The 576,716-nt window shown below is 43.2% G+C and overlaps 9 protein-coding genes and 1 pseudogene across 17 annotated transcripts in view; 4 read left to right on the top strand and 6 right to left on the bottom strand.

The window, feature by feature from the left end:
* LOC124031583 (ras-related protein Rap-1A-like) overlaps window positions 1–825 on the bottom strand; it is an 18,914-nt gene extending 18,089 nt beyond the window's left edge. The window contains exon 1 of the mRNA XM_046343002.1: window positions 753–825. The gene's annotated coding sequence lies outside the window, so the exon portion shown is untranslated. The remainder of the gene's footprint in view (window positions 1–752) is intronic.
* A 3,939-nt stretch (window positions 826–4,764) lies between these two features.
* LOC124031582 (mitochondrial import inner membrane translocase subunit Tim17-A) lies at window positions 4,765–18,320 on the bottom strand. Its single transcript, XM_046343001.1, has 6 exons — window positions 18,169–18,320; window positions 12,541–12,640; window positions 10,346–10,409; window positions 10,108–10,236; window positions 9,655–9,765; window positions 4,765–5,580 (listed from the first exon to the last, which is right to left on the bottom strand). The coding sequence occupies exons 1-6, from the start codon at window positions 18,192–18,194 to the stop codon at window positions 5,507–5,509; spliced, it is 504 nt and encodes a 167-aa protein (XP_046198957.1). The 5' UTR covers window positions 18,195–18,320; the 3' UTR covers window positions 4,765–5,506.
* A 1,919-nt stretch (window positions 18,321–20,239) lies between these two features.
* LOC124031580 (leiomodin-1-like) lies at window positions 20,240–27,501 on the bottom strand. The gene is made up of 3 exons (XM_046342998.1): window positions 26,976–27,501; window positions 23,601–25,529; window positions 20,240–21,885 (listed from the first exon to the last, which is right to left on the bottom strand). Exons 1-3 carry the CDS (start codon window positions 27,234–27,236, stop codon window positions 21,859–21,861), a joined length of 2,217 nt encoding a protein of 738 aa, XP_046198954.1. The 5' UTR covers window positions 27,237–27,501; the 3' UTR covers window positions 20,240–21,858.
* Window positions 27,502–28,219: 718 nt separating this feature from the next.
* LOC124031581 (protein shisa-4-like) lies at window positions 28,220–41,325 on the bottom strand. Its single transcript, XM_046342999.1, has 5 exons — window positions 41,084–41,325; window positions 38,891–39,068; window positions 31,405–31,541; window positions 30,924–31,127; window positions 28,220–30,777 (listed from the first exon to the last, which is right to left on the bottom strand). The coding sequence occupies exons 1-5, from the start codon at window positions 41,157–41,159 to the stop codon at window positions 30,728–30,730; spliced, it is 645 nt and encodes a 214-aa protein (XP_046198955.1). The 5' UTR covers window positions 41,160–41,325; the 3' UTR covers window positions 28,220–30,727.
* Window positions 41,326–42,112: 787 nt separating this feature from the next.
* Window positions 42,113–58,802, bottom strand: LOC124031579 (importin-9-like). Of its 2 annotated transcripts, none has more exons than XM_046342997.1 (22): window positions 58,373–58,802; window positions 56,942–57,003; window positions 56,746–56,832; window positions 56,390–56,591; window positions 55,995–56,290; window positions 55,758–55,858; window positions 54,197–54,255; window positions 53,877–54,028; window positions 53,659–53,757; window positions 53,330–53,436; window positions 52,871–53,010; window positions 50,786–50,948; window positions 50,029–50,255; window positions 49,713–49,861; window positions 46,909–47,037; window positions 46,514–46,783; window positions 46,003–46,169; window positions 45,699–45,775; window positions 45,247–45,366; window positions 43,342–43,449; window positions 43,154–43,218; window positions 42,113–42,945 (listed from the first exon to the last, which is right to left on the bottom strand). In XM_046342997.1, exons 1-22 carry the CDS (start codon window positions 58,533–58,535, stop codon window positions 42,835–42,837), a joined length of 3,054 nt encoding a protein of 1,017 aa, XP_046198953.1. In that variant the 5' UTR covers window positions 58,536–58,802; the 3' UTR covers window positions 42,113–42,834. The 2 variants fall into 2 exon arrangements, with proteins under 2 accessions (XP_046198953.1, XP_046198952.1); XM_046342996.1 differs by having other exon boundaries at window positions 45,642–45,775; window positions 58,373–58,801.
* Window positions 58,803–65,388: 6,586 nt separating this feature from the next.
* Window positions 65,389–110,979, bottom strand: LOC124031578 (annotated as a pseudogene).
* A 23,507-nt stretch (window positions 110,980–134,486) lies between these two features.
* On the top strand, window positions 134,487–145,523 carry LOC124031577 (RNA-binding protein 5-B-like). Of its 5 annotated transcripts, none has more exons than XM_046342992.1 (25): window positions 134,487–134,643; window positions 134,897–134,930; window positions 137,481–137,652; window positions 137,776–137,931; window positions 138,102–138,171; window positions 138,598–138,671; window positions 139,523–139,606; window positions 139,925–139,985; window positions 140,477–140,539; window positions 140,646–140,806; window positions 141,026–141,123; window positions 141,326–141,413; window positions 141,503–141,574; window positions 141,673–141,736; window positions 141,835–141,917; window positions 142,034–142,154; window positions 142,309–142,400; window positions 142,526–142,705; window positions 142,897–143,037; window positions 143,343–143,420; window positions 143,543–143,737; window positions 143,890–143,964; window positions 144,082–144,185; window positions 144,398–144,527; window positions 144,872–145,523. In XM_046342992.1, the coding sequence occupies exons 1-25, from the start codon at window positions 134,562–134,564 to the stop codon at window positions 144,995–144,997; spliced, it is 2,604 nt and encodes an 867-aa protein (XP_046198948.1). In that variant the 5' UTR covers window positions 134,487–134,561; the 3' UTR covers window positions 144,998–145,523. The 5 variants fall into 5 exon arrangements, with proteins under 5 accessions (XP_046198948.1, XP_046198950.1, XP_046198947.1 ...); XM_046342994.1 differs by having other exon boundaries at window positions 137,773–137,931; window positions 141,509–141,574; XM_046342991.1 differs by having other exon boundaries at window positions 137,773–137,931; window positions 143,346–143,420.
* A 50,404-nt stretch (window positions 145,524–195,927) lies between these two features.
* Window positions 195,928–266,845, top strand: LOC124031575 (sodium-coupled neutral amino acid transporter 3-like). 4 transcript variants are annotated; one of them, XM_046342987.1, is made up of 18 exons: window positions 196,194–196,494; window positions 196,830–196,838; window positions 230,192–230,402; window positions 231,186–231,206; window positions 231,419–231,500; window positions 233,887–234,002; window positions 244,392–244,465; window positions 244,943–245,035; window positions 246,437–246,518; window positions 256,633–256,715; window positions 258,748–258,806; window positions 261,340–261,522; window positions 261,803–261,882; window positions 262,274–262,374; window positions 263,032–263,156; window positions 263,502–263,646; window positions 263,736–263,839; window positions 264,041–266,845. In XM_046342987.1, the coding sequence occupies exons 3-18, from the start codon at window positions 230,287–230,289 to the stop codon at window positions 264,143–264,145; spliced, it is 1,569 nt and encodes a 522-aa protein (XP_046198943.1). In that variant the 5' UTR covers window positions 196,194–196,494; window positions 196,830–196,838; window positions 230,192–230,286; the 3' UTR covers window positions 264,146–266,845. The 4 variants fall into 4 exon arrangements, with proteins under 4 accessions (XP_046198944.1, XP_046198943.1, XP_046198942.1 ...); XM_046342988.1 differs by lacking the exons at window positions 196,194–196,494; window positions 196,830–196,838 and adding an exon at window positions 195,928–196,049; XM_046342986.1 differs by lacking the exon at window positions 196,830–196,838.
* Window positions 266,846–268,220: 1,375 nt separating this feature from the next.
* On the top strand, window positions 268,221–448,851 carry LOC124031574 (guanine nucleotide-binding protein G(i) subunit alpha-2). Its single transcript, XM_046342985.1, has 9 exons — window positions 268,221–269,116; window positions 398,366–398,408; window positions 412,314–412,455; window positions 425,566–425,726; window positions 438,484–438,612; window positions 443,228–443,357; window positions 445,397–445,550; window positions 445,957–446,187; window positions 447,840–448,851. The coding sequence occupies exons 1-8, from the start codon at window positions 268,999–269,001 to the stop codon at window positions 446,145–446,147; spliced, it is 1,068 nt and encodes a 355-aa protein (XP_046198941.1). The 5' UTR covers window positions 268,221–268,998; the 3' UTR covers window positions 446,148–446,187; window positions 447,840–448,851.
* Window positions 448,852–450,035: 1,184 nt separating this feature from the next.
* LOC124020962 (PAK4-inhibitor inka2-like) lies at window positions 450,036–455,785 on the top strand. Its single transcript, XM_046336280.1, has 3 exons — window positions 450,036–450,190; window positions 450,290–450,340; window positions 454,715–455,785. Exons 2-3 carry the CDS (start codon window positions 450,338–450,340, stop codon window positions 455,660–455,662), a joined length of 951 nt encoding a protein of 316 aa, XP_046192236.1. The 5' UTR covers window positions 450,036–450,190; window positions 450,290–450,337; the 3' UTR covers window positions 455,663–455,785.
* The last annotated feature ends 120,931 nt before the right edge of the window (window positions 455,786–576,716 follow it).

Below are 576,716 nucleotides of genomic sequence, written 5' to 3'. Positions count from 1 at the left end.
GCTAAAGAGACTGGTATCCAGTCCCAGACTAATGATTTGGCGCACTACTGTTAACTAGCTAACGTTACCTCTTGCACCCTGTACAGCTAGCTAACAAACGCCGAGCATACAAACACCGCTAGCTAAATCATCACCGCTAACAACCGACAGCTAGCTCAATTCTCTTGCTAACTATCAGTTGACCCAGGTCAACTAGCTAACAACCGAGCTGGATTAGCTCAACTGAATAGCGTTACAGCTGAATAGAGTGACGACTACACTTGTGTAGTAGCACTTTCAAGTAGATGTAAAAACTAATAAAAAATGCCAATACCAGTTCACTAGCTAGCTTGTTAGGTACCACGCTAATAGTTAGCAAACTAGCACGCGACTGATTTGGTCGACTTCACGAACTAACGTAGCTAGCTAACTGCATGCATTCCTGAGCCTCCGCACACAATACAAAACATAAACCAGCATGCACATATTTGGATAGTTATGTTAAAATACATTCTAAGTTTGTTATCTACCCTATCCAACAAAATGTAAACTGTTTTTAGCTAGCTAACGTTACCTGCCCTTCCGCCTGGCCTTGACTTAAAAATGGGAGTGCAGTTTTTAGTGAGTGCAAATTCCTAATCTCAGTTGCTAAATGCAACATATTCACCGTGCCACGCATTCCTCTCTAATTTATCTCAAATTGTTTGGCCAAACATGTGGTGGCTTTTTGACAGCACTGTTAGCAAAAATAAAGTTAGCCTTTTTACACTCACCGTTTCTCGCTCGCTCCACTCCGCCACGGTCTGTGTCCCCGGCCTCAGTGCGCAGTAGACGTCATTCCAAACTATTTCTCGGTTTTCTTAAAAGGACAATGTCAAATTTTGCACTGGTTCCTTTTGTGGTGGTATAGGACAATACAACAACAAAAATACATTGGGTAATTCACAGCTCATAATTGCAATGCTTTATAATAATCACTTATTTATGGATATATGTTCCATGCAGGATTTATTTTTAATCAACATCATGGCCCTATGACCCCTGACAAACCCAATCAGTTAACTCAGCCAAAGCATTTATGCAAATATGTCAATCTTATTATCAAAATCAGGTAGCCTTGCCTAGCGGTTAGAGTGTTGGGTTGCTTTAGTTCGAATCCCGAGCAGACGAGGTGAAAAATCTGTCCTCGAGCAACCCTTATTGCTCCAGGGTCGCCGTTGGTAATGGCAGACCCTGGCTGTGGTCCCACTCTCCGGTATTATCTCAGGGAAAGTTGGGATATGCTAAATATATATTTCCAATTCACATGCATATTAATACACACTTGTGCATGTGTTGAAATGGGACTACTATAAGCACCCAGCAAATGAATATAAATGAGGATGTGGCATACAGGAGGTAAAGCATAGGTTTGCAGTGTTGTGTTTTGGCCTTTGTACTCAAGCACTTTGGATTTGACATTATACAATGGCTATGAGGTTAAAGTGCAGACTGTCAGCTTTAAATAGAGGTTATTTTCATCCATATCGGGTGTACATAGTCCGTGAGAAAGTTACAGACGCACAAATATCCCCAAGACATGCTAACCTCTCACCATTACAATAACAGGGGTGGTTAGCATTTTTGGCGGGATATGATACTTATGCCTCTGTAACTTTCTCACTCATTATTACTTAAATTAATTCAGCCTTATCCGTAGTCATAGTAGTATAGTAACAAGTCTTCCATTCCCAGACAACTTAGTTACTGCAGAAAGAGTTAGAGGCACAACAGTATATTGATGGATGGATGTTCAGATTGCCTGAAGAGAATGAAGATGGTGTGTGACAGCAGTGACAGGCAACTTTTTATCATGCTCCTCTACAAACAGATGTTTTTTTTTATCCAACTGCATTTCAAATTGCCTGTAGCTGAGGACAGGTGTGCTTTACAGGTAAATAAATAAAGAAAAATTCTCACAAGTTATAGGGCAACTCCAACCTCATATGCATTATCTTCAGCACCAAACCAGTGTCTACATATGTGAAAACGGTGCATTTCTACAGAAATATAGTGTTAAAAGGTTCTACCCGACACTGTGATGTCACAGAGAAGCATTTTTTAGGATCTTATATTTTTAATGACAAATCACAGATATGCGCCATTTTCACAGTTTGGTGCTGGAGATAAGAATTATGAGGATGAAAAGTGGTGGTAGCCCATTAACCGCGAACAACTCCTGGTAGTCCATTTCACTGAAAATAAGCTATAAAATATCTCAAATTCACCATGCAGACTGATAAGAGAAAAATAAACTATGGATCATCAAAGAGAATGGTGCATTATACATACAGACTTATACACAAAGCCCACAGACCGCAATACCCTGCTACGTGCGGATAGTATGTATCCCCTTCCCCCCAAGAATGGCTGACCATATAGCCAGTTATGCAGGGTTAAACAAATATGCAGCCACCAATCATATTTTGACAGCATTGCTAAGAAAATGACAGATAAATGAAAATGAGAGGCAAAAAAGGACAAAACTCTTGATGCTGCAATTCTGAAAATATCTCAAAAACCAAGAGAAGAATTGCTCAAAACTAAACCAAAGGATAAAAACATCCCGTACTTAAGTAAAAATACTTGAAAGTACTACTTAAATATTTTGGGGGGTATCTGAACTTTACTTTTTATATTTTTGGCAACTTTTACTTCACTACATTCCGAAAGAAAATAATGTATTTTTTACTCCATGCTTTTTCCCTGACACCCAAAAGTACTCGTTACATTTTGACAGGAAAATTGTCCAATTCACACACTTATCAAGAGAACATCCCTGGTCATCCCTATTGCATCTGATCTGGCAGACTCACTAAACACAAATGCTTCATTTGTAAATTATGTCTGAGTGTGCCATCTGGTTTGCTTAATATAAGGAATTTGAAATGATTTATACTTTGACTTTGACATTTGATACTTAAGTACATTTGAGCAATTCCATTTACTTTTGATATTTAAGTACTTTAAAAAAACAAATACTTTGACTTTTACTCTAGTAATATTTTGCTGGGTGACTTTTACTTTTGTCATTTTATATTAAGGTATTTTTACTTTTACTCAAGTATACAATTTAGTACTTTAACCAACACTGAAAACAACGCAACAATCTTCTGCACTAATTACACCAAGTGTTCGGAGAAAATGAAAGCAATCCTGAAAAAGCACTGGCGTACTCTGCAATCTGACAAAAAAAACTGCACACCTCTTCAAGAAACCCTCACTGGTGGTCTATAAGCGTGGTCGCAATATTGGGGATAGCTTGGTGAGGTCCTCAATATGGCTCATGCACACAGTGCAATTGCACTACAAAAACATCCTTCTTCAGACATCCACGTACAGGTCGAAAAATCCCTGTTAGTGGTATCATCTCATGCAAGACAAAGGGAGTAATCTATCTCATCACCTGTTCATGTAGGAAAGCCCACATAGGACAAATTAAAATAAAATTAAAACGCATAGCTGAACACCGCAGTTCAATCAGGTGTAAGGACACTGACTATCCAGTAGCAGCTTACTTTGTTGAAGCTAACCATCCTATCCCCTCCCTCAAATATACAGGCATTGAGCATATTACTCTACCAAAGAGAGCAGGTTAACATCGAGATCCTACTACTAGAGGGAGTCCTACTGGATATCCTGTCTAAAAACATTGACCCCTAGCGGTCTGAATATTGACTTTGATCTCAGGTCCTTCTTATGAACAATTCTTCTTTATTCTCTTTTTTTTAACGAAGTCTTATAAATTAATATATTATTTCTACAGCTTATCAGCATATACCCAATATGTTCCCCCTGTTGATAATGCTTACTATGTATTATGGTTGAACCAAAAGATTACATGTAACACATATTAAATTGGAAATAATTAAATGTATGTCAAATGAAATTAAACAATAATGTATGTTGATGCTAATATTATGTATAATGTCTAATTATGTTCCATATGAAAACAATAGTCTAATATATTCTATATGCTGTAAACGATTCTTTCAACAGTTTCACTCAATTCATTCTAATCAACCTAATAATTATGACACACCCTTCACTATTGTCATTGGTTGCACTAAATTGCACTGTTTGTCGACATAACCTGGTTCAAGCATTCATGACTGAAAAGAAAACTGATATGGACAAATATTTCAGGATATCTTGTGTATACTGCCCTCTATTGGTGACAACTTTGGGTTTTCTGGTTTTAGTCCTCGCGACAGAGCTCTCCAGGCCAAGATGCCAGTAGCTTCTGAATAACGTCAGCCACTCAACACCAAAGCAAATGGTGTGAAAAGATGTGAGGTTATATTAATCAAGTGGCATGATTTATGGCAGGGGTGGCTATCCCTCTTTTTTTAACCTTTATTTAACTAGGCAAGTCAGTTAAGAACAAATTATTATTTACAATGACGGCCTAGGAACAGTGGAACAGTTCTGCCTATTCAGGGGCAGAACGACAGATTTGTACCTTGTCAGCTCGGGGGTTTGACCTTGCAACCTTCCGGTTACTAGTCCAACACTCTAACCATTAGGCTACTCTACCGCCCCCAGTACATCTCATCCAGGAGATGTACTGGGTGTGCAGGCTTTGCTCCATCCCTGCTGAAACACAATCCTAAAATATGTTTAAGAGCACACTCAATAACCATACACCAACAAAGACCATTTCAAATATTTTCAGTGTGAAAAAAGTTTAAGGGGAAATAAAGTAGCACTTTGTGATAATTTGAAAGTTAAACAAAAGCTACAAAATTACATTTTATTTGACAACTTTTATTCTTCTGCCATTCAGACAAGTTGTATCAACCCCTTTCATGAGGACCACTGAGCAATTGGTGAGGTTTGAGGTCATCCTTTGCCAGCAGTAATTTGCTTCTCTCTTGGTGTTAAACTATAAAGCATTTAATTATCAACTACCAAAAAAATAAATAAGTCATTATAAAACCTAAGATTTCAGGGACAGCATAATGAACATTTGCCTTTTAATACCGTTCAATGAAATACCAGCCTAGTTATTTCATTTACAAAACGGCACGCACAAGCACAGGATACGATGAACAATAAGGCAAATAAGCAATACATGCCAAATACATGCAGAAAGCCTTTATATACACATGAAAGACATGATACAAGTTTGATAGAATCAATCTTTGAATGGACATTGACAGCCATGGCACTGAGCTTGACTCAACACCAGCTCTAGTTTATCTGTCACACTTGCAGGGTATACATGCATGTATGATTGCACAAACCCACAAGCTTTTCCCTCGTTCAGATATTTTAACCGATTTAGGGGTGAACTAAACACAACTGACAAGGCTGAGGATGGTATAAAAGGCAAATCTGTACATCGGCTCTGGAAAAAAAAAGTGTGAATTTGCCCTTCAGTTCTCTGACCCAGTCCATAATGTTAGGTGCAATTGTAATTGCGTAAAAATTTCCTCAATTTCCTAATTGTAACTTTAAAAAAGGCCTAGAGGGTGAGAGGAACCTCTCACTGGTACTGTCTGTAGTCTCCTCCATAGGAGGGGGCAGGCATGGGGGCTGGCTCCTCAGCAAACTGGGGACCTATAGAAAGGGAAGAGTTGAGAGATGACATCAGAGATAATACATTAATAAGACGCCTTGGCAGTAAGCAGTCATTCGTCCATGTTCAATATAAATAACACTATCCAATTCAAGATGGCGGCAGGGCAGTTTTGCTGGAAGTGTTGTGTCACACTGTTTTTTTCAAGTGTGACAAGTTTTTATTACTTAGCAAAACTGTTATAGGCTGCGAGACTTGTCATTAAACAACAGACAAAATATAAAATCCTACAGGATCAAAGCCTTAAATTGACATCTGCTGTTTTTTTCAGGAGATCAAGCAGGTGTGGTGCCCTTCCTGAAAGTCGAGAGAGGATACATCTGTGCTGTGACTGACGGTCCAGACACATAGATGCTCTTCGATGGTCAGGTTTTTTTATTTTATTTTTGAAATCTGTGTTTCGCCATTCTACCGGAATCTTCTGACTCCACTCCTACCTTGCTGTGCGGTGGAAACTGGAGGTCGGTATCTGCGCTGTGACATAACGTCAAGATGCGCTGGGCTTCCTAGCCCAGGATACCCCTGCTGGGTGGACTAGCCACTGTGCCCGCTCTGCCTCACTGTGCTGTAGCCTACTGCAAGGCGACTGGGTGCACTGACCAGACCCACACATTGGGCGAAATACATGTCAGTACATTCCTGCAGCGGCTGTTGAACGCGCTGACCGTTTTAAAGGAAAGAACGCTCGGGCACACACTTGCTTTCTAACTCTACTAGACCTGTAGGAAACAGCTTAACATTTTTAGGGAATTTAAGGTTTCAAAAGATTGACTCAGAATATTTTTATTTATGTTTTTGTGAATTGTTGGATTCAGTGGTAAAAAAAAGTTTATTTTTGTTCAAATGGTTTTAATTGCTGCTTTACATGGGTTATGGCTCATTGCAAAGTCTAAATGATCAACAACCAATCTCCCTAACCCAGAGATACCGCTACACCCTATGTTAACTGATGGTATAGCAGCTGTAGTCTTTCAGAGAGATCACATTGTGTTACCATTTGACTCTTACTGTGACATGCTCAAAAAACTCTCATCTACAGGGTTTGGTCTGGCTAAAAACTTTGCTGTATCAGACGACTGTAGATTGGATTGCAAGCTCAAGGTCCTCAACGAGATCATAACCGCCATCGATAAAAGACAATACTGTGCAGCCGTATTCATCGACCTGGCCAAGGCTTTCGACTGTCAATCACCTCATTCTTATCGGCAAACTCAACAGCCTTGGTTTCTCAAATGACTGCTTCGCCTGGTTCACCAACTACTTCTCTGATAGAGTTCAGTGTGTCAAATTGGCGGGCCTGTTGTCCGGACCTCTGGCAGTCTCTATGAGGGCGACATAGGGTTCAATTCTCAGGCTGACTCTTTCCTCTGTATACATCACTGATGTCGCTCTTGCTGCTGGTGATTCTCTGATCCACCTCTACGCAGATGACACCATTCTGTATACCTCTGGCCCCTCTTTGGACACTGTGTTAACAAACCTCCAGAAGAGCTTCAATGCCATACAACTCTCCTTCTGTGGCCTCCAACTGCTCTTAAATGCAAGTAAAACTTAATGCATGCTCTTCAACCGATCGCTGCCCACACCTGCCCGCCCGTCTAGCATCATTACTCTGGACGTGCCCTCTCGGTTCATAGTCAAATTAAATTTTAGGCAGTTCGGTGAGCAGGCATTCCTGCATGAACTTTATGTATGCAACTGGGATACGATTGCACTTATTCCAGATATCGAAGAGGTATTCTCCTATTTTCATTCTATAAACACACCCCTCTCAAAAAGTACCAGGTAAGAGGTAGAGACAATCTTGTTTACAGGTTAATTATCTGATTTGATCCAAAAAACAAAATACACCATGGGCCAAAGCCAGAAAGGGTAATTCCCAGACTGAATGGCAGTTATTCAGGGCACTGAGAAATAAGTGCACCGTGCTAATACGGAAATACAAATCTAGCTTCTACTACGAATCTACCAAGGCAAACCTCAATAATCCGACGAAATTATGGAAAACCATTAAATCCATGAACGCTAACACAAACTCCTCTGGTCTTGCGCTGAAATTGACCTCAAATTCATTGGATGTGACTGCGAAGAATAAACTTGACATGTTTAATGAGCATTATGCTAAAGCTGGGCATTTATTTGATAATGAACTCCTTCCTAACATCTCAAATGAGGCGGTGAATGAAACAGCCACTTGTCGGCCTATGGTTAATCTATTTCATTTTACTGAGACTGAGCTTTCAGAAGTTGTAAAGGAACTCAAATCTATTAATATTAAGAAAGCAGCTGGCCCGTGTGAATTAAACACGTATTTTGTCAAAATTGGTGCAGAGATCATTGCTGCCCCTCTCACTCATATTTTAAATATTTTATTGGCGAGTAACACCATTCCAAAAGTCTGGAAAGCAGCCTATGTCACGTCACGCCTTTACATGAAGTTGGAGATCCAGTTGGATAACTATCGTCCCATATCTAAATTGTCTGCTTTGGCAAAAGTTTTAGAAAACCTTGTGAACTCACAGTTGAAAGACATTCTTCATAATTACTCAGTTTTATCTCAATTTCCTTCGCCTCCAACCCGTTTCCATGTGTGGAACGGATGTGGGTGGGGCTAGGTCTACATAAGGGTGCTAATTTTTTTTTAAATCACAAAAGCTCTGACAAAGGCCGTGAGGCCGATACGTAAGCTTATTAAAGATCAGTGATACTATCAAGAACAGTGTGCGGTTTCCTTTTTCATTCATCTTGTTCAACTGTTGCCATGCACCTGCAAAAGGTTTGCTCAGATGTGCGAGTGCCTTTTGAATTTTGAGAGCCAAGTACAGTACAATTACTGCTGTTAGTAAGGTTGTAGGTGATATTCTAGATGCTCAGGACATCACTTTCTATTAACTTATCGAAGGCCTTCGACACTGTTGCCATGCCCAGCTGTTGAAGACTAAAAAAGGTTGGTTTAAGTGTTGATGCATTGGATTGGTTCCAAAACTACCTTTCTGACAGAACACAGTGTGTAGCTCAGGAGGGTATGAAATCTGAGTTTCAAAGGCAGCTTTTCCAATTGAAACTTGGGCTCAATGAAAGGAAAACAAAGTTTATGGTTTTCTCTTTCCTTAAAGGAAACAGATGGACTCACTTGCAAATTCGAACTATAACAGGCCAGCAAATTGATAGGTTTCCTCCTATAAGTATCTTGGGATGTGGTTAGATGAAAAGTTGAATTTTAAACAGCACATTGATAACTTGACTACGAAACTGAAGTTGAAAATGAGTTTCTATTTCATGAACAAATCTTGCTTTTCAATGTAAGTCAGAAAATAACTTGTTCAAAGCACTTTTTTTTTTAAATTCAGTGCTGGATTATGGTGATATTGTCTATATGAAGGCCTCAGCAAGTACCTTAAACTCTGGACACAGTTAATCATGGTGCTTTAAGATATATTACAAATGCAAGTTCAATTACCCATCACTGTGATTTGTATGCTATGGTGCAATGAACCTCTCTCTCCACCAGGAGGCTAAAGCACTCCTACACTTTTGTCAACAAATCATTGATGGGACAACTCCCATTGTATCTCTGTTCCTTACTGACCAGATCAGTCACTCAATATAGTCTTCGTTCACAGTTGCCACTATCCTTGTATGTTCCTAAGGCTAGAACTGAGATGGGACCATCTTTTCCCCATAATGCCCTGTCATCCTGGAACATGCTTCAGAAGGTTGTAAAGTAAGGGGAGTTAGTGTCCTTGCCTGTTTTTAAGACTTTGATCGACAACACCGTTTGTGATAACTGCAGTTGTTTCTAATCTTCAATTGTATCTTTAACTTGTGACACTTTGTGTTTTGTGTATACTCTGTATTCTGTCATGTTTTATGGACACGCTGCTATTTCCCGGTTTTGCTTTCTTGCCAGGCCGTCCTCGCAAAAGAGGTTTTTAACCTCAAATGGGTTTTACCTGGTTCAATAAATAAAACATTTGCACTCCCTATAACCCTTCATTGTAGCCCTGTAAATCAACTACAGAACAAGACAGCATTCCTCAGAGAGGCACACTGACCAGTTGGGAACTGTGACGAAGCAAATCTAGTGAGCAGGATTCCAGCTCCCTCTATCAATGCCAGTAGTATACCTCCCATTGCAGCAGAGCCTACCATGGCCACTGGTCCATCTGAGGACAAACAATAAAGGAATCAGTACAACATAGACTAGCAATTAGTCTTTACAGTAAATCAACAAAAAAAACTACATTTACATTGAACAAACACTGGGTCTACGTGAATGCCCTGAATTTACAAGCCCATGTTGTATGTTAAGCATGCGGAAATACATTAAGTGTGTTCAACAAGGAACCAATGGTGAACTTTGTGTAAAAGTTATTGTAAGATAGCTGTATAAAGGCAATTTTGTATGTATGAGTATGTGTGTGAAAGTGTGACAGAAAAACAGCACGAGGGCCCCTTCTTCACAGCAATGCCTGTCTTAAAATGTGAATTATTAAACTATCACTCACTTCTTGCTGCAAGGATGGCTCCAGTCATGGCCCCGCTTGTGATGGAGTTCCAGGGGTCCTCTTTCCCCCGTACCTTTACCAACCCACAGTCAATCATGGAGAAGAGGCCTCCCCATACTGCAAAGCTACCTACAATACAACATAACATAATTCACGTGGTTTCAGACAGAGCAAGGAACAATGACTTGCAGTCTGAGAACAAAAGAGCCAAATAAGCTTGAACTTGACGTGTACTTACCCCCCAACTGTGGGGCTCTGGTCTTGATGGCTGTCATGCTACCTTTCAATCTGTGGCTCATCCCCTGAGAACAAAAAGAAGATGGCATCAAAACTCCTCATTCTTCACACCTCACTATGCCCAACCCATTCAGCACAGTACAAATTCAGTCAAACAGTTCTCCAATTGACTTAACTTTTCCTTCATATCCCATAGGCTAGCTAAATATAAAACACAACATGCAAAATTTTAATTTAAAAAAAAAAACAGAGTTACAGTTCATATAAGGAAATCAGTCAATTTAAATAAATTAATTAGGTCCTAATATATGGAGTTCACATGACTGGGAATACAGATATGCATCTGTTGGTCACAGATATCTTAAAAAGGTAGGGGCGTGGTCAGAAAACTAGTCAGTATCTGGTGTGACCACCATTTGCCTCATGCATGGGCGACATCTCCTTCGCATAGGCCTGTAGAATGTTGTCCCACTCCGCTTCAATGGCTGTGCGATGTTGTTGGATATTGGCAGGAACTGGAACACACTGTCGTACACGTCGATCCAGAGCATGTTCATGTTCAAACATGCTCAATTTGTGACATTTCTGGTGAGTATACATGCTGTCATGTAAACATCTTCCTAGCGTGAATTAGTTTCCAACCGTTCTGATTGTGACGGTATGCTATGATATTTCTCCCAGTATGAAAAAGATGCCAGTTCAATAAATGCATGCCATCTCTTTATGTGGATGGCTGAGCACATGCAGATGTTTCTCTCACACCCTCCCTCAAATGCGAAAATCTTGTGTGTGAAGCAAATCCGCGTGCCCACATCTGCCAATCAATGGATGCCAGGAGTATTGACTTTGACCAATCACAAGCTTGTTGAGGTGTGAGGTCAGCATGTAAATACACAGAATCGCATGTCAAAGTGCTGAGGGTTATGTGAGGAGATTTTTTGCCATTGCACGTTTTCGATTGACAGTGCATACATTTCTTAGTTAGCTAGCTATGCAAACAAGTTAAGACTGCACACCTCTAAGAACAAGCCAAACAGCTAATTCTGCTTGTTACCTAGCCAAATCCAGGGTGAGGGGGTGTGAGAGAAACAGCTCCACAAGCTCAGTAATCCACACAGACGCGTTCAATTATTGACTGGAAACATTTTCACGCCATCTATATTTTTACATGACACAGGCCATGGGGTGGTGGCGGATGAGTGGCACGACAACTGGCCTCAGGATCTCATCACGGTACCTCTGTGCATTCAAATTGCCAACGATATAAAGCAATTGTGTTCGATGTCCGTAGCTTATGCCTGCCCAACCCATAACCCCACCATGGGGCACTCTATTACCAACGTTGACATCAGCAAACCGCTCGCCCACAAAACGCCATCCAAGCTGTCTGCCACCTGTCCTGTACAGTTGAAACCCGGGATTCATCTGTTAAGAGCACACTTCTACAGCGTCCCAGTGGCAACCGAAGGTGAGCATTTACCCACTGAAGTCAGTTACGACACTGAACTGCAATCAGGTCAAGATACTAGTGTGGATGACGAGCACACAGATGAGCTTCCCCGAGATAGAATTCTTGAACCAACTGTCAGAAACTTTGATTGTGCAAACCCACAGCAGTTTCATCAGCCGTCCGTGTGGCTGGGACGACAACAAGGTGAAGAAGCCGGATGTAGAGGTCCTGGGCTGTCATGGTTACACGTGGTTGTGAGGCCAGTTGTACGTACTGCCAAATTCTCCAAAACGAAGTTGGGAGGCAGCTTGTAGTGGAGAAATGAACATTCAATCATCTGGCAACAGCTCTGGTGTACATTCCTGCAGTCAACATGCCAATTGCACGCTCCCTTAAAACTTGAGACATCTGTGGCATTGTGTTGTGTGACAAAGCTGCACCTTTTAGAGTGGCCTTTCATTGTCCCCAGCACAAGGTGCACATGTGTAATGAACATGCTGTTTAATCAGTTTGTTGAAATGCCACACCTGTCAGGAGAATGGATTATCTTGGGAAATGCTCACTAACAAGGATGTTAACAAACTTGTGCACAAAATGTGAGAGTAAAGCTTTTTGTGCGTACGGAACATTTCTGGGGACTTTTGTTTCAGCTCACGAAACATGGGACCAACACTTTATATTGCATTTATACTTTTGTTCAGTGTAATTTTGCACATGGGGGAATTTATTGGCATGGCTGAACTTACTGCAGGTGAATTTCTAAAGCCCTTGACAGCCTGGAAGATCCCTCCTCCAATGGCCCCCATGGTGAAAGCACCCCCACAGTCGTCCACGATTCTCCACGGACTGAAAAAACACAGTATGGTCAATGAACACACACAGGCAGATAAACACACAGGTCTTTACCAGTTTGCTTCAGGATCATAGGTGCATTTAAATGCATGATACATAGCTAGCTAGTGTAAAGTAGCCTGAAGGCTTGTGTCAACTGGCTATTAAAAGTGTGGGATTGCCACCTAGTAATGTTAGATAACGGTAGGCTAGTGTTGCAATGTACACCGGTACCACGGTAATATCACGGTACCAAAACGTCATGATACATATAACAACATTTTAGAATTCCATAGTACCGTTTTATATGACACTACCACACTTTTAGGCTCTACCGATCCAAAGATCCAGCTGTCGCCTGTGATAAAAATTTGTTAAGCAACTAGTCTCTTGTATGCATCCAAAAATGCCCACATTACTTTCAGGCGCAGCTCACGTGTGGCAGCTGTGATCAGCCAGACTCATCCCCTACCAGTCTTTACTCAAAGGTTCTCTCTGTCCATTCTTCCTGCGCATCTACAGTGCATTCGGAAATTCAGACCCCTTGACTTTTCCCACATCATTGTTGTTATTCAAAAATTGATAAAATTGTCTCTGATCCTCATCAATCTACACACAAAACCCCATAATGACAGCAAAAAATAGTGTTTTATTTTTTTATTTTAGCAAACTGTAATATCCTATTTACATAAGAATTCCAACCCTTTAATTCAGAACTTTGTTTATAATTTTTTTTTTTAATAGTACCACTCCCCCCAATTTCATGGTATCCAGTTGGTAATTACAGTCTTGTCTCATCGCTGCAACTCCCGTACGGACTCGGGAGAGGCGAAGGTCGAGAGCCATGCAACCTCTGAAACACAGCCCAGCCAAGCCGCACTGCTTCTTCACACAATGCACACTTAATCCGGAAGCCAGCCACACCAATGTGTCAGAGGAAACACTGTACACCTGGCGACCGTGTCAGTGTGCATTGCGCCCAGCTCGCCACAGTCATTGCTAGAGCGCGACAAGAACATCCCTGCCAGCCAAACCCTCCCCTAACCCGAACAACGCGGGGACAATTGTGCTCCGCCCCATGGGACTTCCGGTCGCAGCCGGCATCATTGCACTGCTATTTTCAGGTCTCTCCAGAGATGTTAGATCGGGTTCAAGTCCAGGCTCTGGCTGGGCCACTCAAGGACATTCAGAGACTTGTCCCGAAGCCACTCCTCAGTTGTCTTGGCTGTGTGCGTAGGGTCGTTGTCCTGTTGGAAGGTGAACCTTCACCACAATCTGAGGTCCTGAGCGCTCTGGAGCAGATTTCCATCAAGGATCTCCCTGTACTTTGCTCAGTTCATCTTTCCCTCGATCCTGACTAGTCTCCCAGTCCCTGAAGCTGAAGGTTTGGTGCCAGGTTTCCTCCTGACGTGACGATTGGCATTCAGGCCAAAGAGTTCAATCTTGGTTTCATCAGACCAGAGAATCTTGTTTCTCATGGTCAGAGTCCTTTAGGTGCCTTTTGGCAAACTCAAAGCGGGCTGTCATGTGCATTTTACTGAGGAGTGGCTTCCATCTGGCCACTAACACAAAGGCCTGATTGATGGAGTGCTGCAGAGATGGTTGTCCTTCTGGAAGGTTCTCCCATCTCCTCAGAAGAACTCCAGAGCTCTGTCAGAGAGACCATCAGGTTCTTAGTCACCTCCCTGACCAATGCCATTCTCCCCCGATTGCTCAGTTTGGCTGGGCGGACAGCTCTAGGAAGAGTGTTGGTGGTTCAAAACTTCTTCCATTTAAGAATGATGGAGGCCACAGTGTTCTTGGGGACCTTCAGTGCTGCAGAAATGTTTTGGTACCCCAGATCTGTACCTCGACACAATCTTCTCGGAGCTCTACGGACAATTCCTTCGACCCCATGGTTTGGTTTTTGCTCTAGCATGCACTGTCAACTGTGGGACCTTAAACAGACTAGAGGTCGACCTATTAATCGGAATGGCTGATTAATTAGGGCCAATTTCAAGTTTTCATAACAAATGGAAATCGGTATTTAAGAACACATTCTTATTTTCAATGACGGCCAACAAATGGTGGGTTAACTGCCTTGTTCAGGGGCAGAACGACAGATTTTTACCTTGTCAGCTTGGGGATTCAATCTTGCAACCTTACAGTTAACTAGTCAAACACTCTACCCACCTGCCTCTCATTGCACCCCACGAGGAGCATGCCTGTTACGTGAATGCAGTAAGCCACGGTAAGTTGCTAGCTCGCATTAAACTTATCTTATAAAAAACAATCAATCATAATCACTAGTTAACTACACATGGTTGATGATTTTACAAGTTTATCTAGCGTGTCCTGCGTTGCATATAATCGATGCGGTGCGTATTGTCCTTGCTCCAATGCGTACTGTCCTTGCTCCAATGTGTACCTAACCATAAACATCAATGCCTTTCTTAAAATCAATACACAGAAGTATATATTTTTAAACCTGCAAATTTAGCTAAAAGAAATCCAGGTTAGCAGGCAATATTAACCAGGTGAAATTGTGTCACTTCTCTTGCGTTCATTGCACACAGAGTCAGGATATATGCAACAGTTTGGGCCGCCTAATTTGCCAGAATTTTACATAATTATGACATAACATTGAAGGTTGTGCAATGTAACAGGAATATTTAGACTTATGGATGCCACCCATTAGATAAAATACGGAACGGTTCCGTATTTCACTGAAAGAATAAACGTCTTGTTTTCAAGATGATAGTTTCCGGATTTGACCATATTAATTACCTAAGGCTTGTATTTCTGTGTGTTATTATGTTATAATTAAGTCTATGATTTGATAGAGCAGTCTGACTGAGCGATGGTAGGCACCAGCAGGCCCGTAAGCATTCATTCAAACAGCACTTTTGTGCGTTTTGCCAGCAGCTCTTTGCTGTGCTTCAAGCATTGCGCTGTTTATGACTTCAAGCCCATCAACTCCCGAGATCAGGCTGGTGTAACCGATGTGAAATGGCTAGCTAGTTAGCGGGGTGCGCACTAATAGCGTTTCAAACGTCACTCGCTCTGAGACTTGGAGTAGTTATTCCCCTTGCTCTGCATGGGTAACGCTGCTTCGAGGGTGGCTGTTGTCGATGTGTTCCTGGTTCATGCCCAGGTAGGGGCGAGGAGAGAGACGGAAGCTATACTGTTACACTGGCAATACTAAAGTGCCTATAAGAACATCCAAAAGTCAAAGGTATATGAAATCAAATGGTATAGAGAGAAATAGTCCTATAATTCCTTTAATAACTACAACCTAAAACTTCTTATCTGGGAATATTGAAGGCTCATGTTAAAAGGAACCACCAGCTTTCATATGTTCTCATGTTCTGAGCAAAGAACTTAAGCGTTAGATTTCTTACATGGCACATATTGCACTTTTACTTTCTTCTCCAACACTTTGTTTTTGCATTATTTAAACCAAATTGAACATGTTTCATTATTTATTTGAGGCTAAATTGATTTAGTATTATATTATGTTCAAATAAGTGTTCATTCAGTATAGTTGTAATTGTCATTATTACAAATAATAATTATTCTTTTTTTTTTAAATCGGCCGATTAATCGGCAGCGGCTTTTTGGGCCTCCAATAATCGGTATTGAAAAAAATCATAATCGGTCGACCTCTAATACAGACGGGTGTCTGCCTTTCCAAATCATGTCCAATCAATTGAATTTACCACATGTGGACTCCAATCAAGTTGTAGAAACATCCCAAGGATGAACAATGGAAAAAGGATGCACCTGAGCTCAATTCCAAGTCTCATAGCAAAGAGTACTTATGTAAAGGTATTTCCGGGGGATTTTTTGCAAACATTTCTAAAAACATGTTCTTGCTTTATCATTATGGGGTATCGTTTGTTGATTGATTTTTAAGTTGGGAGTACTGTGTGTATGTTTGTGGGTGAGAGAGTGGTGTGTGTGCTTGAGAAAGGGAGACAGAGTGGCTAAATCCCAAATCCCCCTCTGCCCTCGCCTCTTTCATTTGCAGAAGTGTCCCAAAGCAGAGGGAATGAAAATTATCGAGGGTGTAGGGGCTAATTAGCCCCTCCGGTAGGCACTTTGACTGAGCCTGCAACGCTGCCGGCTTCATAGCGAAGTGGAATCCCATAAGACACGGCGTCATTTTTTGGTTTGCACAATTTCACACAAAATAATGGAGTGGCGTGCCTATTTATACGACACGTGTATTTGTTTATGTATGATGTCGAGACTTGACACGTTTAACAAATCAAATGTTTAACGGTTACTGAGGTTTATATTTCGTAAAACGACGTTCATTTGAATTTCTTGCTCTTTTTATTACTGAAATGGAGAATATGAATTGCATCCCTCAAGTCCCGAGTGTGTTCCGAAGTTGATCGGTTTATTGATCTCCTCACCACTCTCTGGAAGTCCCCCACGATTTCGTCAGCAACACGTGACCTCCGACCGTGTTGGTAGGGCGAAAGCGGTGGTACCACCAAGTGTGTGAGGGAAAGTGTGTGTGTATGTTAACTGAAGAGTAAAGAAGGATTCATACTGTGTTTTCCTCTTACTGCCACAAGGACATGCATAATTCATTGTATGTATATTCCTTCCCCAATACATGTCAGACATGCTTTTAAGTTATCTACCCAGTAGGTCCCTCAGTTCCTCTGGCATTAGCGTTTTAACTATCCCAATGCCCAAGAGGCACGGAGGCAGCCTTTAGTTATTATGTCCCCAGCCTCTGGAATAGCCTACCGCAGAACCTGAGGGGGGCTAAAACTGTGGACATATTTAAACGATATCTTAAAACATATTTTTAGTTTTGCTTTTCCTTAGGGTGCTTTTAGTTATTTCTTGTAGTAAATATTTCTGCTTTTATTTTACTTGTTTTTTTGCTTCCTGTAAAGCACATTGCTTGCGTTCCATGTCTGAAATATGCCCCCTTCCCAATTGTATCGCGATATTTGGCATGATATCGTGACAACAATAGTAGCAAAGTTGTGCTAGTAGGTTAGTCACCTTGCTACTGTAGAATCTTGAAAGGTAGCTAGTAACACAGCACATTATCTGAGCAACTTTAGCCCTTGAAATTGCTGGACTAACGGTTATCATTAACTTACTATCGGTGTCTGATAATTACTTCATATATATGCTTTCGTATGAGGGAGCTTGCAGACGTGTCGTTACATCATACATTGTAAATTGATTGAGCTAGCAACAGGACTAACTACATGGGCATTAGCTAGTTATTAAGCAAATGTGGGAATTATTCATATTAATTTGTGGTGAATGATGTGTATCACACAATGTACACGTGAAATTACAGCTAAACGTTTGACATATCAAACTGCAGCGTCTGAACGCTCAGCAAGGTCACTGAAGTGGGCTAGCAACTCAGCTGGCTAGCATCTTCGGAGTCGGACGGTTTAGGGGTTTAAAATATTCGTTTGGATTAAATATATATTTCATGTATATTTTAACAGATTATATGGCTGTGCTGTTACGACACCAGCAACACTGTGTTGCAATTTAGTTCACAAGATGCTTTCACTCACCATGGCTCCCGTGCGTATTCCTCCATTTTGTTCTTTCACTGTTCCCTTCTGACGTAATTGCCGCGTTCAAAACAACTGGGAACTCGATAATGTCTGACTTCAGTGCATTCATTGCCGCATTCAAAACAACTTGGAACTGGGAAATCTCCGACTTCAGTGCGTTCAGGACTGGGAATTTCAAGTCAAAAGCTCGGGCCTCATTCGAGAGCTCTGACTTTCCAACCTGAGATCACTGACGTCATTATTTGACCTCGTTTTTTTAGAGTTCCCAGTTATCTTGAAAGCACCAAACAACCGAAGGAAGATGACGTTTTATTTTTTTAAATGTTTAAATTGAACCTTTATTTAACTAGGCAAGTGGGTTAACTGCCTTGTTCAGAGGCAGAATGACACAGTTTTACCTTGTCAGCTTGGGGATTTGATCTAGCAACTTTTCGGTTGCTGGCCCAACGCTCTAACCACTTGGCTACCTGCCACCCAAACATCACAAAATAAATAAAAACGTATTTTCTTTGTGCATTATTTTATCTTTATTGGGGCTTTACAGAAAAGACTTGGTTAGTTGAATCCTTTGTAATTCCACTTCACAATGGCTTATCAACTTGGAACTTTTTCAGGTAATCAAATACATTACCATGAACCATATTTTGTTGGAAAGAATAAGGAAACTATTAACAATTCACTTTTTTGACTATGTAACGCTAATGCTTAAAATAACCATAAAAAATCTTCTCATGGACTAAAAGTCCAAATTTGGTCTTTCTGATTCAAAGATGGCCACACTACACCAGTAGATGCATATTAGCACATATACTAATATGCTAAAAATATATATATATTCTCATAAACTATAGGATCAAATTACACTAAACTTTGTTTGAGAAAAGCTAAGGGATTGGTCAAAAGATGGCTGAGTTATTTACAAATGTCCATTTAAACCACTGTAAATCCACTCCACTTGAAACTTGTCATCGCTATCATGGACGTCCCTAAGGCAAACCACACTGAATTTGGTATATATATATATAAAAAGGAACTATTAACTAATTCTTTGCATATATGACGATAATGCACAAAATCATCTGCATTCCTCTTCTCCTCATGAACCATACGTCAGCTTCACTCCAGATTTTGTATTTATACTGGATTGCACATAAAGGAAGATATTTCTTACATTATAGAGTGCTTGCTTTGTTATTCAGTTGATATTGTGTCCTTTCTGTCATCCTGTGAACCCCATTCATTGCTGCTCACAGCTATATTTTTTATTTCTATTGTTTTATCTTCAAGGATAACTTGTCACTAAAATAGAAATAAGCCAAAAAAAAAAACTCAGGGCCCTATGGCCAGAAAACATCTTGTGTCCCTTTTAGATTTGAATTGATATTCTAGTTTTCCAGCTAGTTCTCCAAGTACTTTTTGGTTAAATGCTCTCCAAAAACCAAACTCTTTCTTTATTCTCTCATTTAAATGATTCAGGCCAGAGCTTTTCCTGACCACGTGATCTTACCAGAAACAATTATCAGACTACAGGTCTGATTTTCCACCTCTCTGGTCATATGGTTAGGAAAAGCTCTTATGAAGTGTAATTACAAAAGGCAATCATTTCTTAGAAGATTCAGGAATAGCTCACTTTTTGCATTTACCCCCCCCCCCCTCTCCCCATCAGACCAGTGTTCATGGGGAGAGCCAGACAGACCGCTGGCCCACCTCCCATTATTAAGAACAAGAAAGGAATGAATCCTGTGCAAGTCTTCATTGAGAAATGACCAAATATAGGCATTTTGTGGATGCCGAGGCAGTCAAGACGTAAACTCGCCTGTCGCTATCCCTCTCAACCCCCAGTGTCAGATGTCAAAACATGATAACAGATATTCACTACTAGAAGTAGACAGTTAAGTTCCCTCTCTTTTGTCAGTTGTGTGAAGGACATGATCTTGTAGGTGTGAATCTGTTGGAAACAGTGTATACTCTCTCTCACTAAAGGTCACATTCCATTTAGTGTTGTCAGCCAGACGTGTACAGAAATGGAAATCAGATTGAAATACACACACAACAGTGCATTAGATCATTAGCTTTGCTAAGGTACACTTCATTGCTCTGTGTGTGTGCACAGAAACCTTTCATTATAATCTATTTGACATCTTATACTTGGCGTGGCACACAGAATTATCCATTTGGTCACAAAATGTCCTCTCACATCAGTTTCAATATCTTTGCAGGTTACAGGGCTCAACTGAGACAACATATCTTATATAGATATTGGAAATCATTTCTGATTCCGTCAACCAATCAATAGACAGACTGACATAGACGACTTAATATTTCTCAAGCAGTATAAATTGTATTATTAAGATATATTACATTGAAAACCAGGGAAATGTCCACCTGAAAGGAAAATATTGTATGTACAGGTTAAACATTCCAAAAAAATACAGTAAATGTATCAGTTGCCTGCTGTACTGTATTAGACTACCATCAAATAATGGACAGATTTTGAAGATGTACTTGATTGTGTAGTTATTATAATAAAGTGTATTACATTACACTTTTAATTGCAAACATACCAGTACATTTTTTATAGGCTCTGTAACATATTAATGAAGTACAAAATGAAACAGAAACCACATTATGCATACAATAGTCAATAGTCACTTTTAGAGTGGCAAACCGCTCTGTACAATATCATCACACTGAAAGAGACATTAATTTTGCTCTGCCATGGTAATAAAATGAACTGTTTTAAAATCTTTAGTCGTAAGACTTGACTTGTAGTAAGACATCTAGCCTGGAATATGTTTGCATTGTTGTCGCTGTAAATAGTATTCTGTGAATTGTTTTCTTTGCTTTTGACATTCTCATTTTTTTGTATGTTAGAATCATTATTTTGAGCAAAATGTATGAAAATATATTTATAAATAACATTGTTATTACTAAACGTTGTTGTATAACTTTGTTAGTACTTAAAGATTGACCATACTTAAATCCCCCCAAAACTTTACTTCCTTCCTGAGTCTTTCTAAGAAGACTGGGATTCTAGGTTGCTTTTTATGTGTAAAACTTTGCCTGAGATGTCAGTCTTGAGATTTGGCAATGACACACATTACAAACCACCTTTTCTCCCCCTGTGAATTGCTGAAATCGAACCCCATTTGAATTCCCTGATAATATGCCATGGAGAATCAGCAGTTTGGGCAAAATTCCAAGTGATTCCCTCCACAAACAAATAAAATGTCAAATTACCATCCAATATTTCAATGAATGTTAAAGTAGTTTTGTATATATATTTTTTTATAGAATTTTACACGCCCCCACATCTTACATATCACATGCTTATGTCACCGTATGAACGGCTTCATAATCTAGTGCAAATGACAGGCAGAGCATCAACACAGACAAAGGCAGACAACTAGGACCCCAGGGCACGTCCTGCTGCAAAACTCTGCCCTCTTCTCCCTCCATGGGTCCCTGCGGTCCAGTGTTAAGTTTGAGGAAGGAACTCGTGGCACAGTGAAGGCTGTACATCCAATAGAAATCTCTATTTTCACTCTCTGCTTGCCTGCCTTAACCATCCCGCAGCACAGTGGTAAGACTGGGTGTCAGTCTGTGCGTGGGATGTGTTGGAGTTTCCATCCCCCGTGAGATCTGTGTCCTTCCTCTTCCTTGGCTTTCACTCTCCATTCCAGGGGATTACTGCAACAGTTTTGGTACCGCAACCTGTAGGAAGAGAGGAGAGAGTGTATGGATACTGTATGCACATACAGTGCCTTCAGTAAGTATTCGTACCCCTTGACTTATTCCACATTTTGTTTTGTTACAGCCAGAATTCAAAATGGATTAAACAGATTTCTTTCTCACCCATCTACACACAATATCCCATACTGACAAAGGGAAAACATGTTTTCAGATATTTTAGCAAATTTATTGAAAATGGAACTAATATACATAAGTATTTACACCCCTGAGTCAATAGTTTGTAGAAGCACCTTTGAGTCTTTTTTCGGTAAGTCTAAGAGCTTTGCACACCTGGATTGTACAATATTTGACATTTATTATTTAAAACATTCTTCAAGCTCTGTCAAATGGATTGTTGATCATTAATAGACAGCCATTGTCATGTCTTGCCATAGATTTTCAAAGCAAATTTAAGTCAAAACTGTAACTAGACCACTCAAGAACATTCAATGTCGTCTTGGTAAGCAACACCAGTGTAGCTTTGGCCTTGTGTTTTAGGTTATTGTTCTGCTGAAGTATGAATTATTCTCCCAGTGTCTGTTGGAAAGCAGACTGAACCAGGATTTTCTCTAAGTTTTTGCATGTGCTTATAACTGTATTCTGTTTATTTTTCCCCCACAACTCCCAAGTCCTTGCCGATGGCAAGCATACCCATAACATGATGCAGCCACCACCATGCCTGACAATATTAAGAGTCGTACTCAGTGATGTGTTGTGTTGGATTCGCCCCAAACATAACACTTTGTAATCAGGACAAATATGTAACTTCTTTGCCATATTTTTTGTCGAATTACTTAAGTGCTTTGTTGCAAACGGGATGCATGTTTTGGAATATTTTTATCCTGTACAGGCTTCCTTCTTTTCACTCTGTCATTTAGGTTAGTATTGTGGGGTAACTACGTTGTTGTTGATCCATCCTCAGTTTTCTCATTACACAACCATTCAACTCTGTAACTGTTTTAAAATCACCATTGGCCTCATGGTGAAATCCTTGAGCAGTTATCTTCCTAAACGGCAACTGAGTTAGGAAGGATGCCTGTATATTTGTAGTGACTGAATGTATTGATGCACCATCTAAATCCTAATTAATAACTTTGCTCAAAGAGATATTCAGCATCTGCTTTAGAATTATTTACACATCTACCAATCAGCGCCCTTGTTCGTGAGGCATTGAAAAAAACTCCCTAGTCTTTGTGGTTGAATCTGTGCTTGAACATCACTACTCGATTGAGGGATCTTACAGATAATTGTATATGTGGGATACAGAGATGGGGTAGTTATTAAAAAATCATGTTAAACACTATTATTGAACACGGAATGAGTCCATGCAACTTATTATGCAATTTGTTAAGCACATCTTTACTCCTAAACGTATTTAGGCATGGCATAACAGAGGGGTTGAACACTTATTGACTCAAGACATTTCAGCTTTACATTTTTTATTCATTTCTAAAACATTTCTACAAACAAAATTCCACTTTGACATTATGGGGTATTGTGTGTAGATCAGTGACACAAAATCTAAATGTAATCCATTTTAAATTCAGGCTGTAACACAACAAAATGTGGAAAAAGTCAAGGGTTGTGTGACTACTTTCTGAAGTTACGTATAAATGTGTTACAATCTGTGACTGAGCATCCCTGCCAACCCTAACTCTTTCAATGTCTATCAGCAATGGATCTTTGCCCCATCTTACCTTCTTCAGTTTCTTCATATTGGTATTCCTAATGGAGTCCAGGAGTTGGTCCCTAGAGTTCGTACCACCGGCTTTGTTGGCCTTATCATCCATCTTCCTCTGTGATGCGGGCGTCAGGGAGTTTCGCAGGGAGTCTATGTCCAGCATGGGGGGTGGAGGTGGGGGTGGGCCCCCAGGAGGAGGGGGTGGAGGAGGGCCCCCTCCTGGTCCTCTTTTTTGAGTCAACTTTGGGGAGGGCATTGGTGAGGGGTGTGAGGAGGGTTTAGGGGAAGCCTTGGGGGAAACCCTGAGGAATCCCCCAGCAGTCTTGGGCACCTCCAGCATCCCTTTCTTCTCACCGTTGGCCTGGGCCAGCTTCTGCTCCTGTAGGCGCCGCTGTCGCTGCTTGTCCATGTTGCGGCTCAGGATGTTGGTCATGGTCATGCGTGGGCCGGCCAGCTCAAAGCCGTAGCCCAGCTTCAGGAGGGTGGTGTTGTCTTTCAGTATCTTGGTCATCTCCATCTCTGTCTTGCCTCCGCAGATGTGTCTCTGGTTGTGGAAGCGCAGCTCGGTGAGTGTAGTGTTTTTCTGCAAGGCCTGGATCAGGGCCATTATACCCTTGGGGGTGAGAAGGTTGGAATCCAGGTTGATGCTTGTGATAGACGTATTGGTGCGTAAGGTGCCCGCAATGGCGTAGGCCACGTGGTCATCAGCACGGCAGTTGGCCAGGGCAAAAGTCTTAATGTGGGTGTTTTTATTCAAGGCCTCTGCAAACTGGATGAGTGTTTTAGCCTTGATGACCTCCGAGTTGTTCACGTTGAGCTCTGTCATGGTGGGGTCGTTGCTGCAAACTTGCTCTATGAGGTCACTGAACATGCTGGAGTCCTCATCTTCTTCCTCCTCTACTTTGGCCTTGCTCGGTGTGCTCTTGTTCGTCACACAGTTCCCACGCTGTTCCTCACCCTTGCTGGATTTTAGTCCTTCGTTTGCATCTTTTCCCCTTTTCTCCTCGGTTTCCCTTTTCTCTTCTCTTTCCCTGTCTCTAGTACTCCTCCTGTCTTTCTCTTTTATACTTTCCGTACGCTTTAACCCCACATCTTTCTTATTCTCCTTACCGTCTTCTTTCGCTTTCTCCTTAGGATCTTCCGTCTCCTCTTGCTTCTCACTTCCGCTCTCCTTCTCGGCTGGCGACTGTTGTCTCTCAAGTTTCGAGTCAGACTTGTCCTTCCCTGGCTTGTCCTTCTCTTCCACTCTGTGTTTTTTAGCGTCTGTTTGACTCGCTTCAACCCGACTTTGCTTCTCCACAAACTTTGACACAAGTCCCCTTGTCTTGTTCTCATCTCTTTTTTTCATATCCTCTTTTCTCTCTTTCCCCTTGATCGCCTCGTTTTCTTTCTTCTCTTGTAACTTGGAGATCATTTCCTTTGTCTTATTACTGGTGCTCAACCTCTTGTCTCTTTTATCCATAAGCTTGTTGTCCTCGTTCCTCTCCCTTTCCTTGGCATCCCCTTTCTCTAAACTGTCTCGACTCTCCTGTCTCCCGAATCTGTCTCTAGACGTTTCTTTAACATCACCGTCCCTCTTCTCCCCTCTCCTGTATTTTTCTCGAGTTGTATCCTTTACATCGCTGTCGTTACTTTCCTCTCTCCTGGATCTGTCTCCAGTTGTGTCGTTCACTTCAGCGTCCTTCCTCTCTTCTCTCCTGAATCTTTCTCTAGAGGTCTCTTTCACTTCTTTGTCTTTGCTCTCCTCTGTCCTATATCTATTGGACAGGCTGACCCTGTCCTCTTTAGTGCGGTCTGGTCTTTTGTCATTTCTCTCCTCCATCTTGTTCACTCGTTCTGTTGTGATACTTGGTTGCCTTCTGATCCCCCTTCCTTCTTTCCCCTCCTGACTCAGGCCCATCTTCCTCAGGTACTCTTGTTTCCGGCTCTCCTTCTTGGGTTCCCCCTGCAGGAGAAGAAACATGACATAGGGACGTTTCCACATGAAGTGAATCGGAAAAGCATACACTTTCAATAATCTACACAAGAATCTAATTGTTTTCTACTGTCAAATCCAATTAGAGTGATGTGTTCTCAGTCGTAATGTGCCTTGCCTGTTATGGTCATCACTGCATGACCACCAACAGCCCTATCAACATGACTAATCATACGCCTGTCCACCAGCTACAAATCAGTTTGTGTCCATGATGACCTAACCTTGCCTTTGCTGTTTCTAACAATTTACACAAAAACATACATTAGTTCATTCATGTTCTCGAGAAATATCAGGTATTCAAACGAGTCTTTGTTTGTGCTCAACTTGTCTATGTGTGAAGCGTAACTTGTTGGCATGGAGAGCACAGTACAACATAAGCCATGACATAAGACCGCAGCGTGTAATGTAAACTTGACGTTAGACACCGTGTGTTTACAGTGTGCACGGGGGGGGAGTCTGTTAGTAGTGCAGAAATGCATTTGCGGAGCAGCTACAGTGAGTGTTTGAGTTGTGAGCCTTGCTCCATCTGTTTGGTTTGCTCGAGGCTGCAGCCCTGGCAGATGTTTCCTTAAAAGGCATTGAGCAGCACAGGAGCAATCAACCAAGGAATTCCATCATGCCGGGATTAAGGAGCTCCACGGGGCCCCGGATCCATCATTTGAAGTGCTCTTCTCTATACACGTCCAACAGTTATCCCCTGGCTCTGTTTTTTCCCTACCCGGCGGGGCCCTGCGTCAAAAAAGCTGTCCACTAAAAACAAACTCAAACTCATCGTTGACCTATAAACTACAAAGCGACGATAGCAAAATCAGGCGACACTGTGCACAAGATTGCTTTGATGGCTGCATCTTTAAGCATTCTCTCTGTTTACCAAAGGGGACTTGTGCGAAGAATGTGAAAGGTATACATGAGTGTTTTCTTTCCTGCCATAGGAACGAACAGCAGCGGAGCACCGTTTATGAACTGCTGGAACATCCAGTTGGCAGGGGAATATTTCAGAAGTATCATTCAAATACCCGTTTAAGGAACAGGAACGTAAATGAACTATCTTTCAGACATTTTTGTATTGTAGTATGTTTATCTGGTTTCCAACAGCCAGTCCTATTGACCAGAATGAGGCTAGTTACCGTATAAGAGTAAATAAGTGAAACGGGTAGAGCGGATGTCTGTCAGAGATGATGTGATTAACTTCCACCACTATCAGTTTTGTCAGTATCCCTGAGATTAAACATACCCTAGCAAAAGAGGCAGGTAAGGGATCGACCGGGTAGAAAAACATAGGATAAACAATTAAGGTGACAGATTGTGTCAGTAAAACATCTCACAAGGTGGACTTCAGGCCAACTCTGTCTCACACATAATAAACATGAACTGTGGGAGAGATCCACTGTATGACTCGACGTTTAGTAATCATACCTCAATAGACTGTTCCTTTTGGCTGAGCTTCCCTGGACACTCCCGGCTGTCCAGCTTAGCATCCCGGTCCCGGACAGTGTTAGTGGCAGGCTGCTCTATGGCTCTTTCCTCATTGGGATCCAGGTTGGGGGCCACCAATACCTCCTTCTCCAGCTCCTCAATCTGCTCAGGGGACAGGTTGGACAAAAGGACATCCAGGTCAGGGTCCTCGCTCACCTGCCGCCCTGTCCGCGTCAATCCCCTCACCTTCCTCCTGGACATGATCGCCTCTGGCTGGAGAAGAAAACACCCTCACAGCAGAACAGATGAAAAGACTTCGTAGCCTACAAGCTGTATGGTGTCTCCTTTAGAAAAGTGTGCTTTCCTAGTGTAGGAGCCTGCAGAATCTCCCCATGGGCCGAAGGTGGTGTCCGTCTCACTGAGAAGCCACCAGAGGCCTCAATCCTGGTGCTAAGAGGGAGGACTTGAGACTGGGCTTGCAGTCAGGGTACCAGTATGGAGTGTGTTAGTCTATCATGAAAGTTGGTCTGAAAGGCTGGGACATTCTTTGAAATCCTTTGAAACTGCATGTCCATATTTAGTGCAGGGTACATAGTCCTTTAAAGGCAATGGGAAGGGCTGAGTTTATGAGAAATGCCAAAGCATGGTATAACACAGTGCTACTTCCTCTTTCATGATTACAGCATTAGTTCCAAGAGGGTTTGGTGTTCAATGAACACAGACAATTATAAATATTTTTTAAACAATGAAAGTTGAATTTGTAGGCTTTGAAGAGGTGTCTATTCTATTGAGGTGTTTTATGACATAGTTGAATGAGCTAATAACTAATAACAAGCTAATGACTACAAAATATGTGAGAAAATTGTTACAACAAAGTGCAACATCGTGTTCTTAGGACACAGTTCACAAATATATTTTTTAATGTAAAACAGATTTTTCACTTGGCTGCAAAGTATCAATTTTAAGGACATCTAGTGGTCAAAATGCCATAGTAAAATTGCATTACTGTCATAGCCTCCGCAATTTGATTCATTCAGTTATAAATTGACTGGGTTTGAAAGCCAATACTTACTTTTCTGCCTTCCAACTAGATTCAGAATCCACCTCTAAGAGGGTGTCATCACCCAAACTTCTCCTAATAAACTAAAGTTCCACACACTCACAGTAATGATATCATTGATGTCAAGGCGACACATCAAAAGGGTTGTTTGTTTGTTAACTATTTGAAAGCGCACCATGCAATACACGACAGTAGTCTGCTGGATTTTACATTTCAAAGTTATAATTTATGTTATTCCAAAGAAAAAAAACATAGCACTTATTGTATTACAATGTCTTACCATCCATTAAACAACAGACAACCAACAAGTAAGAGCTGGGAACTGTTCTACTAGTAACAGATGTGATTTACGCTCTGGTAAAATGTACAACAAAAAAAAGAATTACATTTTTTTCAATTATGTGCTTGTGAACTTGTGATTTTTTTGTATTTCTGCTTACATTTTTTACCTAAAATGTCATAATAGATGTGAACATGTTTAATCAAATAATACAAAAACAATTGTACTTTTACATTTCTTTACTGAGACAATTGATTCAATTTCTTTGTTAGGAAAAGTATGTGAACTTCTAGATTAATCATCTGCATTAAGTGTATGAAAGTAGTCAAAAGTATAGTATTTGGTCCCCCTATTCCTAGCATGTAATGACTACATCAAGCTTGTGACTTTATAAACTCCTGGGATGCAATTTGCAGTTTGTTTTTGTCAGGTTTTGGATGATGTTCTTCCCAATAGTAACCGAATGGGGAATGATGACTGGAGTAATTGTATTTTTAATTGAGTAGATAAGATGTTTGTAACCTTCTCACTTAACATCATTCATGATCTATTCATGCTTATCCATCATGGCGGTAGCATCCACATGAACGTGGAAACGTTCAAAAACATGCTCTATTCTTACCTAAAATAAAAGTGACTCCAAAAAGACAAGCTGTCTCGTCTCTGTTGGGCAAAACATAAACCAAAACACTTTCAAAACAAACGGCAAATGCATCCCAGGAGTTTATAAAGTCACAAACCTGATGAAGTCACTGCATGCTAGGAATATGGGACCGAATACTACACTTTTGACTATTTTAATACACTTAATTCAGATGATTAATCTAAGAGGTTCACATACTTTTTCCAACGAAGAAATGTAATGTTGGATCAATTTTCTCAATAATGAAATTAAAGGGTACAATTGTTTTTGTGTTATTTGTTTAAAATCAGGGTCAACTTGATCTATTAGTAAGACTGAGGTGAAGACCTGATTACATTATAGGTCAAATGTATGCAGAAACTCTAAACAGTTCAAACGTTCTCAACCCACAACATGTACACTTTACATGTTGACAATAAATATTACAGTAATCCAATTCAAATAACAAAAAATCATTAGGGTTTATGAATGAGAGTATGTCACTGTTTTACATTGACACGTTTTAACACGGGCTGGCCAAGAAGAATCTGTATATCTATTGCACGATTGCTTCATCATTCCTCTTTGAACAAATATGCTAAAACTCTCAAAATGATTCCATAGAAAAATCTGTGAAGAATCTCAGGGTGGGTAAAATAGAATGTCACCTGATCCGACACATTTGACCTGGGACGAGCCCTTCAGTGGTTACTAATAGTAAACTGTTCAACATGCTCAACACGCCAGGCTCTACTGTACAGTTCAAACATCCTACAAGGGGCACAACAATGGCTCATGAGAAAAAGATCATAGCCAAAAATAAGACAGTGTGAGGAAATGCTCGAAACATTTCTAAAAAAAAGTTGTGTCTGTTACAACAATAATAAGACATGTTCAAATATTGTCAACAAAATATGTCTTGAAACAGTTCCTTGAATTCACATTGACACGAGGCTCAGATGTGTTATTTAAGTTAAATATTGGCTGGATATATTACTGAAAATTAACATTCACACAGATTCCACTAATAAATAAACATATTTCTGACAACTTGAATACCATGACAAATTGGTATGAAGCAGAACATGTACTGTCTAACTGACGTTCTAATATACATAAAGTAAATGTTAATCTATTACAGAAGACAAGCTGAGCATGAGTTAACAAAGAAATCCCCACAGAGAGCTGACTAAAAGGGGCCCGACAGAGCGAGAGGAGCCGTCAACTCTTCTGAGCATTCTGACATTAATGCAACAGATATAAGAGTCAACCAGCTCTCATGCACACCCTGTTATCTGCAGGTATGACCCTCGCTCTGTCCACTACCGGATTAAAGCCAAGCAAACATGTGAGAAACAGGCGTTCACCATTCCTCAAGTCAAATGTCTTAAGCAGAGAATTCATGTCAAACAAAGCATGTGACCTTGAGAAAAACGCCATCTTGGGTTACGCTAATTGCGAGGGATAGATGTCAGAGTAAGTGCACGGATGAAGGATGCAGGTGGGTTAACCTCACTTTGGAATGGTGTGACATTTTCCACATTAGACTGTCAGTAGGAATCAAGTAAGTTCAGTGCCAGAACAGACAGGAGAACCCCCAACTCAGCATATGCTCCTGTCCCTTTAAAGGACGTAGAAAATAAAGGACAATAAAGTGCCTCTGGTTATCTTTCACGAGGCAACCGCTAGGAGAGCCGGAGCCATGGTTGCCTTCTTGTGGTCGCCTTCTCTTCTTGACGCAGTGCTTAGTTTGTTTCTCCTCTCCATGTACAGTACTTGCTTTCATCCCATCAGTGACCGGGGTGGGGAGTGTACTGTGGCGGGGAGTAAGGAGGGGGTGCTGCAACACACAACAGTAAAAGCTTCAACTGTGACATAGAATACAATTGTCTGTCTTTAAAAAAAAATGTGCTTCAGGATTGTGTTTACTCTTCAGACACTGATATGGCATTCTGATCACAAAGGTGTTTCAGGTTGTCCTCTTACCTCCCTGAGGGTAGCCAGGGTCTGCCATGGGGTACGGGGGGAACGGCCCGGGTTGCATCATGGGGTATGGCTGGGGCATGCCAGAATACTGAGGTGCCATTGGGTAACCAGGGTGCTGATAATCAGGATGTCCCATCACCAGCGGCTTGCCGTAAGCATCATACATGGGCTCCACAGGGTAGCTGGCCATTGGGATGTGCTGGGCTGAGGTTGAAGCATATCATTGAGTCAATATAGGAATACGGTATACTGTGATGATCGCACTAGTTCAATGAACCCCCCCCACCCCAATTTTCGCCTTGTATAAGTCCCAAATTATTTTGACATAACTCCGTCTGACATAATAACATTCAAAAGCAGGCAGACTTCAAACACTTTCCAACTGTAATTCCAAATGACAATTTTGCGAAAAACACCACATTGTATACACACATCATCTGTCATATTAACACATTCTGTTAGCAATTATCCATCATGCTACCGTCATAGGGAGTCCTGCCACGCTGCTGTCGTTGCTGGTAAAGGTAACAGCAGGAACACATGAAGCAGCACACCATGGTAGCAATGATAGCCACGAAGAGCAGGATGGACGAAGCAATACCAGCGATGGTGGTAGGGCTAGGAGAGGAAGGGAGGGGAAAACCACCTCAGACTCTTTCTAAAAGCTTCCACAGAGTAATATCAACACATTATCTACTTCATTCTAACATTAAGTGCAAAAGTATCAATACAGCAATTACCAACTGTTTCATCCACAGAGTTACCCTGTGACCCCATAGTTCCAAGGTTCATAAACTGCTATCCAGTCCCATCTCTGCCTCAGCTCAGCTATTCACAAAGCGTCTCAGAGTATAGGGGTGCTGTCCTAGGATCAGTTTGACCTTTTAGATCATCATGAATACAACGACATGGTCAGAGGTGACTGATCCTATATCAGCACTCTTAAACTGAGAAGCGTTATGAATTGTATTTGTCACATGATTCGTAAACAACAGGTGTAGGCTAACAGTGAAATGCTTACATAAGGTCACGTTCCAACAATGGAGAAAGAAAATAGAGAAATAATAGAAAAGTAATAACAGGTAATAATACAATTAATAAATACACAATCTGTAACGATAACTTGGTACGGGGTACCAGTACCGAGATGATGTGCAGGGGTATGAGGTAATAGAGGTAGATACAGTGCCTTGCGAAAGTATTCGGCCCCCTTGAACTTTGCGACCTTTTGCCACATTTCAGGCTTCAAACATAAAGATATAAAACTGTATTTTTTTGTGAAGAATCAACAACAAGTGGGACACAATCATGAAGTGGAACGACATTTATTGGATATTTCAAACTTTTTTAACAAATCAAAAACTGAAAAATTGGGTGTGCAAAATTATTCAGCCCCTTTACTTTCAGTGCAGCAAACTCTCTCCAGAAGTTCATTGAGGATCTCTGAATGATCCAATGTTGACCAAAATGACTAATGATGATAAATACAATCCACCTGTGTGTAATCAAGTCTCCGTAAAAAATGCACCTGCACTGTGATAGTCTCAGAGGTCCGTTAAAAGCGCAGAGAGCATCATGAAGAACAAGGAACACACCAGGCAGGTCCGAGATACTGTTGTGAAGAAGTTTAAAGCCGGATTTGAATACAAAAAGATTTCTCAAGCTTTAAACATCCCAAGGAGCACTGTGCAAGCGATAATATTGAAATGAAAGCAGTATCAGACCACTGCAAATCTACCAAGACCTGGCCGTCCCTCTAAACTTTCAGCTCATACAAGGAGAAGACTGATCAGAGATGCAGCCAAGAGGCCCACGATCACTCTGGATGAACTGCAGAGATCTACAGCTGAGGTGGGAGACTCTGTCCATAGGACAACAATCAGTCGTATATTGCACAAATCTGGCCTTTATGGAAGAGTGGCAAGAAGAAAGCCATTTCTTAAAGATATCCATAAAAAGTGTCGTTTAAAGTTTGCCACAAGCCACCTGGGAGACACACCAAACATGTGGAAGAAGGTGCTCTGGTCAGATGAAACCAAAATTGAACTTTTTGGCAACAATGCAAAACGTTATGTTTGATGTAAAAGCAACACAGCTCATCACCCTGAACACACCATCCCCACTGTCAAACATGGTGGTGGCAGCATCATGGTTTGGGCCTGCTTTTCTTCAGAAGGGACAGGGAAGATGGTTAAAATTGATGGGAAGATGGATGGAGCCAAACACAGGACCATTCTGGAAGAAAACCTGATGGAGTCTGCAAAAGACCTGAGACTGGGACGGAGATTTGTCTTCCAACAAGACAATGATCCAAAACATAAAGCAAAATCTACAATGGAATGGTTCAAAAATAAACATATCCAGGTGTTAGAATGGCCAAGTCAAAGTCCAGACCTGAATCCAATCGAAAATCTGTGGAAAGAACTGAAAACTGCTGTTCACAAATGCTCTCCATCCAACCTCACTGAGCTCGAGCTGTTTTGCAAGGAGGAATGGGAAAACATTTCTGTCTCTCAATGTGCAAAACTGATAGAGACATACCCCAAGCGACTTACAGCTGTAATCGCAGCAAAAGGTGGCGCTACAAAGTATTAACTTAAGGGGGCTGAATAATTTTGCACGCCCAATTTTTCCGTTTTTGATTTGTTAAAAAGGTTTGAAATATCCAATAAATGTCGTTCCACTTCATGATTGTGTCCCACTTGTTGTTGATTCTTCACAAAAAAATACAGTTTTATATCTTTATGTTTGAAGCCTGAAATGTGGCAAAAGGTCGCAAAGTTCAAGGGGGCCGAATACTTTCGCAAGGCACTGTATGTACAGTTGAAGTCGGGAGTTTACATACACCTTAGCCAAATACATTTCAACTCAGTTTTTCACAATTCCTGACATTTAATCCTAGTAAAAATTCCCTGTCTTAGGTCAGTCAGGATCACCACTTTATTTTAAGAATGTGAAATGTCAGAATAATAGAAGAGAGAATGACTTATTTGAGCTTTTATTTATTTCATCACATTCCCAGTGGGTCAGAAGTTTACATATACTCAATTAGTATTTGGTACCATTGCCTTTAAATTGTTTAGCTTGGGTCAAACATTTCGGGTAGCCTTCCACAAGCTTCCCACAATAAGTTAGGTGAATTTTGGCCCATTCCTTCTGACAGAGCTGGTGTAACTGAGTCAGGTTTGTAGGCCTCCTTGCTCACACACACTTTTTCACTTCTGCCCACACATGTTCTATAGGATTGAGGTCAGGGCTTTGTGATGGCCACGCCAATACCTTGATTTTGTTGTCCTTAAGCCATTTTGCCACAACTTTGGAAGTATGCTTGGGATCATTGTCCATTTGGAAGGCCCATTTGCGACCAAGCCTCAACTTCCTGACTGATGTCTTGATATGTTGCTTCACTATATCCACCTAATCTTCCTTCTTCATGATGCCATCTATTTTGTGAAGTGCACCAGTCCCTCCTGCAGCAAAGCACCCCAACAACATGATTCTGCCACCCCCGTGATTCACGGTTGGGATGGTGTTTGCAGCTTGCAAGCTTCCCCCTTTTTCCTCCAAACATAACGATGATCATTATGGCCAAACAGTTCTATTTTTGTTTCATCAGACCATTTCTCCAAAAAGTATGATCTTTGTCCCCATGTGCAGTTGCAAACCGTAGTCTGGCTTTTTTATGGCGGTTTGGAGCAGTGGCTTCTTCCTTGCTGAGCAGACTTTCAGGTTATGTCGATATAGGACTCGTTTTACTGTGGATAAAGATACTTTTGTAGCCGTTTCCTCCAGCATCTTCACAAGGTCCTTTGCTGTTGTTCTGGGATTAATTTGCACTTTTCACACCAAAGTACGTTCATCTCTAGGAGACAGAACGTGTCTCCTTCCTGAGCGATATGGCGGCTGCGTGGTCCCATGGTGTTTATACTTGCGTACTATTGTTTGTACAGATGAACGTGGTACCTTCAGGTGTTTGGAAACTGCTCCCTTGTGGAGGTCTTTTCTGAGGTCTTGGGCTGATTTCTTTAGATTTTCCCATGATGTCAAGCAAAGAGGCACTGAGTTTGAAGGTAGTCCTTGAAATACATCCACAGGTACACCTCCAATTGACCCAAATGATGTCAATTAGCCTATCAAAAGCTTCTAAATCCATGACATAATTTTCTGGAATTTTCAAACTGTTTTAAGGCACAGTCAACTTAGTGTATGTAAACTTCTGACCCACTGGGATTGTGATACAGTGAATTATAAATTAAATAATCTGTCTGTAAACAATTGTTGGAAAAATGACTTGTGTCATGCACAAAGTAGATGTCCTCACCGACATGCCAAAATTATAGTTTGTTAACAAGAAATTTGTGGAGTGGTTGAAAAACGAGTTTTAATGACTCCAACCTAAGTGTTGGACTTCCGACTTCAACTGTACATATAACTAGGAATAGAGTGACTAGAGTGACTTTCCACTGGGATTCTCTGCCTCTAACCCTGTTACGGGGGCTGAGTCACTGGCTTGCTGGGGCTCTCTCATGCCGTCCCAGGGGGAGTGGGGGTGCGTCACCTGGGTGGGTTGATTCACTGTTGTGGGCAGTCTGTCTGGGTTGCCCCCCCCCCCCCTTGGGTTGTGCCGTGGCGGAGATCTTTGTGGGCTATACTCGGCCTTGTCTCAGGTTGGTAAGTTGGTGGTTGAAGATATCCCTCTAGTGGTGTGGGGGCTGTGCTTTGGCAAAGTGGGTGGGGTTATATCCTTCCTGTTTGGCCTTGTACGCGGGTGTCCATGGATGGGGCCACAGTGTCTCCTGACCCCTCCTGTCTCAGCCTCCAGTATTTATGCTGCAGTAGTTTATGTGTCGGGGGGCTAGGGTCAGTTTGTTATATCTGGAGTACTTCTCCTGTCCTATTCGGTGTCCTGTGTGAATCTAAGTGTGCGTTCTCTAATTCTCTCCTTCTCTCTTTCTTTCTCTCTCTCGGAGGACCTGAGCCCTAGGACCATGCCCCAGGACTACCTGACATGATGACTCCTTGCTGTCCCCAGTCCACCTGGCCATGCTGCTGCTCCAGTTTCAACTGGCCTGGGCCCTAGGACCATGTCCCAGGACTACCTGACATGATGACTCCTTGCTGTCCCCAGTCCACCTGGCCATGCTGCTGCTCCAGTTTCAACTGTTCTGCCTTACTATATTATTCAACCATGCTGGTCATTTATGAGCATTTGAACATCTTGGCCACGTTCTGTTATAATCTCCACCCGGCACAGCCAGAAGAGGACTGGCCACCCCACATATGCTCTCTCTAATTCTCTCTTTCTTTCTCTCTCTCGGAGGACCTGAGCCCTAGCACCGTGCCCCAGGACTACCTGACATGATGGCTCCTTGCTGTCCCCAGTCCACCTGACTGTGCTGCTGCTCCAGTTTCAACTGTTCTGCCTTATTATTATTCGACCATGCTAGTCATTTATGAACATTTGAACATCTTGGTCATGTTCTGTTATAATCTCTACCCGGCACAGCCAGAAGAGGACTGGCCACCCCACATAGCCTGGTTCCTCTCTAGGTTTCTTCCTAGGTTTTGGCCTTTCTAGGGAGTTTTTCCTAGCCACCGTGCTTTTACACCTGCATTGTTTGCTGTTTGGGGTTTTAGGCTGGGTTTCTGTACAGCACTTTGTGATATCAGCTGATGTACGAAGGGCTATATAAATACATTTGATTTGATTTGATTTGACTAGGTAACAGGGTAGATAATAAACCGTAGCAGCAGCATATGTGATGAGTCAAAAAAGTTAGTGCAACAAGGGTAAATGCAAATAGTAAAATAGTTAACCAATGGATGCTGGATGTCAATTTCTCTACCATAAGCCGACATTGTTTTACTAAATTTGGCAGTATGTCCAACCGGTCTCACAACAGCACACCGCATGTATGGCATCATGTGGGCGAGCGGTTTGCTGATGTCATCGTTGTGAACAGAGTGCCCCATTGTGGCGGTGGGGTTATGGTATGGGCAGGCATAAGCTACGGACAATGAACACAATTGCATTTTATCAATGGCAATTTGAATACCTTGACAAGATCCTGATGCCCATTGTGTGCCATTCATCCACCACCTCATGCTTCAGCATGATAATGCACGGCCCCATGTCACAAGGATCTGTACATAATTCCTGGAAGCTAGTTATTCCATGGCCTGCATACTCACTAGACATGTCACCCATTGAGCATGTTTGGGATGCTCTGGATAGACATGTACGACAGCGTGTTCCAGTTCCCGAGAATAGCAAACAACTTCGCACAGCCATTGAAGAGTGGGACAACATTCCACAGGCCACAAACAACAGCCAGATCAACTCTATGCGAAGGAGATGTGTCGCGCCGCATGAGGCAAATGGTGGTCACACCAGATACTGACTGGTTTTCTGATCCATACCTTGTCTATCTGTATCTGTGACCAACAGATGCATACCCTTATTCCCAGTCATACGAAAACCATTGAATAGGGCCTCATGAATATTTTTCAATTGACTGAATTCCTTATATGAACTGTAACTTAGCAAAATCGTAGAAATTGTTGCATGTTGCGTTTATATTTATGTTCAGTATAGTAGTAGGTGCAGAGGACTCTTCTGCTTCACCTTAACGGTGTTTTCAAACTGGGACATGCCCATTAGGACGAACAGAAAGCAAAAACAATGAGTCAAAGACAAGTTAAAGAACTCCCGAGTGGCAAAGTGGTCTAAGGCACTGCATCACAATTGCTAGCTGTGCCACTAGAGATCCTGGTTCGAGTCCGGGAAACCACCCTGATTTCCAGTTGGGTGTTACTGCTCCTGTGCTCAGTGGTGTTAAGTGATGATGAAAGCTTTTTATGGTGTGAAAAAAATCTGTATTGTTGTGTCCTCTCAGATGCAAGGTCACTTACCTCAACATTACACCAATCTCCGAGAGGGAATACAGAGTGACCACTAAACTGTATTGATACATGCCCAGCTAGCACACTGGGTCGAGCTTCAGACTCAGCCGACGTCATGTGGCCCGAGAATGGGCCACCTTCGGCAGTATTACTTATGGCTAGGATGCGGGGATTGAGCTCGGGCCGATTCCGGTGTGAGTTATCTGGCCCAAATGTATTACTTGAGGCTCGGGGCGACTCTCTGTCGGATAATTACATGGGTTACTTTATCTAATTAACATTTCATAATTTCACAATCCTCATTGTTTCTGTGATCAGAAAATACAATTAACATTTTAAAGACATTCTTTAAGAGTCCTGTGTAGTATTGTAGTATTTTGATACTTTGTGCAAGGCAATTGATAAGCATTAAAAACTTTGTGGATGGAGCCTCCCGAGTGGCGCAGCGGTCTAAGACACTGCATCGCAGTACAAAACTCACTATTGGCCCAGCGTTGTCCGAGTTAGTTGAGGGTTTGGACAGCCGGGATGTTGTTGTCTAATCACGCTGTAGAGACTCATGTGGCGAGCTAGGCACATGCACGCTGACATGGTCACCAGGTGTATGGTGTTTCCTCCGGCACAAAATGTTTTTTTTTTTTTTGTGAATGGGTTTATTTTTATGTATAAAATGTATAGTAGTAATATTTAAAATTACTAAAATCAGGTAATTTTATATACATTTATTTAAATTAGCATCTGGACACTTCTGGGAGGATTCTGGTAAGATGCTGGCAAAGTCAGCTGAATTCTGTTAGACGGAAACGATGTACTTGGGCCGATTCTGGGCAGTCGTTCATTTAGACTCCGGGCCAAGTCCGACACACGATTCAGGGCCGATTCAATCAGTTCCGGCCCCCCGGAAGAGGGCCGCTTCTGGGCGGTTTCTCAGAGAGAAATATAGTGCTGAGGGTAGCAATGTAATCAATTAGCAAAATATGACCCATGTGTACTCTGACATTTAGTGAGCCAGTCACGCAAACACACACACACACACACACACACACACACACACACACACACACCTGAACTGGAAGAGCACGCAACGCTTCTGCTCCCTCTCCGTGATCCTCTTGAGGCCGTCCAGGCAACAGTAGCGCTTGTGGCAATTCCCACAACAGAAGGTCATCGGGGGACAGGGGATACCGTTGTGCCACGTACCATTCTTATCCACGTACCACAAGCAGTCATCAGTGGCACCCACTGCAGATACCGACAAGGAGAAACAGACAGAGCCAGACAAGACAGATTCAGAAGGGTGGACTGACGGAGGCAAAAGAAAGCTGATTACACTTGAGACTACTCAGTGGACTTAATATATTTAGTAAGACACCAAACAGCCCATCGGCTCCATCTCAACACATAATTACTCTGTAATTACACTTGGAGGTTGAAGAATGACACAGTAAAAATGTTTAGTGGTTATGTGCGTTAGGCTGTCCTGTAGGCCCCGATGCTATACATAGGTCAGGTGCATTCAACTCTGACCCTACAAGATACGGAGCCTGCTGGGTTTCTATTCTACCTGATAATTAATTGCACACACCTGGTGTACCAGGTCTAAATCAGTCCCTGATTGGAGGGGAACAAATTTTAAAAAATGCAGTGGAACTGGTTTCAAGGTCCAGAGTTGAGTTTGAGGGTAGAACAGAAACCAAGCAGGCTCCGGATCTTGTAGGGTCAGAGTTGAATGCACCTGACGGACATATAGCGTCAGGCCCTACAGGACAGCCTAATGCATGTAACCACTGAACATTTTTACTGTGTCATTCTTCAACCTCCAAGTGTAATTACACAGTAATTATGTGTTGAGATGTAGCCAATGGGCTATTTGGTGTCTCACTAAATATATTAAGTCCACTGAGTAGTCAAGTGTAATCAGCCAGGTCACAGTTGTAAATGAGAACTTGTTCTCAACTGGCCTACCTGGTTAAATAAAGGTGAAAAGAAAGAAGAGGGTTATAGGTAATTATGCCACTTGCATAGGTGCCCCACTACCTCCCAACCCATACTAGGGAGTTCGTGCTTCATTAATGTAATTTCCTTCTGGTCTAAGGTACTACGGATGAATCAACTAGGGAAGTGTTGGTTCGCGAACTAACAGCTCTTTTTTGAACGTCGGGAACCGAATAGCATCGGTGAAAGAGCCGTACGTTTGGCTCCCTCATTTTACATAGTTACTACTGCTTTGAGCTCAAAACAACGATTACCTGTAGATAAATTACAATGATCTAAAGAGGGTGAATGAATCCTCACTACAGAAACTGTAAATTAGTGGGGAGAGCGAATCATTCTGTTACACGCTCATTTTTGCAGATCTTTAAAAATTACAAATAAATTATCCAGGTGATCTAATCATTTCTCAGGACAAAAATAATACGTGAACGTGCATTTCACGATCTGACATAATAGTAGCCTACTTTTGGGGCTTTACTTTAGAGAGCTGCAATTGTCTTTGGTCCTAGATCGATTTTGAACGAAAAGCCCTTCGGGAGCCAAATGAGACGGCTCTTTTACATGAAAGGAGCCAAATAGGCCGGCTCACCGAAAATACTCGGAATGCCCATTACTAGAACCAACTACTAAGGAATCTGAGCCCATGTCATATGAAAGTATGTTCATTTAAATTAGGACAGTCCCAATTTAGTGCAATATACTGTAAATATAATTAAATGAATAATGTAACAGTCGATGGATTGATCAATTGATTTCGTGTATCAAATTCAAATTTGATGTTCCCCTGATCACTTCTGACAATTATTCATTGCTTTGACATCACTGGGTTCGAATACGGGTTAGACTATTTCGTGATTAATTAAACATTATGTATACATAATGAACGGCACATCTATTCGATATAAAATGACCAAATATAGGCCAGAATAACAGTTGTCTATGTAGGCGTGAGACTATTTGGCTATCGTGCGTTTCGCATATCATTCGAGATAAGCACTGGAAATTATTGAATAAATAAAAACACAAAACATACATTAAGGTCTATAATAAGTATAGGTGACACATCCGAAAAAATGCATCATGTCTGGACACCCCTTAGTACGTCGAGGCATTATCTGGATACATTAGCCCCATGTCTCTAGTGGATTCGTCTACCGCTACAATTTATGGATACATTCTTGCAACACGTGTAAACTGTATCCAGAAATGTAGCGTAGTGCCGCGGCCTGTTCGAAAAACCAACCACCATCGTCAAGACTTACCCTGCCAGGAGGAGAGGAGGACGGTCATCACTGGCAGAGCCATAGCGATAAGGGACATTTTGCCTACTGTGAACATACTGTCCAAAATGATGAAAAAGTCGATTTGAGCAAAACCACCGGCAGCTTTAACAACTATTTTGCTCCATACGCCGCTGCAAATGATAATCTCTCTATAATCATGCTCTAGTTGTGGAATTGCATGACAGACGGGAGGGAATGAGGTTAGTGATCAACAAGATCTGGGTAGAATGACACATCGCCCGTGACGCTGTTCACCCAGGGGTCAGATGAGACCAATGAGATTCCTTAGCGCCTCCCCGGCCTCCTGGTGGAAATAATGCACTGCACATTATTCCAACTGGCATTTTTAGAAGACAGCATTCTGTTCACAGCACACAGGATGATAACCCTCTTGTTGGCTTCAGTGACAGCTAAGCTGACTATTACTCATTTGAATACAGCATACCACCTAAAAGAGTTATCCTAGGCCAGTAGTTTACAGAACAAAAATCAGTATTTCCAGTACAATGGTTGTTTTATATCCAATCCTCAAAATTGTGTTCTTCCAATTCTTTCAGGTGTTGCATAATAATATGTCTATTATTGATGCAAATTATTAATAAATGCAATCACAAAAACACCAAAAAAATAGTCATAACTGTCCTGCATTTTCCATTCTCTTTCACAAAAGCCCCCATTTACAAGCAGGGTCAACTAAGAACTAACAATTATATTTATAATTGTGTATGGCAACTTTCCATTCATTGTAAATCACATTTCAGAAGAGGCATTCACTGAGTGACTGCCAACACTTATGAAAGCACAATTCTGTGGAAGAAACACACCAAATGCTTCTGGTAAGAGATTACAATGAATTGTCTAAAACTTCAAGACCCTAAGTGAAAGGTCAAACAAACTAGCAACTTGAAATGACAACTTTGACAAACATTTGGATTTTGTAACATACAGACTATGTACTCACATTTTCACCACCTGGGAAAGTGACCAAATAACAATGGAAACTTAAAATGCTGTCCTGTTGGTAATTTATTTAGACTTTCATTCCAACTCCAGTGGGTACAATGAAATTACATGGCTTTGAGTCACCATGGGAACAGTGCGAATCCCTCATACCCACCCAGACCCTAGTTGGGACCGGAAGACCTCAAGGTTTTCATCCCAATCAGAAGTCAATAAGGCCGCCAATGTTCATTCTGTCTTTCCGTCATCATTAAGTCTCTTTTGCCTCTTGGAAGGTTACATAATATATTTTTTTACAGACACACAAAAATAAGTGGGTTGAGTTACAAATGGGACACAGTAAAGACAGTTCATATATCATAGTTGCCCTGCCTGCTTCTCCCGTTGTAAAACATCAACCCCTCTCACATCCCAACAAGTCCAATAGGGCAGAGGAGCGAGGAGACACTAAGGAGATCACTCCACAACTGTCTCCCAGTCCTCTCTCGGAACAAACCTGGGTGTCCCTCACTTCCCTAAATCTAACCTCAACCTTCACAAATCTGCAGTATTTTCCTGGCCATCCTTTCAGTCAGAAGACTCATGGGTAAGTGCAAGTCTGTCTCTTCTCCCCCGTCCGTTCATGTTCCTCTGTTGGAGATGGAGGTAAAGCATCAACAACCACCTGGCCAATCAGAGCCTTTCCCCCACTCAGGGGTTGGTAATTGGCTGGTGAGCGAGAGGGATTGGACAAGAGAGTTATGGTAGGGAAGGGGGTGATGGGGGCAGGTTTAGATCCTGATAGACTGCAGGACTCTCCTCTCGGCATCGTTGAGGTGGCCAGAGAACATGCTGTAGCACGGAGAGTGGGCAAACTGGGTCAGGAAATCTGTCAGGTAGGCCTAAAAAAAACACAAAGCACAAGAACATTTATTTAAAAAGTGAAGTTAAGACATTAAAATACAACCCCAAAACGTCACAGACCATTGAAATCTGTTCAATCTAACTTGATCAATCTCCTCAAGGACAAATAAAAAAAAGCACAACCACATTTGCCCTAACTAGTCAGGTTTGTGAGATCTAAATTTAAAATGAGCAGATTAGCATTACCTGGAGGTCTATCTGATATATGGGGTCCTTCAAGGCATCTAGATCCTCCTCATAGTAGTTTTCATCTGGGGGGGGGGGGACAAAAAACTATGATACCTGTGAAACATGGCAGATAGAGCTACAAAACATCTGCCTGCCTAGTGCACTGATTGATTAGACATCTGGAAGAGTCTGAGGGGGAAGTTCACCATATTTGTTGGAAGCGATGAGGTCAGAGAGAAGCTGCCCGGCCAGCCCTTCATCCTCCTCCTCCTCCTCCTCTTCTTCCTCCTCCTCTTCCCACATTCCTACTGAATCTGCAGTAACAAAAAAAACACTTTGGGATCAGATACAAATGGGGCCCAATTGATTTCATAATACTAAAAAACACATACAGTTATCAGAGACCACATTTTCAACAGACAACACCAAGGTCATACGATTAAGAGACAGGAGGGTATTTCCCGGCCAAATAAAGACATGAGTCTGACACTGCTTTCAAAACTGCTTTCAACTCTAGGTAAGGGAATAAATACACTGAACAAAAATATATTTTAAAAAACACAACATGCAACAATTTCAAACATTTTACTGAGTTACAGTTCATAAGGAAATCAGTCAAATTAAATAAATGCATTAGGCCCTAATCTATGGAATTCCCATGACTGGGAATACAGATATTAATGATGGTCATAGATAGGTAGGGGCGTGGATCAGAAAACCAGTCAGTATCTGCTGTGACCACCATTTGCCTCATGCAGTGCAACACATCTCCTTCACATAGAGTTGATCAGGCTGTTGGTTGTGGCCTGTGGAATGTTGTCCCACACCTCTTCAATAGCTGTGCGAAGTTCCTGGATATTGGCGGGAACTGGAACACGCTGTTGTACACGTCGATCCAGAGTATGCTCAACATGTCTGGTGAGTATGCAGGCCGTGGAATAAGTGGGACATTTTTTTCCTTTCAGGAATTGTGTACAGATCCTTGCGCCATGGGGCCGTGCATTATCATGCTGAAACATGAGGTGATGGCGGAGGATGAATGGCATGACAATGGGCCTCAGGATCTCATCACGGTATCTCTGCATTCAAATTGCAATCGATAAAATGCAATCGTTGTTCGTAGCTTATGCCTGCCCATACAATAACCTCACTGCCACCATGAGGCACTCTGTTCCCAACGTTGACATCAGCAAACAGCTCGTCCACACGACGCCAAACGCTGTCTGTCATCTGCCCGGTACATTTGAAAACGGGATTAATCAGTGAAGTGCGCACTTCTGCAGCGTGCCAGTGGCCATCAAAGGTGAGCATTTCACCACTTAAGTCAGTTACGATCCTGGGCTGGCGTGGTTTAAACGTGGTCTGTGGTTGTGAGGCTAGTTGGACGTACTGGGGCGGCAGGGTAGCCTAGTGGTTAGAGCGCTGGGCTAGTAACCGGAAGGTTGCAAGTTCAAATCCCCGAGCTGACAAGGTACAAATCTGTCATTCTGCCCCTGAACAGGCAGTTAACCCACTGTTCCTAGGCAGTCATTGAAAATAAGAATTTGTTCTTAACTGACTTGCCTGGTTAAATAAAGGTAAAATAAATCAAATAAAAAAAACTGGCAAATTCTCCAAAACAACATTGGAGGAGTCTTAAGGTATAGAAATTAACATTCAAATCTCTGGCAGACATTCCTGCCGTCAGCATGCCAATTGCACGCTCCCTCAAAACCTGAGATCTGTGGCGTTGTGATAAAACGGCACATTTTAGAGTGACCCTTTTATTTCCCCCAGCACGAGGTGCACCTGCGTAATGATGGTGCCGTTCAATCAGCTTCTTGATGTGCCACAACAGTCAGGTGGATGGAATATCTTGGCAAATGAGAAATGCTCCCTAACAGGGATGTAAATACATTTGTGCACAACATTTGTGAGAAATACGCTTTTTGCACATATGGAACATTTCTGGGGATCTTTAATTTCAGCTCATGAAACAAGGTACCAACACTTTATATGTTGCGTTTATATTTTTGTTCAGTGTATATCATTTTAAATTTGTCTGAACTATCCCCTCAAGGCCAAAGAGAGAAATTGACATGCGCGGCTGTTACATAGCTGCAACGTGTCACCTGGACTCCAGTCTGCTGCGGCAGCTCTGATTGCGTTGGCCTCCACCACTGATGACAGCTCATTGACAATCAACTTAAAGACCTTCACTAGCAACGGAATGTTGGTCCACTTCTCTGGATCTGGAGAAAGTGAGACCGAGACCTTATAGCAACACAAAGATGTGCATACCATCAACGTGTAGACCACCAACAAAAACATTAACAATGAAGCAAATACATTCCTTATCATACACTAGGCCAGAGAATGGGGTGCTTATATGGAGCATTCATTCATATAGGCAATGTCATTTTCTTGGGCAAATGTATAGAATGTTTGTTGTCGTTGATTCTCTTATATTTGACTAAATGCTTAGATAAACAGCTGATGACAAAGAGGATATCTGTATTGGTCTTACTCCTGGAAGATTTGGAGCGTGTGCGGATGCCCTCGTCGGGGCCCAAGAGCTCCTCACCCTTTACGACGATGTCCTGGAGACGCTTGTCGTTTGTGTTGAGGCCGTGCTGCAGAAGCTTACACAGGGCTACCGTACTAAAACAGGGACAACACAGGAGAAGGGGAAACAAACGTCATAATCAAACAAAATAATGAATAGATTCTTAGCGTTTAATAGTTCAAATCCCTAGTAATAAAAAAGGTGGAAAGGAGAGTACAGAGAGGAACACACATTTGCTTCAACGGCTGGACAACAGTCATATTCTACTTTTTCATCCATCTTGGGGAGAGTGGATGCTCCAGGGCCAACCCTAAGCCCTCACCTGACTTTGCCCTCATACTGTCCATAGAAGAGGTGCTGTCGGCTCATCCACTCGGCCATGACAAACTCCAGGGCCGGTTTCCCCGTGGGGCCCGGCAGACTGCACAGGAACTCCAACAAAGGCTCCAGCTGAGAGTGGACCAGGTGGGCAAACACCATGATCAGAGACTGGGGAGAGGAGAGAGATGATCAGAGACTGGGGAGAGATGATCAGAGACTGGGGAGAGATGATCAGAGACTGGGGAGAGAAGAGAGATGATCAGAGACTGGGGAGAGGAGAGAGATGATCAGAGACTGGGGAGAGGAGTCCAATGTTAGCAGAGTCTATATGGGTGGCAAAAGAGCAATCACTGAATAACCATGATTCAAGGCGCTATACAACAGATAAAAATCAATTGAATGCTGGAAGCTTGACATTTTGACACCTCAACATCCCAGAACCCACTGAATTCCACCGATGGATTTAGAGGGGTCAGTTCCAGAGAATGACAGACGGAGAGGTTTCGTTCTACCTGCATGACACTGAGTGTCTCGGCCTGCTGCATCTTGCTGAGGATGGCTCTGAGGATCTGGTCCAGCTGCTCTCCCAGCTCGGTGCTGGCGATTAGCGTAGACACCAGGCGGCCCACGAAGGCGGCAGTGAACTCTGATGTCCTAGGGTCAAGTAGCTGGCTGACCACCTGCATCACGTACCACAGACCACTGTGGCCCTCCATGTCCCTCCATTGGCCCACCTGCTCCAGGGCCACCGACACGTACGCCCGCAGACACTCGCCACCGTTCTGAAAAGGATGGGGTTGGAGTTAATTTCCATGAATTGATATATACAGGAGAGAAATAAAATATTTTAAAAAATGTATACAAAATAGAGTTGGGATTAACATATTTGGGCCCTTAGTCTGTGTACCTGCATGGTGGTGTTGTCATCTGTGCGGAGGGTACACTGGGCCACCACAGGGAAGGCCTGGCAGACCAGCATCTCAGAGAGTGGGGGTTTGGTGTATCTGACCACTGTGGTCAAGATGTCTATGGCTGTCTGTCAGGGAGGTTGGGGTGGGGGGCGTGGGCACAGGAGACAACTGTCAAAATATGACTGACTGGGACCCTAAAAGTTGACTGTCAATAATAGGGATGTAACCATTGACGATAAATCAGACCCCAATTCAAAAGGTTTAAAGATACAAGTGTATTGGTCCATTGCCAGGCTACCCAGACTCCTTGCTCCGGCCAAACGCTACGCCATGCCACAGACATTAGTATGCTCTCTGCAATGAGTATGAATCGGAGTACCACCCCGATCAGTCACTCAATGCAAACACATTCCGGCCGGGCCGTCTGATTGGTCCAGAAACCGATGGGTTGGGCCAGAGAACGACATGCTAAATTGTGTGAGTCGTCAGGCTAAGTTGGTCCGGGGACAACAAACTGATCCAAATGTAGCATACTTCGGTCAGAAAATCATTTTTTTTAAAGTAACAAAAATCGCCGGAACACCACTATTTTTTTTAACATTCTTTCTACCTTCTGAAAATACCTTCAGTTTCGAACTACATGTAACTGTGTTGATAGTCATTGATCTACAAGTCATTTTGGATGCCAAACAACCCCAGGTAATATCAGCAGCCTAGTCACACTGCGCAATCTGTCCAGCTTCGTGCACTGATCAACGCAAGGTAGGCGGCCTGTTCCTGGTCTTACACATCTGCGCGGCACCTTCAGCAATCAAATCCTAAAATGGCTTGCACGATACCAGGAATTATTTTTTGAGTGACAACCGGTGTCATTTTCTAGGTTCTTGTAATCTATGTTGAAAATTGTGTTTTACCGGAATAAAAGTAAGCTACCTGAGACAACGCATCTGGCTATACCTGCTGAACAGGACTTACACTATATTTGACTTTAAATTGTTCAGGAGTTTTGCTTTAAAACAATCAATGTATATGGTCCTTCACTCTGCGGTCCAACTCATCCAAACCATCTCATTTGGATGACTGTGGCGGCCAGGTCATCTGATGAAGCACTCCATCACTCTCCTTCTTAGTCAAATAGCCTTTACACAGCCTGGAGGTGTGTTGGGTCATTGTCCTGTTGAAAAACAAATGAGTCCCACGAAGCGCAAACCAGATGGGATGGTGTATCGCTGCAGAATGCTGGTTAAGTGGGCCTTGAATTTGAAATAAATCACTGACAGTGTCACCAGCAAAGCACCATCACATCTATTCCTCCATTGCTTCAAGGTGGGAACCACACATGCGGAGATCATCCATTCACATACTCTGCGTCTCACAAAGACACGGCGGTTGGAAACAAAAATCTACAATTTGGACTCAGACCAAAAGGACAGATTTCCACCGGTCTAATGTCCATTGCTTGTGTTTGTTGGCCCAAGCAAGTCCCTTTCTCTTATTGGTGTCCTTTAGTAGTGGTTTCTTTGCAGCAATTTGACCATGAAGGCCTGATTCACTCAGTCTCCTCTGAACAGTTGATGTTGAGATGTGTCTGTTACTTGAACTCTGTGAAGCATTTATTTGGGCTGCAATTTCTGGAGGCTCCTAACTCTAATGAATTTATCATCTGCAGCAGAGGTAACTCCGGGTCTTCCTTTCCTTATGGCATTTCTTGCCATAATATGGACTTGGTATTTTACCAAATAGGGCTATCGTCTGTATACCACCCCTATCTTGTCAAAACACAACTGACTGGCACAAATGCATTAAGAAGGAAATAAATTCCACAAATTAACTTAACCAGTCACAATTACATTTACATTTACATTTAAGTCATTTAGCAGACGCTCTTATCCAGAGCGACTTACAAATTGGTGCATTCACCTTAATTGAAATGCATTCCAGGTAGCTAACTTATGAAGCTGGTTGAGAGAATGCCAAGAGTGTGCAAAGCTGTCGTCAAGGCAAAGGGTTGCTACTTTGAAGAATCTAAAATACATGTTGATTTATTTAACACTTATTTGGGTTACTACATTATTCCATGTCTGTTATTTCATAGTTTTGATGTCTTAGCCATTGTTCTACACTGTAGAAATAAGTTAGAACCCTTGAATGAGTAGGTGTCCAAACTTTTGACTAGTACGTACACATACACGCACCTCGTCCTAATATTTATATATTTCTTAATTCCATTCCTTCACTCAGATGTGTGTGTATTGTTTGATATTACTGCACGGTTGGAGCTAGGAACAAGCATTCCACTTCACACGCAGTAACATCCGCTAAATTGGTGTATGCCACCAATCAAATTTGATTTTGGATTGAATACAAGTTTCAAATGGAAGGCAAACAAATCATCATCGGTAGCACCATAGACTCCACTGATCAGCCAGAACAAGCTCAATAACTCAATACGTGGACACACTCCTACTGAATATGCATTCACCTGGATAGTGAGTAGGCTTATGAAATCTTAAAATTAACCCAGTTCATCAAATACAACTATTACCTTTATGTTTTGCAGTTAGATTTTCTTTTGATTTTTTAAATATTTTTTTTTACCAAAGTCAAATATATTGTTTGATTTAAAAATGGCCAAGCAGAGATGCAGCGGGCCCCATTTTATCAGTCTTTGGTATGACTTAGCCAGGGATCGAACTCCCCACCTTCCAATTTCTGAGCGGACACTCACCACAAGGTTACTGAGTTGGTCTTGACGCATAATGCTGATGTAAAAGTAAGGACTTCCACACAGTGGACTTACTGCACACAGGCCAAAGGGGATCTTGTCAGGGGGGGCCTGCATAATGCTGACCAGGGTGGGGATGAGGCGCATCTGCATGGGTCCCTGGCAAGCCTCGATTTGGGCCAGCTCCTTAAAGATATCCTGGGCCAGAGACCCCACCACTGAGTCTGGGGAGAGGACAGGAGAGTTAGATATGGTGGCACAAGTTTTCATTTGAAAGGTTGGGATAGATGTAAGCCATACGGTAATACCTCAAAAAAATAAAATAATAAATCGGTCTATCAGATTCAATTAGGAACTAAATGAGTGCCAACTGCCAAGGTTAGTTACCTACCGTTACTATACTGGAGGAAGATGGCGATGGTGAGGGGGCAGATCTTGTTCTCTGCGCTGGTGGTGAAGGCTGGGTCCACGGTGGAGACGATACACAGGGTCTCCATGACCAGGGTGAGAACCTCAGAGCTGAACTGGGCTGCCAGCTGCACCAGCCCATCCAGAACAGCAGGCAGGAACGGCTGCAGCACGTGGGTACTCTGTGACAGCTTCAGCTGGTCACAGTACCTGAGAAGAGCACACGTACGCACACATTTACCACCTGCATACACACACACTTACTGTGATGGTGTTGTTTTTGTTGTAAGGCTAGTTGGGTGACAAACTCGAGAGGCATGTATCCATCCATCTATGCCATCACTGCTTTTACTTGATCTAGCTTATTGTTATTATGACTGGAGGGAAAGATGCTCTAGCTGCTCTGTACAGCATGTGTGAACTACAGAAGTTCTTAAATTCCACTCAAAAACAAAACTGTTGGTATCCCCCCCAATTAGTCCACTGTTGATACAGTCACTGGCCACATCATCATGTCGCAAGTGACACTACTTCTCGAATGTCCAATATCTTGAAAACAATTATCTATTGTGGAATGATTTTTAAAAAAAATATTTAAATAAATAATATATATATATAATTAGCATTTTTGATCATCATATCAAATTTATTTATATAGCCCTTCGTACATCAGCTGATATCTTAAAGTGCTGTACAGAAATAATGATGGATTTTCCCTTTAAGGTGTTGATCTCACTCACCCCCAGATGGCGCGTACAGCTGAGATGCGGACCGAGGGGGGTTGGCTGTCGTGCAGGCCGCTGACGGTGGCTTGGAGGAACTGCTGGATGAGCTCAGGGGTCATGGCTGCTGTGAAGCGGCTGGCTGCCCAAAGGGCACGGCCCAGCAGGAACGGAGAGGCCGCTGAGGGGGGAACGAGTTAAGGGACAGGGGGTTATTATGTAGGTAGCTACATTTCAATTTGAGTCATTTAGCTCTTATCCAGAGCGACTTACAGTTAAGCTAGGTAGGCACATACTGTACCATGAGCCACGTTCAAAACTCAAGAGTCCACGGCTGCAATGTATGCAGGTTATAGTTTCTCCACTTCATTGATATCTTTTTTAAAATGTTTACCCCGTTTTCTTCCCAATTTCGTGGTATCCAATTGTTTAGTAGCTACTATCTTGTCTCATCGCTACCACTCCCATACGGGCTCGGGAGAGACGAAGGTCGAAAGTCATGCGTCCTCCGATACACAACCCAACCAAGCCGCACTGCTTAACACAGCGCGCATCCAACCTGGAAGCCAGCCGCACCAATATGTCGGAGGAAACACTGTGCACCTGGCAACCTTGGTTAGCGCACACTGCACCCGGCCCGCCACAGGAGTCGCTGGTGCGCGATGAGACAAGGACATACCTACCGGCCAAGCCCTCCCTAACCAGATGACGCCCCACGGACCGCCCCACGGACCTCCCGGTCGCGGCTGGTTACTACAGAGCCTGGGCGCGAACCCAGAGTCTGGTGGCACAGCTGGCGCTGCAGTACAGCCCTCCACTTCATTGATATCTTGACCACTGTCAGACAAGAACATACAGTGCCTTCCCAAAAGTACTCAGACCCCTTGACTTTTCCCACAATGTTACATTACAGCCTTGTACTAAATATTTTAAATTTTGTTTTAAATCCTCAGCCATCTACACACAGTACCCCATAATGACAAAGCAAAAACAATTTATAAAAAAAAAAATACCTTATTTAAAATTCACCTCAGGTGCATCCTCAGGTGCATCCTGTTTCCTTTGACTATCCCTGAGATATTTCTATAACTTGGAGTCCACCTGTGGTAAATTCAATTGATTGGACATGATTTGGAAAGGCACACACCTGTCTGTATAAGGTCCAACAGTTGACAGTGCATGTCAGAGCAAAAACCAAGCCATCAAGTCAAAGGAATTGTCTGTAGAGACAGGATTGTGTTGAGGCAAAGATCTGGGGAAGGGTACCAAAATATTTCTGCAGCATTTAAGGTCCACAAGAACACAGTGGCCTCAAGCATTCTTAAATGGAAGAAGTTTGGAACCACCTAAACTGAGCAAACAGGGGAGAAGGGCCTTGGTCCGGGAGTTGACCAAGAACCCGATGCTCACTCTGACAGAGCTTTAGAGTTCCTTTGTGGAGATGGGAGAACCTTCCAGAAGATCGAGGTAAAGATGAACGAAGCAAAGTATAGAACGATCCTTGGTGATAACCTGCTCCAGAGCGCTCAGGGCCTCAGACAGAGCCAAAGGTTAACCTTCCAACAGGACAACGACCCTAAACACACAATCAAGACAATGCAGGAGTGGCTTCGGGACAAGTATCTGAATGTCCTTGAGTGGCCCAGACAGAGCCTGGACTTGAACCCGATCGAACATCTCTGGAGAGACCTGAAAATAGCTGTGCAGCAACGCTCCCCATCCAACCTGACAGAGCTTGAGAAGAATTGGAGAAACTCTCCAAATACAAGTGTGCCAATCTTGTAGCGTCATACCAAAGACTCGATGATGTAATCGCTGCCAAATGTGCTTCAAAGTACTGAGTAAAGGGTCTGATTACCTATGTAAAATGTGATATTTAAGTTATTTATTTTTAAATAAATGAGCAAAAATTGATAACCTGTTTTTGCTTTGTCATTATGTGGTATTGTATGTAGATTAATGAGGGAAAAAAACATCAATTTTAGAATCAGGCTGTAACCTAACAAAATGTTGAAAAAGTAAAAGGGCCTGAATACTTTCTGAAGGCACTGTAACCAAACACTGCTGCCCAGGAGCTGAGCAAGAGATCCCAGATGGACTAACCTGCGAGGTTGAGGTCAGCCAGGATGACGTTAGCCAGGAAGCCGTGCATATCAAATTGAATCCGGCCGTTCTTCACGTTCTCTGTGATGATGTTCTTCACTGAGCCCAGAGCTAACAAACACACCTCATGGACCTTCCACCTGCAGGACGGGATAACACAGGGGTGAGGAGAGAGCAGACCTCGAGTCTGACTGCATGGTGATTGTTTAGCTATGGGGTGCATCTCAATAGTCAAGTGGTCTCCTTGTCTCCTTTCCTCAGTCTGCACAGACATTTAAAAAAAAAATACCTGGACAGATGAAAGCAAATTCCTGAAAGGCATCCATTCTGATTTCACCTAGCCTGTGTTCTCAGGTCAGTGCATAGGACAAACAGGAGACAAGAAGAGGAAGCCACTAATGACTTCTGAGAGACAACCGCTGTCTATTGTCATGCAGCCGGTGTGTGTGTGGTCCTCGCCAGTGTTCGTTGCCACTGTTCTTGGCCTGCTCCGCTTCCTGCAGGTGTCTTGTCGCTGCCGCCACGAGCGCTGCCGCACTCTCGTTCTGGAACTCTGTCGCCACAGCCTGTTGGATGAGGTGGACAGTTGAATTGAGAATTGTGACGTCTCCAAAAAGGTCACATCGACCAGAACCTACACATGGAATGGTAGCAGTCTGCGTGTGGGGGTATTATTTTATGAGGGGTTAATAAAACTTAAGAGCCACAGAAAGGAGTGCATCATATGGGGAAATGAGGTATCATTTCAGATTTGCCCAAACTATTAGTGTCCCACGTGAAGTTCTCACCAGCAGCAGGTCCTGGGCTGAGATCCTGACAGAGTAGGAGAAGGTATCGTCATCCTCGTCCTCTACAAACTGCTGGGGGTTGGCCGTCCACACATTGATCTACAGAGAAATTACTACGGATGAAGAACACATACACGACACCAAATGATGTCTTTTTGTTTTTGGACAAAAACTGATTCTCTTAAAAATGTCACACACATGGGTGAGGTTGTTTGTACCTGATCCTCAGTGATCTGCATGTAGACAATGATGTAGTAGATCAGTTCAGGCAGAGCCCTCTTCACTGTGCTCTTGAACTTGCTGTTCTCCAGCAGCGTGTGGATGAACTCAAAGACACTAAACACCAGGTTCTCAAAGCCCAGAACCTCACCTGGGAGAAAAACGCACACAAATAAATACCTCAAAATCTCAACCAAGACGACTCATATCGAGATCAGCCCGTGTCACGTAGGTTGATTTCATTTATTCGACAATTGGAGAGAAAACAAAAGTACATATACAGCCAGTAAAGATGTGAATGGGATAAGGACGTACTCACCGTCAGAGTCAATGAGGTCGTCTACCTCCTCTGTGTAGTTGACTTCTGTTCTGACATAAGTGCACACCCGGTTAAGGAAACCCCCATTCTCAGGACATCGACCATTCTCTACAGCTAGGTGGGCTCGCTAGCTCCCATTTAAACATTTTTTTTTAAAGGTAGAGTGGAGATAATATCTCATTAATGTGAACCAAAAGGGAATGAAGACAACGAGCTACAATAAGATGAAAGTAGAGGTCGACCAATTCATCGGAATGGCCGACATCAAGTTTTCATAACAATCGGAAATTTGTATTTTTGGACACAGATTTTTTATTTTTTTTACACCGTTATTTAATCTTTATTTAACTAGGCAAGTCAGTTATGAACACATTCTTATTTTCAATGACTGCCTAGGAACGGTGAGTTAACTGCCTCATTCAGGGGCAGAACGATAGATTTTCACCTTGTCAGCCCAGGGGATCCAATCTTACAGTTAACTAGTCCAAGGCAATAACAACCTGCCTCTCTCTCTCGTTGCACACCACAAGGAGACTGCCTGTTAGGCGAATGCAGTAAGCCAAGGTAAGTTGCTGGTAAAACTGTGCTAACGTATCTTATAAAAAAACAATCAATCAATCATAATCACTAGTTAACTACACATGGTTGATGATATTACTAGATATTATCTAGTGTGTCCTGCATTGCGTATAATCTGACTGAGAATACAAGTATCTAAGTATCTGACTGAGCAGTGGTAGGCAGATGCAGGTGCGAAAACATTCATTCAAACAGCACTTTCGTGCGTTTTGCCAGCAGCTCTTCGTTGTGTGTCAAGCATTGCGCTGTTTATGACTTCAAGCCTATAAACTCCCGAGATGAGGCTGGTGTAACCGATGTGAAATGGCTGGCTAGTTAGCGTGCGCTAATAGTGTTTCAAACATCACTCGCTCTGAGCCTGTGGTTGTTTCCCTTGCTCTGCATAGGTAACGCTGCTTCGAGGGTGGTCGTTGTGTTGCTGGTTCGAGCCCAGGGAGGAGCGAGGAGAGGGACGGAAGCTATACTGTTACACTGGCAATACTAAAGTGCCTATAAGAACATCCAATAGTCAAAAGTTAATGAAATACAAATGGTATAGAGGGAATTAGTCATATAATTCCTATAATAACTACAACCTAAAACTTCTTACGTGGGAATATTGAAGACTCATGTTAAAAGGAACCACCAGCTTTCATAGGTTCTCATGTTCTGAGCAAGGAACTTAAACGTTAGCACATATTGCACTTTTACTTTCTTCTCCAACACTTTGTTTTTGCATTATTTAAACCAAATTGAACATGTTTCATTATTTATTTGAGGCTAAATTGAATTTATTGATGTATTATATGAAATTAAAATAAGTGTTCATTCAGTATTGTTGTAATTGTCATTATTACAAATTAAAAATACAATTTCAAAAATCGTCCGATTAATCGTTATCGGCTTTTTTGGTCCTCCAATAATCGTTATCGGCGTTGAAAAATCATAATCGGTCGACTTCTAGATGAAAGAGCAGAGGACATAGTTGCATTGTGAAGGATATACAGCAGCGCTCTCTGTCAGGGTGTTCCAGACGATGGGCAGGATCTGCTGCATGGACAGAACCATGGGTTTGGGGAAGTTCTTCACTAGAGCAGTCACAGCCTGGGGACGAGGTAAAAAGGTGGAGAGGAGGATGGATCAGGACAACTGATAAGATTTGGCCTGCGGATCCCAAAACTACAACATCTGGCTGTATAGGTCCATGGGAGTATAAATCCTTCTGTAGTCATCTTCTCACCTTGAGGACCTCCATCTTGAGGCCGCTGTCTGAGGAGGGTCCATCAGGCATCTGCAGGGCCTGAATGAATGCCTCAGTGAACTGCTGCACTACGGGGAAGATCAGGGCCTTGGCCGCACCCTTCTCCAGCTCCTCTATTGCACAGATAAGGTAGGCACAGGTGGTGAAGATCTCCACGGCTCTGGAGCGGGTACGGATGCTGTAGATCTCCATCGTGGTGAAGATCTTGTACATCTCAGGCAGAATTACTGGGGCCACCAGAGGCATCTGAGTATCTGTCACCTCACGGGTAAACTCTGAGAAAAGGCCAGAGGGATGAAGTGAATACACGGAGCAAATAGAAACGGAGCACAAAAAGAGAGACAATTTGGAATTGGGGATGCACGTGTCCTTACCTGTGAGGACCCTCATGGCCCCGTGCACTGCGCTGACGTCGCCGCTGACCAACAAGTCCATGAGAAGGGTGAAGAGCTGAGGCCAGGCTTCGGGCCAGTCCCAGTGGGCGATGGCCGACACAGCATAGGCCACGCTGGACCGCACCTTACTGATGGCCTCCCTGAGACCCCCAGGCAAAAGCTCCCTGATGGCTGCCTTGGCCTGGAGAGAGAGAGAGGGGGAGAGTGAGAGAGGGGGTAATTTAGGCATCATTAGCTGTTTATGAAATCCTCCTCACTGTTTTGAAATAGCTAGCCATTGAAAATGATCCATTTTAACTAGGCTAGTTGAAAGAATGACATGTCACTTTGCTTACCCGGTCTGTGGTCTCTGGGGGCCTGAACTTCTCAGACAGGGAACACCAGTGGGTCTCCACATACTGCTTCAGGATGACTGAGGCCAACTGAACACATACAGTATAATGAATTAATTGAATGATAGATATAGCAGTGTGAAAGAGATGCTGAGCAGTAGTCATACACCATATAACTAAAAATGTTCTGCTAACTAACCTGACGAATGGCCAGAGCTCCCTGAGTATCCACAGTTAGCTCTGAAAGGTGGACTCCAAACTCTACAACACAAAATGAGCAACATCAACACAGTGGACAGATCATCAGGCATACAGACACTCTTGGAAGCACACCAGCCATGTCATGGGGGGGGGGGGGCATGCATGCATGGAACAAAATGTCCATAGGATTTGACTCATGACCGACTCATCGGCAATTTACATTTACATTTACATTTAAGTCATTTAGCAGACGCTCTTATCCAGAGCGACTTACAAATTCTAAGCACCTTTGAACATTTGCAACAAGCACTGGAGAACTCTTCCAAAGGGTTTTATGCTCGTTAGTCGGATTCATCCCCTCTTCCCTGCAACGACCCACCACTCTGTCCCCAGCTTTAACTGAGTGACATCAAGGACCAGGAGACAATGTTCCATACATAGAGCAGCTCCCACAGAAAGAGGCCTGCTGGGCCCATTCTTGCTGCTGTGACACTGCAGTGGATCCTGACAGACAGCCTGCACAGTCATCCTTTTTAGCCGTGTCAGAGAGGAACGCCACAGACAAAGGCACTGTACACACTGTCCCTATATTCACCCCCACCCTATGTTGGATTAATTGGCAAACTGGTTTAGAGTAGCTACTGTACTTTATTATATAGCTAAATAAGAATATGGTAGCTAGTCATTCAACACGCATAGGATAGTAGGGTAAGGGCTTGTGGAGTATTGAGATGAAACAATGTTTTTCCGGGGGGGGGGGGGATTTCAAAGCCTTGATAATAGATTCTTCCTATCACCGGTCACCCTTCTAGAATTCCAAGTGGCAAGCAGGGCTCTGAGCTCGAAATAAGATCTCACGAATGAAAATTACTAGCTAGCTATCAAGTCTTACCAGCTGCTTATAGTCAGTTCCACCTAGCTAACTATTAGTTGCACGTATTAGTTAACTTGCCATTTTAATTGGAGGCCGTTCAAATAAATTATCCCTGGTTGAATTGATCCGCCATCATGTGTGTGGATGCTAGTTACAACAACACATAGTGGAATCAAATTGCTGCTAAATTAGCTAGCAATCAAGAATGCTGGAGGCAGACACTCACTCACTCTCTCTCTCTCTCTCTCTCTCTCACACACACACACCACACACACACAGAGAGAGAGCTAACTAACTTGTTAGCCGCTAACTTAGCTAGTTGGGAATAGGCTAACTACACTAATTTGCGCCACTTGCTAGCCATTTGGAGAGAATCGAACATCTTATATTGTTTTATCAGAACAAGCCACCATGACAGTAATGTTTTGTCTGCTGTACAGTTGCTTGCATTTATCTTTCAATACAGACCCATCATATGCATGGAATTGATCGATCATGTCATTTCACTCTCTTGACATCAGCTGGTCTAGCAATACTAGAGCATGCTTAACTTACCCTCTGTCACTTCCAACACTTTTATTTGCTCCTCAGCGGCTGCTCGCACTTCTTGAACCGGGGACAGGATAGCCGTTAACGTATCAATCAGGGCTTCTTTAAGTCCTTGTTGAACCAGTCCGGCAGAGGCCGACCGAGGACCCGCCGCACTCATGCCTGCCATGTTTTCACCCGCAAAGCCTGGGCAGCCCACGACAGCCGTCGTCACTAGTTAGCACAGCCACCAAGGCAAAACCCCCGCATATTTCTACAATTTCTTACAATCAGATTTTTTTTAAACATAACCACACTGCCTTATAACTACATTAACACCCCCAAAGCCGTTTTTTTTAACGATATAGGTAATTTTGACTTTGTGATTGTGGCTGTGTCTATTAGAAACACGCTTGTCTTAATTTAAATGTAGGGTTAGGCATGATGTTAGCAATGCGGTGAGAGTGAAGGCTAGGTTTAAAATCAGGTTTTAATTAGATACATTTTAGAAAGGGGCGGTGTTTAGTCATAATTATGACATAGTGGCTGTATTAACTAGTGACGACAGGTCGAGGGACCAGTGGGCGGGACTTCGAAATAACTATTTTTTCTTCCAAGATGATGCTTGGGCTTGTGATTAGCTCCATCTTTTGGCTAGGATGTGAGACAACCAGTAAAAAGTCAATCGGGTGTCCTCTGCCTTCAAAATAATTGTTGTTCCGAGGAACTTTGGTCTTAACTTGAGAAAGTCAACGTTAGGCAAAATAGCCAGACTGAGTATAATGAAGATTGTTGTATAATGATGACCCTATAGTGACTATTGTGATTGTGCCACATGTTTAGCTTTCACTCAATTAAACCGGCTACTTTACACATCACATGGGATGAATGTAAATAGTTTTAAATCCTTCATCTACTTAATCTTAACAGAGGTGAATGTATTGTGTTGGATACCTGCCTAGTGCCTATTGGGCATTTGCTATGAGCGCTCTAATGTTTTGAAATCAGTACAGATGAAGAAAGGGTGATCAGGGAATGAAAGTCACTTTAGTTGCACTCTTGTCCTCTTGCACTCTTGTCCTCTTGTCCTCATAATACAATAAAATATCTGTTTTGTTCTTTGTTCAAGTAATTGCCAGGAGAGCAACAAGACTAGTTTCATCCTCCACACTTACGTTTTAAAGTTATAATCGTTCAGGCTACTGAAGAAGAGACCCGTTCCTAAATGTTGCATCTTTGTGCCTGTGGCAACATGCAACATAGACTGTTATCTACCATGAAGGCCATTTTGAAGGTTTGCTGATCTTGTTTGTCAAGCTGACAGTTGTCTGGACAAACAGATTATAACTGCCTCACAGCATTGATGATCATCTATACACCATCAATTCAGGACACCATAGAGCTATAGAGAGCCTTTGTCTCTGAGACTCTGTCCAAAAACAACCCCTCACCCCTCTAGTCTTGCAGTTATGAACTGAGTGGATAGACGTAAGCGACATAACCCGGAAGCTCCCCTAGACCAATCGGAAGACTAGTTGAGAATCACAGTATAATAACCTAGTTTTACACCTATCCAGTCCCTTCAGATCTGCAAACCCCAAAGAGGTTAAGGACCTGGGGTTGTTTTTGGAAGAAGCCATTCTATAGCCGACCACTGGTTATAGTCAACATCTTTATATTGTTCTTTCATTTTTCATTCACCTAACACCAGCACATATGGTAAGTGAATTTACAGCTTCGATGGGGTGAACTCATTATCTACCCCGCAAACCCTCCCATCCCATTTACTCAGACAGTGTAACACTGCTTTTACAGCTGTAATTGAAGTCTTTGTACAAAATGTACAGGAAGTACTAGACACATGGAAAAGCAACATACATTGAAAACACTCCATGTAAAAATAGAAAAAGCCAGGTGGTTTTTGGTGCTAAAATTACACTCACTTGCTGCTGCAGTGAGTTAGGCTAGGAAAACAGAGGAGACATCAAGGTAAACATACTAAATGAACGTAATAGCTGAAACCTGGTTTCCCACCACTGTCACAGTGCCACTATTTGAAAAGGGCAAGGCTATGCCTCAAGAGTGGGGCTTGGTGTATTCTCATGTCCAAATCTGGCAAAAGTTGACAAATAAATACATAAATACTGCTATGCGCTAGTAACAGACAGAGCCATGACAGAGTATAGTCATATGGCTGAAGGTGTCCCGGCCGTTGGGGTACTGTAACTTTCCTTAATACAGAGAGGGTCCTCGTGGTTGTGATCTGGTAGTAGGGCAAGGCTGCGGCCATAAAGGAGGCTCAGTTTGAAGAATGTGGAGATGACGGAAAATAGCAGCTTTCAAAAAGAAATGGGACTGAGCCTCTGCACAAAATATTTTTCTTCGTTGTTTTAAGCAAAGAGTTTGGTTTATGTAGAAACAAGCAATGTTTTGCATTTGGATATTTGCCGCTCAATAAAAAAAAAAAGAAGAGTTAAAGCTTTAAAAAATAAATACAAAGATTCCCCCTCTGACAATGTAGGCTGATGTCGGTGACAAAAAGCAAAGACAGCCTGGGGAGAGCTCACAACGGAGATACTATAGACAACATATACACGGAGTGTACAAAACATTAGGAACACCTGCTCTTTCCATGACAGACTGACCAGTTGAATCCAGGTGAAAGCTTATGATCCTTTATTGATGTGACTTGTTAAATCCACATCAATCATTGTAGATGAAGGGGAGGAGACAGGTGAAAGAGAGATTTTTAAGAACTGCAATGCCGCTGGGTTTTTCACACACAGTTTCCCATGTGTACAACCATGGGCCACCACCCAAAGGACATCCAGCCAATTTGACATAACTGTGGGAAGCATTGGAGTCAACATGGGCCAGCATCCCTGTGGAATGCCTTCAACACCTTGTAGAGTCTATGCCCCTACACATTGAGGTTGTTTTGAATGTTTGAATGTGTTCTTAATGTTTTGTACACTCAGTGTAAATAAAATATACAATCTGAAATATATTTGATATATATTAAATTGTGGTAGAGTTCAATATTTTACAACATTAGGGTGGCATGTCTGCTTATTGTTCTTCTTTAAATCCTATTTTATATAAACCAGAGGAAAGTAAAGAAAAACGAATTAATAAACGAACAAACAAACGTGGGAAAATGGAAACTAAGCAACAGACGGCAGCCTCGTCCCCCGACCCCACCCCTACCCAGGGTGCACCATCACAGGGGGCGGCTGAGGCCTGCCTAGCTGTACAGCGCAGTGAAACATACCTTACATCTTAGCTCATTTTACACGTAGTCGTGATCAAGGCACAGGGATCTTCTACAAGTTATTTTTTTCAATAAAGTTGTACAAAATAATACATTTTTCAGTCTGTACAAGAATAATAGTCCAGCAGTAAAATAAAGACAGACATACTGAAAGCTCGGAGGCTGGGAGAGAGAAGAGGTGGCGGGGGAAAAGACAGGGATGTGAAGGCGTACAGTAAGTGATGAGGGCCGGACTCTGTGTGTGTCATGTCTATCTTTTGCTTCCTCGACTTTTTCTTTCTGTTTTTCCTTTGCTGTTATTTTATCCTTATTAAATAAAACCGCTCCTATAATCCCCACATGTTGAAAATAGTTCATGTTCAAGGTGCTGCTGGACTTGGGTAGCAGCAGGAAGGTTGGGAGAAGGGAAGGGGTGATTTGGGAGGTAGGAAACAGGAGAATCAGGGTTAAATGGTGCACAAAGGCAGATCGCACACATAGTGTACACCAACACACAATATGGGGGACCAATTAACTTAAAAGTTGACTTGTGTTTTTACAGGAATATATATATACACACACACACGTATGTATGTGTATACATATGTGTGTGTGTATATACATGTGTGTATGTATACTTATACACACACACACACACATATATATATATATAAATATATATATATATATACACAGTGGGGCAAAAAAGTATTTAGTCAGCCACCAATTGTGCAAGTTCTCCCACTTAAAAAGATGAGGCCTGTAATTTTCATCATAGGTACACTTCAACTATGACAGACAAAAAGAAAAAATATCCAGAAAATCACATTGTAGGATTTTGAATGAATTTATTTGCAGATTATGGTGGAAAATAAGTATTTGGTCACCTACAAACAAGCAAGATGTCTGGCTCTCACAGACCTGTAACTTCTTCTTTAAGAGGCCCCTCTGTCCTCCACTCGTTACCTGTATTAATGGCACCTGTTTGAACTTGTTATCAGTATAAAAGACACCTGTCCACAACCTCAAACAGTCACACTCCAAACTCCACTATGGCCAAGACCAAAGAGCTGTCAAAGGACACCAGAAACAAAATTGTAGACCTGCACATGGCTGGGAAGACTGAATCTGCAATAGGTAAGCAGCTTGGTTTGAAGAAATCAACTGTGGGAGCAATTATTAGGAAATGGAAGACATACAAGACCACTGATAATCTCCCTCGATTTGGGGCTCCACGTAAGATCTCACCCCATGGGGTCAAGATGATCACAAGAACAGTGAGCAAAAATCCCAGAACCACACGGGGGGACCTAGTGAATGACCTGCAGAGAGCTGGGACCAAAGTAACAAAGCCTACCATCAGTAACACACTATGCCGCCAGGGACTCAAATCCTGCAGTGCCAGACGTGTCCCTCTGCTTAAGCCAGTACATGTCCAGGCCCGTCTGAAGTTTGCTAGAGAGCATTTGGATGATCCAGAAGAAGATTGGGAGAATGTCATATGGTCAGATGAAACCAAAATATAACTTTTTGGTAAAAACTCAACTCATCGTGTTTGGAGGACATAGAATGCTGAGTCGCATCCAAAGAACACCATACCTACTGTGAAGCATGGGGGTGGAAACATCATGCTTTGGGGCTGTTTTTCTGCAAATGGACCAGGACGACTGATCCGTGTAAAGGAAAGAATGAATGGGGCCATGTATCGTCAGATTTTGAGTGAAAACCTCCTTCCATCAGCAAGGGCATTGAAGATGAAACGTGGCTGGGTCTTTCAGCATGACAATGATCCCAAACACACCGCCCGGGCAACGAAGGAGTGGCTTCGTAAGAAGCATTTCAAGGTCCTGGAGTGGCCTAGCCAGTCTCCAGATCTCAACCCCATAGAAAATCTTTGGAGGGAGTTGAAAACATCACTGCTCTAGAGGAGATCTGCATGGAGGAATGGGCCAAAATACCAGCAACAGTGTGTGAAAACCTTGTGAAGACTTACAGAAAACGTTTGACCTCTGCCATTGCCAACAAAGGGTATATAACAAAGTATTGAGATAAACTTTTGATATTGACCAAATACTTATTTTCCACCATAATTTGCAAATTAATAAAACATCCTACAATATGATTTTCTGGATTTTTTTTCTCTCATTTTGTCTGTCATAGTTGAAGTGTACTACCTATGATGAAAATTACAGGCCTCTCATCTTTTTAAGTGGGAGAACTTGCACAATTGGTGGCTGACTAAATACTTTTTTTGCCCCACTGTGTGTGTGTATATATATATATATATATACACATACATACATACATAGTACCAGTCAAAAGTTTGGACACAACTACTCATTCAAGGGTTTTGCTTTATTTTTACTATTTGGACTATAGAATCATGTAGCAACCAAAAAACTGTTAATCAAATCAAAATATTTTATATATGAGATTCTTCAAAGTAGCCACCCTTTGCGTTGATGACCGCTCTGCACACTTTTGGCATTCTCTCAACCAGCTTCATGAGGTAGTCACCTGGAAAGCATTTAAATTAACAGGTGTGCCATGTTAAGTTAAAAGTTCATTTGTGGAATTTCTTTCCTTCCTAATGCGTTTGAGCAAATCAGTTGTGTTGTAACAAGGTCGGGGAGGTATACAGAATATAGCCATGTTTGGTAAAAGACCAAGTCCATATTATGGCAAGAACAGCTCAAATAAGCGAAGAGAAATGACAGTCCATAATTTCTTTAAGAGATGATTATCAGTCAATACAGAACATTTCAAGAACTTTGAAAGTTTCTTCAAGTGCAGTCGCAAAACCATCAAGCTCTATGATGAAACTGGCTCTCATGAGGACCGCCACAGGAAAGGAAACCCCAGAGTTACCTCTGCTGCAGAGGATAAGTTAATGTGATTTAACTGCACGTCAGATTGCAGCCCAAATAAATGCTTCAGAGAGTTCAAGTAAAGACACATCACAACATCAACTGTTCTGAGGAGCCTGTGTGAATCAGGCGTTCATAGTGGAATTGCTGCAAAGAAACCACTACTAAAGGACACCAATAAGAAGAGACTTGCTTGGGCTAAGACACATGAGCAATGGACATTAGACCAGTGGAAATCTGTCCTTTGGTCTGATGAGTCCAAATGAGAGATTTTTGGTTCCTAACATTGCATCTTTGTGAGACACAGAATAGGTGAATGGATGATCTCTGCATGTGTGGTTACCACCGTGAAGCATGGAGGAGGTGCGATGGTGCTTTGCTGGTGACACTGATTTATTTAGAATTCAAGGCACACTTAACCAGCATGGCTACCACAGCATTCTGCAGCGATACGCCATCCCATCTGGTTTGCGCTTAGTGAAACTATCATTTGTTTTTCAACAGGACAATGACCCAAAAACGCATCTTCAGACTGTGTATGGGCTATTTGACCAAGAAGGAGAGTGATGGAGTGCTGCATCAGATGACCTGGCCTCCACAGTCACCTGACCTCAACCCAATTGAGATGGTTTGAGATGCGTTGGACCACAGAGTGAAGGAAAAGAAGTCAACAAGGGCTCAGCATATGTGAGAACTCCTTCAAGACTGTTGGAAAAGCATTCCAGGTGAAGCTGGTTGAGAGAATGCTAAGAGTGTGCAAAGCTGTCATCAAGGCAAAGGGTGGCTACTTTGAAGAATCTCAAATATAAAATATATTTAGATTTGTTGAACACTTTTTTTTAGTTACTACATGATTCCAGATGTGTTATTTCATAGTTTTGATGTCTTCACTATTATTCTACCCTTAAACCCTTGAATGAGCAGGTGTGTCCAAATGTTTGACTTGTACACACATATACATATATATATATATACATATATATAGAAATATCTAGCTATATATATATAGAAATATCAATCTATATATATATATATATTAGCTTGGATTTTTTTGCACTGCATCAAGTTCACTGTTTGCATGAATTAATGCATTGTATGTTTTTGCCTTTGCTCCTCATTGATACCAGAAGTAAAAGTCACGTGACAGTCTTGTGTCCAAGTCACACTCATGCATCCATCCATCCCCAGGCAGAGTATGCTCACAACCCGCCTCTTCATTCGTTACTTTCCTCCATCCTTTCAATTTGTCCATAGTTTCCTTCCCAGGGTCCTGCTTCGGCACGTATGCATATACTGGATCTCTCGAGAACTGTGACGTCGCCAGAGTAACTCAGGCACGGCACTTTAGCTTTTCAAGGCTGAAAACAGTGGGACAAGGTGAAAGCGTGTGTCTGTGTGTGTTCTTGTCTCAGTGTGTGCCGGGGATATTTCCAAGTAGAAGAACGAATGGGAGACACTGAAAATTAGAGAGGGTTTCCGCACGTGTGAGTGTGAGCGCACGTGGTGTGTATGTTTGAGAGAGATCGAGAACGGGCCACGGATTGCAGTCCTGAGCACAGGTTCAAAGTGCAGTGAAGAGTTCCGCAGTTCTGGCTTGTTACTGGTACGACACTGTGTTTAGGAGTCTGTTGTCACTTTCTTTATTTGAAACACAGTGTCCCAAGGAGAAGGTGTTTGTTTGTCAGAATGGAAGGAGAGGGTTGGTTGAGTGACGAGGGGACTAACTGGACAAGGATAGGCAGAACACCGGCAGTACACCGGGAGTCTCTCCTCCCACTCCCATCACAAGAGCTCGTATTGTCGTAAGTGCATCCTCTGAATGATGTCTCGGCAGTCGTTGAAGACGCGCCGGATGTTTTCAGTGTCCACTGCGCAGGTGAAATGGGGATAACAATAGTGCCTTCCGTCTCCACTGGCTGTGCTGATCCTCTGAAAAGGCCACAAAGAAGAGAAGGGATTCATAACCACATAGGGCTGTGTGCATATTGGTACACACAGTCTCAGACAACAAAAAGGTGAATGGACATTAAAGGCATGTACCAGAAACTCATCACGTATGAAGTACTTTGCCCTTGTGACACGAGGATCCTCCCCTGGCTCTGGTGTTGCTGGTTGAGAAGGACAAATAGACCAAATCATTGATATAATCGTCATGTCTGATCACTGTATACTAGACATTTTCATTTCGATCAGTAACATAATTCATGCCAACAAGATTCATTCTTCACCAGAGAAGTGTTGTGCCCATCACGCCGCAAAAAAAGTTCCAAAGGTTTTCAAGCAATATTATTACAATTGTTACGTTTACAGACTAACAAAAACATAAAATAAACTTGATCTCGACAGCCTTGAATAGTTCCAGTAGAGAGTTGATCAAGAACATAACTGTATTTGCCTTACCATCATCTGGCGTAGTGTAGCGTGCAAACTCTGGGAAATACTCTTCAATTTTAGATTTCCCTGCCAACACCTTCTCTGCTAGCAGGTCCTGTTTGTTCAGGAAGAGGATGACAGAAATGGTCCGTAGCCACCTGAGAGAAACAACAACAAAATTAGTTCAGGTAGACGTATTCAAGTCAATGACTCATCCATTTACACAAGCCCACCATGGTTCTACAAATCATAGACCTCGGCCAGAAATGACATTTAATTGTAGCGCATTGCATGTTAGATGAGCACAAAAGGGGAGGGGGAAAAAAGTATATATCGGCAACTGCTGTGACTGGGATTAACACAACGATACAGTATGTCAAGAGCAGGAATGGGTTTGTGATGGGGAAGAGAGGGGGAGAGGCCTAAAAGGGGGAGAGGCCTGAAAGGGGGAGAGAGCCTGTCTTGCCTGTTGTTCCAGATGTTCTTGAAGAGGTTGAGGGCCTCCTGCAATCGGTTGGTCTGATTGTCTTCCCGGATCACCATGTTGTAGCTGCTGCTGGCCACCACGAATATAATGGCCGTCACATCTGGAGGGACAGACAAGGAGAGAGAATCACCACAGGGTTAGACATGATACAGGAGATGTTCATGGATGTGAAGGTGGCTGCAACCCCATGCCATTTGCTACACACTTATTGGTGGGAAGAAATACAACAGTATTGGGTAGTACGGAGGCCTTACCATTAAAACACTGAATCCACTTTCGGCGTTCGTCCCTCTGACCTCCAACATCAAACATACTGGGAGAGGAGAAAAGACAGAGTTACTTACTGCCCAATAGATCACCTGATAACAAGTAACACAAAGGGATCAACAGTTTACTGACGTTAATCTTGCATTCAAAATAAAAATGGCCGACACATCAAACTCACTGAAAATTGACTTTGTCCACTTGGAATCTTGTCTCGAAGATCCCTGAAGTCAGTACTCTGCATCTCAACAAGTCCTGATCAGTGGGAGTGTAGTCACTCTGCTTCACAATTTCAATCTTGTCTAAAAAGCTGTAAATGGCGGAAGCAGAATAGATTACACACTTGACAGCTAAGGACAGAGTATAATGTGCAGAAAAATGAGCAGAAATGACTCATTTGCACGACATAACAATATAGCTCTTTCCTGAGCTACAGACGACCAAACTCCACACAGTACCCCAAATGACCAAGCATCAAAAATTGTCAAACCAAAACTGTTGTATAATACAAAAACGCGTGTTATGGCTGTATTTGAGACATTACATTCCTGTTATCTGTCTGTGAACTCAGGGCTGAGTTCAGCCAGCTGCAAGGGAGACATGGAGGGGCAACAACAACCACACAATGTTTCACCATACATTTTTTTCTTTCCACCTTTTATTGAACCAGGTCGGCCAGTTGAGAACAAGTTCTCATTTACAACTGCGACCTGGCCAAGATTTTTTTTTAAGCAGTGCGACAAAAACAACAACAACAGAGTTGCACGTGGGATAAACAAACATACAGTCAATAACACAATAGAAAAATCTATGTACAGTGTGTGCAAACGTAGAAGAGTAAGGAGTTAAGGCAATAAAAAGGCCTGTCAAACTGACCAGACCATACACATTCTCAAGATGACATTGGTGGGCATTCCACCTCTGGTAAATTCCATACCAGACAGACTAAGACTAGGTGAGGGAGGTCACAGTCCCCAACCAGTAAAGCAAAAAGATGGAGAACACTTCCACAAACGACCAGCAGAGGGAGTGTCAATTTTTCCTCCACATCAAGATCACAGAGGCTTGCAGTGTGAGTCACCAGCCGTTTGCTCTGTCAGACACTGTAGTCAATGGAGCTGCTGTAGTAGTAAGTGAGGGGGAGGGGAAGACCTCAAATGTTAGATGCACACAGTTCAACCATGAAACATGTTTATGCTGAATTTAGAGAGCTAATGGTCTATATACGACTGACTGATGTGACTTGTCGTCAGCTAGCAAAGGCCAATCGGATCCCACCCCTCCATCCTAAGAGGAAGAGGCCCTCCCTTTTTTCTACATGTGGACCCTTGGTGTGGACTGTCGTCATTGGTCCAGTCAATTGGGCAGAGGGTCTTGCTATACATATGCTATACATCAGAGCGGCCTTGTGTGTTGTATCGTCCCAATCAAACGCAATGAATGCTGTGTGAAATAAATGGAAAACGGCTCATTTCCACAGTGAAGTGCAGTGATTCAGGGCATTATTGAAGATCTCCAGGGAGACTTTCTTTTTGGAATAGGGAGGCCTGGTAACCCGCCTCACGTCCAGTACCCCACCATGGAGAATCAGTGTTCTGCCTGCCTGCCTCTCAGGCCAGAGGTACGTAAACCTCCCCCCCCTCCCCTGAGATATCCAGGAATGTGACACACTAGGGTGAAATATGACAAGAGGGTTGCAGGTCACACACAGAGAGAGAGAGAGGAAGGAGGAGGTTGTGCAGACAGACAGACAGGCACACACACACGCTCACACAGACACACACATCCCCACACGCATGCAGAACCAGCAAGCTACCACCTCCCTCTTGGGACTGAGTGGTGAGGCTGGTCTCATACCACAACTGCTCTGATGTGTCCACAGATCCAGTCCAAATACACATCTCAATTATAGAATTTCTCCGTATTAATAGAGCTAGTCCAATAATAACCCTCCCCAGTAGTCAGACTGAATAATAGCATTGCCCCAGTAACAGTTCAGCCCACACTGCTACATGTAGATACACTAACCTGGTGTAGTTATATTGGTGGCAGACGGACGTTTGTCTTGCATATTATTTGTATATTTTCTATAACTAGTTTGGTGATCTCAAAAGTATTTCAAAGATATCGTCTTTATACAGTGCATTCGGAAAGTATTCAGACCCCTCAACTTTTTCCACAGTTTGTTAGGTTACAGCCTTATTCTAAAAATGATGAAATAGTTATTATTTTACTCAATCAAGCTACACACAACACCCCATAATGAGAAAGCAAACTCAACTATTTTTCCCCAAATGTATTTTTAAAAACTTATATCACATCTACATAAGTATTTGTACCATTTTCTCAGTACTTTGTTGAAGCACTTTTGGCAGCGATTACAGCATTGCGTCTTCTTGGGTATGACGCTACAAGCTTGGCACACCTGTATTTGGGGAGTTTCTCCCATTCTTCTCTGCAGATCATCTCAAGCTCTGTCAGGTTGGATGGGGAACATCCCTGCACAGCTATTTTCAGGTCTCTCCAGAGATGTTCGATCGGGTTCAAGTCCGGGCTCTGGCTGGGCCACTCAAGAACATTCAGAGACTTGTCCCAAAGCCACTCCTGCATTATCTTGGCTGTGTGCTTTGTTGTCCTGTTGGAAGGTGACCCTTTGCCCGAGTCTGAGGTCCTGAGTGCTCTGCAGCAGGTTTTCATCAAGGATCTTTCTGTACTTTGCTCCATTCATCTTTGTCGTCTCGATCCTGACTAGTCTCCCAGTCCCTGCCGCTGAAAAACATCCCCACAGCATGATGCTGCCACCACCATGCTTCACCGTAGGGATGGTGCCAGGTTTCCTCCAGATGTGACGCTTGGCATTCAGGACAAAGATTTCAATCACCAGACCAGAGAATCGTGTTTCTCATGGTCTGAGAGTCTTTAGGTGCCTCCTGGCCACTCTACAATAACAGGCCTGATTGGTAGAGTACTGCAGAGATGGTTGCCCTTCTGGAAGGCTCTCCCATCTCCACAGAGGAAGTCTGGGGCTCTGTCAAAGTGACCATCAGGTTCTTGGTCACCTCCCTGACCAAGGCCCTTCTCCCCCCGATTGCTCAGTTCCGGCTGGGCGGCCAGCTCTAGGAAGTCTTGGTGGTCCCAAACTTCTTCCATTTAAGAATGATGTAGGCCACTGTGTTCTTGGGGACCTTCAAATCTGCAGACATTTTTTGGTACCTTCCCCAGATTTGTGCATTTGACACAATCCTGTCTCGGAGCTCTACGGGCAATTCCTTCGACATCATGGCTTGGTTTTTGCTCTGATATGCACTGTCAACTGTGTGTGCCTTTCCAAATCATGTTCAATCAATTGAATTTACCACAGGTGGACTCCAATCAAGTTGAAGAAACATCAAGGATGATCAATGGAAACAGGATGCACCTTAGTTCAATTTTGAATCTCATAGCAAATTTTAAAAAACTTATGTCAACCTCTTTTTTCACTTTGTCATTATGGGGTATTGTGTGTATATTGCAATTTAAAAAAAAATATTTAATCAATTTTAGAATAAGGCTGTAACCGAAGAACATTTGGGAATAGTCAATGGGTCTGAAGGCACGATAGATAGATAGATAGATAGATAGATAGATAGATAGATAGATAGATAGATAGATAGATAGATAGATAGATAGATAGATAGATAGATAGATAGATAGATAGATAGAATGCACCAATTTGTAAGTCGCTCTGGATAAGAGCATCTGCTAAATGACTTAAATGTAAATGTAAATGTAAATGTAAATAGATAGATAGATAGATAAAGATACCAGCACAGCACTCACCTGCTCTGTCTACCCTACCATCACTCACCTGCTCTGTCTACCCTACCAGCACTCACCTGCTCTGTCTACCCTACCATCACTCACCTGCTCTGTCTACCCTACCAGCACTCACCTGCTCTGTCTACCCTACCAGCACTCACCTCCTCTGTCTACCCTACCAGCACTCACCTCCTCTGTCTACCCTACCAGCACTCACCTCCTCTGTCTACCCTACCAGCACTCACCTCCTCTGTCTACCCTACCAGCACTCACCTGCCCTGTCTACCCTACCAGCACTCACCTGCTCTGTCTACCCTACCAGCACTCACCTGCTCTGTCTACCCTACCAGCACTCACCTGCTCTGTCTACCCTACCAGCACTCACCTGCTCTGTCTACCCTACCCACTACCAGTCACTCAGCACTCTGCTCTGTCTACCCTACCAGCACTCACCTGCTCTGTCTACCCTACCACCACTCACCTGCTCTGTCTACCCTACCAGCACTCACCTGCTCTGTCTACCCTACCAGCACTCACCTGCTCTGTCTACCCTACCAGCACTCACCTTCTCTGTCTACCCTACCAGCACTCACCTGTTCTGTCTACCCTACCAGCACTCACCTGCTCTGTCTACCCTACCAGCACTCACCTGTTCTGTCTACCCTACCAGCACTCACCTGCTCTGTCTACCCTACCAGCACTCACCTGCTCGGTCTACCCTACCAGCACTCACCTGCTCTGTCTACCCTACCAGCACTCACCTGCTCGGTCTACCCTACCAGCACTCACCTGCGCTGTCTAGACTATCTCATTAATCACAGATTTTGTCATGTTCTCTTGCATAAGTGTGTCAATAGCAGGATACAAAATTCAACACATTTGGCTCTAAATTACACATATCTAAACATACTGTACATTGTTTGCGAGATCAGACATAATACCACTATAATTCAAGTGTTCTTTTTCGTAAGTTTCTTTAATTTCAATGCATCTCATTTGTAAACATTTCAACTGTATTAAATTATTACTTTTTCAATTCACCCCCCAAAAACAAAACATCAAAATAAAGTTATTTTTCTTCTCTTTTTTGTGAAGCAAGTGTCAAGACGGTGTGTTAAAACCCTTACTAAGCTTTAGCGTTCTTATAGATTCAACAGAAATCCAATGTCTCCCATTTAGCCCATTTCAGCCATTACCGGGGTGTGTTTGACAGGTCATTACAAACATGTTTGCAGTCTTAACGCTAACGGGAAAAAACAACAGGCACAAGCAAGAGTGTGAAAGAGTCGCAGGAGTAAAAAGAAAGCAATCAATCCAGTGATATTGAAGTGACAGGTGGATTTTTCACGACTCAAACACAAGAAATAGATGGATGGAAAAGACAGATCCTCAGGTGGGCGGGGCATGCGTGTTGCTAGGGTACATAGAGGTAGGCATCTAGATGGTAGACTTGTTCTCACTGAAGTACATACCCCTCATTAACCAGTAGGAGTCACTTTTCGGGCAGGAATTGTTGGACTGCGGCTTCACTATATATTTCAACGTACCTCGACGTTGAAACAAAGACGTGGATTCAAAACAACCATTTTACGATCAACACTGAAACAATGTCAAATCAAATATGAAATTCTACTGAACTTCAACCTCCCAATAGATGAATATAGGATGAAAACTATTTTGCTAGGTTTCTACGTGGAATTTCATGTTGAAATTATATTGGATGTAACAACCTATTAGTCAGGTTAAGTTGAAGTTTTTCCCTACAGATGTTAGATATTAACTACACCTAAGCTGTAGCCTATCAAAACTAATTGCACATAATAGGCCTATAATATCAGATGTCAAAACAAGACGAAATTGAGAGTAGTGAGGTTGCTTACGGAATGGAACGCAATGGCATGTGAAAGCCCATGATTTTTAGATCTACAGTATATATTATTTTAAAAAAGAGGACATCTGATGGTTTCTGGCAAACCTAAGGTTACAAATTAACTGTCAATTGAGTTCAATTATGGACTGTGGTGGTCTAATGGTTAGGGCCATTGCCTTCAGCGCGCACATATAGGCCTTCAGTATCGGCCTGGGTTCGATTCCATCCCATTCCCTTCTGGGACAAATAAGGCAATCCCCCAACCCAATTACTTGATTTCATCACACATTACAAATATGGACAATCCAGGGATATTTTACCCCCCAATCTTTATAAGGAATGATCATACCAGACACTATTTGTACTTCTACCCCTTTTTTTCTCCCCAATTTTGTAATATCCAACTGGTCTTGTCCCATCGCTGCAACTCCCCTACGGACTAGGGAGAGGCGAAGGTCGAGAACCATGCGTCCTCTGAAACACAACCCTGCCAAGCCGCACTGCTTCTTGACACACTGCTCGCTTAACCAGGAAGCCAGTCGCACCAAAGTGTCGGAGGAAATACCGTCCGGCTGGCGACAGAAGTCAGCTTGCAGGCGCCCGGCCCACCACGAGGAGTCACTAGAGTGCAGTGGGACAAGGAAATCCCGTCCGGGCAAACCCTCCTCTAACCCAGACGACGCTGGGCCAATTGTGCGCCGCCTTACGGGTCTCCCAGTCACGACCAGCTGTGACAGTCTGGGATCGAACCCGGGTCTGTAGTGATGATGCAGTGCCTTTGACCGCTGTGCCACTCGGGAGGCCCAGACACTTGTCTTTTAAAGACAGTTGTAATTAATGGATAACAAATAGGAAACAAATCAAATAATAACAACCTTTAGGCTACACCAACATTAGTTTCCATTCATACAAAGTGTTGAGTAAATTACCACAGTAGATTTTTTTTTAAACGGCCTAAGTCTGTTCAAAAAGGACTAAATTGTTCCGGTGAGAATATCAACAAGAGGGCAAACATATCTTGAAAGACTTTGGTTGAAAGCAGGACTAAGGTAACACCGACATCATCTTTTAGGGAGTGGCAATAAGGTGACCAATAATGGTTGCAATTGAGATAAGCTGTGCGGGTGAATTTAGCGCGTATTGATGGTTTAACAAGACATCAGCTGGTGATAATCTAGCGCCATAGATGGAGGCCCCTTGTTATTGGATTACATTCCAATAGGCTACATTCTGTAGGCTACCCGTTAGCCTACACTTGTCACATACTAAAAGATGCGAAAACCAATAATAGGCTACTGTTTGTGTTTCCCTGGCTGAGTTGATGAGCTCAGCTGATTTCAGCCATCAGTTAATTGACAGCTGATTTCACCATCCCCTCTCCTGCAATTTGCGCCAACCCTGTCTCTTTAATCATGCGACAATGATTTAGTCATTATCATTCAAGAATCTGGCACTTTTCTGTACCCATGTGTTAAAAATCCTCCCACTGCTAAATGGCATATTATTAAGCATAGATAATTATACTGTATTATCATTATATTATACAAGTCCATTATTATTTCTTAAAGGTACTTTAAGGAGTGAGGCAGTCCCAATTTTGGAGCTTTTATTTAAGAGATCAAACAGTGGGGTAAGGGGAGGTCAAAGGGCAGTGGGCCGGATTTGATCCCATGTCGACTCTGTCATATTTGTGCCGGGTCAGCAGCTATAACCGCACAGGCACTGACACCACCAATAATGTATTCTGCCTATTGCTTGTTTTGAACATATGACAAAACAATTGATAAATATATCTACCCCCTACAGATGTGTCACTTTATTATAATCCACATAAGAATTCACACGAGTGGACTCCCGAGTGGGCAGTGGTCTAAGGCACTGCATCGCAGTGCTAGCTGTGCCACTAGAGATTTTGGGTTCGAGTCCAGCTGGCCATGACCAGGAGGCCCAATGGGCGGCGCAAAATTGTCCCAGCGTGGTCCGGGTTAGGAGAGGGTTTGGCCGGCAGGGATGTCCTTGTCTCATCGCACGCTGACACGGTTACCAGGTGTGCGGTGTTTCCTCCGACACATTGGTGTGGCTAGCTTCCGGGTTAAGTGGGCATTGTGTCAAGAAGCAGTGCGGCTTGGTTGGGTTGCGTTTCAGAGGACGCACGGCTCTCAACCTTCGCCTCTCCCGAGTCTGTACGGGAGTTGCAGCGAAGAGACAAGACTAACTACCAATTGGATACATAGAAAAAGGGGGTAAAAAAATGAATTCCCACGAGACGTGATGTCACGATGCACGTAGTCTACATGAACTGACACAAGGTAAATTTGGTCAACTCAGAGTTCAACTCGGGATAACCGGTACCACGAAAGTGTCTCACCTTTTAGTCAGGTTCATTTCTATGGCAAAGAATCCTTCAGAACTAACCTGCTCCCGGGAAGGCTAATTCGCGCCTACATCCACTCACCCTGAACGAAATGACTGAGCTTCAAGTTGAGGATCAATGAAATGAGATTTACTCCCTCTTGAAAAGATTGCCTTATTTGAGGAAGACGGCTGATTAAATATACGATTAATCACATTTTCTTGTGTTAAAAATAGGTCACAATATATCACTTTACACATTTATTAATGAGTGAATGCATTTTAAACTTCACATACAGTAACACTTCAGTATGACTTCTGTATGAATTATTTTATTGATAGGAGTGGGGGAAAAAAGGTGCTTGTGGTTGTGCTTAAGCACACCAAAGACAATATTAACGGTAAGTAACAAAATAAAGAGGGCACTTCCAAAAGCCTATTTCACACCATAGCCTGTTGAACTTGCAAGATAACTTTTCTTTCATTTTGACTGTCTCAGTGATGGACGAGCAATATCCACCATCCTATTACATACGAAGCCTGAGCTGGAATGTGACGCAAACTGAAGCTGGTTAGATCTAGCTTGCGTCGTAGGATAATACACCCCCCCCCACAGTCCAAAAATAGCCCGTAAACACAACGATACCGTTGGAACAGATCAGAGCGTTTAGCTTTTTAAAAATGTTGATCAACTACTATTTCTTCACATTATAAGCGCAGCAATGCGCACATGGTAATACACGCAAATATTCCAAAATGGTAGTAGAGGGAAAACACTGGTCTAATGCGCACAACACATGCCAGCAGTTTCATATGACAGATGGAAATACACATCTGTTAAAAATTCAGATGTAATATTTGCGTTTTGTGTGTGTGTAGAGACGGTGAAAAAGACAGAGCTAAACATTCCTGAAAGTAAAATATATATATATATGTTTTATTGTCACACATTGGATAGGTGCAGTGAAGTGTGTTGTTTTACTCTGTCAGCCTTTATAGTTCTGAGTAGCTGATAGCGGGACATGTCTCGCATCTGCTATGAGCACTGCTCACACTTGGCGATAATGTCCGGGAGCGAGCAACCGTAAATATCGAGTATGTGTTTGCGCTTTACGGGCTGCGGCGTTACGTTTTGCTCCAGGTTGGCTCAGATGTCCTACGAATGCACCGGAAGCCTTTAGATCGGGCTAAAAACACGTAGTGTTAATCAGGCTTCAAATTTTGGCTGTGATTGGTTACATTGCCTACTATGCCAATTTCTCTGTATATAATGGGTCTTCACGTTTAAACTAGTGGAGATCCCACTCTGGAACTTTGATATGCTCTCTGCGCATGACACGTTTCAATCTGGCTTTTGGAATTATTTGGGTTGTCAATTCATTTTGGCCTGCATACAAACCGCCCACGACGTGCTGCACTACAAGTCACAGCAAGCACTTCCAACATGCTGCATGCCACTAAACGCCGAATTGAATATGTTATCAAATCCTTTGAAAATATTTGTTTGGTTTGTTAGACCTACAGAAGTCCTACAAATTCTAAATCAAATAGCTAAAAGATCCATGACCATCTTAAAAACATTGCCACATGTTAGCTTACTAGATATCGCAATCCAAGGGCTTTAGAGACTTGGTTTATAGTTTAGACTGGGTTTGTGATCGTCTGTTACAAATCAGTCTGATAGTACTTCAGGTACTTGTGGTTTGAAGTGACTGAAATGCATCAGAAAGGTATTGAGAGGTCTAGAAGATCATCAGACAATCACGTTGGATGATATGTGCAGACAAAAACCATCATCATTGATGGTGTTCAATTTCAATTTGTAGGAATAAAACAAACACCGTTCTGTTTATTACAACCAGATCTAGCGGCAACCAGAGCAACACCTAGTTTGGGAAACGCTGGTATAGATTTACAGGGGTTTGAGGCTGGTAAAATTGTTATTGTGATTTAATGCTTAGTTCATTGAGAACGTACCGTTAACCCCCCCCCCCCTCTCAAAAAAAATGTATTTTCGATGTCCGGAAAATACGTATTTTTAGTAATATAATAATAATAATAATAAATGCCATTTAGCAGACGCTTTTATCCAAAGCGACTTACAGTCATGTGTGCATACATTCTACGTATGGGTGGTCCCGGGGATCGAACCCACTACCCTGGCGTTAGCTTTCATTCAGCACCTAAAATGCACCTGACGTCAACGTCTGGAAAAGTCTTTTAAACATAATTTAGCTTACTGGGTACGCTACAGTACACATCCAGAAGTCGCTCTAACACAGAATGGAGAGGGGGAGAAAAGAGAGAGAAGGCTGTGTCTGACATTACAGAGCTGCTCCAAAAATAGCTCCCTGGCGCCCTGGCCTCCAGCTTGGTTGTCATGGTGATAGAACCACCAGCGCTATAAATAGACTATCAGCTCCAAATCTTCTGTGACTGGAGTGGGGCCAGAGAGAGGGAGAGACAGACATAGAAAGAAAAGAGGAGGAGGAGGAGGAAGAAAGAGAGAGAGAGAGAGAGAGAGAGAGAGAGAGAGAGAGAGAGAGAGAGAGAGAGAGAGAGAGAGAGAGAGAGAGAGAGAGAGAGAGAGAGAGAGAGAGAGAAAGAAATGCAGGGAGTGAAGAGGGGGAGGGAAAGGTGGAGAGAGGCCAGCAAAGGGAGGGGGCGAGCCCTCCCCAAAAAGGGCTGTGAAGAACAGAATGCTGGAAGGAAAGGGGCAACACAGGCTCTAAACAGGAGAGCATTCCAGAAATCACAACAGACTGAGATCTCAACAATTTAGTTACCTACGCAGACTATGAAAGTTGTGAGACGCACTACAGTGTTACAGCCATACAGCTGGAACCAACAACTGTTTACCTATTCTCACACTGGAAACGCAGTCAGCTTGATAAATAACTTAAGGATGATTTGATATATGCTTTGTGCAGTGTGTGAACGAACCCACATGAACCCACAAAATCAGGGCTTTCAGTTTGAAAAGCGTTCCTACACTTTCCTCAAACCCTGTTTCCAGTGAAACCTCTCTCTCTCTCTGCAAAGACACTACTACAAACTGGAGACGGAGAGAATGGGATAGAAGAGTTTACCAAGAGAAGTGTTTAGAGGAGTAAAGATAGTGTGGCTTTGAGGGAAAGCTACACCACATTATAGTAGCGTCAAAAGTGGAGAGCATTGACAGACCAGACTTGAATGGTCTATAGCTCAGCTGATACATACGACAGCGGCTAGGCTGCTCCACACAGCTCCATTTCCACAGAAAGCTCTCCACAGCAGCCTGAGGGGAACAGCTCAACAACCTCTCTCTGTGGCATTGCAACTTCACCTCCCAGTCTCGTTCACCCAATTATCTAGCGAGTTTAGGTGCAAACCGTATCAGGAAAGCTGAGCTACAAGATGAGGCCTAGTTTATCAAGTTTGGTATGGAATACAGAATTAGGCCAAAGCGAACAATTGAATATGCATTTTGAGAGATGAATTATCAGACAAGACTGAAAAACTCCTAATGGATAGAGACATTTTTTTTTATATTGACATTTATTTCAAACACCCTTTTTTGTGACATTCATGTAGGACTGAGATTTATGCAGGTTTACCATGCTCTCAGTAGGTCTAAACCACAGAGCATAAATGCTTGACATTTTACTTTGTTCCTCTGTTTGGTTTCCTATCTGTATTACCATATCGTCTTCATGTTCATGTTGGAACTTTTCAAGGCACGCCCCAAATTGACCCCCAATTCATAACGGGATCCGGTAAAAGTTCCCCTCTCAAGAATCTGCGACGTAGCATGTTTTATCACTATTGTTGATGGAATTCAAATGTGGTGCTCAGCTACAGGAATACACCATGACCCCATTTTGACAACACAAATAAGGAACACTTGTAACAGCCATTTCAATACTTCTAGACATGTGACTGACATAAGAGGAGGGTGATCATATATGTGGTATAAAATGAAATGATGCAGATACATGTGGCACGCGATGCAATCCCATGGGTGTTGTGAAATAAATACTGAGCGGAGTATATTTCAGAATATTTCTGTGTTTTTGGACAATCAAAATGTTGCACTGTAAACTAAGAACAATTCACTTTCTGGCATTGCTAAAATGATTAAGATACAAAACATCTGGAATTAAAAACAACACAGACAACCACATATATGACAGAAAGAGCCAAGAAGACATCAAAACCTAGCAATCTGACGATAACAGAAAATAAGGTATTCCAAGTGCCTGCCTCCATCTGACTGAGGCCGCATTGCCATTTCAACATCCTCAGCCGAGTTCTTATCACACCCACAGAGAGCGGGGAACACTACAGAGGGAGGGCCTTGACATTCCTTCACCAACTCGGACAGAGATTTTCATTTCATGCCAACACCTTCATCAATGATGCTAAAGTTGTCTCTCTTTCCCCAACACACGCACACACGCTCATTCTTTCTCCTTCTGCAGCTAGCTTGAGTTAAAAATAGCTCTCCCTCTCTCGGCTGCTCCGTTTACATAAGCATACAGCGGGGGGAGGGGAGCACTTCCGGTCTGGCCACCCAGCCCAGCATCTGATCCACAACACAGGCCAGGCTGCTAAGCTTCTGGGTGTGGGAGACTGGAGGAGAGGGCTGACATACCTACCCCGCAATTCAGGAAAGACCTCTCTCTGTACGTCTCCATTTAGCCTGCACGAAACTGTCTGTCTGCCTGCCTGTCTTTGACGGTCCAAGAGCGGGTCCCATCCCGGTGCACAGAATAACAAACCATAATTAGGGCTGGGCATTATGACCTAAAAATCATATCTCGATTTTTTCAAACTTACAGGCAATTCACGATATACGGTGCCTTTGGAAAGTATTCAGACCCTTGACGTTTTCTACATTTTGTTACGTTACAGCCTTATTCTAAAATTGATTAAATAAAACAATTTCCTCATCAATCTACACACAATACCCCATAATGACAAATCGAAAATAGGTTAAGAAAAATGTCTTAAATTAAAAACAGAAATACCTTATTTACATAACTATTCAGACCCTTTGCTATGAGACTTGAAATTTTGCTCAGGCACACACCTGTCTATATAAGGTCCCACAGTTGACAGTGTATGTCAGAGCAAAAACCAAGCCATGAGGTCAAAGGAATTGTCTGTAGAGCTCCGAGACAGGATTGTGTCGAGGCACAGATCTGGCGAAGGGTACCAAAAATGTTCTGCAACATTGAAGGTCCCCAAGAACACAGTGGCCTCCATCATTCTTAAATGGAAGACGTGTGGAATCACCAAGACTCTTCCTAGAGCTGGCCGCCTGGCCAAACTGAGCAATAGGGGAGAAGGACCTTGGTCAGGTAGGTGACCAAAAACCTAATGGTCACAGAGCTCTAGAGTTCCTCTGTGGAGAAGGGAGAACCTTCCAGAAGGACAACCATCTCTGCAGCCCTCCACAATTTAGGCCTTTATGGTAGAGTGGCCAAACGGAAGCCCTCCTCTGTAAAAAGCACATAACAGCCCGCTTGGAGTTTGCCAAAAGGCACCTAAAGACTCTCAGACCATGAGAAACAAGAATATGTGGTCTGATGAAACCAAGATTGAACTCTCTGGCCTGAATGCCAAGCATCACGTCGGGAGGAAACCTGGCATCATCCATACGGTGAAGCATGGTGGTGGCAGTATCATGCTGTGGGGATGTTTTTCAGCGACAGGGACTGGGAGACTAGTCAGGATCAAGGCAAAGATGAGTGGAGCAAAGTACCGATAGATCCTCTATGAAAACCTGATCCAGAGTGCTCAGAACCTCAGACAGGGACGAAGGTTCGCCTTCCAACAGGACAACGACCCTACGCACACAGCCAAAACAACGCAACAATTTCTACTAACCTATTTTTGCTTCATCATTATGGGGTATTGTGTGTAGATTGATGATTGAAAAAAAAACTATTTCATAACATTTTAGAATACGGCTGTAACCTAACAAAATGTAGAAAAAGTCAAGGGGTCTGAATACTTCCCGAAGGCACTGTATATCCCTAATTACATTATTTTATTAAAAAAATTGTTTAACCTGCTTTTTTTTTGCAATAATCAATGATCTGGCTTTCAAGACCGTCTAAGAAAATAAAAAATGGTGTTACAAATTGTAACCAGAACTGTGCCACAACGCACATCCACTAATAATGACTAACTTCTGGTAGCAGACATTATAGAACATTAACACAGATCTAATAAACAATCTCTCAAGCACGAGCCCAAGGCTAGTGTGTAGCCAGGCTAATCTTTTCTATTAAAAGTCTAGCCAACTTGGAGCTAGTTGCTGGTTGACGAGGTAGAACAGTCGAACCGTTAATTAAGAATGCCCCCTCTCGACTGATGGAACAACACGGCCTGTTCACTTTGTTTCGATGTTGAAATCAAGTGGCCTACCTGGACAAGATGATGCTTATTTCTCAGAATGAGAACGAGTTGCCAACTCCTGATATAAATAACTATTTTCATGCTATTTGCGCATTTATAAAACACAGACGACTCGACAGGTAGCACATAACAGTATTTGGCTACAACGCTGCTAGCAGTACCTGGTACTGCAATGCTGCGTGCGGCAGAAACTGAGCATTCATTTTCTACAACAATGTTCATGGATACTCCCGTCAGACTAGGGTCTGCGCTGTTTCACATTTTGGGAGTTGATACATAAAACGGGTATCGTTACAAAAGGTTAAGTTCTCCTCCATGAATGAAATAATGTCTCAATGTGTTTCGTGTCGATATGACCGATTTAAGTTGGACCAAACCTCAAATGCAAGTCGCGAGTTGAAACGGCTTGCTGTCAGAAAGGAAGAAATGATATTCTGTCTCTTTGTTGTTGTGAGTGGCAGGGTGGAGGGGCATGGGGTCTGTGTGCGAGTGGGAAGTTGCACAAGTGCACATAGCACAGAAGAAGCGAAGGAGACGAGACCAAAAAAAGACAAAACACAAATAAAATTTGGGGAAAAGTAAAACCTTGATCCTTGCGATACAAGCATTTGGAACATTGTGCTGAAACATACATTAGAAAGACTCAAATGAATTCGATATATTACCCGGCCCGAACCAGCATCACATCTTGCTGAAAAGCACCAAGAGCATCTGCCTTCCAAGAACTCTGGGTTCATGTGACCAGTGCATGACTTACAGAGGCAGGCCCGACGGAGATCAAAGGACGGATAAGAAAGAATTCCAGAAATGACAAGCTAGGAGCCGAGGAGGAAGGAAAGGGGAAACTCTACTGTAAAAAGCTCTCCCAACAAAGCAGCAATGAACCTGTACTGTAAGTGCGCAAATCAACAGCTACACCTATAAATTCCATACTGTAAGACACAATCTCAACAACAGCCATACTGTGCATTGGGGTTGCCATTGTCAGCTGTACAAATACAATAAGTTTGCAAATGGGAAAAAAAACATGAAAAAAAACGTGCATACTAAAACTGTACTCAAGTTTGAGTCTTGAATTAATGATATGAATTCCGAGTAAACGTCGAAGAATGTGTTACACAGCACGTTACGCAGAGGGACAACGACTGGGTACTTACTACTGTGCACAGTCGATCAGCTGGTACTCATTGGATCTCTCGAAGCAGGCCTTCACCCCCTCGTCTTGCCATAGGTTCTTTGCATGCTCATAGAACTCCTGCAGACAACACAACACAGAGAACTGGATCAGGACAGTCCATGGCTAGAGAAGAGAACCGGTTGCTCAGATTAGAGGTCCTTTTTAGCTTTTTAGCTCCCATATTCATTGCATTCAGGCATTCAATAGCCAAAATATACACCTAGGCCCTGCCCCCAAGGCACTCATCGAGATCTAAAATTGTTATTGTTGAGCAATACGGTGAACATTTCACCTAGCCTATCAGAAGAAAAGATTTGTCAATGATTTCTTAAATCTAACCTATCCAGGCTTTTGCTCTAGTCCTATTATAGCACGCCTCGCCAGCTAATCCTGAGGACGAGATCATTAGTGTGAACATATGTGTTTAACTTAGACTGAAACAAAATCATACAGGAGCTACCCAGGAGGGTTGGCCATCCCTGGGCTAGCATGGAGGCTAGGAGTCGATTTGGAATTCAACTTTATTTCAACCAATCAGAACGCTTTTTTTTAGTCTGCAAAATAACATATTTGGGCCAGGCATTGCATGTGTATTCCTTTTAGTGGTGTCATTGAACCTACAGCTGTACCCATCCCTTCGGGAAGATGCTGCCATGTTGACATTGGTGAGTGGAGGACAGAGTGGGCGCAGGACACGAGACCAAACATTCTTCAAATCAAGAAGCCTACACAGGAACAATGAGGGACAGCAACACGATAACAAAACATAACTTTCCCTTCACAACTGATAAGGATTCTCATCTAGGCTTCCTCATAAGGTTCTACAGCTGCACCATCAAGAGCATCCTGACAGGTTGTATCACTGCCTGGTATGGCAACTGCTCGGCCTCCGACTGCAAGACACTACAGAGGGTAGTGCAAACACCCAGTAAATCACTGGTCCAAGCTTCCTGCCTTCTAGGACCTCTATACCAGGCGGTGTCAGAGGAAGGCACTAAAAATTGTCAAGGACTCCAGCCACCCTAGTCATAGACTGTTTTCTCTGCTACCGCACGGCAAGCACTGCCGGAGCACCAAGTCTTCTAAACAGCTTCTACCCCCAAGCCATAAGACTCCTGAACACCTAATCAAATGGCTACTCAGACTACATTTACATTTACATTTAAGTCATTTAGCAGACGCTCTTATCCAGAGCGACTTATTTGCATTTGCCCCCCCTCCCCTTTTACACCACTTCTACTCTCTGTTGTTATCACCTATGCATAGTCACTTTAATAACTCTACCTACATGTACATATTACCTCAACTAACCGGTGCCCTGCACATTGACTCTGTACCGGTACCCCCCTGTATATAGTCTCCACATATTGACTCTGTACCGGTACCCCCATGTATATAGTCTCTCTATTGTTATTTTACTGCTGCTATTTATTTCATATCCATATTTTTTTTAACTGCATTGTTGGTTAAGGGCTCGTAAGTAAGCATGTCACTGTAAGCTCTACACCTGTTGTATTCGGCACATGTGACTAATACAATTTGATTTGACAATAGTAAGACAAAGGCCTACATGACAATTGATATAACTACCAACATGCAAACCAAACAGAAATGTTACTGTCAGTCTCACTCTGAACACACTGCAATCCTGACATTCAGTTTTGTGGTAAATCAACGAGCATTTGAATGCTAGTGATTCAGTAGCAGGGCCAGGTGTTTCACCTAACCACGTTGCCTAACCTGGTAGGCTAAAACTCCTGTCCCTATTCACAAGGTATCCCATCAGCTACACAGCGGAGGACAGACAGACAGCGAGGAGAGGAGACATCTGAGGAAAATTAACATAGAGGTTCAGCAAATTCACTGGGACACGGACAGAATTTTACTGAGACGCAAGGCCGTTACATAGAATAAGCCAAACTCTTTAAGGGTTGGGGGCTGTATAATGGTAAGGAAAACACCAGATAAAGTATATTCAGGACATCAGCGAAGCTCAGCAGCCCTCTCCTTCTCTACAGGGTTTCCTCCCCCCGTCAGTCTCCCTGTTCCCTGTCAGAAGCCCAAGCAGAGCGGAGCGGCAGGCAGAGCGAACCAGTCAGACTGGTTCCTGGTAGGCCCTAGCCTAGGGCCAGGAGATGGGAGGGAGGGGGAGGCAGAGGCCTATCAGATAGTCCTTCTCTGCCCAAAACACACACAAACCCACATTAATGTAATGCATTAGACGCTTCAGAGTAGTCAATAGCCACAGACATTCCAATCCCCCATATTGACATAGATTCCCTTGGCACAGCAACAGACCATATAAAATATCTCCAAATCTATAGAAAGTATCAGGGCAAACTCTAACCTAATGTTGTAACTAGGGCTGTGATGGTCATGGAATTCTGGATGATGGTAATTGGCCAACCAAATGACCGCGGTCTCTGTCATAACCCTTCTCCTTTCCTCCACTCCTGACTATGTGCTGCCGAAGAAATCAATGATGGCATTCAAGTCGATGATGGCCTAATGGGGTGGATTGGCGGCCATTGCGAATGTAGGCTAACCGTAGGAGCAAAGCAGGAAGTAAAAGCAGGAAGTAAAATCAGGAATGGCACGCACCAATATCTGCTGCGATTTGTCGATTCAACTCAGCGGACATTACAAAAACTACATTCCGTGGCATGAGCCACATCAGTCGACATCCTTTGAATGAACATTCTATATTACCGTGGGAAATGATTGCATCACCGTACCAGGCAGCCATTGCGAGTGTACCCATAGATGCGTTAAAAGGAGTCAATGGAACGCAGACGTTCCATTGACCAGATTGGCGCACCTTCAACAAATCTGATCCAACAAAGTGGATATTCGTCAAATCCTTCAAGATTTTGTTTTATTGTAACAGGCCAACAATGTCCTTACTTAAGTCCGATTTGGATATATTTGGCAGTTTTCGCTGCATAACATGTAGTAGTCGTCCCTTTTCAGGTTTAGAAGAAGTGACTGCTAAACGCTAACTCTCGTTCGTATACGCTGGCTGGCATAGGTAGAGTACAGAAATTGGTGATGACAGTCAGTCTTTTTTATTTTTACTGTAAAGCAGTTGATTGGTAACGATGACACGAACATCTGCTTGTGTTGGGGTTGACATCCGTACAAGCATTATACACATATAAACAACAGCCTAAATGTAGACTTATTTTTGCTGGGGGGGGCAATGAGGAGACTCATTATCTTTCCCCCACGGCCGTACCCCACGTGTTTCCATTGCAATTTCATTGTTTTGGTCGAGTTCGATTGACCTCATTACCGCTTCTATGAGTTTACCATTAAAAAAAAAAGTTTATCATTCAAATTGCCAGGGTTAGAGGTTCTAAGCCCATTCTATTCATTGTTTGCTTTAACACCTTGCTTATTTCAGCAAGAGGCAACAAAGTTTCATCATGTTGTTAAGAGTCCATGTTATCGCGGAAACTGCCTCAAACGCATGAATGCCCGGCCATCCCATCTTCAGTCAGCTGTTGTCTCCCCCAAAAATAATATATATATCATCGGGGCATGGACTCTCCTGCGTTCCACGGCGATATTGGCCCATGTTGACTCAAATGCCTCCCATAGTTGTGTCAAGTTGGCTGGATGTCCTTTGGGTGGTGAACCATTCTTGATACACACGGGACAAAGTTGAGCGTTAACAACCCAGAAGCGTTGCAGTTCTTGACACACTCAAACCGCTGTGTCTGGCACCTATTAACATACCACATTCAAAGGCACTTAAATATTTTATCTTGCCCATTCACCCACTGAATGGCACACATACACATTCCATTTCTCAATTGTCTCAAAGCTTAAAAATCCTTCTTTAACCTGTTTCCTCCCCTTCATCTACACTGATTGAAGTGGATTTAACAAGTGACATCCATCAGGAATCATAGCTTTCACTTGGTCAGTCTATGTCATGGAAAGAGCAGCTGTTCCTAATGTTTTGTACACTGAGTATATATATATTTTTAAACAGTTATGACAGTTATTTTACTTCATCCATAACCATTTGTGCCTGCCCTAGTTATATCTTCTGATTCATAATCAGAAAACATTATTACATAATGGTTATACATCACTTTAGAAATTACATTTCATCTGGATTGGAATTTCTGGCTTACTTGCATTAAACATCTTTACATGCCTTGTTTGCTTACCTGGCTGCCTGCCTGCCTACCCTGCCTGTCTGCCTGCCTACCCTGCCGGTCTGCACGCATGTCTACCCTGGGAACATACAGTTTGGAGTGAATCCCTGAGGGTCCTGGTGTTTCAGAGAGGAACTCCCATCAGACCCATTTAGTGTTGTTAAACACAATCAGTGTTAACAGGCACCGGCCATGCTTCTCTCAGGTGAGAGAGCCTCATTCAATTGTGAGCATCCCAAGGGGAGTACACCTGCTAATTACTGAACCACAAAACAGACAGAGAGACAGACACCATACTGTCGTAGCTACCATGACTGATGTGATGTTCCACTTGGAAGTTATTGGCCCAAGTTTCAAGTTTTATAAATAACATGTACGGAATACACACTGCATACATCGTCCAACGAAATGCTTACTTGCAGGTTCCTTCTCAACAATGCAACAACAATAAGAAATAACAAAATATAAGAATAGGAACGTGAAGCAAATGGCTCAGTAGAATATAATAAACATTTTAGCGTAAGTATAACACAGGAAGGCACAATTTATAATCCAGTATTTTCACATATTTACCAATTCCTCCATTCACTGACTGGGCCTAATCCATCCTGCCTCATTTGAAGAGTTCTTCCTTTTGAAATTCAAAAACGTAGACCTATATCAAGTTAGCAGCCAGTTTGACTAATATTCATAGTTTCAACAGTTTGAAAACTTTCAGATGGAGATGATCATTTGGGACATGAACTCTGATTAAGACAACAGTATCCAATTAGTTTAAACCAGACTGTTTTAGCCCGCTGAGCTAAAGACACAAATCTACAGGTTCCAGTCAAAGCTACTCATCAAGTGAATGTGGTCCATTGGTCCACCTCTTTTACTGCAGTCTCCAGAAGGTGGCTACCTGACGTGCACCGTCAGAGAAAAACCCTGAAACATGCCAACATGACAGGGATAGTGTGCACTTTTCTTTTATTCGAAAAGTACTTACCAATGTAAACTCAAAATCCTTCTGATTTACTAGGTTCAGGATGTATTCGATTCGGAACTGGTGTGCTGGGTTGGCTAACCGGACTGGGGGTGTGAGTGTATTCATGGCTGTCACTATAGTCTGAAATGAAGGAAAAATAGAAAGACAAAAGACAAAAAAATTTAACAATACTGAGAAAAACTTAAATATTCTTTTCAAAATCGATACATCAAAACATTTGAAAAAATGTCCTCTATTGGGCTAATAGTACTGACTACTCATATAAGAGGGAGGAAAACAGCAGAAAACAGTACCAATTACTTACCTCAATAGCTTCCTTTATATTATTTTTTATGTCTTGAATTTTCTGTTTTTTCTCCCTGAGAAGCATGAAAATTAGGAAGTCAGTGACCAAATATAATCAAAATCAACATAAAGGTGTAGTAACACCCTGAAAAGTAGAATGGCAGATTGGCAATCTTTACTCATGGCTGTAGTCTGCAACCCCCCCCAAAAAAAAGGCCCAACCACACAGATTTCATATCCATCAAAAATTGAGCCAATGGTTTTGCCATGGGGCTCATGTGTTGATGGATGACGGAGAGACAACATAATTTGGATAGACGGACAGATACATAGCGCATTCTTCATGCATTTCATCAGCCTCTGTGTAGCCGGGTTGAAGGAATTTAGGAGTTGCCATGAGCAAGTAAGAGCAGTGTACTGTATGACTGAGAGGAGACTCCACCACATTCCTCATACGAAGACCCCGAAAACAACCGTTAAAAAATCTATAATAACTGCCATACCAATCTCTTCTCACCTCTGCCATATCACTCTTCTCCTCTATCGGCTCCTCCATTCTTATCCCCTCTCCCTGTTATTCTGTCACTCCCCACCTCCATCTCCTTCCGTCCTCCTCATCCTGCTCTCCAGGACCTAGCACTGACTGGCACTACCCGTCCCCCTTTCAGTAGGTAGGAAAAACATTCTGGTCTGAGGGCAAAGCAGAGGCAACAGCCCTGAACCGAAGCAAGTATTTATCAATCGGCTACACCGGGGTGTAGGGCTGTGGAACACTAAACACACAACATCTGCCCTGAATTGACCATCAAGACAATCTGTATAAAGGTCCCTGCTATAGACTGACTGATCTGTGTGTGCACAAGTGATTGTCTGCAAGTGTGTCGGTGTGTAATGTTTACCTACTAAGGTATATGTTTTGAAATTGCACTTTGTGTTAGGTGATCTGTATTATATGACATGCATTTAATGTGTGAGCAGTGGTGTGTGTACGTACATACACGAGACAAATGTCTCCTTTGGACAATGAAGTTGATCTGATCTTATTTAGCCAAATGTGGAAGCCAATAGGGCTGTGAATTCCCAGGGACCTCACTATACGATGTTAATCACTATTCTTAGGTGCCGATGCGATGTATTGCGGTTCTATATGTGTTGTGATTAGACACCGTGATTGTATTGTGATTCGATCTTCCAAACATATTGCTTACCATATGCCTGCTGCAGCGGGACAAGAGAGAGCCATGAGAACAAGTTTTGATCTGTCATGGAAATAAAAGTGCTGGGGGAAAAATATGGCTACCTATTTAAAAAGAAGATGAGAACAAGCTATGAAGGACAAATACTGGAGTTTTGGTGCAGGTACAGGTAACTTGCAAAAATAATACTGCGATAGTCAAAACAATACGATACGGCATATTGTCAAAAATATTAATACTTTTTTCCATCATCAGTTAAGAGCCAAGGCCTTTTGACTTATGTGTTTCCTCTGGAGAAAGAAAATTGTAGCAGTAGGGGAAGAAATAGAAAATGTCGTAGAAAGGACTGAGAAACTCACTTCTGGTGACTTTAAAAAAGGACATTCAACTCCAAAATTAATTCAAATAAAATGATGCTGATACCATCTAAAATATAATTTCCACCTCCAGAAATGAGCCCAATAACATACAGGTAAAATTACTTGTTTAAATTATTCTAACCTATTGGACCATGCATATTGACTATGTATGGTCCATATTATCAGGTATGCTATTAGCAATAAGCATTATCAACTAGGGTTGGGCAATATTACGATAGTATTGGATATCGAAGATGATTGACAGCCATCGTCGATGGTGACGACATTGTGATGTGACAGACGATGTACAGCCTACAGTGCCTTCAGAAAGTATTCATATACCTTGACTTATTCCACATTTTGCTGTATTACAGCCTGAATTCAAAATGGATTAAATCGATACACCAATACCCCATAAGGACAAAGTGAAAACATGTTTCTAGAAAATGACATACAGAAATATTATTTACATAAGTATTCACACCCCTGTGTCAATACATGTTAGAATCACCTTTGGAAATGATTACGGCACTGAGTCTTTCTGGGTAGGTCTCTAAGAGCTTTGTACACCTGGATTGAACAATATTTGCACATTATTATTATTTTAATTCTTCAAGCTCTGTCAAGTTGGTTGTTGACCATTGCGACACAACCATTTTCAAGTCTTGCCATAGATTTTCAAGCACATTTAAGTCAAAATTATAACTAGGCCACTTAGGAACATTCAATGTCGTCTTGGTAAGCACATATTTGGTTATTTTCCTGCTGAAAGGTGAACTTGTCTCCCAGTGTCTGTTGCACACTGATTTTCCTCTAAGATTATGCTTAGCTCTATTCTGTTTATTTTTATTCTAAAACAATCCCTAGTCCTTGCCAATGACAACATACCCATAACATGATGCAGCCACCACCATGCTTGAAAATATGAAGACTGGTACACAGTGATGTATTATGTTGGATTTTCCCAAAACATACAGTTCATTTCTTTTGCAGTATTACTAAAGTGCCTTGTTGCAATAAGGATGCATGTTTTGGAATATCTGTATTCTGTACAGGCTTCCTTCTTTTCAGTGTAATTTAGGTTATTATTGTGGAGTAATTACAATGTTGATCCATCCTCAGTTTTCTCCTATCACAGCCATTAAACTCTGTAACTGTTTTAAATTCACCATTGGCCTTATGGTGAAATCCCTGAGTGGTTTCCTTCCTCTCTGGCAACTGAGTTAGGAAGGCCCCCTGTATCTTTGTAGTGACTGGGTGTATTGATACACCATCCAAAGTGTAATTAATAACTTTACCATGCTGAAAGGGATATTCAGTGTCTGTTTTTTTAACTTTTCTTTTAACTACCAATAGGTGCCCTTCTTTGCAAGGCATTAGAAAACCTCCCTGGTCTTTGTGGTTGAATCTGTGTCTGAAATTCACTGCTCGACTGAGGGACCTTACAGATACCGTAATTGTATGGGTGTTGTACAGAGATGAGGTAGTCATTCAAAATCCATGCAACTGATTATGTGACTTGATAAGCACATTTTTACTCCTGCACCTATTAGTAAGGTTTGGATAACAACGCTGTTGAATAGTTATTGACTCAAGATTTTTCAAGTGTACATTTTTTATTAAATTTGCAAAAATGTCTAAAACATCATTCCATTTAGACATGATTGGGTATTGTATGTAGGCCAGTGACATTAAAATCGCAATTTAATCCATTTTCAATTCAGGTTGTAACACAACAAAATAGTGGAAAAAGTCAAGTGGTGTTAATACTTTCTGAAGTCACTGTTTTTCAACTTGACTGGCACCACGCATTAAACCGCTGACCAGGCAGCCCACAGCAGGGCCTATTCCTTTGCTATTGCCTGCATAACCTAGTTCAATAAATATGTTATAAACAATAAACAGAATTGCAAGAGAACAATGTGGACAGAGCTAAGATATTCACCAAAGTGGCGCAAAAATGTCCTGTCAGATAATATTGGTTTTCCCTCTCTCTCAATGCCGGACGATCTGGGCCATATAGCCAAAGCCTATTTCTTTTCTTTTTTTTTTACAGCGGTCACTCCGGTGTGTAATTATTTTAAAATACTAATTTTGTATTTTCTCTCCATTTGATAAGAATATGACTTAAGTTTTGAAACATGCTGGCTTTCTCCTGCCGTCTCTCGCTGTGCTACTTCATGATCAAACAATGGATTCATCTAACGGAGTTCTCCGAAAGTTAAGTTGTTTTTGAATAACCTAAAAACATGATAGGCCAAAGGTAATAAATGAGAGAAATAGAACAAAGAATAGCAAGATAGAAAAATCAAATGAGTCGTTTGAACAAGCCTTACAGTTGAGCAAAGCTTAAGTCTATTATAAAAGGAAAGATGCATGTGTCCCTCCTCCTTGCTGTTGAGAACCAAACGAACAAAAGCCAAATCCTACTCATTAAAATAGCCTATCAAAAGCATTAAGACAAGTTAAAGTTATGAATAGTATTTTCCAAATAGGCTACTCTAATAAAAAGTGTGTAATTGGAACAATTTTGAAAGTCAGAATCTATAGTCAAGTCTCTATCACAGCAAAGCTTATGAGAAAAACGATGTGTAGAGTAGCCCTATTTCCATAGCCTATTATTAGCAATGTATAGAAGACTAGGCTTAATAAGAATCATTGAATAATTATCCAGTTCTGGGGACAGCAGAGTAGCCTGCTCTGCAGCCGGGTCCTGAATGATTTACAACCCATCACACGAGGCACAGCCCAACGAGGCCTTCTTTCGCGTAGGCACACACAGAGATACATCTCCAATCGGCTACAAAAAAAAGGAAAGCGAAAGGGGGATACCTACTCAGTTGTACAACTGAATGCATTCAACTGAAATGTGTCTTTTGCATTTAACCCAACCCCTCTGAATCAGAGAAGTGCTGAGGGCTGCCTTAATCGACATCAGGAATAGACTACTAAAAAAGATTTGGCTCCAAAATAGAATGATTCCTCTTGTCCTTCCCATAAGCATGTGAGCTCATGCTAGTGGTCCTTTTTAGCTGTCTTTATTTTAATTGTATTTTTTTTGGGGGGGGGCAATAGGGTGCGATACCATTGTATATCACAATGTTTTATAGGTACTTAATCACGATAGGACAAAGGTTGACATCGCCCAACCCTAAGCCCAACTGATAGCAGTATAGTGGCTATAAATAAATAGTCTGGAACATTGGGTTGCTTATCTGCATTTACCTTATTGAGCTAATCATTAGCTAGATACCAAATGTGATCTTTTAACTAGTTAGCATTATATTGATGAATTTTATGTCCTTAAAAAAACGTACAGTGAATATAATATTAGGGTAACTTGGGGAAAAAACACCACCCGGGGTTACACTACATGTCTCCTGCCTGTATTTCTCACCAAAACCACCTTATGTCACCATTTTCTTCCTTTTTTCACGGTCCATATTTTTGGGAGTGGCGGCAATGATTTTGCCGTGGCCCAGCGCCACAGATAAATGACTGCAGCGGAAACACTGTTGATTATTGTAGTACTGGAATGATCAGAATAATTTTGTACATGAGCAGTGAGAATCCACAAAAAATGAAGCCTGCATGAACTCATATTGTTGGGGGAAACAAAAGCCTGAGGCAAATGACAGTTTTTCTTAGTTTTTCAGTGCCTAAAGTTCAGTTTTTCATAAGGTTCTACAGTATTGATGTTGGCGTACTATAGCACATGCTATAGTGACTATGAAAAGAAATGAGAGAAACCAAAAACTTCAGAATTTGCTATAAAAGACAAAATAGCACGAACAGAGGAGGAGTAAGCTGTGCATGTGATTTCAAACTACTCAAAAACAACTTCAAGGACCTGTTGTACTTTTGGAGCTTACCAACCACTTGTTGTTTAAAAAAGGTTTATAAAATAGGCCATTCTTAGACCAATAAATGTTGTAAATATGATCAATTAACTCGAGCAGAGTTTCACCTACAGGCATAACTAACACCTAGTCTCTCTTGCGACAAACATTCATATAGTTCCTGGGATGGGACACAATTGTGGGTTTGGTTTATCTTTGTATGTATTTCTTTGATTGCTTTTGTACCTGTAAACCCCAAAATAAAAAGTTAGTCAAAAAACAAAATACATTTGTAGCCCGGAGCAAATAATCAACCTGAGAATCCTAGGACATTGGTTACCAGTTTAGAGTTCAAACCTGTGTAATATAAATGGAGTATGACCCCTATGGCTTTCAAGTGGCTTCGACTAAATAACATGTGCTTGACACGGTTCTGCAAAGATTTATGAAATTGGGAAAAACAATACTTACTCTGCATTGAAGCCATTCACATGCAATATTCGCATCTGTTTGACTATCGTGCTCTTCCCAGATTCACCAGCACCTGCAAACAGAGAAAAGAGGAAGATGTAGGTTTAAAAAACACCTCACTTGACAGTGGTCTCTTTAGAGCAATATCAATTCTATTGAGGTCAATTCTAGGCATGTAAATCACACATCACTTCAGTCTCCAACCATGTTACAACCTACAACTAAGGGCCCAGAGTTGTTCCTGGCCAGACCACATGGTCAGGAGAAACTCCTGGCCCTAGTGATGACTGTCCACTAACCACGGGGCATGGAATGTTGGGAATATTCGAAACAGTCATACAGTCGCCACCCATAATGGAACAGAGAGAACAAACGCTGCTCCTTTGTGCTAACAACATGGTACTTGCTAAATGAAAGGAAAACAGACCACATCCTATCTTGGGCCTGAGCCCCTTTTTACAGATTTTTTATGTCTTATTATTTTGGTCCCTATTACTGTGCAGCAAAGAAAAGTGTATTTGAATAAGTATGCAGCTTTGAAATTGTATTTTTGTTTCATACGGTGAACATTGGTTTGTTGAGTTCATGTATCCAAAAGTTAATTATTGCAGTGCATGAATAATGTTGTTTTTGATTGTTTAAAAAAGAAAGTTGTTCCTAGTCATTGTCACTTCAGACAGGAATCAAGGTTTACATTGTTATTAGGCCTAATAAGGTCGTAGAACATGATTCCATTTTTTCTGTATGCCAATGATGACGAGGGCTCTGCCAAATCAACACAATTAAAGAAAAACTGTTAGTTTGGAGGTAATATTTTTGTATTACATGATCGATCAAGTTTTCTAGAGTTATAAGTCAAGAAAACACTCATCATCTGTCTATGCGAAAGAACACAGCATTGTAGCTGTCACTTCCAGACATTATAACCCACACAATACAGTTATACTGAACTTGTGTAATAAGAACAAACTCCATTACTATACAATTATAAAGTAATTACTATGTACTGTAACATGATAATACAATGTGTTACTTGAGTTATTACAGTGTTTTTACATGGGTAGGAGCAACTTGATGCAATGCGTCACCCTAGGCCTTGTCAACTAAGTCAGTGCTGGTATTCGCAACAATTACGATTAAAAGCAATTCAAAGGAGAACGTGGTGTATGATGATGAAAACGGCACACTCCTGAGGCCTATGATTTGTAGGTTAATCTCTTCAGAAATCAGTCCTAGAGACACACATTGCTAGGCCTACACCACAAGCAATAATTCCCCTAGTCGGGTAGAATCATATGCAACAATTTTTGCTCTGGAAAAATAACACTGTTGCAAATACGGGTGCAATAGTGTTGTTGTCTTTTTGTGTCTAGCTGTGCAGAGTGCTTAAAATGACAGGACACAAGTGTTGACAGTGGTAGGCCTGTTACAAGAACAAACTCCTATCAAAAATGTCAGCACAACCAAAGGTAAAACCCACTCCAATAAAACACATGTAATGGTCTTTGTGCAATGGCCTACCTAGGAGGAATATAGACCTACATAAAAGCAAATATAAATGGTCATTTACAATGTTAGACGTTTGCCACCCTCAAATGCCACAATAACAAAGGATGGAAACAATTTATCAATAACTTGAACATGTCAGAAACATACCTAATAGTAGTAGCCGGTGAGTTGCTCGGTATATCTGTTTGTCTTTTTGAAGCTGTTTCTCTATCTTTTTGTTTGCTTCCCTCTGTGCTTTCTCCTCATTATGTTGGTCTTCGGTCTTACTATTGCCCAAACAACCCATCTTCCCAAAAACCCAGCAAAAAGGTTCGGGGAAGGGGGTGAGGGGATTAATATAATAGAAAAATTCTAGATTCCTAAATTGGCCCAGGAGAAGAGCACCTTGATGAAAATGGGTGACATTTATATTGCCAGTTGCAGAATAAAACCACTGTAACCTGTAGACGATCAAGGCCTCCACAGACGTAGCCTATATCACATATTATTGTTAATTATCTATCGGCTACAATAGATCATTCAGGGAGAACGGAGTAGTGGTGCTAATGAAGATACCCGGACCGCCCTCTCAGACGGTTGATTCCTATAAGGTTTTCACTGTCAATCCACAATGAAGACATCAATATTAATTTCAATGTGAATATGATTCTTCAGCACTACAATGTACATAAATGGTCTCTCGAGTCGGGATTCCCACGACGTCTTGCAGTGGAGCTGAAATCCACACTGAATCCTAGCAAATGTCTCCTCTTGAACCCATCATCGGTTTCACTGGTAGAATTCTGACTACTGACATTCAACACATTTGCTGTTCCATCAACGCGTATTTCCCTTTTTATTTTGCAATCCGTCCTCAACCCCAGCGAGACGGGCCGAGCAGATAGGGGGATAAAAAAAAGACTAAATTAAAATTTCCACTAAAATGACGGCATGTGGATCACTACGCCGACCATTCCTTCTTCATCCAAATGTCTTTTAAATCCAGGACAAAACGTAACCGTGTCAACTATATCCTGTTTTAGTCAATGATATTATTTTTTCCCTCCTCGTCACAGATGTTGGTTGCTTTTGGGGTTTGTCCAGATCAAAAGGGCCTTTCTCTCGGTCTTTTTCTTTGCCGCTGTAAATTGTATTTCTCCTCACATCGGTAAGCTTTTCTGGGCAAACAATGACTCCAATAGGGCTTCTTTTATGCAATAAATACAATTTTCCAGAGTCAGGTATATTTATGAAAATCCTCCGTTATGTTCCCGTTTCTCGCGGGTAGAGCATGCTGTCAGTCTAAGCTTTATATCCCTTTTGAATTCGTATGGTAGATGGGCTGGCTGGCCATATGTGTATAATATGAACATACTGCAATATATCGCCTAATCATTTATAGAACGGTGACAGTTCTTTATTTTTTTTGAATGTAAAGTCCAGATCTGCTCTTGAATAAATGTGAATAGATTAGTTTCTTTTAAGTATTTTGTCGTATTTTTTATTTTTTAAACATTTTCTCTGAGAATTGTACATTGAGATATATCGCGTTGAAGAGATGGGGTGGGGCAAGCAGCTCTCACTGAACCCTGGGAACGACCAGAGTGTAATCACATGATTGCCCAAAACGTCATGAAGTTGCGATTCCCGAAGAGAAAAAGGCGCCCTCTGAAGAAATGATCATCCATACCCTGGTTCCAATGTCTATGGACCATACGGAGTAAACTAGAATACTGTAGCACAACAGATACATTGTAATCGTTATAAAAATTGATACAATGTATAAATACTTCATGGATCTTTCTATTCACTCTAGACGTATTTATTCCCTCTCTAAAAATCGGAATATTTTGGTGGCTATGGAATTATGATAGATCTATCATAAAAATAATTAGAAAATACCAAACGGATTTGTAAAGGGTTAGTTTAACTATTCACTTAAAGAGTGGTTTAAACATCTGTAATAAACAGTTAGAAAACTGGTTGAAACGTCTCACTACTCTGCAAGCACAAATACATGCACAATCTCAACCAATGTGTTACAAATGTTTATTCAATTATTATAAACCATCTTTAAATTAATAATAACCTACTTATAAACCCCTTTATAAATAATGAATGTATATCTTGATATAAATTAATTTATGGATTAATATGTAGATGAGTGATAAACACAAATTAAACACATTGCATTTCTAGAGAGATTTAGGCTTACTAATTTATTGCTTCACTGGGTTTTGCAATTTTCCCAATATGTGAAATATTATCAGCCCGGCCATTATACATACCAGTCTTCCATAATGTGCTTGCAAAAATGTGGATTTCCTATTGCATTTAACAAAAGATGTATCTACACTTGACCACAGCACAGACTGTATGAGTAGGCCTATGTGGTGTAAAGATGGGGTCTGTTTCTGAATCACAATATAAACTCTATGCAAGTCCTCTAACATGAAGGCCTAACCTAACAATTACTTGGTCTTTGGTGAATTGATTTATGCCCAATTATCATTTGTGTAACGTATTGTCATGTGTGTTGTCAACAATGATGACAGACTAATATTAGAGCTCAAATTATTCCGGAAGTGTTTTTGACATACTTATTTTTTTTAACTGGGCACTCCTTCTGCTAATATGGTCAGATGACTATCCCACAGTTTTGAGAGTAAATTAAAACATATAGGCCAATATATTTCCTTTAAAACATCAAGGATCCAACCCTTTTTTAAATTTGCGCCAAAAATTACATCCTCAAATCTAACTGCCCATAGCTCAGAACCTGAAAGGAAACACTTTGAAGTTGGTGGACATGTGAAATTAATGTCGGAGAATATAACACATTAGATCTGGTTAAAATAATACCATCATCTTTGAAATGCAAGAGAAAGGCCATAATTTATTTTTCCAGCCCAAGCACAATTTAGATTTTGGCCACTAGATGGGAGCAGTGTATGTGCAAAGTTTTAGACTGATCCATTGCATATATATATATATATATCTGTTCAAAATATATATAGTATCTTGATTGCCTAAATGTGCCGAATTGGTGTGTTAATACATTTTTAAGTTCATAATTGTGCACTCTCCTCAAACAATAGCATGGTATTCTTTCACTGTAATAGATACTGTAAATTGGACAGTGCAGTTAGATTGACAACAATCTAAGCTTTCTGCCCATATCAAATATGTGGGGCAACAATCCCATAGAGGTTAGCCGTGTCATCATATAGACTGGTATATTTCCTTCAACCATCCCATCCTCATCTCTATTTCACAGGGCTGGCTGGTTTGAGGCCCCCCCACCTTGCGGGTAAAACATTTTAGTGGTCGCTCTCTTGACAGTGGAAAAATAAAAAATGCAGTTTCAAAGTTAATTTACTGGAATTTGATGCATGAAGATGTGTTGGTTTTAAAGCACATTTTCTACAATTCTACACATTTTGCGGCCGGGGGCCGCTTATGCCCTGCTATTTCACAAAAGGTGAAATTTGGGAAATATTGTTACACAAGCTAGGTTTCCATTCAATTAGCGACAAATTTTCATGCAAATATTCTCAAATCCACATAAAGAAAATATGCAAATGACTGCACCCAAAATTTCATCTACTGAATAAAAAATTGAGAGTTCAAACTGTTTCCATCACATTTTCAACTCTACCAATAGTTTTGTCACAAAAACTGTTTTGTTAAATAGCAAATGTGCCTACTCTGGTCTTGGAACATGCACTCTAGCCAACAGCTCACAGATACAGTGCAGGTAGGCTAGTCTACATGATGAGATTATTATAGATAGGAGCGAGAATATTTGTATTTGTCAAACGGCAGTCAAGCATCGATCATCATGTCACCAGAATAAGAACCTTAATATTTATTGGAAAGGAGAATCAAGCACATCACTGTGCACTTTCATCACCCTGTGAAGTTCATCGTAACTTATTTCATCTTTACACTAACAAATTGCTGTAAATTCACAGCAATACTTGTACAGTAAGCTATTGTGACACTATGCATCATGGGGTCTCAATGGCAAGTTACAGCATTTGTACAGCTGTATATTTACAGCAGCATACTGTGAATTATGGTGCATTGTGGGGAAATGTGGGCAGAGAAAGAATCTCTGTCTCATTAACATATTTAGAGGTATGCCTATTAAGAGGCAATATATTCGTTGCACCCATCAGTGAGAATTCCCGTGCTGTTTGTAATTCCTGTGTTCCTTCCTTGTTCCCCCTGTTCTTCTAATGTAATTTCCCATATAATAAGGAGCAATTTGTGTATTGTGTACAAATGATTTGTGTTCAGGGTGATTGTTTGGTGCCAGATACCTGCCAAAAGGGCGTTTTAGAGGGGTTTTCTATATTTTTACTATTTTCTACATGTTAGTGGTGGCTATTTAACAGTCTGATGGCCTTAAGATAGAAGCTGTTTTTCAGTCTCACTGACCTCCCCTTCTGGATGATAGCGGGGTGAACAGGCCGTGGCTCAGGTGGTTGATGTCCTTGATGATCTTTTTGGCTGTCCTGTGACATCAGGTGCTGTAGATGCCCTGGAGGGCGGGCAGGGTGCCCCCGGTAATGCGTTGGGCAGACCGTATACCACCCTCTGGAGAGCCCTGCGGTTGCGGGTGGTGCAGTTGCCGTACCAGCCTGTGATAACGCCCATTAGAATGCTCTCAATTGTGCATCTGTAAAAGTTTCTGAGGGTATTTGGGGCCAAGCCAAATTTCTTCAGCCTCCTGAGGTGGAAGAGGCGTTGTTGCTCCTTCTTCACCACACTGTCTGTGTGGGTGGACCAATTCAGATTGTCAGTGATGTGTACACCGAGGAACTTGAAGCTTTCCACCTCCTCCACTGTGGTCCTGTCAATGTGGATAGGGGCGTGCTCCCTCTGCTGTTTCCTGAAGTTCACAATCATCTCCTTTGTTTTGTAGACGTTGAGAGAGAGGTTATTTTCCTGGCACCACTCCACCAGGGCCCTCACCTCCTCCCTGTAGGCTGTCTCGTCATTGTTGGTAATCAGGCCTACTACAGGTGCTTCTACACCTGCATTGCTTGCTGTTTGGGGGTTTTAGGCTGGGTTTCTGTACAGCACTTTGAGATATCAGCTGATGCACGAAGGGCTATATAAATTAATTTGATTTGATACTACTGTTGTGTCATCTGCAAACATAATGATTGAGTTGGAGGAGGGCGTGGCCACGCAGTCATGGATAAACAGTGAGTACAGGAGGGGGCTGAGCATGCACCCTTGTGGGCCCCCTGTGTTGAGGATCAGTTAAGTGGAGGTGTTGTTTCCTACCTTCACCACCTGGGGGCTAGCCCGTCAGGAAGTCCAGGACCCAGTTGCATGGGCAAGGTTCAGAACCAGGGCCCCAAGCTTAATAATGAGCTTGGAGGCTACTATGGTGTTGAAGGCTGAGCTATAGTCAATGAACGGCAATCTGACGAAGGTATTCCACGAGGTGAGTTGATCCTTAACTAGCCTCAAAGCACTTCATGATGACAGAAGTGAGTGCTACGGGGCGATAGTCATTTAGTTCAGTTACCTTTGTTTCTTGGTTACAGGAACAATGGTGGACATCTTGAAGCAAGTGGGGACTGCAGAATGGGATAGGGAGAGATTTAGATGTCCGTCAACACTCCAGCCAGCTGGGCTGCGAATGTTCGGAGGACGCGGCTAGGGATGCCGTCTGGGCCGGCAGCTTTGTGTCAGCCACGGAGAACGAGAGCCCACAGTCCTTGAGAGTGGGCCACATTGGTGGCACTGTGTTATCCTCAAAGCGGGCAAAGAAGGTGTTTAGCTTGTCTGGGAGCAAGACATCGGTGTCTGCGATGTGGCTGGTTTTCCCTTTGTAATCTGATTGTCTGTAGACCCTGCCACATACATCTCACATCTGAGCTGTTGAATTGTGACTCCACTTTGTCTCTGTACTGACGTTTTGCCTATTTGTATGGTTAAATGTGGTGGTTCACACATTCAGTTTTACACAAATGCTGCCATCTATCCACGGTTCATGGTTTGGGTAGGTTTTAAAAGTCACTGTGGGAACATCATCCCCAAAACACTTCCTGATGAACTAAGTCACTGTTTTTCTGTGTAAGCGTCAATGTTATTCTCAGAGGCTACCTGGATCATATCCCAGTTTGCGTGATGAAAAACAATCTTCAAGCATGGATCCCGATTGGTCAGAGCAGCGTTGAATAGAGCTTAGCACGGGTACCTCCTGTTGGAGTCTTCTGCTTATAGGAAGGGAGGCGAAAAATGGAGCCATGATCTGATTTCCCGAAGGGATGGCGGGGGAGGGCTTTGTAGGCATTTCGAAAAGGTGAAAAGCAATGATCTAGTGTTTTCCCTAATCTTGTGTTTTCCCTAAATTACAGTCAATGTGTTGATATAACGTCGGTAGCCTATTCCTCAAATTTGCTTTGTTAAAATCCCCAGCTACAATAAATGCGGCTTCAGGATGTGGTTTCCAGTTTGCATTTACATTTAAGTCATTTAGCAGACGCTCTTATCCAGAGCGACTTACAAATTGGTGCATTCACCTTATGACATCCAGTGGAACAGTCACTTTACAATAGTAGCAGCAGTAGTAGTATAAGCCATAGTAGTAGCAGCAGTAGTAGTATAAGCCATAGTAGTAGTAGTATAAGCCATAGTAGTAGCAGCAGGAGTAGTATTACCCATAGTAGTAGCAGCAGGAGTAGTATTAGCCATAGTAGTAGCAGCAGTAGTAGCAGCAGTAGTATTAGCCATAGTAGTAGCAGCAGCAATAGTAGTAGCAGCAGCAGTAGTATTAGCTATAGTAGTAGCAGCAGCAGTAGTATTAGCTATAGTAGTAGCAGCAGTAGTATTAGACATAGTAGTAGCAGTAGTATTAGCTATAGTAGTAGCAGTAGTATTAGCTATAGTAGTAGCAGCAGTAGTATTAGCTATAGTAGTAGCAGCAGTAGTATTAGCCATAGTAGTAGCAGCAGCAATAGTAGTAGCAGCAGCAGTAGTATTAGCTATAGTAGTAGTAGTAGTAGCAGCAGTAGTAGTATTAGCTATAGTAGTAGTAGTAGTAGTAGTATTAGCCATAGTAGTAGTAGCAGCAGTAGTATTAGCCATAGTAGCAGCAGCAGTAGTATTAGCCATAGTAGTATTAGCATGAAGTCCAGTGTAATTCCTTGAGGGCTGTCATTGGCTTGAGTGGGTATATACACGGCTGTGACTATGACCGAAGATAATTTTCTTGGGAGCGAATACCGTCGGCATTTGATAATGAGGTATTCTTGGTTGGGTGAACAAAAGGAGTTGAGTTTCTGTATGTTATTACAATCACATCATGAGTAGTTAATCATGAAGCATCTTGAAGGAGTTCCCACATATGCTGAGCACTTGTTGGCTGCTTTATCACTCTGCAGTCCAACTGATTCCAAACCATTTCAATTGGGTTGAAGTCGGGTGCTTGTGGAGGCTATGTCATCTGAAGCAGCACTCCATCACTATCCTTCTTGCTAAATACCCCTTACACAGCCTGGAGGTGTGTTGGGTCATTTTCCTGTTGAAAAACAAATGATAGTCCCACTTAGCGCAAACCAGATGGGATGGTGTATCGCTGCAGAATGCTGTGGTAGCCATGCTGGTTAAGTGTGTCTTGAATTCTAAATAAATCACTGACAGTGTCACCAGCAAAGCACCCCCACACCTCCTCCATGCCTGACGGTGGGAACCTCACATGCAGAGATCATCTGTTCACCTACTCTGCATCTCACAAAGACAGCGGTTGGAACCAAAAATCTCAAATTTGGACTCATCAGACCAAAGGACAGATTTCCACCGGTCTAATGTCAATTGCTCGTGTTTCTTGGCCCAAGCAAGTCTCTTCTTATTATTTATTGGTGTCCTTTAGTAGTGGTTTCTTTGCAGCAATTCAACCACGAAGGCCTGATTCACGCAGTCTCATCTGAACAGTTAATGTTGATGTGTCTGTTACTTGAACTCTGTGAAGCATTTATTTGTGCTGCAATTTCTGAGGTGCAGTTATTCTAATGAACTTATCCTCTGCAGCAGAGAGAACTCTGGGTCTTTCTTTCCTGTGACAGTCCTCATGAGAGCCATGATGCTTGATGGTTTTTGCGACTGCACTTGAAGAAACATACAAAGTTCTTAACATTTTCCAGATTGACTGGCCTTCATATCTTAAAGTAACGATGGACTGTCGTTTCTCTTTGCTTATTAGAGCTGTTCTTGCCATAATATGGACTTGGTATTTCGCCAAATAGGGATATCTTCTGCATACCAACCATACCTTGTCACAACACAACTGATTGGCTCAAACACATTAAGGAAAGAAATTCCACAAATGAACTTTTAACAAAGCAAACCTGTTAATTGAAATGCATTCCAGGTGACTATCTCATGAAGCTGGTTGAGAGAATGCCAAGATTGTGCAAAGCTGTCATCAATATTTTGATTTGTTTAACACTTTTTTGGTTACTAAATGATTCCATATGTGTTATTTCATAGTTTTGATGTCTTTACTATTATTCTACAATGTAGAAAATTGTAAAAAGATATATATAATAAAATAAAAAGTAAAAACCTGGAATGAGTAGGTGTGTCCAAACTTTTGACTGGTACTGTACATATCATTAGGATTGTAAGAAAATCCATGCTTAAATTATTAGGATCGTAAGAAAAGCCATGAGTGAAACATGAAACGTAAACGTTAAATAGATCTGTAAACTATGTTAGTAGGACTATGAATTAATATTTACACGTTAAATTCTTACTTACCGTCTCCCTTTACTCAGTTACAGATCTGTTTTATGCATCCATGCATTTGTCAGTAATGTGGCATCTGCAAAGGACATGAACAAAACGTAGCTAGTCGAAGTTAGCTAGTCAATCAAGAAACTCTAGCCCAGACATTAGAATTGCTTTGCAGCTTCCGGTTTAATTTCCAAAGTAAAAGTCTAGAGCTTGTTTTAGAAGTGCATTCAATAATGACGTTATACCAGTAGATGACAGTGTAGGCTTGGGCTTTCAGCAAATGATGTGTGAGAATGATAAAGACACACAATAGCCTTGTTTAGAATAACCACCTGAGCTGCAAAATAGACAGTAAATAGGATTTAGGCTAGGCCTATTCCGCTATCTAAATACACCATGCTGTTGAGTGTTATTTCATGGCTATATAATTGCAGAATTTCTTTTTTAGCTGCGTGGGGCTATTGTGGTGATCATGTAACCTAATGAATCACACTTTTGTCCAGTATTTGGGAGCACGGGACTGTAGGCCTTATATTAGGCATTTTGACTGTTGTATTAGTGAATTCCACTCTGTACGTGGGCTTGTTATAGCCATTTGCATTGCATAACCCCATCACGCAGAGGCTATAACCATATCAATAAATGAGACAAAACTAAATATTGATTTAAGTCTTGGCTATAACCTGTCCAGAGGGAAATTGCCAACGGGTCCCAAATGGTCAAGACTATCTATAGCCTATTCTTATTGCCAGATCTGTTTTCCCTATCAGCCACTGCACGTGCTTAAACTATTTTGTTTAAAATATATATTTAGAGGGATGTGAGCTAGGGTCTCTTTTTAAGGGGAGCCCTATAATGAAAACAAATAGAGTTCTAAAATGATTGCACAAGACACGAGTACCCAAAATGATAGGCTACAAGTTGAAGGACTATTTTTTTGTTTGTTGGATAGGCCAAAATTAAAAAATTGAATTATTAAAAAGTGATAGTCCAAAGACCTTTGGAGAATTTAGATCATTTTGAATACACACATGAATTTCAATGAACAAATGGATATGACTGTTCTATTCTCTTTGATTTAGTTCCTATTGCAACTCAGACAAATGACTGAATGGATGACATACTGACTGACTGAACTGAATGAAGGATGAATTAAATGTTCAAATATGTTGGAATGACGAGTTGCATGCATCACGCATGCTCTGCACTTTATTTGGCTGGTAGGCAAATAGTCCTACATTAGGGTATCATGACTTTATGACTACATGACTCCAGAAGGACATCTTCTGAGACTGAGGGGTGCTTTTCTGAAGGTGCATGGTGCTGTGGTGCTGCATGGAGATCACAAGCTCTCCAACTGGGCAGCATTTGGGAGTAGCCTATACGGAGACTACCTAAAAACCCAATGACACAGAGTTATTGTAAAGTGTAGGCATAATCTTATGCCAGACTTAGCCTACGTTTAACCTCTCCCTTGTTCCTTTCAGATTGAATGATGAAATAAATATAAACATATTCTATAAAAAATATTTTGAGTGGCAAAGATTCCAGTGGACATACATAATTCATAGATTCACCAAACATCTAGTATTATTCTGTTTCATTATTCTTGCTGGATACTGCTGGCTATGATTCATTATTCCTGGTTGATACTACTGGTTATGATTGCAGGCAGAGCTCAGATAATGGGATGGTTCAATATTGAATGAGTCATATTTTGATAAGGTGCATGCATAAGGATGTCCACGTCACCCAGAGATATGCCCATGTTGTCCAGATACACCTAGCGGACTGAAACGTCACTGTTGTAGGCATTATACAGCTAGTGCTATCTAGACTTGCTCTGGCAAACAAATCCATGACATTAGCTACCTAAATGTGAAGTGAACTCAAACTGAGGAGTAATAGAAAATGGAGACTTTTAACTTGAAATCGTGCAGGATACCTCTTTCCAGTTTCCCTGACTTCCATTTTTATTTTATATTGTGTTATGCATCCTAACAATACGTACGTTCAATCTTTTGGCAGGTATCTGTCTCCATATGATAGTCACAACAATAAGAAAATGACTAATCCCTTGAACATGTACACAATTATTTTGCAGCAGAACTTATAGAATAGTCGAATAGGATGAACTGAGTGTGAAAGTGGTACAACAATATTTTTTAAATGGATGACATTTTTTCAGTATCCTAGATTCAAATGCAACGCCCATCTCCTGCCAATACAGGGCAGAATTTAGATACAATCACCCTGGATTTGAGCCCCCCCCAAAAAAAGAGTCTGTCTAAAAATAAAGATGGAAATGTGGAACTGATAACATGAAAAGTGTTCTGTTACTAAATTGGTCACTGGACCTATAAAATGGACGATACTTATTATATGTGCAGTGCCTTCAGAAAGTATTCACACCCCTTTACTTTTTCCACATTTTGTTGTGTTACAGCCTGAATTTAAAATTTACACAATTTCGATTTTGTGTCACTGATCTAAACACAATACCCCATAATGTCAAAGTGGAATTTTGTTTGTAGACATTTAAAAATAACTCATATAACATGAGTAAAAATGTGCTTAACAAATCGCATAATAAGTTGCATGGACTCATGTGTATAATATTCGTGGTTACCATGATTTTTCAATGACTACCCCATTTCTGTAACCCACACATACAATTATCTGTAAGGTCCACTCAATCGAGTAGTAAAATTTCAAACACAGATTCAACCACAAAGACCAGGGAGGTTTTCAAATGCCTCGCAAAGAAGGGCACCGATTGGTAGTTGTGTAAAAATAAAACAAGCAGACACTGAATAACCCTTTCAGCATGGTGAAGTTATTAATTATGGTGTATCATTACACTACAAAGGTGCAGGCATCCTTCCTAACTCAGTTGCCGGAGAGGAAGGAAACTGTTCAGGGATTTGACCATGAGGCCAATGGTGATTTTAAAACAGTTACAGATTTAATGGTTGTAATATGAGAAAACTGAGGATGGATCAATAACATTGCAGTTACTCCACAATAATAACCTAAATTACAGAGTGAAAAGAACGATGCCTGTACAGAATTTAAAAAATCCAAAACATGCATCCCAAGACACTTAAGTAATACTGCAACAACAAAAAAGGCAAAGAAATTAACTTTTAGTCCTGAATACAACGTGTTATGTTTGGGGCAAATCCAACACAACATATCACTGAGGACCATTCTTCATATTTTCAAGCATGGTCGTGGCTGCATGATGTTATGGGTATGCTTGTCATCAGCAAGGATTAGGGAGTTTCTTAGGATAAAAATAAACAGAATACAGCTATAAGCACAGGCCTTAATCCTAGAGGAAAACCTGGTTCAGTCTGCTTTCCAACAGACACTGGGAGACAAATTCACCTTTCAGCAGGACAATAACCTAAAACACAAGGCCAAATCTACACTGAAGTTGCTTACCAAGATGACATTGAATGTTCCTGAGTGGCCTAGTTACAGTTTTGACTGAAGACGGCTTGAAATCTATGGCAAGACTTGGCTGACAAGCAATGAGCAACAATCAACTTGACAGAGCTTGAAGAATTTAAAAAAATATAAATGGGCAAATATTGTACGATCCAGGTGTGCAAAGCTTTGAGAAAGTTACCAAGAAAGACTCACAGCTGTAATACTCGCCAAATGTGCTTCTACAAAGTATTGACTGTGTGAATAGTTATGTAAGTTAGTTATTTCTGTATTATATTTTTCAGTAAATTGGCAAAATTTTCTAAATACATGTTTTCACTGTCATTATGGGGTATTATTGTGTGTAGATCTATTAATGTAAAAATCTATGAATCAATTTTGAATTCAGGCTGTAACGCAACAAAATGTGGATTAAGTCAAGGGGTATGAATACTTTTTGAAGGTACTGTAATTATGATTTTTTTACATGAGGACTGATTTAAACCCAACACAGAATTGTAATTTAGCTCTAACAACTCTTATACAACGTGAAAGCTCCAGAACAGTCCTGATAATCATCATACTCCTATTTTGTTTTCTACAAATTAGCATTTTTCCACACAATCATACCTGTTCTTTGTTTTTAACACATTTCGAACTCCAAAAGAGGTTCCCTAAGGACACATAAGAGCGGCTTAGCTAACAGGATGGAGAATATCACGAGTACCATGAGGAGAATGCAATGAATAACCTATAACCAACTCACACCTGGCTGGATTACTAGAGCATCGTTCACAAGCATACTTATCATCTCGTTCTGCTCGTGTCCAGTCTGTTTTTAAACCTACAGCCCACATGACTAGTGTATTTTGGTCACAGAGCCCACACAGTTCTTCCATTTGTTTCTGCAAACTGCCCTCCTTTCCTTGTGTAACTTAGAAAAAAGGGGCAGCTTCTATAAAGGCAACAGAGCTAAGGACCTCCTTGTGATACAGTTTATAACTAGGCTATATCAAGGGCTTACTTTGCAAACACTCTTTCAATTTAAGGGTTTAAAATAAATTAAAACCTGTTCTCCTTCACTTGATCAAAGCAAATAACCCCTTCCACAGGAAAAAACTGAAGTGGAGATGAAAAAAAGTGGTCTTCTCCTGAGGGGAAAAACACAATACTTACATAAGCAGTTATAAGAAGACATAAGCAGTGATTACTTGTTCTTCTGGATTCTTATGGATATAGCCAAATACAGTGTGGAGGACTGCACAGTGAATTAGGTTAACTTACCCAATAGCAGAACCCTTGCCTCCATGTCATGGAAAATGTTTTGTTAGTTAGTTAGTTTGTGTGTGTGTGTGTGTGTGTGTGTGTGTGTGTGTGTGTGTGTGTGTGTGTGTGTGTGTGTGTGTGTGTGTGTGTGTGTGTGTGTGTGTGTGTGTGTGTGTGTGTGTGTGTGTGTGTGTGTGTGTGTGTGTGTGTGTGTGTGTGTGTGTGTCAAAATTGATGTGGTTTTGTTCTCGTTGCTGAAATAGCAAGCATTTGAGAATCAGCCTGTTCTCATTTACCCTCAAGGCAGCATGTCTTTTTTTTCATCCACCAAATAAACTATAGGCTACAATAAGTAATGTGTTTGTAATAACAAGCAATGAATAGGGCTGTAGATGTCACTTTCTAATACACACTGTCCCTCAAAATAATGTGTTGTTTGGACATCAATAACATCACCCACACTGGTGTGTAGAATAGGCAACTTGTTAAATAAAGGTTAAATCAAAATGTATCAATGTAGACAGTCAGTTTGATATCCAAGGGAATTTAAAAAGTCTGTCTTGGGGCGGCAGGGTAGCCTAATGGTTAGAGTATGGTTAGAGTGTTGGAGTAGGAACCGAAAGGTTGCAAGTTCAAATCCCCAAGCTGACAAGGTACAAATCTGTTGTTCTGCCCCTGACCAGGCAGTTAACCCACTGTTCCTAGGCTGTCATTGAAAATAAGAATTTGTTCTTAACTAGTTAAATAAAAATAAATAGGTCAAATAACATATAGGCTAGGGTACCTTAATATTACATTACAGAGGGGACCCTCCCTCCCACTGAAACAGAACTAGCTTTATGCAGTCATAGTTGATAGGTTCCTTGTCCTGTTGGCAAATGATCACCAAGCTGAGACCCTTATGGATATATGGCCAAATATAGCCTAGAGGACAAGGATGTAAATTAGGTTAACTTACCCAATAGCAGAAGCCTATGGGTCTGCTTGTATTCTCTCTTCTCTGCTTTCAGACTCTTGTCTATGTTCCGACTTCTCTTTATCTCCGCTTTGATGCGTGCTTTCTCCTCCACTCTGCGTTGATCCCGAAGCCCCAGGTCGGAACAATTGTCCTGCTGCCCAGGCTCGCCATCTAGCCCAGCATTAGCACCCGTTCGCCCGCTGTAGGTTATCGACGAGTGGGGTCCTATAATCCTAGATCTAAAACTATGACACATCCCCATAACGAGCTGCCACGTTTATAATTCAACTAGCTAACACTTGACCGTGCGTGGAAACCCCATAATTATGATAACAGTCTCGCTGTCTATTGTCACATCCCGTTAGCGGACACCGGGTCCATGCAATGACCAAGGTGTCCACTTCTCGCAATTCAATGTATTTTTTTCTTCTGAAAACGTAAAAGCCACTCACAGTAGGCCCAGCCGACGAATATGAATCTGACCAGCACACAGTTCCCGGTGCTCCTTATTGTGATGTATAGCTTATAGAGATGGCTTGTTGGTTTTGCCCTATTTTGCTCTCGAAGTCCTTCCTCATCCTTCCTCTTTCCTGTTACAATTTGCAGGAGCAACAGGGGGGAGGCAGAAGAGAAGCCACGCGTCTGAGTCACGTGATCTGCAACGTTCATCCTCCACCTCAGCACACCTGTTTCGTTCTCAAATCAACCGTTCTCACAAGATGTGTATTAGCCCAGATGTCTTTTCAGTGGCAGACTACTTTAAGCATCAAAAAGAAGAATAGGCCTTTAGATAGACACAGAATTGCAGTCAATTAGCTATCTGAACATTGTAATATCTTACTCTGAGGGGACAAACAGTGTCTCTGTTTATATGAAGATGGATTATATTCACACTAACTGTTAACGGTTAACTGTCTATGTTTGTATCGTGTGTGTGTATATGTTATATATTTTTACAGATTGGGGCATAGAAATTTGATTAGGGTTCTTTGTGACTGGATAGAATTCATCCAGCGCCAGGGGAAAATAAACCTCTCTGACATTGCCACTAGATGACGGCAAATCTAACTCACGTAGACTAGTTCGGTGTGAGACAGCTTCATAACATGCTGACCAGACCGCCAGCGTTGCGGCGCACTCAAGCTTTGCAAAAATAAATGTACACAGTGTATTAGGGGGTAACTAGCTCCCCTAAGAACAATGTCTAATTGCTGACACACAAAAAATCTGTGTTTGGAAAATAATTGGTGTGTGGATGAAGGACTTGATTAGTATAAATCATGTCCTTCGTGAATGGAAATAAATGGCTACAGTTGAAACTTTTTTTAGTTATTTTATGAAATTATGTTTTTAGAAAAGGGGCGTTTTTTTAAGTTCCGGGGTAACTGGCCCCCAGGGGGTAGAAGATTATGGCATAGGTGTGTTAAAATCCATTTAATCAGTTTTATTTAGAAAGTCTTTAGTAAATAATACTTCACTTTTAAGTCTAGTTGTCTTAGTTTAATTATTTAAATCAAATATGGGGGGGGGGGGGGGTGGAATGGTGTTACATATGTCACTATTAATATCTGCACTATGTGGAGATTTGATGTCCCTCTTTTTAACTCACTTGCACATACATTTTCTTTAATATTTCGATGTTGTTCCTTTTCCTTACAATCCATTATGTACAATTGCACTAAATATTATAGGAATAATGCAATCATCTCTGCAGTCTTTAAAATGACATTCAGGGGCAAAAGGTTTTCAATAGTTGTTTTTAATTCATTCAAAAAAATATATTCATTTGAATACAATATTGGAATGGAATATAACTAATAACATTGTAATAACTCACAAGCCCACCTCCTGCACTACACACACCTAATCCAGTCCCACCTGTGGCTGAAAACAGCTCCTCACAGAAAATATACTCTGCATCCCCTTTGGTGACTGATGTGGCTTATTGTGTTGCAACAACCTTATTTGAGGCAACCTTTCTTTGAAGAACTTGATTCGTTTTCCTACTCTCTCTCTCTTTCTTTCTTCTTTTTGAGGCCTTTTCCTCCAGCAACCTTTTGTAAGGTGAGGCTATCAGCATAGCCGCAGACTCTGCCTTCCTCTTCCTCGGCCTCGCCTCCAGGAGCCTTGGCACAAATCCAATAGAACTGTCGCAGCTGTTGGTTGTTGGTTTAAGCAAAAACAAACAATCAAACAAACAAAAACACATGAGTATTGGTACAATAAACACTTCTAATCACTATATGCAAATATATGTTCCTTAAAATGACTGCTGATTATTTTATTACTAACATTTGGACCAAGGGTAGGCTGCAGGGTGGAGGTTGTGGCGGAGGTAGATGTGGTGGAGGTAGAGGTTTTGGAGTTAGAGCTGGTGGCGGTGGAGGTAGAGCTAGAGATGGCGACGGTAGAGCTGGTGGCCGCATCGGTAGAGGTGGCAATAGAGCACTGTGGCTGAATGGATTCTTTGCATTGAAAATAAAACGACAAAAGCAGTACACTCGCATTAACATCTGCTAACCATGTGTATGTGACAAATACAATTTGATTTGATTTGGTTTGGCCCTCACAAGCCTAGTTGAGGGTTGTGCTTCATGAAGCCACTGAACCAATCCACCTCTGCATACCCCTTTCCTTTGTTGAGCCTGTGCTTAATTTCCATCCTCTCTGCCAGATCAAAGGCAAGTCTTCTCACGTCCCATGATGTTAGTCCAAATAGGGCTCTTTCCATTTGTTGAATGTGATTGACAAGGTCACTTTCAGACGTGGAAGAGAAGACTGCCCTCAGAGCCATAGCTTCCACGGCCTGTTTTCTTCGTATCTTCTCATTGCCCTCAGAGCCATAGCTTCCACGGTCTGTTTTCTTCGTATCTTCTCATTGCTCTCAGAGCCATAGCTTCCACGGTCTGTTTTCTTCATATCTTCTCATCTGAAAATAAAAACCTGAAATTATAATAGGAACAGATGGCCCCCTAACCATTACCCAAAACCCTCCCTAACCCTAACCCCTAATCTAACAGATGACCTCTTACCCTAACTACCCAAGACAGGACTGTGAACCTTAAGACAAGCCAGTTTCTTTCAAACCACCTGACTCAAAGTATTATTATTAACCTGCAGGGGGGAGAGGTGCCAATTTAAAAGCTCTCTCTTAAAAACGTAGCTAGATACCCGACATGTCATTCAATAATTTCATCCAAACTGCCTGCACCCGTCAACGAGCTTCTGTGTAGCCAGGCGCTAAAATAGAACTTGGTTCCGCCTCTCCCAAGTCCCACCTTTCCCATTTAATCATTGGTTTTTAGGAGTATATACCCACGTGGGTGATTGAAAGACGAATGAGGTCTACACTCCAGTCCAGTTGGCTGCACTAATGCACATTAAAGTTGGTAACACATGATTTTGTGTGACTCAAAATCAATATAAATTCTACAAAGATCCAGCAAAAAAAGGGCCGTATGCGTTTCAGGTAAAATAACCCAATGTTTCTCTCCCAGGACAAATGACCTAGCAACGGCAAGCTAGCTAAATGTCCATGAATGTTTAATGTGTTTCGACCTCTCTCCAAATGAATATAGTTGGTCCACAGTTGATTTTGGCATTTTAACCTGTGTGTCATGAATGCATCTGGTGGTGATAGACAAAATCAACATGTGCATGAAGGCGCACACAGGAACCCGTTTGGTCATCATGTAATGTAATGTATTCCATTCGCAGTATTCCGAACAGGGGCTCTTGTTTCTGGGGGTGCCCAGGAACCGGTTTGGCCATCAGGTAGGCATTTACTTCATTTTTCTTTAAAAGTGCTTGAACAGTCAGTCATTCTAATTCCCATGTAAAATAGCCTTTTGAGTGACTGAAATATCACCCATAATAATAATAATAATTAATAATAATTATAATAATTATAATATTTTTTTTGAGGATAGAAATTATTTTTCTGTCATGGCTAACTACCAGGAAGTAGGAAAAGACAGGCTGAGTGGGCAGGGAGCTTATATTCATAAACTCACCTTGACTGACAGCTCTTTGAAACACCTACAGTATGTCAAGAAACTTGGATGAAGTGTTGCAGTAAAATCATCTCAAGCTAATTTTGTGATACACAAAGCAATTCAAGTAACATTGAAATTGCATCATTGATGTCAATCTTTTTAATACATCACCTGTTTGGCAACTGCGGTTCACAGCAGCACTGACGGATGAAGACGTGACAACTGCATCAGTTTTGAACGAACCCCCTTTTTGTTCCATGCTAGCTGAAGACCTAGCTAGCCAGTAACTAGCTAACACCAGACACAGATGAAAGGGGAAACATAAGTATCTTTGCAATAGATGAAGAGTATAAACTTGTAATTCTATTTGCTGACACCCTACAGTGACATTTTGGCACCAGCAGAGAAGCTATTTCGTTATGTAAACCCCGCCCCTCCGCAAACACACCATCTCCGATGTTGATTACGAGGAGATACTTATTCAAATTAGATAAGAGATTATCATGTTACCATTGGTATATTAAAATTAGAGTTAGGGTAATGTCACCCTATCCCCTTAATAATCCCGCCTCCTCAATCCAAGGATTTGATATGGGGGAGGCAACCAGTAACTTTATGATCAAACTTTATCAATGTAGAGGGAAAAATCATTTTTCATACTTTGGTGATCATACTTTTATCTGGTTTCATACATATGTCACTCAATTTCATGAAAACATGATTTTGTCTGTTCATGACCTTTAAGCAATTAGATTTAAACATTGCAGACCATTCTTTCTTTCCATATTTGAAATGTAGTGGTCAAGTCGTGGTCACCTATCAGAGAGAGTTCAAAGGTAATTTGGCCAAATTGTTGCAACATTTGTTCCATGGTGATAAACACCGTTGTTAAACTCTATCTGTGTGATACTTTTGGGACTCATTTAACACAAAATATTGTTTTTCTGGTCTTGCTATCATTCTTCAATTAAGATAATTGCTTAAACTGATTGATTATTTAATGATTTTGATTGACATGGTCCTTCTGTAGCTCAGTTGGTAGAGCATGGCGCTTGTAACGCCAGGGTAGTGGGTTCGATCCCCGGGACCACCCATATGTTGAATGTATGCACACATGACTGTAAGTCGCTTTGGATAAAAGCGTCTGCTAAATGGCATATATTATTATTATTATATTATTATTATTATTATTATTATTTTTGATTACGTCTAAATAGGATAACTGTAAGAATGATGAGATCCTTACGTTCCTGAAGTATATAGACCCAGGAAATGGCTTTGAGACAAAATTCCCACTGATGTGAATGGGGAGGATGCCCGTGCCTTGTTTGTGTAGCTCTAGGAGAAGTTGACATTACCCAGCGGTGACTCCATGGCCTTCATGGGCGACTAAAAATTCATAATGTGGAGCCTTGTCTGCAGGAATGACATCTCCTGGAACTTTGAGAAGTTCCTGGTCGGTCCTGATGGGGAACCTTACAAGTGATATTGAGGATATATTAAGGAGCTCCTCAAGGTGAAATAAATTCAGGCAGAGCTCTTACAGTGTTGGTGTTGATAAGGATGGAGAGAGCCTGACCACAGGGATAACACACAGTGTCTTCACTCCCCAGTCACACATCTGCAGTCACACATTTTCTTCATATTTTATTACAATATCCCCTCTCCGGTACTAACTGCTTTTGCTATAAGCCTCTGCCTCCTTAGGAATATGCCTGCTGCATTTGTTTCAATTGGCTTTGCTCTCCTTCGCAGGACACTGCTGTTGTTTAGACTCTACTGAATGAAGACATTCCTAAAGCCTTTTTTGTAAAGGGTTTTTAATAAAGTTGTAAAGGTCTGAATCTAACAGTAGTGTATTACTCATGTATAGCAAAGACCACACTGTTTTTAAAAATCCTGTCATTTTTTACAGTAAATTCCTAGTAGCATAGTAGATTACTGTAAATTTACAGTAAATTACTGGCAGCACAGAAGCTAGTAAATTACTGCAGATTTACAGAACCTTCACTGCAACACAAATGTACAGCGTATTACTGGAATACCTGACTACAGCAACATTCTGTATTTCCATCACGGTTGACAACTCCACGGTGTGCCCCTCTTAGAATACAAAGAACCTTGGTTTGACCCTTCCACACCTACAGGAGGGCAGCTCCCGCTCAGCCCAGTCCAAGCTCTTCTCTGTCCTGGCACCCCAATGGTGGAACCAGCTTCCCCCTGAAGCTAGGATAGCAGAGTCCCTGCCCATCTTCCGAAAACATTTGAAACTACCTTTTCAAAGAGAATCTTAAATACCCCCCCCCGTACCACATCTCAAGCTTTTGTGAACTAACACTGATACTTTACTCCCACCCCCTTACTAGCTCTGACCTTGCTGATAGCTACTTATTGAGGAAAAATGTACTTACTATGACTGTGATATATGGTTGTCCCAGCTAGCTGTCTTAAGATGAATTCACTAACTGTAAGTCACTCTGGATAAGAGTGTCTGCTAAATCAGGGGTTCCCAAACGTTTTCACCCGGGGCCCCCTATCAGCATTGGGGAACATCCTGTACTGCCCCTGCAGGCACACACACGCACCATGTCTATTCCTATGGGCACAAGCACTGTTCATGACACAAACTTTTCACACCCCTTTTGTTGGTGGATAGAATTGAGCAGTTTTTAAGCTTATTTCCCGCAATTCTACACACTTGTCATGGGGTGGAAACAACATTTTGTAGTTTTAAAGCAAATCTTCTTGCAATTCTATATATTTTGCCATGTCTAATGTGTATTCATGTGATATGTGATATTTGGGTCACAAAAAAATGACAACTATCTATGGGCTAAAAAAAAATACCTAAAAATGATTAACTGACATGGTCTAGTTGATCTGGACATTTCCGACAAGTAATAAATAGCTTTCTAAGGTACGCAATGACTAACATGATAGGAGGAACTGATCTAATTTCGAAATTGTACATTCACTGTGCCAAATGACTAAAATGTACATGTAGAATTTACTGTGCATTACTGGAAGCACAGTGGTAAACGATTGCAGATTTACAGTGCCAATGACAGGCAGTATTTCTGTTACATGTATTTGATATGTACTTCTATACGTTCAATACCTATTTTGTCATTTGTATTTCACTGGCCTGAACTACAATTAACTTAGCCTATTTTGTAACAGAATTAGAATACATGTATTTTGTATTTTCCATTACAATTATATACTTCTGTTCCCAAGATGGCATAGCAGTTCAGACGTCTTTTGTCCTCGTCTTGTCGTGTCCCGTATATATATATATATATTTACAACTTTTTTCACGTACATTTTATTTTTTATTTTCCATCAACTCATCTTCAAAACACTCTCCTGCAACCCGCCTCACCAATTTATATTTATAAAAATGTATTATTTACCTCAAATCTGTAATCCTCCAAGAAGCTAGCCAGAAACTCCAAGAAGCTAGCCAGAAACTAGCCAGAAGCTAGCCAGGAGCTAGCCAGAAGCTAGCCAGAAGCTAATCAGAAGCTAGTTCAGAAGCTAGTTAGCTTCTTTACTGGCAAATCGTTAGTATTCAGCTAACCACGGTTTGTGGTCATCAGCTATCCTTTAGCTCGAAAATCTATCGCCAATTTTGTACGGCGCAGCATGGCTCGGAACGGAACATACCGGACCAATTTTTCTCTCCATGTCCCTGGATTTCAACTGCTCTCTGGACATTCATACCTGGATCTCACAGCTAGCTAGCTGCTATCCGTGTGACTATCGGCTTTCGTCGATTCCGGAGCAAACATCAATTATTCCGGAGCTAGCCAGCTCCTGAGTTCCATCAATCACTCCTGGGCTGCAGTCAACTATCCGGACCCGTTTTACTGCCTACGCGGAGCCCCACCGGGCCTTCACAACTGGACTGCCGACGTTATCTAACAGAAGGAGTTATCCGGCTGGCTCCCCGTCGCGACGTTACCTGAACGCCCATCTGCGGCCTGCTAACCGTTACCTGTCTTACCGGTTGCTCTCTGAATAGACAATCGGACAATTTATTTATTTTTATTAGTATTATGTTTTCTTCTTGGGCCTCTATAACTATATCTATTGTTTTTATTTTTGTTGTTGTTGTGTGATTTGGATTAATCCCCTCTACCACACAGAACCCCACTAATCTATTGACGGAACGTAAGATGTGGCTAGTAACAGACCTCCATCCTATGCTAGCTTGCTACCGATGGCCTGGCTAGCTGTCTAAATCGTTGTGACCTCCAAACAACCTCTCCACTCACTGTACCCTTTTGATCACTCGACTAAGCATGCCTCTCCTTAATGTCAATATGTCTTGTCCATTGCTGTTCTGGTTGGTGTTTATTGGCTTATTTCACTGTAGAGCCTCTAGTCCTGCTCACTATACCGTATCCAACCTATTAGTTCCACCACCCACACATGCAATGACATCTCCTGGTTTCAATGATGTTTCTAGAGACAACATCTCTCTCTTCATCACTCAATACCTAGGTTTACCTCCACTGTATTCACATCCTACCATACCTTTGTCTGTACATTATACCTTGATGCTATTTTATCGCCCCCAGAAACCCCATTTTTACTCTCTGTTCCAGACGTTCTAGACGACCAATTCTTATTGCTTTTAGCCGCACCCTTATTCTACTCCTCCTATGTTCCTCTGTCGATGTAGAGGTGAATCCAGGCCCTGCAGTGCCTAGCTCCACTCCTATTCCCCAGGCGCTCTCTTTTGATGACTTCTGTAACCGTAATAGCCTTGGTTTCATGCATGTTAACATTAGAAGCCTCCTCCCTAAGTTTGTTCTATTCACTGCTTTAGCACACTCTGCCAACCCGGATGTTCTAGCTGTGTCTGAATCCTGGCTTAGGAAGACCACCAAAAATTCTGAAATTTTAATTCCAAAAGACAACATTTTCAGACAAGATAGAACTGCCAAAGGGGGCGGTGTTGCAATCTACTGCAAAGATAGCCTGCAGAGTTCTGTCCTACTATCCAGGTCTGTACCCAAACAATTTGAACTTCTACTTTTAAAAATCCACCTCTCTAAAAACAAGTCTCTCACCGTTGCCGCCTGCTATAGACCACCCTCTGCCCCCAGCTGTGCTCTGGACACCATATGTGAACTGATTGCCCCCCAGCTATCTTCAGAGCTCGTGCTGCTAAGCGACCTAAACTGGAACATGCTTAACACCCCAGCCATCCTACAATCTAAACTTTATGCCCTCAATCTCACACAAATCATCAATGAACCTACCAGGTACCTCCCCAAAGCCTTAAACACGGGCACCCTCATAGATATCATCCTAACCAACTTCCCCTCTAAATACACCTCTGCTGTCTTCAACCAAGATCTCAGCGATCACTGCCACATTGCCTGCATCCGTAATGAGTCAGCGGTTAAACGACTTCCACTCATCACTATAAAATGCTCCCTGAAACACTTCAGCGAGCAGGCCTTTCTAATCGACCTGGCCGGGATGCCTGGATATATTTTTTAAATGCCTTCCTAACCATCTTAAATAAACATGCCCCATTCAAGAAATTTAGAACCAGGAACAGATATAGCCCTTGGTTCTCCCCAGACCTGACTGCCCTTAACCAACACAAAAACATGCTATGGCGTTCTGCATTAACATCGAACAGCCCCCGTGATATGCAGCTGTTCAGGGAAGCTAGAAACCATTATACACAGGCAGTTTGAAAAGCCAAGGCTAGCTTTTTCAAGCAGAAATTTGCTTCCTGCAACACTAACTCAGAAGTTCTGGGACACTGTAAAGTCCATGGAGAATAAGAACACCTCCTCCCAGCTGCCCACTGCACTGAAGATAGGAAACACTGTCACCACTGATAAATCCACCATAATTGAGAATTTCAATAAGCCTTTTTCTACGGCTGGCCATGCTTTCCACTTGGCTACTCCTACCCCGGTCAACAGCACTGCACCCCCAACAGAAACTTGCCCAAGCCTTCCCCATTTCTCCTTCTCCCAAATCCGTTCAGCTGATGTTCGGAAAGAGCTGCAAAATCTGGACCCCTACAAATCAGCCGGGCTAGACAATCTGACCCTTTCTTTCTAAAATTATCTGCCGAAATTGTTACCACCCCTATTACTAGCCTGTTCAACCTCTCTTTCGTGTCGTCTGAGATTCCCAAAGATTGGAAAGCAGCTGCGGTTATCCCCCTCATCAAAGGGGGGGACACTCTTGACCCAAACTGCTACAGACCTATATCTATCCTACCATGCCTTTCTAAGGTCTTCGAAAGCCAAGTCAACAAACAGATTACCGACCATTTCGAATCTCACCATACCTTCTCTGCTATGCAATCTGGTTTCAGAGCTGGTCATGGGTGCACCTCAGCCACGCTCAAGGTCCTAAACGATATCTTAACCGCCATCGATAAGAAACATTACTGTGCAGCCGTATTCATTGATCTGGCCAAGGCTTTCGACTCTGTCAATCACCACATCCTCATCAGCAGACTCGACAGCCTTGGTTTCTCAAATGATTGCCTCGCCTGGTTCACCAACTACTTCTCTGATAGAGTTCAGTGTGTCAAATCGGAGGGTCTGCTGTCCGGACCTCTGGCAGTCTCTATGGGGGTGCCACAGGGTTCAATTCTTGGACCGACTCTCTTCTCTGTATACATCAATGAGGTCGCTCTTGCTGCTGGTGAGTCTCTGATCCACCTCTATGCAGACAACACCATTCTGTATACTTCTGGCCCTTCTTTGGACACTGTGTTAACAACCCTCCAGGCAAGCTTCAATGCCATACAACTCTCCTTCCGTGGCCTCCAATTGCTCTTAAATACAAGTAAAACTAAATGCATGCTCTTCAACCGATCACTACCTGCACCTACCCGCCTGTCCAACATCACTACTCTGGACGGCTCTGTCTTAGAATACGTGGACAACTACAAATACTTAGGTGTCTGGTTAGACTGTAAACTCTCCTTCCAGACCCATATCAAATATCTCTAATCCAAAGTTAAATCTAGAATTGGCTTCCTATTTCGCAACAAAACATCCTTCACTCATGCTGCCAAACATACCCTTGTAAAACTGACCATCCTACCAATCCTCGACTTTGGCGATGTCATTTACAAAATAGCCTCCAATACCCTACTCAACAACAAATTGGATGCAGTCTATCACATTGCAATCCATTTTGTCACCAAAGCCCCATATACTACCCACCATTGCGACCTGTACGCTCTCGTTGGCTGGCCCTCGCTTCATACTCGTCGCCAAACCCACTGGCTCCATGTCATCTACATGACCCTGCTAGGTAAAGTCCCCCCTTATCTCAGCTCGCTGGTCACCATAGCATCTCCCACCTGTAGCACACGCTCCAGCAGGTATATCTCTCTAGTCACCCCCAAAACCAATTATTTCTTTGGCCGCCTCTCCTTCCAGTTCTCTGCTGCCAATGATTGGAACGAACTACAAAAATCTCTGAAACTGGAAACACTTATCTCCCTCACTAGCTATGAGCACCGACTGTCAGAGCAGCTCACAGATTACTGCACCTGTACATAGCCCACCTATAATTTAGCCCAAACAACTACCTCTTTCCCAACTGTATTTAATTAATTTATTTATTTTGCTCCTTTGCACCCCATTATTTTTATTTCTACTTTGCACATTCCTCCATTGCAAAACTACCATTCCAGTGTTTCACTTGCTATATTGTATTTACTTTGCCACCATGGCCTTTTTTGCCTTTACCTCCCTTCTCACCTCATTTGCTCACATTGTATATAGACTTGTTTATACTGTATTATTGACTGTATGTTTGTTTTACTCCATGTGTAACTCTGTGTCGTTGTATCTGTCGAACTGCTTTGCTTTATCTTGGCCAAGTCGCAATTGTAAATGAGAACTTGTTCTCAACTTGCTTACCTGGTTAAATAAAGGTGAAATAAAAAAATAAAATAAAAACTTAAGTAGCCCACTTAACTAAAGCATTCCCAGTAATGGTAAAAATATTTTTTACTTGCTATGACTGGTATATTCTTGTTTACCTTAGTTTAATACACTGACTGTAAGTCGCTCTGGATAAGAGTTCCTACTAAATGACCAAAATGTAAAAATGATTACTTGCACACTCTTGGGTATTATTCTAAACCAGGCCAATTTTGATCAAAATACAAATAGTTTGAGGGATTATAGCCAGCAGTGTGCTATGCAAATTGTATTTATTTCTTATTTACATTTTGGTCATTTAGCACAGGGGTTCCCAAACTTTTTACACTCAGGCCCCCCTTCCAGCATTGTAGAAATTCCAACATTTACTTCCTGCAATTCTACACATTTTGTCATATGGTGCAGGGAACATTGTGCGGTTTTAAAAATAATTTTATTGCAATTCTATACATTTTTGCCATGTCTAATATGTATTCATGTAATATTTGAGTGACTCAAACATTACAACAAATTATTCTAATATGTGTTCATGTAATATTTGAGTGACTCAAACATTACAACAAATTCTATGGGCCAAAAAAACCTAGACAAAAAAACATTAGCTGACATGGGTTAGTTGATCTGGACATTTCTGACAAGTTAAACAGTGCATTCAGAAAGTATTCAGACCCCCTTGACTTTTTCCACATTTTGTTACAGCCTTATTCCAAAATGGATTTTAAAGAATGTTCCTTCATCAATCTACACACAATATGCCATAATGACTGATATATCACATTTATATAGGTATCCAGACCTTTTACTCAGTATTTTGTTGAAGCACCTTTGGCAGCGATCATAGGTTAGAGTCTTCTTGGGTATGACGCAACAAGCTTGGCACACCTGTATTTGGAGAGTTTCTCCCATTCCTCTCTGCTGATCCTCTCAAACTCTCAGGTTGAATGGGGAGCGTCGCTGCACAGCTATTTTCAGGTCTCTCCAGAGATGTTTGATCTGGTTCAAGTCTGGACTCTGACTGTGCCACTAAAGGACATTCAGAGACTTGTCCCCAAGCCAGGCCTGCGTTGTCTTGGATGTGTGCTTAGGATCATAGTCCTGTTGGAAGGTAAACCTTCGCCCCAGTCTGAGGTCATGAGCACTCTGGAGCAGGTTTTCATCAAGAATCTCTGTACTTTGCTCCGTTCATTTTTCCCTCAATCCTGACTGGTCTCCCAGTCCCTGCCGCTGAAAAACATCCCCAGAGCATGATGCTGCCACCACCATGCTTCACCGCAGCGATGGTGTAAAGTTTCCTCCAGACATGACGCTTGGCATTGTCACGACTTCCACCGAAGCCGGCTCCTCTCCTTGTTCGGGTGGCGTTCGGCGGTTGACGTCACCGGCTGTCTAGCCATCGCCTAACCATTGTTCATGTATCCATTTGTTTTGTCTTGTTTCCCTGCACACCTGGTTTTCATTCCCCAATCAATCTATATGTATTTATTCCTCTATTCCCCATCATGTCTTTGTGTAAGATTGTTTGTTTTACATGTGTATTGTTGACGCGCAAGACTGGCTTGTTTTTTCCGTGTTATTTTTCACTTGGTGGAGTACTGCAGAGATGGTTGTTCTTCTGGAAGGTTCTCCCGTCTCCACATAAGAACTCTGGAGCTCTGTCAGAGAGACCATAAGGTTCTTGGTCACCTCCCTGAACAAGGCTCTTCTCCCCCGATTGCTTAGTTCCGGCCGGGCGGCCAGCTCTAGGAAGAGTCTTGGTGGTTCCAAACTTCTTCCGTTTAAGAATGATGGAGGCCACTGTGCACTTGGGGACCTTCAATGCTGCAAACATTTTTCGGTACTCTTTGCCAGATCTGTGCCTTCGACACAATCCTGTCTCGGAGCTCTAGGGACAATTCCTTCAACCTCATGGCTTGATTTTTCCTCTGACATGTCAACTGTGGGACCTTATATAGACAGGTGTGTGCGCCTTTCCAAATCCTGTCCAATCAATCGGATTTACCACAGGTGGACACCAATCAAGTTGTAGAAACATCTCAAGGATGATCAATGGAAACAGGATGCACCTGAGCTCAATTTCTAGGTCTGGATACTTGTGTAAATAAGGTATAGTTTAAAAAAAACTAAAATGTGTAAAAATGCCTAAAAACCTGATTTAGCTTTTTTCATTATGGCGTATTGTGTGTAAATTTATGAAGGGAAAAATGAATGTAATCCACTGTAGAGTAAGGCTGTAACGTACCAAAATGTGGAAGAAGTCAAGAGGTCTGAATACTTTTCGAAGGCACTGTAGCTCTCTAAGATGAAAACTGATGATGCACTACCCAATTTAGAAATGACACCTTGTGCATCCTGTTATTACAACTTTCAAGAGTAAGTTGAAAGCCAGTCTCTTTAATCCTGAAAAAAAGAAAAACTGTCTAGTTTTTGTATTACATTAATGTAATTACCACCAGCATCCTGTAAGTCACTGGAAAATACAGAGCAACGACCTTACAATACTGTAAAATTAGCCTGCTATACTGTAAGAAAGTCAATGCTACTGTAATCATGTTGGTATTTTACTGTAATTATATGAGATCTGTGCAAGCAGGTTGGCTGCTCGGTATTTGTATAATTACAGCATATTTATAAATATTTGGTGTTTTATATCACTTGCAATTTTAGAGGCCTAAACAAAAGCTTCCAAACTGGGTGTGATTACAAGGAAAAAACATATCAAAGGGGCATGGCTTAATATTCAACCATTCAAGGTCAATTTGGTTATTCCAAAATTCATTACATGTCTAATCTGATTTAATTAAAAACTTCAAAATAATAACCATTTCAAACAATAAATAATCAATCCAACTTAAGTTATTAAAATCAGCCCAAATCAGTTCCATTTCTCTGCTGCTTGTGACTGGAACGAATTGCAAAAATTGCTGAAGTTGGAGACTTTTATCTCCCTCACCAACTTCAAACATCTGCTATCTGAGCAGCTAACCGATCGCTGCAGTTGTACATAGTCTATCGGTAAATAGCCCACCCATTTTTATCTACCTCATCCCCATACTGTTTTTATTTATTTACTTTTCTGCTCTTTTGCACACCAATATCTCTACCTGTACATGACCATCTGATAATTTATCACTCCAGTGCTAAACTGCAAAATTGTAATTATTTGCCTACCTCCTCATGCCTTTTGCACACAATGTATATAGACTCTCTTTTTTTCTACTGTGTTATTGACTTGTTAATTGTTTATTCCATGTGTAACTCTGTGTTGTCTGTTCACACTGCTATGCTTTATATTGGCCAGGTTGCAGTTGCAAATGAGAACTTGTTCTCAACTAGCCTACCTGGTTAAATAAAGGTGAAATAAAAAAATAAAATATAAAAATAGTAGGTCAGTCATGGGCCTGATTGACAGTGTGTTAAAAGGTTTAAGACCAATTTACACTCTGATCTGTCCCCTATATACATTATCTTGTTATGGCACAACTACCACATATCAGTTACATTGGTACAGCATTCTCAGTAATGGGTGCAACAAATATAGCCACTTACAAAGGCACACATAGAGATATGTTAATGAGCCAGCGATTCTTTCCCCTCAAAGTAAATTTTTCCTGAATTTACAGAATGTCAGGGGTAAATATACAGCCAAACAGTACTTTAACATTAAATTGTATTTTAATTTAAAAAAATATATATATGTATTATTGTGAATATGTGTCACGTTCGTCGTATGAATCGGACCAAGGCGCAGCGTGTTATAAGTACATTCTTTATTATTAAAAGAATGAACACGGAACAAACTAACCAAAATAACACACCGACACATGACACTATACAAATGAGTGCTGACAGGCAACTACACATAGACAAGAACCCACAAACACCAAAGGGAAATGGCTTCCTAAATATGATCCCCAATCAGAGACAACGATAAACAGCTGCCTCTGATTGGGAACCATATCAGGCCACCATAAACATACAAATACCTAGACCTACAAAACCCTAGACATACAAAAGCCCTAGACAATGCACAACCCCTAGACAATACAAAAACAAGCGTATCCACCCTAGTCACACCCTGACCTAACCAAAATATAAAGAAAACAGAGATATCTCAGGTCAGGGCGTGACAATATGTCATTATAATTTACAGCATACCAATTAATATTTGGCGTTTTATATCACTAGCACTTGTAGAGGCCTCAACAAAGTTTTCTAAACTGGCAGAGACTGCAGGGAGAAATGGATCAAACGGACATTGCTAAACACTGAACCATTAAAGGTTTGAGACTTGCTGCCACTGATCTGTCCTCTGTATGCATTTAGTTGTTAGGGAACTACTACCACATATCACTTAAATTGGTACTGCACTCTCACTAATGGGTGCAACAAGTATAGCCTCTTACAAGGCATTCCTCAATTTGTTAATAAGCCACAACAATACCATGCACCCAGAAAAGATTGTTGGCGCTCCAAAATTACAGTATGGTACTGTATTCTGTGGGGTGGTATTGCATTACAGTAAATGACTGGCAGCATAGCAGACAGAACATTACTGCAGATTTACAGGAAAATGTTTTTAGATTCCAAAAATACAGTATGGTACTGTATTCTGGTACTGAACTACAGTAAATTACAGGCAGCACAATATACAGTAAATTATTGTAGATTTATTATGTGGGGTACAGCATTCTCACTAATGGGCGAAACAAATAGAGCCTCTTACAAAGCACACCTTGAAATATGCTAATGCTGTCCTGTAATATAGAGTTACAGTAGCTAACTAAACGTTTTGCTGTAAATGTACAGCAATGTGTTGCAACGAGCAGAAAAATAAATATTATATTATGGAATTGTTTATGGGTTTGCTTTTATTTTATTTTTAATGCAACTCTACATAAATGAGTTCATTTGGGAGTAATTAAGATTGCCAGTTGACAGGTTGAATATTGATGTACAATCAAAGATCCGTTTTTGCAACAGAGCAAAATTTTATAGTACAATCAAAAGAGTTTTAATATTAGTTATAAATTATATATAGGCCCACTGAATTTGTGGTGCATACATGTTCCTTGACAAAGAAACATGACATTTTATATTGCCTTGTTTTCAGTCACCAAACAATTCATTACAAGTGGCTTGTTTTACGTTCTGAGCACAGTTTGAGTCTTTCCTGAGGAGTTATTCAGCTGTGACTGAATAAGGGACCTCTCATTGACGAAAGAAGTCTTTGCAATGAACAGAAATATCATACTCCCGCTACATTTCTAACACAATTTCTAACATGTAGTTATCCTCTTATGAACTGGACTCAAGTATTATAGGTGCATGTATTATAGGTGCATGTATTATAGGTGCATGTATTATAGGGGCATGCCGCCATCTACTGTATTGACTGTGTATCAGTCTACTATTCTGTAGTATGAATTCATTACACTTTGTGAAAAATTGCCTTACCAACTAACACTGCACACATTAAAACCTCACCACTATTCTGGCCTTATCTGATCCTACTCCAGGCCAGCAGCCTGGGAGGACAAGACATTATCGTTCTAAACATCTTGTAACTCTTCTGCAGTAAAATCTTGTACACCCAAGTACTTTCTTCGCAGCTGCCACCACATCTATCCTCTGTGATTGGCCATGACCGCCAAAAGAACAACCTTACTGAAGTTCATGTTATTCCTATCACTCTCTATTGGCCTCGGCCTACTAACAGGGATACTCTTAAAGAACCCTCACCGTGGACCCATCTTCCTCTACTATTCTCTTCACTGCCTCAGCATACGACACCTTCTGCATTACTCTGATCCTGGCAACCTGCATTTCTCTCACCGGAACCCAGCACCATGGGTACCCCTACAGTTTACAAAAACTACTTTTTCCACCGATACTACACATTCCTTTGTTTCATGTCCTCCTACCCACTTATCACATCCCAGAATCTCCCTCCTACACACTGCTGCCACATGACTATAAGGTTGACACCTAAAACACCGTAATGGATTTGGGACAAAAGCTATCATGGGATAACTGACACATCCTAACTTTACTTTATCTGGTAAAGACTCTGCATCAAAACTCAATAGTAGAGACAGTGTCTTCTCTGTTTCTCCACGCTCTCCACCAGGTCTACGTCGCAACAAACGGCAGCCGGCACAGACACCGGGAATCTTAAACTGCAGTTAATGCTCCTCAACATTTAACACCACTCCGAACTTAGACTGGAATTCAGTGAAGTGTGCAGAGGAGCATGGTGACATGGACAAACTTTGAATTAGGACCTTGCGTCTCTTCCTGTGTGAGGTAGGGCCGTACTCTACGGATGTTGTAGAGCATGAACCTGCAGGAGCGAGTCACTGCTTTGATGTTTGCAGAGAATGATAGGGTGTTGTCCAGCAAGGTTCTTTGCACTCTGGAAGGAGAGCAGGCAGACCTTCCCTGGGAGGATGAGCAGGGCCATCTTCACTATCACAATTTCAATGGGTCAGAAGTGTCACGAACGTCGTCACGGAAATGACCGGACCAAGGTGCAGTGTGGTGAGTGTACATTTATTTTTATTATGAATGTCGCCAACAAAAACAAGAAACAACAAAATGAAAGTGAAGCTTCCTAGGGCTATACAGGTCACTAACAAAGTCAACTACCCACAACTAAGGTGGCAAAACAGGCTGCCTAAGTATGATTCCCAATCAGAGACAACGATAGACAGCTGTCCCTGATTGAGACCCATTCCCAGGCCAAAACATTGAAACAGAAAACATAGAAATAAAGAAACTAGAATGCCGACCCTAGTCACACCCTGACCTAACCAAAATAGAGAATATTATCCTCTATATGGCCAGGGCGTCAAAGTACCCCCCCAAATGTGTGGACTCCGGCCGCAAACCTGACTCTATAGGGGAGGGTCCGGGTGGGCATCTACTTCGGTGGCGGCTCCGGTGCGGGCCATAGACCCCGCTCCACCTCTGGCTCACCCCACTTTGGTGGCACCTCTGGTGCAGGGACCCTCACCACAGCCCCCGGAATGGGGACCCTCGCCGCAGGCCGCTGACTGGGGACCCTCGCTGCAGGCCCCAGGCTGGGGACCCTCGCTGCAGGCCCCGGACTGGGGTCCGTCGCTGGAGGCCCCGGACTGGAGATCGTCGCTGCAAGCTTTGGACTGGAGGCCATCGCTGGAGGCTCCGGACTGGAGAGCGTCGCTGGAGGCTCCGGACTGGAGACAGTCGTTGGAGGCTCCGGACCGCGGATCAATGCTGGAGGCTTCATGCCATGGATCCTCACTGCAGGCACCGGGCCATGGATCATCACTGGAGGCTTCATGCCATGAATCATCACTGGAGGCTTCGTGCCATGGATCATCACTGGGGGCTTCGTGCCATGGATCATCACTGGAGGCTTCGTGCCATGGATCATCACTGGAGGCTTCTTTGCTTGACATCATGGGAAAATCAAAAGAAATCAGCCAAGACCTCAGAAAAAATTGTGGACCTCCACCAGTCTGGTTCATCCTTGGGAGCAATTTCCAAATGCCTGAAGGTACCAAGTTCATCTGTACAAACAATAGTACGCAAGTATAAACACCATGTGACCCCGCAGCCGTCATACCGCTCAGGAAGGAGACACGTTCTGTCTCCTAGATATGAACGTACTTTGGTGTGAAAAGCGCAAATCAATCCCAGAACAACAGCAAAGGACCTTGTGAAGATGCTGGAGGAAACAGGTACAAAAGTATCTATATGTATGTAAACATTATTAAAGTGACTATGTACTACGTAGCAGGGACTCCAGACAAACATGGATTATGAAGGTCAAGCCAGCGATGTCGACTAGAGCTCAGCCTTCAACACCATAATGCCCTACAAGGTCATCACTAAGCTCAGGGGCCTGGGTCTGAATCAGTGAGTGATGGTCAGTGATGTGCACGCCGAGGAACTTTAAGCTAATGACCCTCTCCACTGCGGTTCTGTCAATCACTCTGCCAGTGCACTCACCTCCTCCCTGTCGTCTGTCTCATCGATGTTGAGACAGCCTACCCCTTGTGTCGACAGCAAACTTGATGATCGAGTTGGAGACATGCGGTCACGCAGTCATGGATGAACAAGGAGTACATGAGGGGGCAGGAGCAGAGATGAGATGAGATGGAGATGTTGTTTCCTACCTTCACCACTTGGGACCGGCCAGTCAGTAAGTCCAGGACCAAGTTGCACCAGGGGGGTTCAGACACAAAATCTTACTGGCAGCAATATCCTTGCCTGTGAAGCCCTTTTTGTGCAAAGCAATGATGATGACACGTGTTTCCTTGCCGGTAACCATGGTTGACAGAGGAAGAACAATGATTCCAAGCACCACCCTCCTTTTGAAGCTTACAGTCTGTTATTCGAACCCAATCAGCATGACAGAGTGATCTCCAGCCTTGTCTTTGTCAACACTCACACTAGTGTTAACGAGAGAATCACTGACATGATGTCAGCTGGTCCTTTTGTGGCAGGGCTGAAATGCAGTGAAAGTGTTTTTTGGGATTCAGTTTTGGGGACTTTCTCTTCATAACATTCTGGAGTATATGCAAATTGCCATCATACAAACTGAGGCAGCAGACTTTGTGAAAAATAATATTTGTGTCATTCTCAAACCTTTTGGCCATGACTGTACATAATTACTATTCTGAGGGGCCCAGAACGTTTTCCAGTCTGTGTGATCAAAACAATCTTGAAGCATAGATTCTGATTGGTCAGACCAACACTCGTACGTACCACGAGAGCTTCCTGTTTAAGTTTCTGCCTATATTTGGGTAGGAGCAGAATGGAGTTATGGTCTGATTTGCCGAAGGGAGGGCGGGGGAAGGTCTAGAAGGCCAGCACCCGGAGTCATCTCTTCACCTTTGGCGTTGAGACTGGTGTTTTTTTCGGATATTATTATTATTATTATTATTATTATTATTATTTTTATTTTTTATTTTTTAAATCTTACCCCTTTTTCTCCCCAATCTCGTGGTATCCAATTGTTTTAGTAACTACTATCTTGTCTCATCGCTACTACTCCCGTACGGGCTCGGGAGAGACGAAGGTTGAAAGTCATGCGTCCTCCGATACACAACCCAACCAAGCCGCACAGCTTCTTAACACAGTGCGCATCCAACCCGGAAGCAGCAGGCCGCCACAGGAGTAGCTGGTGCGCGATGAGACAAGGACATCCCTACCGGCCAAGCCCTCCCTAACCCAGACGACGCTAGGCCAATTGTGCGTCGCCCCACGGACCTCCCGGGCGCGGCCGGTTACGACAGAGCCTGGGCGCAAACCCAGAGTCTCTGATGGCACAGCTGACCCTGCAGTACAGCGCCCTTAACCACTGCGCCACCCGGGAGGCCTTTGCAGATACTATTTAATGAAGCTGCCAGTTGAGGAGACTTGTGAGGTGTCTGTTTCTCAAACTAGACACTCTGATGTACTCGTCCTCTTGCTCAGTTGTGCACTGGGGTCTTCCAATCCTCTTTCTATTCTGGTTATAGACTGTTTGCGCTGTTCTGTGAAGGGAGTAGTACACAGCGTTGTATGAAATATTCAGTTTCTTGCATGGAATAGCCTTCATTTCTCAGAGCAAGAATTGACTGACGAGTTTCAGAAGAAAGGTCTTTGTTTCTGGCCATTTTGAGCCTGTAATTGAACCCACAAATGCTGATGCTCCAGGTACTCAACTCGTCTAAAGAAGGCCAGTTTTATTGCTTCTTTAATCAGCACAGTTTTCAGCTGTGCTAACATAATTGCAAAAGGGTTTTCTAATGATCAATTATCCTTTTAAAATTATAAACTTGGATTAGCTAACACAACGTGCCATTGGAACACAGGATTGATGGTTGCTGATAATGGGCCTCATGTATATATTTATATATATATACATATACGACAAAACACACATCACGACAAGACAACACTACACTAAGAGAGACTTAGGACAGCAAGGCAGTAACACATGACAACACAGCATGGTAGCAACACAACATGACAACAACATGGTAGCAACATATGGCAGCATCACAACATGGTACAAACATTATTGGGCACAGACAACAGCACAAAGGGCAGGAAGGTAGAGACAACAATAAATCACGCAAATTAGCCACATCTGTCAGTAAGAGTGTCCATGATTGAGTCTTTGAGTGTTTATTGAGCTCGTTCCAGTCGCTATCTGCAGTGAACTGAAAAGACGAGCAACCCAGGGATGTGTGTGCTTTGGGGACCTTTAACAGAATGTGACTGGCAGAACAAGTGTTGTTTTTGAGGATGAAGGCTGCGGTAGATACCTCAGTCCTAAGGCCTAAGAGTGGTTTATAAATAAGCATCAACCAGTGGGTCTTTTGACGGGTATGCAGAGATGACCAGTTTACAGAGGAGTATGGAGTGCAGTGATGTGTCCTATAAGGAGCATTGGTGGCAAATCTTGGACAAATGGTAAAGAACATCTAGCCACTAGAGAGCACCCTTACCTGCTGTCCCCAGTCCACCTGGCCATGCTGCTGCTCCAGTTTCAACTGGCCTGGGCCCTAGGACCATGTCCCAGGACTACCTGACATGAGGACTCCTTGCTGTCCCCAGTCCACCTGGCCATGCTCCTGCTCCAGTTTCAACTGTTCTGCCTTACTATTATTCAACCATGCTGGTCATTTATGAACATTTGAACATCTTGGCCACGTTCTGTTATAATCTCCACCCGGCACAGCCAGAAGAGGACTGGCCACCCCACATATGCTCTCTCTAATTCTCTCTTTCTTTCTCTCTCTCGGAGGACCTGAGCCCTAGGACCGTGCCCCAGGACTACCTGACATGATGGCTCCTTGCTGTCCCCAGTCCACCTGACTGTGCTGCTGCTCCAGTTTCAACTGTTCTGCCTTATTATTATTTGACCATGCTGGTCATTTATGAACATTTGAACATCTTGGTCATGTTCTGTTATAATCTCTACCCGGCACAGCCAGAAGAGGACTGGCCACCCCACATAGCCCGGTTCCTCTCTAGGTTTCTTCCTAGGTTTTGGCCTTTCTAGGGAGTTTTTCCTAGCCACCGTGCTTTTACACCTGCATTGTTTGCTGTTTGGGGTTTTAGGCTGGGTTTCTGTACAGCACTTTAAGATATCAGCTGATGTACGAAGGGCTATATAAATAAATTTGATTTGATTTTGATTTGATTTGATCTATAAAGTACATCTGCGTAATCTAGCATGGGTAGGATGGTCATCTGAATCAGGGTTAGTTTTGACAGCTGGGGTGAAAGAGGAGCGATTATGATAGAGGAAACCAGGTCTATATTTATGGATGGCAGCCTGTTCAGAATGTCGCTCAACAGTTGAGGGATACTGATACATTGATTGTAAATGACGTGGAATTTGTGGTGTTTATTACACTGCTCAAACAAACAAGAAGTTGTAGAGGGGACATAATTGTAGGTGCGGCTGAAAGGTTGTTGGGTCTGCAGGAATTAACAGCTGAAGCATTGCAGAGAAAACTGAATGAAGATGTTTCCACCACATAAAAAAAACATCCACCTGTCAGTGTATATTTTTATTTATTTGTTCAACTTTGTTTGATATTATTTACTACCCATACAGTAGGTGGCTTATTGCACGTAAAATGTGTGTCACCGTCATTAAACTATATAATAAGAGAACATTGTCAAAGTGTTTTATTTATTTTTTATAACCCAAGATAAACCACAACCTGCCATTTACAATGGGCGCAAATGAATCATACTGGGCAAAACAATCAAGGAGGCGGGCAGAGCCATGCATGACCTAGCGACATCTTATTGGCGCGATCTAGCATATATTTGCATTTGCCATTAGGGAACGCCTATTTTGAAGTGAACCAACTTGCCCTTGCACTCTAAACGACGACATTTTGAAAAACAATTTTGGCAAAGAGTAAAGTCTACAAAACTTTGTCCACTGTTCATAACATATTTTAGTTTTGGAAAGAGAAACTCTTATTGAGCTCAAAAGTGTCATCGATGAGAAAATGTGCAGAATGTTGGCCAAAATCCATCTCGATCTATCTTCTCCCACTGGGCTTCCTCATCCCCATTTGTGGTTGTGAGTGGAAATACCAACCGGATGCTTCAGATTTATACATCCTGTGAAACATCTGGCTCATTGTTCTGTGATTTTGTTTACCACGTACCCGCCCGCTAAGCATCTTGGGAAGAAGAAGGTGCTGAAGACCAACAACCATTTTTCATGTGAAATGTGCAAGTACTTGAATTGTTTGCAAAACCTATTTAGCAAAAAGATTATCATCGGGAATCTCCTACATCTTTTTTTAAATTGTGAGTTAATATGCTTCTGTACAGTTGTGTTACTGTTTGTTCTTGAGCTAACTAGATGGTTCGTTTTAAATCGTAACGTTAGGTCATTAGCTAGCTAGCTAACGTTAGCCATAACGTAACTTTAGCAATTATAGAGTACTGTCTTATGAGTCACCATATAGCTTCTGCTTCTAGCAGACATGCCAAATAGCTAGTTAAGTTCGCTGACGTGAAAGTAATAAAAATGTTCTCTTCCCCCCCCAATCTTTGATAGTCGTGACAACCATTGAAATGGGAGCTGATAAGCGGTGAGTAGCAAATTGACATAACAATATAAGTTCGGAACACAATCGTTACATTATAGGAAAAATTCACCCAAAACCACGCATTCCTATTTACAGTGTTACATAACACTGAATATATATATATATATTTTAAATGTTTCGTTTTTTTAAATGTATTATAAGGTTGGTAACAACATGTGGTTGAGAGCTTTGGGCCATTAATTGAAAGGTCGCTGGTTCGAATCCCTGGGCTAACTAGGTGAAACGTCTGTAGTACCCTTGAGCAAGCACTTAAAAGCGACTTACGCTTTTGAACCGACACCATCTTTAACCCCCTCCTCCACATTTACTGGATTGGTTGAGCAGTGCAGAGGAGAATCTACCCTGACATTTTTTTTTCCCTGGTCAAGACCAATATGTAGGGGGATCTAGGTTCAGGTTTTCCTTTGACGCCTACTTTGTTTGGTTAGTGTAAAAAAGCGTTTTGGTAGGGTCTGTGTCTTCTGGCAAGTAGCTCGCTAACTAGCTATAACATTTATAACACTATGTATTGCTTACATTACCATTCCACCTTTACTAGCACTACAGAGTAAACAACTCTCCCTCCTTAAAAATGCAATGAAAGACATCTGGTAGGGATGTGCATCTTTCCCTTTCAACATGAATTGATACATATCTAGATAGCCACATGGGCTCCGATACACTATATGTTTTTGTTTAAAAGGATTCAGTGCGATTGTTTGATTAGAGAAATGAATCAATGCAATTTGGTGCGGTATGATTTGTTGCCCCAACATTTGTTGCATAAACACATTCATTTTCCATTCTAAATTAAATCTGATGCTGATGGAGTTCATGAGTTGGGCCTCTGAGCTGACTTCTGTGCATGTGTGTAAATGATATATGTCTTATCAGTGGTGTAAAATAATTCAGTATAAATACTACATTCCTAAAGAAAATAATTAACTTTTTACTCCATACACTTCCCTGACACCCAAAAGTACTTGTTACACTTTGAATGCTTAGCAGGACAGGAAAATGCTCCTATTCACGCAACTTGTCGAGAACATCCTTGGTATCTCTAATGCCTTTATACTGCCGGACTCACTAAACACACATGCTTCATTTGTAAATTAGTGTTGGAGTGTGCCCCAGGCTATCCGTAAAAATGGTGGCATCTGGTTTGCTTAATATAAGGAATTTTCAATTATTTATACTTTTACTTTTGATACTTAATTCTTAATACTTAATCTTTAAAACGAAATACTTTTAGACATTCAAGTAGTATTTTACTGGGTGACTTTCACTTGAGTATTTCTTTTTAAATTATTAAGCTATCTTTTACCCAAGTATGACAACTGGGTTGTTTTTCCACCACTGACATCTATGGTGTATGTAGGCACCTGAGCTGAGCGATAAGATAAACTGGGCATCTACCCCACCCTCCCCACACACACACACTTTTCATCTGAAATCACCATCACCCTTTTTTCAGATTAAAAGTGTTAGTAATGTATCAATATTTATCTTTAAAAAATAGCTATGACATCACCAATGAATATGTAGCACAACTTTGGATTTCACTCCGGTCTCATAATTGAATTGTTTCGACCGTTTGGAAGTTTTGCGTGTAGCAAAAGTGATTTCAGTCCTCTTTATGAAATGATCAACTTTACCCTATCTAAAAAAGGACCATATATACTGATTGTTTAAAGCAAAAGTATTGCTCATGGTGGTCCTCCAATAATCGGTATCGGTGTTGAAAAATCATAATTGGTCGATATCTAATCCTAACATTGTGCAAGCAGCCATTTGACAAACATTTGAATGCAAGAATAGGCCTACCTCCCCTTGGCTAGTGCGCACAGCGCGCAGTTTGACTAGGCTACTGATATAGCCTGGGTTTGTTCGGCATCCAAAATGACTTGTAAGATCAACGATTGTCAACATAATGACATGCTCAGTTCAACACTGAAGATGAGGTGTTTTCGGAAGGTAGAAAGTAAGTCATTTTTGGAGAATGAAAAAAATGCTAGTGAACTGGCGATTTGTAACATTTTAATTGATTTTCTCACCGATGCCTGCTACATTTGGATCTGTTTTGGGTCCTGCGGACTGATGCACTCATTTCTTAATCATTTGAACCGGGGACCAATGCATATCGGTGACTCTTTACATCCCTAGCATCTGGCAGAAGTAAATTCATCCATAAATACGAATGAATTTGATGTAATGGTCAAGCCCATTCAAAACACCAGGGATATGATGTAGGAATGTGTGACTTGCACAGGACATAAACTTGTTAGGGCGTTAGGCAGAGTTTCAGTGGCATTCACAGTATAAGGAAGCAGAGTGGCTTGCAAGATAACACAGACTAAATCCCACACACCATTGCAATAGTAGATTTGTTTCTGCTTGAAAAAAACATAATTGTAAGGGTTATGTTAAATTGTAAATCATAGTACTTGGAGGTTATCTTGAGCCATGTAAATCCATTGGAAACCATTTCGTTATTCCTTGAGTGTGTCAAAATTAGATCTGCGTTTGACTGTGTCTATGCCTGTGTGCGCACAGGGTGAGTCGCACAGAGCGTAGTGGCAGATACGGCGGCAACAATCAGGGCCGGGGTGAGAGGCGAGAGCGAGGAGACCAGGAACGAGAGCACGTCACGCGACGCTGGGGTGAAGAGAGACGCATCGAACGCTACGATGGAGGGGAACACCGGGGGAACAGAGCCAGTCCAGAGGTATGTGCTCCGAGTCACTGGGCGTCTGACATGAGTGCAGCCAGCAAGGGAGTGCAGCCAAAACCAATCTTGTTGACAACTAGGAGAATACACTGATCCACGCTGTTTTATCCGCGCCAGCAGAGAGACAGGAAGCGGCGGAACAACGATGGAGCTGAAGAAGGCTACCACTCTGATGGAGACTACCCGGAGCAGGACTACAGGGGGGAGCCAGGGGAGGAGAAGGAGAGTAAAACCATCATGCTCCGGGGCCTGTCTCTTCACGTCACAGAGGGAGACGTAAGTTTCTCTCTCTGCTTTAGACCCACCACCGGGTCAGTAATGTGGTTTGTGCAAAGAAGAGTAGACTATACAGTGAAACTAAAGGAGACGTTAGCAACTGTATAATGTCAACTGAAGCGTGTTGCGGAACTGAGGGCGACGGATTTAAATGTTCTTGTGCCTTCCAGATCCGAGCTGCCCTGGACCAGCTGGAGGGACCCCAGCCAATAGATGTCCGGTTGATGAAGAAGAGGACAGGTGAGACCCAGGCGTTCCACGGAGTCCCTCCTTTCCCCCGCCATCTTTGACCACAGGGCCAATCTGCTTCAATTGGCTTCAGTTTTGCCATAGCAACATAAACAAAAACTGAAATCGTTATGAATTCATGTCAAAAGCGAAGAAACAATCTTTTACGTTCTGTTTAGATGTGGAGCGAAACGGTAAGTAAGAGCATCAGCCAGTCAAGTGCTGTTTCAAATGAAATAATAAAATCATGCATATAGGCACACTGAGGGTGCACGTTCCAGTGTCATCCTGCAGGATTTCTTGCTATGGCAAAACCCAAAATGAAGGGCCCGCTGTTTGCCATATTGGGTCCTGAAGCAGTTTGTGACAGAGTTTGAATGTTGTGCCCATGGACTCTGACTAACACTCCTCCCGTCTATATTTGAATGCTGTCTCTAGGTATAAGCAGAGGTTTCGCCTTCGTGGAGTTTTATCACTTGCAAGATGCTACCCGATGGATGGAGACCAATCAGGTTGCTTCACAATCGCCAAGTCTAGTTTTTACCTTGGAGATCTGGGAGAGAAAAAAAAAAAAGAGAACCAAATGGCAACCAAAGTGAACTGAATAAGAACAAAAAATGATTTGAAGGAAATGTGGATTTAAGTTGGAATTTAGTTGGAGAATACTATATTGTAATCTTAATATGGTATCCATAAAGACTGCATGGTTTTAGGGGTTTATTTAACCTTTCACTGATCAATCTTTAATCTCACCGCCCCTCCCCTCATATTTTCAGGGTGTAAGACTAAGGTTTTAAGACGTTCGACGTCAATAGAATTGAGCCATGTAGCCTAATTTAACGGAAACTTACCTTAAAACACTTTGAGATTATAGTATCTTGCAATCTGACTGGTAAGATAACTCAGGAAGACATTTTTCTGATAAAAGATAGTCATAGGCCATCGGGGAAAATAAGGAATTCTGGGTCCTAGCCTACTGTCCTCCAAATTTGAGCACTTACTTGTCAGTTGATGTTTTTTTTTTCTTTTTAGTGATTGATTCATGCTGTACTTAGCTAATTTAATTTGTCTGTTGGAAGCACATCCCTGGTTCTAGGGAAGCCGATCAAAGTATCTCTATCATGTTAGCATACACTCTGCTCCGGCTCAGTCTGGACACTCGGGTCCCAAACACCTTAAGAACCCTCTGTACACAAGCTCACATACACATCCTTCCGTCTGTCTTTGACACAAGCGCCAACCGGGGGTCCCTTTCCCCCTTCCCTCCTTGCCAACACTGCTTGTATTTTGGGTGCAGCTAGAGTGAGACCTGCACCAGCCAAGAAACCTTGAAATGACCCACATTTTGTCCCCCCTCTTACAGAAACTCCTCGTCATCCAAGGCAAGAGTGTGGCCATGCACTACAGCAACCCCCGGCACAAGTTTGAAGACTGGCTCTGCAACACTGTAAGTTTCTGCTGTGGCTTGACTCCATATCCCACCCTGCCTACACTGTTTCCCCCTTCCACTCCTATCTGAAATGCTGTAGTGACAATGTTAGGCAATCAATTGTTATCTTATAGTCCAGAATGAGCTCCTGCCAAATGACTTTGAGCACATTGTTAGGTGTAGGAATGCCTGATTGCATTAGTTGCCAGTGTGAGCGTTTGGCTCAGGGAAGCACCCATTGCTGCACTGCTTTTAGTTTGCTATTCAACTGAGGCAGTGGTGTCCTAGACCTAAGTAGCTGTATTTTCAATAAAAAATGTGACCGGTTGCTTGCAGTGCGGCCTGTACAATTTCCGGAGGAGGCTGAAGTGCTTCAGGTGCGGAGCATCCAAAGCTGGTAAGTAGTTCCTGAATCAGGAAGCCACTGCTTGCACCCATCTGGATGGCCTGAGACAATGCCATGGGACTACGCACAGGTGCAGGCGCAATAGAGAATACAGATACAGGGCTCTACAGTGCGACCATCCTACTCTCATATGTGCCAAAATATTTTGATGTGTGACCTGGAATAAAAAAATATATATTTGTCATTGTGCTACTAAATTTCTTTGGGTGCGCCTACATTTTTAAAACTTAGAGCACATGTGTTCCTTGTTAAAAAAAATTAAACATGTCCACGTAGAGCCCTGACTAATCATATTTCTTAGTATTGTGAACAAACCAGATTTAGCTGAAAATGTATGTGAGAATTGACAGGTGGAATAGCGAGGATGTCAAATCCCTGTGGAGCAGGAACATTTTCTAACTCATGTCCTGACTTTTGTCATGGGTAATGAGGGCGAGGCGACGCTAATGCCCTCCTCTCATTCTTCCTGCTTTTCCCAACAGAGTGTGAAACCAACACCACTGGAGTCCGAGAGACCCAGCAGAGCGGAGACTACTACGGCGACAGTGAGTACCCCTCCGCCGTCATGAAAATAAGTCCTGTCAGATGACCTGAGGGGGGTCTGAGAGCCAATGGGATAATTTATACTGAATGTGTGTGTGTCCTCTCCAGCGATCATCCTTAGGAACATCGCCCCCCTTACCACTGTGGAGGCCATAATGACTGCCCTGGCCCCCTACGCCAACCTGTCAACCAGCAACATCCGTCTCATCAAGGACAAACAGACGGGCCAGAACAGAGGCTTCACCTTCGTACAGCTTTCCTCCCCTCTGGTATGCCAGCCTCTCGGCAGAGCTCTCAACATTTAAAAAAAAAAATGTTTGAGTTTCTTTACAAAGCGACCTCTGTCTCTTCAGTGACGTTCCCCTTTTTTGATAATGGTCAACTGGTGCTTCTCATCCTTGACTTGATTTAGTGGAGTCTGTATGAACTTCTCTGTAAGTGAAATGAGTGTGTTTAGGCTTAAGTGCTTTGTTGTTTCTGCATCACAGGAGGCTTCTCAGCTCCTAACTATCTTACAAGGACTGCAGCCCCCTCTCAAGCTGGATGGGAAGACCATCGGTGTGGACTATGCCAAGAGTGCCAGGAAGTGAGTGTCCCGTCACAGCGGTGTCCGTGGTTAGGTTTAAGAGGTGTCCGTGGTTAGGTTTAAGAGGTGTCCGTGGTTAGGTTTAAGAGGTGTCCGTGGTTAGGGTTATAGTGTTCTCAGCATAATTCCAGTGGAGGATGTCCTCAAGAGGGCATAGGGATGGAGATGTCTCCCTAATCTCTACTCTCCTTGGTCTCTTCAGGGATCTCTTGCTCCCAGACTGTAACCGGATCAGTGCCTTCTCTGTGGCCAGCACAGCCATCGCTGCTGCCCAGTGGTCCTCCAGCCAGGTAAACGCACACAAACCCACATCTCACAGTCACCGGTGACGTTTTGTTTTCCCGATGCACCTTCTAACCGTCAGTGTGTTCCTTCCAAGCCACAGCAGGGTGCTGAAGGACAGCTGTCGGAGTACAGCTACCTAGAGGAGGGCTACGTTCCCTACACACAGGTACGGTGATGGGTACCCCAGTCTGTAAATACCTGGGATGCATTGCAGACGCTGCCGCTTCAATGTGTGTGACTGACTGTGCCCTGCTGTGTCGATAGGACTACCAGGCCTACTACCAGCAGGCAGCAGGAGACCTCTCCCAGGGGAACGGAATACTGGGAGGTGAGAGGCAACGTTTGCATTCAGTGTCCATGCCTTTTTTTAACAGCCTTCTGGTTTGAGGAGAACACGTGTAATTAAGCCTGGGTGTCTTTTCACAGCGGCCCCAGCTACTACAGGAGTGGTGATCTCACAGGTTGCACAGGTCTACCAACCCCGCCTAATCAGTCACACTGCCACACAGGTGAGTCTTTGTCTTTTAACCTATGGGACTGGCAATACACACACTGTCGCCTTTACTGCACCACAGATGGTATGCTTGCCCTAAAGATTCCCCACAATGGCCAATTGTCTCTGCAGGCACTGCAATTGGCCCAGCAACTGGAAGCAAAACAGACCGGAGTTCACTCTGCAGCTGCAACCATTACAGCGCCGGTTTCCACAGCAACAGCGACACTCTCTGGACTGGCCACAGACACTGGTAGGAGCCTCCCTCTCCTGACTAACTGGCACTGCAAGTTCCAGTGCAGAATGAAACATAAAAACTTAGTGGAATGCTTTCAGATGTAAAATGATCTACTCAAGCCAGGTTTTTGATTGTTTGTAATCTTCCATGCTCTTGTCTTCATCCCCAGCTGTTCCCGACACCTCCACCTACCAGTATGACGAGTCCTCGGGCTACTACTTCGACCCTGAAACTGGCCTCTACTACGACCCAAATACCCATGTAAGTACCCACACACCGGTCAATGTTTTCTGTTGCCATTTTGAATGGTTACACCATGCCTCATGAGTTGACTGAAAGGGGTATGTGGGGGTATGTGTTTTTGACAGTTACCTTCTCTCCTCCAGTACTACTATAATTCCCAAACACAGCAGTACCTGTACTGGGACAGCGAGAAGCAGACGTACGTCCCTGCCTCAGCCGCCGACCAAACTGAGCAGACGGCAAACGCAGCAGCAGCTAGCAAAGAGGCTAAGGAATCCAAGGAGAGGAAACAAGAGAAGCCCAAGAGCAAGACGGCTCAACAGGTACACAGAGGAGACCGGGTTTGCTTCAGATGTCAAGGCGGTACAGCTGTATATGTGAAGGGGGGGGGGGGGGGGAGTTGCAGTCTCTACATTCTGTTGGTATCAGGACAATGTCATGAAACTCTTGTTGCTGTCAAGGGGTGTTGTATTAAAGTGTGTGTAGTTTGACTGATATGTCATGCTCTTTCCAGATTGCTAAGGACATGGAGCGCTGGGCGAAGAGTCTGAACAAGCAGAAGGAGAACTTCAAAAGCAGCTTCCAGCCCGTCAGCCAGGAGGAGAGGAAAGAGGCCGCGGCCGCCGACGCAGGCTTCACACTCTTCGAGAAGAAGGTAGCCATTTTAGGTCTATCCATGATGGCTAGAATCCTATAGAGCAGGGTTTCCCAAACTCTGTCCTCGGGACCCCAAGGGGTGCACGTTTTTGCCCTAGCATTGCACAGCTGTTTCACATAATCAAGTAATCATCAGGCTGTGTAGTGATAGGGCAAAAACCAAAAACGTGCACCCCTTGGGGTCCCACGGACTGAGTTCAGGGAAACGCTGATTTAGAGGACTCATCCAGTGCCACTTTTGACTTGATGGCGTCAGATTGACGCGGTGACTTGATGGCAGTGACTAGTGTTGTGACTTTGCAGCAGGCTGGAAGCTTGGAAATGCTCATGTCAGAAGCAGTGCAGCGCCCAGAGGAGCAGGCCCCAACCAACTCAGCCAAGGTAAGCTATTGATACTCGACTCAAATGTAAGCTCTGAAACAACATCATACATTTTTATCTTCCAGTCTTGTATGGTACCTACTTGGTTGGATGGTAAACTTTCTGGTTGTGTCCTTCCCCAGGTTGGTCTGGTGGCAGCCTACAGTGGGGACAGTGACCCAGAGGAGGGGGGTGCAGCAGAGCCGGAGCGCGATGGTGGTGAGCAGGGCCAGGATCAGCTGACAGACTGGAAGAAGATGGCCTGCCTGCTATGTAGGAGACAGTTCCCCAATAAGGACGGCCTGGTGCGCCACCAGCAGCTCTCTGACCTTCACAAGGTGGTGATCCCTGACGCCCAGGAAGAACCCCACTTTAGTCTACTCACTAAACTGTTATGAAAATGAACATCTATTATGTGAACCTTGGAGCTTGTTTTATGTATGAATTCAGTGTGACAGGGTCTTAATCTTTACTTGTCGTCTTTCCGCAGCAAAACCTGGAGGTCCACCGCAGATCTAAGCTGAGTGAGGCTGAGCTGGAAGAGCTGGAGAGGAAAGAGACCGAGGTGAGACTCGGACATAAAGACTTTTGGTCTAATGTTACTGATTGACTTTTGGTTAATAGAAACTCTGTTGTCAGGTTTGTTTCTACATTAATGTCCTATTTCCTTCCCTGTGAACAGATGAAGTACAGAGACCGGGCTGCGGAGAGGAGAGAGAAATACGGCATCCCTGAACCCCCAGCACCCAAAAAGAAGAAATTCACAGCACAGCCAGCACCAGTCGTGTAAGCTGCTACTGTGCTATAATCATGCTTATTCTTATTATCATTGTTACCCAATCATTTGTAAGAATTTTAAGATGGGCACATTCTTTCCCCACCCCCCTTTTTTGCTGTGGCAATAGTATTTTGTCGGCATGTTATAAATGTACACTGATGATCTGTGACGTGAGATTGTAACAATGATTGTGTTATCATTTCCCACTTCTCCTCTGCAGTAACTATGAGCAACCCACCAAAGACGGTCTGAACAGTGACAACATTGGGAACAAGATGCTGCAGGCCATGGGATGGCAGGAAGGCAGAGGTCTGGGCCGCAACCAGCAGGGCATCACTGCACCTATTGAGGTGAATCTCATCCAGTTAAAATAATTGAATAGTGCTGCTTCAACCCAAAAGCAAAACCTGTGAAGATATCTTTCATATACAACGAAGTCTTGTTACATTTTCTCGTTTAAGTGCAGAACCACGTTGTAGTGGTAACACTCTAATATGGTAACACTTCACATATGCACCGGAGACCAGGGTTAAATTTTTGGGTACACTCTTTCTCCCTCTTGACTGTCTCCCCACCTATTTATTTATATATTTGATTTCTTTCTATTTATTTATGATATATCTATTTTATTATTTTAAATATGCCAGTGTTGAACGGCTTTACTTATCTCAGACCTGCTGTCACCTCCCCACAGGCCCAGCTGAGGGCGAAGGGAGCTGGTCTGGGAACCAAAGGCAGCAGCTACGGCCTGTCTGCCTCAGACACTTACAAAGACGCTGTCCGCAAAGCCATGTTTGCCCGCTTCACTGAAATGGAGTGATTTGCCAAATATACCTGCCTCTCAAGAACAACCATATCTTACTGACCTGGTGCTATGTTCCCTGGGTTTCTGTGGGGGAAATCACCGTCCCCGGGCATCTTAACATCTCTCCCTACATTCATCCATAAACGGACGCCTTGAGATAAAGGGATTGTAATGGCAGCATGAGGAAGTTGCAGAGATTACATGCTTTATTAAGGGGGATTGGAGGAAGGGCCTTCCTTTGCTAAAAGATTTGCGTTTCTTTGGATGAATTTCTGAGTGCAGTCACGTTGTCATCCGTCTGCTAGAGAATAGGAAAACGGAGAAAGGACTTGTCTATTGGAGAAATGTGAAACTATGAATTATGTAGGTTATGATTTGTATATATTTTATTGTGTAAGAATTTGAAGATGGGCACATTCTTTCCCCACCCCTCCCTTTTTGCTGTGGCAATAGTATTTTGTCGGCATGTTATAAATGTACAGTTTGTATGGTATGCGTTCTCGTTTTGTACAGAAAATATTAAATGAGATTGATCAACCAATTCATGTGGACTTCATTGTGAATGCTGAGCATAATTCCATGACTTTTACAATCTCTAGGTTAAAAAGCTGTTCAATTGCAGATTTTCTTTGGGTGTCGGTCAGTAAAAAAAAAACTAAAAAAAAGAGAAACCCAGGCATTTGTTTATAGTTTTTTGTGGGCTCTTCAGTCTACCACCATATTGGGTCGAACTTCTGAAGCAAGGCCCCTTCATTTGATTTCAACCTAAAGTGAATGTTTTGCAGATGCAGTCGACCCCTCTCCCTGAGTTTCCTCCCTCAGGCATGGCCATTCTACCAGAATTAAGATGTAGAGTATTGCAGACTACCGGCTACCCCTTTGCTATTAGGACCTCCCTGGTGTCTCACTGTACGAGGTAAGCAACCCAGTGGAGCTAATTTACTATGTTTAGCATTGTTGAAAGGATGTGTTTCATTACAGCTCCCTTTTATTCTTCTGGATCTGACTAGATGTTTTTGCTTATATCACTTGCTGTCCAATGGACTGGCTAGTGTTGCGCTGTAGTTTGAGTCTGGTTCCAAAGACTCAAGAGGTCCCATTCTTCACACAGCTGGAACAAGAGCACTGACAAGTGATAGTCGTTTCGATCGAAGGCAACATTGAATTAATTACAAACTGCTCTATTGTAATCCTTTTTTTGACCGTTGGAATCATCTTCTAAATAAGAGAACCATGTCTCCTTGTATGCAAAATAATATAACCATTTTGGGAAAGTTGTCTGACAACTGTCTTACAGTAGTGATCTATATTGGTAGCGTTCCATAACGGTCTCACGTTTTCTAATAGTTTGCAGATTTGCTTAAGGAAGTTGTCCATTAGTTGAAGCACATAGAACTGGTTCAGTTACTGATAAACTAAAGCCAAGTCACAATGCACTATTAGAAACATGCAAGGAGCTGCTGGGGATGCTATTTAATATTAAAAATGTTTTAAAAATGTTAAAACATTTTTGCAAGGAGCTGTAATACCATTGACAGCTGTTACAAATAACCATCCCACAATAAGGAAGTGGGTGCTTAAGGTTCAGGGTCCCCCACACGACCTCTTCAGCCCACTACTTTGGTGTGCAGGACCCACAAAAGCAAACAAACAAATTTACCCCCAAAATTACAAAAAGACAAGCAGGAATTACATTAAAATGCATGCATACATACTAAAAACAACTAGATTTGTCTCATGACTGGTGATCAGGAGCACCTTTCCTTGTATATGAAAATCTGGCCCATACCTCTTATCACAAGTTACTTGGTCCCACTTATCAGTAAAATCTTGAGACCTCTTACTTTCTTTTGCAATCAATCCTAGTGTATAATAGTGTTTGACAGTTATTTTGAAAGAATCCAGTACTAACACATTTGTTTTCTGAGTAAAAAAATTAAATCTAACCTTCCCCAGCAGAATCAAGAGATTGTATATCGTGTTGCATCTGTCCCTTAGTCACCCAATACAACCTTATGTAGAGATAATAAAATTGTGTAAAACAGGGAGTAAACACGTACAATACCAGAATGTGTAATATCCTCCACTTCCACATGACGACAAGCACGAAGGGGATTCTTCGATAATTCATATTTGCAACATCTTGTTAGTAGCCAGAAATGTGGACAATATCTTCAACTGAAACGTTTGGATAGTGGCGTCTGTTTTATAAATCAAACCAAACTAAATCCCTTTGCAAGGGATGGGAGTATCAAACTGCTATAAGAGTGGAATCTGGGATGGCAGACAATTTATTTTCCAAAATGAAAATTGTACATGTCTATTGATTTTTCTCTAGTTAACCATCTGTGAGATTTAATGAGGTCTAAAAAAAAGTTTATTTTATTTCCCATAACTTTTTCTTCCCTTCTGTTAGAATTTCTGCAAGTAACTGATTAATTATGATTTGTACATAGTGTATAAAACATTAGGAACACCTGCTCTTTCCATGACAGACTAACCAGATGAAAGCTATGATCCCTTATTGATGTCACTTTTAAAAACCTCTCAAATCAGTGTAGATGAAGGGGAAGAGACTGGTTAAAGGAAGGATTTTTAGTTGAGACATGGATTGTGTGTGCCATTCAGAGGGGTAATGGGCAAGACAAAAGATTGAAGTGCCTTTGAATGGGGTGTGGTCGTCGGTGCCATGTGCACCGGTTTTGAGTGTCAACTGCAACGCTGCTGGGTTTTTCACACTCAACAGTTTCCTGTGTGTATCAAGAATGTCCATCACCCAAAGGACATCCAGCCAACTTGACACAATTGTAGCGAAGCATTGGAGTTAACATGGGCCAGAATCCCTGTGGAATGCTTTTGACATCTTGTAATGTCCACGCCCTGACGAATTGAGTTTGTTCTGAGAGCAAAAGAGGTGCAACTCAATATTAGGAATGTGTTCCTAATGTTTTGTACACTATGTGTAGTATCCCCATACATTGTGCATTGTGTGTTTTAAATCAAATAAAATTCCCATTACTATCAGTGATTTAAAAAAACAAAAAAATAAGATTCCCTTTTCCAGAAACACTTATCAGTATATTTGAATTCAACCACATGATTAGGCTCTGAATTTCTGTAATTCTTTCTGGGGGATGGCTGTGGTTTTCGACAGGTCGTTCCAGGTGTGTTATTAGGCAGAGAGATGGGGTGGGGGTCAAGATGGACAAAGCTTGAAAGAGAAGCTTACAGGTCAGATGCTGCACCTATCCCTCAGCAGACTGAGACTTTCTCTTATATCAAAGTAACCCAGTAAATAATCTGATCTGTTTCAAATCATTGGCTCTCAATAACGTAGGTGGGGATTTCAACTTTGTTGGAGTGCACAAATGGTAATTTGTGATTTATTGAAAAGGACGAGACTGCACATCTGACTTTTCTGGACCTTTCTTCTCGACAGCTAAATGTCCCAAAGCTTCTGTGCATGTGTGGGATTCTCTACTTTACTCAGGCTCTGCTCTACTTGTAGAGAACCTCCCGTGTGCATTTCCCACTGTCAATTGTGAATGCTACTTTTTTTGTTGTGAGTTTTACCGGTGAAATGTCCATCTGCATACCAACTATTTGATCTCAATCAGTTTCATTGGGATAGATCTCCTTGAGTTATAGGCTACAGAAATTTGAATTCTAAAATCGAATAAAAACCAGAGAAGATTAAGAACCACGATCTCCTCTGGCCTTGACCACATGCAGCTCCCAGACAGTTACTGCATGAGGCTCACAGCCTGGGTAGGTCCAGAATCCTGGTGACTGAAGTTAAGTTGCTGCCCCTTGTCATTATCTCTTAATGTTTTCTTAAGTGTCTTAATATCTGGATGTCTCTTAGTTATTTCATTTGTGACAGTTTTGCATGTATTAGCAAGAAGCCATGGCTTACTCACCAATTCAATTGTTTAATAATTCTAAATAACCTGTGTATTGCATTATTCATTGTTGATCACTAACTACCAATAGATGTTTCTTAGGGCATATGACTGCCATGACTCTTTTTGTGTGAAGATTACCCAATTTGTACAACAGGGAAGCAATGGTATTCCTTAACACTTTTTCAGGATCGGTGTCCCTTCCACGGTACTGTTGAGCTAACGTAGGCTAATGCGATTAGCATGAGGTTGTAAGTAAACAAGAACATTTCCCAGGACATAGACATATCTGATATTGGCAGAAAGCTTAAATTCTGCCTCCCGGGTGGCGCAGTTCTCTAAAGGACTGCATCTCAGTGCTTGCTGTGCCACTAAATACTCTGGGTTTGAGCCCAGGTTCTGTCGCAGCCGGCCGTGACGGAGGTCCATGGGGCGACGCACACTTGACCTAGCGTCGTCCGGGTCAGGGAGGGTTTGGCCGGTAGGGATATCCTTGTCTCATTGCGCGAGGTGTACTGTGTTTCCTCCGACACATTGGTGCGGCTGGCATCCGGGTTGGATGCGCGCTGTGTTGGGTTGTGTTTCGGAGGAACGCATGACTCTCGCCCTTCGTCTCTCCCGAGTACGTACGGAAGTTGTAGTGATGAGACAAGACAGTAATTACTAACAATTGGATACCACGAAAAAGGGGGTAAAAAGAGCTTAAATTCCTGTTAATCTAACTGCACTGTCCAATTTACAGTAGCTATTAGTGAAAGAATCCATGCTACTGTTTGATTGCGTAGTTTTTCACAAATGATCAAATTTAGCATATTTGGGCAGTCTTGATACAACATTTTGAACAGAAATGTGATGGTTCATTCGATCAGTCTAAAACTTTACACATACACTGCTTGCCATCTAGTGGCCAAAATCTAAATCACACCGGGGCTGGAACAATACATTATGGCCTTTCTCTTGCATTTCAATGATGGTACCAAAAAAATACAAATACAAAAAATTTATTTATTTTACCAGATCTGTTATATTCTCCTACATTCCTTACACATTTCCACAAACCTCAGTGTTTCCTTTCAAATGGTAACAAGAATATGCATATCCTTGCTTAAGGGCCTGAGTTACAGGCAGTTAGATTTGGGTATGTCATTTTACACGAAAATTGAAAAAAGGGGCGAATCACACTCTAATTTGTATAGTAATTGCCCATTTCAAGGATGAGTGCAGTGCCAGACAATCCTTGTGATTTTGGTGTGTCACCGTGACCGTCACGGTTGGTCTTTTCACAGGTCATCCGGAGTGTGTGTATGTCGTGAAGACAAACAGTGAGCGAGAGAATTCAATAAGCTACTGACCGTTCTCTATATCAGTCAATGATTGCGTAGAGAAAGACGCTCAGACAAACACACAAGTAACTTAGCCTTTTTCTTTCTCTATAATACCTCAATTGTTTTCTTTCTCCATCCCTATTCCAATAGTTACATCAGCAGTTCAGTGAAGGGGATCAAGGCTGCTTGTTTGATCTCACTGCTTGTTTGAGTCACTGTTGTTTTTGGCATCACTCTGTGAATTTTAGAGCTTTCAGTCAATACGTGATAGGGCATTTTGATAAGGCATTTACTATTCACATAGGGCCCGATTCAGACTTAGAAAATGTACGCCTTTCCTACGCAATTTCTCAGAAGTTGGTATTCAGACGTAGCTTATCCAGGTGTGTAACATGCTTTTCAGACTTGGTTCCCTTGTGTACTGAAAACCCTCCCACTTGCTGGCCAACTGATTTTATCAGACTCACTAGAATACATAGAGAACTGTTTCAGAATATATGATCAATGAAAGCAAGACATGCATATTGCTCTTTGTTTCAGCACCAAAGGGGTAGATTTAAAAAATAATGTATTATTATTTAGGCCCATTTTGGGGTTAGGAAATATGTTTGAATCATTACCGAAACAGGTTTGGTGAGCTTTTACGCACAAAATATATTGATGAATCCAAAATGTATGTTTGATTCATCCTGAAAGTTGTCATAGTCAAATTCAATCCATGAAATATTGGGGGTGGAAAAAAGGTAGAGTATAACCCAGGTATTTCCTCAGTGCATTGTACACTATAATTCCAAATGGTAGCACATAGTGACTCTTTCCCACTTAATCCTATTGAAGCACACTGGCTGATGGAGAATGATGTGGCTTTTACATGATTTGGATTTACCTTCCAAAATAAATTGTCAAATTTATATATTTATATAAAAATATAGAAATGTACAGTTTTCCTTATTTATCAAACTATATATGAACTACATAATTTTGTTTCAGTAGTTACTAGTTTTGAGCAGTTTGATTAAGTGAATTGTTAAAAAAAAAGAAGATACCTAGATGAAATATGTATCTAAATTGAAAGAGTGATTTGGTGCACTGAACAAGTAGCCTAAACAACATCAATCAATTCCGTGAACTCAGACTTTGAGGTTATCGACAGGGGCGGCTCTAGTCTTTTGGGGGCCCTAAGCGAGATTTGGTTGGGGGACCCCCCCCCCCCCCCCCCCCTCTCCCCATCTACATTTACATTTGAGTAATTTAGCAGACACTCAAATCTAGAGTAACATACAGGAGAAATTGGGGTTTTGTGCCTTGCTCGGGACACATTGACCGATTATTCATTGGAGGTCAGGGCTCTTTGGTTCATGCTGTGTGTTCCCAGTTGTTTTTCTATCATGATAGCTGGCTCGATCAATTCCACCCCTTGACATGGCATGACTGTTAGTGAAAGACATTACTATTATTTTTATTTTTTAAAATGTTTTTTATTAACCCTTCCCTTCGGATGACACAACTTTTTAATTTTTTTACATCTTTTCTGCTACATATACATAAAGATGAGAACCTTTCCTATGAGTATTATTGATTGACTATGGCATTGCCCAACACTATTTGTAAGGTTAATTTGAAGTGTGTTGTGAATCCTTTTTACAATTCCTGATCTTGTGACCAGAAACAAGCTACATGGGGGCAATACCAGAATAAATGATCTATTGATTCTGTCTCTTCGCAGCAAAATCTATAGAGCTGAGATTGTTGTATGTTGTATACATATAGCGTTCTGTTGGTGGCAAGAATTTTATAAAATTTAAATTTTAAAAATTCTAAGTGCTGAATCAAGTGTAGTTTCTTTGTACCAGTTCATTAACCATGTGACATGGAATTGGTATATCAAATCTCTTCCCATTTATTTTACAGCCTGTATGACGCAGCAGTCAACATTTTTGTCCTCAAATGAAACTGGAATATTCTATTTATGCCAGTTTCTTTCAGCCAATTTGTCTTCATATGACAAGCAAACAAGTTCCCTCCCTTTTCCACGTGCCTCCTTTTTTTGTGTGCTAATGCTGCAATCAGTTGTTTGTACATTTGGATTGAGCAGATATTCCCATATACTGTATTTTCAATAGCTGCATATGTGACAACTCCTGTTTCTATTCATAATATCATTAATAAATACAATTTAAAAAAAAAATCTATTTTTTATTTTTTATTAATCAGTATATTTGAGTTTAAACCACATTTTCTGTAATATTTGTTAAGTTTTTCTGGAGGATAAAACTGAAATTGTAACCAGTTTTGTATGGCTTGTTTAAGAAAGGACGATACTTTTAACAATTTCATTTTGATAAACTGTATGAAGAAAAAAATGCCGTTTTTTTTTAAACAGATGAGCCTTTCTTAATAATCGACTGGAGAACCATTTTGGGTTTAAGTTCACTTATGTATGAGTGAAGCTTTTAGTGAGAGGTTTAAAGCTTTAATATTTAATCATTTTAGCCCCCCAAACTCATATTCATTATATAAATGGGCACGTTTTAATTTTGTCTGGTTTAGCATTCCAGATAAAATTAACGTTTTTCTCCAATGATTTAAAAAAACGAGTAGGCAGCACCATTAGTAAGTAAACAGTGATAGGACCAAAGAGTTAATCAATGTGATTGTTTTTTCCCCTCCAAAAATAGACAGGTATTTACCTTTCCATGGTTGCAGAATCTTATCAGTTTTGCTAACTTTCTATTGAAATTGATTGTGTTAAATGAATTTATATTTTTTGAGATGAGAATACCAAGTATGTCTACTTCACCATCCGCTCATTTTATTGGTAAACTACAAGGTAGTGTAAACCCTTTTTTATATTTAACAATCCAATATGTAATATGGTACACTGTGGTACATCATAATTAGGTTTTAATCCAGAGGCTAGAAAAGTGATCAAGATCTCAATAAGACTGTAGGGATCCAGATTGCGGACTTAAGAAAAAACGAGTCATAGACATACGTTGACACTGTTTATCCCCTGGATTTGTAAGTCCTTGATGTTCTTGTTGGATCTCATTTTAAGAATCTATTCGTACTATTAAGAATAAGTTTAGACCCCACTGAGTGTCGTCACCCCCCCCCTCTCCCACACACACTTATGCCTGGAATTGGCCCTGGTTATCAACATTGGTACCATCAGACAATAGCCACTTTTAACATGTCACCCCCATTTCTCCTCATTTACACCTACCACCCAGACTCCAGGTTACAGCTATAAGTCTAGACACACAACCCCTGTTTTACAAGGGGTCTCGAGACCCTTACAATTGTTGTCTACTAATATTTTACATGTGTTCATTGCCTAGTTAAATAAATGTAAAAAAAAATACATAAAAAGCCAGTTCCTCTGTTTTCATTGTTCCTCTAATCAGGGACTGATTCAGACTTGGGACAACAGGTGGGTGTATATAAGGATCAGGTAGAACAAAAAAACAGCAGGCTCTGGACCTCACAGGGTAAGAGCTGAATACCCTTGCTCGAGATGGAACACCTGCTTCTGATGATTCACATGGTATTAAAGGATGTTGTGTGCATCCAGATCATCTGGGATCCACAGAGACAACATTGTCGGCTTTGAGAAACAGTTATTAAATACATGAAGGGTGGTCTGAGACAATACCTAGTCTGTTGGCATTCTAAATTCTCTTGACTTTCTTTTGTGTATGCAATTTTGAAATGGACAGTAAAAGTTAGTTGCCTTTTTATACAAGTTGCAGAAGATGTTGTGTACAGTACAATACAATTTGCCAGGAAGCAGGACAGTGTGCACTTATGAAGTAAGAGAGTGATGGGGATTTGTTAACTTTTTCATTTTTGAATTTAAATGTAACTTGTTTTTAAACCCACTGAGCTGCGCATGTGCCTTTTCATTCTTCCTATTGCATGAGATGTAAACATTTTAATTGCACATGCTTTATCTTTTAGTGATCTGATTATCTTGAGGCCTTTATTGTCTGAAGCCAACATTATTCTACAGTGCCATACGTGAATATGTTAAAGCAGGGCTCTCCAACCCGGTTCCTGGAGAGCTACTGTCCTGTAGGTTTTCACTCCAACCCTAATCTAGAACACCGGATTCTAATAACAAACCGGCTGTGTGCGTGCGCTATCGTGCATACATGTATTTTGTCCCCCAAACGTGATCATGACACGCAGGTTAAAATATCAAAACAAACACTGAACCAATGACATTAATTTGGGGACAGGTCGAAAAGTATTAAACATGTATGGCAATTTAGCTAGTTAGCTTGCGCTTGCTAGCTAATTTGTCCTATTTAGCTAGTTTGCTGTTGCTAGCTAATTCGTCCTGGGATATAAACATTGAGTTGTTATTTTACTTGAAATGCACAAGGTATTCTACTCCGACAATTAATCCACACTTAAAACGGCCAACCGAATCGTTTCTAATCAGCTCTCCTCCTTCCAGGCTTTTTGATCTTCAACTTATATGGTGATCGGCATCTAAACTTTCATAGTATTACCACGACGACCGGCAAAACAGTTTGTCTTTCAATCACCCATGTGGGTATAACCAATGAGATGGCACGTGGGTACCTGCTTCTATAGACCAATGAGGAGATTGGAGAGGCAGGACTTTCAGGGCGATCTGCATCAAATAGAAATTAGTTCTATTTTAGAGCTTGGCGTCGCAGACGCTCGTTGGCGCAATAATTGAATAACATGGATTTCTACATTTATTTTACAATGCTCGTGCACAGGACATGTCCGGTCTGGTCAGCATGTTAGCTGAATCAGGTTAGTGACAACTGGGGTTGGAGTGTAAAGCTACAGGAGGATAGCTCTCCAGGAACCGAGTGGGAGAGCCTTGGTTTAAAGGAATTGACCAAGGGGATTTAGAGACTTAACTTCATAACGAGACATTATCGTATCTTCCTCTCTCTTTACTCCAGTTCACGTTCCCATTATATTTTAATAGGCTCTCCTGCGTGTCTTCATTCTTCCCAGAGGTCTCAGCGCGCTGTCACTGCTGTGGTACAAGCCGGTTTACTCTGAAGCCTGGATGTGGTGAGGCAAGGTCATGAGGGTTCTGTGAAAACTCTCTCTTATACTCAGTCTTGGGAAACATAATAAACATATTGACTATGGAATGCACCATCCTGGATTTCATAAAAGGGTTCAGAGGTGTAGCACGTGAGTTAGCAAGTTGATTGAGAGCATATTCACATTTATAGTGCTTTATATTCTATTGACCAACACAAATTAGCCACGTTACAATTCCCACCAACTGGGTTATCCCTATTGGCACATTATCCTAGAGTGTTTGCCCTTCATGCCAATGAAGGGCAAACAATGACCAGGGTATGCATCCCTGTTTCACCATTCACTGCATTCGTTTCAGAAGTGAGATGGCGGCAGTGAGGCCATCTGAACGCACAGCCGGATATGTGAGGAGGCTGAAGTGGTCATAGCACATGCCTTTCAGTTCGCAGGGGGCAGTGTAGCGATCCTCACTAATGAGCCATGTTATAATTCCCACCAAATGGGTTAACCCTATTCACGCCAGCTACCTGGGTGTGTATCCCTAAGGCAATCTGCTGCATTTCCCAGCATTCAATAACCAGGCCTCAAATGCACAGTAAGAGCCATGTAGAAACCTGTCCCCTGTTTCACTGGAAGAGGAATAATAAGGTTTAAATATTCTCCCAGTATAGTCCGCACCTAGACCATACAATTGTTAACCAATCAATAATCAACCCCTTCAATAAAGACATGAATAGAAAGAGTTAATATTAGCGAAGAACCAAACAATTTGTTTGCGCACTAATATACATCCCAAGATGGCATAGCAGTCAGATGTCCTCATCTTGTCCCATTATATATATATTATTTTCCAAAAACTCTACTTCAAAACACTCTCCTGCAACCCGCCTCACCAATTTAAAAAAATAGAGTATTATTTACCTCATCTGAAATCCACAATAGAAGCTAGCCAGAAGCTAGCCAGTTTACTGGCTAAAGTTAGTATTCAGCTAACCACGGTTTGTGGTCATCCGCTATCCTTTAGCTTGAAAATCTATCGCCAGTTTTGTACAACGAGACTCAGACCAGAACACACCGGACCTATTTTTCTCTCCATATCCCAGGATTTCAACCGCAAGCTCTGGACATTTATACCTGGATCTCGCAGCTAGCTAGCTAGCTAGCTTATTATTCCGGGGCTAGCCAGCTGAAGAGTTCCATCAGCCACTCCTGGGCTACAATCACCTATCCGGACCCGTTTTACTGCCAATGCGGAGCCCTACCGGGCCTTCACGACTGGACTACCGATGTAATCTGCCCGAGGGAGTTATCCAACTGGCCCCTCTGTCACGACGTTACCTGAACGCCCATCTGTGGCCCGCTAATCGTTAGCTGTCTTATCGGCTGCTATCTGAATAGGTCTATCGGACAATTTTTCTTGGGTCACTATAATTATATCTATTTTGGCAATTGGATTGATCCCCTCTACCACACGGAACCCCACTAATCTACAGACAAACGCACGAGGTGGCTAAAAACAGACCTCCATCCTATGCTAGCTTGCTACCGATGGCCCGGCTAGCTGTCTGAATCGCCGTGACCCCAACCAACTTCACGGCTCACTGGACCCTTATGATCACTCGACTTAGCATGCCTCTCCTTAATGTCAATATGCCTTGTCCATTGCTGTTCTGGTTAGTGTTTATTGGCTTATTTCACTGTAGATCCTCTAGCCCTGCTCACTATACCTTATCCAACCTTTCAGTTCCACGATCCACACATGCGATGACAGCACCTGGTTTCAATGATGTTTCTAGAGACAATATCTCTCTCTTCATCACTCAATACCTAGGTTTACCTCCACTGTATTCACATCCTACCATACCTTTGTCTGTACATTATACCTTGAAGCTATTTTATCGCCCCCAGAAACCTCCTATTACTCTCTGTTCCAGACGTTCCAGACAACCAATTCTCATAGCTTTTAGCCGTACCCTTATCCTAGTCCTCCTCTGTTCCTCTGTCGATGTAGAGGTGAATCCAGGACCTGCAGTGCCTAGCTCCACTCCTATTCCCCAGGTGCTCTTTTGATGACTTCTGTTACCTTAATAGCCTTGGTTTCATGCATGTTATCATTAGAAGCCTCCTCCCTTAGTTTGTTTTATTCACTGCTTTAGCATACTCTGCCAACACTGATGTTCTAGCCGTGTCTGAATCCTGGCTCAGGAAGACCTCGAAAAATTCTGAAATTTTCATCCCTAACTACAACATTTTCAGACAAGACAGAACGGCCAAAGGGGGCGGTATTGCAATCGACTGCAAAGATAGCCTGCAGAGTTCTGTTCTACTATCCATGTCTGTACCCAAACTATTTGAACGTCTACTTTTAAAAATCCACCTCTCTAAAAACAAGTCTCTCACCGTTGCCGCCTGCTATAGACCACCCTCTGCCCCCAGCTGTGCTCTGGACACCATATGTGAACTGATTGTCCCCCATCTATCTTCAGAGCTCGTGCTGCTAGACGGCCTTAACCTCTTGGAACACTAGGGGCAGTATTTCATTTTTGGATGAAAAAACGTTCCCGTTTTTAAACAAGATATTGTGTCACGAAAAGATGCTCAACTATGCATATAATTGACAGCTTTGGAAAGAACTCTTATGTTTCCAAAACTGCAAAGATATTATCTGTGAGTGCCACAGAACTGATGCTACAGGTGAAACCAACTTCAAACAGGAAATGAGCAAAATTTGAGGTGGTGTTTTCCATTGCCTCCTTATATGGCTGTGAATGCACCCTGAACGAGCCTACACGTTCTGCCGTTTCCCCAAGGTGTCTGCAGCATTGTGACGTGTTTGTAGGCATATCATTGGAAGATTGGCCATAAGAGACTACATTTACCAGGTGTCTGCCCAGTGTCCTTTGTCGAAATTGGTGCGTAATCACCAGCTGCACGCATTCATCCATTTGATTCAGAGGAGAGAGGAGACTTCCACGAACGATATATCATCGAAGAGATATGTGAAAACACCTTGAGGATTGATTCTAAACAACGTTTACCATGTTTCAGTCGATATTATGGAGTTCATTTGTAAAAAAAAGTTTAGCGTTTTGATGACCGAATTTTCAGTTTTTTTTTTTGTAGCTAAACGTGATTAACAAAACGGAGAGATTTCTCCTACACAAAGAATCTGTCAGGAAAAACTGAACATTTGCTATCTAACTGAGAGTCTCCTCATTGAAAACATCTGAAGTTCTTCAAAGGTAAAATGATTTTATTTGAATGCTTTTCTTGTTTTTGTGAAAATGTTACATGCTGAATGCTACGCTAAATGCTATGCTAGCTATCAATAATCTTACACAAATGCTTGTTTTGCTATGGTTGAAAAGCATATTTTGAAAATCTGAGATGACAGTGTTGTTAACAAAAGGCTAAGCTTGAGAGCTAGCATATTTATTTAATTTCATTTGCGATTTTCATGAATAGTTAACGTTGCGTTATGGTAATGAGCTTAACGCTGTATTCACGATCCCGGATCCGGGATGGCTAGAATCAAGAAGAATCAAGAGATGGCTAGAATCAAGAGGTTAAAAAAAAGCCAAGGCTAGCCTTTTCAAGCAGAAATTTGCTTCTTGCAACACAAACTCAAAAACGTTCTGGGACACTGTAAAGTCCATGGAGAATAAGAACACCTCCCCCCAGCTGCCCACTGCACTGAAGATAGGAAACACTGTCACCACCGATAAATCCACTACAATTGAGAATTTCAATAAGCATTTTTCTATGGCTGGCCATGCATTCCACCTACCCCGGTCAACAGCACTGCACCCCCCACAGCAACTCGCCCAAGCTTTCCCCATTTCTCCTTCTCCCAAATCCAGTCAGCTGATGTTCTGAAAGAGCTGCAATATCTGGACCCCTACAAATCAGCCGGGCTAGACAATCTGGACCCTTTCTTTCTAAAAAGTGATCTGCCGAAATTGTTGCCACCCCTATTACTAGCCTGTTCAACCTCTTTCGTGTCGTCTGAGATTCCCAAAGATTGGAAAGCAGCTGCGGTCATCCCCCTCTTCAAAGGGGGGGGGCACTCTTGACCCAAATTGCTACAGACATATCTATCCTACCCTGCCTTTCTAAGGTCTTCGAAAGCCAAGTCAACAAACAGATTACCGACTATTTCGAATGCCACCATATCTTCTCCGCTATGCAGTCTGGTTTCAGAGCTGGTCCTGGGTGCACCTCAGCCACGCTCAAGGTCCTAAATTATATCTTAACCGCCATCGATAAGAAACAATACTGTGCAGCCGTATTCATTGACCTGGCCAAGGCTTTCGACTCTGTCAATCACCACATCCTCATCGGCAGACTCGACAGCTTTGGTTTCTCAAATGATTGCCTCACCTGGTTCAACTACTTCTCTGATAGAGTTCAGTGTGTCAAATCGGAGGGTCTGTTGTCCGGGCCTCTGGCAGTCTCTATGGGGGTGCCACAGGGTTCAACGACTCTCTTTTCTGTATACATCAATGATGTCGCTCTTGCTGCTGGTGAGTCTCTGATCCACCTCTACGCAGACGGCACCATTCTGTATACTTCTGGCCCTTCTTTGGACACTGTGTTTAACAACCCTCCAGGCAAGCTTCAATGCCATACAACTCTCCTTCTGTGGCCTCCAATTGCTCTTAAATACAAGTAAACCTAAATTCATGCTCATCAACCGATCACTGCCTGCACCTGCACGCCTGTCCAACATCACTACTCTGGACGGCTCTGGCTTAGAATATGTGGACAACTAGAAATGCCTAGGTGAGCATGTTAGACTGCAAACTCTCCTTTCAGACTCACATCAAACATCTCCAATCCAAAGTTAAATCTAGAATTGGCTTCCTATTTTGCAACAAAACATCCTTCACTCATGCTGCCAAACATACCCTTGTAAAACTGACCATCCTACCAATCCTCGACTTCGGCAATGTCATTTACAAAATTGCATCCAATTTATTGAGTAGGAAGCTGTCTATCACAGTGCCATCCGTTTTGTCACAAGTCCCATTTACTACCCACCACTGCGACCTGTACGCTCTCATTGGCTGGCCCTCGCTTCATACTTGTCGCCAAAACCACTGGCTCCAGGTCATCTACAAGACCCTGCTAGGTAAAGTCCCCCCTTAGCTCGCTGGTCACCATAGCAGCACCCACCTGTAGCACACGCTTCAGCAGGTATATCTCTCTGGTCACAGCCAAAACCAATTCTTCCTTTGGCTGCCTCTCCTTCCAGTTCTCTGCTGCCAATGACGAACTACAAAATCTCTGAAACTGGAAACACTTATCTCCCTCACTTGCTTTAAGCACCAACTGTCAGAGCAGCTCACAGATTACTGCACCTGTACATAGCCCATCTATAATTTAGCTCCAAAAAACTACCCTTTTCCCTTCTGCATTTATTTATTTATTTTGCTCCTTTGCATCCCATTATTTCTGTCTCTACTTTGCACATTCTTCCACTGCAAATCAACCATTCCAGTGTTTTACTTGCTATATTGTAGTTACTTCGTCACCATGGCCTTTTTTGCCTTTACCTCCCTTCTCAACTCACTTGCTCACATTGTATATAGACTTATTTTTCTACTGTATTATTGACTGTATGTTTGTTTTACTCCATGTTTAACCCTGTTGTTGTATGTGTCGAACTGCTTTGCTTTATCTTGGCCAGTTTGCAATTGTAAATGAGAACTTGTTCTCAACTTGCCTACCTTGTTAAATAAAATAAATAAATAAAACCAATTGAATTGATGTCATCCTACCAAACTAGACATAAGCAGCTCTGTGACATTTAACATTTAACATTTAAGTCTTTTAGCAGACGCTCTTATCCAGAGCGACTTACAAATTGGTGCATTCACCTTATGTCATCCAGTGGAACAGCCACTTTACAATAGTGCATCTAAATATTTTAAGGGGGGTGAGAAGGATTACTTTATCCTATCCTAAGTATTCCTTAAAGAGATGGGGTTTCAGGTGTCTCCGGAAGGTGGTGATTGACTCCGCAGTCCTGGCGTCGTGAGGGAGTTTGTTCCACCATTGGGGGGCCAGAGCAGCGAACAGTTTTGACTGGGCTGAGCGGGAGCTGTACTTCCTCAGTGGTAGGGAGGCGAGCAGGCCAGAGGTGGATGAACGCAGTGCCCTTGTTTGGGTGTAGGGCCTGATCAGAGCCTGGAGGTACTGAGGTGCCGTTCCCCTCACAGCTCCGTAGGCAAGCACCATAGTCTTGTAGCGGATGCGAGCTTCAACTGGAAGCCAGTGGAGAGAGCGGAGGAGTGGGGTGACGTGAGAGAACTTGGGAAGGTTGAAAACTAGACAGGCTGCGGCGTTCTGGATGAGTTGTAGGGGTTTAATGGCACAGGCAGGGAGCCCAGCCAACAGCGAGTTGCAGTAATCCAGACGGGAGATGACAAGTGCCTGGATTAGGACCTGCGCCGCTTCCTGTGTGAGGCAGGGTCGTACTCTGCGGATGTTGTAGAGCATGAACCTACAGGAACGGGCCACCGCCTTGATGTTGGTTGAGAACGACAGGGTGTTGTCCAGGATCACGCCAAGGTTCTTAGCGCTCTGGGAGGAGGACACAATGGAGTTGTCAATCGTGATGGCGAGATCATGGAACGGGCAGTCCTTCCCCGGGAGGAAGAGCAGCTCCGTCTTGCCGAGGTTCAGCTTGAGGTGGTGATCCGTCATCCACACTGATATGTCTGCCAGACATGCAGAGATGCGATTCGCCACCTGGTCATCAGAAGGGGGAAAGGAGAAGATAAGTTGTGTGTCGTCTGCATAGCAATGATAGGAGAGACCATGTGAGGTTAGGAGAGACCATGTGAGGTTATGACAGAGCCAAGTGACTTGGTGTATAGAGAGAATAGGAGAGGGCCTAGAACAGAGCCCTGGGGGACACCAGTGGTGAGAGCGCGTGGTGAGGAAACAGATTCTCGCCACCCCTATTTACAAAATAGGGCTATCTTCTGTATACCACCCCTACCTTGTCACAACACAACGATTGGCTCAAACGCATTAAGAAGGAAAGAAATGCCACAAATGAACTTTTAACAAAGCACACCTGTTAACTGAAATGCATTCCAGGTGACTATCTTATGAGGCTGGTTGAGAGAATGCCAAGAGTGTGCAAAGCTGTCATCAAAGCAAAGGGTGGCTACTTTGAAGAATCTCAAATATAAACTATATTTTGATTTGTTTAACACTTTTGCGGTTACTCCATGATTACATATGTTATTTCATAGTTTTGATGTCTTCACTATTATTCTACAATGTAGAAAATAGTACAAATAACGAAAAATGCTTGAATGAGTAGGTGCGTCCAAACTTTTGGCTGGTACTGTGTGTGTGTGTGTGTAAATATGTGTAAATATATATATATATATATATATATATATATTTTTTTTTAAACAGTTAACTTTTAAAGTTTTGTAATCACTTTTATTTGGTCAAACCCTGGAACACATGACTCATGTGACAAGTCACGGTCCATGTTTGGGGAGCCCCTTGTTTGTAAGTTGATTTGGAAGTCGGGAGAGAACTACTGTTGACTTTACTCTTCTATCATTGCTTTCTGCGTTTCTGAGATCAAGGTCTGTGTTTGTGCGTCTGTTTGTGTGTTAGAGATGGGGAGAAAAAGGAAAAACAGACAGATGGACAGAAAAGGAGGCAGGACAAGATTCTCGACATGGGCTCTCGCAATTCTTGAGTTGTCTTGAGTTTGCCAATGACAGTTCTTGGAAGTCCCGATGGGCTGCAGACATTGTCCTGATATTACACCTTCTCAGGCACAATGTGCTGACTTGCTTCTCAGCCCACCCTGGGATTTGCCACATCTCTTTATAATCAGTGGTCTGTTATTCTTTCTCCCTCCTTCTCTCCCTCCACATTCCCAATTCCAGGAAATATTACAAGAGGACAGTGAGCCATAGAACCTTTTCCCCATCGGCCTATTCAAAATGTTTGAAGATACTCTACACTGCCTTATTTCTCCAAACAAACAGAGTGAGATTGAATGGCATGGACTCTGGTCCAACTCTGGTCCAGGTTTGAAGCAGCAGGACCTGGCCAGGGTGTATGGGACACATGGCCCATGTGAGGGAACAGCGGGTAGGCGCATCCCGGAGAGACCTGGACAAAGAGCTTCTCTGTTCACCATGTTGGTTTGCACAGGGGACGAGGAGCCACGCCGGGAAGGACTAGGGGTGTGTCTGTTTTCCTAAGGATCTAGATAGAAGAATCGAGAATGGTTGGGTTCCCACGATGCATCTCCCATAGCTTTCAAAGTTATCTCGTTTAATCTGTTTCGATGTAGTATGATAGAGATAAACCCAAAGCAGTCAGTGAACTCAACACCACAGTGCATGGCCACATGATGATTACTCAATAGGTTTTCCAATTGAGCAAATGTCCGATACAGTCCTCACCATACAGTATGTAAAAATGTTTCTACTTCATGTTCATCATCTCCAGCACCACCCCCAACATCAACATATGTGTAAATGGTGCGTTTCTATGTTTTGTAGTAAAGAAGATTGAGGAAAATAAGTGTTTCCAATGACATCATCGGTCTGCAGTGTGTGATTTTGACCAATTGTGAGTAGGCATTTCCTACTAATTGTCTACTAATTGGTTGATGATGTCATTGGAAAGGCTTATCTTTTTTCCTACAAAGCATAGAAACGCTCCATTTTCATATATGTTGATGTTGGGGTTGTGCTGGAGATGATGAATATGAAGTTGAAATATTTTGGCACGTCCCTTCAAGCTAGGTGAGACAACATATCAAATATACAGGATGTAAACATTCCATTGCACTGAACAATGGAGTATACCAAACTTCAGGAACACATTAAAAATAGTAATATCAGAGATAGCCTCAGAGATAGCCTATCCAAAGACAAACCAACTTTGCCATGATTCCACACCAGCCAGCTGAAGCTAATTGGCGAAAGAAGTTTGGCTCGTTTGTGTGGTAAGGCGAAAGAAACCGACTATAGATGAAAGTTGAGGAGTGAAGTTGGTGGAGGTGCATCTACCACAGCTGAAAGTCGGACATTGATGTGGTTTTTCAACCTCAAGACTGTTTATAAAAGTAGTTCTTTATAATGTTGAAATAAACATGTCTCCAACCCCATATCACACACAAACTGAAAATAGGTGTGTACATTCAATTGGTGAGGTAGCCTAGCGGTTAGACCGTTGAACCAGTAACCAAAATGTTGCTGGTTTGAATCCCCAAGCTGACGAGGTAAAAAAAATCTGCTGATGTGCACTTGAGCAAGGTACTTAACCCTAATTGCTCTGGATAAGAGTTGCTGCTAAATTACTCAAATGTGAGAGAGAGACTCACATACATTTGTACATATCCACTGTATACATGAATTGTGGGTTAACATGGGTTAATTTAAACATCAGTCGGGTTTTTAATTCACTTTCATGCTGGGTTGACCCAGCCGCTGGGCCTTTTTTAATGTAATAAGGGGTGTGGCTTTCGTATAGCTCTTTTTTGACCACCCCATGAAATTACATGTCATTACTGGTCATCATGTTAATGACATCAACAACCCAACCTGGTGTTTATTTAAAGAAAACAGCCCAACTAAAGTGACCCATACAACTGGGTCAAAATAACAATGTGTATTCTGTCCAATATTTACCATAATTGGGTTGTTTTCAACCAATCATTTTTTAAAGTGCAGGCTTGTCTCCATCACTTAGAGGCTGAGGAAATTGTTTCTTTGTCTGGATAGACCAGAAAATGTGACACATCATTCCCATCAGCTCCACTGACAGAGTGACAGCAGAGAGCATACATATGGGGCTTTCTGGCGCTATAAGGCACTGGACCCTACGACTTTCATAGAGCGCTCTTTACACCAAAATTTCAGTCGGAACCGGTCCAGAAATGCTCAAAATGGTATGTTCTGGAGCTTTATAACCAGGCAAGGCATGCTTTTTCAAGACTCCACTGATTGACTCCATCCAGAGTGGCATGGCTGGTGCTTGGCATCCCATGGAAGATCATTCCCCTCTTTGTGTGATGGTTCCTTCCCCTGCTAGCACCACAAGGCTTTGTGTAAGCCCCTGTGAGATTGGTCCAACACTAAGACAGGGGGGAAATCAGGGACGTCATCGGGTACACAGAGTGAGGATGAAATTAAGTCCCTTCGTACAATCATATTACTACAATTAAATTTTCCATGATGATTTGTCAACTCTCAATTAAGACATCAACATGGTGATGCCGCATGGTTACACATCTAGGACTTACGTTGGAGTCTGAGATTCATTTAATCTGGCAGCAGGTCAAGAAGTCAACTGTCAAATTCAATCAACACTTTACATCAAGGTTTATTTAAAAAACATTCATAAAGAGGTTTATAAAGTAGTTTATAAGCGGTTAATTATTCGTTTATAGATAGTTCATGAATAAGCAATAAACTGTTAAATACATTGACTGAAATTGTTACCTCAATCAGGCTATTTGCATTGCTGACAAACTAAAACATCAAAGATACAAAGTACAGTGAAATACTACACAAGTCAATTACTCTACTTGATAGGAAGTTAATTACTGTCTTCGCAAATAGGGACGGACTGGCCATAGGGAAATTCTGGCAAATCCCAAATTGGCTGTTCCCTATTTAGCCCAGTGTGCCTGCCTGTCAATTGGGCGTTTGGCCCAAAATTATCATTATTTGGCAAATTAGGGTTTTGATAGGAAACAATGTGGCCAATTTGGTGCCTCACATCTCTGAGCTCTGCATTGTGTGCCATTGCGTGCCATTATGAGACAAATTTTCCACATTCCTTCAGCAGTCACTTTCAACACTTTCACCTTGTTTACAGTAGTCGGGATTGGTCAAATCCTGGTGCCTAGCTGACCCAGTTAGTTAGTAATGCATGTATGTACATGCATGTATGTAGTTCAGCTTCCCAGATACAGAACATACATGACGTAGTGAGCAAATAAAATCAGTCATTATGAGATAAAAGAACGATTTCACACGATACATCTCTGCACTTTAAAAAAATGCTGCATTAAAAACAACCCGATTTGGGTTATTTGGTAACCCAGCGCTGCATACATATTGGACTGAACACATGCTGGGTTATTTTGACCCAGCCAGTTGGGCTCTGTGAATAACCCAAAATGTTGGGTTGTTGGGATTACCCAAGCATATGAATTTAACCATCATTTGGGTATTTTTTACTTTCATGCTGCGTTTGCCTAGCATCTAAATATTTTTTAACGTAATACTTAGCATGTTTTCAGGCGATTTGGATTTTAGATAAATCTTATTGGCGCCCCGTGAGAGTAAATGTAATTCCTGTTCATCATTCTAAGTTTACTACATACGACAAACTTAGGTGTTCCTTCATTTGTTCAGCATTTTATACATTCTTCTAGAATGTTATGATTATTGATTATAATAAGGTTTATCACCATATTGCATCCCAACAATTGACTTTCCATAGGCTTTTTTAAGTCACACAGTCCTCTAAGCCTTATTGAAGCTACATAATTGTCAATGTTTGAACATAACAGATGAACAGGAATGACATTTGCTCTCACCGGTGGCTAAACATAACTATCTGAAACCAACACCCCTTACTAAACTACGCTTTCAGTCGTCCTATCTGACCCCATGGGTCATAGCTCATTCACCTAGCATCAACAACCAAACATTGCTCTTTTTAAAGAAAACAACTCAACTAAGTGACCCAACGCCGGCAACCCAGCAGTTGGGTCAACCAAACAACCCAGCATTATTTCGAGTGTACGTACATTGGCTGAAGAAATTGAACGACTCTTCACAAGAACCAATTTGGGGGTTGAATCGATTTCAATATGTCAGCTCTGTGTAAGGTCCCATTATGGATTGATTTAATACAAAACAACACAGAAGTGAGATTATCCTCACCAATAGTCGAATGGAAATGAAATTAAACAAGAGTTTGTAGATTTTTGTATTCATTTAAATTCAAATGCTTTAAAAAAAAGTGCTCTTGAATGAAATATTTTACTGTTTTGAATCTGCAGTCACTGTTGAATCAGTTTCAGGCATTGACGTCCAGTCAGTAGGCAATGCCTGTCTTGTGATAATCTAATAAACAAAGCCAAATATGAAAAGCCCCCTCCCCCAAAAGGGTAAAAGGTACACATTTCTTTGGTAAAAACATTCGACATTTGTTTGGTAAAAACAGTAGGATAAATGCACATATCTGATGTTTTTTTCTCAATGGTTCTTGTTTTTTTATGCTCAATATCAACGCGTTGTAAACCCTACTGCCTCTGATCTGGCGGACTCACTAAACACAAATACTGTGTTTGTAAACGACATCTGAGTGTTGGAGTGTGCTTCTGTCTGTCCATAAAAAAAATCTAAATCATGCAGTCTGGTTTTCTTAATATAAGGAATTTAATGCGTAGAATTTACTTTTATTCAAGTATGACAATTGAGTACTTTTCCCAAGATTGTTGGGAATTATTTCTAATATCTGTATTTTCACATGTACATTTAGTGATTGATTAATTAATCTAATGCAACACAAATATAAAACACATGTAACGGTTTTCTTTAGGTGAAGTAGAGGCGGACCAAAATGCAGCGTGGTTGTTATTCATTGTACTTTAATTAAGAAACTGTACACGAATAAACTAACAAAACAACAAACATGCGAAAACCTAAAACAGTCCTATCTGGTGCAAAACACAGAGACAAGAACAATCACCCACAAACACACAGTGAAACCCAGGCTACCTAAATATGGTTCCCAGTCAGAGACAATGACTAACACCTGCCTCTGATTGAGAACCATATCAGGCCAGACATAGAGATAGACAAACAAGACATCCAACATAGAATGCCCACTCAGATCACACCCTGACCAACCAAAACATAGAAACATACAAAGCAAACTATGGTCAGGGTGTGACAAAACATGCATTTTTCTAAACTAATCCAATCATTTAGTTAGATTCCTTGCACCTGTTACTGAAATAGGTAGTCTCCTCACACGATTCCTAAGCCTAGCAGTCATTATGAACTCATTATGAAAGTTTTGCAACCCTATTTGCAGGCCTGGTGTGGCCTGTAAACCATGAGTTTCAGACCACTGTGTTAGGGTAAAGCTAGGCCATAAAATAAGGCCTTATGAGATATGTAATAATGCATTGTCATAAACAGTTTAATTATAATCATAACATTAACCTAGGACTTCACTTGATGACGTCCACAGGACTGAAAATGAACAAATTCAACAACCATGTCTTTGTCACTAACAAATATAGTCATGTGGTAACTCCACAATTCACTCGCAAAGGCAAAGCACACAGGGAAATTATATTTGAGGTGTGGCTTAGTGGAGAGCATTACTCAAGATTTTCAAGTTTATACAACTCACATCTGGACCCCCTACAGAATCACAGTGACTCTATTGGTTTGAGTAACGACTACAAAATCACTTTAAGTAACTGTTCTTTAAAAAATTGGGGTAATGACAACATATATGTGGTTTACAGTGTACAGTACAGTCAGCGTAATGGTGTCATCCATCATAGGTAATCCATTACAGTTGTTGGATGGTTCCATGAGGAGAGGAAAAAAATGTCTGATCTATCCAATTGTCCCTTGGTGAGCGATTGATTAATGGGCTAAAATTTACAGAATCACTTTGCTGTTTACTTTCCTTATCCTATAATAGGCTCTGATCAGATTAAATTAAGATATTTCAATATAAAGTATTCTCACACCTTTCCTGAAGTGCAGTTGGCTAGACTGCTGGGAAAACAATATTGGACATTAAAATGCATTGTTTAATATAATTTCTCCCAGAAAAGTCATAAGCATAACTCTTACTCTGCTGTGAGCTGGTTGGGTGGTGGACCATTCTTGATACACATGGGAAACTGTTGTAGCGTGAAATACCCAGCAGCATTGCAGTTCTTGACACACTCAAACCTACTACCATACCCTGGTGTCGTGACTTTACTTTCATTCATCTGATGACTGTTATTTACTGAATCAACTAACTATACTTAATTGTTACCCGATTAAATTAATCACATAACAATTAACTCATTAGGAATTTGGGTTGCCACGAGAGTGGTTGTTTACCTATCACATCCATTAAACAGTATTAATCATAACTTCATATCATATCATCATTCTGAACTGTCGTAACCTCCTGCATCTACAAAAACCCTAGCCTTACTTATGATTCAGTACTACACAAATTGGTTTAATTATTTATTTACTAGCTAACTAAATGATAATACAGAATAAACATACACAATTAATACATTAAAACAAGTCCCTAGTGGACTGACACATATGGCGGCTTTTTACAAAGGAGATGGGAGGGAGAGAGAAAGATACACATATTGTTGATACAGTTTAGGAACTGTTCTCACAGTATTTATAGACGTTGCACACAAACCACCGCACATTTGGAGTAAGAAATCATTCAAATATATACATGTTTAAATGCCTTCGTTCACCGTGGATCTCTATCGGAACCAGCCCGCCTTAGGAATGGTGTTGCGCCTTTCAATGGCACGCTTATAAGGCTCTGATTGTCCTCAGGCCTCCCCATGTTCTACTGTTGTTCACTCTGGAAGATGCTCCTTGGAAGATAGGCCAGCCAGCCAGCCGTTTTGACGGTTCCCATTGCTGATGAGAATAGTAGAATAGGGTGATTTGAGAAGAGTAGTAGAATAGGATGGTTTGAATAGTATAATGGTCCCACTTAAATTCACTTTTGAAGAGATTTCACTTAGGACAGCTAATCACCCGTACCAGTGATTTTCCGGGAGGTGAGCTTCTCGCCTCTTCCTCGTGTTGATATTCAGAGTTCAAACCATTTTAGACATGGGCTGCAGCTTCCTGTCTTTCCTGGTCTAAATGTTAATTTCTTTACCGATCCTTTTATGCACTCTGGTTGAAAGGGAAGGTTCCGTCAGGCTGACGCTCTCTAACCCGCCTCCGTGCGTGGCTACTTACTGTGCAAAGACTATAGGAGACAATGATCTCTTATGGCTCCTAAATCGCATTCCTATCTTAACAAAAATACTTTCAGAATTGTTAATATTTCATGCACAACGTAAAGGATCGAGACTTCGTACTGTCACGAACCGGCTCAAAGCCCGTAACAAAAGGGAGACAACATGGAGATAAGGAGTAACAAAATATATATTTATTAAATAAGTAACTAAGTATAATATACAATGGTGTGTGTAATCAGTAGTGTAAGTGAGTGTTTTGCATGCATGAATGTGATAATGCAGGGTGTTGAAAGATGCTAAAGCAAACAACCATAACAACCACCAAGAAACACAACAAAGTCTATAAAGGTGTATGCATGGAGAGAGTCTACTCCATGAATGGGGAAGTGGTGTATTTATCCTGGGAGACACCGGGCCCAGGTGTTTCCCATGTAGCTGACGACCCTCCCAACTCCGCCTACCAGCATCCTAATAAGGAAACAACAAAGAGAGAATACGGCAGACAGAGTGGGAGGGTCGTCACATTCCCGCCCATAAAACCGGGGACCAACAAGGACCCCGGAACAAAATACCAAGTTCCAAATTGACACAGCTTCTGCGCCACAAATTGATGAGGGGTTACGTGTTCACACTTACAATTTGCCCAGCCAACCTCCTCCCCAGACCTCAGCAACCGTCGCACAGGAAGCAACATTTAAGAGGAAAGAAGAAAACAAGACCAGGAGGGAGCAGACAGGACAGAGAGAACATGACAATACGAAACAATGATCAGTCACGTAAACATTTAGGAACAGGGCGCACGAGAGAGCGCATCAGCAATCACGTTTTCAGTCCCCCGGATGTGCCGCACATTGAGATGGAATGATTGTAAAAATAAACACCATCGCATTATTCTCTGGTTTGGACACATCATGGACCTCAAAAAAGTGAGGGGGTTATGGTTGGTGTAGACCACAATATGTACTACCCCCCGACCCGACATACACTTCGAAGTGTTGTAGCGCCCAAATGAGTGCTAGCGCTTCCTTTTCAATAACCGAATAGTTCAACTGATAATCGTTAAACTTTTTGGAAAAGAAACTAACAGGCCTTTCAACCCCATACACATCTGCTTGCAGCAAAACTGCACCTGCCCCCACATGACTAGCATCCACCTGCAAGGTAAATGACAAATCCACGCGAGGAGCAGCCATCACCGGAGTTGAGGAAAGCAACATCTTTGCATCTTCAAAAGCGTGTTGACAACGAGTAGACCAAATGTAAACGGCCTTAGCTTTCAGCATATCTGTCAAGGGAGCGACCACAGTAGAGAAGTTATTACAAAAACTACGGTAATAACCAATCATGCCCAAGAAACGGATCAGTTCCTTTTTAGTAGTTGGTGGTGGAAAAGCATCAATAGCCACCACTTTAGCCCGAACAGGACGCACTTCACCCTGCCCAACAACTTTTCCAAGGTATGTAACGGTCGCCTGAGCAAACTCACATTTAGCCAGATTGATTGTGAGGTGACCCGTAGCCAGACGTTCTAACAAGGCTTGAATACGGGACAGATGTTCTTCCCAAGTATCTGCATAGATCACTACATCGTCCAAATAAACAGCGCTCCCGGTCAGACCGGGGGACAACCCTGTTCATAAGTGGCTGAAAAGAGGCAGGTGCATTGCGCAGACCGAAACTCATAACCGAATACGAGTACAGACCAAAGGGTGAAATAAAGACAGAGATTTCACGTGCCCCAGTCATCAGTGGCACCTGCCAACAGCCTTTTAATAGGTCAAATTTGCTCACAAACTTAGCTGCACCGACTTGATCAACACAGTCCTCCATCTGAGGAAGAGGAAATGAATCTGGCTTTGTGACATTGTTTACCTTACGGTAGTCCGTACAAAATCGGTTTGTTCCATCCGGTTTACTGACCAAGATACAGGGAGAAGCCCAACTGGAGAAAGAAGGCTCTGCTATCTTACTCTCCAGCATGTACTTGACCTCAGCATCCAGACAATGTAGTTTCTCTGAAGAAACTCTATAGAACCGCTGACGAATGGGGTCAGAATCTCCAATGTCAATATCATGTTCTATTAAGTTTGTACGTGTAGGTGTGTCAAAAAACAAATCTCGAAATCTCTGAATCAGACCAACCATCTCTTTCCGCCCATCAACAGGTAGGTGAGTGAGAAGACTGTCTAAAATATCCAGTGTTTCTGAATTTTTCAATCTACCCTGCAATATACAATTGTCAGGACCAGGAACATCTTCCTCCTCATGCAGAGATCTAGCACGACAAGAACCCAAGGAAACAACGGTATCAGCCAAAAGAACAGGATTTATACCGTCCTCTGTAGAATACCGTCCTTCTGTCTCAGTGGAACATGCATAATAGGGTTTTAACAGATTTACATGGCACAGCTGGTGTGCTTTCCTCCGTTCTGGAGTGGCAACTAGATCATTTTGCTCAGTGTACTGGCGCACCACTGTATATGGACCTTGAAACTTGTCTTGAAAAGGAGAACCAACAATTGGCAGCAGAGCAAGAACCTGGTCACCCGGACTAAAGTGACGAGGCTCAGTTCGGCGATCAAATATGCCCTTCATCCTCTCCTGTGAAGATGATAACTTCTCATTAGCCATTTCACCAGCGGCATACAGCCGTCGCCGGAAATCACACACATACGATAACAGGGACTGAGGAGGCTCGGGAGACTTCCAGTCATCCTGGAGAATAGATAAAAGTCCACGCACCCTATGTCCAAACACAAGGTCATTTGGACTGAAACCCGTGCTCTCCTGTGAAACCTCCCTAGCGGCTAACCGTAACCAAGGCAACCCCTCCTCCCAATCCTTATCCATCTCAGTACAATAAGCTCTCAACAAAGACTTAAGTGTTTGATGGAAACGTTCCAGTGCTCCTAGACTTTGCACGTGATAGGCGCTAGACAAATTGTGTTTAATATGGAGCTGTTGAAGAACCTGACTAAACAGATTAGAGGTGAAATTAGATCCTTGATCACTCTGAATGACCTTAGGGATTCCAAACAATGAGAGAAACTGAGTCAAAGCTTTTAACACAGATTTAGTTGTGATAGATCGGAGAGGATAGGCAGCAGGAAACCTAGTGGTCTGACACATCACAGTGAACAGGTAACTGCTACCCTTTTTAGAACGAGGCAGAGGACCCACAGTCAATAATCAGATACTCAAAAGGTTGGCTGAGTACAGGAATAGGAAACAATGGTACCGGTTTAATAGCTTGATTAGACTCACCAGTTAATTGACAGGTGTGACAAGTTTTGATAAAATCAGAAACATCCCTCTTTAATCTAGGCCAAAATAAATTTCTTAATATGCGATTGTAGGTTTTCCTCACCCCCATATGTCCAGCAACATCGCTGTGAGAAGTTTCCAACACCAACTCACGAAGCTTAACTGGTACCACAACCTGACTAATTTCCTCCCCCAGAAAGCAACTAGACACCTGAAACCCCACCTCTTTAAGGAATACCTAGGATAGGATAAAGTAATCCTTCTCACCCCCCCCCCTTAAAAGATTTAGATGCACTATTGTAAAGTGGCTGCTCCACTGGGTGTCATAAGGTGAACGCACCAATTTGTAAGTTGCTCTGGATAAGAGCGTCTGCTAAATTACTTAAATGTAAACATGTAAACTATCATGAGACACCCACTTTTTCATCAGGACATCCTCTTGGAGAAAATAGCCATGTTCTACAGGCACAATTTGGTCACGCAACTCTTCCAACGTGGGGTCATCCCGTTGCGCATTAATTAGATCTGAGCGGTTTACAGATAACGGGATAACGGGATAACAGAGAAAACAGTGACATACTTCTTTGTATTATTATTATTAGTCGGCGCAGTGACCAGTCCACGGCTCATACGTGTCTCTGCACACGCAGAGAACACCTCTGGGAAACTCTGTACACTCTCATCAGGAATCCCAACAAATGACGGCTTAGTGGAAACCACCAGAGATGGAAATACGACAGGCCATACACGCTCACCAGCCAAGTTATTCCCAAGGATAAGGTCGATACCCTCAATAGGCAACGAAGGACGCACCCCCACAACAACTTCACCCTTCACAATCCAACATCAGTTCATGTAATGGAACTGACAGAGTGTTCAAACCTATTCCCCTAATTAGAACACTATTCCCTGAATCAGTCTCAGCAGAAAAGGGTAACACAGACTCCAACACAAATGATTCAGAGGCACCTGTGTCTCTCAGGATCTTCACTGGCACTAGGTCTTTACTTCCTAACATAGACACAAAACCTTCCGTAATGAAAGGTAAATAGTCTGGATCAATATGGACTTTCCCATTCTCTTGGGCCTGAGGAAATGAGTCATGAGTGAACTGATGTGGAACAGGTGCAGCTAACGCAGTAGGCTTAGATTTAGCATAAGCACCCTTTGACCTGAGAAGTGGACATTCGTTTTTCCAATGACCTGAACCTTGACAGTAGTGACACTCCTGCCCAAAGTCAGCTTTACCATGGGAGTCAGGCTCAACCCTAGTTGAATACAACTCTGCATGTGAACCAAAGTATCTCGGTGAGCGAAGCCCAAATCTATCCGAACGCCCCCACTCTTCCTGAATACGGGGCTCTGCAAAGACACTTGTGAGTCAACACATACTCGTCCGCCAAAACCGCAGCTTCAGCGACATTCTTTACTTTCTGTTCGTTAATATACGTGACAATACGATCAGGAATTGTGTCCTTAAATTGCTCTAACATAATCAGATCACACAGCCCTTGGAAAGTCACAACTGCAGAGGCGGAACACCAGCGATTAAACTGTAAAGATAATTGTCGCGCAAACTCAACATGAGTCTGCTTATCATCCCTTTTTAAAGTTCTAAATCGTTGGCGGTAAGCCTCAGGGACCAATTCATAAATCTGTAATACAGCTGTTTTAACTTTATCATAACTGGCACTGTCGACTACACTAAGAGCTGAATATGCATCCTGCGCTTTACCAGTCAGCACACACTGCAACATTAAAGTGCGGTCAGAATCAGGCCAACTCCTAGCGTCAGCAACCCGCTCAAACAACAAAAACAATGTCTCGGGGTCCCTTTCATTAAACTGAGGCAATAACCGTAAGTGCCCAACAATATCAAATGTCTCTGGGGCACGACCAAAAGAGGAACTACCCCTAGGTAAATCTGGGTCACCTTCCCAAAACAAACTCTCCCCTGAGATCTTTCCTTCCCTAACCAACTCTATACGTTCTTGTTGCAACTTGATTTTAGCACGCTCCATATCTTGTTTAAATGCCAATTCCTTTTCATACTTTACACGATCATGCTCTAGCTTCTCACGATCATGCTGCCGATCATGCTCTCTCTTCTCACGATCATGCTCCAGCTGTAACAGAAGCAGTTCTTTCTGCTGTTCAAAAAGAAGGCTACTAGGACTAACCGATGGAATGGCCATTGTAAAGTTATGAGGAGACGACAAATCCTCAGCAGAGGTTTGCCCAGTGGTAACTTCAAGAATACCACTCTCCATCAGATTGACCTTCAATATCAACCTATGATATGAGCCCCCACCTATGATGAGCCCCCACTTGTCACGAACCGGCTCAAAAGCCGTAACAAAAGGGAGAGAACGTGGAGATAAGGAGTAACAAAATATATATTTATTAAATAAGTAACTAAGTATAATATACAATGGTGTGTGTAATCAGTAATCAGTAGTGTAAGTGAGTGTTTTGCATGCATGAATGTGATAATGCAGGGTGTTGAAAGATGCTAAAGCAAACAACCAAAACAACCACCAAGAAACACAACAGAGTCTATAAAGGTGTCTGCATGGAGAGAGTCTACTCCATGAATGGGGAAGTGGTGTATTTATCCTGGGAGACACCGGGCCCAGGTGTTTCCCATGAAGCTGACGACCCTCCCAACTCCGCCCACCAGCATCCTAATAAGGAAACAACAAAGAGAGAATACGGCAGACAGAGTGGGAGGGTCGTCACAGTACATGTAGTGTATATACTTTCAAGTTATAGTATTTCCATTATACCTTTATTATGACAAAATAACAACCCATATGACATTATTCTTTAGATCACCTCTGACCATTCCCCACATTCTTATGTTATAAATAATGTTCCAGTATTCGCTGTTGAACGTGGGAAAGTTTCTTGAGACAAAGCACATTCCTTTGTGGATTTTGGAGAGGGAGACCCAAGATCTCCTCTCCTTTAATTTACGATAGGGTGTGAGCTGTCAACCCCCCACCAGCTCCCTCCTCCCCCCCTCTGTGGGTGAGAGAGTGTCTGGTTACTGTCAACCGTTGCCAAGCTGATCTGACCCATTTGGATCCTCACAAGACAGTCAAGACACTGGTCAAAAACACTTAAATATTTTGTCTTGCCCATTTACCAATCCATGTCTCAATAGTCTCAAGGCTTAAAAATCCTTCTTTAACCTGTCTCCTCCCCTTCATCTACACTAATTGAAGTGGATTTAACAGGTGACATCAATAAGGGATCATAGCGTTCACCTGGATTCACCTGGTCAGTCTATGTAAAATATACTTGATTGATGAATTAATGTCACTAATTAGTAAGGAACTCCCCTCACCTAGCTGTCTAGGTCTTGATTGAAAGGAAAAAACAAAAACCTGCAGACACTCAGCCCTCCGTGGAATGAGTTTGACAACTCAGGGCTATGCCATGGAAAGAGCGGGTGTTCCTAATGTTTTGTACACTCAGTGTATATCAAAGTACTGTAAAAGAAGAACAAAACATCTTCATTCCATGTTCTCATAGAATATAAATACATTTCTCTATTTGTTGCACCCGAAATTAACATCTGGATTTAAATGTTCATTGCTGACCATATTGGTGTGGTGTATCCAGAAGAAGGGCCTCTCATGGGGCATACAAGGGCCCTTGCTGTTCAGACATGTTGACTTTGGTGCTTTTATGTGGTCTTTGGCAGGACAAACAGTCTCTAAAAGTACAAGATGAAGCACTACTCCTGTGCCAATGAACAATATCCAAGTGGAAGTGGTTCAAATAGACGTTCAGGATCATTGACCTCCACAGCTCCTTACCACACCTTCCCATTTTGATTTATATTTCAGTCAAGGGTTTGGGGTTTGTTAGCCCATAACCTATAACAAATACCAAATCTTCCATTCCTGTTATCATTGACACTTGTGTGTCATTTGATCTGTCTTTCAGACATGCCAGTTAATATAGGTAAGACATCTTCCGTCTGACTGCTTGTCAATGCCCAAACCAGTCGCACCACTGAAAAGTATCTGATTCAATGGATAGCTGTAGTTGATTTAGTCCTGTACCATCTCAATCCGTTACACGAGCACCAATGGCAATGATCGATAAGCTGGGAATGGAAAAATGGATCCGACTGAAGGATGGAGACAGAGGCCCAACTCAGTGGGGAGGGAAGACAATGTTTTGGGGAAAACCCATTGTTTTTTATGTATCAAACACTCATACTGGATGATTATTTACTCCTTTCAAGCAGATAAAGTATTCATGGAATAAAGTGACAATAATGTAACTTTTTTCCATTTCCTCATCACATCAAGTATAATACTTTTCCCTCTGTAAAATTGAGCTCAACACGACAAACCATTCCAATCAAGACTTCTGAAACAAATACTCAGTGGTCATTATTTCATCTAATTAGAAAATCACACATTAAAACCACATCAACAGCACAGCAATGTCTAAGCTCTTTGTCTGGAGAGCTTTTGGCTCTGGGGTCTAAGTAGCCCCCCTACCAGATATTCTCAGCACCCAACACACGCACACGCACACGCACGCACACGCACACGCACGCACACACACACACACACACACACACACACACACACACACACACACACACACACACACACACACACACACACACACACACACACACACACACACACACACACACACACACACACACACACACACAGACTAGTATGTTTTAGGGTTGTTAACCAAAATAACCTACAAGTGCAAGTGTGGCAGCATAATCCAACCAAGCCTGCTGTGGAACCAATCAATTAAATCCAATTCATTAGTGAAGTGTCACACAGCCAGACTATTCATCTGTCAGCCCAAATGGTGACCTCTCCACCTCTGGCTCTCTAGCCTTTATTGTTCTCTCTCACATCTCACCATGGGGCATCTGCTCCACTTCCTGTTCCAGAGACACAGCATCCTCACATCAGAGACCTTGGTGTCAAATCTCTCTACGGTACTGTATGGTAACCAATTAGGCTTGCTGATGCGACTGGCAAATATGGGAGTAGTCGGCGTGCCTTCCAGATCCAAGTCCAAGTGCCTTGCATGAAGAGTAAGAATAAAGTTTTGGGTAGATATTGCTTTCTACCCTATGGAACTCTTTCCCGCCACCCCAACATTTTTCAAATGTTGATACTATCTCAAAATGTCTACATAATATCTAAACATTTTGACATTCTAAGTCAAATGTTTTGGGGGGGGGATTTCGTTTTACTAACTCTTGAGATTGTAGACTTTTGAGATAGTAGACCACACTTATAAAATATGTTAATTCATTTTTTACCCCTTTTTCGTGATATCCAATTGGTAGTGACAGTCTTGTCCCATCGCTGCAACTCCCCTACGGACTCGGGAGAAGCAAAGGTCGAGAGCCATGCGTCCTCCAAAACACAACCCTGCCAAGCTGCACTGCTCGCTTAACCTGGAAGCCAGACACACCAAAGCATCAGAGGAAACACTGTACAACTGGCAACCAAAGTCAGTGTGCATGCGCGATGGGACAAGGACATCCCGGCCAGCCAAACCCTTCCCTAGCCCGGATGACGCTGGGCCAATTGTGCGCCGTCTCATGGGTCTCCCAGTCAGCTGCAACACAGTTTGGGATCAAACCCGGGTCTATAGTGATGCCTCTAGCACAGTGCCTTAGACCACTGTGTCGCTCGGGAGGCCATGTTTATAAATTTGTAATATTGTGTGATGATTCCAGTGGTGGCACCACAGGAGTGTTTTCCTGGGGTCTAGAGTTTTTCTGGCTAACCTAACCAGGTAAAACTCCGGACCCTACACTCAAAGAAATGCTGGGTTTAAAACGAAGTGACCCAGCAATTGGGTCACTTAGTTGGGTGATTGAGCTATGATCCACCGGGTCAGATCAGAATACTGGAGGTGTGGATAAGAAGGAGTGTGGCTTTCAGATAATTCTTTTTTTCTCCATCACATGTTAATGTTGAGCACTGACATCTTGTAGCTTTTGTAAGCCTTATACAAAGAGTATGAGTTTCTCAAGTGCCTATGCATATCCAAATGTTAGGATAGTTACCACTTTGTTGTAATTCTTTTATCATTTTATTAAAATATGTAACGTGCAATATTATTGAAGGACAATTTCAATTTGCAGTATACAAACTTAACTTGATGAACAGGAATTACGTTTATTCTCACATGTGGCCGAAAAATAACAAATTAAAATAACCAGATTATCCAAACATGGCTTAATTTAACCATCATTTGGGGTTTTATTCACTTTCATGCTGGGTATCTTTTTAATTGGGCGTTCAGATAGTTATTTTTGGCCATCATAAGAGTAAATGTCATTCCTGTTCAATATGTTAAGTTTCTACACTGCAAACTTAAATATTTTTGCACATGACATATTTTAATGTACATTTAAAACATTATTGTTTAAATATTGTAACAAAGTGGTAACTATTCCAACATTGAGCTATGCATAGGCAGCTGAGGAATTCATACTCTTGTGTAAGCCTCATTAAAGCTACTAAAGTGGCAGTGTTCAACCTTAACATGTGATGACTATAACAACACGTGAACTGGAATGACATTCACTGTCACGAGTGGCCAAAACAACCCAACTAAGTTACCCAACTGGCTGGGTCAAAAATAACCCAAAGTATTTTCTGTCCAATATTTACCCAACATTTAACCCAGCATTTGTTTTGTGTTGCTTTATGCAGGGTTGCATTGTGTAGGCCTTTGGATCTGTAATTAAAAAGCTACTCACACAGTATGTCATCACTATTGTGTTGCTTGATTAATTGGACCATACAACACACTGCTGGCTCACTCATACTCCCTTCTATTATCCTACTCTCTGCTCAATAAAATCACATAAAATAATATTTGAAAGGAAGAAATCATGGCTAAGATAACAGATATGTTAGTACTGTATATGTAAAATGATTAAGGGGATACCAGATACATGCACAAATACTCACTTTTCGCCTAAAATGACATACCCAAATCTAACTGCCTGTAGATCTGGACCTGAAGCAAGGATATGCATATACAGTGTATTTATTCAGCCACCAATTGTGCAAGTTCTCCCACTTAAAAAGATGAGAGAGGCCTGTAATTTTCATCATAGGTACACTTAAACTATGACAGACAAAATTAGAAAAAAATCCAGAAAATCACATTGTAGGATTTTTATTGAATTTATTTGCAAATTATGGTGGAAAATAAATATTTGGTCACCGACAAACAAGCAAGATTTCTGGCTCTCACAGACCTGTAACTTCTTCTTTCAGAGGCTCCTCTGTCCTCCACTCATTACCTGTATTAATGGCACCTGTTTGAACTTACTATCAGTATAAAAGACACCTGTCCACAACCTCAAACAGTCACACTCCAAAGTCCACTATGACCAAGACCAAAGAGCTGTCAAAGGACACCAGAAACAAAATTGTAGACTTGCACCAGGCTGGGAAGACTGAATCTGCAATAGGTAAGTAGCTTGGTTTGAAGAAATCAACTGTGGGAGCAATTATTAGGAAATGGAAGACATACAAGACCACTGATAATCTCCCTCGATCTGGGGCTCCACGCAAGTTCTCACCCCGTGGGGTCAAAATGATCACAAGAACGGTGAGCAAAAATCCCAGAACCACACGGGGGGACCTAGTGAATGACCTGCAGAGAGCTGGGACCAAAGGAGCAAAGCCTACCATCAGTAACACACTACGCCACCAGGGACTCAAATCCTGCAGTGCCAGACGTGTCCCCCTGCTTAAGCCAGTACATGTCCAGGCCCGTCTGAACTTTGCTAGAGAGCATTTAGATGATCCAGAAGAAGATTGGGAGAATGTCATATGGTCAGATGAAACCAAAATATAACTTTTTGGTAAAAACTCAACTCTTCGTGGTTGGAAGACAAAAAATGCTGAGTTGCATCCAAAGAACACCATACCTACTGTGAAGCATGTGGGTGGAAACATCATGCTTTGGGGCTGTTTTTCTGCAAAGGGACCAGGACGACTGATCCGTGTAAAGGAAAGAATGAATGGGGCCATGTATCGTGAGATTTTGAGTGAAAACCTCCTTCCATCAGCAAGGGCATTGAAGTTGAAACATGGCTGGGTCTTTCAGCATGACAATGATCCCAAACACACTGCCCGGGCCATGAATGAGTGGCTTCGTAAAAAGCATTTCAAGGTCCTGGAGTGGCCTAGCCAGTCTCCAGATCTCAACCCCATAGAAAATCTTTGGAGGGAGTTGAAAGTCCGTGTTGCAACAGCCTCAAAACATCACTGCTCTACAGGAGATCTGCATGGAGGAATGGGCCAAAATACCAGCAACAGTGTATGAAAACCTTGTGAAGACTTACAGAAAACGTTTGACCTCTGTCATTGCCAACAAAGGGTATATAACAAAGTATTGAGATAAACTTTTGTTATTGACCAAATACTTATTTTCCACCATCATTTGCAAATAAATTCATGAAAAATCCTACAATGTGATTTTCTGGAATTTCTTTTCCTCATTTTGTCTGTCATAGATGAAGTGTACCTATAATGGAAATTACAGGCCTCTCTCATCTTTTTAAGTAGGCGAACTTGCACAATTGGTGGCTGACTAAATACTTTTTTAGGCCCCACTGTACTTGATACCATTTGAAAAGAAACACTTTGAAGTTTGTGGAAATGTGAAATTAATTGTAGAATAATATAACACATTGGATCTTGTAAAAAAATATTTTGTTCAATCATCTTTGAAATGCAAGAGAAAAAAGCCATTATCTGACTTAGGACTCTAGGCGCTTTTAGATCTTGACCGCTAGATGGCAGTAGTGTATGTGCAAAGTTTTAGACGGATCGAATGAACCATTGCATTTCTGTTCAAAAAGTTGTATCAAGTCTGCCCAAATGTGCCTAATTGGACAATATATACATTTTCAAGTACATAATTGCGCACTCTCCTCAAACAATATCATGGTATGTTTTCACTGTAATAGCTACTGTAAATTGGACAGTGCAGTTAGATTAACAAGAATGTAAGCTTTCTGCCCATATAAGATACTGTTGAAGTCGGAAGTTTACATACACCTTAGCCAAATACATTTAAACTCAGTTTTTCACAATTCCTGACATTTAATCCTAGTAAAAATTCCCTGTCTCAGGTCAGTTAGGATTCCCACTTTATTTTAAGAATGTGAAATGATTTATTTCAGCTTTTATATCTTTCATCTTCATTCCCAGTGGGGCAGAAGTTTACATACACTCAATTAGTATTTGGTAGCATTACCTTAAAACTGTTTAACATGGGTCAAACGTTTCGGGTATCGTTCCACAAGCTTCCCACAATAAGTTGGGTGAATTGTGGCCCATTCCTCCTGACTGAGCTGGTGTAACTGAGTCAGGTTGGTAGGCCTCCTTGCTCGCACACACTTTTTCAGTTCTGCCCACAAATGTTCCATAGGATGGAGGTAAGGGCTTTGTGATGGCCACTCCCAATACCTTGACTTTGTTGTCCTTAAGCCATTTTGCCACAACTTTGGAAGTATGCATGGGGTCATTGTCCATTTGGAAGACCCATTTGCGACCGAGCTGTAACTTCCTGACTGATATCTCGATATGTTGCTTCAATATATTCACATAAATTTGCTTCCTCATGATGCCATCTATTTTGTGAAGTGCAGCAGTCCCTCCTGCAGTAAAGCTACCCCACAACATGATGCTGCCAACCCCGTGCTTCACAGTTGGGGTGGTGTTCTTCGGCTTGCAAGTCTCCCTCTTTTTCCTCCAAACATAACGATGATCATTTTGGCCACAAAAGTTTTGTTTCATCAGATTAGAGGATATTTCTCCAAAAAGTGTGCAGTTGCAGACCGTTGTCTGGCTTTTTTATGGCGGTTTTGGAGCAGTGGGCTGAGCGGCCTTTCAGGTTACGTCGATATAGGACTTGTTTTACTGTAAATATAGATACTTTTTTACCTGGATGGATAGCTGGGAAAAAATTGCCACATAACGCTACAAATTAAGAAACATATCCTATATGCAGAGGTTAAAACAAAAAGTCAAGTCGTGACCATCATGCTTTTAGGGAAAGAGGATCATTTTGTACATGTATTAGTTTGACCAATTCCAGTCCTCTTGCTTGGGGTTGTCTGGATCCTCCCCCGGGATAAGTTTTATGTAGAAGGACTGAGAAGCTCAGTTCTGGTTACTTTTTAAAAGGACATTATACTCCAAAATGAATTAAAATGAAATTATGCTGACACCATCTAAAATATTATTTCCACCTCCAGAAATGAATCAAATGACATACTGGTAAAAATGATGATTTTAACATATTGGACCATGCTTATGCATGGTCTATATGATCAGATGTTCTATTAGCAATAAGCATTATCACCCGATGAACTAATGTAGCATAGTGGCTATAACATGTAAGCACTCTTTTCATAAAAAAAAAATACAAGTTGGACATAAACTAGCATTTCACTGCCTCTCAAACCTGATTCTGGGGTCCACTCTTCCTTGCTCTCATTGTCCTAAAGAGGGTAGGATCCTAACTGCTCGATTAGGCTCCTTTGGCCTATAGAATGTCCCTGTGTCCATTGCCTGTGAATGTCAGTGGATGTTTTGGTAAAAACATTGACCAAGGCCATCATTTTACATAATTGTACACGTCTTTCATTGAGCATGAAATTGCCCTGAAAAGTAGCCTAACTGCACAACGTTGCCCTGAGGCAACAAAAATGGGTATTCCAACTTCAGCTTGCCCTTGGTAGAACTCAGCTAGTGGAAGCAAACATCTGTGCCTGCGTACTACCTTAAAAGACATTCACTTGAAATAGCCAGTATACACTACCCCAAAATAGTCTGAATTAATCTAAGTTTTTGATGAGGAGGTCTTAGTCGTGCATTTTTATGGAATTCTCACACTGTACATAGGATTCAGTCTTTTGCGATTATTATGCCACACTGTGCGATGTTGCCAAGTTAACATCTAGATGACAACTGAATAACTGAAAGTATGCATTTTAGTAATCGTTTTCACGTAACAAAATGTATGTCCGAACTCAGAATCAAGTAGACTTCTCCTTCACTGCAGCCGAGGTGAGTAAGACATTTAAACGTGTTAACCCTCGCAAGGCTGCAGGCCCAGACGGCATCCCCAGCCGCGCCCTCAGAGCATGCGCAGACCAGCTGGCCGGTGTGTTTACGGACATATTCAATCAATCCCTATACCAGTCTGCTGTTCCCACATGCTTCAAGAGGGCCACCATTGTTCCTGTTCCCAAGAAAGCTAAGGTAACTGAGCTAAACGACTACCGCCCCGTAGCACTCACTTCCGTCATCATGAAGTGCTTTGAGAGACTAGTCAAGGACCATATCACCTCCACCCTACCTGACACCCTAGACCCACTCCAATTTGCTTACCGCCCAAATAGGTCCACAGACGATGCAATCTCAACCACACTGCACACTGCCCTAACCCACCTGGACAGGAGGAATACCTATGTGAGAATGCTGTTCATCGACTACAGCTCGGCATTCAACACCATAGTACCCTCCAAGCTCGTCATCAAGCTCGAGACCCTGGGTCTCGATCCCGCCCTGTGCAACTGGGTACTGGACTTCCTGACGGGCCGCCCCCAGGTGGTGAGGGTAGGCAACAACATCTCCTCCCCGCTGATCCTCAACACGGGGGCCCCACAAGGGTGCGTTCTGAGCCCTCTCCTGTACTCCCTGTTCACCCACGACTGCGTGGCCACACACGCCTCCAACTCAATCATCAAGTTTGCGGACGACACAACAGTGGTAGGCTTGATTACCAACAACGACGAGACGGCCTACAGCGAGGAGGTGAGGGCCCTCGGAGTGTGGTGTCATGAAAATAACCTCACACTCAACGTCAACAAAACTAAGGAGATGATTGTGGACTTCAGGAAACAGCAGAGGGAACACCCCCCTATCCACATCGATGGAACAGTAGTGGAGAGGGTAGCAAGTTTTAAGTTCCTCGGCATACACATCACAGACAAACTGAATTGGTCCACTCACACTGACAGCGTCGTGAAGAAGGCGCAGCAGGGCCTCTTCAACCTCAGGAGGCTGAAGAAATTTGGCTTGTCACCAAAAGCACTCACAAACTTCTACAGATGCACAATCGAGAGCATCCTGGCGGGCTGTATCACCGCCTGGTACGGCAACTGCTCCGCCCTCAACCGTAAGGCTCTCCAGAGGGTAGTGAGGTCTGCACAACGCATCACCGGGGGCAAACTACCTGCCCTCCAGGACACCTACACCACCCGATGTTACAGGAAGGCCATAAAGATCATCAAGGACATCAACCACCCGAACCACTGCCTTTTCACCCCGCTATCATCCAGAAGGCGAGGTCAGTACAGGTGCATCAAAGCTGGGACCGAGAGACTGAAAAACAGCTTCTATCTCAAGGCCATCAGACTGTTAAACAGCCACCACTAACATTGAGTGGCTGCTGCCAACACACTGTCATTGACACTGACCCAACTCCAGCCACTTTAATAATGGGAATTGATGGGAAATGATGTAAATATATCACTAGCCACTTTAAACAATGCTACCTTATATAATGTTACTTACCCTACATTATTCATCTCATATGCATACGTATATACTGTACTCTACATCATCGACTGCATCCTTATGTAATACATGTATCACTAGCCACTTTAACTATGCCACTTTGTTTACTTTGTCTACATACTCATCTCATATGTATATACTGTACTCGATACCATCTACTGTATGCTGCTCTGTACCATCACTCATTCATATATCCTTATGTACATATTCTTTATCCCCTTACACTGTGTACAAGACAGTAGTTTTGGAATTGTTAGTTAGATTACTTGTTGGTTATCACTGCATTGTCGGAACTAGAAGCACAAGCATTTCGCTACACTCGCATTAACATCTGCTAACCATGTGTATGTGACAAATAATATATCCTGCCTGGTTGGCCCTGTCCGAGGGTATCATCGAACAGGGCCAGAGTGTCCCCTGACCCTCCCTTCTCAGCCTCAAGTATCTATGCTGCAATAGTCTAGGCGCCTGGGGTTAGGGTCAGTCTGTACTATCTGGTGAAATTCTCCTGTCTTATCTGGTGTCCTGTGTGAATTTAAGAATGCTCCCTTTAACTATCTCATCTCTCTCGCTCTCCCCTCCTAGAAGACCTGAGCTCTAGGACCTTGCCTCAGGACTACCTGGGTGATGACTTTTGGCTGTCCCTGTCCCCAGTCCACCTGGTTGTGCTGCTGCTTCAGTTTCAACTGTTCTCCCTGTGGCTATGGAACCCTCCACTAGACATCCTACCTTGTCCCAGACCTGCTATTTCGACTGTCCCTTCCTCTCTCTCTCTCTCTCTCTCTCTCTCTCTCTCTCTCTCTCTCTCTCTCTCTCTCTCTCTCTCTCTCTCTTCTCCTCTCTCTCTCTCTCTCTCTCTCTCTCTCTCTCTCTCTCATTCTCACTCTCTCTACCACACCCCGTCTTGACCTCTGAATGCTCGACTATGAAAAGCCAACTGACATTTACTCGTTAGGTGCTGAACTGTTGCACCCTCTACAACCACTGTGATTAATATTGTTTGAACATCTTGAAGAACGATCTGGCCTTAATGGCCATGTACTCTTATAGTCTCCACCAGGCACAGCCAGAAGAGGACTGGCCACCCCTCAGAGCCTGGATCCTCTCTAGGGTTTTTCCTAGCCACTGTGCTTCTTCATCTGCATTGCTTGCTGTTTGGGGTTTTAGGCTGGGTTTATGTATAAGTACTTTGTGACATCTGCTGATGTAAAAAGGGCTTTATAAATTAATTCAATTTGATTGGTCAGGTTTCCACTAAATTCACCAACTTATTGTTTCGCTTCTTCTCTGTTGCATCCGATTCATTAACAACTGTGACAAAGGTTGGGTTCCCTTGTGGATGCGTGTCTGAGAGTTCACAGCCAATGCTCAATTGTCATGTCCATTGATTATCATGTCTTGTCCCTGTGCTTCCCTTCTATTCGTTTCCCTCTGCTGGTCTTATTAGGTTCTTTCCCTCTTTCTATCCCTCTCTCTCCCCCTCCCTCTCTCCCTCTCTCGCTCTCTCTCTCTATCGTTCCGTTCCTGCTCCCAGCTGTTCCTCATTCTCCTAACTACCTCATTTACTCTTTCACACCTGTCCCCTATTTTGCCCTCTGATTAGAGTCCCTATTTCTCCCTCTGTTTTCCGCTTCTGTCCTTGTCGGATCCTTGTTTGATGTTTGCTGTTCTGTGTCCTTGTTCCGCCCTGTCGTGTTTTTGCCTTCTTCAGATGCTGCGTGTGAGCAGGTGTCTATGTCAGCTACGGCCTGTGCCTTCCCGAAGCGACCTGCAGTCTGTGGTCGCGTCTCCAGTCGTTCCTCTCTACTGACGAGAGGATTTCAGTTTTCCTGTTTTGTATTTACCTAAGATAATATCCAGGATTATCGTTTTTGTTTAAGACTGGAATAAAGACTCTGTTTCTGTTAAGTCGCTTTTGGGTCCTCATTCACCAGCATAACATCAATAGGCTCCAATTACTTAACCATGAATGTGCACTGTTCAAAATATATCTCCAGTCAACGTTGTTGCTAGCACTTGCCCCCAAAAAAATAGCGTACAGTCTGGGTTAACATGGTTGACTTTGTGAAAACAAATTTAATATGAATGTTGTCGCAAATGAGGAATAAGACACTATTTCAAAGCATAGTACATGTAATGTTTTCTTAAGTACAATGTAATTACTAATTGTTACACAGGCCAGTTAGCTAGTTAAACTGCAGTGTATCTTGAGTGGTACTTGTAATGAATGCGTAATTTGTTCTTAACTGACTTACCTAGTTAAATAAAGGTTATATATTAAAAAAGTATTAATATTTATGCAGTACATTACCCATCCTAACAACCTAGCTCTCATTTTTTAAGTCTCTGGAAATGCCATCCAGGTGGAAGAATACACACACAAGTACACAGTAGAGTACATGTAATATTTGCATACGCATAATGTAATTATGTAAAGCCACTTTCTACCACTCTAAATTCCAAGCATCTGCCTCTAACCCTAGGAAGCTCTTTGCCACATTCTCCTCCCTCCTGAATCCTCCTCCCCCTCCCCCCCCTCCTCCCTCTCTGCAGATGACTTCGTCAACCATTTTGAAAAGAAGATCGACGACATCCGATCCTCGTTTGCTAAGTCAAACAACACCGCTGGTTCTGCTCACACTGCCCTACCCTGTGCTCTGACCTCTTTCTCCCCTCTCTCTCCAGATGAAATCTCGCGTCTTGTGACGGCCGGCCGCCCAACAACCTGCCCGCTCGACCCTATCCCCTCCTCTCTTCTCCAGACCATTTCCGGAGACCTTCTCCCTTACCTCACCTCGCTCATCAACTTATCCCTGACCGCTGGCTACGTCCCTTCCGTCTTCAAGAGAGCGAGAGTTGCACCCCTTCTGAAAAAACCTACACTCGATCCCTCCGATGTCAACAACTACAGACCAGTATCCCTTCTTTCTTTTCTCTCCAAAACTCTTGAACGTGCCGTCCTTGGTCAGCTCTCCCGCTATCTCTCTCAGAATGACCTTCTTGATCCAAATCAGTCAGGTTTCAAGACTAGTCATTCAACTGAGACTGCTCTTCTCTGTATCACGGAGGCGCTCCGCACCGCTAAAGCTAACTCTCTCTCCTCTGCTCTCATCCTTCTAGACCTATCGGCTGCCTTCGATACTGTGAACCATCAGATCCTCCTCTCCACCCTCTCCGAGTTGGGCATCTCTAAGGCGCGGCCCATGCTTGGATTGCGTCCTACCTGACAGGTCGCTCCTACCAGGTGGCGTGGCGAGAATCTGTCTCCTCACCACGCGCTCTCACCACTGGTGTCCCCAGGGCTCTGTTCTAGGCCCTCTCCTATTCTCGCTATACACCAAGTCACTTGGCTCTGTCATAACCTCACATGGTCTCTCCTATCATTGCTATGCAGACGACACACAATTAATCTTCTCCTTTCCCCTTCTGATGACCAGGTGGCGAATCGCATCTCTGCATGTCTGGCAGACCCTTCAGTGTGGATGACGGATCACCACCTCAAGCTGAACTTCGGCAAGACGGAGCTGCTCTTCCTCCCGGGGAAGGACTGCCCGTTCCATGATCTCGCCATCACGGTTGACAACTCCATTGTGTCCTCCTCCCAGAGCGCTAAGAACCTTGGCGTGATCCTGGACAACAAACTGTCGTTCTCAACTAACATCAAGGCGGTGGCCCGTTCCTGTAGGTTCATGCTCTACAACATCCGCAATGTACGACCCTGCCTCACACAGGAAGCGGCGCAGGTCCTAATCCAGGCACTTGTCATCTCCCGTCTGGATTACTGCAACTCGCTGTTGGCTGGGCTCCCTGCCTGTGCCATTAAACCCCTACAACTCATCCAGAACGCCGCAGCCCTGTCTAGTGTTCAACCTTCCCAAGTTCTCTCACGTCACCCCGCTCCTCCGCTCTCTCCACTGGCTTCCAGTTGAAGCTTCGCATCCGCTACAAGACCATGGTGCTTGCCTACGGAGCTGTGAGGGGAACGGCACCTCAGTACCTCCAGGCTCTGATCAGGCCCTACACCCAAATAAGGGCACTTTTTGTTCATCCACCTCTGGCCTGCTCGCCTCCCTACCACTGAGGAAGTACAGTTCCCGCTCAGCTCAGTCAAAACTGTTCGCTGCTCTGGCTCCCCAATGGTGGAACAAACTCCCTCATGAATGCCAGGACAGCGGAGTCAATCACCACCTTCCGGAGACACCTGAAACCCCACCTCTTTAAGGAATACCTAGGATAGGATAAAGTAATCCTTCTCACCCCCCTCCCCCCTTAAAATATTTAGATGCACTATTGTAAAGTGGTTGTTCCACTGGATGTCATAATCCTGAATGCACCAATTTGTAAGTCGCTCTGGATAAGAGCAAGTCTGCAGTAAATGACTTAAATGTAATGTAAATGTAATTACTATGTGTTACACAGGATTTAGCTAGTTAAAATAAAGTATATATTGAGCGGTACATACTCGTAATTCTAGTGTACATACAAAGTATGTACACTAATTGTCAGCCTCTGAAAGTGAAATCAATGTGATAAATAAACACAGAGTACATGCAATATCTGCATAAATACAATGTAGTTACTACATTTACATTTAAGTCATTTAGCAGACGCTCTTATCCAGAGCGACTTACAAATTGGTGCATTCACCTTATGGTGTTAAACAGTAGTGACCAATTTCTATATAATTAGTTACTGTAGGACTAGAACACATTACAAAGTGAAAATGCCAACAAACAATAGATGAGCTTCTACTTTAGTCAACTTTATTGCAACATGTAAAAACACCTTACATTTCTTACAAAATATATTGTTAGATTAATAATGTGATTAATTAGATCAATAACATAAAAAGAACTAATCTTGTGGTGACTCAAATCTGTTGCCTATAGAATGGTGAGTAGCCTAGAAATTAGCTAGTGTTTAGCTACATTGAATAGGAACACGTAGATCTAACGTTAACATGCTAGGTGTGCTCCGTCTGAGTCACTTTCAATGGGGGACTTGGCTAGGTATCTGGCAAATGCTAGCTAGATAGCTAACGTTTTATGCAAAATTGCCCAGCAGAAATCATGGTTCCCCCCAAAAAACTAAATAAATTGCATGGAAAACTTACTTTCTCTCTCCTGTCTTGACATTTGTCTCGTCTATAACACTTTTTTTCTTTCGCTCAAGGGGACACGTTTATGGTAATTATTTTTTTAGAGCGTGTTGAGCAGATGGGCAGACATTAAGCATTAATTCCTTGAAATGCATTACTTCTTGGGATAAATAAATAATAGCACCAATGCATGACATCCAAAAGTAAGAATGCTCTTCAACAGTACAAGGTTACATAATGGAACAAGAGTTTGTTTTCTGACCATTTTAAGTGCATTTATAAACCATTATTCAACCAAGCTTACATTTTGGCAAACACAAATGACTATATCACAATTTTAACCTTAACTGTTTACTAATGTGTCTAAAAATGTTTAACTGATTTTTAAGCAATTGACCCATTATCAAATGTAATAATTTTAACTATTTTTTGATGTGAACCATTTGTGACCCCGTTTTTGCCACTGTGCTCATAAGATTCCATGAATTTGAAACAAAAGCTTGACCTGGGCCTGGAAATCAGACTCCAGAACCTTTATAAACTCTAAGCAGTCACACTATTTCCGGAGCAGCCAGAAGTCATCGCTCAGTTCTTGAAAATGGTTCTCTCAGTGCCTTCAGGAGTTGCCAAAGTTGATCGTAAACTATGTCCACAAAATTGCTTGGGCCACTATATCAGTCCTGAAAAGCAAATAGGAGGGCTTTAAATTCAATGTATCATCTATTTAACAGATTACAAAGGTATGCATACTTAACATTATTAACCAACTAGCTAGCGAGCTAGGCTAGCTCAGTACTTGCTAGCAGCGACAGCATTGGCCAGCTAGTAAACAAAAGCCATCTAGCTAAATTAGTCAACAAAACTAACAAAGTTAAATTACAACCTGGAGGCTGGAGACTAGCATGAGGAAAAGAAGGTAGCCGTGGTGAAGGCACAGGCCGCAGTGTCCCAGGCAGGGGCTAGCAGTCACGGAATCATATCTCTGTGTGAGAGCGGGAGAGAGAGAGAGAGAGAGAGAGTGATCTAAGCAGAGGAGATCGGTTCTCAGTTGGCTAACACATATCACAGGGTTTGTGCAGTTTGAAATATGGTGTGTTGGAATGCTATCGGCAGTGGTGTAAACAAAAGTACCGAAACTTAAAGATGCACTCCAGGAACTTAAGCACAACACATTTGTGACATATAGAACAGATGGGATTCGTAACTTATCTTACGAATTGCACACACAATTTGTTTGCAGGATGTAACATATCATACAAAATGGATGACGTAGTACTTAATTTGACGATGTAGTAAGCAAAAAATGGGGAACACTCATGAGCACCATTTCAAAACTACTGGCTGAAAAAAATAACAAATTGAGATGATCATCAAGTAAAAAAACATAAGTTGTTTTTTTGAGTATCTGTACTTTACTACTTTTACATTTCCTCCACTACAGTTCTAAAGAAAATAGTTTACTTTTTTACTCTCAATGCATTTTCCCTGACACCCAAAAGTAGTCATTACATTTTGAATGCTTAGCAGGACAGGAAAATGTTCAAATTCACTCACTTATCAAGAGAACATCCCTAGTCATCCCTACTGCCCCTGACCTGGTGGACTCAGTATATATTATAGTAGTATATAATATATTATATTTCTTTATTGTTTTATTGTTCTGTCTGGTTTGCTTAATATAAGGAATGTGAAATTATTTATAGTTTTACTTTTTATATTTAAGTTTATTTCAAACAAAATACTTTTAGAGTTCTTTACTGGGTGACTTTCACTTTTACTTCAGGCATCTTCTATTAAGATATCTTTATTTTTACTCAAGTATGACAATTAGGTACTTTTCCCACTACTGGCTATCAGTACACTATAATTACAAGTAAGTAAAATGAGCTAAAACCTTTGTAACAACTAGTAATTACATTGTACATTGTACATGTAATCTATGGTGTACTAGTGTGCCCCCCCACCTCACCCCCTTGGATCGTACTTCCAGAAGCTTTAAAATGAGGGCCAGGTTATCAGGATGGGTAATGTACTGCATAAGTATTCATATTTTTTTTACATTTAATCTTTATTTAACTAGGTAAGTCAGTTCAGAACAAATTCTTATTTTACCTTTGATGCCCTACCCCGGCCAAACCCTACCCTAATCCGGACGACACTGTGCCAATTGTGCGCCGTCGTATGTGACTATCGATCATGGCAAGTTGTGATACCGCCCTGGATCAAACCAGGGTCTGCAGTGATGCCTCCAGCACTGAGATACAGTGCCTTATGTAACAGTATAATTTTAAACCGTCCCCTCGCCCATACCCGGGCACGAACCAGGGACCTTCTGCACACAACGACAACAGTCACCCTCGAAGCGTCGTTACCCATCGCTCCACAAAAGCCACGGCCCTTGCAGAGCAAGGGGAAACACTACTTCAAGGTCTCAGAGCAAGTGACATAACTGATTGAAACGCTATTTAGCGCACACCGCTAACTAAGCTAGCCGTTTCACATCCGTTACACTTAGACCACTGCACCACTCGGGAGCCTAAGTGCACATTAGTTACAAGTAAGTACCCCTCAAGATACACGTTATTAACAAGCTAAATCCTGTGTAACAACTACTAATTACATTGTACTTAGGCAAACATTACATGTGCTTTGAAATGGTGTTTTCTTCTTCATCTGGGATTACATTCGTAATAAATCTGTTTTCGTAAACTCAACAAAATGTTATACAATGGGTGGGTCTAACCCTGAATGCTGCTTGGTTAAAACCGCATTCCAGCCGGTGTCTATTCCACAAGTTTCCACCAGCTAAATCTATGATGTTAAAATGCCATTTACTCTGTTCAATCTGACTGCACAATCCCCTGTCTCAGCCCAGCCAGGCAATTTATAAACTTGAACTCCACTATAAAAAGCATCTAGACATTATCTCACATTTATTTTAAACAAACATTTCTGAGATTTGTATAAACATTGCTGTCTGTCTCTCTGCCATTTGCAACATTGTTTCAATATTCAAATTAGATCTCCTGCTGTCAAAATAGTAACGAACGTGTCGGGTGTCGGGACGAGATAGATAGGCAGGCAGCATTTCTCAGCCAGTCGAAATCATGAATCAGATGGAATTATTTTTATGGGTATATACAAATAAATGTAAATTGAAAATCAATCAAATGTATTTATGAAGCCCTTCTTACATCAGCTGATGTCACAAAGTGCTGTACAGAAACCCAGCCTAAAACACCAAACAGCAAGCAATGCAGGTGTAGAAGCCCTGTGGCTAGGAAAACCTCCCTAGAAAGGCCTGACCCTAGGAAGAAACCTAGAGAGGACCAGGACAGTGGAGTCAATCACCACCTTCCGGAGACACCTGAAACCCCACCTCTTTAAGGAATACCTAGGATAGGATAAAGTAATCCTTCTCACCCCCCCCCCCCCTTAAAATATTTAGATGCACTATTGTAAAGTGGTTGTTCCACTGGATGTCATAAGGTGAATGCACCAATTTGTAAGTCGCTCTGGATAAGAGCGTCTGCTAAATGACTTAAATGTAAATGTAAATGTTAAATGAGAGGAACCAGGCTATGAGGGGTGGCCAGTCTTCTTCTGGCTGTGCCGGGTGTAGATTATAACAGAACATGGCCAAGATGTTCAAATGTTCATAGATGACCAGCAGGGTCAAATAATAATAATCACAGTGGTTAACGAGGGTGCAACCTCAGGAGTAAATGTCAGTTGGATTTTCATAGCCGATCATTCAGAGTATCTCTACCGCTCCTGCTGTTTCTAGAGAGTTGAAAACAGCAGGTCTGGGACAGGTAGCACTTCCGGTGAACAGGTCAGGGTTCCATAGCAGCAGGCAGAACAGTTGAAACTGGAGCAGCAGCACGGCCAGGTGGACTGGGAACAGCAAGAAGTCATCAGGCCAGGTAGTCCTGAGGCATGGTCCTAGGGCTCTGGTCCTCCAAGATAGAGAAATAAAGAAAGAAAGAGAGAAAGAAAGAAAGAAAGAGAGAGAGCATACTTAAATTCACACAGGACACCGGATAAGATAGGAGAAATACTCCAGATATAACAGACTGACCCTAGCCCCCCGACACATAAACTACTGCATCATAAATGCTGGTGGTTGAGACAGGAGGGGTTGGGGAGCAGCTTAATGGGTCGAAAACAGTTTAAACAAATGCAAATGCAGCTACTTTGCTGTTATTTTGGCCTTTTGGCGTGACTGTAAGTTAGCCGTAGCTGGTTAGCTAGCAAGCAAAGGATAAGAACGTTGCCAGTCATAGATACAGAACAAAAAGACTGAACGACTGGGTTGCGTCTCTAGCAACCCTAGATTTGTGTTGGAACTATATCTTGTGGAAGGATGAAATAGTATGAATCAATTAAACAAAATAACGTTTTTTATTAAAATATGTCAATCATTATTTGAATATGTTGGTAACCCATTGTTATCCTCCAAACACCGGCTTCCCTGGCATTATCACTTAAGTATCTATGAGTTGTTACTGTTAACTATAATACTTGCTACCGTGTAATTACACATGTAGTTACACTGTAATAAGGATCCCTTAAAAGGAAGTGTTACCAAGAATGGTAACACAAGAGGAATCAATTCAAATACACAAGTATGGAGCTAGTCTACAGGGTGTACCAGTACCAGATCAATGTGCAGGGGTACGAGGCAATTGAGATATGTGGCCTACATGAAAGCAGGGTAAAGTGACTAGGCATGGGGATAGGTAATAACAAGAGTACAATAAAGAACAGAGTAGCAGAAGCATATGGTGAGTGTACAATTGTGTGTATGTTTTGTGTGCACGTGTGTGTGTGTATGTGTGTTCGTGTTACAGGCAGAACATGAAAGCAAAGTGATGAGCGAAATGAGAGCCAATTTTCCGTAGTCCACCGTCGGTATCATTTTCTCACCGGGCGCAGATAGTGGGATGCATGAACGAACAGTATCTAGGGAAGGAGGCGGAACTTAAACGAGCCCCACAGCTCAGCCATAAAGTAGAACATGTACAAATGCAGTTAATATCTCAACCGACAATTTTCTGTTAGGCTAATACGATATATAATTGAGTGCGCAAGTTTACCGAAGAGCGTAAACAGAAAAGAGACCTAGGAGTCAAGAAACAGAAGAGGAAAGTATCGAGATAAAGTACACGTGTAAAATGTCTCATTAATCGCGGAATTCATTCGAAACCAGCGTGGCACTCGACTCAACTGGTAAGATTTAAGCATATGCCAGTGTTTCATATTCCTGTGACTTGTGAAATGTTCGAAAGTTTTGATCGATTGTTCCACAATTTACTAGCCAACATAATTAATACAAACGTTTTATAGCACGATAATTGCATTCATGAAATAAACCTAAGTGAGCGTCAACACATTGTTAAAGACAATAAAAAATGTTTTAATAGCCATTCCTTATTCACATGAATGAACAATTTCTTGATATCATATGTACGATTTAATTTGTCTATTTATTCTTATTGTATTTATTTTGATCATCTTAATTTTCCGCGACGCGTAAATTTCACCACCATCTGCCTTCTTCGAAGGAGTCAATTGTAAGTTAATTTCATTGTTTGTCATTTGAAGACTACATAACACTCACATTTTCATTTGATATAGCCACCTTTCACAATATATTTTGTGCACTCCATGTGCGATGACTCAAGTTTAATTGTCGGACAGCAAATGCTATGGTCCCTGATATTAACAAAATAATAGTACACTGTGAAAATAGAAAGACACAAAACACTATGATTGTGTAATGAAACCACGAACAGTAGTGCACCTAACCTGGTATTTGGTGTTTGGAGGGGTGTTTGAATCTAAACCCAATGTATGTGTTATGATACAGAGAAAGTTTTTATTAATTTTTTAAAAACAGAATGAAACATCCAAAGTAGTTCTTCAATCTGAATACTGTTGTTTTTAAGTCTTGTGAAAGTGAGTGTAAAAGGCACCATCAAAACACAATATATGTTTAAAAAAATGTCAGACTCTGTAGCTGCTACAATCGAATGATTAAGAATTGCAAATGGTTTTTCGTCTAAATATTGATTGATGATATGGAGAATGGAGATCTCTATGAATTCTCCATTCTCTATGGAGAATATTTTTGGGTGGCATTCCACCCTTTTTTATGCTTTATAGATTACAGTGGTGTAAAGTACTTAAGTAAAAGTCCTTTCAAGTACTAATTAAGACGTTTTTTTGTACTTTACAATTTTTTTTTGACAACTTTTACTTCACTACATTCCTAAAGAAAATAATGTACTTTATACTCCATACATTTTCCCTGACACCTAAAAGTACTTGTCACATTTTGAATGCTTAGCAGGACAAGAAAATGGTCCAATTCACACACTTAAAATCATAAAATAAAATCATCCATACTTCCTCTGATCTGGCGGTCATCCCTACTGCGTCTGATCTGGCGGACTCACTAAACACAAATGCTTTGTTTGTAAATTATGCCTGAGTGTTGGAGTGTGCCCCTGGCTATTCGTAAATAAATAAAAAACTAGAAAATGGTGCAGTCCGGATTGCTTAATGTAAGGAATTTGAAATGATTTATACTTTTACTTTTGATACTTAGGTACATTTTTATCAATTACATTTACTTTTGATACTTAAGTATATTTAAAACCAAATATTTTTTAGACTTTTACTCAAGTAGTATTTTACTGAGTAACTTTCACTTTTACTTGAGTCATTATCTATTAACGTAACATTACTTTTACTCAAGTATAACAATTGGGTACTTTTCCCACCACTGATAGATGAGGAACAGGAGGAGATGGAGAAGGAGCAGTGGTGTGTATTCATGGATGCCAAAAACATAAAATAATTTACAGTGCCTTCGGAAAGTATTCAGACCCCTTGATTTTTTCCACATTTTGTTATGTTACAACCTTATTCTAAAATGTATGATTTTTTTTCTCCACATCAATCAAGAAATATTAGCAAAAAAACCCGGAAATATCACATTTACATAAGTATTCAGACCCTTTACTCAGTACTTTGTTGAAGTACCTTTGGCAGCGATTACAACCTTGAGTCTTCTTGGGTATGACGCTACAAGCTTGGCACACTTGTATTTGAGGAGTTTCTCCCATTCTTCTCTGCAGATCCTCTCAAGGTCTGTCAGGTTGGATGGGGAGCGTTGCTGCACAGCTATTTTCAGGTCTCTCCAGAGATGTTCGATCGGGATCAAGTCCAAGGCTCTGGCTGGGCCACTCAAGGACATTCAGAGACTTGTCCCGAAGCCACTCATGTGTTGTCTTGGCTATGTGCTTAGCACATGTTGTCCTGTTGGAAGGTGAACCTTCGCCTGGGTCTGAGGTCTTGAGAGCGCTGGAGCAGATTTTCATCAAGGAACTCTCTGTACTTTGCTCTGTTCATATTTCCCTCGAACTTGACTAGTCTCCCAGTCCCTGCCATTGAAAAACATCCCCACAGCATGATGTTGCCACCACCATGCTTCACCGTAGGGATGATGCCAGGTTTTCTCCAGACGTGACGCTTGGCATTCAGGCCAAAGAGTTCAATCTTTGTTTCATCACAACAGAGAATCTTGTTTCTCATGGTCTGAGAGTCTTTAGGTGCCTTTTGGCAAACTCTGAATGTATCTCACTGGAGAAAGCATCCAAGCCAGGGAAACAGCGCCCCTTTTTCAACGCCGATACCGATTATTGGAGGACCAAAAAAGCCGATACCGATTAATCAGCCAATTTTTTTATATTTATTTGTAATAATGACAATTACAACAATACTGAATCAGCACTTATTTTAACTTAATATAATACATCAATAAAATAAATTTAGCCTCAAGTAAACAATGAAACATGTTCAATTTGGTTTAAATAATGCAAAAACAAAGTGTTGGAGAAGAAAGTAAAAGTGCAATATGTGCTATGTAAGAAAGCTAACGTTTCAGTTCCTTGCTCAGAACATGAGAACATATGAAAGCTGGTGGTTCCTTTTAACATGAGTCTTCAATATTCCCAGGTAAGAAGTTTTAGGTTGTAGTTATTATAGGAATTATATGACTATTTCCCTCTATACCATTTGTATTTCATTAACCTTTGACTATTAGATGTTCTTATAAGCACTTTACTATTGCCAGTGTAACAGTATAGCTTCCGTCCCTCTCCTCGCTCCTCCCTGGGCTCGAACCAGAAACACAACGACAACAGCCACCATCGAAGCAGCGTTACCCATGCAGAGCAAGGGGAACAACTACTAGAAGGCTCAGAGCGAGTGACGTTTGAAACGCTATTAGCGCGCGCTAACTAGCTAGCCATTTCACTTCGGTTACACCAGCCTCATCTCGGGAGTAGATCGACTTGAAGTCATAAACAGTGCAATGCTTGACGCACAACGAAGAGCTGCTGGCAAAAAGCACAAAAGTGATGTTTGAATGAATGTTTACGCGCCTGCTTCTGCCTATCACCGCTCAGTCAGATACTTAGATACTTGTATGCTTGTATGCTCAGTCAGATAATATAGATAATATCTAGTTATATCATCAACCATCTGCCTAATTCTGTCTGGTCAAAAACGGTATGACATTGTTGCTGCCGGTAGCATTTAGCCTCACTTGATAACCCCCCCTCCCCCAACATTAATAACCACTCAGCGTTGAGCTAAACTGAGTGCACTCAACTGTAAATGGGCCTGGCGTACCAAAAAAAGTGTCACCATTCCCAGCACATCAAGCCAAACGTCTTTGACAGATTTTTTTTTGAATTGTTGCATCTCGTTGTGTTGTTGTCCTCTGGTGGCTAGCTAGCTAAAATGGACCCTTTCCTAAATTAGCCATGGATGGAGATAGGGATTTGGACTTGTGGTTTTAATTAATTAAAATTCCTACATTGTGCCTCTGGCCTGAGAGGATGGAAGTAGCTAGATGTAGACTAATGTCAACCAGCTGGCCAATCGTTGCACATGAAAGGAAGTTAGGGTAGCGAGCAAGCATTTTAGCCAGGTAGACTTGGACAACAAAAACTAAAAGTGTGTACTGTATGACAGTCATAGACTTTTTTGGCAACATGAAAGAGAGGGGAGGGCATTGGCGTTTCTCTATAAGTCAGGTGAGTCAACATGTTTTCTACTTGTTTTCACACACACACACACACACACACACACACACACACACACACACACACACACACACACACACACACACACACACACACACACACACACACACACACACACACACACACACACACACACACACACACACACACACACACACACACACACACACACACACACACACACACACACACAAAGAAATCAGTACCATGGGAAGCCACATCTACCTTACATTGATTGGACTAAATTGTTTTTGGAATCTTTTAGTTGTCACTGTATTAGACTAACTAAGCATAAGCTCCTGATTTGGTTGCGAGTTGCAGTAATTCTCCGGTGTTCTAAATCAATAGTTGTTTAGCAGTCCGAATATGTCGGAAACATTAACTTGATTGACCATGCTGTAGGTCATGTAACTGTTTGTTAAATGCAATATGCTTTGTGGACTCTCCGGTTTTGTGATAAAACAAAGGTGTGATTGAATTTATTCTGCCACTGTGACTTCTTATTGTCTCGGCCTAGGCCTGTATATCACGGTGGAAAGGCATATGAACTCACAGGTTATAGAGCAAAAAACGCATTTATCACAACACGTAGGTTGTAATATGGCCTTTTTCTCCTGGTTTGGCTTCCCCAGGGATTTTACCCACGCACCGCTACTGAGAAGGAGTCAAAATGGGACAGGGGGAAGCGGGAATTGAACCCCGATCGTAGGTTACATTTCATGTTGCATTTCACAGCAAAAAAATCAATAATTCTGGGGTGAATTGAAATTGACAAAAAAATAAAAATCTACTGAATGCAAGTCATTTCAATGATTTGTTCATTTCATTTGACCAAAAACATTTAAGAATAAATCCAACTTAATATGTTGCTCGAAATGTAAGTCTATTTTATGAGGATAACCAAAGGATATCAAAACAACGATGAGGTCGACCCATTCCCGCTTTTCCAACTTTTAATGGTGTCAGCAAATACAGTATCCTGCAAACCTCTAGCTACTGCTGGTGTATTGAGAACGTTGCGCAACAATATCTGCCAAAATGGGTTAAACTGGCAAATGATCAGACACATAAATCCATGTTATACATGAAAACACTCTAGAAGAAGTGTTCTCATTCTGCAGTAGACAGGTTTTGAAACACCATTATAGATTTTAGAAGCTACAGTGAGAGGAAACAACACCAAAAAAGAAAGTATCTAATTCTGTGCTGAACAGAACTCGAAACACCAAAATAGGGTTTTCGACCATTTCCGTCAGTGGTCCCAGTCCCTGGCAAAGTGTTGCACAACAGTTGATTAAGTGGTGTTACAGCACACCATGTAAGGTTTCAAAATAGCTCAGGATGTGTTTCAATACAACAAATTTAAGGTTTTGTCTCCTTCACTTTGGTGGCAGCTCAGTTGCCATTAGTTTGGTGTTACAAAGCAATTTTAACAGTGTATAACCCACCATAGCCTACTGAATATGTGAGTTTGGAAGTAAAATCCTTCACTGAATAAGACAAAAAACAACGGGGGAAAAACGAGACGGGTTTGAGTGAGAGGTCTAATTGATGTTTCCAAGTTGCCACACAATGCTCCAAAGTTTGCATAGTTCCTAATTTCAATGTACTTTTATGACTCGGAGATTAATCTTTAACTATAACGTGCAATTTGATCTCTCCTAGCTGTGCCGTTGAGGAACTAAAGCAAAGACACTTCTAGTAGTTTTCTTTAGAACACACCCATGCATCCCTGCCTTTTATTTAATTTATTTATTTCACCTTTATTTAACCAGGTAGGCAAGTTGAGAACAAGTTCTCATTTACAATTGCGACCTGGCCAAGATAAAGCAAAGCAGTTCGACAGATACAACGACACAGAGTTACACATGGAGTAAAACAAACATACAGTCAATAATACAGTATAAACAAGTCTATATACAATGTGAGCAAATGAGGTGAGAAGGGAGGTAAAGGCAAAAAAAGGCCATGGTGGCAAAGTAAATACAATATAGCAAGTAAAACACTGGAATGGTAGTTTTGCAATGGAAGAATGTGCAAAGTAGACATAAAAATAATGGGGTGTAAAGGAGCAAAATAAATAAATAAATTAAATACAGTTGGGAAAGAGGTAGTTGTTTGGGCTAAATTATAGGTGGGCTATGTACAGGTGCAGTAATCTGTAAGATGCTCTGACAGTTGGTGCTTAAAGCTAGTGAGGGAGATAAGTGTTTCCAGTTTCAGAGATTTTTGCAGTTCGTTCCAGTCACTGGCAGCAGAGAACTGGAAGGAGAGGCGACCAAAGAAATAATTGGTTTTGGGGGTGACCAGAGAGATATACCTGCTGGAGCGTGTGCTACAGGTGGGAGATGCTATGGTGACCAGCGAGCTAAGGGGGACTTTACCTAGCAGGGTCTTGTAGATGACATGGAGCCAGTGGGTTTGGCGACGAGTATGAAGCGAGGGCCAGCCAACGAGAGCGTACAGGTCGCAATGGTGGGTAGTATATGGGGCTTTGGTGACAAAACGAATTGCACTGTGATAGACTGCATCCAATTTGTTGAGTAGGGTATTGGAGGCTATCTTGTAAATGACATCGCCAAAGTCGAGGATTGGTAGGATGGTCAGTTTTACAAGGGTATGTTTGGCAGCATGAGTGAAGGATGCTTTGTTGCGAAATAGGAAGCCAATTCTAGATTTAACTTTGGATTGGAAATGTTTGATATGGGTCTGGAAGGAGAGTTTACAGTCTAACCAGACACCTAAGTATTTGTAGTTGTCCACGTATTCTAAGTCAGAGCCGTCCAGAGTAGTGATGTTGGACAGGCGGGTAGGTGCAGGTAGCGATCGGTTGAAGAGCATGGATTTAGTTTTACTTGTATTTAAGAGCAATTGGAGGCCACGGAAGGAGAGTTGTATGGCATTGAAGCTTGCCTGGAGGGTTGTTAACACAGTCCAAAGAAGGGCCGGAAGTATACAGAATGGTGTCGTCTGCGTAGAGGTGGATCAGGGACTCACCAGCAGCAAGAGCGACCTCATTGATGTATACAGAGAAGAGAGTCGGTCCAAGAATTGAACCCTGTGGCACCCCCATAGAGACTGCCAGAGGTCCGGACAGCAGACCCTCCGATTTGACACACTGAACTCTATCAGAGAAGTAGTTGGTGAACCAGGCGAGGCAATCATTTGAGAAACCAAGGCTGTCGAGTCTGCCGATGAGGATGTGGTGGTTGACAGAATTGAAAGCCTTGGCCAGATCAATGAATACGGCTGCACAGTAATGTTTCTTATCGATGGCGGTTAAGATATCGTTTAGGACCTTGAGCGTGGCTGAGGTGCACCCATGACCAGCTCTGAAACCAGATTGCATAGCAGAGAAGGTATGGTTAGATTCGAAATGGTCGGTAATCTGTTTGTTGACTTGGCTTTCGAAGACCTTAGAAAGGCATGGTAGGATAGATATAGGTCTGTAGCAGTTTGGGTCAAGAGTGTCCCCCCCTTTGAAGAGGGGGATGACCGCAGCTGCTTTCCAATCTTTGGGAATCTCAGACGACACGAAAGAGAGGTTGAACAGGCTAGTAATAGGGGTGGCAACAATTTCGGCAGATAATTTTAGAAAGAAAGGGTCTAGATTGTCTAGTCCGGCTGATTTGTAGGGGTCCAGATTTTTCAGCTCTTTCAGAACATCAGCTGAATGGATTTGGGAGAAGGAGAAATGGGGAAGGCTTGGGCGAGTTGCTGTTGGGGGTGCAGTGCTGTTGACCGGGGTAGGAGTAGCCAGGTGGAAAGCATGGCCAGCCGTAGAAAAATGCTTATTGAAATTCTCAATTATGGTGGATTTATCAGTGGTGACAGTGTTTCCTATCTTCAGTGCAGTGGGCAGCTGGGAGGAGGTGTTCTTATTCTCCATGGACTTTACAGTGTCCCAGAACTTTTTTGAGTTAGTGTTGCAGGAAGCAAATTTCTGCTTGAAAAAGCTAGCCTTGGCTTTTCTAACTGCCTGTGTATAACGGTTTCTAGCTTCCCTGAATAGCTGCGTATCACGGGGGCTGTTCGATGCTAATGCAGAACGCCATAGGATGTTTTTGTGTTGGTTAAGGGCAGTCAGGTCTGGGGAGAACCAAGGGCTATATCTGTTCCTGGTTCTAAATTTCTTGCATGTTTATTTAAGATGGTTAGGAAGTCATTTAAAAAAATATCCAGGCATCCTCTACCGACGGGATGAGATCAATATCCTTCCAGGATACCCCGGCCAGGTCGATTTACACAATTACTGTTGTTGTTCACGCAATCCAAAAGCAGTCCATTTATACATCTCAATCTGGGTCACGTGGTCATAATTTGAAAACTTGTTCTGTTCAACATGGCTAGCTAAATTACGAAGTAGGATCGAAACGGTGTTAGGCTTTCACTAACACCGCAAGAGAAGATGATCGTAATTTTAGTGACGCATGTGAAGAAGTCACGAGTGCATTCAGATGCGTGGTCCGCGGCAAGTCTTCTTCACAACACAACAAACATACCCTGGATTGTTCTGAACATAATGAGGCTATGTCATCTTGTAGCTTAACATCAAGTGTAGTGATCATAAACACAGTTCGATACACTCGCATTAACATCTGCTAACCATGTGTATGTGACAAATAGATTTGATTCGATTTGATTTGAGATGGAACTCTGTTACATTCATTATTTGATCGGGAGAAAGCCATGCGTAATACAATGAAGCGTAGCCTTCATATTGATGTACCCTATCGAATGAAGAGAGAACACAAGATAACAAGATAGTTAAGGAGAGTCCGTTATATATAGGGTGTAACGGCGTTCGTCTGTTGGAGAAAGAGAGTCGGACCGAAATGCAGCGTGTAGGTTACTCATGACTTTAATGAAAGATATGAAGGTACATGAAATAACTGAAATACGAAAACAACAAACGAAACGTGAAACTAATTACAGCCTATCTGGTGACTACAACACAGAGACAGGTACAAACACCGACAAAATACAAAGCGAACTCAGGCTACCTAAATACGGTTCCCAATCAGATACAACGACAAGCACCTGACTCTGATTGAGAATCGCTTCAGGCAGCCAAGCCTAACAACACCCCTAATCAGCCGCGATCCCAAATAATACAAACCCCAATACGAATCACAACATATAAACCCATGTCACACCCTGGCCTACCCAAACATATAACAAAAACACAAAATACAATGACCAAGGCGTGACAGAACCCCCCCTAAGGTGCGGACTCCCGGACGCACCTCAAGAGCATAGGGAGGGTCCGGGTGGGCGTCTGTCCATGGTGGCGGTTCTGGCTCGGGACGTGGACCCCACTCCATTAATGTCCTATTTCCTCCCCTTCGCGTCCTGGGATAATCCACCTTCTCCGCCGACCATGGCCTAATAGTCCTCACCCAGATCCCCACATAACTGAGGAGCAGCTCGTGACAGAGGGGCAGCTCGGGACAGAGGGGCAGCTCGGGACAGAGGGGCATCTCAGGACAGAGGGGCATCTCGGGACAGAGGGGCAGCTCGGGACAGAGGGGCAGCTCGGGACAGAAGCAGCCCGGGACTGAGGGGAAGCCCAGGACTGAGGGGAAGCCCAGTACTGAGGGGAAGCCCAGTACTGAGAGGAAGCCCAGTACTGAGATGAAGCCCAGTACTGAGATGAAGCTCAGGCAGGTAGTAGGCTCCGGTAAATCCTGGCTGGCTGGCAGATCTGGAAGAGACTGGTTGTCGGGCAGATCTGGAAGAGACTGGTTGTCGGGCAGATCTGGAAGAGACTGATTGTCTGGCAGATCTGGAAGAGACTGGTTGTCTGGCAGATCTGGAAGAGACTGGTTGTCTGGCAGATCTGGAAGAGACTGGTTGTCTGGCGGCGCTGGGCTGACTGGCGGCACTGGCGGCGCTGGGCAGACTGGGAGCACTGGCGGCCCTGGGCAGACTGGGAGCACTGGCGGCCCTGGGCAGACTGGGAGCACTGGCGGCGCTGGGCAGACTGGGAGCACTGGCGGCGCTGGGCAGACTGGGAGCACTGGCGGCGCTGGGCAGACTGGGGACTCCGGCAGCGCAGGAGAGGAGAAAGGCTCTGGCTGCGCTAAACAGGCGGGAGACTCCGACAGCGCAGGAGAGGAGAAAAGCGCTGGCTGCGCTGAACAGGCGAGGCGCACTGGAGGCCTGGTGCGTGGTGCTGGAACTGGTGGTACTGGATCGAGGACACGCACAGGAAGCCTGGTGCGGGGAGCTGCTACCGGAGGACTGGTGTGTAGAGGTGGCTCTGGATAGACCGGACCGTGCAGGCGCACTGGAGCTCTTGAGCACCGAGCCTGCCCAAGCTTACCTGGCTCGATGCCCACTCTAGCCCGGCCAATAGGAAGGGCTGGTATGTGCCGCACCTGGCTCTGCACCCGCACTGGAAACACCGTGCGCTCCATAGCATAACACGGTGCCTGCCCGGTCTCTCTAGCCCAACGGTGAGCACAGGGAGTTTTCGCAGGTCTCCTACCTGGCATAACTATTCTCCCTTCTAGCCGCCCCCCAATAATTTTTTTGGGCTACTTTTCCGGCTTCCAACCTCGTCGCCGTGCTGCCTCCTCATACCAACGCCTCTCCGCTTTAGCCGCATCTATTTCTTCCTTGGGACGGCGATATTCTCCAGGCTGATCCCAGGGTCCTTTTCCGTCTAATATCATCTCCCAAGACCAGAAGTCCTTATATTGCTGCTCCTCACACTTAACAGGGAGAGTAGGCTCAGGTCTGACTCCTGACTCAGCCACTCTCTCTCTGCGCTCTCCCCCAATAAATATTTGGGGGTTACTTTCGGTTTTCGCTCTGCGCTGCCGTGCTTTCCTTTTCAAATCCATTAGTCTATAGCCCTCTTCGCATTGCTGCAGGGAATCCCAGGCGGGCGCCTGCACTCTCTCTGGGTCGGCCGCCCACCTGTCGATTTCTTCCCACGTGGTATAATCCATGCCTTTACCTTCCACAACGTCCTCCTTTAGCTCCTGCCAGTTATCTACGTCGTTGCCAGTTACACGCTGCTCGGTCCGTGAGAGGTGGGTGTTTCTGTAACGGCGTTCGTCTGTTGGAGAAAGAGAGTCGGACCGAAATGCAGCGTGTAGGTTACTCATGACTTTAATGAAAGATATGACGGTACATGAAATAACTGAAATACGAAAACAACAAACGAAATGTGAAACTAATTACAGCCTATCTGGTGACTACAACACAGAGACAGGTACAAACACCCACAAAATACAAAGCGAACTCAGGCTACCTAAATACGGTTCCCAATCAGAGACAACGACAAGCACCTGACTCTGATTGTGAATCGCCTCAGGCAGCCAAGCCTAACACCACCCCTAATCAGCCGCGATCCCAAATAATACAAACCCCAATACGAATCACAACATATAAACCCATGTCACACCCTGGCCTACCCAAACATATAACAAAAACACAAAATACAATGACCAAGGCGTGACATAGGGGGCCAAATAATTGGTTATAGCTTAAAGGCTTCGGTTTGGCTGGCGCCTAGTGGCTAAAAAAACTTGAAAATAGCAGCAATTAGTACTCTTTGTCTGTCTTGAAATGCCTCAAAATAGTCTGAATGAATCTAAAATCACTCAAGAAATCTGTCATAAATCCCGAAATGAATGTGGTAATTGACACTAATGTTAGTTACACTAATGCTCACTCCACTTAGGTTAGTTTGAGCACAGTCTGCCATGTGTCAAGTCTTCTTATTTACTGCCCTTGAGATGACCATTGAAAGGTATTTTTTTTTACATAATCGGTTGATATGACATTTCAGTACATTTCAGTGTGGACCAGTAGATTTCAGTTGAAACTAATAAGTGTTTCTGGCTAGCTGGGGCACATATTTCTTTTGGTGGAGTTTGACTCTAGACCTGCATGAGTGTCCTCCATGATTTCCCGGGACAGGAGCTGGGGTGTGATGCTTTCGACTTTGGCCTTTATCTAAACACTACTAAACAACACGAGGAGCAGGGTCAGGGTTCATGAGGCTGGAGAACAGGGCAGATAAGCAGGGCCACGGTCAATGATCCCCGAGCTAGGGCATGACGGATTGGATTAGATCAGTGGTCACCAACCTTTTCTGAGTCAAGATCCAAAAGCAGGCCCAAGATCTACCGCTCAGATTACATTATTTGAACAGATATAATTTAAAGAACAGAAACCTCTGCCTCTGGTGCAAAATGTTGCATGTGTTTGAATCCAGCAATATAAAGTTGTTTTTGAGATTTTTGTTTTAGCCTATCCCAAACCTTAACCCTTGCCTTAACCATTTAGAGTTCATGTCTAACCTTAAGATTTCGGAGTTAATGCCTAAACTCACCTTAAACACTTCAAAATGTGACATTTGAAACAATTTTGAAATGTGACGTTTAAGAAACATGGATAAGCATCTAATTCTGACCTGAGACTGTGAGAGTTTGTTGGTAGGCTTTAGGCTCAATTCATTATCACAGCATTTTGGCTATGCTTGAATTGCCCTGCCAATGTTGTTCTTCTCAGACAATGTAGAAATGATTTCAAAATTGTAGGTATATGATCACACTGGTAGTAGATAATTTGTTGTATTACATGTGAGGCACAGCTGAGTGAGTGTAATAATTAGTTTACATTTTTTTTACTGGACTGATGGCCTGCATCTGATGGTCAGTTTGAAGGGAGAGAGGAAGGGAGAGCAGCAATGAGTCTGCATCGGTGAGGCTGACTAACCGTCCTTCCGCTGTCCCTCCCTCCGCTGTGGAAAGGGGACACACTCTTCCAGCTGATGGCAAAACTCAAGTCGCACTGCATTATTTCTGCCTCATGCACCAATTCATGTTGTTATTCATATGACCGGAGAAAGTGAAATATTCCTTGATATTAATAACCACGCAAGCTTATCGGAACACTTTGCTGTACTCATTCAATTCTTGTTGTAGCGTGAGTGGAAGTAGGGAGAACAAGCATTTTATGGCTTAAAAATTGTTGAACAAAGTGTTGACAGTGCTGAATAACAACTTAAACAGGAACTTACTTATAAAAACAGCAGCTCTTTGTTGTTCATTGCATCTCGGTCAAGTCAAGGTTTGAAACGTTTCGAAATCTCACAGTATCAATTTTGCTGTGCGCTCAAGGCTTCTTTTTACATCCTATGGCTTGGGAAAACTGTGCAGACACGGTCGTCTGAGCTATCTGATTGGCCAGTAGTAGGCCTATATGTGCACTTGATTTGCTCTCTGGGCCTGCCGGGTTTGCAGAGTTACACCTTCAGACACATGAAATGGTTAAAGATGGAAACACTTTCCCATCCCGGTGCTAGGGCAGCTGAATCAAGTTCACCTACCGCCAACAGCGCTAAAAGGAAAAAAGAATAATACAGAAATGTTTGATGGTCGACTAGGAAGGCCTTGCGATCGAACGATTGGTGACCACTGGAGTAGATGATTGGTTGACCTGGCTCAGTATTCAAGATGTGATTGGTGGGTTGCTGGGGACCAGGCTGGATGGGAAAGGGGCCCAGCTGTGCTCTCCTGTCAGTCTGAAGTGAAAAGCCCTGTGAATAGTTCTGTTTGAGCCAAGCATCCGGCTCCTTAAAGTGGAGTTCATTCTTATCCCAGTCCTTTCTCTATCTGGGCCAGACAGGCCCCCTTCAGACATGACCTTGTCACATTCTGTATTAATATACACTACCGTTCAAATGTTTGGGGTCACTTAGAAATGTCCTTGTTTTTGAAAGAAAATCAAAAATGTTTTGGCCATTAAAATAACACCAAAAAGATCAGAAATACAGTGTAGACATGGTTAATGTTGTAAATGACTATTGTAGCTGGAAATGGCTGATTTTTTAATGGAATATCTACATAGGCGTACAGAGGCCCATTATCAGCAATCATCACTCCTGTGTTCCAATGGCACGTTGTGTTAGCTAATCCAAGTTGATCATTTTAAAATGCTAATTGACCATTAGAAAACCCTTTTGCAATTATGTTAGCACAGCTGAAAACTGTTGTTCTGGTTAAAGAAGCAATAAAACTGGCCTTCTTTAGACTAGTTCAGTATCTGGAGCATCAGCATTTTTGGGTTCGATTACAGGCTCAAAATGGCCAGAAACAATACATTCTTCTGCAACTCGTCAGTTTATTCTTGTTCTGAGAAATGAAGGCTATTCCATGTAAGAAATTGCCAAGAAACTGAAGATCTTGTACAACTCTGTATACTACTCCCTTCACAGAGCAGCACAAACTGGCCCTAACCAGAATAGAACGAGGAGTGGGAGGCCCCGGTGCATAACTGAGCAAGAGGACAAGTACATTAGAGTGTCTAGTTTGAGAAACAGAGTCCTCAACTGGCAGCTTCATTAAATAGTACCTGCAAAACACTAGTCTCAACGTCAACAGTGAAGAGGCGACTCCGGGATGCTGGCCTTCTAGGCAGAGTTGCAAAGAAAAAGGCATATCTCAGACTGGCCAATAAAAAGAAAAGATTAAGATTGGAAAAAGAACACAGACACTGGAGAGAGGAACATTGGAAAAAAGTGTTATGGACAGACAAATCTAAGTTTGAGGTGTTCGGATCACAAAGAAGAACATTTGAAAAGATGCTGGAGGAGAGCTTGACTCCATCTGTCAAGCATGGTGGAGGCAATGTGATGGTCTGGGGGTGCTTAGATGGTGGTAAAGTGGGAGATTTATACAGGGTAAAGGGGATCTTGAAAAAGGAAGGCTATCAATCCATTTTGCAACGCCATGCCAAACCCTGTGGACGGCGCTTAATTGGGCCTAATTTCCTCCTACAACAGGACAATGACCCAAAGCACAGCTCCAAACTATGCAATAACTATTTAGGGAAGAAGCAGTCAGATGGTATTCTGTCTATAATGGAGTGGCCAGCACAGTCACGGGATTACAAACCCCATTGAGCTGTTGTGGGAGCAGCTTGACCGTATGATACTTAAGAAGTGCCCATCAAGCCAATCCATGATGTGGGAGGTGCTTCAGGAAGCATGGGGGAAATATCTTGTCCTTTTCCAACAATGCAGAGTAAAAGAAAACATACAAAAATACAAATAAATAACAGAAATAGTGACACGAGGAATAAATAACAAGAACAAATAAAAATACCATGGCTATATACAGAGAGTTCCAGTACCGACTAACAGCTTCTACCCCAGTACCGGGGGTAGAAGCTGTTCAGGGTCCTGTTGGTTCAAAAGTTGGTGCACTGGTACCGCTTGCCGTGCGGTAGCAGAGAGAACAGTCTATGGCTTGGGTGGCTGGAGTCTGCCAATTATTTGGATGACAATTCCCCGAGTGGTCTCTGAATTGTTTGATGAGCATGAAAACGATATAATAATACATAATAATATGCCATTTAGCAGACGCTTTTATCCAAAGCGACTTACAGTCATGTGTGCATACATTCTACGTATGGGTGGTCCCGGGAATCGAACCCACTACCCTGGCGTTACAAGCGCCATGCTCTACCAACTGAGCTACAGAACCAGTGCCATGGCCGTCTCCATCACCAGATCGTAACCTAATTGAACACTTATGGGAGATTCTGGAGCAGCTGCCTGAGACAGCGCTTTCCACCACCATCAACAAAACACCCAATGATGGATTTTATCGTTCAAGAATGGTGTTGCATCCTTCCAATAGAGTTCCAAACACTTGTAGAATCTATGTCAAGGCGCATTGAAGCTGTTCGGGCCCGTGGTGATCCAACGCCCTGTTAAGACACTTTATGTTTCCCCTATTTTGTCAATTCACTTTATGTTGGTGTTTCCCTTATTTTGTCAGTTTCCTGTATCTGTCCATTAAAACACAACAACCGTCAACCAATGAGCTCACTGTAATGGATGCAGGTGTTTAATTTGACAGGGGCTTTGAATAATGGGAGTAAATCAGAGTGTTGTGCAGTGAAAAGTCAAATAGACCGATACAGACACTGTGTGATGTTTCAGAGTTGTGTATGTCAGGATTTAATTTGAGCCAGTTTGCTACTGAAAATAATCCTGCAGCAACAGGAAATGTGAAGTATTATGTGGATTATAATTCATGGCAAATTTTGTGTGTTGATACATTTTTCTTAAGGGAAAAACAAGTCCAATGTTTCAAGGTGTAAATGACAAACTTCAGAAGCCATTTTAAATAGACAATTTCAGTTTTAGACAAATTCAGTTTTAGATTTCCTGCATTGCAGGAAAGTTCTTCTGCAACAGGACGATCAAATTAAGATCCTACATCTCAGTTTGTAGTGATGGGAATTTCAGTTAAAATAAATAATATTTTGACTAATTTCTTTCATTAGAGTCAATAATGCCCAGAGCACTCAGGACCCCTATCGGTGAAAGATGAACTCGCCTCTCGTTCACATGTCGTTCACGATACAGGACTTATTTGAGCTGTCATTTGTGATAGACTCGTAAACTTGTGATTTAAATCATGTACATGTGTTCATTGCTAGGCATACAAATACGATTATTTCTTAATACATTTGAAACTACAGACCCTGTTTCGATCCCGGGCTGTATCACAACCGGCCGTGATCAGTCCGTAGGGCGGCGTACAATTGGCCCAGCGTCGTCCTGGTTAGGGTTTGGCCGGTGTAGGCCGTCATTGTAAATAGGAATTTGTTCTTAACTGACTTGTCTAGTTAAATAAAGGTTAAATAAAGAATGACAAAATTAACAAGGACTAGTGGTGGCCACGATTGAACTAAACTTTGAGCGACTGTTGACGGAATACATTACTTGACTGCCGCGAGGCTGATAAGCAAAGTTGTTCGCGAACTACAGCCCCCAAAACGATTTGTTCTCGAGTTTGTTGAGCAGAGGCTGTGTATGTTTTGGTTCTACAAAGCTGTGTCCATAACATTCAATTGGCAATTAATTTAATTTATTCTTGCAACGTGATCAATTATCAGTTCTAAACATGTATTTTTCTTCTTTATGCTCATGATCTATTTCCCCGAACGCATATTACAGACAGTTGGCACTTGGTGGTTGGAGCATGTCTCTGGAGCCGCTGAGCCTGGTGGAGCAGGATTAATCCTGCTGTAGGACTCATTGCGGCAGGCACTAGCAGGTCAAATGAACGGCGAAATTGAACGAGTCCGTCAGAAAAATAAATCATGACTCCCCAGTCAGTAAAGAGTCTTTCATAAAGAATGAATCGTTCGCAAACTGCACATCACTAGTAGCTTGTGAAGTCACAAGTGTAAGCAGAGCCAATGGAGCCATCCTGACCTGGGCTCAGACCCAAAGTTGTGCCTCAAGTGTCAGAAGAAGCGAAGTAGCGCCTGGAGCCTAATTGCAAAGTGGCTCTGTGGCTAACACTCTGTTGCCAGGCTGTTACTTAGAGCAATGTTCCCTCTATGTAACCTCTATAATGAAGTCAGCTCGGGAGGTTTATTTCTTTCATAAAAATTCTCAGCTGGGTATGTGTTTATTTCAGTGCTACTGACATTTTATTTTGTATACCAGTCCTTTCATGTAGGTTGATTACTCACTTTGCAGTAAGTTGACATTTCGCCCCTGTCGCTTCTAAGAACAATGTTTCAATGTTTTCCTCACGACTCCCTCAGGCTGAGGGATTTTCTTGTGCCTGCAAAATTGGTTTTGGCTCTATGTCCGAACCAGACCATTGAGGAGAGGGGGGATTTTGCATTACTAAATGGCTTGTGTTGGCTTTGCCTAACCAGGTTTTGAAAGGAAGGGGTTAATTTGCGTAAAACCATTTTCACAAGTTTTGTTTTTTTACCGAGTTTGAAAATGCTTTTGGTTGTTTGGTTTTTGAGGTCGAATACATTCAGTTGTGCAACTGACGAGGCATCCCTATTCTAGGGATATTCTTATGACGTTCAGCCTTTTTTAACCTACTGCGTGTAGACTTCACGTTCTATACAGTGTGCTGTCGCAGAGCTTTAGCCATTAGGGGGTGTATTATTACACCATTCTATCTAATGGTCTATGTAAAGTATCATGGTTTTCCATTACAGTGAGACCACTGGGTAACATATCAAATATCACCCCGGCTTCAGTACATTTCAATGGTTTCCAGCAAGCTATAACGATTGTCGCCTGACGTGGCTGAATTTGATGAGACGTGGTGTAACCGAGTGGAACAGCTGCACTTGAGATTATCAGCTCTACATCTCAACGTGGACTGACTGCCCATGGCACAGAGGCACCCCATTCCCGTCGGCTCTGGCGCTAGATTCAGTCCACTTTGCCGTGCTCTTTGTGTATGTATCCCCATGCACACTTATTTGGGTTCTCTCAGCTCACACATCCACGATGGCCCTGGTACTGTGAGAACGGGATGGAGGATCAAAGATGAAATGGGGGTCAAAATGTCCACAGCGCTTAAACTCAACGCTGGACCTTGAAGCCAGTTCCACTGCATTTTTTAATTGTTCCACTCTAGTCAAGAGACTGATTTAGACCTGGGACACCAGGTGTGTGCAATTCATTATCAGGTAGAACAGAAAACCAGCCGTCTCCGGACCTCACAGGGTCAGAGTTGAGTATCCCTGGCCTACTGTTTATATTTTAATGCAGTCATCTCGGTTTTTATTTGAAGCATGTTGTTATATGTCACTTGTTTGTATCAAGTGCAAAGACATTGGAAACTTATTTTGTACTGAAGTTATCGGCGGTCACAGAGAGATTCTATGTATAGTGGAGATCTTCTATTTTTGTTCCGTGTATATACAGTACCAGTTAAGAGTTTGGACTCACCTACTAATTTAAGGGTTTTTCTTTATTTTTTTTTTACTATGTTCTACATTGTAGAATAATAGCGAAGACATCAAAACTATGAAATAACACATATGGCATCATGTAGTAACCAAAAAAGGTGTTGAACAAACAGATTCTTCCAAGTAGCCACCCTTTGCCTTGATGACAGCGTTGCACACTCTTGGCATTCTCTGAACCAGCTTCGTGAGGTAGTCACCTGGAATGCATTTCCATTAACAGGTGTACCTTGTTAAAAGTTAATTTGTTGATTTTCTTTCCTTCTTAATGCATTTGAGCCAATCAGTTGTGTTGTGACAAGGTAGGGTTGGTATACAGAAGATAGCCCTATTTGGTAAAAGACCAAGTCCATATTATGGCAAGAACAGCTCAAATAAGCAAAGACAAACAACAGCCCATCATTACTTTAAGACATGAAGGTCAGTCAATCAGGAAAATTTCAAGAATGTTGAAAGTTTCTGTTATGGGTTTTTATGAATAATGACTAAATGATGTATACATTTAACGTAGAACTATAATTAAACAGAATACTACACTGTCACTGTATGAATGTATGAATCTTATTATTACATTTACATTTACATTTAAGTCATTTAGCAGACGCTCTTATCCAGAGCGACTTACAAATTGGTGCATTCACCTTATGACATCCAGTGGAACAGTCACTTTACAATAGTGCATCTAAATCTTAAAGGGGGGTGAGAGGGATTACTTATCCTATCCTAGGTATTCCTTAAAGAGTTGGGGTTTCAGGTGTCTCCGGAAGGTGGTGATTGACTCCGCTGTCCTGGCGTCGTGAGGGAGTTTGTTCCACCATTGGGGGGCCAGAGCAGCGAACAGTTTTGACTGGGCTGAGCGGGAGCTGTACTTCCTCAGTGGTAGGGAGGCGAGCAGGCCAGAGGTGGATGAACGCAGTGCCCTTGTTTGGGTGTAGGGCCTGATCAGAGCCTGGAGGTACTGAGGTGCCGTTCCTCTCACAGCTCCGTAGGCAAGCACCATGGTCTTGTAGCGGATGCGAGCTTCAACTGGAAGCCAGTGGAGAGAACGGAGGAGCGGGGTGACGTGAGAGAACTTGGGAAGGATGAACACCAGACGGGCTGCGGCGTTCTGGATGAGTTGAAGGGGTTTAATGGCACAGGCAGGGAGCCCAGCCAACAGCGAGTTGCAGTAATCCAGACGGGAGATGACAAGTGCCTGGATTAGGACCTGCGCCGCTTCCTGTGTGAGGCAGGGTCGTACTCTGCGGATGTTGTAGAGCATGAACCTACAGGAACGGGCCACCGCCTTGATGTTGGTTGAGAACGACAGGGTGTTGTCCAGGACCACGCCAAGGTTCTTAGCGCTCTGGGAGGAGGACACAATGGAGTTGTCAACCGTGATGGCGAGATCATGGAACGGGCAGTCCTTCCCCGGGAGGAAGAGCAGCTCCGTCTTGCCGAGGTTCAGATTGAGGTGGTGATCCGTCATCCACACTGATATGTCTGCCAGACATGCAGAGATGCGATTCGCCACCTGGTCATCAGAAGGGGGAAAGGAGAAGATTAATTGTGTGTCGTCTGCATAGCAATGATAGGAGAGACCATGTGAGGTTATGACAGAGCCAAGTGACTTGGTGTATAGCGAGAATAGGAGAGGGCCTAGAAACGAGCCCTGGGGGACACCAGTGGTGAGAGCGCGTGGTGAGGAGACAGATTCTCGCCACGCCACCTGGTAGGAGCGACCTGTCAGGTAGGACGCAATCCAAGCGTGGGCCGCGCCGGAGATGCCCAACTCGGAGAGGGTGGAGAGGAGGATCTGATGGTTCACAGTATCGAAGGCAGCCGATAGATCTAGAAGGATGAGAGCAGAGGAGAGAGAGTTAGCTTTAGCAGTGCGGAGCGCCTCCGTGATACAGAGGAGAGCAGTCTCAGTAGAATGACTAGTCTTGAAACCTGACTGATTTGGATCAAGAAGGTCATTCAGAGAGAGATAGCGGGAGAGCTGGCCAAGGACGGCACGTTCAAGAGTTTTGGAGAGAAAAGAAAGAAGGGATACTGGTCTGTAATTGTTGACATCGGAGGGATCGAGTGTAGGTTTTTTCAGAAGGGGTGCAACTCTCGCTCTCTTGAAGACGGAAGGGACGTAGCCAGCGGTCAGGAATGAGTTGATGAGCGAGGTGAGGTAAGGGAGAAGGTCTCCGGAAATGGTCTGGAGAAGAGAGGAGGGGATAGGGTCAAGCGGGCAGGTTGTTGGGCGGCCGGCCGTCACAAGACGCGAGATTTCATCTGGAGAGAGAGGGGAGAAAGAGGTCAGAGCACAGGGTAGGGCAGTGGGAGCAGAACCAGTGGTGTCGTTGACTTAGCAAACGAGGATCGGATGTCGTCGACCTTCTTTTCAAAATGGTTGACGAAGTCATCTGCAGAGAGGGAGGAGGGGGGGGGAGGAGGATTCAGGAGGGAGGAGAAGGTGGCAAAGAGCTTCCTAGGGTTAGAGGCAGATGCTTGGAATTTAGAGTGGTAGAAAGTGGCTTTAGCAGCAGAGACAGAGGAGGAAAATGTAGAGAGGAGGGAGTGAAAGGATGCCAGGTCTGCAGGGAGGCGAGTTTTCCTCCATTTCCGCTCGGCTGCCCGGAGCCCTGTTCTGTGAGCTCGCAATGAGTCATCGAGCCACGGAGCGGGAGGGGAGGACCGAGCCGGCCTGGAGGATAGGGGACATAGAGAGTCAAAGGATGCAGAGAGGGAGGAGAGGAGGGTTGAGGAGGCAGAATCAGGAGATAGGTTGGAGAAGGTTTGAGCAGGGGGAAGAGATGATAGGATGGAAGAGGAGAGAGTAGCGGGGGAGAGAGAGCGAAGGTTGGGACGGCGCGATACCATCCGAGTAGCGGCAGTGTGGGAGGTGTTGGATGAGAGCGAGAGGGAAAAGGATACAAGGTAGTGGTCGGAGACTTGGAGGGGAGTTGCAATGAGGTTAGTGGAAGAACAGCATCTAGTAAAGATGAGGTCGAGCGTATTGCCTGCCTTGTGAGTAGGGGGGGAAGGTGAGAGGGTGAGGTCAAAAGAGGAGAGGAGTGGAAAGAAGGAGGCAGAGAGGAATGAGTCAAAGGTAGACGTGGGGAGGTTAAAGTCGCCCAGAACTGTGAGAGGTGAGCCGTCCTCAGGAAAGGAGCTTATCAAGGCATCAAGCTCATTGATGAACTCTCCGAGGGAACCATAAACTGAATATAATGTGTGTAGTTTTAGTTCTGAATTAGAACAAGGACTTTCTGTTCCTTATTAGAAACGAATGAAGCTATCGTCAGACCGGCTGGAATACTGAGTTCCTGACATCACATTCTGTCCCCACCTAGGGAGGGGAGAGACCTTGGGCTTGTAGTAGATTATTTAACAGGTGGCAGACAATGTGAGAAGGCTTGTGAACTATATTGCCATAGTATCTGAGAGGAGGAGGGACATTTATGACGAAATGTGAGGTATGTAGACCAATGTACCGGAAATGATAGGGAGAATGTTCCCGTGAATAAACATTTGACTATTGTAGACTGGGTCTCTGTCTGTTTTAATATATATCAGTATCCTACAAATCCTGATTTAACAGACTAATTTAATTGAATTGGTTAAAGAACATGATAACTTAATTCTCCTAACAGTTTCTTCAAGTGCAATCGCAAAAAACATCAAGCACTATGATGAAACTGGCTCTCATGAGGACCGCCACAGGAAAGGCAGACCCAGAGTTACCTCTGCTGCAGAGGATAAGTTCATTCGAGCTTCAGCTAAGAAATTGCAGCCCAAATAAACAGACACATCTCAACATCAACTGTTCAGAGGAGACTGCATGACTCAGGCCTTCATTGTCGAATTGCTGCAATGAAACCACTGCTAAAGGACACCAATAAAAAGAAGATACTTGTTTGGGCCAATAAACACGAGCAATGGCCATTACACCAGTGGAAATCTGTCCTTTGGTCTGATTAGTCCAAATATGAGATTTCTGCTTTGCCAATTGAGGTGGTTTGGGATGAGTTGGACCGCAGAGTGAAGATAAAGCAGCCAACAAGTGCTCGGCATATGTGGGAACTCCTTCACGACTGTTGGAAAAGCATTTCAGGTGACCACCTCATGAAGCTGGTTGAGAACATCCAAAGAGTGTGCAAAGCTGTCATCAAGGCAAAGGGTTTGCGACTTTGAAGAATCTAAAATCTAAAACATATTTGGATTTGTTTAACACTTTTTTGCTTGTTCCCACATATGCTGAGAACTTGTTGGCTGCTTTTTCTTAACACTGCGGTCCAACTCATCCCATCTCAATTGGGTTGAGGTCGGATGAAAACACCTATGGGAGATTCTGGAGTGGCACCTGAGACAGCGTTTTCCACCACCAACAAAACACCCAATTATGTCATTTCTTGTGGATGAATGGTGTCGTATCCCTCCAATAGAGTTCCAGACACTTGAAGAGTCTATGCCAAGGTGCATTGAAGCTGTTCTGGCGGCTCGTGGTGATCCAACACCCTATTAAGACACTTTATGTTGGTGTTTCCTTTATTTTTGCAGTTACTTGTATAGTGAGCATTATGTTCAAATCTCAATGAAATTGCAGTATCGAATCGCAATGCATATAGAATCGGCACCAAAGTATTGTGGTAATATCGTATTGTCCCTGGAAATTCCCAGTCCTAACACACACACACACCCACACACATTGTTGTCATCTTTGCCAAGGTGGACTGGAGATGTTCTCTTTGTGTCTAAGCGCTTAATGGACATTTGTCTTAGGATGGTGAGGAGCGAGCACCTCCAGGCTGTCTGTGCTGGTATCTTGTGGTGGCTTCTCCTGATGTACCGACATACGGACTGGGCAGGGGCATTTCCTCATCCCTCCACATGTGCCCACTGCCTGCTCCGGCTCTGTGCCAGCCCCCCTCCTGGCCAACAGGTGGAGACTCTGAGTCCAAGGGAATGGAACTAAATTGACAGCATGCTACACTGATGGGTTAAGATTAAGATATCAACCAAGTCATAGAATGAAGGATGGAAAAAGCTAACACGCTGAAGTGTTTTCCAAACAAGGTGTTTATAGTAAGGTCAGTCACATTGAGGATGGCTATAGGATCCGCTGTACACTAATAGAGCTGACGAAAATGCTTCCTTCCACTCAGCCTGTTTTTACTCACCTCATGAACTTTTCAAGGGGGTTATTTTGAGTCAGATTGAGACGGCAACAAGGAACTCTCAGGTGGTACATAACGCACCATGGAACCGTAGGTTAAAGGATGACCCTGCTGTGTAGCATGGTGTGACACATGTGGTCATACCCTGTAGAATGAGATACATACTGGGGTGAGGGCAGGGGTGTGTTATAGCAAAAACAAACAACCGCCCTCCAACCACCCCGAACTGTCCCCTGACTGTATAAGTGGATGAGGAGCATGGTGTGGAATACACACCCCTCGTGAAGCGGATGTGGTACATGGTATGGTATGTCAGAAGTTATTGCTGGCTATTTAAGACAGCTGGGATAGGAGCTTCAAAAACACATGCAGTATTGCAGAGACAGCAGTTGATGCCTGTATCAACATAGTTTGGGGATCCTGAGTGGCACAGTGTCACTCGGGGTGTCACTATAGACCCGGGTTCAATCTTGGGCTGTATCACAACCGGCCGTGATCGGGAGTCCCATAGGGCGGCGCACAATTGGCCCAGCGTCGCCCGGGTTAGGGGAGTGTTTGGCCGGGGTAGGCCGTCATTGTAAATAAGAATTTGTTCTTAACTGACTTGACTTCCCCCGGGTAAGTCTTACACTAAAGTATAATTCTAAACCTGCCTCATATGAAGATAACAGGCCGTTGATGGTGTGTCTTTGCTGCTTGACAGGACTAAGTCACCTAAACTTGGGCTTTTTATGGTTGTAGGCCTCAGCGGCCTGGCCCTGTCTTACTAATATGGCCTCCTCCTCTCACTCTGTTCCTCTCCCAGGGTCAGCAGCAGCTGTATGGCAGGGTGCTGCTGATGTTTGTTTGTTATGCCATGTGGCTCTGTGTGTCCACCAGAGCAGGTGTAAATATTTTACAAGTCACCAGAGCAGGTCATTACTGGCTGATTAACTATGTTGACTTTGGTGTAAAAGCAGAAGCTACCCACGGCCACTAATGGTCCCCACTCAGCTTCATTCCCCCCTGCTTAACAGGAGTAAACTCAGGGATGCCATTGTAGAAGACGAGTAAGACATCTTCCAACAGAAAACGTTTTGCAACTAAAAATGCATTGTCTGGGGCCTCCCGAGAGGCGCGGTGGTCTAAGGCACTGCGACGTAGTGCTAGAGACATCACTACAGGTTAGGGGAGGGTTTGGCCGGCCGGGATGTCCTTGTCCCATCTCGTTCTAGCAACTCCTTGTGGCCGGCCGGGTGCCTGCACGCTGACTCGTGTCGCCAGTTCTATGGTGTTTCCTCTGACACTTTGGTGCGGCTGGCTTCCGGGTTAAGCGAGCAGTGTGTCAAGAAGCAGTGTGGCTTGGAAGCGTTGTGTTTCGGAGGACGCATGGCTCTCGACCTTCGCCTCTCCTGAGTCCGTATTGGAGTTCCAGCGATGGGACAAGACTGCAACTACCAATTGGATATTACGAAATTGGGGAGAAAAAGGGAGAAAAAGTACATCAACAAAAAATGGCTTACAACGTTTCATCTGTTTGCTTTGGTTTGGTTCCTAGTAAATACACTCCTGGTCTGTGTGTTGGATTGTGTTGGGTAGGGTGGGCACAGTGACACATACAGTACAGAGTAAATAAGGGGTTATAACAACCCAAGATAAATATACAAACATTGAACTATGTGTGTGTGTCTGACTGTGTAAAGATGGAAGTGGACTCTTCTAACAAGTGGATTCTGTGAGACGACTTACCGTTGGACCAATCTCGGTAACAAGAGGACTACAAGTAAAGGACATAGACAGGTTGTACAGCCAGCTGCTCTATAAATACACACACACACACACACACACACACACACACACACACACACACACACACACACACACGCACACGCACACGCACACGCACACGCACACGCACACACACACACACACACACACACACACACACACACACACACACACACACACACACACACATAATGATTCCATGTGCGTTCATATTCTCCAGAGTGCAGAGCGAGCTTTCTGGGAACAATTCACCAAATCCAAGGGGACAACATGATTGAAATTGATTCAGAGAAGCCTATGGCAAACACTTGTATAGTTCAGAAAATCAATTGCGATGTACTTACTAACAATGAGTCACAGAGAAAGGAACGTGTTGCTTTTATAAGCCATAGTCAATGATTACGGTTGTAAAGAGTGGACGCTACTCCATTAGTACAACGGTAATAAATGCATGTACTGGGATCTTCCTGACTTAACACCCCTATCCAATCATATCGTTTTCATTTAATACAGTGTTTACGTTGGGAAATAAACTCCATACGTATTCAAATATTTACATTGGGCCTGACAATGAGAACCGCACCAGAGAGCATTGAGGAAGTGAATGAGAAGAGAAAATGATACAAATAAAGTATAGAGACAGGAAATGCACACGGTGGCCATACTGAGACTGGGGGCTAAAGGTGCAGAGCAAGAGAGACAGCAGTATGAGAGAGTCTCCAGAGGCCCGAGATACAGTGAAACATTCGGAAACAAATTTAGACAGTGACAGGTAGGATAATAAATATTGCCTTAATATTCCCATGCTCAAAATGAAAGATGAGGATACTTTGGTAATTAGAGTGTATTTGATGTAGTGGGCTAATATTTCTTGAACTTGAACTCAACTATAATGTTATTTATGTCCCCAGGGATACTAAAGTGGCCTAGCAACTCAGCAGAAGCAATATGCTATTATTGAGGGAGATCTTCACATTCCATAGTCCTCACCCACAAGGGGATAGGTACAGTCCATGTGTATTTTCTGTGTGTCTCTCTTTTTGTCTGTGTTCATCTGTCTAGTGGAAATTGGGTGTCATCTTTTCTTTGACCCTGAACTGACCATCTCACGTCTTCCAAAAAGTGTGGTCTGCCAGTGTCCTAGATCATCAGCCAAGGCCACAGATATAAAATGGGGCCTAAATAGACACTCAGCCTTCTGCTGACTCATCTGATCTTTAATAACCTTTGATAGAACAAATTCTGGATCTATCTCCTCACTGCTTGATCCAGCTCCTGCCAGGCAGCACTGCACCCCACCAAGTCAGAGAGGGAAGATGAACGATTGATCTTTTGCAACCTTTCAGATTCAAATGAATGAATGTTACATTTGAACCTTTACTCTTATGTCCCTCATTTCGAAGTTGCTGAGAGATATTCAAGGTCTCCAATGAACCTCACTGCGGCTCAGTTTCCTTATGTTAATCACATATTGTATTGTTCACTTTAAAACTGGAGTGGTGGTGGGTGATCCATTACCAGCTGTGTGGAGAGCTGCGGCTAAAGATGCTCTGCCAGGCCGGGTGACACTTGTTGTGGTGACACAATGGGGCTGCTGTCTCCACCCAGGAAGCAGCTAGATAACAACAACAGCCCATTGTCTATGGAACGGACTCCCCCAGGGCCTCTGATCTCACAGAGGATATTGGAAATGGGGTAAATCGGTGACACTGAGGTCATGCAACCCAGTGGGGAGTAACTACACCATCATCGTAGAAAAGATAACTCCCGCACATAATTCAATAATTGTTATTGGTCACATGCGACAAATGCAACAGGTGCAGACTATAGCATGAAATGCTTACTTAAGAGCCCATTCCCAACAGTGCATATTTAAGTAAGACAAATATTTGCTGAATAAAAAAGGAAATAGTAGCACAATAAACTGGGATACCTAACAGGGATGTAAACAAATTTGTGCACAAAATTATTTGAGAGGAATAAGCTTTTTGTGGGTATGGAACATTTCTGGGGTCTTTTATTTCAGCTCATGAAACATGGGACCAACACTTTACATTCATATTTTTGTTCAGTATAATAAACATAGTAGCAGCAGCATATGTGAAGAGTGTGAAAGTGTTTATATGTGTGTGTGTGCGTGGAGCATCAATATGCATGTGTGTGTGTGTGTGTGTGTTTTTATGTGTGTGAATGTATGTAGTATGTGTGTGTGTGGAGTGTTCAAAAAATAAAGTTAAATAAATAATAAAGGGGTCAATGTAAATAGCCCGGGTAGTCATTCGATTAACTGTTCAACAGAGGGTTTGGTTTGAACCTCGTGATCACCCTTACAAAAATGTTCCTTCATAGTACAATGAAAAAAAAATACAATGGTGCTATAATGTTTTTTTGGTCACTGCCATGGCAGGAAAATACCATGGTAATGTTGCAAATAACAAGCTACTTTTGTGCCACATTAGTGACCAAAAAAACACAATAGTACCACGGTATTTCTTTCATTGTACTACCATGGCAGGAAAATACCATGGTATTTGCAGCAATATGTTTGTATTTTCCTAACGTGGTAGTGACCAGAAAAACGTCGGAGCATGGTATTTTTTTCATTGTATTACAATGTTACAAAATGAACTAGGGTGGTACGTTTTTCTGGTCACTACCACATTAGGAAAATACCATGGTTTTGTACTAGCAGCATGTATTGCAACATGAAAGCATGGTAGTTGTTTCCAATGTATTATCATGATTGTCTATGTCCCACTATTTTTCAGGTAAAGTGACCAAAAACATAGTATGGTACACATAAAGCAACATTGACTTCTCGCTCTGCAATGGCAAAGCATAGCCAATGGTGGGGAAAGTACCCAATTGTCATACTTGAGTAAAAGTAAAGATACCTTAATAGAAAATGATTCAAGTAAAAGTGAAAGTCATCCAGTAAAATACTACTTGAGTAAAAGTCTAAAAGTATTTGGGTTTAAATATACTCAAATATCAAAAGTAAAGAAATTGCTGCAACAAACACACATGGTCTAGTAGTGTAGTGTACCCTCTCAAACCCCTTTAGCTCATAGTGAAAAACAACAACACACATGGTCTAGTAGTGTAGTGTACCCTCTCAAACCCCTTTAGCTCACAGTGAAAAACAGCAAACACACATGGTCTAGTAGTGTAGTGTACCTTCTTAAACCCCTTTAGCTCATAGTGAAAAACAACAACACACATGGTCTAGTAGTGTAGTGTACCCTCTAAAACCCCTTTAGCTCACAGTGAAAAACAGCAAACACACATGGTCTAGTAGTGTAGTGTACCTTCTTAAACCCCTTTAGCTCATAGTGAAAAACAACAACACACATGGTCTAGTAGTGTACCCTCTAAAACCCCTTTAGCTCACAGTGAAAAACAACAAACACACATGGTCTAGTAGTGTAGTGTACCCTCTTAAACCCCTTTAGCTCATAGTGAAAAACAACAACACACATGGTCTAGTAGTGTACCCTCTAAAACCCCTTTAGCTCATAGTGAAAAACAACAACACACATGGTCTAGTAGTGTAGTGTACCCTCTCAAACCCCTTTAGCTCATAGTGAAAAACAACAACACACCTGGTCTAGTAGTGTACCCTCTAAAACCCCTTTAGCTCACAGTCAAAAACAACAACACACATTACATTTACATTTACATTTAAGTCATTTAGCAGACGCTCTTATCCAGAGCGACTTAGAAATTGGTGCATTCACCTTATGACATCCAGTGGAACAGCCACTTTACAATAGTGCATCTAAATATTTTAAGGGGGGGGGGGGTGAGAAGGATTACTTTATCCTATCCTAAGTATTCCTTAAAGAGGTGGGGTTTCAGGTGTCTCCGGAAGGTGGTGATTGACTCCGCTGTCCTGGCGTCGTGAGGGAGTTTGTTCCACCATTGGGGAGCCAGAGCAGCGAACATTTTTGACTGGGCTGAGCGGGAACTGTACTTCCTCAGTGGTAGGGAGGCGAGCAGGCCAGAGGTGGATGAACGCAGTGCCCTTATTTGGGTGTAGGGCCTGATCAGAGCCTGGAGGTACTGAGGTGCCGTTCCCCTCACAGCTCCGTAGGCAAGCACCATGGTCTTGTAGCGGATGCGAGCTTCAACTGGAAGCCAGTGGAGAGAGCGGAGGAGCGGGGTGACGTGAGAGAACTTGGGAAGGTTGAACACTAGACGGGCTGCGGCGTTCTGGATGAGTTGTAGGGGTTTAATGGCACAGGCAGGGAGCCCAGCCAACAGCGAGTTGCAGTAATCCAGACGGGAGATGACAAGTGCCTGGATTAGGACCTGCGCCGCTTCCTGTGTGAGGCAGGGTCGTACTCTGCGGATGTTGTAGAGTACACATGTACACATGGTCTAGTAGTGTAGCGTACCCTCTTAAACCTTGGGAACCGTATAGGGTAAAATAGTAAAAGGAGTCTGACACCTTTGAAGATAAGGTTTAAAATAATTAGTTTAACTGGTGCTTCTCTCTTCAATACAGTTTTCAGTTGGCTCTCTCTCTCCTTAACTGACTAGGATACTCGTATACAATTCTAAATAGCCAACAGCCTAAAAACTATTTGTAAAAAGGTATTATCATCTTATATCGTAAAGAAATGCTTTGATCTCGGGCCCTTTTTATGAACAAATCTTTATCTCATGAACAAGTCTTATAAATTAATATGTTCTTGCTACAGCATATACCCAATATGTTCCCCCTGAAGGAACAGGACTTACTGGGCTGTGAAGGCACACCGGAGACCTGGTGCGTATAACCTGCATCAATGGTACTGGTTCGATGACACACCTCGCACGGCATGTGCAAGGAGCTAGCACAGGACGCACTGTGCTGTGGAGGCGCACTGGAGACCTGGTGCGTAGAGCCGGCACAAATTGTACCGGAACGATGACACACTTCACATGGCGAGTGCGAGGAGCTAGCATAGGACGTATTGGGCTGTGGAGGTGTACATCTGGGCGAGTGCGAGGTGCAGGCACAGGACGTACCGGACTGGCGAGGCGCACTGGAGGCCTGATGCGTGGGACCGGCACAGATTGCAGCGGACTGGTAACACGCTCCTCCAAACTCCTGCGTTGCCGCATACTCCTCGCCATCTCCACTCCCCGGTATCCCTCCTCAAACTATTCTATTGATTCCCAGGCGGGTTCTGGCACTCTCCCTGGGTCGACCGACCACCTCTCTACCCCATCCCATGTTGTCACTGGTTCACACCTTGGCTCCGCCGACCACCCCGTGTGCCCCCTCCCAATTCTTTGGGCTTTTCCTTGTGGCCGCGACCCCCGGCGTCGTCGCTGTTCTCCATTCTCTCCTTGCTTAGGAGAACCTGTCCTGTCAGGATTTCTTCCCAAGTCCAGGATCCCTTCCCATCCAGAATCTCCTCCCAAGTCCATGTATCCCTCTCCTCCTGGGCACGCTGCTTGGTCCTGTTGTGATGGGATATTCTGTCTCGTTCGCTAGAATAAATGTCGGACCATGGCGCAGCGGATGTTGAGTTCCACATTATTTAATAGAATGTGAAACTAAGCAAAGACAAAAACAAATAAACAATAAACTAACAACGAACCGTGACAACAGCGATGCTACGTGCATTTACTCAAAACAATATCCCATAAACACAGGTGGGAAAAACAGCTACTTAAATATGATCCCCAATTAGAGACAACGACTACCAGCTGCCTCTAATTGGGAATCATACACAATCACCAACATAGAAAAACAAACCGAGAACCCCACATAGAAATAATTAACTAGACTAACCCCCCAGTCACGCCCTGACCTACTCTACCATAGCAAATAAGAACTCTATGGTCAGGACGTGACAAGCGTAATATATTTAATATGCCATAAACTTTTTTTTTTAAATAGTTTCACTAATTCATTTTAATTAACTTAATCATTATGACACACCCCTCACTTTTGACATTGGTTGCACTAATTGCACTGTTTGTCTACATAACCTGGTTCAAGTATTCATGACATTACCCTGAGGAAGGCACAGTGATGCCGAAACGTTGGTAAATACCCATTAAATTGCTGGGAGTTTATATAAGGAGTGTGCGACTTTCTTTATTTTGATAGTTTATGTTTTATCCACAGTTAGTCAGCACCTCCACACAAACTAATGTTTCTGGGTGTGTACCAGCTCATGTTTTTTAACATGCCATACCTCACAACAGCAAGTTACAATGTTTCCCTTTGTTTACACTCTCTGTGTGAACTTTTGTTGGAGTCCTCTGTCGCCATGACTACGAGAGGATAGCTTGACTGGAGCTAACGTTAGCTGACGTTAGCTTCTATGCTAACGGACTCCTATAAATTCATTAAACTATCAAAACATCATAGAAAAAATTACAATAATATATTATCACTCTGCTTAACTTGGTGTTTCATATCCTATGCTTTATAACTCGCTCACTGTGAAGATAAGGTTTAAAATAATAGTTTTATCTGGTGCTTCTCTCTTCAGTTTTCAGTTGTCTCTCTCGTTCAAATGACTCCTTAGGGGTGTTCACACTGTACATTAGTCCAGGGCTAAGAGCCTCCTAAGCGAGTGTTCATACTTACACATTCTAAAGTAAGCTAGCACCATCCTTAGCTCAGGGCTAGCTGGCCCTGGTCCAGAGCAGGGTTAGCACTGACTTTTCAGGGTTAGTCCCATAAACACAGTGCCAAAATAGCCTGTGTGAAACTGGGTCAAGAACGATTATGTAATGTCTGTAATGTGTTCTGCACATTATTTTGATAAGAAAATTCATACTACCGTATTTATTCCTTCCATCTGAGGACAAAAACCAAAATACTTAAATCGGTAGAAAAGCATAGGCTTGCAAAGGTTAGGCTACCATACTGTATATTTCACATTCTCACAATTTCTAGTTGGCAATACAGGGACCCCAAACATGAGCAAAAAACAAGACTATTAATACAGTAAGTATTACCCCTTTTTTGACAGCAACTATTCCCTTTTTCATTGATGTTACAGACAAACTAGTGGCAGCCTAATGCCTCTTATCAGAGACGTGCCTATGCTGGTATATAAATGCATCAGTATAATACCAACCAACCTCTTTTACATTTACATTTACATTTAAGTCGTTTACCTCTTATCCAGAGTTACAAATTGGTGTTTTATGACATCCAGTAGAACAGTCACTTTACAATAGTGCATCTAAATCTTAAAGGGGGGTGAGAAGGATTACTTATCCTATCCTAGGTATTCCTTAAAGAGGTGGGGTTTTGACCTTGGTGGGTTTATTTATTTAATGCATTATACTGCCATTGTACCATGGTAACCACAATGAATAAATATGGTATCATAAAATATATTTTTTGGTACCATTTATCATAGTTGTGCATTACCATGGGCTACCGGGTGGCCCAGCGGTCTAAGGCACTGCATCTCAGTGCTAGAGGTGTCACTACAGACCCTGGTTTGATTCCAGGCTGCATCACAACCGGCCGTGATTGGGAGTCCCAAAGGGCGGTGCACAATTAGCCCAGCATCGTCCGGGTTAGGGTTTGGCTGGGGCAGGCCATCATTGTAAATAATAATTTGTTCTTAACTGACTTGTCTAGTTAAATAATGGTAATAATGGTAATGGTAATAATTCAGATCTTTGCATGGTATAAATGCAATACCATGGTAATATTTAGGTACAATGGCAGTACCATGGTACTACCATCATACTTCAAGACTAAAACCATGGTACATGTCCATGATTCAGACTATACCATGCTATATGTGAAAGTACCATAATAGTACCATGGTATAAATAAAAGTACCAACGCAAATATTTGTAAGGGCAGCTCAGAAATGGGCTTCCTGTGTAAACACAGACAATGTATGCAGGAAGTGTTTGAAACAGGTCATATCTTGGGTGTTGAAGTGAAAGGTTTACTGTGTAAATAAGAGTAGCCAGATAGTCATTAGCAGAGAGAGAGACTCGCTGTTCAGGTGTATTGTGGAAATTCAGTTGGATGTATTTACAGAAATGCAGTATTAACATACACAAGTGTCCCCAAATGGTCGTATCCAGTAGAAAGACAGACAGAAGAGTAGCTATAGGATCTGTGTCAATGAAATACGTTCTGTCTCTCTCCTCTAGATACAGTATCTGAGGGAGCAGACTGAGAGGACCACACCCAGTGAACAGACACCACACGAGCCAAACAGACTTCTGGGATAACTGCTGACTAGAGTATGGAGCCGGCACAATCAGAGATGAGCATCTTGGGATGCTCGACCAATGGGAAAGGTCACAACCTAGGAGATGACAAGTATGTGCCTATGAAGACCATGCCAGAGGAATTAGACACGTGAGTTTCTTTTTGCTGTACATGTACATCATTGTCACATAATTGTATTGCGAAACAGCCACAGCTAATCAGAATCAAGGCTTTGCATATCTGTCTGATAAGCATCTGAAACGTTCTATACACTCACCTGATTGTCTTTGTGCCTCTACACCACAGAAACAATACAATGCGATACAATGAATTTCATTCCAATTGTTTTTGAACTGATGCTTTGATATTGTTATTGCATAAGGGCGGTGGCATTTAGCCCGCTGTTGTGCCAGGCCCATAGACTGGAGAGAGTAATGGGTTTTGTGCTGTGTTGGGTTAAACTGTGAACGTGTCACGTGTTGTCGTCATTTACCTGCCAGTATGGAAATCAAAGCCCATTTAACAGTCTGTAAATGTCATCTGTGTTTTTCTTAAAAAATACAGTAGCCTGTATTCATCAGGGTTTTGGGGTCAATTCCTTTTCAATTCAATCAATTCTGGATATGAACTGAAATTCTAATTTCAACCCTGATATTCATCCACATGATTCTATCCAAAAGCAGGTGACTTACCCTCTAATACGGACATAATTTTACAGACAGAACTCTTAAAACCCTGTTTCTATTTCCGCCATGCAAATTGTGCTTTGCTCGCCCAGTCCTTGCTATGACATGTGTATGACATCAGCAATGAGGATGAAGCGTTTATACGTCGTGAATGACGTCTGAACAGACAATATAACTGATTTCCTAAGTGCATGTTTGCCTTGTTTTTGTCCCATCGTCGCCCTTGGATCCTTTGTTTGCCACACAGAAATGGTACTCAAAATGCCAGGTATGTTTATACTTCAGATATACAGTCACACAGACACAATCTCTATCTAGTAGGCTCACTGACGATGTAACATCGTTACAATCCTTTCAGTGAAGCACCTTGCCACTGTTTTGACAATAAACTCCCTTCTATTTGTGTAGCTTGAGTCCCTCATTTTAAGGTGCCGGTTTTTAGGGACTATCAATTGTAATATCCTTTTCTGTTTCGCCCAGGTTTGATGATCCCGATGGCATCCTGGAGAGTGAGGAGTTTCTGCCCAACGGAGATGGGACGAAGCCCATGCGCTTCACAGACGTGAGTGTGACTGACTTTACTATCGACAAAACTGAAACATTACTCACTGGGCTGTTTCCCAAATGGCACCCTATTCCCTATGTCTAGCCCATAAGACAAGTTGACATGGCCACAATTGTCATCTATTTCTTGTTATGATGGATGTCGCTCATAGCCTACATGTCTTTTTTTTCTCTGTTAAAGCACATAGATGTGCATGAAACTGTAAGCAAAAAACATATGCAGAAATGTGCCTTTCTGCCTTTTTAATTTTGTTTATCGTCAGTGGTCAAGTCAAGGAAGCATCATGTCCAATATATTGGCCACACTCCACTTACACTCCACTTACCAAGACCATTGCCAAATGAGGAGCACTGTCACTGGCTTTTATAGTAAGCCCTGAGGTGGTGTAATGAGCCTACAGTGGTACCGCCCAGCACATCTAGAAGGGAGTGTATTTCATACCAAATTCCTCCCTTGGGATGACGTAGAGGCACCTTCTCAAGGTGATGTCAATGGTAGAGTTGAACCGCTAGGGTCCTCAAACTCAACTCAGGACCTCAAATGCAGTTGCACTGCTTTTTTTCATTGTTTCCCTCTACTCGGGGACTGATTTAGACCTGGGACACCAGGTGGGTGCAATTAATTATCAGGTACAGAAAACCAGCAGACTCCGGACCTCTTTGGGCAAGAGTTGAATACAAATGCGCTAGGGCCAAAAAAAGAGCTAGATTAACTACTAAAATACCAAATATATCACTTTTGCAACAAACTCAAAATTAAGACTAGAATTGACATGTTTCATTAAAACTAAGCCTAAAACATCTGGTTTTCGATTATTATTATTTATTTATTTTATATGAAAATTACTCTTTAAATTTGTCTGTGCCCATAGGATAACCCTTTGAAGAACCCTTTTTGGTTCCATGTAGTACCTGTTCTACAGAGGGTTGTACATGGAAACCAAAAGGGTTCTACCTGAACCCAAAAAGGTTCTCCTATGGGGACAGACAAAGAACCCTTTTGGAACTCTTTTTTTATAAGAGTGTACCCAGCTAGCACATTTGGTTCCTTCGAAGTTGTGGGAACGTAACTTTTTGGTTTCCCTTTGGTTCTGGGAACGAAGCAATAAGTTTCCTGACCAGTAAAACATAAAATGATTTCAACATTTTTGAACTCCAAGCACAGATAGGACACATGTAAATGAATTTGCTTAGGCATTAGTCATTCAAACACATTCATTTTTTTTTTGTGGCACGGCATCAGTAAGATTCAAACCTATATTCTGATGTCTATCCTTGGAATTAGTCCACTGTAACACCAGGATGGAACTAGCATACCATGTTTTTTTTTTACTTGTACAAAACTGTTCATTTTAGTCTATTCAAACAGACCCCATGTCAAAGCAAACAAGCATTCATTAACATTAGGTGTGGCCAATTAGTGGGCGAGGCTAACATACCTGAACTCACAAGATCAAGGATAGATAGTTTTGTTGAAGCTGAGAACGGAATATATTTTTTTCAATAACATTCTTAGAACGTTATTTGCACATTAACATTAAACATTAACATTTAAGTCATTTAGCAGACGCTCTTATCCAGAGCGACTTACAAATTACTAATGTTTTCTTGTGTTTTCACATTTTTATTACCTTTATTTAACTAGGCAAGTCAGTTAAGAAGAAATTCTTATTTTCAATGACGGCCCAGGAACAGTGGGCTAACTGCCTTGTTCAGGGGCAGAATGCCAGATTTCTACCTTGTCAGCTCGGGGATTCGATCCAGCATCCTTTCCACGGGGCAGGGCAGGTTCTGAGAACATGACTTTAGATGGAGCCATGAGTATTCCTGCAGAAAACGTTATGCTAAAGTACTGAAATTCCCACAGGAGAATGTTGTTTCTTAATGTTCTCTGAACTATTAGAGAATATGTCAAAACCAGTTGGAGTGCGTTCCTAGAACATTACCCAAATGTAATTAAATGTATCCATGTTTGAACGTTTAGTAATAGTTCTGTTAAAGTAATGAAATACCAAGATCAATAAGGTTATTTTTGTCAAGTTCCTTAAATGTGCTGAGAATGTTCCAAGGCCAAGCAACTATCCTGCACCAATCCCAAAATGTCCTTGAAAAGTTGTATGTAAAATAACCATAGGACAACCACACTCACACCAAGCTCTAAGAAATATATGGTTATCAGAAAATGATGTGCTAGCTGGGTAGAGAATAGGGTGTCAATGTGGGGTGCCATTTGGGAAGCAGACACTTTGCTAATGACACATTCGGCTTGTCACATTGCACTTGACAAAAACACAAATTTTGAAATGTAAGAAAATCTGAACTTTTCAGCGATACATTATTATTGAATTAACTAAATCTGAGATTGTTGTATTTGTTTTGATTAGTTTGAGGGAAAGACATCTTTCGGCATGTCTGTGTTCAACCTGGGGAATGCTATCATGGGCAGTGGAATCCTGGGACTGGCTTATGCCATGGCCAACACTGGCATACTCCTCTTCCTGTAAGTCAAACTGTCAGCTTTCTACATGTCTCTACATGTCTGTAACAATGACCGTAAGTCGCTCCGGATAAGAGCGTCTGTTAAAGTACCAAAATGTCAAATCCTGCCCATGCTTCTTAACGGTCTCCTAGTCTTTCCATTCCCCACTTGGCTTAGTGTTTTTGTCCTTCCTCTTCGCATAAAACCCGGGAAACGGCAAAACGACACACTGACTTTCAAATCACTGACACACTGAGCACAGATACAGTAGGAGTCACACATTAGCTATTGGTTGGTCTCTGTTGATAGTAGCGCTGCCAGCTTGTTGTGATATGATATCCCTTTGCTTAACAAGAGTGCCTGTAGAGAACGTGCTCCCCAGTCCCAGTTATAGCCTTTAGGTTGCACATAGAGTCCACACAGTGGAAAGGGCCAGGGTGGGGGTTGAAAATAGCCACAACCTTCGCTTGTAGGAGGGAGCTGGGACAGCCAGGAATGCTATTTGCCCAGAGCCCCAGCCTGCCTGCCTCAAGAAGGGTCCTGTGCCTGGGTGGAGTGATAAGGGGCCAGGGTGGGGCTGGAGGCAGGGTAAGGGTCTGTGGTGACGTGACACTTCTCATGGCATGATCCACACTATCCCCTCCCTCCCATCCTCCAGTATTCTCCAACCCTTGTCCCCGCCCTTGTGGGCACATACAGGCCCCAGAAAGGCCACAGCCCAGAATAGCCCCCCGCCTGCCAGTCCCCACGCCACTGGCCCCCTCTGTAGCGTTGGACATGTCCTCCCCTCTCCTTGCTCTGTCCCTCCTCCCTCTGCCCCCCCCGTCCTTCTCATGGAAACATACAGCTTCTCATGGAAACATACAGCTTCTCATGGAAACATACAGCTCCTGTTTATTGCTTTTGTGACTCCAGGTTATAGTACAGGTGAGCTTAGGTTCAAAAGGTTTAGACAGATATATTTGTTTGGACTTTGAGAAGCAGGAATCAATTCACATGGATTTTTTTTACTGTGTATTTTGCCCCATGGATTTTTCTTTCCATCCAAATACAGTATTATCGACTTTGGACTCAAAGTATTGTCTTATGGTAAAAGTAAGCTGATAAGTCTAGATTCCTGTAGCAAGCAAGATGTGATCAAATTTTGAAGTCCTTGTTCCAAGTCCTCTATCTTTTCCCATGGAAAAACAGATCATGTTATATTAGCAACCATATTGGATATTGGTTGCATTGCTGGTGTGACCGACACAGGGGCTTCGTTGTCTCTCGAGGGTAACATACTGTTACCGGGTTTACAGGGTTTCTCAAGGTAGACCTAAATAGATGTTCTCTACCTCCCTCAGCATATTATCACACCCTAGCAGTTCCAATGGGATGCGGGGAGAGCTCTGAAAACGTCATTTAAACACAAGACCTGAGAACTCAGATTCCACGCTCACAACGTGACATTTCCTGGACAGTGAACCAAACCAACCATTAAGCAACTCCTAATGGCTCTCGTGACTCCTGCACTCTAAAAACTGCTGGTTTAAAAAGCAACCCAGCACTGGGTAAATAGTGGGCAAAACACATGTCAGGTTATTTTTGACCCAGCACTTGGGTCACTTAGTTGGGTTATTGAGCTATGCTCAGATGGGCAGTATTTCTGTTACATTTATTTAAAATTCATATTTGAATTACGTCGGAGTATTTTACATTACACTGGGCTGAATTACACTCCAATGTATTTTGTGACAAGATACTTTTGAAAGCTGTGATTTGTATTTTCAAAATTCTATACCATTTCTTTATAGTGGTTCACAATTTTGTGGCCCCCTTTCACCCTAAATTGGTATTAGAAGTCTGATCGGACCATGGTGTTGATAAGAGTGTCTGCTAAATGAACTACATATAAATGTATATGTAAATAATAAACAATTGCAAAGCATGCCAATGTAAAATTCTAATGAGTTCCGCCCCGAAACAAGTCTCATGACAATACCCAGTGTGCTTTGCATTTGCTCATTTTCACATATACATTTTGGCCATTTAGCACAGGGTTTCCCAAACTCGGTCCTGAGGGCCCGTCCTGGGTGCACGTTTTGTTTTTTGTCCTAGGCCTACACCGCTGATTTAAATAATCAAAGCTTGATGATGAGTTGGTTATTTGAATCAGCTGTGTAGAGCTAGGGCAAAAAAACACAAAACATGCACCCAGGAGGGCCCCAGGATTTAGCAGAAACCCTGATATAGCAGATGCTCTTATCCAGAGTGACAGTGCATTCACGGTAGATAAACAACATATCACAGTCATTGCAAGTAAGATGTTTCTGTAACCGCTATCTTATATTTTATTTCGATACATTGTCTTTAGGGTATTTTATAGTTGTAATTTGTAATTTAAACCCATCCCTGGCTATTACCCACCAGGTCAGATCAGAAGACTGGAGGCATGGCTTAGTAGGCGTGTGGCATTCAGATTGTTATTTTTGTTGGCCCGTGAGAATAAATGTCATTCAGCATTGTCAACACAATTGACTACTGACGCTTTTGTAGCTTTAATAAGGCTTACACAAGCGTATGAGTTCCTCAAGTGTCTATGCATATCCCCATGTTGGGATAGGTACCACTGTGTTATGATGTTTAAATAATCATGTTATTAAAAAACAAACCAAAAAATGCATTCAATAAAAAAAACAGGTAGCAATAATCAGTCCATCAATTAGTTAATCAGTCAGTCAGTCTGTAGGAGTGGTTGACGGTGTGTTAGTGTCTTTGTGCTGTGGGAGGGAAAGTGGTGGGGACTGGGCTGGCAGTTGCTGGATAGATGTAGTAGTTGTGGCTGGTCGGTGCTGTGTCCAGGGTTGTTGCTGGTGTTAGGGCTATGACTGGGACCAGGAAAAGCTGGGTTAGTTTTTGGGCTGGGTTGGATATAAGGGGGTGGTGCCGGGACTGTCGAAAACAGGACCGGTAACCAGGAACTGGGGCTGGTGCTGGGTCGGGATCTGTAGAGGGGAAGATGGAAAATCTGAGGAGCGAGTAGACACACAATGGAGCCTTAGACCCAGAGGTCAATGGTGGTAATTCCCTGTGGGCTGATTCCCTGTGGGCTGCTCGGCTGAAGATATTTTGGCCCTCCTCCATGCCTCGTCTGGTGGTTTGATGCTTGGGCTGACACTGGAAGCCGGGGACTGGGTTGGTGCTGGGACTGGATCTGCAGAACGGTGGAAATACAACCTGGGGAGCAAGCAGACACCCAAGGGAGTCCTAGACTATTGTGGCACTCCCCTGTGGTCGGCTCGCTACGGGTGAAGGTCTGGTGTTTGGTCCCTCTTCCGTGTCTCTGCCGGTGTCCTGTTGCTGTGACTGGGTCTGGTGCTGGATCTGTAGAGGGGAGGAAGGACAAGCAGACACAACTGGAAGTGATGGTACTCCCCTGTGGCTTTCTCACATAGGTCTAGATCTTTGGTCTTTCCTCTTGTGTGGTGATGACTGGTTCCTGATTCTGGTGAGAGGGATAAGTGTAATGGGAGAAAGGGGGAAATGGATGGAGAGGGATCAGAGGGTGGGGGTGATGGAGGGTATGTTCATCAGTCTGGGCTGGTGTTGGAGGAGGAGCGGTGTGGCGATAAGGCTGGACGCTGGAACACAGAGGGAGCAAAAAGGGCCCACACCCAGCTGTCCACGGAGCACTCCCAAACAGCTGGTGGGTGACATCAGTGTGAGCGCCAATGTAGGGGCAGTTCTCTGTACGTAGCTTGTGCCGTCTGTAGATGGATTCCCTAGTGGGGAGACAACCATGAACAGCCGCCTGAGGAAAGTCCTTCTGTTCGGAGTGTGTTGTGAGGGTCATGATTATGGGTTATTGGGGGGTCCAGGTCTGATAATTTAATTACAGATTAGGACGAGGGCTTCTAGCGGGTCGGTTGTGTTGTTGAGTAGGTTCTTGGATGTTCACAGGTCTTGCCGTGCCTCCTGACTACCTGGTGGCCCTGGTGGTTCTTGGAGGGGTGAAGGCGGTTTGGAGGGTCCGGTTCGAAGGGTAGTGGACGGAGCATAGCCTCTGTTGTTTCCTAGCGTGATGGTACTGGGGAGGTTTTGGATTCCGCCCACTCCGGTTGAGTCCGGTCTTAACAGGACCTGCCATTTTCGTGCCCCAGTCCAGGCGTGGTCTTTGTTCAGGACCCTCCTAGCTACTGACTTGAGGGTGGCTAACCTGCTTAACCAAACTTCTATTTCCTAGTTCTGGATGCATTCCTTGTTAAAATATACTGTAACTATCTTGGATTCTGTGGCAGAAAGTGGGTATGCTCAGAGTGTAAGGTTCTGTATTTATTTTCTAAGTCAACCTTGTGTTCTGTTTCGTTGTGTTCTTGAACGTAGCCCCGTCTTTCATTTTTGTTCATTGATTTCACCTGTGTCAGTTAGTTCACCTGGTCTCTCAGCTCATTTAGTTCAGTTCATTCTGTTTGTGTCTTTGTGAGGTATTGTTTGTTTTGTCTCTACCAAGCCTTTTCCTAGCTCGTTTGTGCGAACCAGTTATAGCCTTCAGTTTTAGTTTTGATTAACCTGCCTGTTTGCCTACCTTGTGTATGACCATTGCCTGCCTGTGACCACGATTCCTGCCTTCTGCGAAAGCGAAATAAACACCTGCCGCGGTCTGCACGTGAATCTACACAAAATCAAGGCTTCCACTCTGCCACCACATTGCCCAGGGGACTGTGCTGTTGACTTACTCCTTGTAGTGTCCCCACCGAAGAGCCATGTTCACCCCCCATCTATGCCGGAAAATGAGGCAATGGAGAACTACATTGATGAATCACTCAAACGGTTTCATTCATTCTTCTTCCCAGGCTGCCTCCAGCTTCTTCTTCGTTGGAAAAAGGACGGTGGTCTCCATCCATGTATTAATCTTCGTTCCCTGAATGACGTCACGGTCAAGAATTGTTTCCCTCTTCCTCTGATCCCAGCGACCGTTGAACAAGTGGTCCGCTCCAACATCTATACAAAACTCGACCTGCGAAGTGCATATAACCTTGTCCGTATACGTGAAGGCGATGAATGTAAGGTGGCCTTTATTACCGCACGAGGGCACTACGAATACCTGGTCATGCCCTACGTCCTTACTAACGCCTCTGCCATCTTCCAATCCTGTATGAACAAGGTTTTCCAGGATATCATCAAGCGTTCTCATCGTTTACGTTGATGACATCCTGATTTACTCCTACTCCCTGAAGGAACACATACAGCATGTGCAAAAGTTTCTTCAACGCCTCCTTGACCATAACCTTTATGTGAAGACTGAAAAGAGCACCTTCCATGTAACCTCGGTAAACTTCCTCATCTTCGTACTGACACCTGGAGGGGTCAGCATGGATGATAACAAACCCACCACCATTAAGGAACTCAAACGTTTCATTGGGTTCTCCAACCACTTTCACCGGTTCATTTGGAACTTCAATTCTACTGCCACTCCCCTCACTGCCCTTACCAGCCAAAAGACCTGCTTTCAACAACTTGAAACGTTTTTTTCACCTCAACTCCTGTCCTTCGCCAATCTGATCCGGCCCTTCCTTTCACCCTGGACTTGGATGCCTCCGAAGTAGGATTGGAGCCATGCTCTCTCAGTGGATGGGACCACCTCCAAAATCACATCCCTGTGCCGCCTTCTCCAGGAAGTTATCCTCCGCTGAGAGGAATTACGATGTGGGGAACAGAGAACTCCTCGCCATCAATCTGTCCCTCGAGGAGTGGCACCACTGGTTGGAGGGCGCACAACATCCTTTTCTCGTCCTAACAGATCATCGTAATCTGGAATATATCAGAGGGGCCAAGAGGTTAAACTCCAGGCAAGCCTGCTGGGCTCTCTTCACACGCTTCCATTTTCATGTTACTTACATCCCTGGGAAGAAAAACGTAAAAGCTGATACTCTCTCCAGACAGTTTGACCTTTCGACCAGTAACTCAGACCCTACACCCATTCTTCCCCTTCCTCTTGCATTATGAGACCGGTACAGTGGGAGGTTCACTCGGCCATACAATAAGCCCTAGCCTCAGACCCGGCTCCTCCTGAGACACCAGCTGGGAAGAGTTACGTACCAGCAGCTCTTAGACCCCAACTGATGCAATGGTGTCACACGTCCTTGGGGTCAGAACATCCGTGTATTACACAAACCACTGAACTTCTAGCCCGTAAGTTCTGGTGGTCCTCATTGGCATCCGGAGTAAGGGATTACGTACTCTCCTGTCCAGTCTGCGACCAAACAAAAGCCCTCGTCATCTCCCTTCTGGTAAGCTTCAACCTTTGCCAATCCCTCAGAACCTGGTCCCACATAGCTGTTGACTTCATCACAGACATTCCTGAATCCTCTGGTAACACCACCATCCTTGTCATAGACCATTTTTCAAAAATGTGTCTGATTCCCCTTTAGATTTTCATTTACTTAATGCCATGGAATTGGCTGAGTTTATGTTCCATCTGTATGGGATTCCGGTAGACATCGTCTCTGACAGTGGGCCCCAGTTTGTCTCCCGGGTGTGGCGAGACTTCTGTGACCGACTGGGGGTCGCCTTCAGCCTCTCCTCCGGGTACCATCCCCAGACCAACGGGCAGACAGAACGCCTGAACCAAGAAATAGGGAAGTACCTCCGCCAACAATGTTCTGCCTCTCCACACAACTGGAGTCGGTATATGGCCTGGGCCGAATACGCTCAGAGCTCACCCATGCATTCATCGCTCCGCCTTACTCCGTTTCAGTGTGTATTTGGTTACCAACCCCCCCATGTTACCCTGGGAGCCGGAGCCTGGTACTGTCCCAGCTGTCGATGACTGGTTTCGGCGTAGTGAGCGGGTATGGGAGACCGTTCACTGCCATCGGCAGGAAGCCTCTAATACCCAGAAATGCTTTGCCGACAGACGCCGCTGACATATGCCACTCTTTCACCCCGGACAGTGTGTGTGGCTCTCTACCAGAGACATCCTGCTCTGCCTCCCCTGCAAAAAGTTATGTCCTCGCGTCATTCGGGCCCAATGAGGGGGAGGGGGGGGGGGGGGGGGTACTGTAAGGTTCTGTATTTATTTTCTTAGTCAACCTTGTGTTCTGTTTCGTTGTGTTCTTGAACGTAGCCCTGTCTTTCATTTTTGTTCATTGATTTCACCTGTGTTAGTTACTCACCTGGTCTCTCAGCTCCTTATTTAGTTCAGTTCATTCTGTTTGTGCCTTTGTGAGGTATTGTTCGTTTTGTCTCTACCAAGCCTTTTTCTAGCTTGTTTGTGAGAACCAGTTATAACCTTCGGTCCTAGTTTTGATTCACCTGCCTGTTTGCCTACCTGTGTATAACAATTGCCTGCCTGTGACCACGATTCCTGCCTTCTGCGAAGGCAGAATAAACACCTGCCGTGCTCTGTGCGTGAATCTACCACTTTTTCTCCCTGAGTAATCATTACACAGAGTTACACAGGGCTGAATCTTTGCACTTTCTGAATTATGACCCAAATTGGGGGCCTTGAAACTAACTTCAAATTATTCCGGTGGCCTTCATCAGGCAGTTCAGGTTAGACGGCACAACGCCCATACGTCTCTGGATAACTCCCCTACTCTTATGTATTAAAGCTACTAAAGTGTCAGTGCTTAACCTTAACGTTGCTAACAATACAACAGAAAAGATTAACAGAGTAAAATTACATTTACTCACTGGTGGCCAATATAACTACCTAAATGCCACACCCCTACTAAGCCACACCTCCACACCTCAACAACCCAACTTAAAGAAAACAATGGGTTGTTTGTGACCCAACTGGCTGGGTCAAAATAACTCAATGTGTGTTTGGTCCAATATTTACCCAAATTGGGTTGTTCTCAACACAGCAATTTTTTTGAGTGCTGGAATGTCAGGCCTCAACCTATGTGCCCACACTGTGGCCAGATGCGAGGATCGTTACCTCTACTGTGGTCAGTAGTCTAGGGGCCTCCATCTGGCTGCAGGGGCCGGACTCTGAGGTTTGGGAAAGGTGATGGTACTGGGAGTGCCCTCTGACCATCTAGGAATGCTGACTGGGGAATGTTCAGCTCCCTTCCTCAGGGGTCAGTCCTACTGTAGGCAGACTGCAGCTCCTCTCTGGTCTCCCTTTTGGGCACAGGGGTCTAAGAGGGAGATGGGTTGTAGGGAAATTCTCTCTCAGATTACACTGGGCCAGGATTGCTGGAAGGAGAGTTATGGCCTTTGTTATACCCCCCCCCCCCCCCCCCACACACACACACACACCTCGCTACTGGGTTCTTACTCCAACATGATCTTTTCAGACTGTTGGCAACTATATTAACATTCTCATAACATTCAGAGTCTGCTGAGAAAGCACTTGCCTTTATTAACTCTCTGGGCTTGAGCCCTGAGATCACATGGCTACAGTTGGTATTTAACCAGCCAGTCGGATTTGTTCTAGCTAGTGTATTTCACTTTCCCTTCAGGATACAATTAATGCCTTTTCAGTGAAACCTTTCTTTTTGGAATTATACTGAGGCAGTAATCTCAAACTGTAATTTATTTTGGTTTTATAAGTCAAGCCACTAAGTGCAAGGGTTTGTCATAGAAATGTGTGTGTGCTATTCTTACATATTTATAGAGAGGAGCTGAGGCTTTCACTACTACAGCTAGTTCTGAGCTTGTTAGTTGCTATGCTCAACTAACCTCCTTTTATTGCATTGAAATGAGGCAATGACATGTCTTATCATGTACAGTTGAAGCCAGAAGTTTACATACACATTTACATTTACATTTAAGTCATTTAGCAGACGCTCTTATCCAGAGCGACTTCTTAGCCAACTACATTTTACCTCAGTTTTTCACAGTTCCTGACATTTAATCCAAGTACAATTCCCTGTCTTAGGTCAATTAGGATTGCCACTTTATTTTAAGAATGTGAAATGTCAGAATAATAGTAGAGGGTGATTTATTTCAGCTTTTATTTATTTCATCACATTCCCAGTGGGTCAGAAGTTTACATACACTCAATTAGTATTTGGTAGAATTGCCTTTAAATTGTTTATCTTGGATCAAATGTTTCGGGTAGCCCTCTACAAGCTTCCCACAATAAGTTGGGTGAATTTTGGCACATTTCCTCCTGACAAAGCTGGTGTAACTGAGTTAGGTTTGTAGGCCTCGTTGCTCACACACACTTTTTCAGTTCTGTCCATCAAATGTCTATAGGATTGAGGTCCGGGCATTGTGATGGCCACTTCAATACCTTGACTTTGTTGTCCTTAAGCCATTTTGCCACAACTTTGGAAGTATGCTTGGGGTCATTGTTCATTTGGAAGACCCATTTGCGACCAAGCTTTCCTGACTGATGTCTTGAGACATTTCTTCAATATATCCACATAATTTTCCTCCTCATGATGTCATCTATTTTGTGAAGTGCAGCAGTCCCTCCTGCAGCAAAGCACCCCCACAACATGAGGCTGCCACCCCTGTGCTTCACGGTTGGGATGATGTTCTTCAGCTTGCAAGCGTCCCCCTTTTTCCTCCAAACATAACAATGATCATTATGGCCAAACAGTAATATTTTTGTTTCATCAGACCAGAGACATTTCTCCAAAAAGTATGATCATTATCCCCATGTGCAGTTGCAAACCGAAGTCTGGCTTTTTTATGGCGGTTTTGGAGCAGTGGCTTCTTCCTTGCTGAGCAGCCTTTCAAGTTACATCGTTATAGGACTCGTTTTACTGTGGATATAGATACTTTTGTACCCATTTCCTCCAGCATCTTCACAAGGTTATTCGCTGTTGTTCTGGGAGTGATTTGCACTTTTCGCACCAAAGTACATTAATCTCTAGGAGACGGAACGCATCTCCTTCCTGGGCATATGAAGGCTGCGTGGTCTCATGGTGTTTATACTTGCATACTATTGTTTGTACAGATGAACGTGGTACCTTCAGACGTTTGGAAATTGCTCCCAAGGATGAACCACATTTGGAGGTCTACATTTGTTTTTCTTCTGAGGTCTTGGTTGACTTCTTTAGATTTTCCAATGATTTCAAGCAAAGAGGCACTGCGTTTGAAGGTAGGCCTTGAAATACATCCCCAGGTACACCTCCAATTGAATCAAATGATGTCAATTAGCCTATCAGAAGCTTCTAAAGCCATGACATAATTTTCTGGAATTCTCCAAGCTGTTTAAAGGCACAGTCAACTTAGTGTATGTAAACTTCTGACCCACCGGAATTGTGATACAGTGAAATAATCTGTCTGTAAAAAATTGTTGAAAAAATTACTTCTGTCATGCACAAAGTAGATGTCCTAACCGACTTGCCAAAACTATAGTTTGTTAACAAGAGATTTGTGGAGTGGTTGAAAAACACATTTTAATGACTCCAACCTAAGTGTATGTGAACTTCCGACTTCAACTGTACTTTCTTTCCCTCCTTCCTCCAGGTTTCTTCTGACTGTTGTGGCGGTCCTCTCCTGCTATTCCATTCACCTGCTGCTCAAATCCTCTGGCATTGTGGGTAAGCTGGCCCGCGTCTTCAGTTGACCTCATGCTTCAATAGTGCATGTGTAACAACACTGTAACCCGTAGGGATGGGTCACACTGTTGCTGAACCCTTGAGAGGAGATGATGGTATTACATATTGGGGGCCGCTGCAGTGTCAAGTCACAGGGATTGGGCCAGATGGAGAAAGATATTATGGCTTGCATATTTGCCGTGTTAGCATGTCTCGATTCATTTGGTATTTCCCTGAAATTCTGTGAATAGTTCCCCAATGGCCCAGCATTAAGGATGTTTAACAAAACCTAATATATTGTTCTTCATATTCAGCTGTAGGTGCCTAGCATGGAAATAGAGGCCCGGCATGAAAAACCTGTAAATGAACCAGGAGATTCTACACGGACTATCTAACTAAGTGTTTTTTAACTTACTACCTGGGTGTCCCCCTGTAAAAGTTGTGTAATGATGATGTTGCGCAACCCACTTTCTCTCCCAGGAATCCGAGCCTATGAACAGCTTGGCTACAGGGCCTTTGGCACCCCAGGCAAGATGGCCGCTGGCATCGCCATCACACTGCAGAACATCGGAGGTGAGAAGTCACTGTGGTCACTGGTCTAGTGTCCCACAACACAAATCTCTGTGTGTTTGTAGAGTGTATGGTGCTATTATAAATCACAAAGCTCAGCAGCAGACTGTCTCGTCTTCCTGGCTGTCCACTTGGAGTGCAGCCCTTCACATTACCCACCTATATACTCCAGTCCATATTTACATAGCGCTAATACAGCCCTAACTTAACCCTTATGGTTTCAATATGCTGGTCTGGGAAACATGACAGTAGACATTTGAGGAAAATAGCTCTCTTTGTCTGTCTCCCTCTCTCTCCCCATCTCTAGTCTCTCTGTATGATATAGGGGAGTATTTTAGGACATAAAGCCAGCCGTCCAGCATATATTATATATATTTTTTATTTAACAGTCAAACAGCTGCTGCCGTGAATGTGGTGGTGGTGTTGGCATTGGTTAGACTTCCCTCACACTGCTAACAACCACTGAACAGTGCAGTGGCTGCCTGCCTGGCTGGCTGCGTGTGTGCGTACTTGGGCAAATCCCTGGCTGCGACAGACACAGTCAGCAGTAGTCAGAAGCCATGTTACCAATCTTTGATTTGTTTTGGGACCTGATAAATAGCATTCAATTGTTCTAAATCTATTTACAACGAATGCCTTTTGAAACCCACTTTCCACACCGTATTATTTTCTAGATATCTGTAAGTATTTCTTTCTCGCTCGCTAGATAAGGTGGGATCTTTTTGTGTCTGTAAAATTAAGAATGCAAGAAATGGATATGGAAATGCCTTATGCAAATATTGGTATAATAACCGTCATATCATGAGATGACATGTTGTGTGGTCCTCCCACCACGACTCGGGAAAGCATACAGTTTATTAGGCTACAGATGAACTAAGTTATGACTAACTTTACCAGGTTGTGAAAGTGAAAGCGGTGATTGATGCTCCTTTCCAATAAATGTCGAGGGTCTTATTCCGGAGACGTGACGATCGATGCTTTGCTGGCGTTTGACCAATAAAAATATTATCGCTCGTTTGTCCATAATAGTCTCATCGTGTAGGCCTCTCCTACCCGCACTGTATCTGCCAGCTGTTGGGTAGAGCACACGCACTAAAAGACCAGAGTTGGCACATATGCATTTTTTGGGACCAAACCATTTTTTTGGGACCAAACCATCAGTAGAGTTGGTTTGCAATGGAATCCCATTTCAATTGTATTAAGTTATTTTAATGTGCAATATGTCACCCCACACAGCCTTTTATCCCCAACAAGTGAATTTGATGGAGAGAAAAAATTCAGGTGGGAAAATGTGCATATTTCATGCGGATTGTAGAATATTCGCATGAAAATCTGTTGTCAGTTGAATGGAAACCTAGCTACTGACTGTGTCACTCATAGTTCTGTCTGTCTATTCCCTCACAGCCATGTCCAGCTACCTGTACATCGTCAAGTCTGAGTTCCCGTTGGTCATCCAGGCCTTCAGTAGGGCGGACCCCACCGCTGAGTGAGTACTCATTGGTCTATCCACTAGATCTACCTGAACATTTCTCTACATTCCAGTCCCACGTTTAGTAGGCGAATGTTTGCACATAGAAAATGCATGAGTAGAGTCGATGTGATACCTTATTCTACATGTCAGAGGCATGTTTGTTCTATAAAGTATATTTATATCTGAATGTTCCACACCGTTGTGCTCTGCTGAATGTTCAGATGTAGGCCACTGACTAGAGACGGCACTTTCTGCCTTGTGTAGCTTTAGCTGGTAGCTGAGCTTGTACCATTACCCAGGATCACCTGGCATGAGCTGTGGGGTGGTGTCCTCAGAGGTTGATGCCGTGTACAGTGGCCTGGTGGCCTTGGCCTAGTATTCCAGGGGAGGGGTGGGGCAGGGGCGTGAGTCTGCTATTGGCTAGACAGAACAAAGGGGAATGGCTAGCACACACCTCTTCTCCAGGTCCAACCCGCCAGGTTGAGGTGACAACTGCTACAAACAGCAGTATTGTGGTGATGGGGGTGGTGTGTTGGGGCGCAACTGCGGTCTCTGGCGGTAAGAACGGGATTCCTGCTCTGCTACTTCCCCTGACCGGATCTAAAAACAAACTCTGGACTAGACCGGAGAGGACAGGGAGTGCTGAGAGCTGAGCCCTGTCCTGCTCTACCCAACCAGCCAGCCAGGCAGGCTGCTCTAGGAAACGTCATTCCACAACTCCCTTCGCTGTTAGTCTGTCCAAAGGGCTCAGCCCTGCATCAAAGCACACTGGCTATAGTTGACACGGGGGAGTTGAATACATGAAATACATGTACAGCAGTGCAGCTAGAAGAGCAGTAAATTGGACTCATATTAAATCACAATGGCGTTGAGACGGCTTCACCATCCGTTCTCTCTGCTCTGGGTCTGACCCCTGTTTGTCATCCGGCCTGATGTTCTGCCTCCTGTCTGTGTTTATTTGTGTCCTGTAGCTAAGTGTTTCAGAGTTGCAGTTATGCGTGTGTGTTTCATTTCTGGGAGAGTGCAGAGATTTCTCCATAGGGATTTTAGAGCTCTTTGAAGGCCTGTCAGCACCCTTTGTGTTGATGGGGAGGGGTGTGACAGATTCAAATTGTGACGTGTGTGTGTGTGTGTGTTGGGGGTAGGACCAGCAGTATGCTGGTTCACACACACTCGCGCTCATGTGACAGCTGACAGTTGGCCAACCTCAAGAGGCCACACTCAATGTATTGTCAGCCCAGGCCCAAACATGACATGAATAAGACTCTCGACGCCCAGACATCCACCCACTTACAGAGGTTCTATAGACTCACTCTCTCTCTCTGTCCAATGGCCAGTAGCGAGTACTTTTGTACCATTCATTAATCAAAGGTGCGTGTGCACATAAAACACTCAACTTTGCACGTTTTCCCGCAGAGGTTGGTATTTAGACATTTTGAAATTGACGGGAAAGTGTGCGTATCAACATTTTGTTTATCACAACACATGATTGTGTTTCTATCTCCTGCCTTGGTACTGAGATTAAACAGGCTATGTCATGCATCCTATCGCACAGCAATACTGTAGCCTACCCCATACTGTCATAGGCTACCGTCTATTTACTGTCATGCGTGGTTGTCTGTTCAATGAGCGATTGAAAAATGGTAGCCTAATACTCGTTGCGTAGCGGGAATAAACCAGTCATGTTAGAAAAGAGAGACATGCCCTGCAATATGATTATGATTTAGGCCTGTGCAATAAAAGTCAAATGTATAGGAGACATGCTGCTATGTGATCTTCTTACCAATGGGAAATGCATTTGTTTTATCAGTAGGCCTACGCATTAATGTTTTTATTAGCAAACCATTATTATGATTCCTGTGCATCAAACACCAACCCCCGTTTCACCCAAAATAACAATATTTGCTTGCAATACAGTTGCTCAACCACTAGAAGTTATGCTTAAGCGTGGTCTGAGATTTGCGTGGAGATACGCACACTTTCCAGTCAATTTCGAAATGTCTAAATACCAACATTTGCAGGAAGTTTCAGTTTTCCCGCAAAGGTTGGTAAGGGTTTGTTTATGGCCTCGGGCTCTTTAAATAGATTTGGTTTACAGTGATTCATACAGTGTGTCTGACGGCTGGATTAGGGCCTGTCACGCGCGCGCGCTCACACACACACATTTGTTTTACTATCCTTGTGTGGACCAAGCAATTGATTCCCATTCAAAATCCTATTTTCCCTTTCCCTTAACCTCAAAACCCTAAACCTAACCTTAATTGTAACCCTAACCCCGAAGCCTAAAATAGCCTTTTTCCTTTTGGGGACCGGTGAAATGTTCCCACTTGTCCGAATTGTCCTTGTTTTACTATCCTTGTGAGGACCCCTCAGAACCTGGTTCCTCTCTAGGTTTCTTCCAAGCCACTGTGCCACCTAGCCACTGTGCATCTGCCTCTGCATTGCTTACTCTTTGGGGTTCTAGGCTGGGTATCTGTAAAACACTTAGTGAGAACGTCTGGCTTTAAAAAAAATACATTAGATTTGATTTAGAAGCAAGCACAACACAGCTAATAGGAGTTTCAGGAGTTGAATGGGTAGAGGGCTACATGCTAAGGAAGAGCAGTACAATCGGTAATTGGCAGCTGGATAGAACAGGAGAGGGTTTGAATACAGGGAATAGAATGCTGTATGTAGAAGATGAATATCACAGTTGAACGCTATTGGTGAAATGAGGTGTTGTGAATCTGAAACACTCAGAGTGAGACAGAGAGGGAGATGGACAGGTGGATCACACATGGGACTGACTTAAGGTCCAGGACCCCCTTGACCCTGATCTGTAACGAAATCATCTGGACTCACTCCGTCACGGTCTGTGCTTCCTGCTTTCTAGGGACTCTCTAAAGTCCCCTCCAACCCTCCTCCCCACCCACCCACACACACACCCACGCACAGACAAAGGACAGTGCATTAAGCCCACTGTAAATCAAATCAAATCTAATGTTATTTGTCACATACACATGGTTAGAAATGCTTGTGCTTCTAGTTCCGACAATGCAGTAATAACCAACAAGTAATCTAACTAACAATTCCAAAACTACTGTCTTATACACAGTGTAAGGGGATAAAGAATATGTACATAAGGATATATGAATGAGTGATGGTACAGAGCAGCATAGGCAAGATACAGTAGATGGTATCGAGTATATACATATGAAATGAGTATGCAAACAAATCGGCATAGTTAAAGTGGCTAGTGATACATGTATTACATAAGGATGCAGTCGATGATATAGAGTACAGTATATATGTATGCATATGAGATGAATAATGTAGGGTAAGTAACATTATATAAGGTAGCATTGTTTAAAGTGGCTAGTGATATATTTACATAATTTCCCATCAATTCCCATTATTAAAGTGGCTGGAGTTGAGTCAGTGTCAGTGTGTTGGCAGCAGCCACTCAATGTTAGTGGTGGCTGTTTAACAGTCTGATGGCCTTGAGATAGAAGCTGTTTTTCAGTCTCTCGGTCCCAGCTTTGATGCATCTGTACTGACCTCGCCTTTTGGGTGATAGCGGGGTGAACAGGCAGTGGCTATGGTGGTTGATGTCCTTGATGATCTTTATGGCCTTCCTGTAACATCAGGTGGTGTAGGTGTCCTGGAGGGCAGGTAGTTTGCCCCCGGTGATGCGTTGTGCAGACCTCACTGCCCTCTGGAGAGCCTTACGGTTGAGGGCGGAGCAGTTGCCGTACCAGGCGGTGATACAGCCCGCCAGGATGCTCTCGATTGTGCATCTGTAGAAGTTTGTGAGTGCTTTTGGTGACAAGCCGAATTTCTTCAGCCTCCAGAGATTGAAGAGGCGCTGCTGCGCCTTCTTCACGATGCTGTCTGTGTGAGTGGACCAATTCAGTCTGTGATGTGTATGCAGACGAACTTAAAAATTGCTACACTCTCCACTACTGTTCCATCGATGAGGATAGGGGGGTGTTCCCTCTGCTGTTTCCTGAAGTCCACAATCATCTCCTTAGTTTTGTTGACATTGAGTGTGAGGTTATTTTCCTGACACCACACTCCGAGGGCCCTCACCTCCTCCCTGTAGGCCGTCTCGTCGTTGTTAGTAATCAAGCCTACCACTGTTGTGTCGTCCGCAAACTTGATGATTAAGTTGGAGGCGTGCATGGCCACGCAGTCGTGGGTGAACAGGGAGTACAGGAGAGGGCTCAGAACGCACCCTTGTGGGGCCCCAGTGTTGAGGATCAGCGGGGAGGAGATGTTGTTGCCTACCCTCACCACCTGGGGGCGGCCCGTCAGGAAGTCCAGTACCCAGTTGCACAGGGCGGGGTCGAGACCCAGGGTCTCGAGCTTGATGACGAGCTTGGAGGGTACTATGGTTTGAATGCCGAGCTGTAGTCGATGAACAGCATTCTCACATAGGTATTCCTCTTGTCCAGATGGGTTAGGGCAGTGTGCAGTGTGGTTGAGATTGCATCGTCTGTGGACCTATTTGGGCGGTAAGCAAATTGGAGTGGGTCTAGGGTGTCAGGTAGGGTGGAGGTGATATGGTCCTTGACTAGTCTCTCAAAGCACTTCATGATGACGGAAGTGAGTGCTACGGGGCGGTAGTCGTTTAGCTCAGTTACCTTAGCTTTCTTGGGAACAGGAACAATGGTGGCCCTCTTGAAGCATGTGGGAACAGCAGACTGGTATAGGGATTGATTGAATATGTCCGTAAACACACCGGCCAGCTGGTCTGCGCATGCTCTGAGGGCGCGGCTGGGGATGCCGTCTGGGCCTGCAGCCTTGCGAGGGTTAACACGTTTAAATGTCTTACTCACCTCGGCTGCAGTGAAGGAGAGACCGCATGTTTTCGTTGCAGGCCGTGCCAGTGGCACTCTATTGTCCTCGAAGCGGGCAAAAAAGTTATTTAGTCTGCCGTGGACCAGACAGCCCTGTCTGTTGTGTGGTCTTGCTCGCAGAGAGGGTTAAGAATAACAGCCGTAGCAGCTTAACCTGGAGCCTATATGTCTGAAAGAGCCTCTCATACCCAGGTTGTAGGATACAAGGGCTCAAAGACCCTCTCGCTGGAAAGCGTGTCAGACTGTGATTGTATTTTGGTGTACCACTTAGCCGCCCTGCCACTGATTTCACCGTGCTGCTAATGTAACTACAGTAACTTGTTCGCAGTAAAGTGGCAGCAGCAGGACATGGCCAATCAGGCCTGAGGTGTTTCACATAGACCAATTAAAAGACAATTCAATTTCAGGAATGGTTGTCTCAGACTGAGCCCAGGGTAAACAGCAAGTGGCACTCAACCTGTCCCAAGCCACCATGTGATCCGACCATGGGGTAAACCCTGTAGCCAACATTCTCAACACTGAGAATGCGACATGTAGCACATCTCAATGCCTGGTGACGTGCACAAATGCATGAAGTGCACATGTGAACACATGCAGACCGTTATAGGTACAGTATGTACTGTTTATGGCTATTTAGGACCCTCGAATCCAATGACATTTTTTATGAGAGGCAAATCACAGTTTTGATGGGAGGACGTGTGTTTCCCATATACTGTATTGGAGATGCATGTAGAGGGGCCTGGCCAGTGTTTGGCTGAAGGGAGGGAAAGGGATGGAGGGGGAGTCAGGCTAAGAATAGCATCTCCCAGCCCAGACCTGCTCCTCACACGTACTGGAGCACTGCTCAGGCCAAGGCCCTGTGGAAGGAAAGTATGTTTGGGTCAGGGGAGGGGGGTGTGTGTGTGGGACTGGGGGGGTTGAAGTGAAGTGTGTTTGGGTTGGAGGGGTAGTTAGTACTTGAGGGTATTTTGGTTGGGTGGTTACTAGAGGGACACAGATATGAGGAGAGAGATAGCTGCCAAAAGAGCAAGCGGGATGGCGTGGGAACAGGGCGATTCTCACTTATTGAGAAGTTCAACCTCAGTGCTGTTTAGGTCCCTATATGCCACCCTTATTGGAACTGTAAACGTCAACATAAATCAGTAGCCGTACATAAGAGAGTGGCTTAGACCCGCGTGCCAGATGAAAAGAGCAACGTCTCGCAGCAACAACGGTTAGAAATTGACATATTTCCCCAATAAGCACTACAGGCGTTCTACTGTAAATCAAGGCTGTTTCTATGGCTCTCACAGAACAGGACAGAGCAGACTGTTATTCTGACTGGCAGCGACTCAGCCGTCATCAGATGAATGATAATGGAAAGTAAAGGAATCAACGTTTTTTTAAATGAATAGATTTGGTTTACAGTTTTGACCTCCCCACAGTGCATTGGAAAAGGAAGTGTAAACTCTAACATAGTCTATTTGCTTGAAAGATATCTTGGCAGCATAGATAAAATGTTTCAGTTTTGAAGCTCATTTCCAGCAATTCTACACAGTTTGGCATGGAGCTAAGAGACAATTTTGCAGTTGGTTAATGGGCATGTGCCTTGAATGCCCAATTTCTCCCTGACTGTCTAGTTTTGATTTGATTGATAGTTGTCAAAGATGGTATTGTTTAAATATACAATATATATATATTAGTTCAAAATCTTTTGTATGCTTTCAATCTGATTTTGGTCGTTGACACTGAAATTGTTTTTCTATTCCGAAAATGACCACTAAGATGGCTCACAGAACAATTTTCTATACAGAAAAAACCCTGTTATTAGCCCTATTTATCTACTTCCCCAGAGTCGGATGAACAGGAACAGCTAGCATGCTAACTGTTCAAGTAGACCAGGGATCATCAACTAGATTCAGTCAGGCACCATTTTGTTTTCCTGAAGTCAGGTTGCCGGAACATAATTGCAAATAATTTGTAGACTGCAAATTGACCGCAAAAAGACCAAACAAACCCAATTTTATTGATTGCGTACACATATTTAGTAGATGTTGTTGCAGATGTTGCAAAAAGCTTGTTCCTAGCTCCAACAGTGTATTAATATCTAAAAATACACACATCTAAAAAGTAAAAGAATGGAATTAAGGAATATAGAAATATTAGGACGAGTATAAATATATATTCTATCCATGTACTGTCCATACAGTGCATTCAGAAAGTATTCAGACCCCTTGACTTTACAGCTTTACACACAATATCCCATAATGACAAGGTATAAACAGGTTATGGAATATTTTCCACAAATAAATGTACTATAAAACTGAATACATAAGTATTCAGACCATTTTCTCAGTACTTTGTTGAAGCACCTTTGGCAGCGATCACAGCCTTGAGTGTTCTTGGGTACACCTGTATTTGGGGAGTTCAGGTCTATCTCTTTAAAAAAAAAAAAAAAAATCATTCTAAACCTGTTTTCACTTTGCCATTATGGGGTATTGTGTGTAGATTGAGGGATAATATAAATGTAATCAATTTTAGAATATGGCTGTAATGTAACAAAATGTGGAAAAGTCAAGGGGTTTGAGTACTTTCCTTCTGTATATATACAGTGCCTTGCGAAAATATTCGGCCCCCTTGAACTTTGCGACCTTTTGCCACATTTCAGGCTTCAAACATAAAGATATAAAACTGTATTTTTTTGTGAAGAATCAACAACAAGTGGGACACAATCATGAAGTGGAACGACATTTATTGGATATTTCAAACTTTTTTAACAAATCAAAAACTGAAAAATTGGGCGTGCAAAATTATTCAGCCCCCTGCGATTACAGCTGTATGTCGCTTGGGGTATGTCTCTATCAGTTTTGCGCATCGAGAGACTGACATTTTTTCCCATTCCTCCTTGCAAAACAGCTCGAGCTCAGTGAGGTTGGATGGAGAGCATTTGTGAACAGCAGTTTTCATTTCTTTCCACAGATTCTCGATTGGATTCAGGTCTGGACTTTGACTTGGCCATTCTAACACCTGGATATGTTTATTTTTGAACCATTCCATTGTAGATTTTGCTTTATGTTTTGGATCATTGTCTTGTTGGAAGACAAATCTCCGTTCCAGTCTCAGCAGTCTGTCTTTTGTAGACTCCATCAGGTTTTCATCCAGAATGGTCCTGTATTTGGCTCCATCCATCTTCCCATCAATTTTCACCATCTTCCTGTCCCTGCTGAAGAAAAGCAGGCCCAAACCATGATGCTGCCACCACCATGTTTGACAGTGGGGATGGTGTGTTCAGGGTGTTGCTTTTACGCCAAACATAACGTTTTGCATTGTTGCCAAAAAGTTCAATTTTGGTTTCATCTGACCAGAGCACCTTCTTCCACATGTTTGGTATGTCTCCCAGGTGGCTTGTGGCAAACTTTAAACAACACTTTTTATGGATATCTTCTTGCCACTCTTCCATAAAGGCCAGATTTGTGCAACAAACGACTGATTGTTGTCCTATGGACAGAGTCTCCCACCTCAGCTGTAGATCTCTGCAGTTCATCCAGAGTGATCATGGGCCTCTTGGCTGCATCTCTGATCAGTCTTCTCCTTGTATGAGCTGAAAGTTTAGAAGGACGGCCAGTTCTTGGTAGATTTGCAGTGGTCTGATACTCCTTCCACTTCAATATTATCGCTTGCACAGTGCTCCTTGGGATGTTTAAAGCTTGGGAAATCTTTTTGTATTCAAATCCGGCTTTAAACTTCTTCACAACAGTATCTCGGACCTGCCTGGTGTGTTCCTTGTTCTTCATGATGCTCTCTGCGCTTTTAACGGACCTCTGAGACTATCACAGTGCAGGTGCATTTATACGGAGACTTGATTACACACAGGTGGATTGTATTTATCATCATTAGTCATTTAGGTCAACATTGGATCATTCAGAGATCCTCACTGAACGTCTGGAGAGAGTTTGCTGCACTGAAAGTAAAGGGGCTGAATAATTTTGCACGCCCAATTTTTCAGTTTTTGATTTGTTAAAAAAGATTGAAATATCCAATAAATGTCGTTCTACTTCATGATTGTGTCCCACTTGTTGTTGATCCTTCACAAAAAATACAGTTTTATATCTTTATGTTTGAAGCCTGAAATGTGGCAAAAGGTCGCAAAGTTCAAGGGGGCCGAATACTTTCGCAAGGTACTGTATATATATAATGCCTTCGGAAAGAATTCAGACCCCAGTCTTATTCTAAAATTGATTATCCCAGATGGGATAGGGTAGTGTGCTGTGCGATGGCAATTGCGTCATACGTGGATCTATTGGGGCGGTTTGCAAATTGCAGTAGGTCTAAGGTGTCGGGTAAGGTGGAGGTGATATGATCCTTAACTAGCCTCTCAAAGCATTTCATGATGGCAGAAGTGAGTGTTACGATAGTAATTTAGTACAGTTACCTACGCTTTCTTGGGTACAGGAATAATGGTGGCAATCTTGAAGCAAGTTGGGACAACAGGCTGGGATAGGGAGAGATTTAGCAGCATTGTGAGGGTTAACATGCTTAAATGTCTTACTCACATCAGCCACGGAGAATGAGAGCTCACAGTCCACGGGAGCTGTGGTGGCCCAGGTCAGCGGCACTGTGTTTCCCTAGGAAGCAAGTGAAGAAGTTGTTTAGCTTGTCCGGGAGCAAGACGTCGGTGTCCGCGACATGGCTGTTTTTCACTTTATAATCTGTGATTGTCTGGAGTCGTGTCCGAGCCATTGAATTGTGACTTCACTTTGTCTCTGTACTAACGTTTTGCGGTGGTATCCACTTTCAGTTTTGTGTGAATGCTGCCATCTAGCCATGTTTTTTTTTGGTTTGGATAGGTTTTAATGACTAAAGCATAGTAACTTCAAACCTTGCTTACATTTGTATATGATCACATATCTCTCTATGTGTGGGAATACTTTGGAACAGATTTCCAAAATTAAACTCACTTGGAGCTGATTTGCTGGTGTTTTTAGTCTTATGTCCCACAACAACAAAATAAAAAGAGAACTGGGGTGCAAATAAAATCAACTGTGGGCTGCCAGTTGGGGAACCCTGCTGTAAACTGTCATTACGCTAATGCTAGCTATCATTGGCATGTGAAACTACCTCTAACTTCCTTCATACTGGACCTGGAGACATAAAAACAGTATTCAGAGTGGTATTTTGTTGCAGCTAGCGATATTATTAATAAAAAATATATTCCTACCCACCCTACCCTGTGGACCCCAGTTTGAAAATCCCTGCTGTAAGTAACCTCTCCCCTCTGTCTTATTTTCACTCTCTCTCTGTTCTCTCACTAGTTTGTGGTACTTGAATGGGAACTACTTGGTGGTCATGGTCTCTATTGGCGTTATCCTACCATTGGCCCTGATGAAGCAGCTCGGTAAGTTGCACCTCTTCTCCTCTCCTCTAACCTCTTTGTTTTCCCTCAAAATAACATCAACCTTGTATGTGTGACCAACCAGGTGTAAACACAGGTTTGTTACAACTCAATACTGTTTGACTTAACAGAGCTAAAACCAAGCCATTATGTTCTGGGAGCTAAGGTCTTAAGGTCTCCGGCAAGGTTACTAATCACTGAACCACCACTACAAAAGTACACACGGCTGTCCAAAAGTTCATTAGAGTTACCAGCCTCAGAAATTGCAGCCCAAATAAATGCTTCACAGAGTTCAAGTAGCAGACATCTCAACATCAACTGTTCAGAGGACACTGTGTGAATCAGGCCTTCATGGTCGAATTCCTGCAAAGAAGCCACTACTAAAGGACACTAATAAGAAGAAGAGACTTTGTCGGTGACACTGTCTGTGATTTATTTACAAATCAAGGCACACTTAACCAGCATGGCTACCACAGAATTCTGCAGCGATACGCCATCTCATCTGGTTTGCGCTTAGTGGGACTATCATTTGTTTTTCAACAGGACAATGACCCAACACACCTCCAGGCTGTGTAAAGGCTATTTGACCAAGAAGGAGAGTCATGAGTGCTTCATCAGATGACCTGGCCTCCACAATCACCCGACCTCAACCCAATTGAGATGGTTTGGGATGAGTTGGACCGCAGAGTGAAGGAAAAGCAGCCAACAAGTACTCAGCATATGTGGGAACTCCTTCAAGACTGTTGGAAAAGCATTCCAGGTGAAGTCAGTTGAGAGAATGCCAAGAGTGTGCAAAGCTGTCATTAAGGCAAATGGTGGCTACTTTGAAGAATCTCAAATATAAAATATATTTTGATTTGTTGAACACTTTTTTTGTTGTTGGTTACTTCAAGATTCCAGATGTGTCATTTCATAGTTTCATGTCTTCACTACTATTCTACAATGTAGAAAATATTCTAAATAAATAAAAACCTTTGTGGTGTGTCAACTTTTAACTTGTACTGTATTAATGTACACTACCGTTCAAACGTTTGGGGTCACGTAGAAATGTCCTTGTTTTTTAAAGAAAAGCAAAAAATGTTTTTGTCCATTAAAATATCAAATTGTTCATAAATACAGTGTAGACATTGTTAATGTTGTAAATGACTATTGTACGCCTACGCCTTCCAGCTACAGAGGCCCATTATCAGCAACCATCACTCCTGTGTTCCAATGGCACGTTGTGTTAGCTAAATGATAAACTTGGATTAGCTAACACAACGTGCCATTGGAGCACAGGAGTGATGGTTGCTGATAATGGGCCTCTGTACGCCTACGCCTTCCAGCTACAATAGTCATTTACAACATTAACAATGTCTACACTGTATTTCTGAACAATTTGATGTCATTTCAATGAACAAAAATATGATTTTCTTTCAAAAACAAGGACATTTCTAAGTGACCCCAAACTTTTGAACTGTAGTGTATGTGATTTAAATTATGAGATGGAGGAATAGAGGGGTGTGGTTCCCATTGACATGTGGAGGTCCTGACAGCATTGCCAACACTCATGGGTCGTGTAACACAGCAGCCTATCAGACCCTCACACCGCTCCCTCTCTCCTGTCCTGGTATTGCTGCTGACGTGGAAATGTCAGAGGCCCAATTAGCTTCATACCTCCATGGATCTCAGAAACATGGAGTAGACAAGCAAAAGACAACACTAACACATAAGACCATGCATCACACACACATTGCATGCACTGACAATTATGGTGGCTCCATGCACCTGCAGCACACTGATTTCTTTTCAAGAAATTAAGCGCATCAATCCCCTCCTTTCAGTCTCCACTGGTATTCATGTCCATGTTAAAGACATGTAATCGGCGGTGGCCTTTCTCCAATTCTAGTGTGATCACCCAACTCCATATAACACTGTAGAAAACCTCCCTGTAAATTGCAACTCCAGGAGTCAGATTAGGGTTGAACGGCAATGAACTCACAATTCTACTCCATTGTTTCTAATATAACATTTGTCATTGTTTTGTGCTCTACAGGCTACCTGGGCTACACCAGTGGTTTCTCCCTTAGCTGCATGGTCTTCTTCCTCAGTGCGGTACGTTTGCGTCTCTCCATTCGTTAAGCTCATCTTGTTAAGTGTCATTTTTGTTATGCCATGTGCACAAGACCAGTGATATGCCTTTCTCAAAACGCAACAGTACAATAATCAATGGCAACGTATTACTAGAAAAGGGCACACGAGAACTAAGAGCAATAAATATGAAATACACAAAGTATGCATACTAAACTCAGCAAAAAAAATAAACGTATCCTCACTGTCAACTCTGTTTATTTTCAGCAAACTTAACATGTGTAAATATTTGTATAAACATAACAAGATTCAACAACTGAGACATGAACTGAACAAGTTCCACAGACATGTGACTAAGAGAAATGTGTCCCTGGACAAAGGGGGGTAAAATCAAAAGTAAGTCAGTATCTGGTGTGGCCACCAGCTGCATTAAGTACTGGAGTGCATCTCCTCATGGACTGCACCAGATTTGCCAGTTCTTGCTGTGAGATGCTGCCCCACTCTTCCACCAAGGTACGTGCAAGTTCCCAGACATTTCTTGGGGGAATGGCCCTAGCCCTCACCCTCTGATCCAACAGGTCCCAGACGTGCTCAATGGGATTGAGATCTGGGCTCTTTGCTGGCCATGGCAGAACACTGACATTCCTGTCTTGCCGGAAATCATGCACAGAACAGGCAGTATGGCTGGTGGCATTGTCATACTGGAGGGTTATGTCAGGATGAGCCTGCAGGAAGGGTAACACATGAGGGAGGAGGATGTCTTCCCTGTAACGCACAGCGTTGAGATTGCCTGCAATGACAACAAGCTCAGTCCGTTGAGGCTGTGACACCGCCCCAGACCATGACGGACCCTACACCTCCAATTCGATCCCGCTTCAGAGTACATGCCTTGGTTTGACGCTCATTCATTCAATAAACGTGAATCCGACCATCACCCCTGGTGGGACAAACCCGTGGCACTTTTTGCCAGTCCTGTCTGGTCCAGCAACGGTGGGTTTGTGCCCATAGGCGACGTTGTTGCCGGCGATGTCTGGTGAGGACCTGCCTTACAACAGGCTTACAAGCCCTCAGTCTAGCCTCTCTCAGCCTATTGCGGACAGTCTGAGCACTGATGGAGGAATTGTGCGTTCCTGGTTTAACTCGGGCAGTTGTTGCCATCCTGTATCTGTCCCGCAGGTGTGATGTTCGGATGTACCGATCCTGTGCAGGTGTTGTTACGCGTGGTCTGCCACTGCGAGGATGATCAGCTGTCCGTCCTGTCTCCCTGTAGTGCTGTCTAAGGCGTCTCACATTACAGACATTGCAATGTATTGCCCTGGACACATCTGCAGTCCTCATGTCTACTTGCAGCATGCCTAAGGCACGTTCACGCTGATGAGCAGAGACCCCGGGCATGTTTCTTTTGGTGTTTTTCAGAGTCAGTAGAAAGGCCTCTTTAATGTCCTGAGTTTTCATAACTCTGACCTTAATGGCCTACCGTCTGTAAGCTGTCACGAACCGGCTCGAAGTCCGTAACAAAAAGGGAGACAACGTGGAGATTAGGAATAACAAAAATTATATTTGTTAACTGAAGTAACGTAAATACAATTAACATTGGTGTGTGTTGTCAGTAGTGTAAGTGAGTGGTTGCATGCTTTAATGTGATAATGAGGGGTGTTGAAAGGTGCCAAAGCAAGCAAACAAACAAACAAACAAACAAACAAACAAACTGTCACAAAAACCATGCCACAACCAAAACCTAACAGTGTGTCTGTATGGAGAGAGTCTCCTCAATGAATGTGGAAGAGGTGTATTTATCCTGGGACACACCCGGGCCCAGATGTGTCCCATATCGCTGACGACCCCCCCGGCTCCACCCACCGACATCCTAATCAGGAAAACAAGAGCAAAGAGAAAGACCGAGTGGGAGGGTCGACACAAAGCTGTTAGTGTCTTAATGACCGTTCCACAGGTGCATGTTCATTAATTGTTTATGGTTCATTGAACAAGCATGGGAAACTGTGTTTAAACCCTTTACAATGAAGATCTGTGAAGTTTTTTGGATTTTTACTAATTATCTTTGAAAGACAGGGTCCTGAAAAAGGGATGTTTCTTTTTTGCTGAGTTTATATACAGGAACTATTTAAAATGTCAGTTCACATCATCTGTGGATGAAGGTTTATGTGATTTGTCACTCAGATCTCCTTATTGGTTCCACTCTTTCCCTGTATCTATTTTCATAGGTATTTCATATATGAATGGGAATGTTTTGTGTTGATGGCAGTAAACACATCAAAGGGAAAGAGCTCAACCAAAGTCCTTAGAGACTGACTCACTCTAATCTCCTGTGAAATGGCTTTTCTGGGCTCCGTGATACTCCCTCTCCTTCCCTCCTCATCTCTCCTTCCCTCCTTCTTTCCCCAACTTTCTCGTCCCAGTCCTACTGTTTCTTCATATGACAATGATCTCTGAGACCTGTTGCTGCATTGCTTAACGTGTATCCTACCTCTCTCTCGTTCTCCTTCTCTCTCATCATCCTCCTCCTCTCTCTCCTTCCTCTTCCTCGCTCTCCCTGCAGGTGATCTATAAGAAGTTTCAGATCCCCTGTCCCTTCGAGGAGTTCTCGGCAGCCAATCACACAGTGTCTCACCTCGACAGTCACCTAAACATCACTGACAACCATGCTACCCATGATAATGGTCTGGTACATGAGATGGATGACTCCCACTGCGGTGCCCGTATGTTCACCATGAACTCTCAGGTACAGCACACCAGACTCGAGGCCCAATGTTTCACCATTACCCTCGTTCACTTTGCCTGTGTCCCAAATGGCACCCCATTCCCTGCGTTGTAAAGCTAGCTGGTCAAAAGTAGTGCCCTACATAGGGAATAGGGTACTACTTTAAACACGGCCTTTGCTCACCTATGTACTGCAAAGGTGCAGGCCATGTAAGTCTAGTAGATGAGTCAATGATCGGCCCCTCTGAGGTAGGTCAGTGGTCTATGGTAACACTGGTCGTTTGCGTGCGTTTCCTTTACAGACCGCGTACACCATCCCCATCCTGGCCTTTGCCTTTGTGTGTCATCCTGAGGTTCTGCCTATCTACACTGAGCTCCGCAAGTGAGTATGACTGCCCTTTCCTGCCCTGCGCCGTCTTTCTCCACACAGTTCCTCCCTAGTGTCAGCACGAAACCTCTGCTCATAGGCTCCCGCGTGTATCACAGGAGGCTGCCGAGGGGAGGACGGCTCGTAATAACGGGTGGAGCGAATGGAATGGCATGACACGCATGTATATAGTATATGCGGCCCCATGTGGGATTCAAACCCGTCAAGACCTTGTTGCGAGCATCAACTGAGCCGTTGGATTGTCAGTGCCGGCTGTGACGTTAACCTGTGTGTGTGTGTGTGTGTGTGTGTGTGTGTGTGTGTGTGTGTGTGTGTGTGTGTGTGTGTGTGTGTGTGTGTGTGTGTGTGTGTGTGTGTGTGTGTGTGTGTGTGTGTGTGTATCCAGCCCTACTCAGAGGAGGATGCAGCACGTCTCCAACCTCTCGATCCTGGTGATGTACACCATGTACTTCCTGGCTGCTCTCTTCGGCTACCTGACCTTTTACGGTGAGCACTTTCACTTCACTACCCCATGCCCTTTCCTCTGCCTGAAATATACCGTACTCATGATTAGGTGTGCTGTAGCCTCGGAGGCCCAGGCTTCTCACGTTACGTTTGAAAACCCGGGGAGGTTCTCCTCTGAAGGTAGTCTAACGTGGGTTGAATATCTAGATGGAAACCTATCAAGTATTTTGAATGGGTGGAGTTGCAAAGCGACAGTGTTTCGAAACTAAAATCTGACTTGCAACAAGCTAGCATGCATAAGATACAAAACGAATGCCGCACTGTATTTTGAACAGAAACATTCTATCCTTTCGGGATACTCCCTCATGTGCCCTCATGAACATATTTAATGTTATTGAACAGTTGCAATGTCAGTTTTGTTAAATGGAAATTACAATAGTATATTATTATTACCCAAACACTTGTTTGCAGCCAGTTGCCTCAGTCTATTGGAAGTAGGAGCATAACTGTCCCTTGTGGTCATTATGTAGTACTGCACACTACACTACTATTATGTTATACCTTGTGACACGTTGGATTATGCGTTTCAATGAGGAACAGCAGACATCAATGTCTCAATCAACACAAGTACGGCTTAGTCTGGGGTTTTAGTGTATAATACTGCACCTCTTCACGTTCCCTCTGACGTTACCTTCACAGGTAAAACTGAGACAGAGCTGCTGCACACATACAGCAGGATCGACCCTTATGACACGCTGATCCTGTGTGTGCGATTGGCTGTCCTCACCGCTGTCACACTGACCGTCCCCATTGTGCTCTTCCCAGTAAGTTACACCCCCCTCCACTATATACTCTTTCCTCCTCTAAACGACAGAGAACTGATATTGTATACTAGTCGTTGGGGTGGGATTGGCGTGAGGTCTGCGGGGGGGGGGGTTATTGGGTGGCTTTCGACCAATCATTTGGATTCCTCATGTCTTAATCTGAAATGATGGGTGTCGTGGCTTGCTGAATTGAGATGCTCATTTGAAGTGGAATGACCTGTTGTTTCTGAGAGCAGCTCACAGATTCCTTTAATTTAGTGCCTTTCCCCTCCTTATCGCTCCCGCCCTCCCTCCTCTCTCTGCCCCTCTCCATCTCTCTCTCTCACTCTCTATCTATCCCCTCAGGTGCGGAGGGCTCTGAATCAGATGTTCTTCGCCAGTAAGTCGTTTAACTGGCTTCGTCACGTGGCCATTGCCGTCACTCTACTCTCCTTCATCAACATGTTGGTCATCTTCGCCCCCAACATCCTGGGAATCTTCGGCGTTATCGGTTAGTTGCGCAGATTAAACCTAGAAGTGTAAACTGTAGCCCTGTTCTTCACCACCCCCCCCTCTTCCTCCATCCTCTTCCTCCTCCAGGTGCCACATCTGCCCCCTGTCTGATCTTCATCTTCCCTGCTATCTTCTACATCCGCATTGTGCCTAAGGAGCAGGAACCCATGCACTCCATCCCCAAGATACTGGTGAGCACATATCTCATCCTCTCCCCCGTTTCACCCTAGCCATACGCTATATCACCATATCGTGATGGCATCTTTCCAAGCCTCTCCACGATAATTGTAATATGATCTTTAGGATTAGTATTGTGTCCTTATGGCTACTGTAAGGTTATGGTTACCCCATTAAAATACATTCTAGTGATGGTGTTTCCTCTGTCCTCCCAGGCCGCCTGTTTCGCTGGTCTGGGGGTCGCCTTCATGATCATGAGTTTGAGCTTCATCATCATTGATTGGACAACGGGGAGCAGCAACTCTGGCGGTGGCCACTAGAGGCCGCCCTCTGCACTGTACAGGCCGGGGTCGGCAAGGGGCTGGCAGGGGCTTTGAGGGGATGCCTAGGAGTGTCTGTGTGTTTTTTTAGAACTGTTTCATGTAATTGATGCACTACCCCCTCTGTGGTAGAGCAAGGGTTAGAGGTTAAGGGACAAAGATGATTGGGGTAAGGAGGGGAAGACAGAATCAACTTGCTGGGCAAAACCATACTGAGCATTTCAGTCTTCTTGAGACGAAAGACTCCGACAAAACAGTCTGTACTACAGTAACGCAGTATGTAGCTCTGCACAAAGGAGTGCTTTTATATGAATCATCAGCACTAGACATGGTCTTTTTTTAAAATCATGATAAATTGTATTATTTATGAGTGGGATAGTGCATCCTAGTCAATCCATAATGGAAAATCCTGAAGAAACTCACGATGGCTTCCCTTCCTTTCCCCCCTCCCTCCCTTCATCCATCCTCCCATCCTTATTTATCTCTTTTCCACCTGCCTGTTTCTTTCCCTTCCGACGCCTTAATTCATGTCAACTGCAGCTAGTGCTGTGCAGAAGAAGCACCGATGGAGATATGGTTGAATCGCTATGTAAAGGAAGGAAATGAAAGCACATGATCTATACATTACATGTCATTTGGCATCTTTGTATGAGAAAATCGAAATTTTGTCAATAGAAGAAATAGCTACATCTATAGATTAGGTGAGTGCTGTAAAACAAAGAGTCTGTGGCTGTCTTTGTATCCTGTCTATCACTTTGTGCCAGTAGCACTCAACTTAACCATCAAAGGGTAGTAGGCTTTTCCAAATATTATATTGGCACGAGCACACAAAGATACAGTATATTTTCCCATGTTTTCTCACAAGAGTGCATTTAGCCTGAGCTGTTGTATGTGCCAAAGCTAAGGTTGAATGTGGTTTGTGGTTGTTGGGCTCTGTGCAGGCTGATGTCCCATGATGCATTATGGTGTTTAACTCTTGCTGTATCCCTGGTACATACAGTACACTCAGATAATGGAGGCGTGGTGTTCAACCAACCACACACATAGCTTTTTCGTTGAAACAGTAATGTATATTTATTTAACTAGCTATATCCATGTTTTTTTTTTTTTTTCACAAGTGAGCTAATGGACCTCAGAACAAAGTATTTAACTATATGATCAGGTATCTTGATAGACCTTATAGATGGTATGCGCAGTCTATATTCAATGATTTTGCATATTGGAGGGTTTAGGTGACAGTTGAATGTGTAGGAGGTGAGCTGTAGGGCACTGAGCTGATTAAGAAAGAAAAACACATAGAGCCTTTTACATTCATGTTTGTTAGATGATCAACTGACATCCTAGATAAAGAATTGACTGATTTTATGATCAATTGTGTTTTAAGTTAAGATCAACAACTTAAACTTGCCTTTTTAACACTAATAGCACATATTTCACTAAAACTTATATTTCTACAATTAATTTGGAAACTCTTGTTTAAATTCAGTACAGTTCAGGTGAACCCTTTCAGTTACTACGAATGGTTAAGCTTACTGTTTTTGGCATCACAAAATATGGAGGAAATGTGTTTTAGTTATGTGTTAGTTGTGACATACATGTCCATGTTGTTGAACTACTCTATATCGTATTTTAATATCACTTTTCCACTTGTTTGTGATTGATCTTGTGGTTGACGTTTTAGTGAAGGAAAGCTGATGTGTCACCTGTCCAGTCTGTCTGGTGATTGGCTGATTTTAATTCATTAATTTACCGTAACTACTGTGATATTCAATCCATAATACGTTGATGTTTGGGCTCTATTTCCAAAACATATCTGGTCTCTAACAGTGGGCTCTTGTGATCAAGTTCAGTTTGACAATTAAGTGCATTATGATGGTTAGATTTAGTTTGATTCGATAGCGCAATGCCCCTTCTTAAGGCTTCTCAATTGTGTAGTGCAACATTCAACACTGTGATGTCGTATCTCTCAAAAAACATAACTAGCATTGTAATAACATTGTTTCCAATATATCCTGGCAAGTCCTACGTAATGTATGTAAGACAATGCTTCCTTTCTTATTTTATTCTAAAACACTGCAGCCTGTGTTGCTTTCTCTTGTGTACATTAATTGATTTTTAATTTGTTATCAATAGAATGTTATTGAGCTGTTTCTTTACTCATCAACGGCTAAAAGGTTATTGCATGTATCTGACTCAACCCTATATTTCTCCTGGTCTTGCTGAGGCAGTGGTTGTGGTAAAAATGAATGCCTGGTCAAGACCAGTCAAGGAGGCAACAGCTTGCCATAGACTGGGATTAGGCCTCTTCTGTCTGGGATTGTGTCTACATATCTAGCTACTACCTAACTGTTTCTCTCTGAGAGGCCTTGCTCTTCAACTTTAGAGCGTTGCTACCCCTATTATAATGTCAGAGGCAACATTCTCAACATTTTGCCTCTTTTCTCTTATACCCAAACTATGCCGGCCAGTTAACCTGTTGTTGTAGCTCTTGTTTTACCTTTGCAATTTATTTCTAAGGAAATGAAAGGACTGTGAGTGAATAACAAGTTATATATGAATTTTGGGCTTATAAAGCGGCTTATATAAATAATGTATATAAATGTAAACCCTTTATATTCTTGATGCATATCTAGCTTGTATAGTGTAAATAGATGGGACAGTTTTAGTCTGACAATTAAAAAACAATTGTAGAAGTTTTTACACCTGTGTCACTTATGTCCTTTGTTTGTTTGTCCCCCCGTCTACTATAGCTACTCTTAAGTGTCCCTGCTCCATGATCCATGGACCTGTACAGGTTAGGCAAGGACACAGGGGTATAATAATATAGTGGAAGTTCAGCATTGCCTTGACCAGCATGGCAGACCAGAGGAACTACTGCACAGCTGAACTTGGCCTAGATCATTACTGATAATCCTTGCTTAACCTGTACAAGTAATATCAACTCAAATGTTTATGGGACAACTAGGGGGCATTTTCTGGGCAGATTCCAGTTAGGTCCGATTTTCCCATTCATGTCAAGACAATTGTTACTAATTTCCAACACTTGAGGGCACTACAAACCACTCCATAATGTAGTCTTGTGCACTGTGCTGTGAGAATGTGTCTTCTCGGATGCTTCAGTAGAGCAAGTACAGAAAATAACATGCTCCCTTTTGATGTTCCAACGTATAGTGCCATGTTCAGTGTAAATCTAATACATGTTCAACTCCTGCTACTATTCTCAGATGAATGGGCAATTGAAGCTCCTTGAGAGGTCATATGCTGTATTTTCGGCTCTAGTAAACCCCCTCACACCATCCAAACATTTCAGACACTGTAGTCATTCATATGAAACATAAATCTTCTTTAATCACTATTAAAAACGACACAATTTTGGAGAGGACAAACTGTTCCCTGTAGGCCCACATGAAACTAGACTAAAATCAGCTTGATGGTCCCTTCAACAGAGCATTTCTTAGCTGATGGCAGTATCAAAGTGTGTTATCTTGTTAAGTAGTTAGTGATGTTATAAAATGTGTGTTCATGAATAGGCTTTTGAATATGAAATCATATGTGAATAGTTTGGATACCAAAGAAACCAAGAAGAATGCATCCATCAGTTTAAAATGTTGTTTGTGTTATTACACTTATCTTATTACACTGTCAAAATCCATCAATGTACCCATTAGCCTATATATTAGCCTGCACTGTATTACACTCTATAACGCCTATGTAACTAGCCTACAATACAATTGTAGGCCACTTAATGTAAAGTGAGTGGCCTATTTTTAGTGCAGTCTATAGCTAGTGCACACGTTTTATTGTCATCACATCCCATGTTCATTTACATATATGCACACATTTCTTAGTTATCTGGAGAGAGAAACACCTGGATTCAAAGATAACCAGGCCTATTAAACAGTCATTTAGTTAATAAATTAGTTAATAGACCAAAAATTATGTGTTCTAAACCTCTCCGCCAAAAACAGCTATTTTTCAGTTCGCCCTTCCCCAGTCAGACCACACCCAGACAGTCCTTGCTAAATTCTTGCCTGATAAATTGCCCTTCGAAGAATCTGTTTTGGTTTATTTTTGACAATTTTCAATGAAAACAACCCAGAAATGATTTGATATTGAGATACAAACAGATGCGTTGGACATTTAAATACAGTAGGCCTATTGCATTTCTGCAGAAAACTTCACAACGGGTGGTTAGACAATAACAATTGTCTAAGATCTACGACGTCACATATCAACTGGGAGCAGAAAGGGTGCCAACAAATCCCCTTAGAAAGCAGGCGGCAGGTTGGCAGCTGAAGTGCACCAGCAGTTTCTCCAGATTTCCACTGGATAGCTATGTTTACTTGACTGCGCGGGTGAGTCTGGGAGCGCAGTCGCTCGTCCATGTGATTGGATTCCACCTTACCTTCACTTGGTCGGAAGAAACGTAGGAACGAGGAATAAGATTGATTGTATCGGTGAGGCTGTCAAAATTGATCATATTGATTATAAACGGTCAACACTACATAACCAATTCGCGTAGCCACTCGAGATTTGACTGCAACTTTCTGCGGCATTCTTTGACCTCCAAGAAGATTGCTCTGCGACGGACAGGATATATTGATGGAACGTTAGTTTACATCACTCAGAATAACGCAGCCGAGGACTGACTTTTTTTCTGGACATTTTATGCGTGCCATAAAACTAGACATCCTCTATTTAGTATAGCAAATTCGCACAATCACGTCTCTTGAACGGGCCGGCAAGTATTTTGGATAACCGTTTCTCTTGTGTAGGCATATCAAACAGAAGTCAAGACGAAATCGTTCAAGAATCCTTGCGCCGGCCGTCAGTGCGCGCGTGCTTTTGGAAACATGGGTTGTACATTAAGTGCAGAAGACAAAGCTGCTGTGGAGAGATCAAAGATGATTGATAAAAATCTCCGCGAGGATGGAGAGAAGGCAGCAAGGGAGGTAAAACTGCTCTTACTAGGTAAGGGTTGCCGTTTATTCTCAATCCTTTGTTTGTCCGGATGGACGGATAGCCAGTGTGCTTTCCTTGCTGAGCTCTGTTTCTAGGCTGAGTGCTTCAAACTCTTTATTAGAATTTCCCGCAATTTTGATATGTGGTAGCGTAATGGGTTTAATTGTCATACACCAAACAAGCATCGCAAATCCACCACCACCTCGTCTCTTGCCACGGGTAGGGTGTTAATCAGCAGCGCGCACATTTTTTTTATTTACGTAAACTGCTGTGTGGTCGACTGTCTTCTGATGCTGAGCTTTCTCTGCCAACGCTGCATAAATAACATAATTCGTGTAGCAGGGAACCAAAAGCAATTATCCTAGTGCAATAGAGCTTTCGATCAAGCAGATATTTCAATCAAGTCCATTCATTCATCAATGTGGTTCTGAATCTGCTTAGGTAAAAATGAACATGGATGAGTCATCAAGTCAATCAATAGTATGTTCAGAACAGCTTTATTGCACAACCAGTATGTATGCTGGAGAGTGATTTTGATAGGGATTTGTCAGGAATTTTACAGATTGACAGCAGGGTAGTTGCTAGGATTTTTAGACATTGAGGGCTTAACCCAAAACCAGTAGGGGCCTCCGGGGGCATCCTCCCCTGGCAAAAAAAGAAGGAATTTCAATAGCTAAAGATTAAAAGAGATTGAGAGATTAAAACATTGAGAGATTAGATATTTTTCAGGTAACATGCAAACTTGCACCTTCCCACCTACCACAGCATATGCTGCCACTAATAAATTACAGTAGCTATTGTGGGTCTCTATACTCTGGAGCACATTCAGTGCATCTAAATGTATTGCCAAAAACCTTCATACTACTCAACAACTTAAAACAGACTCTGACCTGTCTTTTAGGGTCAAACTGATTAAAGAATCCCACAGAATGTCCTCACACTCTCCCTCACACACGGACACAAAAACACACACCATGCAGTAATTAGAATCCATAGAGCGGCGTTAAGTGATACAGTCTACTCTGTGCTCACCCCGCCTCTGTCTCTCTCCATCACTTTCTCTGTCGTCTGTTGCTGTCTTTCTTGTCTGCCCTCTTCTGTTGCTGTCGCTTAGTCTTCTATGTTGCTGTATCATTTGTCTAACCTCCTCTCTCATCCTGTCCTGGGTGTAAAAATTGCAAACGTATAAAAGAAAATTGATAGTAATTTCAGTCTTTTTCACCTCACCTGCAAAATTTGTTGTTAAAACCTAAAAATGCAGTGACTGCCATGAAGAAATCAAGGTACTCCCGCCTCTCCTGAATCTCAGTTTGCAGTTGCTCTACAATGTCTCCAAGGCCCTACACTACTACTAAAAGTCTTCCAAGACACCCTAGTAGCTTAGCGCATAGCGTTTTTCTCATGGTCACAGAATGAATTCAGAGCTCTCTTCTAATTTGTGTCATGCAGGTGAATGAGGACCCAAAAGCGACTTGGCGAAAACAGAGTCTTTAATCCAGTAAAGTATTTCTACAAACATAAGACATAATTCCACTCGTAATGACGAGAACAGACTGGAGACTCGATCAAGAACTGCAGGTTGCCTCGGGAAGGCACTTAGCAGACTCAGACACCTGCTCTCCACGCAGCATCTGAGGGAAACACGACACGACAGGGCGATACACAGACACAGCACGGTGAACAATAGACAAGGATCCGACAGGACAGGAACGGAAAACAAGGGAAGAAATAGGGACTCTAATCAGGGGAAAAGATAAGGAACAGGTGTGGGAAGACTAAATGATTGATTAGGGGAATAGGAACAGCTGGGAGCAGGAACGGAACGATAGAGAGAAGAGAGAGAGGAAGGGAGAGAGAAAAAGGGGAACGAACCTAAAAAGACCAGCAGGGGGAAAATGAACAGAAGGGAAAGCATAATGACAAGACAATCTAAGACAAAACATGACAAATTTGTGTACCATTGTGCTGATCAAGGTGTCCTTACTGTTTCTTCTGTGTTGTCTTCCATACAGTCTACAGGAGAAGCAGAAGGCTGCATTTCTAACCAATCAAGTATTCCAATCAATCAAAGGTTTCAAAACATTTGTGTTGAAAGGCCTTCTTTTTCAAAGCAAAGTGGTTAAGGGGTTACTGGGGTAGCTTAATGGAAAATATATATATATTTTTTACAGACAAATCTCTATTTTACAGCCAAATCTCTATTTCTGATGTAAATGGCATGTTATAGAAAGGTCCAGACACTTCTTTTTCAGATTTCACTTGTTTTTGAGATACTTACCCTAAACAGAATAGTTTTCCCCCTCATCAATCTACACACAATACCCCACTATGACAAAGCGAAAACATGTTTTTAGAAAGTTTAGCAAATTTATTCAAACTAAAAACAGAAATACCTTATTTAGATAAGTATTAATACCCTTTGCCATGAGACTGGAAATTGAGCTCAGGTGCATCCTGTTTCCATTTATAATCCTTGAGATACTTCTACAACTTGATTGGAGTCCACCTGTGGTAGATTCAATTGATTGGACATGATTTTTTAAAGGCACACACCTGTGGAAAGGCACACACCTGACCTATAAGGTCTCACAATTGACAGTGTATGTCAGAGCAAAAATCAAGCCGTGAGGTTGAAGGAATTGTCTATAGAACTTCGAGATAGGATTGTGTAAATGCACAATTCTGGGGAAGGGTACCAAAACATTTCTGCAGCATTGAAGGTCCCCAAGAACACAGTGGCATCCATTATTCTTAAATGGAAGAAGTTTGGAACCACCAAGGCTCTTACTAGAGCTGGCTAGATAGGAGCACCTTCCAGAAGGACAACCATCTCTGCAGCACTCCACCAATCAGGCTTTTATGGTAGAGTGGCCAGACGGAAGCAACTCCTCAGTAAAAGGCACATGACAGCCCACTTGGAGTTCATATCCAAGAAGAGTCAATGCTGTAATAGCTGCTAAAGGTGCTTCAACAAAGTACTGAGTTAAAGGTCTGAATACTAATGTAAATGTGATATTTCATTTTTTATTTTTTATAATTTAGCAAAAATGTATAAAAAACTGTTTTTGCTTTGTCATTATGGGGTATTGTGTGTAGATTGATGGGTAAAAAAATATATTTAATACATTTTAGAATAAGGCTGTAACGTAACAAAATGTGGAAAAAGTCAAGGGGTCTGAATACTTTCCATAGGTACTGTATATATTGTATATGTAAAGAAAATATTAAATCAAGAACAATCTGATGGATTTAATATTAAACTATCACTTGTGAATGACGCCCAGCATGTGTGCAGTAAGGCAAGAAACTGTGCATCCCTTTTTTTCCGACCTTTTCCAAATCATAGTCGCACACCTCATGTACAGTTGAAGTCGGAAGTTTACATACACCTTAGACAAATACATTTAAACTCAATTATTCACAATTCCTGAGATTTAATCTGAGTAAAAATTCCATGCTTTAGGTCAGTTAGGATCACCACTTTATTTTAAGAATGTGATATGTCAGAATAATAGAAGAGAGAATGATTTATTTAAACTTTTATTTCTTTCATCACATTCCCAGTGGGTCAGAAGTTTACATACACTCAATTAGTATTTGGTAGCAATGCCTTTAAATGGGGTCAAATGTTTTGGGTAGCCTTCCACAAATCTCCCACAATAAGTTGGTTGAATTGTGGCCCATTCCTCCTGACAGAGCTCTTGTAACTGAGTCAGGTTTGTAGGCCTCCTTAATCGCACACGATTTTTCAGTTTTGCCCACACATTTTCTATAGGATTGAAATCAGGGCTTTGTGATGGCCACTCCAATACCTTGACTTTGTTGTCCTTAAGCCCTTTTGCCACAACTTTGGACTGATGATGTGGGTATAGCCTGAGCAAGAAACAAAGCAGAGGTCATTCCTTTCATGCAACTTTTTTCAAATCATCATTAGAGTCGCATCATGCAGCTGTAGAATGTATTAAAAATGCAAACATTGGCCTCCTGGGTTCAAGCCCAGGCTCTGTCGCAGCCGACCGGGAGGTCCGTTGTGCAACGCACAATTGGCCTAGCGTTGTCCGGGTTAGGGAGGGTTTGGCCGGTAAGGATATCCTTGTCTCATCGCACACTAGCGACTCCTATGCCGGGCGCAGTGTGCGCTAACCAGGTCGCCAGGTGCACAGTGTTTCCTCTGACATATTGGTGCGGCTGGCTTCCGGGTTGGATACGCACTGTGTTAAGAAGCAGTGCGGCTTGGTTGGGTTGTGTTATGGAAGACGCATGGCTTTCGACTGTCGTCTCTCCCGAGCCCGTACGGGAGTTGTAGCGATGAGACAAGATAGTAACTACTAACAATTGGATATCACGAAATTGTGGAGTAAAGGGGGTCAAATAAACATTATTTTGAAAATGCAAATGTTTGGCTGTATGTTTTTAATCACAAATAAAGTTGCATAAATAACTCTAAATTAACCGCTCAACACAGAATAGAAGTTTGTGCACACTCCCTCAAAAATCTTTTGGAGAAAAGATCCTTTCTATTTTATATAGCTATGTTCAATTGTATTCTTCATACTATAAATTAATAGAAAATGCAACGGAATTCTAAACAAATCTCGTCTGCTAAATGAACTAGTGTTGCCCTCAGCCATATGGCATAGCCAGATCAGGGCTTAACATAAGGACAAGGAGTATGCTATTCTGTTCTTCTGAAATAGACTAGTCTAAAATTCATAATGGATTCATTTTGATGGTGTAGGCTATGGATTTATTGGACTTTTTTAAATGTAGCTGTTCCAAAGGTCTGCATCAGTGGCTTGTAGGCTGTGCGTGGATGCCTGGAGATGCTAAATGTGTATGTTAATTAACGGTCAATTACCATAAGACGGGCAGTTATTTGCTTGACAATATGTCATGACCACCACAGCCCTAGCCTGGACCATGAAAAACACCCCCAGACCATTATTCCTCCTCCACCAAACTTTACATTTGGCACTATGTATTAGGGCAGGTGGCATTCTCCTGGCATCCGCCAAACCCAGCGTGATGCATCACTCCAGAAAATGCGTTTCCACTGCTCCAGAGTCAAATGGCGCGAGCTTTACACCACTCCAGCCGACACTTGGCATTGCGCATGGTGATCTTAGGCTTGTGTGCAGCTGTTTGGCCATATGGAACCCATTTCATGAAGCTCCCTACGAACAGATCTTAGAGATTTATGGAGATTGCATGGCTGTGTGCTCGCTTGTATACACCTGTCAGCAATGGGTGTGGCTGAAATAGCCGAATCCACTAATTTGAAGGGGAGTCCACATACCTTTGTATATATAGTGTATGTTTGGCTTCATTGTCTTAGTAGTGCCATTAGATTGTTATCCAGTAGGCTATTCCAACATGCACTGTGTGGCCACATACTCTCTGAATCCCATGTTATCTGTGTCATATCATAATTATCTTGTACTTTTCTCATGTCTGATCTCAATACTACCCTCCTGTTAGCACTCAAACCCCAAATTTAACCATCAGTAAAGTATTCTGGTCCCAGGGAAGATGACATCATGGCCGTACAATATAATCAATGCATGTTGTGAACAATAACAGTAGCTTACCCTGGGTAACCTTCTTGTTATTGCCGATTCTTAATTTTTTTGTTTGTTTTTAACCCTTTTTAAATGGTATATAATTGGTAGTTACAGTCTTGTCTCATTGCTGCAACTCCTGTACGGCGAAGGTCGAGAGCCGTACATCCTCCGAAACACGACCCAGTCAAGCCGCACTGCTTCTTGACACAACGCCCGCTTAACCAACCGCACCGATGTGTCGGAGGAAACGCTGTACATTGGGCGATTGTGTCAGCATGCATTGCGCCTGGCCCGCCACAGGGGTCGCTAGAGCGCAATGGGACAAGAACATCCCAATTGTGCGCCACCTCATGGGGCTCCCGGTCACGCTCAGCTGCGACAGAACCTGGACTCGAACCAGGATCTCTAGCTAGCACTGTGATGCAGTGCCTTAGACCACTGCGCCACTCAGGAGGCCCGTTATTGCTGATTCTTATCCCAACCTCAAGTTTGTTGGTACACTACAAGATGACTCCCTCCTTTCAACTGCAGTGCTGAAAGAACAACAGCACGCTAACTTGTAGAGATTGAGTATTTTGCAGGAGACTCAACAAAACAAAGTACTGTATCTATGATACCACACATTCCTACCAATCACAGTGCTTTAAACAAAATCAACCAATGTTTTCACTTCTGCTGAACATGCCTATTTGCATGATGATCTACATTGGAACCCTTCAAGGTGCTCAAAACAAAGCCAAAGAAAATATGTAAATATGGAGTAAATTACTTCCCAGGGTCATGAGTCGCATACGTTCCCGGTTTGCAGAGGGAACCACAATGGAGTCGTATGTCCTGTGATGTCCCACAGCGGAGTCTTACGTCCTGTGATGTCCCACACTGGAGTCATATGTCCTGTGATATCCCACAGCGGAGTCTTACGTCCTGTGATATTCCACACTGGAGTCGTATGTCCTGTGATATCCCACAGCGGAGTCTTACGTCCTGTGATGTCCCACAGCGGAGTCTTACGTCCTGTGATGTCCCACACTGGAGTCATATGTCCTGAGATATCCCACAGCTGTCACATTCTGACCTTTATTTCCTTTGTTTTGTCATTATTTAGTATGGTCAGGGCGTGAGTTGGGGTAGGCAGTCTATGTTTAAAAAAAAAATGATTTTGGGATTTCTATGTTTCGGCCTAGTATGGTTCTCAATCAGAGGCAGGTGTCATTAGTTGTCTCTGATTGAGAATCATACTTAGGTAGCCTGGGTTTCACTGTTTGTTTGTGGGTGTTTGTTTCCGTGTCTGTGTTTTTTCACCACACGGTACTGTTTTAGTTTTCGTTCGTTTCACGTTTATTGTTTTTGTATTCAGTTGTGTTCATGTTAAGTATTTCTTATTAAAAGAACCATGGACACTTACCACGCCGCATTGGTCCTCCGATCCTTCTCGCCTCTCCTCTTCGGAAGAAGAGGAGGAAATCCCTTACAGAAACACCCACCAACCAAGAACCAAGCGGCGTGGTAACAGACAGCGACGACAGCAGCAGCAGCAGCAACAACAGAGGCCAGCATCACAGGACTCCTGGACATGGGAGGAGATTTTGAACAGAGAAGGACCCTGAGCACAGGCTGGGGAATATCGCCGCCCCAAAGCAGAGCTGGAGGCAGGGAAAGCTGAGCGGCGGCGATATGAGGAGGCAGCACGGCAGCGCGATAGGTACGAGAGGCAGCCCCAAATGATTTTGGGGAGGAGGCACACGAGGTGTGGGGCTAAGCCAGGTAGCAGACCTGAGCTCACTCCTCGTGCTTATTATAAGCAGTGAGTTACTGGTCAGGCACCGTGTTATGCGGTTAGGCGCACAGTGTCGCCAGTACGTGCCCATAGCCCGGTGCGCTATAGGGCAACCCCCTGAGAGTGTCATGCGAGTGTGGGCATCCAGCCAGGGCGTATGGTGCCTGCTCAGCGTTTTGGTCCAGGGTATCCTGCGCTGGCTCTGCTTGCTGTGTCTCCGGGGCGCTGGGAGGGTGCTCCGCTTGTGCCGGGCAAATGTGGGAGTGGAGCCTAAGGGAGCGGTGCGCGTAGTAGGCACAAGATCAACCTGTGCCTGCACTCTGGAGGGTCCGGGCTAGAGTAGTTATCCAGCCTGGGGGAGTGGTGCCAAGGCTGCGCACCAGAGTTCCAGTGCTCCCCCACAGCCCGGTCCTTCAGGTGCCTCCTCCTAACACCAAGATTCCTGGAGGTCACCCCAGCCTGATGGGTCCTGTGGCAGCCCCACGCACCAGGCTGTCTCTTTGTCTCCTCCCTACAGGTGTTCCTGTCTGTCCAGAGCTGCTAGAGTCTCCCGTCTGTCATGAGCCGCCAGAGTCTCCCGTCTGTATTTCTTATTAAAAGAACCATGGACACTTACCATGCCGCATATTGGTCCTCCGATCCTTCTCGCCTCTCCTCTTCGGAAGAAGAGGAGGAAATCCCTTACAACAGCGGAGTCTTATGCCTTGTGATGGGCGTAAAGATGTTACTGTAACATCTGCTGACAAAGCTTGGCTGTACAGTACCTCTTTCGTCATCTTGGCCAATGTTCTGGCAGAAATACTGTGTGCCTGAATACAGAAATCCTCAATTTGCACACCATCTCACACCCTGAAAAAAGGGCCAAAGTTGAAAGAACTACATTTTGGGGAGCTTCCGGGAAACTAAAACTCTGAACCAACTATATTAATAACAGTTGCATTAATCTCACCCTTTGAATGTCACCATCGCTGTTTTTATCATGAGAAAGTGATCGGTTTTTAATGGAAGGATTTGTATGGAAAGCCAAGTTGAAGCCAACATTAGATGTCGTCATAATAAGCACACGTGGTTTTACCACAATATCCTTCAATTGAAGTGGCGGGAAACAAATGAGTGGCCACATTTTTCACAAAAACGGATTAATATTTTTTTTATCACGGATAATTATAAGGGAGCAGGCAAACGTATAAATTGGCTACAATAATTACAAGGACTTTTCACGCACCAAATTGTGAAAATTTAGATTTTCCGGTACTTGAATTTCTGAGCTCAAAAGTTCAAGTAAGCTACTTCAAGCCTCTTGTAGTATTGTTTAAATATGTATTTATCATGTTATTTCATTACCAGATCATATTGTGAATAAGCCCACTAGGCTGTCATTTTTTTGTCATTATATCCAGAATAATTAATAGGAATCGCGTTTTTCCCAGCACTTGGGCTGTTCACAACAGCTGTTCGTCACTTGACTGTCGTTCCGAAAATTCCTTCCTGGAACAGATGATGATGTGTGAAAATATCACGGTGTAATTAATCAGCTGGAACCCAAATGCTTGTCCAGTATTATGCATAATTATTGAAGAACCAAGTTAATGACAGTATCGATTTAGGTTTTAAGTATCAGGTAAGGTGACTCTTTCTGTTAGAAGCATTTGATTTTGAATTAGTGTGCCTATAGAAACTGTTTTCACTATGTAACATAAGGAGAAACTAAATGTTACGCATAAAAAAAAACTGTCCGACAGCTAGAGCCAGGATTCTTACAGGGTTCAAGTTCAATGTCTAATTGAACTAATTCATGCTTAATATTTTATAAAACGGCAACTTACACTGCCATAAATACACGGACAGAAAAGTAACGTTTTAAAAGATTTTGGACAAATCCATCAAGAAGCCAAACATGATAAAGGGTTAAACATACTGTAGTTTTTAAAAAGTTGTGAATTTGATTGAATTTAGCTATGATTCCGACCTTATATCTTAATGTAATGACATGATAAAGATTGGCAGACTATTATCAGTGACTTATCAACAGATGTAACAAGTTGTCCAGTATAGGAAACACAGTCAGCAAAACATGACGAGCAAAACAGTCAGACATTTCCGTTTTTTTCTCGGTCTTTCAACTTTGGCCCTTTTTTTCAGGGAGCAAGATGGAGGGTTTCTGTATTCAGACACACAGTATTTCTGTCAGAACATAGCATGTAGCATTATATCTTGGCCAATGTTTAACAATGTATTTCAATATTGACGCAATCAAATCAAATCAAATCAAATCAAATTTTATTTGTCACATACACATGGTTAGCAGATGTTAATGCGAGTGTAGCGAAATGCTTGTGCTTCTAGTTCCGACAATGCAGTGATAACCAACAAGTAATCTAACTAACAATTCCAAAACTACTGTCTTATACACAGTGTAAGGGGATAAGGAACATGTACATAAGGATATATGAATGAGTGATGGTACAGAGCAGCATACAGTAGATGGTATCGAGTACAGTATATACATATGAGATGAGTGTGTAGACAAAGTAAACAAAGTGGCATAGTTAAAGTGGCTAGTGATACATGTGTTACATAAGGATGCAGTCGATGTTGTAGAGTACAGTATATACATATGCATATGAGATGAATAATGTAGGGTAAGTAACATTATATAAGGTAGCATTGTTTAAAGTGGCTAGTGATATATTTACATCATTTCCATCAATTCCCATTATTAAAATGGCTGGAGTTGGGTCAGTGTCAATGACAGTGTGTTGGCAGCAGCCACTCAATGTTAGTGGTGGCTATTTAACAGTCTGATGGCCTTGAGATAGAAGCTGTTTTTGAGTCTCTCGGTCCCAGCTTTGATGCACCTGTACTGACCTCGCCTTCTGGATGATAGCGGGGTGAACAGGCAGTGGTTCGGGTGGTTGATGTCCTTGATGATCTTTATGGCCTTCCTGTAACAACGGGTGGTGTAGGTGTCCTGGAGGGCAGGTAGTTTGCCCCCGGTGATGCGTTGTGCAGTCCTCACTACTAATGCAATTAGAACAATGTGTACTGCAAATCTGTTCAACATATTTAGCAAATATGGGGCAGGCTGTTTAATGAACTAGGCTATCATGGACTTACATTGGAATTGGAGTTGATGACAAAGCAATACATACAATTCAGTAAATACTCAACATATTTAGCCATGGAGCACGTTCTGATTGGCCAGTGAGGTGCCAAGCCTTGACACACCCACAACTTGTTTATTCCTCAAAACCCAGCCCTTTCACACCAGGGCCAGCTACTGCACCCTTAATTTCAGTTGTGAAAAATTCTCCAACCTATAACCCTACTGCCAGCGCTAAGATTTACCATTCCGTTGTTTGTTAAAATAGAGCCTAGAGAGAGAGACAAGTTATATGTCAGCACCAGGCTGAACACCTTCAGATTACAGGGGGACATGATAGGAAACAAAGATAGCTAGTGTGGATAAGAACTGAATAAGCTCTCTGCAGATGGAATTCTGCCCATTGTGTATTGTGCAGCAGTAATTGCCTGTGCTACAGGGACACAGTCAGATAAGAGGCAAAAAATAGATTACCCAGACAAACAACCCACTCTCAGCGCAGGACAAGGAGTGCATGGAATCTGAACAGCTTGACATTGGTCTAGTCAAAGTCAACAGGCAAGGCTATGTTTAATTTAAATCAAATCAAATCAAATCAAATTGTATTTGTCACATACACATGGTTAGCAGATGTTAATGCGAGTGTAGTGAAATGCTTGTGCTTCTAGTTCCGACAATGCAGTGATAACCAACAAGTAATCTAACTAACAATTCCAAAACTACTGTCTTATACACAGTGTAAGCGGATAAGGAACATGTACATAAAGATATATGAATGAGTGATGGTACAGAGCAGCATACAGTAGATGGTATCGAGTACAGTATATACATATGAGATGAGTGTGTAGACAAAGTAAACAAAGTGGCATAGTTAAAGTGGCTAGTGATACATGTGTTACATAAGGATGCAGTCGATGATGTAGAGTACAGTATATACATATGCATATGAGATGAATAATGTAGGGTAAGTAACATTATTACATTACATTTACATTTAAGTCATTTAGCATAAGGTAGCATTGTTTAAAGTGGCTAGTGATATATTTACATCATTTCCCATCAATTCCCATTATTAAAATGGCTGGAGTTGGGTCAGTGTCAATGACAGTGTGTTGGCAGCAGCCACTCAGTGTTAGTGGTGGCTGTTTAACAGTCTGATGGCCTTGAGATAGAAGCTGTTTTTCAGTCTCTCGGTCCCAGCTTTGATGCACCTGTACTGACCTCGCCTTCTGGATGATAGCGGGGTGAACAGGCAGTGGTTCGGGTGGTTGATGTCCTTGATGATCTTTATGGCCTTCCTGTAACAACGGGTGGTGTAGGTGTCCTGGAGGGCAGGTAGTTTGCCCCCGGTGATGCGTTGTGCAGTCCTCACTACCCTCTGGAGAGCCTTACGGTTGAGGGCGGAGCAGTTGCCGTACCAGGCGGTGATACAGCCCGCCAGGATGCTCTCGATTGTGCATCTGTAGAAGTTTGTGAGTGCTTTTGGTGACAAGCCGAATTTCTTCAGCCTCCTGAGGTTGAATAGGCGCTGCTGCGCCTTCTTCACGACGCTGTCAGTGTGAGTGGACCAATTCAGTTTGTCTGTGATGTGTATGCCGAGGAACTTAAAACTAGCTACCCTCTCCACTACTGTTCCATCGATGTGGATAGGGGTGTTCCCTCTGCTGTTTCCTGAAGTCCACAATCATCTCCTTAGTTTTGTTGACGTTGAGTGTGAGGTTATTTTCCTGACACCACACTCCGAGGGCCCTCACCTCCTCCCTGTAGGCCGTCTCGTCTTTGTTGGTAATCAAGCCTACCACTGTTGTGTCGTCCGCAAACTTGATGATTGAGTTGGAGCGTGCGTGGCCACGCAGTCGTGGGTGAACAGGGAGTACAGGAGAGGGCTCAGAACGCACCCTTGTGGGGCCCCGTGTTGAGGATCAGCGGGGAGGAGATGTTGTTGCCTACCCTCACCACCTGGGGGCGGCCCGTCAGGAAGTCCAGTACCCAGTTGCACAGGGCGGGGTCGAGACCCAGGGTCTCGAGCTTGATGACGAGCTTGGAGGGTACTATGGTGTTGAATGCCGAGCTGTAGTCGATGAACAGCATTCTCACATAGGTATTCCTCTTGTCCAGGTGGGTTAGGGCAGTGTGCAGTGTGGTTGAGATTGCATCGTCTGTGGACCTATTTGGGCGGTAAGCAAATTGGAGTGGGTCTAGGGTGTCAGGTAGGGTGGAGGTGATATGGTCCTTGACTAGTCTCTCAAAGCACTTCATGATGACGGAAGTGAGTGCTACGGGGCGGTAGTCGTTTAGCTCAGTTACCTTAGCTTTCTTGGGAACAGGAACAATGGTGGCCCTCTTGAAGCATGTGGGAACAGCAGACTGGTATAGGGATTGATTGAATATGTCCGTAAACACACCGGTCAGCTGGTCTGCGCATGCTCTGAGGGCGCGGCTGGGGATGCCGTCTGGGCCTGCAGCCTTGCGAGGGTTAACACGTTTAAATGTCTTACTCACCTCGGCTGCAGTGAAGGAGAGACCGCATGTTTCCGTTGCAGGCCGTGTCAGTGGCACTGTAAATCCTCAGTGGAAGTCAAATAGCTTCTGCTAGGGTGTCCAATCAAAAACGTATCTTGCAGATAATTCTCTAAGAAAACGAATGGTCCAAACCTCATGTCTCATGTTTATTTTTTTTACCCAATTTTTACACGATACACACTTCAGCACTCAGCAGTCCCGTTATGTGAGTTTGTATGGCCTACCACTTCGCGGCCGAGCCGTTGTTGCTCCTAGACATTTCCACTTCACAGTAACAGCACTTACAGTTGACTGGGTCAACCCTAGCAGGGCAGACATTTTACCAACTGACTGGAAAGGAAAGGTGGCATCCTATGACGGTACCACGTTGAAAGTCACTGAGCTCTTCAGTAAGGCCATTCTACTGCTAATATTTGTATATGGAGATTGCATGGCTGTGCGCTCGATTTTATACACCTGCCAGTAATGGGTGTGGCAGAACCAGCCGAATCCACGAATTTGAAGGGGTGTCCACATACACTGTATTTACAAAAGTATCTGTGGTTAGGAACACATTGTGGCTATGTAATATATGGGCAGTAAGCACATTTATTTTGGCTTCCTGGTGTTGGTAGCTTTGACAAACACTAACCGGATATGTTGCACCTAATGGCAAAGAAAGCTGATGAATGACAGGTTTTTAAAACTCTGTGCCTGCTCAGGTATCTGGAGGCAGGGAAAGGTGTTTAGGGAGATTAAATATCATATTTTGACCAAGTGTCAATGTCACTCTTCTATTGTCCTCACGGCCAAGCTCCAAGAAAGGATGAATTGAAAGGTGAATTGCCCTGTGTAAGTGTTGCCTAGTCTAGTGTAAAAGGATTCTCCGATTACAGAACAATGTAGAGGCATGCTTCTTCTCTTGGACACTGTAGACCAGGGTACCGGGATTATATTGAGCCGTGGGCTGATTTTTCCTTGAGCGGATGGTCAGGGGGCTTATAAATATATAAGTAATTATAAATAATTAGTACACTGCTTTTTAGAAAGTTTCGCACATTTATCAAACATAAAAAACATAAATACCTTATTTACATAACACCGGTCTCCCGCATGCCTTGCATTCTGTAGTACAGACATGGCCTGCTCTCCCTTATGTAAGGAATTATGCACTTTCCCATGTTTACTACAGTATGTATGGTAGACTGCAAAATTATTAAAAAATGTTATTTCAAAATGCAGATGTTGATTTAGTTATGGATCCATAATGAATTATTATGGGAATAAATATCACTGATTTACAGATATATTGCAACAAAGTTGTCTAATGAAGGCAAACCATTTAGAATCCTCCAATCATGTAGCCTACTCCCGACATAACGTACAGCGCATAGAAACCCTGAGGGTTTCGTTTTTCTCTGAATAGAAACACCATAATATTAATCAAATTAATTAAGCCAAATTTCTTAAAATCAATCCCATATACTATGTTATTACAAAAAAGGTTTAAAATTATCTGGTAATGCCAATATGGAATACTATCAAATACTTCTCAAAGATGCCCTCTGGTGGTCAAACTAGCAATATCTTGCAGTAACAGATAAAATGCCTGAGAATTAAATGACGTGCCGCGGCAGCACTCAAGGCGTGCCGCAGTATGACGCAACTTTTAACTAAAAATTGCATGCATCCTGTCTCCTTTGATTATCACCTAAAGGACTCTCAGACCATGAGAAACAAGATTCTCTGGTCTGATGAAACCAAGATTGAACTCTTTGGCCTGAATGCCAAGCGTCACGTCTGGAGGAAACCTGGCACAATCCATACGGTGAAGCATGGCAGTGGCAACGTCATGCTGCTGGGATGTTTTTCCATGGCAGGGACTGGGAGACCAGTCAGGATCAAGGGAAAGATGAACAGAGCAAAGTACCAAGAGATACTTTTTTTATTTTACCTTTATTTAACTAGGCAAGTCAAATTCTTATTTTCAATGACGGCCTAGGAACAGTGGGTTAACTGCCTGTTCAGGGGCAGAACGACAGATTTGTTCCTTGTCAGCTCGGGGGTTTGAACTTGCAGCTTTCTGGTTACTAGTCTAGGCTATCCTGCTGCCCCTTGATGAAAACCTGCTCCAGAGGGCCCAGGACCTCCGACTGGGGGCAAAGATTCACCTTCCAATAAGACAACGACCCTAAGTACACAGCCAAGACAACACATGAGTGGCTTCGGGCCAAGATTCTGAATGTCCAGAGCCTGGACTTGAACCCGATCGAACATCTCTGGAGAAACCTGAAAATAGTTGTGCGGCGACGCTCCCCATTCAACCTGACAGAGCTTGAGAAGATCTGCAGATAAGAATGGGAGAAACTCCCCAAATACAGGTGTGCCAAGCTTGTAGCATCATACCCAAGAAGACTTGAGGCTGTAGTCACTGCCAAAGGTGCTTCAACAAAGTACTGAGTAAAGGGTCTGAATACTTATGTAACTGGGATATTTCTGTATATATATTTTTTTAAATCAAACATTTCTGAAAACCTGTTTTTGCTTTGTAATTATGGGGTATTATGTGTAGATTGAGGGAAAATGGATTTAATTCTGGAATAAGGCTGTAACGTAGCAAAATGTGGTCTGAATACTTTTCTAATGCATCGTATGATGGACAGGTCTCTGATTTGATAGACGACTGCTTATACAATTGTGTGTTAGTACACACTGTAGATAGCATGTAAAATATCCCCTCCATCTAAAGCACCTCACCGTCATGCAGTAACTCAGGAGAAATATGCGTTTGATGTCCATTATGGAGCTTTAAAAAGAGAGATGGGATCGATCACGTGCACATCAATCCATCAGTTTTTAACAAAACAGTGTAACCTGTCCCCATACATACTTTCTCTGTCGTACCAAACTGTTGGGAGGATGGTAATGATTGCTCTGTTGGTGAAATTGGTAATCTCCGGTCCTGGCCTTTTGTTTAACAACATGTTTTTCTATTTTAGACCTTGCCCTATAGGTAATCCTTTCATAAACTGTTTTCACAGCAACTTTTCTCCAGCTGTTCTTACCTATTCAATTCCACTTTTCCACCATTTCTGTAAAGCCTCTTGCATTTCAGCAGCTGAGTGGATGTCTTCTAAGCGCTCCCCCATTATGTGTGTGTGTGTGTGTGTGTGTGTGTGTGTGTGTGTGTGTGTGTGTGTGTGTGTGTGTGTGTGTGTGTGTGTGTGTGTGTGTGTGTGTGTGTGTGTGTGTGTGTGTGTGTGTGTGTGTGTGTGTGTGTGTGTGTGTGTGTGTGTGTGTGTGTGTGTGTGTGTGTTTGTGTTGTGTAAGAGAGAGAGAGAGAGAGAGAGATCGAAAGAGAAGAAACATGAGAAATCTCTAGTGCTGAGCGATTACCGGAAATGTAGTTTTTTCCCTCCCGGTTATTAAACAGCTAATTGACCTATGTTGGTTCAATTACTTGAATTATATTATTTATTTATTTTTGTGAGCCCAACATGCTGTTTTTCTAGATGGAAGTCAAATAATTCACAAGAGATCAAGTCAAGAACAATGTGGGACGCTGTGCTGAAGGGAGTAGTTTTCATTAAGCAAATATTCAACGTAGTTCAGAAATGTGGTAATTAACTACAATGACCATAATCTAGGACAGTACAAGATAGTATGGGGAGCGCATATATAACTTTGGCTGGCTGCTACTGTCTGAGCAGAGATGAGATGATGAATTTAAGGAATAGAAAAATAATAATTAAAGTCCTCATATAAAAACTTAAGTAATAAAAATATAAATACAATATTTCAGTTAGTAATTTCTTATTTTTCTATTGATGTCTACCCAATGTGGACCTGACCGAGACAATGGAATATTTTCTATGTTTTAGCAACTTAATGTTCACTATTTTGGGTGTTGGATTTTCCATTCTAAAGCTCTAAAATCATTTTAATATCATTATTTCATAATGCATTGAATCTATTTATTATGGATCCCCATTACTCTTCCTGGGTTCCAGCAAAATTAAGGCAGTTATACAATTTTAAAAACATTCCATCACATTCACAACACACTGTCTACCCTCAGGCCCCTACCTCCACCACTACTACATATTTTCAGTACAAAATCCATGTTTAAGTGTGTGTATACCCTATGACAATCAGCGTCAGAATAAAAAAAAAGTTTACCCTTTAATAATTTATCATTGCAAAGCCTAGTATCACAGCTATCCATAAAGGCACATTTTCAGAAAGTTCAGGTCAACAGGACTTTGACAGCTTATGGTACATATCAGAATTACCTGTACAAATTCCTTTTAAGAGGAAACCCTGATACCTTTTAAACTTTGTTTGACAAGTGGTTCTGAAATGTCACCTTTCAATGTCTATATCATATAATTCACTTTGAAAGCACCACATACAACTTTTGTGAAAAATAAAAATGTAGCCCATATTGTGCCTTTGACAGTAGAGTGTTGGAAGCCATATAATTCCATGTAGTGGGTCAGCTATGTTTTGGGATTGTAACTTGTGATAGAAGCACCAAATTGCACACACACAGCTAGAACAGGGTTTAAGAAAATATTTCTAGATACTTGGCCATCACAGGATTCATGCATTCATCCCACCAGAAGCCTTTGTCCAATATGGCCGACAAACAACTCAATGGGGTCTTATTGGGTCAAATCCGCATGACCATACCTGTATGAAATATAATTGTAGTATGCACAATAATATCTTAAAATGTACATAGTGATTTCGAAAACACAGGCAGGTGTGCCAGATATATAAAAATCTCACAGAATTGTGGTAAAAATGTTATTCTATTAACTGTTTTCATAAAACAGAGAACAAAAATGTAGGCGGCTGACAGAAACTATAATATGATTTACCTAATAGCAATTACTTACTTTACAATTTAGCACATCACGGGTGATCTCACCAACACATGTTCTATTCTGGTTAGCGCCAGTTTGCGCTGTTCTGTGAAGGGAGTAGTACACAGCGTTGTACGAGATCTTCAGTATCTTGGCAATTTCTTGCATGGAATAGCCTTCATTTCTCAGAACAAGAATAGACTGATGAGTTTCAGAAGAAAGGTCTTTGTTTCTGACTATTTTGAGCCTGTAATCGAACCCACAAATGCTGATGCTCCAGATACTCACTAGTCTATAAAAGTCCAGTTGTATTGCTTCTTTAATCAGTACAACAGTTTTTCAGCTGTGCTAACATAATTGCAAAATGGTTTTCTGATGATCAATTAGACTTTAAAAAAAACTTGGATTAGCTAACACAACGTGCCATTGGAACACAGGAGTGATGGTTGCTGATAATGGGTCTCTGTACGCCTATGTAGATATTCCATTAAAAATCTGCCGTTTCCAGCTACAATAGTCATTTACAACATTAATGTCTACACCGTATTTCTGATCAATTTGATATTATTTTAATGGACAGAAAATGTGCTTTTCTTTCAAAAACAAGGACATTTCTAAGTAACCCCAAACTTTTAAACGGTAGCATATATATATATTTTTTTATTGAATATTTAAAGCATACAATACACTTGCAGTGAAGCCGCTCAACAACTACATCACATTAGTCATCTAACAGACTCACATCCAAAGCGACACACAGAAGTAACCAGGGTCAACGCCCTGCTCAAGGGCAAGTCGACAGATCTCCCACAAGGTGGACCCGAACCAGCGATCCATCAGCCACCAGTCCAACCTCCCAACTGCCAGGCCACCAGCCCTCCAAGATTCCCCCCCACAGTTCCCCAAGAGCTGCCCCTCAACCATCCAATACCCCCCCCCATGTACCAACAACCAACTAAATGAGCAAAAGAGAAGGACAAAGGAAAACAGAAAACAATGCAAAAAAACAAAAGACATCAAGTACTACAAAAATCATAATAACAAGGTATGTTTTATACATGCACTAAAACGGCATATGCACAATTTACATATGTGCATTTTAATGAATGTGTGTGCAAACACCTGCACGGCATCAGCCAAACCGGCATTAGTTGTAACATTGCCCCTCAGTGTCATTCAAACATACTTTTTTGTTATGTTTGATTCTTTTTACTTACTCCCGCCCAGCAACTCCACTCCTAGTTGTCTCCAATTCCACATCCCAACCCTCAGCCCATCCCACCTGTCTCTGCTGGCCACGCGCTTTGGATTTCTACGCACCATATATCTTTCAACTATGCTGTGATATTTCACATACAATTTTATTCGGACCTTTATTTAACTAGGCAGGTCAGTTAAGAACAAATTCTTATTTTCAATGACGGCCTGAGAACAGTGGGTTAACTGGGGTGTTCAGGGGCAGAATGACAGATTTTTACCTTGTCAGCTCAGGGATTCGATCTTGCAACCTTTCGGTTACCAGTCCAACACTCTAACCACTAGGCGACCTGCCCCCCCAATCTATTCGAATAGAATCCACAGATTGCGAGTTGAAGATAAATACTTTCACTAAGAGTATTCGTATATTAGTAATTGACCTGGTCTATTCAGATCTCACAACAGTACTAATTCTAGGGTCAATTCTAGATCAATGTTATGCATTTTCAGCCATTCCTGAACCGGAGACCAGAAACGGGCTACCTGAGGGCAATACCAAAATAAATGAATGGTCTATTGATTCTGTATCCTCACAACAAAATCTGCAGAGCTTTGATGATTGTATGCCCCACATATTCAACATTTTGTTGGTGGCAAGAATTCTATATAATAACTTTAGCTGAAAAGCATGAAGTCTTGAAACTTGTGTCATGTTATATATCAACTCATGGAATCGGTACATCAAATCTCTTCCCAACTATTTTGCATGGCACAGCTGTCAACATCCTGGTCCTCAAATTAAACTGGTAAACGTTCCTAATGATCCTAATTGTATTCCTCCGCCAGTTTTGATCCTTTATATTGGGCAGATAGATTAGTTCCCTAACTCCTCCCTTTGCCACCTGTTTTTGTGGTAATGCTGTAATCAATTGGTTGTAATCTTGGATTGAGCAGACCTTCCCGTACAATTCTGATTCTCCATGAAAGACATAACTCTACCATTCCAATTTACAATAGAATTTAAAACAAAATACCCTTTTGAAACATCTTTGACATAAATACAGGTATTTTATTAACCAGCACATTTGAGTTCAGCCGTAATATCCGTTGTAATATTTGTTGTATCTTTTCAGGGGGATGAAATTGAAATTGTAACCAGCTCTGCAATGCTTGTTTGAAAAAGAGAGATACTTTGAATTTTTTTTTGAAAACTAATTGAAAATCAGTCCATAAGTTGCCAACGTAGCTGTTGCTCATGTTGGTATCTGTACTGATGGTGCAAAAGCCATGACAGGGAGACATAGTGGAGTGGTAACGCGCGTGCAAGCAGTTGCTCCCGACGCCATTTGGGTACACTGTAGCATCCACCGAGCGGCTCTTTCTGCCAAGGTAATGCCTGACAGCTTGAAAGACGTTTTGGACACAACTGTGAAAATGGTTAACTTTGTTAAAGCAAGGCCCCTGAACTCTCGTACATTTTTTGCACTATGGAACGATATGGGCAGCGACCATGTAACACTTCTACAACATACAGAAGTGTGCTTGTTATCAAGCGCACAAACTCTCTCCAATACAACCCAACATTTCAGGGTTATGTGAATCCTTTCAAGCACACCCTTCTCATTAACCTGTGGTGAGTTATTCACAATTTCGATGAACAAATACGGTTTTATATGTAAGATGTTTAAATAAAGAACAAAATTACTGATTATAATAATATTATTATTTGTGCCCTGGTCCTGTAAGTGCTCTTTCTCACTTCCCACGAGCTGGGTTTTGACAAAAACTCACACTCATTCTTATGTTTAATTAATCTAATGTATTTATAAAGCCCTTTTTACCCAGCCTAAAACCTCAAACAGCAAGCAATCCAGATGTAGAAGCACAACCTAGGAAGAAACCTAGAAAGGAACCTAGCTCTGAGGGGTGGCCAGTCCTCTTCTGTTTAATAAATGTATCATATAGTGTGTGTAGGTTTACAATGATGGCAAAAAAACAAACATTTGAGAGTGCGCTGACCCCGGTGCTAGAGAGGGTACGGAGCTGGAGGTTGAATATTTGAAAGGGTACAGGACTATTAAAAAGTTTGGAAACCACTGACCTAGATCTTCAATGAGACATTGCAGGGATTGAGCTTGCGGACTTAATATAAAACTAGAGTCATCGGCATACATGGATGCCTCGGATTTCTAATCCTCTAATGTTGTTATTTGAGCTGATATTAATAGCTAGCAATTCAATGCCCATAACAAATAGATATGGTGACAGCGGACACCCTTGTTTAACTACCCTTGATACTTCAAAACTCTGAGAAGTAGCCGTTATTTACTATTTTACACCTGGGGTTGCTATATTTTACCCATTTTATAAGAGAATCACCGAAATAGAAAAAATCCAGGCATTTATAAATAAAATGAACAAATTCAACAACCTTGTCTCTCTCACAAACACATACAGTCATCGCTGGTAACTCTACAATTCACTCGAAAAGGCAAGGCACACTGGGAAATTATATTGGAGGCGTGGCTAAGTGGGGTCGTGCCTTTCAGATAGTTATTTTTGGCCACCCTTCAGTGGAAGTGTTGTACCAGTTTAAGTGTTCTACGGTAGAGGTACTATCACTGTGGTAGTACTCTATGAAGGCAAAAAGCTTGCTTTTTTTTTTTAAATGTGGAGAAAGGTACTGAGTTATGAACTGGAGTACAATTATGTACCTATAACTAACAGTACAAAGGAGGACCATACAGGGTACCACCACAGTGACAAGCGGTTGGTAACCCCTTTAGGAAAAATCGAAACCTCGAGTATGGAATGCAGGGATGAAAGAAAGAGTGACAACACAGCTGCCATTGCTGCACTGCTATCACACATTTTACACCTCTAGGGACACACAGAGCCTTCAGAAAGTATTGACTTTTTCCACATTTTGTTGTGATATAGCCTTTGGGGCGGCAGGTAGCCTAGTGGTTAGAGCGTTGGGCCAGTAACAGAAAGGTTGCTGGATAGAATCCCCGAGCTGACAAGGTAAAAATCTGCCGTTCTGCCCCTGAACAAGGCAGTTAACCCACTGTTGCCCGGTAGGCTGTCATTGTAAATTAGAATTTGTTCTTAACTGACTTGCCTAGTTAAGGTCACATTTTTATAAAATAATAATTAAAAATTGACTAAATATACCACATAATGATAAAAGTGAAAACTTAAAAGAAAAAAATCTAATCTATGGAACATTTAAAGAAAAATAAATACAGAAATCTAATTTACATAAGTATTCACAGCCCTAACTCAATACTTTTGTAGAAGCACCTTTGGCAGCAATTACAGCTGAGTCTTTCTAGGTAAGTCCCTAAGATCTTTCCACACCTGGATTGTACAACATTTGCCCATTATTCTTTTCAAAATTATTCAAGCTCTGTGGTTGTTGATCATTGTTAGACAACCATATTCAGGTCTTTCCATAGATTTTCAAGTAGATTTAAGTCAAATTTAAGCCACTCAGGAAATCCACTGTCTTCTTGGTAAGCAACACTAATGCAGATTTGGCCTTGTGTTTCAGGTTATTGTCCTGCTGTAAAAATACAATTCTGTCTGCTATCCACCAGACACTGGGAGATGAATACTACTTGTGTCTGGTGGAAAGCAGACAGAATTTTATTTTTATTTTTAAACTTTATTTAACTAGGCAAGTCAGTTAAGAACAAATTCTTATTTACAATGACGACCTACCAAAAGCAAAAATGCCTCCTGCGGGGATGGGGGCTGGGATTATTTTTTTTTAAAGGACAAAACACACATTACGACAAGAGACACCCCACCACACTACATAAAGAGAGACCTAAGACAACATAGCATGGCAGCAACACAACATGACAACAACATGGTAGCAACACATGGCAGCAGCACAAAACATGATACAAACATTTTTGGGCACAGACAACAGCGCAAAAAGCCAAAAGCAGCCACAACTGTCAGTAAGAGTGTCCATGACTCAGCATCTTTGGGGACCCCCATGGGGACATAGTGTGGTTATGATCGCCAGGCTATTTAGATAGCTAGGTAGGTTAGTTACGCTAACCAGCTAACATGGGCTAGTTCAGGGCTGTCAAACTCATTTTCCCCGCTGGTTGCATCTGGCCTATACTGTACTATCTTGTATTCCACCAGCTGTTTTCTGAAGTGCCTTCTGTATAAAATGTTATTGTGTCACGACCATAGGTGGTGGCAATATATCAAGCTCAGTGACAGCAGCTGGAGTCCTGGCTGTCAAAGCTGCTTTTTGTGACAGTACAGTCATGCTCGGAGAGCCCCTGTGAGGGGACAGGTTTTACAGCCACACACTGAACCAGCAGAGCCAAAGAGAGACTTAATTAATCAAAATATAACTTCCTTTGTTTGACATCTTCAGGAAATTACAGAAAAAGGCAAGAGTGGGAAGGAAACTAGTGTGTGAAGCGTGGGAGTTAGGAAACAGTAATAGAGAGATGATAGAAATCAGGCTTTGTAATGTTTCCTTGGCTTGAGGTTCTTATGACTAAACAGAACCAGTGGGAAATACCAGAGCAGGGTTTTTCCAAGCCTCAAATTAAGACAAGCCTATTCTACTCTGTTCTGATCCTGGCTACAAAAACTCTTCACCAATCTCCACAAATTATTTTTTTTCGGGAGAATCGGTACAGCTCTCATTATAAAGATCCCTTGCCCCTATTCGGGTACCTCTTGGGATGCAGGAGGATAAACTTTATTATAGCCTGAGAGAACCTAGACCTTTGAATGAATGAGTTTCAAGTAAATGTTTCAACTGTTCCATTGCCACATGCTCTTAAAGAAAGGTTGTCATAACATGGAGGTCAAGGTTTTCCCATTCTCTGTGAACAAAGAAAGGTAAAGCCATCAGAGTGGATTTAAAAAAAACAATTCACTCTCAGCCCTGACGGTCCCTCCAGGTTAATGGCGCAAGATTAATTGAATGTGACTAATCTATTCTTTGATGTCAACAAATGCTCTACTCTCTTTCATAGACACACACCAAAGGGCATTTATCTTACCTCTCCCCTAAAGTGTTTTCAGGTAAACCATTTGTTTTGGGACTTGGTGACAGGTTAGCCCCTAGCAAGGTCTCTGTGACTGTAAAACATGTGGGCCTTTGGACCTGGGTTCAGATACTATTTAGGGTATTACAATTACTTTCAAAGACATTTGGAATGAATTATTTAGATGTATTCCTTGAATTAGATTTTTATTTGAAAAGACAAGTAGTTGAATATTGGAATGTGTTGACTACAGTGACTCAAATAATCTCCCATGCATTTAACCCATGCATTCGAAATTAGTATTTGAAATAAGTATTTGAAAAGACTTTCAAATATTAGGCTATTTATAGGAAATTATTTTCAAATATTTTCAAATACTTCCAATAGAAGTAGTTGATTTGGCCACAATACTCAAATACACAGAAAATAAATATTTAAGTAAATAATCCAATACACTTGTATTTGAACCGAGGTCTAGTTCCATCCCATGCCAGTGACAGAGATACTACTGCAGCTATGACAAAGTGTCTGTCATTTCATATGTTTTATTGGCTAGGGTTTTTCAGTGAAATCCAGCATGCAATCCTGATGAGAGAGATGATGATTAGACTATAGTGTTAAATCAATTATACGTCTAACCCATATCATGAACATTGATCTGTTTCATATCAATTGAAACACTAATCTAATGGTCCCAGTGCAAATACCAACAATGTTATTTACCCAGAGGGATTTGGGTGTATGTGAAATGTGAATAACACCCTCTATGAAGTCAGTAGGCTCTCAGAAACACAACACTAAAGAGCTAGATTACAGGCCTGTAATCCAGAAATCATGTTATAATCTATAATCTTGTGATTACACCCTGAGCTCAGCTTCACACGACATTTTATTTTCCTGCCCTAACTCTACCTCAATGTCTACTCCACTGCCATCATTTAAAAAAAAAGAATCAATATATAAAAAAATCAAGGCAAACAGACGCAATATGATTTCTGGTTCACTCAACTTTGCTGCAGAAATGTTCTGCTAACACATATTATTGAGTTGTCTCAACACATTTGCCAAAGTTGAGTAAACTAGAAATAGTATTGCAGCTGGTTGCTTTGATTTAAAAAAATTTGACAACTCTCTACTTAACGATGTAAGGATACCATCATCATTTGAACTATTTAAAAGAGCAACTGAAGGCAATAAACAAATTGTCTGGTTTGAAACGGCCCGTGGCATCGATATTTGTCAGAGATTTTTATTCTAGTCTCAAAATTGACCAAAAAGTATAAAGAGGATAATTTTGGTCATAAAGTCAGTCTCGGCCAGTCTCGTCCATTACGCAGCGCCTCTGACTTGTTTACATAAGACAACACGTCACCAATGTTATGTTGAAAGAACACTTGGCCCCTAAACCCTTTATGGAAGTGATCACTTGTGTTTCATATTGATCACTCGAGCACGACACTGTTTTGGGCAAAATGAGAATTGAGATGATCGGAGTGCACTTGAATCCCAACTGCAACTTGTCAATATTCAAAAATTCAAAACCCATTCGCGAGCATCTTGTGTCCTCCCGTGACCTGTTTAGTAACATGATTCACTGTGAAATACTGTCATACAGATGCACACTCTGGTAATAGATAGTGAGAAAGTTGTCAAATAAATAAACAGCATCAGAGCACACACACACACGTTTCCACTCACCAGTGACTTAATAAGCTGATTGTGGCCTGGCTTCTCAATGTGCCTGCTATCTACTACTTGCTAGTTTCATTGACAATCACAGAGTTGGAACTTAGCTAAGTTCCAGAGGTGAACAGACAGATGAAGTTAATACATTATTGTTCTCAGAAATCAGTCCTGAACCCATAGCCAGACTTTCCCGACTAGATACAGTGTATTATTTGTATTTGTCATGGATCCCCATTGCTGCTGCCAAGGCAGAAGCTACTCTTCCTGGGGTCTAGCAAAATGAAGGCAACACTCTACTACCACATATCTACAACACACAATGAATGTGTACGTTTGTATAGTGTGTATGCCTGTGTTTATGCCTGTGTGTGTGTGTGTGTCACTTCACAGTCCCGCTGTTTCATAAGGTGTATTTTTCTGTTTGTTTTTTCATCCGATTTTACAACTTGCATGAGTTACTTGATGTGGAATAGAGTTCTGTGTATGCAGTCCACCGACTCGTTTTTCATGAAGGAAACGATACGATACGACCGAGCGAGGAGAATAAAATGCCCGCTCCTTTTTCTTAGTATCAGTAAATTGAGTCATGACGGCTGACAACCACATAGTCAGAATTACACCCAGAGGTATTGATCGGAGCCCTAAGCCCTCTCTGTGTCTAGGCTGGCTGAAGCAGTGATGTATCGACCGACCAGAGAATAAGTACCCACAGTGACTAAGAACTGACTGGATGGACTGCTACTAAAAAACAACAAGTTCAGAGAAGTGGAGGAGGAAGGTGCCATCTTGTTTAAGAACATTCTGCAACTCATTTCAGCGAGGTACCAATTTAAACTGATTGATTTGCTGCGTTCTCTCTGAATAGGTTGAGCTTTCAAGAATTATTCTTGACATCAGTTTCCGACGAGAACTAGTCTGTGTTACCAAACAGAAAAAACATTGTCTGGAAACCTTGCTTGATCGTGCCACAAACCAGAGCTGTGGCTTCGAAGTTGGAGCCAGCTAGATGAGAATTACAGGAAATCAGCTTTAAAAATCTCAAATTCTCTCAGCCTCTTTGCAAAATGTGCAGAATATCATGAGATTAGCTACTAAACTGCACATTTTTCTCTCTGCCCCATGGAAATATGTGTAGAAGGAAGGAAGGTAGGAAGTTAGCTGTCTCCCCCCCTCCCCCAAAAAAGTCATAAGGCTTGCTCAGACCTGGCTCTACACCACTTTAGGATTGTGGTGTGCCATTTTCATTTTGCGTCAGTAATCAGTCTGGCCCAATTCTGTTGACATGAAAGGACAAGTCTTAGACTTAAATAGCTGTGTTGATTTTCGCACCCAGCGAGTGCTAACACAAACACACAATTACCTCGAGAGTAAAGCGTTGTGCGGTGGCACATCACTGTAAACCCCAAGCTAGTCACACAGTCACCGCAAAGACAGAACAGTAAATGGCACATGCCGAAACCAAATAACACGGCACAACACAACTTCCTCTAACTCCATTGATCCCTCAACCAAAGCACTAGTTTGGTTGCTGACTATGAAATATTCCATGTCTGTGTGAGACCTTGAGACCTGGCTGCCACATAGCACTAAGCTGACATGTCATTGACAGTTGAGAGACAGATGTCTGGGTGCTTGATGTCATTTCCTGTGAGAGAAGACCTCACACTCACAGATACCTCGACAAAGAACACAAACATGCACTCACGTTCAAGACTGTAGAAAATAGGCTCAAACGCATACACTTTAATCAAGAATACCCTTAGTTGACCACATACAGTATACAGTACATAATGTACACTCAGATAGAAGGATAACAAAAGCTACTCAGGGGAATGTAACTGAGCCTGTGGTGAGTCAGCCATGTCAAGTATGCACTGAACATTGGCCAGTGTTACCTAGTGTTGATTTTGTGTAACATTTCTAGTGTTGATTCGGGAGTTAAATGAATTCTAAGAGAAATTAACACTCAGAGGTGTAAAATAACCCAGTGTTTGTGCTACTAACCAGAGTTGAGTGGGATTGTGCCAGTTTTACTCATTGCAGAGTAAAGCATTCCCATCAAAACCACACATCATGATCATATTTCCCAGCATGCTCTACTGCAGGTAGAGGTTTTTGGGTGTTTTTAACCCTTTGATGTGTACGATCACATATTTGTAATCATTGTTGAATGGTCCCTGTACCGTACCGTTGCAAATATGTGATTGGAACAGTAGCGACAGAACATATGATGCAACAAATGCTATACAACATTGTTGCCTGAAAAGCATCTCAACAATGTATTGCACTGATGAGGTCTTCACAACTTTATTCCTCAATTTCACCTTTTTATTGTAAAAGATAAATGTAAACTTCATCATCCAAGCGTCACAGCCACACTCAATCCATAAACCAGTCTAAATAACATGTTGCGCTGACAAAAGAAAAAACAGTTAGCGACTTAACAGCTAGACTTGTTTACAATATACCACATCTCTGGTGAGCATGTAATATTGTTTAGAAAAGAGATGCGTGTCTGCTAAGCTAACTGCAGTTCAATTCTTTGAAACCATTTTAGAGTTTTTTATTGGGGGGGTCAATTAATTTGTGGGTTATTTCATTTGTGACAGGTTAGCCCCTAGCCCCTAAAACATGTGGACCTCTGTCCCATCTGGACCTGGGTTCAAATAACATTTAGGGTATCTCAATTACTTCCAAAGACACTTGTAATTAAGTATTTAGATGTATTCTTTGAATTAGATTTTTATTTGAAAAGACAAGCGGTGTGTCACAGCATCATCGGACTGAGCTTGTCATTATAGGCAATCTCAACGCTGTGCCTTACAGGGAAGACATCCTCCTCCTTCATGTGGTACCCTTCCTGCAGGCTCATCCTGACATGACCCTTCAGAATGACAATGCCACCAGCCATACTGCTCATTCTGTGCGTGATTTCCTGCAAGACAGGAATGTCAGTGTTCTAACGTGGCCAGCAAAGTGCCTGGATCTCAATCCCATTGAGGACGCCTGGGACCTGTTGGATTGGAGGGTGAGGGCTAGGGCCATTCCCCCCAGAAATGTCTGGGAACTTGCAGGTGGAAGAGTGGGGTAACATCTCACAGCAAGAACTGGCAAATCTGGTGCAGTCCATGAGGAGATGCACTGCAGTACTTAATGCAGCTGGTGGCCACACCAGATACTGTTACTTTGACCCCCCCTTTGTTCAGGGGCACATTATTCAATTTCTGTTAGTCACATGTCTGTGGAACGTGTTCAGTTTATGTCTCAGTTGTTGAATCTTGTTATGTTCATACAAATATTTACACTTTAAATTTGCTGAAAATAAACGCAGTTGACAGTGAGGGGACGTTTTTTTTTTGCTGAGTTTAATATTTGAAATAAGTAGGCAACAAACACAAAACATGACAAGTAACAAAACACAGAGACAAGGATTGTCACACAAATAAAAAATACAAAGATTTACAAACAAAAAAGAAATAAAAATACAAAACACTACAAACAATAGAATGAAAAACATTGTGTGTCCCCTCGCAGTCTTTGCCGTTCCATGAAATTTTGTTTAATCTTAAGGTCATTTTGAGTTCCAATGCGATCATGTCTCTGTATAATATTGTGCGTTGTTGTGAATTCATTTTGGACTTGGGGACTGTGAAGAGACCCCTGGTGGCATGTCTTGTGGGGTATGCATGGGTGTCTGAGCTGGATGTTATTTGATTATGCAGACAATCTGGAAGCGGTTCATCTCTCGTCAACCCTCAACCAGGAAAGACTGCCATGCATGTTGTTGATGTTAGTGCTATATGTGGAGTTAAGGGCAAGGTGTGCTGCTCTGTTTTGAGCCAGCTGCAGGTTTCGGTCTTTCTTTGCTGCCCTTGACCATATTACTGGACAGTAATCAAGATGGGACAAAACCAGAGCCTGAATAACTACAGTAGTGCAGTTGATTTGTGTCAAAGATGCAGAACATCTTTTTATAACTCCCCATTTTCACAACAACTTTGTCAATATGACTTGACCATGATAATTAACCATCCAATGTTATACCTAGGCGATTAGCTTCCTCAACGTGCTCAATGGTCACACCCTTTAAGTATAGCTCCAGCTAAGGTTTAGGTCTTAAATAATAATAATAATAATTATTTAAATACAATGATTTTAGTTTTATATGTATTTAATACCAGTTTATTGTGAATCATTCATTCTGATACTAATTAACTCCTTATTTAGAATTTAGGTGCTGACAGAGTGTGGAATCATCTGCAAACATAGTCATTCTAGCTTTGTATAAGACCAGTGGCAAATCATTTGTAAAAATGGAGAGAGTAACAATAAGAATTACATCACTTTGCAAAACAGTATAATGTGACTTGCAGGCCAGATGCAGCCTGTAAACCAGTAGTTTCAGTACACAGTATTAGGATAAAACTAAGCAAAATGAGATATGTCAAACAGTTTAATAATAACGTTTACCTAGAAACTCACTAGGTGAAGGCTACAGGATTGAAAATGTACACATTCAACCACCATGTCGGTCACTAACAAATACAGTCATGGGTGGCAACTCTGCAATTCACTTGAAAAGGCAAGGAACACTGGTGGTTGGCAAGGAACACAAATTATATTGGACGCATGGCTTAGTGGGGGCATGGTTTTCAGTTAGTTATTTTTGACCACCCGTGAGTGGAAGTGTTATACCAGGTTTAAGTGGTCTATGGTTATGTAAATTAAATGTTAGCATGACTGCGGTCAGTTCTGAAGTCTGTAAATGCTTTCATAAGAGCGCGTGACAAAGTTCAAAATAATATTCTAATCTCACGATGCTAAGTGACCTTGTCAAGAGATACGGACGTCTTGGCCAGGGTTCTCTCAAATCAAATGTTATTGGTCACATTCACATGTTTAGCAAATGTTATTGCGGGTGTAGTGAAATGCCCCCCTGGGTGCACGTTTTTGGTTTTTGCTCAAGTACTAAATACCATATGAGGTGTTATTGCATGTAACCTACAGTATATACACGCCCTATTGTTAAAAATAATATGAGGTGTTATTGCGTAACACTAAAAGTGTTAATTCCCTAACATTGAGACAACGTGACCACGAAGCAAAGTGATGATTTAACACTGAAAAGTGTGGACCTGTATAGACACTGGGCCAGTGTTAAATGTATCACTGTCAGTGTTGATTCAACACTGGAGGATTTTCTGTATGTCTGTCGATTTGCGACAGACGTGACTCAGGTCCTGTGGCTCGACGGCTGGGTGGCTTCCAAGGAGAGCATTTCGGTCTGTCCACGGTGAACAGGTCACTGCACACCTTATCTTTCTAGTTAATGTAACTGCATTTACCTAATTGCTTTTATGAACTTGAATCTAATTGCTTTTATGAACTTGCCTCCCAGACATGGATCTGACTAACATTACACAGACTGCTATTCCATACTCATAGAAATGTTGTGAAGTGTACTATTCCATACTAAAATGTGTACAGAGCACATTAAGAGGCATAATAATTGGTTTATTCATGCCAAGATATATTCAGCTATGGAATGTATGTGATTGTGTTGTGGAGCTGGGAACTCCGCAGTGTTACAAGCCATTTATTAACATCTAATGCTTTTGGCCTGGAGATAAGAAGCCAGGCCTAGCCATCCAGTGTGTGTAGAGGCAACTCAGAGGAGGAAGGGGAGGACCATCCTCCTCAGTAAGCAGGGGAAAAAAGCTATCAGTTTTTGGTAAAACTATACTAAAATATATTCATGTCACCTAATAATTGATTAAAACACACTGTTTTGCAATGAAGGTCTACAGTAGCCTCAACATCACTCTATAGGTTAGCACAATGGTCAATCAAATTGAAATCAAATGTATTTTTAAAGCCCTTCTTACATCAGGTGATGTCAAAGTGCTGTACAGAAACCAAACCTAAACCCCCAAACAGCAAGCAATGCAGGTGTAGCCGGAGGACAGTTTGTTTCCGTCCTCCTCTGGGTACATTGACTTCAATACAACACCTAGGAGTCTCATGGTGTTCACCCTCTTCCATAGACGCATACAGTAATTATGATAATTTCCGTAGGACGTCCTCCAACCTAACAGAGCTCTTGCAACATGAACTGACATTTTTTCCACCCAATCAAGGATCCGAGAATGAATCTTGTATTGAAAGCACAAGCTACAGCTAGCTAGCACTGGAGTGCATAAAATGGTGAGTAGTTGACTCCAAGAGAGAGAAAGACAATAGTTGAACAGTTTTCCACAAATAAATGTATTCAAAAATGAAGGATGCAAGAAAGAGGGAGAGAGAGACCTAGCTATATTTCACAGTATTTTTTGACTTTCACTTGCTTAGCTGGTTTAGCCTACACAAAATACCTAGCTCAATCCAAGAGGGATGCTTTGTTAGCTAGCTAGCAATGGCTATCCAACGCTGGAACTCTTCCAAGTCAAGGTACATTTTTGGTTTTATTAATTTATTGCCACTGGGGACTGCCGGTGTAACCGCTAAAGTTCTTGCTGACTGTACACTGTACTGCCTGATTGTAGCAGGTTTACTAATGCATTAGTTCTGTTAGCTATGTTCACTATGACGTTAGATAATATGGTGGCAACGATGTAGTCTTTTCTAGAGGTTAGAGGTTATGATATGAAGGTTTGGCTTGGAAAGGTTTTTTTCTCCTGGTCACAGACAGCTGACGTGTTGTGTGCTGAAGTCCACAAGCGAATGGAAAAGATGAGAGGAGGAGAGCGCGTAGATGCGAGAAGGAATTACAACGAGCAAAGTGATCGTGCGGTTTGTATGTGGCTGCTATTATAGTGAACTGTGTTTGCATGTCATCAAGGGTGTATTCATTCCGCCAACTCGGTTTAAAAACATTTCTTAAAATGGAAGCATATGTAACGAAACAGGGATAAACAGACCTGAATTTGTCCAATAGAAACTCTTGTTTGCAGCTGTTGGACTAACAGCTAGATGCAGGCAAGATTGTGCAAGGCGGTATTGAATGTGTCCCTGTCTGTCACCTTGATTACAAAGAATTCGATCTGTGCACCTACGTTGTTAACTTTAATTCGTAGGCTAGTTTGTTGCAACCTCATGATGGGTATAGGGAAATTTGAATATCATGAAGTAGCCTAAATCTATCAATGTTACATTGAGCTGGCTGAATGGAATATGAATGACAGTCGTCCAATATGCTGTAATAGAAATAGGGCCATGCTCGTACTTTTTATTTTATTTTTTAAAGATTGTCCTCCCTCAAAAGGCACCGACCGCCACTGTGTGCGGTTGAAGTGAAGGGTCACGTGGTGTCTAAACACTGCATGACATTGCCTTTCTGTGGGTGTGGAGTTAGGGTAACGGTGGGGAAGGGAGTGGCAGTAAACATCAGGAGTAAGTGTTAATTATTATTTTAGTACCAGCCATTGCGCAGATAACTAGTTGGAAAATGACTGCTGATCCAAAGTCTTGTGCAGTAACAGACGATCTGACCAGTAATGATATGGGTGGCCACACCAGTTATCATTGTGTTTCTGTGGCATTAAAATGCTTCGCTAGTTTCTGTTCATTGGCTTGTAGCCTACACAGCAAATTGGCCAGTGTTGATTTCAGTGTAACATTTCTAGTGTTGTTTCAGGAGTTAAATTCACTCTGTTAGTGAAATTAACACTCAGTGGCGTAAAATAATTCCAGTATTGGTGTTAATAACCAGAGTTATTGTCTTACACTGTGGAGAGTTAAACAGTCCCATCAAACGCACGGCCATCTTTATCATATTTCCCAGCATACTATGCAGGTAGATTTTTGTTAGGATTGTTTTTGCATGTACATTGATTGATTGATTTAATCTCCAACTACACAAAGATAAATAGCATACATTTTTCTAAACTAATCCAATCATACTTTTGCACCTGTATCTGTCACTGAAATGGTTGGTAGTCCCCTCACAATGTTCCTAACCCGAACAGTCATTATGAATGCAGTTTGCGGCTGAAGAAGTATCTAACTGTTGGCTATTTTTCGAAACGAATCCAAATTAGGTAATTTCAATTTATTGCACCCGTTACGGAAATGGTTTTTCCCAGTTTAAATGGTTGAGGTAGTCTCCTTTACCAGAGTTGCGAACCCTGGTAGTCATTCTGAATGCAGGATAGATATCTTAATGAACTCTGGCTGGATTCCAAAAGGAATTACACATCACTTTGCCTGCCAGCAAAATGTGACTTGCAGGCCTGATGTGGCATGTAATTTGTAAACCAGGATTTTCCTAACACCACGGTGTTAGGGTAAAACTAGGCCATCAAGTAAGGCCTTGTGATGTATAACATAATCTCATGAAGTTACATTTTTTTAAATGATAACATTCACCTTGGTACTCATTTGGTGAAAGCCTTTAAAAAGGAAAGCATTCAACAACCATGTCTGTCATTAACAAATACATTCATGGGTGGTAACTCTACAATTCACTAGAAAAGGCAAATTAGGCTTTATGCCATATAGTTTTAAAAACACCACAAATCACTTATAGTAACATTGTTTTTGCATAACACTAAAGGAGTTAACACTAGATTAACACTAATGTCGAATAGAAATAACGCTGTGAGTGTAACTGGCAATTGTAATGTGTTAATGTTTTCCATTACAAAGTGTTACATTAACACTCAAAATGTAACACTATAATCAGAGTACTTTTTACATATGTTATCTTAGCTTGTGTTAAAATAAAATAAGTGTTGATTTAATATTGGAAAATGTACTGTGTACCTTGCCTCTCATTTAGGGCTGTGTGCATGTGACACACTTGACAACACACGTACAACTACACAAATTATCTGATTCTCCCAGAATTAGATATTTTCCATGTGGGATACCGCACAATTTAAACACGTTCCCCCCTCAATCCCTCTTCCTCAAAACGTGTAAATATTGGACTATAAATTGTTCCTTCCTGTATTATGCTCATGTTAAAATGTTTATTCTATTCTACCGAGCCATTTACTTTATGTTCTTATCTTTTATCATTTCTTATTGTTGTCGCATTGTCAAGAAGGAACCTGCAAGTAAGCATTTTGTTGGACGATGTGTATCCCGTACATACGACGAATAAAAACGTGAAACTTGAAATGTAAATTGATTCATGTGCATGAGCAGTGCTGTGTGTGTATCCAGTCCCCAGGGGGGAGAAGATGGATTGCACTATTTGCATGCATTTGCAGAGCTTGATATATTGATATTCACTGTTAGAGCTACGGCCCCGAGACGACCGATCCAGTTTAGCCCCAATCAGACATTTCTGCTGAGTGGACTCCAGCCTTTGCTTGACCCCTGTTGTTTCTTGTAGTTGTAAAAAGGTATTTGTCATTGTCTGTTTCAATTTCACAGTCGGGTCTATTATTGTAAATTCACTCTGATTACAGTCTATATGAAACCATTCAACCAATCCATCAAATCAAATGACATTTGTCACGTTTCGTAAACAACTTGTGTGGACTAACAGTGAAATGCTTGCTAACGGACCCTTCCCAACAATGGAGAGAGAAAGAAAAGGGATAAATAATAGAAAAGTTAAACACTCAATAGTCGATGTGCAAGGGTATGAAGTAATTGAGGTAGATACAGTGTATGTACAGTACCAGTCAAAATTTCGGACAAACCTACTCATTCAAGGGTTTCTTTATTTTGACTGTTTTCTACATTGTACAATACTAGTGAAGACATCAACACTATGAAATAACACATGGAATAATGTAGTAACCAAGGAAAGTGTTAAACAAATCAAAATACATATTTTAGATTCTTCAAATTAGCCACTCTTTGCCTTGATGACAGCTTTGCACACTCTTGGCATTCTCTCAACCAGCTTCACCTGGAATGCTTTTCTAGTAGTCTTGAAGGAGTTCCCACATATGCTGAGCACTTGTTGGCTGCTTTTCCTTCACTCTGCGATCCAACTCATCCCAAACCATCTCAATTGGGTTGAGATCGGGTGATTGTGGAGGCCAGGTCATCTGATGCAGCACTCCATCACTCACCTGAGGTGTGTTGAGTCATTGTCCTGTTGAAAAACAAATGATAGTGGGACTATGCGCAAACTAGATAGGATGCTGTATTGCTATAGAATGCTGTGTAGCCATGCTGGTTAGGTGTGCCTTGAATTCTACATATATCACTGACAGTGTCACCAGCAAAGCAGCAACACTACACATGCAGAGATCATCTACATCTACTCACAAAGACATTGCTGTTCTCACAAAGACATGGCGGAGTCCAAATCTCAAATTTGGACTCATCAGACCAAAGAACAGATTTCCACCAGTCTAATGTCCATTGCTCATGTGTCTTGGCCCCAACAAGTCTCTTCTGCTTATTGGTGTCCTTTAGTAGTGGTTTCGTTGCAGCAATTCGACCACGAAGGCCTGACTCGGAGTCTCCTATGAACAGCTGATGTTTCTGTTACTTCAACCCTGTGAAGCATTTATTTGGCCTGCAATTTCTGAGGCAGGTAAATCTAATGAACTTATCCTCTGCAGCAGAGGTAACTCTGGGTCTTCCTTTCCTGTGATGGTCCTCATGAGGGCCAGTTTCATAATAGCGCTTGATCTTTTTTGCGACTGCACTTGAAGAAACTTTCAAAGTTCTTGAAATGTTTCGGACTTACTTGTCATGCGGGTGATAGAGGACCCAAAAGCGACTTAACAGAAACAGAGTTTATTCAAGTCCAAACAGGGAATAACAGAAATCCTCTAGTCTGTAGAGGGAATTACAAGAGAAGCGGCCACAGACTGCAGGTCGCCCGGGTAGGCGCAGGCCGTAGTAGACAGAGACACCTGCTCACACGCAGCATCTGATGAAGGCAAAAAACACGACAGGACAGGGCGAAACACAATCACAGCATGGTGAATACAAAACAAGGAACCGACGGGACAGGAACGGAACACAAAGGAATAAATAGGGACTCTAATCAGGGGAAAGGATCGGGAACAGGTGTGGGAAGACTAAATGATGATTAGGGGAATAGGAACAGCTGGGAGCAGGAACGGAACGATAGAGAGAGGAGAGAGGGGAGGGGAGAGAGAGGGATAGAAAAAGGGAACGAACCTAATAAGACCAGCAGGGGAAACGAACAGAAGGAAAAGCAAAATGACAAGATGATATAAGACAAAACATGACAGTACCCCCCACTCACCGAGCGCCTCCTGGCGCTCTCGAGGAAGGAACACTGGCGGCAACGGAGGAAATCATAGATCAAACGGTCCAGCACGTCCCGAGAAAGAACCCAACTCCTCTCCTCAGGACCGTAACGCAAAACGATAAAAGGGAAACTAGGGTACTACTCTAAAAAAAAAATGAGAACTAGGGACAGACTGAGACACAGCAAGGGCAGGAACAAGAACAGGAGAGATGCGATGGCAGGGAACAGACTGAGACCCAGCAAGACCAGGAGCAGAAGCAGAAAAAAAAAAATTACCAGACTTCTTCTGCGCGCAGTCTGAACACGCAGCCACGAAACGGCGCGTGTCACGCTCCTGAGTCGGCCACCAAAAGCGCTGGCGAATAGACGCAAGAGTGCCTCGAACACCGGGATGACCAGCTAACTTGGCAGAGTGAGCCCACTGAAGAACAGCCAGACGAGTGGAAACAGGAACGAAAAGGAGGTTACTAGGACAAGCGCGTGGCGACGCAGTGTGCGTGAGTGCTTGCTTAACCTGTCTTTCAATTCCCCAGACTGTCAACCCGACAACACGCCCATAAGGAAGAATCCCCTCGAGATCAGTAGAAGCCACAGAAGAACTAAACAGACGGGATAAGGCATCAGGCTTGGTGTTCTTGCTACCCGGACGGTAAGAAATCACAAACTCGAAACGAGCGAAAAACAACGCCCAACGAGCTTGGGGCATTAAGTCGTTTGGCAGAACGGATGTACTCAAGGTTCTTATGGTCTGTCCAAACGACAAAAGGAACGGTCGCCCCCTCCAACCACTGTCGCCATTCGCCTAGGGCTAAGCGGATGGCGAGCAGTTCACGGTTACCCACATCATAGTTGCGCTCAGATGGCGACAGGCGATGAGAAAAATAAGCGCAAGGATGAACCTTATCGTCAGACTGGAAGCGCTGGGATAGAATGGCTCCCACGCCTACCTCTGAAGCGTCAACCTCGACAATGAATTGTCTAGTGACGTCAGGAGTAACGAGGATAGGAGCGGACGTAAAACGTTCTTTTAGAAGATCAAAAGCTCCCTGGGCGGAACCGGACCACTTAAAACACGTCTTGACAGAAGTAAGAGCTGTGAGAGGGGCAGCAACTTGACCGAAATTACGAATGAAACGCCGATAGAAATTAGCGAAACCTAAAAAGCGCTGCAACTCGACACGTGACCTTGGAACGGGCCAATCACTGACAGCTTGGACCTTAGCGGAATCCATCTGAATGCCTTCAGCGGAAATAACGGAACCGAGAAAAGTAACGGAGGAGACATGAAAAGAGCACTTCTCAGCCTTTACGTAGAGACAATTCTCTAAAAGGCGCTGTAGAACACGTCGAACGTGCTGAACATGAATCTCGAGTGACGGAGAAAAAATCAGGATATCGTCAAGATAGACAAAAACAAAGATGTTCAGCATGTCTCTCAGAACATCATTAACTAATGCCTGAAAAACAGCTGGCGCATTGGCGAGACCCGAACGGCAGAACCCGGTACTCAAAATGCCCTAACGGAGTGTTAAACGCCGTTTTCCACTCGTCCCCCTCTCTGATGCGCACGAGATGGTAAGCGTTACGAAGGTCCAACTTAGTAAAGCACCTGGCTCCCTGCAGAATCTCGAAGGCTGATGACATAAGGGGAAGCGGATAACGATTCTTAACCGTTATGTCATTCAGCCCTCGATAATCCACGCAGGGGCGCAGAGTACCGTCCTTCTTCTTAACAAAAAGAACCCCGCCCCGGCCGGAGAAGAAGAAGGCACTATGGTACCGGCGTCAAGAGACACAGACAAATAATCCTCGAGAGCCTTACGTTCGGGAGCCGACAGAGAGTATAGTCTACCTCGAGGAGGAGTGGTCCCCGGAAGGAGATCAATACTACAATCATACGACCGGTGAGGAGGAAGGGAGTTGGCTCGGGACCGACTGAAGACCGTGCGCAGATCATGATATTCCTCCGGCACTCCTGTCAAATCGCCAGGTTCCTCCTGGGAAGTAGGGACAGAAGAACGGGAGGGATGGCAGACATTAAACACTTCACATGACAAGAAACGTTCCAGGATAGGATAGAATTACTAGACCAATTAATAGAAGGATTATGACATACTAGCCAGGGATGACCCAAAACAACAGGTGTAAACGGTGAACGGAAAATCAAAAAGAAATAGTCTCACTGTTTACCAGATACTGTGAGGGTTAAAGGTAGTGTCTCAAATCTGATACTGGGAAGATGACTACCATCTAAGGCAAACATGGGCGTAGGCTTGTCTAACGGTCTGAAAGGAATGTTATGTTTCCGAACCCATGCTTCGTCCATGAAACAACCCTCAGCCCCAGAGTCAATCAAGGCACTGCATGTAGCACCCGAACCGGTCCAGCGTAGATGGACCGACATAGTAGTACAAGATCTAGATGAAGAGACCAGAGTAGTAGCGCTCACCAGTAGCCCTCCGCTTACTGATGGGCTCTGGCCTCTTACTGGACATGAATTAACAAAATGTCCAGCAACTCCGCAATAGAGGCACAGGCGGTTGGTGATCCTCCGTTCCCTCTCCTTAGTCGAGATGCGAATCCCTCCCAGCTGCATGGGCTCAGACTCTGAGCCAGAGGAGGGAGATGGTTGCGATGCGGAGCAGGGAAACACCGTTGATGCGAGCTCTCTTCCACGAGCCCGGTGACGAAGATCTACCCGTCGTTCTATGCGGATGGCGAGAGCAATCAAAGAGTCCACATCTGAAGGAACCTCCCGGGAGAGAATTTCATCCTTAACCACTGCGTGGAGTCCCTCCAGAAAACGAGCGAGCAGCGCCGGCTCGTTCCACTCACTAGAGGCAGCAAGAGTGCGAAACTCAATAGAATAATCCGTTATGGACCGTTCACCTTGGCATAAGGAAGCCAGGGCCCTAGAAGCCTCCCTACCAAAAACTGAACGGTCAAAAACCCGAATCATCTCCTCTTTAAAGTTCTGGAACTTGTTAGAGCAATCAGCCCTTGCCTCCCAGATAGCTGTGCCCCATTCTCGAGCCCGGCCAGTAAGGAGTGAAATGACGTAAGCAACCCGAGCTCTCTCTCTAGAGTATGTGTTGGGTTGGAGAGAGAACACAATCTCACACTGCGTGAGAAAGGAGCGGCACTCAGTGGGCTGCCCGGAGTAGCAAGGTGGGTTATTAACCCTAGGTTCTGGAGGCTCGGCAGGCCAGGAAGTAACAGGTGGCACGTAGACTCTGGAACTGTCCAGAGAGGTCGGAAACCTGAGCGGCCAGGTTCTCCACGGCATGGCGAGCAGCAGACAATTCCTGCTCGTGTCTGCCGAGCATGGCTCCTTGGATCTCGAATGAAGTCGCTGGGTCCATTACTTGGTCGGTTCCTTCTGTCATGCGGGTGATAGAGGACCCAAAAGCGACTTAACAGAAACAGAGTTTATTCAAGTCCAAACAGGGAATAACAGAAATCCTCTAGTCTGTAGAGGGAATTACAAGAGAAGCGGCCACAGACTGCAGGTCGCTTCGGGTAGGCGCAGGCCGTAGTAGACAGAGACACCTGCTCACACGCAGCATCTGATGAAGGCAAAAAACACGACAGGACAGGGCGAAACACAATCACAGCATGGTGAATACAAAACAAGGAACCGACGGGACAGGAACGGAACACAAAGGAATAAATAGGGACTCTAATCAGGGGAAAGGATCGGGAACAGGTGTGGGAAGACTAAATGATGATTAGGGGAATAGGAACAGCTGGGAGCAGGAACGGAACGATAGAGAGAGGAGAGAGAGGGGAGGGGGAGAGAGAGGGATAGAAAAAGGGAACGAACCTAATAAGACCAGCAGGGGGGAAACGAACAGAAGGAAAAGCAAAATGACAAGATGATATAAGACAAAACATGACATTACTGACCTTCATGTCTTAAAGTAGTAATGAACTGTTGTTTTTCTCTGCTTATTTGAGCTGTTCTTAAGGCACATCTGTTATTTGAAATGCATTCCAGGTGACTACCTTATGAAGCTTGTTGAGAGAATGCTTAGAGTGTGCAAAGCTGTCATCAAGGCAAAGGATGGCTACTTTGAAGAATCTCAAATAAATGTAGATTTTTTAAACACTTTTTGGTTACTAAATGATTCCATATGTGTTATTTCATAGTTTTGAAGTCTTCACTATCATTCTGCAATGTAGAAAGTAGTACAAATAAAAACCCTGGAATGAGTAGGTGTGTCAACTGTTGACTGGTACTGCACATATTTCAAATATTTTGAACAGAAACACTGCCCATCTCTGTCTGGGATGATGGCGTTTATGTGAGCCATGCCCAGCCTTTCAAAGCTTTTCATGGCTACAGATATGAGTGCTATGGGGCAATAGCCATTTAGACAGGTTACCTTGGCATTCTTGGGCAAAGGGACTATGGTGGTCTGCTTGAAACATGTAGGTATTACAGACTGGGTCAGGGTGAAAATGTTATTGAAGACACTTGCCAGGTAGTCAGCACATGCTCTGCGTACACACCCTGGCAGTCTGTGTCCAGCGGCCTTGTGAATGTTAACCTGTTTAAAAGGTCTTACTCACGTTGGCTACGGAGAGCATAATCACACAGTCGTCCGGAACAGCTGATGCTCTCATGCATGGTTCAGTGTTGCTTGCCTCGAAGTGAGCATAGAAGGCATTTAGCTTGTCTGGTAGGCTTATGTCACTGGCCAGCTTGCGGATGGGTTTCCCTTTGTAATCCGTGATAGTTTGCAAGCCTTGCCATATCCGAAGAGAGTCAGACTATGTAATCTTAGTTCTGTATTGATGCTTTGCCTGTTTGATGGTTCGTCACAGAGCGTAGCAGGATCTCTTACAAGTGTCCGGGTTAATGTTCTGCTCCTTGAAAGTGGCAGCTGTACCCTTTAGCTCAGTGTTGATGTTGCCTGTAATCCACGGCTTCTAGTTGGAATATGTACGTATGGTCACTGTGGGGACAGTGTCGTCGATGCAGTTATTAATGAAGCCAGTGACTGATGTGGTAAACTCAATGCCATCGATCCCAAAATATATTCCAGTCTGTGCTAGCGAAACCGTCCTGTAGCTTAGCATCCGCTTCATTGGAACACTTCCGTATTTAGAGTGTCAGTGGTACCGTCTTGGCACTGTACTCATGCATGCTGGCTGGCACACACACTGTAAAAACAAAATCTTACCCAATCAGCATTATTCTGTGAGTTGAGTATCTTCAAAATATTTTTTTTTTTAGCTAATGTGTTATAGTTTGTTTACCGAACTGTTCGAAGTGAGCTGAATTTGAACAAGCTTATTGAGTAAAATTACAAATTCATGTTTACTCAAAAACACACCCATCATTATCATATTTCGCAGCATGCTCTATTACAGGTTGATTTTCAGAATAGTTTGTGTCAATACATTCGTTTTTGCAAGTACATTGATTGGTTGATTATTCTTATGATACACAAACAGATACATACATTTTTCTAAACTAGACCCACACGCACCATGCTTCAGGAAAATTGTATCCCCATCTCTTGGAATTACATGTGGTGATGGGGAAATTACGCTTCCAGAAGCGTTGAGGTTTTCAAGTCAATTGTGTTGAAAATACACATGACCAAAAGTATTGACACCTGCTGCTCGTTGAACATCTCATTCAAAGGTCATGGGCATTAATATGGAGTTGGACCCCCCCTTTGCTGCTTTAACAGCCTCCATTCTTCTGGGAAGGCTTTCCACTAGATGTTGGAAAATTGCTGCGGGAACTTGCTTCCATTCAGCCACAAGAGCATTAGTGAGGTCAAGCGATTAGGCCTGGCTCGCAGTCGGAGATCCAATTAGGTTTGCAAAGGGTCATAAACTTTACGCAATTCTAGGTCAAGTGGCATATTTTGGTTAAACTATCCCCAGTTCAGAGGAATTGCAACCCTCTGCATGCACAGTGCACTCTTCCATCACATGTACAGCTGATTCTCAAGATCTTGCACACTACTACACTGCATGCTTTCTGGTAAGTTTTGATTACAATTCTGGGTGGGGTGAATATATTTTATATGACATACACAATTTTTTGTTTACTAGTAAATAGTAGCCTAGAACAAACTGTGTTTAATTAATTTCTACTCTTAACAATTTCTGCTAGTTAAGTTTTGATACCATGTGGGTTTTAGCTTACTTGAGCCTGCTAACTGAGTAGTGTTAATTCACCTGTTTCCATACCAGTTTAATTTTAAAACATTTATCTTACAAAGGAGTTGTTTAATCTAACTGCTTAACTATTTATCTGTCCATGGAATTTTATTTGTTTAAAAAATAAATAATAATCTAATCTTTACAGGAAGATACCATGGGCACTATCTGATTTCACTGCAGCTAATGTAGAAGGAAAAGCTGTGTACATTTGCAAATACTGTACCAAATGATATTATCACCTCCTCGTCAGGTAATAGAAGTTTAGCTGGGACATTTCCTTTGGTTTGCTCAGCTTAAAGGTACAAAACAATCTGCAGTCGCCAGAGAAAATGTGCTATGTGTCCTGCACACACATACTGTACAACACACACACACACACACACACACACACACACACACACACACACACACACACACACACACACACACACACACACACACACACACACACACACACACACACACACACACACACACACACACACACACACACACACACACACACACACACATACAGATAGTGTCAGCAATGCCACCGTCTACCAGCAATGCCACCGTCTATGTGCTATGTGTCCTGCACACACATACTGTACAACACACACACACACACACACACACACACACACACACACACACACACACACACACACACACACACACACACACACACACACACACACACACACACACACACACACACACACACACACACACACACACACACACACACACACACACACACACACACACACACACAGATAGTGTCAGCAATGCCACCGTCTCTCCATCTCAGCCAGGCAGTCACATCAAATCATATTTTATACACATGGTGTATAAAGGGAGACAATTCAATCCTGTCTGATGTTCAGACTCTGTTTTCAGATGTAAGAGAAGAAATCCATACCGCCCTGCCCACTTCACTGTTGCACCAAGCAGAGGAAACTGCAGTTCTGAAATACATCAAAAAGCGTGAAGACTTTTGCCTGAAGTCCATACACCCCGCAGCGTACATGTTGGACCCAAAGTATGCTGGCAAGAGCATCCTGTCTGGTGCAGAGATCAACAAGGCCTATGGTGCCATCACTACTGTGTCTCACCACCTTGGCCTGGATGAGGGTAAGGTTCCTAGCAGTCTGGCTAAGTACACTTCCAATCAAGGGCTTTGGAATGGATATGCAATATGGCAGTCATGCCAACATATCTCACCAGCCACCTGGTGGAAAGGACATTGTGGATCTGAGGCTCCTTCCTCTGTTGCCTCCACCATCCTCCAAATCCCACCAACTTAGAGAGCAACTGGTCCTTGTTTGGAACACACACACCAAAGCACACAACAGTCTGACCAATACAAGGGTTGAAAAATGGGTGGCCATCCAGGCAAATTTGAAAGCCTGACAAGCCATTCTCAACAATGTTGGAAAATGACAGTGAAGATGACGCCTCAGTCTGATGTTCAAGAGGTGGACATTGAGGAGGACCAAGGAGAAGACATGTAAGCCTGAGAGGAAGACAACCAAAGCTTTAGTCTAGAAACTTTCATTTTACAGATTGCTTTTGAGAGATGTGATGGATCATTCAATGTTCCCTTTCTTTTGTTCAGGGAAATCATCCCTTGTGAAGAGTCAACCCATTTAATTAAAGTTCAATTCGTAACTAACATTTTTTTTGGAAGGATTTAATTATTTGCAATTATGTCTACTTATGATAAGGTAAAAGGTTTATGTTTGTCTCCATATACTATGGTAAATATATCCAATGCAAAAAAACATCTACATTTAAAATGGTATTAATACTAATTGGCATATATTCCTGTTAATTCCCACAGAAAGTTTCAACCTCTGAATATTCCCCAAAATGTACAACCCTTGTTCCAATTCATCCCAAATGTGTTCAATGACCTCGCTTTGTGCACGGGGGACGTTGTCATCCTGAAACAGGAAAGGGCCTTCCCTAAACTGTTGTCACAAAGTTGGAAGCACAGAATCGTCTAGAACAGGCCTGGGCAAAGGCCGGCCCGGGGGCCTGATTCAATATGGCCTGCGGAATCATGGTCAGATCAAAGAATTTGCGATAGTAATGTTTTGAAAAACGTATTTGTTATTCAAATTAAAAAGCCCAATGAATACTTGCCTTTGTGTAAATGATTTACATTCCCACCGCTTATGGGACATTTATTTTGAAGGCACTTATAAACAACAACTGCACAAGGACAGACGGTGACTGACAGGCTGACACACGTCACAGTTACAAATAGCTAGCTAGAAATGGCACAAAAATTAACTTTTCAAATAAAAGGAGTAGACAATGAATGTAGGGTGTTTTAAGGCCTTTTTACACAAATGTACAGCCTTGTCAAAGCCTTCAAGGGAAAATGACTCCTCCTGACCCGCCAAGTAGAAGCCAACAATATCACTCACATTCCGACACTACTAGTCTGTCCCCTGTCAGATGACCAGCGGGAGAAGTATACATTACTGCTGCGTGCTTTGAACGCTGCGTTTTCGCATCGTTTTGATCATTTCAAAGTGTTGGAAAATGACATGCTGTTGGTTTCCTCTCCTTTCACCTTCAATGTGGATAACGCTCCCACTGACCTGTAACTTGAGCTTATCCATCTTCAGTCTGATGCAGTGATTGGAGAACTATTCAAAACAATGTCACTGACGAGGTTCTATGCATATCTCGAATAAAACAGTCCAAAGGTTAGGAGTCATCCTCAGAAGATGTTTGTACTGTTTGGGTCAACCTATGTATGTGGACAGACATTTTCAGTGATGAAATATAACAAGTCAAGGCACAGATTATCTCTGACTGACTCACCATTCAGCAATCCTGCACATAGCGACGTCAGAAACTATACCGGACTTCACTGCTCTAGTCAATGCCCATCAGAGACTTCACTGCTCACACTGATTGAGTAGTTGAAATGTAATATTGAGCTCTTGTGTTTTTGTGCATACCCGTTAACAAGAGTTCTGTCCGTGGTGCTGAATGCACCGTGTACTTTTCCCTCTGTGTAGTAGTTCTTTGCATGTTTAATAATGAGAATGCCTACCAAAAGGAGAACATGGATGTGGCTAATTTCTGTGCATGTTAAAAAAGTAGCATATCTGGATGTCATTTACAGTAGATATATCTGTCAACACAGTCATACACATGATGTATAATCCTGCAATATGATTCTGGCCTGCAATGGCAAAAATGTATTCTAATGTGGCCCTCCATGGAAAATCATTTTCCAGTTCTGGTCTAGAATGTCATTGTATGCTGTAGCATTAGGATTTCCCATGATAAATCAGCCCCAGACCATTATTCCTTACTCCAAACATTACAGTTGGCACTATGCATTGGGGCAGATAGCATTGGCAACCCAGATGTGGAAGCATGATTCATCACGTCAGAGAACATGCTTCCACTGCTCCAGAGTCCAATGGTGGCTACTCGGCCATGGAAACCCATTGTATGAAGCAGTTATTGTGCTGACTTTGCTTCCAGGAGAAATTTGGAACTATGAAGTAAGTGTTGCAACCTTGAACAGATGATTTTTACCAGTTACCCGCTTCAGCACTCGGCGGTCCCGTCCTGTGAGTTTGTGTGGCCTACCACTTTGCAGGTGAGCCATTGTTGCTCCTAGACGTTGCCACTTCACAATAACAGCATTTACAGTTGGCCGGGGCAATACTTACTCAAAACATGTACACTTTGAACCCCCCCCACCCCATATAACCATTTTATTACATCAGATTGATAATGACGTTTAATTTTTTCACTCTACATTTGTCTCTGCCTTAAATTTGTAAAGTACCGGTTCAGAGAGAGTGATTACCATCATCAGCCAGTGTTTGACGTCAGTAGTCAGTCAGTCCCTGTCATTATGCTCTCATCATAACCTCTGAAGCTCACTGTCAGGCTTAAACCACTCTGGTATTGTTCAGTGTCTTTGACCTGAGGTGACACAGCAGAACACACACACACAAACTCCACTGTGAAGTAATTATGTGGCTGAGCGGAATCTGAAATAATATTGAATTAAATCTGATGATAGCCCAGCCATTTCACTGTGGGAGCCAGCCTATCTGTATATGATACCATTAACTAGGCTTTACCATTAACTAGGCTTTACATAATTGACTTAAAGGAGCCGCTTGATTGAAATATTAAATCACTACTGTAATTATAAAAACAGAAGATTTGTTGGAGGCACAAGCATAGGTTTCTTATCAGACATGTTTAAAGTGCCTTATAGTGGGTTGAATCACAGCCCTGTGAATGATGGTGTTGGACACAACACATCCATAGCAGAGTTTTTGGATGGTCTCAAAAAAGGACTCATAAGTAAGAATTTTACGGTGAAGTCCACACCAGTTGCATTTGGCACATGTGACAAATAAAATGTGATTCGACACCCATATAACATGAACCCAACCTCTAACCCCCCTGACCTCCAACTGTCTGTGATTGGTTACCTTTATTCTACAAAATACTTCAAATACTGTATCTGTTGTTTTTAGCTCCTTCAGCCTTCTTGTCCTCCTCGTCTTACTTTCCGTAGTGTCCTCCCATCTGTTGTATTACCTTTATTCTTGTCCTCCTTCTCCTCAAATCAAATGTAATTTGTCACCTGTGCCGAATGGAACAGGTGTAGACCTTACCGTGGAATGCTTAATTACAAGCCCTTAAATCAACAATGCAGTTAAAATGGACTAAAACGAAAGGAAAAAAGGAAAGCAACAATAACGAGGCACCGGTACCGAGTCAATGTGCGGGGGTACAGGTTAGTCAAGGTAATATGTACATGTAGATAGGGGTAGTGACTCTGCATGGATAATGAACAGCGAGTAGCAGCAGTGTAAAAATGCAAATAGTCCGGGTAGCTATTTGATTAACTGTTCAGTCTTATGGCTTGGGGGTAGAAGCTGTTCAGGAGCCTTTTACGCCTATACTTTGCACTCCGGTACTGCTTGCTGTGCGATAGCAGAGAGTTATAACTAGGGCCTTCCTCAGACACCGCCTGGTGTAGAGGTCCTGGATTGCAGGAAGCTTGGCCCCAGTGATATTAGCCACTCGCCATCAGATCCTTACAAGGCACCCCGACCTACGTCCCAGATATCTCCGTCTCTTTCTCATGCGAATGACAGGGATTTGGGCCTTGTCAGGTATCTGAAGTAAATCAAAATCAAATCAAATCAAATTTTATTTGTCACATACACATGGTTAGCAGATGTTAAATGCGAGTGTAGCGAAATGCTTGTGCCTCTAGTTCCGACAATGCAGTGATAACCAACAAGTAATCTAACTAACAATTCCAAAACTACTGTCTTATACACAGTGTAAGGGGATAAGGAACATGTACATAAGGATATATGAATGAGTGATGGTACAGAGCAGCATACAGTAGATGGTATCGAGTACAGTATATACATATGAGATGAGTGTGTAGACAAAGTAAACAAAGTGGCATAGTTAAAGTGGCTAGTGATACATGTGTTACATAAGGATGCAGTCGATGATGTAGAGTACAGTATATACATATGCATATGAGATGAATAATGTAGGGTAAGTAACATTATATAAGGTAGCATTGTTTAAAGTGGCTAGTGATATATTTACATAATTTCCCATCAATTCCCATTATTAAAATGGCTGGAGTTGGGTCAGTGTCAATGACAGTGTGTTGGCAGCAGCCACTCAATGTTAGTGGTGGCTGTTTAACAGTCTGATGGCCTTGAGATAGAAGCTGTTTTTCAGTCTCTCGGTCCCAGCTTTGATGCACCTGTACTGACCTCGCCTTCTGGATGATAGCGGGGTGAACAGGCAGTGGTTCGGGTGGTTGATGTCCTTGATGATCTTTATGGCCTTCCTGTAACAACGGGTGGTGTAGGTGTCCTGGAGGGCAGGTAGTTTGCCCCCGGTGATGCGTTGTGCAGTCCTCACTACCCTCTGGAGAGCCTTACGGTTGAGGGCGGAGCAGTTGCCGTACCAGGCGGTGATACAGCCCGCCAGGATGCTCTCGATTGTGCATCTGTAGAAGTTTGTGAATCCTTTGCTTCCGAAAAAATCTTTGTCCAGTACGAGGTAAGTAATCGCTGTCCTGTTATCCAGAAGCGCTTTTCAGTCATAAGAGACAATGGCAGAAACATGTACAAAATAAGCTACAAATAACACGAAAAAAACACAACAGCACAAGTTAAATAAAGGTTAATTAAAAAAATATTAAAATTGGTTAGCTGCCGTTTTACGGGCTCCTATCTCCTCCGGCGCCATTGTGTGTAAATTGATGAGGGGGGAAAAAACTATTTAATCCATTTTAGAATAAGGCTGTGATGTGACAAAATGTGGAAAAAGTCAAGGGGTTTAAATACACACATGCTCGTAAGTCACGGATCATCAACTAGATTCAGCCGAGGGACAATTTTCTTGAGCGGATGGTTAGGGGGCCGAAACATAATTACAAATCATTTGTAATTTGGGGTGGCAGGTAGGCTAGTGGTTAGAGCATTGGGGCCAGTAACCGAAAAGATCGAATCCCCGAGCTGAGAAGGTAAAAATCTGTCGTTCTGCCCCTGAACAAGGCAGTTAAACCCACTGTTCCCCAGTAGGCCGTCATTGTAAATAAGAATTTGTTCTTAACTGACTTACCTAATTAAATATTATGTATATTTTTTTAAAGACTGCAAATTGACCGCAAGAAGCCCAAACATAATACATTTGACTAAATCATTTCAAACCTTGCTTACCTTGTGTACAATCTTATATCTCTATCATGAATGGGAATACTTTAGAACAGATTTCCCAAATAAAAATCACTTGGAGCTGATTTGCTGTGGGTTTTTCCTCCCAGTGTTATGTCCACAAATTTAAAATAAATACATTCTCAGAAAACTTGGGGGGGGGGGGGGGGGGGGGCAAAAAATAAAATCCCCCGGTTGGGAACCCTACTGTAAATGAAAGAAGAACAGAGACAGAACGACAACATGAGTGTGGCTCAGCTTCAGTTCAGCCCCTCAAGCCAATACCTAAACTATTGATTGTACTCACCATGTACCTCAGACTCGATGGAAGTGGACCTCTTATTTAGTTTAATGAGTAGATCAATTGGCTGGTGTTTTCCGGACGTTATCAATATAATACTGTCAGTACGCGCAGTACTATGGTTCAGAAGAGACATGGTTATAGCGGAGTACCGGAGGCAGGGATAGGGAGAGGATATATCCGGCCTGGTGAGGTCTGATCTGCTTTTCCTGTCATCTCTGTAGCCCTGCCTTTTCTACAAGCTCCTGATGAGTGAGGAATCCTGGGTAATTGCCACTGATGGCCCAAGCCTGTGGTTATTGTCAGTTTTCACTTTAGATTATTTGCAGAGGCTTGATTCAGAGGCGTGGTGCTGAACACAGGCAAACAAAGCTGACAGACACGGTGGCCAGAGAACCAAGAAATGTGGAGACTACGGAGACCAGGAGGGATAAGCTGACTGCTTGAAAGGATTTACTCTGATGGTCCGAGACAGTGTCCAAGTATTGCTCCTCACAACCCCTGCAGGGAACAGAATGGCCTTCCTACAAGACCGTATGTAAGCATTTATGGTCAGTGTGTGTTTGTCGTGTAGGCACTCTTATTCATTTGGTCTTCACGTAGTAGTAGCGCCCTATCAGAGGTTATTCCACACCATCAAAAAGAGCAAACCATTGGGGCAGAGAGACAGAAAGGAGAACTCTCAATCGAGTCAATACTCTTGCTTTCAGGTAATGTCTAGGCAAATAGGGAGCGAGTCTGAAGCACAGGATTTGTTGTGGAGCTGAAATTGATTGGCGAAACACTTGAGCTGTTAGCATAGAGCCATATCATTTTTCCCCTCCAGCGTGGGTGTTTGCATGTTTGTACATGAGTGTGTCCCAAAGTGTGTTTGAGTGGAAAGTAGAACAGTAATCATCATTATGTGTATTTGTGTTTTGAGTGATTAGAGTGATTAGTGTGAGACTGTGGTGAATTGTGGCTATTGGACCTAGCCACAATTCCTAGGGGGAGGGGGTTCTTCCAAAATGATGTACCAAACACATTTTTTATTGTGAAAAATAACAGAAACATCGCTTAATGCACCAACTAAATCAAAACGGGGCTGAGGCTGAGCCAAACTTCGGGCTGCCACTCACACGGAGACAGCACCTGCACAGATAATACTAACAGCAACAACCACAGTGCTTACACAACCCGTGGTAGCCGTACGCCATCACTATCACACTATTACCAAAAGCGACAAGTGACAAAGTCTGCCAGGCTCGTGATGCTGAAGTGACAGCAACAGTAATACCAGCACACTTAATGTAGGAAAAGCACACATTGTAAAACAAATAGTGCCAATAAAAAATGAAATCACTTCCCATTACCAAAAACCTTCACATTCAGAAGTTTAAATTCAATGTTTCACCGATAAACCTTGATTTCAAAGAGAAAGCTAACATCAAGAGCTGCAATAATAATACCATTTTTAAAAAGAAAGGTCCACTCATTAGATGCTGATCATTGGAAACTGAACTTCTTGTTAAAAGTTAATCTTGAAAACGGTGAAGCTAACAAATTAACATCCTCTCCGATAACACACATTGCAGCCGCTACGCACTTAACTAGCCAACAAACTCTAGCTAATTAGACCGCTATGAAAAATACACTACTGCTTGCTATTGCGACCATACGTTTTTGTAAAAGTGGTCCCACCAATCACATTGCACGTCAAAATGTGATTTGTTGATTCCACTGTCACTCAAAATTCTGCCCTAATACAGTTGACTGGTAGATGCCTTCTATCTAGCTTCTGAGTTCCTGATTTAGCTAGCTTGATTTATCTGCCCAGAGACAGCCAAAGAAAATCCTCCTTTGGATATTTCTTTTTAGTGTTAACCCTTTCCTTTCCAACACACATTGAAGAGATTAAATCAGAATACCATTGAAAATACAATTTGAATACTATTTACAATGCCTTCAGAAAGTATTTATACACTTTGACTTATTCCACATGTTGTGTGATAGCCAGTATTCAAAGGGATTACATTGTTTCTTAATTAACTCATCAATACCCCATAATGACAAAGTGAAAACATTTTTACACATTTATTGTAAATGAAAAACAAAAATCTCATACTGTACATAAGTATTCACACCCCTGAGTCAATGCATGTTAGAATCACCTTTGGCAACGATTACAGCTGTGAGTCTTCCTGGGTAAGTCTAAGAGCTTTGCACAACACCACCTTTGCACTCTGTCAAGTTGGTGTTGATCATGGGTAGATGGCTAGACTTGAAAATGACTATAGATTTAAATAAAAATTGTAAATTGGGCCTGTTTTAGGTTATTTTCCTGCTGAAAAGTGAATGTCTCCCTGTGTCTGTTGGAAAGCAGACTGGACCAGGTTTTCCTCTAGGATTTTGCTTGTGCTTTGCTCTAATCCATTTCTTTTTATCCAGCACAACTCTAGTCCTTGCAGATGACAAGCATACTAATAACATGCAGCCACCACCATGCTTGAAAATATGGAGTGGTACTCACTAATATGTTGTGTTGGATTTGCCCCAAACATAACGCTTTGTATTCCGGACATAAAGTTAATTTCTTTGCCACATTTTGCAGTATTACTTCAGTGCCTTATTGCAGGTTTTGGAATATTTATATTCTGAACAGGCTTTTCACTGTCATTTAGGCTATCGTTGTGGAGTAATTAATGTTGTTTATACATTCGTTTTTTCCCCATTAAACTAAACATTGGCCTCATGGTGAAATCCTTGAGCGGTTTCCTTCCTCTCCGGCAACTGAGTTAGGAGTTTAAACTGAGTTTATACACCATCCAAAGCCTCATTACTAACTTCCCCTTGCTCCAAGTGATATTCAATGTCTGCTTATTTTTTAAATTTTTTTTAATAAACCCATCTACCAATAAGCCATTCTTTGCGAGGCATTGAAAAACCGCCATGGTTTGTGGTTGAATCTGTGTTTAAAAATTCACTGCTCAACTGAGGGACTTTACAGATAATTGTACAGTATGTGTGGGTTACAGAGATGAGGTATCCATTGAAAAATCATGTTAAATACTATTGCACACAGAATGAGTCTATGCAACTTATGTGACTTGCTAAACACATTTACTCCTGAACTTATTTAGGCTTGCCATAACAAAGGGGTTAAATATGTATTGACTCAAGACATTTCAGCATCTAATTTTTAATACATTTGAAAACATAATTATACTTTGACATTATGGGGTATTGTGTGTAGTCCAGTGTGACAAAATCTCAATTTAAATACATTTTAAATCCAGCCTGTAACACAACAAAATGTAGAAAAAGGTCTAGTGGTATTGATAGTTTCAATATTTACAATGCCTTCAGAAAGTAAATGTATGCTTTAAAACTGCGACAATTGTTTTATAAATTCTTACTCTGAAGGTGTAGAAAGCCCTCATGGTAGAGGGCTGCATTCCCATGGGATGCCTTCAGAACTTGTGGGTCCAGACAGAGATCCTTGCAGTGCACTCTGCATTTTTCATGCTGTGGGTGGGAGCGGGCAGTCAGAAAGACGACTTTGGGCTGAAAATATTTTTGGGATCCCACAGAATATTTGGAAAATGGTAATCTTTCTGCTTTTTATGCGTTAACAATACAATAGGTAAGCGGAGGACAAACTTGTTCCAAGGATCAGGCAGAGCTCATTCTCCAGTTTATAAGAGTTTAGTCAAGCAATTGCAAGGAAGTTCTCCCTCAGGATAAAGCCAGAGAGTAACTTGATTATTTACAAGTCACAGTCTTTATATACTTAATCTACACAGAGCTGTTTAGACTTCCTAGGAAGGGAAGTTTACAAAAGAGATAAGGGGTAATTAGCTATACACCCTTAAAGCATTTAAACAAATAAAAGCAGGTTTTAACCAGTTCTCACAGCCTGTGTCTCTAAGATACAGCCCAGTACATCACTGGGGCCAAGCTTCCTGCCATCCAAGACCTCTATACTAGGTGGTGTCAGAGGAAGGGACCAAACAAATGGTCAAAGACTCTGGTCACCCAAGTCGTAGACTTCTCTCTGCCACCGCACAGAAAGCGGTACCAGAGCTCCAAGTCTAGGTCCAAAAGGCTTTTTAACAGGTTCTACCCCCCCCCCAAGCCATAAGACTGCTGAACAATTATTCAAGTGGACACTGCTGCTACTTGCTGTTTAGAGCCTACACAGACAGAACAAGAAATCATCCTGGTTGCTAAGGAACCAATAACAAAATCACTCCTTTGTGCAGTGTATGAAAAGGTTAATGGACAGCAGAGAAATTTACCAGTGAATGGCACTATTCCACTCAAGCATTTAGACTAAGAAAATAATTTTGTCAGAACAGTAGTAAAAGCACATCTTTGTCGCATCATTCACACACACACTTTGAATTCGCTGCTTCAACTTCAGTAGCATGCCTCTTCTACACTCTTCGGGGGAAAAAAAGTGCAAAGTAGAACAATTTGGGGAAAACTATAGGGGAACCCTTTTTCGGGTTCTTTATAGAACCCCTTGTATATGGTTATGCCTAGAACCCCCTATGAAGGGTTCTACCAATAACTATTTAATCATCTAAAAGGGGTTTTCTTATAACTGTCTATAAAAGGGTTATACTGAGAACCCTTTTATCTTTGGAGGGTTCTTCCCACAACCTTTTACGAACAGATTAAACCCACCAGCCTTATTAGCCACCAGCCAGAGTTAGGATATCCAACAAGTGGAATTGTTAATCACTCGCAACCTGCATTCAGAAAAACTGCCAGGGTAGGGGAGCTTGAATACTAAGACTACCTCAATCATCTAAACTGGAACCACCATCTCAGTACCAGATGCAATAAATCCAATTACTAACAGATTGGATTAGTTTAGAAAACATATTTTTGTGTAGCATAAAATGAATCAACCAATCAATGCACATGCAAAAATAGATTACAGTAAGACAAACAATTCAGAAAATCTCCCAGAGCATGCTGGGAAATATTTAATATTGTTTTATGTAGAACCTTTGCCTTTCAAAAACGGTTTGTTGGATGTTAAAGGTTCTAGGTAGAACCCTATCCCTCCGCAAATAACTATTTTGGAAACATTTTTTCCTATTAGTGTAGTTTGGCGTGCGAGATCAAATGCACCTAGTACATACAGTGGCAAGAATAAGTATGTGAACCCTTTGGAATTACCCGGATTTCTGCTAAATTGGCCATCAAATTTGATCAGCTCTTCATCTAAGTCACAATAGACAAACAATGTATTTAAACTAATAACAAGTTGTATTTTCTTGTCTATATTGAATACATAATTTAAACATTCACAGTGTAGGTTGGAAATTTGAGTTTGCTATTCACAAGCGTTGCCTGATGTTAACCATGCCTCAAAGAAAAGATCTCAGAAGACCCAAGATGAAGAATGATTGACTTGCATAAAGCTGGGAAGGGTTACAAAGGTATCTCTTACACGGAACCCAAAGTTCAGCACTATTGCTACTCTCCCTAGGAGTGGCCGTCCTGCAAAGATGACTGCAAGAGCACAGTGCAGAACGCTCAATGAGGTTAAGAATCCTAGAGTGTCAACTAAAGACTTACAGAAATGCCTGGAATCTTTAACAAGTGTACGATAAGTAAAACAACAATGGTGCTCATGGGGAGGACACCACGGAAGAAGCCACTGATGTCCCCCAAAAAATCATTACTGCACCTCTGAAGTTTGCATAAGTGCACCTGGATGTTCCACAGCGCTACCGGCAAAATATTCTGTGGACAGATGAAACTAAAGTTAAGTTGTTTGAAAGGAACACGCACACACACAAACAAACACTGTGTGGAGAAAAAAAGGCACAGCACACCAACATCAAAACCTCATCTCAACTGTAAAGTATGGTTGAGGGAGCATCACGGTTTGGGGCTGCTTTGCTGCCTCAGGGCCTGGACAGCTTGCTATCAGACGGAAAAATTAATTCAAGTTTATCAAGAGATTTTGCAGGATAACGTAAGGCTGTCCGCCAATTGAAGCTCAACATAAGTTGGACTCAACAGGACGACGACCCCAAAACGCAGAAGTAAATCAACAGAATGTTTTAAAACAGACGAAAATCCGTCATCTGGAGTGGCCGAGTCAGAGTCCTGACCTCAACCCAATTGAGATGCTGTGGCATGACCTCAAGAGACCAGAAATCACAAGAATATTGCAGAACTGAAATAGTGTGTAAAGAGGAATGGACCAAAATTTAGGCCGTTGTGCAGGTCTGGTCCGCAACTACAGAAAACGTTTGGTTGAGGTTATTGCTGCCAGAGGGTCGACCCGTTATTCAATCCAAGGGTTCACATACTGTTCCCACCCTGCACTGTGAATGTTTACACGGTGTGTTCAATAAAGACATGAAAACGTATAATTGCTTTGTGTTATTAGCTTAAGCAGACTGTCCATTGTTGTGACCTAGATGAAGATCAGATCAAATTTTCTGACCAATTTATGCAGAAATCCAGTTATTTCCAAAGGGTACACATACTTTTTTTTCTTGTCACTGTATTCGGTCTCATTGAAATAGAGTAGGCTGCCTATGCGTGGGCGGATAATCACGTGGCAGTTATCTTTCCAAGGAAATTAATTTTCAAAAATGATTAGACTATAGTGGAGGGAGCGCAACAAGACGTGAGTCAAGGCGCAATAAATTTAAAAAAAAGATAATCATTGAAAAAGGAAAGCCACAACGCGTGCACAGGCTACCGTGGTGAGTAAGCATTGAACTCTTGCAGTTTCTCTTGAGCTACGTATTGAGAAGTAAAGTCCTTCCCCAACTCTGCTCTCTTCAAACTACGTGTAGCATATTTGGCTGATATAATGGCCACTTCTGAATCTCTGGTAATTGAACCTATTTCTTAGGATGAATCAGTCCTGTGCAGATCTCTACCTCATGGTTCCTCACTTGTGTGAGATTAGTTTCAATGATAGGTGTTTGTTAATTACCCCCCCCCCCCCCCCTGCTTGGCATGAGTAGAAAGGAGAGGGAGGTTAGGCGGTAGCCATGGCTATCTGCTGATGCATGCTGCTGTGTATCTGGGCTGGTGGTGCTGTTGTGTGCAGCAGGGTCAGCTGATGGGAAACGCAGGCCCCAACCTGGGCTCCATACATCCCTGGCCTTCCCTTCCTGGTCTGAGCAATACTAGTTCTTATCTGTGGGTTAGCAGCCAGCAGCACAGCTGGGTAGCAGCAGGTAGGATTATAAATGAGAAAATTAGCCTTAGCTCATTTCTCTTGCTGAATACAGCACCAGGTGTAAACTGAGGGAGGTGGGTGACATGCTGTGTTAGAGAGATGCTACTTTGTTGCTCCTTGCTCAAACAAGCAAGGTTTTGTAGCAAACAAGGCAACACCCTCCTTCCTGCAGCAGCAGCACATGCTGTCAGGAGCAGAGGAAAGGAGAAAATGTGTCTTAAACACACTGAATTTTCCTATTCAAATCGGTGACCGTGGTCATTTGGCTGACCCATAACCGTCATCCACGCATCTCCGTGGACTGATGTAATTGCCTTTTAGATGCTCCTCTTTCCCCTGCATCTGTAAAATGTCACTTTCAAATGGCTTCTTGGTCGTGACCTTTACATTTAACAAAAGCTTCCACAGAGCGCTGAGGTCATCTATATTCCCTTTTATCAGCCTGGTTGTACACAGACAGACACCACACAATATTCACTAGTGGCTAATGAGTCCCACTCACTCCCGCCATCTCCATCACCCTGTGTCAGTTTCCATTGAGGCTAAAGCAGGCGCATAGCAGAGAGAGAGAGAGAGATCAAGCTGCTAGGTCTGTCCCCTGTTAGTCTACTTTAGCAGGGGTTGATAAAACAGTGCCTGCCTTTGAGTGGAAGTCACTTAACAAGCAACCAGTCCCACCACCATGCATTTACAATCATAATCCATTATGAAGGGTCGTTGTATTCCTGTTCAGTCTTTGTCTGTCGTTTCATGTCTTTCTTTCCTTAATTGTCTGGGTTCAGCTTGGCAGAGTAGTGTAATTAGAGCACCATACAACTGGCCATCCCACTGCCAATGACTGACTACTACCGCTTCCTCAGTCTCACAAACCGCCAACTTCCAAAATAACATAATTCAAATGGTCTCTCTTTATAGGAAACATTCAACGTTTCACTGCAGCTCTCATGCGGTATCAAACATTTGGCTGACAAATCTGGGGTGTGTAACTATGTACTTTGTGATGTTCTCAAGGCAACACACAGAGACAGAGAAAGACAGTGTTATGCAGGTGAATGAGGACCCAAAAGCGACTTGGCGAAAACAGAGTTTTTAATCCAGTAAAGTTACTATACAAACAAAAGGCATAATACTACTCGTAATGACGAGAACAGACTGGAGACTTGATCAAGAACTGCAGGTTGCCTCGGGAAGGCACTTGAACCTAGCAGACTCAGACACCTGCTCACCACGCAGCATCTGAGGGAAACACGACACGACAGGGCAATACATAGACACAGCACGGTGAACAATAGATAAGGATCCGACAGGGCAGGAACGGAAAACAAGGAGAGAAATAGGGACTCTAATCAGGGAAAAGGATCGGGAACAGGTGTGGGAAGACTAAATGATTGATTAGGGGAATAGGAACAGCTGGGAGCAGGAACGGAACAATAGAGAGAAGAGAGAGCGAGAGAGTGAGAGAGGGAGGGGGAGAGAGAGGGATAGAAAGAGGGAAAGAACCTAATAAGACCAGCAGAGGGAAACGAATAGAAGGGGAAGCACAGGGACAAGACATGATAATCAATGACAAAACATGACAGTACCCCCACTCACCGAGCGCCTCCTGGCGCACTCGAGGAGGAACCCTGGCGGCAACGGAGGAAATCATCAATAAGCGAACGGTCCAGCACGTCCCGAGACGGAACCCAACTCCTCTCCTCAGGACCGTAACCCTCCCAATCCACTAAGTATTGGTGACCCCGTCCCCGAGAACGCATGTCCATGATCTTACGTACCTTGTAAATAGGTGCGCTCTCGACAAGGACGGGAGGGGGAGGGAAGACGAACGGGGGTGCGAAGAAAGGGCTTGACACAGGAGACGTGGAAGACAGGATGGACGCGACGAAGATGTCGCGGAAGAAGCAGTCGCACAGCGACAGGATTGACGACCTGGGAGACACGGAACGGACCAATGAACCGCGGAGTCAACTTACGAGAAGCTGTCGTAAGAGGAAGGTTGCGAGTGGAAAGCCACACTCTCTGGCCGCAACAATACCTTGGACTCTTAATCCTGCGTTTATTGGCGGCTCTCACAGTCTGTGCCCTGTAACGGCAAAGTGCAGACCTCACCCTCCTCCAGGTGCGCTCACAACGTTGGACAAACGCTTGAGCGGAGGGAACGCTGGACTCGGCAAGCTGGGATGAGAACAGAGGAGGCTGGTAACCCAGACTACTCTGAAACGGAGATAACCCGGTAGCAGACGAAGGAAGCGAGTTGTGAGCGTATTCTGCCCAGGGGAGCTGTTCTGCCCAAGACGCAGGGTTTCTGAAAGAAAGGCTGCGTAGTATGCGACCAATCGTCTGATTGGCCCTCTCTGCTTGACCGTTAGACTGGGGATGAAACCCGGAAGAGAGACTGACGGACGCACCAATCAAACGACAGAACTCCCTCCAAAACTGTGACGTGAATTGCGGGCCTCTGTCTGAAACGGCGTCTAACGGGAGGCCATGAATTCTGAACACATTCTCGATAATGATTTGTGCCGTCTCCTTAGCGGAAGGAAGTTTAGCGAGGGGAATGAAATGTGCCGCCTTAGAGAACCTATCGACAACCGTAAGAATCACAGTCTTCCCCGCAGACAAAGGCAGACCGGTAATGAAGTCTAGGGCGATGTGAGACCATGGTCGAGAAGGAATGGGGAGCGGTCTGAGACGACCGGCAGGAGGAGAGTTACCCGACTTAGTCTGCGCGCAGTCCGAACAAGCAGCCACGAAACGGCGCGTGTCACGCTCCTGAGTCGGCCACCAAAAGCGCTGGCGAATAGACGCAAGAGTGCCTCGAACACCGGGATGACCAGCTAACTTGGCAGAGTGAGCCCACTGAAGAACAGCCAGACGAGTGGAAACAGGAACGAAAAGGAGGTTACTAGGACAAGCGCGCGGCGACGCAGTGTGCGTGAGTGCTTGCTTAACCTGTCTTTCAATTCCCCAGACTGTCAACCCGACAACACGCCCATAAGGAAGAATCCCCTCGGGATCAGTAGAAGCCACAGAAGAACTAAACAGACGGGATAAGGCATCAGGCTTGGTGTTCTTGCTACCCGGACGGTAAGAAAGCACAAACTCGAAACGAGCGAAAAACAACGCCCAACGAGCTTGACGGGCATTAAGTCGTTTGGCAGAACGGATGTACTCAAGGTTCTTATGGTCTGTCCAAACGACAAAAGGAACGGTCGCCCCCTCCAACCACTGTCGCCATTCGCCTAGGGCTAAGCGGATGGCGAGCAGTTCACGGTTACCCACATCATAGTTGCGCTCAGATGGCAACAGGCGATGAGAAAAATAAGCGCAAGGATGAACCTTATCGTCAGACTGGAAGCGCTGGGATAGAATGGCTCCCACGCCTACCTCTGAAGCGTCAACCTCGACAATGAATTGTCTAGTGACGTCAGGAGTAACGAGGATAGGAGCGGACGTAAAACGTTCTTTTAGAAGATCAAAAGCTCCCTGGGCGGAACCGGACCACTTAAAACACGTCTTGACAGAAGTAAGAGCTGTGAGAGGGGCAGCAACTTGACCGAAATTACGAATGAAACGCCGATAGAAATTAGCGAAACCTAAAAAGCGCTGCAACTCGACACGTGACCTTGGAACGGGCCAATCACTGACAGCTTGGACCTTAGCGGAATCCATCTGAATGCCTTCAGCGGAAATAACGGAACCGAGAAAAGTAACGGAGGAGACATGAAAAGAGCACTTCTCAGCCTTTACGTAGAGACAATTCTCTAAAAGGCGCTGTAGAACACGTCGAACGTGCTGAACATGAATCTCGAGTGACGGTGAAAAAATCAGGATATCGTCAAGATAGACAAAAACAAAGATGTTCAGCATGTCTCTCAGAACATCATTAACTAATGCCTGAAAAACAGCTGGCGCATTGGCGAGACCAAACGGCAGAACCCGGTACTCAAAATGCCCTAACGGAGTGTTAAACGCCGTTTTCCACTCGTCCCCCTCTCTGATGCGCACGAGATGGTAAGCGTTACGAAGGTCCAACTTAGTAAAGCACCTGGCTCCCTGCAGAATCTCGAAGGCTGATGACATAAGGGGAAGCGGATAACGATTCTTAACCGTTATGTCATTCAGCCCTCGATAATCCACGCAGGGGCGCAGAGTACCGTCCTTCTTCTTAACAAAAAGAACCCCGCCCCGGCCGGAGAGGAAGAAGGCACTATGGTACCGGCGTCAAGAGACACAGATAAATAATCCTCGAGAGCCTTACGTTCGGGAGCCGACAGAGAGTATAGTCTACCCCGAGGAGGAGTGGTCCCCGGAAGGAGATCAATACTACAATCATACGACCGGTGAGGAGGAAGGGAGTTGGCTCGGGACCGACTGAAGACCGTGCGCAGATCATGATATTCCTCCGGCACTCCTGTCAAATCGCCAGGTTCCTCCTGAGAAGTGGGGACAGAAGAAATGGGAGGGATGGCAGACATTAAACACTTCACATGACAAGAAACGTTCCAGGATAGGATAGAATTACTAGACCAATTAATAGAAGGATTATGACATACAAGCCAGGGATGACCCAAAACAACAGGTGTAAAAGGTGAACGAAAAATCAAAAAAGAAATAGTCTCACTGTGGTTACCAGATACTGTGAGAGTTAAAGGTAGTGTCTCAAATTTGATACTGGGAAGATGACTACCATCTAAGGCAAACATGGGCGTAGGCTTGTCTAACTGTCTGAAAGGAATGTCATGTTTCCGAGCCCATGCTTCGTCCATGAAACAACCCTCAGCCCCAGAGTCAATCAAGGCACTGCATGTAGCACCCGAACCGGTCCAGCGTAGATGGACCGACATAGTAGTACAGGATCTAGATGAAGAGACCTGAGTAGTAGCGCTCACCAGTAGCCCTCCGCTTACTGATGAGCTCTGGCCTTTACTGGACATGAATTGACAAAATGTCCATCAAATCCGCAATAGAGGCACAGGCGGTTGGTGATCCTCCGTTCCCTCTCCTTGGTCGAGATGCGAATACCTCCCAGCTGCATGGGCTCAGTCTCTGAGCCAGAGGAGGGAGATGGTTGCGATGCGGAGCAGGGAAACACCGTTGACGCGAGCTCTCTTCCACGAGCTTGGTGACGAAGATCTACCCGTCGTTCTATGCGGATGGCGAGAGCAATCAAAGAGTCCACACTGGAAGGAACCTCCCGAGAGAGAATCTCATCTTTGACCACTGCGTGGAGTCCCTCCAGAAAACGAGCGAGCAGCGCCGGCTCGTTCCAGTCACTAGAGGCAGCAAGAGTGCGAAACTCTATAGAGTAATCCGTTATGGATCGATCACCTTGGCATAGGGAAGCCAGGGCCCTAGAAGCCTCCCTACCAAAAACTGAACGGTCAAAAACCCGAATCATCTCCTCTTTAAAGTTTTGGTAATTGTTAGAACAATCAGCCCTTGCCTCCCAGATAGCTGTGCCCCACTCTCGAGCCCGGCCAGTAAGGAGTGAAATGACGTAAGCAACCCGAGCTCTCTCGCTAGAGTATGTGTTGGGTTGGAGAGAGAACACAATATCACACTGGGTGAGAAAGGAGCGGCACTCCGTGGGCTGCCCGGAGTAGCAAGGTGGGTTATTAACCCTAGGTTCCGGAGGCTCGGCAGGCCAGGAAGTAACAGGTGGCACGAGACGAAGACTCTGGAACTGTCCAGAGAGGTCGGAAACCTGAGCGGCCAGGTTCTCCACGGCATGGCGAGCAGCAGACAATTCCTGCTCGTGTCTGCCGAGCATGGCTCCTTGGATCTCGACGGCAGTGTTACGAGCATCTGTAGTCGCTGGGTCCATTCATTGGTCGGATCCTTCTGTTATGCAGGTGAATGAGGACCCAAAAGCGACTTGGCGAAAACAGAGTTTTTAATCCAGTAAAGTTACTATACAAACAAAAGGCATAATACTACTCGTAATGACGAGAACAGACTGGAGACTTGATCAAGAACTGCAGGTTGCCTCGGGAAGGCACTTGAACCCAGCAGACTCAGACACCTGCTCACCACGCAGCATCTGAGGGAAACACGACACGACAGGGCAATACATAGACACAGCACGGTGAACAATAGATAAGGATCCGACAGGGCAGGAACGGAAAACAAGGAGAGAAATAGGGACTCTAATCAGGGAAAAGGATCGGGAACAGGTGTGGGAAGACTAAATGATTGATTAGGGGAATAGGAACAGCTGGGAGCAGGAACGGAACGATAGAGAGAAGAGAGAGCGAGAGAGTGAGAGAGGGAGGGGGAGAGAGAGGGATAGAAAGAGGGAAAGAACCTAATAAGACCAGCAGAGGGAAACGAATAGAAGGGGAAGCACAGGGACAAGACATGATAATCAATGACAAAACATGACAGACAGGATCTGTCTGTCACCTAGGGTAAGGACAGAGGACCACTGGGAGAGGGACTCTGGGTGTAACAGGCTGCAGGGACAGGAAGTATCAAGTCTCACAGAACCATACCTCCAAATCCCGTTGTTGGAAAATGTTGTATTAGCTGAAACAGCTAGAATGATGTGTTGGATTCCAGCAGCTACATCTTGATTGGATGTTACATTTCAACCCTCCCCCATATGCCTGTAGAAGAGGTGTTGCGAGTTGTGTTTGTCACTGTTTTGATGGGGTTTTATTCTGCAATTTCCCAGCCATCCTCACACGCTGTTGCTCCTACGGCTCTAATGGCCATCTTTTAAGCTCTGCCCAAGCAAGGCATTTGATTGGTTTGATGTGTTGTGAGGGTTCACTGGTTTCCACCCTTTTGTAGCTACTTTCAACAATGCACTTAACCAGGCTTTCAAATTAGGGAAGCCTGGTTCTCAACAAGGCTAGGAAGTATCCATTCAAACAAGGTGACACTAGGCTGCACGCTGGTGCAAGTTTGTTCAGCTGTTTGGTTAGTGGCTACTACGCAAACCATGCTCAATGTGTCAGCAATGGAGAGCGGAGTGATTTTCAGAATAACAAACTAGTATTAAGTGGATGAGCAAAATCTAGATTTTAAAAATGTATTTTTAAGACGAGTTTCACGTCCTACAAGACAGATCGGTTGAAGGACGGACGTGGCATCGGATTGACACCATCTAAAGTAAGACAATGGCTACGATCATCATCTCTGAATTATGCAGATCTTAAGTCAGTGGCTGTAATGATGTTCAGAACACTTGGGCCTGAGGTCTTGGAGAATCATTGGAGGTGTAAATTGTTTCACCAGCTCAATGTCCACTTAACCTAAGAGACGAAAGAGAAACAAGAAGTAGACCTAACGCTGAACTTGCTATAGTCCTCCGGTTTGTGTCAAACATTTCTCAGTTCACTGTACTACCCACTTCAGGCAACTAGAGCAGAGATGAGAGAATCAGGTTAGAGACAGATAGTCCACACAGAGAACGAAAGAGATGTAATCCTCTTTCACCATCATAGAATTGCCCAATAGTTGTGTCCAAGAGTCTAGCTATTATAATCCTCTCGTATTGAATTGTCACACAACACAAGGGATCGTTATCTTTCCTTCCAATTCATGTCTGGAGTTAGGAATCTCATCACAAACCAACATGACCCACATCTACAGCAGGGGTGGGCAACTGAAGGGTGGGCCATCTCTTTTGATGGCCCTCTGAACAATTTCCCAAAAAGTTACTCAAGCGAGTTAGAATACACAAGGTGCAATTTCGAGATGAGATGTGGTTGCGCATCATCAGTTTCTCTTATGTACATCATTGATAGCTGACATGTGCTTATTGACTTACAAAAATTTGATAGCTGGCCGTAAAACAAATTTAGCAATCTAAACTTACTTGCCGGGGGCCCCCAATTTGATTTTGTTAGTCTCACTCAAATATAATATTAGAAATTGCAAACATTTTTCTCTACCCTATGGCAAAATGTGTACAATTGCAGGAAATTAGCTGTAAAACAGCAGATGTTCCTTTCCGCTCCATGGCAAAACGAGTAGAAATAATTTCACAAAATTAGATGTGGGTACGCAGACCCGCAATCAACTGTGGCCCTTCATGAGTTCAGATTTTTTTTTTGTGGCTCCCACCGCCTTCAAAGTTGCCCATCTCTTTATCACATCTATCAAGACCACCATCGCTGCTGTGTATCTGGACACAGCAGTAGGATTTTTGTCAGTAGGCAGTGACATCACAGGGATGCTGTGGGTTACACAGAGAACATTTCTGACTGTTCACCCTTGATATCAACGTTTGTCCTGCCCCCTCAAAACAGAGCTATTTCCACCACTGCTGCTACAGCCAAGCCTAGATAAAGTTACTTCCTCCCACTCACCCAGCGTTGTCCTTGCTTGGTGTAGCGGCGCTAAACGATCCACTTTGTTTCAGTTCCACAGTACATGGACACATAGAACACAGACCGGGAGGTTTGCTGAACATACGTATTCTTACGAGAAGGACAAGGGCATGTATATTATTGCACACCGACACAATATGTAAGTGGTCATCAGTTAATTTGCACTACACTTTTAGTTAAATGTTAAAGGGTCACGAGACGGTCACAATTAATGGGTTGTACAAAAACAACAAAAACAAATATAAAAAAGCCATACAGTTGGAACGTGCGGCTCCAAAACCACTGCAGAACTTGATATGGGGTTGCTATTCATTATAGTGCTCATAACAGTAGAACATAAAGTACTGTATCAAAAAAAGCTACAGATAGGACCTGCCGATAGTGTGGAAAGAGCGTCTCGCTCTGCCTACTGTCTCCCTCTCTGAAATGTCACTCCCCTCCCAAGCTAAACCCAGCAATTTGGAAAGAAAGACATGAATTTGCTCTGTGACGCCAAATGGCAGATAAAGACTGAATGGGAATATAACGATCCTTCATTAAGAGCGATGGGCCAGTAACAAAAAGAAAAAAGGTAGAATCCCCATCTGACTCGGTAAAAAATCTGTCGATCTGCCCTTGAGCGAGACACTTACCCCTAATTGCTCTTGTAGGTCGATCTGGATAAGAGCATCTGCTAAATGACTAAAAATGCAAGGTCAGCTTCATGATTACAGTAAGAGCCATTCAAAGAGAATTTGGAATGTAAAAAAAGGAAGATCGAGGTGTACTGTAACAGTTTGACATCATCGGGCTTCACTCGCCACATTACAGGGGCTCTCTTTCTGTGGTAACATCTGCAAACATCCTCTGTCAGTTGGCTGTAAAAAATAAAGTAAAAAAAGAATGAAAGGTGGAATTATCTTTATATCATTGTCGCCATAGTAACAAAGATCTGTGGTTAGCACAAGGCTGTTAGCAGCAGCAGGACTTATGCATGGCTGTTTCCAAAATACAAATCTCACACTCCGCATCCTACATATGACGCTATATCCACAAATGTTTCATATTTGGTGTTCACCATGGTGTTTTTTAAATATTTTTTTTACACCAGATGTGATTGCTTATGGGTACCTTCATGTGTGTAAAATATTACGCTCTGATTTTTATTACATGTTAGGTGTGTAATAAAATGTACAACACACCATCTATTGTTTAGCCTTAATGGAATGTATACTGTGTATGACTGTGATAGGTGATGGTCTCACCTAGTCATCTTAAGTTGCATACATTTACTGTAGGTCGCGCTGGATAACAGGATCTGCTAAATGACTCAAAGGTCAAATAAATATTTTATCAGATCTGATATTACTGTATCGATTCATTTAAAGTGAAATGTAGAATTTGTACAGTTCTTTAAAAAAAAAGTAGTTATGTGTTACATTTGACTGTAAAACCGAGCACTGCTACTTATCTCTCTGAGCCGGAAATATAGCGTTTGGCCAAGAAAATAAAAAATGATTTGTCTCTGAAATGAACCGTCAAATGATAGATTTCAAACAAGTACATGTCTGTCATTGAACAACCCCATGCCATGATTAGAGATTATGCTTTTTCCACTAAGTTCTTTAAAAACAAAAAGATAATTTGCCAACATTTCTGAAAATGGATGTGTGTTTTGGAAAGAAACTCTTCATGTGTGTGTGACTCTGCACTGGAGTATGACATGACAGAATGTGTCCTAAATCACACCCTATATAGTGCACTACTTTTTACCAGGGACCATAGAGCTCTGGTCCAAAGTAGTGCACTATAAAAGAGTATATGTTGCTATTTGGGATGATGACAGAGTGTTTGTTTCTCTGAGTGAGGATGCTAATGTCCCTTTAACGTCAGAGTAGCCACCACTCTACTTTACACACTGATTGCAGCTGAATCCTGTGGATAATTTATGACTACCAGGGGAGCTGTAGGGAGAGATGAAGATGTATTATTGCCGATAGTGTGTGTGTGTGTGTGTGTGTGTGTGTGTGTGTGTGTGTGTGTGTGTGTGTGTGTGTGTGTGTGTGTGTGTGTGTGTGTGTGTGTGTGTGTGTGTGTGTGTGTGTGTGTGTGTGTGTGTGTGTGTGTGTGTGTGTGTGTGTGTGTGTGTGGTGGTAGAGCACATGAGGGCTAGTCTGAACATGTAAAGAGCAAACTAATTGTAATGTGAATGGTACAGAACCATAGATGTTTAGGAAAGACCATCAGGGTGAAGGAATGGTTTCATAAGTTAAAACCACTTCTCTGGAACCTGGCATGGTACCTCAGCTAAACATCTGCATCCCTGGCACGGGCCACATAGAGCAAAACAGACGGTATGAGTACCTCAGCTAAACCTCTGCATCTCTGGCACGGGCCACGTAGAGCAAAACAGACGGTATGAGTACTTCAGCTAAACCTCTGCATCCCTGGCTCGGGCCACGTAGAGCAAAACAGACGGTATGAGTACTTCAGCTAAACCTCTGCATCCCTGGCACGGGCCACGTAGAGCAAAACAGACGGTATGAGTACTTCAGCTAAACCTCTGCATCCTTGGCACGGGCCACGTAGAGCAAAACAGACGGTATGAGTACTTCAGCTAAACCTCTGCATCCCTGGCACGGGCCACGTCGAGCAAAACAGACGGTATGAGTACTTCAGCTAAACCTCTGCATCCCTGTCATGGGCCACGTAGAGCAAAACAGATGTTATGAGTACTCCAGCTAATCTAATGAAATGTGTCCAGATCTTTTATTTCCAAGGCCTTTAAAGGGTAATTATTGAACAGATGGCTTTCCCTGGGGCTACACACATTCGTTATGTAACACACAACTTGCTGACATAAGTACATACAAATGGCACATTTGGGGCAGTGATAGTCCATTATGAATAGCTGTGTAGTAAAACAGGTCTGGCTACATTGAAGATATAAAAACCTGGGTCTGCTTTGGAAAAGCCTTTCTTGTATTACACAACCCATGAGTTGCATCTGACTATCATGTAGAGGTCTTTTAGGCTGCTGCAGTATATCACGGCCCTGAAAGCAATACTTGATGCAGAACACTGTAGGAATAGACCTGGACTTCCTGGTTTCTTCTAGTGCAATTGGTTCTCTGAAGCAGTTCAAGACCTCATTCACTCGGTCCTCCTACCTTATATTCACTCAGTGTTTAGAGCAGGTTGAGAGAGGTTGAAACTAATTAAAAAGGCAGACTAACTAGACGGAGCACAGAGATATATACACATAGAAGGAGATATAAAACAGTTCTCATTTACTCTCCCTTCCCCTCTGACACTGGAGGACATGTCATGCCTCCTATGACAGTCTTTGGTGCTTTGTACACCTGTGGTGCATTTATTACACACCGCTCCCTCCATGTAGTGTCCTAACCCGGGGTTCAACTGGGAATTCAGAGGTGGGGGATAACTATTTGGAGGGGTTAGGGTAAATGGTGAGCTGGGATTGAACATAAGGCTAGGTTTAGAGTTATCAAATGTTGTTGGTCACATACACGTGTTTAGCAGATGTTATTGCGGGTGTAGCGAAATGCTTGTTTCTCTAGCTCCAACAGTGCAGTAATATCTAACAACGTCAAGATTAGGATTATGGCTAGGGTTGAAACAGCGTGGACATGAAGCTAGGGTTATGGCGAGGGGTTGAACATGAAGCTAGGGGTTAGGAATCGATGTACTGCTTTAATGTATTACCATTCTAGGGTTAGTACTTTTATCCTGGAACTCGGCTCCGGGTAGCTCCGGCCCGATTTAACCCCTAGTCCAAATGCCGTTTAAGCCCCCTGTTAAAATGGATAATATAAATATTCCAGAGAAAAAAATATGGTTGAGAGAGACCTGCTCATGTGACTGGCAAGCCATTGACTTACTGTACTTCCTTATCCTCACTGGATGCTAATCTTGTACACTACCCCCTTAAGCACAGAGCTGGCCCCGTCATGCACAGACCCAAGTACTTCGTTATTCGTCTGTGTGCATCCACTGTATGAAATAGTATTAGCCACGCTTTACCTAGACGACAAGCCTGCCTCGGAGTTGTCAGATATATTTATTGCAGAAATGTGAGTGATGTTGGGATAGAGGATTCAAAGTGAGTGGTCCCTTCACATCATATTGCCTAGCCACACCACTGTGTAGTGCAGAGCAGTGGAATCAGCTACTGCACTATCAGGCCCTGGGAGGCTGTTGACCTACACTTTAAAAGGGGTTAGCGAAAACTTGACAGTAGCTTACAGGCAGCGCGTGGCAAGTCAAATTCTGTATTTCATATTACTACTGTATCAAAGCAAGTACTGTGTAATGACAGTACAATACCATAACATTTACTCTAAGAGAAAAACAAAATGATACCATAATCGGAATGAATGTATTAATAAATGGATGAAATAATGACATTCGTTGAGGGACGGGTTTGTATTCACAGTATTTTACTGTAATTACAAGGCGGGGATTGGTGAAAGCTCTTTGGCTGCTAGGTAAAGTGTTGAAACATTACAGCATATTCATTTGGATTTTGTGTTTAATAAAACGGGCTTCCAAACTGGCAGCAACTACAGGGCAAAACAGACCAGAAGGACATGGCAAAGTGCTCAATCATTTAAGGTTTAAAAGGTCCCGAATAGTCATTCTGATGTAAAATAGGCTCTCTTTTTTTAACACATCTCCTATTTGGTCTGTCTTTTGTAATGCGGCTCACAGCAGCACTGATGGATGTGTTGACATGACAACTGTGTCAGAGTTTTGAACGTCCCTTCCCCCCTTTTGTTCCATGTTAGCTGAAGCCCCAACCAGCCAGTACCTAGGGAACACCAGACACCGATGAAAGGGGAGACATAAGTATCTTTGCCATAGGTTAAGCATAAACTTTATTATATGATCTGACACTCTACAGTCAAATTATGGCACTAATAGAGTAGCTATCTAGTATATAAACCACGCCCCTCCGCAAACACACCTTCTCCGATGTTGGTTACGAGGCGATACTTATTAAAATGTGGTAAGAATAGATCAAGTTACCATTAGTGAATTAAAATGAGAGTTAAGGTGATGTCACCCTATCCCGGGGTGGGGGCTGTTTCCAGGACGTCTTGGGTGGTGCGTTGGGCAGTGCCTGTGGAAAGGCCTGGGTCTTCGTTAATGTCTGGTGGAGGGGGTAGATGGGTTTACAGATGGCTGTGAAGGCTGCAGCCAGATGGCCCAGTTGGCCACAATTCCCGCCTGCCATAGTAGTGGACGGAGCCTCTTGTTTCCTAACGTTAGGGTGTTGGACTCCGCCCACTCCGGTTGGGTACAGTCTTATCAGGATCAGCCATTTTAGTGCCCCAGTCCAGACGTTGTCTTCTTCCAGGACTTGGGCTGTGGAAGTCACTAAATGTTGTCAGCTTGCCAAAGACTGCTGGTCTAACGGTAATGTACCATTAATTAACATAAACACATTTAGCATCTCCAGGCCTCCACACATAAAAGTAAAAATGATATTTTTTCAATTTGGCAGCCAGTGCGCCTATGAAGGGGCTGTGTTGAGCATAAAAGAGAATTTGAAACAGGTCCTATATGCTAGATTTAGAGTTATTTGGTAACTTTAGTTGGGAATGATACAAACCTTAGAATGTCATAGGAATGAAAACATATGGGCTGCATGGTGCAGCTATAGGCTATTGATTTGAAAAAGTTGCAAAAAAAAGCTTGCGTTCTGTTCCTTGCCTCAGGCTGCACAGCTGTTCTCTCATCAAGTGATCATATTTTCATCCATTAGACTATTCTCAATTGAATCTCGTATTTATTAATATGTCAAATTAGTATAAATTTTGAATGATGCATTATGAAATGGGCAGAAAAAGGGGGGGAGGGACACATGGCATCTGCATTGCACGAATAGTGAATGGAAGCCGCACGCTCTCTCAACGGTCCATTTTGTAGGCCACTTCGCTTTTATAGCTGAGCATTGTGCTTAATATGAGCAGCTGATATATAAGACTTATTTCACTCCACACATCAACCACTGTTTAGGAGCATGGTCTCGCTGCCCCGACAGATGATATTCTGCCAAACTCTGGATGCCACGGGCACTCCAACCTTGTTCCTGTACCTACCCAGTGCTTAATTTGGGAACCAAGTGAAATCTGTTCGGTAACATCGATAGTAACGGGGCGCTAGAGAGCGTGCTATGGAGTAGACGTGCTTTGCTAGAGCTCCGCTCTATTTTGAAACAAATGAGTATTTATCTTAACCTCTCACGACCTATAACTTCAAACAAATATGACAAAGGGAAAAGGCACCAAAAAAGGGAGCGCTAAAACAAGATAATTTGAATGAGATAGACAACGAACCAATTTCAACGTCGCCGACCCAAGAGGAGTTAGCTGAAGAGGCTAGCTTCCAAGAGTTCCCCACAGAGCCTACTCAAAGTGACATACTGGCTGCCATAAACTCACCAAGCAAGAAGGTGGACACAAGGTTGGCTGATATCTCAAAGAGTATTGGGACTTTGGCCGAAACTGTGAAGGCAACTCGGGGAAGGTGCAGGAGGTTGAGCAGACAACTGTCGATCACGAGGCCAGGCTACAGGACATAGAGAAACAGTGCGCAACGTTAAAAAATGACAACAAAACCCTGAAACCCCAACTGGAAATGCTCGAGTCGCATTCAAGACGCCAGAACATGCAAATATGTGGGATCCAGGAGGACACTGAGAAAGGGAAACCCACTGAATTTGTCTTGGAGCTGATACAGGCATTGCTGTGGAGTGAACACTTCAAAACGGCCATCCTGATCGACCGCGCACACAGATCTCAGGCAACGAAGCCGGCCAACGGCGGGCCACCAAGGCCATTCATTGTACGGCTGCACTATCCCCAGAGCAGGGATCTCATCCTCAAGCTGGCTAGTCAAAAATTCCCCCTTAACTTCAACGGAGCCAGGGTGACTTTCTATCCAGATCTTACCTTGGAGGTGAGGAATCAACGGAAAGAGTATGATGAGGTATGCAACAAATGCAGGGCGGCCAACATCCGATATGGATTCCTCTTCCCAGCCCGGTTTAAGGTGAAAGTTGAAGAATCAACACGTAGGTTTGACAACCCAAAAGAGGCCAATCTGTTCTTGACAAGCAAGCTCCCTGGCTGAGGATACAGAACGGCTGCGTCAGCCGGCTAAATGACCAAATACAGGCCAGGAATGTATTTGGATTTCCGGTCTATGTCTTTTCGATTAGAAGATCGGAAATTGGGACTTAATATGATAGGTGAGATGTTGTGGTTAATATAGCAATTGTTTAGCACATCATGTTTTAGCGCCACTCACCCACTAACCTCTTGCTCCTACCTGGCACGCAGGCGTCCCATCTAGAGCTCTGGAAATGCAAATGCGCTACGCTAAATGCTAATAGTATTAGTTAAAACTCAAACATTCATTAAAATACACATGCAGGGTATTGAATTAAAGCTACACTCGTTGTGAATCCAGGCAACAAGTCAGATTTCTAAAATGTTTTACGGCGAAAACATAGCACATATTTATGTCAAACCACCACCGCAGACATAGCTCATTAGCATAGCCAAGTAGGAAAAAATATGCAATCAACAAACGCAGGATTTAAAAAAAAAAAAATCATTTCACTAACCTTTTGAAATCTTCATCAGATGACAGTAATATAACATGTTACACAGTACATTCATTTTTTTTCAATAATATGCTATATATATCCATAAATCTCTGTTTACAATGATGCAACGTTCAAAAAATGCTACTAAAATGTCAGGAGAAATGAAATAGCTCCGGCAGATAACGTCAGCTAACAAGGAATACACATCATAAACTTTGACTAAATATGCATGTTTTACATATGTATAGGAAGATACACTTCTTCTAAATGCAATCGCTGTGTTACATTTATTTTTAACGTTACAGTTTGCATTCATTAGGCTATACTAGGAGTCGGCGCTCCAAATGTATCATTATGCCTCCTCTATCTTGGAGTCGACAGAAACCCAAAATTAACACATAAATATTCCCTTACCTTTGCTGTTCTTCCATCAAAAGACCTGGAAGGGATAATACTTACCAAAACAGCGTTTAGTTTTCAAGTCTGCGTCTTTCGGTTCTCAAAATAGCCACATTTTGGTCGAAATGTAGGCAAAATTCAAGTGGATGCGCACCAAAACGTCGAAATTATATATTATATGTTGAGTAAACTTGTCAAACTATGTTCATAATTAAGCTTTAACATGTTATAAAGGTGTACAGCAATTGTGAGGACGAAGCGAAACACACACGTCTTTTAATTGATCCTGAATAAAAGAGAGAGCGGGAGCAGAGCGCGCATAAACGTACACTTTTTTTTCGCGTGACCGAGACCTTTCGGCACGCTCATCGTCTCGTGAGCGCGCGATTCTCACAATGAGAAGCCCCATTGAAAGCAGGCTTCGCGTTGAACACGTAGGAACTGTTCCCAGAGCGGTAGCCTTTTGGGAAGTGCTTTTAACATGACGTCAAAGTTGGGCCAACTTTTTCCATGACAAGAGAGATTTTGGGAGAATGCATGCCCTGAGACTTCTGCTTTACATAGAGACAAAATTTAAACGGTTTTAGAAGCTTTAGAGTGTTTTCTATTCGATCATATTTTATATATGCATATATTAGCAACTTTTGACAAAAATTTATCCTGTTTTATATGGGTACCCAATTCCTCCAGAAGGGGCAGTAAACAGGGCTAGGCTTAACAGGCTAACGTGAGAGTTAAGTGTTAAGTGTTATTTAATATTAGCGTATGTGCGGAGCATCTATAGACAACGAGTTAGTTCAAGCTGTATGTCTAGACACCCTAAGGTTTGTGTGTTAGCCAAGGAGTGCTTCGTTCACTCAGTAAAGGGACGGAAGGAAGGACGGGAGGGGGGATGGGGTCTGTGTTTTATGTTCACGTTTATTATTAGTACAGGTGGCATGACAAGCTCTCGCACGGCGGGACGTTTTTCTTCTGAGTTTTGTATGACAGCAACAATTTGCTCTAAAATAAGAAATGCCACATAGTGACAGAGCACAGAGTAGACCAGGTGGAATAAAGATAGTCAGCTGGAACTATAATGGCTTAGGACATGTGGGGAAAGGAGCTAAGGTTTTTTCTCATCTTAAATCACTGGGTGCTGACATAGTGCTTCTTCAAGAAACTCATATTAAACGCTCCTCTCAGGCCAAGCTACGAGTCAGCCGGATCGGTCAGATATACCAGTCTATGCAAAAGCGAGAGGGGTAGCAATCCTGATAAGGAAAAACATTCCTTTCGTTTACTCATCCTCCATTTCAGATCCTAATGGTCGGTATATTATTGTGGCTGGTAGACTGCATTCGAAACCAGTAACCTTGGTCAATTTATATGGACCCAACTTCGATGATCCATTATTTTTTCAAAGGACATACCAAATATCTCGGATACAAGTGTTATTGTTGGAGGGGACTTTAACTGTACGTTAGATCCTCTTTTAGATAAACAGCTATCAAGGTCACTTCAACAATCAAATGTCAGTGTCGGTCTAAATACATTGATGACAAACCTTAACATTGTCGATATTTGGAGAAAGACGCATCCAACAGACAGGGATTATTCTTTCCTTCCATCAGTTCATAAATCATATTCCAGAATTGACTATTTTTTTGTTGGACTCCAAACTAATTTCAGCAGCTGAGTCGGTTACCTATCACCCTATTCTAATTACGGACCACTCTCCTCTGTCCATGGTGCTGAAACTCCACAATATGTCAACAGGTCGGCGACCGTGGCGCTTAGACGCATACCTGCTGAAAGATGAGGCTTTTTGTCAGTATTTGACGGAGCAGATTGCCTTTTTCCACGGAACTAACGACACGGGGGATGTTGACGACTCCACCCTTTGGGAATCTCTAAAGGCTGTGATTAGAGGTTACATTATTTCTTATACATCAGAGAGGAAGAAACGCGCCAATACTAGGCTGAGAGAAATTGAAAGAGAGTTAGGGGAACAGGAGAACATTTTTAGGACGAATTCCTCGTTTACAGTCCTTGAGAAGATCACAAAGTTAAAATATGAACATAATACCATCCTTTCGAAACGGGTGGACTCTTTCCTTGCTAGAACGCAACAAAGTTATTTTGAACTGGGTGACAAACCACATGAATTATTAGCAAGACAGCTAAGGCATGTACAGGCATCTAGAGCTATTCACAAAATAAAAGACAAGAAGGGTAAAATAGTAACAGATCCACAGGATATTAATAAATGCTTTGCGCAGTTTTACTCAGAGCTATACCAATCAAAATGCGATGCTACTGATCCACAAACTATGGAACGCTTTCTCGCTGAATGTGAACTTCCTAAACTAGACAGGGGGGCAGCTGCTGCACTCGATGCAGGGATAACTTTAGAGGAAATTAACACAGCGAAAGCACAATTTCCAAACAGCAAGGCCCCATGGGCCCAATGGATATGTAATAGACTGGCGCAGTACTTCTTATAGAATTCTATCTCCACTTATGTTGCGAATGTTCAAACAATCCAAAGAAAATGCCAAACTCCCGCAAACACTGTGTGAGGCTACAATAGCACTGATCTTGAAAAAAAGATAGAGATTCCATGGAGATGTCGTCTTATCGCCCCGTGTTGTTACTCCCCATAGAAAACAAAGTGTTGACAAAGATATTGGCAAACCGATTGAAAACATATATTTCCGACATCATACACCCTGACCAGACAGGTTTTATCCCGGGCCGACATATATACTACAATTTGAGACACCTTTTCAACGTAATGTATCACGATCATAAGGTTGAGGCAGTGGTAATAGCTCTTGATGCAGAGAAGGCTTTTGATCGGATTGAGTGGAAATATATGATGTCGGTTCTGGAGCACTTCGCGTTTGGAAAGGAATTTATTAATTGGATAAGAATAATTTATGCACACTCAATGGCATCCATGGTAACCAATCAAGAAATGTCACAGTCATTCCGCTTGTTCAAGGGGTGCCGACAGGGATGCCCTATTTCGCCTGCTCTCTTCGCTATAGCCATGGAACCCCTTGCTACTTGCATTCTGGCATGTGCCGATATAGCTTCTGTTAAAATAAAGGACACATAGCACAACATTTCCCTATATGCAGACAATGTTCTTTTGTTTTTGTCCAAGCCTAAAACTTCTATTCCACCCTTACTTAACTTGATAAACACATTTGGCTCCTTCTCTGGCAACAAGATAAACTGGCAAAAAAAGTGAGTTGATGCCAATATCACGGCCTGTGGATATGCAATTTCTGCAATCTACCCTGTTTAGAACAGTGAAGGACAAGTTCACAAGCCTTGGCATTGTAGTGACAAGAGACCTTGTCACTACAATCAGCTATTGAAAGCGAATTGGGACATGAAAATATATCAGCTTAAACAAAATATAGATTTTTGGAAAACTCAATCTCCTTGATTGGTCGTATAAACGCTATTAAAATAGTTGTCCTAACCAGGTTTCTTTACCTCTTCCAATGTCTACCCAATTTCATACCACAAAGCTATTTTAATAAACTGGATTCAATAGTAACTCCATTCTTATGGGATAACAAGGCAGCCAGAAGAAGCATTTTTGCAAGTACAAGATAGAGGGGGGCTTTGGCCTTCCTCACTTTAAACTGTATTATTGGGCTGCTAATCTGAACATTGTGTCTTTCTGGAGGGAAAGTTTACCTGCGATGAGACAGAAGGATATGCCTTCATGGCTTTTGATTGAGCAGGCCTCCTGTCAACGTTCCTCACTCCCTGCACTTGTTAATAGCCCATCATATGTGAAAAAATCCACTTATGACTCTAACCCAGTCATTTGTCATATGCTTAGGATCTGGAAACAGATTAGGTATTTTCTTAACATACCCACTATATACATTGACAGCCCGATTTGCCTGAATCATGCTTTCCACCCCGCATTGGATGATGTGGTATTTTCACAGTGGAGGGAGAAGGGGCTCACAACAATTGGTAAGTAATACATATGGAAAAGATTCGATACAATACCTCCAATAGAAGTTCAATGTTTTACAAAATATGGCAGCCGAAACTGGATAAATGGTCTAGTCCCGCTTCATAACTGGGTTGACGATCTGCTGCTACTCTGTGCTGTACTCCACTCAATATTTATTTTTGGCTTTACTACACTGCTTGTAATGACTATATGCTGTCTTCATATACATGTACCACCTAATAGGATTTTGTTTTATTTTGTGTATGTGTGAGTTAAGTTTTGTTTTGTCCTCTAAATTGGCCATCCCATTCAACAGTACAATGAATGTCATTGTTAGTATTGCTGTCTTTTTTTAATTAGATTTTTTATTACATATTATTAAAAAATAAATAAAAAAACATCGATAGTAACATGTTTTCTCAACGAAACATATTTCACTAAACTGTTGACAGCCCATCTGCGCACTTGAGAATGGATTAAAGGAGAGAGGATATGGAAACGCATGGTGATGAGATTCTGTATAGCTGTCACCCAATTATGGAAATATAAATATGCACTATTACTAGGGTATTCAAAATAAAATTGTAAGATGCACTGCACAATCAATGAACCAACAGCGTCTCCTAGGGCTTGCTATATGTTCTCTCCCACACTCATTGATAGCAATTTTGGAGTGTAAGCATAAAGTAAACAGTCCATCCAGTATGCATAATACAGTCCACACTCAAAGGGGAGTCCTCAAAAATATTTAATTTGAGAATAGGCTCGACCAATTATGTACCAAAGACATCTTAAATCAGTTTTGTTTTATCTTTTTCTGCCATGCATAATATGCAATAGGCCATGTATTGTAAAATTGCACAATAAAACAAAATCACAATCATAAAGTGCTGTCCATTTTGTTCTGTTAGGCTTTGAAACATCCACAACCACCATGTTTTACACTCGTTGGACTAGTTAACCGTAAGGTTGCAAGATTGAATCCCATCGCTGACAAGGGAAAAATCTGTCGTTCGGCCCCTGAACGAGGCAGTTAACCCACCGTTCCTAGGCCGTCATTGAAAATAAGAATGTGTTCTTAACTGACTTGCCTAGTTAAATAAAGGTGTTAATAATAAAATACAAAAATTAGAAAAGGAAAAAAAGGCAAAATCAGCATCCAAAAATACCGATTTCCGATTGCTATGAAAACTTGAAATCGGCCCAAATTAATCAGCCATTACGATTAATCGGCCAACCTCTAGTTTTAGCGAAACATCACTCCTGGGATCATCACGGTCATCTTGTTCAGGTGCTTTTTGGGTCTGCTCAAGTCTTGCAGGGGGAGGAGGAACAAACCTCAAAGTGGGCACACCTGGAAGCCCGTGACACATAGGTCCATGTCGGCACTCCCCTGTGGTCTGCTCGCTCCAGGCGTAGGCTGGTGTCTTTGGTCCTGCCTCCTTGCCTCTGGTGGTAATGCGGTCTGGTCTACCCCGGGTGGTTGGCAGTCTGCTGGTCCAGGTTTGGTTGGTGGTGTCCTGAGGAGGGCAGATGGAAAAAAAGAAAGGCAGGGGAGGGCTGCAGGCCAAGGGTAGAGGGTGTAAGGCTCGCCTAGGCAGCACTCCACTCGCCTCAAGGCCTGCATTCTGTCGTGTCCTCAGGCACCTGGTCCGTTAGTGGTTCTGGATGTTGTGGGGGTCCGGGCTACTCCGTGGACTTGGGGAGTCAGGTCGGGCGTGGTCAAGCCACTTCCTTTTCAGTATTCCCCAGTCAAGCCATTGTTACTGTTGCTGCCTCCTGGTCCGTCCAAAGAAAATTATAGAAGAAAGAGTAGGGAAAATCTCCACTCCGCAGGGTTTTGCGTAATCAAGAGAAACGAGTCATTTTAAAACATGATTTAGGGCTTGCTGCCCCTCCAAATCAGTCCCCTATACAGTTTCAATTGACAGAGCACAACCAAATAAACTCTGCAAAAAAGAAAATGTCTCACTGTCGACTGCGTTTATTTTCAGCAAACTTAACATGTGTAAATATTTTATTAACATAAGATTCAACAAATGAGACAAACTAAACAAGTTCCAGAGACATGTGACGAACAGAAATGGAACAATGTGTCCCTGAACAAAGGGGGGAAGTAACAGTCAGTATCTGGTGTGGTCACCAGCTGCATTAAATACTGCATTGCATCTCCACCTAATGTACTGCACCAGATTTTCCTGTTTTTGCTGTGAGACATTACCCCACTCGTGCACCAAGTTACCTGCAAGTTCCCGGACATTTCTGGGGGGGAATTGCCCTAGCCCTCACTCTCCAATCCAACAGGTCCCAGACGTGATCCGGGCTCTTTGCTGACCATGGCAGAACACTGACATTCCTGTCTTGCAGGAAATCACTGTCCTGGTCATTTCCTCCATTACTTAACATTGAGAGAGGAAACAACACACAAGTCAGAGTTATTTTATAAAGTCCATCTTTAATTATATATGAGCTTCACCATAGCCCTGTGACTCCCTTTCTGCATCCTTGGACTCTCTATGTCCCCTATCCTCCAGGCCGGCTCGGTCCTCCCCTCCCGCTTCGTGGCTCGACGACTCATTGCGAGCTCACAGAACAGGGCTCCGGGCAGCCGAGCGGAAATGGAGGAAAACTCGCCTCCCTGCGGACCTGGCATCCTTTCACTCCCTCCTCTCTACATTTTCCTCCTCTGTCTCTGCTGCTAAAGCCACTTTCTACCACTCTAAATTCCAAGCATCTGCCTCTAACCCTAGGAAGCTCTTTGCCACCTTCTCCTCCCTCCTGAATCCTCCTCCCCCCCTCCTCCCTCTCTGCAGATGACTTCGTCAACCATTTTGAAAAGAAGGTCGACGACATCCGATCCTCGTTTGCTAAGTCAAACGACACTGCTGGTTCTGCTCACACTGCCCTACCCTGTGCTCTGACCTCTTTCTCCCCTCTCTCTCCAGATGAAATCTCGCGTCTTGTGACGGCCGGCCGCCCAACAACCTGCCCGCTTGACCCTATCCCCTCCTCTCTTCTCCAGACCATTTCCGGAGACCTTCTCCCTTACCTCACCTCGCTCATCAACTCATCCCTGACCGCTGGCTACGTCCCTTCCGTCTTCAAGAGAGCGAGAGTTGCACCCCTTCTGAAAAAACCTACACTCGATCCCTCCGATGTCAACAACTACAGACCAGTATCCCTTCTTTCTTTTCTCTCCAAAACTCTTGAACGTGCCGTCCTTGGCCAGCTCTCCGGCTATCTCTCTCAGAATGACCTTCTTGATCCAAATCAGTCAGGTTTCAAGACTAGTCATTCAACTGAGACTGCTCTTCTCTGTATCACGGAGGCGCTCCGCACTGCTAAAGCTAACTCTCTCTCCTCTGCTCTCATCCTTCTAGACCTATCGGCTGCCTTCGATACTGTGAACCATCAGATCCTCCTCTCCACCCTCTCCGAGTTGGGCATCTCCGGCGCGGCCCACGCTTGGATTGCGTCCTACCTGACAGGTCGCTCCTACCAGGTGGCATGGCGAGAATCTGTCTCCTCACCACGCGCTCTCACCACTGGTGTCCCCCAGGGCTCTGTTCTAGGCCCTCTCCTATTCTCGCTATACACCAAGTCACTTGGCTCTGTCATAACCTCACATGGTCTCTCCTATCATTGCTATGCAGACGACACACAATTAATCTTCTCCTTTCCCCCTTCTGATGACCAGGTGGCGAATCGCATCTCTGCATGTCTGGCAGACATATCAGTGTGGATGACGAATCACCACCTCAAGCTGAACCTCGGCAAGACGGAGCTGCTCTTCCTCCCGGGGAAGGACTGCCCGTTCCATGATCTCGCCATCACGGTTGACAACTCCATTGTGTCCTCCTCCCAGAGCGCTAAGAACCTTGGCGTGATCCTAGACAACACCCTGTCGTTCTCAACTAACATCAAGGCGGTGGCCCGTTCCTGTAGGTTCATGCTCTACAACATCCGCAGAGTACGACCCTGCCTCACACAGGAAGCGGCGCAGGTCCTAATCCAGGCACTTGTCATCTCCTGTCTGGATTACTGCAACTCGCTGTTGGCTGGGCTCCCTGCCTGTGCCATTAAACCCCTACAACTCATCCAGAACGCCGCAGCCCGTCTGGTGTTCAACCTTCCCAAGTTCTCTCACGTCACCCCGCTCCTCCGCTCTCTCCACTGGCTTCCAGTTGAAGCTCGCATCTGCTACAAGACCATGGTGCTTGCCTACGGAGCTGTGAGGGGAACGGCACCTCAGTACCTCCAGGCTCTGATCAGGCCCTACACCCAAACAAGGGCACTGCGTTCATCCACCTCTGGCCTGCTCGCCTCCCTACCACTGAGGAAGTACAGTTCCCGCTCAGCCCAGTCAAAACTGTTCGCTGCTCTGGCCCCCCAATGGTGGAACAAACTCCCTCACGACGCCAGGACAGCGGAGTCAATCACCACCTTCCAGAGACACCTGAAACCCCACCTCTTTAAGGAATACCTAGGATAGGATAAAGTAATCCTTCTCACCCCCCTTAAAAGATTTAGATGCACTATTATAAAGTGGCTGCTCCACTGGATGTCATAAGGTGAACGCACCAATTTGTAAGTCGCTCTGGATAAGAGCGTCTGCTAAATGACTTAAATGTAATGTAATGTGACTCTCAGATCAATTCAGTGTCTACAAATGAATTCTCTGAGAGTGCTTACAAAATAATTCATAATATCATTTATAGCCAAGACACATCCCATCTCAACTCACATGACGAAACACAGATCTTAGGAACAGTTCCCAAAGAACCTTTAACTTGAAAGAGGAGTATCCCATAGCCGGATAGCATTAGCTATAAATTATCGTTCAGTTTGGTCTCCTAAACGAAGTTCTTATCTCGTTCTTGGTACAACATAGTACCAAACCATTACCTCATCCAATGGCATATATCAATGGTCAATTCTAGATACTCCCATCTCAAAAACCATCCCTCCTGGACGAGATCAGAAAAGACAATGAGCCTCTTAGGTCACATACTAGATCAAGATAAGGGCAACCTCAGAGGGGACATACAATAGTTACAGACACATTCCCATAAGAAGACAAGCCTCCATTCTGTCCTCCTCCCCTTCTGATATTCGTCATAGCATCACATGGTTTATACATTGACATATGAAGACAAGCCTGACCTCTCCCCTCTCTGGGGCCCAAGTAACTTTCCCACATAAGCATACTTATGAAAATTGATAAAACATGTTATTTATCAATGTTACACTAACTAATTCAGATTCTGCTACCACATCACGCACAGAGTGAACAGTATGTCTAGTGGCATTGTCATGCTGGAGGGTCATGTCAGGATGAGCCTGCAGGAAGGGTACCACATGAGGGAGGAGGATGCCTTCCCTGTAACGCACAGCGTTGAGATGGACTGAGCTTGTCATTGCAGGCAGATGATGCCGTGCCAGCAGTACGTGTGTTTCAGGCCATAGCCGCCCACCTACCCGTACGTACACAGCAGTGCACTGTGGGAAGGAGATGAGAAGTCAGAGGACCAGGGAGGGTTGGATGTATGCTGTGCATCATAATCCTGGAGTGGAACCAATGTGAGAAATGTACACAGATTTTTTTGTATTATCAACAGTAAAATACTCAAACGTTTTACTGCATCATACAGTGCATTGTGGGAAAATGTGGGCAGGGAAATAATTGCTGTATTTCGAGTGGTACTGTAATTCATCCTCACAGTACCATATCTTCGCCAAAACCCATTTTGACCAGTAGTGGGTGCATGGTATTGTTGTTTCTGGCTCATTAACACATTGAGGTGTGCCTTGTAAGAAGCTATATTTGTTGCACTCGTTAGTAAGAATGCTGTACCTCCTAAACTCAACAAAAAAAGACAGGGTCCTGAAAAAGGGAAGTTTCTTTCAAAGATAATTAGTAAAAATCCAAATAACTTCAGATATTCACTCTAACGGGTTTTCCATGCTTGTTCTATGAACCATAAACATGCACCTGTGGAACGGTCAATAATTCACTAACAGCTTACAGACGGTAGGCAATTAAGGTCACGGTTATGAAAACTTAAGACACTAAAGAGGTCTTTCTACTCACTCTGAAAAATATCAAAAGAAAGATGTCCCTGCTCATCTGGGTGAACGTGCCTTAGGCATGCTGCAAGGAGGCATGAGGACTGCAGATGTGGCCAGGGCCATCAATTGCAATGTCCGTACTGTGAGACGCCTAAAACAGCGCTACAGGACGGACAGCTGATCGTCCTCGAAATGGAAGACCACGTGTAACACCTGCACAGGATCGGTACATCCGAACATCACACCTGCGGGACAGGTACAGGATGGCAACAACAACTGCCCGAGTTAAACCAGGAGTGCACAATCCCTCCATCAGTGCTCAGACTGTCCGCAATAGGCTGAGAGAGGTTGGACTGAGGGCTTGTAGGCCTGTTGTAAGGGAGGTCCTCACCAGACATCACCGGCAACAACATCACCTATGGGCACAAACTCACCGTCTCTGGACCAGACAGGACTGGCAAAAAGTGCTCTTCACTGATGAGTCGCGGTTTTGTCTCACCAGGGGTGATGGTCGGATTCGTACTTATCGTCGAAGGAATGAGCGTTACACCGAGGCCTGTGCTCTGGCACAGGATCGATTTGGAGGTGGAGGGTCCATCATGGACTAGGAACGGTGTGTCACATCATCATCGGACTAAGCTTGCAATCTCAATGCTGTGCGTTACAGGGAAGACATCCTCCTCCCACATGTGGTACCCTTCCTGCAGGCTCATCCTGACATGACCCTCCAGCATGACAATGCCACCAGCCATACTGCTTGTTCTGTGCATGATTTCCTGCAAGACAGGAATGTCAGTGTTCTGCCATGGCCAGCGAAGAGCCCGGATCTCAATTCCACTGAGCATGTCTGGGACCTGTTGGATCGGAGGGTGAGGGCTAGGGCCATTCCCATCAGAAATGTCCGTGAACTTGCAGGTGCCTTTGTGTATGAGTGAGGTAACATCTCACAGCAAGAACTGTCAAATCTGGTGGAGTCCAATAGGTGGAGATGCACTGCAGTACTTATAGCAGCTGGTGGCCACACCAGATACTGACTGTTACTTTTGAACCCCCTTTTGTTCAGGGACACATTATTCCATTTCTGTTAGTCACATGTCTGTGGAACTTGTTCAGTTTATGTCTCAGTTGTTGAATCTTGTTATGTTCATACAAGTATTTACATGTTAAGTTTGATGAAAATTAATGCAGTTGACAGTGAGAGGACATTTATTTTTTTGCTGAGTTCATGTTGAACTGTTTATCAATGATATAACATTATGCATTGTTTAAAGTACTTTAGGTAAGAAACTTGACTTGTCCCAGTAGTGGTGTAGAGTTGTAGTGACATGTTTTGTAATTTAGAGATATATTATTTTGAATGCTAGAAAGTGAACAACAGTATGATAAAATATACACAAAAGTATGTGTACACCCCTTCAAATTAGTGGATTCTTCTTTTTCAGCCACACCTGTGTCTGACAGGTGTAAAAGGAAATAGAGCACATAGCCATGGAATCTCCATAGACAAACATTGGCAGTAAAATGGCCTTACTGAAGGGCTCAGTAACTTTCAACATGACACCGTCATAGGATGCCACCTTTCCAACAAGTCAGTTCATCAAATTTCTGTCCTGCTAAAGCTTCCCCGGTCAACTGTAAGTCCTGTTATTGTAGAGTGGAAACATCTAGGAACATCAACGGCTCAGCCGCGAAGTGGCTGGTGTGGTGTAAAGCTCGCCGCCATTGGACTCTGGAGCAGTGGAAACATGTTCTCCTGAGTGATGAGTCACGCTTCACTAACTGACAGTCCAACAAACTAATCTGGGTTTGGCCGATGCCAGGAGAATGCTACCTGCTCGAATGCATAGTGTCGACCCCTTAGTTCCAGTGAAGCAAAATCTTATTGCTACAGCATACAATGACATTCTAGACCAGGCCTGGGAAATTATTTTCCATTGAGGGCCACATAATATATTTTTGCCAGAATCACATTACAGGATTATACATCATGTGCATGACTGTATGACATGTCTACTGTAAATGACATCCAGACATGCTACTTATTTTACTTTAACATTCACAGAAATGAGCCACATCCATGTTCTCCTTTTGGTCGGCATTTTCATTATTAAAACATGCAAAGTACACAAGGGGAAAATTACACTTTGCATTCAGCACCACGAACAGAACTCGTGTTAACAGGTATGCACAAACACACAAGAAGGAGAGAGCTCAACATTACATTTAAACTACTAAGTGTGAGGAGTGAAGTCTGATGGGCATTGACTAGAGTAGTGAACTTCGGTATAGTTTTTTGCTATGCGCAGGATTGCTAAGAGATGTGTCAGTAAGAAATGATCTATGCCGTGACCTGTTATATTTAAGCACTGAAAATGTCTTCACATACATAGATTGACCCAAACAGTACAAACATCTTCTGAGCATGACTCCTAATCTTCGGAAAGTTGTTCATCAAGAGAGGCATAGAACCTTGTCAGTGACATTGGAGAACTATTCAAAACAATCACTGCATCAGATTGAAGATCAATGAGTTCAAGTTGCAGGTCAGTGGGAGCGTTATCCACATTGAAGGTGAAAGGAGACGAAACCAACAGCATGTCATTTCCAAACACTTTGAAATCCTAAAACGATGAGAAAATTCACCAGCAGCGATGTAAACTTCTCCCGCCGGTCATCTGACAGGGAACAGACTAGTAGTGTCGGAAGGTGAGTGATATTGTTGGCTTCTACTTGGCGGATCAGGAGGAGTAATTTTCCCTTGAAGGCTTTGACAAGGCTGTACATCTGATGTTAAAAAAGGCCCTTCCCTTTTTGTACAGTAGTTTGGAATTCAGTTATTCCATGAGGGCCATGATGTCCACAGTGAAGGCAAAAATCAGCCAACCATTCTAAATCTTGCAGTTGAAACATGAAAGGGCCTTCCCCAAACTGTTGCCACAAAGTTGGAAGCACAGAAAAGTCTAGATATCCACATATTTTCCTTTCATGTGCAAAAACTCTGCAATCTCCGACTTCTGGTCCCACAACCTTTTAAGCACCTTCCCGAACTCAGCCATCTCACATTTGTGTGGTAGGGGAGATCTGCATCACCCGACTCTGTCTCTTCCAACAATGAGACAAACTGCCTGTGGTTTAAAAATGTTGCTCTTATGAAGTTGTAAGATGTCGCTGGAATACTAACCAACGGTACTGGGATTCATCATTACACCCACCTGGCACTCATCATTACGAACACCTGGCACTCATCATTACGCACACCTGGCACTCATCATTACACACACCTGGCACTCATCATTACGCACACCTGACACTCATCATTACACACACCTGTTAATCATTATGATTTGCACCTGGACTTCATTACCTTCATCATTTCCTCTTCTTTATGTGTCACTCTCTTATGCTCACTCACCAGTTGGTGTTATTCTTGTGTACTGGCGTGTAGCCACATGGAATTGTCTCGTTCATGTTTTTGTTATTTTATTGAACGTTGCACCTGCTTCCCGACTCACAGCTCCATTATTACACACTTTAGCGACTGCATCACACAGCATGGCTCATTGTCAGAACACATTTACAGAGCATCTCCTGATGAATAATGCAATGCAGGAAAATCATTTTCTGATCTGGGTTCAGCTCTGCTACTTGATCATGGATCCTTTTCAAAAGGCCAATGTTTTTTCCTGTGAAGTTTGGGTACCCATCAGTGGTCACACTGGACATCTTATCAAAACTTAGTCCCAGCTTTGCCACACACTTATTAACCTCCTCCAATAAATCTTCTCTGTATTTTCAAAGTCTGTGGTTATGCCTGGTAAGAATATCAACAACTGCGCTTTGTCACGTGCGTCACTGCTCTCATCCAGGGCCAAGGAGAAATAGATATATCTTTTTACCTTGTCTTTCAACTGTTGTTCCATTTTTTCTGCGATGTCCTCAACATGCCATGTCACTGTTCGTCTTGACAGGGAAACATTTTCAAACAGCTCTTTCTTGTCGGGGCAAAGTATTGTTTCAGAGTCAATTAAACATTCTTCAATGAATTTGCCCTCTGTGAATGGCTTGCTATGTGTAGCAATTTTGCGGGACAGTACATGGCTCGCACTCGCAATTCCATTGTTTACTGAATGCAATTTTGTGAAAAGTCCTTGCTGCTTTTGCAACTGAGAAAGCAACTCTTTCGATGCACCTGCACTCTGCTCAGAAGACATATTCCTATATTTCTCTGCATGCTTCGTCTGGAAGTGTCAGGACAAGTTGCAGTCTTTCAAGCCAGCGATGCTCTGTTTGCACACTAAGTGCACAGCTTTCCCTGGTACCTCAAAGAAATATTTCGATGTCCACTCTTGCTGGAACACCCGACATTCATTGTCTACTTTCCTTTTCTTTGAAATCTTGGAAGAACAAATTATTGCTCAATTTCCCGTTTAGTATGTCATACATTTTTTTGGATTCCATTGATAATTCAGAGTGTCTAAATCCAAAGTGTCACTTTGTGTTACTCAATTTAATTTGCACATTGTGAGCAAAATTATAAATCAATAAACTGTAAATAATAGATTTGAGGACCTGTGGCCTCCGTTCAAGAAAATTCTCAATAACCTAAAATACAGTATCTCATTGGTGTTACTACTGCGACTGGTGACACAATGCTATCCTAATGGTAAAAAAGTAAGTTATTAAACTGCCATATTAGTTGGGAAAATATACCCAAATACATACTAGAAAAAATAAGTTAATTTTGTTCCAAAATGCCATGCCCAAATGCCACCGCAATTCAAGAACGACCCTTATGTTAGCTAGTGTGGTCTGGTGCGTCTGAAAGGGAATTGTGTGTGTGTGTGTGTGTGTGTGTGTGTGTGTGTGTGTGTGTGTGTGTGTGTGTGTGTGTGTGTGTGTGTGTGTGTGTGTGTGCGTGCGTGCGTGCGTGCGTGCGTGCGTGCGTGCGTGCGTGTGCGTGTGTGTGTGTGTGTGTGTGTGTGTGTGTGTGTGTGTGTGTGTGTGTGTGTGTGTGTGTGTGTGTGTGTGTGTGACAGATGGATACAGAGGGATTTGCCTCATGTTTAGTCTGTGCCAAAGCGAGGTCCTGTGACAATGTGGATAAAAAGTGTAGGGATGTCAGACATAGAATTGAACAATTCTCAGATTTATTAGAGGCCAAATTATTCATCTGGAGAGCTGAGTATACAGTATTTTCTCTTACTACATCTGAGCACAACCATCAGGCACATTTTATTTCAGCAGTAGTAGGCTATTTGGATTATTATCTGTGAGCATCAATAAGTGTTGCATCATGTTGCTATGTAAAAACAAAGTGTGAAGTAGTCAATACTATATATTTCTCCACCTCACTAAAACCTTTTTCTATTCGTCAGGGATACTCACGGCAATAGAGGGAAAAACAACCATGCTTACAACTCTAACTGCTGTAAACAATGTCACGACCACTTCTGTTAGTCTCTCCTGCCTGGAGCAGCAAATAGCCATGGCGTCATTGTTGTTGTGTGTCTTGTTCAATGTCACAAACCCCTGGAGGTGGTTAACCTTTAATAGCAATAACAGCCAGGCTGGATGTGAGCAGTCGTGAAACGCTGCACTGCTGGGAGTGGGGCTGGATGGGTAAGGAGGGGTGGGATGGGACTGGGGGACTAGGAAGACAGCAGACTATGATAGGCTATGAATCACAGGAGGTTGGTGGCACCTTAATTGGGGAGGACGGGCTGGGGGTAATGGCTGGAGCGGAATGGTATCAACTACATCAAAACACATGGTTTCCATGTGTTCAATGCCATTTAATTCTCTTCGTTCCAGCAATTATTATGAGCTGTCCTAGGGCTGTGGCGGTCGTGAAATTCTGTCAGCCGGTGATTGTCAAGCAAATAACTGCCGGTGTCACGGTAATTTCTCCCCAATTATAATAAACACATTGAGCATGTCTAATAAATCCATTTAAATAGTCTACACTATCATAATAAATCCATGATTTATTTTAGACAAGTCTAAAGAAACATGATATGAAGAAAATATAGTCTAGTTCAGAAGGACATAAGAGCATGAGTTGATTTTTATATTAGACCCTGATCTGGATATGCCATATGTCTGTGGGCTACACTAGTTAATTTAGCAGACAAGATTTGCTTAGAATTCCATGGCATTATTTTATATTATTTTATAGTATAAAGAAAAAAATTGAACATTGCTGAATGAAATAGAAAGGATATTTTCTCAAAAACGATTTGAGGGAGTGCACGCATGCGGCCATTCCGTGTTGAGCGGAAACAGGTCCTCCTATATGCTTCATTTAGAGGTATTGATGCAACTTTAGTTGCGATACAAACGTTGGGCTGTATGTTTTGATTTTACATTCTAAGGCTCCATGATGCGACTTTAATGATAATTTGAAAAAAAGTTGCGTGAAAGGCATGAGCTCTGCTTTGATTATTGGCTCTCTCAGATATCTCAATTCTTACCAGCCAATGCCATCACCCGATCGGGTCCTTCTCACAGGCTACAAGTGAAGACCGACACATCGGGGATGCAACTGCACGTGTCCTTATTGTTTTCCAAGGCGCATTTTGAAGATTTTGGAAGAACTGTCCACTGTCCACTGTCCAACAGGATAAGTAGGCCTAACGAACAGCAAAAGCACTAGCCTATGTCAATATAATATCCCCCATAGTACAAAAGTTGACCTATTCTGTGCGAGAAATAAATATTCAAAACATAGTCTGGGACAGTTGTGGGATGCGATAGATTCCAAATTAATACAACCACTATAAAAAAAAACTTAAAAAAAATACAATGAGGCTACAGATCAGAACGTTTAGCTTAAAATGTTGCAATAAACACAGCAATGCACTCACGGCAGTAGGCTATAAGTGTGAATGTTCCAAAATGGAATCAGTTAGCGGGAAAACACCTTTCTCAAAAGAGTCAGCAAATGCAATTATGCATGTGATGCTTTTATTATAAAGGTGCATTTTTATAGTGAAAATGATCTTCCCCAAACTTTAAACTTACGCACCGCGTATGTATGCCAGTTAGGCTCTACACCCGTTTTAAAGCGGATTAATCCTTATCAAAAACATATAGGCCTACTGTATGAGCTAGGCTACATGAGGTGTGCTACTATGATTAGAAAAAGTCCCCTTACTGCACTCAAGCTGGGCATCATTCACAAGTGATAGGCTAATATTGTCACCCATCAGACTATTCTTGATTAAATCTTGTCTTTACATGTACTAAATAATATATGCGAAATTAGTTTTGATTTATAATATACCCTTATCATGCACCTGTCTCAAAACAGGATCAGGGGAAAAATACATCTACTTAAATAGCGAATGGCAGACTCTTTCCTGTGGTTGATTTTCATGCCAGCCAGGTAGGCTATACTCCTATTGTAAAGTGTCACGCCCTGACCTTAGAGCCTTTTTATGTCTCTATTTGGTTTGGTCAGGGTGTGATTTGGGGTGGGCATTTTATGTTTTGTTATCTATGATTTTTGTTTTGGCCGGGTATGGTTCTCAATCAGGGACAGCTGTCTATCGTTGTCTCTGATTGGGAACCATACTTAGGTAGCACGTTTTCCCTCCTTTCTTGGTGGGAAGTTGACTTTGTTTAGGGCACATAGCCTTTGAGCTTCACGGTTTGTTTTTGTCGTGTTTATTGTTTTGTTCGGCATTATTTTGATTAAATAAAAGAAAATGTACTCTCACAACGCTGCACCTTGGTCCTTTCCTTTCAACAGCCGTGACATAAAGAGAGGCAATGTGCTTAATATTTGGAAAATTGAGACATAAATTGTTTGATTATATTTTCAATTACATTTGCATTGATGTCAGTGTTATTAGAGGGACAATGGAGTGCTGAGTACCAGGCAGTTAGCAAGTTTGATAGGCTACTAATGACCATCAGCAGCATCAGAGCTTGGCGAAGCCTAGTTATTGTGACTAAACGGTCACGTGGAATTTGACTGCAATCATGACTTGTGATTGCCGGTGTGGCAGTAATATAGTCACCGTAACAGCACTAAGCTGTCCTCCCCTCAGCAGCCTCATGTGGCTATGATAGTGCCATATGTGACCGACTAACTCAAATCGGTCTGATGTAGCAAAACATTTAATTGTGTTTTTTTTGCATTGGATAAAAGTAGAGACTCAGCTACAAAATGATATATCATACACTGCATTTGAGGAACAATTGGAAAGTTATTCTGCTTTGAAAGTTGATAAACTTGTAAACTCACTTTTGAGAAAATGGCCTTTGAATGTTTTGGCACTACTACTACTGGAGAGCCCTTTGTCTACACTCATTCAGCATCGTTCACACTTTCTTAAGCTTTAGCCCCACCAATCTCTTTTTAAGGGTTGATCCGAGCATTCTGGACTAACAGCAGTCAAGCACTCAAGCTAACTTGCTAGCTACTTCGGTACACAAATTACTTGCAGAGTTATGTTATCCAGAGCTTTGGTGACTGCAACTGTGCTGTCAGATTGTCCGTTGATCCGAACGTTCTGACCTCACAACGGAAGTCAAGCACCCAAGCTAACTAGCTAACATTGGCTAGCTTTCTAGCTACTTCCAGACACAAATGATTGAACACCCCATGCTGACTATTATACTCACCCTAGCAGAGCTGGTTCGGCTGTTTCATGTTATCCAGAGCGATGGTGACTGTAACTGTGCTGCTGGCAACATTTTAATTACTTTTTTGCCGACGTTTACTGTCACCGGCCATATTCAACAGGTGTTGAGCTTTCGTAATTTCATCAGTATTTCTGCGCTCTGGCACACTCAGACAAGAGTGCTCTGAAAACGGAGTAGACGGCCAGACTGAATTTACGAACGCTCCCAAAATGGTTACTTGCATAGTGGAGTCTAGTAAAACATGTAGATAGCTATCTAGCTAAACAATGAACCATAATCCCACCTCATGACGTTACTACACTGCATGAATCTGCAGGCAGCTAACCAACCAGGTTCAATTTTAGCTAGCTACCATTAGGCTATAGCTAGCCAAGCGAATGGCTCTGAGATACGAATAATCATCCACGTAACGTTAGCTAGTGAGACAGCCAACTAACTTTAGCTAGCTAACAGTACACTAACTTGAAATAAAACCACTTTCTTTCCAAATTAGAAATGTGTAACATCTCAAAATATAGCTAGCTAGACTTTTTTACCCGTATAAATCATAGATGGACACATCTCCTGTCGGATGCCATGGTTGCCCTTAGTTTGAAGATGTAATCCGGAGACAAGTGTTTTCTCCATCTCCTTAGCTATCATACTCGAATTCCACTGATTTCAAATCTTGGTCCCCCAGAAAGTGGAGAGCAACACTTATGCAGTTTTACTACATGATACATTAAAAAAAGCTTTACCTAGACATACTAACCAGATTAAATAGACAGAAGCATGCTTTATGGCAGACCAATCCAAACTCATCTCTCGGCATGTCCAGTCCACTCATTATCTCAGCCAATCATGGGTAGGGAAAGACACACCCTATGTTCTAATAAAATCAACATACATGTAGGCTACTGAGTTTGTCGGATCTTTCCCCCTCCTCCCGCTGCTGCTAGCCTTCTGTTTTTCTCCTGAAGTTGCTGGTAAAATGCTACACCAGCGGACGGCAACCTTTTCCATTTGGAGTGCCAATTTACCGTACCATTTCTACTGCGTGCTACTGCGATTTTCATAATCACATTTTCGCGGGACAGTTTCAATTAATTTATAATAAAGTCTTCATATCTGAAAATCGACTCAGGTGGTTCATCAAAATTCGAAATGAAAATAATACAAATCTAAAAGTAACTTATATTTCCATTGCCAATATGTACAATTTGCCTACATAAAGCCAACAAATAAAAACATTGCACCCTGCAGGTAGACAATATCCTGATAAAAATAAATATTATATTAATCATATTGGCTGTGCATGGCCTGTCTGCAAGGAACTTGAAACATTGTATCAGCTATCAACTTGGTCCAGCTCTAAGTTGGTGCTAGCAAACTTACAACATTATATAAAATATATTGATCCCTCAGTTTCCCGTGCCCGTAAGCTCCTGACAGACCTAGCTGTAGGCTTTTGGCGCAAGGGATAAGAAGTAATTAGGTAGGCCTGTTTTATGACGTTTACACGGGATCAGAGTATGACATTTTTTTCCCCTTTCATGCTGAGTGGGCATCGAAAGGGAGAGAGCTGGAAATCATTTTCAAATAGCCTACATTGAGGAACTATTGTCATTCTCAATGGATGTAAAAACAGACTTTGCTCACTTGCTGTTTGAGGTGAAAAATTACTTTGAGAAGCTCCACAATGGTGGGCACATTCATAGGCCTACATTTGCTCGCAGGCCAGGTAGCTTAGACCTACTTCTATACGTAATCAGGTGCGTTTCCTTTCTGAAGATTTACAGTAGCGCTCCAAACCAAAGACAATGAATAAACTGACAACTTGTAAATGGAATGAAATTAACCAAAACCTGTTTCTCACAAGTGTATCCTAGGCTGTGTGCTCTGCAAACAACCTGTCTACTCCAACAATGAGAATGTTAAGACTGTCATAATAATATATTGAATGCATAAATATAAATTCCTGTCACTAAAATCATGATCAACCAACAGCCTATCGACCAAACAAATGACCAGTCGACTAAATGGGCTCAGCCCTAGTTGTGACGCTCCAATTTCTTTTAACCAGAGGAAAGACAGGGCTCCTTGTGTACAATGAGAGGACAGTTAAAGTTTTCTGGAACACAGGTGTTATACTACAAGTCCTTTTTGAAGATGAGGGGAGAGGTGGGTGAAGGTGCCGAGAGTGATGTGATTGTCTGCTCTGAGACAGAAAATGTGAAATTCAGAGCAGGAGTGAAGTAAACTGTGTTTAGGAGATGCATTCAACAGTAGGAAACTGTTCATGTATACGAGAGGGCCCATATGGAAAAAGTAAAATTTTAAATATGTTTTTAGATACAAAATGTAGGATATACAGAATGTGAAAAAAATGTAATTGGAAAAATAATTGTATTATTTTAATTGTATTATATTAAGGAATGTATTTCAAATGTATATCACATTATAGGTTAAATGCATCGGAAAATGTATTTACAAATTAATTCTGAAATACATTAAAGAATGTACTTAAGAATATATTTTCACTTTTGTAGTAAAAAGAGCCGAACTTCCCGTCTCTATGATATGATAGTATTTTGTAAGAAATATATATTTTGTTAAAATATATGGCAAATATAAAACATTTGCCAAATCATATTGTAACAGTTAAACTTTAGTAGGCTCTTTGGTATCACATGCACTTAAGTCATACTCATTAAGACTGCAGAACTGGCAGTGTACAATCGTAACCTTTAATCTTCTTCTTCTGTTTTGGTATCATGGCGTTCACACATTTGTTTGTGCATCACGCTACCTACTATGTGCGTAGTCGATCACGGTACATTTTGTGATACAAAAATAAAAAGGGGGAAAGGAAGAAATTGCACCACTGACAAACCCTACACCTAGTATATAACACTACTAATATATAGATATACACACATGCACACACTACCGGTCAAAAGTTTTAGAACACCTACTCATTAAAGGGTTTTTCTTTATTTTTATTATTTTCTACTTTGCAGAATACTAGTGAAGACATCAAAACTATGACATAACACATATGGAATCATGTAGTAACCAAAAACATGTAAAACAAATCAAAATATGTTTTATATTTGAGATTTTTCAAATAGCCACCTTTTGCCTTAATGACAGCGTTGCACACTCTTTTCATTATCTTAAACAGCTTCACCTGGAATGCTTTTCCAACAGTCTTGAAGGAGTTCCCACATATGCTGATTACTTGTTGGCTGTTTTTCCTTCACTTTGCAGTTCGACTCATCCTAAACCATCTCAATTTGGTTGAGGTCAGGGGATTGTGGAGGCCAGGTCATCTGATGCAGCACTCCCATCACTCTCCTTCTTGGTAAAATAGCCCTTACACAGCCTGGAGGTGTGTTGCGTCATTGTCCTATTGAAAAACAAATGATAGTCCCACTAAGCGCAAACCAGATGGGATGGCGTATCGCTGCAGAATGCTGTGGTAGCCATGCTGGTTAAGTCACAGACAGTGTTACCAGCAAAGCACCCCACACCATAACACCTCCTCCTCCATGCTTTATGGTGGGAAATAAACATGCAGAGATCATCCTTTCACCCACACCGTGTCTCAAAAAGACACTGCGGTTGGAACCAAAAATCTCCAATTTGGACTCCAGACCAAAGGATACATTTCCACCGGTCCAATGGCCATTGCTCGTGTTTATTGGCCCAAACAAGTCTCTTCTTATTATTGGTGTTCTTTCGTTGTGGTTTCTTTGCAGCAATTTGACCATGAATGCCTGATTCACAGTATCCTCTGAACAGTTGATGTTGAGATGTGTCTGTTACTTGAACTCTGTGAAGCATTTATTCTGGCTGAAATTTCTGAGGCTGGTAACTCTCTAAAGAACTTATCCTCTGCAGCAGAGGTAACTTTGGGTCTTCCATTCCTTTGGCGGTCCTCACGAGAGCCAGTTTCATCATAGCGCTTGATGGTTTTTGAGACTGCACTTGATGAAACTTTCAAAGTTCTTGAAATTTTTGTATTGACTGACCTTCATGTCTTAAAGTAATGCTGGACTGTCGTTTCTCTTTGCGTATTCGAGCTGTTCTTGCCATAATATGGACTTGGTCTTTTGCCAAATAGGGACATCTTCTGTATACCCCCTACCTTGTCACAACACAACTGATTCTCACAAATGCATTATGAAGGAAAGAAATTCCTCAAATTAAGAAGGCACAGCTGTTATTTGAAATGCATTCCAGGTGACTACCCCATGAAGCTGGTTGAGAGAATGCCAAGATTGTACAAAGCTGTCATCAAGGCAAAGGGTGCCTACTTTGAATAATGTCAAACATAAAATATATTTGGATTTTTGGTTAATACACGATTCCATATGTGTCATTTCATAGTTGATGTCTTCACTATTATTCTACAATGTAGAAAATAGTAAAAATAAAGAAAAACCCTTGAATGAGTAGGTGTTCTAAAACTTTTGACCGGTAGAGTTTACATACAGTACCAGTGTTTAAATCAATAAAAAATGTATAAAAAACACTGTTGTCATTATTTAAGTCGAAGCGAGGCTTTTACTATTGTAAATGTTTATGTTTATGTAAATGTTTTAACCTCTATTGTAGGAAAACATGTTTTTTACAAAGTTGAACATGTGATAATTATGACAGAATGTTCCATTTCGTTTTAATTCACCATGTTTAGGCTTGTTGGGCCCAAACATGATCTCTATTGAGCAATACGTAAAGAGTAATTGAAGAAGCCGCATTAGGAACCACTTTGGCCAACTCGTAGAGTAGATGTCATAGCCATGCATTTCTGGAATATTGTCAGGTGGTACATGCATTTGAGCAAAGATGCTAAATGTATCTAGATGTGTTTGAAATACATTTTAGAGGGGAGAATATCATAAAATGTAGAGAGTAAGGAAAAATGGTGCTTGGAGGAGAAAAGCCTCAATGGTCTTGCCAAACACCCGTTTGTAACGATATAGAACTTGGTTCCCAGCTCTAGGACTCCGTCCAAGCAGAGATAACTCAGTTCAGTAGTAATAGCAATTTGACCACACACCAGTCCCTTTTCAGGCCTGGCCAGAATGCAGTAGCCAGTAATGAGATTTCAGACACACAAATTATGTTGTGCCTACAGGCGGTCCAGGCCCTCACTAAGTCATCCAATATGTCCAATCTTCTGGGACGCACCTTTTGAGGCTGTGAGGCAACTGCTTTAAAAGAGCGAACTGCGTCATCTTAGTTTTTGCAGGCCTTTGATGAAGTTGGATGTGGAGCTTTTTCTTTGCAGACTGCACAGTGTGAGCTGTCTCTTCGGTTCATCCCAGGGGCCCTGGAGGGCCAGCATCTCTCTCTCTCTCTGAGCCAGCTCCTGAAACACAACCCAAACCAAGACACACTGCTGACTCTGACCTGAATGTATCAACCCCTTGCCCCCCCCCCCTTCTACTATCTACACAGGAGCAGCTGCATTTGTGTTGGACAGGAGTCAGCAGGGAAACACAGTCTTCATAACATCTTTGAAATTGATACTGTGTGCTGGAAAAAGTCAAGTAGTATCCATTGTTTAGATTTTAGGGAGTCATTGCTCTGCTGTAATGGAAAAACATTTGGACGACCTGAAGTAGCACTTTTGGTTTTCATGTTTATATTTATTGCTCTCTGCCTTGATAAGAGAAGTTGTTTTTGTTTCCGCCAAGTTCCATTACTGGTGGGCAGAACGTGCAGAATCGTTAAAAAGGGCTGCAGGGCACGCCTGGCTCTCATTCGAAAAGGATACATGTAGCCTGGCGAAAGTAAATCCAGCACAGGACACAACTAATTTGAGGTTGTTTATTCGGTCAAAGATTTAAAGTAAAAAATAATGAGATAATATGAATCGCAGCAAAGTGAAACCCACTAAGGTAAATGACAATAGTGATGTAAGGTCTGCGTGAAATGAATAACTAACCACAATAAACTTAGTAAAGTAAATGTCAGAGTAAAGTGCATAAAAAACTATGGTCAAGTACAGTATGTGCAAAGTGAATTGCATAAACGGTAGTGGCTCTGCGTTCTATGGGAAAACAAGAAAACATAAATCCACAGTTCACAGTTAGAAATATAAATCTAACATTTCCAATGTCTAAGTACAAAATGTACAAATGACAATAAACCAAATTAAAATACATGTATTTTGTATATTAAAATACAAAAATAGATTTGCAAGTAGCCGGCCCAAACAGCAACAACATTCTCAGTAACAGTTACAAAAAGGTTTTTACCTGCAATGACTACGATATGTCGTTGTTTATCTACCTTAGTTGAGCAAGTCACTCTGGAGAAGAGTGTCTGCTAAATTATCAATAAGTAAATGTATATGTGAAGATGAACATACAAAAATGAACTGTAAAGCACACTGGGTATTATTATCGGCCTTGTTTCGGGGCGGAACTCATTAACATAATACTCAGCGTGCTTTGCAATTATTAATTTGGACATATACAGTACATTTATATTTAGTTCATTTAGCAGACGCTCTTATCACACCATAGTGCTATCAGACTTAGGATACCAATGCAAGGTGAAAGGGAGGAAATGTAAACCACTATAAAAATGTTTTTATAAAAGTATTTTGTACTTTGAAAATACAAACGACAGTATTATGAAAATACGTTGGAGTGTAGTTCAGCCCAGTGTAATTCAAATGTCAAAATACTCAGAAGTAATTAAAATATGTATTTCAAATAAATGTAATAGAAATACTGACTATCTCTGGTCCACTTGATACCCTAACCCCACATTGAACAGCTGTTCGACCATAGATAATGATAGAGAACTCGAGTGACCAAAAGCTAGTTTTAGCATGGGCAGCATCGTTAAGGACTTTCACCATTTTGAAGAAGTCAACTTGGTGGGACAACCTATGGGTTAAATGGCTCCGCCATGAGGAGCATGTGATGCCGCGGAGCTGAGCAGACGTTGACAAAACGAGCTCTTCAAAGTTATTCTATTTTTACCTAATTAACAACGTTGAAACAATATTCTAACATCGGCTGATAAATAGTCAAGTACTTACATTCTCAAAGAGCCATGGACCTCCGACCGAGAGGCAAGAAGGACGACCAAAACGTCGTTGATTCCCAAGTTAACGCTACAGCTAGCAAGATTAGCATTAGCCCTCATAACTCAGACGACAGTTCCAGGCTGTTGCTCTCAGCAGCCTCTTGCGAGCCTGCCGACATGCTGGGGTCTTTCTATGGAAATTGATAAGAAATCGGCTGAACTCCATTCTTCCATTGATGACCTGAAATCCTCCATGAATGATCTCCTTTTGAGAACGACTGAGGCAGAGTTGCGCATTAACACAGTTGAAGATAGCATCGCTCGACATGACCAGGTCTTGATACAACTGCAAAAGGACAATGCCTACCTCAAAAACAAGGTAGATCAGATGGAGAACCAGAGTAGACGTAGTAATATCCGTGTGGTGGGAATGAAAGAGGACAGCGAGGGCCGTGACCCGCCCGGTCCGTTACTTCACTCAAAGGATCCCGGAGGACCTAGGCATAATCAACTTCACCAAGCCGCTGGAAATCCAAACGCGCCCACAGAACATCAGCGCCGAAACCCCGGCCAGATGAGTCCCCACGAGCCGTCCTGATCAGGTTCCTCCGTTTCCAAGACAGAGAGAAGATACTGTAACTCGCAAGAGCCAAACTCCATCACCATCGATGGAAAGATGGTCAGCCTTTTCCCAGATATGAGCGCGGATCTCGCCAGACGTCGCTAGCAGTTCAGACCTGCCACCAAAGGAGAAGAATATCACCGGCTACCTCATCCACCCTGCGTGGATGAAAGTTCAGTACACAGGCTGAAGCCATCTCTTCAACACACCGGGAGAAGTGCACACTTTTCTCAAAGAACTGAGAAATGTCTGAGCCAGGACGGTCTCTCTGGGGATATAAAATGCAGTTAGTTTGTTTTCTCTTATCCGGACTGAACTGCTGGTATCTCCTGGTCACTATAATTGATTTGTACATTTTCAACTAACCGTATCTTTCCGGGGTGAGTTCTATTAGATTTACAGGAGAGTATATTTTGGTTTAGTCCATATCCACTGGGCGAAGCAATAAGTGGGCTTAGGTCCACTGCTTTCCCCCTCATTTATGTTAATCTTTCGAAAAGAGACTCAAGCAGCCCTTACCGTGGGCAGTAAATATTCAGCCATAAATATTTATTCACGATGTTTGTTTTTAACTTAGAGAGCTCGCAGGCTTTAGTTTACGCCAAGGTTTAGCTAGTAAGAGCAAGATGGAAAGCGAGCAGCAACGTATCTCTACAAGTGTATTCATGTTTGATTGTTGGGATTGTTGTTTTAGTCTGACAATCGGGGTGGGCGGGATTTTTATTATCTTTTTCTTCCTTTTTTCTATGTTTATTGTTTCCTTCCTAAAGAGACACATAGGTCACTTTTGTACTGAAACCAAAGTTGAAACATTTCCTAATTATCTGCATATGATAGATTTCCATTCAGTTACATATTTGAAACCCAACCTATGCTTAATCCACAAATATATGTCACATTCAACGTAAAAGGTCTTAACAGCCCAATTAAAAGGAAAAGAGTCTATACATACCTTAAGAAATTAAAGGCTGACATTGTGTTTTTACAAGAAACACACCTTACAGCCAGTGAACACAAGAAATTGAAGAGGGAATGGGTAGGACAAGTTTTTGCATCCTCTTTTAAATCCAAAGCAAGAGGAACTGCAATTTTGATAAGTAGACACATCCCCTTCTGCGTCAACAACACCATCTATGATCCCTCTGGCAGGTTTGTTTTGGTGCAGGGGCATATGTTTTCAGAGTCTTGGACCCTATTGAATATTTATGCTCCTAACTTCGATGACCATATGTTTATTCAGAATGTCTTCCTTCAGGTCGCTCAAGCACCACCAGGATGGCTACAGGTTGGAGGAGATTTAAATTTTTGCTTAGATACAGTTCTTGATAGGTCTTCTGATGAACCCTCACTTCTTACCAAAGCCGGCAAGCTCACCATGTCATTCATGAAAGATCTCAATTTACTAGACATCTGGAGACAGTTGCACCCACAGGATAGGGACTACTCTTTTTATTAACACCCACACAAGACACACACACGCATAGATAACTTTTTACTTTCGACACAACTGTTTCATAGAGTGTTAGATGTTGAGTATCTCCCCAGATTGCTTAGTGACCATTCTCCTCTGGTATTATCAATCTCCATTCCTACCAAGGTAAATGGAGCATATAGATGGAGACTAAATTCTACACTACTAAAGCAACCTGAATTTTGTGCATTCATCAAAGAGCAGATCAACATTTTTACTTTGACAAACAAACCCTCCGCTCCTGACAGCTTCATTCTTTGGGACACATTTGAAGGCCTATCTGAGGGGACAGATTATTTCCTATACTAAAGGGCTGAAGAGAAAATACGGTGCGGAACTGAGTGCCCTTGAATCTGAAATCTCCAAGCTAGAGAAAACCTACCAAAGAGGCCCGACTAAAGATCTATACAGGCTTTCAGTAAATAAAAAACGTAAATATAATATTTTGAACACATATCAAGCTGAGAGGGCCATCACTAAATCAAAACTGCGTTATTACGAGCTTGGAGAGAAAGCTCACAAAGTATTGGCATGGCAATCCTCTCTCAACCTCCCATGCCTGTCAGGGGAAGACAGTGAGCGCCTGAGTGAACACTTCTCAGTTCCTGAATTCTTGTAGGCCATTAAATCCTTACCTTCTAACAAATCTCCTGGGGAGGATGGCTTCCCTCCAGAGTTCTATAAAGAATTTAGGGAACTGTTGGTCCCCTACCTTATGGAGGTACTTAAAAAAGCCAGAGAAGACAACTGCTTTCCAGAGTCCTTCTCTCAAGCAGTGATTACTGTAATCCACAAGAAAGGGAAAAACCCGCAAAGTGCGCCTCCTATAGACCAATCTCTCTCCTTAACACAGATTGTAAACTGGTCACCACGATGCTATCTAAGAGACTGGAGTCATGTCTTCCCCTGTTGGTCAACGCAGATCAGACTGGCTTCATAATTAATAGATTGTCCTCCAATAATCTCAGAAGGTTCTTTGATATAATTCACCTTGCTAACAAAATCAAAATACCTAGTGTCGTAGTCTCCCTGGACGCTGAAAAGGCCTTTGATAGGGTTGAATGGCCATACCTCTTTCGCGTCTTGGAAAAGTTTGGTTTAGGTACCGTGTTTGTAAATTTGATAAAATCACTCTACAAATCTCCTACAGCTAGGATTGCTACCAATGGGATTACTTCCTCCTCTTTCCCTCTTTATAGGGGGAACAGACAAGGTTGCCCAATTAGCCCCCACCTCTTTGCCCTCGCCATTGAACCGTTGGCTGAGGCTATTAGAACGTGCCCTGACATACATGGCTTTGAGGTGGGCCCCCATATCCATAAATTATCACTCTTTGCGGACAACCTTATCTTATTTCTAACAAACCCAGAACACTCCCTCTCTCACTTGCAGATCCTACTACAGTGTTATAGTTCTTTCTCTGGATATAAGGTCAATTTTGATAAAAGCGAAATCTTACCGTTGTCTGTCTTTGACCATCATACCATCAAGCACAAGTTTAATTTGCAAAATTGTAATTATTCGCCTTTTGCACACAATGTATATAGACTCTTTTTTTCCTACTGTGTTATTGACTTGTTAATTGTTTACTCCATGTGTAACTCTGTGTTGTCTGTTCACACTGCTATGCTTTATCTTGGCCAGGTCGCAGTTGCAAATGAGAACTTGTTCTCAACTAGTCTACCTGGTTAAATAAAGGTGAAAAAAATAAAAATAATAATAATAACATGTAGCCTACGGCAGGTGATCCAATATATTTATAATTTTTTCTTATTGTATGTTTGTATATATAATTATAATTATTTTTATTTTTTTGTTACGCTCGTCTGTTACTGTCACTTTGTCCTATCGTTGTCTAATGTCTTTTCACTTTTGTTTTGAATGTTCTTAATTGGAAAATGCACAAATAAAATATATATCTTTTTAAAATGGCTCCGCCATTTACTGGATGCTGAAATTTTAATAGATCGCCTAATTCCAGTTTATGTAACAAAACAAGAAAGTATAGTGTAGAGAATCAATGTACAATCTAAACCGATGTGAAATATATTTTCCATAAACAAAAATATTGTATTTTCAGCTATTTGAAGCTGGTTTACAAAACTGAAAGTAAAAGATGCAAAGACAAAGCCTATGAACAGGAAGCATAGAAATAATGCACACATAACAGATCTACCACTTCTTAGACTTGCTTTTAATGACAATGACAGATCTTTAACTCACATTTATATGTGAATTTGGTTGGGCCGCCCAAAAAGTGACCAATTCCAGCTTTACGGAAGGATCGCATAATTCCATCAAGGTCATCAGGAGGGATCAGCCAATGAATTATACTCGTGAGCAAACATTCAATAACTGCAGGTGGCAGTATATCGCCAACCGTGGCTTTTTACCTGTTCACTCAACAAACTCCATTTGGCAGAATGCACCCTTTCATAGAAGTAGTAGAAGAAGAAAATGGACAACTTCAAAGTGGAGATGGCCTCAATGTAGCCCAATACTAGACCTTTGATTAATTATTTAATTAATTAGTAAGACGAGGTTTAAGGGCATTTCATAGTGACAGTGTTGGAGATGACTCATGGTCCAATGACTGTACCTGCTAGGAGCATGTGTCCTGCGTCCGAAACTATATCCATAATTGGTAGACGGTTCTGATTAGAGAATCGCTATTTGCATCGCCAAGCAGTGAACAAGAAACTATTCAAATAAGCTTTTAGATGTTATCCCCCCCAAATTAAAATGGAATATGGATGCCAATGTTTTGTTTTCGCTTAGCTGGAAATGTGTTTGAGCAGATCACATTTGTCAAATCGATGAACATTGTTGGTCACAGCCTTTCAATGTTTGTTGCATTATGGTCAAAAAAATTGTCAGACTTGCGCCTAAAACATTACAAAAATCGTGATCCAAGGTCATGAAGTTTTCACTGCTGTCTTGCACATTACCAACAGCATCCTGCAGCCATCACATGCATTGTGGGAGGATCTATTGTCAACAAATGATTAGGGTGTTTTTGTCGAAGGTGACCAAAGACATGACTGAGACAGGAACCAACTTTGCCACAATTCATGATGTACATTTACTGTTCTCTTAAAGGGACAGTGCCATCTAGTGGGTAAAAAAATACAGCTATGTGCTTTTGCTTATTTATTTTAATTTTATAATCTTTATTTTTAAAAATCTCACATTTTACAAACCTAATAGATTAATTCCTATAAATAGAAATATGTTTTCACATCAATACATGGGTTCATTATTAGTCTACTTAAAAATCAAATCAAATCAAAGCAAATTTTATTTGTCACATACACGTGGTTAGCAATGTTAATGCGAGTGTAGCGACATGCTTGTGCTTCTAGTTCCGACAATGCAGTAATAACCAACAAGTAATCTAACTAACAATTCCAAAACTACTGTCTTATACACAGTGTAAGGGGATAAAGAATATGTACATAAGGATATATGAATGAGTGATGGTACAGAGCAGCATAGTCAAGATACAGTAGATGGTATCGAGTACAGTATATACATATGAGATGAGTATGTAAACAAAGTGGCATAGTTAAAGTGGCTAGTGATACATGTATTACATAAGGATGCAGTCGATGATATAGAGTACAGTATATACGTATGCATATGAGATGAATAATGTAGGGTAAGTAACATCATATTAGGTAGCATTGTTTAAAGTGGCTAGTGATATATTTACATAATTTCCCATCAATTCCCATTATTAAAGTGGCTGGAGTTGAGTCAGTGTCAGTGTGTTGGCAGCAGCCACTCAATGTTAGTGGTGGCTGTTTAACAGTCTGATGGCCTTGAGATAGAAGCTGTTTTTCAGTCTCTCGGTCCCAGCTTTGATGCACCTGTACTGACCTCGCCTTCTGGATGATAGCGGGGTGAACAGGCATTGGCTCGGGTGGTTGATGTCCTTGATGATTTTTATGGCCTTCCTGTAACATCGGGTGGTGTAGGTGTCCTGGAGGGCAGGTAGTTTGCCCCCGGTGATGCGTTGTGCAGACCTCACTACCCTCTGGAGAGCCTTACGGTTGAGGGCGGAGCAAGTGCCGTACCAGGCGGTGATACAGCCCACCAGGATGCTCTCGATTGTGCATCTGTAGTTTGTGAGTGCTTTTGGTGACAAGCCGAATTTCTTCAGCCTCCTGAGGTTGAAGAGGCGCTGCTGCGCCTTCTTCACGATGCTGTCTGTGTGAGTGGACCAATTCATTTTGTCTGTGATGTGTATGCCGAGGAACTTAAAACTTGCTACCCTCTCCACTACTGTTCCATTGATGTGGATAGGGGGGGTGTTCCCTCTGCTGTTTCCTGAAGTCCACAATCATCTCCTTAGTTTTGTTGACGTTGAGTGTGAGGTTATTTTCCTGACACCACACTCCGAGGGCCCTCACCTCCTCCCTGTAGGCCGTCTCGTCGTTGTTGGTAATCAAGCCTACCACTGTTGTGTCGTCCGCAAACTTGATGATTGAGTTGGAGGCGTGCGGGGCCACGCAGTCGTGAACGAAACAGGGAGTACAGGAGAGGGCTCAGAACGCACCCTTGTGGGGCCCCAGTGTTGAGGATCAGCGGGGAGGAGATGTTGTTGCCTACCCTCACCACCTGGGGGCGGCCCGTCAGGAAGTCCAGTACCCAGTTGCACAGGGCGGGGTCGAGACCCAGGGTGACTGGGTGACCGTGACTGGGCTGGATTTCTTCCTGTAGTCCGTGATTGACTGTAGACCCTGCCACATGCCTCTTGTGTCTGAGCCGTTGAATACTTAACACGATTTACATATGTAATAGTGTCCATGGAAGTTTTTAGTCGGTCAAGCTTTCTTGTTTGTTTTTTTTATTCCGTTTTGATTTGTTAAAAAATGATGTTCAATGGGACAATTTTTTTTTATAGTCATCATACATCTTGTCTTCCGAATCTTATTGTTCACAATGCATATTATTGTCCACCATAGATCTTTAGTATCGTCATCCATGTGAGTCTCAAAAACACTGTGAAAGACTGTCTTGGGATTTATACATACATTGAAATCAATACTTATTTGGCATAGGACGAAATGTTCTTTTAACAAAACAGCTCCACTTTACTACAGCACACACTGGTAAACGTCTTACAGAAAACAACCACGCAGTATCTCTGGCATTTCCTGAGTACACTTTTTGTAAATTCTTTAATTTAGGCTCTCCCTTCAGTATCTAAATTGGGTGGCTCATATTGGTATGGAAAGCTAGCTTCACAGATCCCGGCTGTCTAGAAGAAATCTCTCTTTATGAAAAATCCATTGTTTGATTGTATTCTCTCTCTCTCTCTCTCTCTCTCTCTCTCTCTCTCTCTCATTTTCTCTCTCACTCTGTTTTCATTTAATAAGACACACCTCCTGTTCAAAAGTTTGGGGTCATGTAGAAATGTCCTTGCTTTTGAAAGAAAAGCAAATGTTGTAAATGACAATTGTAGCTGGAAAGTGCAGATTTGTTTTTATAGAATATCTACATAGGCATACAGAGGCCCATTATCAGCAACCATCACTCCTGTGTTCCAATGGGATGTTGTGTTAGCTAATACAAGTTTATCATTTTAAAAGACTAATTGATCATTAGAAAACCCTTTTGCAATTATGTTGGCAGAGCTGATAAGTGTCGTTCTGATTAAAGAAGCAATAAAACTGGCCTTCTTTAGACTAGTTGAGTATCTGGAGCATCAGCATTTGTGGGTTTGATTCGTTTTCGACACACACAGATTGGTGATAGGAATTAGAGATCAGTTTGGGGACCATGAGAAAGCAGGTTGTGGGTCGGATTTGATCCCCGGGCCAGGAGGTTGAGACCCTTGAGCTAGTCTCTAAAATTCCAAACACCCCATCTTAAAGCTGCAAAACTGTATGTAACTTTTTGGGCAACCCGAACAAATTCACATACTGTAGATATGTAAGTTATAGGTCTGTCATTCTCAAATAAAGCAAGTCCAAGAAGCGTAGATCTGTTCTTGGTGTGCTATTTCTATGCTTCCCGTTCTAAAGTTTTGTTTTTGTGTCTTTAATTTTCGGTTTTGTACACAAGCTTCAAACAGCTGAAAATACACTATTTTTGGTGATGGAAAGCAAATATCACAAAAATGTAGATGTTACAATGATTCTCTACACAATGACTGCTTTGTCACATAAACTGAAACTAGGCAAACTATTAGAATTTTAGCAACAGGGAAATGGCAAAGAGATGTCTGCATATTGCTATTTAAGGGGTCACTCAATGTGCTGTTGATACTAAAGATGATTTGCCTTCCTCCATTATAAGGTTTTCAGCTTCCAGAAATTGTGTACAGATCCTTTGTCATGCTGAAACATGAGGTGATGGCGTCGGACGAATGGCACGACAACGGGCCTCAGGATCTCGTCACGGTATCTCTGCGCATTCAAATTGCCATCGATAAAATGCAATTGTGTTCATTATCCGTAGCTTACGCCTGCCCATACCATAGCCTCACCGCCACTATGGGGCACTCTGTTCACAATGAGGACATCAGGAAACCGCTCGCCCACACGACGCCATACACGCTGTCTGCCATCTGCATAGTACAGTTAAAACCAAGATTCATCTGCAAAGAGCGCACTTCTCCAGCATGCCAATGGCCATTGAAGGTGAGCATTTGTCCACGGAAGTCAGTTACAACGCTCAACTGCAGTCCAGTCAAGACCCTGGTGGGGACGACGAGCACGCAGTTGAGCTTCGCTGAGACGGTTTCTGACCGTTTGTGCAGAAATTCCATCGGTTGTGCAAACCCACAGTTTCTGGTATCAGATGGCTGGTATCAGACGATCCTGCAGGTGAAGAAGCCAGATGTGGAGGTCCTGGGCTGGCCTGGATACACGTGGTCTGCAGTTGTGAGGCTGGTTGAGCGTACTGCCAAATTCGCTAAAACTACGTTGGAGGCAGCTTATGATAGAGGAATTAACTAATTATCTGGCAACAGCTCTGGTGGATATTCCTGCAGTCAGCATGCCAATTGCACGCTCTCTCAAAATATGAGACATCTGTGGCATTCTGTTGTGTGACAAAACTGCACATTTTAGAATGACGTTTTATTGTCCCCAGCACAAGGTACAACTCGTGCTTTTTAAAATCAGCTTCTTTATATGCCACACCTGTCAGGTGGATGGATTATCTTGTCTAAGGAGACATTTTTGCACAACATTTGAGCTAAATAAGATTTATGTGCATACACTGTAAAACATTTCTGGGACCTTTTACTTCAGCTCATTAAAAATGGGACCAACACTTTACATATTGCATTTGTATTTTTGTTCAGTATAGGTTAATACAACCAGATACATTTACAGTATTTCATGTATTTTTCTTGCTGGCCTGTTCCCGCACTCTCTCTCATGGGTTGGTGTCTGTCTCGTGTTATTTGTCCTCCTCTGCTCAAATCCATGAGTCATCTGACCATAAGTGTATTTGGGCATCAAACACTCAAGGAGACAAGAGGTGAGTTATACCATAATGAATTCAACAGCTCCTTAGTGGACAGTGGACACGCTTATGCTATTACTGAGGCCTCTTTCTAATAGCCAATCTCTTGTCTTTCTGCCTCTCCTTCCTCCTCTCACAAATCTCTCCTTCTTTCTAATTTTCTTTCTCTATCTCCCTACAGCCCCCTTTCCACACACGCACATGCACACGCACGCGCACGCACACGCACACACGCACACACACACACACACACACACACACACACACACACACACACACACACACACACACACACACACACACACACACACACACACACACACACACACACATTGCATTAACTGGTTAATTTAGCAGTGCATCAGGTGAGAGAGAGAGAGGTCCTCAGCAAGCTGGAACCAGTGTTTGGGAAGTTACTTTGTAATCATAGTTTACCAAACTACCAATTACTTCACATTTAAAGAAGAAAAGTGAAGCACAGATTATTAACTAAATTGACCAGATACTCTAGTGACTGCTCTAACAATGGAAATACATGTAGGAAGGAGTAGTACATAGGAGGAAAGGTCAGGTGGGATCATTCTAGCCAATGAGAGGGCAGATATACATGTGAACAACAGGCACAATTTTTTCCACTAGTTTCAGTACCACAACCACATAGTTAAAATGAGCTTAATTTAAGGTTAGGGTTAAGCATAAAGTTAGCAGTGTCATTAAGATTAGGGTTAGGTTTAAGATCACATTTTAGGAAGAGAAATTGTAGAAATTGGCAGGGTTAATGACTTTGTGGCTGGGGTAACTAGGGACGACAGACAACGCTGATATAGTGCTACATTTCGTGGTTTCATTACACAATCATGGTGTTTTGAGTCTTTCTATTTTTACAGTATGGGTCCCTTAATGGGGGACCATTTGAGGGGGTGTCTCCAAAATGCAGACCATTATCATTGTTGTGCTGTGAGATGCTCATGTCTGCCTTCACAGGTAATGAAGCTGGCAGAAGAGTGAAGTGACAGGCTTCCCCTCGTCTTTCTTTCCCACTTTCTTTTTCAACCTTCTTCCCCTTAACCCTCCCTTTTCTCTTATCTAATCACACACACACACTACCTGAGCACGCCACCTCCATCCCACCACTCCAATATTTATCTCATGGACTGATTGACCCCAAGGTGAGTAGAGGTGGTGTTGGGTGGAGGCAATTCTGAGCTCATCTACAGAGGGTGTGCTCTCTGTTCTGTCTTGGTGTAGTCGCCTCTTAAAGCTGGCCAGAAATTTTGTCAAAGAGAATCTGCCTTGTCTGAATTAGACCAGTGCTCTCATGTTCTAACACACAGAGTCTGCCAGTGTGACTGGTACTGACACGGAGGCGCTACTGCAATTAAAGTTAAATTAAGGGGGGGGATTGTGATTAACAGTGAAACTACTCTATCCATCATCATTATGACCACACAAGTCTCTCTCATGGCACGCCCCCGCCGACAGCCACAAGATGCATCACCACCACTTAATGATACCCCGTCATCAGCCATGGAGCCAGCATGACCGAATGGGCCAGTTATGTCATTTATTTAATAAAATGGCTGACTATCCCCTTTACTGGTGCAAGAAAGAGTGGGGTCTTTGTGAAATACACTGGGAAAAAATGGTTCCTTGGAGAACTCTTGCCCGATAAAGAACCGGTGGGATTATTGACATGGCCTTTACGGTTCTTCAGAAGGATAAAAGGTTCTTAAAATGTATTTAAGCCTGCAGATGTATCCCTTCCATAGCACACAGCAAATTGGCCAGTGTTAGCGTGTGGGGATTTTTTCAGTGAAACATGTCTATGGTTGATTCAAAAGTTAAATGAACACTGTAAATAGTTACATTAACACTCAGTGGTGTAAAATAAAAACATTGTGTTCTTTTCATCTTAAAATATGTAATGTGCAAAAACAGTGAAAGAAAACTGACATTTATAGTTACTTGTCTAACAGAACACAGAGGGTGTTCTTCAATGAAAGCCTCTCAAACATAATCCAGGTAGAGTCAGGAATTCCCCAGGGTAGCTGTTTAGGCCCCTTGCTTTTTTCAATTTTTACTAATGACATGCCACTGGCTTTGAGGAAAGCCAGAGTGTCTATGTATGCAGATGACTCAACACTATACATGTCAGCTACTACAGTGACTGAAATGACTGCAACACTTAACAAAGAGTTGCTGTTAGTTTCAGAGTGGGTGGCAAGAAATAAGTTAGCCCTAAATATTTCTATAACTAAAAGCATTTAATCAGGGACAAAACATTCACTTAACCCTAAACCTCAACTTAATCTTGTAATAAATAATGTGTAAATTGAGCAAGTTGAGATGACTAAACTGCTTGGAGTAACCCTAGATTGTAAACTGTCATGGTCAAAACCTATTGATACAATAGTAGATACGATGGGGAGAAGTATGTACATAATAAAGTGCTGCTCTGCCTTCAACACTATCAACATGGCAGGTTCCTACAGGCCCTAGTTTTGTCGCACCTTGACTACTGTTTAGTCGTGTGGTCAGGTGCCACAAAAGAGGCTCAGAACAGGGCAGCACAGCTGGCCATTGGATGTACACAGAGAGCAAATGTTAATAACATGCATGTCAATCTCTCCTGGCTCGAAGGGGAGGAGATATTGACTTCATCACTACTTGTATTTATGAGAGGTATTGACATGTTGAATGCACCAAGCTGTCTGTCTGAACTACTGGCACACCCATGCATACCCCGCAAGGCATGCAGCAAGAGGTCTCTTCACAGTTCCTAAATCCAGAACAGACAATAAATAGTAGATTTACTTGCTGGTAAATATTTTGTCTTGAGTGGCCCAAAGTCAATGCTTGTTTTCCATGGGCCAGGTACTCCTCTCTGTGTCATGTTGTGTTTCTCTTCATGCTATCCATACAGTCCAAATGCATTGCTCTGTTCTATAGTCTTATCAATACCATCATCGTATCCAAGATAATTGTGTTGTTTAGGTTTAGAGTGTGTAGTCTTAGAGCGATTATCTTAATTTACCGAGGTTAGCTAGCCAGCTATTTGTCGTCCTTAACGTAGGTGACTCTGCTAGCTAGCCAACAGCTAGCCAACGCTAGCCAACGTCTTCTGTATAGAACTCAACTACCCGGTCGCACTCACAGGTAGTATCACATTTTCACTTCATTTCATTACAGTACAACGGTTTGATTTGTTTGATCGTAGCTAGCTACTTAGCTAGCTACATAGCCGTCTTTGTATCAAAGATAATTGTGTAGTCTAGAGCGATTTTCTAGGTTCGCTAGCCATCTATTGTCGTTCTTTTAACGCAACGTAACGTAAACAACACTGCTAGCTAGCCTGCTAGCCCCCGAATAGCAACACTGCAGAAACTATTACACTCAACGGAACGACTTGATTAGTGTAGTGTCAACAACGCACCCACTGCCAGCTGGCCTACTTCAGCAGTACTGTATCATTTTAATCATTTTAGTCAATAAGATTCTTGCTACGTAGCTTAACTTTCTGAACATTCGAGACGTGTAGTCCACTTGTCATTCCAATCTCCTTTGCATTAGCGTAGCCTCTTCTGTAGCCTGTCAACTATGTGTCTGTTTATCCCTGTTCTCTCCTCTCTGCACAGACCATACAAACGCTCCTCACCGCGTGGCCGCGGCCACCCTACTCTGGTGGTCCCAGCGCGCACGACCCACGTGGAGTTCCAGGTCTCCGGTAGCCTCTGGAACTGCCAATCTGCGGTCAACAAGGCAGAGTTCATCTCAGCCTATGCCTCCCTCCAGTCCCTCGACTTCTTGGCACTGACGGAAACATGGATCACCACAGACAACACTGCTACTCCTACTGCTCTCTCTTCGTCCGCCCACGTGTTCTCGCACACCCCGAGAGCGTCTGGTCAGCGGGGTGGTGGCACCGGGATCCTCATCTCTCCCAAGTGGTCATTCTCTCTTTCTCCCCTTACCCATCTGTCTATCGCCTCCTTTGAATTCCATGCTGTCACAGTTACTAGCCCTTTCAAGCTTAACATCCTTATCATTTATCGCCCTCCAGGTTCCCTCGGAGAGTTCATCAATGAGCTTGATGCCTTGATAAGCTCCTTTCCTGAGGACGGCTCACCTCTCACAGTTCTGGGCGACTTTAACCTCCCCACGTCTACCTTTGACTCTTTCCTCTCTGCCTCCTTCTTTCCACTCCTCTCCTCTTTTGACCTCACCCTCTCACCTTCCCCCCTACTCACAAGGCAGGCAATACGCTCGACCTCATCTTTACTAGATGCTGTTCTTCCACTAACCTCATTGCAACTCCCCTCCAAGTCTCCGACCACTGCCTTGTATCCTTTTCCCTCTCGCTCTCATCCAACACCTCCCACACTGCCCCTACTCGGATGGTATCGCGCCGTCCCAACCTTCGCTCTCTCTCCCCCGCTACTCTCTCCTCTTCCATCCTATCATCTCTTCCCTCCGCTCAAACCTTCTCCCACCTATCTCCTGATTCTGCCTCCTCAACCCTCCTCTCCTCCCTCTCTGCATCCCTTGACTCTCTATGTCCCCTATCCTCCAGGCCGGCTCGGTCCTCCCTCCCGCTCCGTGGCTCGATGACTCATTGCGAGCTCACAGAACAGGGCTCCGGGCAGCCGAGCGGAAATGGAGGAAAACTCGCCTCCCTGCGGACCTGGCATCCTTTCACTCCCTCCTCTCTACATTTTCCTCCTCTGTCTCTGCTGCTAAAGCCACTTTCTACCACGCTAAATTCCAAGCATCTGCCTCTAACCCTAGGAAGCTCTTTGCCACCTTCTCCTCCCTCCTGAATCCTCCGCCCCCTCCCCCCCCCTCCTCCCTCTCTGCAGATGACTTCGTCAACCATTTTGAAAAGAAGGTCGACGACATCCGATCCTCATTTGCTAAGTCAAACGACACCGCTGGTTCTGCTCACACTGCCCTACCCTGTGCTCTGACCTCTTTCTCCCCTCTCTCTCCAGATGAAATCTCGCGTCTTGTGACGGCCGGCCGCCCAACAACCTGCCCCCTTGACCCTATCCCCTCCTCTCTTCTCCAGACCATTTCCGGAGACCTTCTCCCTTACCTCACCTCGCTCATCAACTCATCCCTGACCGTTGGCTACGTCCCTTCCGTCTTCAAGAGAGCGAGAGTTGCACCCCTTCTGAAAAAACCTACACTCGATCCCTCCGATGTCAACAATTACAGACCAGTATCCCTTCTTTCTTTTCTCTCCAAAACTCTTGAACGTGCCGTCTTTGGCCAGCTCTCCCGCTATCTCTCTCTGAATGACCTTCTTGATCCAAATCAGTCAGGTTTCAAGACTAGTCATTCAACTGAGACTGCTCTCCTCTGTATCACGGAGGCGCTCCGCACTGCTAAAGCTAACTCTCTCTCCTCTGCTCTCATCCTTCTAGATCTATCGGCTGCCTTCGATACTGTGAACCATCAGATCCTCCTCTCCACCCTCTCCGAGTTGGGCATCTCCGGCGCGGCCCACGCTTGGATTGCGTCCTACCTGACAGGTCGCTCCTACCAGGTGGCGTGGCGAGAATCTGTCTCCTCACCACGCGCTCTCACCACTGGTGTCCCCAGGGCTCTGTTCTTGGCCCTCTCCTATTCTCGCTATACACCAAGTCACTTGGCTCTGTCATAACCTCACATGGTCTCTCTTATCATTGCTATGCAGACGACACACAATTAATCTTCTCCTTTCCCCTTCTGATGACCAGGTGGCGAATCGCATCTCTGCATGTCTGGCAGACATATCAGTGTGGATGACGGATCACCACCTCAAGCTGAACCTCGGCAAGACGGAGCTGCTCTTCCTCCCGGGGAAGGACTGCCCGTTCCATGATCTCGCCATCACGGTTGACAACTCCATTGTGTCCTCCTCCCAGAGCGCCAAGAACCTTGGCGTGATCCTGGACAACACCCTGTCGTTCTCAACTAACATCAAGGCGGTGGCCCGTTCCTGTAGGTTCATGCTCTACAACATCCGCAGAGTACGACCCTGCCTCACACAGGAAGCGGCGCAGGTCCTAATCCAGGCACTTGTCATCTCCCGTCTGGATTACTGCAACTCGCTGTTGGCTGGGCTCCCTGCCTGTGCCATTAAACCCCTTCAACTCATCCAGAACGCCGCAGCCCGTCTGGTGTTCAACCTTCCCAAGTTCTCTCACGTCACCCCGCTCCTCCGTTCTCTCCACTGGCTTCCAGTTGAAGCTCGCATCCGCTACAAGACCATGGTGCTTGCCTACGGAGCTGTGAGGGGAACGGCACCTCAGTACCTCCAGGCTCTGATCAGGCCCTACACCCAAACAAGGGCACTGCGTTCATCCACCTCTGGCCTGCTCGCCTCCCTACCACTGAGGAAGTACAGCTCCCGCTCAGCCCAGTCAAAACTGTTCGCTGCCCTGGCCCCCCAATGGTGGAACAAACTCCCTCACGACGCCAGGACAGCGGAGTCAATCACCACCTTCCGGAGACACCTGAAACCCCACCTCTTTAAGGAATACCTAGGATAGGTTAAGTAATCCCTCTCACCCCACCCCCCTAAGTTTTAGATGCACTATTGTTAAGTGACTGTCCCACTGGATGTCATAAGGTGAATGCACCAATTTGTAAGTCGCTCTGGATAAGAGCGTCTGCTAAATGACTTAAATGTAAATGTAAATGTAAATTTTGTGTATCTATTTTTTGCTGGCTCATCTCATTTATGTTGGTAGCGTTTTAGAGCAATCATGAGGCTGAGCAAATGGAATCCGGCTTGCTGGTCACAGAGATAATCCAAACCTAATATAATCATCCCTGTTTCCCGTAGGGAGTTTACTGTATACTGTCACGTAGCGCAAGGCCAATCAGCAATATCTCCCCCACATCTGCTCTGCACTCCAGTAACACAGCTCATTAACCCAAACCAATTCATGATCAGAGAAAGAGTAACTTGTTCATATTGTTTACACTCTGTGTTCAGCCAGTTCTCCCCTTGGCCTTGAAATATTAACGTGGATTCTAGGAAGGAAGGTGACCTCTGTGGAATGTGGACAAAGATTCTCGTCTCAGACGTTGCCCCCTCATTTTTCCTATCAAATTATATTTTGTACTCAGGTCACCTCCAGTGTTATACTTGGTTCATCGTTCCACTTTGCATTTCTCACAGAGAAGCCAACCAAAAGCAAAGGGGTGAGGGTTGACAGACTACTCAGACTCCACAGTAGACATTATTCTTGCAAAGGTAGAGAGAGGAAGGAGAGATGAGAACAGTCTAACGTTGAGAACCTGATATAGCTCTGTGCATGAGAATGTTGTGGATATCATTGCCAATCAGTTGTGTTGTGACAAGGTAGGGGTTGCTATACAGAAGATAATCCTATTTGGTAAAAGACCAAGTCCTTATTATGGCAAGAACAGCTCAAATAAACAAAGAGAAACAACAGTCCATCACTACTTTAAGACATGAAGGTCAGTCAATGCAGAACATTTACAAGAACATTTACAAGTGCAGTCACAAAAAACATCAAGCGCTATGATGAAACTGGCTCTCATGAAGACCGCCACAGGCAAGGAAGACCCAGAGTTACCAACATCAGATTGCAGCCCAAATAAATGCTTCACAGAGATGTAACAGACACATCTCAACATCAACTGTTCAGAGGAGACTGAGTGAATCAAGCCTTCATAGTCAAATTTCTGCAAAGAAACCACTACTAAAGAACACCAATAATAAGAAGAGACTTGCTTGAGCCAAGAAACATGAGCAATGGACATTAGACCGGTCGAAATCTGTCCTTTGATGAGTCCAAATTCGAGATTTTTGGATCCAACCACCGTGTCTTTGTGAGATGTAGAGTAGGTTAACGGATGATCTCCGCATGTGTGGTTCCCACTGTGAATCATGGAGGAGGAGGTGTGATGGTGTGGGGGTGCTTTGCTGGTGACACTGTCTGTGATTTATTTAGAATTGAAGGCACACTTAACCAGCATGGCTACCACAGCATTCTGCAGCGATACGCCATCCCATCTAGTTTGCACTTAGTGGGACTATCATTTGTTTTACAACAGGACAATGACCCAACACACCTCCAGGCTGTGTAAGGGCTATTTGACCAAGAAGGATGATGGAGTGCTGCATCAGATGACCTGGCCTCCACAATCACCTGACCTAAACCCAACTAAACCCAAATCACCAGTTAGCCTTGAGCTAGCCTTGAGCTAAGCCCATCTCCCGCCTAGCCGAAGAGGTCCAACAATACCTCTTTTGCCAATTGGCCTGGACCCTTTACTGCCGACACGGAGCCCCGCCGATCCATCACGACTGGTCCGCCGACATAATCGTCCGAGGTGGCTTCAACAGGCTTTTCTGTTGCGACATCGCCAAAGATCCATCTGCTGGCCAAGGCCAGCAAGCTTTCTGAAAAGCTGTGTCTCCAGCTCACCTAGCGTACTAGAGCACCTGTAGCATACTCCTGGGCTACAATTACCCGGGCCCACGACCGGTCTGTCGATGTCACCGCATGAAGAGGAATAAACAGACTCACCCCATCGCGACGTCCCCCAAAGGTTGCTGCTTGCTAATTCGGCCTGCTAACGGCTAGCTTGTCTAGCCCGGGCCTACGAACTGTTAGCTTGTTAGCACAGGCCTGCTAACCGTCTGAATCACCGTGTCCCAAACACTCTCTGAACCCATTTAATTTCTATCTCTTTTTGATTTTGATTTTGTTTATACCTTCCGGAAACCTGCCTCACCCACTGTGATACGGAATCGCTATTACTTTTAATTTTAATTTTATTTTTATTACTCACTCAAGAACCTCCAGACGCTAACCAGCTAACTAGCTACAAGCTATTTAGTCATTGTTAGTTTTTTTTAAAAACCTGGATAATCACTCGCCAGTCCAGCTTCCCTGCCCATCCACCGCTGCCCCCTGGACACTGATCTCTTGGCTACATAGCTGACGCACGCTGGACTGTCCATTAATCACGGTACTCCATTCTGCTTGTTTGTTTTATCTGTCGGCCCAGTTGCCTAGTCAACGCCATTTTACCTGCTGTTTGTTGTGCTAGCTGATTAGCCTCGCCTACTGTTTTTAGCTAGCTTTCCCAATTCAACACCTGTGATTACTGTATGCCTCGCTGTATGTCTCTCTCAAATGTCAATATGCCTTGTATACTGTTATTCAGATTAGTTATCATTGTTTTAGTTCACAATGGAGCCCCTAGATCCACTCTGCATACCCATGTTACCTCCTTTGTCCCACCTCCCACACATGCGGTGACCTCACCCATTACAACCAGCATGTCCAGAGATACAACCTCTCTCATCATCACCCAGTGCTTGTGCTTACCTCCACTGTACCCGCACCCCACCATACCCCTGTCTGCGCATTATGCCCTGAATATATTCTACTATGCCCAGAAACCTGCTCCTCTTATCCTCTGCCCCCAACGCTCTAGGCGACCAGTTTTGATAGCCTTTAGCCGCACCCTCATACTACTCCTTCTCTGTTCCGCGGGTGATGTGGAGGTAAACCCAGGCCCTGCATGTCCCCAGGTACCCTCATTTGTTGACTTCTGTGATCGAAAAAGCCTTGGTTTTATGCATGTCAACATCAGAAGCCTCCTCCCTAAGTTTGTTTTACTCACTGCTTTAGCACACTCTGCTAACCCTGATGTCCTTGCCGTGTCTGAATCCTGGCTCAGGAAGGCCACCAAAAATTCTGAGATTTCCATACCCAACTATAACATCTTCCGTCAAGATAGAACTGCCAAAGGGGGCGGAGTCGCAGTCTACTGCAGAGATAGCCTGCAAAGTAATGTCATACTTTCCAGGTCCATACCCAAACAGTTTGAACTACTAATTTTGAAAATTACTCTCTCCAGAAATAAGTCTCTCACTGTTGCCGCCTGCTACCGACCACCCTCAGCTCCCAGCTGTGCCCTGGACACCATTTGTGAATTGATCGCCCCCCATCTAGCTTCAGAGTTTGTTCTGTTAGGTGACCTAAACTGGGATATGCTTAACACCCCGGCAGTCCTACAATCTAAGCTAGATGCCCTCAATCTCACACAAATCATCAAGGAACCCACCAGGTACAACCCTAACTCTGTAAACAAGGGCACCCTCATAGACGTCATCCTGACCAACTGGCCCTACAAATACACCTCCGCTGTCTTCAACCAGGATCTCAGCGATCACTGCCTCATTGCCTGTATCCGCCACGGAGCCGCAGTCAAACGACCACCCCTCATCACTGTCAAACGCTCCCTAAAACACTTCAGTGAGCAGGCCTTTCTAATCGACCTGGCCCGGGTATCCTGGAAGGACATTGACCTCATCCCGTCAGTTGAGGATGCCTGGTCATTCTTTAAAAGTAACTTCCTCACCATTTTAGATAAGCATGCTCCGTTCAAAAAATGCAGAACCAAGAACAGATACAGCCCTTGGTTCTCTCCAGACCTGACTGCCCTCGACCAGCACAAAAACATCCTGTGGCGGACTGCAATAGCATCGAATAGCCCCCGTGATATGCAACTGTTCAGGGAAGTCAGGAACCAATACACGCAGTCAGTCAGGAAAGCTAAGGCCAGCTTCTTCAGGCAGAAGTTTGCATCCTGTAGCTCCAACTCCAAAAAGTTCTGGGACACTGTGAAGTCCATGGAGAACAAGAGCACCTCCTCCCAGCTGCCCACTGCACTGAGGCTAGGTAACACGGTCTCCACCGATAAATCCATGATTATCGAAAACTTCAATAAGCACTTCTCAACGGCTGGCCATGCCTTCCGCCTGGCTACTCTAACCTCGGCCAACAGCTCCGCCCCCCCCCCCCCCAGCTCCTCGCCCAAGCCTCTCCAGGTTCTCCTTTACCCAAATCCAGATAGCAGATGTTCTGAAAGAGCTGCAAAACCTGGACCCGTACAAATCAGCTGGGCTTGACAATCTGGACCCTCTATTTCTGAAACTATCTGCCGCCATTGTCGCAACCCCTATTACCAGCGTGTTCAACCTCTCTTTCATATCGTCTGAGATTCCCAAGGATTGGAAAGCTGCCGCAGTCATCCCCCTCTTCAAAGGGGGGAGACACCCTGGACCCAAACTGTTATAGACCTATATCCATCCTGCCCTGCCTATCTAAGGTCTTCGAAAGCCAAGTCAACAAACAGGTCACTGACCATCTCGAATCCCACCGTACCTTCTCCGCTGTGCAATCTGGTTTCCGAGTCGGTCACGGTTGCACCTCAGCCACACTCAAGGTACTAAACGATATCATAACCGCCATCGATAAAAGACAGTACTGTGCAGCCGTCTTCATCGACCTCGCCAAGGCTTTCGACTCTGTCAATCACCATATTCTTATCGGCAGACTCAATAGCCTCGGTTTTTCGGATGACTGCCTTGCCTGGTTCACCAATTACTTTGCAGACAGAGTTCAGTGTGTCAAATCGGAGGGCATGCTGTCCGGTCCTCTGGCAGTCTCTATGGGGGTGCCACAGGGTTCAATTCTCGGGCCGACTCTTTTCTCTGTATATATCAATGATGTTGCTCTTGCTGCGGGCGATTCCCTGATCCACCTCTACGCAGACGACACCATTCTATATACTTTCGGCCCGTCATTGGACACTGTGCTATCTAACCTCCAAACGAGCTTCAATGCCATACAGCACTCCTTCCGTGGCCTCCAACTGCTCTTAAACACGAGTAAAACCAAATGCATGCTTTTCAACCGATCGCTGCCTGCACCCGCATGCCCGACTAGCATCACCACCTTGGATGGTTCCGACCTTGAATATGTGGACATCTATAAGTACCTAGGTGTCTGGCTAGACTGCAAACTCTCCTTCCAGACTCACATCAAACATCTCCAATCGAAAATCAAATCAAGAGTCGGCTTTCTATTCCGCAACAAAGCCTCCTTCACTCACGCCGCCAAGCTTACCCTAGTAAAACTGACTATCCTACCGATCCTCGACTTCGGCGATGTCATCTACAAAATGGCTTCCAACACTCTACTCAGCAAACTGGATGCAGTCTATCACAGTGCCATCCGTTTTGTCACTAAAGCACCTTATACCACCCACCACTGCGACTTGTATGCTCTAGTCGGCTGGCCCTCACTACATATTCGTCGCCAGACCCACTGGCTCCAGGTCATCTACAAGTCCATGCTAGGTAAAGCTCCGCCTTATCTCAGTTCACTGGTCACGATGGCAACACCCATCCGTAGCACGCGCTCCAGCAGGTGTATCTCACTGATCATCCCTAAAGCCAACACCTCATTTGGCCGCCTTTCGTTCCAGTACTCTGCCGCCTGTGACTGGAACGAACTGCAAAAATCGCTGAAGTTGGAGACTTTTATCTCCCTCACCAACTTCAAACATCAGCTATCCGAGCAGCTAACCGATCGCTGCAGCTGTACATAGTTTATTGGTAAATAGCCAACCCATTTTCACCTACCTCACTCCCATACTGATTTTATACTGTTTTTTTTATTTATTTACTTTTCTGCTCTTTTGCACACCAATATCTCTACCTGTACATGACCATCTGATCATTTATCACTCCAGTGTTAATCTGCAAAATTGTATTATTCGCCTACCTCCTCATGCCTTTTGCACACATTGTATATAGACTGCCCATTTTTTTCTACTGTGTTATTGACTTGTTAATTGTTTACTCCATGTGTAACTCTGTGTTGTCTGTTCACACTGCTATGCTTTATCTTGGCCAGGTCGCAGTTGCAAATGAGAACTTGTTCTCAACTAGCCTACCTGGTTAAATAAAGGTGAAATAAAAATAATTTAAAAAATAAAGATGGTTTGGGATGAGTTGGACTGTAGAGTGAAGGAAAAGCAGCCAACAAGTGCTCAGCATATGTGGGAACTCCTTCAAGACGGTTGGGAAAAGCATTCCAGGTGAATCTGGTTGAGAGAATGCCAAGAGTATGCAAGCTGTCATCAAGGCAAAGGGTGGAGACTTTGAAGAATCTCAAATAGATTTTGATTTGTTTAACACTTTTCGGTTACTACATGATTCCATAGGTGTTATTTCATAGTTTTGATGATTTCACTTTTATTCTACAATGTAGAAAATAATAAAATTAAAGAAAAACCTTTGAATGAGTAGGTGTGTCCAAATGTTTGACTGGTACAGTATATCCATTTTCTGTCAGCTGATACGTTTTGACACATAATTAATCTTGCACTAAATATGGACCCATATTTCTGAGACAATTCAGTAAAACATTTAAGTTTACCACATTTAGGTCATGGAAACAACATGCCTTATAATTTATAAAGGGAAAGGAAGTAGTAAATTATTCACCAGATCATTCTATTGTTTTTGCTCGATGGAGAATAAAACTAGACTTCCACTATGAAGCCAGATAATTATCTCTGTGGCTCACTAGAAATTCCTGTCATGAAGTAGAAAATCCATCATTGTTTTTTTTTTTGTTTCTATCTTTTTCAAAACAGACTTCAGGAGTTGTCTTTTGATTGCTGCTCTCTGTGTGTTTTTATCCGAGAAGGGTAGAATTTTCTAGCTTCACCGTGACGTCCTCATGTTTGACCTACTGTGCTCTGTCAGCAGATGGTCTGTCCCTTCAGATAAATAAACCATTCTCCATGTCAACCCCTCCACCCCCTGCCCAAATACCCATACAGACTCAGAGTATGCTACGTTAACACCAACCTACTCAGCAGGATCAGGGCCAAGACTCTCCAGTCTGAGAGAACCCTTGGCAGTGAGAGTCAAGAGATGTGAGTGCATCTTTAGGGTTGAGAGCTTATTCAAATGAAAGATGAACAGTAGGCCATCTGGCTTTGTTATTGTTTTCTGTCTCTTGCTGCTCGGTATTCTAATTGTGAGGACTGGCCACGTTTATCAAATGATCAAATCATCAGATCTGCTGTGCAAGAACAGGGAGATTCAAGATTGATGTCGAAATTGGACGTCTATCCATGTCCTGATGATGTCTGGGAAATAGCTTCAAAGGGGCAACAGTGAGCGCTATTACCATCAAGTAGACTTGGGTTTTCCTCTGGCGTTGTGGATGGGTGTAATCCCATGACTCTGGATCAGAAGGTTATGTGTTCAATCCCAGCTGTGGACACTTTTTAGTCTATCCCAAACCTTAATCCTTACTTTAACCATTCGGAATGCAGGCCTACACTTCTAAAATAGGGATGGAGTTAGACACCACGGCATTCCTGAATGGACTAGGCCTCAGGGATGGGAAAGAGGTCATCCACATGGATGGATGAGCAGAACGTCTCTGTGCTGGGCTCGCCTTTAAAGTCACGACTTTCAACCAACTGAGTCCTACCCACATTTCAACTTGCATTAGATGCTGCCCTCCCTCTGTGTCTGTCAGCAAACACACACAAACAGAACAGAACGGACTGGTGGAGGAGGAATTAGCTTTTCATTAGTGATTGAGGACATGCAGTCTCTCACGCCCACTTTATCCCCCCTCTCTCTATCACTACCACCTTCTCTGGAAGGCGTGTGTGTGTGTGTTTATGTGTGTGTGTGTTTATGTACGCGAGTGCCCTCGTGATGAGGTGTGAGTGGTGGTGACAGGCAAGGCCAGGGCTGGAATAGTGCTGTTGGCCCCTCTGGGCTGTCATGGCAGGGCTTGATGCACCGTGACAGGGCCAGGCCAGGTGGAGCGCAGGGACACAACACAGTGGCATAGCTAGCGCTGACAGCATAGGGGCTGGGAAAAGAGCCCGGGCCTGGGACCTGCACTCCAAACAGGAGCACACGAGTGAGAATGAGCTGAATCACTACAGCACTAACAGTTCATATGGCTTAATATAACTTGCGTCAGAGTAAATAAAAACCATAGCAGTCAGATTTGAGGTTTGAGGCCTCAAGGGCATTGTCTTGTCTTGTCACAAAAGCTCTGAGATCATTTCTCCCCAGAGCACACAGCAAAATCAATGGTGTATATTTAACTTGGGAAGTGTCAAATGTACAGTGTCTTCAGAAAGTATTCACACCCCTTGACTTTTTCCACATTCTGTTGTATTACAGAGATTTCCTGTCACTGGCCTACACACAATACTCCATAATGTCAAAGTGGAATTATGTTTTCAAAACCTTTACAAATTCATTTAAAATGAAAACCTGAAATGTTTTGAGCCAATAAGTATTCAACCCCTTTGTTATGGCAAGCTTAAATGAGTTCATGAACTCACTCTGTGTGCAATAATAGTGTAACCCCACACATACACGCTTAGTAAAAAAGTGCTAAGTAAACCAAACCATCCTTCGGTTTGTTCCCCTAGGGGAATCCTTTGCAGAGGGTTCTATCTAGAACTCTTTGTAGGGTTCTTCAAATAACCCCTTGTATGTGGTTCTACCTAGAACCCTCTATGAGGGGTCATACCAATAACCTTCTTATAATTTGAAGGTTCTTCCTAGAACCATCTATGAACCATCTGAAAACCCTTTTAACTTTGGAGGGTTCTTCCTGGAATTTTTATTCACCAACAACCTACACTCAGAATGACTTCCAAAGTGATTAAAATGTATAAGAAGACTAACACAACCTAAACTGGAACAGCCATTTCTGTAACGGGTGCAATAAATCTGATCGGATTAGTTTAGAAAAAGGATATTTATCTATGTGAAGCACAAGTTTAACCAATGTACATGCAAAAACACATATATTTAAAAACAATCCTACAATATCTAGTTGCCAGTAGAGAATGCTGGGAAATATAATAATGATTGGGGTGGTTTTGATGGGGCTGTTTAACTCTCCAAAGTGTAAAACAACTCTGGTTATTAACATCAACACTGGGGGTTATTATGTCATTCTGCCACTGTGCAAGCCAGTTATCCCACTGATTCTGATGATATGGATGTCGATTGAGGCAGCCCCTGCACCTCTCTGAATTCAGAGGGGTTGGATTAAATGCGGAAGACACATTTCAGTTGAATGCATTCAGTTGTACAACAGACTAGGTATCCCCCTTTTCCTTTATTTTACACTACTGAGTGTTGATTTCACTCTTACAGAGTGAATTTAACTCCTGAATCAACACTAGAAATGTTACACACAGAAATCAAAACTGGCCAATTTGGTTTGCAGGAATCACTTCGGGTTTAATTATTATCTCTTCTCCTGTTAGCAGAGTCTTTACAATACTTCCTACAGAGAAACAATGAGTAAAGATCTGTTGCTATCCAATGTGTTAACTGGCCATGAAATGGAATGTACTCCACAATTATTTATTTAACCTTTATTTAAGCAGGAAGTCATGCTGAGACCACGGTCTCTGCCGCAGATGTGCCCTGCATGAACACATAAAAAAACAATTCACTATACATATATATACACATCAATTACACAATACATGAAAAGAAAACACAAAACATGAAAAGCGAAACACAGTCATATGAAACAAACACATTCTTCAGTAAAAAGGCTCTCTGACATCTGCCTTAATTGTCATAGAGGCACCAACGCCACCAACACCAACTAAAGACTAGCTACAGATGGATCCTTTATGAAAGTGAAAAATAAACCTCTGAGTGAATATAAACTCAGCAAAAAAAAGTCCTCTCACTGTCCACTGCGTTTATTTTCAGCAAACTTAACATGTGTAAATACAGTGCCTTGCGAAAGTATTCGGCCCCCTTGAACTTTGCGACCTTTTGCCACATTTCAGGCTTCAAACATAAAGATATAAAACTGTATTTTTTTGTGAATAATTTTGCACGCCCAATTTTTCAGTTTTTGATTTGTTAAAAAAGTTTGAAATATCCAATAAATGTCGTTCCACTTCATGATTGTGTCCCACTTTTTGTTGATTCTTCACAAAAAAATACAGTTTTATATCTTTATGTTTGAAGCCTGAAATGTGGCAAAAGGTCGCAAAGTTCAAGGGGGCCGAATACTTTCGCAAGGCACCCTATTTCTATGAACATAACAAGATTCAACAACTGAGACATGAACTGAACAAGTTCCACAGACATGCGACTAACATAAATGGAATAATGTGTCCCTGAACAAAGGGGGGGGGGTCAAAAGTAACAGTCAATATCTGGTGTGGCCACCAGCTGCATTAAGTACTGCAGTGCATCTCCCCATGGACTGCACCAGATTTGCCAGTTCTTGCTGTGAGATGTTACCCCACTCTTCCACCAAGGCACCTGCAATTTCCCAAACATTTCTAGGGGGAACGGCCCTCACCCTCCAATCCAACAGATCCCAGACATGCTCAATGGGATTGAGATCCGGGCTCTTCGCTGGCCATGGTAGAACACTGACATTTCTGTCTTGCAGGAAATCATGCACAGAACAAACAGTATGGCTGGTGGCACTGTCATGCTGGACGGTCATGTCAAGATGAGCCTCCAGGAAGGGTACCACATGAGGGAGGAGGCTGTCTTCCCTGTAAGCGCACACCGTTGAGATTGCCGTGCAATGACAACAAGCTCAGTGTGACACACCGCCCCAGACCATGACGGACCTTCCAACTCCAAATCGATCCTGCTCCAGAGTACAGGCCTCGGTGTAACGTTCATTCCTTTGACCATAAACATGAATCCGACCATCACCGCTGGTGAGACAAAACCAGAACAGAGCACTGTTTTCCAGTCCTGTCTGGTCCAGCGATTGTGGGTTTGTGCCCATAGGCGATGTTGTTGCTGGTGTTGTCTGGTGAGGACCTGCCTTACAACAGTCCTAAAAGCACTCAGTCCAGACTCTCTCAGCCTAATGCAGACAGTCTGAGCACTGATGGAGGGATTGTGCGTTCCTGGTGTATCTCGGGCAGTTGTTGTTGCCATCCTGTACCTTTACAATGAAGATCTGTGAAGTTATTTGGATTTTTACAAATGATCTTTGAAAGATAGCGTCCTGAAAAGGGGACATTTCTTTTTTTTGCTGAGTTTAGAATGCAATATCCCAACTCTATATAGCATGTCCTTTCGCTACACCCGCAATAACATCTGCTAAGTATGTGTATGTGACCAATAAAATGAGATTTGATTTAATGAACAACCCTGTGTACAGTGCAGCGAGAAAGGTGAGGTAGACTGTCTGAGTTTGTCAGAGGGTCACAAGAGTTTTTGCTAGAGGAATGGTTATGGCTAGAGTTCAGTTAGGATTCAGCGGATGCACGCAAGCCTAGGGCTGTTGCGGTGACCATATAACCGCAACACCGGCGATCACGAGTCATGAAGGCAGTCAAATTTCACGTGACCATTTAGTCACGATAATTACTTTCTCCCAACTCTGATGCCGATGGTCATTCGTAGCCTGAATGTAATCGAAAATCTAATCAAACCCTTCATGAGAGCTCATGAGCTCATGTTGCACAACATTTCTATAGGCTATGCAATTGGGCGAGAAAACAGAGTGATGGCCTCTATTAAAAAGAGGGAGTCCCATCAGCCTACTATATTTATTTCTCAACTTTTCTAATATTTTGCAATTTGATTATCTTTACAACAAGAGTATAGCCTACCTGAAAATGATCTACTGGAAAATCTTCCTCCATTTGCTATTTAGGTGCATAGAGGACATGTATTTTTTCTCACTGCCCCTGTTTCTAGACAGGTGCATGATAATGGTCCATTCTAAATCCAAACAAATATTATTTAGTGTATGCAAAGACAAGGTTAAATCAAGAATAGTCTGACGGGTGACAATATAAGCCGATCACTTGTGAATTATATTATCACTTGTGAACGATGCACAGCATAAGGCAAGAAACAAAGCCTTTTTTTGTGACTTCTTTTAATCATAGCCGCACACCTCATGTTGACTTGCCCATACGCCTATATCTTTTGAAAAGGTTTGTAACACAACCAAATAACGTCTTAAAATGAAGCACATTAATCCGCTTTACAAGGGGTGTAGAGCCTAACATACGCTGCATACATACGCAGCAGGTGAGTTTCGAGTTTGGGGAAGATCTTTTTAACCATAAAAATGCACATTTATAATAAAAGCATTACATGTGTAATCACATTTGCGGTCACTTTTGATCATGGTGTTTTCCCCCTAATGGAACATTCATACTTATAGCCTACTGCCATGTGTGTATTGCTGCGCTTATAATGTGAAGAAATAGCCTAATAGTTTATCAACATTTAAAGCTAAACGTTCTGATCTGTTGCGTCAGCCACATTGCGTACAAAGTGTTTTAAAAATGTATTACTTTGGGATCTATCGCATCCCACAACTGACCCAGACTATGTTTGGAATATTTATTCGTCACACAGAACAGGTCAACTTTTGTATTATGGGGAATGGTAGATTGACATAGACTAGTGCCTTTGTTGTTCTTTAGGCCTACTCATCTTGACGAAAAGTAAATGTGGACAGTTCTTCCAATATCTTCAATATGCACCTCGGAATTGGATAAGGAAGCTCGCAGTTGTGTCCCCGATGTGCCTGTCTTCACTTGTAGCCTGTGAAAAATACCTGATCACTCACGTGATGGAGAACCATGTGCGTGAGAGGTGCTTCAGAGAGCGGAGCACTCAGGGAGAAGAGCACAACGCAGCACTACGGGCCAAGGGTACAATGGCCACCGGCTGCAAAAGGCATGGATTTTTTTTTAGGGTGCATTACGGCCACACAAAGGGGATGCCGTCGTGAAATTTGAGGCATTGTCAAGTGCTTGTCCAATTGTGAGTGAGAGACTGATAAAGTGTGAACAGCCTGCGCAAAAAATAGAAAGCAGAGCTCATGACTTTCAAGCGACTTTTTTCAAATCATCATTAGAGTCGCATCATGCACCCTTACAATGTATTAAAAATCAAAACAGTTAGCCCAACATTTGTAGAAAAACTCACATTACCTCAATAACTCTAAATTAAGCATATAGCAGTACCTATTTATTTTTTAACCGCTCAGCACAGAATAGTCGGATGTGCACACTCCTGCAAATCATTTGGTAGAAAATGTAATTTCTATTTTATTCAGCTTTGTTCAATTGTATTCTTCGTACTATAAAATAATGCCACGGAATTCTAAGCAAACCTTGTCGACTAAATGAGCTAGCGTAGCCCACAGCCATTTGGCATAGCCAGATCAGGACCTGACGTAAGGGACAAATGCTAAATGTGTTTATGTTAATTAACGGTCAATTACCGAGAGACCGACAGTTATTTGCTTGACAATCACTGGCCGACGGAATTTTGTGACAGCCACGGCCCTATGCAAGACCACACACACACAAACGCACGCACACACAGTCTGCATAGAGATAATAGTCCGATGCCGATTCAACTCTAACCTGTGTGTTTCCTGTTCCTCCTACAGGTGCGGGGGAGTCGGGGAAGAGCACCATTGTCAAGCAGATGAAGTGAGTTACAGACATCTATAATCAGCAGTTTCTCTAACTGATCAGGGCACATCAGTGCACCGAATGTTCCAGCTAGAGGTCGGCCGATTATGATTTTTCAACGCCGATACCGATTATTGGAGGACTTTTAAAAAAGTCCGATACCGATTAAATCAGCCGATTTTTTTATATATACAGTGGGGAGAACAAGTATTTGATACACTGCCGATTTTGCAGGTTTTCCTACTTACAAAGCATGTAGAGGTCTGTAATTTTTGTCATAGGTACACTTCAACTGTGAGAGACGGAATCTAAAACAAAAATTCAGAAAATCACATTGTATGATTTTTAAGTCATTAATTTGCATTTTATTGCATGACATAATTATTTGATCACCTACCAACCTGTAACAATTCAGACTGTCACAGACCTATTAGTTTTGTATATATATATTTGACAATATAATGACAGTTGCAACAATACTGAATGAACAATGAACACTTATTTTAACTTAATATAATACATGAATAAAATCTATTTAGTCTCAAATAAATATGTTCAATTTGGTTTAAATAATGCAAAAACAGTGTTGGAGAAGAAAGTAAAAGTGCAATATGTGTCATGTAAAAAAAGCTAACGTTTAAGTTCCTTGATCAGAACATAAGAACAAATGAAAACTGGTGGTTCAATATTCCCATTTAAGACGTTTTAGGTTGTAGTTATTATAGGAATTATGACGTGTCGACCATCTCTCTATACCATTTGTATTTCATTTCCTTTGACTATTGGATGTTCTTATAGGCACTGTAGTATTGCCAGCCTAATCTCGGGAGTTGATAGGCTTGAAGTCATAAACAGCGTTGTGCTTCAAGCATTGCTAAGAGCTGCTGGCAAACGCAGGAAAGTGATGTTTGAATTAATGCTTATGAGTCTGCTGCTACCTACCACCGCTCAGTCAGACTGCTCTATCAAGTATCAAATCATAGACTTAATTATAACATAATAAGCACAGAAATACGAGCCTTAGGTCATTAATATGGTCAAATCAGGAAACTATCATTTCAAAAACAAAACGTTTATTCTTTCAGTGAAATACGGGTGGCAGATATTTTATCTAACGGGTGGCAACCCTAAGTCTAAATATTACTGTTACATTGCACAACCTTCAATGTTATGTCATAATTATGTAAAATTCTGGCAAATTAATCACGGTCTTTGTTAGGAAGAACTGGTCTTCACGCAGTTCGCAACAAGCCAGGCGACCCAAACTGTTGCATATACCCTGACTCTGCTTGCACTGAATGCAAGAAAAGTGACACAATTTCCATAGTTAATAGTGCCTACTAACATTAATTTATTGTAACTAAATATGGAGGTTTAAAGATATATACTTCTGTGTATTGATTTTAAGAAAGGCGTTGATGTTTATGGTTAGGTACATTTGTGCAATGATTGTGCTTTTTTCGCGAATGCGCTTTTGTTAAATTATCACCCGTTTGGGGAAGTTGAAGTAGGCTATGATTAAATTATTCCCAGGCACCGCATTAATTATATGCAACGCAGGACAAGCTAGTTAACCTAGAAATATCATCAACCATGTGTAGTTAACTAGTGATTATGTGAAGGTTGATTGTGTCACGCCTTGGTCATTGTATCTTGTGTTTTTGTTATATGTTTGGGTAGGCCAGGGTGTGACATGGGTTTATATGTTGTATTTCGTATTGGGGTTTGTATTAATTGGGAGTGTGTATTATTAGGGGTGTGTCTAGTTAGGCTTGGCTGCCTGAGGCAATTCCTAATTGGAGTCAGCTGATTCTCGTTGTCTCGGATTGGGAACCGTATTTAGGCAGCCTGAGTGCGCGTTGTATTTCGTGGGTGATTGTACCTGTCTTAGTGTTAGTCACCAGATAGGCTGTATTAGTTTCACTCGTTTGTTGTTTTTGTATTTTCAGTTATTTCATGTACCGCATTATTCTTCATTATAAGTCATTAGTAACCTACACGCTGCATTTCGGTCTGACTCTCTACAAACAACAGATGAAGTTCATTACAGAATCACCCACCATTCACAGACCGAGCAGCGTGTGAACTGGCAGGATCTAAAGGAGGACGTTATGGACGGCAGAAGCAGGGATTATACGACGTGGGAAGAAATCGACAGGTGGGCGGCCGACCCAGAGCGAGTGCAGGAGCCCGCCTGGGATTCCCTACAGCAATGCGAAGAGGGCTATACACATATGGAATCGAAAAGGAAAGCACGGTTATACAGAGCGAGAACCGAAGGTAACGGGGGAAAGCGCAAGTATGAGGAGGCAGCACGGCGACGTGGTTGGAAACCGGAAAGTCACCCCAAAAAATGTATTGGGGGGGGACTTAGGGAGAGTATGGCTGAGTCAGGAGATAAACCTGAGCCAACTCTCCTTGTTCATCGTGAGGAGCCAAGGAGGAGACCTGAACCAAAGCCAGTGTTAGAGGTGAGCGAAGCAGAGACTGTGAAGGAGTTAATGGGGAAAGTGGAGTGGAGAGTAATGAGGGAGTTGCTAGCTTGGTGCTATAGATATAATATTCGTCCGATGGATCGTGTCGGGGATTTAATAGCACCTGAGTTAGCGCTCTATACTCAACCTGAGGTGCGTGTTAGTCAGCTGGTGAAGTTGGTGCCAGCCTCACGCACCAGGCGTCCTGTGCACATCCCTAGCCTTGCACGTCCTGTGCCTACACTGCTCTCAAGATCTCCAGTACGTCTTCACGGTCTAGCCCATCCTGTGCCACCTCCACACACCAGTCCTCCGGTAGCAGCTCCCCGCACCAGGCTTCCTGTGCGTGTCCTCGCGCCAGTACCACCAGTTCCAGCACCACGCACCAGGCCTCCAGTGCGCCTCGCCTGTTCAGCGCAGCCAGTGCTTTTCTCCCCTCCTGCACTGTTGGAGTCTCCCGCCTGTTCAGCGCAGCCAGAGCCTTTCTCCTCTCCTGCGCTGCCGGAGTCTCCTGTCTGCCCAGCGCCGCCAGTGCTCCCAGTCGGCCCAGCGCGTCCAGTGCGCCTCGCCTGTTCAGCGCAGCCAGAGCTTTTCTCCCCTCCTGCACTGTTGGAGTCTCCCGCCTGTTCAGCGCAGCCAGAGCCTTTCTCCTCTCCTGCGCTGCCGGAGTCTCCTGTCTGCCCAGCGCCGCCAGTGCTCCCAGTCGGCCCAGCGCGTCCAGTGCTCCTCGCCTGTTCAGCGCAGCCAGAGCTTTTCTCCTCTCCTGCGCTGCCGGAGTCTCCTGTCTGTCCAGCGCCACCAGTGCTACCAGTCGGCCCAGCGCGTCCAGTGCGCCTCGCCTGTTCAGCGCAGCCAGAGCTTTTCTCCTCTCCTGCACTGTTGGAGTCTCCCGCCTGTTCAGCTCAGCCAGAGCCTTTCTCCTCTCCTGCGCTGCCGGAGTCTCCTGTCTGCCCAGCGCCGCCAGTCGGCCCAGCGTCACCAGTCTGCCAGGATCCGCCAGAAGTGCCAGTCTGCCAGGATCCGCCAGAAGTGCCAGTCTGCCAAGATCTTCTAGATCGGCCAGACAACCTGAATCATCCAGGTCCACCAGCCAGCCAGGATTTACCGGAGCCTACTACCTGCCTGAGCTTCCTCTCAGTACTGAGCTTCCTTTCAGTACTAGGCTTCCTCTCTGTACTGGGCTCCCTCTCAGTACCGGGCTTCCCCTCAATACTGGGCTGCTTCGGTCCCGGGCTGCCCCTCTGTCCCGAGATGCCCCTCTGTCCCGAACTGCCCCTCTGTCCCGAGCTGCCCCTCTGTCCCGAGCTGCCCCTCTGTCCCGAGCTGCCCCTCTGTCCCGAGCTGCCCCTCGGTCCCGAGCTGCCCCTCGGTCCCGAGCTGCCCCTCGGTCCCGAGCTGCCCCTCAGTTATGTGGGGATCAGGTTGAGGACTATTAGGCCATGGTCGGCGGAGAAGGTGGATTATCCTAGGACGCGAAGGGGAGGAACTAGGACATTTATGGAGTGGGGTCCACGTCCTGAGCCAGAACCGCCACCATGGACAGACGCCCACCCGGACCCTCCCTATGCTCTTGAGGTGCGTCCCGGAGTCCTCACCTTAGGGGGGGGGGTTCTGTCACGCCTTGGTCATTGTATCTTGTGTTTTTGTTATATGTTTGGGTAGGCCAGGGTGTGACATGGGTTTATATGTTGTATTTCGTATTGGGGTTTGTATTAATTGGGAGTGTGTATTATTAGGGGCGTGTCTAGTTAGGCTTGGCTGCCTGAGGCGATTCCTAATGGGAGTCAGCTGATTCTCGTTGTCTCGGATTGGGAACCGTATTTAGGCAGCCTGAGTGCGCGTTGTATTTCGTGGGTGATTGTACCTGTCTTAGTGTTAGTCACCAGATAGGCTGTATTAGTTTCACTCGTTTGTTGTTTTTGTATTTTCAGTTATTTCATGTACCGCATTATTCTTCATTATAAGTCATGAGTAACCTACACGCTGCATTTCGGTCTGACTCTCTACAAACAACAGACGAAGTTCATTACAGATTGTTTTTTATAAGATAAGTTTAATGCTAACTTGCAACTTACCTTGGCTCCTTGCAGCCACAAGGTCCTTTTGACGCTGCACTCGCGTAACAGGTGGTCAGCCTGCCACGCAGTCTCCTCGCGGATTGCAATGTAATAGGCCATAATCGGCGTCCAAAAAGGAAGATTACCGATTTGTTATCAAAACTTGAAATCGGCCCTAATTCCCATACCGATTAATCGGTCAACCTCTAGTTCTAGCCCTGTGGTTACTGTAATGACTGATCAAACCGACACTCAATTACAGGGACACGTTCACCAATGACGTATACAAAACATGTGTATGTCTATGTCTGACACACACACACACAAATGGTTTAATTATTCACATTCCTGTGTGCTAGCCAGGCGATTAATCTATTTTTCATGAGTGTAGAGTAGAGTACAGACTGTAGCTCTAAGCCCAGGTTACTACTCTAAAGCGGCCACATAGGGAAATCAGTACCTGGGAGACAGACATACACTCATAACACACAAGCCGTCCCAGCTCTTTAAGCATTAGCTCCGTCTCTTACCACAGAGATCATGTGTCAACATAAAAGGAGGCCAGGGAGACCAGTAAAATGCAGTAAAAATGGTTGCTTTATCCAACACCTTCAAATAGAATTACAAAATTTCATAGGTAACTAACTGGGTTAAATCCCTTTACTTTTCCTATGAGGTGATATATTGCGTTGGGATTCATGTGCGGTTGCCCTGGTGCTCCTGTATTCTGACGAAGTCTGGACCCTAGCATCACACACACACACACACACACACACACACACACACACACACACACACACACACACACACACACACACACACACACACACACACACACACACACACACACACACACACACACACACACACACACACACACACACACACTTAACATGCAGAGCGTTCCCTTGTGCAAGCTGAGAAGTGGATCAGACAACACACAGGGGAGACTAAATGTATTACACAAAGAGGAGATTTGCACAGGGCTGCAGAGTAACAGAGCTAATATGCTACTAAACATTACAGTCATTGACTGAATATCCAAACTCTTAGCAACTAAACGTAGCACCTTGCACTCCAAAAAATGCTTGTTTAAAAACTACCCAGCAATGGGTGAATATTGGACCGAACACACATTGGGCTATTTTGACCCAGCCAGTTGGGTCACTTAGTTGGGTTATTGAGCTATGTCCCCACTGGGACAGATTAGAAGACTGGAGGCGTGGCTTAGTAGGGATGTGGCTTTCAGATAATTATGTTTGGCCACTGGTGATAGTAAATGTAATCTGTTCAGGGTATTATTAACCTCATGTTTTGGAATTAGATTTACACTCACAGGTGGCCAAAAATAACTACCTGAAAGAGACCCCAATACTATTTTTAAAAAATCACCTACTGCATCAACCCAGCATGAAAGTGGATACAAATCCAACTGATGGTTAAATTAACATGTTTGGTGTGGCCTATTGGGGGCGTGGCTTTCAGATAGTTATTTTTGTCCACCCATGAGAGTAAATGCCATTCCTGTTCATCAAGTTTGTACACTGCAAATTTCAGTTCTGTCAATATTTCTGCCTATTAGATATTTTTAGGTAGAGCATGGCGCTTGTAACGCCAGGGTAGTGGGTTCGATCCCCGGGACCACCCATACGTAGAATGTATGCACACATGACTGTAAGTCCCTTTGGATAAAAGCGTCTGCTAAATGGCATATATTATTATTATTATTATTATTATTATTATAACGTTTACTATTTAAATATAAGAAAGTGATGACTATACTTAGTCATGTTACATTTGATACTGGCTCTCCGAGGCATGCTTCAAAATCGTTAAGCACTTTACGTCGAGACAGTGTGTATCACTTCATCAGAAGCTTTGTTTTGTCCACCAACCACCTGTATTGGTTTTGATGGAAGACAAAAGGTTACCCTGCGCACATTCAACGGCGTCTGTGACGTCATCTATAATAATTTTGCTGTTCAAAGGGACAGAGTGTAATTTAATGGGGGATAGGGGGGATCCAAATGATTAATTTTTTCTCTCTGGGGAGGGTTGTGTGTTTTTTTTATTGGGCACCGGGGACGGTAGTACGTTTTACCCTGGTTTACGTTCGCTATTTGCAGGTTTTACTATATATCTACTAGAAAAAATTCCCCATCTGCTTGCCTGCGCCTGCCCTTTATCAAGGTGTTTTGGTACTTTCCTTCTGCACTACGCTTCTCCGTGTGCTAACTTTTACTATACCACTCTTCGAAAAAAAGGTGCTATGTGGAACCATTTACTGTAGGGTTCTTCAGTTTGTCACCATATGGAACCCTTTGCAGAGGGTTCTTACTAAAACCCTGTATGTAGACTTCTTCATAGAAGCCCTGTATATAATTCTACCTAGAACCCTCTATGAAGGATTCCACCATCCTTATTAACCTTTACAATTAAATAATTTATGACAATACATTATCTATCTATCTATAACGCTGGTGGATATTGTCACGCCATGACATTAGTTATCTTTGTTTTCTTTATTATTTTGGTTTAGGTCAGGGTGTGACATGGGTGGTTTGTGTAGTTTTTGTATTATCTAGGGTGTTTTGTATGTCTAGGGTTTGTGTATATCTAGGTGTTTGTGTATATCTAGGTGTTTATATGTCTATGGTTGCCTAGATCGGTTCCCAATCAGAGGCAGCTGTTTATCGTTGTCTCTGATTGGGGACCATATTTAGGTAGACATATTCCTTGGGTATTTGGTGGGTTATTGTCTATGTGTAGTTGCCTGTCAGTACTCGTGTCTCATAGCTTCACGTTCGTTTTGTTGTTTTGTATAGTTTTTTCAGTGTTTATTCTTCATTAAAAGAAGCATGTATTCTTATCACGCTGCGCCTTGGTCTCCTCGTTATGACGAACGTGACAGATATACAGTGCATTCAGAAAGTATTCTGATTTTTTTCCACATTTTGTTATATTACAGACTTATTCTAAAATGGATTAATTTAAACATTTTGCGCATCAATCTACACAGAATAACCAATAATGACAAAGTGACAACAGGTTTTTAGAAATGTTGGCAAATTCATACAAAAATAAAAACTGAAATACCTTATTTACATATGTATTAAGACCCTTTACTATGAGACTTAAAGTTGAGCTCAGGTGCATCACATTTCCATTGATCATCCTTGAGATGTTTCTACAACTTGATTGGAGTCCACCTGTGGTATATTCAATTGATTGGACATGATTTGGACCGGCACACACCTGTCTATATAAGGTCCCACAGTTGACAGTGCATGTCAGAGCAAAAACAAGCCACGAGGTCGAAGGAATTGTCCTTAGAGCTCTACCTAACCTTAGAGCTCTGAGACAGAATTGTGTCGCAGCACAGATCTGGGGAAGGGTACCAAAACATTTCTACAGCACTGAAGGTCCCCAAGAACACAATGGCCTCCATCATTCCTAAATTATGTTTTGAACCACCAAGACTCTTCCTAGAGCTAGCTGCCCGGCCAAACTGAGCAATCGGGGGAGAAGTGCCTTGGTCAGGGAGGTAACCAAGAACTCTAGTGTCACTCTGACAGAGCTCCAGAATTCCTCTGTGGAGATGGGAGAACCTTCCAGAAGGACAACCATCTCTGTAGTTCTCTACCAACCAGCCCTTTATGGTAGAGCGGCCAGACGGAAGCCATTCCTCAGTAAAAGGCACATGACAGCTCGCTGGAGTTTACCAAAAGGCACCTAAAGGACTCTCAGAACATGAGAAACAAGATCTTTGGAAACCAAGATTGAAATATATGGCCTGAATGCCAAGCTCCACATCTGGAGGAAACCTGGCACCATCCCTACGATGAACCGTGGTGGTGGCAGCATCATGCTGTGGAGATGTTTTTCAGTGGCAGGGACTGGGAGACCAGTCAGGATCGAGGGAAAGATTAATGGAGAAAAGTACAGAGAGATCCTTGATTAAAACCTGTTCCAGAGCGCTCAGGACTTCAGACTGGGGTGAAGGCTCACCTTCCAACAGGACAACGACCCTAAGCAAAGAGCCAAGACAATGCAGGAGTGGCTTCGGGTCTCTGAATGTCCTTGAGTGGCCCATCCAGAGCCCAGACTTGAATCCGATCAAACATCTCTAGAGAGACCTAAAAATAGCTGTGCAGCAACGCTCCCCATCCAACCTGAGCTTGGGAGGATCTGCAGAGAAGAATGTGAGAAACTCCCCAAATACAGGTGTGCCAAGCTTGTAGCGTCATACCCAAGAAGACTCAAGGCTGTAATCACTGCCAAAGGTTCTTCAACAAAGTACTGAGTAAAGGTTCTGAATACTTATGTAAATGTGATAATTCAGTTTCTTATTTTTAATACATTTGCTAAAATCTGTACAAACCTGTTTTTGCTTTATTATGGGGTCGTGTGTGTAGATTTATGAGGGGGAGAAAAACTATTGATCCATTTTAGAATAAGGCTGTAACGTAACAAAATGTGGAAAAATTCAAGGGAACTGAATACTTTCAGAATGCAGACTGAACAAAATATAAACGCAACGTGCAACAATTTAATTGATTTTACTGAGTTGAAGTCCATAATGAGGAAATCAGAAATGAGCAAATCAGACATGTAGGCCTTAATAATATTGATTTCACATGACTGGGAATACAGGTATGCAATAGATATATCTGTTGGTCAATACAAAAAAAATGGGCCTCACAATGCTTCTCAGGATCTCGTCACTGTATTTGTTTTGCATTGAAATTGACATAGGTGAAATGCAATTGTGTCTGTAGCTTTTGCCTGCCCATACCGTAATGCCACCGCCACCATGGGGCACTCTCTTCACAATGTTGACATCAGCAAACCGCTCACCCAGATGATACCATACACGTGGTCTAAGGCCTCAAGTCTGTAGCAACAGCTTTGGTAGACATTCCTGCAGTCAGCATGCCAATTGCACACTCCTTCAAAACTTGAGACATCTGTGGCATTGTGTTGTGTGAAAAACTGCACAGTTTAGAGTGGCTTTTTATGTCCCCAGCACAAGGTGCGCCTGTTTAATTATCATGCTGTTTTATTAGCTTCTTGATATGCCACACTTGTCAGGTGGATCTTGGCTAAGGAGAGTTGCTCCCTAACAGGGATGTTGTGAGCAATTCAAGACGTAAGTTTACATACACCTTAGCCTAAGACATTTAAACTCAGTTTTTCACAATTCCTGACATTAATCCTAGTAAATATTCCCTGTTTTAGGTCAGATAGGATCACCACTTTATTTTAAGAATGTGAAATGTCAGAATAATAGAAGAGAGAATGATTTATTTCAGCTTTTACTTCTTTCATCACATTCCCAGTGGGTCAGAAGTTTACATACACTCAATTAATATTTGGTAGCATTGCCTTTAAATGATTTAACTTGGGTCAAACGTTTCGGGTAGCCTTCCACAAGCTTCCAACAATAAATTAGGTGAATTTTGGCTCATTCCTCCTGTCAGAGATTGTGTAACTGAGTCAGGTTTGTAGGCCTCCTTGCGCGCACACACTTTTTCCGTTCTGCACACAATTTTTCTATGGGACTGAGGTCAGGGTTTTGTGATGGCCACTCCACTACCTTGACTTTGTTGTCCTTAAATCATTTTGCCACAAATCAAATCAAATCAAATTTATTTATATAGCCCTTCGTACATCAGCTGATATCTCAAAGTGCTGTACAGAAACCCAGCCTAAAACCCCAAACAGCAAACAATGCAGGTGTAAAAGCACAATGCAGGTGTAAAAGCAACTTTGGAAGTATGTGTCACACCCTGACCATAGTTTGCTTTATATGTTTCTATGTTTTGTTTGGTCAGGGTGTGATCTGAGTGGGCATTCTATGTTGTGTGTCTACTTTGTCTGTTTCTGTGTTTGGCCTGATATGGTTCTCAATCAGAGGCAGGTGTTAGTCATTGTTTCTGATTGGGAACCATATTTAGGTAGCCTGTTTGGTGTTGGGGTTTGTGGGTGATTGTTCCTGTTTTTGTGTTTGTTACACCAGATAGGGCTGTTTTCGTTTTTTTCGCGGTTTCTTGTATATTGTTCTATTTTCATCTTTATTAAAGATGTATCACAATAACCACGCTGCGTTTTGGTCCGCCTCTCCTTCAACAGAAGAATCCCGTTACAGAATGCTTGGGGTCATTGTCCATTTGTAAGACCCATTTGCGACCAAGCTTTAACTTCCTGACTGATGTCTTGAGATGTTGCTTCAATATATCCACATAATTTTGCTTCCTCATGAAGCCATCTATTTTGTGAAGTGCACCAGTCCCTCCTGCAACAAAGCACCCCCACAACAGGATGCTGCCACCCCCCGGCTTCATGGTTAGGATGGTGTTCTTCAGCTTGCAAGCATCCCCCTTTCCCCTCCAAACATAATGATGGTCATTATTTTTATTTTTTTTCATCAGACCAGAGGACATTTCTCTAATGTGCAATTTCCCCATGTGCAGTTGCAAACTGTCGTCTGGCTTTTTTTATGGGGTTTTGGAGCAGTGGCTTCTTCCTTGCTGAGCAGCCTTTCAGTTTATGTCAATATAGGACTCGTTTTACTGTGAATATAGATACTTTTGTACCTTATTCCTCCAGCATCTTTACAAGGTCCATTTCTGTTGTTCTGGGATTGATTTGCACTTTTCGCACCAAAGTACGTTCATCTCTAGGAGACAATCTGTCTCCTTCCTGAGCGGTATGACGGCTGCGTGGTCCCATGGTGTTTATACTTGCATACCGTTGTTTGTACCGGTGAACGTGGTACCTTCAGGTGTTTTGAAATTGCTCCCAAGGATTTTTTCTGAGGTCTTGGCTGATTTCTTTTGATTTTTCCATGATGTCAAGCAAAGAGGCACTGAGTTTGAAGGTAGGCCTACATCCACAGGTACACCTTCAATTGACTCAAATTATGTCAATTAGCCTCTCTGGGATATGTGGGACGGTAGCGTCACACTTGGCCAAAAGCCAGAGCGCCAAATTCAAATATATTCCTATAAAAATCAAACATGTAAGATTCCAAATTAAAGCTACACATTTTGTGAATCCAGCCAACATGTCAGATTTCAAAAAGGCTTTTCCATAAACCTCCATAAACACACAAAATGCAGAAATAACCAAATAAATCATGCCTTACCTTTGACGAGCTTCTTCTGTTGGCACTCCAATATGTCCCATAAACATCACAAATGGTCCTTTTGTTCGATTAATTCCATCCATATATATCCAAAATTTCCATTTATTTGGCACGTTTGATCCAGAAAAACCTGTAAAGATTGCCAAAACATTTCAAACTACTTTTGTAATACAACTTTAGGTATTTTTAAAGTAAATAATCGATAAAATTGAAGACGGGATGATCTGTGTTAAATACAGGAAGAAAACAAACTCTAGCATGCTTTCTGGTCATGCGCCTCTATCAAACAGTACACATGAAGTGACCCTCGTTCAAGATGCCCGTACTTCATTACACAAAGGAATAACCTCAACCAATTTCTAAAGACTGGTGACATCCAGTGGAAGCGGTAGGAACTGCATGCAAGTCCCTTAGAACTCTGGATTCCCAATGAAAACTCATTGAAAAGAGGGTGACTTAAAAAAAAAAAAAAAATCTGAATGGTTTGTCCTTTGGGTTTTGCCTGCTATATACGTTCTGTTATACTCACAGACATGAGTCAAACAGTTTTAGAAACTTCAGAGTGTTTTCTATCTACATCTACTAATAATATCTGCCTACAACTGGGTATGAGTTGTAGGCAGTTGAATTTGGGCATGCTTTTCATCCAAAATTCCAAATGCTGCACCCTATCCTAGAGAAGTTAGCCTATCAGAAGCTTCTAAAGCCATGACATCATTTTCTGGAATTGTCCAAGCTGTTTAAAAGCACAGTCAACTTAATGTATGTCTGACCCATAGGAATTGTGATACAGTGAATTTTAAGTGAAATAATCTGTCTGTAAACAATCGTTTGAAAAATTACTTGGGTCATGCACAAAGTAGATGTCCTAAAACTATAGTTTGTTAACAAGAAATGTGTGGAGTGGTTGAAAAACAAGTTTTAATGACTCCAACCTAAGTGTATGTAAACTTCCGACTTCAAGTGTATATGAAAAAAAACAAAATCAGACAAAACCAACAGTAGGCCTAGAGTTGAAAATGCGATGCGAAAACTTTTTATTCGGTTCATGGGAATCAAGGTGGAATAAGCAGGATATCCGGAATCCTCCAACCAGCATTTTTGTCTATTATTGTGGTGTTGAACATGATAATGAAGTGCCTAAGTCAGTATGCTTTGTTAATTGGTTATGTGGTGCATTGGCAGAGAAACCTGTTGGTGGAAAATGTGTTGCATATATTCTATATAATTTTAAATATGACATCAAAATTGGTCGTAGTGTCAGCGAACCATCAAACTTCTGGCCCGTAGCCCTGCCTCGGATCGACTGTGCCACAAAAGCATACTGAAATGACAAAGTCGATATCAACATTTATAAACACAGGGTTGCTAAAGTTATTATTATTTGTCCTCTGTAACATTATTTTGAGTTAATTCTATTAGGGGGGAGGGTGTTAAATACGTTTTACAGTACAAGAGGAGGGTCATGGTAAAGTATTGTTAATATTGAGGGGAGGTGCATTATAAAAAAAAACATTTATGACACCTTTAATTTTTTTACTAGGCAAGTCAGTTAAGAACAAATTCTTATTTTCAATGACAGCCTAGGAACAGTGGATTAACTGCCTGTTCAGGGGCAGAACGACATATTTTGTACCTTGTCAGCTCTGGGATTTGAACTTGCAACCTTTCGGTTACTAGTCCAATGCTCTAACCACTAGGCTACCCTGCCGCCCCATTCACCTTGAGTTGGACCGGCTACAAAAGCATCAGTGCTCACCCTTAACATATGTTGACGACACAACAGAACAAATGAACCCGGAATGGTATTTACTCTCAAGGCAAAAAAAAATGCATTTTTAGCCACGCCACCTACTAAGCCACGCCTCCAGTCTTCTGATCTGACCCGGTGGATCATAGCGCAACAAACCATGCAGCATCAACAACCCAACCTGGCTTTTTTAAAAGAAAACAACCCAAGTAAGTGATCCAACAGGCTGCGTCAAAATAACCCACCGTGTGTTCTGTCCAATATTTACCCAAATTGGGTTGTTTTAACCCAGCGCACTACCTTATAATGGCTTGCCTACTTACAAATCACGGGATATTCAAACATGAACATTCCTCTAAGCACCTAAAGAGTTGTCAATACGCCACACTGTCAGCACCACTGATGTCATTGTCATCGTAACACGTTACCCCCAACACTGTTCCTGACTTCTGTGACATCAGAAGAATGCTCAGGTTTGTTTTCCTTCCCGATCAGGATCATCCATGAGGATGGCTACTCAGAAGATGAGTGTAAGCAGTACATAGCTGTGGTCTACAGCAACACCATCCAGTCCATCATGGCTATCATCAAGGCTATGGGCAACCTCAAGATCGACTACACAGAAGCCGCCAGAGAGGTAAGACACACACACACACACACACACATTTGGGCATGTTTGTTAGGCTCCTCTGTTTCTGCAGTCAGATAATTAGAGAAGAGGTCCAGCTTTGCCTCTACACATCCACTAGAGCTCTTGGGTTACCATGTCCTGGGCCTTAACGACAAGGTTAGTCACTATCATCCATAATCCCATGCTTGATCCAAGGAGCCATTTCATGTACTAACACAGTTTGAAAAGAACAGCCAATAGGAAATTGTGTGTACCATTATGCAGCCATTGACATACCCCATCCTTCAGTCTGGCCCCCCATTAATGAGCACACGAAGGCCTTGCAACTTTCCATGAGAATATTTCCCCAGGTGACTGAGTTGATTCCACAGGAGCTGGATCCTGTATAGATCCCAGATATATAAAGAAATAGATAGATAAATAAGTGCTTAATTTGAAGAGAAAAAAAATAATGAAAAGAAAATGAAACCAAATTCAGCTAGTTTGCAGTCTTTACAGCTTCAGTTTGAATTGATTATTTTAGCTGTGTTATTGGCTAGTTCCTCAGCAGCAACATTGTCCTGACAAGAGAGCACATTTTCTATGCCAGGCATCTATGCCGTGCATTATTAGCTCAATGTTATGGATGTATCGAAAAAAATGTCACAAGAAAACATCTTAAACAAACGCAAACGCAGCTTCTTTACTGTTATTCAGGCTGCACTCTTTGACGTGCCTGAAAGGTTAGCCGTAATTGGCTAGCTACAGTAGCAAGCAATGAATAAGAAGGTTGCCAGCCAGTATGGCAATTGAACATTTAGAACGAATGTCCATAGATACAGAACAAAAAAAGTTAGCGACTGTTTGTGTCAGGACTATATCATGTGGAAGGATGAAATAGTATGAATAAATTACGCAAATATGTTATGCAAATATGTTATGCAAATATATTATACACATGCAGTCTCTCCTTCACTGCAGCCGAGGTGAGTAAGACATTTAAACGTGTTAACCCTCGCAAGGCTGCAGGCCCAGACGGCATCCCCAGCCGCGCCCTCAGAGCATGCGCAGACCAGCTGGCCGGTGTGTTTACGGACATATTCAATCAATCCCTATACCAGTCTGCTGTTCCCACATGCTTCAAGAGGGCCACCATTGTTCCTGTTCCCAAGAAAGCTAAGGTAACTGAGCTAAACGACTACCGCCCCGTAGCACTCACTTCCGTCATCATGAAGTGCTTTGAGAGACTAGTCAAGGACCATATCACCTCCACCCTACCTGACACCCTAGACCCACTCCAATTTGTTTACCGCCCAAATAGGTCCACAGACGATGCAATCTCAACCACACTGCACACTGCCCTAACCCACCTGGACAAGAGGAATACCTCTGTGAGAATGCTGTTCATCGACTACAGCTCGGCATTCAACACCATAGTACCCTCCAAGCTCGTCATCAAGCTCGGTCTCGACCCCGCCCTGTGCAACTGGGTACTGGACTTCCTGACGGGCCGCCCCCAGGTGGTGAGGGTAGGCAACAACATCTCCTCCCCGCTGATCCTCAACACGGGGGCCCCACAAGGGTGCGTTCTGAGCCCTCTCCTGTACTCCCTGTTCACCCACGACTGCGTGGCCACGCACGCCTCCAACTCAATCATCAAGTTTGCGGACGACACAACAGTGGTAGGCTTGATTACCAACAACGACGAGACGGCCTACAGGGAGGAGGTGAGGGCCCTCGGAGTGTGGTGTCAGGAAAATAACCTCACACTCAACGTCAACAAAACTAAGGAGATGATTGTGGACTTCAGGAAACAGCAGAGGGAACACCCCCTATCCACATCGATGGAACAGTAGTGGAGAGGGTAGCTAGTTTTAAGTTCCTCGGCATACACATCACAGACAAACTGAATTGGTCCACTCACACTGACAGCGTCGTGAAGAAGGCGCAGCAGCGCCTATTCAACCTCAGGAGGCTGAAGAAATTTGGCTTGTCACCAAAAGCACTCACAAACTTCTACAGATGCACAATCGAGAGCATCCTGGCGGGCTGTATCACCGCCTGGTACGGCAACTGCTCCGCCCTCAACCGTAAGGCTCTCCAGAGGGTAGTGAGGACTGCACAACGCATCACCGGGGGCAAACTACCTGCCCTCCAGGACACCTACACCACCCGTTGTTACAGGAAGGCCATAAAGATCATCAAGGACATCAACCACCCGAACCACTGCCTGTTCACCCCGCTATCATCCAGAAGGCGAGGTCAGTACAGGTGCATCAAAGCTGGGACCGAGAGACTGAAAAACAGCTTCTATCTCAAGGCCATCAGACTGTTAAACAGCCACCACTAACATTGAGTGGCTGCTGCCAACACACTGTCATTGACACTGACCCAACTCCAGCCATTTTAATAATGGGAATTGATGGGAAATGATGTAAATATATCACTAGCCACTTTAAACAATGCTACCTTATATAATGTTACTTACCCTACATTATTCATCTCATATGCATATGTATATACTGTACTCTACATCATCGACTGCATCCTTATGTAACACATGTATCACTAGCCACTTTAACTATGCCACTTTGTTTACTTTGTCTACACACTCATCTCATATGTATATACTGTACTCGATACCATCTACTGTATGCTGCTCTGTACCATCACTCATTCATATATCCTTATGTACATGTTCCTTATCCCCTTACACTGTGTATAAGACAGTAGTTTTGGAATTGTTAGTTAGATTACTTGTTGGTTATCACTGCATTGTCGGAACTAGAAGCACAAGCATTTCGCTACACTCGCATTAACATCTGCTAACCATGTGTATGTGACAAATAAAATTTGATTTGATTTGAATATGTCAATCATTATTTGAAAACGTTGCTAACCAGTTGTATAAAAGTGATAATGCCGTCAAAGCCGGTGTTTGGAGGATATATTGGCATGGTTTTTCGGCCTTTGACTTTGCTTAGGTAAAGTTGCTCTTTTCAATTGTGATATCAACATATTCAAAGGTACAGTACCAGTCAAAGGTTTGAACACACCTACTCATTCAAGGGTTTTTCTCCATTTTTAATACATTGTTGAATAATAATACAAAAACTATGAAATAACACACATGGAATCACCAAGAAAGTGCTAAACAAATTTACATTTATTTGATATTTGAGATTCTTGAAAGTAGCCAGCCTATGACAGCTAAGCAAAGAGAAACGACAGTCCATTATTACTTTAAGACATGAATGTCAGTCAATCCGGAAGCTTTCAAGAACTTCTTCAAGTGCAGTCGCAAAAATCATCAAGAGCTATGATGAAACTGTCTCTCATGAGGTCCACCAAAGGAAAGTCAGACCCAGAGTTACCTCTGCTGCAGAGGATAACTTCATTAGAGTTAACTGCGCCTCAGATTGCAGCCCAAATAAGTAACAGACACATCTCAACATCAACTGTTCAGAGGAGACTCCGTGAATCAGACCTTCATGGTCAAATTGCTGCAAAGAAACCACTACTAAAAGACACCAATAATAATGAAGAGACTTGCTTGGGCCAAAAAACATGAGCAATGGATTTTAGACTGGTGGAAATGTGTCCTTTGGTCTGATGAGTCCAAATGTGAGATTTTTGGTTCCAACAGCCGTGTCTTTGTGAGACACAGAGTAGGTGAATGGAAGATCTCAGCATGTGTGGTTCCCACCGTGAAGCATGAAGGAGGAGGTGTGATGGTGTGGGGGTGCTTTTCTGGTGATGCTGTCTGTGATTTATTTAGAATTCAAGGCACATTGGACCAACATGGCTACCACAGCATTCTGCAGCGATGGGCATCTCATCTGGTTTGCACTTAGTGGGACTATCATTTGTTTTTCAACAGGACAATGACCCAACCCACCTCCAGGCTGTGTAAGGGCTATTTGACCAAGAAGGAGAGTGATGGAGTGCTGGATCAGATAACCTGGCCTCCACAATCACCCGACCTCAACCTAATTGAGATGGTTTAGGATGAGTTGGACCGCAGAGTGAAGGAAAAGCAGCCAACAGGTGCTCAGCATATGTGGGAACTCCTTGTTGGAAATGAATTACAGGTGAAGCTGGTTGAGAGAATGCCAAGAGTGTGCAAAGCTGTCATCAAGGCAAAGGGTGGCTACTTTGAAGAATCTAAAATACATTTAGATTTGTTTAACACATTTGCTTGCTACATGATTCCATATGTGTTATTTCCTAGCTTTGATGTCTTCACTAGTATTCTACAACGTAAAAAAATAGTAAAAATAAAGAAAATTGAACGAGTAGGTGTGCCCAAACTTTTGACTGGTACTGTAAGTATATTGAACTGAATCTCCATAGGAAAGAAATAGAATGGATTTCAAATCAACGCTGCTGCTCTAATCAACCAAATATTCAATTTTCAACGTTCTACGAACATTGCTTTGGTTGATATAGCATTTTTATTAGTTAGAATTGCCTCGACAATGGACAACTATTAATGGATGTCCTGTGCATCGTGCACACACACACACACACACACACACACACACACACACACACACACACACACACACACACACACACACACACACACACACACACACACACACACACACACACACACACACACACACACACACACACACACACACACACACACACACACACACACACACACACACACACACACACACACACACAGTGCTCAGGGAGATAGAGAGAGAGCGTGAGGAAGTTTAGAGAGTGATTGAGAGAGAGGAGTTTGAGGCTGTGAGTGGGTTTTCCTGCCTCCATGAGGGCCATGCAGGCTTGTCAATGAAGAAAAATGAAGTGTGCTGAAAAAGGAAAAGGTGACACTCGGACTAGGCTGTTTATTGGAATGGGTTTATTTAAAACTGCTGGCAGGACAAATTTCACAAGCAGATTTCCTTAGCAGTGTGTCGGCACTGTGCACCTCAAAAACAACACTGCTGCTGGGTGGTTCCACCAATTAGTTGCATATTGAATCGTGTAAAAAAATATATTTTTTAAAACATTTTTCCCATCTCAATAGGTTAAATAAATATAAATTGGCAATAAGAGTAGAACCAGTTCACCTGCTTTTACATTAGGATTTGACTAATAGTTTCACCATATTAAAACTAGAGTTCAGTTCACGTAACAGAGTTGACCTTAAAAGTGGGAACATGTTGTTCTTTTTACTTTGATAATCACATGAAATAAATAATAATCTATAGAAATGACTTTGTCAAAGCAACAAAATAACTAGGGCTTTACAATGAAGGTGAAAATGTTAGGATTAAGTGGGTTAAAATCCACCCAGAAGTCACAGAAGATGCACAGAGGGATGCTGAAATGCTGAATTTTGTCTTTATTTATACATTACTACATGGCCAAAAGTATGTGGCCACCAATTCATGTTAGTGGATTTGGCTATTTCAGCCACACCCGTTGCTGACAAGTATATACAATTGAGCACAAAACAATGCAATCTCCATAGACAGACATTGACGGTAGAATGGCCTGTAATGAAGAGCTCAGTGACTCTCAACAAGCCACTGTCATAGGATGCCATCTTTCCAACAAGTCAGTTTGTCAAATGCCCTGCTAGAGCTGCCCCGGGCAACTGTAAGTGCTGCTATTGTAGAAACGTCTAGGAGTAACACTCATTACCAAGTTCCGAACGGCTTCTGGAAGCAACGTCAGCACAATGACTGTTCATCTGGAGCTTCATGAAATGGGTTTCCATGGCCGAGCAGCCACACACAAACCCAAGATCACCATGCGCAATGTCAAGCATCAGCTGGCGTAAAGCTCACTGCCATTGGACTCTGGAGTGATGAGTCACTCGTCACCATCTGGCAGTCCGACGGAATAATCTCAGTTTGGCAGATGCCAGGAGAACACTACCTTATGCAATCCATAGTGCCAACTGTAAAGTTTGGTGGAGGAGGAATAATGGTCTGGGGCTGTTTTTTATGGTTTGGTTTCGGGCCCTTAGTTCCAGTGAAGGGAAATCTTAACACTACAGCATACAATGACATTCTAGATGATTTTGTGCTTCCAACTAAAGTGGCAACAGTTTGGGGAAGGCCTTTTTCTGTTTCAGCATAACAATACCCCCGTGTGGGGGTGAGGTCCATACAGAAATGTTTTGTCAGTGTTTAAGATCTTGACTGGCCTGCACAGAGCTTTTACCTCAACCCCATCAAACACGTTATGGATGAATTGGAATGCTGACTTTGAGCCAGGCCTGATTGCCCAACATCAGTGCCCAACCTCCTTAATGCTTTTGTGGATAAATGGAAGCAAGACCCCGCAGCAATGTTCCAACATCTAGTGAAAAGCCTTCCCAGAAGAGTGGAGGCTGTTATAGCAGCAAATGGGGACCAACTCCATATTAATGCCCATGATTTTGAAATGAGAGTTTCGGCAAGCAGGTGTCCACATACTTTTTAGACCAAGTAGTGTAAAAATATTTTTTCGTGTGGTCTATATTAAAGGGCAATTAATTTACTATAACAGGCTTTTCAAATTAAATATTTGTGCACAATGTCTACTTAAAATATCAAAGGGATGCAAAAGGCCCTCATTTCGTGGAACGACCCTGCTGCTGCTACTTGCAAATGCATCATGCAGCCCAGACAGTGCAGGATAGAAGTAGTTTGCTTCAGTTTGATCTTTTTTTACTTCATCAATATATCTGGAAACTTGGGGAGTTTGCTGTTCACCAACATCAAACAATGACTACCTCAGGCTGATAAGGAAGGCTTAATTCCCAACCCATCTTCAAGTCTTTCTTCTTATTTACAGACCCATACACACACACACACACACACTCACACACACAGCTTCGCTGGTCTCACCTGTCACAACCAATGAGTCTGAAGTAAGAGAAAATCCAGTCTAGTGGTACCATGCAGAGGGCTCAGCCTGTGAACAAACTGTCAGTGTGTTCCTCAAAGAGAGCAAGCTCCAGTGTATGACCGTATATATTAGAGGGCTTCAGTCTTGGGTCTGTAGCTGTAGGATGCGTGGATGTGCTTTATAACTGTACTCTCGTCTTCACATGGCCTGAGGGGAGGGTCTAACAGGGATGAGTAGAGAGGCTGCCTTGGTTTTTAAGGGAGGATGGATGGGTACGCTCCTCTGTGTCTTCAGACCATCCTTCATACAGTGTGTCGCTGGACCTAGTGATTCTTACTCTGTCTCCTATGCAGGCAATTAGTGCACCGGCTGCCACAAACATGCTCTCATACAGTACATTCAGACAACAGACAACATTTACGCATAGGCAGTGATGCACAAGAACACACAGAGAACAGTGCATAGACACACACACACTTGTGCACACACACACACACACACACACACACACACACACACACACACACACACACACACACACACACACACACACACACACACACACACACACACACACACACACACACACACACACACACACACACACACACACACACACACACACACACACACACACACACATATACTTGTGCCCGGAATTGGCTCAGTGAGTCATCCTAAGCCCAGTGCCCAGGGAGGATGCAGAAGAGAGGAGATCTTGCCTCCATATGCTGTGTTATTTCATTTCATTTGCTTAGCCATTTCATATCAGAGAAAGATGCCCACAACACAGGCAAAAAATCCTCTGTGAACTGCACTCCAAGGCTATTAAACTGTAGTCTTGTGTTTTATATTCATTTTTATTTATATTAGTTTTAAGATTTTATTTGAAATTTTGTTTAGTTTCAGTTTGTTTCCAGATCGACTTTACTAGTTTCATTTAGTTTAGTTTAAGTTTTATTAAGATATTTCTAATACGTTTTTATATGATTTACATTTACATTTACATTTAATTCATTTAGCAGACGCTCTTATCCAGAGCGACTTATAAATTGGTGCATTCACCTTATGACATCCAGTGGAACAGCCACTTTACAATAGTGCATCTAAATCTTTTAGGAGGGGGGTGAGAAGGATTACTTTATCCTATCCTAGGTATTCCTTAAAGAGGTGGGGTTTCAGGTGTCTCCGGAAGGTGGTGATTGACTCCGCTGTCCTGGCGTCGTGAGGGAGTTTGTTCCACCATTGGGGGGCCAGAGCAGCGAACAGTTACTTTTGGCCATTTAGTTTTAGTTTTAGCGTTAGGGACATAAAGTAGCCTATGCATGGGAGGGTAGTAGCCATGAATGTGTTGTATAGTTTTGGTGTTTTTGGGGATGTCACTTCTTGCCACTTTCGGGTATCACAGATGCACCTCTCCTGACTTCACTCCTCGACTCTAGTCTACTGTCGGCTGCTTTAGCCTTACCACTCAAACGCCCCCAATATCTGTGGTGCTGCTCGTGGCAACGTTATCTCGCTGAGTCTACCTTTACCTCTCAATGTGACGTGCTAGATTCAGAAGCTTGAAAACCCCATTAGAAAAAAAAACTTGAAAACCCAATTTGATTTTGCCCCTAATAAGACACAAGAGGCAGTGCTGCATCATGAATACAGTCTGAAGTAAATGCCGTTGTTCGGACTCACGCAATTTACCTGTGACTGTATTCATGATACTTTTATTCATTAAAATTTTATTTAACCTTTATTTAACTAGGCAAGTCAGTTAAGAACAAATTCTTATTTACAATGACGGCCTACCCTGGCCAAACCTTAACCCGGACGATGCTGGGACAATTGTGCACCACCCTATGGGACTCCTAATCATAGCTGGTTGTGATACAGCCTGGAATTGAACCTGGGTCTGTAGTGACGCCTCTAGCACTGAGATGCAGTGCCTTAGACCACTGCGACACTCGGGAGCCCCAGCACTGCCTCGCATGCCATATTGCTTTTATAAAACTGTTAACAACATATTAAAATAACAATGATTTACTGTACATATTTTCATTAAAGTCTTATTTTGATAAGTAAACGAATACAATTTCATTCTTCCACCAAAAGATACAGTCCGGACAAAAATCTGGTTGTTAGTTATTTTAGTCATGTTGCTACAGACCCAATCGTTAATCATTTTTCCATAGTTGCTATGCAAAAGGAGTGGTCAACCGTTCCCAACAAAATGGTTGCTATGCAGGCTCGATAACATTCTTCACATTTGCTAGCTAGCTAAATAAAACTTCAGTTAATTCAGTTACCTCAAACATTGAACCTGGAAAGGCAGTATGCTATAGCGGCATTGTTGTTTGGTGAGCTTTTTTTCATTAGGCATTTACTTGGATATGTCCATGACAATGACGGTGATGTGTGAAAAAGTTGTCTCGTCTGGGCACTGTTCATTCTCTATGTGTAGACCCTTTTCCAGTACACAGACACACTGATGTAATGCACAGATGCGTGCAACTCTTTTGCAGCCGTAAGAAAGCCATCGCCATCTGTGCCCATTCAACATATCCTAGATTTACGCTCCATTACAAAATAACTGTTGGGGGTTCTCATATGCTTGCAATGACGTTTTGATTCGTGCCTGAACATTCGCTAAGATTATATTTGGATGTGACCTTTGCAAAATAGCTATTTTTAGATGCAGCAGTTATTAGCTATAATGCTAACGCTCATTGACACAGGCTGTAGCAAAAGCTAGCCAAAGAGCCATTTTAATGGTTTGAAGTGTTTTTTAAAAGAATAATGCAGTTGATTTGTGATAACACAAACATTCAATTGAAATCCAAAAGTAGTGTGAAATGCACTCATAAGAAACATGTAAATAGAGGCTTTTGTTTTGCTGGTGTTCTATATTTGAGCCCAACTTTGTTCTGCCACCAATTTGCACGCATCACCCTCCTGCGACAATGTTTGTAAACACAGAAAGGCGTCAATGGTACAGAGATCAGGCAGACAGTGGGGCTTATATTAACCCCTGCTTGTACCAAACTAAATGCTAGACAGGAAGTAAAGGGAAATAATGTGTGAGTTTAGATAAATACAAGAGATGATTCGGACAGCAACATGAACATGATATTGTTATAGGGGAGCAGTGATCATTTTCAGGTGGAACAGTTTGCAGGCATGCTATGCCTGTGACGGCCAATACAGCAGGGCTTGGAACGCTGCTTGTCCAATCAGCTTCCAGGATCCAAACAACCAGTTTTATGATTCCCTATAATGCACAGTATAATTCAATGGCTATGAAGTTCATTCTTACATGTTCTATGTTTAAGCTGCTTTTGAAAGCCAAAGTCGAATTGAAAACATGATTGGCATTGTTCAATTTTCGTTTTCATAATAGCAAGCCAGGACTGATGGTTTGGTTAGTTATGCTAGCAAGTCTTTGTGTTAGGTTACCAAGGCAACTACTGTAGCTAAGCTAGTAAACTTGCTAGCTACTTCAGTGGATGTTGCACACATTTCGACATTTCTTGCGGAAATGTGTTCAATTATAGCCTTGGTATAAAAGAGATAATCAACTCGGGACTCTCTGGAAAATAATGCAACGAATGCAATAATGCTGAGTTTCAGTATAGTTTTTGTTTTTCACACAAGTCTGTTCATTATTTTATTTCAGTTCACTAATCATGAAAAAACGATTCAGTTTTCATTTTGGTTTCAGTTTTAGTTTTAGTTTTAGTTTTAGCACCAAATTGATTGATTATTCACTTGGAGTTTTTTTTATTTGCTAGTATGGAAACACAGGTGACACAGCAGATCTGCATACTGTATGTGTATGTGGGTGAAGCAGTGTTGTCTCGGTGTATAGTATGTGGAGGTGTTCATCAGTCTGTTCTGCTGAGTCTCTGGTTATGGAGGTGCCTGGCTCTCTGAGCCTAGACAGGTGTTCATCTCACTATAGAGAGATGAATGCCTGACTAGGTAGGGATTCCACAGTAGCTGGGTGGGTGAAGAGCTTACTGACTTGCTAGCCCTCTACACTCAATAGCTGGACATTAGGAGAGAAATGTGTGGCCATAACTCTGAACTATTTAATGTTGTGACTTTGACCCCTTGTCTTCACATTGGCGACAGACTTCTGTTGTCATCATCACCATCATCCCATTAATTCCTGTCTATTTACAGTACAGAAGGTAGTGGGAGGAAACCCAGAGGAAATACAGTGGGGCAACAAAGTATTTAGTCAGCCACAATTTGTGCAAGTTCTCCCCATTAAAAAGATGAGAGAGGCCTGTAATTTTCATCATAGGTACACTTCAACTATGACAGACAAAATGAAGAAAAACAATTATGAAAATCACATTGTAGGATTTTTAATGAATTTATTTGCAAATTATGGTGGAAAATAATATTTGGTCACCTACAAACAAGCAGGATTTCTGGCTTTCACAGACCTGTAACTTCTTCTTTAAGAGGCTTCTCTGTCCTCCACTCATTACCTGTATTAATGGCACCTGTTTGAACTTGTTGTCAGTATAAAAGTCACCTGTCCACAACCTCAAACTGTCACACTCCAAACTCCACTATGGCCAAGACCAAAGAGCTGTCAAAGGACACCAGAAACAAAATTGTAGACCTGCATCAGGCTGGGAAGACTGAATCTGCAATAGGTAAGCAGCTTGGTTTGAAGAAATCAACTGTGGGATCAATTATTAGGAAATGGATGACATACAAGACCACTGATAATCTCCCTCGATCTTAGGCTCCACGCAAGATCTCACCCCGTGGGGTCAAACTGATCACAAGAACGGTGAGCAAAAATCCCAGAACCACACGGGGGGACCTAGTGAATGACCTGCAGAGAGCTGGGACCAAAGTAACAAAGCCTACCATCAGTAACACACTATGCCACCAGGGACTCAAATCCTGCAGTGCCAGACGTGTCCCCCTGCTTAAGCCAGTACATGTCCAGGCCCGTCTGAAGTTTGCTAGAGAGCATTTGGATGATTCAGAGGAAGATTGGGAGAATGTCATATGGTCAGATGAAACCAAAATATAACTTTTGGGTAAAAACTCAACTCGTTGTGTTTGGAGGACAAAGAATGCCATACCTACTGTGAAGCATGGGGGTGGAAACATCATGCTTTGGGGTTTTTCTGCAAAGGGACCAGGACGACTGATCCGTGTAAAGGAAAGAATGAATGGGGCCATGTATCGTGAGATTTTGAGTGAAAACCTCCTTCCATCAGCAAGGGCATTGAAGATGAAAAGTGACTGGGTCTGTCAGCATGACAATGATCCCAAACACACCGCCCGAAGGAGTGGCTTCGTAAGAAGCATTTCAAGGTCCTGGAGTGGCCTAGCCAGTCTCCAGATCTCAACCCCATAGAAAATCTTTGGAGGGAGTTGAAAGTCCGTGTTGCCCAGCAACAGCCCCAAAACATCACTGCTCTAGAGGAGATCTGCATGGAGGAATGGGCCAAAATACCAGCAACAGTGTGTGAAAACCTTGTGAAGACTTACAGAAAACGTTTGACCTCTGCCATTGCCAACAAATGGTATATAACAAAGTATTGAGATAAACTTTTGATATTGACCAAATACTTATTTTCCACCATAATTTGCAAATAAATTCATTAAAAATCCTACAATTTTCTGGATTTTTTTTCTCATTTTGTCTGTCATAGTTGAAGTGTACCTATGATAAATTACAGGCCTCTCATCTTTTTAAGTGGGAGAACTTGCACAATTGGTGGTTGACTAAATACTTTTTTGCCCCACTGTATATCTATCTCCTGCCTGCCACTAGCTGCCACTGTCACACTTTATTACAACAGTGCATTATTTATCAGCCAGACACCTTGTCCACAGACACTAATATATCTCCCATATTAGCTATCCACACAGTGTAGATTGCCTGGCCTTTGGTTATGACAGGTCCCCAGTGATGACATAACAATATATAAAGCTACGTATTTAAACTGTGGTACAATTGACCTTGGGCCATTGGCCACCTGTCAAAACAAACCAATATTTATTAGCTTTATCTGAGTCACTCAATCATTGCTAGAGAGACCCTTTAACTATTTATGATAAGATCTTACCTCATCACAGCAGATGTGTTTGCTTGTTAATAATGTGGGTTCTCCCTCCTGAGATTTAAACATAAGCCCTCACTCTCTGTGATGTCTCTGGCAAGGACTATTCTGTAGTCTTGTGGTATGTCTGACCTGCAACCTCCTAGCCCTAGCCATAATGGCACTCTCCTGTCCGCTCCCACCCCTGCAGGATGACGCCCGCCAGCTCTTTGCCCTGTCGGCTGCTGCTGAGGAGCAGGGCATCCTGCCCGATGACCTGTCCAAAGTGATCCGCCGCCTGTGGTCCGACAGCGGGGTGCAGAGCTGCTTCACACGCTCCAGAGAATACCAGCTCAATGACTCAGCCGCATAGTGAGTAGGCATAGTGTGTGTGTGTGTGTGTTTGGCTGTTTGTGTTTTTTGTTGTGTTAGTTAGTTTGTTTGTTTGCTGCAGCAAAGAGCGGTATGGGAGGGCCATCTTATTTGGGCTATGGTTAGTGATACAGTAAAAGACGCTCTATAACTTTAGACTACATCCCTTCATGAGGATATAAAACTCTCTGTGGTTCCCTTTCAGTCGGTCAACTCGTTACAACACAGCTATGGGGAGTTTGCACACTAGCGTTCTCTACTGAAGAACATTAGAATCACGTCTGACAAGGCCAAAGCACTCATTCCTGCAATGTTCTTCACCTTGAGCTTAGCGGAACAATTTCACGCATTTAACAAAAAAATTAACACAAAATCTATCCGGCTTTGCTCCAACTTATCTATCCCACTTAAGGAGTGCCTGCTCATCCTTCTGGATGTTGTGTGTTAAAGCTCGATAACCGGTTTCGTGAGTTTGAATTTGGTAGGATTAAGTGTCTTGTCGGGCTGAGGCATGCAAAAGTCTCCCTGGCTTAACTTGGTTGATGTGCGCTCTGTCGCTGGCTAAGGGAGACGACTTGAAGGGAGAGGTCGGGCCAGGTCGGTGGACGCTCCCTGCCGCCTGTGCCCTGCCGCCTGTGTCCTGCCTCAGTCAAGCCCCGTTTACCTCTCTTCCCAGACTTGGTCGATGATCGTCTCTTATGTGGACGTGATCAGGCTAGTTAATCAGCGCTGTATAGCTAACTCATCAAGGCGAGTTAGCTAGCGTACTGCCACTGGTGCTTCCATGTGTTTGTGTAGCTCTCTTAGCATATGAAGCGTTCAGTCAATTAGTTATTCTAAATTGACTGTACTGTGGCTAGTGCTAGCCTGCGGGGATAATGCCAGGTAGCAAGGCTTATAAGCTGCATGTGGATGTCGGCTAGCATACAGTACTGTGACAAAAGTGCCTCTGTCTGTGCCTATAAAAGTGCCAGGCTATGGTGGGCTATACAGTACCACGGAAGCACAACGTGCTAAGTAGGTGCTCGGTAACCACAAGTGGATACCCCTTTCCATAGGTGTCTTATTACTGGGATTCATTGCTGGGTCCTCCCTCTAGCTCACTGGTCCCTATGAGGTACTTAGTGGTATAGGTCATGGACTCGGTAGGCGATTGGCAATCGTGCTTTTATCCCACACACAGTCTCTGTGGTTCATATGAACTCCAAGATGAGATGTCTGTCTCCTGCTCAATGCGTTTTGTTCCTGGGAGTTGGATTTAATTACGAATGGCCCTGCCTGTCACAGATGGGGTCTGTTTTTCAGAGCTGTCTGTCCCTTTTCTAGCTGGGTTACAAGGTGCGGTGTCACCGGTACCTATTACTGGTGGGCATGATCACCTCCATGATAAAGTTTTTTTCTTGGGTTTATTCTTAATGTGTGCAACCCCCGCACACATAGCGCATTGAAAGGGGAAGTGGCACTGGCTGGGGTCCCCCCTTGTCCCCCTTCCCAGATGTTTGCTGTGACAACTACCCCCAAGTGGCACTGCTAGCCCCAATTCTAACTTGTGCTCTGATATCTGCTTCACTTACTCTCGTAAAAAACAGGGTTTTCTGCTTATTACCTCAAATTGATCAATTGAAAGTTTAGATTCACAGCTCCAATCCAGATATGTTGGTCATTACTGAGACATGGTTAAGAAAGAGTGTTTTGAACACTGATGTTAACCTTTCTGGTTATAACCTTTTTCGGCAAGACAGATCTTCCAAAGGCGGTGGAGTGGTAATCGTTACCAAGGAACATCTTCAGTTGTCTCCACCAAGTCTGTCCCCAACCAATTCAATTTGCTGGTTTTACACATTAAACTTTCAAATAACTCTTTGTTGACTGTTGCTGGGTGCCATCATCACCACCGGCCTGTACCCTAAATGCCCTAAGCTCTCTCCTGGCCCCTTACACTAAGTCTGAATTTGTCCTGCTAGGTGACCTAAACTGGGACATGATTAAACCACCTGACTAAGACCTATTGCAATGGGACTCCCTACATCTTTCTGCTACCTTGTTGTGATGCTGCCATGTTGTGTTGCTACCTTGTTGTTGTCATGTTGTGTTGCTACCATGCTAGGTTTTTATATGTTGCTGCCATGCTGTATTGTTGTTTTAGGTCTCTCTATATGTAGTGTTGTGGTGTCTCTCTTATCGTGATGTGTGTGTTGTCCTATGTTTTTATTAAAAAATATGTTTTTAATCCCTGCCACTGTCCCCCTTTTTTCTTTTGGTAGGCCGTCATTTTAAATAAGAATTTGTTCTTAACTGACTCGACTAGTTAAAAAAAGGTTAAATAAAGGCCACAAACCCAGAGTGGACAGGGCAAACGTCAGCTCTTATATTAAAACATTGTTAAATACATACTTTCTTGTGGCCATATATTCCATTCACAGGAAGTTCCTGAGGTTCCATTTCAAGGCTGTGGTCTACAAGTCGATGGGCCTCCCTTTCAGGCTTTCACTCTTGCCTCACACTTTCACCAAAGTTGTGGAGGCGGGTTTGGCACCTCTGTGGTGTCTGGAGCTTAGGATATTGGACTACCTGCATGATTGGCAGGTGGTAGCGGAGTCGAGGGAGCAGGTGGTGTAACACCATGCTGGTTTCCCATGTTCAGTCTCTGGGTTTCATAGTGAATCAAGAGAAGAGCTATGTGACTCCATCTCAGCACATTCCGTTTAGACTCAGTCGAGAATCGTGCATTCTTGTCCCTGCAGAGGGAGGCCAGTTCCTGACTTTGCTTGGTCCATTTTCGCCAGTGTCTGCGCCTATATAAGATGATGGCTTCTATGATGGCTGTGTTTCCCCCCGGGCTGTTGCTCATGCGACCTTTCCAGCAGTGAGTGAAAGACTCACACATGGACGCATTGCGCCACCTAAACCGGTCACTCCAGGTGTCCCTGTCATGCCTATGGGCTTTAGCTCGGTGGAGGGACCTGTGGCTGTTGTTGCTGCAGACCCCCATGGGTTGAGTTATATCCCGCAAGGTGATCATGACATGTCCCCAAGGGAAGATTTTGTGGGCAGTGTTGCAGAGTGCGTTGCACATCAATAACCTGGAGCTTTTGACGGTGTACATAGCGCTCAGGCGCGTTCTCCCATTGTTGGCAGGCCAGCATGTGATAGTTGAGGACCAAGAGCAGGACAGTGGTGGTATACATCAACATACAGGGAGGGGTGAGGTCTTGCCCTCTCTTATCCTTGAATCACTCCCTACCTCTGTGATAGCGGCGGATGAACATCTGGGTAGATGGTATGATGACTTTTTGCTTAGGGAAGAGTGGGGACTGATATCCCAAGGAACACTCGAAGGGTGAGAGACCAGTGGACAAGCAGGGAAGGGTGTTATGGGCGTATTCCACCCACATGAGTTGCTGGCTCCAGGTGGTGGGGTTGACGGAGATGAGGCAACAAAGGGCCATCTCCAGGTCCTGATTGGATCTCTCCGACTGGCCATTAGATTGGGGGTGGAGACCAGAGGACAGGCTGGGTGACGACCCAATGAGGGTGCAGAACGCCTTCTAGAACCAGGACAAGTACTGGGGACCACGATCAGAGACAATATCAACCGCAAGTCCATGGATCTGGAAGACGTGCTGCACCATTTGCTGAGCCGTCTCCTTGACTGAGGGTAACTTGGGAAGGGGAATAAAATGGACGGCTTTAGAAAACCTATCCACCACCGTCAGGATAGTACTGTTGCCGGGAAGCCCGGTAACAAAGTCCAGGGATATATGGGACCAAGGGCGGTGAGGAACTAGGGAGTGGTTGAAGCAGACAAAAGCCAGGGGCCTACGGGAGCCTGGATGGCAGGTCATTCTTGAGGAATGTGTCCACTCCAGGACTGGGGAATCGGGCAGAGTCCGGGACAAACATCCGGTTAGCCCCCTCGGATTCCAACTGGGAATGCTGCACCTTACAGACCAGACTCTCTATACCCCCCAGACGACTGCAGCTGGTAGACAGGAGGAAGGGAGGATGTTTTCGGGTCAGATGGAGTAGCTGCGGGGAAATACAACCGTGAGAGTGCATCAGGCTTCATGTTCTTGGACCCCGAGCAGTAGGAGAGAGTGAATTTGAAACAAGTGAATAACAGGGCCCAACGAACCTGCCTAGATTTGAGGCGATGGGAGAGGAAAGCGCAGGGGTACAGCGTTTGGTCCTGGGCAGAACGCTGGGACAGGACGGCCCCACTCCGACATCTGAGGCTACGACCTCCACCACAAACTGACAGGGCATGTCCGGATGGATTAAGATGGGGGCTGTAGTGAATCGAAGTTTGAGGTCCAAGAACGCCTGGTCAGCTGCTGGAGACCACGTGAACGGAACCTTGGGTGAGGTGAGTGCTGAGAGGGGGGAAGCCAGGATGCTGTAACCCTGGATGAATCGGCGGTAGAAATGAGAGAACTCCAGAAAATGTTGCAGCTGCACCCTGAATGTTCACCTTGTCGAGATCCATCTGTATATACCCTGCAGCGATGACGTATCCTAGGAAGGAGATGATGGAGCGATGGAATTCACACTTCTTCGCTTTAAACTCTTGAGTGTAGTATTTTCGTGTTTGGCTGATAAACGTACCCAATTGAAACTGCCTATTTCTCAGGCCCAGAAACTAGAATATGCATATAATTGTCAGATTTGGATAGAAAACACTCTACAGTTTCCAAAACGGTCAAAATATTGTCTGTGAGTATAGCAGTACTGATATTGCAGGCGAAAACCTGAGGAAAATCCAACAAGGATGTGCTGTTTTTCCTGAAAGCTCTGCCTCCATTTAAAGGGATATCAACCAGATTCCTTTTCCTATGGCTTCCTCAAGGTGTGAACAGACTTTAGACATAGTTTCAGGCTTTTATTTGGAAAAATTAGCGAGAAAGATCACACCGCGTCATTGTATGGCTGGGTGACAGCAGCGTTTTGTATGCACAATAGCTTGGAGCATCCATTTTCTCTCTCTCTCTGAAGAAGCTACATTCCCGGTTGATATATTATCGTTTATATATTGTAAAAACAACCTGAGGATAGATTATAAAAAAACATTTGACCTGTTTCTACGAACATTATGGATACTATTTGGAATTTTACTCTGCGATGTCGTGACCGCTTGAGCCTGTTGATTTCTGAACATAACGCGCTAACCAAATGGAGGTATTTTAGATATAAAAATAATCTTTATGGAACAAAAGGAACATTTATTGTGTAACTGGGAGTCTTGTGAGTGCAAACATCCGAAGATCATCAAAGGTAAGCGATTTAATTCATTGGTCACGGAAGTCAGAAAAGCAATCTACTTGGCTGCTAGCTGTTTGTAATATTTTGCCAACTGAGAGAGATTTGCTTACATAAACGCTTGGTATGCTTTCGCCGAAAACCTTTATTGAAATCTGACACGACATGTGGATTAACAACAAGCTAAGCTGTGTTTTGCTATATTACACTTGTGATTTCATGAATATTAAATATTTTTTGTGATTTAATTTGAATTTGGCGCTCTGCAATTCAGCTGTGGTTGACGAAAAGGATCCCGCTAACATCAAGAAGAAGTTAATGAAAAGCTGGTTCTCCAGGAGACACTGAAGGACTTGTCGTACGTGGAGGACGTGTTCTTGAGCTGAACAGGAAAGACAAGGATGTCGTCGAGGTAGACAAACACAAACTGGTCCAGTATGTCCCAGAGCACATCGTTGACCAACCAGGGCCTGGAACACCACGGGAGTGTTGGTCAGTCCGAATGGTATAACTAAGTACTCATAGTATCCACTAGCCATGTTAAAGGCTGTTTTCCACTCAAAGAAGAACCCTGTGCCGGCGGCAGAGGCCAATGGATGAATTCTCCCTGCAGTGAGAGAGTTCTCAATGTACTCCATAGTCTTGGTCTCTGGACCCGACAGGGAGTAAAGCCACCCGGGATAAGGACAATGGCGCAGTCGTAGTGTCGATGCGTAAGGAAGAGACGTAGCGTGGGCCTTGTTGAAGACTTCCCGGAGGTCCAGGTATTCCGCGGGAATGGCGGAGAGATTCGAGGCTTCTCTCAAGCCTACAGGTAGACATCCCAGGGCAGGCTGGACCAACTTAAGACAATGAGCATGGCAGAACGGGCTCCAACCCACGATAGAACCAGTAGCCAAGTCAATCGGGGGATTGTGCTTCTGGAACCATAAATATCCCACAACCACGGGTACGTGGGGAGTATCTATGAGCAGGAACTCTATGCACTGTGTGATTTCCTGATACTCGTAGGTCGATCGGAATCATAGTGCGGGTGACTCTGCCAATAGAGCACCCATCCAGCCTTCTGACGTCCATGGGAATGGAGAGGGGTTGAGTGAAGATGTCCAGCTCCGACACCACGGTAGCGTCAATAAAGCTTTCATCGGCCCCAGAGTCAATGAGCACCCGGAGTGATTTGGCCCGGTTACCCTACAACAGGGTGGCATGGAGATGGGTGCGAGTAATGATTGGAAAATCCCCGTACGGCTCACCAGAGTACTCATACTTACTGATGAGCCTGGACGTTTTAATGGACAGGTGGAAATATAATATTCTGTAGTCCCGCAATACAGATAGCTCCTGGTGTTCAGTTTGCGTAAACGTTAATCTGGAGACAATCGAGCCCTTCCCAGTAGCTTGGGCTCTAGAGGAGGCGAGTCGACCACCCTCGGTGTGACATCGGATTCTCTTCGTAAATGACTGAGTGTTTCCGGGATTCCTCTGAAGCGAGGCGAGAAACGAGGGTGAGCGAGGGCGACAGGAAACATATTCTCTCTCCCGCCTACGTTCTCGTAGCCGCCTATCAATCCAGATGGTCAAAGATATGAGGGAGTCGAGGTCCATGGGCAGCTCCTGGGCAGCAAACTCATCTTTGATCACCTCCGATAATCCGTGAAGGAACATGTCGAAAAATGCTTCTGTGTTCCAGGCCCTGTCAGCCGACACTGTCAGTCGCCAACGAAAATCCACTGCGTAGTCTGCCACACTACGGGATCAATTTACGAGCACCCTCTCTCTTGGACAACGAAGAATAAAACACCTTCTGTACTTCCGCCACAAACTCCTCCAGACTGAGGCAGACGGCGGACTATTGCTCCCACATCGCCCGTAGCCCAGGCAAGTGCCCTCCCGGACATCAGCGTTATGAGGTACCCTATCCTCGAGCGGTTCGAAAGTAACGACGAAGGCTGTAGCTCGAAGATGATGGAGAACTGGAAGAGAAAGGCCCGGCAGGTTCCAGAATCTCCAGTGTAGCACGCCGGGGGAGGAAGGCGGGGTTCTCGGGACACTGTGGTATGCTGGGAACAAGTGCCGCTGGTGGTGGTGTTGCTGAGAGTCTGGGGAATTACTGGTGTGGCTTGCTGCCTTGTAGGGAATCCACAGAATTGCTCCAGCAATGTATCGAACGCATGGTCATGGCGTTGTGCCAGGATATGGAGTCCCTCCATAAGACATTGCAGTAACTCCTCATGTCTTCCAATGGTGGCTTCTTGCCGGGAGACAGTATTGTGGAGCTGGTCTGAGTCTGCTGGGTCAGTTATGGCCAGTTTGTACTATCAATACTCAGGATATGACCCAGATGCAGACACAGGAGGCGGAAAGTGGAGTTCTCAATCATTTATTTTAACACAGGGAAAAGGGCAGGTCGAGGACAGGCAGAGGTTCGTAATCAGGTCAGTGTCAGGCAGGTACAGTACGGCAGGCAGGCTTGGCATCAGGGCAGGCAGAGGTTCAGAATCAGGTCAGAATCAGGCAGGTACAGGACGGCAGGCCGGCTCGGGGTCAGGGCAGGCAGAATGTTTCCTAGTTTTCCCGGTTCTGACCAAACACTTGAGAAACATGAAAACGGGAAGGCATGCTGGTAAGACATGACAAGACAAGACGAACTGGCAACAGACAGAGAACACAGGTATAAATGCTCAGCGAATAATGGGGAAGATGGGCGACACCTGGAGGGGGGTGGTGACAAGCAAAAAAACAGGTAAAACCGATCAAGGTGTGACAAACAGAAAGACTTTCAATATCAACTCCTCCCTCCATCCCTTCCCTTCCTCTACTACAATCAGTATGCAATCTGCACACACACCAGGAGGCCAACATTTACCACCAGTTAGATCTCGCTATCCCCTCCTGCTGCTAGTTTATTTTTTATTCAAACTGGAATACGAGCACCCATCTACTTTGCATACAGCTTAACAACTCAGCTTTGTCTGCCAATTCCCTCTTTAATAGCATCACAGAAACATAGGGATCATTCATTTCTTCCTAGAGAAGAAGGCTGGGTATTTACCATGATGGTATAACAATGGCAGTTGGATTGATCGAATGCTTGTATGTATCATATCAGGTTTACTCAGGACTGTGTAATACCTCTGGCCAGCCTCCCATTAGACTGATGTATGGTGGTAATGTGTTCCTCTCCTCTCCATTCCTCTCCTCACCCTCCTCTCCTGCTCTCATCTCCTCTCCCATCTGCTGCTGTGTGAAACCTGTCACATTACTCCACAGGGGGATGCATCAGCAGACAAATCTTTGAAACGTTCTCTAAATCATGATCCTCCTCCTCCTTTGATGCTCTGACTCTCTCATATGGCTCTGCCTTGCTGGTTGGCTGTCCGGACAACATATGAATGATAACGTGTTGATTAGTTATCTGAGATTCCATCCTGGCAGTCCCCAGGAATAGGACTCTCTTGCAGGGTCAAGCTGCAGGGGTCAGCCTTAAGGTCAAGGATGACCTCTAGGAGGACGTCCAAGGAGAGTCAGATTCCCTTAGGTTTTACATTGGTTTTCATATGCTGTTTTCTCCAAACACTCTCACACTAATGATTATATATCAAGGTTGATGAATGTCCTAGCATGCATCATTCACTTCAAGAGCACAGAGTGAATTAATTATTCTATTGTTTTTTTATTGGATCACAAAGGCAATTACAATCAATAAAACAATAGAATCAATAGAACACAATAATTTCCCCCTTTTTGAACAACCCCACATTCCCACCCAGTTACCCATCCCAAACATAACCCTGGTGTCACCCCATCCCCAAACCCAGTCACCCATCCCAAACATAACCCTGGCAGCACCCCATCCCCAACCCCAGTCACCCATCCCAAACATAACCCTGGCGGCACCCCAACTCCAGTCACCCATCCCAAACATAACCCTGGCGGCTCCCCAACCCCAGTCACCCATCCCAAACATAACCCTGGCGGCACCCCAACCCCAGTCACCCATCCCAAACATAACCCTGGCGGCACCCCATCCCCAACCCCAGTCACCCATCCCAAACATAACCTTGGCGGCACCCCAGTCACCCATCCCAAACATAACCCTGGCGGCACCCCAGTCACCCATCCCAAACATAAGCCTGGCGGCACCCCAACCCCAGTCACCCATCCCAAACATAACCCTGGCGGCTCCCCAACCCCAGTCACCCATCCCAAACATAACCCTGGCGGCTCCCCAACCCCAGTCACCCATCCCAAACATAACCCTGGCGGCCCACCCACCCCAGTCACCCATCCCAAACATAACCCTGGCGGCACCCCAACCCCAGTCACGCATCCCAAACATAACCCTGGCGGCACCCCAACCCCAGTCACGCATCCCAAACATAACCCTGGCGGCACCCCAACCCCAGTCACCCATCCCAAACATAACCCTGGCGGCACCCCATCCCCAACCCCAGTCACACATCCCAAACATAACCCTGGCGGCACCCCATCCCCAACCCCAGTCACCCATCCCAAACATAATCCTGGCGGCACCCCAACCCCAGTCACGCATCCCAAACATAACCCTGGCGGCACCCCAACCCCAGTCACCCATCCCAAACATAACCCTGGCGGCACCCCATCTCCAACCCCAGTCACACATCCCAAACATAACCCTGGTGGCACCCCATCCCCAACCCCAGTCGACGCATAATATTAAAAAACATAAACATACCAACAAAAACGAAGCAACAGACAAGCACTACAATAAAATAAACATGACACCCAGTGAAATTGTTTGCCCATATGACATCACCAGGAGATAATTGAGGCAACTACTTTCCACATTTCTATAGGAGTATGGTTAGCTTTATTCGTGCGGGCGGGGGATAACTCCAACATAACTACGTCCTGAAAGTAGGCCAGCCATTTCCTTATATGAAGGTCATGAGGTGGCAACCAGCGCTGGAACAACGTGTTTTTTTTTAAACTTCACTTTACACTGTTTCTCATTCAGCTGCATACCTGAATCGTCGTTAGGTGAAGGAGGAATTGGTTCAAAGGGTACAGTTTTATCAATCTTGTCAGAGAGAATAGACGACACTTTCCTACCAAAACCCATAAACCTCAGGGCAACCCCATATCATCTGTTTGTATGTGCCAAGTGTCTTGGAGGAACATAGGTCAGAGTTTGGGCTTAGATCCCGTTTTGCCTGAAATCTTACAAGTGGCATCCAGTACGACCTACGACAGAGCTTAAAATGAATTCACTGATGGTTTGTGGCTCTTTGATGAGGGAAATATGTTCTCCCAGTCATTTTCCCAATCAATAGCATCATCATCAAGCAAAATCCTTTACATATACTTTAACCATTAAACGATATTTCTGCTTTAGTAATTGAAGATGAGAGTACATAACTGATACAAAACCTCTGGAAGAGAATGTTAAAAATTCACTGGGTGCCTTTCCAAACGTGTACCCCATGGGACCCATATAAGGGCACGACGCGCTGACTGCAGTCGACCCTGGCAAATCGAAAAGGAGAAATTTCAGAAAACTAAGGACACCCTCCGAGTTAAATATATACCCTCCACCAGGGGTATCAAACACGCGAGGGGGTCCAATCCGTAAAAACTGGACCCACGATCAATAAAGGACTATGTTTTTGATCATTTTAACGGCATTGAAAAATGTGCCATTTTCAGTGCAGCCCTCAGTACTTCGTTGGTTAATTAGCTGAAGAGATCTGGAGATACCAGTACCAGTTAACTTACACATTGCTCAACCCTCCTAAAATGATCTATTGTATTAGGACCATAACATAACGTGCATTTCTTATTAGTTATACCAGAAAATAACAACCAGTATGTGACCTTCTCTGAAGGTGACAGAAGCGCCATCCAATCCAGAATCAGTTGGAACCTTGTTGGTTTTCTTCATACATTGATTGAGCTCCTCTCCTCAAAAGTTGATAGTCAACCAGACACCTTTCCTAAATGAACTCATTTGTGACAATGGGCTGGAGGATCTACGATTGTCTCAAGGCACAGGAGCACAGGCCCATAGCTGAAACCACTATTGACAGAGGTATTGACTGATTTAGGGAAACGAGGAATCTATGGCCATGAGGATGAACACTATAGAATGGATACCTGCTGCTTTACAAGGTTATTTTACATGGTCACTGTCTGTCTGTCTGCATGTCTGTCTGCATGTCTGTGTCTGTCTGTCTGTCTGTAACATCAGAGCAGAAGGGTTTATATGATCAATACTCTGATCAATACTCTACTTTCTGATCATAAAGAATAGAGCTCTGCTTGGAATGCTAGTTGAATGGATTTGGTTTGCTCCACCATACCATGTAGTAGTTTATACCCCTTTATCAATGTGATCTTGGTAAAGCGTGGATACTATATATCTATAGACGTTGCCAGGATCACAGTGATTAAGGAGTATAGCGTAAACCTACATGGTCCAGTGGAGAAAACCAAATCCATTCTACTGATGTTGTGAGCATGTCAGTCAGTATCCCTGTCGGTGCTGTGTTCATGGACTATTGGCTGGGGTACCAGCTAGCTCTGGCCCTGGCTGATGATACAATCCATAGAGCAGACAGGCTGTGTCCAGTACGGAACAGAATTATAGACAGAGTGCTACGGCCCTCCCACATCACAAAGGGAAGCAGAGTGAGAGAGAGACAGGGAGGGAGGGAAGCAGAGCGAGAGAGGACGAGTGAGAGAGTGAGATGTTCTACACCGTGAAATCATCCCTAACCTCCGATGACTTTTCCATCTTTGAATTTTTTTGGTTTCCATGTATGTGTCGCATCCCGGGTGCCTGATCTATGGCTCTGCGTTATAGATCTGATTTTAGCCCTGATGTCCCTGACACATATTGATCTGAATGACAACATGGAATGTGAAGCTTCTGATCTCATGTCACCTCACATACAACTGAATAGCATGTGGAGTGGCCGATCTCATCTTAACTCCCAGTGACAGCTCTGGGATTTCTACGCATCATGGATTACAGCTCAAACTACCAATTTTGCTTTCCATAATTCTTAAAATATCATGCGTAAAAACCCATTGAAGTGAAGCGGGGGAAAAGTGCCGTTGCCATAGAAATGTTCCCTTTGCGAAAAGCAGAGGGAGTGAGAGAGAGAGGTGATCTAACATGACTATTTATGGCCTAGAACAAATGTAGAAAAACACAGCACGCACAGACTCTGTGGCCGTGCGTGATTAACAGAACCAATCCAGAATCACTGTTGTGCTAAAACAGAACAGCAGAGAACATCTGTGGTTGGTGTCTCTGTGTGTGTGTGTGTGTGTGTGTGTGTGTGTGTGTGTGTGTGTGTGTGTGTGTGTGTGTGTGTGTGTGTGTGTGTGTGTGTGTGTGTGTGTGTGTGTGTGTGTGTGTGTGTGTGTGTGTGTGTGTGTGTGTGTGTGTGTGTGTTATTGTCTTGCCGGTGTGTGTGAGTGTCTCCCCTCCTCATAATTATGTGTGTGTTTGCCGCAGCTACCTGAATGAAATGGAGAGGATAGCCAAATCAGACTACATCCCCACACAGCAGGACGTGCTGCGGACCAGAGTCAAGACCACTGGCATCGTGGAGACACACTTCACCTTCAAAGACTTGCACTTCAAGTAAGGGCTCTCAGAACAAACTTGGCAACCTGACTAGTGTTTATTTGTATGGCTTTGTGTATTGAGACAGGGGCAAACTGAGCATTACATTGTTATTATAATATATATATATATATATATATATATATATATATATATATATATATATATATATATATATATATATATATATATATGTGTGTTTTTACTCTTCACCCCTTTTTCTCCCCAATTTCGTGGTATCCAATTGGCAGTTACATTCTTGTCCCATTGCTGCATTTCTCGTATGGACTCGGGAGAGGCGAAGGTCAAGAGCCATGCGTCCTCCGAAACACGACCCTGCCAAGCCGTACTGCTCGCTTAACTCAGAAGCCAGCCGCACCAATGTGTCAGAGGAAACACCTTACAATTGGCAACCATGTCAGCGTGCATGCGCCCAGCCTGCCACAGGAGTTGTTAGAGCGAGATGGGACAAGGACATCCCGGCCTGCCAAACCCTCCCCTAACTCACACGATTCTGGGCCAATTGTGTGCTGCCTCATGGGGTCTCCGAGGCCCAGCCGGCTGCGACACAGCCCGGGATCGAACCCGGGTTTGTAGATACACCACACTGCGATGCAGTGTCTTAGACCGCTGTGCCACTCGGGAGGACTAGCATTACATTATTACATTCATGTGAAAATGTATTCATTGCACAAATATAAACATACCAAAAGAGGGTAGAACACATTTCAAACGTTGCTTCAAACGTTGCTTCAAACGTTGCTTTTTTAGATATGTCCGAAGTGTATGTGGTTGTGTGTGTCCTACATGTTTGTGTTGCAACTGAATGAGTGTGTGACCTCTGGCTGACCAGGAAGTGTTGTGAGACCCCCTCTGCCTTCCTGGCTCTGAACAGCCTGAGGGGGACGCAACACTTTTTAAAATCAAAGCTATATTTGTATCACCATTCATTTGACTTCAGAGTAAAATCTGGACTCGTCTGTAATTTACACAATGTTGATAGCAGAGTAGAGATGCTACTGGAAAGCACTGGTACATGAACATAGAGAGAGCTGCTAGTGTGTCGAGTATGAGGTGCACGTCGTGGTGTCAAGGTTCAGAGATGACAGTAACCCAGGCACATCTCTTTAAGACATCTCATACTTCCATCAGACTTGTTACAGTTTGGTTGTCACTGTGTTGCTGACAACTGTAGCGTCAACTAATAACATCATCACACCTGATACAGTGGCAGATCCATTCAAGTTTCAGTGGCATGGTTCACATGTGCTTCAAACAGCCAGATAGACGATGAGAAACATGGTGATAATTAGGCCATTCCTGTCTGTCTGTGTAAGAGGTCTGACATGAGTCCACAGTGACCTGGTTCCAGCTAAACTCAGAGCACTGGGCTGGCTGACATTTGCCTTCTGTCACAGACACGATGTCAGGGATGAATAATACATGGGGACAATCGATAAGAGAAAAAAAAGACACTTCTTTTTATCTCCATCCCGTCGACTGTAGCTATGGCAACTAATCTCCAGGAAAACACCAAACACAATGAATGGCATAAAAATGACAACGGCAACAGAAAAGGAATAGCGATGTGGTACATTAGAGAGAAAATGAAAGAAGAAAGAATACTTTTTTTTTTCACTAGCTATGTCTGTTTGTGTCGGTATCTCTGATTCCATATACAGAAACAATTTAAGCTCAGAGAACCCCATGCCTTCCGATGTATCAGCTTGGGTCGTTACATGAACATGGCAGCCAAAGTGACAGCCAAGTAGAGGAGCTGGAGAAAGAGGTGATGGATCAGAGAATGGAGCTGAGCTTCAACACTGGACTGCACTGGAGAGCAAGGATGCAGCCCAAAACAGCAGAACTATTCACCGTGGGCCTGATTCAGACTTATGAAATGTATGCCTTTCCTATGCACCCCTTTCTACACACTTCTCAGTAGTTAGTATTCAGACTTACCTTATGGAGATGAGTAACAAGGTTTGTGGCTCCCTTGTGCACACCGAATGCCTTTAATTGAATTATTTGAAATCCATTTTGTTCTGTGAGCTCAATGTGCACATTGCACAGCTTCTGTAGAGATAAGAGTTGTAGTTTCCAACAGGCCAATATTCTGCATAGTTAAGTTGTTCTTACGTCCATCGTCGGAATGAGACCAAAGCGCAGCGTGGAAAGTGTTCGTCGTACTTTATTAGAATGAGCACTAAAAAACAACAAAGGAGAAGAGAAAACAAAAAACGTTAAGTTCTGCAGGGCTATACAGCTACTGTGCAAAAACAAAATCCCACAAACTAGGGTGGAAAACTGTAACGCTTGTCGTCTGGGGAAGGAGAGGAGGACCAAGGGGCAGCGTGGTAAGTGATCATATTATTTAAGGAAATATGCAACACGAGACAAAACAACAAACACGACAAACAAACAGTCCTGAAAGGTGAAACAAAAACACTAAACAGGAAACAACCACCCACAAAACACAATGGAAAACAGGCTACCTAAATATGGTTCTCAATCAGGGACAACGATTGACAGCTGCCTCTGATTAAGAACCATACCAGGCCAAACAGAGAAATAGAAAATCATAGACAAACTAACATAGACAACCCACCCAACTCACGCCCTGACCATACTAAAACGAAAGACAAAACAAAGGAACTAAAGTCAGGACGTGAAAAAAACAGGCTGCCTGTATGATTCCCAATCAGAGATAACGATAGACAGCTGCCTCTGATTGGGAACCATACCCAGCAAACAAAGAAATAGAAAACTAGAATGCCCACCCAAATCACACTCTGACCTAACCAAATAGAGAAATAAAAAGGCTCTCCAAGGTCAGGGTGTGACATAAATGCAGAAAATGTGGTAATTAACTACAATGACCATAGTCCATAGTCCAGCACCTACTTGTCCGGTCTGTGTGTTTCTTTGATGCGATTGTGTGTGTGTGTGTGGGGGGGGGGGGGGTATAGAGAGCAGCTGTTGAATTAAATATATTCAGTGCGCTCAAGGGAACCACGTCTGAATACCAACTACTGAGAAGTGCATAGGAAAGTTGTGCAAAAGAAAGGCGTACGTTTCCTAAGTCTGAATCGGGCCCATGGTGAATAGTTCTGCTGTTTGGGCTGCTTCTTTGCTCTTCAGTTCCTCTACTTTGTTCTTGTAGAAGTGCAGTTCACTCTCAGTGACACCCACTTCACTCTGATCCATTACCTCTTTCTTCAGCTCCTCTACTTTGTTCTTGTAGAAGTGCAGTTCACTCTCAGTGACACCCACTTCACTCTGATCCATTACCTCTTTCTTCAGTTCCTCTACTTTGTTCTTGTAGAAGTGCAGTTCACTCTCAGTGACACCCACTTCACTCTGATCCATTACTTCTTTCTTCAGCTCCTCTACTTTGTTCTTGTAGAAGTGCAGTTCACTCTCAGTGACACCCACTTCACTCTGATCCATTACCTCTTTCTTCAGCTCCTCTACTTGGCTGTGACTTTGGCTGCCAGGTTCCTCAGCTCCACTCTCTGCTCTACCACCATGCCTCTCAGCAGTCTCAACAGCCGTGGTTCTCTCTCCATTCCCGTGACCCTGTTGAGTGATGTCATTTTCTCCAACCTCTCCACTCTCTCCCTGTGCCCATGCCCCAGAGAGGCAGAACAGCAACAGCAGCAGCATTTACAGTACTACCTCAAACTAATGAAGCATACTAGACTCAGTCCCTCCATATACACACTGATCTTTGTGGACCAGTACATGGGACATGAACACTTGTTCACGGTGGAAATGTCAAGCTTATCGTCAAGGACTGTGGATGATAATATTACAGGGGTACAGATTATTCCATGCCAAGTCATTCACATTTTGGTTGTTGACAGAGCCACGGGACAGTCGAACCTGTCACTTAGTTCTAAACTAGATCATCTTCATCTTGTGTGGCTAAGCTTGCAAAAACCCATGTGTGCAGGTTGAAGCTCTCTGTCATTAATGTGTGATAGAGAGGCTGTGTTGTTAGCGGGAAGAACAGCTCGAGCAGGTGTATAACCTCAGCATCCCCTGATAACCAGTGTATTCACGCTGTGTGGCGTGTTCACCTGGTAGAGCCTCTGTTACAGTGTAATGTGTCTACAGTGTTTAGGTGTCAAGCGTCTGACCACTCCGAGTAAAATTCAAGCGTTTTCCCCTGTGCCTTTTAAATTACGATGAATGTAATTATATGGATGGGGGGGCTGATTCTAGATCACAACTACAATTGTGAGGAGATGCTTGATACATATGGCCCCTGAGGGCTTCCTGTGTTGGCCCTGCGGTCTTTTATCACAGCCCAGCATCTCTAATGGATCTCTCTCTGTCTCTCTCCCGAGCCGCCTTTGTTCTGAGAACAATCTCATGAAATGTTAATGCATGGCCTGGGACGGAATGTCTCCCTCACTCCCCCCCCCTTCCCTATTCCCAATCCCTTTTTCTTCTCTACTTCTCTCCTCTATCAACATCACCCCCTTTTTCTTTTTTTCAAGCTACCTATTTTGGTGTTACAACCTTCATCGCTCTCTTTCTCTCTCCATCTTTCTTTCTCTCTCTTACTCTCCCCCCCTTTCCCCCATCCTTCTCTCTCTCTCTCTCTCTCTCTCTCCCTCTCCTGCAGGATGTTTGACGTGGGCGGCCAGCGCTCAGAGAGGAAGAAATGGATCCATTGTTTTGAAGGAGTCACATCCATTATCTTCTGTGTTGCGCTGAGTGCTTATGACCTGGTGCTGGCTGAGGATGAGGAGATGGTGAGGAGGAAGAGTCACCTATCCTATCCTACTATATTTCTATGATCCACACATTTTCAACTGGTCACACGTTACTGGTCATCATGTCATTATGATGTGGGTTACACAGAACATCCATATACTGTACATATTATAAAGCATATGTTACTAATCTACATAATATACTGTATGTGCACTGGAGTAGGCTATTTGATTAGATAGATTAGATTAGTTATTTTATAAGGGTTGTAAGGGGTCATTCATTTATTTTATAGGGGTGTAAATGTAATTGATAATCAAATCAAATATTATTTGTCACACCCTTCATAGACAACAGGTGTAGATTAACAGTGAAATGTTAATTTACGGGTTCATTTTCAACAATGCAGTTAAAGATAAGATTATATATATATATATATATATATATATATATATATATATATACTGCATACACTACATAACCAAAAGTATGTGGACACCTGCTTGTTGAACATCTCATTCCAAAATTATAGGCATTAACATGGAATTGGTCCCCCTTTAGCTACTATAACAGTCTCCACTCTTCTGGGAAGGCTTTCCACTTGATGTTGGAACATTGCTACGGGGACCTGCTTCCATTCAGCCACAAGAGCATTAGTGAGGTCGGGCACTGATGTTGGGCGATTTGGCTTGGCTCGCAGTCGGTGTTCAAATTTATCCCAAAGGATTCCGATGGGGTTGAGGTCAGGGCTCTGTGCAGGCCAGTCAAGTTCTCCCACACCGATCTCAACAAACCATTCTGTATGGACCTCACTTTGTGCATTGTCATGCTGAAACAGGAAAGGGCCTTCCCCAAACTGTTGTCACAAAGTTGGAAGCACCGCATCGTCTAGAATGTCATTGTATGCTGAATGTAGCGTTTCGATTTCCCTTCACTGGAACTAAAGGGCCTAGCCTGAACCACGAAAAACAGCCCCAGACCATTATTCCTCCTCCACCAAATTTGACAGTTGTCACTATGCATTCGGGCAGGTAGCGTTCTCCTGGCATCCATAAAATCTAGATTAGTCCATTGGACTGCCAGATGGTGAAGTGTGATTCATCACTCCAGAGAACGTGTTTCCACTGCTCCAGAGTCCAATGGTGGCGAGCTTTACACCACTCTAGCCAACGCTTGGCATTGTGAATGGTGATCTTAGGCTTGTGTGCGGCTGCTCGGCCATGGAAACGCATTTCACAAAGCTCCCGAAGAACAGATCTTGTGCTGACATTACTTCCAGAGCCAGTTTCGAACTTGATAGTGAATGTTGCATCCGAGGACAGCTGATATTTGCGTGCTACGCGCTTCAACACTTGTCGGTCCCCGCCACCCCTCCATTTCCTGTAATCCATGATCAGCTCTGTTGTCTGACTGACGTTGGGGGAGAGGTTGTTGTCCTGACACCACACTGATATACCGCTCACACAATATTTAGAGTAAGTTTGGGCTGAGGACTTAATAACCTGAAGAGCAGTTGAAGCTGCTGAGATATCATCAAACTGCTGTGCAATGAGCCATTTGTTTCCCTCACTGTGGTGTGAAGCACCCAATCAATGCACCACTTATTTAAGTCTGGGAAAAATAAGATGGGAGGAGCCATCCTACTTCACAGACACTGCATTTTGTTAGAGAGTGTAGCATCTTACGTTAATTCAATCGTCTTGTCAAGCAGTTATATCTCACTAATTCTTAAGACCAAATAGACCATTGCTGTATTTCTATGGATGTTATGGAGACGTTCACCTGTTTTTACTTCTTATCAGTCCTTTTTTCTATGGCATATTAATCCATTTTTAACGGTCTGCTTGAACAATATACTTCCTATAACCATATCCCCAACACAAAGACACACTCTCAGCTTCTCCATCGCTACTACTGCAGTGAGAGGGGAGAAAGCATAGACACATTCACAAAATACATACTGTACCACAACCCTATACAGCTAGATTTGAAATGTGAGGAGTTACTGCCCCCTGGTGGCAGATTTTATGTTTTATCCTTGGATGCGATGGGACCCAGTATTTGTCTGTCTGTCTACCAGAACCGGATGCATGAGAGCATGAAGCTGTTTGACTCCATCTGCAACAACAAGTGGTTCACAGAGACCTCCATCATCCTCTTCCTCAACAAGAAGGATCTGTTTGAGGAGAAGATTACAGGCAGCCCCCTGGCTATCTGCTACCCCGAGTACACAGGTAGAGAATCCTACCAATGTGTGTGTGTGTCCCCCACTGGGCACAGACATCAATTCAATGTCTATTCCACGTTGGTTCAACGTCATTTCATTGAAATGATGTGGAAACAATGTTTATTCAACCAGTGTGTGCCTAGTGGGTCTGTAGCACTGCGACATACAGTGGATTGCACTGCGCTCTGACATAGAAATCATATAGTTGTGATTGTTGAGGCTGTGGCGATTTCAGCAGCAGTAGTAGCTCTAGCAGAATATTGGGGGATATTGAGCACGCCAGTGATGATTTCCAGGAGATGTCAAGTTATAATTCATCAATAGTGTTTTTTATCTTGGAATCAATCAGTAATGTCTGGCATCTCATCACATGCTATAATGCTTCATTTATGTTGACTATGTTCACTACTCAGGAGCCAACAAATACGACGAGGCAGCGAGTTACATCCAGACTAAGTTTGAGGACCTGAACAAGAAGAAGGACACGAAGGAGATCTACACCCACTTCACCTGCGCCACCGACACTAAGAACGTCCAGTTTGTCTTTGACGCCGTCACCGACGTCATCATCAAGAACAACCTGAAGGACTGTGGTCTCTTCTAGAGGCGGGGCCAGGGGAGGCGGGGCCAGAGGAGGAGCTAAGGTGAGGACAAAGATTAGGGGGAAACCAAACATCAAATCCAATGCTGATGATATAGCCCATTATCTCTTTTGGGGATGAGATGACCATGTTAGAAAGGACTAAATCATCAGTATGGTGATGACCAGGGCCCTGTGCTTTGCGCAATCATGTGTCATAGCAAATATCTTATCCTGTATTTTAAGCCTTATCCGTACATTAGCATCACACCAAAAGCGAACAAAATATTCTAAGGATGGTGCTGGACTGTTGGCTGAAAAATCTTTAAATAAAGGTTACAATCCAGGCATGTCACATGACTGCACAAAACACAGGGCCCGAGTCATAACTGAGAACATTATAATTCACTGTATCACAATTCCAGTGGTTCAGAAGTTTACATACAGTAAGTTGACTGTGCCTTTAAACAGCTTGGACAATTCCAGAAAATGATGTCATGGCTTTAGAAGCTTATGATTGGCTAATTGACATAATTTGAGTCAATTGGAGGTGTACCTGTGGATGTATTTCAAGGCCTACCTTCAAACCCAGTGCCTCTTTGCTTGACATCATGGGAACATCTAAAGAAATCATCCAAAACCTAAAAAATGCCAGACTAAGGTTTGCAACTGGACATGGGGACAAAGATCGTACTTTTTGGAGAAATGTCCTCTGGTCTGATGAAACAAAAATAGAACTGTTTGGCCATAATGACCATTGTTATGTTTGGAGGAAAAATGGGGATGATTGCAAGCCGAAGAACACCATCCTAACCATGAAGCCAGGGGGTGGCAGCATCATGTTGTGGGGGTGATTTGCTGCAGGAGGGACTGTTGCATTTCACAAAATAGATGATATCACGAGGAGGCAAAATTATCTAGATATATTGAAGCAACATCTCAAGACATCAGTCAGGAAGTTAAAGCTTGTTCGCAAATGGAGCTTCCAAATGGACAATGACCCCAAGCATACTTCCAAAGTTGTGGCAAAATGGCTCAAAGGACATCAAAGTCAAGGTATTTGAGTGGCCATCACAAAGCCCTGGACTCAATCCTATTGAAAATGCGTGGGGAGAACTGAAAAAGCGTGTGCGAGCAAGGAGGCCTTTAAACCTGACTCAGTTACACCAGCTCCGTCAGGAGTCATGGGCCAAAATGCACCCAACTTGTTGTTGAAAGCTTGTGGAAGGCTACCTGAAACGTTTGACCCAAGTTAAACAATTTAAAGGCAATGCTACCAAATATGAATTGAGTGTATGTAAACCTCTGACCCACTGGGAATGTGATGAAAGAAATAAAAGCTGAAAAAAATCATTCTCTCTACTATTATTCTGACATTTCACATTCTTCAAATGAAGTGTTGATCCTAACTGACCTAAGACAGGGAATATTTACTAGGACTAAGTGTCAGGAATTGTGAAAAACTGAGTTTAAATGTATTTGGCTAAGGTGTATGCAACTTTCCGACTTTAACTGTACATGATGTATGATTTTGTTTTCTGATGGTTAAATTGACTCAGCAGTACATCATAGATAGACCCCCTGCATGGCATACATGTAAAAACGTTTCCCTTTCTCATTACCATACATACATACACAAACTACACGTCTCATATTTAATACACATTTGCTCAGCCATGTCTGGGCTAGCTTACCCTTTATGCCTCTCTTCGCCAGGAATGCTTGTACAATGAGTCTGCTGCCTGGGGGATAGAGTGGACAGACACACCACCGTCACAGACGGACTGTACCGGCCTTGAAAGCTCCTGCTTTTCTATATGGGGGAAAAAACATAACAAACTGAGAAGTTGGGAGAAAAAGCCTTGCAGAATTTTTCCAATGATCACTTATTCTCACCTGTCATGTCCATCCTCTCCCTCTTGTGTACCTTCGTTTATTTTCGTTGCATGTTAGATATTTAATTTGATTAGGGGTCTCTTTTTTTCTTCTTCTGCCAAGTCTGAATTTGATCTCAGATGTAATTCTTTTTTTTCTCTCTTTTCTTTGTTGTTTTATAAGTATTATCCGAGGTTAGAAAAATAGAGGAAACGACTTTTATATACTTTACATTCACTTTACTTTAACAGATGTCGGCATTTTATGAGACGTTCAATTGCATAAGGCTTTTTTGTTGTTGCAGGGAAACGAGTATGGAGAGAGAACATGAGTTGAGAGGAACACGTTTTTGCTAATATTTACATGACATACTAACGTTGTACGCTGTATCATATCACTTATTATCGTTATTACACTTGACTGTCCGTAGACGATCATAGCTGTACTTCTTTAGTCGCCACAATGTAACATTCCTTCCAAAACAATTTACAAAGAGTAAAAGAAAAAAGTGTCAATTTGAAGATTTAAAAACCTTCAAGTTAAAAAAAAAAACAATATTGAATACGTATGTTCCTAACATTGGCATATTTTGTTTTCATCCCAGGTCTTTCTTTTCTCAGTATGTTTGTGCCTTGATGTATGTTTACACCTGTTACATCTAGAGACTTGCTTTCTCCATAGTGTGAATTAGGGCTATTTCTACTCCCATACCATTCACACGGCGTATAAAGAGGAAACATAATATATCACAGTGATGAGAAAGAAATGAACAATGATAGTGTTTTGGTAAATATTTCAAATGCTTTGAAAGCCCTACTATTGTTTAATTTAAATAAAGTTTGGATCACCTCAATTACCATTCTCCTGGTGTGTCTCTAGAATAATTGGACCTATCCACAGATTCCACTGTAAGAATGCCCTTTTCAACATGGCATGGCAATGCTAATCACATTTAATTAGGGTCTTAAAGGTAAGTAGAACATCCCCATAAGGTAAACATTGCACATCCATCCTAATGCACACACATGTAAACGAGAATGTATCAACAGTGCCAACAATGCTTCATCCCCCAATTACATGGAGTATTCATATACATGAGGAACAGACCATGGAGGGTGATGAGGAGGGGCTTTTGTACATTCAAATGTAGAGCTATGGACATGATCTGCCTAAGCCTATACAGACCGTGATGTGCAGTCTTGCTCAATTCCAATAAATTGATTGGGGACAATGTAACAGTCCAGCTCCAGGATTTGCACTGTAAAACTGCCATTAAGTAAAGAATGCAGCGAATGGTGTAGGCATTGGGACAACAATGGACTCCCAACAGCCCAGGGTACCAGGCGCCCAGGTAAATCAGGGAGTAAAATAGGATGGGGGTAGTTTGAGTGTTCAAGCTTTGAGCCGTTCCGTGGTTCCAGAACAATCCGTCTGGTGGTGCTACACGCCTCTATGTGCTTCAAATCAAATGTAGCCTAACTGCATCCACGCGAGAAGTGCCCTTTATTCACTGTGTTCGAAATGAAAGGTTTTTCTTATTATTTCTCTATAGAGTAATGCAACTGATTACATAAACTAGGTAGGTCTAGACCTTTTTCAACAAAGCATCATGCGCGTTTTGCGGCAACTTTGAACTAAACGTTGCACACAGGTGAAGAAGCCTAAATCCAAAAATTGTCTGTTGGACTATGTAGGCTAACAGCCTATGATAATAGAGAAAACATCAAACAATATAGTTTAGCTACTCCAAACGGTGATAAATAGTCTACGTTATAGGCTAGACCCTGTCCCTACGATTGATGGGCTATGTGTCTCCTTGCCCAGTCTGAGACAAATAATAAAAATAAAAAAACATCGTCTCGTCCATGATTAACACATGACTGAAATCTGAAGTCCTGGCAATTGTTTTAATTCCACGCATAATCCAGCAGAACTTCTCAGGTGATGGAGATGTTTTGACGCGGTGTTTAGGTGTTGGGTCGTATTTCAGGCGCGTTGCTATTGGCGCATTCTGTGATGCGCGCAGTTGACTGGCTGCCTAGGAAGAGACTGCGCTCACAAAGTAGACGGCCGGCCCTACCAACACATGCACTCTACTGTCTGAGTGGCGTTGAGTGGACATCGGATTTACTGACAAAGTTGCAACCGCTTTGGATTAATTGTTCTATCAGAGGAGTCAATTATTCACCGATGTAAGTAGCCCGATCTAGAGAAATGCATCCTATAGGCTAGGCAAATTTAGCGCTAGAGAACATCATTTTGTATGCTGAATAATTCTTGTCTTTTTGCAGGATAAAGTAATACATTTGGAATTCATACCATCAGACACGACAAGAGCAATGGTAAGTTTATTTTGTAACATTTCCAGAGTGTTATTTGTAGATGATTGTATGTGCTCTTTTGTGTGAAGTGCCTATACATTTCTCCCTAACAGTTGTACAGAACAGTCGGGGAGGTTATTATCGTGAGCGGCTGAATGTTGTGGTAAATAAAAACAAATGTTCGGCGCTTATAATTTTACGCCCCTCCGGTGACAGTTAGACAATACAGAGCAGCTGAGAATAATTGTAGGATATAGACGACAATTTGTTGGAAAGATGACAAACTCTTGTTATTATTCCATTTGAACTTTAAGGCCTAAATCCAGTTCCTTAACAAACTTTTCTTGAGAAATACTGTCTTGTTTATTGCTTACTTTTCCCATAGGCTACTTAGTCATTTCTGGCCGATGCAGTTGCAAATGTCTGGAAATCAGAATATATTTTACCTGGTAACTTACAATAGACATATTTAATGGTGCGTTATATATGTGTTATTGATGATTAATCAAGGATCAATAATGTCATAGACATGTCATTATCATTTCTGTACATGCCTCCCTCCACCATATGTGGAGTCCTTCCTTCTGAGTCTTTCCTGTAGCACAGATATGGCCTTGTTTATTTATTTATTTATTTCACCTTTATTTAACCGGGTAGGCTAGTTGAGAACAAGTTCTCATTTACAACCGCGACCTGGCCAAGATAAAGCAAAGCAGTTCGACACATACAACAACCCGGAGTTACACATGGAATAAACAAAACATACAGTCAATTTACATCAAAGTTGGATCAGCCTGTAGTGTGGTTTTCCACTTTCATTTTGAGTGTGACTCCAAATGCAGACCTCCATGGGTTGATAAATTCGATTTCCATTGATAATTTGTGTGTGATTTTGTTGTCAGCACATTCAACTATGTAAAGAAAAAAAGTATTTAATAAGAATATTTCATTCATTTAGATCTATAGATGTGTTATTTTAGTGTTCCCTTTATTTTTTTGAGCAGTGTATAAAGTATTGAGTGAGAACAGTAGTTCTTTGATCATGATACACTCTAATGAGCTTTCTATGAAAAAAAGTTTACTAGGCAGTTGTTTTTAGTGACAGTTCTCCTCTTTGTCTCTCTGAGGTGGGCGAATTGCTCAGCTCCACATAACATCACATTTGATTTGTCACGTGCCGAATGCAACAGGTGTAGGTAGACCTTACAGTGAAATACTTACTTACAAGCCCTTAACCAACAATGCAGTTTTGAAAATATACAAAAGTAACCAATAATTAAAGAGCAGTGGTAAAATAACAGTAGCGATGCTATATACCCTACAGGGGGTCCCGGTACAGAGTCAATGTACATGTAGGCAATATGTAAATGTGGGTAGAGTTAAAGTGACTATGTATAGATAATAAACAGAGAGTAGCAGCAGAGTAAAATAGTGGGGGGGGTAGCCATTTGATTAGCTGTTCAGGAGTCTTGTGGCTTTGGGGTAGAAGTTGTTAAGAAGCCCTTTGGACCTAGACTTGACGCTAGAAAAAGACCTAAAAGTAGAAAAAGTCTATATACAGTGTGTGCAAATGAGGTTAGATAAGGGAGGTAATGGCAATAAATAGGCCATGGTGGAGAAGTAATTACAATATAGCAATTAAACACTGGAGTGATAGATGTGCAAATGATGAATTTGCAAGTAGAGATACTGGGGTGCAAAGGAGCAAGATAAATAAATACATACAGTGTGGGGATGGGGTAGTTGGATGGGCTATGTTCAGTGATCTGTAAGCTGCTCTGACAGCTGGTGCTTAAAGTTAGTGAGGGAGATATGAGTCTCCAGCTTCAGTGATTTTTGCAGTTCGTTCCAGTCATTGGCAGCAGAGAACTGGAAGGAAAGGTGGCCAAAGCAGGAATTGGCTTTGGGAGTGACCAGTGAAATATACCTGCTGGAGCACGTGCTACGTGTGGGTGCTGCTGTGGTGACCAGTGAGCTGAGATAAAGTGGGGCTTTACGTAGCAGAGACTTGTAGATGACCTGGAGCCAGTGGGTTTGGCGACAAATATGAAGTGAGGACTAGCCAACGAGAGCGTACGGGTCGCAGTGGTGGGTAGTATGTGGGGCTGTGGTGACAAAACGGATGGCAATGTTATAGACTGCATCCAGTTTGTTAAGTGGAGTGTTGGAGGCTATCTTGTAAATGACATCGCCGAAATCGAGGCTCAGTAGGGTGGTCAGTTTTACGAAGGTATGTTTGGCAGCATGAATGAAGGATGCTTTGTTGCGAAATAGGAAGACGATTCTAGATTTCATTTTGGATTGGATATGCTTAATGTGAGTCTGGAAGGAGAGTTTACAGTAACCAGACACCTAGGTATTTGTAGTTGTCCACATATTCTAAGTCAGGGCCGTCCAGAGTATTGATGCAGAACGAGCAGGCAGGTGCGGGCAGCGATCGGTTGAAGAGCATGCATTTAGTTTTACTTGCATTTAAGGGCAGTTGGAGGCCACGGAAGGAGAATTGTATGGCATTAAAGCTCATCTGGAGGTTAGTTAACACAGTGTCCAAAGAGGGGCCAGAATAATACAGAATGGTTTCGTCTGCGTAGAGGTGGATCAGAGAATCACCAGCAGCAAGAGCGACATCATTGATGTATACAGAGAAGAGAGTCGGCCCGAGAATTGAACCCTGTGGGCGCCCCCATAGACTGCCAGAGGTCCGGACAACAGGCCCTCCGATTTGGCCTTGGAGCATTATCTCTTACCTTAACCAATGACTGACTGGTGCTCTCTACCGGTGTTTAATAACACCGCAGTAATGGAAGGCTGCAGGGTACAGTTTTGCTGCTTTTTGACTGTAACGCCAGTGTTACACTATACGCTCTAATGTTATGCTAGGGAAATTGGGTTTCCATGTCCAGGGCTGACAGTGGGGACTTGTGAAGAGCAGAATCAAAACAGTTGCTTTGTGAGAAGGTGTTGATGTTCATAGTGAACCATTGTTAGGTAAATGAAAGCTTAAAAGTACCGGTGGCCTGGCTTTGGTCCCAGGTTAGAGCGGGTCCACCAGAGCCATGAGACACGTGTAGATGGAGACCGAAAAGTCTGAGCCTCTTGGGTAAAAAACCCAGAGGTAAATCCTTTGTGGAAATGTGCAACATATTTATGTGCCTCTTTCAGATTCTCTCCGACATTGGGTTTAGGGCACAATTTCTATCAACCGAGCCTTTCGGGGTATTGTATTGATGAGTCAGACCTCCACGCTATTGTGAAGGACAATGCACATGGCAGACCTTTCAGTGTTTAATGCGCCTCCAAGGCCCTGTCTCACTCTGTCAAACAGAGCTCTCCTCTACAGCCAAATGGTTAAGTTCCCACAGCTGTGATAACATCAGGGCATCATCTGATGCTGATTTGGTCTCCTCACTGTGCCTCCAAACAGCACTCTGGCCTAAGACGGATGAGGGTTGAGAGGTAGCAAACACAAACATGCTACACAAGCATGCTACAAAACATGGAAAAACCTTGTAGGATTATTAAAATTGAAAGTTGAACAAATTGCATCATTCTAAAGCTGTTATTTTTGGTGATTTGTAGTACAGGGGGAACTGTTTTTTAAACAAGAAATGTCCTGTGCATACAGTAGCCTGTGTTCTGTTCGCTACAACACCCGAGTGAATGGGATTGATCTTGAAGTGTTGCCATGTCACCTTTTAACCTTGATGTGATAAAATGGATTCAGTGGTGGTTCCCAAACCATCTGGTCGTTAAGGCATCCTGAGAATATTGTTGTAATGCAACTGAATGCTATGGAAGCTCGTGTCATTCAGACTCTGTCATTCAGACTTCTATATTTCAGATGATTTGGTGATGACTTTGATATGATTCATATACACAGGGTTTCTTACTCCCATTGTGTAATTCCAGAACGGTGATGTCATTTCCTGCCGGACAACATGGGCTAATCCAGAAGGCATCCTGTGATTCTTGTGTACAGTAAAGGATGTGTAATACTGAGTGCCTCTAAAAATGTATCAGTCTCTAGTTTGTCTAACCGAAAGAGGCAGTGAGGGTTTCCCTGTATATCCTGTTCCCACAAGCCATATTCTAATCAACTCAGAGCATACCGCTGAGAAGCTTCTCCATAAAGCTGCTCTGAGGTTTGGGTGGAATGTCTGACTTGATATGTGGTGGTGGTACGGCTGCATCGTGTGATCTCAGCTGATTAGAATCTTGGTGCAGTGCTGGATAGAAGCACAGGAAACTACTTAAGCTTTTGGGCCAGGAGTTGGTCCATTCATTTCAAGTGCTCTGTTACACATTTTGTTCTGAAATGTTCTTAAACCATGTATGGAGGAGTCAGTGTTTTCAGTTTGTCAGTAACCAACCTGTTATATCTCCCTGTCTTTCTAGCTGTGTCTGCGGGACTCTGGAGACTGTTTGATGGACCAGATGCAGTACATGATGAGGTCCTTGCAGGATCTGAAACACATGAGAAGGCCGCTCAGCGAGCCCTCCGGACGCTCTGACGCCGTGACGCGCGTTTGCCAGCGGGGAGCGCAGCAGCGGGAGCGCCTGACATGCCTCCGTAGACCCATCTCTGAGGCCAGCGAGGCCAGCACCTATGACTCAGCTTGCTGCCTGGCCAGCCCCGTGGAGGAGGAAGAAGAGGTGGAGGAGGAAGGGCAGGAGCGGCTAATGCAGAGCTCCCCTAGCAGTGAGAAGAGTATGGAGTTTGACTCAGGCTACTCAGAGGCGTCCTGGCAGGATGACGGCGTGGTGCTCAGGAGGACCAGGAACGTACGGGTGTCTAACTCTGCCTGCCTCCGAACCAACCGGGGAGTAGGCTCTGCCGACCGGATCCGGCCCAAGTCCACGTCAGACGCTTGTCTGGAGCGCTGGACGTCATTTGAGGCAAGCAGCGACCCGGAGGACTGGACCACGTCACTGCTGAGCCGCAGCAGGAACAGACAGCCCTTGGTGCTGGGGGACAACAGCTTCGCTGACCTCATTAAGAACTGGATGGACTTGCCAGAGTGTCCTGAGCCAGCAGAACTCAAGCCCCACGCAGGCCGGCGCCTGGCCAAGGACCTCCTGGTCAACATGAGGAGGAAGCTGGCGGGGATGTCAAAAAGCGTGGAGATGAGGGCCAGACCAGCAGACTCCACCAGGGTCAGTAGGGTCGCGGCAGCCCCGAAACGCATGTCCTGCCCTGTAGGCTTCCAGCCACGCAAACCCTTCTTTCACCAATCCCACACAGGCCTGCATGAACTGGGGACGGACTTCTACCAGTTCAACGCTCTCATGAAGACAGGCAGCCGACAACCTATCATATGTAATGACATTATCGGGTACATCTGATCTGAGTGATGTTACAGCTACGGACTCCTACCACAGACTAATGTTATTTTATTTTGTATATGCGCTTTATGTGGAAATAATGTTGAAATTGTTACAATAATAAAGTTTTTTTTATTGAAAAGGGAAAAAGTGTTGACTGCAATAATTATTAACTTTAACTCTTCTTAAGTTAAGTTCTTAAGTTTTTTTTATTATTAAGTTTTATTATTAACTATTAAGTTTTATTCTTAAATGACTAATGGAATAATAAGGCATGCTTAGGTTCAGCTGTAAAAAAGGTAATGACATTCTCGATTACATCTGGGTATAAACACTCTAACACATTCTTTAAATGACCTGTCAACTGACCAACATAATGGCAGTCAGAAATCTTGCCTTTGAATACCTGCTTATTTGAATACAAATAGCAGGGTGGGTGTTGCTGTATTGTGTTTCTACTGTCAGATGGGAAGTTGAACATTATATTTCCAAATGTGGGTTGTTAAGCCCCGTTTATACCTGGTGCTATCAAACATTCTGATTGTGCCCACATTTTTAGACAGATGTAGGCGATTAAAATACACGTAGTGATCTGATCTTCCTGACCACCTCTGGAGGTAGTCAGGCACACATTGTCTCTGGATAGCGATTAAGTGAAAACGGATCTGGATGGTCAAACTATTTAAATCATCATTTACAGGCCTCTAAAATCATTGAAAGGTAGCACCGCTGACTTAAGGCATCAGTAATGGTCTTAAAATAAATACAATCATATTATTTTGAATTAATATCTGTTAAATCATTTGCATACAGGGGGGCATTAGCTAATCTGGTCACAAAGTGGACACAGTGGATGGATAACAGACTAATTTAAATACAATTTGTTCATGTGACAAACTTGATCAGATAGGGATCGGATCATATTGATCAGATCACGAAACTCCCACGTTAGCGCAAGGTGTAAAGAAGGCTTAGATGTGTCATATGATGCTTAGATCTAAAGGGAGTAGCCCTGTAAATGTGCAGCCTTCTAAAGACCAGTTGTCAAAACAGTCATATACATGTACATTGTTTAATGTAGCCACACACTTAGGGTTATTCAATCTGTATCGCTAAGGCACGATGGAAATGTAAAGGTAATTTCCTATTAAACCGACATCTGCAGCATTTACTGTGAACGCAATCTCCTCTATGTGAACATTGCCTTGAAATTTAAATCACTCTGTACCGCAGAATTTCCGCGATACGGATTGAATAGAGCCCTAAAATAACTCAAAGGGATTTTATTACATTTACAACATGAACACATCAATTAATTTATTGGAATCTAGAAACAAAAGGAAAGAAGCAGAGAAGCACTTTTTCTTTCTAAATCAGTCACCTAATGAACAAAATCCAATCACTAAACATAGGCCCATGTAGCAAAGTAGTGTATTTCAGAATAGACCTACAGATCTATCCTACTATCCATCTGGGGGCTTAATTTGAAAGAGATTACTCCATGTGCATGTGAGACCTAGTGCTGGGTAGGTCTCCACAGAGAGAGACTGATCTTAGATCCCAGAGGGAGCGAGACCAGGAATAAGATGTTTACTTCTGAGGACAGAGAGGAAGGTCTGCTCACAGCCTCCTGCCGCGGTGGTTGATGAGCTCATGGCCTGGGTCCCCCTGGGGTTTCTGTGTGTGTGTAGGGGGGGGGTTGTTGGACTGGGCAGCTGTGTCCAGATGGTGACAGATTCAGTGAGCCTCTACTCACCCGACCCTCAATATGCCAGCACAAAGCTGACCAGGGGGCCGAGGCTCTGACTAGTCCGGGGAACCAGTCCAGCAGACTCCAGCCCAACCCAGCAGGCCTGGGCCAACTCATCTAATCCATATGCCCTGGCATATCCTCACAGCGCAACTTCCCAAACACAGTCACGCAAATCTAATGATGTTTGCAAACATTGCCTCAGCATCTGTCACTTGGCATTACCCAAGGCCCAAGTTGATAAGAACAGATAATGAAGTAATCAAGGCTTGCCAGGCAGAGGCCAGAAGCAGATGCATCTCTCTAAATCACGGTCAAGCGGAGAGATCCCCTACAACCGCTTCAATCCCTCCTCTGCAAGTGGACTGGGTTTATTTTTGGACAGTTTAGGGAAGTAATGTGTTACTTCATCCCTCCGCGCTTCTCTATTTCCAGATGTTCTATGTGGGTCAATTTCAATGAGTTCCGACTCGCACTGGTAAAATCAAATGAAAGTGTTTTGGCCGAGTACACAGTTCAGCAGGTGTTATAGCGGGTGCAGCCAAATGCTTATGTTCCTAGATCCTAATGATGCAGTAAAATGTAAGATCATTCTTTTTTTTTACAAGAAATCAAGAATGGCGGGATGAATTTGATTAACAACCCAAATAGCGTTTTAGCAAGTCATCAAATGCAACCTATACGTATGTACACTGGGAGAATTTACACAACATCAGCTAGGAATGATATGTTTGGGTGATTTGAAAAGCCATAGTCAATCGATCAATAATCAAATAATTATTTTAGCAAAAAATGTTTATCTTTAATTTCAAAATCTGTAGAAGACATGAGAAAAGAAAGGTTCAGTACTTTTGTGAAGCATCACAGCGGAGTTGAAAAATATATGGCAAATAGAAATCCAATAAGGATGGTGTTTAAGAGATAGATGGGAGGGGTTGATTGAAGCTGAAGGGTGGGACTAATAACAACAAGATAACCAATGTATATAGGTTCAGAAATGTTGTCGAATAGCACAGTTACAAACATAAATCAGAAATAGAAGAAGGCCAGGACTAAAAACAAACAAAATATCACTAATGTGAAATAGATTGTGTCTGTAAAATGTGTATAGTATGTATAAACTGAAGGTAGAAGCCTAAGTGTTATTGTTTATTAGTTTACTCCAATTGGGGGAGGGGTGGTAGGGTTGCGGGGAATAATAAAGGTATATTCTAAAAATAAGTGTGTATATGTATGTTCAGTTGAAGTCGGAGGTTTACATACAATTAGGTTGGAGTCATTAAAACTCGTTGTTCAACCACTCCACAAACTTTCTGTTAACCTCTTCAACCTATGGGGGCGCTATGTCATTATTGGATAAAAAACGTGCCCGTTTTAAGCGCAATATTTTGTCACGAAAGGATGCTCGACTATGCATATAATTGGCATCTTTGGAAAGAAAACACTCTGACGTTTCCAAAACTGCAAAGATATTATCTGTGAGTGCCCCAGAACTGATGCAACAGGCGAAACCAAGATGAAACTTCAAACAGGAAATGAGCAGGATTTTTGACGCTCTGTTTTTCATTGTCTCCTTATATGGCTGTGAAAGCGCCACGAATTAGCCTGCCCTTTCTATCGTTTCTCCAAGTTGTCTGCAGCATTGTGACGTATTTTTAGGCATATCATTGGAAGATTGGCCATAAGAGACTACATTTACCAGGGGTCCGCCCGGTGTCCTTTGTTGAAATTGTTGCGTAATCTCCAAGCTGCTCGCATTCATCCATGTGATTGAGACAGAGAGGATACTTCCAGGAATGATATATCATGAAGAGATATGTGAAAAACACCTTGAGGATTGATTCTAAACAACATTTACCATGTTTCAGTCGATATTATGGAGTTAATGTGGAAGAAAGTTTGGCGTTTGGATGAATGAATTTTCTTTTTTTTTTGGTAGCCAAACATGACGCAGACAACGGACCGATTTCTCCTGCACAAATAATCTAAAGCTAAATGCTAACGCTAAATGCTAAATGCTAAATGCTAGTTTGCTATAGTTGAGAAGCATATTTTTGAAAATCTGAGATGACAGTGTTGTTAACAAAAGGCTAAGCTTGAGAACTAGCATATTGATTTCATTTCATTTGCGATTTTCATGAATAGTTAACGTTGCGTTATGGTAATGGGCTTGAGGCTGTAGTCATGATCCCGGATCCGGGTTGGCTCGACGCAAGAAGTTAACAAACTATAGTTGACCATCGTTATGTTTGGAGGAAAAAGGGGGATGCTTGCAAACTGAAGAACACCATCCCAACCATGAAGCATGGGGGTGTTAGCATCATGTTGTGGGAGTGCTATGCTGCAGGAGGGACTGGTGCAATTCACAAAATAGATGGCATCATGAGGAAGCAAAATTATGTGGATATATTGAAGCAACATCTCAAGTTAAAGCTTGGTTGCAAATGGGTCTTACAAATGGACAATGGCCCCAAGCATACTTCCAAAGTTGTGGCAAAATGGCTTAAGGACAACAAAGTCAAGGTATTGGAGTGGCCATCACAAAGCCCTGACCTCAATGCTACAGAAAATGTGTGGGTAGAACTGAAAAAGCATGTGCGAGCAAGGAGGCCTACAAACCTGATTCAGTTACACCAGTTCTGTCAGGAGGAACGGGCCAAAATTCACCCAACTTATTGTGGGAAGCTTGTGGAAGGCTACCCGAAACGTTTGACCCAAGTTAAACAATTTAAAGTCAATGCTACCAAATACTAATTGAGTGTATGTAAACTTCTGACCCACTGGGAATGTGATGAAAGAAATAAAAACTGAAATAAATCATTCTCTCTTCTAGTATTCTGACATTTCATATTCTTCAAATAAAGTGTTGATCCTAACTGACCTAAGTGTCAGGAATTGTGAAAAACCGAGTTTAAAAATATTAGGCTAAGGTGTATGTGAACTTCCGACTTCAACTGTATGTATATAGATATATTTACCCCCAAAATATTTGGGGGATTGGAAATTATGCAGACAATTACATTGATGGAAGCAACAATCTACCCGTGATATTAAACCTGATCCACCCCCTATAAAAAATAAATAAAAAATAAGTAAAATAAGAATGATATGTACGTACAGCAGTAGATATTGGAGTAAGCCATGTCAAGAATGCAGTGTATAATTAACATATGTTGTAACTAAAATACAATGTACATTAGTATAAATATTATGATGTATATGTTGGGGATACAGAATTTAAATACACAGTGTGAAATGGGAAGTGACCACTGGTTCATTGTCTCTATAGCATGGAACAGCACCAATGGCTGTGTGTGTGTATTTGAGTGTGTGTGATCGCTTGTGTGTGTGTGTTTTGTGTCAGTGAGAGTGAATCACCTGGTAGACAGCTAGTGATGGCTGTTCAACAGTCTGATAAAATGGTAATATAAGCTGTTCAATAGTCTGATGGCCTGGTAACATAATGTCAGGACCCGGTTACGAACCCGGGTCCCCGGAGTGAGAAACAGTCACTTAAACAACTGAGCCACGAATAGTCGGCAGAACCCAGAAGATGAGGCAGACACAGCAGTACTTGAGACGGTGTATTTAATGAAGTAAAAAGTGAAGTTCTTCAGGAAAACATGTAACTCCACAACCTCAAAAGGAATTCCACAAGAACAAAGATAATCCTCCAAGACAAAAAGGTAAATCCACAAGGTGGAAGGTATAGCACAAAAAGCCTCAAAAGATACTCAAAAAACAAACAAACAAGAACAAAAAACAGAATTCCACAAGAGAGTCCACCAGGATCAACAAGAGTTCACAGAGTACTAGGGCTGGGTGCTAACATACAAACACAGAGCACAGAACTGAGGAAAACAAAGGGTTTAAATACAATCAGGGGAAACGAGGCACAGGTGCAAATAATAATGGGGATCAAGGGAAAACAAAAGGTCAAAAGGCACAATGGGGGCATCTAGTGACCAAAAACCGGAACAACCCTGGCCAAATCCTGACACATAAGCTGTAAAACAGTCTGATGGCCTTGTAATATAAGCTGTTCTTTAGTCTTTCTGTCTTAGCATGGACCTGTACTGTCTCTGTCTGTCGGTCTGTGGCGTGTGAACAGTTCGTGGCTACGGTCCTTAATTATGTTTTTGGCCTTCCTTTGACACCGGGTGCTGTAGATCTCCTGGAGGGCATGCCCTCACAACCCTTTGGATAACCATGTAGTTGAGGGCGGAGCAGTTGCTGTACCAGGTGGTGATGCAGCCTGACAAAATGCTCTCAATGTTGCATCTCTAGAATGGGGCCATGCCAAATTTCTTCCGCCACCTGAGGTTTTTCAACACGATATCAGTGTGGCGAGACCATTTCAGGTCCTCAGTGATCTGCAAGCCGAGGAACTTGAAGTTTTTGACTACATCCACTTTGGCATGATCCCTGATTAGCTCCTTTGTTTTGTTGATGTTGAAAAATAGGTTATTTTCTTGCCATCACTCCGCCATGGCTCTAACCTCCTCCCTGTTGGTTGTCTCGTCGTTCTTAATAAATCAGGCCTAAAAATGTTGTGTCGTCAGCAAACTTGATGATTCAGTTGGATGGAAACATGACCCAGTCATGGGTGTACAGGGACTACAGGAGGGGCTGAGCACACACCTCTGGGGTGTTGAGGATCAGCATGGCAGAGGTGTTGTTGCACCATCTGGCGTCGGCCCGTCAAGAAATCTAGGACCTCGTTGCACAGGGAGGAGTTCAGACCCAAGGCCTCGGGCTTAATGATAAGTTTGGCGGGCTAAACTGTAGTCGATAAACAGAATTCTTACATAGGTATTCCTCCTGCCCAGGTGGGATAGGACAGTGTGCAGTGCAATGGCGATCACATCGTCTGTGTATCTGTTGGGGTGGTATGCATATTGTAGTGGATCAAGAGTGTCTGTTATGTTGGAGGTGATATAGTCCTTGACTTTCAAAGCACTTCATGATGATGGGGCGATAATCTTTTAGTTCAGTTTCCTTGGCTTGCTTGGATACAGGAACAATGGTGGCCATCTTGATGCAACATTCCAGCTAACTGGTCTGTGCATCCTCTGAGGACACGGCTTGGTATGCCATCTGGGCTTGCAGCCTTGTGAGGGTTAACATGCTTGAAGATCCTACTCGTGAGCGGTGGGGGCCCATGTCAGTGGCTCTGTGTTGTTTTCCTTTCGAAGCAGGCAAATAAGGTGTTTAGCTTTTCTGGCATTGAGGCATCTTTGTCCGCGACGTGGCTGGTTTTCCCTTTATAATCCGTGATTGTCTGAAGTCCCTATCACATGTGTTTTATATCTGATCCATTGAATTGTGACTCCATTTGTCCCTGTACAGTTTTTATGCCTCTTTCATTGTTTCGTGGAGGTCATAGGTGGTCTGTTTGTAATTGTCCAGGTTTCCAGACACTTTACCAAGGTTAAATGCGGTGGTTCGGCGGGCAAAGGAGGGCTTTTTATTAATCTTGGAATGGAGAATATTAATGGTCTAAAGTATTTCTCCAGGCAAGAGATGTGTTGGTGGAATTTCGGGAGAATTTTCCTTGCATTTCTTTTGTTAGGAATGCGGCCTCGGGATATGATGTTTCCAGAGTTATTGAAAAAAATGCACATTTTTCCACAATACAAAACAGTAATTTATAATTAATAAATTTGATCAATCAATCAAATGCATTTATAAAGCTCTTTTTACATCTGCAGATGTCACAAAGTGCCGTACAGAAACCCCAACAGCAAGCAATGCAGATGAATGGGGGCTAGAAAACACGGGGGCTAGGAAATAGCGCGGGGCTAGGAAAAACTCCCCAGAATGGCAGGAAACTAGGAAGAAACCTAGAGAGGAACCAGGCTCTGAGGGGTGGCCAGAAATCTTCTGGCTGTGGAGATTATAAGAGTACATGGCCATTAACGCCAGATAGTTCTTTAAGATGTTCAAACATTCATAGTAATCACAGTGGTTGTAGAGGGTACAACAGGTCAGCACCACCTAAATGTCAGTTGGCTTTTCATAGCCGAGCATTCAGAGGTCGAGATAGCAGGTGCAGTAGAGAGGGAGAGAAAGCGAGGGAGAGTCAAAAACAGCATGTCCCAGATAAGGTAGCACGTCCGGTGAACAAGTCAGTGTTCCATAGCAGGCAGAACAGTTGAAACTGGAGCAGCAGCATGACCAAGTGGACTGGGGACAGCCAGAAGTCATCAGGCCAGGTAGTCCTGAGGCATGATCCTAGGGCTCAGGTCCTCCGGGATGAGAGGGAGAGCAGGAAAAATAATTGGAGGGAGCAGTTAAATTCACACAGGACACGAGATAAGACAGGAAAATGACACCCGATATAACAGTGAACATTCTAGTGAACTTTCTAGCAGAAGTATTTAGCACTAACTGAAGTTTATTTAGTGCTTGTCAGATCAAACAGCAGATCTCTTTGTTTCTTGGAACCTATACCTAGCATCTCTGTTTTGTCCGAGTTTAAAAGTAGAACATTTATCACCATCCACTTCCTTATGTCTGAAACACAGGCTTCCAGGGAAGGCAATTTTGGGGCTTCAGCATGTTTCATCGAAATGTACTGCTGTGTGTCGTTCGCATAGCAGTGAAAGTTGACATTGTGTTTCCGAATGACATCACCAAGCAGTAGAATATATTGTGAAAACAATAGTGGTCCTAAAATGGAACCTTGAGGAACATCGAAACGTACAATTGATTTGTCAGAGGACAAACCATCCACAGAGACAAACTGATATCTTTCCAACAGATAAGATTTAAACCAGGCAAGAACTTGTCCATGTAGACCAATTAGGGTTTCCAATCTCTCCAAAAGAATGTGATGAACGATGGCAACAAAAGCAGTAAGGTCTAGGAGCATGAGGACAGATGCAGAGCCTTGGTCTGACACCAGTTAAAGGTAATTTACCACCTTCACGAGTGCAGTCTCAGTACTAAGAACTAAGATGGGGGTCTAAAACCAGACTGAAGCATTTCGGATACAATATTTATCTTCAGAAAGTCAGTGAGTTGCGGCGCAACAGCTTTTTCTAAAATGTTTGAGAGGAGTAGGAGATTTGATATACACTGATAGTTAAAAAAACATTTTCCAGGTCAAGGTTTGGCTTTTTCAAGAGAGGGTTTATAACTGCCACTTTTAGTGAGTTTGGTACACATCCGGAGGATAGTGAGCCGTTTATTATGTTCAACATAGGAGGACCAAGCACAGGAAGTAGCTCCTTCGGTAGTTTAGTTGGAATTAGGGTCCAGTGTGCGGCTGGAAGGTTTAGAGGCCATGACTATTTATGAATGTGTCATGAGATCCCCACTCTGCTATTGCATGTGGAAACGAACATTGCAGTGCGTGGCTAATGGGACATGGCTGGAGGCTGGGGGGCTGAATTGGTTATGTATGAGGGGACAGACAGGACAAGAGTGTGAGGTGTGGAGATCATTATCATTAGTCACCTGCTCCGTGCGCCATTTCCTTCAGAGCCCATGTATTTTACATGTTGATGGATGCTGAGGGGCAGATAAAGCACGGGTGGATCTCTGTGAATCACAAAGACAGGCTGGCGGGAACCTGGGTGGTACCAATCCCAGGTGATTGCAACAGGTCATTACAGAGGTCAAATAATTCATCAAAATAAAATAATAGGCCATTCTTCCTGCTTAATTAAATAACAGGAGTATGATAATAGAAGTGGAAAGCCACCTATTTATCACCGCAATGCAGCTTCTAGAAATCCACCCCTTTGCAAAAATATTACATTTCAACATCCAAATGCAGCTTGATTGAATTCACCAATATAATTTATTGGATTACCTTCTGCACTTGATCTGAGCAGATAAATATGAAGTGACAGGAGTGTGTGGTTGGAATAGGAGGATTGATACAGTAGCTCTCAGTACGGCTCTACTGTTAGGGCCTCTCAGGTCTGTCTCCTCTTGATGACATCATCTGAACAGTTATCTGATGGGAGGAAACATCCCACAGTCCTCGTCCTTGGCGAAGGAAGGGCAAATCTCCAGAATGTGCAGGTGTTGGGGGATCTGTGTATTGGTCACCTGGACCGACCACATCAGAAAAACTGCCAAGACAATCCATTATACACATATCAACACCAGCCTGGTGGTTCAGGTGACTTAAAACAATGCTCTCCGTTCTTACTTCTAAGAATTGTTTTAACAATGAGTAGTGATGATTTGACCTCTAGTAGAAGATATGGTACATGCTGTATATTATAGCAATTCAGAGAGATCAGAAGTCCTATAGATGTATGACCTCAATTCAGACAGTTTGCTAGAGAATTAAAGTAGTTCTGCAGCAACAGGAAATGTGAATTTTTATGTGGATTATAATTAATACATTTTTTGGGGGGGGTGCTGTTACATTTTTCATAATGGCAAATCAAGTCTGACATTTAAAGTGGATATTACCAACTTTAGAAGCCTTTTTATACCTTGAATACACACGTTTGCATTTCCTGTAGTGCAGGATAATTCTCAGCAACAGAAGAGATCCCACATCTGTATAAAGTGGTAAAGAACAGCTCCTGACTAGTCACAGCCATTACACTGACTGTGTCCTATAGCTAAATGGCCATCAGACAGAATACATATGGAAGGTTCTTCATATCGTCTGGATCTCAGTCCTCCATACATACAACTCATCAGACCTGTAAACACAGGAAGCTGAGTTGGTGCCGGGGCCTGATATCCCAGGATGTGACTCCTGGAGAGGGCATTTGTCAAGCGAGGCCTGCTGTACCACACTAACGGCCCTCTACCTCTGGCTTCACCATGTCTTCTCTTAGCTTCCTCAAGGCCAGGCGCTGGGCTGAACACTGGGCTTTCCGGGGACTGAGGTGTTAACACATAGCCCCCAAAAGACATATGCTGTGTGTCTGGAGGAACAGAGGGAAGGGGGAGGAGGTTCAGGTTCAGAGAGGTAGAGGGGGCGAGTGTCAGGAAGAACAATGCATAGACATGGGGACAGGGGGAGAGCCAAGAAATTGGCTGTGGTTTTACAAAGCTAAGCAGCATTTCCTGGTGTATACTAGAAGTCCTGTTTCAGAGCTCTGACACACTAACTGTGTTTATGAAAACATGGGTGGGGTAATGACCAGAGGATACATATTCTTCTCTGTGTGCCAATGACTTTGAGTGAGTGAGAGAAAGAGCGTCACTTCATAATTTATTGCCAGCCTTCGGGTTGCTTTGCGTTTTGCTATGAGCGTGCCTCGACAACATGGGTACTGCCATGGCAAGCCAAACGGGCATTCCTCACAGTTACTCAATCTTGCTCCTCACCATACGGAGCACAGGAAGCCTACAAACTAGGAAGAGCCATATCTCAGTCAGCAGTGCCCACTGATGCACGTGACAGTGTGGAGATGAGTCCCTCAGCACTCCCTTTCTGTTGAGGAAACACCTCCTCCTGCCATTGCCTTGTTAACAAACACCAGGGCTGCTGCGTGTGTTGATGCTTGGCTTGGATATAACCCTGTTGGTAAGGTATTCCCACACACGTTACCACATTAGAAGACAGACTAAGGTATGGTGATGACATCTCTACTGGCTCAAAAGCTTTGTTTCACCACAGAGGGTTCAGGACTTACCTCTTCACAAGCCTCTCCTTGTGATTGGAGTCAGCATGGTACAAGACAGCATTCCCATAAAAGAAGCTGGTGATCTCCAAACTGTATGTTTGCTGCAACATGAACAGTAATACAACATTGCATTTCATTGTAATGAGCGCAATAGTATTATTTTTTTTGTTGCAAAACTGTAAGTCAGTGCTTTCACACACAACGCAATTGCTAAGCACAATTTTGCAAAACAGTAAACACAACTCTCTACAGGAGACACAATTCTCAGTCGTCAAACAAAATTAAAACATTTGGCCACAGCTGATACAAATTGCTGAATGTGAATATGAACCTCTTCTGCACGTGTGCAAAACTTCTATGCACAATTGTTCAATCAACAGTCAGTTCTGACTCATGCATAAAAGAGGTCACCTCTGAGTTGCCGTTTGCAAGAATGGACCAAGTGAGAGACCGAGGGCAAGGAAAAAGGAAAAGGTAGAGGGGCCCATAGAGGAAGATAGTTCAGCTCTCAGTTACTGTAAAATGGAAAAAGGTCAAATAAAGCCATTTGTTGATAGATATTCATGTTCCTGAGTGACTTTCTTTCTGCATTTCTTTCTGCTTTGCTGCCCCAGGGCCTGGAGACAATCATCAAGTTTATCAAGACATTTTGCAGGAGAATGTAAGACTATCTGTCCGCCAATTGAAGCTCAACAGAAGTTGGATGATGCATCAGGACAATGACCCAAAACACAGAAGTAAATCAACAACAGAATGACTTCACCAGAAGAAAATATGCCTTCTGGAGTGGACCAGTCAGAGTCCTTACCTCAATCTGATTGAGATGCTGTGGCATGGCGTCCAGAGAGCGGTTCACACCAGACAGCCCAAGAATATTGCTGAACTGAAATGGTTTTTGTCAAAAACGGTCAGGAATTCCTCCTGACCGTTGTGCAGGTCTGATTTGCAACTACAGAAAATGTTAAGTTGAGGTTATTGCCGCCAAAGGAAGGTCAACCAGTTATTAAATCTAAGGGTTCACATACTTTTCCCACCCTGCACTGTGGATGTCTACACGGTGTGTTCAATAAAGACATGAAAACGTATAATTGTTTGTGTGTTATTAGTTTAAGCAGACTGTGTTTGTCTATTGTTGTGACTTAGATGAAGATCAGATCAAATGTTATGCCCAATTTATGTAGAAGTCCAGGTCATTTCAAAGGGTTCACATACTTTTTCTTGCCACTGTAAGTCTAGTATCAACAAATGGCACGGACATATAGAAGAGGGTTCACCATGTTTGGGTATATTTAAGCAACCGAAAAGTGCCTGGGTGGCCACGGGGTGGTTCAAACCCTGAATGCTGATTGGCTGACAGCCATGGTAATTCAGACCTTATACCATGGGTACGACAAAACATTTATCTTTACTGTTCTAATTACGTTAATAGCCTGTTAATAAAGCAATAAGGGACCTCAGGGGTTTGTGATATAGGGCCGCGTTGCGTTGTGACTAAGAACAGCCCGTGGCCATAAACCACATCCCCCCGGGCCTAATTGCTTAATTATACTCTAATTAGTATTTATTGGGCCATTGTGTGACGATTGATTGAATGAACTTTTTATTAGATCAAAGGTTGTATGCTTTGGAGGAAGTAGTTGATTTCGTGTCATGTATTTAATGTTTTGAGAATCTTACTGCTTTCTCCAAAACATGGGTCATTGTGGCCAACGTGTTTCAAGTTGGGGCTACGTGTTCATTGTTTAAAAAAAAAAGTCCACTCCGTTTGAACAAATGTGCACAAGCAATCGAGAAAAAGTGATTATAGAGTCTGTAACCTCAACCAACCCCTGAAGCTCAGGAAGTGGCGCAGCACAAATAAACCAGCAGATCTCAGAGTCAAAGTGTCAAGGTGTCAAAGGTTAAGGGAAAACTGGAGTAAAAGAGAGCAATGTTGTTTTCGCCAAATTCTCTGCCTCAAAACAAACAGTTGGAGGAATCAACGAGTCAATGTTTTGTCCAGGGCAGGTTAGCGACATGTGTACTCCACAGCCTATGGTTGTTGTGTTGACAGAGTAGTCATGTAGTTGACCTACGTAACTGCAGATAACGCGCTACACTAAGCAGCTATAAGGGAGAGGATAAATGGAGGGTGTGAATAGAACAATTAGGGTGTGAATGGAACGTTCTAAATAGAACGATTCAGGAAAGTGTCAGACGCTGACAGTCAAAGAGCAAAATGACAACAGGGCCCGAGTCACCAGTAAAGGCGTTGAATACATCTGGAGTGAAAGAAAGACTGAGAGTTCCCATCTCTCATCGACGGCCAGATGAGCCACCCCATCATACCCTCCCCTCAGCACCCTCCACACTTAACTCTCATTGTGTTTGAAGAGATGAGGGTGCCGAGGTCAGAGTAAGCTGTCCCAGAGAAACCTTTCAAACGTCAAACTTTTCAATGACACACAAACATGCCATCACTACACGAACAATGTAGTATGATTGCTCTGCCTCATGAGTGTGTACAGCATCTGTCAATGGTTGGTGTGAAAATGCATGCATAGAATGCATAGATGCTTGCATACAATACCTTGATGTGTTGCAGTAGGTCTCCCAAGGTCATTTCACGTCCACGGTCACATATTTTTAAACCACTGAGATACACTACATGACCAAAAGTATGTGGACACCTGCTTGTCGAACATCTCATTCCAAAATCATTGGGTATTCATATGGAGTTGGTACCCCTTTGCTGCTATAACAGCCTCCACTTTTCTGGGAATGCTTTCCACTAGATGTTGGAAGATTGCTGTGGGGTCTTGCCTCCATTCAGTCACATGAGCAATACTGAGGTCAGGCACTGATGTTGGGTGATTAGGCCTGGCTCGCAATCGGCGTTCCAATTCATCCAAAAGGTGTTTGATGGGGTTGAGGTCAGGACTCTGTGCAGGCTAGTCAAGTTCTCCCACACCGATCTCGACAAACCATTTCTGTATGGACCTCGCTTTGTGCATCTGGGCATTGTCATGCTGAAACAGGAAAGGGCCTTCCCCAAACTATTGCCACAAAGTTGGAAGCAGAGAATGGTCTAGAATGTCATTGTATGCTGTAGCATTAAGATTTACCTTCACTAGAACTTAGGGGCCTAGCCAGAACCATGAAAAACAGCCCCAGACCATTATTCCTCTTCCGCCAAACTTTACAGTGTGCACTATGCATTGGGGCAGGTAGTGTTCTCCTGGCATCCGCCAAACCCAGATTAGTCCGTCGGACGACCAGCTGGTGAAGCATGATTCATCACTCCAGAGAACACGTTTCCACTGCTCCAGAGTCCAATGGCGGACAGTTTTACACCACTCCAGCTGACGCTACTCGGCCATGGAAACCCATTTCATGAAGCTCCTGACGAACAGTTCTTGTGCTGATATTACTTCCGGAGGCAGTTTGGAACTCGGTAGTGAGTGTTGCAACCAATTAAAGACTTTTTTTACGCGCTTTGCACTTTAGTACTCGGCGGTCCCGTTCTGTGAGCTTGTGTGGCCTGCCACTTCGCTGCTGAGCCGTTGTTGCTCGTAGACGTTTCCACTTCACAATAACAGCACTTACAGTTGACCGGAGCAGTTCAAGCAGGGCAGAAAGTTGACGATTGGACTTGTTAGAAAGGTTGCATCCTATGACGTGCCACATGGAAAGTCCATTCTACTGCCAATGTTTTTCTATGGAGATTGCATGGTTGTGTGCTCGAGTTTATTCACCTGTCAGCAACTGGTGTGGCTGAAATTGCCGAATCCACTAATTTGAAGAGGTCAACACATACTTTGTATATATAGAGTACGTACTGTATATATGAGCTATATTTGTTTTTCCTTTCCACGGTCACGTCTACCCTGAACCAGGAAGTCATTGCACAGGAAGTAGGCCTACTCCTTTCCTGCAACCTGCTAATAGACACAACACACACACACAGTCAGAACACCTTGTACATCGAATATCAGTCAGGAGAGACATCTTCCCAAAACAAGAACTGCAGCAATGGACAATTTTATTTATTTATTCAACTAGGCAAGTCAGTTAAGAACGAATCCTTATTTACAATGATGGCCTACCCCGGGCCAAACTTGGACGAAGCTGTGCCAATTGTACGCCACTCTATGGGACTCCAAATCACAACCAGATGTGATACAGCCTGGATTCTGCACTGTCGGTTAGGGGCTCGTAAGTAAGCATTTCACTATAAGGTCTACCTGTTGTATTCTGCGCATGTGACTAATACAATTTGATTCTAACCAGGGACTGTAGTGACGCCTCTTGCACTGAGATGCAGTGCCTTAGACTGCTGCGCCACTCGGGAGCCCAACCTCAGCAGTGAGATCAGCTGCCCAATAAAACGAAGCAATGTGAAGTACAATATTTGTTTTATATCACCAACACTGGATAGGTGCAGTGAAATGTGTTGTTTTACAGGGTCAGCCATAGTAGTACAGTGCCCCTGGAGCAAATGATGATTAAGTGTCTTGCTCAAGGACACATTGCCAGATTTGTTAATACCTTGATGGCTTGGGTATTTGAACCAGAAACAGAGAGAGGAATATTATATCTCACATGGGGAGAATAAAGCTAAATTATAAATGAAAGGGATGGAAAACCTGCAGTTTGGACACGGGGCTACCCTCCCATTATGTACATACCTTCCCTTTCCCTTAAAGGGTCATATTCATCCTCTCCAGCACCACCCCAACATTAAAATATGTGAAGATGACACGTTTCTATGCTTTGTGGTAAAAAGATAAGAGAAAGAGAAGCGTTTCCTTTGACATCAACAACCAATTAGTAGACCAGTGGTAAGCAATTAGAAAGCAATGCCTGCTCGTAATTGGTCAAAATCACACGATGCACACTGATGTCATTGGAAACATATCTTCCTCTATATATTTTAACTAGAAAACATATGAACACACCATTTTCACATATGTTGATGTTGGGGTGATGGTTGAGATGCTGAAAATGAAGTAAATAAAAATAAAGTTGAAGAATGTGATGAAGTCCACACCTCTGTGACTCTGAATCTGCTGCTTCTACTGTGAAATAACACAGGAATTTTCCAGAAGCTTGGCCAGACTGCACATCAAATGTAGTAACAGTGAGGGGCTTTAGTAAAGAGTTTTATGGGCCAATTTCCCTTCAGTATTTCCTGAAGCAGTGTGTAAGTCTGCCAGTTCATAAAGAGACTGTCTCTAAGTCTGGCTGTTGGACTGGAACAGTTTACTCAGACCAAGGGGTACAGGCAGGGTGGAAAACATAGATAGACAGAGATGTGCTTTATCCTGTCCACTCTGGGCTCTAAGCCAGCTTCCACTCCCTAAACTCTTATTTTAAACTAGGTCTGCATATTCGAGAGGAAACAACAGTGCTGCAACACCACAGAAGAGTTGCACATAAATGACAGTAGACGTGTCATTATGAATGTTAGGATATGTGAGTAATTATCGAGTTGTGTTCGTTCAGGTTGGATTCTAGCTTGAAATGTGCTTATTCATGTTACCGTACCAGACCTTAGTGAGGACTTTACCTGTATAAGAAATGTATATGCTGGGGGTCAAGGAAGGGTAAAGAGGAACTTGGTGTGCAGAAAGTTACTGAGTGAGAAAAGGGGAAGGGCAGAAAGTTCATTTTCTGTTCAAATATATTATTGTCGAATATGAATGTTGCTAAGGAGGGCGTTAAAGGCAACAGTCTAGTTTCAGTTCTTGATAAGGCAGACCAGTTGCTGCAGAGCCAGCTGCGGAGCCAGGACCATGAGGGATGTAGAACTCGAGACAAGGTCAACAGTTGAAGAGAGAAGACACTGCTGGGAGGGGGGTCACAGGCCCTCCCCGAAGACCATCTGATTACAGTCCTCTCTCTCTCTCTCTCTCTCTCTCTCTCTCTCTCTCTCTCTCTCTCTCTCTCTCTCTCTCTCTCTCTCTCTCTCACACACACACACACACACACACACACACACACACACACACACACACACACACACACACACACACACACACACACACACACACACACACACACACACACACACACACACACACACACACACACACACACACACACACACACACACACACACTAGTTGCTGCGGAGCCAGGACCATGAGGGATGTAGAACTCGAGACAAGGTCAACAGTTGAAGAGAGAAGACACTGCTGGGAGGGGGTCACAGGCCCTCCCCGAAGACCATCTGATTACAGTCCTCTCTCTCTCTCTCTCTCTCTCTCTCTCTCTCTCTCTCTCTCTCTCTCTCTCTCTCTCTCTCTCTCTCTCTCTCTCTCTCTCTCTCTCTCTCTCTCTCTCTCTCTCTCTCTCTCTCTCTCTCTCTCTCTCTCACTCTCACACACACACACACACACACACACACACACACACACACACACACACACACACACACACACACACACACACACACACACACACACACACACACACACACACACACACACACACACACACACGCACGCACACACACACACACACACACGCACACACACACATTTACATTTAAGTCATTTAGCAGACGCTCTTATCCAGAGCAACTTACAAATTGGTGCATTCACCTTATGACATCCAGTGGAACAGCCACTTTACAATAGTGCATCTAAATCTTTTAAGGGGGGTAGAAGGATTACTTTATCCTATCCTAGGTATTCCTTAAAGAGGTGGGGTTTCAGGTGTCTCCGGAAGGTGGTGATTGACTCCGCAGTCCTGGCGTCGTGAGGGCGTTTGTTCCACCATTGGGGGGCCAGAGCAGCGAACAGTTTTGACTGGGCTGAGCGGGAACTGTACTTCCTCAGTGGTAGGGAGGCGAGCAGGCCAGAGGTGGATGAACGCAGTGCCCTTGTTTGGGTGTAGGGCCTGATCAGAGCCTGGAGGTACTGAGGTGCCGTTCCCCTCACAGTTCCGTAGGCAAGCACCATGGTCTTGTAGCGGATGCGAGCTTCAACTGGAAGCCAGTGGAGAGAGCGGAGGAGCGGGGTGACGTGAGAGAACTTGGGAAGGTTGAACACCAGACGGGCTGCGGCGTTCTGGATGAGTTGTAGGGGTTTAATGGCACAGACAGGGAGCCCAGCCAACAGCGAGTTGCAGTAATCCAGACGGGAGATGACAAATGCCTGGATTAGGACCTGCGCCGCTTCCTGTGTGAGGCAGGGTCGTACTCTGCGGATGTTGTAGAGCATGAACCTACAGGAACGGGCCACCGCCTTGATGTTAGTTGAGAACGACAGGGTGTTGTCCAGGATCACGCCAAGGTTCTTAGCGCTCTGGGAGGAGGACACAATGGAGTTCTCAACCGTGATGGCGAGATCATGGAACGGGCAGTCCTTCCCCGGGAGGAAGAGCAGCTCCGTCTTGCCGAGGTTCAGCTTGAGGTGGTGATCCGTCATCCACACTGATATGTCTGCCAGACATGCAGAGATGCGAGGTCATCAGAAGGGGGAAAGGAGAAGAATAATTGTGTGTCGTCTGCATAGCAATGATAGGAGAGACCATGTGAGGTTATGACAGAGCCAAGTGACTTGGTGTATAGCGAGATTAGGAGAGGGCCTAGAACAGAGCCCTGGGGGACACCAGTGGTGAGAGCGCGTGGTAAGGAGACAGATTCTCGCCACGCCACCTGGTAGGAGCGACCTGTCAGGTAGGACGCAATCCAAGCGTGGGCCGCGCCGGAGATGCCCAACTCGGAGAGAGTGGAGAGGAGGATCTGATGGTTCACAGTATCGAAGGCAGCCGATAGGTCTAGAAGGATGAGAGCAGAGGAGAGAGAGTTAGCTTTAGCAGTGCGGAGCGCCTCCGTGATACAGAGAAGAGCAGTCTCAGTTGAATGACTAGTCTTGAAACCTGACTGATTTAGATCAAGAAGGTCATTCTGAGAGAGATAGCGGGAGAGCTGGCCAAGGACGGCACGTTCAAGAGTTTTGGAGAGAAAAGAAAGAAGGGATACTGGTCTGTAGTTGTTGACATCGGAGGGATCGAGTGTAGGTTTTTTCAGAAGGGGTGCAACTCTCGCTCTCTTGAAGACGGAAGGGACGTAGCCAGCGGTCAGGGATGAGTTGATGAGCGAGGTGAGGTAAGGGAGAAGGTCTCCGGAAATGGTCTGGAGAAGAGAGGAGGGGATGGGGTCAAGCGGGCAGGTTGTTGGGCGGCCGGCCGTCACAAGACGCGAGATTTCATCTGGAGAGAGAGGGGAGAAAGAGGTCAGAGCACAGGGTAGGGCAGTGTGAGCAGAACCAGCGGTGTCGTTTGACTTAGCAAACGAGGATCGGATGTCGTCGACCTTCTTTTCAAAATGGTTGACGAAGTCATTTGCAGAGAGGGAGGAGGGGGGGGGAGGAGGATTCAGGAGGGAGGAGAAGGTGGCAAAGAGCTTCCTAGGGTTAGAGGCCGATGCTTGGAATTTAGAGTGGTAGAAAGTGGCTTTAGCAGCAGAGACAGAAGAGGGAAATGTAGAGAGGAGGGAGTGAAAGGATGCCAGGTCCACAGGTAGGCGAGTTTTCCTCCATTTCCGCTCGGCTGCCCGGAGCCCTGTTATGTGAGCTCGCAATGAGTCGTCGAGCCACGGAGCGGGAGGGGGAGGACCGAGCCGGCCTGGAGGATAGGGGGCATAGAGAGTCAATTGATGCAGAAAGGGAGGAGAGGAGGGATGAGGAGGCAGAATCAGGAGATAGGTTGGAGAAGGTTTGAGCAGAGGGAAGAGATGATAGGATGGAAGAGGAGAGAGTAGCGGGGGAGAGAGAGTGAAGGTTGGGACGGCGCGATACCATCCGAGTAGGGGCAGTGTGGGAAGTGTTGGATGAGAGCGAGAGGGAAAAGGATACAAGGTAGTGGTCGGAGACTTGGAGGGGAGTTGCAATGAGGTTAGTGGAAGAACAGCATCTAGTAAAGATGAGGTCGAGCGTATTGCCTGCCTTGTGAGTAGGGGGGAAGGTGAGAGGGTGAGGTCAAAAGAGGAGAGGAGTGGAAAGAAGGAGGCAGAGAGGAATGAGTCAAAGGTAGACGTGGGGAGGTTAAAGTCGCCCAGAACTGTGAGAGGTGAGCCGTCCTCAGGAAAGGAGCTTATTAAGGCATCAAGCTCATTGATGAACTCTCCGAGGGAACCTGGAGAGCGATAAATGATAAGGATGTTAAGCTTGAAAGGGCTGGTAACTGTGATAGCATGGAATTCAAAGGAGGCGATAGACAGATGGGTAAGGGGAGAAAGAGAGAATGACCACATGGGAGAAATGAGGATCCCGGTGCCACCACCCCGCTGACCAGAAGCTCTCGGGGTGTGCGAGAACACGTGGGCGGATGAAGAGAGAGCAGTGGGAGTAGCAGTGTTATCTGTGGTGATCCATGTTTCCGTCAGTGCCAAGAAGTCGAGGGACTGGAGGGAGGCATAGGCTGAGATGAACTCTGCCTTGTTGGCCGCAGATCGGCAGTTCCAGAGGCTACCGGAGACCTGGAACTCCACGTGGGTCGTGCGCGCTGGGACCACCAGATTAGGGTGGCCGCGGCCACGCGGTGTGGAGCGTTTGTATGGTCTGTGCAGAGAGGAGAGAACAGGGATAGACAGACACATAGTTGACAGGCTACAGAAGAGGCTACGCTAATGCAAATGAGATTGGAATGACAAGTGGACTACACGTCTCGAATGTTCAGAAAGTTAAGCTTACGTAGCAAGAATCTTATTGACTAAAATGATTAAAATGATACAATACTGCTGAACTAGGCTAGCTGGCAGTGGCTGCATTGTTGACTTTGTAGGCTAGCTGGCAGTGGCTGCGTTGTTGACACTACACTAATCAAGTCGTTCCGTTGAGTGTAATAGTTTCTACAGTGCTGCTATTCGGGGGCTAGCTGGCTAGCTAGCAGTGTTGTTTACGTTACATTGTGTTAAAATAACAACAATAGCTGGCTAGCTAACCTAGAAAGTCGCTCTAGACTACACAATTATCTTTGATACAAAGACGGCTATGTAGCTAGCTACGATCAAACAAATCAAACCGTTGTACTGTAATGAAATGAAGTGGAAATGTGATACTACCTGTGGAGCGAAGCGGAATGCGACCGGGTTGTTCTATTCGGTAGACGTTGGCTAGCTGTTGGCTAGCTAGCAGTGTCTCCTACGTTAAGGACGACAAATAGCTGGCTAGCTAACCTCGGTAAATTAAGATAATCACTCTAAGACTACACACTCTAAACTACACAATTATCTTGGATACGAAGACAGCAAAGACAGCTATGTAGCTAGCTAACACTACACTACACACACACACACACACACACACACACACACACACACACACACACACACACACACACACACACACACACACACACACACACACACACACACACACACACACACACACACACACACACACACCCATGAGGGTCCAGGACTGAGGCAGGGCCATGACAATACGAGTAAGAGGAACCTACTGTGTTTCTGCCTAACACCAAAGAAGGATTGGTTATCTTAGATATGCAAGGAGGTGACTCCGCCTAGTCGTGAGGTATAAAGATGTGCTTGAGTGGCTTGTATGTTGTCTTTGCAGCTGTATGACCGAATGGGGTGAATAAACTTGGTTTGAGCTTTTTCTAGACGTCCTCGAGTTTTTACTCTGTTTGTTCAGTACCAAACAGCATGTCATCGATACACCCAGAATGCAACACTAATGCCAACCAAAGCCTGTCTAATGGGAGTAAGGGGCTTCATGGCCCTAAAATGGCCAGAACATAGAGCTTCTGTCACTATTCTACTGAGCTATATGAAGCTCTTTGTGTGACTCCACCATCATCGTCAAGGTGTGTTGGCTGAGAGACCTCTGGTTTTATGCCATGATTATACCAGGCACTACATCTAGCAATCAAACCATTCATTTTCAATGGGGGGAGCAGACATAAGGATACACGCAGCGACTTAATGGTCAGTGACGACGATCTCAGTGACAGGAGTTCAAATGATCATTGACGCGACTGCACAAAACCAATCGGCGAAGGGAGCTAGCTTTGACACTATGCTAGATGAGGTGATGTTATACATGCTGTTTGGAATATACACTAAGTGCAGTGGCGGCTGGTGGGAGGAGCTGTAGGAGGAAGGGCTAAATGCTGCACGGTCAATAAAGACGTAGGATCGACCGTGCAGCGCCTTTTACCCTACAAGGTCCGGAGCCTGCTGATTCTCTGTTCTACATGATAATTAACTGCACACACCTGGTGTCCCAGGTCTAAATCAGTCCCTGATTAGAGGGGAACAATGAAATATGCGGTGGAACTGGCTTCGAGCTCCAGAGTTTAGTTGGAGGGCCATAGAGGGTCAAGCTGCGATGGCCTCTAACCCCAACCACTGTTCCTCTAACAGGATCAATCCCAGTACTCTAAACACAGTCCGAGAATGCCTCGTCATAGTAATCCAGTTAAAGCTCAGCAAACATTTTTGCTTCTGTTGCCACCAGATGGACATGACTCCAGTGGCGTCACGTGACCCAGCGGTTTACCATCAACATCCTAATCCTCTCTCAGGCTCCATGTGCACAACCCGAAGGAAAGTGTCAAGTCACCTGACCACGGCAGTGCCACTCACACGAGAATATGTCAAAATATATCGCTTCCTGGGCCTAACCAAACGCAAGATCTGTCTGGCTGGGTTTTTTTTGTGAAAGATTAAAAGTTGGCCTGAGACACGAATAACAGAACCTGGGTCCAATTATCTGCGCTTCAGCAGCCAAGAGGAACAGTCATGGAGTATCTTACTGTCGTACTACCACTGCCTGCCTGCCTGCCTGGTGGGGTTAGGGATATGAAGACACACTCGCAGTTTGCTGCCTTATTGGGTGTGAAGAGATGTTCTCTTATGAATTAGAGGGAGAGCCAAGAAAGAGGGGTTGTTTTAAACTTAACAGAGAGTCTGTAAAATCTATAAAAACGCAGATGTTGTGAGACTGTCGTCTTTGTGAAGAACTGCCTTGTTGAGGTTTTCCAGAGAGAATGGACCAGAGCAATGTTTCTAATTGAGGCCTTTCTGCGTAGATTGTTCAGAATATAAACCAGGCTATTTTTACTCTGCCTCCCTCCCTTCCTCTCTCACGGGCCTCTCCAGGAACTCTACAAGGAGCCTTCAGCCAATTGGCCACCCCATCAGTCTCTATAAGTAAGAACATAAGTAAGAACGGTGGAAACAACCAAGACGGCTGCTGCTGGAAACAATTACAAAGTTCTGAGACTTAACCCCCCCTCCAATGTTTCTTTCTGTTTGAATTCCCATAGTAAAAAAAACAACCGTCCCCATTGAACTGTAAACTAAAACAAAGGGACCGAAAATGGTGGACAACAGCATATGCCTCTGCTTTGATGGTTTCAATTAACTCGCACATTTGAGGGAACGTTCAATAAGGGAACTAACACAAAGCATGAGAGCCTCCACTTACTGGTGATGCATAATGATAGGCTTTGCCGGTGATTTAATTATAACTGCCTTGAATCCGGATTGATTGAAACACCCTCTTGTCAAATCAAATTTGAACACCAGGGTCTTCAATGCTGGCTGACCCCAAATCTGTCAGAATGTTGTGCTGAGATGGCGCAGTATTCGGCTGCCACCCAGAGAGCAGCAATCCATATGAGATCTCAGAGTGTGAATCTACAGATTATGGACCGATGGTGGACAGGAGTGTGCAGTTCATGTCAAACACGACCCCTCTGGAGTTTGTCCTCAAGTCTACTTTGGTCTAATTTGAGACAGTCAGTGCAAAGCTGTTTAGAACCGGATCTTCTGATGAGCTGGGATATATGAGGAGAGAGACATGCAGACTGACAGACAGGCAGGCAGGCACCCACAACATATGGCCCATGTTGAGAACAGTCTGTCATGGACACAGGTTTTCATGCAGCCCTTCTCCGTCCATGGAGCACAGCCAACATTCTTATCTGCTCTCCTCATATTATAGCCTGCTTTATAACTCTCTACTCAAACACGTCTTTACAGTTGTTGCCAGAACAACTAAATATCAGAGCATGTACAGTACCAGTCAAAAGTTTAGACACACCTACTCATTCCAGGGTTTTTCTTTGTTTTTACAATTTTCTACATGGGAGAATAATAGTGGAGATATCACATCTATGAAATAACACACATGGAATCACGTAGGAACCAAAAAAGTTTTCAACAAATCTAAATATATTTTATAGCCACCCTTTGCCTTGATGACAGATTTGCACACTCTTGGCATTCTCTCAACCCGCTTCATGAGATAGTCACTTATTTAAATTAACAGGTGTGCCTTGTTAAAAGTTCATTTGTGGAAGTTCTTTCCTTCTTAATGCGTTTGAGCCAATCAGTTGTGTTGTGACAAGGTAGGGGTGGTATACAGAAGATAGCCCTATTTGGTAAAAGACCAAGTCCATATTATGGCAAGAACAGCTCAAATAAGCAATGAGAAATGACAGTCCATCATTACTTCAAGACATGAAGGTCAGTCAATACAGAACATTTCAAGAACTTTGAAAGTTTCTTCAAGTGCAGTCGCAAAAACCATCAAGCGCTATGATGAAACTGACTCTCAGAGGACCGCCACAGGAAAGAAAGACCCAGAGTTACCTCTGCTCCAGAGGATAAGTTCATTAGAGTTACCAGCCTCAGAAATTGCAGCCCAAATAAACGCTTCACAGAGTTCACGTAACAGACAACATCAACTGTTCAGAGGAGACTGCGTGAATCAGGCCTTCGTGGTCGAATTGCTGCAAAGAAACCACTACTAAAGGACGCCGATAATAAGAAGATACTTGATTGAGCCAATAAACACGAGCAATGGACATTAGACTGGTGGAAATCTGTCCTGTGGTCTGAGGAGTTCAAATGAGATATTTTTTGGTTCCAACCGCCATGTCTTTGTGAGATGCAGAGTTGGAGCATGGATGATCTCCGCATGTGTGGTTCCCACCGTGAAGCATGGAAGAGGAGGTGTGACGGTGTGGGGGTGCTTTGCTGGTGACACTGTCTGTGATTTACTTAGAATTCAAGGCCTACGTAACCAGCATGGCTACCACAGCATTCTGCAGCGATACACCATCTGATCTGGTTTGCACTTAGTGGGACAATCATTTATTTTTCAACAGGACAATGACCCAACACACCTCCAGGCTGTGTAAGGGCTATTTGACTGAGAAGAAGAGTGATGGAGTGCTGCATCAGATGACCTGGCCTCCACAATCATCCAACCTCAACCCAATTGAGATGGTTTGGGATAAATTGGACCGCAGAGTGAAGGAAAAGCAGCCAACAAGTGCTCAGCATATGTGGAATGTAGAAAATAGTACAAATAAAGAAAAACACTTGAATGAATAGGTGTGTCCAAACTTTTGACTGGTACTGTATATCATAGGATTATGCACATGCACACACATCAAAAATCCAGATGAGGAAGCTACATTACAACGTTATCTATGCTTACAAAATGTTGGCCCTCATGCTGCATTCCTCCCTTCATCTATATTGTAAGATAGATAACCATGATTAGAAGTGGATCCCTCTCCTAGACATAAATGTTCCTCTCAGATTGAAGCAGCTCCCTCTCTCTATCAGGATGTCTACATGAACCGCATGTCGCTGTGCTGTTAGGGATCTCCTCTTCTCTCAGGCAGGAAGCTGGGTGGGACATCCACTGAGACTCCACTGCTACTTCCTGAGGAAAAGGAAACCAGGCTGGGGCAGTGGTGGCTTCCAGGAAAATACAGGAAATCAGGAATTGTCCTCTATAGACACCTTGACATCCTGGGATTTTTTAACACACAACTTCCCAGAACCAGCTCAATTCAGCCGTTTACACCACTGTACATATATCCAGTTTATCCACAGCCCTTTACAAGGCAGAAACACATACACAGTCAAGGACACAGAGATAGAGACACACACAGACACACACACACACCTCACCACACACACCTAACTCTGCATCCAGATGAAGCCAGACGTAAACACAGGAAAATAGGAAAGCCATTCATTAGCAGACCACATGGCTCAATGAACGGCAACACACACAAACTTAGTTTGACATATAACAGAGCTCAGTGATAGACGGAGCCCACAAATAGCAACAACTCCTGACAGCTGATATAACTCGCAGGGAAGCCAGGGGAAGTTCTGCCATTTAGTCTAGTGAACCCCAGCACCGGACTGATAAGGCAACCAGAATGGACCTGAGTCCTGAGTCCCTGTCGAAGAGAACAATCGTGTGTGCTGGCCATTTTGAAAAGGCCACATTGTTAGCTGTGGTACTGGGACTGTAATTACGATGTAAGGCAGCAATCTGCCCCTTCACACAATGACCCATTCTCCTGGGCAGGAAGCTGGCTCAGGGGGCTAACCTTGATAAATCCTCCTTCCTGCAGCACCAAAATCTCAACAACGGATTCACTTTTAGAAACTAAACCAAATTGACTTGAGTTTTTTTTGGGGGGGGTAAAGTGGGTCCTTTTTCCTTTGGACATTTTCAAAGTGAGCTTTTGAGAGACAGATGGGATACAATCTGTGTAGCCGTATAGATCATCACATTACAACAGCGATCCATCCTGTATTCACCCTCTTCTCTTTCTTTCTGTGGTCTTTATCTTTCATTTAATTTCATGGTTTCAAATCAGAGAGAGAGAGAGAGAGAGAGAGAGAGAGAGAGAGAGAGAGAGAGAGAGAGAGAGAGAGAGAGAGAGAGAGAGAGAGAGAGACAGCTTTGACATTTTCATATATCCTCCTCACACCCAGCCAGAATGTGACAGAAGTCATTTCAGGAAATACCTATCTCTGGGCAGTTCTCTCTTCCGGCTGATGGGAGCAGTGAAACCAGAGAAATAAGTGAACAATCAATTTCCTCTTCTCCCCCGTTGTGCGTATCATGGCAGTATTACAAACCCTCCACTGACGTCCTCTCTACGTCATACTGACACCCCACAGGGCATGCCGGAACGTGATGCAACCCATGTGTCTGAATATCAAGACCCAGTGAAGAGTCAGCTGGGATGCCATATTGTTTTTTTTTGTTTGACATGCTACTTCTAAAAGTGGTGTATAATTAGCTACCCAATTGTGATGATAACGCAGATATGCACTTGTGTTTGTTTTCGATTGTATTGGTGGTGGTGTTGTACATCTAGAGCCTGGGGTCTTTATTGATCATTGTTGATCATGGTTCCCATAGGAGCACTGCAAGGAGGTGGATGGCAGCATAAAAGCCTCAACGTCCAAACTTCTCCTCACTCTCTAGTCTCGTACCGCCACTCAAAAGCTTTCCAGTGTACCCACCTGTCTGACATCACTCATCAATCTACCAACACCGGACACACACCACCACAATTGGCTTTAGGCAACCACACACCACGGGGTATATTACGGAGCAACCATCATTCAAGATGGTTCATTGTTATTAAGCAAACATACCTAGGCTACGTTCCAGTATCTACTGCAAGTTTACACTAATTGTAATTCTATCAATGCAAATTAACCAATCCAGGGAAGCAGAGGAACAAAAAGCGAGGGAGGGAGTGGCAGGCGGGCAGGCAGGCAGGCGGGCAGGCAGGCAGGCAGGCAGGCAGGCAGGCAGGCGGGCGAGCGGGCAGGCAGGCAGGCAGGCAGGCAGGCAGGCAGGCGGGCGGGCGAGCGAGCGGGCGGGCAGGCAGGCAGGCAGGCGGGCAGGCGGGCAGGCGGGCAGTATGGAGAGGAATCCCTCAGGAGACTGCAAGGGATTTAATACTCAGGCTAAAAGCGGCAGCAGCCAGTCAGTCCATTTCTAAAAGCCTCTATTGACACGTGATAAGATAAACAAAAGCTCCGAAAGATTGTCTTTTAAATGAGCAGAAAGCAGCGCTCCACCAACTGTGATCACCTATGGCAGAAGGACTGAGTCAAATCTAATTCCTCACAAATGTTCCCCTCCATTGACAGGTTGGGTCCTGTAGGTACTCAGTAGGAAAATGGTTTGAACTCACTCACTGATACAAACAAGTGTGTCAACGAGCTTTGTGAGTAATACTATAGCAACTTTAAAGCCAAAGACTTGTTTTGAGGCAACGATGATTCATGTTTGTTATGAGGATTATCTTTTCTTTGAAAACTCATCAATCACCACATGCAGTTAAGTATGTGCAGCTGCTTTCGTAAAAGTGCCAGAAAAGATCACATGCAGGGTTTTTCCTGCTTTTCACTTTCAAGTGCTGAGCTTGAATATGATTTGGATGTTACCAATATTCTCACCTCATTAAAACAGTAGCTATTCTGTATGTGGAACACAGAAAACATTACCCCATTGGCCCCATGTGGGTATTTGGTGGGCAAGGTGGGCAGGGGCTAGCCCACACATGGACTACACCAGCCTAACACGGGATAGCCCGGCACAGGCTAGCACACAGCAATCCCACATCGGCCTGACCTAGCCCCTTTTTTCAGATAGAACCTGACAGTTCTAAGCTCACCAATTATTTTTGCACAACTGTTACTGAGATTGTCGTTCCAGTGTAAGTGTTCTGTTGTGCAATGTCAAAAAATATTGATCTTCTACACTGCCAATGATGAAGTCTGTAAAGACTTTACGTTTTTCGCCAATCCAAAAGGGTGGACTTATTTCAGGCAAATTGAGGACTGCCTTGGAGCCAGTGTTGCCAAACCATGTCAAAGCACCAATGTGCCTTGCTGCGACACAGCTGCTGTCCCCGACGTAGCATTTATGCCCCTCCCCGTGTGCTTCTCTGCCTGTGTGTGAGCCATTGCTGTGACCTGTCACAGACAACTTCTCCCACTCTGTTTGAGGCAGAATTGAGTGGGGAAAGTCGCTAAATGCTATCAGAATCATAGAAACCATCGATATCAAAACTCTGAAAAGTAGCTGAATTTGTCGCTAGACCCTTTTACCAATAAAAGTAGCTGGAGGGGTCGGCCCAATGTGGGCAACCAATATTTTTTACCCCCTGTGTCACGTTCCGACCTTTATTTCCTGTGTTTTGTATTTAGTTAGTATGGTCAGGGCGTGAGTTGGGTGGGCAGTCTATGTTTGTTTTTCTATGTTTTGGGTATTTCTATGTTTCAGCCTAGTATGGTTCTCAATCAGAGGCAGGTGTCATTAGTTGTCTCTGATTGAGAATCATACTTAGGTAGCCTGGGTTTCACTGTGTGTTTGTGGGTGATTGTTTCTGTCTCTGTGATTGCACCAGATAGGACTGTTTTGAGTTTTCACATTTATTGTTTTTTGTAGTCAGTTGTTCATGTGTACCTTAACGTATTAAAAAGAACCATGGACACTTACCACGCCGCGTATTGGTCCTCTGATCCGTTTCGCCTCTCCTCTTCGGAAGAAGAGGAGGAAATTCATTACACCCTGGGCTCTATTAATCCACTCTTATTGCAACAGGAGGTCACATCTATACTGTCGCAAGACTTAATAGAATAATCAATTATGAAACACCAGTAACATTCCATGTGTTATTATGTCGAGGGCCTAACGAGGGCCTCATCGTTAGCCTTATCATCAGCCGTATGTTCAACTATGGTGCTCAACACATGGAAACAGTTGTATATGTAATGCTGCAGACATATTTGGCCCTGACGACCCTCAGTCGGTGTGATATTTGATATCAATGCATTGGGACTGTATAGACTCTGGAGCAACTAGCCCATACAGAAGAAAATGCATGTGACGCCTGACAATATTCCAGAAATGCATGGCTATGACATCTACTCTACAGGTTGGCCAAAGTGGTTCCTAATGCGGCTTCTTCAATTACTCTTTACGTATTGATCAATGGAGACACATTTTTTTGGACAACCAAAAGCCAAAACTTTGGCAGTGATACAATTACTATTGTGATGGTGAGTATATATATATTTTAACGTTCTGGCATAAAGAGCATGTCAGAGTTTACTAGGAGTGGTGGGTTGGAGTCAGGCGCAGAGAGCAGGGTCCGGTAAATCGTAATTTATTCTCCGGCACAAAACGGTCACACCAAAACACAGGGCGCATAAAACAGACCAGCCCAAAACACAGGACCAAACAGTCCGGAGAAAACAAACACAAAACACATCCACAACCAACAGAGTAACAATCCCGCACAAAACCAGGCGGACCTAACAGGCTTAATTAGACATAAATCAAGAAACAAAACAAGGAACAGGTGCAAACAATGAGACAAAATTAAACGAAAAGGAAAAAGTGATCGGTGGCGGCTAGTAGACCGGCGACGACGACCGCAGAGTGCCGCCCGAACAGGCAGGGGAGCCTGTGGGGGTCGTGACAGGTTTTCCCCATCTCAAGAGGTTAAATATGAGTATCGTAAGTGCCTCTCTTCAGCTTAATTTAATAGTGAAAAAAGTTTTTCAGATTTTATTGATTCAAACCAAAACTATACATTGTACAGTATGTCAAAGTGTAGGTCTAGGTATTGTGCAATGAATGATATTATACGGCTGGCTCTGCAGTGAATGGCTAGCGGTGTTATTGTGAGTTCATAACCAAGTGGGAAGTGGAACGGCCATCCAACAGCCTCCAGAATTTATGCTGCGATAGTTTATGTGTCGGGGGGCTAGGGTCAGTCTGTTATATCTGGAGTATTTCTCCTGTGTGAATTTAAGTATGCTCCCTCTATTTCTCTCTCTCTCTCTCTCTCTCTCTCTCTCTCTCTCTCTCTCTCTCTCTCTCTATTTCTCTCTCTATTTCTCTCTCTATTTCTCTCTCTATTTCTCTCTCTATTCTCTCTCTCTCTCTCTCTCTCTCTCTCTCTCTCTCTCTCTCTCTCTCTCTCTCTCTCTCTCTCTCTCTCTCTCTCTCTCTCTCTCTCTCTCTCAGGACCTGCGCTCTAGGATCATGCCTCAGGACCACCTGGCCCGATGACTCCTTACTGTCCCCAGTCCACCTTGTCGTGCTGCTGCTCCAGTTTCAACAGTTCTGCCTGCGGCTATGGAACCCTGACCTGTTCACTGGACCTGCTACCTGTCCCAGACCTGCTGTTTTCAACTCTCTCTCTACCGCACCTGCTGTCTCTAATGATCGGCTATGAAAAGCCAACTGACATTTACTCCTGAGGTGCTGACCTGTTGAACCCTCTACAACACTGTGATTATTATTATTTGACCCTGCTGATCATCTGTAAAAGTTTTAACATCTTGGTCATGTTCTGTTATAATCTCCACCCGGCACAGCCAGAAGAGGACTGGCCACCCCTCAGAGCCTGGTTCCTCTCTAGGTTTCTTTTCTTTCTAGGGAGTTTTTTCCTAGCCACCATGCTTCTACATCTGCATTGCTTGCTGTTTGGGGTTTTAGGTTGGGTTTCTGTATAGCACTTTGTGACATCGGTTGATGTAAAAAAGGCTTTATAAATACATTTGATTGATTGAAACTAGTTAAAAACAGGGAAGGGCTAACGAATACACGATTCACATTCTAAAACATGTATTGTAAAAACATTCCTAGCCTGTCTATCTATAGGTAACAAGGTTTGAAGTGTTACGCTCAACCCGCTCAGTTTTTCACCAGAAAACACCAGAAAATTGCCAAAAAGAGTATCACCTGCTTTGACACAGTGATTTGAGAATTCAAATCTTCCCAGAAGTCACAGAGGGTGCATGGAAGGACATGTCAAAATGCTAAGTCTATATTCATATTGAAAATCAAATGTATTTAATTCTCCATGTGTTCTATATTAAAGGGTACTTTATTTCATATAACAGGCTTTCAAAAATGCAATATTGTTGCATAATTTCTACTTAATTACATATCAAACGGAACGCAAAAAGCGCTCATTTCGTGGAACAACCCAGTACACTGTACACCCAGTACACTATTTGTAATATGCACATGAAAGCCATGGGGTCACTACATGTATCATGTTTTTAGTCTTTTTTTAATGCATGTTAGTGCTTTTAGTATGTGTCAAGTACAATAAAAATGCATTTTGACAAAATATATTGCCTATTAGAATACTTGGAATTGATGGTTCTGGGGTGTGTGGCTTTGTCTTAGTGCTTTTAGGCCTCCCATGACACAAATTGTCATGTCATCTGTTATGTTGTGTTCTGTTAAAAGTCAAGGTTGAACACTGCCAATTCCGTGGTCCTAATGAGACTGACATAAGTGCGTGTGATACCAAACAGCCTACTAGTTTCATTGGTAAGACAGTCACCATTTATTACAGTATGATTTTAATTATTGTATTTTATTTTTTGACCAATTTAAATACATTCACTTTACACCCGGCAATAGATACGTACACCAAAAGCTGTTGAGGATATAAACACAATAAAGCCATAGGACTTATTTCCATTGGGGTCCCCTGTCAGTTACAGACAGAAACTATGCACAACAACATAAAAACAAATATTTTTTTTTTTCATAGGATTCCTAAAATACAGCACATTGAACTATCTGCACAGCGGGACTTCCTTTTTCGATCTAAATGAGTTCCTACATTCTACTTTATGATGCTGTTGTTGACTGCCCCCGCATGCCAGTTTGTGACCCATACCTAATATACTTCCCCTGTCAGTTACCGACAGATACTCAACATTGTTCATTACTACAACCACAAGATAGTGGACCGAGGACGGTGTGTAGGACATCAAAACTTTCTTACGCAGCCAGGGTCACAGACCATCACATTGACGATACCAAAATAAACACACACCTGTGCAAGCCCTCAAACACAAGAGTGGTTAGGCTACTGTAATTACAGGTCATCATGTGTGCTATATAAAACACATACTAACATCTAAACTTCTCCTTTTTTATCCGAAGTGCCAAGTACAGACCAAAGCTTGTGGGTTAGCAAAGCTTTGGTCATAGCAATTGTGTAAACGGGTCTCAAATTTGGGGGAAGGCGCAACAGTCGTCAGTTTCATGACTTATTTCGCCATACATGTCACAGTAGGGATTTGGAATGACTGTCTCAACATCCAGAGACCTCTGAGCTCGCAGGCATCTGACCAGCAGCAACACATGTCTCCCTGTCCTCCTCTCTGTTTATCTGGGATTAACCCTGACACACACACACACACACACACACACACACACACACACACACACACACACACACACACACACACACACACACACACACACACACACACACACACACACACACACACACACACACACACACACACACACACACACACACACACACACACACACACACACACACACACACACACACACACACACACACACACACACACACACACACACACACACACACTAACACAAGCACGTGCGCACAAGCACCAAAAAACATCTGCTTTATCAACCAGTCAAGAATGATTTGAGTCAACCCGAATGAGGTTGTAGTTTGTATGCACAATCAAGGCAATGCTGCATGGTTTCACGACACCATTGTTAGGCTGTGTATGAACACTCGCACAGTCAAATAAATAGGACCGTGTAAGTGCTTGTGTGTGATAGAGTTGGCGTGTGCATACTGCAAGTTCGTGCAAGTGCTTAGGTGTGTGTGTTTTATTGTCAGCAGTCCAAAAGGCTGCCTTGCCAGCGGCATACATTCTAAGCCTTCCTCAGAAGCCATATCCTGCGGGCAACCTCTGCAAATTCTATTCAGTGTAACAACAGGGAAAGTGAGGGTGTATGAATGTACCATAAGTGAGGGGGATATTGTTACAGTGTTCCTCTTCTGCTTCTTTAGCTGACACATGGAACTACACTGTCCCCCTGTTGTTATGACTTACTGCCTTTTTACAACAATCTTGACCATAGGAAAAATAGGCATTTGAATTCTGAGCAGGACACACACACACACACACACGGACACACACGCGCACACACAAAAGTCACGTTTAAGTCCGATTTATTAGACGGGACCAGAGGAAAATTAGGCCAGGGCATACCGAGGATACTTCAGATTGGACGGCATTCCGCAGGGAGACCTTTTATATATTTAGTTAAGACCAACTTTATTTTCATGCTTTGGGCCTGCTGTAATATTGGAAGATTATATGTTGGAGAATGTTAAACATGATTTGTTTCCGTCTCAGCTTTTTCCCATGGGGGATGGTCATTTACATTATGTCGTTTCACACGAGACTTTCTTAACTCTCTCGGCGTAAACACACCAGGTCATTAGCCGCAGTAAATACCATCTGAAACCACAGCCTGTAGACCTCCACAGGTTTTTTTCCAATTGCTTACTACTACATTAATGTGGAATTTAAGACCAATAAAGATACATTTTATTAGTCATTTTCCATTACAAAACTGGACGTGTTCCATGTTTTCTACCCTAAGCATGCATGTTTAACTTTAAGATGAACTTATTGGTGTCCCAAAAGGGGGACAAATGACACACACACACACACACACACACACACACACACACACACGTTAATGCACAGATCTTGAACTGCCCAAAACCTTAAGAAGAGCAAGGCCTTTGTTAAGCCTCTTCTATCCTCCGGGCCTGTCTAGCCTTGTTCTGCAATGGAGATCTGAGTGTGTCTGTGAGTAATCCGTCTCATCTGGAGTAGAGATCTGAGGGTGAGATGCATGAGGCCTCTCACCACCTGTCACACAACATACAGTAAGTCCGGCTGTGTATATGTACTAACACAGAGACAGACTGCTGAGCTCAGAAAGCAGCAGTAACCCCATCAGAAGCCCCAGGAGCTGTGGTTGGAAGTTGTGGCAGCAGCAGACAAGCTAATTAGCACACTAATGAGAGGCTTGGCCTGGGGCACTTTACTGGCCTGCCACCACTCCACACCTCTTACCCTAACACCTCCATGTGAACAGAGGGATACAGATTTATAACAAAGAACAAACAGCAGAAACATATACATGATCAAATACAAATTGTAGAATTAGCTATTAAAGACTACTAGAACCCACTAGATTATTCAATCAATTACTTTGAATGAACTACAGGACAAAATACAAACCCTCCAACCTAAAAAGGCCTGTTGGGTTGATGGTATCCTAAATGAAATGATAAAATATACAGACCACAAATTCCAATTGGCAATACTTAAACTCTTTAACATCATCCTCAGCTCTGGCATTTCCCAAAATATTTGGAACCAATGACTGATCACCCCAATCCACAAAAGTGGAGACCAAAATTTGACCCCAATAACTACCGGGGGATATGCGTCAACAGCAACCTTGGGAAAATCCTCTGCATTATCATTAACAGCAGACTCGTACATTTCCTCAGCGAAAACAATGTACTGAGCAAATGTAAAATTGGCTTTTTAACAAATTACCATACAACAGACCACGTATTCACCTTAATTGGGAAACAAACAAACCAAAACAAAGGCAAAGTCTTCTCGTGCTTTGTTGATTTAAAAAAAGCTTTTGACTCAATTTGGCATGAGGGTCTGCTATACAAATTGATGGAAAGTGGTGTTGGGTACACAAACAGCAAGTGTGCGGTTAAAATTGGCAAAAAAACACATTTCTTTCCACAGAGCTGGGGGGTGAGACAGGGATGCAGCTTAAGCTCCACCCTCTTCAACGTATACATTTGAAGTCAGAAGTTTACATACACTTTAGCCAAATACATCCAAACTCAGTTTTTCACAATTCCTGACATTTAATCGTAGTCAAAATTTCACGTCTTAGGTCAGTTAGGATCACCACTTTATTTTAAGAATGTGAAATGTCAGAATAATAGTAGCGAGAATGATTTATTTCAGCTTTTATTTCTTTCATCACATTCCCATTGTCATGAACTTGTTTAAATTGGGTCTAACATTTCAGGTAGCCTTCCACAAGTTTCCAACAACAAGTTGGGTGAATATTGGCCCATTCTTCCTTACAGAGCTGGTGTAACTGAGTCAGGTTTGAAGGCCTCCTTGCTTGCACATGCTTTTTCAGTTCTGCCCGCACATTTCCTATAGGATTGAGGTCAGGGCTTTGTGATGGCCACTCCAATACCTTGACTTTGTTGTCCTTAAGCCATTTTGCCACTTTTTTTGCCACTTTGGAAATATGCTTGGGGTCATTGTCCATTTGGAAGACCCATTTGCGACCAAGCTTTAACTTCCTGACTGATGTTGAGATGTTGCTTCAATATATCCACATAATTTTGCCTCCTCATGATGCCATCTATTTTGTGACGTGCAGCAGTCCGTCCTGCAGCAAAGCACCCCCACAACATGATGCTGCCACCCCCGTGCTTCATGGTTGGGATGGTGTTCTTCGGCTTGCAGCCTCCCCCTTTTTCCTCCAAACATAACAATGATCATTGATCATTATGGCCAAACAGTTCTATTTCTGTTTCATCAGACCAGAGGACATTTCTCCAAAAAGTACGATATTTGTCCCCATGTGCAGTTGCAAACCATAGATTTTTTAATGGCGGTTTTGGAGCAGTGGGCGTCTTCCTTGCTGAGCGGCCTTTCAGGTTATTTCGATATAGGACTAGATTTACTGTAGATATAGATTACATTTGTACCTGTTTCCTCCAGCATCTTCACAAGGTCCATTGCTGTTGTTCTGATTGATTTGCACTTTTCGCACCAAAGTACGTTCATCTCTAGGAGACAGAACGCTTCTCCTTCCTGAGCGGTATGACGGCTGCGTAGTCCCGTGGTGTTTATACTTGCATACTATTGTTTGTACAGATGAACATGGTACCTTCAGGTATTTGGAAATTGCTCCCAAGGATGAACCAGGCTTGTGGAGGTCTACAATATTTTTTTCTGAGGTCTTGGCTGATTTATTTAGATTCCCCATGATGTCAAGCAAAGAGGCGAAGAGTGTGAAGCTAGGCCTTGAAATACATCCACAGGCACACCTCCAATTGACTCAAATTAATTAAGCTTCTAAAGCCATGACATAATTTTCTGGAATTTTCAAAGCTGTTTAAAGGCACAGTCAACTTAGTGTATGTAAACTTCTGACCCACTGGATTTGTTATACAGTGAGTTATAAGTGAAATAATCTGTCTGTAAACAATTGTTGGAAAAATGACTTGTGTCATGCACAAAGCAGATGTCCTAACCGACTTGCCAAAACTATAGTTTGTTAACAAGAAATGTGTGGAGTGGTTAAAAAAAAAATCAATTTTGGTCCTTCTGTAGCTCAGTTGGTAGAGCATGGCGCTTGTAACGCCAGGGTAGTGGGTTCGATCCCCGGGACCACCCATACGTAGAATGTATGCACACATGACTGTAAGTCGCTTTGGATAAAAGTGTCTGCTAAATGGCATATATTATTATTATATTATTATTTATATATATTACTCCAACCTAAGTGTATGTAAACGTCTGACTTCAACTGTATAACAACGAATTGGCAAAGCACTAGAACAGTCTGCAGCACCCGGCCTCACCCTACTATAATCTGAAGTCAAACGTCTACTGTTTGCTGATGATTGTGTTCTTCTGTCCCCAACCAAGGAATGCCAACAGCAGCACCTAGATCTTCTGCACAGATTCTGTCAGTAAGACAAAAATAATGGTTTTCCAACAAAGGTCCAGATTCCAGGACCACGAATACAAAATCCATCTAGACACTTGCCCTAGAGCACACAAAACACTATACACAAATCAGCCTTAACATCAACGCCACAGGTAACTTCCACAAAGCTGTGAATGATCTGAGAGACAAGGCAAGAAGGGCCTTCTATGCCATCAAAAGGAACATAACATTTTGACATACCAATTAGAATCTGGCTAAAAATACTTAAAATAAGTTACAGAACCCACTGCCCTTTATGGTTGTCAGGTCTGGGGTCCGCTCACCAACCAAGAATTCAAATAAAAGGACAAACACCAAATCTGCATGCAGATTCAGCAAAAACATCCTCCTTGTACAATGTAAAACATCAAATAATGCATACAGAGCAGAATTAGGCCAATACCCGCTAATGATCAAAATTCAGAAAAAAATATTTTAAATTCTACAACCACATAAAAGTAAACGATTCCCAAACCTTCCATAACAAAGCCATCACCTACAGAAAATTACCTGGAGAAGATCCCCCTGAGCAAGCTAATCATGGGGCTCTGTTCACAAACACAAACAGACCCCACAGAGCCCCAGGACAGCAACACAATTAGATCCAACCAAATCATGAGAAAACGAAAAGATAATTCTTGACACATTTGGAAAGAACATACAACAAATCACAGCAAACTTGAATGCTATTTGGCAATAAACAGAGAGTATACTTTGGCAGAATACCTGACCACTGTGACTGCCCCAAAATTAAGGAAAGCTTTGACTATGTACAGACTTAGTGAGAATGGCCTTGCAATTGAGAAAGGCCCCCGTAGGCAGACCTGGCTCTCAAGAGAAGACAGGCTGTGTGAACACTGCCCACAAAATTTGGTGGAAACTGAGCTGCACTTCCTAACCTCCTGCCAAATGTATGACTATATTAGAGAAACACATTTCTCTCAGATTACACAGACCCACAACGAATTCGAAAACCAATCAAATGTTGATAAACTCCCATATCTATTGGGTAAAATGCCATGGTGTACAATCACAGCAGCAACAAATGCCATTGTAAAATACAACCTATATTTATGTTTATTTATGTTCCCTTTTGTATTTCAACTATTTGCACGTCATCACAACACCGTATATAGACGTAATATGACATTTGAAATTGTCTTTATTCTTTTGGAACTTTTGTGAGTGTAATGTTTACTGTTGTTAATGGTCTATTTCACTTCCTTAGGCAATGTAAACATGTGTTTCCAATGCCAATAAAGCCCCTTAAAATGAAATTGAAATCGAGGGGGGAATGGGTGAAGTACATTTAATAAATCCCACATGTTTCTCCCTCAATCGAACTGAACAAAGAATAGAGGAAAGGACCAGAGAAATGCATACTGTGGTGAAGGAGTCAGTCTTTTTTGAAACCGGTGAGAGTTTCATGTTTATTTTGACTGATATGGGCTATTCAGAGGACCTACTGTACCTAAATCCTAATAAGCATGACGTGAAAGACACAGAGCTGTTATTGTGTGTCATTGTCACCCACAGAGAGGGTCTGTTGATTCAAGTATGAAGTTCGACAGTCACGGGGGACTGGTGGCTTTGCCTGGAGAGGTGCGTATGTATGTAAACTCAGCAGAAAACGAAATGTCCTCTCACTGTCAACTGCGTTTATTTTCAGCAAACTTAACATGTGTAAATATTTGTATGAACATAACAAGATTCAACAACTGAGACATAAACTGAACAATTTCCACAGACATGTGACTAACAGAAATGGAATAATGTGTTCCTGAACGAAGGGAGGGTCAAAATCAAAAGTAACAGTCAGTATCTGGTGTGGCCACCAGCTGCATTAAGTACTGCAGTGCACCTCCCCACTCATCCACCAAGTCACCTGCAAGTTCCTGGACATTTCTGGGGGGAATGGCCCTAGCCCTCATCCTCCGATCCAACAGGTCCCAGACGTGCTCAATGAGATTGAGATCTGGGCTCTCCGCTGGCCATGGCAGAATACTGACATTCCTATCTTGCAGGAAATCACACACAGAACGACCAGTATGGCTGGTGGCATTGTCATGCTGGAGGGTCATGTCAGGATGCGCCTGCAGGAAGGATACCACATGAGGGAGGAGGATGTCTTCCCTGTAACGCACAGCGTTGAGATTGCCTGCAATGTCAACAAGCTCAGTCCGAAGATGCTGTGACACACCGCCCCAGACCATGACGGACCCTCAACCTCAAAATTGATCCCTCTCCAGAGTACAGGCCTCGGTGTAATGCTCATTCCTTCGACGATAAATGTGAATCCGACCAATCACCCCCAGTGAGACAAAACCGCGACTTGTCAGTGAAGAGCACTTTTTGCCAGTCCTGTCTGGTCCAGCGACAGTGGGTTTGTGCCCATAGGCGCGTTGTTGCTGGTGATGTCTGGTGAGCACCTGCCTTACAACAGGCCTACAAGCCCTCAGTCCAGCCTCTCTCAGCCTATTGCGGACAGTCTGATCATTGAAGGAGGAATTGTACGTTCCTGGTGTAACTCGGGCAGTTTTTGTTGCCATCCTGTACCTGTCCCGCAGGTGTGATGTTCGGATGTACTGATCCTGTGCAGGTGTTGTTACACGTGGTCTGCCACTGCAAGGACGATCAGCTGTCCTTCTTGTCTTCTTGTCTTATGCATCTCACAGTACGGACACTGCAATTTATTGCCCTGGCCACATCTGCAGTCCTCATGCCTCATTGCAGCATGCCTAAGGCATGTTCACGCAGATGAGCAGAGACCAGGAGAAAGGAGAAAGGCCTCTTTAGTGTCCTAATTCTTCTAACTGTGACATTAATTGCCTACCGTCTGTAAGCTGTTAGTGTGTTAACAACCATTCCACAGGTGTATGTTCCCTAATTGTTCATGGTTCATTGAACAAGCATGGGAAACAGTGTTTACAACCCTTTACAATAAAGATCTATGAAGGTATTTGGATTTGTACAAATTTTCCATGAAAGACAGGGTCCTGAAAAAGGGACGTTTTGAGAAAGCATCTCACTATCAGATGATAAAGTTTGAAAAGTCTCATTCAAATTCCACATGGATAGGTTTATACCATATCAGCCAATATCAATAGGTCTCGCTTTCTCTCATTTCCATTGGAACAAAATAACACATCAGATGCCAAGTTGTTTTTAGTCATCTTACTAAAATTCCTCAAGGAAACGTTTGCATCTGTTTTCTAGATTTATATAACAGGCACAATCAGAGGCATATTGGTATACCATGTCTATCAGCCTGTTATGGAGCAATACCTGGCTAATACATGTCAACATCATTATTATGATATCGATATACACTGTTCAGTGCCTTCGGAAATATTCAGACCCCTTGACATTCTCCACATTTTGTTACGTAACAGTTTTTCCCCCACGTCAATCTACACACAATACCCCAAAATGACAAAACAAAAACAGATTTTTTGAAATTTTTGCAAATGTATAGAATAAAAAATGTCAATATTACATTTACATAAGTATTCTGACCTATTACTCAGTACTTTGTTGAAGCACCTTTGGCGGCGATTACAGCATCGAGTCTTCTTGGGTATGACTCTACAAGCTTGCCACACCTGTATTTGGGAGTTTCTTCCATTCTTCTCTGCAGATCCTCTCAAGCTCTGTCAGGTTGGATGTGGAGCTTTGCTGCACAGCTATTTTCAGGTTTCTCTGGAGATGCTTGATCAGGTTCAAGACCGGGCTCTGCCTGGGCCACTCAAGGACATTGTAAGACTTGTCCAGAAGCCACTCCTGCGTTGTCTTGGCTGCGTGCTTAGGGTTGTTGTCCTGTTGGAAGGTGAACCTTCACCCGAGTCTGAGGTCCTGAGTGCTCTGGAGCAGGTTTCATCAAGGATCACTCTGTACTTTGCTCTGTTCATCTTTGCTTCGATCCTGACTAGTCTCCCAGTTCATGCCGCAGAAAAACATATCTAGGACATTATGCTGCCACCACCATTCTTCATCATAGGTATGGTGCCTGGGTTCTTCCAGACATGACGCTTGGCATTCAAGCCAAAGAGTTCAATCTTGATTAATCAGACCAGAGAATCTTGTTTCTCATGGTCTGAGAGTCTTTAGCTGCATTTTGGCATACTCCAAGCGGGCTGTCATGTGCGTTTTACTGAGGAGTGGCTTCCGTCTGGCCACTCTAACATAAGGCCTGATTGGTGGAGTGCTGCAGAGATGGTTGTCCTTCTGGAAGGTTCTCCCATCTCCACAGAAGACCTCTAGAGCTCTGTCAGTGACCATTGGGTTCTTGGTCATCTCCCTGACCAATGCCCTTCTCCCCCGATTGATAAGTTTGGCTGGGCGCCAGTTCTAGGAAGAGTCTTGGTTGTTACAAACTTTTTTCATTTAAAAATTATGGAGGCCACTGTTCTTGGGGACCTTCAATGCTGCAGAAATGTTTTTGGTACCCTTCCCCAGATCTGTGTCTTGACACAGTCCTGTAACAGAGGTCTACGGACAATTCCTCCGACCTCAAGGCTTGGTTTTTGCTCTGACACGCACTGTGAGCTGTGGGACCTTATATAGACAGGTGTGTTCATTCCAAATCATGTCTAATCAATCAAATTTACCACAGGTGACCTCCAATCAAGTTGTAGAAACATCTCAAGGATGATCAATGGAAACAGGATGCACCTGAGCTCAATTGCGAGTCTCACAGTAAAGGGTCTGAATACCTATGTAAATACATTTAAAAACCTATTTTTGTGTTGTCAATATGCAGTATTGTGTGTAGTTTGCTGAGGATTTTTTATTTATTTAATCCATGTTAGAATAAGGCTGTAAATTATTAAAATGTGGAAAAGTCAAGGGGTCTGAATACTTTCCGAAGGCACTGTATATATTACCTTATGGACATATGCTATTACTATGACTACAGATTAGCCTCAGAGCCAAACATTCCCCTCCACATTGAGACAATAAAGGGCAAAACAAGGAGACACACTTCCACCAATTTAATTACTAGAGCCCATCCACAGTGTCAGCTACAGAGTAGCACGTGTCCAATCAGGAAGCATTACGCAAAGAACAGTGAGTGAGTCACTGATCTTCTTGAGGGATTTCAACTCATGGGTTAAAATCACGGGTAAAACGCTCCTGTCCCGTAGAGTACAGAGTCTTGATGCAAAGCAGGTTGTAAAAATAATTCCATCTGTGGCCTTTTTCAAGCTATGCAATGGTCGACTAAAATTCCACCTTGAGCAACCAACTACGTAGAAAAGCTAGCAAAGGGGCCCAAGAGGAAACACATAGGAGAGTACGCTATTGTCACTTAGTGTTCTTATGGAGCAGAGCAGACTGCAGGGCGGGATATGTGTGTATGGAGAGATCTGGGTGGGCGCCAGGATCGCAGGGACTCTCTGACGAAGGGGAAATATCCAGGGTTAAACCCACAAAGAAACAGTAATAGCCTGCGATCACCGCTGCTCTCCATCTCTCTCTCTCGTTCTCTTTTACCAGACCACGACATGGTTTTACATCTGTCTAATCTGTTTGGAGAAATGTGGTTTGAAGATGGGGAATGGAAGACGATTTGAAAATGCATTTCACAGAGGAGCCATTGAAACCCACTGAAAACCCTCATGGCTTTGTGGTTTGGCTGACAGTGAGTAAGCATGCTGAGTTCATGGGCTAGCGTCATAACGTTACTGGCTAAATTAATGAGGATATGTAAATTTGTTAAACATATGGAACACATAGACCAGCTCTACACTGGCTAAACCCATGTAGATGTGAAGTTATTGCTCTCAGAAAATAAGGTGATATCTAGAACATTTAAAGAGTTCTTCAGCTTTCCCCATGAGATAACCCTTTGAAGAACTATTTTGGTTCCAGTTAGAACCATTTTTGGTTCCATGTATAATCCTTTTCATAGAGGATTCTACATGAAACCCAAAATGGTTCTGTCTGGAACCAAAAAAGGTTTATCCAATGGGGTCGGCCAAGGGAACCCATTTGGAATCCTTTCTTCTAAGAGTGTATGGAGGAGCTGCTTCTATTCAATGGTAATCTCCTGGCCATTGTACTCTGCATGGGTTATGGGCTACAAGACAGCCACACCAGATTAGACAGACACATCTGCACAGGTGAGGGGTCCTGCTGCTACAAACTTTGAAGTAGGCCTAAGTGACACACCCTGTAACTAAGAAGACAATCCACACCAGGGTGAGACTGGGTAATGATGAAGTCAACACCCATGTGTAGTGGACAAATGCCCATGAGTAAACTCTAACATACCCAAATTCAAACATAAGGGTTTATACTATGAGGTTGGGATAATACTGTGGAATTTGGAAAATTATTATAATGCCCTATTGGTGCAAGAACTGTTTGAAAAGACAGTCTAAAAATTCAGCCTGCCTGGTGAATAAATTAGTTAATAGACCAATACGAAAGAGAGTCCCAAACCGCTTTGCAAATAACAGCTAGTTTTCAGTTTTCCCCTCCCCACTCAGACCCCTCCCAGGCAGTTTAAGCTAAATTCATGCTTGAGAAATTGCTCTTTGCTAAGAAGCCATTTTTGTAAAAAAAAAAAACATTGTAATTTAAAACAATTGCAGTAAGGTACTTATTTGTTACCCAAAAATGATTTGATATTGAGATTTAAAAAAAACAGCTGCAACGGATCTTTAAAACAATGATAAAAAGCCACTCTACCAAACAAAGAAAAGAGGAACAACAGAAAGCACAAGCCGTCTGTGTTCTTTACAGATGATGTTTTTATCCAGTGAGATAGTGAGAGAGATAGAAAGAGAGAGGCAGGGCAGATGAGCTTCAAAGAGGTTCTCCCTGTAGCATGCAGCACCTATCTGGGCGTGGTGAGGCTGTGGTTGTGAGTGATTAACAGGAAATCAGCAGCCAGATCACATGGTGCTCTCCTCTCCTCACTGGAAAATCTGGTTTCAAATACAACGCTTCCTGTGAAGGCAGGAAATACCCCTAATTTCTGCAAGGCATCTAACAAAGCAGCAGTGAGAGAGAGAGAGTCAGCCGTCCTTCAAAAGAGAGAGCAGCTTCACTGGGTACAGGAATCTGCTGCCTTCACGCCAACACAGTTAATTCAATTAGGAGAGAGAGAAAGAGAGAGAGAGAATACATTCCTCGGCCTTAACATCAGCGCCACAGGTACTGTAATTTCCACAAAGCTGTGCCATCAAAAGGAACATCAAATTTGACATACCAATTAGGATCTGACAAAAAATACTTGAATCAGTTATAGATCCCATTGCTCTTTATGGTTGTGAGGTCAAGGGGTCCGCTCACCAACCAAGAATTCACAATTTGGGAAAAACACAAAATTGAGACTGCATGCAGATTCTGCAACACATATCCTCAATGTACAACGGAAAAAAAAACAATAAAGCATACAAGAGCAGAATTAGGCTGATACCCACTAATTATCAAAATCCAGAAGAGACGTTAAATTCTACAACCACCTAAAAGGAAGCAATTCCCAAACCTTCCATAACAAAGCCATCACCTACAGAGAGATGAACCTGGAGAAGAGTCCCCTAAGCAAGCTGGTCCTGGGGCTCTGTTCACAAACACAAACAGATCCCACAGAGCCACAGGATAGCAACACAATTAGACCCAACCAAATCATGAGAAAACTAAAAGATAATTACTTTACACATTGGAAAGAATTTACAAAGAAAGAGCGCAAACTAGAATGCTATATGGCCCTAAACAGAGAGTACACAGTGGCAGAATACCTGACCACTGTGACTGCCCCAAAATTACGGAACGCTTTGACTATGTACAGACTCAGTGAGCATGGCCTTGCTATTGAGTAAGGCCCCCGTAGGCAGACCTGGCTCTTAGGAGAAGACAGGCTGTGTGCACACTGCCCACAAAAAGAGATGGGAACTGAGCTGCACTTCCTAACCTTCTGCCAAACGATTGATCATATTAGAGACACATATTTCTCTCAGATTACACAGACCCACAAAGAACTTGAAAACAAATCAAATGTTGATAAACTCCCATATCTACTGTGTGAAATACAACAGTGTACAATCACAGCAGCTAGATATGTGACCTGTTGCCACAAGAAAAGGACAACCAGTGATGAACAAACACCATTGTAAATTCCCTTTTGTAGTTTAACTATTTGCACATAATTTTTTCACTTTTGTTTATTATCTATTTCACATGCTTTGGCAATGTAAACATATTTTTCCCCATGCCAATAAAGCCCTTTGAATTTAATTGAGAGATGTAATGTACATCATTACAACACTGTATATATACATAATATGACGTTTGAAATGTCTTTATTCTTTTGGAAGTGTAATGTTTATTTTTAATTTTTATTGTTTATTTCACTTTTATTTATTTTCTATTTCACTTGCTTGGTCAATGTAAACATACGTTTCCCATGCCAAAAAAGCCCATACATTGAAATTGAATTGAGAGAGAGAGAGGGCAAAGTGTGGCAGGAGGAGAACCATGGGAGGGAGGAAGAGTGGGGAAGTAAGAACTAAGAAAACCCAAGGACAGGGTGCGGCAGGGGGATATGTTGGGAGGGAGGAGGTACGAGGGGGGGGGGGGTGATACAAGCAGGATGTGACCTGTCCACAGCAGGCAGGCAGCAGTACAAGCAGACACCACCAGCCAGAGCAGAGCAGAACAGGGCAGGGCAGACAAGTCCAGTCAGGCAGCTAGACTGAACGGCTGGGCACCTTGCTGGACTCCTCACTCCCCACTCCTCCATCAGTCCCAGGACTGGGTCACGTTTCTGCTCTGCGCACCTTCCTTTTCTGGTTTAAGGGCCCGTGGCTCCCATTTCAGCTAACAGCACCCAGGGGCGTCATTAGGGGCCAACTCCTCCTCGCCGCTACACCCCTATCAACACGCAGGGTAGAGATAGCCCTGATAACAACACCAGTTACACTGACTAGAGTAATACAATAGCCCTACTGAACTTCGTGATATTGCTGACATTCCTTTATTGTAAGAGAACTTGGTTGGAAATACTGAACTTTGATACTATATGAAATTCTGGGTTGTATTTCTGCAACATGCTTTGGACAATAACATTGAGAGCTGAGTGTAAGCCCTGTTCCCACTCTAAGTCATAATAGAATATCAAATGACTCCACAGTGCAAGAATGTGACCAGTGACTACCACTGTCCCAAAAAGGCACATTAAACTGTATTGTCAATAACTGTGCCAAGTAAACCAAGTAAACAATAATGTTCAAAAAGAGAAGAATAAAACGCGAGGAAAGTTAGCTAGTTCTACTTGGACATAGTATTTCTTCACGTCAATCTCATAGATGAGAATCAGTGTTACAGCGTCATGTTTCAGTGCTCTCCAAAGTTATTCCCCTGCCCCCTGGTGAAAAACATCAAACAGCAGAAAAATAGTCTCTCCGTGTTGCTGACAGAGGCTGCCTTCCGTTTGTTTACATTTCTGTGCCTCCATCGAGAGAATAACAACAGTAGTAGAAAAGCAGGAGAGGGCTTCCTATTTTGTGAAACAGCTGTTCAAAGTCCAGTCCCTGGGGACGCAGGGGAAACGGGGGGGGGAAAAGTGCGTTCGTTTTGTAAATTTGAAATGGCAAAAGTACGGTTGTAGTTCCAAGTGTTCGCCAGCAAAGCCCAATTTCCTCAAACGTTTTAACACAGCACAAAATGCCCTTGCTCTTATTCCAAGTTAGTGTACCAGATGGACACACCAATCCAGTCGCAACAAGAATGTATTCAAAGTGAACAACCTCAGATTCATCACATTTATGGTTGCAATAACTATCTACCACTCTCCATGGCCAGATGGTAATGGTCCATTTCTATGGGGCATTCACTGCTGGCTTTCTGTTAGCCAAACCTTGTGTTTCCTCTCTCTTTCTCCTCACAGAGCATGTTTTTGCAGAGAAGGAGGACTGTTGCACCCCAACAAAAGATCTAAAGATGGGGTTATCTGCTGGTCAACCTGACAGAATACCAATAACATTCCAGGCTTTCTCTGGCTGGGCCACCTGGGCATAAAACTTCTAGTCCAGTTATTTTATATTTAAAAAACGACTGATTGTATGAGAAGATTGGTGTACAGCACTGTAGGTGTAAGTTGAGCCCTTGGTACGCAGAGTCAGATCACCAGGGAAATTTAACAGCTGTCTTGCAGGGATAAAGGCCGAGCTAAAAATATAAAAGCACAGTCTAAAAAATGACAGGCTAAAAACAACCCAATTTAGGCTTTTTGGCAACCCAGTGCTGGTGGTTAAACAGTGGACAGAACACATGTTGGGTTATTTTGATCCAGCCAGTTGGGTTGCGTGAATAACATATTGGGTTGTTGGGATTACCCGAACATGGGTTAATTTACCTAGCAGCTGGGTCTTTTTTTAAACATAATCCTTATGTTGTTTTCAGGAGGCGTGTGTCAGAGTCGTGTGTATAGGTGGCAGGGGAGTCAGGCGCAGGAGAATCAAACTGAGTGTAATGGAGTTATTTAATAACGATAAACTTAACAAACTCCAAACACTAAATGTAAACCAATAAACAAAGTGGGTACGAGGACCCCGTCGCGCACCAATACAAACAACAACACAACACTGAATAACAAACCATCTCTGACAAAGACATGAGGGGAAACAGAGGGTTAAATACATAACAGGTAATGAATGGGATTGAAACCAGGTGTGTAGGAAGACAAGACAAAACCAATGGAAAATGAAAAATGGATCAATGAGGGCTAGAAGACCGGTGACGTCGACCACCGAGCACCGCCCGAACAAGGAGAGGCCTCGACTTCGGCAGAAGTTGTGACAGTACTCCCGACGCGCGGCTCCAACAGTGCGTCGACACCGGCCTCGGGGAAGACCCGGAGGGTGAGGTTCAGGGCGATCCGGATGGAGACGGTGGAATTCTCGCAGCATGGAAGGATCTAATATGTCCTCCACCGGAACCCAGCATCTCTCCTCCGGACCGTACCCCACCCAGTCCATGAGGTACTGAATGCCCCTCGCCCGATGTCTCGAATCCAAGATGGATCGAACGGAGTACGCCGGGACCCCCTCAATGTCCAGAGGGGGCAGAGGAACATGCCGCACTTCTGCGTCCTGGAGAGGATCAGCCACCACCGGCCTGAGGAGAGACACATGGAACGAGGGGTTAATACTGTTATTAGTGGGTAGCTGTAACCTATACTATACCTCGTTCACTCTCCCCAGGACTTTAAACGGCTCACAAACCGCGGACCCAGCTTCCAGTAGGGCAGGCGGAGGGTCAGGTTTCGGGTCGAGAGCCTGACCCTGTCCCCTGGTGCGAACACCGGGACCTCATTGCGGTGACGGTCTGTGCCAACTTTCTGGCGCAGACTGTATGGCGCACTGAGGGTGGAAGGTGGGCGGCCTCCCAGGTTTCCTACGCGCGCCGGAATCAATTGTCCACCGCAGGAGCCTCGGTCATACTCTGATGCCATGGAGCCAGAACCGGCTGATATCCTAATACACATTGAAAGGGAGACAGGTTAGTGGAGGAGTGAGTTCTGGGCCATCTCTGCCCAGGGCACGAACGTCGCCCACTCCTCCTGCCGGTCCTGGCAATAAGACCGCAGAAACCTACCCACATCCTGGTTAACTCTCTCCACCTGCCCGTTACTCTCGGGGTGAAAACCTGAGGTAAGGCTGACAGAGACCCCCAGAAGTTCCATGAACGCATTCCAGACCCTTGATGTGAACTGGGGAACCCAATCAGACACCATATCCTCAGGCACCCCATAGTGCCGGAAAACGTGTGTAAACAGGGCCTCCGCAGTTTGTAAGGCCGTAGGGAGATTGGGCAAAGGGAGGAGACGTCAGGACTTAGAAAAACTATCCTCAACGACCAGGATCGTGGTGTTACCCTGTGAAGGTGGAAGATCAGTTAAAAACTCCACCGACAGGTGTCACCACGGCCGTTGTGGAACGGGTAAGGGTTGTAACTTACCTCTGGGCAGGTGTCTAGGAGCCTTGCACTGGGCGCACACTGAGAAGGAGGAAACATAAATCCTCACGTCCTTAGCTAAAGTGGACCACCAGTACCTCCCATCAAGACAGCTCACCGTCCGACCTATCCCCGGATGAGCAGAGGAGGGTGACGTGTGGGCCCAATAGATCAGTCGGTCGCGAACGAGCAGACGGAACGTACAGACGCCCAGCTGGACACTGAGGGGGAGAGGGCTCTGCATGTGACGCCCGCTCAATGTCCACATCCAGCTCCCACACTACCGGCGCCACCAAACAAGAAGCTGGGAGTATGGGAGTGGGATCCATGGGCCGCTCCTCTGTGTCATACAGCCGGGACAGTGCGTTTGCCTAAACGTTCTGGGAGCCTGGTCTGTAAGAGAGGGTAAACACAAAACGAGTGAAAAACATGGCCCACCTTGCCTGACGAGCATTCAGTCTCCTCGCCTCCCAAATGTACTCCAGATTGCGATGGTCAGTCCAGATGAGAAAAGGGTGTTTAGCCCCCTCAAGCCAATGTCTCCACGCCTTCAAGGCTTTTACAGCTCCCGGTCCCCCACATCATAGTTTCGCTCCGCCGGGTTGAGCTTCTTCAAAAAGAAGGCACAGCTTCAGTGGTGTACCTGAGCGCTGAGAAAGCACTGCTCCTATCCCAGCTTTGGATGCGTCCACCTCCACTATGAATGACAGAGGGATCCGGATGAGCCAATACAGGAACCGAGGTAAACAGAGCCTTCAGGTGTCTAAAAGCCCTGTTCGCCTCAGCTGACCACTGCAAGCGCACCGGGCCCCCCTTTAACAGTGAGGTAATGGGAGCAGCAAACTGACCAAAACCCCGAATAAACCTCCGGTAGTATTTGGTGGGAGTCGGCCAATTACACATGGCTGCAATGCGGTCGCTCTCCATTTCCACTCCTGACGTGGAAATCCAATGCCCTAGGAAGAAGACGATTGTTGGAAGAACAAGCATTTCTAAGCCTTGACATATAGATCATGCTCCAACAGGCGACCAAGCACTTTTCCCACCAGGGACACATGCTCGGTGCATGTAGTGGAGTATATCAGGATATCATTGATATACACCACTACACCCTGCCCGTGCAGGTCTCTGAAAATCTCATCTACAAATGATTGGAAGACTTATGGAGCATTCATCAACCCATATGGCATGACGAGGTACTCATAATGACCTGAGGTGGTGCTAAATGCCATCTTCCACTCGTATCCCTTCCGAATACGCACCAGATTGTACACACTCCTGAGATCCAGTTTAGTGAAGACGCGCACCATGTGCATTGACTCAATCCTGTAATGATAAGACGTAGCGGGTAACTATATCTCACCGTGATTTTATTGAGACCTTGATAATCAATGCACAGGTGCAAACCGCCATCCTTCTTCTTCACAAAAAAGAGACTCAAGGAGACGGGTGAAATGGAGGGCTGAATTTTCGCCTGATGTAGGGATTCTGTGACATATGTCTCCATAGCCACCGTCTCTGCTTGCGACAGGGGATACACGTGATTCCAGGGAAATGCAGCGTCTACCAGGAGATCTATCGCACAATCCCCCCGTCGATGGGGTGGTAATTGTTTCGCCTTCTTTTTACAGAAGTTGAGAACCAAATCGGCATATTCTGGGGGAATGCGCACGGTGGAGACATGGTCTGAACTTTCCACCGTAGTAGCACCAATGGAAACCCCTAAACACCTACCTGAGACCACCCCGTGAGCCCTCTGTGGCCAAGAAACAGTGGGGTTATGACAAGCTAACCAGGGTAGGCCTAGCACCACAGAAAATTCAGGAGAATCAATAAGGTAAAAGACAAATATTTTCATTGTGACCCCCCTGCGTTACAATACACAAAGGAGCCGGTGGCCTCCCTGATAAACCCTGACCCTAATGGTTGACTAAGGCATGAATAGGGAAAGGCATATCCACAGAAACAATAGGGATCCCTAAACTATGAACTAAACTTTTATCAATGAAATTCCCAGCCGCGCCTGAATCTATTAGCGCCTTAAACTGGGAACGCGGAAAAGTGATAAACATATGTGCAACAGAGAACTCTGGATGAGAATGGTGCCTACTCACCTGGCGTGACGCCAGAGTGCCCTGCCTGCTGCCTTGATTCACAGAGGAACCAACTCGGCACCAACCAGCAGTGTGACCTCTGCGACCACATATGGTGCTCGAGCGGGAACCCCCTCCGGTCACCATCCCTCCCAACTCCATGGGTACAGGAGAGAGGGTGCGGGAGGATGGAACAACCAGACCCCGATCTAGATGTCCATGAGTAGCCAGCATGTTGTCCAGCCTGATGGACATGTCCACCAGCTGGTCGAAGGTGAGGGAGGTGTCTCTACAGCCAGCCCCCGACGGACGTCCTCGCCCTGTTGCTCCATCCAGCGCCGGCAGACAGGGTTGATGGATCATGCAGTGATAATTGAGGAAGTCTGAAAAGTCATCATCACTTTTGCAAAGGGCAATAAACCAATTGATGCAGCCAGTCATGGCTGGTGCTCCATCTGTAGTTATGGACACACGTTTGTAAATGGGTAACTGACTGCTATTAATAAAGTCACAAAAATCTCATTTTTTCCTTTCAATGATATGATTTTGAGCAATTCGTCTTTGGCAGTTATATCTTCAAACACCATTCTGATGAAAATGCACCCCTGAGAGGTGTCGATCACGTCTGTCGACTCGTCCAATTAAAGAGAAAAGAACAATCACTCATTTATGTTTTTTTTAAGATGCTCTCTCAAATCCTCATCCATCATTTCACAATGCCATGTAACAGTATTTCTGGATAGCTGAACATCCTTAATAACATAAATTATTTCTGATTTATTTTTGAAATCATCAAACAATGATTTATCATTTCTCCATCCTGGAACGGTTTCTTGTGTTTTGCTAGTATGCAACTCACCCGGAATGAGGCAGTCATGGCTGCCTTTGATTTTGAGCTGGGCCTTGTAAAGATCAATTGTTGGGCAGCTAGTTGAGACTTGAACTCTTTTACCTTTCTCTTACGTAGTTCACTTTTAGCTGGAAAGTCACTTTATTTCTTGTGAACAGTTTTGAAATGTTTCTCGACATTTCACTTCTTAGCAAGACCTACATTTGAATCTACTACTCACTGTGAGTAGTAGATTTTCAGTTTCTTGCTGCATTCATATTAAGAATATAACCGCAACTTCATAGGGAAAAAACGGGGAAAAAAACACTACCACTGGAACACCCAAAAATATTCTGTTACAGGTCTGTTACAGGTCTAGCAAGCGTGGAAACGTACTAACTGTAGACGGTTGCTATGGTAGCGACAATTTGGAAAACAAATGTAGCAACTATAGTGCTGCGGGTTGGTCCACTTTTATGTTAATCAAGCAGGTTTAAAAAATATTTTGGCTGTGCAGTAAATCGCAGTAATCGCTGTGCTCCAAAACCGCCATAAAAAAGTCAGACTACGGTTTGCAACTGCACATGGGGACAGAAATCGTACTTTTTGGAGAAATGTCCTCTGGTCTGATGAAACAAGAACAGAACTGTTTGGCTATAATGATCATTGTTATGTTTGGAGGAAAAAGGGGGAGGCTGCAAGCCGAAGAACACCATCCCAACCATGAAGCACAGGGGTGGCAGCATCATGTTGTGGGGGTGCTTTGCTGCAGGAGGGACTGCTGCACTTCACAAAATAGATGGCATCATGAGGGAGCAAAATTATGTGGATATATTGAAGCAAGAACTGGCAGAACTGAAAAGGTGTGTGCAAGCAAGGAGGCCTACAAACCTGACTCAGTTACACCAGCTCTGTCAGGAGGAATGGGCCAAAATTCACCCAACTTATTGTGGGAAGCTTGTGGAAGGCTACCCTAAACATGTGACCCAAGTTAAACAAAAAAAGTAGTTTTGGAATTGTTAGTTAGATTACTTGTTGGTTATTACTGCATTGTCGGAACTAGAAGCACAAGCATTTCGCTACACTCGCATTAACATCTGCTAACCATGTGTATGTGACAAATAAAATTGGATTTGATTTGATTTGTATTATAGTATTCTACAGTATAATACAACATTCTATAGTAAGTACTACACGTGATTGAGGGTTACTACAGTAAATACTATAGTATTATATAGTAAACTGTAGTATTTTTTCATGTGGGCAGTACATCTCTTACCGTTTATTTGTGTGCTGTGAACAAAGGGAACACAAGTCTTTAGGTGAAGAAACATGTGTGATATTTCACGTGTGTGTGAGTGTGTTTATGTGCACGATAAAATCTACACATCTGACACAAGGAGTGAAGAGCAGAACTGCAGAGAACTATATCTCATGTCACACCAATCTGCTTGTCATCATCACCTTCCTCACCCCCAGAGCCCACCCAGACCTAACACTCTCTCTGTGTTCTCCCCATCTGGAGGCCTCCTGTGCAGGGAGTGTCAGCTCAACACAGCCCATTCCATCCCAACCCAATACAGCAGAGCTCAACACAACACAGCCCAGCCCAACACAGAACAACAGCAGGGCTCAACATAGCCCAGCCAAGCCCAACATAGCACAACAGTAGAGATCAACACAACCCAGCCGTTGGCTGCAGTTATTATGTGCATTAAAACATGAAGGCACTTATTGAGAAGCCGAGCTAAAATATATGCTGATGCCACAAAAAAAGAGACTTGACACAACAGTTGGGATCTGGAAAATATTGTCCCTGTCCCCCTGGAAACAACCAGAAGATCTTTACTTTGTAGTGTGTTATACATCTTTATAGGCCCAGTGCAGTTAAAAATGTGATTTCCTACATTTTATATACACTGAGTGTACAAAACATTAGGAACCCTTTCCTAATATTGAGTTGCACCCCTTTTTGCCCTCAGAACAGCCTCATTTCATCGAGACATGGACTCTTACAAGGTGTCGAAAGTTTTCCACAGGGATGCTGGCCCATGTTGACTCCAATGCATCCCACAGTTGTGTCAAGTGTCAAGTTGGCTGGATGTCCTTTGGGTAGTGGATCTCGATACACACATGAAACTGTTGAGCGTAAAAAACCCAGCAGCGGCGCAGTTCTTGACACACTCAAACCGGTGCTGCTTCCTACCATACCCCATTCAACGGCACTTAGAGGGATACTTCGGGATTTTTGGCAATGAGGCCCTTTATTTACTTCCCAAGAGTCAGATGAACTCATGGATACCATTTGTATGTCTCTGTGTTCAACATGATCTATGTTACAGGTAGTTTTGTGAGCCAAAGCTAACTAGAATTAGCACAATGACTGGAAGTATATGGGTATCATTGCGCTAACGCTAGTTAGCATTGGCTCTCAAAAGTACCTGTAACTTTCTTCAAACTGGACACAGAGACACAAAAATGGTATTCACGAGTTCATCTGGGGATGTACAGTAGATACATGTGATCATTGCCAAAATCCCAGTGTCCGTTTAAATATTTTGTCTTGGCCATTTACACTCTGAATTGCACACATACACAATCCATCTCTCAATTGTCTCAAGGCTTTAAAATCCTTCTTTAACCTGTCTCCTTCCCCTCATCTACACTGATTGAAGTGGATTTAACACGTGACATCAATAAGGGATCATAGTTTTCACCTGGATTCACCTGGTCAGTCTAGCCATTTCATGGAAAGAGCATGTGTTCCTGATGTCTAATATACTCAAGAGTATATTTCCACACAATGATGTTGGAAAAGTACTGTGAAATTGTGAAAATAATGATGATGTACGTTTAGTAAGAGCTGCTTGAAAAGAATGCCTGAAATGTCAGCTTGTTTTGATGGGATGGAGTTTTGGCCTGCCAGGTTTCCCCAGGCCACTCACAGACGGTCTTAGCTAAATAATTTTTGAGCCCCCCCTTGTTTCTAGGAAGCACTACCTCTGCACGACTGCTAACATTCACGGGTGAATCAACTTTTCCATGCAGTTCTGACTAGGTTTGGAATGTCTGTAAAAGGGAGAGGGGGGAGAGAGAAAGAGTTAGCAAATACAGAACTTCCCTAGACAGGGGAAAGAACAAGGGAGAAGAAGCATGATTTCCAACATTAATCATAATAAAAAGCCATAGTCCCTGCCCCGTTGTTCCCATAGGTTTCATAAACAGGCCTACATATTGCTATAGCCATCTAGTTGTTCAACAAGCTTTGGCATCCCAAAACAAGAGAGGCCAGGGTTGGTCTTAACTGAGAAAGAGGACTGTACACTCTGTACAGTACTATACTGGTTTGGTGAGAGAGTCAGTCTCAGCATTGGATAGCAGTGAGGCACAGCTGTACCTGTCATCAGAACACACCATCACACAGCTACAGTATGTTTGGCGGTAACCACAGCTGTAACCGGACCTGCACTGTTTCAAAGCCTCCCTCGCCGCTCCCTCAGGTCCCAAGGGGCAGAGTTACCAGGGTTTCCCCACTCTGACCTCCTATGACCCCCTCTAGAGGTGAGCTTTCAAGGGACAGGAGGGTGTGTTGCGAGGAGGCGGTCGCATTGCCTCATCATCAGGCACCCTCCAAATTCATGACCCAAAACTAGACCCCAAGTTCTGTTTGGCTTTCTTATTGGTAGGCACAAATTCTTCCTCTAGGTTCTAGAGTGTGGCCATTGTACCATATTACCCATTAAGCCTGGCATTACCTCTAAAGCCACTGGAGATTTGGGACTGAAAGCTCTCTCTTCTAGAGCACAGGCTCTTTTCTATTGCTTTACACTTGGGTGCCTTTATGCATTGAGGACTTCTGGATTGTGCAAACACAGCTGCAGGCAGTGTGTGTGTGTGTGTGTGTGTGTGTGTGTGTGTGTGTGTGTGTGTGTGTGTGTGTGTGTGTGTGTGTGTGTGTGTGTGTGTGTGTGTGTGTGTGTGTGTGTGTGTGTGTGTGTGTGTGTGTGTGTGTGTGTGTGTGTGTGTGTGTGTGTGTGTGTGTGGGAGGGGGGGGGTATACAGTTACTCCCTGCCTTACCTGGATGCTAACACCCCTCTGATTAGACTGAATTTAGTAAGACCTCCCTTACGGGATTTGGATTCTCAGGTTTACTGTAGTTTTTAACACTTAGGGCAGTCACTCACTGCAGGAACTAACTTTCTAATGGAACTAACTAATGGATGTGATTTCATGTGTCTATAAAGCCGAAGATATTTAGGCCTAAATGCTTAAAGGAAAAATCCACCTCAAAACTATCTTTTGGTATTTTTTTAAATAAGTCCACTGTTTTTTTGCATCATTGTGATAATGTGGCAAGAGACACTTTGCTTCTTTAAAGTCCAATATCTTGAAAACTTGAGTGCTGACATGCAAAACAATGTGGGACTGTGGAACAAAAAACTAAACTTTTAAGTAAAGTTACTGTAGCAGTTAAGAGTTATATGCTGTTTTACCACCTAAATACTGTAATTTCATTCTCCATTAAACAACCAATGGCATTCATCACTCTACACTAAGGGTGTGTGTCCTGACTGGTCACACAACATGAAGCGCTGCGACCTGAGGAGCTCCGACAGGGCACTGTACAGCAAGAAAAAAGGCTTCCAAAAGGGTTCTTTGTGGAAGGATAGGGTTCTGCCAAGAATCATTTTGATCAGAATAACCCTTTTTGGAAGACAAGGGTTCTTTATAAGGCAAATGTTTCTACCTAGAACCTTTAATAACCATTTAGAACCCATAGCGGCCGTCAACAGCCTTTCTTGATAGTACTATAGCGGCCACAAACGGCCTTGTAATTCTTGAGAACAACCTGTTGTCGTATTCGCGTGGGTTGTCATCAACCAGAAATGAGAAATGGTATGCTGGTATGCTGTCATTTGACTTTTAAAGTAAAAAATCACTTAAATAAACTACTTTTCACTGGGGAAGAGGCTGTACCTATGTTGGTTGGTGATACGGATTCACGATGATGTCGAGGTGAGTGAAATAAGTAAACAGCAAATATATGTTTGACGTTGTCGATGTTTGATGCAATTCATTAGGAAACTGTCCCAGCTTCATAAATAATCAGCTAACATTGGCAAACTCTGTAGTTAGTCTGTCAGGCAAGAAAACGAGAGTTGGAGATACAATTCTGCTTCGCTCACGACGCTGTCAATTTCTCGTCTCACTCACTCCCTACAAAGACAACCAGCTAACTATGCCCATCAAAATAGATTAATCATTATTCTAAACCTGTTTTGCTAAATTGCACATAGTGTCATCTTTGTAATCTTTTACTTTCAACATCCTAAATAAATAAACAATAGTTGATGGTGTGTTGAATCTGTAAACCGTTGTGCTACATAATTTGACTTCTTACCATCTATGAAAGTAATCTGGCTATGGTCTTGAAGTGTGTGTACCCTATATAGCCTTTATGGTTAAAATCTGACCCATCTATGAGCATATTCATGAACATATTTTTGTGTACTCTATCCTGTCTGATTATCCTTCAGTATGACATACAGTACACTGCTCAACAAATAAAGGGAACACTAAAATAACACATCCTAGATCTGAATGAATGAAATATTCTTATTAAATACTTTTTTCTTTACTTAGTGGAATGTGCTGACAACAAAAGCATGCAAAAATTATCAATGGAAATCAAATTTATCAACCCATGGAGGTCTGGATTTGGAGTCACACTCAAAATGAAAGTGGAAAACCACACTACAGGCTGATCCAACTTTGATGTAATGTCCTTAAAACAAGTCAAAATGAGGCTCAGTAGTGTGTGTGGCCTCCACGTGCCTGTATGACCTCCCTACAATGCCTGGGCATGCTCCTGATGAGGTTGCGGATGGTCTCCTGAGGGATCTCCTCCCAGACCTGGACTATAAAGCATCCGCCAACTCCTGGACAGTCTGTGGTGCAACGTGGCGTTGGTGGATGAAGCGAGACATGATGTCCCAGATGTGCTCAATTGGATTCAGGTTTGGGGAACGGGCGGGCCAGTCCATAGCATCAATGCCTTCCTCTTGCAGGAACTGCTGACACACTCCAGCCACATAAGGTCTAGCATTGTCTTGCATTAGGAGGAACCCAGGGCCAGCATATGGTCTCACAAGGGGTCTGAGGATCTCATCTCGGTACCTAATGGCAGTCAGGCTACCTCTGGCGAGCACATGGAGGGCTGTGCGGCCCCCCAAAGAAATGCCACCCCACACCATGACTGACCCACCGCCAAACCGGTCATGCTGTAGGATGTTGCAGGCAGCAGAACGTTTTTCACGGTGTCTCCAGACTGTCACGTCTGTCATCTGTGAAGAGCACAGGGCGCCAGTGGCGAATATGCCAATCTTGGTGTTCTCTGGCAAATGCCAAACGTCCTGCCCGGTGTTGGGCTGTAAGCACAACCCCCACCTGTGGACGTCAGGCTCTCATACCACCCTCATGGAGTCTGTTTCTGAACGTTTGAGTAGACACATGCACATTTGTGGCCTGCTGGAGGTCATTTTTCAGGGCTCTGGCAGTGCTCCTCCTGCTCCTCCTTACACAAAGGTGGAGGTAGCGGTCCCGCTGCTGGGTTGTTGCCCTCCTACGGCCTCCTCCACGTCTCCTGATGTATTGGCCTGTCTCCTGGTAGCGGCTCCATGCTCTGGACACTACTCTGACAGACACAGCAAACCTTCTTGCCACAGTTCACATTGATGTGTCATCCTGGATGAGCTGCACTACCTGAGCCACTTGTGTGAGTTGTAGACTCCGTCTCATGCTACCACTAGAGTGAAAGCTCCGCCAGCATTCAAAAGTGACCAAAACATCAGTTATAACCTGCAGAACCACTCCTTTATTGGGGGTGTCTTGCTAATTGCCTATAATTTCCACCTGTTGTCTATTCCATTTGCACAACATCATGTGAAATGTATTGTCAATCAGTGTTGCTTCCTAAATGGACAGTTTGATTTCACAGAAGTGTGATTGACTTGGAGTTACATTGTGTTGTTAAAATGTTCCCTTTATTTTTTTGAGCAGTGTACATAGTATGCACACCATGAACTGAAAAACAATCTGGCCACTATGGGCAGTGTGTGTGTGTGTGTGTGTGTGTGTGTGTGTGTGTGTGTGTGTGTGTGTGTGTGTGTGTGTGTGTGTGTGTGTGTGTGTGTGTGTGTGTGTGTGTGTGTGTGTGTGTGTGTGTGTGTGTGTGTGTGTGTGTGTGTGTGTGTGTGTGTGTGTGTGTGTGTGTGTGTAATGGTGATAATGGTGATAATTAGGAACAGAGTATGTGTATGGTTAAGAACAAGAGAGGAAGGAAGAGGGAAACTGTGTGAGAGGGAGAGAGGGAGATGATGTTCCTGACCACAATCGTATGCTATTTGTTGCTCCTCTCTCTCGCTCACCAACCTGTTCGCCAGCGCTCTCTCTCTCTCTCTCTCTCGCTCACCAACCTGTTCGCCACTTCAACATATTATTGTCAAAGCTACAATTTATATATTTTGTGTAAGGCCTGGTCTTTACTAAATCTTATTGAGAGAGGTTATCTACATTTTGAAATAGTCTGAAGGGTTGTTTACATTTGACATTGTTACAGAAGTAAGAATCGTTGTATCAAATAGCCTACTTTGTGTGGGTTTTGAAATCAAATCAAATCTAATCTAATTTATTTATATAGCCCTTCGTACATCAGCTGATATCTCAAGGTGCTGTACCGAAACCCAGCCTAAAACCCCAAACAGCAAGCAATGCAGGTGTAGAAGCACGGTGGCTTGGAAAAACTCCTTAGAAAGGCCAAAACCTAGGAAGAAACCTAGAGAGGAACCAGGCTATGTGGGGTGGCCAGTCCTCTTCTGGCTGTGCCGGGTGGAGATTATAACAGAACATGGCCAAGATGTTCAAATGTTCATAAATTACCAGCATGGTTGAATAATAATAAGGCAGAACAGTTGAAACTGGAGCAGCAGCACGGACAGGTGGACTGGGGACAGCAAGGAGTCATCATGCCAGGTAGTCCTGAGGGATGGTCCTAGGGCGCAGGTCCTCCGAGAGAGAGAAAGAAAGAGAGAAAGAAAGAGAGAATTGGAGAGAGCACACTTAAATTCACACAGGACACCGAATAGGACAGGAGAAGTACTCCAGATATAACAAACTGACCCTAGCCCCAAGACACATAAACTACTGCAGCATAAATACTGGAGGCTGAGACAGGAGGGGTCAGGAGACACAGTGGCCCCATCCGAGGACACCCCCGCAAATACTTTCTGAATATTGTCCTCTAGTCACATTTTGTTGCTAACACTTTCCCCCCAAATAAAGCGTCTTCGCTTGAAAAACAAGAAAAAAGTGGCAATAGTACTGCTTGTCCATTTTTGAGAGGCCGGAGCCAGTATATACATCCTCAAAGTCCTCAAGTGAAAAAATGATTAATCTGTCATTGAATTACAACAAACACGTCATTGAAGAATCCCTACTGTTGACCAATCACTGACGAAGGGGCATAGACTTCGGCTACTGACGTCGGCTTGACTCGAAGAAAAATGTTGTGTGCCCGAACAGCCGAAAACCCCCAAAATGCACAAAAATGTCATCATAATATATGCACAAACTGTTCCGAACTGTTTCGGGCTGGGAAGCATGCATACACCTTTACCCTTTACCTACTCTTACCCTTTACACCTTTACTCCCCCACCCCATTTGTCTGGGTGTCTGTGTGTGCAGGGCCCAGCTCAGGTAACCCATCCCAGTGGACAACAGGTAAAGTGATTAGTTATAGGCCTCAGGAACAAAAGTGAGTGGGCCGTCTTTCCTCTTTTATAGCTCGCTCGGTGGCTTCGGGGCAGGTGAGAGCAGCGATAGAAAGCGCAGCCACTAGGGCAGAGGGGGATGGGGAAGAGCGTAGGTGTGTGTGCGTGTGTGTGTGTGTGTGTGTGTGTGTGTGTGTGTGTGTGTGTGTGTGTGTGTGTGTGTGTGTGTGTGTGTGTGTGTGTGTGTGTGTGTGTGTGTGTGTGTGTGTGTGTGTGTGTGTGTGTGTGTGTGTGTGTGTGTGTGTGTGTGTGTGAGGGGGTGGAGAGCGTTGCCGTTAACTCTCAGTTTCTCTCAGTAGTGTCGTTGTGATAAGGGAAAATAAGGAAGATATCAAAAGACCCTAGTGAGATTGTTGTGTTTTCTTTCAGGGAACATCTGCCACAGGAGGGACATCCTTTAAAAGAGGAGACAAATTAAGAAACATTCTGACATACATTACATCAACAGCTGTGAGATGAAGATAAGATGAGAACAAAGGACTCCAGGAACAGAATCCTTCACAGCACATCCCTGTCTAAACTATGTTAGCCATATTAAAGCCCAATGAGTCAATACCATGATGCCATGGGTCATCTGCGTTGAGCTCTGAGGCCTTTGTCTTTGTGTCCGTCACTTTAATTACACTAATACATGACTTATTCACCCCTCTCCGATGGAAATCAGATTTACCCTGTGAGCGACACTATCTATGAGCTCATGCCTCAGCCAGCACAGCTGAACAATGCCTGGTGAGGCAAAAGTCAATCAGGGGCAGCTGGAGGGGTCGTGAGGTAGTCACATCTGGCAACCCGATGCTGTGGAATCCGCTTCCACACATTCCAGGCATCTGCAACATGACCTGGCCAGGTAGTAGGGGTAGAGAGGATGATGAGGCGGAGGAGGAGGAAGAAGAGCATGGCCGTTTCGATGGTCTCACTCCAATCATAGATGACATCTGATACACACCTGACTCACCTCATCCACATCTCCTGACAACACTCAAATCAGTCATCTACACTACATGCCTCTAAACCTCATTGTAATGTCTAGAGAGTGCTAGATGAGGAGTGGGAGAGAAGAAGAGAGAAAGAGTGGGGGTGAGAGAAAGAAAGGAAAGAGACAGTGAATAGCTGCACAATGGAAGTGTTACAGAGGAACTGCTGCCCTCAGGGCTGTGTGAGTGTGCCACTTCAAAGGGCTGGGTGACATGGTGGTGGTAAACCATGTGAGATAGGGAGTGGGGGGACACTGCAGACAAGGATCCTTAGTGACTAAAACACCCTACAGCCTAACAAACAGAGCTGGAGTTCCTCACACTGCTGACTATTCATTCACCAGGCTTTTTTTAACAGGATGTGCACTCTCTAAAACGCTCCCCCTTGCAGTGGTAGTGCAAAAGAAAGGCCCCAGAACACAGGACAGCCCTGTTTCCTAGACACCCTGTTAAGGACTGGTACAGACAAGGTCCCAAAGATGATGTAGAGTTTAGCGTGGCCCCCTCCCAGGGGCCAGCCGCCAATGTGTCTGTGGCCCCTAGCATTATGCAGCGTGAGCAGTGGAGATATGCCGAGCACGGAACTGCGGTTTTATTACCTTCTCAAAGTCAATGGAGTGCATCTGCACGGCTGAGCTGTTCACAAGAGGAGAGGACAACTCCCTCTGCAACTCCTCCAGTCGCCATTTGTCTGCTCAAATTGAAAAGAAAAAGTGAGTAACACATAAGCCTGACAAAACAGGCATATAAAACACCATACAGTACGTTTAAACTGAACAAAAAATATAAACACAACATGTAAAGTGTTGGTCTCATGTTTCATGAGATGAAATAAAAGATCCCAGAAATGTTCCACACGCACAAAATGTTTATTTCTCTAAATCTTTTGCCACAAATTTGTTTACATCCTTGCAAGTGAGCATTTCTCCTTTGTCAAGATAATCCATCCAACTGACAGGTATAGCTAGAAGCTGATTAAACAGCATGATCATTACACAGGTGCACCGTGTGCTGGGGACAGTAAAAGGCCACCTTAAGATGTGCAGTTTTGTCACACAACACAATGCCACAGATGTCTCAAGTTTTGAGGGTGCGTGCAATTGGCATTCTGACTACAGGAATGTCCACCAGAGCTGTTGCCAGAGAATTGAATGCTAATTTCTCTACCATAAGCTGCCTCTAATGCCGTTTTAGAGAATTTAGTAGTACATTCAACCGGCCTCACAACCTCATGCCACGTGTAACCACACCAGCCCAGGACCTCCACATCTGGCTTCTTCACCTGCTAGATGGTCAAAGACCAGCCACCCGGACAGATGATGGAACTGAGCAGTATTTCTGACTGTAATAAAGCCCAAATAAAGCCTTTTTGCACAACCAAAGAATTTCTGCACAAACTGTCAGAAACCATCTTAGGGAAGCTCATCTGCATGCTCGTCGTCCTCACCAGGGTCTTGAACTGACTACAGTCCAGCATCTTAACAATTTGAGTGCACAGATTCAAATTGACAAGATCCTGAGGCCCATTGTCGTGCCATTCATCTGCCTCCATCACCTCGTGTTTCAGCATGATAATGCATGGCCCCATGTCGCAAGGATCTGTACACAATACCTGGAAGCTGTAAATGTCCCAGTTCTTCAATGGCCCGCATACTCACCAGACATGTCACCCATTGAGCATTTTTGGAATGCTCTAGATTGACGTGCATGACAGCGTGTTCCAGTTACCGCAAATATCCAGCAACTTCGACACAGCCTTTGAAGAGGAGTGGGACAACAAGCAACAGCCTAGTCAACCTTATGCGAAGGTGATGTGTGAGCTCACCAGATACTAACATGTTTTCTGATCTACACCCCTAAAAAAAAAGTCTGGTATCTGTGTCCAACAGAAGCATACATATATTAGGGCCTAATTAATTTACTTATATGGACTGATTTCCTTATATGAACTGTAACTCAGTAAAATCTTTGAAATTGTTGCAAGTTGCGGTTATATTTTTGTTCAGTGTATGAAGGCGAGTTGACTCCACCAAACCTCTCCATCTCCTTGTCAGTGTGGTGGATCTTGACAGTAGACCTGGGGGTGAAAGCAGATACATGGACCCTCTCTAGGACGCTCTTAATGGCAAAATTGTGTACCCACGATCCAATAGATCGGCCCCTAGAGGTTGGCTGCTGCTTCTACCACACAGTCTACATGGGTGGACTACAATACATGACAAGATAGCAGAAACTGTTAATGACCCCCCCCCCACCTCCACCCTCAGAATTCAGAACCAGACCTGCTGAGTTAGAATACATAATTCTGTTACACATATGTTACTCAAACAAAATCCACAAATCCACCAGTTATTTCTTATCATTTACTGCCAGTTGCACGTGGGGAGCAAAGGTTGTGGAAAACGTTCACATCGGACAGGATGTTCCTCATGGAATATGGCAACCACATGATGACCGGGCTGTATGAGCTTATGAGCAGAGTCGGAAAAAACCTTTTGGACTTACAAGTCAGGAAATAATCACAATTTACGTCAGTTGAAAAACTCCCATCGGTAACCAACAAAACCCTTGAGATTCTTCGTGTAGATTTCAAAAATCATGTCTACCATTGAATACATCAGAGAATTGTGAGATATTCATTGGGTGGTTCCATTGACTTACAACTGATATTAAATGGCAGTTAAAAGGCCATGAATAGGCTCTATTACTTTAGAAGCAGCCCGTAGACTGATTTTCATTGACCCAGGTTTATTAGACAAAAGCAATGGCGACGTGTGTAACAGAAACGGCAGCTATAGGAGATATGTTCGAAAGATCGAGAGCATTTTTATCTGTTTGACAGGTGTACATTTTCGTTTGTTGATCTTTCATTAAACGAGACCTTAGGGTCTAGAAGGTTCTATCTGACATTTTTGTTAAAAATGAGTTAGTCACATACAATTGATCTTTAGATGGTTCTACATATGTTTGTGGGGTTACGATTTTGAATGAGTACATTTTAAATGAGTAAATATAAAAAACTAGAAAGTTCTATCTGCATAAACCCATTTAAACTTGCCGCTGTATTATTCTATCTGCATTCCAATCACAAGCCTGAACAAACACAGATGGACCAATCAGAACACATATCTTTGCCATCTCCCTCTAAGTATGGTCTAGGCTAGTCTAGCCAGCAATAATTGCACGCAAACAAAAAAACAACACTGTCAGAAATCTTAAAACCTCTCTGGGATATGTGGGACGCTAGCGTCCCACCTGGACAACATCCAGTGAAAATGCAGAGCACCAAATTCAAATAAATTACTGTAAAAATTAAACTTTGATGAAATCAAACATTCAATATACCAAAATAAAGCTACACTTGTTGTGAATCCAGCCAACATGTCAGATTTCAAAAATGCTTTACGGCAAAAGCAAACGATGCTATTATCTGAGGATAGCACCCCAGTAAACAAACACAGACCATCATATTTCAACCCTCCAGGCGCGACACAGAACGCAGAAATTAAAAATATAATTCATGCCATACCTTTGACGAGCTTCTTCTGTTGGCACTCCAATATGTCCCATTAACATCACAAATGGTCCTTTTGTTCGATTAATTCCGTCGATATATATCCAAAATGTCAATTTATTTGCCGTGTTTGATCCAGAAAAACACCGGTTCCAACTTGCGCAAAATATCTCAAAATGTCACGTTCTGACCTTAGTTCTTTTATTTAGGTCTTTGTTTTACTATGTTCGTTTTTCGATGTTGTTTTTTGAGTTTGACCTGGTATGGTTCTCAATCAGAGGCAGGTGTCGTTAGTTGTCTCTGATTGAGAATCATACTTAGGTAGCCTTTTTCCACCTGTGTTTCCTGGGTGATTATTTTTTGTTCTGTGTTTTATGTATGCACCGTACAGGACTGTTTCATTTCGTTCTCTTTGTTGTTTTATTATTTAGTGTTCTGAGTTATAAATAAATATAATGAACACTTACCATGCTGCGCATTGGTCCTCCGATCCTTCTTACTACTCCTCCTCAGAAGAGTAGGACGAGAATCGTTACACAAAAGTTACCTTTAAGCATTGTCCAAACATTTCAAACTAATTTTGTAATACAACTTTAGGTATTTTTTAATGTAAATAATCGATAAAATTGAAGACGGGATATACTGTGTTCAATACCGGAGGAAAACAGAGTGGAGCGTCTAGTACACTAGACTCGAGCCTCGTTCTGAACAGTGTTACTTCTTCATTTCTCAAAGGAAAAACCTCAACCAATTTCTAAAAACTGTTGACATCCAGTGGAAGTGATAGGAACTGCAGGAAAGTTGAATAGAAATCTGGATTCCCAATGAAAATCTATTGAAAAGAGAGTGACCTCAAAAAAAAAAATCTGAACGGTTTGTCATCGGGGTTTCGCCTACCAAATCACAGACATGATTCAAACAGTTTTAGAAACTTCAGAGTGTTTTCTATCCAACTCTACTAATAATATGCATATCTTAGCTTCTGGGTCTGAGTAGCAGGCTGTTTACTTTGGACACGCTTTTCATCCGAACTTGAAAATACTTCCCCCTGTCCCAAAGAAGTTTTAAAGTAAATGATGTTGTCACATTGTTGCTCAGTAATGACAGTAATTTGTCTGATGATTATAATGAATTTATTAATGTATTTTATGATGTGTCCTGACTATATCTTGCTAAAATAGTGTTATTCTGTAATTTTTGCTACAGTTTTCTTAAAAGCTTAACATGTTTAATCCAGAAATGTTAAATAGAAACCACCTATCTATGATTGCACCCCCCTAAATAAACTGATTTACAATTATTTCAGGATTTTGATACTGTGCACTTTAGGTACATTTAAGGTGAAGTATGTAATGGGTTATGGAAAAATAATTCCCTACAAAACAGTTCTCACAATTGTTTTTTTTTGTGGCAATAGAACTGTATAGTCTCAAGGTAATGAAATTATGATAAAAACTTGATAAATGTGACGATAAATGTCGATAAATGTAAAAATAAAATCACTGGATGAGTTAATGGAAACATAGCTAGTATGTGCATTGAGTCTGTTGATAAACAGCATTCCTAAAGACCATTGCTGTTGTCCCATTGTCTGTCTGTGAGAGCTGCAGGTCCAGACCTGAAAAAAACTGAGGTGACAACCCCTCATACCAGGAAAGAGGAGGGGGACATAGAGGAGAGAACAGGAGAGAAAGAGGAGAAACAGAGAATATGTGAAGAAAGACGAGGTGAGAGGAGGAGGAATGGAGAGGACAGGAGGAGAGGATTGTAAAGGAGGGAGGGAGAGCAGAGGAGTCAAGATAGAAGGTGAGCGTCATGTAAAATATAAGAGAAGAGAGGTGGGACAGGGCACTAGCAGTGTGGAGAGTTAGCACTCAAAACACCGTTTATATTAGCCACTTGGTCACAGACGTTTCACCTCAGCAGCTCAGCTCAGCAGCTCCATTGTCCGTAATTGGTCATAATTACAGAGTACATTAAAAAAGGGATCAAACCTTTTCTCCTCATGTTTGGTAGATGCATGACTAGCACATACTAATTTAATGGATGTCCAATCAAAAACTTTCGCTGGGTCAACATCTGACATACCAACATCACATTCCCAGTGGCCATGCAGACAGACAGAGAGACAGACTAATGTTGTTATCAGGTGTGTTAACCACACCATTTGTTGTCCTGATTAATACAGAACAGAGGGACCTGACAGCTTTGATCTAGCCAACAGTCCCAAAAGTCTACCAACAGGCTTACAACACTTGGACTTCAAAGAGAAAGAGAGAACAGGGAAAGAAAATCAGCAACCCCCAAAAATATCTGAAAACAACAGCGGATTTAAGTCCTTTTTAAAACATCTAACTCCAGCCTCCTTCTACCATAAAGCTTGAGCCACTGCAGAATAATAAGCTACACACACACACACACACACACAAGGATCTTTCTTTTTTATTTGTATGAATTACACTCTTTTACATGATGTATTGCAGCTGCTCAACGGAACCGTACCCCAGAAACTTGAGAAACCTCAGCATGTGAGGCACAGCCTGGCCCATTGTTTACCCATGACACATTTTCCTGCTAAACGAGGGCAATACCAAAAGGGCTTCTCTCATGGGACTTAGAGCAAAAATGCTATGTATTTCTTCGAGACGAACCCAGCCTCCCACCAACAAGGCTTTAAACAGGATACGAGTAGAATGGAAACAGCTTTCTCGGTCAGAGGTATGTTTATTGACCCATATTATATCAAGCAGGGGAGATAGTGTTTATCAGACCAGGCCAGACAGGTCCGGTTGTCAGAGTACTCTAAAAAAGAGTTCATCCATATGACGAGGGTCACAGTGGGAGTGTATGGGTTGGCACTAATTCTTCTAGAGTCCCCCAGGTGTGACAGAATGTATTATGATGCCACTCTCTCATCAGTCGACATGTCACAGGAGATTATATGGATTCCAATAGACACTTTTGAGGATAGCATAGTCTTGGGGTGTGAAACACTAACTATCCCAAGATATTTTCCTGTTATGTTCAATAACGCTGGTTAACCAATTTAGAGCTGGCTGTATATTCTTGCATTATGCCTTCCAAGGAAAACATTACAATGGACAGCTGCAGAAGTTAAAGCTGCAGAGTTTCCAATTATTTAACATGTTACTGTATATTAACTGAATTCTTGCCACTACACATGGCATAGGCCTTGATCATCTATAGGTACACTATCACATGTAACAGAGATTGACTTACCTGTTGAGGTGCAGGCAATGTAGCAGCAGCGCAATGTTGTTGTTGTAGATGGTCTCTAGTTGGCGTCGGGCCCCACCCAACACAGTCCTCCCAGCCTTGGGGCTGCTCCCCCCCCCCCTCCCATGCCTCCCACACACACTGCAGGACCGCCAGATGCTCTGCCACCCCCCGGCCCAGGGTACGCTACATGAACCCAGCAGCATCCATGCAGGGAACAGCGGCGTAAACACCATTAGACCAGGACCCCTCCCCTAATGGGCTGGCATGTAATCCTCTTTCAAGAGGATGATTCTCCAGAAAGAGACAGAAAAACCCCAAACCCGAAGGAAAACAATAGGGGGCGGTGGAAGATGGGGGGACAGGATGAGTTGGGCTTTAAAGCTCATTTAAAACATCTCAAGGTCTCATAACACACTCCCCTCTCTCCCTTCTCTCAGGGTTGATCCTTCCAGAGGTAGAGGGATTGACTCCCATTGTTCTGGCCCGGCTTGTTTCAAATTCCAATGCTAATTGTTTAACCACTGAACGGTGGTGGTAGGAGCAGCCAAGTCCTGTTCAATAACACTGGTTTTATGGATCCTGTTCTGGTCAGACATGGACACATACTGTACTGTAACTGTCCTCTTGTGCCCTTTACCTTTTCACAGATCACTGCACCTGTACATAGCCCATCTGTAAACAGCCCATATATCTACCTACCTCATCCCCATACGGTATTTATTTATTTGTCTTGCATCCTTTGCACCCCAGTATCTCTACTTGCACATTCATCTTCTGCACATCTACCATTCCAGTGTTTAATTTCTATATTGTAATTACTCTGCCACCATTGCCTATTTATTGCCTTAACTCCCTTATCTTACCTCATTTGCACTCACTGTATATAGACTTTTTGTTTTCTTCTGTTCTACTGTATTATTGACTATGTTTTGTTTATTCCATGTGTGACTCTGTTGTTGTATGTGTCGAATTGCTATGCTTTATCTTGGCCAGGTCGCAGTTGCAACTGAGAACTTGTTCTCAAATAGCCTACCTGGTTAAATAAAGGTGAAAAAAGCAAAATAAAACCTGCATTTCTCTGAGCTTATCACAACTACATTGAGGGGATTCCTATGAGTTAGTCAGTGCATGGCAAACCCAAGATACACTAATTCCCTCTCTATCCTTCTACTGTCTGTCTAACAGGAAGATGAACAACTCTGCACATGGAGTCAGTTGGGGGTAGTATTGCTAGCGAGTAGGTGAGAGGTGGGTTAGGGAGGTTGCCTTTGAAACTGTCCAGAGGTCGCCCTGCATCTGAGGGGAAGGAAGTGTTCGGAGAGTTGGTGTGGTGCCGGTGTGTGTTTGCGTGTGTGTGTGTGTGTGTGTGTGTGTGTGTGTGTGTGTGTGTGTGTGTGTGTGTGTGTGTGTGTGTGTGTGTGTGTGTGTGTGTGTGTGTGTGTGTGTGTGTGTGTGTGTGTGTGTGTGTGTGTGTGTGTGTGTGTGTGTGTGTGTGTGTGTGTGTGTGTGTGTGAGGGGTGTGCAGCAGAGCTCCATGAGTAGTATCTATCAGCCTGTCATGTCTGCCTGGTTCCTGTATCACGGACAGTGGTAGAGTTCCTCTGTAAACACTCTTGGCTTTAAACGGCTCAGTGCTGCAGAGGAAAGACGAGCATAGTGAAGTAGAAGCAGACTCCCCTGCAGACACTTACACTTTAAAGAGCTCTTAACAGGAAGCATGGCAGCAGTTTGAGGGCCTGTTAAAGAACATTTGACTCTTCCTCTCTTCTTATAGTGAACAACAATATAAACTCAACATATAAAGTTTTGGTCCCATGTTTCATGAGCTGAAATAAAAGATCCCAGAAATGTTCCATATGTACAAAAGCTTATTGCTCTCAAATTTTGTGCACAAATTTGTTTACATCCCTGTTAGTGAGCATTTGTCCTTTGCCAAGATAATGCATCCAACTGACAGATGTGGCATATCCAGAAACTGATTAAACAGCATGATCATTACACAGGTGCACCTTGCTGGGGACAATAAAAGGCCACTAAAATGTGCAGTTTTGTCACACAACACAATGCAACATATGTCTTAAGTTTTGAGGGAGTGTGCAATTGGCATGCTGACTGCAGGAATTTCAACCATAACTGTTGCCAGAGAATTTAATGTTTATTTCTCTACCATAAGCCGCCTCCAATGTCATTTTAGAGAATTTGGCAGTACGTCCAACTGGCCTCACAACAGACCACGTCTAAGCATGCTAAATGTTTGTAAATATGAAGAATACAGGCACCAAAAGCACATTAGGCTACTCTTGTCCCATGCGCATATGGGCGGTGTGTGTCACAGTTGGATAGGCAGTGTGTCCGCTGCGTAAACTCATGCCAGAACCAAATATGTTACCACTAAAACCAGCTTGGTTTTGGTCTTGGTTGGTCTTAAATATCCCTAACAGCGCTGCCTGAAATTAGCACTTTGGTAAAATTTTGGGGGGACACACCTGAAATATTTCCACACCGCTCATCTGAGCGCAAGCGAGCTGATATAAGACAGGTCAATTGCCATACCTGGCGTTAGGGCTGGAAAATGCCAGTGTGGCAGTTTTTACATGACGAAATTGCAAACTAACATGTGTTTGACACTAGCGCCAGCCAAAAATTGCACCCTATGAAGTTTTTCCGCAAACTTTACCACGCGGCCAATTTTTTCCTCCTTTTCCTTCTATCTGACAGGTATTGCCGGTATCAAAGCCAAAGCTTTTATTTCCTCCAAATGACCTAGTAATAATTTCGGTAAAGTTCTGCCCACGGCTTATTATGAAATATTGCCACAATGCTGAGGCTCCATTTGCAAGCAGATTCAGATTCAGAGTGTTTAATAGTCACACGTACAGGGTTGCGGGTGTGATTTCAGGGTACAGTGAAAACCTTAAGCTTCTAGCGCCAACATGCAGGTCTATGTGAAATAAAATCATGAAAATGGTTATAAAAACAACATTAGAAATAGAAATAGCACTATATACATAACAACAACTGTGGCGGTGATGAATACCATGTTATGTCCACTGGGCAGAATAAAGACTGTTGAGGGGGGTGGGGGAATGACCATAGGGGGAATCATGACCGTTGAGGGGGTGTAGGGAACAAGTACAAAAATGTCATAATAATAGTGTAATAAAAAAGTAACAATATACATGTGAACTACTGCAACAGTGATGAATGTAGTTGGGAGGAGCAGGTGAAAGAATGTCCATAGGAGGAGCAGCAGGTAAGGTAAGAGACCGTTGAGGGTGTGTGTGAGGTGGGGGGGGGTCCATAGGGGGAGCAGTAGGTAAGGTAAGAGACCGTTGAGGGGGTGTGTGAGGTGGGGGGAGCAGGTGAAAGAATGTCCATAGGAGGAGCAGTAGGTAAGGTAAGAGACCGTTGAGGGGGTGTGTGAGGTGGGGGGAGCAGGTGAAAGAATGTCCATAGGAGGAGCAGTAGGTAAGGTAAGAGACCGTTGAGGGGGTGTGTGAGGTGGGGGGGGGGGTCCATAGGAGGAGCAGTAGGTAAGGTAAGAGACCGTTGGGGGTGTGTGAGGTGGGGGGAGCAGGTGAAAGAATGTCCATAGGAGGAGCAGTAGGTAAGGTAAGAGACCGTTGATGGGGTGTGTGAGGTTGGGTTGGGGGGTCCATAGGGGGAGCAGTAGGTAAGGTAAGAGACCGTTGAGGGGGTGTGTGAGGTGGGGGGAGCAGGTGAAAGAATGTCCATAGGAGGAGCAGTAGGTAAGGTAAGAGACCGTTGAGGGGGTGTGTGAGGTGGGGGGGGGGGTCCATAGGGGGAGTAGATGGTGGAAGCAGACTATAGTTGACTATTAGTGGCTATTTTGCAGCCTGATGGTCTGAGGGTAGAAGCCATTGGCCAGTCTTTCAGTTCTTGCGATGATGCTCCTGTACTGACCGCGTCTGAGTGACTGAAGCGGGGATCTTCTTGGCCTTCCTGCAACAGTAGGTTTTGCTGGTGTCCTGTAGGGCAGGCAGTGTGCACCCAATGGTGGGCTCGGCTGCACGTATCACTCTCTAAAGAGCCCTGCGGTCTGCTGTGGTGGAGCTGCCATACCAGGCTGTGATGCAGCCCGACAGCATGCTCTCGATGGTGCTTCTGTAGAACACTGTGAGGGCCCTCGGAGACAGGGCAGATTTCTTCATCATCCTGAGGTTAAAGAGTTGCTGTCGTGCCTTCTTCATTACTGTGTCCGTGTGGTTAGATCATTTCAGCTTCTCTGTGATGTGTACGCCGAAGAATTTGAAGTTATTGACCGTCTCCACGGAGGCCCGTTGATGACGATGGGGGCGTGTCCAGCCTGGTTCTTCCTAAAGTCCACAATCAGCTCCTTTGTTTTATTAACGTTGACAGAGAGGTTGTTTACCTGGCACAACGCCATCAGAGTGCCTCCCTCCTCCTCAACCCCCCCGTCTCGTTGTTGTTGGTAATCAGGCCTACTACTATCATGTCGTCACCAAATTTGATGATGGAGTTAGAACTGTGCTAGGCCACGCAGTCGTGGGTATACAGGGAATACAGGGAATACAGGAGCGGTTGAGGAATTGCATTGGGAGGAGTTGACAGTTGACAGTGCATATCAGAGTAAAAAACAATCCATGTGTCACATTCTGACCTTAGTTCTGTTATTATATCTTTGTTTTTGTATGGTCAGGGCGTGAGTTGGGTGGGCAGTCTATGTTTGTTTTTCTATGTTGGTTTTTGAGTTCGGCCTAGTATGGTTCTCAATCATTGGCAGCTGTCAATTGTTGTCCCTGATTGAGAATCATACTTAGGTAGCCTGGGTTTCACTTTTGGGTTGTGGGTGTTTGTTTTCCGTGTGAGTGTTTGGTCTACACTGCACTGTTTCGGTTTTGTATATTCACGTCATCGCTTATTGTTTTGTTCTAGTGTTCTATTGTCTTCATTAAATAACATTATGGACACTTACCACGCTGCATTTTGGTCCTCCGATCCTTCATTACAACTCCTCTTCGTCAGAAAACCCTTACACCATGAGGTCGAAGGAATTGTCCGTAAAGCTCCGAGACATGATTGTGTCTCGGCAGAGATCTGGGAAGGGTACCAAAACATTTCTGCAGCATTGAAGGTCCCCAAGAACACAGTGGCCTCCTTCATTCTTAAATGGAAGAAGCTTGGAACCACCAAGACTCTTCTTAGAGTGACAAAGAACCTGATGGTCACTCTGACAGAGCTCCAGAGTTCCTGTAGGGAGATGGGAGAACCTTCCAGAAGGACAACAATATCTGCAGAACTCCACCAATCAGGCCTTTATGATAGAGTGGCCAGACGGAATCCACTCCTCAGTAAAAGGCACATGAAAGCTTGCTTGGAGTTTGACAAAAGCCACCTAAAGGTCTCTCAGACCATGAGAAATAAGAATCTCTGGTCTGACGAAACCAAGATTGAAATCTTTGGCCTGAATGCCAAGGGTAAAATCTGGAGGAAACCTGGCACCATCCTTACGGTGAAACATGGTGGTGGCATCATCAGGCTGTGGGGATGTTTTTCAGCGGCTGGAACACTAGTCAGGTTCGAGGGAAAGATGAACGGAGCAAAGTACAGAAGGATCCTTAATGAAAACCTGCTCTAGAGCGCTCAAGACCTCAGACTGGGGCGATGGTTAACCTTCCAACAAGACAACGACCCTAATAGCTGTGCAGCAACGCACCCCATCCAATCTGACCGTAACGTAACAAAATGTGGTAAAAGTCAAGGGGTCTGAATACTTTCCGAATGCACTGTATATTCATTTGCTCGTCGATCACTCATCAGAAACATTTAGCATGCAATAATGTAGCCGATATCAAGAGTAGGACTATTATTTAGCTTGGTCACGTATAGTAAACTTTAAAAGCACATATGAACCTGAGACCCACATGCTTTCGAATGTGCTTTTTGGCAATTTATCGTGACGAAGATAAGAACCTACACCTGTTCCCTTACAAAGTGGAGAAAAATAAGCGTGGGCTTGGCCTCGGTTTCTAAATATCACTTTTCATATGACAGCAGTTCCACATGTTCTCGTAACACAAGTTGTGTGGGAAAAATATTATTTGTATTGTATTCTGTAATATTCCATTATATTCTTACTATAAAATATACACTATTTATACAAAAGTATGTGGACAACCCTTCAAATGAGTGGAGTTGGCTATTTCACCCACACCCGTTGCAATCTCCATAGACAAACATTGTCAGTAGAATGTCCTTACTGAGATCTCAGTGACTTTCAACGCGGCACCGTCATAGGATGCCACCTTTCCAACAAGTCATTTTGTCAAATTCCTGCACTGCTAGAGCTGCTGCTGTCAACTCTAAGTGCTGTTGTGAAGTAGGAACGTCTAGGAGCAACAACGTTTCAGCCACTGTGAACAATAATGGGACTTACATGGGATTTAAACTAATAACCCCTTGTTCGTGGCCAACCTGTAATGTCCTGCTACAGTGCAGATAAACCACCAGATCTGTGAGCATAGAAGAGATAAGGCCACAGACTTATTGGCAAGAATGCATTTCTGTACTTTGCTAAAAGCTGCCCAGAATCAAGTAAATAATTGTACGATTTTTACCATCTCTAACCAGGTTTCCATCAAACCTTTTTATCTGAGTAAAGTACATGTCGGATAAAAAATGTCATGACAGCCTGATGAAAACAGATCACTTGCTGGTAAACTTTCTAAATGTCGACAAAACAAAATATGCTAGACAGTGGGATATTTTTTGTGTCTGTAAAATGAATTATGTGAGACATGTCGGTGGAAACGCTTTTATGAGCAAATATTTATATAATAACCATCAAATTGAAGTAAACTTGGAGTCATGCAATGACATGTTGTGTAGTCCTCCCACCACGATTTGCTGGGAAAGCACGCAGTTTATTAGGCTACAGATGAAATAAATGATGATGAAGTTCACAGGGTTGTGAAAGTGCAGTGGTGAGCTTGTTGCTCCATTCCCTTCTGGTGACATGATCATTGAGGCTTGGCTGCAGTTTGACAAATGAAAATAATCTTGTTATTTTCTCCAAATTGATCTTATCATGTAGGCACTGTATTTGCAAGCTGTTGACTAGAGCACATTTGGCATTGCCAGTGTACACAAGAGTTATAGTAAAAACCATCAGTACAGTGCTATGGAAACACATTTTATTTGTATTTTTTACTCGGTACATGGGAATTTAACCGCAAAAGGTATTTTTATGTGCACTCATAATCAAGCACAGAACAAGTCAATTTGATGGAAAAACATATCTGGTGGGAAAATGTGCAATTTGTTTTTCTGCAGATTTTAGAATATTCGCATGAAAATCCATCACCAATTGGATGGACACCTAGCTTCTGTAACATCAATGTTAAACTAGCAGTGCTCAAGGATGCTTATCCCCGGGACCACCCATACGTAGAATGTATGCACACATGACTGTAAGTCGCTTTGGATAAAAGCGTCTGCTAAATAGCATATATATTATAATTCTTTGGGGATTAGAATTTGCAATCGCTTGGTTGGAAATGTATCAATGTTTCTGCAGTGCAGAAACTGCAGGTTCACAATGTTTCGATTTTGTAACAATTATTATTATTTATTTTTTAAATATGTTTTTTATTAACTCCTCCACCACCCACCCTCTTCGGAGGAAAATCTCTTAGTTTTTTTACAGCTTTTTTGCTACATATACACTACCGTTCAACATTTTGGGGTCACTTAGAAATGCCCTTGTTCTTTGAAGAAAAGCACATTTTGATCAGAAATATAGTCTAGACATTGTTAATGTTGTAAATGACTTTTAGATTTTTTTAAATGGAATATCTACATAGGCATACAGAGGCCAATTCTCAGCAACCATCACTCCTGCCTTCCAATGGCTGCGTTAGCTCATCCATGTTTATAATTATAAAATGCTAATTTATCATTAGAAAACCCTTTTGCAATTAAGTTAGCACAGCTCTTGTCCCGATTAGATACTATAAAACTGGCCTTCCTTAGACTAGTTGAGTATATGGAGCATCAGCATTTGTGGGTTTGATTAGTCTATTCTTGTTCTGAGAAATAAAAGCTATTTCATGAGAGAAATTACCAAGAAACGGAAGATCTCGTACAACTGTGTATTACTCCATTCACAGAACAGTGCAAACTGGCTCTGAGAAACAGACGCCTCACAAGTCCTCAACTGGCAGCTTCATTTAAATTGTACCTGGAAAACACCAGTCTCAACATCAACAGTGAAGAGGTGACTCCAGGATGCTGGCCTTCTAGGCAGAGTTGCAAAGAAAAAGGCATATCTCAGACTGGCCAATAAAAATAAAATATTAAGATGGGCAAAAGAACACAGACACTGGACAGTAGAGTATTCTAGTAGAGTATTATTTCACAAGGAACTCTGCTTCATGCCTTGGCTCCCTGGTATCAAACATACCACTACCAGTAACCTAATGTGCCATCACTAACATTTCTGTTGACAACATGGTCATCACTTGTCGATTGTCAACCCAGTTAAACCCAGTTAAGCTTGTATACTGTCAGTTTTGCAGCTTTGAAACCTCTTGTGCCTAAGGGGCAGTATTTTCATTTTTGGAAAAATAACATTCCCAAAGTAAACAGGATATTTTGACATGACAAGATGCTAGAATATGCATATAATTGTCGGCGTAGGATAGAAAACACTCTAAAGTTTCAAAAACTGTACAAATATTGTCTGTGAGTATAACAGAACTGATATCGCAGGCAAAAGCCTGAGAAAAATCCAATCCGGAAGTGCCTCATGTTTTGAAAGCTCTGCGTTCCAATGTGTCCCTATTGAGCAGTGAATGGGCTATCAACCAGATTACTTTTTCTACGTATCATTGTGACGTAGTTTTACGCCTTTATGTTGAAGAATACCCGTAAGCGGCTACATTGTGTAAGTGGTCACCTGATGGCTCTCAGAGTGATTCTCGCGTGAAATACACAGGTAGCCATTTTTTTCAATCGGTCCTACTGAAAAACCAATTGTCCCGGTGGATATATTATCAAGTAGATATTTGAAAAACACCTTGAGGATTGATTATAAACAACGTTTGCCATGTTTCTGTCGATATTATGGAGATCATTTGGAATATTTTTCGGTGTTGTCGTGACCGAAATTTCCGGTCGATTTCTCAGCCAAACGGGAAGAACAAACGGAGCTATGTCGCCTACAAAAATAATATTTTTGGGAAAAAGGAACATTGGCTATCTAACTGGGAGTCTCGTGAGTGAAAACATCCGAAGCTCATCAAAGGTAAACAATTTAACTTGATTGCTTTTCTGATTTTCGTGACCAAGTTACCTGCTGCTAGCTGGAAATAATGCTATGCTAGGCTATCGATAAACTTACACAAATGCTTGTCTTGCTTTGGCTGTAAAGCATATTTTGAAAATCTGAGATGACAGGGTGATTAACAAAAGGCTAAGCTGTGTCTCAATATATTTCACTTGTGATTTTCATGAATAGGAATATTTTCTAGTAATATTTATGTCCGTTGCGTTATGCTAACTAGTGGCAGTCGATGATTACGCTCCCGGATCCGGGATGGGGTGTCACTAGAGGTTAAAGGCAGTAATTTATGCATGTGATACAAAAGAGCCATTTGTTATTTCATTCATAGCAATCACCGTGTTTTTGTAATATTCACTTGCCTACCAGACTAATGTCAATGTGTACACTGTTCAAAAAAAGGGAACACTTAACCTCTTAGGCCGACCCACACCGCATGCGGTCGCGTAATCATAGCCTCAAGCTCATTACCATAACGCAACGTTAACGATTTCTAAAATCGCAAATGAAATTAAATAAATATGCCTGCTCTCAAGCTTATCCTTTTCTTAACAATCCTGTCGTCTCAGATTTTCAAAATATGCTTTAGAACCAGAGAAAATCAATAATTTGTGTAAGAGTGGTGATAGCTAGCTTAGCATTTAGCGTTAGCATTTAGCACGCAACATATTCACAAAAACCAGCAAAGGGATCAAATAAAATAATTTACCTTTGAAGAACTTCAGATGTTTCAATGAGGAGACTCTCAGTTACATAGCAGATGTCCAGTTTTTCCTGAAAGATGCTTGTGTAGGACACAACGTTCCGTTTTGTTACTATGCATTTGGCTACCGAAACTAACCGAAAATTCAGTCACCTACACGTCAAACTTTTTTCCGAATTAACTCCATAATATCGACTGAAACATGGAAAACGTTGTTTGAATCCATCCTCAAGGTGTTTTGTCATATATCTCTTCATTGAAATGCTGTTCCTGGAAGCCTGCATTGTTCTCAGATTCGGATGGAAAAATACTGGTAGGTGACTTTTGCGCACCAATTTCCAGACAGACACCGTGCGGGACCCCTGGTAAATGTAGTCTCTTATGGTCAATCTTCCAATGATATGCCTACAAATACGTCACAATGCTGCAGACACCTTGGGGAAACGATAGAAAGTGTCCGTTCATTCCTGTCGCATTCACAGCCATATAAGGCGATCATGGAAAACGTGCCGTCAGAAATCCTGTTGATTTCCTGGTCGCTCAAACATCTTGATTTTGCCTGTAGCTTTAGTTCTATGGCACTCACAGTGAAAATCTTTGCAGTTCTGGAAACGTCAGAGTGTCTTCTTTCCAAGCATAGTCGAGCATCTTTTCGTGACAAGATATTGCGCTAAAAACGGGCACGTCTGCCCCTATAGGACTAACAGGTTAAACAACACAATGTAACTCCAAGTCAATCACACTTCTGTGAAATCAACTGTCCACTTAGGAAGCAACACTGATTGACAATACATTTCACATGCTGTTGTGCAAATGGAATAGACAACAGGTGGAAATAATAGGCAATTAGCAAGACACCCCCAATAAAGGAGTGGTTCTGCAGGTGGTGACCACAGACCACTTCTCAGTTCCTATGCTTCCTGGCTGATGTTTTGGTCACTTTTGAATGCTGGCAGTGCTTTCACTCTAGTGGTAGCATGAGCCGGAGTCTACAACCCACACAAGTGGCTCAGGTAGTGCAGCTCATCCAGGATGGCACATCAATGCAAGCTGTGACAAGAAGGTTTGCTGTGTCTGTCAGCGTAGTGTCCAGAGCATGGAGGCGCTACCAGGAGACAGGCCAGTACATCAGGAGATATGGAGGAGGCCATAGAAGGGCAACAATCCAGCAGCAGGACCGCTACCTCCACCTTTGGGCAAGGAGGAGCAGGAGGAGCACTGCCAGAGCCCTGCAAAATGACCTCCAGCAGGCCACAAATGTGCATGTGTCTGCTCAAACGGTCAGAAACAGACTCCATTAGGGTGGTATGAGGGCCCGACGTCCACAGGTGGGGGTTGTGCTTACAGCCCAACACTGTGCAGGACGTTTGGCATATGCCAGAGAACACCAAGATTGGCAAATTCGCCACTGGTGCCCTGTGCTCTTCACAGATGAAATCAGGTTCACACTGAGCACATGTGACAGACGTGACAGAGTCTGGAGACACCGTGGAGAACTTTCTGCTGCCTGCAACATCCTCCAGCATGACCGGTTTGGCGGTGGGTCAGTCATGGTGTGGGGTAGCATTTCTTTAGGGGGGCCGCACAGCCCTCCATGTGCTCGCCAAGGTAGCCTGACTGCCATTAGGTACCGAGATGAGATCCTCAGACCCCTTGTGAGACCATATGCTGGTGCGGTTGGCCCTGGGTTCCTCCTAATGCAAGACAATGCTAGACCTCATGTGGCTGGAGTGTGTCAGCAGTTCCTGCAAGAGGAAGGCATTGATGCTATGGACTGGTCCGCCCGTTCCCCAGACCTGAATCCAATTGAGCACATCTGGGACATCATGTCTCGCTCCATCCACCAACGCCACGTTGCACCACAGACTGTCCAGGAGTTGGCGGATGCTTTAGTCCAGGTCTGGGAGGAGATCCCTCAGGAGACCATCCGTCACCTCATCAGGAGCATGCCCAGGCGTTGTAGGGAGGTCATACAGGCATGTGGAGACCACACACACTACTGAGCCTCATTTTTACATGTTTTAAGGACATTAGATCAAAGTTGGATCAGCCTGTAGTGTGGTTTTCCACTTTAATTTTGAGTGTGACTCCAAATCCAGACCTCCATGCATTGATAAATTTGATTTCCATTGATCATTTTTGTGTAATTTTGTTGTCAGCACATTCAACTATGTAAAGAAAGAATTATTTAATAAGAATATTTAATTCATTCAGATCTAGGATGTGTTATTTTAGTGTTCCCTTTATTTTTTTGAGCAGTGTATTAGCTGCAGTAAGTTACTATGAATTTTTAGTAAATCCCACATGCAACTGGTTCAAAGAAAATTATTGAAAATTAACTCATTAGCTCATGATTGTTTCATGTTCTTACAAAGGTTGCAGCAGTCACAATGTCAAAAGTGATTAAACGATTTAAACTGGTACAGCACTTCCACTGACGGTTGTCATAGATACAGCCTATTTTAGACCATGCCCCCACATATGCTAATGAGCCCCCGCCAGCACATTGCTTCCACCTACATGTCAAAATGCAGTAATGATTGTACCCAATCCAGTGTTCGTAACCAAGTGGGAAGTGCGAATTTACCACAATGGCTGAGAGAAATCCCTGAGCTCCGACTTCTCCTACATGCATACCCCTGACATCGCCTACTAAAAAATAACCTTGACAACAGCATTTTCGGCACTTAAATGTAACAACAAAACATTGTTTATAAAAATCTATCTATTAATACGGTTTTTGAACTCTATAAATTGTTTACAAGCATGATAGCTGTACTTTTACGCCTAGCACCTATTACCATACCCTGTTTAAAGGCACTTAAGTATTTTGTCTTGCCCATTCATCCATGGCACACATACACAATCCATGTCTCAATTGCCTCACGGCTTAAAGACCCTTCTTTAACCTGTCTCCTTCCCTTTATCTACACTGATTGAAGTGGATTTAACAAGTGACATCAATAAGAGGTCATATCTTTCCCTTGGATTCTAGCTTTCACCTGGATTCACCTGGTCAATGTCATGGAAAGAGCAGGTGTTCCTAATGTTTTGCACACTCAGTGTACGCTCTTGGTAACATATAACCGCTGTGTGGCACTGCTGAGACATTAATGCACTGCTGAGACATTAATGCACTGCTGAGACATTAGTGCATTCCAGAACAAAAAGTTGCAAGTTCAAAACCTGAGAGCATTTATGCACACTTAAGGCTATATTATATCAGATCTGCACCAGCTATGTGGATGTTGATCTGACTGAATCTAGAACTTAATGTCAAGTGTCCCTACTTTCTTGTTGGTGTTGTCAGATAATAGCACCATTATTGACTTGATTCCAGGCAACTTTTAGCAAAGTCCAGAAATGTATTTGTGCCAATAAACCAGTGGATGACATGGCCACTCCAGGTGGTCATTTCAGTCAATTGTCAGTTTAAAGTGACATCCCAAGTGTGTTAACCAATGTTGAGGTGAATTCCATTTAAGTTTCAGTCAATTCAGAAAGGGACGTTGTCCGGCGTAGGGGAGGGTTTGGTCGGCAGGGATGTCCTTGTCCCATCACGCACTAGCGACTCCTGTGGCGGGCTGGGCGCTGCGCACGCTGACACAGTCGCCAGGTGCACGGGGTTTCCTCCGACACATTGGTGCAGCTGGCTCCCGGGTTAAGTGAGCATTGTGTCAAAAGCAGTGCGGCTTGGTTGGGTTGGGTTGTGTTTCAGAGGGCGCACGACTCTCGACCTTTGCCTCTCCTGAGTCCGCACGGGAGTTACAGCGATGAGACAAGACTATAACTACCAATTGAGGAGAAAAACGGGAGAAAAACTATATATATTTGTGAATTCCAAATTTTCCGGTATTGAAAATAATTGGACTGTTGTACAGTACTGTTGTACAGTATATTTACTGTAAAAATTACAGTTTGGCTGTAGAAATACATTAAAAGTTGTTTCCACTATTTTCAACCCAACTTAGTCGCCAGTAAGTTAATTTGCAGGGTAGTCCAAATGGTACCTGAGTGCATTGCGATTCACAGTAAATATACAGCAAAATAAACAGCAATGACTAACAGCGTAGTTCCATGTTATCACATGTTGAACTACATGATTTCACATGTGGAAAATCACACGATTTAACACGGTGTGTGAGAACGTGTTTTTGGAACACTTTCACAAGTGAAATCATGTTTTTCGAACACTTCACATTTGAAAACGTGTTTTTGGAACACTTCCCAGGATATTTCACATTTGAAAATGTATTTTTGGAACACTTTCACATGACATGTCACATGACATTTCATGTGAATTCATGTGAAAATGTATTTTTGGAAGACTTCACCTGACAAAATGTCTTTTTTGAATTTCACGTGGAACTGTGTGTGTTATTGCTGTTCAGTTAAAGAATGACCCAACCTGGGATTTGAACTCACAACCTCACAATCTTATAGGTCCACTGACCGTTTCTGCTGCATGACAAAGTCTATAGCATTTTCATTTGGGTGGGTTGATTCACTGTTGTGGTCAGCCTGTCTGGGTTGGCGCCCCCCCCTTGGGTTGTGCAGTGGCGGAGATCTTTGTGGGCTATACTCGGCCTTGTCTCAGGATGGTAAGTTGGTGGTTGAAGATATCCCTCTAGTGGTGTGGGGGCTGTGCTTTGGCAAAGTGGGTGGGGTTATATCCTTCCTGTTTGGCCCTGTCCGGGGGTGTCCTCGGATGGGGCCACAGTGTCTCCTGACCCCTCCTGTCTCAGCCTCCAGTATTTATGCTGCAGTAGTTTATGTGTCGGGGGCTAGGGTCAGTTTGTTATATCTGGAGTACTTCTCCTGTCCTATTCGGTGTCCTGTGTGAATCTAAGTGTGCGTTCTCTAATTCTCTCCTTCTCTCTTTCTTTCTCTCTCTCGGAGGACCTGAGCCCTAGGACCATGCCCCAGGACTACCTGACATGATGACTCCTTGCTGTCCCCAGTCCACCTGGCCATGCTGCTGCTCCAGTTTCAACTGGCCTGGGCCCTAGGACCATGTCCCAGGACTACCTGACATGATGACTCCTTGCTGTCCCCAGTCCACCTGGCCATGCTGCTGCTCCAGTTTCAACTGTTCTGCCTTACTATTATTCAACCATGCTGGTCATTTATGAACATTTGAACATCTTGGCCACGTTATGTTATAATCTCCACCCGGCACAGCCAGAAGAGGACTGGCCACCCCACATATGCTCTCTCTAATTCTCTCTTTCTTTCTCTCTCTCGGAGGACCTGAGCCCTAGGACCGTGCCCCAGGACTAACTGACATGATGGCTCCTTGCTGTCCCCAGTCCACCTGACTATGCTGCTGCTCCAGTTTCAACTGTTCTGCCTTATTATTATTCGAACATGCTGGTCATTTATGAACATTTGAACATCTTGGTCATGTTCTGTTATAATCTCTACCCGGCACAGCCAGAAGAGGACTGGCCACCCCACATAGCCCGGTTCCTCTCTAGGTTTCTTCCTAGGTTTTGGCCTTTTGGAGTTTTTCCTAGCCACCGTGCTTTTACACCTGCATTGTTTGCTGTTTGGGGTTTTAGGCTGGGTTTCTGTACAGCACTTTGAGATATCAGCTGATGTACGAAGGGCTATATAAATAAATTTGATTTGATTTGATTTTGATTTGATTTACATTCATTACCAATACTCTTTTGCAATTAGCAAAAGAGTGCCATCTGCACTGCTATTTTAGTTATCAGCTATTCTGTCATCTTTGATTTAATTGACATATTTCAGCATTTTGAGTATTTTCTGTATAGTTGTCTAATGTTGGTGTGGCGTACTATTTTTGTTTTAATGTTACTCCTGAAACACTATGATAAATATAATAATTTTTCTTGAGTGTATTTTTAACAAAGCTGAGAATTACAAAGTGTACAAATACCGGTGAAGTCAGTTGTTGACACAGACATGGTGATGTAGACAGAAGATTGGAATGCAGTGAACCAAGAGGTTGTGAGTTCAAATCCCAGGCAAGGACACGTTGAATAATAATTACTGGATAAATAAACAAACAATGTAGTTGAATAAGTCAAAAGCACTATGTGTGTGTTGTAAAGAGTCTTGTTTTTGTTTGCAGGTCATCACCTGGGAAGTCTAATGTGAAACGTTAATACACATATGAAAGGTTATGCGGTCACGTGAAACGTCATGTGAAATATCACATGTGAAGTGTTCAAAAAACACATGGTTTCACATGTGCAATTATGTATTTGACTGCTATGAATGGTTCCTCATATTTTCCCATCACCTCTTAACCTCTTAACAACCAAACCATGTTTCTGTGAGGGGATATTTTCCATGGCTACAGTATGGGGAAGTTTGTAGGAGGCCCTGAGAGAGGATGAGGGTCCACTTAACATTGGGTCCAGTTAACAGAGCACATCTCCTGTGCTACATAGCATCCTCTCATACTCTTTTAGCCTGAGACGTTTCAGTGGTTTCTGCTGAGTCTGTGGGCTCGTCAGGTGAGGTCCTTTCACATCTCCAGGGAATACTAGTCTCCACAGGAGGCAGGGGGCTTTTCCACAATTTAAGGGGCTTACATTAAATCTCAGTAAGATACACTGAGCCTGGTAGGGAAACACAGGGAGGCCATGACTCTTAACTGGACTCTTACTGGGGCGGATTAACAGGACTCCGGAGCAGCTGAGCCTACTGAGATGCTTTGTCACTCTCACAGACCCCAGGCAGGTAAAGAAACACAGAAAAATGTACAGAATATACAGGAAACACAGCAAGATGTCAACTGCATTTTTAAAGGTTTGTAAAAATAACATAAAAAACTAACATTTACTCCACCAGCAATAAGTGAACTAGTCCTCAGGCCTTTTGGTAGATGGATGTATATGACTTGGAGCACTCTGTCTAATTAGCTGACTGGATGTGTGCCAGCTCAGTAAACCAGGAGGGTGAGCCGCTCTGAGGCCCACATGAGAGAGACGTCTCCTTGTGGGAGTGTGGTTTTACCCAGTACCTCTCTTACCCGAGCTTTACTGCCACACTGTATGTTCTTTACAAACAAGCACTACTATTGCATAACCATCTGTAGGGCTCACTACATATTAGAGGCATCTATGTATGAGGGGAGACTAAGGCATCAAAAAGGAATGGTGGTAGGCTGGATGATTGGCCTATGGCTGGTATGACTGGAAGCATGAGCATCCGGTCTGACATATGAGCACTCTGAGATTTGAACATTCAATTTCTGCTCATCATGTGTGCATGATTGCAACTGACTGAGTATGTTATTGAAGAAGACTTACCTCAAGTACTGATTCACGTTCTCAGCCGCTTGCTTAAAGAGCCCTTCAAACTGATCTCTGGCCAAAATGCAAAGACACGACAGGGACCTGATGCCAGATCTGCTTTACCATGTTTTTCAGTTGAGCTCAAGTCTGATGCACCCTTTTCCTTTTGGCCTGGTCTCAATCACCCACAAAAGCCTTATCCATTCTGGGGCAAGTTTGAGAGCTAAGAGTGTAAAAAGATTTGCATTTTAGATGAGTTGTGTGTCTGGGATTAAGAGATAAATGGAGTCCTGTACTGTGTGGATGGGGTAAAGTTGAGTCAATGTTGGGATAAAACGTTTCTGTTATGTTGACAGAAGGTTAGCATTGTAATCCCTGCTCTGGATAGCTCGCCAGCCTCGTGCCTGTCAGTCAGTCAGAGAGCAGCAGTGTTTAAAGTGGGTAAAATGTATCGTGGATGGCAGCACGTGGGGAAGAGGGATGCCATGAACCAAACTCCTTTAATATACTAGGATTATAGGATGATGCTACAGTAGATTGCTAGGATGATTTTAGGTTGCTGGGATGCTTATTGGATGATGCTAGGTTGCTAGGATGGTGATAGGATGATGCTAGGATACTGGGATGCGATCCAAAACACATACAATCAGACTGTGGTTTTCATGCCTCAAGCACAGTGGGACAGCATTATCGGAGCCGGTCTTGGCCGGTCCATAGGACTCAGTCAAGTGGGGAACCACCACTGGAATATGGCCCTTACTACCCAGGGTACGTCTCTCCAGCTTGGGCCTCTGGTGCGGCACACAGCGGCCATCCAGGTACACTCCTGTAGTCCACACAAACAGACAGCAATAGCACACAAATCTGAAAACAATAGGAACATCTTAAAGTGCCAGATCATATAGACATGTTGGGTTAATTTAAAAATAATCACTTTACATTTTTTGTTTAACCTTTATTTAATTAGGCAAGTCAGTTAAGAACAAATTCTTATTTACAATGACTACCTACGCGGCCAAACCCTAACCCGGACGACGCTGGGCCAATTGTGCACAGCCCTATGGGACTCACAATCACAGCCGATTGTGATACAGCCTGGAATCGAAACCAGGGTTTGTAGTGACGTCTCTAGCACTGAGATGCAGTGCCTTAGACCGCTGCGCCTCTCGGGAGCCCCATTCCTAACTGACTTGCCTAGTTAAATAAAGGTAACAAATTCTTATTTACAATGATGGCCTACCCCGGCCAAACCCTAACAATGCTGGGCCAATTGTGCACCGCCCTATGGGACTCCCAATCACAGCTGTTTGTGATACAGCCTGGAATCAAACCAGTGTCTGTAGTGGCGCATCTAGCACAGACTGCTGTGCCACGTGGGAGCATGTATTATGTTGCTCCAAAACCATACATATAGAGGACTAAAATGCTATGTCTCTCTGGTGTCTGGTACGTTCCAGTGGCCACGCCATGAACCCCATGCGTCCCACAATCCCTCTGAGCCAGCAGCTATCTACAGGATCAGTTACATAGTGACCTCAGAGTCACAGTCACACTTGGGAATGAGGATAGTCTAGCTAACGCCACTAGACAGGCAGCTGGTAATGGACTGTCTGAGGCTGATAACTACACGGGTGCTGGTACTGGTGATATGTAAGCCTAGGTGCTATAAAATGCCTCTATTGGTGTTTATTACTGATGTCGTTGAGACTATTAGTTATTGGTGTGGTACTAGTGATGTTATTGGTGTCTTAATACAGCTAGAAGTGGGTGTTGGTCATGATATTGACAGTAGTGTGGATGGGTGTTGCCAGTGTATGGATACTGCCACTAGTACTAATAGTAATATCAATAATATGATATTGACCCTGGGAGTGCTACAGGCACTGGTACTGACTGGCTTCCACTTTGTCCAGAGCTGCAGCCACTCCCTCCAGCCCCATGAAGCAGGTGTGTGCACAGACCTCTTTACTGTCTGGGTCGAGGCAGTTTTGTTGGGCAGTGATATTCATGCTGGGGTTCATGACCCTGATCGCCTAGGCTGCTACTTTTGACTTCTATCTTCTGTGGAAGGAGAGGTGGTCAGTGAGTGAAGGAGAAATCAGTCTCTTGATTAACTATACTCTTCTCCCATACTAAGAATATGTGCAATACAGCAAACCCAGAGACACAAAAGGCAGAAAGCGAGAAAAAGAGGGAAAATGATGGGCAAGTGGGAAAGGGGACAAGGCAAGAAAACGAAAGTAGGGAAAACGGAGGGGATTGGAAAACCCAAATATTTACACAGTAGTAAGAGAAATCGAGATATACATTCATCATAGATGGATCTGATACAGCAGAGCCGTGTATATTGTTACTTCTGAAGGACATCTGGAAGTTGCTAAGAAAGCCAATGGCAGGCACTCGGCTACATTCAAATGCAGTGGAATGGAAACCTAAATCAACATTACTGTGGCAAATGGTTACCCATTAGTTTTGGCTCACAGCCATTTAGCTACAGTGCCTTTGGAAAGAATTCAGACCCCTTGACTTTTTCCACATTTTGTTAGGTTACAGCCTTATTCTAAAATGGACTAAATAGTTTTCCCCTCTCATCAATCTACACACAATACCCCATAATGACGAAGCAAACACTATTTGATGTTTTTTCTAATTTATTAAAAATAAAAATTGAAATATTACATTTACATAAGTATCTCCCATTCTTCTCTGCAGATCCTCTCAAGCGCTGTCAGGTTGGATGAGGAGCGTTGCTGCACAGATATTTTCAGGTTTCTCCAGAGATGTTTGATCGGGTTCAAGTCCGAGCTCTGGCAGGGCCACACAAAGACATTCAGAGACTTGCCCCGAAGACACTCCTGCGTTGTCTTGTCTGTGTGCTTAGGGTTGTTGTCCTGTTGGAAGGTGAACCTTCACCATAGTCTGAGGTCCTGAGAGCTCTGGAGCAGGTTTTCATCAAGGATCTCAATGTACTTTGCTCCGTTCATCCTTTCCTCGATTCTGACTAGTCTTCCAGTCCCTGCCACTGAAAAAAAGCCAGGTTTCCTCCAGACGTGACATTCAGGCCAAAGAGTTTAGTCTTGGTTGCCAAGTAAAATAAAAGTTAAGTAAAAAATATATCTTGTTTCTCATGGTCTGAGAGTCTTTAGGTGCCTCTTGGCAAACTCCATGCAGGCTGTCATGTGCCTTTTACTGAGGAGTAGCCTCAGTAAAAGGCCTGATTTGTGATTGGTGGAGTGCTGCAGAGATGGTTGTCCTTTGGAAGGTTTTCCCCATCTCCACAAAGGAAGTCTAGAGCTCTGTCAGAGTCACCTCCCTGACCAAGGCCCTTCTCCCCTAATTGCTCAGTTTGGCCGGGCGGCCAGCTCTAGGAAAAGTATTGGTGCTTCCAAACTTCTTTCATTTAAGAATGATGGATAACACTGTGTTCTTGGGGACCTTCAATGCATCAGAAATGTTTTGGTACCCTTCCCCAGATCTGTGCCTCGACACAATCCTGTCTATGCGCTCTACAGACAATTATTTTGATCTCATGGCTTGGTTTTTGCTCTGAGATGCACTGCCAACTGTGGGACCTTATATGCCTTTCCAAATCATGTCCAATCAATTGAATTTACCACAGGTGGACTACAATCAAGTTGTAGAAACATCTCAAGATTGATAAATGGAAACAGGATGCACCTGAGCTCAATTTCCAGTCTCATAGCAAAGGGTCTGAATATTTATGTAAATAAGGCATTTCTGTTTAAGATATTTTATACATTTGCAAACATTTCTAAAAACTTGTTTTCACTTTGTCATTATGGGGTATTGTGTGTAGATTGCTGAGGATTTTTAAAATATATTTAATAAATGTTGGAACAAGGCTATAACGTAACAAAATGTGGAAAAAGTCAAGGGGTCTGAATACTTTCCGAAGGCACTATATGTAACAGTTTGGAGGGCACAATTTTTCCTACATACAATTATATCCTAACTATTGTACGTTAAGATTTAGAGAAGACATATTATGTCCTTTTTCTACCATTTTGTGTGTGTGTGTGCGTGTGCGTGTGCGTGTGCGTGTGCGTGTGCGTGTGCGTGTGCGTGTGCGTGTGCGTGTGCGTGTGCGTGTGTGTGTGCGTGCCTGCGTGCATGCTTCGCATTAATTTCAGCTGAGTGGACTGAAAGAAAATCAACATAATAGGATCATGTTTTACAACCTGCCCACTCAGCAATATATCTTCCTGTTTATGGATGATACTGAGAAACATAATATGAAAAGTAAATAGATATGAACATGTTGTTTTGTACATTGATCAATTCCTACGGGAATTTCATATCAACGTAGCAATTGTTGAAATTGGCAGTTGTTTCCTTGTGGACAGCTTCCTCACATGAAAAATACGATGTACTTACTATAGAATACTGTTGTGAACTGTGGAATACTATACTACACACTGTAGTATCCCACTGGGCACAAACTGGGTCTAATCTAACATCAAATCTAATGTCACCTATAAGGTAATGTCACCTATAAGAAAAGAAGAAACTGTGTTACACCAGTGAAAAAGAGTATAGGTAGTGAGTACTGTGCCTTGCAAAAGTATTCATCCCCATTGGCATTTTTCCTATTTTGTTGCATTACAAACAGTCATTTAAATGGATTTTTATTTGGATTTCATGTAATGGACATACACAAAAGAGTCCAAATTGGTGAAGTGAAATTACAAAAATTATATTCAAAAACATAAAAAACTGAAAAGTGGTGCGTGCATACGTATTCACCCCCTTTGCTATGAAGCCCCTAAATAAGATCTGGTGCAACCAATTACCTTCAGAAGTCACATAATTAGTTAAATAAAGTCCACCTGTGTGCAATCTAAGTGTCACATGATCTGTCACATGATCTCAGTATATATACACCTGTTCTGAAAGGCCCCAGAGTCTGCAACACCCCAGAGTCTGCAAGGGGCACCATGAAGACCAAGGAGCTCTCAAAACAGGTCAGGGACAAAGTTGTGGAGAAGTACAGATCAGGGTTGGGTTATAAAAAAAGATCAGAAACTTTAAACATCCCATGGAGCACCATTAAATCCACAATTCAAAAATGGAAGGAATATGGCACCACAATAAATCTGCCAAGAGAGGGCCACCCACCAAAACTCACGGACCAGGCAAGGAGGTCATTAATCAGGGAGGCAACAAAGACACCAAAGATAAACCTGAAGGAGCTGCAAAGCTTCACAGCGGAGATTGGAGTATCTGTCCATAGTACCACTTTAAGCCGTACGCTCCACAGACCTGGGCTATACAGAAGTGTGGCCAGAAAAAAAGCCATTGCTTAAAGAAAAAAAATAAGGAAACATGTTTTGGTGTTTGCCAATATCCAACACCTCTCAACCCGTTTTCATCGGCAGGGCCTGCGATACTGGTCAGAATTGAAGGAATGATGGATGGCGCTAAATACAGGGAAATTCTTGAGGGAAACCTGTTTCAGTCTTCCAGAGATTTGAGACTGGGAATGAAGTTCACTTTCCAGCAGGACAATGACCCTAAACATACTGCTAAAGCAACACACAAGTGGTTTAAGGGGAAACATTTAAATGTATTGGAATGGCCTAGTCAAAGCCCAGACATCAATCCAATTGAGAATTTGGGGTATGACTTAAAGATTGCTGTGCACCAGCGGAACCCATCCAACTTGAAGGAGCTGGAGCAGTTTTGCCTTGAAGAATGGGTAAAAATCCCAGTGGCTAGATGTGCCAAGCTTTTAGAGACATACCCCAAGAGACATGCAGCTGTAAATGCTGCAAAAGGTGGCTCTACAAAGTATTGACTTTGGGGGGGTGAATAGTTATGCACGCTCAAGTTTTCTTTTTTTGGTCTTATTTTTTGTTTGTTTCACGAAGAAAAACATTTGCATCTTCCAAGTGGTAGGCATGTTGTGTAAATCAAATGATACAAACCCCCCAAAAATAAATGTTAATTCCAGGTTGTAAGGAGAAAAAAAAAGAAAAATGCCAAGGGGGGTGAATACTTTTGCAAGCCACTGTATGTGTGAATGCTGAAGACTTTGTGGCACAGCAGAAAGGTCAGTGTCCATCAAATCCAGAGGTTGTGAGTTCAAATTTCAGGTTCAGCCATACTTTAGCTGAACACAGATAACTCATGTAATTGCATATTTTTTACATGTAAATTTATCCAAAAACATGGTTTTCACACATCAAATGTCACGTGAAGTGTTCCAAAAAACATTTCATGTGATATGTGAAGTGTTGAAAAATGTGAAGTGTTCCAAAAACATATTTCCATGTGAAATGTCTATTTGTTTTGTTTTTCTCATTGCAGAGATTATATTATTTTATGGACAGTATGCTGCTGTCTTGGGACTCAAACTCACAATCTCTTGCATGCTAACTACCAGAAGTTTTTGCTGAGCCACCAGGTCTATGGATATAATTGAGATTGGCTATCATTTTTTTTAGCCAAGAATACATTTCTGCACTTGGCCTAAAGTTGCATTAAAAATAAAGTAAATATATACAACTTGAAGGTCTTATTTCCATAAAATGACAGTATGCTGCTCTATTCTGATTTCAATTACTTTAAATCTTGTATAATTTTGTACCGTGAATAAAATTGCAAATCAGTCTTAAGTGGTATTTGAAGTAACAACCCCTTGCTCATTACCAACCTGTAAATTCCTGCTTCAGTGCAGCTACACCACCAGATCTGTGAGCATAAACTAAATATGGCCACAGACTTATTGGCAAGAATGCATTTCAGCACTTCGCAGAAACACTGCCCAGAATCAAGTTAAAAAAATTGTGCAATTATCACCACCACTGTATAACAAACTAGCAGTGCTCAAGGACACATGCCGTAGAGCAAACAATAATTCTTTGCAGATTTGAACTTGGTTGGGAGTGCATGGATATTTCTGCAGTGCCACCAGCTTCATACTTATTATTTAGAACATATAAACTCAGCACCCTGTCTTTCAAAGATAATTTGTAAAAATCCCCAAAACTTCACAAATCTTCATTGTTAAAGGGTTTAAACACTGTTTCCCATGCTTGTTCAATGAACCATAAACAATTAATGAACATTCACCTGTGGTATGGTTGTTAAGACACTAACAGCTTACAGACGGTAGGTAATGAAGGTTACAGTTATGAAAACTTAGGACACTAAAGAGGCCTTTCTACGGACTCTGAAAAACACCAAAAGAAAGATGCCCTGGGTCTCTGCTCATCTGTGTGAACGTGCCTTAGGCATGCCGCAAGGAGGCATGAGGACTGCAGATGTGGCCAGGGTAATAAATTGCAATGTCCATACTGTGGGACACCTAAGACAGCGCTTCAGGGAGACAAGACGGACAGCTGATTGTCCTCGCAGTGGCAGATCATGTGTAACAACACCTGCACAGGATCGGTACATCCGAACATCACACCTGCGGGACAGGTACAGGATAGCAACAACTTCCTGAGTTACACCAGGAATGCACAATCCCTCCATCAGTGCTCAGACTGTCCACAATAGGCTGAGAGACGCTGGACTGAGGGCTTGTAGGCCCTCACTGAGGGCTTGTAGGGGTTGGGTTAAATGTAATGTCTTAACACATTAGATAAACTGTAATGGCACTCTCGCTCATAAAAGGAGTTGTGGGAAAACCATGCCCAATAATATTCTAATAAGCCACCTTCCCTACATTATAACTATCACTAAACAAGCAAATAACCCTTTTTTGAGTCATTATGGCTCCAGACAAAACCATCACCCTTCCCAACAAACCCTTGAGGAATCTTACCTTTTTTGTGTGTACGTGCACACACACGCACACGCACAGCAAGCAGTACACTAACAAAGGAAGCCTGGTGACGCAGGGCTTGGTAGTGCTGACTGGTTACTGCATGCGCAGGACCAATTTCTAACGGGAAATTCCACTTGAATCACGGTTATGTGTCATTTTCAAACAGCAGCCCCCGTTACCAGAAGGAAACACTGATGCTGCAGCCTTTTTAGCCATGCAGAGGTCACCCCCTGCTGGTGAGAGATTAGATGTGCACTCACAAGGAAATACTTCTGTTTACCAAGCCTCTTCTGCAGTCATACCGAAAGCCTCTCTACAACAGAGAAGTGGTTAGAGAACCCAGGCAGGGAGTAAATATCCAGCAATGGATCAACATGTATGAGCATTTTCTTTAGAGATTATATCATACTTGCTCTATTAACAGGGGATTCTAAAGGATTTCTTAGCTTTCTGTTACAACACTTGGTGAAACAGGCAAATGTGATGTCAGAAAAATATTTGTGGAACTAATTCCAGTTTTTATTGAGCAAAACATTTATTTATTTTATTTTATTTGATCTTTCTTTACCCATGTAGGCTAGTTGAGAACAAGTTCTCATTTACAACTGCGACCTGGCCAAGATAAAGCAAAGCTGTCACGTCCTGACCTTAGTTCCTTTTTTTATGTCTCTATTTTAGTTTGGTCAAGGCGTGAGTTGGGGTGGGCATTCTATTTTTATTTTTTTATTTTAACCTTTATTTAACTTGGCAAGTCAGTTAAGAACAAATTCATAATGACGGCCTAGGAAGAGTTCAGGGGCAGAGCGACAGATTTGTATCTTGTCAGCTCGGGGGGTTTAAACTTGCAACCTTCCGAATACTAGTCCAACGCTCTAACCACTAGGCTATGTTTTTGTTCTATGTTTTGTATTTCTGGTTTTGGCCTGGTATTGTTCCCAATCAGAGGCAGCTGTCAATCGTTGTCTCTGATTGAGAACCATACTTAGGCAGCCTGTTTTTCCACTATGGGTTGTGGGTAGTTGTTTTCTGTTTTGTGTTGCTGCACCTTACAGGACTGTTTCGTTTTTGTTTCACTCTCTTTGTTATTTTGTTTAGTGTTTCTGTTCCAATAAATAACATGAACACTTACCACGCTGCGCATTGGTCCGGTCCTTCATACTCCTCGTCAGAAGAGGAAGAAAACCATTACAGAACTAGCCACTATAAAAGGACCAAGCAGCGTGGTAACAAGGAGCAGAGGGTTCTGGATTCCTGGACTTGGGAGGAGATACTAGACGGTAAGGGACCCTGGAGTCAGGCTAGTGAATATCGCCGCCCCAAAGAAGAACTGGAGGCAGCGAAAGCTGAGCGGTGGCGATATGAGGTAAGGCAGCGCAACAGGCACAACTGGCAGCCCCCCAATTTTTGGGGAGGGGCACATGGGGAGATTAGCGGAGTCAGGCGATAGACCTGAGCCAACTCCCCATGCTTACCGGAAGAAGCGTAGCACCGTGTTATGCGGTCAACCGCACGGTGTCGCCAGTACGCGCTCATAGCCCGGTGCGCTATAGGCCAGCCCCACGCAAGTGCCATGCGAGAGTGGGCATCCAGCCAGGGCGTATTGTGCCGGCTCAGCATGTTTGGTCTCCGGTACGCCATTTCGGCCCAGGGTATCCTGCGCCGGCTCTGCGTGCTGTATCTCCGGGGCGCTGGGAGGGTGCAGTGCGCCCGTGCCGGGCGAATGTGGGCACTGAGCTTAAGGGAGAGGTGCGAGTGGTATGCACCAGATCTCCAGTGCTCACCCACAGCCCGGTTCAACCTGTGCCTGCACTCTGGAGGGTCCGGGCTAAAGTGGTCATCCAGCCTGGAGGAGTGGTGCCAAGGCTGCACACCAGAGCTCCAGTGCTCCCCCACAGTTCAGTCCATCCGGTGCCTCCTCCACGCACCAGGCCTCCTGTAGGTCTCCCCAGCCTGGTGGGTCCTGTGGGTCTGTCAGTCAGGAGCTGCCAGAGCCGCACTTCACTCCGGCACTGCCAGAGTCTCCCGCCTGTCCGGCGCTGCCAGAGTCTCGCGCCTGTCCGGCGCTGCCAGAGTCTCCCGCCTATTCGGGGCCCATGGTAAGGGCCTCCAGTCCGGGGATGGCGGCGAGGGTCGCCGCTCCAAAGGCGCCACCTAAGTGGGCCAAGACTATGGTGGAGTGGGGTCCATGTCCCGCGCCAGAGCCGCCACCATGGACAGATGCCCACCCAGACCCTACCCTATGGGTTTAGGTTTTGCAGCCGGAGTCCGCACCTTTGGGGGGGGCTACTGTCACGTCCTGACCTTAGTTCCTTTATGTCTCTATTTTAGTTTGGTCAGGGCATGAGTTGGGGTGGACATTCTATGTTTTTGTTCTATGTTTTGTATTTCTGGTTTTGGCCTGCTATTGTTCCCAATCAGAGGCAGCTGTCAATCGTTGTCTCTGATTGAGAACCATACTTAGGAAGCCTGTTTTCCCACTATGGGTTGTGGGTAGTTGTTTTCTGTTTTGTGTTGCTGCACCTTACAGGACTGTTTCATTTTCGTTTCACTCTCTTTGTTATTTTTAGTATTTCTGTTCCAATAAATAACATGAACACTTACCACGCTGTACATTGGTCCGATCCTTCATTCTCCTCGTCAGAAAAGGAAGAAAACTGTTACAAAAGCAGTGCGACACAAACAACAACACAGAGTTACACAGGGAATAAACAAATATACAGTAAATAACAAAATAAAGAAAAAAGTATATTAACAGTTGTGGCCAATGGTTTTGAGAATGACGCAAATATGCATTTTCAAAAAGTCTGCTACCTCGGTTTGTATGATGGCAATTTGCATATACTCCAGAATGTTATGAAGAGTGATGAGATGAATTGCAATGAATTGCAAAGTCCCTATTTGCCATACAAATAAACTGAATCCCAAAAAAGCATTTCCACTGCATTTCAGCCCTGCCACAAAAGGACCAGCTGACATCATGTCAGTGATTCTCTCGTTAACACAGGTGTGAGTGTTGATGAGGACAAGGCTGGAGATCACTCTGTCATGCTGATTGAGTTCGAATAACAGACTGGAAGCTGTTACCTCAAAAGGAAGGTGGTGCTTGGAATCATTGTTCTTCCTCTCTCAATCATGGTTACCTGCAAGGAAACACATGCCGTCATCATTGCTTTGCACAAAAAGGGTTTCACAGGCAAGGATATTGCTGCCAGTAAGACTGCACCTAAATCAACCATTTATCGGATCATCAAGAACTTCAAGGAGAGCAGTTCAATTGTTGTGCAGAAGGCTTCAGGGTGCCCAAGAAAGTCCAGTAAGCGCCAGGAACGTCTCCTAAAGTTGATTCAGCTGCGGGATCGGGGCACCACCAGTACAGAACTTGCTCAGGAATGGCAGCAGGCAGGTGTGAGTGCATCTGCACGCACAGTGAGGCGAAGACTTTAGGAGGATGGCCTGGTGTCAAGAAGGGCAGCAAAGAAGCCACTTCTCTCCAGGAAAAACATCAGGGACTGATATTCTGCATTAGGTACAGGGACTGCTGAGGACTGGGGTAAAGTAATTTTCTCTGATGAATCCCCTTTCCAAATGTTTAGGGCATCCGTAAAAAATATTTTCCGGAGAAGAAAAGGTGAGCGCTACCATCAGTCCTGTGTCATGCCAACAGTAAAGCATCCTGAGACCATTCATGTGTGGGGTTGCTTCTCAGCCAAGGGAGTGGGCTCACTCACAATTTTGCCTAAGAACACAGCCATGAATAAAGAATGATACCAACACATCCTCCGAGATCAACTTCTCCCAACTATCCAGGAACAGTTTGGTGATGAACAATGCCTTTTCCAGCATGATGGAGTACCTTGCCATGAGGCAAAAGTGATAACTAAGTGGCTCGGGGAACAAAACATCGATATGTTGGGTCCATGGACAGGAAACACCCCTGACCTTAATCCCATGGAGAAGTTGTAGTCAATCTTCAAGACGCGAGTGGACAAACAAAAACCCACAAATTCTGACAAACTCCAAGCATTGATTATGCAAGAATGGGCTGCCATCAGTCAGGATGTGGCCAAGAAGTTAATTGACAGCATGCCAGGGCGGATTGCAGAGATCTTGAAAAAGAAGGGTCAACACAGCAAATATTGACTCTGTGCGTCAACTTCATGTAATTGTCAATAAAAGCCTTTGACACTTATGAAATGCTTGTAATTATACTTCAGTATTCCATAGTAACATCTGACAAAAATATCTAAAGACACTGAAGCAGCAAACTTAATATTTGTGTAATTCTCAAAACCTTTGGACACGACTGTACAGTGTGTGCAAATGAGGTAAGATAACGTAGAGGTACTGGTGTGCAAAGGAGAAAAAAAATTACAGTATGGGGATGAGGTAGTTGGATGGGCTTATTACAGATGGGCTATGTACAGGTACAGTGACCTGTGAGCTGCTCTGACAGCTGGTGCTTAATGTTAGAGAAGTGCTCCCGCTGTGGGAACATCAATCAGCGGAAATTTCAAGTGCGCCACGTATAGTTTTTGATAAAACTCAAACTTTCATTAAAATGCACATACAATGTACTGAATTAAAGCTACACTCGTTGTGAATCTATCCACCAAGTCAGATTTGTAAAATGCTTTTCGGCGAAAGCATGAGAAGCTATTATCTGATAGCATGTATCCCCCAAAATACTGCAACGTCACCTAACAACAGATTTTGCGATAGCCGGTCCTAACCAAAACCCAGAAATAAAATATAAAACATTCATTACCTTTGACGAGCTTCTTTCTTGGCACTCCTAGATGTCCCATAAACATAATTTGGGGTCTTTTTTTGATTAAATCGGTCCATATATAGCCTAGATATTGATCTATGATGACTGTGTGAACAACGAAAAAAATTGCGTTTTCTAACGTAACGTCATTTTTAAAAATTAAAAAGGTCGACGATAAACTTTCACAAAACACTTCGAAATACTTTTGTAATGCAACTTTAGGTATTAGTACACGTTAATAAGCGATAAAATTGATCACGAGGCGATGTCAATTCTATAGGTGTCCGTCTGGAAATAATGTCCGGATAAATCTCAACCAAAATATCCAGTCGGATACCTGAAGAAATTGCTTGTCTCTTCTTCGTTTGACCAAGAAAAATCGTAGGCAAATGACAAGACTGTTGACATCGTGTGGAAGCTGTAGGTATTGCAACCTCGACCTCATTTAATCTGGTTCACCTTTAACAATTCTTGGAAGTGGCGCATGGATATTTTTTTCCATTTTCAGTGATCAGATTTTCCTGCACTTTTCGATGAAACGCACGTTCTGTTATAGTCACAGCCGTGATTTAACCAGTTTTAGAAATGTCTGAGTGTTTTCTATCCACACATACTTATCATATGCATATACTATATTCCTGGCATGAATAGCAGGGCGCTGAAATGTTGCACGATTTTTTACAAAAAGCTGCGAAAATTCGCAACTTCCCTAAGAGGTTTTAAAGTTAGTGAGGGAGATATGAGTCTCGAGCTTCAGTGATTTTTGCAATTCGTTCCAGTCATTGGCAGCAGAGAACTAGAAGGAAAGGTGTTCAAATGAGGAATTGGCTTTGGGAGTGACCAGTGAAATATACAGGTAGGTGCTGCTATAGTGACCAGTGAGCTGAGATAAGGTGGGGCTTTACCTATCAAAGACTTATAGATGACCTGGAGCCAGTGGGTTTGTCGACAAATATGATGCGAGGGCCAGCCAACAAGAGCATACAGTTCGCAGTGGGAGGTAGTATATGGGGCTTTGGTGACAAAACGGATGGCACTGTTATAGACTGCATCCAATTTGCTGAGTAGAGTGTTGGAAACTATTTTGTAAATTACATCGCCGAAGTCAAGGATCGGCAGGATAGTCAGTTTTACGAGGGTATGTTTGGTAACATGAGTGAAGGATGCTTTGTTGCGAAATAGGAAGCCGATTCTAGATTTAATTTTGGATTGGACTTGCTTAATGTGAGTCTGGAGGGAGAGTTCACAGTCTAACCAGATACCTAGGTATTTGTAGTTGTCCATATAATCTAAGTCAGAACCGTCCAGAGTAGTGGTACTGGACAGGCGGGCAGTTGCGGGCAGCGATTGGTTGAAGAGCATGCATTTAGTTTTACTTGCATTTAAGAGCAGTTGGAGGCCACGGAAGGAGAGTTGTATGGCATTGAAGCTTAACACAGTGTCCAAAGAAGGGCCAGAAGTATACAGAATGGTGTCATCTGCGTAGAGGTGGATCAGAGAATCACCAGCAGCAAGAGCGACATCATTGATGTATACAGAGAAGAGAGTCGGCCCGAAAATTGAACCCTGTGGCACCCCCATAGAGACTGCCAGAGGTCTGGACAACAGGCCCTCCAATTTGACACACTGAACTCTGTCTGAGAAGTAGTTGGTGAACCAGGCAAGGCAGTAATTTAAGAAGTCGCTCTGGATAAGAGCGTCTGCTAAATGACTTAAATGTAATGTAAATGTAAGAAACCAAGGCTGTTGAGTCTGCCGATAAGCCTTGGCCAGGTCGATGAATACAGCTGCACAGTATTGTCTCTTATCGATGGTGGTTATAATATTGTTTAGGACCTTGAGCGTGGCTGAGGTGCACCCATGACCAGCTCGGAAACCAGATTGCATAGCGGAGAAGGTACGGTGGGATTCGAAATGGTTGGTGATCTGTTTGTTAACTTGGCTTTCGAAGACCTTAGAAAGGCAGGGTAGAATAGATACAGGTCTGTAGCAGTTTGGGTCTAGTGTCTCCCCCTTTGAAGGGGGGATGACCGCGGCAGCTTTCCAATCTTTGGGGATCATTTTCTGTAAGGGATTTCCTCCTCTTCTTCCGAAGAGGAGAGGCGAAAAGGATCAGAGGACCAATATGTGGCGTGGTAAGTGTCCATGGTTCTTTTAATACGTAAATGTACACATGAACAACTGAATACAAAAACAAGAAACGTGAAAACCCCCAAACAGTCCTATCTGGTGCAAACACATAGACAGGAACAATCACCCACAAACACACAGTGCAACCCAGGCTACCTAAGTATGATTCTCAATCAGAGACAACTAATGACACCTGCCTCTGATTGAGAACCATATACCAGGCCGAAACATAGAAATACCCAACTCATAGAAAAAACAAACATAGACTGCCCACCCCAACTCACGCCCTGACCATACTAAATAATGACAATACAAAGGAAATAACAGTCAGAACGTGACAGTACCCCCCCCCCAAAGGTGCGGACTCCGGCCGCAAAACCTTGACCTATAGGGGAGGGTCTGGGTGGGCGTCTGTCTGCAGTGGCGGCTCTGTCGAGGGACGCGGACCCCACTTCACCATCGTCTTAGTCCGCCTTATTGTCCGCCTCCATGGCTTTCTAACCATGGCCACCCTTCTCAATGACCCCACTGGACAGAGGGGCAGCTCAGGACAGAGGGGCGGACGCTCTGGCGCCTCTGGGCTGAGGGGCTCTGGCGGCTCTGGGCTGAGGGGCTCTGGGCTGAGGGGCTCTGGCGCCTCTGGGCTGAGGGGCTCTGGCGCCTCTGGGCTGAGGGGCTCTGGACTGAGGGGCTCTGGCGCCTCTGGGCTGAGGGGCTCTGGCGCCTCTGGGCTGAGGGGCTCAGCAGCGCCAGACAGGCAGGAGGCTCCGGCACCAGCTACGGACAGGCGGGAGGCTCCGGCAGCAGCGCCGGACAGGCGGGAGGCTCCGGCAGCAGCGCCGGACAGGCGGGAGGCTCTGGCAGCAGCGAAGGACAGACAGGACCACCTGCAGGGAGGACACAGAGAGACAGCCTGGTGCGTGGGGCTGCCACAGGAACCACCAGGCTGGGGAGACCTTCAGGAGGCTTGGTGTTAGGAGGCACCTGAAGGACCGGGCTGTGAGGGAGCACTGGAGCTCTGGTGCGCAGCCTTGGCACCACTTCCCCAGGCTGGATAACTACTCTAGCCCGGACCCTCCAGAGTGCAGGCACAGGTTGAACCGGGCTGTGAATAAGCACAGGAGATCTAGTACCTACTACGCGCACCTCTCCCTTAGGCTCGACTCCCACATTTGCCCGGCACGAGCGGAGCGCAGGCATAGGACGCTCTGCACCCTCCCAGCGCCCCTGAGACACAGCACACAGAGCCGGCGCAGGATACCCTGGACCAAAACTGCGCACCGGCGACCAGACATGCTGAGCAGGCACCATACGCCCTGGCTCGATGCCCACACTCGCATGGAACTTTCGGGGGGCTGCCCTATAGCGCACCGGGCTATGGGCATGTACTGGCGACACCGTGCGCTTAACCGCATAACACTGTGCCTGACCAGTAATGTGCTGCTTATAATAAGCACGAGGAGTGAACTCAGGTCTGCTACCTGGCTTAGCCCCACACCTCGTCTGCCCCCCCCAAACAAAAAAAATTGGGGGGCTGCCTCTCGTACCTGTCGCGCTGCCGTGCTGGCTTCGCCAACCTCATTCTCCTGTAACCTTCCTCGCACTGCTCCATCGAATCCCAGGCGGGCTCCGGCACTCTCCCTGGGTCGACCGCCCACCTGTCTATCTCCTCCCAAGTTGTGTAGTCCTGTGATGCTGGCCGTTGTTGTTGCTGCTGCTGCTGCTGCTGTCGTCGCTGTCTTTTACCACGCCGCTTGGTCCTTGGTTGGTGGGTGATTCTGTAAGGGATTTCCTCCTCTTCTTCCGAAGAGGAGAGGCGAAAAGGATCAGAGGACCAATATGCGGCGTGGTAAGTGTCCATGGTTCTTTTAATACGTAAATGTACACATGAACAACTGAATACAAAAACAAGAAACGTGAAAACCCCCAAACAGTCCTACCTGGTACAAACACAGAGACAGGAACAATCACCCACAAACACACAGTGAAACCCAGGCTACCTAAGTATGATTCTCAATCAGAGACAACACCTGCCTCTGATTGAGAACCATACCAGGCCGAAACATAGAAATACCCAAATCATAGAAAAACAAACATAGACTGCCCACCCCAACTCACACCCTGACCATACTAAATAATGACAAAACAATGGAAATAACGGTCAGAATGTGACATCTACAAAGTATTGACTTTGGTGGGTGAATAGTTATGCACGCTCAAGTTTTCTGTTTTTTTGTCATATCTCTTGTTTGTTTCACAAAGAAAAAACATTTGCTACTTCCAAGTGGTTGTCCTGTGTAAATCCCATTTTTATTTTTATTTTTCACCTTTATTTAACCAGGTAGGCTAGTTGAGAACAAGTTCTCATTTGCAATTGCGACCTGGCCAAGATAAAGCATAGCAGTGTGAACAGACAACACAGAGTTACACATGGAGTAAACAATTAACAAGTCAATAACACAGAAGAAAAAAAGGGGAGTCTATATACAATGTGTGCAAAAGGCATGAGGAGGTAGGCGAATAATTACAATTTTGCAGATTAACACTGGAGTGATAAATTATCAGATGGTCATGTACAGATAGAGATATTGGTGTGCAAAAGAGCAGAAAAGTAAATAAATAAAAACAGTATGGGGATGAGGTAGGTGGAAATGGGTGGGCTATTTACCAATAGACTATGTACAGCTGCAGCGATCGGTTAGCTGCTCAGATAGCTGGTGTTTGAAGTTGGTGAGGGAGATAAAAGTCTCCAACTTCAGCGATTTTTGCAATTCGTTCCAGTCACAGGCAGCAGAGTACTGGATCGAAAGGCGGCCAAATGAGGTGTTGGCTTTACGGATGATCAGTGAGATACACCTGCTGGAGCGCATGCTACGGATGGGTGTTGCCATCGTGACCACTGAACTGAGATAAGGCAGAGCTTTACCTAGCATGGACTTGTAGATGACCTGGAGCCAGTGGGTCTGGCGACGAATATGTAGCGAGGGCCAGCCGACTAGAGCATACAAGTCGCAGTGGTGGGTGGTATTATGTGCTTTAGTGGCAAAACGGATGGCACTGTGATAAACTGCATCCAGTTTGCTGAGTAGAGTGTTGGAAGCAATTTTGTAGATGACATCGCCGAAGTCGAGGATCGGTAGGATAGTCAGTTTTACTAGGGTAAGCTTGGCGGCGTGAGTGAAGGAGGCTTTGTTGCGGAATAGAAAGCCGACTCTTGATTTGATTTTCGATTGTTTTCGATGTTTGATATGAGTCTGGAAGGAGAGTTTGCAGTCTAGCCAGACACCTAGGTAATTATAGATGTCCACATATTCAAGGTCGGAACCATCCAGGGTGGTGATGCTAGTCGGGCATGCGGGTACAGGCAGCGATCGGTTGAAAAGCATGCATTAGGTTTTACTAGCATTTAATAATATAATAATAATAATAGCATTTAAGAGCAGTTGGAGGCCATGGAAGGAGTGTTGTATGGCATTGAAGCTCGTTTGGAGGTTAGATAGCACAGTGTCCAATGACGGGCCGAAATATATAGAATGGTGTCGTCTGCATAGAGGTGGATCAGGGAATCGCCCGCAGCAAGAGGAACATCATTGATATATACAGAGAAAAGAGTCGGCCCGAGAATTGAACCCTGTGGCACCCCCATAGAGACTGCCAGAGGACCGGACAGCATGCCCTCCGATTTGACACACTGAACTCTGTCTGCAAAGTAATTGGAGAACCAGGCAAGGCAGTCATCCGAAAAACCGAGGCTGCTGAGTCTCCCGATAAGAATATGGTGATTGACAGAGTCGAAAGCATTGGCAAGGTCGATGAAGACGGCTGCACAGTACTGTCTTTTATCGATGGCGGTTATGATATCGTTTAGTACCTTGAGTGTGGCTGAGGTGCACCCGTGACCGGCTCGGAAACCAGATTGCACAGCGGAGAAGGTACGGTGGGATTCGAGATGGTCAGTGACCTGTTTGTTGACTTGGCTTTCGAAGACCTTAGATAGGCAGGGCAGGATGGATATAGGTCTGTAACAGTTTGGGTCCAGGGTGTCTCCCCCTTTGAAGAGGGGGATGACTGCGGCAGCTTTCCAATCCTTGGGGATCTCAGACGATATAAAAGAGAGGTTGAACAGGCTGGTAATAGGGGTTGCGACAATGGCGGTGGATAGTTTCAGAAATAGAGGGTCCAGATTGTCAAGCCCAGCTGATTTGTACGGGTCCAGGTTTTGCAGCTCTTTCAGAACATCTGCTATCTGGATTTGGGTAAAGGAGAACCTGGAGAGGCTTGGGTGAGGAGCTGCGGGGGGGGCAGAGCTGTTGGCTGAGGTTGGAGTAGCCAGGCGGAAGGCATGGCCAGCCGTTGAGAAATGCTTGTTGAAGTTTTCGATAATCATGGATTTATCGGTGGTGACCGTGTTACCTAGCCTCAGTGCAGTGGGCAGCTGGGAGGAGGTGCTCTTGTTCTTCATGGACTTCACAGTGTCCCAGAACATTTTGGAGTTGGAGCTACAGGATGCAAACTTCTGCCTGAAGAAGCTGGCCTTAGTTTTCCTGACTGACTGCGTGTATTGGTTCCTGACTTCCCTGAACAGTTGCATATCGCGGGGACTATTCGATGCTATTGCAGTCCGCCACATGATGTTTTTGTGCTGGTCGAGGGCAGTCAGGTCTGGAGTGAACCAAGGGCTGTATCTGTTCTTAGTTCTGCATTTTTTGAACGGAGCCCCCCTAAAATCGAATTTATTTCAAGGTTGTAAGGCAAAAATATTTGAAAAATGCCAAGGGGGTGAATACTTTCGCAAGTAAGAAACATTGGTGAAAAGTAATGTACACAGCAGTACACAGCATACCATAATGTTCTGAATAATGGCCAAGTCTACCTCGCTCCCTATTCCACTGAACCGCTTAGGCGTAACAAAGACAAGTCCAACATTTATCGGAAACTGTTAAACTACCTGTTCACTACCCTCCTGCTCTCTGGGTATGTGCAACTCAATCCTGGGCCTAACATCACCGAGCCAGCGATATTCATCCAGAGTGGAAAGCAGTGGGTGGCCTTGTCCACTGATCGTCGCCGCTGTGGAAGTGGGTGAGTGCTATGGTCCAATGGTTTCTCTCGACTCACCCGGCTCCAGGATCGATTTTGACTCTTCAAACATACCCACGTCGCTATATGTGATCCCTGACTCTGCTTCTGGTACGCAACCTGTTTTCAATTAGTTCCCCGCATCCAGTGCAGGCGGGAGGGATTGTTAATTGCGCTACCGAACTGCTCCTAAACAAAATGAAACAAAACGGCCTAAACCCAGATGTCAGAAAACACAGAAAATGTAACTTTTTTCAATGTGTCAATCACTCTCGAGTCATCTTGGACCCACGAGCTAAACCCAAGGGACTACTAGGGGGGCACTTGAACATTCGTAGTGTCATTCCAAAAAGTGATCAAATTCAACATCTACTCACAGACTCCAACCTTGACTTCCTCTGCCTCTCAGAGACATGGCTCCATAAAACCTCTCCATCTGCTGCTGTGATTGTGCAGGATTGAAGGAAGAGGAGGGGGTGTGATGATTTACATTAAAGAACATATCTGATGCAAACAAATTGAGTGGTCATGTGATAATGAACTAGAATGTATTGGCCTGAACTGTCTCCCCAAATGTCTTTTACCCTTATTGGAATGTATAGACCACCTTCCAATAAAAGTGTGTTTTTGATCAGTTTAATAACATGCTTAGGGAATTTGATTTTGGGAAAGAGGTCATCTTAATGGGAGATTTTAATATTAAATATGAAGACAGGTCTTGTAGAAAAACCCTCAAACGGATCACTAATACCTTTGACCTTACACAGCTAATCAAAGGGCCAACCAGGGTGACGTGTTGCTCTAAAACACAGATTGATTTGGTGTTCAGTTATAAACCAGAGAGAGTGACTAAATCATTCAATATGGTTACTGGGCTATCTGATCATAATCTGACACTTATAGCCAGAAAGCTGTCTAAGAGCAGGTTTAACCTCTCTACTGTTAGAAAGCCGGATCAACTAAGAATACCTAAGAGTGAATTAAACTATTTTGAAAAACGCAATTAAGGGAATTAACTGGAATGATCTCTTGTCTTATACAGAAGTGGAAGCTGATAGTCAGGTTTTTCTATCCACAATCCAGACTGCAATAAATGGTTTCCTAAAGAAAATCAAATGCCAAACCTGGCCAAAAGAGCACTCTTCCTTGGCTAAATGGAGAAATCTGGAAATTGATGAAAGAACGAGATTATGCACTAAAAATAGCCTTAAGATCCAAATTAGAGCATGACAGACATAGATTTACCATGTTGAGAAATAAGGTGATGGAAGAAATCAGACAGGCCAAAGCAAACTCTTTTATTAACATAATTGGTGAAGCAAAGGGATATTCTAAATTGATCTGGGAGAATCTAAAAAAGTGAACAGGGAAAGACCATAGTAACACAGCAAAAAGACTAGAAATCATGGTGAATAACAATCTAACACAGGATGCAGTCGAAATAGCAATAGCCTTCAATTCCTACTTTATTGACTCTGTCAGGGTACTGACACAGAACCCCTCCATTGGTTTCTTGGGCTCAGTGCTAGTGAATGACACTCAACCTGTCTTCATCATAAGGGAGGTTTCTGAGTCAAAGGTGAATAAGGTGATTAGCTCACTAAAGAACTATAAAGCCAAAGATGTGTTTGGGCTGGACTCTAAACTACAAAGAGTCACTCGTTGGCCCCATTACTAAGGTAACCAACACATCTATTGGTCTGGGGGTGTTTCCAAGGGTATGGAAGTCGTAATAACGACCATCTTTAAATCGGGCGACCCTGCTGACGTGAGTAACTACAGGCCCATAAGTATACTACCTGTGGTGTCAAATGTTTTTGAAAAGTGTGTAGCAGAACAACTGATTGCCCACTTCAACAACAGCCCCTTCACATTACACTCCATGCAGTTTGGCTTCAGAGCGAAACACTCCACAGAAACGGCCAACTGCTTTCTTCTGGAAATTGTGAAGTCCAAGATGGACAAAGGGGACTTTGTTGGGGCTGTGTTTCTGGAGCTAAGGAAGGCTTTTGATACTGTTAACCATGGGATTCTCCAAAACAACTTTTTCCTTTTTGGATGAAATCATACCTTCAAGGCAGAACTCAGTGTGTCAGGGTGAGCAATGAGCTGTCACCCACTCTTAGCTATGATGTGGGCATGTTCCAAGGGTCAATACTGGGGCCCCTCCTGTTCAGCCTGTACATTAATGATCTACCTACTGTCTGTACTGGGTCTGAAGTTCAAATGTATGCAGATGATACAGTGATATATGTGCATGCTAAGAGCAAACACCAAGCTGCACAAGAACTCACTACAGTAATGGTCCAGGTTACAAAGTGTCTCAGTGACTCAATGTGAAAAAACTGTTTGCATGTTCTTCACAAAGAGGACAACAGATGCCACTGAGCCAGATGTCTATGTGTCAGGGGAGAAGCTCCAGGTGGTATCTGATTTTAAGTACCATGGCATCATACTTGATTCCAACCTCTCTTTTAAAAAGCATGTGAAAAAGTTCATTCAAATAACCAAATTCAACCTAGCTAATTTCCGATTTATACGAAATTGTTTGACTACAGAGGTAGCAAAACTGTACTTCAAATCTATGATACTCCCCCACTTAACATACTGCTTGACTAGTTTGGCCCAAGCTTGCTGTACAACATTAAAACCTATTCAGTCTGCCTACAATCAGGCTCTCAAAGTGCTTGATAGGAAGCCCAATAGCCATCATCACTGTTACATCCTCAGAAAGCATGAGCTCCTGAGTTGGTAAATGGTCTGGCTCACCCTCCACACAGTATTTTTGTTAAACAGAAAACACAAACATATGGCAGCAGATCCACAAGTTCTGCCATGAGAGGTGACCGTATAGTTCCCTTAGGAAAAGCACCTTCAGTAAATCCGCATTCTCTGTGAGAGCTTCCCATGTCTGGAATACACTGCCATCAGACACACATAACTGCACCACATATCACACTTTCACAAAATGAATGAAGACATGGCTAAAGGTCAATCAGATTTGTGAACATAATCCCTAGCTGTGTATTGCCGCGTTCCATGGTGTCTGTTGTCTGTAGCTTGTGAGGTGTGGAAACACTTTGTTGCTTTTATGAATTTTGTCTTGCTGCTTTTTGTTCTCGGCAATGACCTGGAAATTATCTGATGACATCAGACTCATTCTGAACAGGTTCAAATCAAATCAAGTTTTATTAGTCACATGTGCCGAATACAACAGGTGTAGACCTTACAGTGAAATACTTACTTACGATCCCCTAACCGACAGTGCAGTTTTAAAAAATACAGATAAGAATAAGAGATAAAAGTAACAAGTAATTAAAGAGGAGTTGTAAAAAATATCAATATATACAGGGGGGTGCCGGTTAGTTGAGGTAGTATGTACATGTAGGTAGAGTTCATTAAAGTGAATATGCAAAGATGACAACAGAGAGTGGCAGTGGTGTGTAGAAGGAGGGACAATGTGAATGGTCTGGGTAGCCATTTGACTAGATGTTCAGGAGTCTTATGGCTTGTGGGTAGAAGCTGTTTAGACGCCTCTTGGACCTGGACTTGGTGCTCCGGTACTGCTTGCCGTGTGGTAGCATAGAGAACAGTCTATGACTAAGGTGGCTGGAGTCTTTGACAATTTTCAGGGCCTTCCTCTAACACCGCCTGGTATAAAGGTCCTGGGCGGCAGGAAGTGATGGACTTATTGCCTTGCGGTCAGAGGCTGAGCAGTTGACATACCAGGCAGTGATGCAACCAGTCAGGATGCTCTCGATGGTGCAGCTATAGAACCTTTTGGGGATCTCAGTACCCATGCCAAATCTTGTCAGTCTCCTGAGGGGGAATAGGTTCTGTCGTGCCCGCTTCGCAACTGTCATGGTGTGCTTGGACCATGTTAGTTTGTTGGTGATGTGGACACCAATGAACTTGAAGCTCTCAACATGCTCCACTGCAGCCCTGTCGATGAGAATGGGGGCGTGCTCATTCCTCTTTTTCCAGTAGTCCACAATCATCTCCTTTGTCTTGATCTCATTGAGAGAGAGGTTGTTGTCCTGGCACCACACGGCCAGGTCTCTGACCTCCTCCCTAAAGGCTTTCTCGTTGTTGTCGGTGATCAGGACTACCACTATTGTGTAACTGGCAAATTTAATGATGATGTTAGAGTCGTGCCTGGCCGCGCAGTCATGAGTGAACAGGGAGTGCAGGAGGCGGCTGAGCATGGACCCCTGAGGGGCCCCTGTGTTGAGAATCAGTGTGATGGATGTTTAGTTACCTACCCTTACCACCTGGTGGCGGCCCATCAGGAAGTCCAGGATCCAGTTACAGAGGGAGGTGATAAGTCCCAGGGTCCTTAGCTTATTGATGAGCTTTGAGAGCACTATGGTGTTGAACGCTGAGCTGTAGTCAATGAATGACATTCTCACATAGGTGTTCCTTCTGGCCAAATCGAATCAAATCGAATCAAATCAAATGTTATTTGTCACATACACATGGTTAGCAGATGTTAATGCGAGTGTAGCGAAATGCTTGTGCTTCTAGTTCCGACAATGCAGTAATAACCAACAAGTAATCTAACTTACAATTCCAAAACTACTGTCTTATACACAGTGTAAGGGGATAAAGAATATGTACATAAGGATATATGAATGAATGATGGTACAGAGCAGCATAGGCAAGATACAGTAGATGGTATCGAGTACAGTATATACATATGAGATGAGTATGTAAACAAAGTGGCGTAGTTAAAGTGGCTAGTGATACATGTATTACATAAGGATGCAGTCGATGATATAGAGTACAGTATATACGTATGCATATGAGATGAATAATGTAGGGTAAGTAACATTATATAAGGTAGCATTGTTTAAAGTGGCTAGTGATATATTTACATCATGTCCCATCAATTACCATTATTAAAGTGGCTGGAGTTGAGTCAGTGTCAGTGTGTTGGCAGCAGCTACTCAATGTTAGTGGTGGCTGTTTAACAGTCTGATGGCCTTGAGATAGAAGCTGTTTTTCAGTCTCTCGGTCCCAGCTTTGATGCACCTGTACTGACCTCGCCTTCTGGATGATAGCGGGGTGAACAGGCAGTGGCTCGGGTGGTTGATGTCCTTGATGATCTTTATGGCCTTCCTGTAACATCGGGTGGTGTAGGTGTCCTGGAGGGCAGGTAGTTTGCCCCCGGTGATGCGTTGTGCAGACCTCACTACCCTCTGGAGAGCCTTACGGTTGAGGGCGGAGCAGTTGCCGTGATACAGCCCGCCAGGATGCTCTCGATTGTGCATCTGTAGAAGTTTGTGAGTGCTTTTGGTGATAAGCCGAATTTCTTCAGCCTCCTGAGGTTGAAGAGGCGCTGCTGCACATCCTTCACGATGCTGTCTGTGTGAGTGGACCAATTCAGTTTGTCTGTGATGTGTATGCCAAGGAACTTAAAACTTGCTACCCTCTCCACTACTGTTCTATCGATGTGGATAGGGGGTTGTTCCCTCTGCTGTTTCTTGAGGTCCACAATCATCTCCTTAGTTTTGTTGCCGTTGAGTGTGAGGTTATTTTCCTGACACCACACTCCGAGGGCACTCACCTCCTCCCTGTAGGCCGTCTCGTCATTGTTGGTAATCAAGCCTACCACTGTTGTGTCGTCCGCAAACTTGATAATTGAGTTGGAGGCGTGTGTGGCCACGCAGTCGTGGGTGAACAGGGAGTACAGGAGAGGGCTCAGAACGCACCCTTGTGGGGCCCCAGTGTTGAGGATCAGCGGGGAGGAGATGTTGTTGCCTACCCTCACCACCTGGGGGCGGCCCGTCAGGAAGTCCAGTACCCAGTTGCACAGGGCGGAGTCGAGACACAGGGTCTCGAGCTTGATGACGAGCTTGGAGGGTACTATGGTGTTGAATGCCGAGCTGTAGTCGATGAACAGCATTCTCACATATGTATTCCTCTTGTCCAGATGGGTTAGGGCAGTGTGCAGTGTGGTTGAGATTGCATCGTTCCAGTTGGGAAAGGGCAGTGTGAAGACACTTGCTAGTTGGTCAATGCATGCTCACAGTGCACGTCCTGGTAATCCATCTGGCCTTGTGAATGTTGACCTGTCTAAAGGAGAGCGTGATCGCACAGTCTTCCAGTACAGCCGGTGCTCTCATGCATGTTTCAGTGTTATTTGCCTCGAAGCGAGCATAGAAGTAGTTTAGCTCGTCCGGTAGGCTCGTGTCACTGGGCAGCTCTCGGCTGTGTTTCCCTTTGTAGTCTGTAATGGTTTGCAGGCCCTGCCACATCCAACAAGTGTCAGAGCCGGTGTAGTAAGACTCAATCTTAGTCCTGTATTGATGCTTTGCCTGTTTGATGGTTCGTAGGTGGGCATAGCAGGATTTCTTATAAGCTTCCGGGTTAGAGTCCCGCTCATTGAAATCGGCAGCTCTAGCCTTTAGCTCAGTACGGATGCTGCCTGTAATCCATGGTTTCTGGTTGGGGTATGTACGTACGGTCACTGTGGGGACGACGGCATCGATGCACTTATTGATGAAGCCAATTACAGATGTGGTGTACTCCTCAATGCCATTGGAGGAATCCCGGAATATATTCCAGTCTGTGCTAGCAAAACAGTCCTGTAGCTTAGCATCTGCTTCAATTTACCACTTTTTTATTGACCTACTTACTGGTGAATGAATAATTTTTGCTTGTAAGCAGGAATCAGGAGGTTATAATTATGGTCAGATTGACCAAATGGAAGGCGAGGGAGAGCTTTGTATGCATCTCTGTTGGAGTATAGGTGGTCCAGAGTTATTTTCCCTCTGGCTGCACATTTAACATGTTGATAGAAATGAGGTAAAACTGATTTAAGTTTCCCTGCATTAAAGTCTCTGGCTACTAGGAGCGCCACCTCTGGGTAAGCGTTTTCTTGTTTGCTTATGGAATACAATGCTATCTTGGTGCCAGCCTCTGACTGTGGTGGTATGTAAACAGTTGCAAAGAATATAGATGAGAACTCTCTCGGTAGGTAATGTGGCCTGCAGCTTATCATGAGAAACTCTCCCTCAGGCGAACAATGGCTAGAGACTTCCTTAGGTATCGTGCACCAGCTGTTGTTTACAAAAAATACAGTCAACCTAAAATGGCACCGGAGCAGAAGACAGATGTTTTTTACGTGCCCCCAACTATTGTGTTTTTTTGTTTGTTTATCTGCAACATTATGTAACAAATAGTAAAAAAATAAGTTACAAACAATGCAGATAAACAAACAAAAAAACACAATCGTTGGGAGCACGTAAAACATCTGCCTTCTGCTCCGGTGCGATTTTAGGTTGCAGCCTACCCGGATAATTGGTTTCTTTCATTTACATTACATTTAAGTAATTTAGCAGACGCTCTTATCCAGAGCGACTTACCTTTGGTAGGTGTGCCTGTGTAAGCACAAACGCACACGTAAACAGAACATTTAAGGATTTATGCTCAGATCACTTAATGGTCCAAACAAAACACCAGCCTTAGTAATGTTGAAAATATATTCTTAGGCCTTTTGACTCTACAGCTACAGTACTCACCAGTTTCTCCAGAGAGGTCCATAGGTCATCCCTGTAGACTGCCGGAGCTGGTGCCTTAGCTGTGGACTTATCATGTAGATATCGACTTAGGGTAGTGCCCTAGCAACACATCGCAAATTAGGAAAGCCATAGATATGACATTAGACAATGCCATGATAGGGTCATTTTGCCAAGACATTGGACAATTATAGAATACAATCCAATTACATGAAGGTGTGATAACTATATTTTGTATACCTTTTGTTTATGCTTTCATTCCTTTTCATTTCCTTTGACACTTAGGACGTGATAGAGTCATAAACAAGTTCCCCATGCAACCAGTGCCACAACACCGCTCATTTGGGCAAGAAATGTAATTATGTATTTCATGTTGTTAACTTAATTTTTTAATTTAGTATTTTTTAAATTTACCCCCCTTTTCTCCCCAATTCTGTGGTATCCAATTGTTTTTAGTAGCTACTATCTTGTCTCATTGCTACAACTCTGGGCAAATGGGCAAACCCTAAAAACCGCTGCACCTCCTTTACCGTGGTCTGAGTCGGCCAATTACGCATGGCCTTGACGGGGTCACACTCCATTACCACCCCCGAGGTGGAAATTCAATAACCCAGGAAGGAAACGGCTTGTTTGGAGAACACACATTTCTCCACCTTGACATACAGGTCCTGCTCCAGCAGTCACCCAAGTACCTTGCGCACCAGACACATGTGCAGCTCGTGTGGCGGAATAGATCAGGATATCATCGATATACACCACCACACCCTGCCCGTGCAGGTCCCTGAAAATCTCATCTACAAAAGATTGAAAGATGGCTGGAGCATTCTTTAACCCATACGGCATGACGAGGTACTCATAACGAGGTTTTTCACTCATCTCCCTCCATGATACGCACCAGATTTTACGCGCTCCTGAGGTCCAGTTTAGTGAAAAAACGCGCTCTGTGAAATGATTCTACCAACTTACCAGCACTACTACCAGGGATACGACTTTCCCGAAGAGATCCTTTGTCCTCAACCATCCCTAAATAATAAAGTTGACGAAAGCAGGGCAAGGGTTACTTTTCAGAGAGACATCGGGGATTGTAGCATACTCTGTTTCACGGAAACATGGCTCTCTTGGGATATGATGTTGTCCTTTTGTTCACCTGACCTAGAATTCCTCATAATCAAATGCCAACCGTGTTATCTCCCAAGAGAATAATCTTAGTTTATTGTCACAGCCGTGTATATCCCCCCTCAAGCCAATACTACAACAGCCCTCAAAGAACTTCACTGGACTTTATGCAAACTGGAAACCATATGTCATGAGGCTGCATTTATGGTATCTGGGGAGTTTAACAAAGCAAATTTGAGGAAAAGGCTACCTAAATTCTATCAGGATATTGACTGTAGCATTCACGCTGGAAAACACTGGACCATTGTTTCTTCCGCGAAGCATACAAGGCCCTCCCCCGCCCTCCTTTCTGCAAATCTGACTATGACTACATTTTGCTCCTCCCTTCCTATAGGCAGAAAATCCAACAGGAAGTACCCGTACTAAGGACTATTCAACGCTCGTCCGACCAATCGGAATCCACGCTTCAAGATTGTTTTGATCACACAGACTGGGATATAACCTACCCTAACCAGAAACCGTGGATAGACGGCAGCATTCGCGCAAAACTGAAAGCGATTACCACCGCATTTAACCATGACCAGGTGACTGGTAATATGTCAGAATTCAAACAGAATAGTCATTCCCTCCGCAAGGCAATCAAACAATCAAAATGTCAGTTTAGAGAAAACTTGGAGTTGCAATTCAATGGCACAGACATGAGACGTATGTGGTAGGGTCTACAGACATACATGAATAACAAAAGGAAAACCAGCCACAGCGCGGACATAGAAGTCTTGCTTCCAGACAAATTAAACACCTTCTTGCCCGCTTCGAGGATAACAGTTCCACCGACGCAGCCCACTACCAAGGACTGTGGACTCTCCTTCTCCGTGGCCGACATGAGTAAGACATGTAAACCTGTTAACCCTCACAAGGCTGCCGGCCCAGACGGCATCCCTAGCCGCGTCCTCAGAGCATGCGTAGACCAGTCTGGTGTGTTTACGGACATATTCAATCTCTCCCTATCCCAGTCTGCTGTTCCCATTGTTCCTCTACCAAAGAATGCAAAGGTAACTGAACTAAATGACTATCGCCCCGTTGTACTCACTTCTGTCATCATGAAGTGCTTTGAGAGACTAGTCAAGGATCATACCTGTCACCCTAGACCTACATCTATTTGCTTACCGCCCCAATAAGAATGCTGTTCATTGACTATAGCTCAGCAGTCAACACCATAGTATCCTCCAAGCTCATCATCAAGCTGGAGGCCTTGGGTCTCAACCCCGCCCTGTGCAATTGGGTCCTGGACTTCCTGAGGGGCCGCCCCCAGGTGCTGAAGGTAGGAAACAACATATCCACTTCGCTGATCCTCAACACTGGGGCTGTGTGGCCATGACTGTGTGGCCATGCACGCCTCCAACTCAATCATGAAGTTTTCAGACGACATAACCATAGTAGGTTTGATTACCAACAACGACGAGACAGCGTACCTGGAGGAAGTGAGGGCTCTCGAAGTGTGGTGTCAGAAAAATAACCACACACTCAATGTCAACAAAACAAGGAGATGATCGTGTACTTCAGGAAACAGCAGAGGCAGCACCCCCCTATCCACATCGACGGGACAGCAGTGGAGAAGGTGTAAAGTTTTAAGTTCCTCAGCATACACATCACGGACAAACTGAAATTGTTCACCCACACAGACAGGAGGCTGAAGAGAAATCCTCACAAACTTTTACAGATGCACAATTGAGAGCATCCTGTCGGGCTGTATCACCGCCTGGTACAGCAACTGCACCGCCCACAACCGCAGGGCTTGCCAGAGGGTGGTGCGGACTGCAAAACGCATCACCAGGGGCAAACTACCTGCCCTCCAGTGCAACTACAGTAACCGATGTCACAGGAAGGCCAAAAAGATCATCAAGGACAACAACCATCCAAGCCACTGCCTGTTCACCCTGCTACCATCCAGAAGGTGAGGCCAGTACAGGTGTATAAAAACTGGGACCGAGAGACTGATAAACAGCTTCTATTAAACATAGCCATCACTAGCACAGAGAGGCTGCTGCCTACATACAGACTTGACATCATTGACCACTTTAATAAATGGTAATAATACACTAGTCATTATCTCATATGTAAACTCAGCAACAAAATAAACGTCCTCTCACTGTCAACTGCGTTTATTTTCAGCAAACTCAACATGTGTAAATATTTGTATGAACATGTCAAGATTCAACAACTGAGACATAAACTGAACAAGTTCCACAGACATGTGACTAACAGAAATGTAATAATGTGTCGCTGTACAAAGGGGGGGTCAAAATCAAAAGTAACAGTCAGTATCTGGTGTGGCCACCAGCTGCATTAAGTACTACAGTGATCTCCTCCTCATGGACCACACCAGATTTGCCAGTTCTTGCTGTGAGATGTTACCCCACTCTTCCAAAAGGCACCTGCAAGTTCCTGGACATTTCTGGGGGGTATGGCCCTAGCCCTCACCCTCCGATCTAACAGGTCCCAGACGTGCTCAATGGGATTGAGATCGGGGCAGAACACTGACATTCCTGTCTTGTAGGAAATCACGCACAGAACAAGCAGTATGGCTGGTGGCATTGTCATGCTGGAGGTTCATGTCAGGTTGAGCCCGCAGGAAGGGTACCACATGAAGGAGGAGGATGTCTTCCCTGTAGTAACGCACAGTGTTGAGATTGCGTGCAATGACGACAAGCTCAGTCTGATGAGGCTGTGACACACCGCCCAAGACCATGACGGACCCTCCACCTCCAAATCGATCCCACTCCAGAGTACTACCATCACCCCTGGTGAGACAAAACGGGACTCATCAGTGAAGAGCACTTTTTACCAGTCCTGTCTTGTCCAGCGACGGTGAGTTTGTGCCCATAGGGGATATTGTTGCCAGTGATGTCTGCCTTACAACAGGCCTACAAGTCCTCAGTCCAGCCTCTCTCAGCCTGTTGCGGACAATCTGAGCACTGAGGGAGGGATTGTGCGTTCCTGGTGTAACTCGGGCAGTTGTTGTTGTCATCCTGTACCTGTCCCACAGGTGTGATGTTCGGATGTACCGATCCTGTGCAGGTGTTGTTACACATGGTCTGCGACTACGAGGACGATCAGCAGTCCGTCCTGTCTCCCTGTAGCGCTATCTTAGCCATCTCACAGTATGGACATTTTATTGCCCTGGCCACATCTGCAGTCCTCAGGCATGCTGCAAGGAAGCATAAGGCACATTTCACGCAGATGAGCAGGGACCCTGGGCATCTTTCTTTTGGTGTTTTTCAGAGTCGGTAGAAAGGCCTCTTTAGTGTCCTAAGTTTTCATAACTGTGACCTTAATTGCCTACCTTCTGTAAGCTGTTAGTGTCTTAACGGAAACCGTGTTTAAACCTTTACAATGAATATCTGTGAAGTTATTAGGATTTTTATGAATTATCTTTGAATGACAGGATCCTGAGAAAGGGACGTTTCTTTTTTTGCTGAGTTTATATACTGTATTCTATGCTATCTATTGCATCTTAGCCTATGCCGCTCTGATATTGCTCATCCATATATTTATATATTCTTATTCCATTCCCTATTTAGATATCTGTGCATCAGGTATTTGTTGTGGCATTGTTAAATATTGCTGCACTGAACTAGAAGCACAAGCATTTCGCTACACTCGCAATAACCATGTGTATGTGTCCACCAACATTTGATTTGATTTGATATTATGTCAAAGCTAGTGATAACGGACAATGTAGAAATATTGGTATGGGATTATTTTGTCTGTGTAGATACAAAAATCCTTATTTTCTTCAATAAGTTTGATAATATTTTTCACTAACATGTTATTTTACTGGTAAATAAACTGTAAACGCATGAATTTACATGTATTTTATTATTCATATTTTGACACAGAAGTGTATCATATTTTATGAATACTTGATATCAGTCCTCATAAACTAGGCCTATCTTCCATTATAAGTACATGAAGCAGGCATAATGTAAATTCATGTATCATTTTTTGGGGTGATTAAAAAAGTGCATGCAAATTCCTGTACAAAATTTGTTTTCTCTAACTATTTTGCGATGCATTATCTATCAAAGTTTAAGTAATGCAAACAACAATTATTAATTTTTGGCCTATAATGAGGCTAAAAACACAAATCATTTTTCAGATATATTTTTCCTGGTGTGCAGGTAAAGAGTTATTAGGGAAATAACCCCTTAACTTTTTCCACATTTTGTTACGTTACAGCCTTACTCTAAAATTGATTTACTAAAAAAAATCGCAATCTATACACAATACCCCATAATAACAAAGTAAAAATAGGTTTTTAGAAATGTTTGCTCATTTATTCAAAGTATTACAAAAACAACGATACCTTGTTTACATAAGTATTCAGACCCTTTGATATGAGACTCAAAATTGAGTTCAGGTGCATCCTGTTTCCATTGATCATCCTTGAGATGTTTCTACAACTTAATTGGAGTCCACCTGTGGTAAATTCAATTGACTGGACAGGATTTGGAAAGGCACACAACTCTGTCTATATAAGGTCGCACAGTTGACAGTGCATGTCAAAGCAAAAACGAAGCCATGAGGGTGAAGGAATTCTCCATTGAGCTCCAAGACAGGATTGTGTCGAGGCATAGACCTGGGGAAAGGTACCAAAATATTTCTGTAGCATTGAAGGTCCCCAAGAACACAGTGGAATCCATCATTCTTAAATGGAAGAAATTTGAAACCACCAAGACTCTTCTTACAGCTGGCCTCCCGGCCAAATTGAGCAATCGGGAGAGAAGGGCCTTGGACAGGGAGGTGACCAAGAATCTGATGGTCACTCTGACAGAGCTCCAGAATTCCTCTGTAAGGATGAGAGAACCTCACAGAAGGACAACCAAAGGGAAGCCACTCCTCAGTAAAAGGCACATGACAGCCCGCTTGGAGTTTGCCAAAAGGCACCTAAAGGACTCTCAGACCATGAGAAACAAGATTCTCTGGTCGGATGAAACCAAGATTGAACTCTCTTGCCTGAATGCCAAGCGTCACGTCTCCCTGACACCATCCTTACGGTGAAGCACAGTGGTGGCAGCATCATGCTGTGGGGATGTTTTTCAGGGACTGGGAGACTAGTCAGGATTAAGGGAAAGGTGAACAGAGCTAAATCAGAGAGATCCTTGATGAAAACCTGTTCCAGAGCACTCAGGGCCTCAGACTGGGGTGAAGGTTCACTCTCCAACAGGACAACAACCCTAAGCACATAGCCAAGGTAATGCAGGAGTGGCTTTGTCATTATGGGGTATTGAATGTAGATTGATGAGGGAAAAAAACAATTGAATACATTTTACAATAAGGCTGTAACGTAACAAAGTGGAAAAGGTCAAGGGTCTGAATACTTTCCTAATGTAGCTGCACTGTATGTGGCAGATATTTCTCAGTAAGCATGGGTGGTTCCATCCCCAGCACCTATTCACTATGGTGTCCGTCAGGGGTCAATTGTGGACCCCATCCTTTTTTCCCTGAACATGCCTTCCCTTGGTGACATCATCCACAATCATAACATTAAGTTTCACTGCTATGCACCAATCATACCAGGTGACCAAGCTAGCTTCGCTACCCTTCACACATGTCTTGCTAACGTCAAATGTTGGATGTCTGACAATTTTCTCCAGCTCAAACATAAGAAATCAGAAGTTGTTTTATTTGGATTGCTAGAACCCCGTTTGTAAATGACCTTGGTAATTTGTCCACCAATGTCAAAGCCAGAAACCTTGTCTGCTTTGACCCTGACCTAAAGATGCATGTAAAAAAAGTCTGTCAAATCCTGCTTTCATTATCTAACAAATATAGCTATAGTTTAGTATTTTATTTTAGTCACTGACCTGGAGGAAGGTATACGTGCTGTTATGTTCTCACACCTGATGGCTAATGTCCAATCAACCAGACGGATTTTTCATTTTCCAAATTGATGGCAGCTGAGTAGGCAGCTGAGTAGGGGGAATGTTTCCACATCAACAATTCCTGGTGTATCGAAATTGCAAACATCTCGAGCACCTGTTCTCCTGACCTGGAGATTCTGATGATAAAATGCTGATCCCACTATATGCGAGGGAATTAACGTGTGGCATTATCACTGCTGTG

This window comes from Oncorhynchus gorbuscha, linkage group LG03 (genome assembly GCF_021184085.1).
Source record: "Oncorhynchus gorbuscha isolate QuinsamMale2020 ecotype Even-year linkage group LG03, OgorEven_v1.0, whole genome shotgun sequence".
In the NCBI taxonomy this organism is placed as follows: Eukaryota; Metazoa; Chordata; class Actinopteri; order Salmoniformes; family Salmonidae; genus Oncorhynchus; species Oncorhynchus gorbuscha.
This window is presented reverse-complemented; position numbering and strand designations above follow the sequence as displayed.

Bases quoted from the DNA above. Each gene is read 5' to 3' on its own strand.
- LOC124031582 (XM_046343001.1), bottom strand. From the start codon at position 18,194: ATGGAGGAATACGCACGGGAGCCATG. The intron at 12,641-18,168 runs GTGAGTGAAAGC...GTGTTTTTTCAG, and splicing joins GAATACGCACGGGAGCCATG to TCCGTGGAGAATCGTGGACG. The intron at 9,766-10,107 runs GTGAGTGATAGT...GTTTGTCCTCAG, and splicing joins AGCCATCCTTGCAGCAAGAA to ATGGACCAGTGGCCATGGTA.
- LOC124031580 (XM_046342998.1), bottom strand. From the start codon at position 27,236: ATGTCCAGGAGGAAGGTGAGGGGATTGACGCGGACAGGGCGGCAGGTG. The intron at 25,530-26,975 runs GTATGATTACTA...CTTCTCCTGCAG, and splicing joins AAAAGGAACAGTCTATTGAG to GGGGAACCCAAGAAGGAGAG. The intron at 21,886-23,600 runs GTAAGATGGGGC...CTCTTCCTACAG, and splicing joins ATATGAAGAAACTGAAGAAG to GTTGCGGTACCAAAACTGTT.
- LOC124031581 (XM_046342999.1), bottom strand. From the start codon at position 41,159: ATGTTCACAGTAGGCAAAATGTCCCTTATCGCTATGGCTCTGCCAGTG. The intron at 39,069-41,083 runs GTAAGTCTTGAC...CGGTATCTGCAG, and splicing joins CCTCCTCTCCTCCTGGCAGG to TGGGTGCCACTGATGACTGC. The intron at 30,778-30,923 runs GTAAGAGGACAA...TGTGTGTTGCAG, and splicing joins CCCTGGCTACCCTCAGGGAG to CACCCCCTCCTTACTCCCCG.
- LOC124031579 (XM_046342996.1), bottom strand. From the start codon at position 58,535: ATGGCAGGCATGAGTGCGGCGGGTCCTCGGTCGGCCTCTGCCGGACTG. The intron at 47,038-49,712 runs GTAAGTCCACTG...CCTCCCTGACAG, and splicing joins TCCCCTTTGGCCTGTGTGCA to ACAGCCATAGACATCTTGAC. The intron at 45,776-46,002 runs GTGAGGGCTTAG...TCCCTGTTTTAG, and splicing joins CAGTATGAGGGCAAAGTCAG to TACGGTAGCCCTGTGTAAGC.
- LOC124031577 (XM_046342990.1), top strand. From the start codon at position 134,562: ATGTGCAAGTACTTGAATTGTTTGCAAAACCTATTTAGCAAAAAGATT. The intron at 137,653-137,772 runs GTATGTGCTCCG...TATCCGCGCCAG, and splicing joins GGAACAGAGCCAGTCCAGAG to CAGAGAGACAGGAAGCGGCG. The intron at 141,575-141,672 runs GTACGGTGATGG...CTGTGTCGATAG, and splicing joins GCTACGTTCCCTACACACAG to GACTACCAGGCCTACTACCA.
- LOC124031575 (XM_046342988.1), top strand. From the start codon at position 230,287: ATGGAGCCGGCACAATCAGAGATGAGCATCTTGGGATGCTCGACCAAT. The intron at 231,501-233,886 runs GTGAGTGTGACT...TGTTTTGATTAG, and splicing joins AGCCCATGCGCTTCACAGAC to TTTGAGGGAAAGACATCTTT. The intron at 258,807-261,339 runs GTACGTTTGCGT...CTCTCCCTGCAG, and splicing joins TGGTCTTCTTCCTCAGTGCG to GTGATCTATAAGAAGTTTCA.
- LOC124031574 (XM_046342985.1), top strand. From the start codon at position 268,999: ATGGGTTGTACATTAAGTGCAGAAGACAAAGCTGCTGTGGAGAGATCA. The intron at 269,117-398,365 runs GTAAGGGTTGCC...TTCCTCCTACAG, and splicing joins GGTAAAACTGCTCTTACTAG to GTGCGGGGGAGTCGGGGAAG. The intron at 398,409-412,313 runs GTGAGTTACAGA...CTTCCCGATCAG, and splicing joins ACCATTGTCAAGCAGATGAA to GATCATCCATGAGGATGGCT.